This window comes from Balearica regulorum, chromosome 5 (assembly GCF_011004875.1).
Source record: "Balearica regulorum gibbericeps isolate bBalReg1 chromosome 5, bBalReg1.pri, whole genome shotgun sequence".
Taxonomy (NCBI): Eukaryota; Metazoa; Chordata; class Aves; order Gruiformes; family Gruidae; genus Balearica; species Balearica regulorum.
In genome coordinates, this window is record NC_046188.1 from 55,499,841 (window position 1) to 56,076,556 (window position 576,716).

The 576,716-nt window shown below is 39.6% G+C and overlaps 10 protein-coding genes and 6 long non-coding RNA genes across 35 annotated transcripts in view; 9 read left to right on the forward strand and 7 right to left on the reverse strand.

Moving 5' to 3' along the window:
• Positions 1–9,756: 9,756 nt before the first annotated feature.
• MYOD1 (myogenic differentiation 1) lies at positions 9,757–13,729 on the reverse strand. Its single transcript, XM_075755027.1, has 3 exons — positions 12,879–13,729; positions 11,323–11,401; positions 9,757–10,659 (listed from the first exon to the last, which is right to left on the reverse strand). The coding sequence occupies exons 1-3, from the start codon at positions 13,425–13,427 to the stop codon at positions 10,403–10,405; spliced, it is 885 nt and encodes a 294-aa protein (XP_075611142.1). The 5' UTR covers positions 13,428–13,729; the 3' UTR covers positions 9,757–10,402.
• On the forward strand, positions 13,288–130,012 carry LOC142602092 (uncharacterized). Of its 5 annotated transcripts, none has more exons than XR_012835769.1 (7): positions 13,288–13,417; positions 17,051–17,138; positions 17,251–17,462; positions 22,951–23,049; positions 33,796–33,886; positions 36,088–36,182; positions 38,051–39,090. It is a non-coding gene; the product is annotated as an uncharacterized LOC142602092 (long non-coding RNA). The 5 variants fall into 5 exon arrangements; XR_012835766.1 differs by lacking the exon at positions 13,288–13,417 and adding an exon at positions 13,748–14,203; XR_012835768.1 differs by lacking the exon at positions 13,288–13,417 and adding an exon at positions 16,058–16,690.
• LOC104631026 (ferritin light chain) lies at positions 18,352–24,270 on the reverse strand. Its single transcript, XM_075755028.1, has 3 exons — positions 23,979–24,270; positions 21,473–21,619; positions 18,352–20,169 (listed from the first exon to the last, which is right to left on the reverse strand). Exons 1-3 carry the CDS (start codon positions 24,159–24,161, stop codon positions 19,666–19,668), a joined length of 834 nt encoding a protein of 277 aa, XP_075611143.1. The 5' UTR covers positions 24,162–24,270; the 3' UTR covers positions 18,352–19,665.
• On the reverse strand, positions 31,977–90,175 carry LOC142602093 (uncharacterized). 3 transcript variants are annotated; one of them, XR_012835772.1, is made up of 5 exons: positions 89,968–90,175; positions 83,578–83,645; positions 82,274–82,351; positions 41,034–41,154; positions 31,977–34,044 (listed from the first exon to the last, which is right to left on the reverse strand). It is a non-coding gene; the product is annotated as an uncharacterized LOC142602093 (long non-coding RNA). The 3 variants fall into 3 exon arrangements; XR_012835771.1 differs by having other exon boundaries at positions 31,977–36,519; XR_012835773.1 differs by lacking the exons at positions 82,274–82,351; positions 83,578–83,645 and having other exon boundaries at positions 31,977–36,519.
• Positions 130,013–131,709: 1,697 nt separating the features above from the next.
• OTOG (otogelin) lies at positions 131,710–246,503 on the reverse strand. The gene is made up of 56 exons (XM_075755030.1): positions 246,389–246,503; positions 246,231–246,291; positions 246,038–246,092; positions 242,215–242,305; positions 229,758–229,850; positions 229,390–229,544; positions 228,878–228,996; positions 228,260–228,465; positions 226,845–226,975; positions 225,907–226,013; positions 224,930–225,039; positions 223,992–224,117; positions 221,281–221,389; positions 220,340–220,386; positions 219,338–219,483; positions 213,089–213,221; positions 211,932–212,109; positions 209,998–210,122; positions 208,312–208,524; positions 206,606–206,771; positions 206,005–206,079; positions 203,818–203,861; positions 202,492–202,645; positions 190,891–190,998; positions 186,596–186,734; positions 186,201–186,335; positions 185,048–185,194; positions 184,293–184,412; positions 183,316–183,432; positions 180,459–180,615; positions 179,387–179,413; positions 176,428–176,595; positions 174,036–174,314; positions 164,647–164,764; positions 163,871–163,950; positions 159,612–163,465; positions 158,815–158,983; positions 157,790–157,926; positions 156,170–156,259; positions 155,584–155,767; positions 152,605–152,825; positions 151,551–151,689; positions 149,233–149,427; positions 148,141–148,353; positions 147,261–147,365; positions 146,776–146,886; positions 145,464–145,565; positions 144,901–144,999; positions 144,180–144,220; positions 142,938–143,013; positions 141,820–141,998; positions 140,940–141,044; positions 140,413–140,532; positions 139,220–139,265; positions 134,492–134,571; positions 131,710–133,207 (listed from the first exon to the last, which is right to left on the reverse strand). Exons 1-56 carry the CDS (start codon positions 246,438–246,440, stop codon positions 133,007–133,009), a joined length of 10,758 nt encoding a protein of 3,585 aa, XP_075611145.1. The 5' UTR covers positions 246,441–246,503; the 3' UTR covers positions 131,710–133,006.
• Positions 246,504–249,753: 3,250 nt separating this feature from the next.
• Positions 249,754–300,792, forward strand: USH1C (USH1 protein network component harmonin). Of its 4 annotated transcripts, XM_075755034.1 has the most exons (26): positions 249,754–249,878; positions 253,834–253,901; positions 255,865–256,008; positions 256,506–256,644; positions 265,310–265,418; positions 265,521–265,545; positions 266,284–266,341; positions 267,106–267,209; positions 268,387–268,471; positions 268,895–268,954; positions 269,224–269,280; positions 271,120–271,262; positions 271,873–271,938; positions 274,929–275,053; positions 277,549–277,598; positions 280,256–280,408; positions 280,789–280,905; positions 283,047–283,307; positions 285,106–285,162; positions 286,656–286,775; positions 294,845–294,886; positions 295,197–295,250; positions 295,398–295,497; positions 296,791–296,900; positions 297,604–297,659; positions 298,574–299,168. In XM_075755034.1, exons 1-26 carry the CDS (start codon positions 249,843–249,845, stop codon positions 298,671–298,673), a joined length of 2,439 nt encoding a protein of 812 aa, XP_075611149.1. In that variant the 5' UTR covers positions 249,754–249,842; the 3' UTR covers positions 298,674–299,168. The 4 variants fall into 4 exon arrangements, with proteins under 4 accessions (XP_075611149.1, XP_075611147.1, XP_075611148.1 ...); XM_075755032.1 differs by lacking the exons at positions 277,549–277,598; positions 280,256–280,408; positions 280,789–280,905; ... (2 more) ...; positions 286,656–286,775; positions 298,574–299,168 and adding exons at positions 276,731–276,807; positions 299,416–300,792; XM_075755033.1 differs by lacking the exons at positions 277,549–277,598; positions 280,256–280,408; positions 280,789–280,905; ... (2 more) ...; positions 286,656–286,775; positions 298,574–299,168 and adding exons at positions 276,734–276,807; positions 299,416–300,792.
• On the reverse strand, positions 300,471–315,960 carry LOC142602095 (uncharacterized). 2 transcript variants are annotated; one of them, XR_012835777.1, is made up of 3 exons: positions 315,694–315,960; positions 306,573–306,701; positions 300,471–300,597 (listed from the first exon to the last, which is right to left on the reverse strand). It is a non-coding gene; the product is annotated as an uncharacterized LOC142602095 (long non-coding RNA). The 2 variants fall into 2 exon arrangements; XR_012835778.1 differs by lacking the exon at positions 315,694–315,960 and adding an exon at positions 310,542–310,641.
• On the forward strand, positions 305,384–315,105 carry LOC142602096 (uncharacterized). Its single transcript, XR_012835779.1, has 3 exons — positions 305,384–305,718; positions 314,126–314,197; positions 314,913–315,105. It is a non-coding gene; the product is annotated as an uncharacterized LOC142602096 (long non-coding RNA).
• ABCC8 (ATP binding cassette subfamily C member 8) lies at positions 315,223–395,848 on the forward strand. 2 transcript variants are annotated; one of them, XM_075755031.1, is made up of 39 exons: positions 315,223–315,511; positions 316,951–317,092; positions 319,740–319,861; positions 326,384–326,550; positions 328,801–329,043; positions 329,924–330,112; positions 334,182–334,346; positions 336,355–336,510; positions 342,879–343,013; positions 344,532–344,694; positions 348,965–349,005; positions 349,311–349,456; positions 353,926–354,031; positions 354,247–354,357; positions 356,289–356,364; positions 356,455–356,560; positions 361,315–361,350; positions 362,933–362,968; positions 366,059–366,157; positions 367,025–367,109; positions 368,377–368,457; positions 371,043–371,180; positions 373,626–373,751; positions 374,471–374,570; positions 375,185–375,432; positions 376,122–376,282; positions 377,413–377,482; positions 378,174–378,331; positions 379,586–379,678; positions 383,205–383,307; positions 384,747–384,860; positions 385,492–385,612; positions 385,785–385,915; positions 386,599–386,677; positions 387,585–387,693; positions 389,246–389,349; positions 390,705–390,838; positions 392,203–392,265; positions 395,224–395,848. In XM_075755031.1, the coding sequence occupies exons 1-39, from the start codon at positions 315,322–315,324 to the stop codon at positions 395,359–395,361; spliced, it is 4,785 nt and encodes a 1,594-aa protein (XP_075611146.1). In that variant the 5' UTR covers positions 315,223–315,321; the 3' UTR covers positions 395,362–395,848. The 2 variants fall into 2 exon arrangements, 1 of the variants encoding a protein (XP_075611146.1); XR_012835774.1 differs by lacking the exons at positions 389,246–389,349; positions 395,224–395,848.
• On the reverse strand, positions 347,347–400,967 carry LOC142602094 (uncharacterized). 2 transcript variants are annotated; one of them, XR_012835776.1, is made up of 5 exons: positions 400,690–400,967; positions 394,445–394,580; positions 352,639–352,901; positions 349,100–349,195; positions 347,347–347,745 (listed from the first exon to the last, which is right to left on the reverse strand). It is a non-coding gene; the product is annotated as an uncharacterized LOC142602094 (long non-coding RNA). The 2 variants fall into 2 exon arrangements; XR_012835775.1 differs by lacking the exon at positions 352,639–352,901.
• A 46-nt stretch (positions 400,968–401,013) lies between these two features.
• Positions 401,014–404,439, forward strand: KCNJ11 (potassium inwardly rectifying channel subfamily J member 11). The gene has a single exon (XM_010312206.2). It carries the CDS (start codon positions 401,216–401,218, stop codon positions 402,416–402,418), a length of 1,203 nt encoding a protein of 400 aa, XP_010310508.2. The 5' UTR covers positions 401,014–401,215; the 3' UTR covers positions 402,419–404,439.
• Positions 404,440–421,892: 17,453 nt separating this feature from the next.
• Positions 421,893–454,067, reverse strand: NUCB2 (nucleobindin 2). The gene is made up of 13 exons (XM_075755040.1): positions 453,826–454,067; positions 441,215–441,358; positions 440,441–440,548; positions 439,015–439,141; positions 434,463–434,566; positions 432,657–432,842; positions 431,922–432,012; positions 430,309–430,367; positions 428,689–428,781; positions 427,570–427,659; positions 426,851–427,021; positions 426,456–426,537; positions 421,893–425,765 (listed from the first exon to the last, which is right to left on the reverse strand). Exons 2-13 carry the CDS (start codon positions 441,356–441,358, stop codon positions 425,653–425,655), a joined length of 1,368 nt encoding a protein of 455 aa, XP_075611155.1. The 5' UTR covers positions 453,826–454,067; the 3' UTR covers positions 421,893–425,652.
• A 20,144-nt stretch (positions 454,068–474,211) lies between these two features.
• Positions 474,212–527,236, forward strand: PIK3C2A (phosphatidylinositol-4-phosphate 3-kinase catalytic subunit type 2 alpha). 3 transcript variants are annotated; one of them, XM_075755038.1, is made up of 34 exons: positions 474,792–474,913; positions 480,880–480,978; positions 486,398–487,569; positions 493,426–493,526; positions 495,197–495,354; positions 498,368–498,488; positions 499,163–499,274; positions 499,875–499,954; positions 500,059–500,122; positions 502,598–502,741; positions 504,968–505,010; positions 505,098–505,311; positions 505,399–505,521; positions 507,103–507,270; positions 510,612–510,720; positions 511,238–511,380; positions 512,002–512,190; positions 512,678–512,771; positions 513,040–513,134; positions 513,454–513,634; positions 514,244–514,348; positions 515,435–515,527; positions 515,871–516,000; positions 517,541–517,677; positions 518,345–518,514; positions 519,614–519,770; positions 520,199–520,308; positions 521,072–521,279; positions 523,696–523,820; positions 524,224–524,341; positions 524,438–524,519; positions 524,961–525,070; positions 525,309–525,434; positions 525,937–527,236. In XM_075755038.1, the coding sequence occupies exons 3-34, from the start codon at positions 486,463–486,465 to the stop codon at positions 526,117–526,119; spliced, it is 5,100 nt and encodes a 1,699-aa protein (XP_075611153.1). In that variant the 5' UTR covers positions 474,792–474,913; positions 480,880–480,978; positions 486,398–486,462; the 3' UTR covers positions 526,120–527,236. The 3 variants fall into 3 exon arrangements, with proteins under 3 accessions (XP_075611154.1, XP_075611152.1, XP_075611153.1); XM_075755039.1 differs by lacking the exons at positions 474,792–474,913; positions 480,880–480,978 and adding an exon at positions 474,212–474,652; XM_075755037.1 differs by lacking the exon at positions 480,880–480,978 and having other exon boundaries at positions 474,779–474,913.
• Positions 527,237–529,294: 2,058 nt separating this feature from the next.
• Positions 529,295–532,690, forward strand: RPS13 (ribosomal protein S13). The gene is made up of 6 exons (XM_075755041.1): positions 529,295–529,435; positions 529,843–529,891; positions 530,610–530,688; positions 531,328–531,497; positions 531,872–531,972; positions 532,613–532,690. The coding sequence occupies exons 1-6, from the start codon at positions 529,413–529,415 to the stop codon at positions 532,644–532,646; spliced, it is 456 nt and encodes a 151-aa protein (XP_075611156.1). The 5' UTR covers positions 529,295–529,412; the 3' UTR covers positions 532,647–532,690.
• A 26,898-nt stretch (positions 532,691–559,588) lies between these two features.
• Positions 559,589–571,949, forward strand: LOC142602097 (uncharacterized). Of its 2 annotated transcripts, XR_012835781.1 has the most exons (4): positions 560,026–560,338; positions 561,583–565,658; positions 568,541–568,745; positions 570,399–571,949. It is a non-coding gene; the product is annotated as an uncharacterized LOC142602097 (long non-coding RNA). The 2 variants fall into 2 exon arrangements; XR_012835780.1 differs by having other exon boundaries at positions 559,589–565,658.
• A 4,604-nt stretch (positions 571,950–576,553) lies between these two features.
• The window catches only part of PLEKHA7 (pleckstrin homology domain containing A7), a 166,871-nt gene continuing 166,708 nt past the window's right edge, over positions 576,554–576,716 (forward strand). For 2 of the 5 annotated variants that reach the window (XM_075755043.1, XM_075755045.1), the window contains exon 1: positions 576,636–576,716. This exon is cut by the window's right edge and continues 111 nt beyond it. The gene's annotated coding sequence lies outside the window, so the exon portion shown is untranslated. The other 3 variants (XM_075755047.1, XM_075755048.1, XM_075755044.1) reach the window with 3 other exon arrangements.

A 576,716-nucleotide genomic window follows, 5' to 3' on the forward strand; every position in this document is an offset into this window, starting at 1 on the left:
AAGCACAGTGATAGGCTTGTTTGTAAGGCACTGCACTTTTAGTCATTGTTTACTGATTCAGTCTGATTCATCTGTGGATTCTGCCAGATTTTGCAGTTGTACTCCTTGCCTCTAGGTATTCCAGAAGTAGAAGGGGTTGGGGAATAACGAGGAAGCAGAGAAAGATCAGTGGCACGGGATGGTCAGAGTTGGCCAACAAGAAATCAGAAGTGGATCTTCCTTCAGGTATGCTCCGTTTGCTCACAAAATTGGACCTTTCTGGGCTTCTAGGATGGATTCCTATCCTACCAGAGAACATAAAATAGCGTGTTTATTGGCTTTCCTATGAAGGGATGAGAGAAAAGGGGTGCTCAGTTCTCCAATCTGTAATAAAGGCCTTCTCTTTATGGAATTTTTCAGACTGTAATCAAAAATAAAATATATTCCTACAGGTTCTTTTTAAATTGTTCTCTATCTTATAGGCGCCCTGCCTGTTAAAAAGGAGAGAAAAAGATTGCATTCTTTGTTATATATTTAGAAGTATTTTAGCTTCTTATTTGCTTTATCATGCCAAACCCCTGAAGAACCATTCACTATATGAAAAGGTCTTAATGCAGAAGTACTACAGTGGTGCTGCACTTCTGTAGCCCAGTTTGACCACTCCATAATCCAAGCAGAGATGTATTCTCAAAAGAACAGTCCACCACAGAAGAAGTGATGTGGGAAGTCAATGAAATTACTGTCAGTTTTCCTGACTGTACGCTTAATCAGCCCTTAGGAGGTGTTTTGCCTGTGGTTTTGCCTATATATCCACAAATACGTATAATTCTGATTGGGGCAAAATCCAGATGTTTTCTAATGGATTCTTCTTCAGCTTTGTTTCCGTGTTATGTTACGTTGGTTGTCTTATTGACTATTTCTTCCCTCCCAAGCTAAGACTGTTTAGGATCTGCAGAATGCCACTTATATTTAGGAGTGCACTTTGAGGTACTTTGGAAGAACAAAATTATGTTTATGCACAAAGATTTGCAGTTTCAGTCACACCTGTTTGAAGGCCCAAGAGATCTGAAGGGGATTTGGTCCAGCTGGAAATCAGGCTAGAGATGGTATATCAAAATATGAATTAAAACTTTCAGAGCTGAAAATCTGAAACTAATTATCTTGGTTAAGAAAAAGTAAATTTTTTCATTCACTCTGGCCAATTAATGTTAGTCTTTGGTCAGCAAGTTGACAAGTACATAAATAGCAATGGGACAAATTAACAGAGGAGCCTTATGCGCATAGACATCTGCTCAGCCAATCAAGGTTCCTAAAGGTTCAGCTGCAAGTCTGGAAACGTGACCACTGGTGTCTAAAATAGAAGATGTGGAAATAGATGTTACTTTAATTTTTTTTTTTTTTTTTAGTCTTTCTACATTGTATGGTTTACTACAAAAACAAACAAAAAAAGGCCACAGGTAATGGTTGTGGTCATGGAGTGCTTGAAGGGCATATGCCTTCACTCACCACAAAGCGAAGACATGTCAAAGATATGTTGCTTTGACTGTAAAACATACATGCAGGAATCACTACATACCTAGCAGCTGTGAGGATTAAGTGATCTGATCAATCTTTTCTGTATCTCTTTTTAATAATAATTATTTCTATTTAAAAGATGGATTAAAGTTTCGTCATCCAAATCTGAGGAACAGCTCTCTTTTTTTTTGCCTTTGATGCACAGCAGAACTCAAAATTCTTATTGCAAAAAGAGGCCAGAGAGCAGACGAGGCAAAATGACAGATTCAGGTAAAACATGAGCAGCCAGCTCAGAACAAGCAAGTTCAGTGCGTGACAATCTTTCTGCTCTTCTCTAGGGACGGGGCAGAACTGTTCAAGAAGGAGCAGATGGAAACGGCTGCCAACAGATCCCTACTGGAAAGAATTCAAGCCACGGTACTTGCTGGAATTTGGGAGTTTGTGATCGCCTGAACTTACTCAATGACAGGTATCTAAGATTTTGAACCAGACAGCTGTCAGTCAGTTCTTAGCTATGAAAACCAGAAGAAAACTCTTGTGGAACAAAAGACATCTACAGGTCATTCTCCGAACAAGCCACCAGAGTTTATTTCTCAGAGAAGTCCTGTGGTGAGAGGAATCTTTAAGCTGTGGTTGCCCATAGTACTAAAGATAAAAGAACATTGCTAATGTATTTTTCGTGAATGTTTCTATCCCATAATTCGTTCATTCCAAATGGTGGTTTCTCTTGATCTTGAGCTAAGATTTAACAGGTGGGGAAAAGATAAATTTAGGAAATTCAGTGATGCAATGCTGATACTTTTATGTCTTCTTGTATATTTTCTAGCATACCATGAAGAGTGCTAAATGGCAAAAGCTAAAGCGTCCTTGGCAAACAAACAAACAAAATAGCACCCTGTGATATTTTTACCTTTGCTTCCCCTCGCCACACACACTGTTTACTCCCACAGAGCTTGAAATATTAACCCAGCATGTTAATTTATTTCTTCCAGAGTTGCCCTGGCCATTGGATTTAACGTCTCTCTTGGAAGTGCTTCAAACCAAATGGCTGGCTTCGTCTCTAGCTTTGTTAATTAGGCACATTACTTTGTTGCTTTTTTCATATCGCTTAATGTAATTGGCATTTGTGAAGCTTTTGAAGGACATGTTTGGGACTACATTTTGTGCAGCTGGCTTTAAACTGCAAGCTGCTTGAAGTGTATAGTTCTGTAGAGGACCGCCTTCAAGAGCGTAGAGCATGTGTGCTCAGCACATACCGTGCTTCCTTTCCAAAAGGAATGAAGTGACCAGTATGACACATGTTCCTCCCTGCATACACTTGTATTTTATGGTGTTATATTTGTAACAGGAGCATTATGTGCCCCGTTTGAAGAACAAGACTCCCTCTACAAGCTGTTGTATAGATCCTTTGCTCTAAGATGGTCTTCATCCTACCCAACTTGAGGCAACTCATAGGGATACCTTGCCACATAGGCACAAAAGCCTGTGGTTTTTCACATAGAAGTGCATCTTCGCAAGCCGTGAATTTGGACTAGCTGCCAGAATTCCAACAGGTAAGGGTGCCAATACTGTGTCAACTGCCAATACGATTGATGAATTTACACTAGGTGGGAATTCAGCTCATTGATTTCAGTTGTCTTGGTGTGAAATGATCCTCTGTACCTGAACTGAGGAAGAGTTAGCTATAAAAGTCTAGGAGAAAAAAAAAAAGTATGCACTAAAGAAATTATGTCTATGTCCTCTTTTCCGTAGAAATGCTGCCCTCCAGTGGTGCAGAAAAAAGGCATACGTGTTGCTTATTGATTGCAATAATGTAGTTTCCACTTACACTGCTGCAAGTAGCAATCAAATCTACCTCTTAGTATCACAGGCACAGGGATTGTCTAGGCTCCAGCCTCAGGAAACCTACAGGTGGCATAAGACCAAGTAGAGACATTCGTAACAAAAAGGTAATGCTTTACCAGTGCAGGCCCACTGACTCTCTTCTGTGAAGAGCCAACTAAAAATGAAAACTCTTTCTCACAAATGGCAGGATCATAATAGTCTGCCCCACAGTGACAGTCAAAACCTCTGACTTCAAACTGAACCACATGTAAGAAAGTGGTCACGAGTCGGACAAACAGGTCTCACAGCACGTTTGTTCCCAAATATGATCGATTGTCACTTGAAAAAAACCAGCCTGGCCCAATAGTCAGACACAGAGTTCTGCACACAGTGGTTATCAGTGAATCATGAGGATCCTTCTGGCCTCACAGAGCATGAATCCCCAAGCCACAGATAAAATACAAGTTCTCCAGGTTTTGTCTTTCAGTCATGGCAGCCAAGTGCATTTGTTTTAGGATTCAGAAGTAAAGCATCAATGTGAAAGAAAGGAATGTTGTATGGCCAAAGTATAAGGTAGATGATCTTTACGTATGTCACCTCTACACTTGCTTACCTTTCCCTTGTGTGGCTTCAAATGTTTTTTCTAAATGTGCAAGGCTGTTTCTCAGCTTGTCTTATTCTACACCTGCATGTTAGATGGGGGTTACCGTGCATGCTGAGATGATTTGCACCCCGCTGAGGGACTTGGCCACCAGAGAATTGCATCGTGGTCCTGCTGTCATTTCCTCTTCCTGTGCGTCTGTCCCACCTGCCTTCTGGTAAGCAACCTGACTCCCCTGGACCATTGCTCACACTACAGGCTGTACTTTGCCTTCAAAAACCTTCCATTTTCTCTCTCCTTTTGTCTTTCTTTTTTACCTAAAACTAAGAAAAATAGAGTGGTACCCCAAAATTTGTGCAGTAATAGAAAAGCCCTTTACTGTTCCTACAGTTTTTCTCTCTGTTTCCATAGAAGGCTCTTGATAGGGAAAAGTTTGGCTTTTCAAACATATTTTTCCTGCTGTTCCTAGTGCATGGGATTCCAGGTGCTGACTGAAGACTGTGGATATTTTTGCTGTTTCCCCACCAACAAATTTTCCATTATGAAAGATGAGAAAACAGAGCATTGAATTCACCAAGAGATGATTTTGGAAAGACATGCAATGTGTGTCTTCTCCAGCAGATGTTGCTGTTGGACCAAAAACCGTCTCAAGGTCAGTTCAGGTGGGCTAGGGAGGGCTGTATTTCAGATTTCAACAGATCCAGGATTTTATCTAGCATCTCCAAATCTGGTCTCTTGGGATTGGGAGACCCCCTTTTACGGCCATGGACTTGCAACTCTAGGTGACTATGCTGAGACAGAGACCTGTGAGTGAATCTGACTCCAAAGCAAAAAACCAATGCCCCAACCACAATCACAACCTCCTTCAATCTTCTGATTTAAGTGAGTTATTCTCCGTCAGAGTTTTTAATACATTTTTTATAAATAGTGGAAAGCTTCACTTCATGTACTGTATTTGCCTCCCTATTGATGAATGAGGGTTATTCATTGAGTCTTGCATAGCACACTTGTTGATGTTGCTAAGATATGTGTAGAAGATAAAAGTTATTGATGAAAAAATTATTGAGAAAGAAAAATGTGAGTTCAATGCCATGCTGACTGTATTATTGGGAAAACCCTGAGGTTTTCTGTTGCCGTGTGGTTACAGGATAGGCCAGTTTTCACTATTAAGCTTACAATGTTAAGGTCTTTATTCAGAAGTGTCTGTGTATGTACAAGGTAGATTTCTGGGTCCACAGTGAAATGTCTGGGTTCCTTCTACTGGCCGAGGTGGCTTTATGCCAGACATGTTCCTAATTCCTTGGTTGGACCTGGGTAGGAAAGGACTATCAGGAATCTCTTCTGTATTACGTTAGGCAGCATTCCCTCCCACATTAGCCCTGAAATCTCAAATATTGAAAGGAGAGCCATTGGTCTCCACTTAATGACATTCCCAGTTGTGCAACAAACCTTTTGAGAAGGGAGCATGCTGCATAGATCAAGGAGAGGAAGTCATGACTGTTCAACAGATTTACTGGAAAACAAGTGATTTGAAAGGCTGAGGGAGGGCGAGCTGGGAAGCATTAGTAAGTAGTGCTTAATGAGGTACTCAGGTATGCCTCACAAGATGATCTCTGGGATGTTTGGCATGTGAGCCTGTTATCTCCATCCCACACTCTCTCACACACACTGAATGCAGATCTTGTTGTCCAAGATTTGCACTGTGACTGTATGAAGACCATTTTACCCGCTGTTAGCGAAGCCAGGATCGCTGTATGCAAGTTATGCAAAATGACCTTCATGCCATCTCCTGCTATCACAGGCTCCGTGTCAGCCACACATTTTGGAAATGTTGTAGACTTTCAGCATTATTATGGGGATAGTTTCTTGTTTTTATTTTGAAGATCAGGTGAGCAGTAAAGCCTGACACCTTGTTCAGTGCGGTTGTGCTCAGGGGATCGGCATATCTGAAGGGGTTGTGATAGAAATGGGTCAGTGAGCAGAGAACAAGCAAAGGGGCATGGCAGGGAGTTTATGTCGTGGCTTTGCACCACTACGTGAACACTATCTCAGGCAGTATTATGTGCAGTAGCTTGAAACTATTCTGACTGAAGTTGGAAGCTTTGCCACTGATTTCAAGGAACAAATTAAAAATTTTTAAATGAAAGGGAAATATTAATTTCTTCTCATTAGCATTCAGGTGGTACGAGGTACAAATGTTTGCTTGTCTCTTCACTTTTGGATGTATTTCTTCTGAAGATGATAATATCATTTTTATAAATAAAATGAGCAGGTTTTGCTTCCTGCACAATTTGACCCTTTCAAATAACTCTGCAAGAGTCAAGCCGTAAAATGAAAACTGTTTTTCCTTTCACATTCAGTGGGGTTTTGTAAGGTCTTTATCTTGTGTTTAAAATGACACATCATTTTAGAAGAGCAACATCTGGTGCAAAGCAACTGCCAACTTAATATATCTTTAATATTTTTGCATACAAATGATAAAATATTTTAAAAAGAAAAAACATACCAGGAATACTTCATGTATTTCTTTTACCTAAAATTGAATTTTCAGTATGTGAAAAATTTCTGTAGAGCTTCAATGATAATGTGGGAAATGGTGTATAACGTTGTTATTTTTGAAAGCCAGCAGCTTTATTGCACGTTTTTGTTGTGAAATATTGAAAGTAGAAGAAGAATCCTCTTCATTCATATTTGCAAATGACCTGATGAAATTTAAAATCAAAGCACTTAGAATATATAAGTGAGGTATAAATTTATTCCTCTTCACTTTTTCCAGAGCAATAGTTTGAATCAGACAAACCAATAATACTGGTTTTTGTCATGCAGCCTTAGCAGGGCTTTCTCAAGTTACCAAATCAAACTAAACATTCCTAAGATACACACTTATCTTTATGTTCAAAGACAGCTACTTTCCTTCAATTATTTGTAGCAGTATGACTTTCCCTTTGGTGGTAGCGTTCCATAGGAAACATTGGACAATTCTAGCATCTTTAGTGAGAAGCTCCAAACCCACGTTCAGGCAGGCTCTGTACTGTCCGCTCGGGGAAAGGAGCAGCCTGGCTTGCAGTCACCCCCAGTATCTCCCAGGCTCTGCAAGTCAGTGCAATCTGCAGGATTCAGAATTTTTTTAAATCAGACGGTATTTCTTTAGGTGCCCCAAGCTGCAGAATATTGAACCAGAACCGATGATTTCAGGCTATTGGTGTGTATTTGTAGCCCGTGCTGGAGAGTTTCTGTAGACCAAGCTAGACTGCAGTTTGTCTTGTCAGATCAGCCCTAAATGCCTAAATACACCTTCAGGAGCCCAATTTAAGAACCAAAGTTTGTAAATGTTGGATCAGTCTTGTAGCTGTTCCCCAGCTCTGCTTATGTTCCCTGCCACTGTTGGAACTAAACTAAAGCTCTGAATCCAAATATTTCCAGCTTTGAAATGTGTGCACATAGACTGGGATATACTTCTGTCAGTAACATGCCATCTTCTTGATGCATAGGGGAATAGAGTAACTTCAGGCATTTGTTTTAAATATATTTACCTTAGGAAAAAACAGGCAGAAATTGCACAGGGAGCACATTTTCCTTATTTAAGTTCAAAAATAAATATAGCTGTAACCTAAATGTGTATTTATCAGCACTGATGCCCTTTGGCCTTAGTCCAGTGGGCTGTTCTCTCTGACATCAATGGGCAAAAGATGGGCTCTGCGTATGAAATCTGTGAATGTTTTTTTCTTCTTCATCCATCCATCTATTTTGGGATGTGCTAAATGCTTGTTCTCTGTTGTAACATTAACATCAGTATGTGGAAACTTGGGTTGCTAAAATAAATCAGTGAAATGCAATATACATGACTTCACATAGAACTGCATGTACATTGTTGGACATAAGTGCCCCGTGTCACTGTGCCATGCCAGCTTTACAGCCAGGTAAAACCTATTGTGTCCTGCAGAAGTGCAGTGCTGTAGTGAAGCAGGCATGAACTTTGTGCTGCCAGTATGTATAGAGTCTCTGTAGTTCCTCAACTGGCAAAATATTTCTTAGTTCCCATTTACATGACAGCAAAATTAATACTTCTACCAGCCTCAGAGTACAGGGATGGCAAGGTCTACAGTATCTCACAAAAGCATCTTTTGATCTTTTGCATTGTGGGCCTGATGGAGTGTTTGCTGGAGGCAATGAAAAGTTTATTGTTGATGTGCGAGGCATTGATTTGTGAGGCTCTTACTGTCTCTCTTTAGTTTTAGTAAGTTAGTGATACAGGCTTCAAACTAACCTGGGGCATTTTTCTGACCTTAGTAGAAACCCTCCTGATTCATGTGAGTATGAATTAGCACATTCTCAAGTGCTAATTTGATCAGTTCATTTAATTTTAATTTTTTTAAAGTTCATTTAATTTTTATTTTTAATGGAAAGCTCAACATTTATGGGCTGGCCTGTTTTCTGCCCACAGTGAAATCAGTGGGAGACCTTTACAAAATTGTACTTTGATGAAGGTGTTGAGGGGCCAGTCCTGCCTCCGAGTCCCCTCCAATCTGTGGGAGCCTGGCCTGCTCCGCAGAGCGGTCCTGTACCTCGATGCCGATTTATCATCCACCATGGTCACAAGCGGATGGATGAGGAAGGAATCCCTGTGGCTGTTACCTCCCTGGCCCTCTGGTTTCGGATAAGACAGCAAGCTCAGAGCAGCCTCTGCCTCAGGAAGGAGAAGCAAGTGTATCGCTCTGCTCCACACAAGGCTGCTCGCTCCTTTCCATGGAGCATTGATCTTCACAGCCCCCATGACTAAAGGAGTGGGAGACATTCCCATGGAATTAGCTGTTCCATCTTTCTTTTACCTCTTAAGCAGGAAAGAGCTGCACAAATTCCCTCTTTAATAGTCATCCAAGAGAGAATACAATGACTGATCTGTCATCAAAGTATTTCGAGCTGATGACGATATCTGGGTGCCTTTTAGGGGTGGGTTGGTTTTATTGTGATGTTTAAACAAAATCCCTAAATCACAGGGATATGACAAGAAATGGGTTGTTTCACATTGGCTGTAGCTGCTGGTTATTCTTGTCCAAATGTACAGCAGTGCCCTGATGGTTACTTACCAATGACGGCCTGCTCAGGGCTTAACACTTTTCAGTTTCATGGCAAGCTTGCAAGGTTACACGTATATACTGAATGAAACATAGCCCACTGGTTATTTTTAGAGAGGCTCTAAACAAGAAGTAAATCCGTGGAGTAGTGCTGCCAGAGATGCGTAAAGTTCAAGCCCAAATTAAAACTGCCTATCTTTGGCCTAAATTCCAACCTGAACTTGAGGAAAACTGTAATCTCTACCTTTAACTTTATGACAAAAAATCCATTGCAATTATTTTCTAACACCTGAGAATATATGAACATGGTACAAACACTTGAAAATTAGAACTTGAATGAAAAAAATCTGTTCAAGAATGTAGTACCCAGTCTTGCAAGATAATGTTGAATGACTTTAAGTTATGGTAGCATTGGAATTTGAAGTCTAGTTTATTGTGATTCCTAGTTCTAACACATCTTTGTAAGAGCAAGTCCTATAATGTAATTGTAAACTTTGGGGAGAGGAAGAGAAACATGCTTATTTACCTTACAGATCTCTTCAATGTGCAAGACTTAGTTTAAAAATCACCAAGATACAATATGAAGGAAGTAGACCCCTTTTCAGCAATATATTTATGCAAAGTAGTTGAAAATAGTGCAACTGAAGCATGTTCTTGATTTCTTTGCTGAATCAGAGCCTGTATCTTCTTCCTGCCAAGACAGCGATCTTAATACCACTCCTAAATGCACTAGTAATTCTAGAAGCCCTAATGAAAGTCAAGATAACGCCACAGATTTTATAAATAAGGGTCTTTATTTAGAATACTGTTGAAAACATTCTTGGCAACCACATCATATAAATATATAAAGTTTGACACAACAAACCAAGCAATATTAAATATTTTTTTAAATTTCCCCCTTTTTGGTTTTTTTTTTTAATTTTTGCTCTTCTTTTTTTCTTTCTTTTTTTCCCTTTTTTCTCTCTCTTTTTTTTTTTTTTTTTGCAAAGCAACTCTTATTTACAGTTATACAAAAAAAGTTTTATAAAAAATGGTCCACAACCTTATTTTGGCCAGAACAGGAGTAATAGGAAGGATCTGTCATGCCACTACTGTTGTAGATTTCTGTTCTCCTCCACATTCAATAGCCAGGTCTCCTATTCCCCAAAGCCCAGATTAAACATCGGCCATTTCATGGTATACAATTTTATCTCTAGACATATTAAATAACTTTAGTTTAACAACCAATAAATAATTAGGTTTAATTTGAAGTAATACAGGCTTGAAAAGTTATATATTTGAAGGAATTTTGAGTGATATTTTAAAACTGGGACAAGTCTTAAGAATTCTTTTCAGTCTTAGAAGGCAGGTCTTGGAGCATGGCTGAATGGAGCAATTTGTTTTCAGTACAGTCCAGCTGGACCTGTCTTTATAGTACTTGGTAGATAGGGTTGCTGCTGCTGCTGCTGTTATCCTGGGGAAGTGGGGTGCAGTTAGTGGGGGAAGGAATTTGGGCTCCGCTATCACTCAGATGCGCTCCTTCTGGGGGAGAACAGGGACTCCCTTCAGCAACAGTTTCCACTGGAGGCAGTATAGGACATGTGGAGTTATCTGTGGAAATCCTCTCTACAATGCTTGAGAGGCAATCGAGGCTGGAAACAACAGAACTCTTCCCATGCTTTGGATCTAGAAAACAGACAAAAAGGTGCTCAGTTTATCCAATGGGCACTTAACGTCAGTAGGGTGTAGTTCTTTGCTAAAACCCCAGCAAGTGGAGGAAATGAATATTGGTGAAGGACGCCAATTATCAGCGTCCTAGAAGAAAAAACTAGCATCCTAGAAGAAAAAACTTCTAGTCCAGTTTTTTCGCTGGACTAGAAAACAGCGATTGTAATTGCAAAATGAGAGAGAGACCCAACCAAAGTATGCTGCTTCTGGGGCAGGGTGGATCAAGGGCTTCACCTCAGTCCATAGAAAGGGAAGGGAAGATTTGAAATCAGTCAGCAATTTCTCCAGTTTGCATCAATGATAGATAAAGTTAGAAGAGTCTTCATGCAAAACATGGCTAAACACTGAAAATTAGTTGCAGGGAGGAATATATTTTTATCCAGATGTTGTATTTGCAAAATAGGAAATGCAGCTATAAACATTTTCCTGTATTTGCAAATATATCTAGAGGAAATCCAGTGCTTCTACTAGCATCAACAGCTCGCTGGCTGAAAAGGCAGGTTACTCTTTCAGCCCAGCTGGGGTCAGCTAAACACCTGGAGACAGAGAAGGCACGGGGAAGTTTGCTGATTGACTGCCTCTGTCTCCATGTTTCACACAGCCGTTACGGCACATACTCACCATTTGGTGATTCTGTGTAGTAGCTACTGTCATAGCTGTTTCTTCTGCGAGAGCTGCAAGGAGGCCCGCTGTACTCCATCTGGAAGGGAGAGCAAACTGAGTGAGGTCACTGGTTGGGGACAACATTTCCTGAAATCCCAGTAACCATCCGATTTCATCTTTCAGTCCCTAGTCTGTGCCGTCATTCCAGACCTGGCTGAAATGCTATCAAGTTGTAGTTTCTTTGAATGAGGCAGAACTTAACTTGGCTAGAAGGGGAGTCACCCCAGAATGTTTTATGTGGCACAGCTGTTCCAAAGGAAAATTACCACTGTTGTTGCATCAAATGCTGTAGCTTTACAAATGAGATGAAGTTTTCCAGCATTCTGATCAAATACTGCCCTACACATATCTTCAATTTACAACAGGGAGACCAAAAGAGGAATGAGTCTTTTTTTGATTTAATTTTGGAGGTTTTTCCAAACATGAGTTCCTCTTAAAAAGCCTCTATCTACCTTTGTTCCTTTTTGTTTCCTTTAGTTTCTTTTCCCATTTCCTTTTTTTTTTTTTTTTTTACAGAAAAAGCCCCAAAACATTGACCAATATATTTGTTTCCAAAACTTTAATCCACAATGAAATTACTCATTCTGACAAAAGAAAAAGGCTGTATTTTGGGGAGGGATCATTTGTGTAAATCTTCTCTCCAATCTGCCATCTATTTTATATTTGCAGATTTTCAACTCAGTAATGATTATCTCTACCAGAGCACAGAAAAAAATCTCAGGTCTGAAAGTGCTGTCGATATCCCGTCCCAGACAGCTCTCCTGCACTCGTTACCACGTCTCACCACCCCAGAGTCAGACCAGAGTCCCAGTGAAAAGAGAAGGCAATGAGACACCGTCTCTGGCACCCACCCTTCTCCACTCCCCATAACGCACAAACAGGACTGAAAGCCTGGGGTCTCCTTCCTATTGCTGGTAGATATCTACAGAGGGGATGAAGTGAGAGGAGAAATGGAGAACCTTTTTCTTCAGAGTCAAGAAAAACAACTGTTGTTTAGACGATCCTCCTGTTACCGTGACGAATGGCAGAAAACAAACCTCTGACTCTTACCAGTTCCCCTGTAACTACCATGACCAAGGGAGACCTTACTCTCGGCTGTTCTTAGAGGATTCAAAGGTAATGACACAGCAGAAGATGGAAGCAGAGATGCCCCAGGAGCTAAGAGACCACAGGCAGGGCTCAGACCTCACCATGCCCGTAGGCAGCTTCCCAAAGTGCTCCCCCAGCAGCTCTTCCCTGGCACCCCCAGGACACAGGGGAACCCGCCTAACTTCTCATCCCAGGGAAAAAAGTACGTAGGAGATTTTTCTTCTTTCCCACAGATGGTGGCATGCGGGGACCCCACCTCCCTTTGCTGCTGGAGCTCAAGGCAAAAGGACTCTCTCTTCTGACTGGGGAGGTGCGGAAGGCAGCTGCTATAGGAAAGGCAGGAGGAGGTGACTCGCCCTGCACGGGTTTGGACCAACAGTGTCCGGGGCACCTCGGTGGCAGGGTGTCCTCCCTGGGGCACTCACCATGCCGTCAGAGCAGTTGGAGCGGGGGCTGGAGGCATCCGATTCCCCACTGTAGTGCTCCAGCACCGGGTAATAAGCGTCCTCCTGCTCCCGCAGCAGCGCCTGCAGGCTCTCGATGTAGCGGATGGCGTTGCGCAGGATCTCCACCTTGGGCAGGCGCTGGTTGGGGTTGGTGGAGGTGCAGCGCTTGAGGGTCTCAAAGGCTTCATTGACCTTGCTGAGCCGCCGCCGCTCCCTCATGGTGGCAGCCTTACGGCGGTCGGCATTGGTGGTCTTCCTCTTGCAAGCCTTGCAGGCCCACAGCAGGCAGCGGCCAGCCTGGTGGTGCCCACTGGGCGCCCGGACGTGCTCCTCCTCATGTGGGTGCCCGTGGTGGTGCGGGTGCTCCTCGGGCTTCAGCAGGCCCCCGACATGCACCAGCCGGGGGTCCAGGTCCTCGAAGAAGTGCATGTCCGACGTGTTGAAGCACGGGTCATCGTAGAAGTCATCAGCAGCTGTGAAGGAGCAGAGGGAGCCCTCCGTCATCTCCATGGGGCCCAGTAAGTCCATGGGGGCGGCAGAGGAGACAGTGGCTGGGCCAGAGGGGGGTGAGTGCAGGGATCAGAAGAGAGGGGGCTTCGATCGGGCTGTTCAGCAGCAGCCACTGGCCAGGCGGGTGTGCGGAGCAGAAGTCCTCACACCCTCTCCCAGGCGAGGCCACCAGCGCTGACTGCAGCCGCTGCCGACCCCCTCCCCAGCCGTGCCGGTCGGGGAGCGCCACTCGAGACCGTATTTATGCCGGAGCCCCTCCGGCGCGGCGGGTCGGGATGGGGCGGGGCGCGGTGGGGCGGGGGCCGCGGCCACCGGAGCGGGGGGGGGGGGGCAGCGGTGTGCTGTGTTCCGCGGGCGCGGGGCGCCGTCGGGTCGATCGGGGTCTTGCAGAGCTAACGCCAGCCGCTGCCAGCGCTCGGCTGCACGGTTGTCTTTTTTTTTTTTTTCCTTTTTTTTTTTTTTCCCCTCTCGCTTTAAGCAGCCCGCCCTGCCCAGCCAGTCAGGGAAAGCAAGGCTGTCCGAAGGTGCCGGCAGCCGCCGACCGCCTGCCCCGGGAGACAGCGGTGCTCCCCGCTTCTCCCGCACGCCCCGGCGGGGCCGCGCTCTCGTGCCCGGTGGCGCGAGGCGTTTTGCAGCGCGTTTCCCTGCGGGTCCCGGTTGGTGGTCGGCGGCGGTGCACGCTTCGCGGCAGGGCAGCGGCAGCTGCTCCGCTGGTTTCTCCCAGGGAAGAAACCCCTAGCCCCGGGACGGGTTTCTCCGTGCCGGCCGCGGCTGTGCGGCTCTGCAGCCACAGGGTAACTACTACGGGGGCGTTCGTGAGGGCGGACGGTGCAGGCGGCACCTCGGCGCAGGGCCCGGGGACGCCGCGGAGAACTGGGGCCGTGTCCACCCCGCGGGGGCCGCGGGTGCGAGGGGAGAGGCAGGACGGAAAGGGTCGTGGCCGAGGGGAACCGGCGGGGCGGCCGCGCTCAAAATGGCGGCCGCCGGGTGGCGCTGCGCACGGCGGGAGCCGGCGGCGTGACATGGCCGCCTGTAGGGGGGGGTAGTGGCCCCTAGTTCCCTCCGTCACCTCAGCGCCGTGAGCGGGGGCTGCGGGCTGGACAGGTGCTAGTGGCACGGCCCTCGCAGGAGGGCGAGGGACCGCCGGGTCTCCGGAGGTGAGGGAGGGAGCGGGTCCGTCCAGGAGAGCCGTTACTCTGGGGCCGAGGCTCTCTTCTCTCACCTGGGGAAAAAGATTTCCTAGCAGAAAAAGCAGCTGTGACTGGGGCCCGTTGAAGTGTGTTGGCCTTTTGCTCAGGAATCAGGGTGTCCCAGGTACAGTTCAGAGATACCTACCGAAGATGGTAAATGTTCAGCAACATTCAAGTGCAGTTATTGAAACTATTTTACCTCAGAACAAAAAGAAGTTGTGTGGGAGGTTGAGGTCTGGAGTGGCTGAGACACCCAGCTAGTGCCTGAGCAAGTTGTAACCACATTTGTCACAAGAAGTATTTGATTCCTCCAATAAAGCATTGCAATAATGGTGTAGTAATGACGTACCAGAGGGGAGCTGAGGCCTGAGTTACATTTAGCTGTCGCTTCAGCAAATGGGGTTTTTTGTGTGAGCTATGATGTATAAATTTGCATTTTGGGTTCCTCTTTCAACTCAAGCCTCTGTTTACCTTTATTCTGAAATCTTTGAAGAGATTGACTTCACCTTGTGAAATAGCATTTTGCTACACATGTATTTGCACTACAAATGAATTGATTGTGCAATAAGAATTTGTTATTTCAGGTAACAAGCAATGGCAAAGTTTGGCCCTAGGAGAAATGGAGTGGATTTTGGTAACGTCTCTCAAGGGTGCAAGAGTTTTTATTCTGGTTTTGGAACATCATTTGAGATGAGAAATTTGGTTCTTTTTTTCCGATATGGAAGCACTTCAGCAATTCAACTTTGTGATTTCATTGACTTCATGATTAAAATAGTTATGGGTATTTTTAATCTACTATGAGCTAAAATTAATCTCTATTCTGCAGTTATAAATGTTGGTGAAATTTCAACTTGTTCAAAATCAAAGGCAAAGTTCTGTCTTCAGTGGGGCAAAGGACTGACTGAGAGAATCTGAAAAGGTAAAAAAACATCCATCAATGGTCCAGTCCCTGTGCCTATAACTTCTCAGAGGGGCTATCATGATGGTGGCTTCTTTTCTTGTAATATGATTTGTTTTTTGCAGGAATTCCTAATCTGCAGTCCCCACTTTCTACTTACTTAAGTGTCTTTGAGTACAGACAAAGATAAGAACTATTACTCACGTTCTGTCATTATCCCCAAAAGATAATTTTTTTATTTAAAGAAAAGAGTATATGTTTTGGACTCTGTACAAGTTTGCTCTTTCACCATATCCAATGCTGAAAAGCGATATGTCCCAAGGAGATCAGCTATTGACCACCTTTACACATTTAGAAGTGTATCTCCCAGCTGTTTCTGAGAGGCAGAGTAGCAAACTTGTGGAAACACTTCACTGTTATTACAGAGGTTCTTTGATCCAGAAGGAATGAACAGAGTATTTCTTTTTATTTTTAATTTTTATTGAACTGTTTAAAAAGTAAAAATTTGTATTCAAAATAGTGCTGGCTATACAGTAATGCATAGTAAGTGTAAATGAGAAATAGTTGTGTGCTGTCACAACTGAACATGTAAATTGGGATATCAAGGCTTGGTGCTGGCTGTGTGACCCACTCAAGACACTTAAACTCTCTCCAGATCACTGGTTTCATTTATGAAAAAGGTAACTTTACCTAATATTTAGCCAGTGATGATGTAGTGTATTCTGCCACTGTGTGTTTCTAGGTTATAGTTGACCCCAGGAAAAGGCACTCTGGGATGTGCGTGCATAGTGGTTACCTTGGGCAAAGTGGTAACAAATGGTGGGACTTGGAAAAGCAATACAAGGAGACTGCCAGTAATTGCCCATGAATGAGCTTAAGTCCGTGAATGCACCTAAGTGAAAGTCAGAACGCCATGACCAGATGGTGAATTCTGCTCGGAGTGATCTTCCAGTGAAGGTGCCCTTGAGGACTCCTTCCCTGCTGCTGCCACCAGAACTAATGTTCACTTTCCAGCATTATTCCCAAAGATGGGTTTGTCCAGAAGGATGCTGCCTTTTACAGTGGGACCTGAAAAAAAGTCCTTGCAAAGAACAAATCCTGAAGTACTCCTTTCAATTGTGGCCACGCAAATTGAGAAGATGAAGGACAGCATGATCTCCACCTAGAGACTTTAAGTGAATTCCTCAGAGTAGGTGGCAGCAAGGGCCCTTTCCATGCAACCATCGGTAGTGCTTATGGCGAGCATTTAGAAGTATGCCATTGTTAATACCTGTTTGGAAGCTTCTATGGCTGTAACTCATAATTTCAGTAAAGATTAGGGCTCTCCAGAGCTTCCACTTTGGATGCTGTATTTAGGGTAGTGGTGCTGCTGTAGCTATTCTGAGTTGCCCTAGATTGTGTGTTTGGATGGTTTGGGCATTGCTTTGGAAGTACAGATGCAGAGTGCGTGTATGAATAACCATTCAGCAGAGGAAGAGAATTTGTGAAGTTTCCGTAGGTGTTGTTGCCCTTATACCTGTTCCACATTCATCCTTCATCTCCTTTTTTTTCAGGGTGTGACTGAAAAGGAAGCTGGGAAGGCAGAGGCAGGTTGTACTTCCTGTGCTGAGAAGCATCGACAGACTCATACCCAATAGACAGGTATTGTTAAGAAAGTTTGAGGTCATATTCACCAGTGTATGTGCCTGCCCTCTCAACATGTGGACAAGAAGAGCTTGTTATCATCAATAACTGATTGATTTTTCTTTTTCAGAGTGTAGAGGCTGGGAAAATAGCTCATTGCAAGTTTATCTAAAATGACCGGAATTGTCTGTTCAGGCAGAGGGCCCAGAAGGTGTTTCAGAAAAGGGAGAAAGAAGGACCTAAAATCTGAGAATGTGTGGATACATTTGGCTAGAAAGATGAATATGAGAAGAGTCCCTGAGAAATAGGCATGGCAGTATGACAGGGAAAAAGAAGAGGCAGGTAAGCCTTGCTTTGAAAAATTTAAGTTTTGGTCCCTTTGTTATGTTGAAATTAATTTAAGGTAAAAGACAGTCTTGAGTGCTGGAAACCTTGGAGGAGGCTTCCATGACCTACATTTCAGAAGGTCACCAACTCTTAAAGGAGAAGATTGCTGTAGAAATAGGTCAAGCGTTACCAGTAGTATTTGAAGTGGTTTTATATGGTACTAGTTTATAATTCAGTTAGTAGCTTTGTCCAGTTCATACTTAGTGTGCTGTATTTTAATACTGAAAGGGATGGATTCCATTGCTCTTTTTTATGTTGCATTGCAGTTAGTGGAACTAATTGTTGAATAAGGTATGCTCAGCATGAGGATGGGTGATGGAATCTAGCCCAGATGGAAATACCTTTTAAACTACTGCTGTATTAGAGAGCAGCCATCTCAACGTAGGCAAATCTAGCATGTTGCTAAAAGTACTTCAAGCCGTTCTTATGGCACACTGCAGTATTTTCACAGATTAATACAGGGATTGTTTTAAAGTCATCCTCCCTCCCCCAAGGTTGAATCATATTAACAGAAAGATTGGGAAAGCATCTGCATTGTAATTGTCCTGTGTCACAGCACCAACAGAAAGTAGGTGGGCTAATACAGTTCTGCAGGAATGGCTACTTAACTGCAGCTGCACATAAAAGTCAGAGTTTACTGAAAGTATTTTATTATGCCATGTTCTTATCTTAATGCAGTTTTCCAATATTCATTTTCATTCTGTTGTCTACTCTTCCATCTTGTGCAACTTTCGTAGTAGTAAAGTACTGGTGCAGTTTTAGATACATATGCAAAAATCTCTTGGAGAAGAATACTAGCATGCCTATGTGGTAAATTGAGGAATACAATGTAGATGCAAAGTGCCATTTTTAACATTGAACTGAATTTATTTTCAAGCATAATAGAAGTATTGCTTACAGTATTACATAAAGTGTGAGACAGTTTTTCAATGAAGCAAACCCTAACTGCATAAAAGATGTCATATATAACGACAAAAAAAGCCCTAGCTGCAGACAGCTGATCTAGCCAGTTGGTCTTCTTAGGTGACCTTGGTAGCCAGTGTACAGAGGGGCTCTCCTGTAGGAGATGAATGGAAGGAATTTGGACACCTCTGAACTTTAACCAAGCTGGCTAAAGTAAAGGCTTTAGGTGGGGTGGTGCTAATAGCCCCCCTAATTGAACACTGCCCTAACTGAAATGCAAAACTAATGAGTGGCCACTCTCTACAAGGCAATTCTAGTTAAGTGAGCTGCATTTTCACTAGGATCTTATTCCTCTACTGAGGCCCAAGATAGAGAATACAAGAAATAGCAGTAGTATCATAGTAGTACCATAATCTAGCCAGCTGAAATAAGGGTCTGGATGGTAATTAAAGCAACCATCCTAGGTTAAGTCTAGACACAGCCCTAGAGTGAGTGTCTTCAGTGACATTTGCAAGATAGGCACTAGAGCCTGTAAAGATCACATCTAATGAGAACCCCTAATTTATCATCTGCTTTCTGAGGATGAGAAAAGCCAACTAGGCAAATAACTAGAGAAAAACAGCACATTGTCTTATTCCCACTGTTGAAGAAATGTTTCCATCCTTTATCTTGGAGAAGTATACCACTAGAAATAGCTGGGTGATAAGTAAATGAATTAGACTACTTATTTAAATTGCTACTGTGATAGAAATAAGACAAGAAAACTTTGTTTTAAAAACAAATCTTTAAAAAAGTTTGTTATGTTAGTATACTTGGTAGTAGTGTAAAATATTTAATATAAAACTAAATCTTTGGATTTTCTGCCACATAGAAGTTTCCTTGTACTAAAGTTACATTTTGGTGTTGTTTTTTTTTTAATAAAAGTTATATATACTGTTAAAAATAATTTGCACTAACTAAGCCTATTAATCATTTAAGACAGAAGAGAGGCTTAAAAGCTTTTGGCTTCTAGGAAGAATTGCATAGATAAAAGTGTGACTAATGCCAACAATCTAAGTAACCAGCAACCTTGCTATCATTTTAACAAAATAAGGGTATGGGCTAGGTTTTGAGCTGTGACTCACAGTGGACCAGGGGTCAGGCTGTAAAGCAGGAGCAGCAATACAGCATCATGTCTCCTGAGCTGTGGTCTCAAGTCCACCCTCTGTACAGGTCTGCCTTAGGTGCTGCATCATATCTGCAACAGCCCACAGCATTAAAGGCCCTCCCTGCCTTGCTTCACTTTTGCTCCTGTCCCATCATTACACTGTGGCAGCATGGTAGTGCAGTGTATGGTTGCATATATTGGCCCTATGCCGTTTCTGTGCTGGGAAGATTCTCTCTGGGGTCGCTTCAAACCCTCTGCAGCTCCTGTACAGTGCTGGAGAGGCGGGCAGGGGCTGCAGTGCTGGCTAGACTCTGGCTCTATGCCGGTTTTGAACTCTTTCTGCAACCGGTCCATAAAGTAATCCCCAAGACTATTTCTGCCATCTTGGGAACAGTCAAGCCTGCGAGCATTGGTCAGTAGATCTCCCATCAGCTTGATCTTCTGGATTTTGGGCCCGATAAACTGTTTCTTGATTGTGCTTGCACTGTGAGGGTCTGCATTTTCAATACTCAGGGCATAAAGCTCTTCAAAATATCGTATCATAGTTTTCCACTGTACCATTGCTACTTCCAGGGCTTTCATCAGACCAACTGCATACTCACAGTTTGGTTTCTAAAAACAAAGACAGAATTACATTTATTCAGAAGAACAGCTCATCTTAGTGTTTTCATTTATGGTTTCCTGCAACTTACCTGGTGCTCTAAACAAGATATGCTAGGATTTTGCAACAACTCCTAGTTTGGAGCATCTGTTTGTAGGTTTTTTTTGGTTTTGGTTTGGTCCTTTTCGCCCCTGGAGTTGGATGGCTGTAAACATACAGACATGGCAGAACCCAAGCACTTTTTCCAGGAACAGAGATTTAGATAGCAACGGCTATGCCTGAGGAGCATTCTTACACTGGGAAACCCTATCATAGAATGGTTTGGGTTGGAAGGGACCTCAAAGCCCATCTAGTTCCAACCCCCCTGCCATGGGCAAGGACACCCTCCACTAGACCACATTGCCCAAAGCCCCATCCAACCTGGCCTTGACCACTTCCAGGGATGGGGCATCCACAACCTCTCTGGGCAACCCATAACAGTGCCTCACCACCGTCACAGTGAAGAATTTCTTCCTTCTAAATCTACCCTCTTTCAGTTTAAAAATATTACCCCTCATCCTATCACTACACTCCCTGATAAAGAGTCCCTCCCCATCTTTCCTGGAGGCCCTCTAAGTACTGGAAGGCTGCTATAAGGTCTTCCCTGATTCAAACTGAATATTTAGAAAGTTTTACAAGATGGCCTTTTTATTTTTACTTTCTACAGCTCCAACAACTGCTATGATAGGCCAAAGAAGAACATTCTGTATTTACTATTTACAGAATGTTAATTTGGTAGAAGAGAATCAGCCCCTTGGTATTTAACAAATGAAGTGGATTTTTTTCCTGATAACTTTGAGTTACCCCTTTGTACCTGTGTAAGCCTGAGTCAGATCTCTAGTTCAACTACTGCTCCAAGATGGATGTTTCTCCTACCTCCTTCCTTACCACCTTTCTTAAGTGCTAATGGCTTCTAGGCTTCTATTTATTTTCAATGTAAAGGAGACAAGTGAGCTATTTCAGCACAGTTTAAGGAGTCTCATAATCCATTACAACACACTGGAAACGGCAGCCTCCAGCTGAGTAAAAGAAAAAGAATTGTTCATATTCTTTTGGGCTAGAAGCAACCGCATAGAGTTAGGACTGTATGTCTGATGGTTTCTAGGCATCACAATCAAGAACAAAACCATGTACATTAGTATGACAGGGAAATTATATCTGGAAATCTAATAGTGGATGAATGCAGAGATCTGAAGTACCAACAATATAACGCAAAAAAGTTGGAGTAATTACTGCAGATTGCAACTGTTTGAAAGCTTGTTGTCTACTACCCACCTGGATGGTTTTAGAACAGTAATGGCCACCTCTTTCTTGCTGATACTTCATCAAAGCTTCTGCAGCTTTTCTCTCTTCCAGCGCTTGATGCAAGAAGAACTTTGAAACATTTGGTAGAGCCACATGAGACTGATCAAAATATTCACCCTAAGCACACAAAACACAGTGTTAAGATGGGACTCGCAGCAGAACATGGCTTTATCAGAACTCAGGAAACCCTTCCAATGGAAGCTGTTCTACCAGCACAATCACTTTGAAGACCTTAATCCAAATTTCTGCAAAAAATGAAGTAGCTACAGTTTTAAATGAAAAAAATCTCTATACTTCTACTAGACCTCCTTCTGGCCTTTAATACTGGACAGGTAACTGTAGTACTGATGTTCTCTCTCAGTAGCAGTCAGAGATCCTCAAAATATTTTATTGATGAGTGGTTGGGGTGTATGGTTTTGTTGTCATGTTTTGTGCTTTTTTGTTTGTTTGTTTTGTTTTTTAAACATAGTCCCAGCACAGGGAACATAAGGTTTATCCCTTCAGGTCAGCATTCCAGTGAAAAGATGGCTTTCAAAAGGTATGAAAAAGATTAAGCAAATACCAAAAAGAACAAGCACAACTTTGCATCTATTTATCAGCTTCATTATGGATAATGTTATTTCAAAGTAAAGAATACTGCTCCTGAACTATACTGTATACACCTTTAACATTGTATGTAGCTCATGCCTAGGAATACTTCAGAAGTATTACAACCCTAAACCCACTGCAGGCCTTGCTCTGTTGTGTATGGGAAAGTAACAACTTTAACCACTGCAGTATTTAACTATGCTAATAGATCTATCAGGTCTTAAATTGAAGAATTTTATCCATGGTATTGCTGTTGCATAAAGAGAACGCGTTAGAGATGGGTAACAAAGGAGAGCCACCAGGTTATACTGGTTTCAGCATTGGCTCTGCACAGCTCCAATGCTGAGGAGAATGAGAGGCAGCAGCTGGGAATACACCAAGAACCAAAATGAGGGAGCTACAGCATCGTGATCTGCTCGTTCCTTAAACGCACATATGCAATACAGCACAGCTTTTGTCTCTTGAACATACTCTGGATTAGAGTACTGCATATCAAGCTGTTGGCTTGTAGCCTGCCTGGGAGGGGTAAGGGACAAGCATGTGCATTTCATAAGTTTTTCTGCTTCTTATTGCCTGCTGCCCCGCTTTCATCTATTACCCTGCTTAAATATGAACTACTTGTGTTTCATCTACGTTGCTCTGTTTAGAAAAAATGCAGAAAACTTATATAGACAAGTTTATGTTTTTCTCTGATATTTTTATGGCCATCTAGGCTATCCCAAATCTGCGACACACATACACACGTGTGACCATAAACCATTCAAGAAAAAGTACATACTGGATTGCTTTATTAAGAGCATTCATTGCAATAGTTGTGTAATCCTTTTCCTGAAGTCATTCATTCATGTTTCTGTTGACAGAAGAGTCAAGATTCGGTGTTTTATAACCAGTTCCTCAGTGCAAGCGTGCTGCATGACTTCAAGCAGAGTACAAGTTACCACACCTGCTTAACTGTTAAGGTAAATCTTTTATGTCAATCATTAACTATTTAAGATGTTCACATGTCTAGGTTTGTTTTACTTACTGTTAATTTCTAATTGAGGTTTCTCCATCCCACCCAGCTGCCAATCACTACAATATTTTAATCCACATTCTTAACAAGTAGAGGTTTTACTACATAATTTTTTATTGGACTAATACTTGACACCAAGCTTGATCAAAGGATCTTGGGGATATGTTGAATGTAGTTTGCATTGCTTCTCAGTGGATGCTCATCATCAGAAGGGATGGCATTAATAATTTTGAGGGTTTATTTTAATGGCTTTGTTAAAGTATCTTTTGCCTTAATATTTGATATGTAGCCAGACATAATTTTGGCATACATGTTACATGGTATCAGAGATAACTTTTTAAATTCATGTCCAATGTTCCTGCCTGTGAAGCAAAAAACCCTAAGCTGACAGCGATGTTCACAAGCTTATTTCACCAGTTAACCACCCACAACTGTTTTACAAACAAAGTTGGGGAAAAACCACCCAAGAATTATACTCTAAAGCTGTTAGCATTCCCTGTCCTCCTTTCCACAGGCATAACTCTCTATGTTAATTACCCAAAATACACGAGCACCTGATTCATCACCCGCTTGTTGCAGACCTTGGTCGTTGTTTTTCTAGCCATGTCAGCGGCCACCCCGGCTGGCGGCTCTGACAGGAGCACTGCTGCGCTACAAGGTCTGGGTGCGAAGAGAGCCCCCGGATCCCGCTGGGCCAAGTAACGGGGCAGGCACGGCTCTTCCCTCCCTGTCCGACTCCGAAACCATCCCGAACCTCCAACAGCGCCGGCGGGACCTGCTCCGGCCCGCGGGCACCTCCTTACCCCGCCGCCCGGGCAGGGCGAGGGAGGACTCATGCCGCCTCCCGGGACCTCCCCGCCCGGTCCGCCGCCTTACCAGCGCCTGCAGGCAGTAGGCGAGCTCCAGCAGGGCGCCGGTGACACCGCAGAGGCCTTCCTCCACGGCGGGCGGAAAGCTCTGCCTCACGCGGCTGCCGGGCAGCGGGCGGTGCGCCGGGCAGGCGGGCAGCGTGACGCGGGGCCGCTTGGAGCGCGGCTCGGCCATGGCGGGCGCCGCCATAGGGCAGCCGCACTGCCCCGCCGCGCCGCCTGATATAGCCCGGGCACCTGGGACACACCTTGCAGCGCACGGCGGCGCCGGGCCGCCCCCTCCCCGCCTCCCTCGCGGTCCGCGCCGACGGGAGGTGCGTGGGGCTGCCCGCCCTCGCCGGGGAATGGGGGGGGCAAGGCGGCCGGGCGAGCGAGCGCCGCCATCTCCTGCCTGCCCGTGGGCTCTCCCCGCGCCCGGGGCGCCTCGTCCCTCTCGGCGATGGCTGCTGTAGCCCGGCCTGCGCCGCGAATAGCCGGCGATGCGCGAGTCGGAAGGTGCCGGGCCGGCCCACGGCAGCCCACGGAGCGGTGTGGCACCTCGGCCCTCAGCCCCAGCCCATGTCCCTCTGCCAGGCGTCAGTTGCCAGGGCGGGAAGGGCCGACCGGTGACTCGGCATTTCTACAATCTATTTGAGGGACGGTCGCCAGGGACGCCCACACTTAAATACCTCCTTTTAATAGCGAGCGACGTGCGAAAGCTATTAAAGTCGACTCGAGGCCGGAGCAGCTGATGCAGCTTGCAGTCAGATGCAGTCGTGGGGAGGGAGCGATCTGTGAAAAAATCCTGGGAACTTAACAGTGTATCTATATATGTCTTGGCTACAGGGTAAATTCTTTATCTTTTTTGATTTAGTGCTAAAAATGTTTGTGTCGAACTGGTCCTATCTAGGCAGACAAAACCATCTTCAGTATTTTAGTAACTAATAATCCTTGGTTTGTACAGTAACTTCAAAATACAGGTTTCTGACTTCTTCAGCTGCTTTAGCATATGGATGGAGCTCTGCGTGTTATTGCTTGAGCATTATTTGCCTTTAATAGATTCAAGTCAATGGAGTGGAAGTATGAGTAATCTCAACATCCTTCAAATTCGATAATTTTCTGTTCAGTGACTTTCTGTTTAGTAAGCTTAATGTTACGTGCTGTTCTGTGAAATATTTTTCTAGCAGATCACCCCACTCCCCCACAAACCCAGGATGCTAAGGGCAGAATCATTATTCCATTGCATGTTTTAATTGTTATTGGATCTGACTACCTAGAGCAGAGCACACATCATCTGAGAGGAGTCATGTAAAGATGTGAGAAAATTGGTCATGAGAAACTTAGGTACTTCTAGTTCAGTGCCTTCATCTTCTATACTATGCAGCCCTCTTCGTTTAATTGTCCATTTTTTCATTCTTCTGATTCATTGACAAGACAGTGCAACAATATATGACCTTGTTCTGAAGTTCTTAATAAGGGTCCTCTTTTTGCTGGGGCACTAGGGACTTCTGCTGGGAAGATGTGCTTTTAACAGTTACCTTTTAGCTCCCTCTAGTCCAACTGTCTTTGTTTTAGCCAGTAAAATAGTTGTAGTGTTTTATTATTCCAGAAGAGCAAGAGCAAGAGCAAGTGTGGTGTCTGTGTGTGTGTGTATGCACTGACATCCTAATCTAAACAGACTACTTGATGACCTCCTTTCTGTGGACAGGTCAAATAATTGGAAGTGTGAAATCCCTATAGAAAGCAAGTTCCCTAGTGTCTCTCTGGAAAAGTTTACAGTTGTATTTTGTTAGGTGGGTGTTCATGACAATAATTTCTGAGCATATCAGCTCATAGATGCTTGTATCTGTATTAGTGGAGTTCTGCTCCCTTGGAAGTCAATATTAAGTTATCCCATTTCAGTGATGGAGAACTAAGATGCAAAGACATTTCTTAAGGCCACCTGTAATGTATGGGGCTGATCTGAAAACTGACTCTAAATTTCCTGAATCTCCATACATTCTTTAACCCCTCTTTTTGTGAGAACACAGTTCAATTTATTTTGCTTTGTGCTTCATAGAACTAAAGGAAATACCCATCATTTGTACTGAAATCAAATGTATTGTGGAAAAATTCCATTAGAAAGTAATGTAGGGATTCTTGCTACATAGGATGAGGTGGTGTCACATGCTGGTCTTATCTGGACTGAGGAAAGTATCATCTGTTCAAAAAACTTGTGGTCTCAAGTCTTGGTTTTCAAGAAATACAGTATCCTGGGGAGCAAGCACTTTGTTTGGTTTCTTAGTTACAACATTTCAACATGGCATGGAGTAAGTGCAGCTACCTGCTATCAGGTAGGGTTGCTTTTAAGACAGGTTGCTTTTTTTCCCACTTGCCCTAAACTGAAGGGAAGGTCTTGGGTCTCTCTGCCAAACTGTATCCTTCAGAAAAGTTACTCCCTGCTTGGGGTAACAGTATCTGTATATGACTTTGATACAACAAGTGAATCTGGGTTAGATCCTACTCCCACTAAATCCTGAACTATGAAGGTACTTTACGGATTTCCTCAATGAGCTGATGTTGGGGTGAACAGGGTTGGAAACTGAGTGATCTTGACAGAGGGAAAGCAAGAGCAGATGGTCCTGTGCAAGTCATTGCAAAAAGGGTTGGTGACAGGATTGACCCAGTTTATTCCCATAATCTAGTATTATTTAAATGCATAATGTTAGGCACATGCTGTGATGAAAGATGACTTTATTTGTTTTTATGATTTGGCATGATTTTGGTACAACACATTTTAAAGAGTGTTAAAAGTGTATGCCAGTGTGGGAAGCCAAACGACCACAGCGTGATATACAGAACTGCAAGTAAAATTCCAGCAAACTAAGCTCTTTTATACACACACCCCCCGCACACACACTCCTTTCTTTTTATTCTTTGGCAGAGAGGACCGTTACTGTCAGCGGGCTTTAGCAATCATCTGAAAATACCCTTTCTGCTGAGACTACTTAGCAAACATTTAATTGTATTTGGCCATATTCTACCTTGATTCTCTCTCATTTAAAGCTAGGCTCTTTAAGCTGCACGTTGTAATCTGGAGTTGATACTGTTTGTTGTTCAACCACAGGTAGCAAGAGTTGTGGCTGTTGCTTCTATCCAGCTACCATCTGTTAGCTTCTTTCTAGCTGTAACAGATTGTTCATGTGCTTTGCAAATAGTGTATCTAATGCTGCCAAACTTTTTTCTTATGTGATCATTCAGTGCCCATCAATAGCTATGATGAAAACGAAGGGCTATGTGAGGAAAAAGTAATAAATAAATGTGTGATATGTATGCCTGTCAATAAGCCTTCTTCATTCATGATTTTTTTCGTAATTAAGCGAAACCTAAGTTCTTTGGCAGGAAATGGAGAATGACTCATACAAACACCCGTGAATTCACATTTGCATGTATTGGACTTGAAGTCACTTAACCCATTTTTCTGTATGCTTTTCCATTCTCGACAGGTGCTTCATTTCACTATTTTATCTGATCTCACTCTTTTTTATTTCCTTTTTTCCATGGAGGAAGAGCCAGCAAGACTTCTGAGTTGTTTTGTTGACTTTTTGCACTGTATGACTCATAAAGTTAAAAAAGCAGCCTGAAATTTGGGAGGGTACTACTTAAGTAAGCATAGAAAAATAACTTTTTTTAACTGTCTCACAGTAAAAGTAGTCATCAGCAAAGCATGAGATGGCCCTGGGGTGACAGTAGCACTGTGACCAGGCTGTGAGGTGGACATTCTGTAAAATGCTTTTTGTCTATATGTCACTGAGCAAATGGAAAGGTCCAGTTTGTTGTAGTGCTGTGAAATCAACATGTTTTAGTTTTACAGAAGGATTTCCCAAAAGTAAAAGTTAAAGCCTAGTCCCTTTGAAGTCAAAGTCTTGATCTTGTTGGTATCAGAGCAGACAGGAGCCTGGTTTGGGGCTTATAGGTACTGAAAATTACTATGCAGTGTATTTTATATATATTCAATTTACTAAAATGAGCTACCACAATGAAATACTTGGATTAATTTTGATTTTGGAAGTAGTTTTTGAAGTGCCTGGTTTTGGCACTCACTTCAAATACTGCAAAGCTTCCATTGCTTTCCTTTTCTAGAGAGTCAAAGATTTTCTTCCTCTCATTGATATTTTTGTATTTGCAAAGCATCCATTACTGCAGTGTTTAAAACCAGTTGAGATGTTTGAAGATGTTCTTCAGTTGTAGTGGAAACAGACATGTCTTTTTTTGTCTTCGTTCAGTTTTTCCACATTGCATCAATAGCCTGATAAAGTTGCGACACTTTGCTCCTCTGATGTAACTTTTATCTCTGGCAGTTCAGTTCCATAGGCTTCCTTGACACAAGTCTGCATGGCACAGATATTGAGAAGTTGGCTCATTTGTCTGTCTTCTTTTGCAATGAAGTTCTTCCTCAAGGAACTTCCCAAACACTGGGTAATATAAACCATGGTGATATATAGAGAGTTCTTTGAAACTTTACTGATTGAAATCTGTCCTTCAAACAGAATATGCCCACAGCCTGTGGGCATGTCTATGCCGTGTCTAAAACAAACATAGAAGACAAGCTCATAAGAGTTTCTGAAGTACAAGCAAAGCTTATCATTAACCTTGTGTCACAGAACAGGTATAGAAGGGTTTCCTAATTCATGCTATTTTCTTCTCTGCAGTATTTAAATTAGATTATCTGTAATTAATGCTTGCTTTTACCATGGGACCCTTCCAGTAGCAGAGACTTTGCTTCGGATAATGCTGTGAGGAGACGCAGCCTCAGCTCCTTCTCAGCAGGGTGCTGCAGGGGCCTGGAGAGGCCCAGTGCCCTGCAGTGCAGCAGGTAGCCTCCATGGGCACTGCCGCTCATGGTCAGAGCTGCCCTGTGACTTTGGTGTTCAGGGCACATCCTTCCTGCATAAGCACCTGCCCTCACCCTCCTGCTGGTACCCAGGCACCCCTCCCTTCTCCTCTCTCCCTCTAGGCTCTTTCCAGCTGCTGCCACAACCACAGTGCTCAGGCAGACTCATCCTCTCCCTTTGCTCCCACCCTCTCTTCTGTGGTCCCCCAAGAAAGCTCCATGCCAGCAGCAGGTTTAGGGTCTGTGTGTGTGTGTGTGACCTCTGCAGTCAAGCCTAGAAGATGTAACTGCATCTCAACTAACTGCCTAGGTATACTCTTGGCTATGACTGTTGTCCTGCCTCAACCTGGTTTATGTTTGACACCTCTAGCTATCTTGTTGCATCTCAAGTCAAGCTGCGTATGGCCATGTTTGAGCGTGCATGTGCGTAGACTTCATAACACTGGGGCTGCAGGTAAAACTGCACTGCAGCCACTATTAACTTGTGTCTATGAGCTGTATGTAACTATGCAATTTTAAATACTGACCATTCACCTACACTGCATTGTTTTCCCCTAGTATTTTGTCCTTGTATTTACAAAATTGTTAGGTGTGCCTGCTAGGCTTCTCAGCTCATCTGTGTCTTTAAGAGCCCTGCCTCTGCCAGCGCTCAGGAAACCTGTGGTTTGGCTTGGGCAGAGAGGCAGCAAGGAGAGCTGGAGCCTTGGGGGCTGTCTGTGCTCCCTGCCTCTCTGCCTGCTGGCTGCAGAGGGCTGGCAGCCAGGCTGAGCAAGCTTCAGCCTAGTCAGCAGCATTGGCCCTTCAATCTCCATTTCTTCTCTTATAAATACACTTAAGCTGTAAGTGGACTATTAATTTCAAGTGGTACTGGCTGATATTGCCCATTTGATTTCTTTAAAGAGGCTGTGCTTAGGAGTAAGTTACAATAAATTGGTAGGGTTCATCTGCCTCTCAGATTTTGCAATTGTTATTTCAAGCCACATTTAAAAGCATAGGCCAGAAAACTTAAGGCTCATCCTTGCAGTCTGGCCATGGCATATTGTAAATCCAGTCACTTATTGCAGGTTGAAGCCACTAGGTCTCAGCACTGGAGCAAATTTAAGGGGATTCTGTGGAATTTCTGAAAGCATGTAGCACACTCCAGGCAACATGTTGCATAAGGAGGTTGTGCAATCCCAAACTGCCTGAAGTCTGTCATACACCTTCCCTTTCTGTTGTACCTTCCTTTCCACAGCTGTGGGTAAGAATCTCTACTTACTTTTGGACAAATGAGAAGATAAGACTCGACATGTTGGAAAAGGCAGTGCCTTTTTTTGTACAGTCTGTGCCATCTGAAATCAGTGACTGCAGATAATGCCTCCCAGGCAGTGTAAACTTTAGTAGGTGCACTCTGCACTCCAGACGGCCCTTAAGAGAGTGTCAGACCTACCTATTCAAGGTGAGCATGAGCAGACATACTCTGTACATACTCAGAATATTTAGGCTAGCAGTAGTAAACTACAGGCAAGCAATGAAGATCCAGGAGCCATTTATTGTCTTGCCGCTGTATGCTACTGATAATCAATGTTCATAGAGTCCCTGCTAGTACCAAGAGCACCTGCTTCTGAAGTACAGGTACTCCTGGGAGCTAAATGGTTTGACTGGTGCCATTTGCTGCTTGGCTTGAGAGAGAAGAAATTAAAGCCACAGATGTGGTGAGAGATGTGTGAAATGTTTGCAGGTGAAGAGGAAAGAATTCTAAACGTTTTAGTTTTCATAGTCACCAAAAAATAACGAATTAATCCTTTTTACAGTTTTTGCTTGAAAAAGAACCCTGACAAAGTTTAAATGAAACTGCTTGAGGAAAAAAAATATGAAAACGTTCTCTGTTTGAAACTTTAATGTGAACATTCATCAGCTAAATGTTTGTTTTAAATTTTGTATTAATATGGATTCAGTGGCGGTGAATCAGACAAAACAGAAGTGGATAATTTCACTTAAACATAAACCTTAAAGGCTATGCTAAATTCCGATGAAGTAATTATTCTTCTAGTTCCAGTCACAAATGACCCTTTATTGCTGCTTTCTGCTCAAAACACCTCTTTTAGGCCATCCACATATTATCCTTCAGAGCGTAAGTGTTGTGATTCCCTAGGGTGTCTTTGTCCCTATCAGTTTCTGCCTAATTCCATTTTAATGGCTTTAAATACATTATAAAAATCCTATAATGGTAGGTGTTAGATCATAGTCTGTTCGTGGCAGTATGTCCCAGGCAAAGTCTTCTTTGCCAATTTGCAAGGATCAAACAAATTGTTCCATTTCAGCATCTTTATGCAGAACATTTGTTGAATTGGGCATTCTCCTGATTTCATTGGAATTATGAGCTGTAACTCAGGGTGTGTTTGGCTTCTATCATGTAAGGCAGTCAACACCATTAATTTATAATCTTGGGAAGTTATCTATTCCGGTCTTTAGGACACAGTGGCATTATTCACAGTGATGCAGTGAAATGCTTTACTTTTTGATTTTTAAACCACTAGCTCCAGTTGCTATCTTTTTTAGAATTTAGAAGTTACTGTGCTGAGTATTTACAAATTTCACAGAACATTTTGTTCTCTGATTTAAATCCTGCATACCAAGCGCCTGCCTGGGGCAAAGACAGAAAAAAGTTAGCTTTGATACTCCAAAACTGGTTGAATAAATCCTGTGCAGCTGGCCTGCGTGAAATGTGCCCAGTGACAGCATGCCGCAGAGAGGATTCAGAGGGTTAGGAAGAGCTCTGTGCCTGTCAGATGCTAGGAGTGTTTTATTGCTTTTGCTGTGAAGGGCAGTGTGGCGGGTTGACCCTGGCTGGAGGCCAGGTGCCCACCAAAGCCACTCTGTCACTCCCCTCAGCTGGACAGGGGAGAGAAAATACAGCGAAAGGCTTATGGGTCAAGATAAGGACAGAGAGATCACTCAGCAGTTGCAGTCACAGGCAAAACAGACTCAAGTTGGGGAAAATGAATTTAATTTATTACCAATCAAATCAGAGTAGGATAATGAGAAATAAACCCAAATCTTAAAAACACCTTCCCCCTACCCCTCTCTTATTTCATGGCTTAACTTCACTTCTGATTTTCCCTACCTCCTCCCTGCAAGCGGCACAGGGGGAAGAGGAATGGGGGTTGTCTCTGTTGCTCCTTCCTCCTCAGGGGGAGAACTCCTCCCACTCTTCCTCTGCTCCAGTGTGGGGTCCCTCCCATGGGAGACAGTCATCCACGAACTTCTCCAACGTGAGTCCTTCCCACAGGGTGCAGTCCTTCAGGAACAGACTGCTCCAGCGTGAGTCCCCCATGGGGTCACAAGTCCTGCCAGCAAACCTGCTCTAGCATGGGTCCCCCATGGGTCCACAAGTCCCGCCAGGAGCCTGCTCCAGCGCGGGCTTCCCACAGGGTCACAGCCTCCTTTGGGCATCTACCTGCTCCAGCATGGGGTCCTCCACGGGCTGCAGGTGGATATCTGCTCCATCATCAACCTCCGTGGGCTGCAGGGGGACAGCCTGCCTCACCTTGGTCTTCTCCAGGGGCTGCAGGGGAATCTCTGCTCTGGTGCCTGGAGCACCTCCTCCCCCCACTCCTTCTTCACTGACCTGGGTGTCTGCAGAGTTGTTTCTCTCACGTATTCTCACTCTTCTATCCGTCTGCAATTGCTCTTGGTGTTGCACAGGGTTTTTTTTCTCCTTCTTAAGTGTTATCCCAGAGGCACTACCGCCGTCTTTGGTTAGCGGTGGGTCTGTCTTGGAGCCGGCTGGCATTGCCTCTGTCAGACATAGGAGAAGCTTCTGGCATCTTCTCACAGAAGCCACCCCTGTAGTGCCTCCCTCCCCCCAAAAAACCTTGCCATGCAAACCCAATACAGGCAGTAACATGTAGGTATCCATACTGCTCAGTATTAAGTGTGCAAAGTAGTGATCACCATGTGGTTCCCTCAGGCATATATGTGGACAAAACTGATGCATAAGTGTGCAATATAGCTGCCTTTGTATGTTTATACATGCATTGATGTTTTCCAACTTTGGAACTGTGGTAAAAGCCTCAAAGGGAACCCTTGAGTCTGCAGCAGCTGAGAATATGTTTTTAGTGCTGGACATTCCTGTGTGGTTGTGTGAATGTCTCTTCATTGGTGAGGAAATGGCGTTGTCTGGCCTGTACTGCTGTGTTTGTCAAGGGAAATTCTCAGAGACTTATTTAAATGGGCAAGCCAATACAGTACAATTTAGACTTGTGTGTACTTGTGGATGAGATGCCAGTAACTGTTATGGATTGGAGACTGTTTTTTTCTGCCTGTGCTATTTTCACCACCAGCTCTGCTCCTTCAATGGTGTCTGCTTTGCTTCTTTGTGTAATATAACCTAGCTGAGACATAGTCCCAAGGGGAAAGAGACTTAAATCTAAATCTCAGAAAGTGGGGAATTAAAAGATGTACAGTTCAGGAAAATAAATTTTGGACTTTGTGACCAGTTCCCGTGAGCAGCTTGTAGCAAGGTCATGTTTTCCTCTAATACTGCATCAACAGCAATTTGGAAAGCCTGCTTTTACTTATGTTGTATGAGCGGAGTGCTTTTGGCAGTGCTCTGTGGTGCTGTCTTTGTGAATCCAACTCCATTCTCAGGCTCCAGAGAGCTCCAGGTTCTCTAGAAACAGGCACAAGAGTAACTGCAAGGAGTGAGACCAGATTTGTGGAACTGACCTTTGGGGCTCAGAATGGCAGGACTCTGGGAAAAAAAAATACCCGTAAACGCTTTTTCTTTTCTTTTTTCTTTGGCCAGTAGCTGTTTCTAGCAGGGTTTTTTTGCACTCTTCCCATGTCATTTTGTAGTAGCCACACACTGAAATAATGCACTGGGCTATGTGTACCACTGGCCTGAGCAAGTGTGTGGCAATCGTTATGATGCCTGTGCTGGAAGACTTCTCTTAAGGGACCTTGACAGGGTTTGATTTATTTGTTCCAGAATGGGATTGCTCTTGTTCCTGTCGATGTATACTCATGATCTGGACTCCAGGACTCAAGCAGGACTGAGACACACATCTTGTCAGGCAATGGTAAGATTGTGTTACCTATGTAGAGGAGGATGTTGAAGTCTGGTATATGTAGCTTGTGACTTTCAGCTGTTTGGTCTGAGGTAAGGGGCAGGGAGGTTTCTTTTCTTTTTTTTTTAAAGGAAGATCAGTGCAGAGCAAAGGGAGGGAGTGGAAAAACCCTGAGGAAAACCAAAAACAAGAAGAAGAGAAGCAGCACTGAGAGTGGGCTAGATCTTTTACTGGTGTATATGAGCATTACTCATATAACTTCAAGAGAGTACATGCTTTAACTGAGTATGTACCAGCTGAGGACTTGGCCCATAATGTCCTTTATAAAGCTCTGATTCCTCCCCAAATAGTTTTTCCCTTCCTCTTCAAAGAGGCACCTGTTGTTGGTGGAGTTGGTGATGATACTGGATTAGTGCACATGCGGTCAGCCTGCTTGGCCTCAGCACTTTGGACCCAAAATGAACTCCAGCTGCTGTTGCCCAGAGCAGGTGCTTCATCCAGCCCTAGCAGCTGTTTGAATGTACACTGTCATGGCCAAGAAGAGCGGGTAGGCCCCCTGAAGTACCCAGAGGAAGAGCTGATCAGCAGGAAGGAAGGAAAAGGGAGTATGCCACAGAGACCTGATTTTTATACCCAGCATTTAGCAGAAAAAAGTTGTTCTAGCATTTCCTTGTGGAAGTGGGAAATAGTGGCTGTCACTCTGCCTGCACTGAGCCTGCACAGCACCGTGATGGATGATGGTTCCCAAACTGAGGCTGAGGAACCACTAAAAACCATCAGGGCCATGACAAATGATTGATCTCTAAACTGCCAAACCTATATTGTCAGTTGAAGATATGATACAGGTACATGATGGTGTGTGAGAAATTTTGAGGACTGGTAGTGTTTCACAGTTGTTCAGTCTTTGGAGTTGTTGGTTTAAAGCTCCAGTGAGTGGTCTGGCAAAACTGAGATTAGGCACAGAACAGCGTAATAGGCTAACAGGCTGCTACGTGTGATAGCTTGGGCTTCACACTCACACTGCCAAAGCCAGCAGCAAGGGAAAAAAACAAAAGCAGAGGGTTATGAAGCAGCCACAGGGAACAATGTCAGGGAAATGGAGGGTGAGGAGACAATGTGGGGGCATGCAGAGATGTGGATGGTTGGGAGGTAGCAGCCAGAGTTTGAGGAGGAAGCACAGATAGCTCACGTCAGAGGTAAAGCAGCAGCAACCCAGGGTTAGAGTGAAGGGGACAGCACAAGGACGCAGGTTTCTTGGGGTAAGGGAATCACGGCCTTCAAAGGGAAGAAGACAGCAACCCAGATCTGCAGCAGGAGGTACTGGGAAGTGTCTTGTGGAACAGGGAGTCTTACAGTATAAGCTATTCAAAGTCATTCCCATTGCTGGCCTCACAACCAGCCCCTTCCAAGTCCCTTCCAGCTTGCCTTTAACATATTCCCCTTGGACTATTCTCACTGATCCAGAAGAGGGGTCTCTGTGCAGTCCTGCACTCTCTGATTATTCACATGCTGCCAGCAACAGCCCTCCTGGACGGCCTTTCCATGAAAACGCACTTTTTTGGCTGTGCCTGCATATGTCACTGTCAGCATTAACACCAAATTTCACATAACTCCGTAGGGTCCTGTCTTCTTACCTATATTCACTAAAGTTACCAGAGACCTTCCAGTTTCTCTGATAACCTGCATGTCCACTTTTTATCCCTACCCTGTGCATGGTTTCAGTCATATCCCATCAGCCAGGCTTTTGATACTGTGTATCTTTGCTGATTGCTCAACGAAGTTCCCACTGAACCTCCATAAGGAGGGATAAATGCTAAGCAAGGACATTTCCCTGTGTAGTTATAAAAGGATTATTCAGGCCCTATTTCATTACAGCATGGCCTAAGAGCAGGAGAAAAACATGAATATTGGAGGCCTCTCTTTGTCAGGAAATGGGATTTCCGCAGGTGCTCAGTCGCAGATGCTCTGCATGCTTCTAAGGCTTGGCACATGGCATTGCTAAATCCTGATTCAGGATGCAAGAATGTCTCATGACCCCTGTCATGTAAACTGGTGTCTGGCCATGTTTGGAAATTAGCCGTCAGTGATGACAGTAGATGAGTATGGGTGAAATGAGCAGTTTGACTTCAGCACTAAGCAAGACTTGTTAAACATTGTAAATACAGATGTGCAATTCATATTTTGAATAATGAATATTATGACCTTTTCTGTAGCAAGTGGTAAGAAGCTGGATCATCTTTCTTCATCTCCTCGCTGTCTTCCCAGGATTTGAAAGTGTGACAAAGTATTTCATCCTTTACAAGATTAGGTAAGATTGGTAGCCATAATTCTTGTATAGAATTACATACAAAAACTCTGGACAGCCAAATATATTGATTTAAGATCATTTATGTGGTGGCAGGGAAGTTGTTCCCATTTTGGATTATCCACTTCTTACATTGGTCAAGTTATCCAGCTGACTTCAGTTGTTCGGTCTTTCAGATGAAGAACTACTCCTGCTGGTACAGGCCTGTACAATTTCTGTCTCAGTGTAGCTCTTCTATCAAGAATTCCTCCTATTTGCACTGCTTCTACATGTACAGGCCTGTACAGTTTCTGTTCCAATGTAGCTCTTCCATCAGGTATTCCTCCTAGTTGTATTACTTCTACATGAATATTCAGGAATTAGAGAAATAGCACCAGAAGCTTTACATGAATGAAATTCTCAAGGCTGTTAAGGAAATAGATACATTAGAAATAGGGAGTTTTTGTGCTTGCATTCCTTGGACATGTCACTGTTATACATGGACAGAAACATCACCCATGACTATTACAAGTGTGTGATGTGCATCTATACGAGGGGAAGACATCCTCTGATGTGCTTCTGGTTGCTGTCCCTGTATTTTTGCCACTTTCAGTAAATTACAGTTCACTTGTGCTGCTATGCATTTATCAGCAATAGTTCCCCACTGTCTCCTTATCTGCCTGGTAGCATGGCTGGGTGATACACACACCCATTGCTGCTTCACTGGTGATGAAGTGGCAGGTGTTGCCCTGCCTTCTTCCTCTGTACTTCTCTTCCTCAGCCTCCTTGTGCTGAGGTATGACTCAAGAAAAACAGAACTGAAGCTTTCTACTCCTTTTGGAGAAGTAAATATTTTTTTAAGAACCAAACCAAATGCCATTCTCAGAGTGGCCCGAGATCTGTATTTAAGTGTGGCAGCACATTTCATTTTGTTTTCCAGAGATTTTTAACCACCTACATGTGGATAAGAATTTTTTTAAGCACCTGTCTCTTGCTGATTTAAAGGTAATTAGGTACCAAGGAACTTTGTGGATTTAAGCCATTCCCAAAAGGGGTGGGGCAATGTCCAATGTCCTGTCTGGTGAGGAATGACAAAGTGAAGCACTTTGGGTGTAGTAAGTCATAACTTACTAATTGCTGGATTAAGATGAAGGAAATAAAGAGCTTTTTAGCAGGCCTCCATGTTTTGGGGCTCTGGAGAACAGAGGGTTTTGCTTTGTATGAGGCCCATGTTATGCTGTGCAGGAATTCCCAATTCAGGGTCAAAAATACCCTGAAAGTGCCCTTTTACTATACAGCCGACAATTAGCTTGCTGCCAGTAGGAAAAACAATCATTAAGTGCTGAGTGAAAGTAGCGTCAGAAACAGACCTTGACAGAGTGGTAACATACAGTTAGACCGAGTGACATTCTTCACACCTGCTGTGGTGCATAACAGTAGCTGGCTGACTTAACCCGTGGCACTACAAGCAGAGCATTGTGCTGTGACACAGCCTGGACAGCGATTGAATTACACACTGATTAGGTCTTCGGCTTCTCTCTGTCAGTGTGGACAATGAAGAATCAGAGAAGTGGACATGAGAGCTTTAGCAGGCCTTGCGCTCTCGAACAGAGGAGGATTAGTTTGTAAATGGTAAATTGTGTTGGGGCCAAGAGTCGTAAAACTGAGCTTTTGCCCTTCTACTGCCTCTAAGGCGCAGGCTTTGCAGAAAACCCCTTCTCCCCCCTTCTTCTACTGACTGCTGTGATCACGTGGAATCTGCTCCTCCTTTTCTCTGCCAAAGGAAGAGGACACTGGTACATTTGAACAAATTTTGCCCCTTACTATCTCTTGCTATCTTTTCTAAGAAAGGGCATGGCATTAAATTAATCAGTCTTCTACTGTTTCCACAGGGATGCAGATTTGCCTCTCACTGAGGTGCTGCTGGCTGGCTCACTGCCTGGTAGAGGGTGTCTCTAAGACTTGATCTAACCTGAAGTATACACTTTCTCAGGAGGTCTGCAACGGGGCTGAAGAATTGCAAATGTTGTATCCTTTTCCTCCTGTCATCTGCTTGCACATCACTGCAGTGCCTGCTCTGAGCTCACTCACCCTGAAATGCTTCTTGTGATGGAGGTTTGTACTGAGCTAGTACAGAGCGGACTTTGCTTTTGGTGGCAGTATCCCTTGTTGCAGTGACATTCACAAAGAAGATGGGTTTATCCTTGCCTTTATTCCACTGGGACCAGGTGCTCTACACACAGGAGCCCAAAGTGGCAAATCTACTACCTCTTTCAATTTTCAATTGAGGTCTACATCACATGAACGTCTTGGGTTTTTTGGAGAGGTAAAGCTTTTTTAAAAAAACCAAACCACAGCATGTTGAACCCAAGCTGGAGAAAGAACTGCATCATGTGGTTGATACAGTGCACGGGAGTACAGAGCATTCCCATTCCATCTAGTCTTGCACATCCACTCCCTGTACCTATTAAATGTGATAGCTGTTAGGCATGAATGTAGACCCGAAGATAGGCAGAACTAGTTTGCCATGCAGATGTTTATCTGATGGCCCCATCCTATTTTCTAGAACCAAAGATTTCACTGTGATAAAGTGGAATCGTAAAGCATTGTAGGAGATAGGGGGATGTAACTGCACTTAACCTGAGTTTGGAATAGGCATATCTTATATCTTGGAGTTTGATGGTAAATAACAAAGTATATTATCAATGGAAATATGACCTTCTTAATCTGTAACTACAAAAAAGAAAAGGACAGTCTTGAAAGTCCAGCAATCTTTCAAATCATCTTAAGGCATTTGACCCTGAATCATCACAGTGAAATTCAACAGGGGTGTTCCTATTAGTGATCGAAGTATATAGATGTGGTTGAATACATGGAAAACTGTATCTTGTTCCAGTTATCGTTATTATTGTAATAAATAATACTAACTCTCCCTACGGACCGTATCTCATCTGTTTACAGATAGTGCTGACATTTATTTTGTTTTGAGCTGGGAAGCAATGCATACCTAGATACCGTAAGATTGTAAGAGGCTTTATGAGTATACCATTTAAAAAGAATTGATTGTGCTCTGGTTACTAGTTTGAACGGAGAAAAGATACTAATATTTCATACTCCTGAAAGCAGTAGCAGATTTGCTATAATGCACCAGTTCAGAGTAATTTGCTCATAAACTATCAGTTCCAGAAAACTCCCAAATCTCTTGCACCTATTTTCTCTAATAGGTGGCAAATCCTTAGTACCTCCCAAAAGCTTCTCACAAGTCTGTGAAGTAGGAAGGCTTTGCTTTGGTTCGTTTTTTTTTTTTAAAGCTTGGTAAAGAATTATGAATGAGATAAATTTCGTTGTTGCTCAACATAGTCACTACTGATAACTCTTAGTTTGTTTTCAAAAATGGAAAACGAGTTATTCTAAGTAGCCACTGTTGGTTTTAACACTGTGGAATATTTCAAAGGTGAGTTTTAAAGAAAAAAAAAATGAAAACCAGTCATTCACTAGTGCTTATACAGGAATGACAGAGGTTAATACTGCTGACATCATGTTGGAACTGTATAGCATTTTGTTAATGGTTATTAATGCCCTGCTGCTGGGAGATAGACAGTGCCAGGTGCCAGTTAGCATGGTGCCTCTCTGTGGGTGTGCCTAGGCCTCTGCTCGGAAAGGAGAGGGGCATGAGGAAGGCTCAAGTCTGCTCCTTACCTAGTCATCCCTCCACTGAAACAGGAGGAGAGGAGATACTGAGAGAAGGTAGTTAGAGCGCCTTGCTCCTGTCTCTGCTGACTTCAGAACAGGTCTCGGAAAGTGAAGCAGGAGCAGCAAACATCCACAGAGCCACATCCAGAAGGCACTGAGGACTTGTGTTCAATTTAGATTTTCAGGACTAAACTCAAGATACACATCCTTTGGAAGAAAATAGCAAGAAATTCAGAGAAATGTGCATGGAAATGATGCCAGTAGGCCTGGGGAGGAAGCCTAGGTTCATGTAGGAGAGCCTTAGAGCTTTGGACATCAGTGGGAAAAGAAGTCAGACATGGTATAGAGTGAAGGAAAAAAGCCCTTGAGAGGAAGGGGAAGGAAATTTGTAATGGTAGAATGATGATGGATTTAGAGCAATTAATTAGCTTTGACTACATCATATTCATTGTACGTCCAGATTTGTAGGTTTAGCTGCCTCACTTGGGGCTGGCTATTACTTTGTGTAATACCTTTGAATTTCATCCACCATAAGGGAATGAAACAGATACAGAAAGGTGCAATACATCAGTGTAGCATATCAAATTGAGAAAGGCATTTTTAGCAGCCTGTACTGAACACAGGTTTACGCCAGCATTAGATTATTCCTTAAGTGTATTGTTTTGACAACACTGAAAGGAGCTGAAAGCATTTCAGTAGATGAAAAAAGGAAAGTTTTTTTTCCTTTCTCACAGCCTGGACCCAAAGTGGTATTGCCAGCCAGGTTTACACAGCCTGGCCTTGTACCACACAAGCACCCTCTGGTGAATGTAAGTGGAACACGTAGACATCAGCTGTGAGTCGTGATGGCCCAAGGACATGATGATGATAACTGACGTCTGAAGTGCTGCACAGACTATTGTATTCTCTTTCATGCTAAGAAAAAAAAAGAAAAGTTTATCAGTACTTAATGAATGTTTTTTTAAAACAGAAGATGAGCGTTTGATTGTATGAACCTCAGGTTTGGGGACACAATTTCCTTTTAAAACCCATTAATTTTGCCCACCCGTTATTAGAAATAAATGGCAACATCCATGTAATAGTGCACATGTACTCTCCAATTATGTAGCCTAATACTCGAACACAATAATTGGTATAGACAGTGAGTTGCCCACACAGATAGTTTTCAGTCGGTTGCCTTACCTTCAGTGCAACATCCTGAGCTCAACTAGCAGGAGCAGCAGATCAACGGAAGCGGTTATTCCCTTCCACATAGCATCGTGAGAGATGGCGTCTGAAGCATTGTGTCCAGTTTTGGTCTCCTCTATACAAGAAAGACATTGTCATACTGGAACGGAACACCAAGGTGAGGGGTTGCGGCCCGTGACACACCGGGAGAGAACTGGGCTTGTTCAGCATGGAGAGGTGCTATCTCTCACTGTCCACAGCTACCTGCTGGGAGGGTGCATGGATGATAGAGTCAGACTTGTCTTGAACATCATAAGAGGCAAGAGGCCCAAGTTGGAGCAAGAGAAATTCTGAGTAAATGCTAGAAAAAATATTCCCAAAGAGCATGCTAGGCTTTGGAGCAGGGGCCCAGAGAGGAGGTGGCATCTCTGTCCTTGGAGATGCACAGAATTTGACTGTACAGGCCCTGAGCAACTTGGTCTAGCATGGCTCTACTCTAATCACTAGACTAGAGACCACTGGAGGTCCATGCCAACCAGTATGTGTCTGTGGTTCTGTGGTAATACTTTGAAATTAAAAAGATGAATGGAACTATTTGCAGAGGGCATCTTTTGTTGTGTAATTCTTAGTGCCTTGAATTCCATGTAAATGGAGAACTTTCTAATAGAGCTTGCTTTGTAAGCAGTTAGTCTGGCATAGAGTAGATTTGGGCATGTGCTGGCATGAAACAACAATTGCAAAGCCAATAATGCAACTACATGTGGTTAACAGTCCTTTAATTTTTTTAAGCCTATTTTAGCTACAAGCATCTTCCATAGTAACTTTTCAGTGCTATCATAACTGCAGTTGAATTGTTCGTCTGGTTTTAAGGATTTTCTTTAATGGTAGCTAATTAAAATAGTTCATGTTGTTCTTTCCAGTAGTTCAGACTTCTCCTGTAATTATTAAAAAATTTTCAAGGAAAAAGTTGTGTAACTCCAAACATGACTCTTTTGAAGAACTTCAGAATGAAAGCAACATTGGAATTCTGTATTTCTTCAAGAAAATAGACTTACTTGTTAACCTCTAATCTTTGATTACTCTTTTACTCTGATGGTAAATAATATTTAGAAGCTTTCAATTGCAGGGACTCAAACCTGACTTTTCATTTGCATTTAAAATCTCTGCAAATCAAACAAAAGCAGAATGAATCTAGGGAAGCCTCCACTCATCCCAGCATAATCAATGTAGTGCACTTTGGGGCAGGGTAGGGTTTTGATTGGTTGGTTGGTTTTGGGTTTTTTGTTTGGTTTTTTTGTGAGGGGGAGTGGAGGAAGAAAGGAGAATTTGGCTTTAACAGTTAATCTCTTGTTCCCAGTAGCATATTTTGGGGTAACCATCAGACCTGTATTTTGCACATTTATCTTTTCGTAGTCATTCAGATAACCGTTGTATCACAGATAGTACTGGCACAAAAAAGTAGCAAGGTCAAAGGACACTAGTAGCAAAACTAGAGGATCATTACCTCTGAGTTTATTGAAAGAAAGGGGAGCAACTTTATGTAGATTCGTATTTTCCATGCTAATGTGCAAAGTCCTAAGCAGACTAAAAAAACCCTCAAACCCAACAAACCATGTTCCTGCTTTTTCCATTCTCTGTAGTCATTATGCATTGAGCAAAGACAGCAGAAATAGTTAATTAGTCCTGTCCTATGGTAGAGTATGCTACTTGCAATTAACCCAGCTCCAGGTGACTCCTTTTATCTCCTCTCCCAAATGTCTCACAGATTAGGTTCACCTGAATCTTCTCCACCTGGAAACCACTCTGAGGCAGTCCCCTGACTTGGTGGTTTATATTCAATGAGTTCTAAGTCTGGAACTATAACTGTAAAGGAGAATGGACAGATCAGGGAACAGAAATTTGGTTGAGTGCTCTTTGCAAAGAGATGAGACAGAGCTGCTCCATGAGTTGTGTTTTGTGCAGTAGTAGAGCGCTGCACCCGAGCACGGCCCCAACTCCCTGGCCTAGCTGGCTGCAGGTGCAGGCACTTGGGCAGGATTACTGCAGCGGAGGTAAAAGGCAGTCGGGGGACGTATGGTACCCTTCTGGGAAGAGGCTGAGGCTTGTGGAAGGTTCAGCTAGCTGAAGTGAATTTTACTGGTGTGGAGTTTTTCACAGAGTGGTAACAAGTCTCTAAAAAGTACTTTCAGCTTTAAGGTGCTATGAGTATAAGGTTATTTCTGAAGGATGAAATGGCTGTATGGCTGGGGGTGTTTTTTGGGGATTGTGGGTTTTTTTGAGTGGCAAGAAATATGGTAACAGATTCTGATGCTTTTTACTATAATGCATGTAACTGTCCCTTGAAGCCAGATTTATTGTTCTGGAGTTGTAGCTGGTGAAAGGGAAGTTAAAAGTAATTTCTAAAGTCTGCTCTGTAACAGATGAAAGTCTTACAGAAGAGTAGTCAAGTACATTCCCATGCATTAAGACTTTGGTTCTTCTCCTGGGTCTTGCATTATGAATCTGTTTCAAGTAGTTTGCTTCTTTCAAGTTTTGATTGTGTTGGCATTTCACTCTGCCAGAATGGTATCTGTGTGGAAGTTAATCATCCTTTATTTGTGAAACATGAACTGCTTGTCTGGAAGCCTGGGTGGAGTGGTTGAAGTTATGTGCCACAGGCTGGTTATCAGCATATGTAACTGCTATGTACAGAACTGTATATCAAGCTATTTCTGGCTAGGTTTTTTGAGCTAATCTCCGAGTCTGTTTATTGACCCTAATGTGTGTGGTGGGTTCTGTCTTCATTGAGAGTAAGAGTTCTGAGTTGGTCAAAACAGCAAAAACTAGTGAAGACATCCTTGTCATATGTGATATCGCTTGTATGCTTGCTGTAGAGATGAGTAACTCCCTAACTTGAAATCGTGTGAGAGCAGCAACATAAAGCTCACTTAATTATTCAACAGACTTGTAGGAGTAAAGTCATTATACCTTTCTCCTAGAAACAGGTAGTATTCTAAATGGCTCCACTTAAGCAACTCCAGGAGTTTTAGTATGAGAAATGTTGAGGAGAACTTGTTTTTCTGTTTTTCTTCCCACCTTCTTAGAAAATTGCAAAGGATTTGCACCCCTCTTACTTCATGGGAGGTGTGTTAATTCAGCATAGGCTTTTATATGAGAACAGGTTGCTAAATTGATAATATCAGAGGAAGGTATAAACAGCATAAGGAAAAACTACAACTGACACCTCCTAATTAAAGGTACAAGCTGCAAAGCTATTTTTACTATGAAGGAAATAAGGGGAACTTACCTCATTGAGGTTGAAGATGTTAAATAAACACCTTGCATAGAAAGGATCCAGCCAAACACTGGGCATGGAGCTTGGCTGCTGGGGAAGCAGGTGGTGCCCCAAAGTTTGCTTTCTATAGGGAGCACAGTATAGAATGAATAGGGTTATAAACATGAAAACTTCAGTCACATGCCTCTAAAGAACATCTACAACTTGTACCTATTATAAATAAAGTGGATTAAAAAGGGAAGAGTTGAAGGACTTCAAGTAGTTAAAGAAATATGTGGAAACAGTCAAGTGAATCAGACTTGTATTATGAAAAGAATGGTGTAGTAAGTCAAATTTGTAAGCTAGCATAAGCATCTGTCTCTGAATCTGTACATATGCTGTCATCAAATTGCAGAGCAGGGTTCATAAGAACAGTGCAAGATTTTGGTTAGTAAGGCTTAAGGAGGGCAGCTCCTTGTCTTCAGAAACTACTTTCATTTTAAGAACAGAGGGCTTAGTTTCCACTGCCACAACCCTGTGGTGATGGGCAGTGCTTCAGCCTGATCTATGAACTCAAAACACATTTGATCTGTAATGTGGTGCTTACTGCCAGGTCCTGCCACTCCACCTGAATAACTATAACATGCTCATAAATCAGGGGAGAGCATTCCTCTGTGACACCATCCCAAATGCCCTACTGAGCCAAAGCCTGTGTTAGCCATCAATGCCTCTTACATAAACATGTCATACTTTAAAGTAGGGTCTTATAAAAAGCACAAACAATATACTGGCATAGAGGGGCCACACAAAGTCAAGAGCTGTTAAGCATAGGAGGAAAATCTCTTGATAAATATCTCTACCGGATATACATGGAAAGAAAATAGGTTATGTTCCTTTCAAAATGAAATAGTCGAATGTGGAAATGGTTGTCTTTATTCCTTGTAAAACTCTGAAGTTAGGAGTTGCCAGCAAAATAATGGTGCAGGAAGCTTTGATTTCTGTTGCATTCACTTCAGCCTGGTTGGTGACTCTACCCCGCATTTTGCATTATTGTTTCTTGCTTAACAAGACTGCATGCTGAATCTTTGTGCAAGATTAGTCGTTCTTCTAGTCTTAAAATGATATAGTTAAGAAGCATGAAAGATTTTCTTACAGGAGCACCAGAAACCCTATGTCACATGCCATGAGGTTGTTTATCTAGATCTTGAAGTAGTCTGTGTATCTGATCAGGTAGCAAAAAAGCTGGTTTGTATTTGGTCCACTATAGAAAGCTGAGTAAGAACTATGGCTTTGGCTTGTATGTGCATTCAAAATGACTTATTAAGTCTCACTTAAAGTCACCTCATCCTCTGGTGCCAACATTGTGGCTGGTAGTTCCTGTTTACCTGATCTTAATCCTTGCACAAGCTGATGCCAATTTTAGGCATGGTGAGAAAAATGTTAAGGAGCATCTCACACACACCTTTGTTATAGTGCACAGCTGACTGACTTGTAGAACTCATGTGTTTGTGTTGGTGCAGCCTTTGATCTGCATTGGTAAGGAAAGTGCTCCCAGCAAGAGCAGCTGGAACACACACAGCCAAAAGTGATACCGGGCTGTAAACAGTGGCTCCAGCCATCCTTGTCAGATAGGTCACAAATCACGGGGCCTGACAGGTGCCTGTGCTGGTGTCCTGCATGCAGGGTGTGCCTTGGTGTGGAGCATCAGGTAGGAAACCTGCATGGTGGGTGGCCAGCTTGTGACTTCAATACAAATAACTCAAATTCTATGCTCAGGAGCAGCCTGCTGTACAATGTTGTGCAGAAATAGAAACATTTGCTTTTCTTTAAAGTGGGCAGACTACTGATTATGCTCTGACTTTAGAGTGCATTGGCAGCACCATGTAGCTGCACTGCATCTCAAAGCTGAGCTGCTCGGACAGGTCCAGTAGCCTTGGTCAGACTAGTATTTCTGTATAAGCCAAAACTGTTTTCTTGCTTTTTCCACCAACATGTCCCTCAAATGTAAGTGTCTGCCTCTAACAAACTTAAACTAGCATTAGTAGCTTGTAATTAGTAATGAACTGTTACTTTAAAACTGGTTCTGTAATGGTCATGATAACCTTCAGGTTAAGTTGTAGTGTTAAGTGCTTAACACAAAAGCCACCAAAACTGAGCCTGCAGTTCCCTAGTTGCTCATACTGGGATCCTGCCTTCAGCACCCAGGTTTCCTTCCCAAAGGAAGGAGATCCAGAGTGTGAGAGGGGCATAAGCAGGCTTCGTTGCAGAAGGGCTTCAGAGTGTTTGGGCATGGACTTTTCTTAGGGATATCAAATCTGTCACTGGGAGTAATTTGGTTTTTCTAAATGCAGCTGGAGAAATTGATGAGTGTTACTCTGCTGTGGGAGCCTGAACTGTATTTGTGATTTCGTTCCAAAAATGCATGTGGGAGACATGAGGTAATCTCTTTCCACTGCCTGCTTAGAATTGTTTTTTACTGCATTGCCCTCTACCTGTATACATTAATTTCTATGCTTGCCACCTCCTCCTGTATATAATTTGAGGTCTTCAGGGCCTGATCCAACCTGGAGTAGGTTGTGGTTTTCATCCTAACACCTTGTTCATGTTAACTGGATGCAACTCTGACCTCATGTAGGCAGTGTAGTGTGTTGTGGCAGGTCTGTACTTCTACACCCCAGCCTTCAGTAAAGCTGTCAAGCTTTTGGTCAGAATGAATAGCTTCCACATAACTGCTTTTAGAACCACAAGGCAAAGACTGAAACAGCAGCTCTAAACATGCAGTGCCCTTGGGAGAGGCTCCTCACTGCTGTGCAGCTGTTGCAAGAGTTGGGGGATGTGGGCCTCCATAGCAGAGTGCCACATGTGCTTAGGCAGCTCTTGGCAATCAGCAATCCTGCCTGAAGTCAACTTCTGTTTAGGTGGTGGGTGTTTTAGAGTCACTTGATAGGGTGTAATCCTGTAAGATGCTCAGCAAAGAAGCTGATACGGTAAAGTATTTCTACAGATGCTTAATTTTTGGTGAATAAGTAGTCCTTTTATGTGGGTGGGAGGACTCGTGCTTAAAGTTAAGCGTGTGCTTAAGTGCTTTCTTGGATCAGGGCCAAAATGCTAATGTGCTGGAGGTTCCTTTGCTTTCTCAAGTAACAGGCAGTGTTCAGGACCTTCATGTGGAACCCTGGCCCTGCAGGATTACTGAAATACACCCATGACTGACAAGTATTAGACACTTACGTTCTTAAACTTTCATTTTCAGCAAAAACTTCATGAGTTTCTGCTATATTATGATTTATACTTTGTGTACAAGAATAGTTCTTGACTAGGCCTGTGGCAGACTTGAAGAAAAACCTATTTGCTGACTTCAAATTAGTTTTATTTAATAGGATAATTTTTTTTCTGTCTGATAACAATAAAGCTTCCTGCAGCATCTTCTGCTCTGACCCGACTACCTTATCTTTAAACTCTTCCTGCTGTGCTTCTGGAAGAAAGTAAGCCTTTGACAGGCACCACTAAGATGTTAAATTCAAACTACTGAGAGTCTCTTGTGATGTTGTACTTACTGATAACAGTCTGCTTTGATAACAATACTGGTAACAAGCCCAAGGACACGTGTTCGGGATGTGACAGTGGTGTGCACCTGTCTCAGGCAGGGGCTCTAGGTCTTCCCCTGCAGCACCTGCCTTGGTGGCTGTGCTAATCGCCAAGAGTGACACTTGCCATGCTGGGCAGACAGAGGAACATAGCAGGGTGTTGTGAGTCTAAATACACAGCTGCTTCTCAAATTATAATGCAAAGGTTCAGAGGTCAGTGCCGTAAAAGCAGATAAAATTATGCTTTCTTCCACCACCATGCCACATCAAAATAGTACATTGTTTGTTTTATAGTGGATCTGTCATGTTTGCTATAGTAAAGGCAAATAGCTTGAATTTTTCAGATCAGTTGTAGTGCTCTAAAAATAAAGGGATTTGTTTTCTAAATATGTTAGAGATTTTGTTCTGTCCACTGTTGTTCTTTTCTGCTGGAAAATAGAACGTTTTAGACTTCAAAGTGTTTGCTCAGTGGCTGAGCTTTGAGGCTTGGCAGCAGAGTGAGGGTGTGGGGCCAGCAGTGCTGCAGGATTTGTCTGCTCCAGCCATGCTCTCTGTGGGCATGGCAGCCCATGGGCTCTCCCTCAACTACCTGGGACTCAAAGCTCAGCTGTGGGCTGTACAGGTAATGAGCTTTCTAAGTTTATAACCTGGGTGATGTTGTCAGCCATTCTGTGCACAGCTACTGCTTCTGTTTCTATTTAGCAAGTAAGGCAGATCTTTATCCTGTCTGCAGCATCTGTTCACTTTTCTCAAAGTTGAACATTTGTTTCTGGTCACACCTTCTGTTAATCTTTTGCCATCAGCACTAGTTTTCAAAGGAGCTGTCTAAGTGTTGGTGTTCCCTCTTCCAAACTCTGGACTGCGAGTCCCAGATGCTTTCCTCCAGAGTGGATGGTCGCAAGGAAATTGGGTGATGCTTCTTGATTTGAGGTGGTGCTCTGTCTCAGGGCTTGGAATACTTCTGAACCCCTTCATCTTAAGGGTTTCTCCAAGGTGGACCTGCTAAAGCATGTGAATTTTGGGACAGTCCTCTACCAAGCTGATGCCTAGCCTAGACCCTGTGGTGGTGTTCGTGTAAGGAGCCAGCACTCAATATAAGCTCAGACTGTCTGCAGATTCCATTTGGCCCTCAGAGGAGTTTGGGGGGTACAATACTTCTCAAGCTGTCATCCCCTATCACCACAGGGCAGATGGGAGTAGCTGGAAGCCATGCACAGTGCCTGGGGTGCTTCAGGCCCTGGGAGCACTGAGACTTACTGCGGGCAGTGGTGCCCACTATCAAGTTGGTCCTGAGCATGTTTCAGTAGGTGAGATGGTGAGGATGGCTATTTCTTCCTGGCTGGTCTATGGGGCAGTGTAGATACAGCCAGAAAAACAGTTTGAAATAAGCGTGTTAAACACCTCAAGGACTACTTGTTTAGTAACTCCATATTTATTGAGAGGCTGAAGGGAAGAGCCTCTCTGGTGTCCTTTCCACTCTGGAATTTGTATTGAACAAGGTATGGGGCTTAAGAAACTTGCTGAACTAAGAGTGAGAACCAGGCTGGAAAAAAAATAAGAATTCAAACATGTAGGGTATGTGATGCTTTCTACAGCTTTGACTCTTGAGTTCCTTTTTATTGTGAATTGCTTGTTAATTTTTTGTTAAATTCTTTGACCATAACTGTGACCAAAGAGAGGAATGCATTTGACAAGTGCAATAAAACAACTGTTCCATGTTTATGGCAAGTGCTATACTTTTATGCTATTAATTCAAATTGCCTGGATTCGTATAAAACTGGGACAGTGTAGGATTACCTACCTTGCTGGAACACAGTTGAAATGGATCATACTACAAAGTAGTACACATGTCCCTATCAAATTTTAGAGGAAATAATCTTGGAGTCATAGGGTAGACATACGTCTCTGGAGCACAACTGTTTTAGATGCATTTTTGTATCCAAGCAAGGGTTGGAAGTCTCTACAGAAAAATAGAAAAATGCCATTAAGTAAAATAGAATAGTTCAGTGTAAAAAGAATAACAGTCGCACTGCATGTGAGGTAATGGCATTTGCTATGATGCGGATAACTTCAAAAAATGCTTTTTGCTGCAGTACTGTAGATAAGCAGAGAAAGCACTGCTGGGTGACTTCAGTAGTCAGTCCTCTTCAAAGCAGAAGAGTGTTGAGAAGTGCATGTGGGGAGGCTGTTGTAGTATTGTGAAAATGCTAGCACTGAAGGCTACATGGTGAAGCTTCCTTTGAACAGACTTACAAAACCCAGAGGTGTGTGAATAATTGGTTATTTTTCTTCAGTTTGGTGGCTGGACAGGCAAGGATAAATTACTTGGGGCCAAACAAACTTTTTGGAGAATGAAGGAAGCATTAATGTGTTCCAAGAATGAGATACTACTTCAGTTTCAGGGATTTTTAAGCTTTTCCAAATAGAAGCAGAAAATCTGTTTTTTTACAGAGTAGAACTCAGAAGTCATGTACAGCTCCAAGATACCTGTGGGAGGGAGTGTGGGGGTCTCTACCTCTTTACATGTGGCTGGCAGGGTGTGTGTGTAAGTTGCAAAGCTGCTCACACTGTCCTGTGAGCCTGGCAGAGCAGAAAAAGGGTATGAATTGAAGTTTCTGTATCCCAAAATAGTTCTGACCACTAAATAAAGGATACAAAGTGGAAAAGCTAACAAGAATGGCCATAGTGAAGAGTACCTGAGTTCACATGCTGATGTAACTTCAAAGTCTAGTGTTTTCTGTAACACTGTGGGGGAGGAATGGTGACAGGGTGGGACAGACACCCCCAAATAAGCTGGAAAGGCCCTCCTAGTTAAACTTTGCCTAATACTACTTGAGTTTAGGGTTGTTCCAGATAACTACATACGAACTGTTGATTTTAAATGCACTTAAGTATGTTTACGTTTTCTTTGAAGTCTGGTCCTGAAGATTTCTAGTACTGAAACAAAGATGGGCTGCTGTGCTGTCAGGGTCTCCTTCCAGGGAAGGACTGTACACTATGATCCACTTGATCTTGGTGTCCATGATGCTCTCAGTCACTTTTGGTCAATGACTGCAACCTGATAGCCAGAGCTAAATCTTCAGTGCCTTGTTGAAGTGACTCTACTGAAAAGCACAGGCCTAGTCACCATGATAAGAATAGCTTGTACTTGTATTAGGATCTGAGTTGGACTGAAGCACTTGGATTTCAGAGGTGGCTGCTTGTGTGGTGAAGTGGCTAATCTCTCTTTTTGGCAGCTCCTCATTTTTAAGGGAAACTTCTCTCCTTTGCTGCCTTAGTTTCCTTTTGGTGGCTGTGAGGGGCAATCTAGGTACCGGCGGTATCTAGTGTGTTAGTCTCAGCTCTAAGTACCTACTATGTGACCATATGGGTGGCTTCTTGAACTGCAGTATTTGAGACAAGTGTCACTTGACCTTGATACCAGTGGACCTCACTGTTCATCTTGGACAGATTCTTTTTTTCCTATTGTTAGACTTATGTTCTGGAAATGCAGATATGCTGCTGCTTGTCAACTTCACCAGTGACAAATATAAGGCAACCAAAAAGATCTTATCACTAATCCTGCAAAACTAATTTCATAAAAGTTGATAACTAACAAGCAAATATAGCTGGGAAGACAGTGTTAAAATGTCCTCATGTGGTTTGAGGCAACTTCCCCTATTAAAGCCAAATATTTTCACTTCTGATACTATTCTTGAACTCTTGCATTTTATAGCACTGTCTTAATTGCTTCAGTGCCATGGTGTTCACTCAGGTCTTTAAGAAGACTTTTAACACTAGTGACAGAAAGAACATTGATGCTTTGTAACTTTAAACTTGAGGCCTCTGGTATGTGTCAGCATCAACCAGAGTGTGTCATTCCCTGCCAGTCATTTTTTTTCTTTTGTGCATGAGAAACAGGCTTCTGTTTGAGGTTTCTACCTTATACCTATGTCATCTTTTCTGAAAACAATGTCCCTACTAATATTTAGCAATTCTATTAATCTAGGCAGCTCCCAAAGAAACTTTTCTTCAAAGATTTGGGAGAATAGAACTAGAATAGTGAAACTGCCTGCTGCTTGGGCAGGCTTCCTTCCATATGTGTCTGTCTTAGTCCACTGTTAGATGCACTGTGGAGCCTGGGACAAGCAGGTCATAACATGCTATATGTTATTCTGTAGTTAATGCTAACTGTAACTTGAAGTGCTCCACACTAATCTCTTCCCCCATGCATTATTTCCTTGTGCAGCATTAGCAAACCACATGCTGATCCACTGTTGCTTCATGGATTTAGAAGATAATCTACAGGCCCACAATGATGTAAAACATTAAATATTGTTTTAAGTATTGGAGGCGCCATCCTGCCTACATGGTACTTAGGGTGGGCAGCATGCCAGCATGTTTGCTGGCATGTGGCTGAGAACTGGAGCATGCCTGCTTACAGTGAACAAAGCAAAGCCCAGGACAATAAGGCAAGAATGATGACAGACAGAAAAGGGCTGGTTTATGCATTGTGCTATTTGACCATAATACCAACTTTGGAGACTATACTGTCTGGAGGGTTAAGAGTTTCTTTCTACACTCCTGCCTTGCTGCCTGCACCTGCCCATCTGAGGGCAGGCAAGAATGAAAGGACACTTTATAGATCTTCCAGGAGCTTATCAGTTATTGTGTAGTGGGTTTGCACTAGCTGCTTAATACTTGTTCTTTCACTCTCACCATTGCCAAATAACACTGGGCTGAATGCATTTCTTCTTGAATTGCTTCCCTCTCTGTCTTCGCAACACTAAAAAGCCTGTATGTACATGTATGGGGAGAGCTGGGGAAGCCTGTGTGCTGTATGTGGGACTGACGTGGTGAGAGTCACTGGCTGGTAGGAGGCATGAGCATAAGCATGGGAGCAGGGAATAACTTTCACCCTATCTTGGGGAATGCTGCTTCAAAGCTCCTTTGTATGTGTGCAGGGAGCACAGATAGGGTAGTGTCTGCTGTACCACTTTGGGAACGGTCTGTGGAGAACCTGTTTGCAGACACCTCTGAGCTGTGCCTTTTCTTTCTGCACCACAGGATTTAATTGCCTCTACAGCCCTTCCTGTGGAGTGGCGTGTTTTCACTCTGCTAGTTATTCTAGTTGGTGTGCAGGGAGTCCTGATAGGCTGTTCTTCAGCGCCTGGCTTTTCGTGATGAATCCATGCTTAGGCTCACCTTTCAGACAGAACCAGCTAGGAGAGAGGATGCTTTGGGTTTTTTCCTTGTGTTGGCTTGGACCATGGAAGTATGAATAACCACAGGGAGTCAATACTGAAAAGCTGCAGTTGCACGATGTCAACTAAAAAGCTGCAGAACCTCTGACAGGGGCAAGTGTGGTGTGTGCAACTGCTCAACCCTCTGAGCACAGCCTGCCCATTTATGTGCATCTGTCAGGCATAAACTGTGCTTGGGTTTTATGGTGTGTCTGCTACGTAAGGACTGGTGACCTTGTCCTTACCTGGTATGTTCCACTTGTTGGGAAACCATCAGTCACTTAACTTCCTCATCACTACAGCAGCTCCTGTCTCTGTTTCTAAATTTCTTGGGAGGCTGAACACTTATCCTTTGCAAGGTGGTCCTGCACTTCTGAACTCATGGCACAGTGAGTGAGGTTTTGGAAGGTAAAGCTTCAACTGCTGTTGGAAGCATCTACCCATGATCTACTTAATATAGTTCAGTATATTACTGTGTCTCTATAGAAGAGACAGGAGAAAAGGGCTGCCCGTGAATATTATCAGTACTAATAAGCATGGTATTAATGCACCCAAAGGTATGGCCTATTTATATACCCACTGTTTAATGCATGTGAATATGCTAATTCTGTGAGAACTTGCAAAGCCTGTATGAACTTGGATGCTACTCACTTCTTAATGCATTATTTCTCTTTTTGCCTGTAGAGCCTTCTAACACCAAATGGCCCAAGAGCTTCAAAGACTGCAACTTAAATCTGTCCTTCTTGGTTTTGCTTCCTTCAACATCTTGCTGTGGCAAAGCGAGCTTGTCACTGGCTCTAGATTCAGGCTTATATTTAAAAGCAAATTATAACAGTTCATGTTACCTCTCCCAGCTAGGCTAGAAATAGGCACCTTTGTTTCATTAGAAAAGCAGGCATCTCTCTTCTGCTGGACTCAAACTCTCCTCATTAGTCTTGAAATATTTCTCACTGTTCCCCCCCAAGTTACAGCTTATTTCGTCAAATCCATTAGTTCTTATTTCCAGAAACTGCTATATCTTGGAGGGCTTCTAAACTGATTACAAGTGTGACTATAATATAGGTAAGGTACCTGACCTAGTTTTCCTGTAATTGGCACAGACGACTTGGTGAAATTGCTTTCTCTAAGAGATGAAAGCAAACCTTGCAGAGTATTGATGTGCAATCTTGAGCATTTATAGAACACAGATGAGACTTCTGAATTTTCTCAGATGCTTGAGTCTGTGTTTGCTTAGACTCTTTCTTTTGGAGAGTTGCTATAATGAGTTAAGTTGAAAGATGAAAATGAATAAAAAACAGAAATGCAACTTAGCTACAAACCCTTAAATGCAGTACTCTATTTTTTTTTTTAACCTAGCTGACTGGATGAGATAGCAAGGTGTGTAAGCTGTACTTTCCACTTCTGGCTGTCACAGTGTGCTGTTCCTTCCCGTGCTGGCCAGCAGCAGGCAATAGTCTCCTCTCACATGCAGGTGTATAGTGGCTCTCTAACTTGAACTGCAGAGTTCAATGAGATTAGCTCTGAGTGTATGCAATAAGCTTGACAAAATGGAAAGCAAAAGGAAGAGATTACTGTAAGGCTATATATGTTGTCTGTAAACATAGTCACTCACCTTTTCTTTCACTGAGCTGTGAGTAATCAGAAGATCGATGCTTGGTTAGTTCTGAAGAAGATACTCCCCCACTTAACTGCCCAGCATACATTGTTGTTTGAGCCTGGGCATAGGTACTTTGCTTCTGGTGTATTGGAAAAACGTGATAATGTGTAAAACTGAATTATGTGGGAAAGACATGAAGATGCATAAAATGATGAAATTCTATGCATAGAAGGATCTTGTTAAAGGGACTTAGGAAATTCTCATCACTAACATTTTAATGTGGTTTAGTACTCTTTTCCCCTCTAATATCTTACATGACAACAAGATGTTTTGTTCCACCAACAAAATGGAGCATTAGAGTACTGGGTTACTCATAGCACAATCATGGCTGTTATGTGCAAACTTTCTGTGTTGTGCCAAGGTCAATTTGTGGGGGTTGAGATGAAACTGTTTCCTAAACTGTGAAAGTGATCCTGGGTACCCAGCCTGCTGGAATGCCTGGAGGTTTTATGGATTCCTTCTCCTTTAAGCCCCTTGGCAGGGTTTCTGCTAATGCAGGCGCTCTCTTCCTGCCTGCATCACTCTAGTGAAGGCTGACTTAAAGGAAACCACTGCTTTGCTTTGACTCTTCTGTTTTTTGTTTGCCTCCAGAAGGACCATTTACAACAGCCTTTTCTATAGATAACCAAGGCAAAAGGGACTCTGGATATTGGAAAAGATGAATGTAACACGGTTGAATATGACACCAGACTCACAATAGGACTTGGAATGTGTTGGGTTATACTTGAATCTACTCTCATAGCATCCGGGAAAGGTGAACTGCTGGCAGCAGATAGCAGTGGTACTCCTGCTGCTGGCCTGGCTGGGCACCACACCTGCTGTTGTGCAGGTAGAGCTCGTGGTGTTTTGCAGCACAAGGGGAGGTGCAGTGGCCAGGCACAGCGTGGCCCAGAGTCCCTCATTGCCTGTGACTGGATTTTGTGACTGATAGGCTCACGAGTGAGTACCTGAAGCTAAGAGGCAGAGTTAAACCCAGGTAGTTTTATGTGTCTCATCTGACTTGCTCCTTAGCTGAGAACCCTAATTTGTGAAGGGCTAGTAAAAGGCCTTATGCCATTCACGTGATGGAAACAAAAGGACAAGGGGTAATGGCTTTAAGCTGTAGGAGAGTGGACTTAAATTAGATATTAGGAAGAAATTCTTTACTGTGAGGGTGGTGAGATACTGGAACAGGTTGCATAGAGAAGTCATGGATGCCCCATCCCTGGAAGTGTTCAAGGCCAGGTTGGATGGGGCTTTGGGCAATGTGGTCTAGTGGAGGGTGTCCCTGCCCATGGCGGGAGGGTTGGAGCTAGATGATCTTTGAGGTCCCTTCCAACCCAAACTGTTCTGTGATTCTATGAAAAAAGGTTTTTGGCTTGGGGCTGAGGATCTATCTGCAGTGGGCTTGCTCTTCTTGCCAACTTAGAGTTGTGTACTTGCTGGTCCTATGACTAGGCAGGTCTTTAGTGGTGCCTGGAGGTTACTGGAAAGGCCACTCCTGAGGGTACCTTCCAAAGCACCAAATATGTTGCCCCTGTGTCAGGCTGACTTTGCACTCCCATGTGGCAGTTCATAAGCTGTTGCTGATCTGGCCCTCCTTGCCCAGTGTTCCTGCAGGTGATTGGAGCCTCAGCCACAGCTTCCGATTTCTGATGGCTCAGAACAGAGCACGGTCTGGGAAAGCTTCATGTTAGAAGCATGCACCAGAATGAAGGTGTCAGAGTGGTTTCTTTAACTGCTTGAAGTGATGCAGTTACAGACCATATCTGTTTATGAACGTGCTTTGTGGAAGACTAATAGGATTAAGCTGATAAGTAGCACCTAGAAAGATAAAGCTGCTAATGTACTGATTTTCTCTGTAATGTAACCCCTAAGGTCATTTAATGCATCTCCTTGATGTTGACTGGGAACTAGCTTGACTGAAATTCAGGGCTTTCATCCAATTCTGGAGTTTGATGCATGTTTTAGGACAACACAAAGCCAATCTTTGCCTTGACAGAAGCAAAGAGCTGTGCTGAGTGCACAAAGGTGGCCACACTGGTGTGGCACAGGAGTTGACTAGAGTGAACCTAGCTGATGGAGATAATGGTCCTCCAAGGACAGGACTCACCAGACCAGTCTTAAATTGATGGTAGTCTTTGAGATGAACCCATTCTCTGTCTATGAGGCAAATGAAGTTGGAAATACGTGCTCAGGGTGAAGTGGGGGAATCTTGTTTGAGTCAGACCCACATTATATTCCGAAATCCTCATTTATCTGCTTTCTGATATTTGAATTATTTGCTCTTGGCCTGTGCTATACAGGATGTTCATTCAGGGCTTAAAAAATCTGAGGGACATCTGACTCTGGGATTTCCAGGCTTTCACAATGTAGCTGGCAGCCTTGGATCCTGGGAAGCTCTGTCTTAAGGCAGGGAAGGTTCTGTGTAAGTACAGAAAATAGTACTAATTTTCAATCAAACCTAGAAAGAAACAGTGGTGAGCAGAAAGATGTCATCCCTCAGCTGAAGTAGTTCCTCTTTACAGGTCTGTAAAGAGGACCTTGCCTGAATTCTCTGAACTTGCTTTAAAGTACAGCTGAGGTCAAGTGGGTCTCGGCTTTCAGACAGTATTTACTGTCTGAACAGAAACAGAATGCACTACAGCATCACCTTAATTTCATTAGAATCATCTGCCACTACTCTGGAGCAGAAGCAACAAAAAACAAAATTAATATCATAATAAACAGCCCATTAATTTGATGACAACTGTTCTCCATTTCATGGTCCAGAAAGTAGCCTGGGCAGTAAGCTAATGAGAACACCAGAGCTATGTGGACTTGGAGGAGGTGGGGGGTAGAGAAGAAAACAGAACAAACACTCTTTTTGTAGCTCGGAGCTAAGGGGATTCAGCCAAAGGTTAATTGCTTTCTACCCTAAAATGCTGTGAAGTGTTGCTGTGTGGTGTCATACAGCTGCTTCGTTCCAGCCTAGGGGTGTCTGTTTCAGTGGTGGGTGGCATGAGCCAATATCCTTTTCTTAACCATATGAGGGTGTTGCGAGGTCTCTTGAGTTAAGACTTCCAAAAATCTGGTAAGCTTGGCTGGTATTGTTTAGGATATCACTGCACCATGGAAGCAGTGAGCAAAAATACCAAATGAGCAGCCACTCTGTCTTCTTGCTTTTCCCTCACTGGCAAAAATGTGGAGAGGGAGTGAGTGGTAAATTCTTGATGGGTGAGCTCTGTGTAGCTGGGAGGAGATGGGGACTTGAGGAAAGGGGCAGACTATTGCTTGTGCAAGAAGCATGTTTGCCAATGTCACTGCCAGTGGCCAATCAATTGCCAAATTCTGGGTGCTTGTTCAGAAATGGGGGTACTGAGCTCATGTGCAAACCACTTTTTTCCCCCCCACCAACCTCCTATTGTAGGCTTGAGGCTCTACAGTAGGTAGCCAGTTATACTCAGCCCCAAGGAAATGGTGAAAACTTCAAAGCATTTTGAGCAAAATGATCAGGGGCAATAACAGGCTGCGGGTGAGACCTGAGAGTAACCCCAACAATCCAGGCAGGATCCCCAGGCCTGGAGAATGGAGCTCTTGTGCTCATCCCATCTGCCTTGCAACTGTGTCTCTTGACAGTCATCTCCTGACAACATGGAAAGGAGGTCTGTATGCAAGACCTGACTGTACAGCCACCTTCGCAGTGAAAGGCAGAGTCCTTTTGTTTTCCCACTTGTGTTCAACTTGGTTCCAATAACTTGCTCCTTGCTCTTCAGTAGGAATCTTTTTAGGGAATGTAAGTTCACTGTTTTATCTGGGTTATCTTTAGACTAATGGGTAAAAAATGCTGCAGGGATCAAAAGATAAGTGCAGAAAGGAAGTCTGGAAGAGACCTCTGGAATTAGAGGAGTATAAACTTATTCACAGAAGTCCTGGCCATCTAGGGATGGTGAAACCAACAGTTAGAGTAAGACACTGAACTGCAGGTCTCTAATGAGTCTTTAGGGTCCCATCATGGTCAGCTTGCTGTACAGCAACTTAGGAGTGTTTACTGTATCCGTATATTCTCAGCTTTACTGGAGCTCTACTTCTGGTGGATATATCTGGAATAATAAATCCCACAAGTTTCCAAGTACTTTCAGTTTGAGACTCTTAAATTCTTGCGGTAGACCTCCAGTTGTGCAGAGAATGCTGAACCTGTCATCCATTGTGGTTCTTCCTAGACCCTGATGGCTGCTCTTGCTTGTCACTGAGTATAGTCAAGAGACCCACATCTAGGAGAGTCTAATAGTAAACTTCATCTTAATGACACCTTTGTCTCTTAGTGTGTCTTGTGTGAACTTTTTTTTTTAATGCTTGAATCTCTTATTCCTAAGACTTTTTTCCCCTACACAATTTGGTCATGCAGCTTTCACACTGTGCAGGACTTAAAGCAATAAAATAACTTTCAACTAGATTTGAGCTGTTGTGACAGCTTGTAAGTCTCCTGCTGGTTGTTGGGAAACCAACATTCTCAAACCCAGGAAGCTGGAAGGGGGGGGAAATTGCCTTGTACTCTTGTGCAATCTTGTGGCACTGACCAGGTTTCCTTCTCATGTTGGAAGAGAATTAGAAGAGAGTATTTCAGTTGAAAGGTACCTACAATGATTATCAAGTCCAACTCCAACAGATACTTGTGTGATTAGATGGAAGTAAATAGAAATGCTTCTGGTCTCTGACCCATCTTTAGAGTGGGTAAATTTCTGATTTCAGTGTTTGTGGGTAAAGTCTCAACATTGCAAATAATTCTGCTAATATCACTTCTGTGACCTGCCTGGTCATTCTGCCCATTTCCTTGTATGCTGTTTGCTTTTACTTGTGCTTTCAACACCTATTTTAGTTCATAACCCCACATCTTAAGTTTATCACTTATAGGGTTTAAATTCATGGCCCATTTGTGCTAGCTAGTTTTAAGACCTTCTCTGATCAGATTCTGATGATTAAGCAGCAGCTGGTCCGGACACAGGATAGGCAAAGCTTACAGGTTTGGTGCATGCTGAAATCTGCCTGTGGATGAAAGCAAATATTTCAGAGGAATAATGATTTGATTGGTAAAACAAATGTTTATAGCCTGAAACTATATGCCTGAACTTCAGTTAAGCTACAAAGCTGCATGAGTGGAGAGGATGCATTGTAGCAGCCCTTGTGTGAAAGGATTTTAACTTCTGGTGCCCTTGCTGTGAGTAGGTGAGAACACAATGCTTTCCACTGTGGTGTTTGCTGTGGTAGTTGCAAAGAGTAGCAATAGAAAGGCTCTCCTTGGAATGGCTGAGACACCCTTGATCTGCTGCAGCAGCACCTGGTTCCTGGCACTGTGTGCAGCGGTGGGTTTTTCCTTGAATGTGTGTGGAAAGGACTTTCTTTAAAAGTCCATGAAATCTCAATGTTCTCTTCTGGCTCCTGTGTAGTCAGGATAAAATCACTGAAAACTGTTTTGTATGAAGTTCAGTGCAGGCATCGTATTCACCAATGTTAATGATAATGTCAGGGACTACCAGATCCAATTTTCTAGATGTTATAGCCTTTAACTCTGTATTAGGAGTATGTTGTAGTAAGGGCTTGGAGTGTTCATATTGCTTTTGTATCTGGTAACAGATGTTGCTTTGAAGAATAAACTTTCTGCCATGAGAAAAACCTCTTTGGTGCCTCATAGCTGAAACTCTGCCTTGAACAAAGCAGTACCATAGTGAAATTCTCCTTAAACTCTATCTTGGTCACTGTAAAACATGACTGTGTCGTCTTGATCTTGCTAATGTTTTCCGGTTAAAACTGGGTGCTAATAAAAACCACCTAGCCTATTTCTGTACTACTGACTTGTGCTTGAGCAAGTGTGTGCTCATTTAATGTTGGAGCTTGACTATTTTCCATGCCCAGCTTGGGTAAGGCAGAGTTGTTTCCTCTGTGATTTTTACACCAAATGACAGGATGGTCTGAGAAAGCCCTGGAGGCTTTATTAGTGTCTCTTCCTATCTCAGTCATGTGTGCATGGCCTGCCCTGCAGTGCTGTGCATCCAGTCTGGTTCCACCCAACTGCAAAAAGGCAAAGTGCAGGATCACAGCACTGTGCTAGATAAGCTTTTTTCCAGACTTAAGCCCCCTCAGTAAGGAGAAGATGCAGGAACTAGGCATAAGGGTGCTCTGGGCTGTCACTTGCCCTCCACGTAGATCCCTCCCCTTCTTTCTCACAATGAAAGAATAGGCCCCAGTTGGTCTGCTTCTAGAAAACAGATTTAGGTTGCATGGTGCTCAGGCAGCTAATGATAAAACTTAGAGCACAGACAACCCTTAACGTTTAGCAAGCTGGATAAACTGCCACTGAGAAACTTGCTACTTACCTGACAGCAGTGTGCCTTGAAGCCAATGGTATGCCTGTCTCCTTACAATGCAGAGCTGCTGCTCTTACTGCCTGTTGTATGTATGTAATCCTGTCGGGCGTTCCCGAGAGCTGCCTTGCTGAGAGTTGGCCCTTTCTGGTTGATGGGGCGAGGAAAGGCTGGAGTGAGCAGTGACCAGGCTCAGGTGGGAATGCTTGTTGGCCTCAGGGTGCCTGTGGAAGAGCTGCCCTGGGGTTACTGCAAGGGCCAGGCTCTTCCAAGCTTTCTGTCCTCAGGTTAGTGCTTGCACTCCCCTCTCTGTTTTGAAGTGGAGATAAAGTGAATAGAGCTTTGCAGCTTTACCATATGCAAAATAGTTAAAACATCTTTTCAACAAGGTTTTGATGTGTTCTGCTTTTGAAGTCTCCTATTGCAAATAAGATGATACACTCTCTGCTTTTTGTTGGAGCTGGGTATTGCAGATAGGATGAAGGTCTTTCTGTATGTCAGTACAATAGAAAACCGTAACTTTTTTCTATAAGAAACTTGTCCGAGGGGATAGAGCTGCCTATACTTTCAGAGAAAACTACAGCCTGCACTACCAATGGTAGAGTTGCGTAGTATCATACCTATTTACTTTCCCTACTTGCCTTCTGGCCTAACTGAAGGTGCTGAGGCTGACTTGTTTGAAACATGAATGGTCACTGAACCCAGTAGGACTGGGGAGAGGGTGTGTAATATTACTTGCCTGGCTCTATTAGCAATGCTTTGTATTACTTAGTACAATAGTGTTATGAGCCATCTGCCTGCATCTGCAGTTGCTCAGCAGCCTGAAAGTGCACTTTGAAGTCAGCTCTACTGGAGCTGACCCTAGTAAGTCCTTGGTTTTTATTCCTAGAACTGTTGCACAAACTTAACATCAAGTCCTATCTTTGAGTCCTGGATCTTGTCAATGAAGCATGTAAGAAGCCTGAGAGATTTTGCAGGGTCTGGTATGTCCAAAGTAGCTTTAGACTTTTGACTAATTCATGGGAAACAAATCTTTCCTTGTTTCTTTTTTTTTTCCATTTGATAATAGTGTTAAACTAATTTTCTGCAAACCTGCTTTCAACTGTGGCTAATTTATACTGGAAGTAACTAGACACACCTAATGAAAAGCATAGTGGAATTTTTCTATGAACTGCAATGTTCTCTTCAAGTCACTGGTCTCTTCCATTTGATAATTGTCATAACAGCAGTTAAGTAACCTGACTTCTCCCTTTCCCTGCCAGTGATGAAAGCTTAAAGTGAGTCTTCAAAACTGTAACTCTTCTTCTTTAAAGCTTCCTTAACAAAATGGTGTTTATTACTCTTAGTGTCTTGCTATCTACATTAGACTGCTGCTCAGCCTTTGGAGAGCTCTCAATGGAATAGTTAACCATGGCAAGGGCTTTAGGCACTTAAGGGCTACTGCTTATCTTGAGGAGTCCAAGGGGATCATGGTGATCCTGTTTGCAGTTGTCTTGTATAGAGCCTGTGTTCATCTACTCTTAAATCTGTAATGTATTCATATTGTGTGCTTACCTACTCATTCCATAATGGGATCCTGGTCCATACCCTGAACTGTAGCATTTCTGGGCAAATGAAGTACTGATTCTGCTGTTCTAGTTGCTGCTTTCCTAGTGTGCCCCTAGCATGGCAGGTGCCGTGTGTACAGTGTGTGGAATTTCCCTCTGCTCTTCCACAGGGTTCACTGAATACTGGCTTTCTTGTGCTTTGTGAAGGGCTCTCAATCACACAGACTTTGTCAGTCTTTTGCAAAGTCGATGTGTAAAAGCCCGTGGATAGCTTTGGAGAACAGAAGACACAAGAGAGCTTAAGTGAGCATGTTGCTGCCATCTACCAGCTAGCACAGGGAGTTCCCACCCTGCGTGGTGGGTGCTGGGAGCTTTGCCCTAGCTCTGGGGATGTGTCTCTGCCTGGGCCTTTCTCTGCACTTGGGTCCTTCTTGTGATCTGTGTCTTGTGACATAAGCAAGCGTGTGTCCTGGTTACTTCATGAAGGCTCACGAGCCTAAGGCATCGGAGTAATCAGTCCAGAGCTGTCTGCTAGGGCTGTGTACAAAACTAAGATTCTCCAAGAATTTGGTCTCTCTTAAATGTCTGTTAGGCCTTTCAAGCAGATGGAAGAATCTGAAACACCAAGGGATTGTAGCTGGGTCTAACACAGGCTTGCCAAGCAGCAAGGCCAACAGTAACTACAGTAAGTCTGTCTGGGGAAGAGCGAGAGCTGAGCAGCAGGCATGCAAATACTCAGCAGCCTGTGTTAGGCTGCAAACCCCTGCTCTTTCCAAAACAAAAGCACTAGGGCAGACCCACCTCTGAGGGATTGCTTACAGTACCAACCCTTCAAAGACTTAATGTCATTGTTTGTTAGCAGTCTGTGCAGGGCCTGCGTCCTTGACCTCCTATGGCTGTTCTCTCTGCCAGAAACAGCATAGAGATAATGCTTCCAAAGAAAAACTGGATTTCACCCTTCAGAAGTGTGAAGTTGGGCCTTGATATTTTTTCCTCATGTGGTTAGTGTACCCCCAAACAGTGCAGGCATTGCTGGCCTCCCCATTCTTGAGGCAGCTGAAGCAGGGCTGAGAGCTTGGCCAAAGGGGCTTCTTGTCTCCAGAATCAAACTGTTGAAGGTAACAGATGCCTTGTCTCATCTCTTAATAGACAAACCAAAGGTGCCTACAAAAAAAGGTGATGTGGTTCTAGGCTTTTAAAGAGTCACTGTCTAGCATAGCTTCTGTGGGGCAGACTTTGTTAAAGCTTCCTGTCCCGGAAGGCTTTTTAAGCCATCAAGAGGGCTGGAAGGTATCTGGGCTACTACAGTGTAACCTGCTCTCTGCAGGAGCTTCTGCTCCATGTTTGGTCCAGCAAGGCTCTTAGCCCATCTATGTGAGAAAAGCTGTAATGCTATGAGTTATTTCTTGTGGAAACTTCAGCTATTGTGCTTAGTGGGTTTACAAGAGCTCTTTCAATCTGCTTTTAATACATTTGGTGGGCATTCTGAGTAGAATTACATGCCCAGGCTTTCAGAGAACTGCTGTAAATACACAGATCCACTCTAGTCTTTAACTTCACAGTAGCAGCTGCTGTGGTGTTACAGAAACTTCATAACTTTGACTGCATCTTATTAGTTCAGCACACTATTAATATCCCAGCAGCTTTTTGTATTAGTTTCCACACTTCATACTGGTTCTCCTTCCTTCTCTGTGTTCCCCCCCCCCCCCCCGCCCAGTGACTAAACAAAATTCATCTTGGGGATGTTTCATTTAAGATGCCCTTGCTGCCCATACCAAAGAGGGGAACCAGACTGGAAACAAAACAATTGTGCTAACAGTCACTAGGTATATTTAGTGGCAGTGTCATCTGACATGCATTTATTGCTCAGAACGAGTATCTTTCAGCTTCCATATGGAGTGCTTGTGGTGCTGGCAAAATCTTTCCAGAGAAACAGCTGCTGATTGGTGGCTCTTGTCTATTTGGGGAAGGATCTGTCCTTAAATACTTAGTTATTCTGCTTGCTAAAAAGGGCATCAAGCACTTGGGACTATCAGAATGGGCTTAAAACTTTACTGAGATGTACTGGCTGCATTGCACCAAGACCTGGTGAATCCTTGTCTCCCCCAGAGAAATGGTTGCACAAGTACCAGCAAGAAAACTAATGGCTGTAGGTACATCTTAGGCAAGTCAGTGTATCGGACTGTAATATGCCATTTACATTCTTCTGGAACGTTTTCAAACCAAATATCACATTATTATGGTTAAGCAGCTCTGGTGAAAAGGCTACAAGACCGGGGTGCCTCTTGGCTACTTTTTGTTAATGTAAAGCAATCCTATCCCAAATGGCAGAAATGCCTCTTCTTTGAGGTTCTGCATCTCAATAACGTGGAGAATACTGGCTGTCTTTTGAGTAGAAACTGGGAGCCAACTTGCCTTTGCCAGTCTGCTGATAACCAGAAACAGGGCAGGAAGGAAGTCCATCAAGCATTTGGTTTGACTTCCCCAGCTCCTGGGTAAACCATCTGGCTGACAGCTACCTCTTGAATGAGGCAAAGGTCCTAGGCTGGGCAGCTCACCAAGGAAAATAGAAGTATTTTAACCCTTTGGTTGAGGGTAAGCACTTGTCACTTGTCCCCAGAACTCAAGAGGTCAGAAAAACATGACATCCAGACAGCTGGCAGAGTACTGAGGGATGGGGTTTACCCCAGAGCCCCAGGGAGTTTGCTGACCCCTGAGCTCCTACTGTGACACCTCACACAACTGTGAGCAGTGAGTGAATTCATGTGGTATCACCTTGAAACAGAGACTAGCTTAGGGCAGTCTGAGGGTCTAGGACACTGAAATACCTTCCTGCCCAAAATAGTTTGAATTAATTGATCTGCATGGCATGCTGCCAGCCTTCAAGGAGAACTAGGGAGGCTTGGCTACTGGTCAGTGGGCTGGGCAATAGGAAATTATTAATAGCTGCTCTTCCATGGAAAGAATGAGTTTGGCTTAGATGTGATGCAAAGCTCCTAGCTGGTACAAGCAAATGCTGGAAGTCTTGTTCATTAGCACTTGAATGAGCAAGTTATGCCCTACAGAGAACTCTGAGCCTCATGGCCTGAGGTTTCCTGGTATTTGCCTTTGAATCTGAGCTGTGTGGTCAGGCTGTACAGGTCTGAAGAAAAGAGGTTGCCAGCTCTTGGTCTGCCTCAAGGTGTGGTGGGTGTTTCTTCTGTTCCTTGGCAAGTTTAGGTTCCCTCAAGTTCCCATATGCTCCAGTTCTCACCTGTAAGAGCTCTCTGAAGCAACTTGACTTAAGGACAGAGAAGTAAGAAAGATGCTTTTCCACACACTAAAATTTTAGTAAAGGAAGATTATCTAAGAAGCTAAACTGAAACATGACTGGTATGGAACAAGGGGTGGAGGAGATTTGGAGAAGTAAACAAAAAAAAAAAATCCCTTCTCAAGTGGAATGGCAATGAGGAACTCCTTACGGAGGATTTAGCTGGATCAAAGGTTACAGTAAAGCACACAAGTTTAATAGATTAGCTTTTCTGAGTCATGCATATCAGTGCAGTTGTGAATGTGTTTATCTCCTATGGGTTTGCTTAACTTACAGAAAGAATATTAAAACTTAACACCCTTCAAGGTGTGGAAAAAACACTCTCCCTCAACTGGACTCCCACTTCAGTTTTCAAGTTGCTTTGGACATGGCTTGTTTCACTTGATGAGGAAAATGCCATCTTTGTCCAGATAAAAATCCACCTCTGAAAATGTGCAGTCATGACAGCCTCTTGCCCAGCTTTGGGGACAGCTGAAGTCAGGTGAAGGTTTCTGGTGTGCTGCAGCACACCTTGGTCCTCTGGGGTGGGACCAGTTCCCACTGGAAGAGGATATGACATACCATTTCACGGAAGGTGCTTGGTGAATGTCTTTGCTGTGAACTATACCAACAGGTCTGCTCCTTTAAATGGCTTTTGGACAAACTATGAGCAGAGTTGCTTTAATGATGTTATTGCAGGTATCTGTGGGGTTTGTTCTTGTGCCTTTGATTGCAGCGTGCCCTTTTTTTAAAGTGAAGGCTAGGTAAATAAAGTGGTATTGTCTTCAGCCTGAGGCTTGTATTTCCCTTGGTATCATTCAGTTCTCTTCAGAACAGCTACTGCTTCCAGGGAAACTACTGCAAGGCTCTGGCTTAATACACAGAGGTTGCCAAGCCCTCTTTCAGTGGGACTCATACATCCCTGGTAACAACTGGTGTTTCTTAAGGGAGCTGCTATCTCCTAGATAAAAACTGTGGATCAAGTTTTGGCCTCTCCCTCAACTTAAAGTTTATGCTTTTGATTGCCCTGCTTAGAAAGAGGGTTGCCAACAGAGGAGGGACAATGAACAAGAGCTGATGGAATATCTATTTATGACTATTAAAAATAGTTCTTATAAAAGTAGTTCTTGTCTGGACTCCTGTAAAGAAACTCTGTTTCCTTGGTGCTTGTTGCTGATCTATGTTTTTGTCTGTTTGATTTCCACCCTGGAAAACAGGTGTAGAGATGCTATAAGTAGCAAGAAGTCTAATGCATGCAGTGAGTTCCTCACAGACTCTAAATTACAGTTTTCCTTCCTGTGCTGCAACCTCAGGTCCCTGACCTGCAACTGCAGCATATTTTCTGTGACTAACAGCTGTAATTCCCTAATTATCATGCTCTGTTCTCCTGCTGTGCCGTAGATTTTGTTACCAAGGAAGCAAACCAAGTTTCCTCGTTCCTACCCTTGCTCTGTATACTTCCAACTGTTTTAAATCCACCATTTGATGCAGCCCATAAAGACAAATGACTCTCTCGTTTCAAGTATTTTAGTCTCCAGAACATATTACATATCTACAGGCTGGGGAGAAAGAGGGCAAAATGAGTCTTTCTGGCCTTTCTTTTAGTGAAGGCAGTTGGTTCAAAGTTATTGCTAGGTTAGAAAAAGTGCCTTTATGTGCTGTAACCATCCTGTGTGGAGTGCTGGACTAAAAGTGGTCACAACAGAAGTAAATGTTACTTCTGTAGAGTGACTGACACGACCTCTGTAACACACACCTTTGTCTTCTGGGGTTTAAAACTCTATGCATGTGGTGTAATTGGCTTACAAGCCTTGTTGTTTGAGGATGTCATGGGGCAATGGGTCACCCTTGGCCCTCTCCATTTTAGAGGCTGGGGACAAATGATTGTGTGCTGGATATAAAAATGGGAATAAACCTGTGCTAATCTAGATAATTAGAGAATACAGCCATACTGACAGATAAGCAACTGATTAAAACGTAGCAGAAACATGTTAAGGGGCAGGAAAACCTTTGAGTTGCTACAAAAAGCACAATAAATATTAACCTACTAAGTACCAAAAAGTATATTTGTCTATTGCATGCACCTTAGGCTTTATGGGATGATGCCCATCATCTTCCTGAAGGATGCTCACAGGTAAGTTTAATGCTCTAGACAATTCTCAGTTTGGATTTGAGCAGTCTAACATGGCTGTGTCCAAGACCCTTGTGTAAAGCCCCTGTTGCCCTTGGTGGGAGTTGGTGATAAACAAGAATGTTTTCCATGGGCCCAGCCTCCAGGAATTACTATTTAATACCATCCAACTTGCAACATGAGTGATACCTCCTAGATCACAGGGTAAAAATCACTGACTCCAGGGGGATTCACTGCTTGTATTGTCTGGTCACTAAGCTAAGATGGAGGAGGCCACTCCTCCTTCTGGATCACTGGAGTTAAATCCACAATTGGGTCTAGAAAACATGACACCCAAGGGGGGGGGGTGTAAAGGAAACTATGTTTGGCCTCAATCAGAGAAGGAAAGATCAAATACAGCTGATAAAGGAGTAAGTTTAGGCAATACAACAGATTGCCCTAAAGCACTGCTTTATCTACAGACTTTACAAGGGGCTTTATAGTGTGCATTATATAGCTGGTGAGCATGGGTCAGTTATAGATGCACATACATCTACAACAGGCCCCATAGACTTATCTGCACTGTAGAAAGAACTAGATGACTTCTGAAGATGCTTTTGTTCAGTTTCTGGGACTCTGGTCTCATGCATAAGTGTTTAAAAGTGAAGTATTGTACACCTTGGCATATACTTGTCAGAACATATTGGTGTAACATGGAAACTTGCTTTAAGATGCACTAAACTCAAGGTTAGAGGCAATAGACTCAAACTTTTCTACTTCATAGAAAGTCAAGTTATGGTGGGGTAGCTCAGCAGATGTTTTGACTTCATGCCACCATGACATCACATTGTGCTAATATGCTGTGCTAGATTTTAACTGTAACAATGCCTAATCTGTGCTAGCATGTAAAGTCTGAATAAAATTTGAATTTTTTTTAGAGAGAACTGTAGAAAAACCACTGGGTTTGCAAACTCTTTTGGATTAACTCAGTTTTAATTTGATCATTGTAACTGAGTAAGAGTGCCACTCACATGAGCTCTGTGCACCAGAGGAATATAATGAAGAAAAATTCTTGGTCTCAGTGCCTGTGGTATAAACTTATCCATACCTCTGCTTTGGAAGATACAGAATAAGGGTGCTGAGAGCTCATGGCTTTGACAGATGCAATGGTTGTGCTAATGCCTTATCTGTACATTTTTATGTGAGGCAAACTTAGTTTGTGATTGTAATGTTTAGGTTTGGCTGCTTGTTGAGTGTACCCATCCACATGTGTGAGGCTTCCTGGGATGGCTGGCAGGTTGCAGTGGGTTTGCCGGAGTCTTAGGATGGGAAGTAAGTCACCTGTCACACTCTGTGTGACCCTTCACCAGCAAGGTGTGTGACTCCCTGACCCCTACCAGCAATAGCATGCCTTCTCAGTGGTATCAAAAGCCCTCCTAAAATAGGAGTTGGCTGCATAATTGAAAACTTTTTTTTTTCAGGGATAACCAAAGTGTCTTTTCCCTTCAACTTGGCCTGGGAGAAACTACCTTGTAATACTCTACTGCTAATTTTCATTAAATGGTAACAGTGCCTCAGAGGAGTACAGTTGGAGGTAGTCTCACGCACTAAGATCTCTACTCCTTATGTGGCAAATCTGAGTTGTTCAATGCATCCAGGTTTCATAAACTCTGCAAGTAAAGTCACTGTCATCTGCTGCACTGAGCTCTTGTGGATGTGTACTGCTGATGGCCTCAAGCTGTAAGTGAGCAACGTCTGGTGGATGGCTGTTGGTGAACACAGTGGTGCATGGATGCTGAAAGACTCCAGAAGGAAGGAGAGTGCACTCACCTGTCTCTGACTCAATGAATAAATAAATTAATAAAACCTAAATCAAGGGGTATGGGACAAGGAGTAACCTGACAAATGATCCTAACAGCTAATCTGGAAGCTGCTTGTCTTAACAAAAGCTTCATGCACCAGAATATGTGTGATGGCCTTGACTGGTATCTTACAGTGGTAGCACTCCCTTAGGTTGAATAAGCAGTAACAGTCAAATGCTGTGGCTGGCACATGGGTACCTTCTTTTCAAACTATTGTGACTGAAATTCATTCTGGCTAAGCAAAAGGTAACGGTCTTATGCATCTTCTATAATTTAGGTCTCAAAAAGGGATGGTGGTGGCAGAAACTGCTTAAGTGCAGAGAGAAGGAAGCATCCACATCTACTGCCCTTCAACTCAGAGGGCTTCAGTAATGGAGTCCTGCAGCACTGAATGGGAGGCAGCTCATGGGGTGCCTGGCTATGTACAATGCTTGATTGCAAAGACAGAGTGCACCCTGGTATCCTTAGCCCCAGGACAGCTGTGCTCAGGCCTGCAGCCTAATGTAGAACATGCAGCAGATTATAGTGTTTAATGAATCACCTTGTGTGTGTGTGTTTGGTGTGTTTTGTGGTTTGTTTTTGGTTTTTTTTTTTTTAAAGTGCAGGCTTCTACCATAGGGATCCTGGTGCTTTACCTTACCCAGGCTCAAAAAAAAAATTGTTCTTGTTGTAGGCATGGTTTAATGCCACCAGGGGAGGTTAAGACGTGAGAAACCTGGTTGTACAGAGCATCTGCCTGCTGTGCATGCATGTGCCGACAGGGAGCAGGAAGATGATGTGTGACTAGACTGAATCAAAGCTATGCTCATCAGTCAGAAGTGCTGTCCTGCAGCATTCCTGCTAAGGCATGCTCCCAGCTGAGGGACTCAAGCTGTGGCACTGGGGAGTGGGGTTATGCAGAGACACAAGCTCTTCCATGGCTCAGCAGCTGCTGTGCCACAGCACAAGCACCAACCAACCTCTGACTTCCTTCTTTGAGGTAATGCTAGCTGAGGGGGCTGGGGTGGGTGGGTGGTTCTCCCAAAAGGGGAGAGAGGGTGTGTTGATAACCAGCTTGCTTAGATGAAAGGCTTTACTTTGGAAAGAGTACTCATACTTGGTAAATAAAATGAAGCTTTGACCAGCATGTTGTGACTTAAGTCAGCTAAAGCAAAGCCCAAACTGCAGGAAGATGGCTGATAGGACTGTAATACTAAGGTATATAAGCTTATTTCTTTTGTTGGGTTGGGGTTCGGGTGGTTTTTTTTGGTTGTTTTCAGTAAGCAAGAGCAGGTATTTCATAGTCAGTGGAAATTAACCCCTGTTATTAAATAGCTGGGGAAAATAAGCATCAATCTCCAACTTCTACAGCCTTCGCTTCCTGTCTTACCAGACTATATGTTTAGCATAGAGCGGTATGTAAGCCATGCACAATCAGCTACAACACTGCCTTGATGCTTGAAAGCAAGATGGTATTGATGAGGGTCACAGGGATAAATGCCTTGGGAAAGGTAAAAGACTGAGATGGTCAAAGATGAAGGGTAGGGCTAGTGGTTGTGTAGTTACAGGTGATGGGTAGAGGAAGGGCCTGTGGATAGGTGCTGCCTTCTCAGCTCTGCTACCAGGGGCTGACATACTTTGCTCTTGCTTCCAGTGTAAGAAAGCAAGTAGCTGGGAAACCTGAAGTGTAAAAGTTTGACAGGCAGGCTGCTGTCGGGACAGACTGAGAATATCTGTACAATGTGAGAGCATGTGTTTAGTAATAAACAAGTTTAAAAAAAAAAAAACCCACAACACCAAACATACCCTACTGTGGTTACATTGCAAGATTTTATAGAACTTGGGTTATGGAACAGTATCTTCCTTGTACAGTAAATGCCCATAGAAGGGAACATAACAATGACAAGGTGTGACCACATGGGGCAGAAGAGGGGCTGTGTGTGGGTACATATGGCCTGTGCTCCGAAAACTGGTGGTGGGTGGGATGGCATCAGCACTGTATGTTGGCTACATGCATGTGGAGTGTTATGTATGTAACTATGTGCATATGTAGTGTCATGTGTACAGCATGTGGTGTTTCATGTGCACCATGCAGGTGGGGGGGTCTGATGCATATGTAGCATCACAGGTGTGTTATTGTGTACACAGCACATGCAGCATCTGTCATGCATGTTTAAGGTCTGCTATATGCAGTATCATACATGTAGAGTATAATGTATATGGTATCATGTGGCAAACATCTGGTATTGCACAGATGTGGTATGTTCTTATATGCATTGGATGTCTAGCATCAAGGATGTTGTGTAGCATGCATATGGTGTTTCATGTGTGCAGCAATGTAGAGCATGTGTGCAATGTCTGAGTGTCTTGTGGTGCGTATGTGTGTATGTTGTGCAGCACACAGATGGATAGGGAGCAGACTGATCACACCCCCTCCCTCCTGCCCAGCATGGGTGTTATCAGGGCCAGCTTGCAGCTGAGTATTAAGTGCCCTGTTGGGGTGCCAGATGGTCTTTCTCAAGGCTTGGAAGGGTTTTTGTGTGTCCTGCTCCCTCTCATCACCCAGCCTGGCTTCTGTGTGAGCTGAAGCCCTGCCAAGGGAGGTGGTGGTGGGGTAACACTCCCTTCTCTGCTATAGCAAGACCCACCTTATCAGCCACAGTCCCAGAGATGAAGGCACAGGTAATGTGGACTGCTCCCATGCAGCACCTCCATTGCAGCAGGAAAGATGATGAGGGTGCAGGAACAGGTGGGTCCAAGGGTGGTAGGAAGGTGTAGGTCCTGGGACCAATGCTTCTGGTTTTTGTCTTCATGGCAACACATCTGCAAAAAATCTAAATCTAAAGCAAGGTTAATGGGTAGAGACATTCCTCATTGTTGCAGCCTGTCTCAGGGTAGTGGCTAGCTCACAGAGGGAGATGTCTTGAAAGCATCTACACCAGTCAGAAACCAAAAACTCAATGGGTGCTTTTAACTATTTAACAGTGTTCTTATGTGGTAACAGTTGATCCAAACACTAAGAAACACTACTGGGAGACATTAAGTGCTGGTTTTCAGCCCACTTACCTTAGCATCCCAACTCTGACTTATACCACATCAACTGGATATTGTTTTTGCTATTTTTAACTTAACTGAAATAAAACCATATGTATTACACACACACAAACACATCTTATGTTGAATGTTAGAAGTATTTGGTTTTGATTTACAAAGCACCTCTTTTACATGGTTAGTAGTAACATATATTTAAAATACACAATAATAATAAATAAATGGAGGGACAAGGGATACTAGTCATACCTCACTTACTTAAACAGCAAGACAAACCAGATGGTAACAATAGCCTGCCATCCTTCAATGCCTTCATCCTTATGTGCATGTACATAAATGCTATATATTCACCCACAGAGCCACCCATAGGTATATGTATTTTTATTTACATTTCTATACATATATAGGTAAACAGATATGCTTGACAAAAAAAGACAGGACACTTTGAATAGCCAAGTAACCATCCAGTTCAGCAATGGGCTGCAATCCTGTGCACCTCAGTCCCAGCTAGTAAGCTAGAAATGCAACTTTTTTCTGTTTTAGGCTGTTTAGGCATAACAAATGGCATGACTGCTCAAGCTAAGGCCCAGCAGCAGCAGGTAATCTGCCACTGAAGGCTATCTGGAGACCCAGTTCCATCTCACCAGCTGAAACTGTGGCCAGTGACATTTTAAAGCCCTCATGACAAAGTTTTTAAAAACAGGGAACAAAATGAGGCTGAGGGGGGAGAAACAGCAGGAGTGAGGAAAGCTGCATTTCCAGAGATACAACGGTTCCTGGTGGCAGATAACTCCTTGCTCTGGGGCAAGGAATGGAGGTACCATGATCTGCCCCCTCTGGGGACACAGGAGATGGCTCAGTGCCACTCAGCTGAAGCCTGGGTCACTTCTTCCCTGTGGCTTGTCCCATTCCAACATCTTCCTTTGCCTGACCCAGTCCCAGGCACTCAGCTCCTGGTTCAGACACAAGCGTTAGGTCAGCTGCTGTACATTTATATTCAGCACCTACTGAAACTGCTACAGCCCTTTTTTTATATATTAAAAAACACCCATATTTTTGGTATATCTAGACATATCAATATATAAAAGATATAAAAGATCTGTTGTATACACACACATTTTTTTTCCTGACCTGTACAAAAGACATCTGGCATAACCAAATGACCAGCCACTATTGCCCAAGCAATCCTGTTACAAGTGCAGCAACATGTCACCAAAACCAAGGCAACTAAAAAAAAGACCAGATGCAAATAGCATGGAATATGGTCCTGTGCACTGCATGCACACCACAGCTATGCTTGTTAGCCTGCTTCTTCAAAGTGAAAGCACAAGGTTGGTTACTTCACAACATAAGGTTTTTCATGAGAGGAAAGCATTCAAAATTTACAAGACAAAGCTGTAGCTGTAACAGGAGCTTGTACTGTACATGCTTCTTACAGCACCTTGTTACTAGGCTCATGCTATAGAAACCTCACTGTTATCTGCAGAAGACTGTCTCGCTGGGCATTTTCTGCACCAAGCTTTGCATTCCTCCCCTTTTCCCCAACCATCTTTCCCCAACAAAGGCTCTTTTTTCAGGAGAATTAAGGCACAAATCATCATATCTGTTCCAAGGGCAGAGTGTGTCGGTCCTATTTACTCTGTGAGGAACACTGGCATTCATGGGACACCAACAGCTGGATCTGAGCATTTCCTTTAATTGAACAGGTTTGCAGTCTCTCTGCACTGAAGCAATTCTCCACATCACACAAGCCTGCATACCAGAATAAAATGAAAATTTAAGAGTGCTGGCTAACAAGACCAAGAAGCTCATTGTTTCAACAAGAGGCCAATTGTCTGGGTACTGGAGTGCCCCATTCCTCCACCATTAAACCCACACGAGGGACAGCAGCCTAATCCACAGCTTGCCGTCAGGTGGTATAGAAATTAATCTTCCACTTACCCAGGCTATTAGTTGTGGTATTCATAAATGTTTACAACCCAATGAGGCAAGTGACTGAAATTTTCTCCTTGTCATGGAGGGTTGTGGCAACATGGCAATAGGAAATATCAGCCTCCAGGAGCGTCCCCTGTGGTGAGGAAAGTGTGGATGAAGTGCACCACAGGGAGACTGGGGGAGCAGCCCCCAGGACCTTCCACAGTTGCACAGCCCCAGGCTGTCTGACTACACAGCAAATATGCTGGAGGTCAGGGGCTGGACTGGAAAAGCCCAGGCTCACCAAGGACCTGAGCATAGTCCACCATAACATGCAGGACTGAACAAGTTTGTTGTTTATGAGGAAAGGAACTAAATACTGATTTTTCTTACTTTTTAACACCACCAAAATTTCCATTTCTAGTCTGACCTGACAAGACTCCTAGAAGTGCTGGACACACAACATGGGGGCCTTCACTAGGTCTCCCAAAAGCTCAGGGACATGCTTCAGATCACCCAGACATTTAACACATCTTTCTAATGGGGTATTAGCAGAGCCAAGGAGGAAAAGAAATCCAGTCCTTTATTAGACTGCTGCTCCATTAAAGTCCAAGAAGCAAAGGGAAAATACTCAGCAGCAAGCAGGTGATCAAAACAGGGACAAGACAAGCTAGCCCATGGAAACATTTGGAAGGGTAAAGCCTCACAAGTGTTTAGCACAATCATTTCCAGTTTTTATCTGCTCCCATTTCACTGCAGACCTAATTCTTCACAATGCACTGCCAAAGCTTTTCACAACAAGATAGATATAGTTTGATGCAGATTACATTTGCAAGTATTACAACTGTTTCCCCATTCTTCCCTAGTGTTTTCCCAGCAGCTTACAATCCTACCTAGCTATGGCTTTCCTTACTGCCCTCTCAATGACTTTCCTAGCCCCAAGAGCTGGCTCCTGTGCCACAGGAAGATGGCAGCCTCTTAATTTGCCTGCATGGTGACTGACCTATTTGCTGTGCAAAGGGAAAATCAAACGGCCAGGGCCAAGTGCAAGTCAGTCCCCTCACCACGTGTTTGCACATGACTAACTTGGTGCCCAGGTATGTCTCCAGGGCATCCCAGGTCATTCTCCATCCCAGAGAAACACTCTGCAAAATGCAACAGCTTTTCCCAAATGGTAACACCACAGTTCCCCCTTCACTCCATATATTCCTCCTCTCCGTGTCCTCATGTGGCAGCAAATTAACAATTTATGCACCATCTTCTTCCTTGTCTGCTATCAAATTTCCAGCTACACCAAGTTCTTATTTTTCCAGGGTTTAATTAGGCTAAAGGTCCAAATTCTGCAAGATAACAGAAGAACTGAACAAATCTGAAGGGCTTTAAGGCAGATTTTTATGGATCCCATGAATAGCAGCAGAGCTAATGCAGAGCTTGGGCTTAGAAGAATTTGAATCCACATTATTTTTGTTCCTCCTTTGGCTTGCTTTATAAAACATACAGCCAATAATTCCACAGCCTCTGTCAAATTCCTTGCTATAAATAACAATTTACCATTGAAAAGAAATGTAAAGGGTCAGGGCTGTGCACAGAGATTCAGGTATCACTCACAAAAGGAACTTCCAAGCGAGTTGGACACAGGCTGAAAAGTAAATATCCCAAAATAGGAAACCATGGAAAGAACTGAACAAATAAGGTGTTCAATTCTTTCTAGTCTAGTCCCACATCTTTACTTAATTCAGTGTTAATCTCACCTGCAAACACTGTCCCAGGATGAGAACCACACCCCCAAACCCAGCCTCCAGCTGAAAGGCAGGGCTAAGAGCAGAAGCAAGTCTGCAGTCCTACCACGAACCTCTATCTATATCCTTAGTTGTCACTAGGTCTAGCCTTTGGTAACTCATTCTTTAATCAAAACTAGCAAACCAGTTATGGGGACCAGCTGGGGTCCTGGTAGTAGGAGCTGCAAGGCTGGCTCTATTTGGCAAGATGGTGTATCCTTGACCAACACTAGACTTGATAAAGCATTCTGCTTTTCCTCATCCAACTCTGACTAAAGTACAAGGATCCAAGAACTGAACCAACAGCCTCAGCTTTCCTGAGCTGGAGTCTTCTCATCTCAGCACTAACCTCTGCCTTAAATACTACAGAAGTGTTTAATTCAATTTAAGAAAACTAAAACTTAACCCTGCTCCAAAGAGGAACAGGTTCCTCTAAGTGCCAGCTCTCATCATACCTGTGCAGGACTGTGTTCCCACAATAGACATGTGTTTGAATCCCATGTTGGCAGCCGTAAAACTAGCTCCAATTCTACTCAAACAAAGCCACAATAAGCAGACCTAATCACAATCATCACAGGTATTTCTGGCAAATGCTGAACAGAAATGTGTGTGTGTGCTAAAGCTGGCCTTTTATCTTGTAGCTGCAGACATTAAGAGATCCACTAGTTATGTAGGCTCAGCTGCCTCTTTTTCTGAAACAACCCTACTTTCCTATCTTTGTTACTAATCTTAAAATCAACAGTAGCCTACCAGACAAGAGGAGAAGCCTGTGCATGGGACAGCTAATTAAACTGCCCTTAAACGACCTGGCTAAAACTGGCATAAGGCAGCAGACTTTACAACCAGCTTTCATCTGAATCACCTAGAAAAAAGTCCTGTCCCAGTGAAGAAAGATAGCCAATTGTCCACGACCTACTTTGAAAGAGTAAGACGGCCTTTAGCAATTCCAACACGAGCTCTCAATTTTGTAAGGATTAGCTTTGTTGTCTTTCTCCTATCTAGATCAAACAAGCTCTCCAATTCTAAACTTAATTTTATCCCCACACAACAACCACCAGAGTGCTGCTCTTCCAATTCCTCCAGGTTGAAGATGTGGGAAATGGTACTTAGCTGTACAGTCTCATCTCCCTGTGATTAACATGAATAATTGAGGCTTCTCTTTCTCAAATCAGACTTAAGCAAAGCTTGAACTCTAGACTTAATCTTAGCAAAAGCAATACCAAGCATCAATGATTATTGCCTCATAAGGTGAAGAAGGTGTTACATTAAAACAATACCAGCGTTCACTCTAGAATAATACCAAATATACAAGTACATTTACTTTTTGGCCCAAGGAGAGGTCTTATCCTAAATCCCAATTCTCACTCTTACCAGATGGAAATGCAGGAAAAAGCAACACACACCCCCTTATAGCTAGACACGTCAAACCCTCTCTTTAAGACTAATTTGAATTGTTAGTATTCACTCTAATTGTAGGTAAAGATATCACAATGTATCCCAGACTGTTGCTCAAAGTCTTAGTTTACACTGAGATTAGCACAGACTCCCAGTTTGGAACAGCAGTCATCTTAAGCAGGTACCCATTCCTGCAGAGGAATCACCTCCTAATCACAGTCTCTAATTTTTTCCATCACTATGTTAATAAACACTGACTACCTAAGGTAGGATGACAGCTGCTTTGAAGTAACAGTCCCTAATACTGTTACCATTTGAGAGAGTACCAATATTTCTCTTAGACAGCCTACTGAAGGCTGTGACTGTAACATCACTACAAGCTGTGTCCTCCTCGAAAAGTTGGTTACTCAGTATGAGCAAACTATTTCATTTGCTACTGAACTTTACTTAAAAGTATCTTTGTGTTTGACAAGCACTGAGAAGTTAAATAAGTTGTATCTCTAGATATCAGAAATGTATGATTACTACCTAAGTTTTACAGCTGGTTCCATTGTCTGGTAAAAGAAAGTCACCTCTGCTACTTCATTTCTCTTCAAACACTTAGGCCCTGCATTTCCGACCAGTGATTTGCTAGTGTTTATACACAAAACCTCCTTTCTAAAAGCACTTTAAAATATTGGTACATCTCCATGACAGTCCTAGATTAGCCACGTGCTACTCTGCACAGATGGAAATTAGGGTAGAAGTGTGTGCAATAGTTCACAGGAGTGACAATCTTTATAAAAAAAATTAGCCACCCATGGGTTTGTGCAGTCATTGCTATTAAATACAACTGGGTAGAGGACCATTTACTTTATACATGCAGCATTTATCACACTGTTGTTAAAACACAGCCCCATGACTGTTGCAGGTTCCACAACCTCAGAAATAGTTCAAGCCAAATTCTGCCCTTTTAGAAATCCCCCTCCACAAGTGTGAAACTTTTGTGGCCATCTGTTTTGCACAAAGCCAGCATCATTTGCTGGGTGTGCTGCCTCAGCACCCTGGAAATCCCAGTCTGGCAAGTGTCTTCCCTCTTGCACTCTGCTATCATCCATTGAGGGCCAGTATGGTTTGGGTTTTTTTTGGTTGTTTGTTTTGCTGTCTTACACAGTTCTCACTTTCACACTGGCACTTCTGGCCATATCTCCTAAAACACGGTTTCAGTCTTTGAAATGTGAACCCCTGCCCACACACACTTGGTTCACATGTGATGAGTTCAGCAAGAGCTCTTGACAGAGGACTACCCCACCACCACCCCAGCCAGAGCCCCTCCTTCTCTCTAAACCTATTTTGAAAATGCAACAGCACCTTTCCTCTAGCAAAGGCCAAACAGAAAAACATCTCAAACTGGCACTGTTACTTTGTTGTTCAAAGGGAATAAGGAACACTAGATGGTCCACAACCCAACAGCTATCCAAAGACACAAGCTCATCTACCACTGATCCATTCATGGACTCTGCAACACATCATACGGGCAGCCAGGACATTAGGGCACCATGAGGTAAAGGCTGGGAGCACTGAGGAGCAGGTCCATCTAACTGCCCACAGCTCAGCTCCTGATCCATAACATGGGGCTTTTTCTTCCCTTGGGATGGGTATTCACGTTACGCTTACAGGCTGCAAGATGCTCAGCAGCTTTGAGGATCAGGGGGACATACAATGTAAACATCTGCAGCTCTCCCATTACAGTCAGGGAAAAGAATTGGCCAGTTGAGGGCAGGATTCACTGTGTCTACTGCAGATACCTATTTCAGAAAGAAATGCATTGTTATTTCTGTCCACTGACCATCACAGAGGAGCAGCTCCAATGTGGGTATCTCGCTCTTCCCCAACTGGGAAGTGGTACTTCAGTAGAACCTTTTACCACTACAATAAGCTAAATATCTATAACAATAACCAAAAGTTGACTATTGCCAAGTACTAAGGCATTTGTGGAAGTAGACACATGAAATACCATTGCTCATTCTTTGTATGAGAAAGTGGAAGCTCTTTATTGACAGTATGTAGTACTTCATTTCTAGATTTGTCATGTTCAGTGGGGATTGCTGGGGTAAAGCACAAGTACAAGTCCTGGTTTTCTCATAACGTATGTAAGTTCGGGTATACTAGAGAAGAAATAAAATTTGGCAGAGCCTGTTCAGTCCTGTAGAAGAAGGGGGTCAGGAAGCACATCATAACTGACCCATCTTTGACATTTTGCCCAACAACATAGGCAATGCAATTTAATGGGAATGTTACAAAGTCAATACTAAATGGAAGTGTTTTGTCTTAAAGTACAGAAGAGCTACAAAAGCCCCTCTGGAGAATCCATCTGCTCATAGCTGCTTTGGGCTGTTTAAGGTACACTTTTTTTTTTTTAAAAGAATAACATTCATTTGCAGGACACTAAAAATTATGAGAGAAATAAACAAAAATGAAATATAATTATTATTTTTTTTAAAAGACTAGAGATATCTTCTTCCAATCATTCTCCATTGCAGAATATTCTTTATGTCCTTCATCAGTCTTGTACTTGGTTACAGATGGAAAATATTAGCTCTGGTTTACAAAACATGGCCCTGTTTCCTGTAACACAGCACAGGTTGGACAAATCTGTCATTTGAGTAGTGTGTCTATTCTGTGGCCAATTCTGTAATCTACAAGCAATGTGATCCTAAACAAGGAATCTCATGTTAGCAGCCAAGATTGGAAAATCCCTGTTTAGTGCAATTGCTGCCAAAACCAGCTCACTTGCTAAGGACAAACTAATTTTCAATCTGCAGTTTGGGAGCTGCTGCTTTTCCTATTCAGCTTTTTTTTAATAAATAAAATATACCTCACTTTAAGACGACACAAATACACACTTGATTTTAAAAAGTGCAAAACGGATTTAGAAAAAAGTTTAAATATATGAAAATATTACACTGTTCATAAAAGATTAATCTATTTTTGAACACAATTTGAACAAATACAAGTCTTCAATTTTGCAGAACAGCATTTCAGAACAAACAGCAACAAGATTGTTGTGTACAAATAAGAGGAAAAGAGCAAGGGAGGAAGAAAGCATGTTATACAATACAAATAGGACAGATTGAGATACAGCTTTAAATGAAAGCTTGACCTCAGTTTTCATGATGGATCAGTAACCAAATAATGACAATGAGGATATGAGATGATCACAACTAAGATGGAAGCAAAATTCAAGAAATTTAATATATCCACATTGACAAACACAGAAGTGAAAGGCAGGCAGAAGCAACTACATTAAGTAGTTCTGATAAGATTTTCAGGTCACAGATGCTTCCAGCTGATCAAAAAGAACATAATCCAAGAATATAGTGCCAATATTTAAAAATAGAGCTCAGAGAAATTACTCCAAAGAATTAAATTTAAGTATTTAATGCTTTGGAAGAAATCTTAAAGGAGAGAGAAGCTTGCTGAGACAAAGGGGAAAGCGAGCTTATAACATAGACCAACTTACCAAGTATTGTGTGTACCCAATTAAGTGACTTTTTTCTTTACGAAAACTTTTATCGCAAAAAGCTGATGTTAGAAATCTCTTATGTTTGGATATTTATAAACCATTTGACACGGTGACACAGGAAAACTCAAAAGCAGATTAAAGATTACCATAGAAACTATAAATTGCATGAGAAGTTGAGCCAAGACAAAATGGAAATGAGTGTTTTTGAGAAGTGAAGTGTCAGGTTGGAGAAAAGTTACTAGCAGAAATTGTCAGTAACAGCTACAGGACAGATGTTTTAGTATTTTCATTCACTATCTTGAGACAAAAATACAAAATCTTTCAATTAGGTTGAAAAGCCAGCAGAAAGAAATTTGGGCTGCTGTATATATGGAACTGGCTAAAATTAAAAATACAAGCGAAGGTGACCTTTCCGTAAAGTGCAATGTTAAATGCACGAGACTAATTGCAAGGGTTTATTTTTACAATTTGATAGCTCATTAAAAGCTGCAAAGGATTAAGAAGCAGTTGTGTGCTTGAGTTGGTCATGCAATAACCATAAGTATCGATGTGATGCACTTATGAAAACAGTGAATGCAATCTTACACTGTATCACAAGAGGAGTCCTTGGCAGACGCGGGAAAGTATTCATGCTGCTACGTGAGTGTCAACAGGATCTCCTTTGGTGTACTTGGTATGGTTCAGCTCAGTATTTCAGAAAGAGGAATTTCATTTGGAATATGTGCAGGGAAGGGTCACAAAAAACCATCTTGAGCCAGACCTGGCGTCCTTTGGTTTCACATGTACCTTTTCCAGGGTTTGAATTCTTCTGTCTTTGCCCTTCTAAATGGTCCTTCTGTAGCTTCCCACGTGAAGGGTTTCGTTCTGTTTTAAGAAAGTTGGGATGCGAGTTTTGTTGGTTTGTTTTTTTAAAGTTAAATATTACTAATGTTAGTTTTTTCTTGCCTTTTCACTCGTTGCAGAAATTTGAATTTGTACACATTATTGCATCTCACACTTCGCCAGCCTACTGAGCTGAGGGGGTTGATTGCTCATCTTACAAGGTGGGTGACCAAACAGGAGGAGGAGATTGCACTGTCACAGTATTCAATGTCTGGAGCAGTTTCTCATTGAGAGATGTGTTAGCAAGGCTCAAGGTTCTAAGGGTGCATTTTGCCACTCGCCTTCAAATGATGGGTCACCTTGATCCTGCCCTATTAATAATGCAACACGCAGAAAAAGATTCTGTTGCTATTCCCCAAGCTGCCTCAACTCATGGCATTTTTCTCTTATTCAGCACACAATTACACTGAAAAAACCCTGCTTCTAACAAAAACACACTGCAAATGTTGGACTCTGCTGTGCAATCACCCAGCACCTCTCTGCATCTATGTCATGGCACAGCCTTAGTCCAGACCAGCTCCTACTGGAAAACACCAGTCCTGAAACCAGTGTGTGGGAGATGGGTATGGGAGCCTTGGGGAAATTTCCCTGGCCGCCTAAATAGCTTCTCTCATCCCATGGATCTTCTCTAACAGAGTGCAGGAGCTAATAATATCCCTCTGCTTCTGTTATATAGCATTTCCTCCTCTTTATTTTAACTTTTACTGGTTGCATTACCAGCTGTTCCTTTGCCTCTGCCCCATAACTGAGTGTCAAAAGCAGCCATAAATCAGCTCATGGTATTCATCAAATGATAAAATCAGTGCTTTCTCACCTTCTGAAGGCCTAGAATTTTAAATGTAACTTCTAAATATATTTAAAGACTTGATTGTGTTAGTTAACATTAAAAAGATTTTTAAGAGACAACATAAATCCAGCTTTCCTTGGAGTAGGCTTGTACTGAGATTTCCAAGAGTCGCAGCCACCAATCAGCGTAAGAGGGACAAACCCACAGATCCTGACCAGGGATGTGCTGGGGACCACCGCCCAGCCATGACAAGCAAAACCTTTCCCCAGTGCTGCTGCCCTCCCGAAGACACAGTTGTTGGGGAGCTGGAGCTAAACAGCAGGATAGACACAGGTGTACTGGGACCAAAACAGTCAAACACTCCCCCTATCACAATTCCCCACTATTTTACCTTTTAGAGACAAAAACCAGCACAGCTCACAGATACAGGAAGCAGCCTCCTGTATCCAGTGCATCCATGTCTGACCATGGACACTGGAGCAAAGAAGCCTCAATATGAGACAAGCATCAGGGAAACAAGGAATTTCCAAACAACTCTTTTGGAATCTGTCATATCCTTTTTCTTTCAAAGGCTATTTCTAATAAAGCACATAAAGTATCAATATTAGGAAGCAATAAACACCTAAGTGCAACAATTGCACATTAAAACTGAACAAAGTATATGATTATAAATATATGATATACAATTTATCCTTATCAAATTGACAAATTGCTGTTCACTTTTTATATTAAAATGCTTTATCTAGATAGTTTCCTGAAATATTCTCAGCAACAGTGATTAGATTTCAAACATTAGATAGAAATAACGAATGATTGACCAAGGGGGGAGAAAAAAATAGAGCTAAACTTTTTTTTTTAAATTCAGCAACTAATTTTGAACTGAAATTTAAGCTGCTTGCGTTCATCTAGGAAATACTAACAGGAGTAACTATTTGCTCTCTGCTAGCACTCCGTCTTTAGTTTCACATGAATGATAATCCAGGCTGCTTTTGCCTTAGGAGCCGGGGGTTATGTTTCCCACTGACCTTCTACAGAGGCTTCCAAAAATAGGGAACAAGGAAAGGTATGGCACCAAGCGCCCATGGAGCACAGGCGGCTCTTCCTGCTTTGCACCAGGGATGCAAAGGATTTCAGCTTTCATTTCCTTAAATGCTTTGTCACCCTTTCTCTCCAAAGCTGACCATGAAAACACAAACTAACGAAACTCAAATGCCTTCACCCCTCCCCCTTTCTGTCAAACAACTCATCTCCTTTTCTAAAAAAATAATTTTAATATACTTCCACACTCAGGAATAACATTTGGAGCTGTCAACTAAGAAATCCTTTTTAGATGTTCACCTTCTCAGCTTTTATATAATTTTTTAAAGTGTAACAACTAAAATATAATTACATTAATGGCAAATGCAAGTGTAAAAATTAAGTAACTGATACACTGCAGTCTCTTTCTCTGCCCTTTGATGAAAAAGGGAGTGAACACCTACACAGCAGAGACAGGAAAAAATGAACTAATATTTAATATAAAATCTTGCATGGTATTCCCTCTTCTACAGTTCCTTTCAGCTACAAGATAAGTATGAATACAGACAAGTTGCTCATTTTTAAGATGACTTTTAATCCCATACTACTTGTTTTCGGTTCTCAACCAAAAGACTAAACAGCACTGTACCTTTTTTTGTTTTGTTTTTAAAAACAAACAAAACTACACAACTCCCTGTTACCATTATTGAAAAGCAAAAGCCTTTCATAAGGAATACTACAAGAAATTCAGCTTTACAAGTGACACTTGCTCACAAAGTTATTCCATATTTAATTTCAGGAATGAAAAGATGTGTCAAAGTCTTGGACAGTACATTTTCCATTTATCACACATTCTTCTGTACCACATTTGTTTTCACTCCTGCAATATGCTTTTTGCTAAGACCAAACAGACTTCTTTTCAAGAGGAAATATTAATTGTTTTAATTGTTTGGAATTTCATACCCCATGCAGGTGTGAAAAGCTCCAGTGACTATTCCGCCAAGTGGTATACATTTCAGTGGTAGAACACCACTAATTATCTAGCCATAAGTTACACTTTTCCCTTGTTCTATAAAAACCCCAAACCCCAATCTAGCAGGGGTTTTATGTAGCACTGCCATTTCTGACATTTTATACGGCAAGTTTCATATTTTTATTTTCACAAAGAAAACTTCACAAGCAATTTTATTCATATACCCACTTCTTCAAGCCATTTTCAGATTATAGACCCATTCCACCCAACAAGTAATGTTTTTAAATAACCATTAATAGCATGAAAGTAAGATTCAGGACACTAAGAACTATTTAGAAGTCACAGTTCAGCTACAGCACAGCGGTCTGTCAAAACCTCAGTGAATGCATAAGTTACTCAAAACTCTTTCTTAGAGCCTCATTAAACTGCACTTATATCTCACCCTACAGACTTGCATAATAAAGCTATGAACAATGCTGAGATCATCTCCGTCGCAGGTTGGCTTGGCACAAGTAGGTGGGCTACCTGAAAGAAACCTTGTCTGGAGATAGGCAGGCACATTCCCATCCCAAACAGGGGGGACATTTTTACCCTGCTGCCCATCATAAAACTCCTAGAGTTGAATTTACATTACAGTGCTGAATTTCCTTGCAGGGGCACGCACTGATCTACAGCTGATGAACTAATCACATTTACTCCTCTGGGTAAGGAAAAACAGTGTCCAGAATACTGAAGGTCTAAATGCCACCCAAAGATACAGGATTTGAGATGGGAAGGTGGGAACTTTATTGAGAGCCCCCCAGAAGCCACAAACCCAACAAGAACAGAAAATTACTATGCATTGACAAGCCAAAGAGAAGAGAGTTGACAAAAAAACCCACCCAAAAACCAACCCTCCTCTGGGGGTCCCTTGAGCAGTGTCTTCTTTCCTACTTTGCAAACGCAAAGGGTTTTCTTTGCTGATACCATGATGGTACTAGATGGCATCGGGTATTTATTTTCCTATTGCTATACCAGTCTCTTGGGTGCTCGTAAGCAAAAAGAATTAGATGAGCACGATCTACAACACTTTTTATTCCTCCCTCCCCTGCCCCCCCCCCCCCCCATTGTGAACACAGAATATTGGAAAGATCTATGAGATCAAGCTGATTTTATATATAATATGATGTATAACATAGCCAGTCTCCATCCTTCTCACTTACTCAAAAAATGTTGGAACCTCTATTTTAGAGAAGAGCTGAAATGAAACAATTTTCAATTTTCTTCCTCAAATACCCAAACATTTTGGGTAACTAGTCACATTGTTGATAAGTTTTATACCATTTTCCTTTAAAATTCCCCTAAAACTATTGCTACTTTTGAAGGTACTTGGAATAAAAGTTTTCCTATCATTTATGGAAATTTTTTCTCAGCTACTGCTACCAAATTTGTGTGTGCTATCATTGTACAAGTTCCCTCACAAAAAATGTATCTACTAATTATCAGCTGCCTCCAAACTGTACTACAAGATGTTGGTTAGACACAAGGCAATGTCTGGGTATGCAACAGAAGCTGCCACTAGGAAAAAATTACAAGCATTTGCTAATTCATTTACCAGCACATGCATAGATTCATATTACAGATAAATTTGCATTTAAATCACTACATCCATTTCAAGATAACATGAATATAATTTCTTACCTAGCTTTTATCATGATCTTGCAGAAAACTTCACTGCTGTTCTGAGGAAAAGATATTAAAAGCTAAAGGTTAAAAATATTTTCAAAATATTTTGGCAAAGCTATTTTTTGCATTTGCCTGAGACTTCTTGGAAATTGGGGTTGTACCAATTTCAATCTGTTACCCAGATGTGGAAAATACTGGAACCAAGAAGCTGCGTATAAATACCAGCGTGTACAAAAATATTTTAAGGTGATAAAAAAGCATCATTTCAAAGTTAAAACTAACAGCAAATTTAATTAATTACTTCTCTTTCTAAAATAAACCTAAAAATACAATATCAGGGCATGCAAGAATGCAGCTTCAAAAGAAGCTTAATTCAAGCAGAGGATTAGACTCCCAGGGGATTTCTGCATGAAAAGTCACTGACAGCATGCGTGTACATTATGTCCACGAGTCAGGAAGTACTTGACCTTGACATCATGAAGACAACACAGCTTCATTCAAAAATATTCTAAGTGGCAGCATCTCACAAAGAATGTAGTCTATATATGTGGACAATGTAAAAAAATTACTAATTTTGTCATATTTTTATATAAGCAATCATCTGTAACTTTCTAAAAACAAAGCACCCAGACCACCCCATTTTGTAACAGGCTACGGGGGGACCTCCTGTCACACTCTGCACAGGTCCTGTGACAGTGTTTGATGAGAGGATGCTCTTAAAGAGCAAACAAGTTGCTGTCAATTTGTTCACGTTTCTGGCACTACCTAACAGGACTCAATGAACATCTTCTCTAAAGAAAAGTTGCATGTTTTTAATTCTGTAGAGTTAACAGAAGTGCAGCTCCTATCTACACGCTAGGAATGATTCCACCAACACATCACCTTTTCAATCCCCCGAGATCAGTGCAATCCCCCGAGATCAGTGCAATAAGCTGAGTTTCCACCACCATCTTATGCTTTCACAGAATTTCCCCAGCTTATGCCTTCCCATCAGTGTTACAAAACCAGTTGCCAGTAGTGACATTATTTCTAAAAAAATATCACTCCTTTTTGCATAAGTAGGTGCAGCACAGAAGAAAAACCTGCAACAGTCTGGGTCCAGACCAGGCCTAAAATTCTCATCAGTTTTTCTTCCCGGTCTCCTCAAACTCTTCACCCAACAACCACACTGGGCCAAACCCTGCCCTGCACCACCAGCTACATATCCAGCAGATTCATCCGGGGCAGGGGGACCTTGCAAGCTGCAAACCATCACAAGCTGTCAACAGCCTCAGCAAATCTCAGACATCTGTGGCTTATCAAGACAGCAGCATTTTCCCTACATTAATCTCCACTAGGCCTTGCCCAGCTTTCATTTCAAAAGACTTGGCATGGTATCTTCAAAAAAAAAAAAATTAAAAAAAATTGCTCAATTTCTTCAGATGCAGCTGGTAGGGAGGACCGCCTTTGAAATCTGAGCACATCGCAGAGATGTCGACATGCTCATTGCAGGCAGCTTGCAGCACAGGGGACAGCACTAATGACTGCAAAAAGCTTTTAGATGCTGCCCTTGGGTGAGCCCTCCCCTTCCTTTGCGGGAGTTTGGGGAGTGCTTTCAGTAGCTGTTGTGTTGGGGGCTCATCTGGATACAGTGCACTCATCTTGAACACGGTCCTCCAGCCATTGGTTCTCCCAGCAGCTCTCAAAAAACAGCTGGAAGGGTTGCAGCACCCTTACGCTGGTCATCGGTGATAGAGGTGCACACGTTCTCCAACACTAGTATTGGGGATGGTGGCCCAAGTAAGGCAACAGCCTTCACCGCTGTGATGAAAAGCCCAGGAAACTGCTCCATCACACTGCATGTGTCCACCTTAGCACGCCCCCCTCACCCAGCTGTTCATCCCCCTTCCCACGACACAGTCCCCATCCCTCTGGCTGTGCTCTGATGCTCAGGGACATCCCAGCCACTGCAAACAGGCTCCACAGGGCACATCTCCTCTTTGCTGCCCTGGAGATACTCCTGTTACCGTTACATGTCAGCTCAAGTTACACCACATTTTAAAAGGCAATTAAACTCCACCATACCACTCTTACTAGACACTGAAATTCATCTTTGGTCAACAGAGATTAATTACTAGAGGTTAAACTCCTGTTAGGACCAGACAGCACTAACCTGACCACCTGCCTTGTAAAGACCACAGACTTTTCTCAGAGCTTCACAAACAATTTGTGTTAGATCCAAAACATCTCTTTACAGACAGCAACTAGGTCTTACTTTTTTCTTATATTTTTAAAAATAACCTGAAGGATCTCTTACGACCTTTTCATAAAAATCTTATGGCATAAGCAGTAGTTAACATTCACGTTTAGTTAATATTTGCACAGCCAAGAAATATTAACACAGCCTTATACACACAAAAGTATAGCTGCCAGCATCTCAGTTTACCTGGCACCTTTCAATCCCCTACAGTGTGCAGGTGGGGCAGGTAGATTGCTGTCTTTATGGGTCTAAAAGCACAGGAGGAAGGATGGCTGTGCTCCATACACAGGCAAGAAAAAAGGACTAATGGTGTTTATAGTTACAGCCTGTCCTCAGCTCCAGCTGTCTCAAAGCAGAGTGACATGAAACATGTACCTTGGTTGTATTTCACAAGAGGATATCCATATGCTTGCATATCATATTAAAAATGTCAAAATATCTTTCTATCCGGAGCACACATACCAGGAAAGGGTCAGAACAGCATTTTCAACATTGAGCCGTGGTGCCTACCACCAGGCCAACTCCTCGCTGCCATGAGCGTCTCAAACTGAGTTATCAACTCAGATATCCTTCCCTCTACAGAAAAGCAATGAATTCAAAGAGCAGAAAGCTTAACATAGTGTGTGTATATGTGTGTGTGTATATATATAAAAAGATATACACACACAAAAAAAGAGTACCACTTCATCTGAATCAAAATACATTTAAAAATGTAACCCAAACTTTACATCAATCTTAACACACATCATCTCTGGTCAAAAGAATGTTAAAAAATTAATTTCTAATTGCTCCAGAAATTCAACTAAGTACATCACTAGTTTGTTCAAGAAAACAACTGGTAGCTCACGTATGCCTTTATAGCAGACTACATGCATTCAAGGAAAGATTTATTCTATTAGGGGTTTAAAGTTACTTACATTGAAGCAGCTTGGAAAGAGCTTTCAGTATCACTGAATGTCCAATGGCTCCATTAAATGAATGGGACACCAAGACGCTCGGGTCTTCACACAGACAGGAAGAATTGTGACTAAAAATGGACTAACTTAAGACATCTTTTTATATGAAACTTTTCAGCTGATTCATCCTAGTCCTGAAGTAGCTGAACATTTATAGCTCACTTACTGCCTTGAGGCAGGGTTGTAGTGAGGAGAGGCTGGAGTCCCATCAACTTTGACATAGGAATTTGTTACATTCAGACACCAGGAATTTAATAAAATCAGGGTTTTAATTAAGAGGACTGCCAGAAACAACCAACTGATATCTCAGGGGAACTCTGGTCTAGGCTTAACTCAGCAGCAGTCAGGAAAATATAACTGCACCAATCATCTAACGATTACTCATAAAACAAATCTTCCCACCAGTCACATTTCTTTAAAAATTAGACTTCAAATGTAACTAATGTGATGAGGATTCAAAGAGACAACTTCAGCCTTCTAAGCTAAGTTTACAGAGTATCCCATCTCCGCTGGGTAGCATTTCCAAAGTGTCCAGGGAATCACGCACTCTTCTCCAAATTCCATAATATAAAACCAAGTGTTCAAGTCTGATAATTCTTACATTTCATCTTCATTCATAGGGGAAAAAAAAGTATTTCTAAATTAAAGACTTCCTTCCCTCAGCTAAATAGGTAGTTCCTCACTGATAAGAACAGACTGTCTGTTGGGATTTAAGAGGCAAATTTGAAAGAATGACACCAAAATCAGTACAGTTACACTAATGCAAACACTAAGCTTAACCATAACTAACTCTTCACTCTAAACATTTGCCTTTCTCTGAGCTACTGTAAGTCTTTATGGAGATATGGAGACCCATATCTCCATATCCAGACTACCAGCTGGTACAAACTAACATAACACCACTGAGGTCAGCTTTACAATACCAGGACCAAACCCATGAACCATCGTTTCTTGCTGGCTTTATCTCTAAAGTAGTTGTGAACATCAAAGAACATATAGTTTCACATTTAATGTGAAATGCAACACTATAGGAAGACACTTGACTGCTCTTAATTGACATTTTTCTTTTATACATTTCATCCATGCTACCTCATCTTCACCTATTTCTTTATCTCAAGTATTGTTATTGCTAGTCTTTTGGTCTACTAGAGACTAGACTGCCATTTTTTCCCATGTCCATAAATGTCCAACCATAGTGATCCATCAGCTGTTTGCCAAGAAATAGAAGTGGCTCCAGTTCATATTTTAAATAGTCTTACCCATGCAAAAAAGGACCTTACTTGGCTTGTTCTTGTTGCAGTAAGATTTTTGTGTATATATATTCCAAATATAAAGTACATATTTGGATGACATGTTATTCAGAATTTCTTTCATCACATCCTCATGTAACTTGAGGATTTCAAACTGAAATGGTAGTAACTGTTCAGGGTTTAAAAGCCTTCCTGCTTACTAGTAGCTTCTGTCTCTCAATGCTCAGGCCACTGAGCACTGGCACAGCTATGACCTTGTTAGCTTTCCTTGGCACCGGGTTTGCCTGCCACAACTAAACCACAGAAAAAACAAACATGTAAATTTACATCTCATCTGCTCTCAAACTTGAGTTTAGGACATGTTTTAGTAGCTCTGCTTCTTGTTCATAGTAACTTTTCCATATAAATCAGTAGGGTTGTTAAGCTGTTAGGCTCATGCTGCCTCCAGGTTTCGAGTTGACCAGTAAGTTTCAGGCTTAATACAAGTCTTGCTTTTGTAGCACTAACTTACAGTGCTCCTTGTTATTCAATAATTCTCTTCAACCCTAATGTACCCTCAGTGGTCAGGAGTGTTTTACTGACATCATTGCTATAATGTCAGTGATATCACCAAACAACCACTCCCATACAAAACCAATAGTTTCACATTTTCTTTACTTGTTCCAGGCCCCTTAAAGCCTCACTGCTATTCTTATCAGTCTCAAGTCTATAATTCTTCTGTCTGCTTTTACTTTTTGTGTCTCCTATGTGTCCCACCTATTTTTATGAAAGCTTTTCATTAATTAAAACAGTAAAGAAGAACAGTTTGTTAGTTGTTTCCCCCCCAAAAAAAGTTCTTTCTCCCCACATTATATCACAAAAGACTGCGTGTGCCCAACGCCACCAAAACCAGTATGGGTCAACTTCAAAGCAGGCTCCTATTGACATACTAATTCCCTATCACCTTAGAGATTTCACATGCCCGTTTCTTCAATAATTAGGCTCTGCTAGCAAAGAGGCAGAATTATTATTTTAATATTAGCCTTCCTTTTATCTTTGAAAAAGAGCATTTGTTTTGGCACTATCAAGACAAACCTTAATAAACTGACTGGCAAACAGTATGTTTAGCAATGAAAATGATACCCGGACAGGGATTATAATGTAAGCAATAAGAGGGAATAGAGAGATTTAGGAAAGGATGTGATTTATAATTACTTTAAGGAGGATAAGCTTCTACATCTGCAATTGCTTGATTCTATAATATTTTAATTGATTATCAGAGCTAACAGGTTTATTTTTTCATGTGAATAAAAGCTGGTTTACTTTAACTTTCATTTGCACTTATTTTACAGCCTATATTAGCATGGATATTTTTTCATAAGTTTTGGCTCCATCACGTTGTACTCATTCCATAGGCTTAGAAACCTAAATTAGCTTGGCCTGGGGGAGGGAGCAGGGAAAGCCTGTGGTTACACCTGTTACTCCACACAGTAGTGGAGAAGGTTTTGGGGATTTTTAGATCAAAATCAGTATCACTCTGCACTGATTCATCCTCCTTTTCTTTACACTCTGCTGACAGACCCCCCAGCAACTACCACTCTCCCTTTCATGCCAGTTTTCAGCCATGTTGACAAATTCACTGAGAAAACCAACACAAAACCAAATCAAAAGCACATTCTCCTTGCAATTCAGGAAGGCACCTGAAGCCATCCAATGTACATTTTTTGCACCCCACCGAAGGCAACAGGTCCTAAGCTGGTAACACTCTCTCTACGCTTTTTTGCTGAAACAAGGTAGGGTTGGTTGTTATTTATTTCCTCTATGTATTAATACTTGTCTCACCAATTCAAAATTCAAGGAAGACTTTAGGTGCTGGTATAAATAGACAGAAATGCACAGTGCTTCTTGGATCGGGCTGCTCTCATACAAGCTCATATTTGAAATATCTTCATGAAAATATTTGAAATATTTGAAAATATTTTCATGAAAATATTTTCATGAAAATTCTATTATTTATAGAATATATTGTTTATAATTATTTACAAACAGGGTGTAGGAGTGAGGAGGGGAGCACACCCTGAGCTGTACCTACTCCCCTTAGCGACTTGCATGGGGTGGCCAGAAGTGCCTATGTCAAAGCTGTACATTTACAGTATAAACATATGTACCAGAGAGAGACATCTGCACCTGCTTTTTATTCAGCACAGATCAGGCCCCCAACAACATCTAAGGCAGGCAACTAACACATGCCACCTGAATTGCACCCAAAAAAGTGCAATTTTCTCTCCACAGACTACAAACTAGCTTAGATACAGTTTGTAGGCATCTAGCATTAGGCAAGATGAATGCCATGCTATATCCTTTAGGTCAATTGAAAAACTTAGGAATTCACAATTTTTAAATTAAATAATCCAAATTAAGGTCAGAATAAAGGACTTTTTTCCTGGCTGCACATTTCCCTGAGCTCTGTTTTTGCACCACCACAGGACGAAGCAATGATGAGGAGCAGCTACTAGATATGGCCAGAGGGCTGCTCAGATCCAACCTCTGCCTGGCAGATCAGCAATATGAGTATTAGGCACCTGTTTCTGAGGCTTACAAGAAAATTTTTTAGTTTCTGTACACTCCTCCAACCTATTTCAGCATTTGGGGATAGAGGCAATACATCAGTACAGTTACAGCTATACTCGAAGGTCTATTTCCAACCTAAATGATTCTATGATTCTACAAAGTTTTGGGGTTCCTGAAGGTACTGGTCAGGACATGATAAAACAAGTCCTGGGGCAACCCCTGGGAAAGGGGCAGAAACAGGCAAAAGCTCAATGACATTAAGTAAAAACACTAGAAGAAGCCATTTACATATTTTCTGCCAACCAGCTAAAAAAAAAAAATCTGTCAGCAATGGCTTTTAAAGTCTAAGCAACAATGACATTTAAGAGCTCTTATGTCCTTTTTTAAAAAAAAGGAAATTTTTCATAGCACTGCATTTGCACAAAAATCAGGTCATACTAAGGTATTCCTGTGCATTGCCTAGTTGGCTTTTCCAACCAAGATCTTTATAAATTTTTTTTATTCTCTTAAGAGTTTTCAGAAACTTTTCAGTGTAGTTTCTCAACAGAAAGCCCTAGAAGCCAGGAGCTTTAAGAAAATCTACTTCACTTTAATCAAGTAGCTATGTGAGAGTGGGCTCATTTTGGAAAAAAAAATAATTGAGGTCTACATGTAGATGCTAAACTTTTTCTAAGCAGTGAGCAATGCAGATATCCTAACTGAATAAATAAAATACAGGTTCAGGTCAGGAGGGTTCTAATTTCCATAGTGAAAGCAAGAAAGGCTGCCATATCTAAGCTTATAGATTCTTTCAGTGACATTTCACAGAATCAGAATATCTTGAGTTGGAAGGGACCCATGAGGATCATTGAGTCCAACTCCCAGCTCCACACAGGACCAGCAAATCAGAGCATATGACCGAGAGCATTATCCAGACACTCCCTGAACTCGGTCAAGCACAGTGCTGTGACCACTTCCCTGGGGAGCCTGTTCCAGTACCTGACCACCCTCTCAGTGAAGAGCCTTTTCCTGATATCCAACCTAAACCTCCCGCATCGAAGCTTCATTCCACGGGTTCTATCACCGGTCACCAGAGGGAAGAGATCAGCGCCTGCCCCTTCACTCCCCCTCGTGAGGAAGTTGTAGGCTGCGATGAGGTCTCCCCTCAGTCTCCTCTTCTCTAGGCTGAACAAACCAAGGGACTTCAGCCTCTCTTCATATGTCTTCCCCTCTAGACCCTTCACCATCTTTGTTGCCCTCCTTTGGACACACTCCAATAGTTTTATGTCCTTTTTGTACTGTGGTGCCCAAAACTACACGCAGTACTCGAGGTGAGGCTGCACCAGTGCAGTGTAGAGTGGGACAACACTTCCCCAGACCAGCTAGCAATGCCGTGCTTGATGCACCCCAGGATATGGTTGGCCTTCCTGACAGCCTGGGCACACTGTTGACTCATGTTCAACTTGCTGTCGACCAAGACTCCCCAAGTCCCTTTCAGCATGGCCGGTCTCCAGTGTCTCATCGCCCAGTCTGTATGTATAGCCAGGGTTGCCCCCTTCCCAGGTGCAGAATCCAGCACTGAACATATAGACCAGCCTATACCATCTGTCAACATTTAACAGAATAATTAAATATACTCTAAAAATTTAAGATTAAATGACTGCTTACTTTTCTCTCCTTACAAATCTTACAACTCTCATTGTGCAATTTAAAAGGAAAGCAAGTAAATCTTTACTTTTAAAGTCTGCAGCTGAATGCTATCTGCATACATGCAAAGTAGTTGCTTTTATTAGAACTGTTAGGGAAGGAAAAAAGATCAGGCCACTGTAGTGGGTTTCAAGGGACTAAACATCAAATTAAAAGTCTGTCCCTATGAACATTAGTAGGGATTTTGCACGTTTCACATGCATGAGGCGCTTGTAGAGCGTCTTGCATCTGGCCCAAGGAAGACCTGTATTTTTAGCATACTGCCATGCCAGTTTTACCTTTCAACACTTGATGGAGCAGTTTCCCTGGATTTCTGTTTTGCCTGGGTCCCACTTCAGTCTACTTTCATGCACCAGGAAACAATCCAGCGGAATTAACACTGTCAAAAATCTGGTTCTCTCATGGAAACTTTATAGGACACCCCCCCCCCCCCAAAAATTCACAAAGACAACTACAGAAATGGACCGGACTAATTGATTACATCTCAGCAATAGGAGGCATCACATTTCTTATGAAATAAGGTCTCCATTTTATTAAAGACACACAGTTACAAGTTAACATAGAAATAAGGATACAGAATGTTGTTCCGAAGGCTTAGAAAAAATCCTCTGTAATCAATATACTGGCAAATTACAGCTTTAGCAGCAGCAGTTTTGTATCTGGCTTACTTCCTAATCCTTTAATCTTGTCTGCTACAACGAAGCCGATACTGCCAACAAATGCCATGCCATAAAAGGTGGGTATTCTCACATACTTTCCTATGTTTTGCATGATTAGAGCTTAAATCTACTCATTGCAAACTTCCTGAATGATAATGGATTTGGGCAAAGAGTCAAGATTTCAGTGACACTTCTGAGTTGTAGTCTTTGACTGAGAAGTGTCCCTTTAAGCATATCAAGAATCAAATTAAGCATATCAAAAATCCTCCCTTTACCGTTTGCAAGTTTTAGCAGTCTCACTTTTTGAAAAGTGATGCTTGTTGTATACTTTTAGTGTAAAGCTTTGTACAACCCCAACAGTAACTGCTAATAGAGCAGATGCCATGGGTGACACATGGCTTGCAATCAAGCAATCCAAGAACTGGGGAGACCCACATACAAGACTGCTGACTGCTTGCCTGGATCTCTTTTAAAGAAAGCTGCTCTATGTTTCTTGTAGTCTTGTGCCGCAAGGTACATATTTTGGTTTAAGAGAAGGACATCCTAGGCACAGGTTACTGTCAGTTCATACCTCAGGAGTTGAGCCAAAACTTCTTGTATTTCCACTGGAGTTGACATTCAAAAGGAAAACAAAGTCAGTGACAAAAAAAAAAAAACCCCAACACCTCTGTTTTGATTTAATTTGATGCAATTCCAAAGGACAAAAATGCACAAGAACAGCAGGAGAGAACAGAGGAGGAAAGAGAAAAAGGCAGCCCTAATATGGATGCAGAGCTACTGAACTTGAGTCTTTGAAAAGTCAGAGATACTTCCTCCTATTACCTCCACTGGTCTAGTGGAGGGTGTTCCTGCCCGCAGCAGGGGGGTTGGAACTAGATGATCTTTACGGTCCCTTCCAACCCAAACCATTCTATGATTCTATGATTAAGATTTTAGCCTGACACCTTGGGCCAAGTCCTCAACCAGTAGCTTTGCTGAAGTTGGCTCTATTTTATAGCAGATAGGGACCTGGCACTGCAGTCACACAGAAATTAAGAGCTGGTTTGTACGTGTGCAGTTCCTACCAAGTTCACAGCTGACAAGGGTACAGAAGCAAACCACAGTGTCAAAAATCATTCCCTACTTCTTCCTAAGCCCCTGTAGTAAACTGTCCAGGCTAGTCTGGAGAAAGTGTTATCATTTCTTCCTTTGTCTATTTCTCCTACAGCTCTGGCACTGCAGGCTTGCAAGGACACCTTCAAAACAATTTCTCTATCTGAATGAAGGTTAGAAGTTACTCTTGCCCAGGAAGATAGATAGGTCTCCTTTTCATCTGACATGTGGTGTGACTAAGACAACAGGAGCATTTGTCCCCCATCACTCCAGGGCTTGGCTGGACACAATATAATCTACCCCACTTTTATTAAGCTGGAAAGCACCCTATAAACTTGCTTAGCTCATTTGCTTTGTTATTCAGCTTAAGAAAAACAAAACCCCAAAACACCCAAAACAAAAACCACCCAGGTGGTAACAACAGACCAGTGAAGATTAAAGTAAACAAAAGCAAGTTTCTTCTCCCATCACTCTCCAAACACCATCAGGACAGCAGCAAACTCAGACCCTTGAAACTACTTGGCTTAAAAGAGTCATAGTGAAACTAAAACCCAAGACCACAATCTAGAAGCACACCCTGTCCCACACTGAGGCAGGAGGGCAGCAATGACAGGTTCCCCACAGACTGTACATATGACCATCCTAAAATTCCTGCTGTCATAACCCAAACTGACTTGTTCCCAGCTTTACATCCTAACTTTTTACAGTACTTCTCCTGTGTAGTTAATGTATTTCCCTCTTCCAAGCAGGAACAGCTTTCAAGCTCATTACTGAGCAGACCTTATCTGAAAGGAGCTGCCATCCCTCAGGAACACAGTGGAAAATATGAAGTCACAATGAAAGTTATATCTGGAAACTTTGCATGTGATGAGCTGAAACTTTGTTATGGGAAACATGCTGCTTCTGTTCAGCAACAACCTTGACAGAGTTAGTTTTTTTCCCCAGAAATCAAAGTTCCACATTGCTATGTGACAAAAGTAAATAATGACTCATTAAATGGCCCTAAGAAGAAAAACCGAAGGCTTGCTCCTCTCAAAGGTATTTGCACCCTGGGAAATTTGATAATGTCACCAACCACAGCAGCAAACATTACTTGAAGATTTTCTCTCTTCATCGAATCAGCCAGCACCATGCTAAAACCACTGCTCTATGTGGTTGTGCAGTCACTTTCACAACAAAGCTCCCCCCATCCTCAAAGGATTGATACAGAAAAAGTTATATATCAAAAAGGTTGTGTGAAGAATTAGACAGAAGCACTGCCACAGCTGGTCTTCTCAGTGCCAGGCACACTGCACTTAAGAGACCAACTCTCTCATTGGAAGATTTTAATTCTACGCAAGTTTGACTAAATACCCCAAAACCAATTCCTTTAACACCCATTACCATAGTACTCACAGCTCTTGTACCAAACTAAAAACTTGTGCAAGACTCTCAAAGACAAGAGACAGATTCATTTAACAAAAATAGGAAAGCACAAAACAAAGTGTGATATGGGAAGTCCACGTGAAATATCTGATACTACACAGCAAACCCACCACAGAGCAGGGACTTGAAGCCAACTCCAAAAGCATATTTAAAAGTAAATAAATAGCTCTTCCCCTCCATTTCACACAGTTAAGGCATCAGCCCTGGCACAGGAGGAGTAAACAAATTGCCTGCTTAATCTAAGTTACCTCATCCATAGTAAGCTATCTTGGTTGGGGGTTTTGGTGGGGAAGAGGGGAGGGTGGGTTGTCCTTCATTTGCAACCACCACTTCGACACTAAGGTCTCTGCAATAATACTCCTCTTAGCAACCTCTAGCACCTACAGGAATGGTGTCCTGACCTTTGATAGCGACTACAGTAGCAGAGTCATATATATTAGATTGAAGAGCTAGATAAGTTCTATTTAAGAAGAAATTAAAACTCTTCTATGCATTTCTGCAGCTAAAATTTGTGGCATATTCAGACCTGGAACTTTAGTTGAGTCATTAAAACAAAAAAATTAGATGTAGCTCTCTACAGTAATGAGGGTATTTATATTTCCAGCTTGACTCTCAACTCATTGAGATTTACATATTTTTCAATAAATTTTCATCCAACTAAGTACATATAATTAAATCTGATACAATCTTTCTACAATGATTTCTTCTGTAAGTTCATAGCTACATGCTTTTTTCTTTTAATGGTCATATCTTTCTGTATACACTCCTTGGGTACACGCTGGTGCTCCCCATCACTGGCTGCCACTACCAGGAGCGAAAGCCAGGAGTTCCCCACACAATCCTGGCCATGCTGAGCCACAAGTCCAGGTGCTATTCCAGCCCCAGCGTGTTCACCTGAAAGAAGCCTTGAATACATTAACTTTGGGGCAGTGCTTATCATCCTTTTCAGTCTTCATTTGACAACAGGATGCAGCTGTGTCTGTCTTAGGGCATAAGCATTCAATATCCATTGAAGAGGAGGATATATCCACCAAGAGAGGGATGGTGCTTCATGTGCAACACTGGGCTAAGTGGCCATCTTGAAATCAGCAGAGGCAGCTTGATCCTTTCTAACTGTTTGCCACACACTGCTCTAGGCCTCGATAACATTTGCCAAATGCAAAACCTCTGCCTTTATCCAACTTTCACAAAAGGTGAGGTTTTTATATTTAGGACTGATAATCTTTCTTAAGAAGGATTTTTTACATTCATATGCTTTAAGGTTCTAAACTTTATGAAAGACTTCAGTTCCCACGCCCAAAAGCGATCGTGGACAGGGACTTTCTTTTCTTTTTCAATACCAAGCTTCTTGACTTATTTTCTCCCACAATGTACAACTGCCTTGCGGACATTTAACACGTTTGTCTACTGTGTTTATTGCAAGAGGCAGAGTGGTGTTTTCCTCAGTTTATAAATAAGGACAAACTCCTTAAGCCTTTCCTAATATTTCTAGGGATACAGAGAGGGCAGGTTCTGTATCTACCTATAAAGCCTTAGGTTTGCCATTTCTGAATAATTCCAGTAAGGAAAGAGCTATTGAATTTTAACAGTTTCTGTTCAGCAAGCACCATGATGTGTCACACAAATATGTTTCCACCTTCCGGCCTCTAGCTCAACCAAGCAGCTGCTTGGCATTCCTACAAGTGGCTACAGTTTATTGCAACTTTTTCCTTAACCCTACTCTCCTTTAAAATCTCCAGAACACAAAAATCCTTCTGATTATTAAAGTGACTAAATTCTGAATGTTGCCAGTGTCATGATCATAGAACCATGATCTTATGTATAAGCCAAGTTGCTGCTCTTTTATAGCTCCCTGGCACTTTTACGAGCTGTCTTTATCATCTCTGCACCGTCTTACAAATACTTAGGCTCAAATCAACTACTGTCAGTAGTGCAGACAATAGTAACTGCTTCTTTACATATAAAATGCTCTTAAAAGCTTTGTTACTATACTCTGGTTAGTGTGTAGGCAGTCATTTACATAGTAGAATGGCTTTAGCAAACCATCATTGAGTTTGAAGCAGTTCCAATCTCAGCAACTATTTAAAAAACCGGATAAGAAATTTAGATATTTTAGTCCCCTTTAAGTTGGATAAAACCACCACCTTTTTCCTCATCGGTTACATCCACAAGGTTTAAATACAGTATTGTGGGTACTGCTCAGCTCTGAATGTCTCTAAACTCTGTTCTATTTTCTCTTTTCTACTCCCCATCTTCTTCCCCATGGGCTGCCTCCTGCCTTCTCACATCTGTCTGACAATACTCAAGAGATTTTGGTAGGGGTAAAAAAGCAAATTCTTATCAGAGGCTGCTTTGGCTAGAAATACCTAGTCTGGAAAGCTTAGCAGAAAGCACAAGGTTGTGTCCGACAAAGACCCTACCAGAGGTGCTACTGAAGGTTAAAAACTGATCTTTCCGATGAGTAATCCTTAACTTTCATCTGCAGATGTCTGTTTGAGTGGATTTTTCCCCGAGCAGCTCAGGCGTGCCCCTGCACTGCCCTTCTCCCAGCAAGCTGCTGTCTGCTGCAGCGTAAGGGAAACCGGCTCAGCCCACAGCAGGGTGGAACTATTTTAAGTAATAGTGTCTGATACTAGAGGAGCATGAAATTCAGTCCTGTCATAGCTGAAATACCTATCCCCCCCTCCCCTCCCCCCAAAAAAAACCCCCACCACCACACACCAGAAAACCACTATTGCAAAAACTCTCCAGAGGCTTATAAACTGAACTCTGGAAATTGCTCTCAAGTTGTAAGCCAGTAAAAGTTAAGTTCTGTGTCTTACAACTTACTATTAAAAAAATTAAACAAGATAGATCTATGCACAGCAACAGAGTTATCTATTGCTTGAGGACCGAGTTGTAGAGATGAGTTTTCTTGCCTCTATTCTAAGACCTGTTAATGTGTACACAAAAGTAGCCCACATAATGACAAGATGTAATTGGCAATACTGCTGACTGATTTTACAAGGCAGCAGAAGATACAGGGGAGAAAATGCACTGCCACAAATACCTGTAGGTATACAGCCCCTCACTTTCTAATATAAAAACTAGGACCAAAAAGTCCTATTGATTTGGCTTTAGTCAAACCCCAAAACATACAGGATTCCATCTAAAGAAACTAAACTCAACTAAAAACAGAGAAAGGACAAGTAAGATACACAATTATTCTTGATATTATCTTCATCATCTCACATAAGCAGTGAAAAAAAACGTGTACCAAGAAATACTTAAGCTTATGTCTGCCAAGTTGCTCACTAATAATTTTCCCCTTCCCAAGAAAGCCACAGTGGGCAGCCCAGGGTAGCAACGCTCAAGTGTTTTTGTTTTTTTTTTTAAACCATTGCAGAACTGGAAAACCAAACTAAAATTGTAATTGAAAAGATAACCAAGAAGAAAAAAAAAAAAAAGATTTACTTAATCATGACAAACCCAGCACCCAAGTGCCCCAAAACAATAAACTTTTAACCCCCTCATCAATAGCATTTCCACAGAGCCAGGAAAGCAGAGTGTCTCCAGTCTGCTTGAAAGCAGAGACAGACATCCAAAAAGGAGGTGACCAGGATCCTGACACCCCAAAGGGTCCCTTTTCCCTGGTGTGAGGCCAGAGGGGCAGCTCCTGCACACTTTGCCCATGTTGTAAGCCCTGGGCTATGAGCTTTAGGAAGAGACCTCTTCAAGCCCAAGGCAGGCACAAAATTAGGTGGGGGAGGGTTTTTTTCTGTTTTGGTGGGGGTGTTTGTGTGGGGTTGTTTTTTTTTCCTTACACACCTGTTCTTTTCTCCAGCTTCTTGCATCATTCTTCCTGATTTAATACACAATTTTAGCTCCCTGTGTCATGGGTTATTGACACACTCAGCACTTCCTTTATAGTGTAAGCAATCTTTACGCTCTGTCCTAGCCTAATTTCCTTAGCAGATACACTAAAATTTCTGATTAAATGTATTTCTCATTCACTGTAAGTCATGTAAAAATATAACTGAAGCCTTTTTCAGAGCTGGTATTCAGCTGATGTTACTAATGATAATTCGCTGCACTTTTCTGTTGCAAGCAGAATGCTTCGTCAATGTAATTCAATAGTTGCGGAGGAAAGGGCAGGCCCTTCGCTCAGCTAAGTTGTCAGAAATCCACTGAAAAAACACAGAACTGTAGCAAGATGCCAGCTGAGCATTTGCCCTTAAACACAGCCCTAGCCATAAGATACAAAAATCATTTCACTGAATTGTATCTTTCCATGATACCATTCCCAGTCTTAAAAATAATAATACAAAAAGTAGGCAAGGCAAATTTTGCCACATTGTGGAGAAGCAGCAACATTGCCATGGCTCAACAGGTGTTTGGAAAACACGTTAAAAGTGCAATTCAGAATAGGAGGAAAAGCTGATACCATCTATCACTACAGAATATGCTTTTACTCCCATTTACAACCTTAGTTGTCCATTACTGGAAGAACAGGCCTGAAAATTATACAGCCACTTCAGAAGTAAGGAACATAATTTCCTAGTTAATGTCTAACACTCTGACACTACGCTGAGCTTTTAAAAATTTTTTTTCTTGTTTGCTATTTCCTTATTTCTCTCTTGTGAGTGCTCAAAGCCTGAACCTGTGAGCAGCATTTATCCTCCATACCACCTTCACGTATCAAAGGCAAATGCAAAAATGCTGCCAGCAGAAAAGCTGGGCACACTGCTCCAAAGGCAAGCATTCAGCACAACAGTAAATAGTCTTTTTGCTGTCCACATGCTGCACGTAATATTTCTGGGACTTTAAAATTTCTATGCTTAATGGAAGAGCAATGACTAAGTGCACTTCAGAAGATTACAAAGGAGAAAGCCCTTCTTCAAAGCAAAAAACAAGCTTCAAAGTACACTTAAATACTGGTGGCACCTACCTATCCAGTAAGGGATCAGGGGACTGCTTTGCCAGACACTATACAGACACACTTTACTTAGATTTCTTATGAATGAAGAAGCCCTGTTTAAAAAAAGCAAGAGCAGCTGTTAAGCTGAACACTGGGCTCTTTGAAAGTTATGTGACATCTTTAGAAGGAAAAAACTATAACTCTATCCGCAGAAATGTGTGGCTTATATAAGTGATGAAATAGAGAAAAGAGTTGAAGGATTTTTTTTTTTTTAACTGCTTACACCATGACTAATGCAAGTCCTCTTTGGTTACTTTCCACTGAAACATCAGGGTGTAAAAATATTACCCACCTATTTGGTGTCTGTTGGAGTAAGTCACTTTGACTGTGCCACACTATAAATAATGGTATTAGTGGCAGGGAGTCAACTGCTCAGATACTAGCAGATCCCCATCATTTACTTGTCTGGGCAAGCAAATGCTTCAACTCCATACATCTTGTTCTAAAAGAACAACTGTTGGTTGTTAAATCTTACGCTCATGCTTTTGGCTTGTATTTGGGTTTTTTTGGTTGGTTTTTTTTAACAGTTTCTGCTTTTCAAGAATGCAAAGGGAAGCACCATCTCCCATAAGAGATAGGGTTTTTTTTAACCATTTCCTTTTCCTTCTGAAGGCTACCCCCCGCTTTCTACTTGTGTTTTGTTTCATAACACGCTTGCAACTGGATCATAGGTAGAAATAATATGTTATGCCAACTCTGTGATAAGAAACACTCTAGAGGCTTGTCACTTTAAGCACAACCAGGTCACGTTCTACAAAGCCACAAAATGTTGAAAACAGCATTTTCAAAACTCTTTCTATTGCTCACCAGTTCTCTGATAATGGGGAAAAGAAAAAGGTTTTTAAGGTGTCCTGCATAGCCTAGCATTCAACTTGGCTATGTGTTTAACTGAGAAGTTACCCGAATTAAAATGAGTAACATTTTGCTCATGTCCAAAGCTAAATTGACAATGTTTTTGCCAAGAGTAGCAATACGATCCTTCTCTCTATCTGGGAAGATGTGTGCAGTGAGGGCTTTTAGGCCCCTTAGGGCATTGCTGTAATTCTGCTCTGAAGCACATAAGACAGCTAGACACTGAAGAGCACTCGATAGCATTAATAGCACATGCAGTCGTATGCAACCCATTTTAACGGCACGCTACAGCAACCCTTGGGTGAAGCTGGATTGTCTTCAGCCAGAAGAGCACTCTGTGGCCAAGTGCATTTAATAGAATTTTTCCTCTGTTCCTGCAAACGTTTGTTCTAACCAAGCATGTAGTACAGGCCCCATGAAACCAGGACCTTCGGTACTTTTTGAGTCTGTATTTTATCTTACCTGCATCCACGTCAAGCAGCTGTATGAGACAAGCTACACAGAGCCACCTCTTTAGTTAGGGCTGGCATCCATTAACTGCACCCATTTGTGCTGGGGAATGGTAACTTGGTACTATTTTTCCCCATAGCATTCACAAAACAGAATTTCATAACAGGGATGTAGTTGTTTAGACCTGGCAAATTATCTATTTATAACAGAGTTATAGTTTGAATGTTGTTACGTACACCTCCCTGGGGGCTTTATCACCAGGCAGCACTGTTCATCTTCCCTACTTGTACTTGCAAACATTTTTTCCTTCCTTTGAGAAGGAAGAAACCCAAAAAAACCAAAATGCACAAACTCAAACACACATTTTCACCATGCTGGGTGTTAACTGCTCCTTGAATTGCTAAATCTGCAACAGTAGCCTTTGTTTGAGACCTGTTTAGAAGAGCTAATACATTTAATGAAAGTTTTTCCAGCTTAAGTTTCAATTGATTCAAGAAAAAGTAACAACTTCTCATTCTTGTTTGGTATCTTTCCTTCAAAGGGGGGTGGGGGGAAGTTGTCATGAATTGTTTTCAGCCCCACCCTTATACATCAGGTTTCACTGTAAAGCCTTGCTCCAGGGCAAGGACTCGATCCTCTTACAGTCAACAGCACCACATGCAGCACTACTGCCACTTCCCTCTTGCTCAGACCTTCAGAAATGCTTTGGTCTATACCATTATCTGAAAGCAGCTCTTCATGGAGCACGTAATATGCAAGTACAGAAAGGATTTTAAAGGATCTAACAAATATGGCATTTGCTAGAAATTGCTTCTGGATTCATACAGCTGGCTGTTTTCTCATTAACATCTAGAAATAGAGGAAAAGTGTTTGAAGATACAACAAAGCATGTGAAGGGGATTCCTCTCATCCTCATGTTGGACCTGCTATCTCATAGAATCATTTCAGTTGGAAGACACCTTTAAAGGTCATCTAGTCCAACCCCCCTGCAATGAGCAGGGACATCTTCAACTAGATCAGGTTGCTCAGAGCCCTGCCCAACCTGACCTTGAATGTTTCCAGGGATGGGGGATCTACCATCTCTGTGGTCAACCTGTTCCAGTGTTTCACCACCCTCATCGTGAAACATTTCTTCTTTATATCTGGTCTGAATCTACCCTCTTTCAATTTAAAACTGTTACCCCTTGTCCTTTTTCTTTTTGTCATCCCAGCATATCAAGTCACACGTTACTCCCGTGCCAGTTCATGCAAAAAGCACCACCATGGCAACAAATATTATTATAATTCACATAAACCACACAGAAATGCCAGATACTGTATTATTAGAGGCAGGTAGTCTCAAAAGTAGTGTTGAACACAATCTATAGGCTACAATCAGGATCAGTGCTAGAAATACACAGGTTTCCCATGCTTCAGTCATATGACATAAGGCAGAAAAAAATCAGTATGAGGAAAAGGGAGAAGTCACAAAATACTAGGTACACTTACCACAAGAAATAATGCAGGTCCCTGCCAGCAATATTTAGTAGGGATCTACAGATTTTTTATGTTGTAATTAAAATAATTCCAAATGAAGCCTTTTGCCCTATTGAAAGGCAATGCTTCTAATAAAATTTTTATTTTATATAAATAGTATTTTGAGTTAAGCTTTGATTTACCTAAACCCTTTTGGATTAAAAACCTCCAGCTGCTAATTTTTCCACCAAACGAGGGGGTGCCAGATTTGATTAGTCTAATTTATATTCTCCTCTCTGTTCTGGGTGAGGATATACTTACACTTCGAAGTCTTGAAGTTGTCAACACTCATTGAATAAAGGAAAACAGTTTCTTTTTCAGTCTTCACTGTTAGAGTTATTTTTATTTCAGAAAGGATTTCCTTTTCTTTCTATATAAGAATTTGACTATCTAAAAAGCTATAAAGTGGGATTAAATAACATGCTTGAATGACACGTGCATCAGCTTCATACTCACACTCACCTGCCCCACCATACTGATGTACGTCCAGTGTACAGGACAGATTCCACACTGCCTCCAATGAGTCCCCCTCTACAGTCCCTGCATTTGGCTCTGAATTCCTTGCTGAGGAAACTGCTTAGTACTGCAATATAATTAATATTTCACCTCAGCCATTGCTCACTATAATAGCAAAAGTAACCCCAAACCAAAACACACCACAAAGCACAGGAAAAACTAGCTTCTATCCAAAGAAATGACCTAAACTTAGCAGTGATTTACTCGGTCACATAATTCCCAGGTCTTGAGCTGAGATCAGTTTTATGAAACAAGTTCATCATTTTAATTGGTATTAATCTTTCAGAAAAAAGAGAAACACTCTCTCCCTCAAGTGGAAGAAAATGAACTATGGGAGAAGATTAAAAAGTGATCTCAGTGAGACATGCCAGTGTCAGTTTTCATATTGAATCCAAACTGCTGCTTTTGTTGTTTAAGCATCATTTATGAGAATGAGAAGTCCTTTAAAAGACAGACTAAAGGTGAATTTACCACTATCACACAGAATTATTACCATTATGTTTCCACAAGCGTATATTCATTTTTCCACTACCAAAGAGATTTTTAGTTATGTTGCTATCTGATGCCCTTAAGAATGTATCAGTATTTATGACCAAATCTAATGGCTTTTTTAATCAAAGACTGCTTTAAATAAGGATTATTAAAAAAGTTTTGAAAGCTAGGATAAGAAAATAAATGAGGTTCCTTTTGCCTACTATTGGAAACCATAGTAGTCTGAAGTGTCTCTGTGCCTGCAGGATAAATTGAAAACAAATCCATTTGTTTCAGCCTACAACCATACACCTCCTGCATTTCAGAAGTGACTCCCCCTAGTCAAGAGGCTTTAAACTTTTTTGTGAAGAAAAAAAGAAAAAAACTCAGGCTCAGCCCCACCTATCTAGCAAAGTGCAACCTCAGTCCACGTCATCTTCTGGAAAAGTAACCAGATACCTTCACCAGGGCAAGGAGAGATCATGTTTCATGGTCCGTGACTCTCGAAAGTACTGCTCTTTCCTTACAACTCAAGGAGGCTGGCTAACATCGAATGCCTTATTAAACATGGATGTCTTCTCCCTGACATGCATGGACCTGCAGCAGTTGCCTAGATCTAGGTCTGCTCCAGGACTGCAGCTCCCTTGCAAGGCTGATGCTGAGATAGGGTAAGGACAAGGTTTTCCCTATGACTAGTGCTGCCCTATGCACCTTCCCAGAAAAAGCAATTCAAGAACATTTCAGCTCCCCTTTTTCCACCCAAATGTACCTCCTCCCACCACTCATGTGAGCTATGGCAGTACAGACTGCATTCAGGTCCATAGCACCTTCCATGGTTTGATTTCACTGTGAGAAAGTTTACTCCTCTCTTGCTACAAGACCAGGGAGATACAACACTACAGATAAATAATAAATGAATGAGACCATACAGCACGTTCACCACTGTTGATTTCCTCCATACATTGCCATCACTCACTCTGGGCAGTGGCTGGAAGAGCCACAGCCTCATTTATGCAACACAAAGTTACAAGACTATCTTCGTTAGGGACACCAGTGATAGATGTGAACTCTCTAGTCACTTGCAAATCATTTCCACCCTGCCACGCCACCTGTAAGCCCCTTGCTGTGAGACACTGCCACCCACGAAGCAGCATGGGCATTAATTAGTTCTGCCCATACACAGGGGGGCACAGATAGCACAGCCTGGCTTCCTGCAATGGGGACCACCAGCTGCTTTTTATTTGATGCTCATCAGGGATCTTCCAGGCTATGCTGTATCTTCATATCCAGCCTGCTCTGCCCCCAAAGAAAAGGGCGCAACACCCCACCCCAACAGCCAAAACAACTCTGCCATGACCTGACCTCTACTTGCTCCACAGGTGGCCCTGTGTAAACCCCAAAGATAGCAGGGCACCATCTGCTGAGGAATGCCACTCCTGCACCCTGCAAAGGTGGTTGTGCTACAGCTGAGGCGGTGGCCCCTGTCTCCTGGGAACATGCAACACACATGACCAAGTCCTTCCAGCAGGAAGTATCTTCCCAAAACCCGAACCAAGCAGGTCAATTTGACAGCCTATACTGAAACCAATTCTTCTCTCTCTGAGTTTGTACTGGAGCAAAATGAAGGCCAAGAAATATCTATGCAATATCACAATTTATCATGATGTTGGTGTATCAACTTTTTGGGTATAAGCTCTTCGCACAACATAGAAGATAACACAGAAGTAAAAACAGTGCTTTTGTTCATAGGGAAGAATAAAACAGGAGCAAAATCCATGGCATTTAGCAAACATGAAACAAACAGCATTACAAGCTTCAGGCAAAATTCAGCAATTTTTTTCATCCCTAAGTTTCTGAAAAATTTAGTTTTGCACAAAGTTTATAACATAACCCTGGAGACCACGTTAGGTGACATATGGGAGGGTAGCCAACTCAGACCCAAAAGCATCTAACATAACACTTTTTTAATGAAGACTTTTACCTCAGAATTATCTCCAAAGACTAGCTACAAGGGTAGTAAATCCTTAACCCAAGTCTATGCAGAAGTTACTTAACTGGACACACAAACAACAATGAACTTAAAATAATTTAACATCATTTTTTCCACTTCACTTTTTGTACTTGAGTCAACTAAGGAAAGGCTGTCTCTTTCCACAAACTATTTTTTAAATTTCTGCCATTTACCAGTGAAAGTTGCAGTAAAGAACTGAAGGTGTGGACAATTTTTTTAACTGTCAGGCAGACCATGAACCATCACATCATCAAGTCCTTTCTTGCATTCATGAGTTTATTTCCACTGTACAACAAAGATCTGGAATGTCAGCTCTTGCATATCTGAAGGCATATAAAAGGAGCAATGATCAAATAGGTGAATATAAAAAAGCGTTTGAAGAGTTTGAATTGCAGTCTTGAATACAACAGAAGCCTGACACATGCATGTGCGTACATAGTATAACTTTCTGTGTATAATTTCACATCTTTTAATCATGCTGGAAGAAATTCTGACATGGACACATATATATTCCAGCAGCTAAAGGGATATGGTGCCAATATGCCTCTGTGTGCCTTTTAGTATGCAAAGAGCACACTAATATTTCTGCATAAATAGTCAAGGAAAGGAGCTACACATTTTAAAAATAAACTGATTTCAACAGGTGGAAAACATTACATTATGACTTCTGTTGACAGATTAACCCTGAGTCTCAAGGGAACAGAGAGTTCAACAACATAGGCTGTCACTTATACATGAAGGTGTAAAAGGTTACTCTCAACCTACCTGAATATTTCTAAGTAAGCATCAAGCTACTGTACACCCCACCTGGGCATAGGAATAGTAATGATGTAATTCTACAAGAAAAGCAAACACTTATTTTAGCAATTACCTGTAATAGTATAGAAGTAAGAAGAGCAGCTGATGTGAAGGCCTAGGAGATTACTACATCATTCAGTTCAAAATATTGCAGGCAGGCAAGCTCACCACCAATCCCAAGTCACCACTGGGTGGTAGAAGTGGAGCAGCAGAGAGGTCTCACACCAGGTCCTGGCACAAGCTGCTTATGTTATCCTGGCCATAGACCACCTCCAGTAGCTGTTCAGGCAGCCACATACCCTAGGTAATGCTCTTCTGCCACAGAGGTTAAACTGGCATTTGTAGGGAAGAAAAGCACCAGGGTCTGCAGGCACCACAGCAGGTGGACTGAGCTCCTGAGATTTCTTCTGATGGCTGAAGAAAGAGAGAGGACTTGTTAGTGAGGGATTAAGTACCACCACTCAGGGAAAGTACCATGACATATGTGAGAAGTTTTAGGAGCATCCAGAAGGGCCAGCAGTGATTCTGTTTGCATAAAGCATTATTAGATGTTGCCCTATTTCAAGCTATGAACAAACCAAGAGCTGCCACGTAACTTCTGTGGTTACACTGCCAGACCCAAACCCAGGTAACGGCTAAATGTGACAGCATAAGCAGTATCTAGGACAATAACCAAGAATTTCCAAGAAGCCAGTGAATATATCACTTCAATTTCTGAGCATTTTTTAACAAAAGCAGAGATAACTCAATAAGAAAACTATTACTTCTCAGTATTTGCTAATGCACAGTATTACAACAGTCATCTATCCTTATTCAAATACAGATTAAGAGAGCGATTATATCTCAAATTAACACCACTGACTTGCAATGTGAGCTTAATTTTACTTCTCATACATTTGCATCTTATTCCCAATAGTAAGTGAAACCGTAAGTATACATGGGCAGGGGGACAGCACTCCCAACCTGAAAAACTTCAGCCCCATACCCTGAATCTAGAGCACAGATCAAGTCAAGAGCATTAGTACAGCACTGCCTGATCCAAAAAAGACCTACTGACCTGAAATAACAAAAAAGAGCCAAAAGGTATTACAACACGATTTACCCCCCCACCCCCTTTTGTTACTCAGTTCTATCAGGATTGGAGAGAGAAAAAGGAGTAGCTTTACCAAGTACAATGCACTTCTAGTTATTCCTCTAACTTGTGTTATAAAGAATTAGATTTGCTCCTCTATTGATGTTAATCCTTAGAATATTGACTATCATATATTAATTAAAAATTAAGAAAGGATATTAAATATTAGTTAAGTATGAGTTTTCCAACATTAAAATCTGTATTATCCCTAATTTAATTTACCCAAAATAATAAAAACCAGAGAGCCTTATTTTGGCAGTATATCATACTTCGGAATAATTTAATTAATCTGGTCTTAGTAAAATTTGGAATCAAAGTACAGCTGTTGAGCCATAATGATTCTTGAATCCCTGGTATCATGCTGAAAACTTTTGCTTTCTCGCATTACTACAAGATGGTCTGACATTTGGGAAAGTTTAGAAGAATCGCATTGTAGTCAGTATTTGTCAAAAGCCTTACTGCTCTTTAAAGTATTGATAATCAGGACAAATATGCTGCCTTCCCTGGTCATACACTTTGGTCATTGAAGTGGTTCCTGATTTGCAACGCCTTTTCTTTTAGCAAGAGCCCAGATGGCAATTTCTACTGCAAAAAACAAGCATTGAAGGGGTATTTCAATCAGTCTGAGGTTGTTTTTCCCCTCCTATTCAACATACCCAACATCCATCTTTTTGCTGATGTTTGCTTGTGGCTGATTAAGTTCAACCCCACCAATAACAATCCACACTGGAAGCTAAAAGTCACCCAAAACACACCTCACCACTGACCACCCTTTGCTTTACACTTGAATTCTCTCTGCACAATCCCAGCATTACAACTGTGGGCAGAAATGCATTTCCTTTACAGCAGCTTTGAAACAGCCTTCACAGTTTATCTTTACGCTTAATTCTCCGCAGCTGTCAGGGATGGTGGCAGGCACTGGCCACACGTGGGACCCCGCCGCAGCGCCCCAGCACCGCAGAAGCGTTTTGTCATTTCTGCTTTTCTCCTCCTAATCCCCTTTGCTGGCCACAATCCGACCAACGCCTCATGAAAAAACAGATGGCAGTAACCGATACGATCCGTAATTGTGGCCAGTTAATAGCAGAGGATAAGAGTGAGATGAGGACCAAGCGCTGGTGGCCAGCTGCTGCTGAGTTAACCCTTCCCAGCGCTGCCTCACCAGGGTTCAGCTGCTTACAAAATCCCAGGGATGAGTTATCCTTATTTCCAGTTCCCCCTCTCTGCTTTTCGCCATTTCATTCATTTCAGGGCTTTCGCGCCTATCAGAATAATGAATTTAAAGCCTGATTCTTTCCTTCCACCTTCCAGCCAAGGATCTCAACAGCCCCTGCCATTACTGAATTTCTTAGTAGAGCAGGTAACCCTCATTCCATTTAAATATGGGTCAAAGAGGAGGAAAGAAGTGACTTCTCCAAAAGCTTAGGACCAGATTTACACTTGTGTACACACAGCATAACCCAGTTTAAACAAAGTGGTTGCTCTGTGTTTCAATGAAAAAAATCAGTCCTCTAATATAAACAGAAATTCCTTATGCCAAGCTATGCCAGACTGAAAAATAAAAAACTGAAAAATAAACTTCAAAACAAAGCACGGTCATTTAATGCAAAAACAAACTCTATCCTAAAGCAAGTGATTGAGATATGGCAGCTTTATTTTCTAGTCATGTATTTCTACCCAATAAAAAGCAATACATCACTTCATGAGGTACTCATCATGCACTGCTCATGTTGTCAGCCTCTCACTCCAGCAAACACACCCAACTATTGCTAAAATTTATTCAAAACCCATCATGTCTCTCTCCCATTCAAACTCACAGATATTTTAAAGTTAAGGCTTTTGGGGGAAAAAAGAAGAAAAAAAATTACTCAACACAGAGCGGGAGCAAGATCCATTCACATAAAAATACCTTTTTTCAACTTTCTAAGAAGGAGGAATATCTAATTTTACATCAGAAGTATTTGGGAATTTGCAGTGTTACTGATCCAAATGGTATGAGCAGAAAAAGGTGAACTCAAATATAAACATTTTGGGGTTTTTTTCCTAAAAAAATGGTTTTAATAACTTGTTTTCCTTAACAGAAAGTTTAATTTTTTTTTAATCTAAACTGAGGGATTTTCCAAACTCTTAAAATCCTATGCAATCCCCCAGTTTTTCCATTCTTCACAAGATCTGCAAGAGCCTTAAGTTGCTATTGCAAAAGGATAGCACTAGCCACATTCAACAGGAAACCCTCCTATGTACAGCTCAGAATCAACACACACACCAGAGGCTTATGAATTTGGTATTCTAGTTAAAAATATTACTGTTAAAAAAAAGTAGAAGATATGGAGTAATTTCACCATATCAAATAATATGTCACTGTTTTAGCCTAAAAGCCTGTGGTTTATCAAATTATTCCACCTTTTTTAGCAAATGCAATTGAATCACCATTGTCTTACTTGTATGCAGTCCCTGAGCACTTGCACCTGTATTCCAGTAGCACCTTCCCAATCCCACACTGGCTAGTACACTACTGTAGGTGCGCCCCTGAGGTAGCCAATGCCCTTTTTGCAGTTATCTCAGCTCTGAATATACTTCAAACCAGAAAGGAATTAAAAAGTTCCCTTGCCCTCTACTATAAACACTAATAGATGAACCCCTTCATGTTCTCTCATACATTCTGTATCTCCCTACAAACAAGGGGCACTTGCTGTTCTTAAGCATCAAGAGTAAGTGAAACCCAAATGCTGAGCCATATGGCCTTTCCATTTGCCGTTCTCTGGCACATATAAGGCAGCTACAGTTTCCCATCTCAGCAATATTGCACGTAGGGTCATATCCTATCCTCTTATTATCAGCATTCAGAAAGAAAACAGGTCACAGTTTAATCACAAAAGATGCCATGTTACAGTATAAACTCACCACCAAAACAACTTCAGTAGATACAACAGTAAGAAGTCACAGGATCATGCTGTGCAGGTCAAATGCTGAACAACAACATAGCGCACACTACTGTAAAAAGCATCAACTACAATTTTATCCACTATGTACCTACTCTAATATTCCACCAAACATTTTCATTCACCTCATGGAGAAACCTCTGAGACTATATTTTAGGTATTTCAGCTTCTCCTGCTTAATACAAAATTCCTTGAGGGTGTCTCTACGTCATGTCTGCCTGGGAGGCAGAAATGTGATTTGTGCTAATGTAGACCTCTGTATGACATTTGGGCATCTTGTGTTAAGAGAGTCAAACAGACTCAAAGTTTACCTTGCACAACAAGTGGAACTGCAGAAATCTAAAACATTACACATGGGGCAACACATAATACAAATACAGAAGCAGTTCTGCATCTCTTAAGAGGTGTTCAACAAATGCAGCAGACTTGGGTAACTCAATTGTTCATCAATTGGTAAGAAATTGAAGGTGTGGCTGCATATACTATTTCCCCCTTAACCCTCTCCAGGCCACTCGGACTTCTGTAAAATGCAGCTTTTTCCTTGAGCTTAGTTAGAACAGCAGCAAGTTTGGCCTCTAGCTATTAATGGCATTCTTCTCTATTTTTACTTCTATGTCTTTGCAGACAAAAAAATATCTGTTTCAGAGAATTGGATTTTTCTTCTATTGATTAGAGAGATTTTCATTAATAATTTGAGAGTAAGTTCCCACTTGCATTGTGGTGGGTCCTCTGCAGCAACACAACAGAAAAAGTATCTCCTCAAAACTACTGAGCTAAATTCTGCAGCACCATACAGGTATTTCTTCTTCCCAATGACTACGGCTTGAACCGCACACAGCATGTGAAGATGTCGCCCAAGTACAGACTTTGGTGGGATTAAGCCAAGTATAAGACACACCAGCAACGGGAGAGCAATTGTCACTTGATGCTGTATAGTGCAGGGATTGTAATGATTATACATTTTCTAATCTTGCTTCCTTCTGGTGAAACAATAGATTTACTATGACTTTATAGCCACCGTATGTCAATCAGTTGGGTTTCCATCACCAGCATTCCTCCCTCACCACTGACACGTTGCTTCCACTTGGCTGTAAGCCCCGCACTAAACCCTTTCGTGCCATGGAGTTTGATTCAGGCAGGAGGAACAGCCCAGCTCACGTGCCCCTCTTGCAAGTGCAGAAGGCTGCGGTCAAACATCTTGTTTTTTCATTTGCTATAGACATTTGTTCTTGCAGCTGACCATGTGCAGGAGAATTTGCTCATGTTCCAGAAAAGGACAGCTGCACCACAAATTACCTTAAACCTCCTTGCTCCAGGGATTATCTGGGTACAGTGAAGTGTGTGTATCCTAGGGCAGGGGTCTTTTCTTACTATAAACAGAGTTATTAACCTCTTATTTACCAGAAGCATTTATAAACTCAGTAACGGAAACAGTCACTTCTTTCTGGTAATAATTTTTCTGGATGGTCCATCAGTCTAGACTCACAGGCTGACTTCCTTGACTACTACTTTTATAGTTTTCCCTCATGAATTATGGCTGCTACTAGCTACCTGTAATTAAGGGACAACACACCCCTCTCAGGGTTGTGGGCACGCAAGACTGTGGACTCTAGCCTCTCTTTGCCACACTCCCCTTTTTGGATTCGGCTATAGTAACCTCTCAGAGGTCTTCCACCACCCTTATTGAGAAATCTCCATAGAAATTATGCCAAGCATCAATCTTGGCTCTCAGCACGCTTAATCTTGGCATTTACAAGAGGAATTACAAGAGCAAAAGGAACATCATTAAAACCAAGACAATCCAAAGAAACATTTCCATCTCTAAATTTGTAAGCATCACTTCAGCAACACTACAACTACAAAAATAAATCTAAATGCAGGCAGCAAGCACTGTCATCAGCTGACTACTGTTCAGCATCCGGTGAGGAACCAGTCAAGGGACAGGCAAAGACAAAGCCATTGAAGCAGGTCCAATGAGACCACCAACTTTTCACACATCTAAGTAATAATGAAGACATAACTATATGCACCTTCAAGACATAACAGCATCCTGGCTATTTAAAATTCTTTTAGACTTCTATTTTTCTCCTTTTATGTTTTCCATTAATGCAAACATTTTCAATGTAAAGAGGCTTTTTACATATGCTTCATGTAAAAATGTTTAACCTCCCCCTGGCTGAGATCAGTGTACTACCTCTTAAATCCTGCTCTAAAACCAATACCTGCACTTTGACACTGCAGCAAGTTCTCTGCTACTGCAAATAACCTCAGAGAAGCCCTATCTATTTCCAGCAACAGAGGTCTTGACTCACTCCCCTCAAAGTTCTCCTCTCTATTTAAAGCATCACAATAGATGAGAGGTTCACATATTTAACACACACAAACACACTTGTTTTATGGAACATCTATCTGCAAGTAATGAAGATAAAAGAAGAATGAAAAAATAGAAAATGAGCTTAACAGGACCCCTCAGAGTTCTCTGTTTTAACATCAACATTGCAAACATTTGTGCAACTAAAAACGTGCCTTCAGTCTAACTTCAAATACGACTCAAGTGGAAGTTTCATGCATTCTCCAACTCTTCCTTTGCAACTGGATGCCAATTAAGAAGTTTGGAAATAGATGTCAATCAAAAACCTGGACCATAAGAGATATGTGCAAATAGAAAAATACCAAAAATCACTGTGACCAATAACTGTTTCCTCAAAATAATTTTTAAGGGTTACTACTTTGTTAGGCACAGCTGTCCAGCTGCCACAGTGCTCCAGTAGACATGCCATTCAGCATATTTAATAGGCCTGATGGCAGTATACTCTCATCGCTAGCAGTTAACTAGCTACCTTGTGGCTTCAGCACATAGCTTAGGACTAGACAAGGTGCAGCACTACCTTTCACTGTGGTTCCCAGGTACTAAACCAATTTGCATCAGGCAAGATACCCACCAAAATGGCAGAAGGCACCATGAACCCAGAGGCCCTGATCCCATGTGCCAGTGCTGGCTTGATGGCAATTCTCAAAATTTTAACAGTTTTCCCCCAAGCTGATCCAAAATTAAGTCTTTCAAAATTTCTACAAGCTGTAAAATTGAACATAAGTTCGTATTTGAGGCATCCCTCTTAGTGTGCACGTTAGTAAGTCAGATTGTTTTTTTTAAGACTCCCCTTTCTCATGTGTAGGTCCAGAAACAAATACAGGATGTATTTAGGGAGACATTTTTTATGTACAGAAAAAAACACCAGCAATATTCTCAAACTTGGAAATTAGATTCTAGCTGTCAGGGCAAAAACTAACAACAGGGAGGTTTTGTTTGTTTTTTAAAAAAGGTATTCAGCTTCTTACCAATGGAAAAAGCCCTCTAAAGCTGTTTTCAACATTCTTAATCATAAGCTGCCCTGATAAGAGTACTGTGACCCTCCACATTCAATGGCATGATGTGATTTGGCAATACATCGGCTGTTATGTCTACAGCCAAACACTTCCTAGATCCAGCTAATTTTTAGGCCACCCTTCATTCACAATACTTGGTAGCAACAACTTTGAGCTATTTACATGTATCTCATAGTTTCAAGACCTTATCTAATAAAAGTAAGGTTATCACCACATAATAATTTATCAAAGCTTTTGCAAGTACAAGCTGTAGCATCTTTCTAAGAAGTGTTTCCATTTGTTCCAAAACTTTTACTCCAATTCCAAGTAGCATTATCACTGTGATGCTTTTATCTAGGATGTATATTGTATTACACTTCTAGAAGTCAAGGGTTAGATATTGCTGGGAAAACTATGCAACACAAATTCCTGAAGTGTACTGGCAGCCCACAGCCGCATCAAGACCAGTCTAAAAATAAGTCAATTTGCTCTGGTCCAGAAAGCAAAGTACCAACACCAGCTCCTTGAAACAATCTTCCTGCCACTGTTACCAAACAAGCCAGAATCACTGTCTGTCAAAGAAAGAAATCCTGGAAGGAAGCACAAACGACTGCTCTTTTTTACAGTAGTTATTAGCCTCAAGGCATATTTGAAAATAAAATCTCAAATGGTTCCTCTGAAATTAGATTCTCAGCCTGTTTTCATTTTATCACACAGTCCTCCCTCTCAGCATCCGAGGCTGTAGTCTACATGTAAATCTCAGTCTTACAAGATCATAAAAAACCAATCTGTCAACCAAAGAGAAAATAGACTTTTTTTTTTTTTAGAGACACCAAGAAATGAACACATTTGTACTAGTATTCTTCACATATTCATATAAGCTAGAGAAAAATCTCCAAGTTTCTCATCACTGCCTTCCACTACAGCATTTAGAGGAAAAAGTCCAAGACTCCAGGAGCTGCCAGCTCTGCTAGCATTTCTCTTGAACAGTTACTTCTTTTACTGGCAAGTATGGAACACTGGTATCTTCTGACCTGGTGCACGTGTACCCACTACCCTTACCAGAACTGCTAACTCCTTTCTTCTACCAGCAGAGCAGAACACATCTGCAAGCAGATCAAGCTGTATCCTTTTCCAGCTTTTACATTTTAAACCTTTTTGTCCTCAGTGAAGTTTCATTGGTCTAACATGGACCAACCACTGTTTGTTCACCAAAAAAGACTAATCCTTACTGATGTAGTACAAACCACCACCTGGGGACAGGGAGGAGACTATCTGCAACTTGGCAATCCTTTCCTGGTGGATGGGACAATTAAGAAAAAAGTAGTATCTTATACAATAATGGATACATTTGAACTGGAATCAGTAGGGACACCCAAAGTGTAATTCGTACCATATGTTTTCAGACTAAATTTTTCTGAATTCTGCACTTATAAAAAGATATAGTTCCCCCAGCGCTAGAAATACTCATTGATCAGTCCACAGTTTTCCACAAGCCTGTGTGCTAGAAAAAACATGCATCTCAGGAAACAATATCATGTAGTTCTGTCAGCTAGAACACATGAAAGCATACTCTCAGTTTTCCCTGTCCTTCTGCACAAGAAAGGGTTCCCCGAACACCTGGCACAGACTCCCCTTTCCAGACATCTGTTTTCTTATGGGGTCCCAAAAGCAGGGAGACAGCCAGAATGTCCGCCTGCTCCTGCAGGATGGGAAAAGACTGTATTTCAGCAGGGAATACAGAATTTCCTCCACTTGACCGAAAGGGAGATGAGAGCTCAGCAGCTGCACCTGACTGAGACTGGAAACCTAATGGGAAAGGTTTGGCTTCCTCAAAGTCTTGTGGGGTGAGGAAGAGGAAGGAGATTGAGATTAATTTTATTTTTTTCTTAGACACTTCAGAGGTAAGAAGAAAACAGCTGTTCAACTGTGATGCCAAAGAGCCTGAAGTTAACACTTCAGGTGCATTTATTTCATTAATAGGCAGTTTCATATTTAGGGAGCACAAGCTATAGGATGTATATTGAATTTTATTCCCAGAAAGGGGTCACAGAGCATCAGAATGTTTATGACCTGCACAGACAGCTCTGGTGGAAAGCAGTGGTAGATGCTCTTCACATGTGCACCCACAGGGAACAGAGCCTCTGCTGTGTCTCCCACACTCTAACTGGGGCAGCCAATTCACCCTTCTGATTTCCCTGTGGTTATAGCATCTGTGTGATGCAGAAAAGGGGGGACTTATCACTTCCAGAAAAGTCATTTGAAGACAGCCTGAAACAAATCCTAAGGTCCATTCTGAAACATTCACCTTTCAAGATGCAGTCACACTACTACTCTGAGCATTAGTCAGGATCTTCTTAACTACAGGACCTCTGTGATGCTGCCAGGCTGTTCGATGACAACAGGCCATCTCAAACTTTCACAGCACATTTCAACAAGACAGATCAACTGAGGCTTCTTTTCCACCGCTTTCACAGAGTTAAACAAATCAAAGCCCACACTTCCATAGTATTAATTACATTGTTTTATATTAAAACAATAAAATATACCTCACTTGCTTTTTATGGCCTTTCAGTCTTACTTCACATTCATTAAGGAAAGAAGGTAACATTACTGAACTGAGTGCAGTTTTTACACAAATAAGGAACAAAACCATCTCAACTTGGATGCCTTTTCACCTACAGATATCAAAGTGCAAGGGAGTTCTAAAGCATCCTTATTTTTCATGTGACAAACAAAATGACAGTCAAGCATCAGAAAAGGTACAGAGAGTAGACTATGGTTTTCCTGGCATCTCATGTCAGGCTCCACATTGTCCGGTGACTGACCAACTACAAAGCACTTGAAACCACAACAGATATTCCTATCTAAATAGCATCTCTTGGATTTATCTCCTTGCCATCATTAGGTCTAAAAACAAAGATCCATCTTTAAGTGTCTAGACTCTCTGAAGAAGAGAAGAAAAAAACAGAATAGGCCTGAAAGAGTTAAAGAGTTTATTGTGCCTTTTTTTTTTTTTTTTTTTTTTTTTTTTTTACACACTTTAAGAGATCATCTTTCAACAATGGCAGTAAAATCAGCATGTAGCCTTAATTTTCTATGGTTGAACCTTGAACGTGAATCATTATATTACAATGTACTTATTGATTTCAACAGGAAGAGGATTAAGCCCAGAAAATCAGGTTAGGAACCTGAAACTAGACTGAGGAAAATGGAATTTTTCTGGTACTAAAACCCTCTTATGTTATGTAAAATACATTAGAATTTTAAATATGAGATTTGGCCATTTGGAAAAATATTCTTAACATCTAGAAACCTAGCAGAGATCTGACAAGATCAGTGAAGTGAAAATCTGATTAGTAACCAGTGCTTTGAATAAAACCCCTATTACTACACATATTATACACTAATATCTGTTTTTACCTATTTGCACAGACATATATAAAGTTAAAGATATTTTAATGGAATATTCAACAGGCATGAAGAGAAAACATGTGACCACTGAGTGCTGTCTGTTAGCCACCAGTACCACATCACCGCATTTCCATTGTGTGCATATATATTATATAATATATACACAAAGAACGTACAAGTACTTCAGTACAACCAGAACATAAAATAAGTGAAATAATTTTCAGTTACCTGTTTATTGGAAGTACCAGGCTGACTTAGCCACAGGTGCTGGTCCTTGCTCCTGCTCCTCCTTCCCACTACCACTTAAACTGCTGGAGAGCAAGTAACACCTTTCAACTGCACAGCCATTAACACTCTGTGCATAATTATTATTATTTGCTAGAGCTGGTGGCAGCACCCCCTAAAATAATTTACCCAGAACCCTCCCCTGTAAAAATCCCAATTTTTGAAGTTTACAGTTTTGACAAGCACATAATTTGGACAGAAGTTTTCTGTAATGGACATAATTCCTCTCTAAGTTTACTATGTGTGCTGTTGAAGATAAAGCCGAAACAGTTATTTACTTGTCCCTATAATTAAAAGAAATACATATGTCTGTGGAGTTATTTGCCTGGGAGTTTCTAGTACTTGCAGGCTTTTGAACAGAAACATGGCAAGGACCAGTCTGAGCACAAAGATGGTTCCTTTAAGCTGTAAAAATTCACTTAGTTTGCCCAGATATAGTTGTTCCACCACACCCCAGTTCAGGAAATCCCAGCTCAGCCACACTCCACCATCCTGTACCTCATACATGCCAGCTGGACCTTGGAAAAATACAATATACCTGAGTGGAAGAAGAGGGAGAGAGGGAGTTTTGGGGCAGGCAGAAGCAGAGAAAGCTGACAGCAACAAGGCAGTCTGCTCTAATTATCTGGGGCTTTTTCATTGCTATCTGTATTGCCACAGCTTTCAGACAATCCATAAAGGGGATTAAATTAAAAAAAGTTTAAAAGAAAAAGTAAACCCTTTTTTTTCACATGTGTATATGATGCCCTAACGTTTCACTCTGCCTTGTCTGGGCTTTTCTAACCTCTGCTGCCAGTGGCAGTCCAGCCAACTGGGGATGGTTTAAGCAGACCTGCGGCTTGCAGCAAGAGAACTGGGAAGCTGCTTAAATGCTGGCACAGGCAGTCCCAGACACCTTTCATTCAAATTATTTGGAAGAAATTTTGACCAAATTCCACATCCAACAAACATTTCTTACAATTTCTTTTTCTTACAACAAAAGGATGTTCTTATACAGAGAATAGCAGTATCTGATTTTAAAAAGTATGCTGCAGACATCAACTACTTTAAACTTCAAATGACCAGGTAACAAAACCAGGCTCTGTAAGCAGTGAGCAAGTCACATACTTCAGTGAGTAAGCACACAATGCATTGAAATATCCAACTTTCCTACTTATTACAAAACACTTAAATCAGACTTAGCTGTGTCAGAGAAGAGGGGAAATTAATTTGTTAAACTTTTACAGGAGGCCAGAGATGCTAGTACCACAGGAGTGACTGCACCCATGTGTTACCATCTCATTTCTATTTGAAGTCATTTTGGGCAAACATAGAAGCCTGATAAAAATATTTTGGTCTGCAAGGTGGCTTGAACTAGAACATGGAAATACTGGAAGTGACAAACCTACATCAAGCAAAAGAAAAAACCCACAGCAAGAATGGGAAATTAATCCAAACTCACAATCACAAGGCATGTTTATCCCCCACCCTTCTCCCTCCCCCATAGCCCCCTGCTACCTGCACACTGGTAGCATTTGCTACCATTGGTGCTTCCATTTGCCCTCAGTGGGTCATAAGCTCTTCTTTGTCATCACTGTGACTTGTGTCCAGCTAACTGGCTCTCTACCAGCCCTCACATGAGGGTAGAAAAAATTCTATTCAATTCCACTCCAGCAGTGCTTCACTGAAGCTACAAACCAGGCAAAATAGACCTATAGGATACATACTGCATTAACAAACACACAAGGGGGGATGGTGCAAGCCCAGAGAAAGCAACGCTACTGGACTACTCCAAGTCACAAGACAAAAGGAAGAATTCTTGTTAAGCTGCAAATCTTATAAGAGACCAGATGGCATGAAGTTGTTTAGGGTAAATTGCAGTCTAAGGTAAATCTGGACAAATGCTTTAATTCTGTTTTTAATCATTCCATTGTTAATGGAGCTAATTTCATGGTCACTTGGGAATAAGCCCTTTGCACTGAATTCTAAAGTAAAAAATTGCTTTATAGAAATAAGCAAGCACTTCCACTAACCACTTCCACCAAGTAGGTAAGTCTTTCCAAAGTTAACAACATAACTAAACTAAACCACAATTTTCTTCAAATTTTGTCTCTCCAAGTGTAACATGACATGTTTCCAAAGCCCTATGGCACCATGTCTCTCTTGGAAGCTGACACAGAGCAGTGCTGGAGGAACATCAGAGGAAGCAAGGCCATGAGCACTCCAGCACCCAGCACCTCTGTGCTACTTTCAACATGCTCAGAACAGAGTAGGGAAGTGAGCATGGATTAGGACTGTTGACACCCAACTTTGGACACATACTATCAAGCCTGGTGCAGAGAGTAGAATATTTGAGCTCCACAAAGGTCACAGCTTGTCTTTAAGCACAACTAGCACACGCTACCTACCAGCGGCATGGCTTCCACTTGAGGTAAAAGAAGGCAATAACAGAGTTTGCCACCAATTACTCAGTCATGCACGAAGTGGAGTATCTGAAAAAATGTTGCTGTATTCTGGAAACATACTGCTCTTATTTGATATTGCTGTATAAGCATCAAACTATTTTGCTTTAAAAGCCATGGTAAATTTATGAATGAAACTGTGCAAGAGGGATTTAATAAGAGATCCATAGCAAGTGTTCAGTGGTCTGGACGTTGCCTGCCACCAGGGTAGCATGAAATCATTTGATAATTAGACCATGGCCGTGCAGGATTAGCATACCATAAAAATATAGGGCTGCATTATTTTTATTTATATAACAGATGGATGTTTTAAAAGTCATGCATTTTTAATGAATGCAACGTCACACACCAGCGTTGACAGAAGACTTAGAAGTGCTACAATATGGCCAAACGAAAAGCTTAAAAATGCTACCTTCCCTCCCTCTCCCTTCCCCTCTGGCCATGGATCCGAGAAACAAGTGTGCAATAGTGCATTGAATTTCTTGCCAGAGATTAGCTCAAGTACAGTATTCATAGGGCACTAGGTTATATTTTCTTTCATTTAATGTCCCTTGTAAGTAGTTACAAGACTCCCATTACCAGAGCTATCTGAAGGTTCCATACTCCTCCCCTCTAACCCCACAACACACAGTAAGAAAGGAGCAACTAGTACTAAAAGATATGGTAAAGTGCTAAAACTAGGTTTTTAAAGCACAGCAATGTTTGCAAAATTGTCTATTAAAATACAGGTTTGCAGAATATTTTTTCTTATTTAAAAAATACAGGAGAGAGACCTGGTAATGAAGTACGAGTTCCTGATACTGTAAAGAACATCACAGAAATCACATCCTTGCATTAACTGTGATCTACAAGTCTGTTTTGGTGGGCAGTGCAAAGCTTCACAGTCAAGCTATAACAGAAAGTGAACTTTGCGGTCCCATACAGCCGCTACATCTCCATCACTGCCTACAGACAAGCCCCAAACAGCAACCCTGAGAAAGCACAGACGCATCCAGATCCAAGTAATTCGCAGAGCCAGAACTCTTCACCAAAAATCCCACAGGCATTTGCTAGGGAATACAGCAGCAGTTTTCAGCCCCTGCCTATTTAGCTTGCTCTGACCTTATTCTTGCATCACTAGCAAAACACATGGGCAGCAGGGCTAGGTACACCTGGCAAACCTATGTTAATACTAAACCAAGGGCTGCATTCAAGCCCATTGCCATCAGCATAACCAGAGAATGTAATTTTTCTTCCATTATTAAGGGAGAGGATTTTTTCCCTCCTCCTCTAACACCAAAACTCATAATAAGCCCCTTAAATACTGATTCCCACTTCCCCCTGTATAACAACTCCATGAGAATTGGGCTTGCCAGTCCAATTTGAAGAGATAAACTCCTAAATGTTTTCCTCAAAATCTCATTCCTCATCCCCTTTCTCCCTCCTCTTCCAGAGAGGAAGAGGAAAGGATGAGGGTCAGGAATCCAAGATACTGTTATTCCAACAAAATATTTGAAAATATGGAGGTCGCCAGAAAACCATTTTCAGCATTTTAGGGACTTTAAGCAATAAAGTTGGTGTTTTGAGGGGTTTTGGTTTTTTTCCTCTCTTCCCCATTTAAAGTTATCCCAAGCAGATGTAATAGGCATTTATTTTTTAAGCCAGCCCTCTTGTTAGTTTTCTTCTAAAAAGTTTTTACATGGAGCATTTGGCATTCCAGGAAATAGTATAAGCAAGAGTGCAATACAAACTTGTCCTCCTTCTCCACAAGGTTGGCCTCAGGTGGTACTATTGCAATCTTGTCAGACTAGCAGCAGAAAAATGCTTTTAAACAACCACCTTCAGGTATAGCACTGGGAGAGGCCACAGGTATTTCCAGGTGTAAAGCCTGAAACAAGTACAGGTGAGGGGAAGCTATTTACCAAACTGAGCTTAAACACTGCATCAGCAAAATCCAGCACGCTCTAGCTGCCTGCACACAACAAGGCCTTAAAGAGGGTTATGGTGAACCTATGTGTAACAATAAATGGTACCAAAAGCCAGGGCCTATTCCTCTCCTGTAAACTGAAAACCACCATAACTGTGAAGTCATGACAGCATCCAATTGGCCTGTCAAATTAATTATGAGCAAATATCATTTCAAGTTTTTATTATTCATAAGAGATGGGAGACGTTGCTATTATAGTTGGCTAGCCTGTTGGTGTATTTGCCTAAAAACACAACTTTCACATGCAAAATTATAAATCATCTTTTTTATTCCAAAACCACTTAATCTAAACCCTCTCCCTTCTTGCAATTTCCTTGGGAGCAAGAGGTTGGAAAGAGAATGCTGGGCTATACAAGCTACCAGTCCAATAGAAAATGATGATCTTCACGTGCTACTGACCTAGTTATCTAGTACTCTCTAATAATTCCAGCAATATTTAACAATAATGCTTTGCTTTAGTGATTAATCATCATACAGCTAACTTTTAACACTCACCAAAATAGCTTTGCTTGGGCAGGGTGAGGTCCTTTGGGGTAGGGGGGAAGGAAATATAGCAGCTATCTTCTCCTGATACAAAATGGAGGAGCACATTATTAGTGATGCTCTCATTGTTTGTTGGTTTAAAAAAAACCAACACAACAAATCCCACACAAAAAAAACCCACACCACCAACTCCCCCTCCCACCCCAAACCCACCAACCACCAGAGAACACCACCCTGCATACAGCCAGGTTAGAGATCAGGCCTATTTGGCACCTTGATGTCCATATCTCAGGTGGTCCTTCTCTGTTTTCTGCCCCCTGTTTAGGAAAATAAGAATATCAACACGGAGCTCAATAGGGAATATGGTCCAGAAAAGACAGGGGATTAAGAAGAGAGATCAAGAACAAGCATGCTCTTGACAGCAGGCATTACTCAAGCATGAAGTATCAAAGGCAGAATAGCTGAAGATCAGACTACTGCATTATTAATGAAAAAGAAATTTTATTAAAGTCCTCTGGTATAGTTTTTTTTTTCTTTCCAGTCTTCTACTACACACAGCACATACTGGACAAATCTCACATATCCAATTCATGGACTAACATCAGTCTTGAGAGAAAACAAACACCGTATCTGATGGCCCTTTCAAGTACATAACTCAGGTCAGAATCTGCTCCTGGGCAATCACATAAAAAAAAAAATCAAACAGTCAGGAAAGGCCTGTGTATTGAAAAGCCTCTCTACTGCCTCAAATTCCACTCCAGACACTCTAAAAAGCTAAAGCACAAAGGTATCTCATAGGTGGGTTTCATAAACTTTCTGAATACACATTAAAAATCTTGGAAGTCAAAAGCTTAGAAAGCAAGCTCACAAATCACTCGCAAGACTCAAGCCTACATCTACACAATAAAAAGTCCATAAAACAGAAGTACTTTAAAATTCACTCACCTTACAGATCCTTTCCAGCTAATATAACATCTTGTCATGGCAATAAATGCATTGCATCTTCCCAAATTCAACTGCGCTTTTTGATCTTGAAGATTCAGCTGATAACTTTTTTTTAACTCTAGAGATACAGGGATAGTTTAGGAATAGCTCCCATATGAAATGAGCATACTTTAAGACATACAGAAAAAACTGTACAAGATAAATTACATTACATTCAGCTTCATGCAAACCAAATATTACTGTTCATCACCTCATATGAGAAGATCAGGTAAGATATGCCATATACACTATCACAGTGGCTGACTTTTGAGTCTGTCCAGATATCTTTAACCATTAAGGATGAATTTCATTCCAACTAATTTGACAATGTAAAAATGAGGTTCTTAACCATGTCTTGCCATCCAGGTTCTCTCTACAGTGAAAGGAAAGATGATACATCTGCAGGATGATTCACCACATCAATCTTAGTTTAGGATGGGATGAGTCACTCTCTGGATGCACCTTTCTTCAGTGATGGATGGAGCCTAGACACTTGAGTTAGTCCAGATATCTATGTTTTAAACAGCCAAAGTGAGTTGACATGATCAAAGCCTTGGTCAGAAGTCAGAAAACAGAAAAGCAGAACTGAGGGAATGGCAGTCTGTCAGTTCTAAAGAGGTTAGATGTCTTCTTCACAGTGAGAGGGGATTTTTCCAAATAAATCACCATCTGCATAGCAGCTGTGACCTCATTTTAATTATTCATGGCTAGCCACTTACATTGGGGAAAAGATGATGGTGCAGGCAGAGATAAGAGCAAGAATGAAATTTTTTGAATGGTTTTGGTCTGACTTCATAGGCTACATACTTGAGAGGCTATGTGAGGAGATGCAAGTTACTTAACTTGTGACTAATAGTTTGCATTAAACTGCGGACCAACAGATGCCAATATTTCAGATTAATTTACCAAACCACCAGGCAGCACTATCACTAATTAGAGGAAACATTACTCAGGAGGTTGTTATCCTGAGGCCAGATCATATACTAATAACCCAGACAGTGAGAGCTGAGATAGCACAATTGATATAATTACATTTCTTTTTAAAGGCCTTTTTTAATGGCTAATATCCATCATACTCAAGGCTCCAGCTGCCAAATCATTTATATTTTCCTGTGAATCATAGCTGGGTAGGCTTGCTCAAGGTAATGCAAGTGAAGTGGCTGTTTAAAGGAGGTAACAATGAGCAATCAGCACCCTAACAAACAAGGTTTCCATACTTAAATCACTAAATATTTTATTCAAAGAATGAAAACAATCCAGCATTGAAAAGATTTTAAATCCTAGTTTTAACAAAACACAAACCTAGGAAGTTTCTGTACCTACATTAGGACTCACTTTTGTGGAGAAATTCCACATATGCAGACACATGTGAGGAAAGCATGGCCCTCAGAGGTGGGGCAGTTTTGTGACTTGTGAAAAAATATCTAAGAGGTCTCAGCCTCAAGAAAGTCAGAGTTTCACCCCCACAGCATTTTCATTCACATTAAACAAAAGTCAAACAAAAGGTTATTTACTATGATGGCAGAGATCAATAAGAAAACTAGTCCTGCTCACTTTCATCATATACCTATTTTCTTCCCCTTGACCCCCCAAATTACTCAGTCTTTCACCTACCTTCTGAAGAGAGTTTTTCAGAATTTAGATTTGGTTTCTTTCACTCAGGATAAACAACTTCACAACTCACCGAGCCCTGCACAGCAGCAGTCACAAGATGTCTGCCAGAAGAGCACCAACAGTATTCATTTGCTCAGAGGAATCACCCTAGTACCATTTTTGAATTTATACTATTCAGCCTCTAGAATTCCATTTCTGCAGATAGCCTTGAAGCCAACAAAAGACAAGAAAACTAGAGGACATTAGTAGCTGTGTTTTCCCCTAACAATCACCAGTTTCAGATTTACAGAAGTGAGGCAGGTCTGCTCTCTAGCCACCTCTCACAGCAGAGCCTGAGGAACTAATTCAATGTGGTTGTACAAGCACAAAGGCTTCCACCGCTACCAGCATTTTTATTCACTTGCCACTTTCACCACCCAGAAAACAGCTTTTACAGAATAAAAGATTAACCTTTTCAAATCTTTCTCACAGCCACACTGAGACAAGCACGATGGAAGGGATAAAGATCTCTGCCACAGCCTCCAAAGACCACATACCTCCTTATCCTTCATTTTACAGCCCATAGACTCCACATCAACAGACCAGTCCTCACTTCTAAAATAAGTGGCTACTTCAAGAGAACAGCACTCACCACCCACTCATGCTGCCCCTCCACACTGTTTTTATCCCCCCCAGAGACCCAGCCCCTGCACACCACCTCCACCCTTATCACACCCCAAACAGGCCTCAGCTGGTGCACACTGGCTTTTAGCTGGGGGAGGGGCTCACCCAGCCAGCTGAGGTGGCTCTCCAAAAGACTACCCAGTATCTGCTGGATAGGTGCCTTTGTTACTTCTCTTGGACTTCTAAAACCTTTTTTTTTTTTCTTTCCCCATTTAGGTCCCTCAGAAACACTGTTCTACAAAATATTGCAAGAAATCTTGATTGAAGTCAGTGAAGGATCCAGTCACAGTTTTGTCTCTGAACCATGCGCAGTGAGCTGCTGCAAAAGGAACAGCCTTAACACTGGAGCATGTCGTGGCAGCAATGCTTTTTGAAAGCAAGTTTCCCTCCAGTGACTTGTTTTGTGTGCTGAGTGCAGGATTTAACTTTCGCCACTATGAGAACGTAACATAAAGGCTCCAGTATTTCATTAGCTCCAAGTGCACATAAGTCTTTAAAGGTAATAAAGACACAAATAAGGTTGTGATAGTAAAATGCGTGTATTCTAAAGACCATAGCTTTCATGCTCTATACCCTTTGTATTACACCTATATAATTAAGCAAAAGACAACTTTTGAGTAAAAAGAAAGTAAAGTTGTTTGAGGACTCAGATATTGTTGTATTGTTGCAATCCCAGTACTTCTTGCATGGGAGGGCCAGATGAAACCCACGGCTCGTTGACATCCCTTTGGTTTCCAAAGACATGGAAGTACAAATAAGGCAAAATCTTTTTCCAGCTGAGCTGCTTTGTGCAAACACAGTGTAAGGTAAATACACGGTAAGGGCCTGGGTTTCTTTGAACTAACCACAGACAGGCTAAGCATGCGTGAAGGAATTTAACACGGAGGCAGGGATAAAAGTAGCTTCCCCCTGTCAAGCCATAGGCAGTTTGGATCTTTCCTCTTGTTTCTCTCAACATAAGCCTAATGTTTACAAAATCAGAAGAAAGGACTTAACACAATGTTTTATTATTTTAGTCCTGAAGTACAGGGAGCAGCAGTATTTGATTATGGTTACTAGATACCCTACGGTCTGCTTGCTACTCTCACTGCCAGTATTAACTTGCTCTTCAACCAAGAGTTGAAAGTTTGGATCTCGAATGTAACCGTGTTGTGCTGTGGGAAGCAATGAGCGCTTTGCCATTAGCTCGAGTGGCAAAAGGAGGGGATGGCCTAATTCCTGCTCTCACTCTGTCCCTCATGTTGCTGGTTGGCACTTGACAGCAAATACCATCTTGCTTAAGAGCAAAAGAAACAGCTCTTTTTATTAATTCCTACCGTCTAGGATGGCATCCGCCAGTTGGTACTAAGGGAGGCTGAACTTCACCTTTGCAAATGCCAAAGCTTCAATTTTAGGCACTTGTGAACAAGGACTTTGCTCATGGTCTTGTAAACAGCACTTTTTTTCCTGCTCCTCAGTCCATGGTTTTCCAAAGGATGCACCCCTCCCAAATTCTGTCCTTCCTCACTATTTAGAAGACATCTTCAAACAAGGAACACGTCTTACTAAATGGGTAGGGACTGCACATATTATAGTGAGATCTTAATGACTTATCTGGCCCTAAGTACTGAAGTGTAATCATCACTACACAACAACTATATTATAACAAAATGCCTACACTTACTGAAAACACGAGGCTACTCATTGCAGTCAATCCTGAGGGACAGTTTAGGAAAAAGCTGCAGAAAGGGAATGTGCAGACATTTACCCGTCTTTTTTTCCCATTTCTCCAGAACAAACAGCCTCTATGACACTTAGTGTCAGAAATGTCTTGTTATACTTTGATGAACAACAGTTTTCCAATTTTTGTTCTGAATAAAATAGTTGAATTTTGCATTTCTGAGGATGAAAGTGAACTGTGATGGAATCAGAAAAAGATGTATATTTTCATAAACTCACATGCAGGTCTTGATGTAGTATTACATCATTAGTACTAGTGATAGCAGCAAACCCTAAAATCAACCATGTGCACTGCTGAAGAAGAAATCAGTGAACACCATGAGTTTGAATCACATGATAGTAAGCTGCTTTAACAATGATAGCAAAATTAATTGTAACAAAATAAGACTTCCTGTTGTTTATTGGATATTGTAAGAATGAAATGTACAGTATACAAAATTAATATAAAAAATGTTCACGATTGATTTTAACAACACATTTTTCTTTGGATTAACTGCAGACAAGCAGCTTTTTAGGAAGTTATGCTGAAATCTATTTTCTATTATAGGATCTCAAGTGTATCACTATGTGCTATCTACAACTTTAATCTACAAAATGAAAGGTACTGCACTTTTGCTGAATCTTGGTGGCATTTGTTGGAGAAGAATAGAACAGCAACATTAGCTTAGAGGAGAAAAAAATTAGTTTGTTACAACAAAACGTTAATTGTTCAAGTGCATAAGCAAAATTGCTTTTAAAATTTCAAACCTTACAGTTGTACATTTTCAATATCAAACACTTGCCACAAAAGAAGCTACATTCTACTATACTGGTGACAAAGATTTTCAACTTTGTTTTTCTTTTAGACAGATACATAATCCTGGTTTTCTTTTTCCTAGTGAATTTTCACATCTTTAAAATTAGTGTTAAACAGATTTCATTCTCCTAAAGAAACAGTTTAAATATGGTGCATTTCGTAAGCTGAATGTTTTCATTTAAGGTATATCTATATAAAGGAACGTAAAATAGTCTTCATTTGTTAAATCTGTATTTTCAGTTTATGTCATATTGTTTAGCAGAAAAAGTAACTACTAATGACTAATCTAGATAGCCTAAAAACAGTCTATCTGTTCCATATGTTATATGTTTGCCATAATGCTTTTCACTACAATACAAAATACGTTAGAAAAACTGTAATTATTACCAGGGAATATTACATACAGTTATCAGTATTGACAATGTTTCCCTGATAAAACAAATAAATCTTTACTTGAATTTCTCATACATGCTCTACTTTGCAATAGGAATATGATTTAAACTGAAAATTCTTCTCATATTGTCCAATTTTTCTTAAGAGAAATTGAATGTATTTGCATAATTGCAATGCATTCAAAATAGTGAACTGCTGCCAGATAAGCCAGTTAATGATTTAAAACAGGAATGGGTGCCTGACAAAAAGTGGGCCACCTTTACAGAACAAAGTAGAGGGTGTTTTCTCTTGAGGTGTCTCTAACGTAAATCACTTCACCTTTTAAGTTGGCACATATCACAAGAACTCTTAAAACAATCCCTGTGAAATGAACATGAAGACAAATCACAATACAAATGATGCAAAGCCATTGTTCAGAAATTTAGAAGAGTCAAAAAATATTTTTCTTTTTTTATCTTTTAGCATTAAACTGGTAGAATTCAGTGCATTGGGTATGCATTTTTAATAGATAAACTATTCAAATTATCTTATGCTGGGAACAGCTGGGCTTGCTGTTTTCTTTCATTTTTTTTAAGACCATTGGCAAGAACAATCTGTAGGCTCTTGGATTGAATAGCTGACCCAGGTTGAATTACTAGTGCAATACAATTGTACAATTCGTCTCTGTAGTCCGAGCTCCCTGCAGCATTTGCAGAATCTTGCATATGTGTTGATGTTGTAGTTGTAAATGCTTGCAGAAGGGCACTTTCCATCACATGAAACAATATTCACCTGGTAACAAACATGAAGAATAACCAGCAAATTGAAACAGCTAGGAAATAAACTCAGGAGTTCTCAAGAAAATCCAAAGACATTAGGGACCCAAATCCAATGGCAAATCAATGACAAATTTGGAGGTACTTCCTCTAGCCCCTTGTGAAATCCCACTCTGAGTAATGAACTCTGAAGTACTTTGCCCAGATAGGTCTCAATTTTTATCTTACCGAGATTAATGATGACTTTCCTGTCTATTTCAGTAACAGCAGATTTTGGCCATTAACAGATACAAAGAAACAATTTCAGTTTTGAATTTTAAAGTATTCATAACAACCTTGGCTTGGACATAGCACCAAATGTTCTGTCCTCAACTCCCTAGAGTATTAATTTCAGTGATACACTGATGCAGTGTTGCTATGCTGGTATCAGTAAGAAGGAATATAAAAAAAAAATCAATCCTTTGGAAAGCCAAGGGGAATTATTACTAATGATACCAAAACTGTATTACAGACTGTGACAGAAACAGCCATATAAACTGATAATTTTTCAAGTTTGATAGTCAGGATTTGCATTTCTGTTCAATGAGACACTGAGACTAAATTTCCTGGCTGCTCAACAGTTTGCTTTACAAAACATACTCCCAGAGTCATTGTAGAGGTTACAGCTGTTTCCCTACACTTTTATTACAGCTTTTCCAGGCGCTCTTACACATCTCACGTGAGACGTCTGTCTGCACCCTTGCTGCTGCCCTTGCTGCCCAGCAGGACATTGTTGGTGTCCTCCTACAGTAAATCCTTCAGTAGACACACAGATAGTGCCTCATTCTTCCTACACATTTCATAGTATGCTCATGCTGCTGTTTAAAAAAACCCTTCAGGACCCAAGATTCTTTTCTTCATGAAGTTGGCATTTAAATACTTTCCCTAGACAGATGGAAAATTAAACACATCTGCAGCCGTTTTAACTGTAGTATATCACTGGCAAGATTCAGTTATATCAAAGTTAATTTGCATATAATAATTCTATTATAGGGTGAACTGAGACCTTGGATTTGCACTAAATCAACATGTGCCTAAAAAAGCAGAAGTCACATCCCCCTTTTTTTCTATTATTTGAGAAGATGATTGCTGAGAATGTTAGGAAACATTAAAACAGCTCTATGAAAACAGAAACCTCTGTCTTTGTGAGAGAGAGATGCAGACATTAGCCTTGTGGAATTTGTGTTCCCTTTCTTCCTTCTTTTTATTTCTTGTATTTTTTTCCTTCTATTAAAAGAAATAATTATAGTTATTTACTTACTGGTGTGTTACTCCTGCAGTCATTCTTGCGGATAGTCATCCTAACAGTCACCTTTTTACAGAATTTTCCATCTTCCTTACCTGCAAAATGGGCATTTATTGAAAAATATCAGCTCAAAATTCTAAACATTTCAGAGACGAGAACATTCCCGAATGTTTTATGGGATCAAGACACAAAGAAGGAAACACCCAATACATGACTGCACAAAACTTTGGTGAAGTGACATTAGCTATACATTCTATCCTTTTAAAATTACTCTATTTCATGTATTAACATATCTGTCTCCTCATATCTCCAATAACAATTATAAAAGGTTCATTCTTCAGTCAGAAGCCTTTTAAGAGTAAGTCCACTGTCTTTCAAAAAATTTTGTAAAACTGATCAACCACTCCTGTGAGAAGGCTTGTTAATAATGCATAAAATGCATTTTCTACAAAATAACTGTAACACAGTTTAATAGCAGCAATTGCATTCCAGTGGTATAAACAAAGTTTAAAATTAACACTTAAAAGCAGAATCTGATGAAGAATAGGGCTTCAGGGGGCTTTACATTTCTGTATGTTTTTTATTAAATAAGAAAAAGAACACCAGTGAACAAATCAATTTTTTATTGATGTTTTCATTAGCATTATTTCCACAATTTTTCTCACAGAAGTATGTACAAAGTATACGATGAAATAAAAAAGATAAAAAGAAATTTTGAAATTAAATAAGAGTAGATAAACTTAATTTAAGAAGGGAATCCTGAACATTTGAAGAAAAGCAACTAAGTTCAGTATAAAGTTCAGTTGCTAGAGATCAAAAAGCACAGTATCTTCTTACGATGATCCTCTCTACGCTGAAGAAAGCACATCACATTGCAGATCTGAAAGAGAAATGAATAATCCATTCCATTATAACAGCTTTCACAGTACCACAGCAGATTTTACACCCCATGATGCTGTCCCACATGACTCTCCACTTACAGAGCTGCATTTTCTCTCTGCCAAGAAATCCAAAGATGTTGACAAAAGGTGAATGCTGTGAGCTCCAGAAAAGCAAGGGCAATGAAAGACTCATTGGTTTGACCAATACCAAATACTGAACTGTGACTGAGGTTTATTACATCTTGATGTGCAATGCCCAGTTCCCTGCTCTAATTGCTGTCAAACCAGGTAATACTGCTTCTCAAAGATAAATATTTTGTGGTTTTTTTTGGGGGGTGTTGTTTTTGGCTTTTTTTTGGGGGGGGGGGGGGGTTGGTTGTTTGTTTTTAAACATATAAGCCTGCTACTGTTTCTAGACATAGCAGAGGTTTCTAGAATATGAAAGAAAGGACAGCAATAAATCTTCTTGGAAGCAAATAAAAATCTACAATCAGAAATGGCTGGCTACTGATTGACTATCATTGAATTATATTTGCTTAGGGGAAAAGTAAATTGAGAAATGAAGAAAAAAAATTGTTTTTAAAAATAAAAAACTCACCATTATTTCATGTTTCTCATAGTCTTATTCTTGTCCTTTCTTCTTTTACATTACACATGGTGTGTAGGATGGAGAATTCAGTGCAGCTGTGGCTATGACTTCATCCAGGCTATAGTGAAAGTACATTGTATCTCATAAAGAAATAAATATATAATGTATTTCCATGCATGTACTTTACTGTCCAGTGGCTTTGAGCTCTACAACATAATATAGTTTTCCATGAATAACCTTACAAAACATGTAAGCATCTTGTATGTGTCGTGTTATAATGAGATTCACAGTCTGTGTGGTTGAAAATCCTTGCTTGGTTTTTGGGTAGACTCATAACACCTTTGTCATTTAAAGTGATGTCAATATGAAATATAGATTTCAGTGTAGTACTCCTAGAGTCATGAGTGTAATTTAATGAAGGATATATTGCTCCGTGATGTACAAAATTAGAGTCATCATTTCTCTTACAGAAATATAGAAAGCTGTTTTCACAAAACAAATGTCAGAACAATTGCATTCATACCATGTTACAATTCAAAAAATTATTGTGCTCTATTAAAAAGAAACTCCAATTTTCCTGCAGTAAACACAGGCTTGCTATTTTCCTGTCCTAACTATGGATGGAAAAGAAATTACCTGCTTCTACTGTATATGCCACTGGAAGCAAAACTATACGACACATCATCTGTAAAATGTTGTTTATATAGTAAGCTTTAACAAGCAAAGCCATTAGTGTCTATGTTCTACAGCACTGTAAACATAATGGAATTAGCTCATATTTTTAAACACAGCAATTTTACACATGCAGCAAGCTAAAGACTACACAAGTGCTTACTACCAACAGTACATTGTTGGCTAACAACAATGCACTGCCCACACAGTGCAAAATGAAAACCAAAAGAAAACCAAAATGTGAGCCACTCTGAACCATGAGCAGTTATACTACACTGCAGCTTTGGCATAATTGGGTAATGTGAGGCCTGATGCTCCTATCAGGGAGTACATTGTTGGAAATCAACAATGATGCTGTTTGGGTTGGTCCTACTTATTTGCAGGAAAATGTACCTGTGTTACAGCTAGCATAGGCTGTAGGAGTGACTGGGCTAACAAGGAATGGGAGGAGCACTGACACTGAAGAACCTGGTAAGAATATTACATATTGAACAGGGTACATGTTACACAGGATGCCCTATCAGTATGAAACATTTTGGAGTTGTTAGATTTCGGCGTATTTGAGAAAAGAATTCAACCTTAAAATGTCTGTGTATTACATGATCACAGAATGGCTGAGGTTGGAAGGGACTTCTGGAGATCATCTGGTCCTACCTCCCTGCTCAAGCAGGGATCACTGTGCCAGAAGCTCAGGACCATGTCCAGGTATTACTCACATTGCTAAGCCTGATGTCAAAACCAGGAAGAAGCTGATCTATGTTTATATAACCAAGACAAGCCAGTACCCTAAGTTGTCCTTTGGGGTTACAAGAAAGAAATAATGTAATTTCCTCTAAGCGGCGTTTGTAAAACCTCTCTAGGTTTTGAAGGAAGTCCTGGGACTTAATTTGCAAATACCACTTAAAACTGAAAGCAAAAATCACAAAGGTAAAGTACTTCAACAGAAAACAACAACCTGATAACCCTTTTCGTAAAACATGTCACACAGTTACAGTGGACTAACAGCTCTCATGCCGGATTTGTTCAGAGTCAGAAAGAACTATGTGATTCATGGAAGTACTATGTTGTCTGTAAACAGGTGTGAAATCCAAACTGTATGAATCTACTTGTAAATGCATCTCAGAAGTCACTGGATTTTTCAAGGGTTTAATTTTACTTTGTGATGCATGCCCCAAATTAACAACTAACTTTGTCTTAATTATTTAGGAATGTGGTTATGGTCTTTCTCTAAGTATAGTAGCAAGGTCTTCTGCCTTGCCAAAAAGTAGCTTAATAGATTTTTAACAGTCTTAATAAATTGTTTGTTCAGAAGCTGGCTTATATGGCTACTAAGGCATTGAAGGGTAATGTCAGGTAACCAAAAACTAATCTTAAAGAGCCTATGGAGAATTGGCTATAGAACTAGGACAAGTGCTTGGAACACAGGTCCATTGGAGTGAAAAAACATGAAGAGGTATTACCATTCCCTTACAGTGATCAGAAGCAGGAAAAAAGCAGATAAATCTTCCACAGTTTCAACAACCTTTGTACTACAAAATGTAATACATAATGAATAACACCAAAACGTACCTCCCACTTGGCAACACACATCCCACTGCAGTAACTGTGCACGTGGTACCGTATCTGGTAGTCATGATTGTTTATGTCCCATCCCACGCAGCAGGAAATAACCTGCACTTTTCTCCATCTCTCTCCACTTTATCTCCTACTATCTTTAGCTCCAAGGTCAATATTCCAGCCAGTTATGCAAGTGAAGTGAGATTTTTGCACGTTTTTAAAGATAATATAATACTGCCCAGTATAAAATCTCCTTTTCAATTGCTTATAACGTTGTCAACTTCAAGTATTTGAGCTTAAATTCTTCAGGTTAGGTGTCTGCCTCAGGCTAAGTTCTTCATGAAATCAGCCAAAATGTTTCAGCTATGTACCAGTGTGGTAAGAAAAAAATGTACTTAGCTCTTGATTTATATTAAGAATTAGCATATTTGAAACCTATTCTGTAGAGAATGATTTTCTTTTTTCCAGAGAACCATTATTAGCTCTCATAGAAGTCAAAACATATCCTGGTAATCAAGTAAGGGGGATTTTTTAATTGTAAGTTCTTCTGAAAGACATTGCCTGAAAGCTTCTGAATTATGTCTATTAATGGAAGCTAAGACTATATTACAATCAGGTAATTATTTACAGCATTAACTTACAAACTGCATAGATCAATCTTCATTTTTACCAAATATGAAGATATGAATGTAGATGAAGAATGTTTTAAGGTGCCTTCCAAAACACAGTACCTTTTATTATACTAAATGAAGTAACTAATATTTTGAGGATTTTTACATGAGAACTACTAAATACTCAAGGTAGCAATTTTAGTGACTTGGCCCGCCACAATCACTTTCAGTGGAGTAAACCTTTCAATGTTAAACTACTTTCTTCTGATTTAACTCCACTAGTTTCACTGGTATTCACATGAGAGAAACTGGGAAAAGCACGACCTTTAAGGTCAGCGAATCAAGCTTTCATGCAGGAAAGAATTAACCTTATTTCTAAGGTAACAACAAACCAGACAGACTTGTGAGGCAGGAAGCGTCATTAATCACGTACATGTTTTGCAGCATCCTTCTAAGAATGGTACAACATAGCCTCCAACCTGATCAAGAGAGAAATAAAGAAGAAAAAACTTGATTTTTTTTCAAATATTCATTCCCATATATCTGCACTATTAGAAATATCTTCCAGATAAAGCTCTGCAAAATTATTCAGGCAAATGCAGCACTCTGGTAAACGGATGAAGGTTTGGCTGTAAATGATTGGACTTGCCTGTTTTAATGTAAGTACACATTAAGTGGTTCTCACTGAACGCCACTATACATCATCAGCTACCAATGCCACATTTGGAAAGGCAATGACTGTGTTAAGTCTTACTCCACCATGTGTTACCTAAAGTAAACCCCTGACTTCCTGTAGAGGCCATATTGACAATCACAAAAAAATTATTCTGAATTCAAAGCAGGAAGAAATCTCATCTAAATGAGGAGCCACTCCCTTCCCATAGTGGAGAGTAATGGCTGTCTTCAGTGCTGTAGCATGAAGCACTCCCCAGGGTACCGTGGGAAAAACAGGAGCAGCTTTTTAAAAAGCTGTCAGGATTACACTGAAGGAGAGTTCAATTTTTGATGTCCAACTCAGTATCTCAAGCCATGATGATCTATCTGCCTTAACTTTTTTCATTTGCCTACATGTAAATCTAGAATTACAGAAAGCAATATAAGATTGCTCGCTGCATACATTTCCTGGCACTTAGTCTAATCTCATTTTGCAAATTCAAATAGAGCTTTTCCTTCTCCAAAACTAGTCCACAAAACCTTATGTCTCACTGTAGAAAATATTTTCCTGATATTCGGACAATCTTTCCTTTTCTTCAGTGTTTTTTGACCACTGCAATGAATCAAATTACTATACGCAGAAAATCAGTTACAAAGGAGAAGTCCAACCAGAAAAGCATCCAAGTTCAGGCAGTTGTATGAGGACTAGTTTGATATTACAAGCTTCTATGAAAAAAAAAAAAATTCTGAGAATAAGGAGAGTTCTCTCCAGCTGTGTAACTGGGCAGTCTGGTGGCACAATATATGCGTATAGTTAGAGCTTCTCGCCTTCAAATGTCTGGGAAAAAATGCAGGCATTGCAAGAATTTATAATTTCTCCCTTCTTTAGGTAAAAATGTCTTTTGTCAGTGTGAATCTTTTCATGCAAACATAAGTCATATCTGGAATGCAAACAATGTACTGAACACTGACCTTCACACATTCAGTCTCATTAAAGGGTGGGCAGCCAACTGAAGAGGAAACCAGAACTGGTCCTATTGCTGTGTTAGTGCATTCGTATCTGATGCAGTTTGAAATCCAAACAGTACCAGGCTGTTAAAAATTGTAAACCAGAGTCTTCACTCAACAACTCAGGAAAAACAGTATTATAACTATTTATTATACAATTCCATTGAATGTAACTTGTCTGAACCAAAAGTAATAGCAAAATATGTTAGACGCATGTTAAAGTTCTGTTTAAGTACAGAACTTAAAAGTCCACTAAATATATAATGTTAAGCAGGTTCTAAAATAGTCAAGTTGACGATAATTCTCTGATATATCAAAATCCCTTAATCTTTGTAAACAGCTATATGATCGACTCTCCAAGAAATTAATGCCATGTACATGCAAATAAAGCTCTTCTTTGCGTATTTAATACGGCATTGTGTGTACAGCAGCTCACAATTTTTTTGTTTCCTTCTAAATCTGTTGAGGGACTAAGACATGTATAAACTTACCTTAAAATTGGAAATTGTGCCATTGCTGAAAGTGTGGAGACAAGACAAGTTCTTACAGGTACCGCAGCAAGTTGTTAAATCTTTTGGAGGCTGATAAACTTGGTTCTGCCAAAATCAAATAGATTATTCATTGTATGAAACCATCTTGCAGCTCAACATTTTACTACTGTAATGGACAGATTTTTTTCAGGTATCTGATTTTAGGGATGGTTTTTAAATAACTTTAAAAACCGCATAGCTTACATTTGTACACACTGTACATTCATGAAGCTTTTATAAAATACCTTTGATCTTAATTGAAGTAAATGGGAAGAAGTTCCAACTCTGAGAGAATGAACTGGTCTTTCTACCATTTTCAAATATAAGTCTGAGAGCTTACTTAGAGAACTACCGAAATTTTGAGTTTTTACACATTAGACATCAAGTAAGTACATAATTAGAAAAACAAACCTATACAATATTCCCATGGTAACGCATCATACTTTGTAAAAAGATATGGTATCATTTGCTTATTTTATACAGCTGTTTTCACCACATTTAGAATTATTCTATTTATAATTATTCTCTTCCCAATTCTTATTGAACTAATGTCTTCCAGGAATTTGTATCAGTTTGCACATAATGCAGTTATACAGATATGCAAGGTGGCATTATGCTATATACATTAGTTTGTATAAGATTTGCATGGGAGGGAAACAGTGAAGGGAGTGAATATTTTATAAACTTGTATCAGAAGTGCAGTAGCACATCATTAGAGGGAGAGCTCATAGTTACCCTTTCTATCTTGTTCCTATGACTGTAATCTAATTGACAAAACCCAACAAAATGTAACTAGTCACACCAGTCACAATATACATGTCTAAAACTCTGAATTTCTTACATCTTTGCACTTGACAGCACAGTCTATTGAAGATGTGTTTATTCGGTAGTATTTAGTGGAAGGATCAATCACATTTGTACAATAAGAAATATGGCAAATGCCATCTGCACCGTGTTCCACAATTGTCTGTCCAGGAAGCAGCACTCCTCTCTCATTACTTAGGCAAACTTTGTCTCTCACTACAAGAAAACACAAAAATAAACAGCATGCTCAGGACAATCAGCTTGGTATCAAAACTGTGTTAAAAATGTTTCAAACAGTAAAACAGGAATGGAAAAAGCTACTCTACCACTTTAAGAGTTATGAGTCTCATATATATATATGAACTGTTAATAGTAGTCTAATGCTTCACTACAATCACTAAATTATTTCAAATATAACCATGCATGAAATCTAATCCATATATAATATTCTACTAGCTGCACCATCAAAATGACAGTGCAGTCTTCTTCAACTGATTTGTTTTATAAGGCTACTTCAGAATAAGAAATGTACCTGAGAAATGTCTGTTTCTCCCCACTGATTACTGAAGGCACAGAGGATAATTAGCTCAGAAGTATACATCTGTGTTGTAGAAATCTAGGCAAGGGCAATCCCAAATCTATTGGCCAACTGGGTGCCCCACAGGAATTATTTTTTCCTGAGTTTTCTCAGACGCTATTGGGCATGCTCTAAGATGAATTTGCATGGTGCTGAATGTGATCCTTGATCTTGTAAAGCACATAAGCATGTCTACCAGCTCCTGAGTAGTCCCATAATGGGTTAGTGGGACACTTCTTTATGTGGACATTGAGTGTGTGTTTTAGTTTCTTGCTGGAGTCCTTACTCCAGCTCAGCAATATACAGGCTGCTTCATCAACACCACCCAACTTTCCAAAAACTCTTGTCTGCTACTTCCCTGCACAGACCTCTTGCTGCAGGAACTTAATAGAATACAAGGAGAGGCCATAATCAACCGAATTTTTAGTGAGGGGTCCTTTCTTCTTACCTTTTCTTACTCTATTTGTGAATTATGTCAGTCATTTCTTTCCTCCACAGTACCATGTTCAACATGAACATCCAATTTATAATTTCTAATTTACCTTAGCACTTGAAATAGTATATCTTATCTGACTTACCACATTTGTACTTAACACAGTTACAGATATTTTCTGTACTGTTCTGAAACGATTCATCTATCTGAAGTTTCTGCCCCTAAGTGTATAAAAGCAGAAAAGAGAGATACATGAAACAACAGTGTTTTCTTATCTGTTTGATCTTTTTCTTTTAAGCACCTTTCCTTCAGGACTTGAATAGCAGTATATCTTGCCCCTAGAAACCTATTTTGAATCCATGTTCATCACCCACAGGGACATTTAATTTAGTAATGATAACCAAATGGGAATTTTTTTTACACCTGAAAAACAGGAATTGTGGTTGGTGTCAGTAGAGCAAACATTTAGGACAGAAAAGACTAAAGCAGGCCAACAATGAAACGCAATGGCTTGCCTTTGTACAGAAATCTCCACGCAGTGTGGAGTGTATTCTTTCATGGCATACCTTAATGGATATAAATAGTATTACAATAGCACAGATGTACTTTTTAATTTTGCCTTTTATTGTTTATACATATGCATATTAAGGTTTTTCTCCCGGTTTTCTGTAAGTCCTGATTCCTTATGCCCAAGTTTCTTCATCTATGAAATGAAAGTACTAACAAGAAGCTCACTTACAAAGCATTTTGAAGTTCCTCTATAAAAAATGAGTACTATTTCCAATTCCTTCCTAGGACTCCAAATTATATTTTTTATAAATTATTCCCATCGCAATATTATTTTCTGGATAAAATAATTGCAAGCAATATCAAAGCATACTCAGTACTGACTAAGAACCTAACCCAGCAGTGCTAATAAGCATTTTTGTAATGCAGAACAAGTCACAATGCAACATAGTGTTAAAGTTCTGCTTACTCAGCAGTCTGAGTGCATGGCATATGTTAACCTATTCACTATAACAAATAAGATCAACAAAACATTGATGCTTTAACGTATTTAGTTCTGACAATTTAAAAAAAAAAAAAAAATCCTTGGGTGCATGAAAGCAGTTCCACTCTAGAAATACTTCAGGGCAGGATATGGTCATAAGCCTCCCCCTCCTCCCCCCAAATCAATGCTATATAGCCATTTTATTCTGCAAGATATTTAAACTTAATTGGCTTCTTAAAAGAAAATGGATATATCTGCTTGTAAAGCAACTAAAAAAAAAAAAAGAGAATGACATGGCATTTCATATTTCACTGATAAAACTGTTAGTAAGATATTGATAAATAGATTTATTAAGAAATTAATAAAAGAATACTGACAAAGAAGATAATTTCATACCAGTTTGCACTGAGGTTTGGGGATCGTTTCACATGCACATTCTAAAACAAAATATGATTACAGAAATAACAGTTTAGAAAGTTATATGCCATTTGTTTAAAACAGAACATCAGAGAGAACAGAAGTTCCAGATTTGCAAGTTATCACTGAAGAAGTTCTGCTGGCTTTTGAAATATACCCATCTGGGGAGTCCAGAATTATGTTTGATTTCTATTCCGTCCTGAAAACTAATACCAACTTCTATGGCCATCTTTACTCACTACAATTTACAGCACTGTATCAACTGCAGTCCACCTGAACATGTTAAAAAAAAGATGATCATTCTAGCCACTAGCCTCCTTGCAGTGATGACATTACAACCAATATAAAGCAATGGAGAATCATGTTTTAAGGCATCACATGTCTTTGTAAACTGGCAAATTCCTGTCCTGTGAGCCTAACCTTTTTTTTTAAGCCATAACTAATTCTAACAAAATTTTCAAGATGGTAAGTCACCCAGTTTGGACAGGCAATTTCTACAGTATGCTATCACCCTTGTGAAGCAAGAAAAACCAAAAGAGGCAGATTAAGAAGTTCTGTACCATGAGATGACTTTTCTATACCATTTGTTCATGAGCAGATCATAATGGTATAGCTGGCTTAAACCAGACTTAAACCCAAGAGGCCAAAGCTCTTAGCAGTGTCTTATTATCTAAGGCAACTAAAATGAAAATCATTTTACCACATGTCCGAAAGGGGCAGCACTTCTCTGGGCTCCATACCTCCACCAAAGACATGCCTAGCATACATTTGAATTCAGGACAACGATGTATTTCACAAACTAAAATGAAGGAAAAGAAAGTCCAATAAACACAAGGTTGTCATATTTTGATGAAAGGAAATATGAAATATGAATCAAGAGACAGTAAATGACTTATTCATAATAAATACCTTTAGAAAACATCTTACTTGAAAAGACTAATCATCAAAATTTAATTGTTAGCCATCAAGTAATAGTAGCATGGAGTACAACTACTCTAGGCAAATATTTAACATGGTTTTAAATCTCCAGAATTTGGGGCCTGAAATTACTCATTTGTCTCCATGATACAGATATTCAGATAATGTTTTAGGCACCTGAAGTTTTAAAAGTAAAGAATATTTGTTCAGAACTACAGATGATAGCTTGCTTATATGCACAAGTGAAGCTGTATCTCTAATCCATCATTCTTGGCACCAAACATCCACACCACAGAATTTGACATGTTCTCTATTTCTAAAATATCAAAATGAAGTGAAACTTACTACACTGGTAGGTAGGACAACACCTCTCTGTAGTGTTGCCATCCACAATGAGAACTTCTCCTTCTTGGCATTTGGGTATTTGATCAGAGCAAGCCCCGCATGCTGGAGAAAACAATTACTTAAATCTAAACCATAGGAAGACATTTACTACTGCCTAGGAAACATGTCCGTAAGTTTCTCACAAACACATATGAAAGAGAACAGAGAAACTCTGCATTCACTCCTTACAGTCCCTATATAAGAGGCTAATTTTCAGTGCAGCTTGCCTTCTCTTTGTCCCCTGCTATAAAGAATGAATACATTCTGAGTCAGATCACAACAAACAGGATTTTCTCTCCTTTTCTGTTATGAAAAATTTTGCTAGATTTTCTCTCCTACCAAGTCACTGTGTTGCATTCAGGAATGCTCCTCTGCCCAAATTATAGCATTTTTAATCTCTAATAAAGGGTATCTCCTGTGATCCCAGTGTTATCCTCCCACCTGAACTCATATGAAAACCACAATAGGTATTTTTGATATGTACAGTTCAAAGACTCATTATATCAAAAAACAGAAGGATGCTGTGCAGAGGGAGAACCAAACACAGCACATCGCTATCACATGATCAAAGTGACCTCCCTGATTACAGTAAATAACAGAAGTGTAATTCAAGTTGAATTTTCAAATTTTTGCAGATAAAAGAGCTAATCAAGATGAGGTGGCCTTTGATTCACAGATATCTATGTGTAGAAACAGAGTCTAAGTTCAACAGGACCTCATTATCACTTTATTACCACACAGAAAACAACCACGTGGTAACAATGGAACTCCTATACTCATGCCAAAAGTGCAGTATTATTATTAAGTCATTAAAGGCCAAACCCCAAAAGAACTGACCACACTTGCATAATATTCTCATATGAGATATTTACCATTGAATAAGATGGGTCATAGCTGATACAACAGCATACAGGGAGCAAAAGCATATATAACTTTAGTCTCCTTTCAGATAAAATATTCATGCAGCTAGTCAACACACTGTACATGGACAGTCTCTGAAAAGCCCTCAACTCCCTCATCCGCAGTAATCACCACCACTCCTCTATGTGACTCAAAAATACTACTGAGTTGCACAAAGCTGTTTTGTGACTTTAGATGGTTGTTGACATTTCATATGTTTTGGAAAATTAATGCCCTTTTTTTTAACCACTTTCAAGCCTTATTATATTGAGAGAGCTGAAGAAAGTACAAGGAGCCTTAACTAGCAAAATAGTAGTAGACATCATTGTGTATGCAAAAACACTTAAAGTCTCAACCAGCCAGGATACTGTACCACATATATAGGAAATGCAGCAGGTACTCTCCACCTGAGCAGCAATTAGTGTCTGATCATCTTGACAGCTTGGCATCTGCTCCATTGGTTCACATTTTGCTGGATCACATTCTGAAAAAAGTACAACAGATGTATTTCTTTATACGAAGTATAGCATTCCTCCTTTGTTATGCTATATGCCTAAAAAATGGCAGTGCAGAGCAGAGGAATACTACAAGACACTTTGGAAAAAAATTTACCTTGTATCGCAAGAGACCAAAGACACTCTCACCTGATTGTTAAACACAAGACTTCATCATCATTATACCTGCTCAAATTGAGGCATAGACCATCCCTGTGCCTTTTTCGATGAAACAGAATTTTGTAAATGGCCATACTAACAACGTTGTCTATGCTACCTACTTTTTTGCTTTGAACTTGATCTATTTAGTTTACTAAAAGTCTTTTACAGGGTGAACTTTTTTACCTTTTCAGAAGAAACCTACCACAAACATAGTTGGGACAACAGGATTCTTCACTGTAGTAAGTGACCAGCTTTTCCAAGCCATTACACTCAGGGATTAGGGGTTCACAGAGGCTGTGATTACAAACTGTTACATAAAGGGAAAGAAAAAAAAACAACCTTCTAAACTATCTTATGCATTTATGAGTAGAACAGTGGCAAGCAGCATTTGCACTTTGATACCCCAAATCTCCAAATAACAGCATGCATAGGAAAACACAACAAACTAGCAAAAATCCCCGAGGCAATATTCAGAACTGTCTGGCATTTGCAACACTTTCCATGGAGGCAAAGTTAAGTAAGAGCTGAGTCCTTGTGAGAATTTAAAAAAAAAAAAAAAAAAAAAAAAATTCCTGTGGAAAATTCACTGCAACATTATCCCATGTGGTCAAAACACGAAAACTGTTTGCAATTTCTTTCTGAAGATGGACTTTCTAAGCTAACTAAATAAGGATTAAAAAGGACCTTTCTAAACCTTTCTTTTTTTACTACTCACTTTGTAAATTAAACAATCATCTGATCTTTTTTCTAGTAGTTAGTTAGATAATTTAGTTGTACTTGGACATTAAAAATAAATCAGTAGCCTGTATGGCTGAGAGAAACACAATTCATATCCACATAAACACAGAGCTATTTCAGTCCTTACAACTCTTGTCCACTCCCCCTACCTCTCTCCCAAAACCTACTGGATATTGAGCCAAATAGTACAAAGCTTCTATAGTTTTCTACATCATCTGTAAATTCAAACCGCAATAATTTCCATTCACTTCAAAACTAGGATGTGTAACAGGAAAACAAACCAGACAGAAGGGATATCTGCATATTCCAGTAGGCAGTATTCATAATCATTAAGGCATACTTACTACAGATCTTCTGAGGACAACATGTCTGATCACCAGGAACAAGCAAGGCCACTTCCGCAAATCGTTGACAGTCTAAATTGTGGGTATCTGAACAGTTGTACTCCACTGGAATAATGGTCTCACTGTCAACACATTTTTGCATACAGCATCCACTCAAAGAAGTTTTCCAGATCTCACCTACTGCATGAGGTGCTCCTGAGCTGTCTGTACAAGCTAGATCAGGACAACAGAAAAAGGTAGTAATTCCTTTTACTTCAAATTTTGACCACCATTTTCTTCCACAGCGAGTGTGGAACTAGGAAGTATAAAAATCCCAGAGTTTTAAAGGCATCACCTATCCCCATCACCCCACAAAAAAGTGAAAGAGGAGACCGAGTTTGTATGGGAAGCAAGACACTCAATACCCTCCAGAGGATCAGGGCCTCCACTTTGTTATGTATCTCGACTGCAAGGCTAGTCACTTAAAATCCCAATCCAATCCTTTGTTTATAAAGCAGCGATCTGAAAAGAAGTTATTTTTTTGTATTTCACACAGGGAAAAACTCTTATTAATTTACAGTGCTTTATCTAATCTCATTTATAATAAGCTGCATCTGTCAGATTTGTGGTGTTAGTGTTAAGTATTGGTCCACAATTTGGTCTGCTGAGGCAGAACTGTAGTTAAAATAAGTATCAATGCTGGCAGAAGGAAGATAGGACATATACGTGTATTATTCAAAATGTGTAATTAACTGTCACTGCATGTCTTTTGAATGCTGTTTAGTATCAATAGGTTGGACTCCTTGGCAAAGGGCTGGGTGAAAAGGAGGCCAACACTAACATACTTAGAATACTAGAATGCATTAACATAAGCAAAACATTCCATTTTGAAGAGGATCCTCCAGCTGAGAGAAGGTGAGCAAAATTGCATGTCAGAGGGACATTCCCTGCTTGCTCATCTGTACAGTTAACTTTTACTGAATACCTAGAGTCCTCAACTGAATGACATATGCAGAACCTGTACAACACCAGGCCAGAACTTGACTTACTACTAATGAAGTATGTGACCACCAATTTGCAGATAATAAAGAAGAAGATCACATCCAAACATACCACATTTTTCTTCAGGAATACAGACAGCAGTGTGAGCTCGGTGAAGGATGGTCCCTTCAGCACAGACACAGCCTTCTGTCAACACTGAGCAGGAGTCTGAGTCCAGAGAATCAACCTCGTTATTCTGACAACTATTGGCAACCTCACAGGCTGCTATACAAGCCTGATAGGAGAAGTTTTCAGAGCATGGAAAGGCTAGGATGGAAATAAACAAAGCACTCATTTTGAAGTTGTTATCACATGAGGCAGTACCTAAGAGAAGACATTATTGTCGTCTTGTCAAATTCCTGTGCTTGCCAACTCAGTAAGATCTACCAATCTAAAACACTGATACACCAGTTAACTTCTACATGACAAATTCAAATAAAAGGAAATTGCAAGCACTTTTACTTCTCTTCTTCTCATAGTAGCGTTTTCATCAGGCTTCGGTTTGCATTTGGCAGTAGAGATATCAAACTGTGTAACAGTGTTGACACAAAGTAATTTAAACTTCAAAAACATGTGCAAGTACTACACATTAATCATACAGTGTTCTGAATCATTCTGAATACTTTGCAGCGGCTAAAGAAAATGCAGTGATTACTAAAGGGCAAAGCTTTGTCAATTACAAAAATATAAATGTAAAGGCAAATTCAAAATAATAAAGAGTGGGATGAACGCATTACTATATTTAATAGATATCCACGTTAATCACTATCTTGTATGCGTGTGTTAAGTCAATGAACACAGGTAAATTTAACATTCTTTATACTACTAATGTAAATTCATTGGCATGTTATGGGTGCATGCAGGAATAGACCAAAAAAACATCTCGTTTTGATTTAACTTTTGCTGTGGAAAACCTAACCTGATCTTTCATTGGTTCAAAACAGTGATTAAAGCTGCGTAAATATGGCGAACAGAGAATGACTACAAATGCCAAGTGTAGTTCTGTGAACTACCAAAATATATGATCCTCATCATGTAATGTTACCTAAATCCTACAGCAACACCATCTGGAATCATAGGATTGAGACAAAATCCAGTTCACAAAGGGACTGTCTGCTCAAAAATGAGAAAGGTTCCAGTTTAGACTTTAAAAATTAACTGGGAGAGGAGGCTGATGTTATTCAGCTCCTCACCATTAAAAATGGCCATAATGCCCCATAGGAAATATCTATTAGAGCCTTGTAAATAGAGGAACTCAGGCTTTTAAAAATCAGTCTACAGCAGTATCAACACTTTGACCACAAAACCCAGGTGCGACTCCATGGTTCTCCCTTGCTAGGTGTGCACCACCAGAGGTCACTGTGGCATAAAAATAAGAGAGTGATGTGTCCCTTCAAGATGGATGGAATACCTAACTATATTTACAGATAGAGTTTGTAAGATCTCTTTTTAAACAGTTTAAATATTTGCTACTGAAATCCACACAAACTGAAGAATTTTTTTTAAACTGACTGTGTTTAAGCTTTAGACTCCATCACTATTATTTGCAGGGCATTACAACATGCCTGCATGAAGCCTGTACACATGTACGCACCTTAAATCACTTCAAAAAAGACATCACTTATGATTTCTATGTACAGTGAGTTCTTTTAATTTTGGGGATTGTGCTTCATCAATAAGTCTTTCCCTTTTCAAACGCTGAAAGCACAGACCTCCCTATGTTATCCCTTCCTAGGGGTTTTCCTAGGCAATCACTGACAGCACAAAGCGATGCTGTAATCCAAATTTTCTATTTACTCTACTGACAACTATAGATCCCATCTGTCCTTACATTGTATTATGTTGCTATGGGAGATGCCTTCTGCCAGGATACTCTAGCTCTCAGGTTTTACTCCTTACTTCACATCTAATCTCAAAGGTGTTTCATTTCTCTAATCCTTTCTCCAAAGACACAGCTTTCTGGAGCATCAAGCAGACATCACCAATTCAAAGTACCACAGAACTTTATGTGGTTTCCTCCTTTCCTCAACCAATTCTATTCTGTTTTGGTTTTATCAGTGGAAAGTGGCTAAAGAGAAATGAACACTACATTGCAAGTTAGAAGATTTGACTTCTACAGTTAAGTACACTATAAGCCAGAGATAGACTACTGAGTAAAGTTCTTTAACTTAGCTTTTCCATCTGTGAAATGGCTATAATGACCCCAATTCCTTTTGTACACTGCTTTGAACTGTATCATAAAAAAATACTGAATTTATTACCTCAATAATAACTTCCAAAGTATGCGAGGACTCAAAGAGTGCTGGTATTTTCAACTTACAGTAACACTTACATTAAGCAAATTTTCTCTCTGTGAACTCTAGAGGTACACATACATGCAGAATACTTACGGCAGTAATCAGAGCTCCTCCATTCTATACAAATACTAAATTTGTTGCACATTGCCACATAAGCAGCTAGCGAAATGCATGGATTTTGAATGTACTCAGTGTCTTGAACCCATATATTACAGAATAGCTCAGGTGGAACCTAGTAAAGAAAAAAAAAAAATATTGCACCTTCATGGAGACCCTGCTAGGTAGGAAACTGACCATTTTAAATATCCACAACAAACAATGAAGCCAAATGTTTTTGGTTCACAGTAAGCAAGAGGCCACCAGCCTTCACTGGTATATAAAGAGACTCCACTAGTATTTAAAAGTAAGGCTTCCTGAATCTTGAAAAAAATAGAAGACGTTTTTATATTCCTCAGTTTCATCTCTTGTAAGTGCCTAGGCAAGAGATAATAAAGTTTTTGCAATAGAAGGCATAATTACTGATTGTTCTTTGTTCTTCCTTACCTCTTAGTTTTTGTCTATTTTTGACCTCCTCTTCATCAAATTCAACAATATACAAAAGTATGTAATGGTAAATGTACTCATATGAGCACAAACACATTATTTGCACGCTGTGATTCTGTTAGTTGCTTTAGGTTTGCTTTAAATGGTTTGTTCTGCCCTCTCATCTAAGCTGGAACTCCTTGTCTCTAGGGCCTTTGAGAATGCAGGCTCTAAGGTTACCTACTGTGATTTGGAACTTGTTATATTACTGAACACTTAAGGATTAATTAAATCCTAAAACTATTCTATTTTACTTTGCTCTACATCATATTGATACAGTTGAATTAGCTGGGACTGCTTTATAAATTAGATGGCATAAATTAGTTAAAACTAACAGAGATGTATTATAAATTCTGAAAGTGTTAGTTCCTTATTGCAACTCTCCTATCAAGCTGCCATGCTCTTCAATTATTTTTACCTCATAAGTGTAGATACAAAAAAGTACATATCTCATTGCACAGATGTGGTTACATATAGTTTCACATTAATGAAATTATCAGGAATACAAAATAATATCAGAACTGCATTTCTCTCAAAATGTAAGCTTCCGAAATAGTTAACATACATAAGGATGACAGCTGCTGAAGGTCTGGTTCAACACCAGTCTTAAGCACTCTGAGCAGTCCATGACTGAACAATTAGTTTCCTGATGCCTGTCTTCTCCAACATACTTTAACGTGTCTGGCACTTGCCAGCTGTCTATAAAAGTCGATGGGGCATCACTTTTGCTTAAAACTGTCCTGTTGGGTAGCATCAGGTCATTTTCTGAGCTTCTATCACAAAAACCTGTGTATTACCAGAAGAAAACAGCAGGTTAACACCACATGGTTCATTCTGAAGTATGTTTGAAGTGGCATATTCAAACAAGTAAATAGCTTTTAAAAAACTTGCACAACATGACAGTATCACAACCCATAACAGATGTGGAAAGTCTCTGGTAGATCAAAATACACAAAATTCAGACAAATTAAGCAAAGCAAAAGTAAAGATGCATCTATGAATTAAGATGGGTGAAAGGCAATCTATTGCATATCAAAGAGCTGTTCAGAAAGCCCAGCTATGGCACACAAGCTTCACCCTTCAGTTGCACAAGCACTAAAAACGTATTTTAAAAAAGGTTACAAAGCACCTCCATGTATAGCAACAAATGAAAATGTAAATGTTAGCAGAAAAGGGAACTCCCATAAAATGCCAAGATGCTTATCTGATACTGTACTTCAGAAATACTGTACTATTCTACCTATGCTTCTGAGCAGTCTTAAGCATCTATTGGCTTAAGCTGCACCATAAAAGTACAGCTTTTGGCACTCCCGAGTATACTTATATTACCCCTCAGCAGGAAAAAACCCACACTTTTCTGTATTTATTTCTCACAAGACAACATCACGTTTTGTTTCTGTTTAAACTAAAGTAGATGGGAATTTTTAAACACTTTGGAGCAAAGGAAGCAATGTTACACATAGAGAGTGACTTTGATCAATACAGAACATCCAAGTATTACAAGTCTCCTCTGGAAGGTCCTTTAACAGCCACCAGGTACAAAAAAGTAGAATGATGGATCAGTCCCCCATTCTTTCTTCCTAATCACAATTCCTGATACTTTTGTATCAGACTTCTAGAATGTTTTTTCTGATGTCTCCACAAGCTGGCACGGCAATTCTAAATCTTTATCTGTTCAAAAACTATTTGTAGATTTAACCCTTTTCTAGAGAACTTGTCTGATTTACCATTTTTTCACCAATTCTTGACGACAAGAGCAAGCCATTGACAATCAGTGACACAGCAACAGGAATCAGAGAGTAAAGCAGCTTTTGCTACTCTAACGATTATTCGACTAAGTACGTTTCTGGTTGAACTCTTTGAGGTTGTGAGTCTATACAGCAGAAACAGGAAGTACTTGGTGGTTCTGAGAGACTTCAAAGGATTGCTATCATGCCTGGGATATTTTCTTCCACTTCTCTTACACATTGACAAGGAGATTTAACACAGCAAAACTAAGGTTTCACATTTGGCTTTGCCGGATCTGGTTGCAGCTAAAACTGACGTGCTTGTACTCTCTTTCACTGGTTTTGCTATAGAGATGTCCACGTTCCCTTCACACATTCCTCATCTCCCACACCAGCTCTTCACCAGTTGTCATGTTTGCCTGATCCTTCCACTTTAAAAGACACTCTTGTCTCTGACACAAATCCTTCCAAGGGATGCTACAAAATTAATGGTGCCTTCAGTTTTGTCATTTCCATGAAGCTGAGAAATCAGGATCTACCAATACTACAGTTCAGCCAGAAGACATCTGAGAAAGCTCAAGGAGATCAGGGGAGACTAATCTACCCTGAAAAGATGCAGCACAACCAGCTCATTTAAAGCAGGCTCTGGTAAGTCACATCACACAGCACTGTGCAGGCAGACTTATGCAGAGAATCCCAATCAGATGAATTTCAGAAAAATACAGCACATTCTGTGAAGAAGTTGTACTTGGAACACCATCCACAGAAATGTGTTGTCATCTAGTTAAAGTGCCTTGTAAACCAGGAACATAATGTTCCCAGTTCTCCCTATCACGCTAACCAAACAGGTAAAGGCAAAAGAGACTTTCATGATAACTTCAATCAGGCTTACTAAAAATTACAGTCTTTACTTTCTTGTTTCTGTTTAATCTAATTACAGTAACAATTAGTCAAACAGAGCAAGAGTGATACTGAAAACAAAAGTTAGGGCAAACTACAGATAATAATCCAAAATGGCAGTAAATTCAAACTCTCTTCCTTTGCTAGAAGCACATTACTGTCTGTAGGACTTGGAACTGGACTAGCTATCACTGGTATTTGATACTGAGCTACAGGCATTTGCCCTTTCTGAAACTGGAAAGATATCCTCTGTAATTATATGAACTCTGTAACCCTGGTTTCCAGCTCCAATTTACAGCAGATAAATTTACAGATTCAGGTGTCACAGTAGGGATTTACAACAACAAATACATGCTTGCAAAAGCTACAGCACCAACAACTTAGTTGAGGCTATGCTTTTAGAAAGAAAGAAACTATGTGAAACTATTGAGCAGACCTAACAGAGTGCAACATTACAGTTATTTAACCCATTACTATTAAGAAATTCCCTCTGAACTATTTCCTCCAACAGATAAATTAAGCTTAGTTCTCTCAAGTTAACATTTCCTCTGAATTCTGACCTTTAGAAACTGAAAATAGCACATATCGTTTCCTATCAGATGGATATCAAACACTAAATCTGTAAATGACCTTATTTGACATTATGGATTTATGTCTGACTGACTTATTTGGGTTTGGTTACAGCAATCATGCCTGTGATTTAAACGGGTTACAGTCAGAAGCAACTCTATGGGTAAAAAATGATTACATGAATAGGTATCAAACATAATTTCAACAATTAACAAAATTAATAATAATTTAATTTTAATAGTATCTTAAACTTTTCAAAGATCTGCAATAACTCTGTTGGGGAGGAAAATATGCCTACCTAACAAAGCATTTGAATGCCTTTATTTCTTGCACTACCCTATACTTACCACAAAGTCCCAAAGCTCTTGGTTCTCTGGTACTATTAAACTCGATAATCATCACGCCTGTGTTGTGAAACCACTGAATTCTCATTTTTGTTGGGGTCTCAACTGCATACTTGAAGCCTGAATCCTCGACTTTGTATCCATATTTTCTAACAGGAGGCCAAGCAAATCTTGAATTTACTGTTATCTAAAATAAGATAACACAGAAAATAACACAGAAAAGAGGTTAAATGTCAGGTACCAAGTGCTGTAGGTAGAAGAACTAAGGCCGGATTCTCGACAGCTTAGGAATCTAACTCATAACTAATTTCAAAAGCAGTCAGGCCCACCTCCACAAAGATAATATAGATACTAAAGAGACTAACAGTTTATGTGTCTTGCTCTGCTACTTACCTCATTAACTGTCCTTGTATCACAGTTTTACTCTTTGAATTTACAAGCAGTTTACTAAATTACAAAGCTGAAACAATGAATTATGTTACTTATTGTGTCCTACCCTAATCTTCAGTATCCACATAAGGAGGCAGTTGATTACAGAAGTAAGGTGCTATCTAAAAGGCAAAGAAAAACTAACCTTCAAAATACTTACTTTTCTACTTAAACGATTGATAATAATTTGGTTCGATAAATAGGTTAAATTCAACATTGCCAGGCACAAAGAAGTTGAATTTGAATTACTCTGTGGAGAAAGCAAAAATACATCAACCATAGTCATGATGTGCAAAATCTTTGTATGTTAGCTGCTTATTGGTTGTAGGTACTGGGATATTAAGGGTTTTGGGGGGGTATATTTTTAAGAGAGGAAAACTGCTGGCAATTGTAATTTCAAGTCTGGACTATAATGTTCATCTGGATAGCATTCTTGCAAAATAAACAAACAATATATTATGATCTCATTGTGTTCAGCAACTGTGTTGTGTCACCCGATCTTGAAATTACAATAGAAATAAAGGTTTTCAGAGGAAAAAAACTACAATGGACTAGCTGCTTGGACACCGAAAAACATGAACTACGTATCTGAAGGTGAGCAAGAACGAGACTGGGAATGATGCATCTATATGATATATGAACAGTACAGAAGTAATGTTTCAGAAATGCATCCAAGCTTCCCAAATTACAAGATGCTGAACAAAACAGAAAGCACTGACTACTACAAAAAAACCTCTCTGTTGGAGAGAGTCCAGAGGAGGGCCACAAAGTTGATCAGAGGGCTGAAGCACCTCTCCTATGAGGACAGGCTGAGAGAGTTGGGATTGTTCAGCCTGGAGAAAAGGTGGCTCTGGGGAGATCTAATTGCTGCTTACCAGTTTCTGAAGGGGGCCTACAGGAAAGCTGGTGAGGGACTGTTTATCAGGGAGTGTAGTGACAGGACAAGGGGTAATGGGTTCAAGCTGAAGGAGGGTCGATTTAGATTAGATGTTAGAAAGAAATTCTTTACTGTGAGGGTGGTGAGATACTGAAACAGGTTGCCCAGAGAGGTTGTGGATGCCCCATCTCTGGTAGTGTTTAAGGTCAGGTTGGATGGGGCTGTGAGCACCCTGGTCTAGTGGAGGGTGTCCCTGCCCATGGCAGGAGGGTAGGAACTAGATGATCTTTGAGGTCCCTTCCAACCCAAACCATTCTATGATTCTATGAAATCTGAAAATCATAAACAAATCTCCTTTTTCATATCAATCATATTGAGCTTCTAGAATTAACTTTCATAAGGTACTGCTTGGGAGTAAACTTTGTGATGGACATTTATATGGACATCAAAATTACCTAGCTTTCATAGAAGAGACTGGAGTTTAAAGGGTTTTGTAAAGGCTCACAATAAATTAACTCTTCATGACACAAAGGCAATCTACACTACTCATTTGGCAGGATAGCCATTAGAGTTTCTCTCTTCCCTCTCTGAAACAAGTATTTGCCACTGTCAGAGACTAGGAATGCACAACGTGGTCTAATTTAGTCTGACAATCCTACAGTCTTTTATGGCTCTGAAGATTGGTGTTTCCAGTGCAAATTTCTTGTAAGGAACTATGCATATACAGGCAGGTGATAAAGTGCTATACAATTCATAAGTGTTGTAAAGTAGAATAACAATTCATAGATATTAGAGAAAGTGAATAATTAACCACAACTATGTAGTATTATTATGCCCTTCCTTTTAAGATCCACCTTATTAGCAGTACTGAACATCATTTGTTAGCTGATAACTGTTAGTTACCGTTCTACAGTCAAGGACATGGACGGTTATAGTTTCATCTTGAGTTTGACTAACAACGTAGGATGCTTCTTTGAATAAAGCCAAATGATTTCCATCATAGGTTACAATGCTCAGATCAGAGAAAATTGTGCAACGACCTAAGAAAATAAAAATAAATATTTTTTCTAACTTATTTTAGATTTTCTGTAAATATTACAAAATATGAAGATAAACCAATAATTTTTATAAGATTAACTAGCTTACTAGAGTTTCATATATGTGCACATATTTTCAGCTATATTTGATACTGTTGCATCTCTGTAAATGGACAGCAGAGTCAAATCCTGCATATTTCAGTGGGACAATCATGCTGGATCCTTAGTTCCCTTCTAGTCTTGTTCCTAAGGCAGGAGCTCACGTGGAAAGTTTCCTTCTTCCCAGTCTTATTGTTAAAGCTTTCGTGTTCCAAGGGCTTGGAGTTCTACTCCTAGTTATTCAGAACTGAGCATAAGCAGAAATTTCCATTGCGTATCTCTGCATCCTTTCTTTGCTATTATAGACTAAATTGAATTTTCTTTAAGATTTGGATTCTTCCTGTCCAATTCTAGGCAATTGATGGGAGTGACTACGTACAGCTATGCTTCCAGAGTCCCCAAGCTGTTAAAAAGAGCTAGTTAACAGAGTCTAGGGAATCTTCTCATCCTGAAGTAGATATAAGATGAATTAAAAAAATTCACTGACTATATTGACTACATGTTCCTCTGAATAGACAGGAGACAAGACGGGTCTAAGTCAGATCTAGACAGGTCCACTGCGGATACCTAAAGCTGGGTTGAAAAGGACTATCCTACATTAAAAGAGCATTTTGATTTAATTTCCCCGGATATAGAACTGGAATTATAAATTGCATTAGACAATAAGTCACCCGTACAATATGCATCTTCTATTTCTACGCCATGGTATAAAAGTCTGTTCTTGGCCTTCTTACATATGCATTAAATTGTTACTTAAATTAACTTCAAAAGTACTGCATAATTAAAACTTACATGCACATTCCCACTTTGGGCAGCATTTGTCACCATTCGTTTGAGTAGCAAATCCTAAAACTCCACAGCTGGGTTGAGTTGCATTGTATGGGCAGTTCTGTGACTTATTAACTTGGATCAGTTGTCCATCCAAGCAAATGTACTTTATACACTCATTCTCTGTGATTGGCTAAGGCATATTTAATAAAAGACATAGGTTACCATTCTTACCAAGCTAGTATCACAATATTGAAGAGTATTTGCTCAAAAAAAGGGGCTCACATTCTCCAGGTACAGAATATTTATGAATCCCCATGACACTGATGGAAGCTACATGTAATGAGCACCTTTGAAAACCCGACCATATTGAGGACAGTTTAAAACTGCTGCCCTGTTGTAAAGCGGAGACAGCATTATTGAATTTTTAACTTTACATTAAAAGAAGTTGAGAAGGAAAAGCATGGAAAGGCACAAGTAGGAATAATAATCTGGAAATACATACTTTAAGGAGGGCATCGTAACAAAAAACTGCCATTGAACAATATGAAGCATCATATTTTGCCAAAAAAACATTTTTGTAACAGTCACACTCAGAAAACTGAGGCCCAAACCACTGTATTATAGCACTTAAGAAAACCATTAGGTGCAATGAAATCATCCAAAGTTAAGATATAATTGAGAAAATAATAAGGCTCCCTGTTTGATACAGATATTTTAAAACCTAAAGATCAAAGTATGGCTCACAATTTTTTTATCAGTGCATAAAAGTAACCAAGACATATTCAAAACCAAACAGATAAATATTTATAGTTACTCACTGTACAAGTTTGAAATGTTGCTGTTTCTCTAGGCAGCATAAAAGCTGATGCTGTGACTCCTGACATGGCTTCAGCTGTTGCTAGTCCCTCAGAAAATGTTGTAGTCAAGCCATAAAGGGGTTTGGTAGATAAATAGGCAAATGAGGAAGCTGGTGGAGCTGTTGTGTCATTTGGATGGTCAGATATCATTAGCAGTGAACTCACAGAAGGTGTTTGCACGTCAGATGACATTTCGAGTTTTGAAGTTTGAGTAGGACTGAATGATGACGCAGCTATAGAAGAAAAAGGTTTTGGCTCAGAGGATGAACGTATAGCAGACAGTACTGATACACTTACATTAGAAGGAATTGCAGTTGTGGTTGTGAAATACGGAGAGTAAAATGTCTGAGGTATTTCTGGGGTAGCAGTAGCACCTTGAGTATGGATGACTTGGACTTCTGTTGTTAATTCCAGCTCTTCAGATTTTACTGTATCAAGGGACATGGCTTCTTTTGCTTCTGAAGTAACAGAAAAATAGGTGGGCTTTGCAGAGCTTGTGATGGATTCTGTTACTGCTTCTGCTTTATCTGGCACTGCTGATACAATACTAATGTTTTGCCCTGTACTGCTTATCATTGAAGAGGCTAGAGCTGCAGCTGATGAATGGGCCATAGCTGACAACACTGTACTTGCTGGAAACATGGGACTGTAGGGGGTAGTTGAAAGTGTGACTTGCTTAGGCAACACTGCAGCTTTCTCTGTACTGCTTTTCCCTGTTAATGTGGATGGCCCACTCTCCATCACGATGGGAATTTCTGTTGTTTCTGGTAACAAAACCGATGAAGAGGTTGACTCAGATTCTGGTGAAGCTGTAGTTGTTTCAAGTGTTTGACTTGAATCAAGTGATTCAGTAAATGAGGCCAGCCATGTGAATTTTAGATCAGTACCTGCCTTTTGTGTGGAAAATGAAGGCAGTGTTTCTTTTTTAACTGTTGCTAAAGAAGAGGAAGCTGCAAGCACTTCTGGTGAGGAAGGGAGAATTCTGGTGCCAAAAATCAAGTCAGCTGTTGTTCTAGTTGGGACTGTAGACTGCAAACCAGAGGAAGTTCTTGATACATACGGCTGTGTGACTGAATCAGTTAAATGCAACTCTTTTTCAGTTGGTAAAATAACTTGTGTAGGACCTACTGAGGTAGGTAATATACTTAAATGAATGCCTTCAGGTAGTGAAGTGATTAAGGGATACGAGGAAGTCAATGCTACTGTAGCTTCAGTTGTGCTAAAGATACGTTGTGGCTGACCAGTGGATTTCGTTAGAGTTTCTGCAGGATACTGGTAAATTGGGGTACTGCTTTTGCTTGTCAATGAAGGCTCAGAAGTCTGATGACCAAGTTCCATAGCCTTCTGAGTAGAAAAATATGGTATAGCCATGGTCTTTGTGGTCTCTTTTGAAGATTTGTCTCCTGAAGGTGTCTGCCAAGAGAAGGGGCCAACTGAAGATGAAGGAAAGGATGGCTGAACTGTAACTGCTGTAAGTTTTACTGTATCTGTTATACTTCGGACTGTAGATTTCAATGCTGTAGAAACTACTTTAGTCTCTAATGGATACTTTGGTGTGGTTGTTACTTCCGGTATTATTTGTGTTAAAGAAGGTGAAGAAACCAATTTATCTGCTAGATACTGAGAGGTGGAGAAAGTGTAGGAAGCCTCTGTTACTGGAAGTACAACAAAAGGGGACAGAGTTGATTCTTCTTTGGCTGTCATTACTCTTTTGGTTGTTATGAGCTGACTGCTGAATTCAGAGGATGGGGAAAATGTGGCATAAGTGATATCTAAAATGGCTTTGCCTGGCGATTTGCCATGTGATATTGTTGTTATTGGACTCGATTGTTCTGTTATAGTGGAGAAAGTAGAGAAAGTCAGGACTGGAGAGGTCTTTTCTGTTGGTAAAACAGATTTTGCTGTAGTTGTTCTCACATATAAAGAGATCGTTTCATGGGGTGTATGCACAGCACTGAGAGCTGTCAGTGATGCTTCTTTTCCATATGAGGGTAGTGAAGGAAGAGAAATGTTTAAGGAGATTAGAGAACTCAGTGGTGAAGAGGGGAAAGCAGATGGCTTTCGAGTAGAGATGCTAGTAGTTCTTTCCACCTGTGATTTATCAGGCTGTGTTGTCAACAATGTCATTTCAGTTGCACTAAGGAGGGTAAGCGGAGATCCAGTGACAGATGTTCTTTGAGCTGACTCTCTTTCTGTAGCTATGAAAGGAACTGTGGTGGTTTCTTTTGATGAGACAGAGGTTTTCATTGCTGATGATGTAACACTACCTGAATATCCTGTTGTGCTTGTCTTCACCCTACTTGAAACCAGAGCTGACTTGTGTTCAGTAGATGTTTTTCCAGAAAACAAAGTTGACTTTGCTGCTAACTCAAAAGGGGATGTTATTTTGGATGTTACCTTGACAGACAAAGGTGTCACTCTGACAGTCTCAGCCACAACAGGATATTTAGTGTATAATGTAGTCAGAAACTCTGTTGTGTTTAGAACAATATGTGAGGGATAGTCTGTAGTTGAAACAGTTTTAAATGTTTTTTTTAATTCACCTGAAGCTGGAGAAGCAGGAGTAGGAACAGACACGGAAGGTCTTTTTGTAGAAAGAGTGACGAATTTTTCAGTTGTAGAACTAGGATGTAGTGAATATTGAGGGAAAAAGGAACTTGAAGTATGCTCCACACGAGATGTTGTTTTGGGAGGTTCCTTTTCACGAGTTGTAAATGATAACGAAGTTGTTTCTGATGATCTCTCTTGAATTTGCAGAGTTGTCATCTTTGGACCTAGAGTTGTAGTGAAAGGTACCTCTGCAGTACCAGTCAGGTGTTGAACCATTTCAATAGGAGGTTCCCTAATTGCCTTTCCTAATGAAACAGGTGGTGTGGATGTTGGTGAAAATGTAGTCTTGGTGCTTTGTTCGGTTAAAACAATTGCTTCTTTTGTTGTTGCTGAAGACACTGGTTTTAACAAAGTAGCGATCACAGGAGAAAATGATGTTGATGTAACATTAGCTACTGGGGTAAAAGAGTGTCCTATGCTTATTTTTGTCCCTTCTGAAGTTCCTCTTATGTTTAGTGGTGGTGTATATGAAGACGTGCCCAGATGTGGTGATGTGGAAAACTGGGGCAGATACGCAGTAGTTTCTTCTGTTATTGATTCAAATGAACTGGGTGTAAATGTTGTAAGACCTTCCGGTTTTACTTGTGCTTCTTTTGTGGGAAGTGTTCTTGTGGCTATTTCTGGTATTTCCATCATTTTAGTTTTGACTGGGAATTCTGTTGTTGCAAGTATAAGTGGTGTCCCAGTAAAAATAAAAGTAGAAATTGGTTTGCTTTCTGATTCTGTGCTTGTAGTCACTGCATGTGTAGCAGTTACTGTCTGAGGCTCTGTAGCCCTCAATAGTTTAGTGGAACCACTACTGATCGGTTGTACCTTTGTGGAAGTTTCTGAACTGACAGTAGATAGAAACAATGGAGAAATGTCAACAGGAGAAGACAAGCTTATATTAGATTTTGTTGTCCCAGACATTGCTGTAGTGCTTCTGCCAGATGTAATTCTGGTTGACTGTGAAGAAATATTTGATGATAAAGTTATGGTTGGAAGTGTTGTATTAGATGTAACAGCTGAAAATTCAGTTTTTCCTGTGGTTGCAGTGAGTTGCAATTTTGAAGCAAGTGTTGTTTCCATGTCTTTCCCTTCAGGTACAGGAAACAAAGTTACCACTTCACTGATCACTGCCAAACTTGTTCTTGATGTTATGTGTGAAACTGCTGGTGTTTGAATGCTGGGTGGCAAAGGTGGACTATCATCTGCAGGTTCAATGCCTGAAATCAGACACATATAGTCTGAAATTTATGAATAATAATAATCACAAAGGTAGCAGAGCTAGAAGAAAGTTATGTTAACTCACATAATCCTGATCTTTTCAACAGCCTTTAAACCGTTAAACTGTTAAATTAAAAAATAATTTCATTAAATCATTTGCTGCACATTTAATGTTACTGAAATGCTTTATGAAAAAAGAACACCTTTCTTAGTTTAAAATTTGGCTCAGATTTTTGAGGAGTGGAGTTATTTTAAATAAAATGTACATTCAGTGAGCTCAAGATTCATGTAACAAAGGTGATAGTTACATACATTTAATTACCAATATTTGAAAATTTCACTAAAGACCTAAGAAATTAATAAGCTAAGTACCATACATAATGTATATATTTTTTCAAACATACAGTCTTCAAAATACACGCATCTTTGAGTGATTTCATCCAGCAACATATTGAGAGGACAGACAGGGATGCATCCTTCCACTCTAAAAGAAAAACAATTAGTATTAACTAGTTGAACAGTATCTTCTGGATTGAGCATTTAATTTTAGGAAAATGCAGTTTATTTATAACATAGTTTTAAGTAGACAGTCTTGTTCTATCTAATCTCATTACCTCAGTGTATTCCTTCAAAATGTCATTGCCGTAGCTTCCACTCTCACTCAGATCTAAACTAAAGCATGAACTCCGTGATACTCAGCCTTTGAGACGAATGGTTGCAGGTTCAATAGTGAACACTATTGCTTAAGAAACGCCAAATGTTTTTGCACACCAAAATCCAAATGCCAGTTTTACCAGACTTAACACAAATTCCCATTGGAAGGAAAAGGCAAGGAAGTACAGATATGGCTGTTGCAATGCCATAAAAAGTAGGGGCACAACTATTGGACACAAACTTGTAATCACTTCTCTTTATTAATAGTCTATAATACCCCCTCAGCTTATAAATTAAAAATGTACTAGTCATTCCGCTGACAATACTTAGCTAACAACTCAAACGTCACTTTTACGTAGCTGCCACAGCAGGTTTTACTCTATTTCTTTTCCCCCTTCGCTTACCTCCTCATATAAGAACGCAGTCCTGCTATACTGAGCCTACATCTGGTCCCTCATATTCTTACTATGCTGCATAAATATATTATCCAAATTACATACTCTTCCATAAAAATACAGATACTTACTTTGGTACTGCCTGACAGCTTTTTCCCAAAGGGTCCCTGCATGTCTTGAAACAAGGGCTCGTACAGGTATCATAATGCCATTCACATGCAGAACGGGATAGAACTTTAAATTTGACATCTGAAAAACAGTCAAGATCTATTATTCTCACATCTTTCTAGAAACACACACAGATACATATCACTAAGAGGCATGCTTTAAGTTCACTGCAGCTCTAAATCTCTTACTGCTTCTACCTGTTTTCTCTACAAATAAAATTGGTAATTTTTTTTTAACTGCTAAGGTCTTGACAACATAGGAAAACAGTTTATGTTTACGCAGAGTATATCAAAGAGTGCTGGCTCTGCAGCATGTTTTACTCTTTATAGTATAAAACATGACATTGAATTAGCCACATTTACTGCATATTACAATCACTTGAAAATAAAGCCAGCAAGTTAGAGCTGTTGTTTTTTAACTGTATCAACAATGAAACTACATATTTGGTTATTCAAACAAAATGAAAAATTAAGATTATGTTAAGTATGATTATTGCTATTAGAATCAAAATAAATATACTGATACTCTTTATAACATAATGTATCAAAACAGTTTACTTCATGTGTAAAATTTACTGATATAGCACAAAGGTGTATATAATTTGTGTGATACAACTGTAGGCTTTTAAAAGCCAAAACAAACACCATTCCAAATAAGGTAAGCAGAAATTATGCCAATTTAGGCTCTTTAAAGCAACATATCTTAACAGTTGATCTTCTCAAAAGCAGTGTAAGATAGCCACTCCAAGAGAAATTAATTCAAACCTCACAATATTTTGAATCTGAAATTCTAACTGCTCCTACAATGAACAAAGCACTCAGACACGATAAGACATGTAGTCTTGCAAAATTTAACTCCATACATACACTTCACCAGACAAAACAGTACCAATAATGAAACACCGGCAAATTAAAAACAAACAAACAAACAACAAGGAACCCCGCCGCAAAACCCGAAGTGCCTTCAGAGTATCTATGCAGACAGTGTTTATTGAAAGACTTCAAGTTCACTTACTTGAAACTCAAAGTACAAATTCAGATAGAGGAAGAGTTGAACTTCAAAGTGAGAATAAACAAAAATAAGGATCAGCTATGCTTCCAGTGCTTATTAAATTATGCAGCAACTTCACAAAATTACAGAAGAAATAGACTGTTAAATCTGAAACAAATTTGTGGCAATCATCATGTGGGTGACATGCACTTGCACGTTCAAATGCAGCATCGTGTTTTCTTTTTCACTACAACCCTGCCCCATCTGCATGCAGAACGGTTTCCCACACAATGCTAGATTAGTCCAGTGGCTCTTCCAATGCCTGCATGACTTAGGCAATATATCTGGACTTCAGTACCTGAACTATGACAGCCCACCCTAGTTCCTTCCTGCAGCAGTCAGGGCAGACCAGTGACACTTCCCTCACATTTACGCCTACTGAAGAGCACCATCATGACATATGGGTCCCCTCTAGATTGGTAAACCTGATCTTAGAGCTATGTTATTCAGAGCCTATGAAGAATAGCTGCTCTTAAACAATATTTACATTAATGACCAGACAGAAAATGTTTACTACTTAGAAAAAGTTTCCATTTTTGATCTTTTTGCTTTTAAGTTTTGCTTGAGGGAGATAGAGTAGCTCTTTTACATCTTCTTGGAGACATGAAATTTTTCCATGAAGATCCTAAGAAATTGTTCTTCCTGCAATTTAGGGACATCAGCACTTACAGGTAATTATATCTCTGCCACTATTAACCATTAACATCTTCTTTTTTAATACAAATAATTCTCTTAAATTAAAAGTATAAATCAAACTCAGACAAAAAAGTGTGTACGTTGCCATCTAGTGTTATCCTTTTTACATGCCACTCTATCCAAGGACATAACTTGTCACTGCTTTTCAAAACATGAATCTTAATGACACTAACAAATGCATTTATAAAGTTACATTCCCATAAAAAGCTAAGCACACATCTCTGAATTCTTCTGTGACCCTTTCTAGTGAAACCAACTTATGCTGTTTAAATCTAATGGAGGAAGGGAATTATTTCCATACATTTTGCTGACATGTATGGGGGTTTGTAAGCACTTGGTAAGGTTTAAGGACAAAAGGAAAAGATGCATGATACAAAGAACGTATTAGAGACCTGTTGGCACAGGCAATCACCAACAGTAGTAATAACCAGCAATAACAGTATATCCAAGTGGAATCTAGGAAATCTCATTTATCAGACTACCTTAGATTAAGTACAGACACAGATCCATAACTTGTAACTCTCGCCACAAACCTCACCATTAATCACAGAAGTTGTTTCAACCACAATAAAGACATAAGCTTTGCAGAACGCACACTGTCACTCGACAAAGAATGTTAGGTTCTCAGTTTAGCAGAACAGCGATCGTGAATTAACACTTCCAAGCACTGGGATTAACATACCATCTCCCATTTTCCAAACAAACTTAGACTTTTATGAAATGATTGCCACGTTTCCCTCAAGCTTTCCTACAGATTAACTTCACAGAGTATGCTGGTGTTGCATGTGTTGGTAGGAAATAGGGCGAATTTCTACATAAAGGCATAACATTTGCTGAGTGGTTCATAAACACCACTTCCAGTCAAGAATGAACAAAGTCATGCTTGTCTGCAAATTTTGTCTCTACTTTTGCAGAAGGAAGTACAGACAACAGATGGATTCATGAACCCGGTCATAAAAAATGTTTTCAAGAAGAGCTGTAGAACCAATGGACATTTAATTTTCCAGTGAACGGATTCTAGAGAACTGACTATGCTGGGCCAAGCTGTATTAGGTTTTTTAGTGTATAAATTACCTAAAAGAACAGACCAAATCACCACAGCAAGAGTTTAATATATTGCATGAATTGCCTTCCAGTATCTAAAAAGTTTTCAGTACATCTCAGTAAACCCATCAGATATAGTGAAATCTGTGCTTTATTATGAAGTATATGCATTTCCAGCATTAGGACAATGTCAGTTCAGTCACTCATCATATTTAAAGTTTTTATTATTAGCAGTATCATTTCTGGAATGCTTAAGCAGCCCAAGGACCTAGCTGATTGACTGTGCAAGCCACTGTGAAAAAACCCATGAGATGCAGCTCCTCTTATAAAGTTTAGATTAAATAGAGATTAGACAGAAAATGAAGGAGAGGAGAAACAGACACACAGAGCCGTGTTCTGAACTAACATGAAGACTAAGCCAAGAAAACAATAAAGTATTCCTATACCGAGCTAAAATAATAGATTTGGTCTCTTTTTAGTACATACATCATATTAACTATGACCCCAATACCCACAATCATTAGGGTATAAGGAAAAGCACTAACAAAGTGCTTTAAAGCCATTGAAGCATCCCTCTCCCTAAACTGAAGGAAACATTCCTTTCACCCTCTGTATTGATTGTAGATATTAACTTCCATGCCAGACCAACATCAGCTTTATTATTACCACCGTACTGCTACCCCCATGACAGAAACTACCACAGCTCAGAAACTGTGGATTTCACCAGTGTCGTGGCACGAATGCTTTTTGTGAGCCAGGATGCTAACCAGCCACCTCCACCACATGCTTCCCATTTTTTTAATACCTAAATTCCCCCTCCAGCGACCAGTAATACGAGCTTACTGTACTCTGTGCAACAGTGCAGTTCACTCACAACAAAAGAATGATACACAATTTACAGACAATGAGTCAAGCTTCTTCTATCAGGCATGTGTTCCTCAAAAGGATTTGTCATGGTATTTGAAAATAACCATGTGTCTCCTGGTGAAATCTACCAGCATTTGTCTTCTGTTTGGTGACACAGCAAATCCTTCACAAAATGGTAAATTATGCCCTGGATAACAGTCACTCGCCAGCTGAGCCCACATTACCTAACAGGAGCCAAGCATATCGACATCTTAGAGTACTGCGGAAAGCTTTTGTATGGATGCAGGTATACACGTTGCCAAAGACAATGTATTAAAAGATATTCCCCAACTCCATTGTTCTCTCACTGGCTTGGACATCAGAAAAGTGTTTTGTTCCCTGTACCTTATGATTTTAATTCTTTGTGGCTTTCAAAAATAATTCTGTGGTAATGAGAACAGTTGCTACCATTTAATGAAGAATTTTAATTTTTTATCACTGGTAGACTGTGGTGTTCTGTTGAGTCAGAATCACCATTCTTAGTTCCTTGGGCAGTTTATTGTGTGTTGACAGTTCCTATTGTTCACAAGTCCATCCTGCCTTTTTTTCCCTATGCTTTTACCTCAGAGACAAAATTTGCCATTGTCAGAATCTGCATATCATGGATAATTTCAAGTTTTGTTCAAAAAATGGCCATTTACTTTAAAAAAAACCCCAAAAACTAAAACTTGAAATGTTCTAATTTTAATAAAAGGTTACATTTAAAATAAAAGTGTTAAAAATAATGAAAAGAAAAAAAGTATTTGGATTTTCATTCTTACCGGACACTTTTTTTGTTTTTCTACTTTTCCCAAAGATTTAAAAAAATCTAGCAGGAACAAAATTTGCTTTAGAGTTAGTTCTATTTATAATGCAGCAAAACTCTGCTTAGTAACGTAGATTGCCTATGTCCTCAGTTACAAGTTTAGGAACATGAAATCCTATCTACCTACTTAACACATACAAACTACTAACAAACTCTGCCCATGACTTTTAAGTTTCTGCAATGAGAAATGTAAACAAACATCACTGGGAAAATTGAACTTTGTGCCCAGACAAAACATCACTGACAGCAAAGTATAATTACCTACCTCTCAAATAGTTCTGTTTTACTTTACTATGATGATGTTAGAGGAATATAATCTTGTTAACATAACTATTTAATCTCCTCCTATTTATTCAGTCAAGAATGGGAGGTCAAATGTTTGTGTTTGTGGTATAAAAAGGGAAGACTTGGTTATACTTGATGATCTTAAAGGTCTTTTCCAACCAAAATGATTCTATGATCCTATGAATTCTACAGTAACGCCAGTCTGATTCCAAGAGCTACTGAGCAGATGTGTTCAGTGACGTACCTGGGATTTGCAGGTACAATGGCGATTGCTCAGCATTACCCTGTCCCAGGCCCAATGTCATGATCTTTTGGACTGACAAAGGATATGAGCTCAAATTAAACTTAAGAGTAACTCATTATGAGTAAAACAGGACATTCTAGAAAATTAATTCTGCTAATGGAAATGGATAAAAGGAAGTTGAAGTTAAAATAGTCAACGATATTACTTAAGATGCAAGAGGCTTCTATAAAAAAATGTTTTTCGTTAAAATAAATGTAATTTTCAGTTTTGTACTCTATTTCTGAATGTGTTTTAGTTAATTAAGATACAACATTAAAAGCAACCAAAAATGCCCTGTAGGCAACTAGCTTGAGCATATTATTTTAAAAAAGGGTAAGAAAACTGCATCTATATCCATAAAAAGATCATCAGTTCCCTACATCCACTAATTTCCCAACAATTTCAAATGTGAATTGATCGCTCTTACATGACACCTCTGTGCTTGTCCATCTGGTAAGACTAAGCGTATTCTTTCTTTTGACTGAATGCATACCGATCCATTGGTGGTAAAAATTCCTGCATAGAATGCAAAATGTATTTTCTTTTGAGTAAGTATACTCTAGATATTCAAATTCAGTTATCAAGTCAAACCCTCAAACCCTCCTGTTTGTGGGAACAGGACAGCAGACAAACCTAAGTGTAATGAAGATAACCAAATTTAAAAGCTGAAGTGACTTCTCATGGAAAATACTTTGCAGCGTTAGCCCATCATATCTGTGCAATTTATAGTCAAAGTATTTCAATGTGACAATATTTATTGCTATGAAACTGGAAAAAGTGACTCGTCACCTGACTTTAAACAAACATCTATCTATTGCTGTGGTCATCAGGTCGTTTAAAATTCTTCCTTTTGAATGTGCGTCACAGAGCACGAAGAAGTCTCATGAGGAACTTTCTGGCCAAGGGGATTTACTGGGCCTATTATTCTGCTCCCGATATTTATCCTCTGATTCTGCAGGAATAGCTGTTCCCGGTTCAAGAGTTTCTGATCTAATATGCAAAGCATTTACAATAGTCAGCAGGAAACTCAATACACTTTTGCCTGTGCACTGTGGAGCTGGTGTAACTTTTCCATTAACTTAAACAAATGCTGCTGTATTTTTAGACCATGTAATTACCCTACATCAGCAAGCTGGCCCTTGTGAAGGTACACTGGAGAAAGATTCAAGCTCTATGTTTCTCTGCTTATAAAACTCTGAAACCCAAGCCCTCGGATGTGGTGATTAATGAAATGCCTCTTGATCATTTGATCTGATCCCACTTGCTGAGGTAAATTGTTTTAGTTTTCCATTGGCATAGATAGGATTTTTTGGTATAATGACTGGAGGGTAAAGACTTCACACTTGAAAAGACATACCACTCTGTGTTAATGGACGACCACTGAGAATTGGAACACGTTTTAACCTTCTTCATTCATCCCTCAAAGATAAAAGACTAAGGAGATATTTTTGTTATGTCCAAAAAAAGTTCCTTGCTTGAAATGCTGTATGAACATCCTGGTAATATCATTAGCTCTGTAATTCTGCTGTTCAAAAACCTCAACAGCTCTGTGATTACAAGCATTTGTCAAGAGGCAACAGGCATTTGGCAATGACAAAATCTGTCATTTTTTCTGAAGTTGGAGTGTGCCAGTCAACAGCTGCATTAGGCTGTCAGCATAACACACTGCAAAACATCGGCAGATTCACAATGCCACCATTAACACTTTAATTCAATGTTTTGATAACAAGAAGCTCCACCAGGCATACAGTTGGCCTCTTCTGTCAAAGAAGTCAGCGCATGCTTCAAATTTGTCTGTGCTGTGATTCAAAATGGTCACCATAAAACACAGCCAGGCCATGCTTCATTTGTTACATTTCATTTTCTTTCTTTGCTTGTAAAACAAATTTCAGTTTCACAGAATGAAGAACTGATTTTAAAAAAGAGTATTGCCAAGAATACCTATTAAAATACTTCTGCTACCCCAATAAACGAATTACTAATGCATTTAAAATTACAGCACAATAAAAAGCTTTAGAACAGAAACACTTGTAGTGATTTTGGAATTTTATACACCACACAGTGTATAAAATTGTCCAGTGGTTTCAGCAAGTAGTAGTTTTCACTGAAGTTCATAAATAAAGTCATATGAATGTGACTGATGTATCTGATTTATCAAGACAAGCAGACACTAAAGCAAATGGTGGTTTCACGAATAATCTGCTTTGCTTTATTTTATAGGCCAGTATAACTCTTGCATCTTGTTCTTGACCCATAAGGCCATCTTCATTTCAGCGCATGGTTCCCAAGAATATGTGAAAACAGTTATTATTTCTTTTCCTTGCTAATCTAAAAAAGAGCAAGCTTGACTGATTAGTGATTTTTTTCATGTGTGGTTTTTGTCATTAGTTCTTACAGGAGCAACTTCTGGATCCAGCTCCTACGAAGGGTCCTAAGAACATCTCCCACATTTCTGACGCTTATGTCTCAGTGGGATGGGAATACTATTACAGGAACGGGAATCTCTCAAGTAGGTAGAAACACTCTCACAGCAGTCTACGTTGTGCATGCAAGAGCTGTAGCTGTCCAAGAAACACTGGAGAAATAGACATCTAGGTCAGCAAGAAGAGGCATATATCTCCACTTAGATGATGCCTGAAACACTAGGGGATAACATCCCAAAAGGCAGAGCCTCTGTGAGTGGGTGCATGGATAAAGGTTAAGGTGTTTTTCAGGGGAAACAGAGGTTTGAGAGGTATAAACTAGAATCATAGAATCATAGAACCATAGAATGGTTAGGGTTGGAAGGGACCTCAAAGATCATCTAGTTCCAACCCCCCTGCCATGGGCAGGGACACCCTGCACTAGACCACATTGCCCAAAGCCTCATCCAACCTGGTCTTAAACACTTCCAGGGATGGGACCTCCACAACCTCTCTGGGCAACCTGTTCCAGTATCTCACCACTCTAACAGTAAAGAATTTCTAACATCTAATCTAAATTGACCTTCCTTCAGCTTAAACCCATTACCCCTTGTCCTGTCACTACACTCCCTGATATACAGTCCCTCACCAGCTTTCCTGTAGGCCCCCTTCAGAAACTGGTAAGCAGCAATTAGATCTCCCCAGAGCCGCCTTTTCTCCAGGCTGAACAATCCCAACTCTCTCAGCCTGCCCTCATAGGAGAGGTGCTCCAGCCCTCTGATCAGCTTCGTGGCCCTCCTCTGGACTCCCTCCAACAGCTCCATGTCTCTCCTGTACTGGGGCCCCCAGAGCTGGATGCAGTACTCCAGGTGGGGTCTCACAAGAGCTGAGTAGAGAGGCAGAATCACCTCCCTCCACCTGCGGGTCACACTTCTTCTGATGCAGCCCAGGACACGGTTGGCTATCTAGGCTGCAAGCCCACACTGCCGGCTCATGTTGAGCTTCTTGTCCACCAACACCCCCAAGTCCTTCTCCTTGGGGCTGCTTTCAATCCATTCCTTGCCCAGTCTATAGTCGTGCTTGGGATTGCACTGACCCACGTGCAGGACCTTGCACTTGGCCTTGTTGAACTTCATGCGGTTCGCATGGGCCCACCTCTCCAGCCTGTCAAGGTCCCTCTGGATAGCATCCCTTCCCTCCAGCGTGTCGACCACACCACACAGCTTGGTGTTGTCGGCAAACTTGCTGAGGGTGCACTCGATCCCCTTGTCCATGTCGCCGACAAAGATGTTGAACAGTGCCGATCCCAGTACTGACCCCTGAGGAACACCACGCGTCACCGTTCTCCACTTGGGCACATCTACGGGCAATGTCCTTAGCACTGGATGGCAAGACCCCCAAGGAGGCCACAAAGCTTGCAATGAGAATGCACTGTACAGAAAACTCTCTCTTAGCAGCAGTGAAAGGAGGAGAAAATGTTATCCACAGACCTTTGCTATTAGAGATGCATTCAGTTCTTTTCTATCCTCTTCATGAATCCATTATTCATCAGCATGAATTTTCTACTCCTTAAGAACTTCCTCACCACCTACAAAGCATGTATTGCCCAGAAACTATACACTAGGCTATGTATTTCCAAAATCAGTTGGCAAATGTAGCAAAGTTGTGTATTAGGCTATTTAATGGCTTTTGACAAGAAAACAGAATCTCATCCTCACTACAAAACTTAGGGAAGAAGATCTGGAGTCTGTGTGCCACAGCTCCCAGTGACATAGGGGAGAAGTAAGCAATCTCATCACCTCTGAAAATATCAATTCTGTTTAGCCTATATTTTCACAGGGAACAAACTGCTGTTCGTAAAATACAACTTTAATTACCTACCTACGAGTTTAAAAAGGGTCGACAGTCTGAACTCCTCTGAATGACGGTACTTCAGAAGCCCAACTGAAGAGGCTGAAATGTGGATGAAGTATCCTGGTTTTGCAAATGACTCAAAGGAACTGTATCCTGAAAGCCATGTATTCTTGTGAATAACAAATGTAGATCTGTTGTGAAATGCTTCTCTTTTTTCCCATTTAGAAAGAACAAGAGTATTATTAGAGGTTAGCTGAAGAAAATAGTTTGGTCTCTCAGCTGTTTCAAATGAAATCAAGTTGGAATCTGGAAAAAACACACAGAACTCATTTACTTGCTGATATATGCATAATAAACTAAAATCATTCTGATGTACCACTACTGATACTAGTAGCATGAGCAATGAAAACTGAGTTTGGCCTTATCAGTAAAAATAGCCTGAATCTGCTAAGAAAATATACTATATGTGGATTCCTGAGTGGTAGATTCTGATGGTTATTTAGTTATACCTTACAGAATTCAACAGGAATACAAGCAGATTAAGACATTTGCCTAGAGCAGGATAAAGGAATATAGCCCTGCATTCAAGCAGAACTTCAGTTTACAGCCTTCACTAAGCCATTTACTTAATAAAAATTTAAACTTCATCTAACTAGCTTTACAAGTGACATTTGCCATCAGGAATTTATAGCTTAAGTGCTCAGCCTTTCATTAAAAAGAAATTACAAAAATGTATTTTGCATTCAGCTTACACCTTTATGCCTTAATTTCTAAGCGGTCAGCTCTCTAGCCCTTCCCTTAAGAATGGTAACAGCAAAGTCTGTTTTCTGACAAGTGTACCCACATGATACCTTACCCTGAAAACAGTACTGCTGATTTCAAGCAAGCCTCTGTACAACCAATTGCAGAGTGGCAGATCTTGAGCCTGTTACTGGCATCTGTTGCTTACAGAATTACTTCATTCTACTTTGCTGTAAACTCTGCTATTCTCTTGAAAACAGCCATTAAACTACTGTAAAATCAACTAACCCTCCAGGCCTGGGTAGCATTTCTTGAAAAAATGAATGCATAGAAAACAAATGATCTCTATTAAACAGATATAATATCCTATTCTGGTACAACACTTCTGGAAGACCAACTTGTTTTCTGAGCATAAAAACTTCAATTGATCTGAAAAACATAGTGGCATTTGTGAATATCTTTTTATTAATTGTCTGCAGCAAGTAGCTATTTGATAAATAATGACAGTGTGATTTATAATACCTGCCATATAGCCAATGAGTACATCAATGCTCAAAACCTGCCATTGTCTACCATTTGTCTGAAACTGATGAAACATCCATTTTTCTGAGGTACCAAAGAACCAAGAATGCAAATATATAAATGAAGACATGGATATGAAAAATATCTTATTGATTATATAAACTCTTCCATGGCCAAATGATGAAATGCCATTTGCTCAAATTGGACTGTAAGGCACAAATTCAATTTGCCAGGTTAAATTCTGAGCGAGAAATTTTTATACGGGAATAGAACTGACCTTCCCTTTCCAAACCTAAATTGAACGCAATGTACAAGTGTCTCAAAACTATGACTAATAAAAGAAATCTGGCTCTGGATATTCTGTTACACGAGTTCTTGTGTCAGTTCTACAGACAGCAGTATTACTAATCAAATGCTTGTCATTTTTTCAACCCATATCTCTTCTTTGATAACACAACGACAACCACCTCCAGGCTGTCCAACGAGCTAATTCAGGGGACTCTGGGCAGTAAAACTGTATTGAGACTCAAGTGGGCATTAAATGCTCTGTGGGCATTAAAATTGTGTATGCAGACAACTCTAGCATTTAATCAATATCTCGAAGTGCTGAATATATTCTTGTAAGCTTTCTCCACCTGTCTGAAGGTGTGCAAGACTTCTTTCATCTGCTGAATAAGCAACACATTCCTTCAGTGGAAACTAAAGTTGGGACCTGAAGGAGACAAATTTGCAGCATACACCCTTACACAGCTCAGGTTAGTGCCAGTGGGCATCTCTGTACAAGCGGGCAGACAACAAGTGATGGTGGCAAAGCAAGTGAACTAGGCAGTACTCTTCTTGCATCATCTCTCTCCCATTCTTTCCCAGGTCTCAGTTCTGCCAGAGGAAAGGTGGAGGGAACAACACATACCTGGAGCACTGAGCTACAACACTGGTTTGGTGATTCTGAAGGCTGGGGCAGAAGGGGCTGTTGTTTTTCACCTAAAAGTATCTGTTTATAAAGCTACAATCATCTAATTAAAACCAACCAAATGAAAATTTTGGCAGACAACATTAAGGTGCACAATCAGCTGACAGATAAAGAAAATATTTTTTGATCCATGTCTATTCTTAAATGTAAGCTCATATTCAAGCCTCTAGGTTACAGCGACTTTACCATGGGCTTTGGGTTTATAAAGTCCTGAAGTTAGCATAAAGCTCACTGCATGTCCAGGAACAAAATCATCTTCTCTCACTGGGAAAACACCACCACCCACCAGTTTCACTGCCATTACAAATTCTCCATCCAAATAGCTGACCAGTTTGTACGGGCCCTTTCCCAGAGCTGTTGAGAGAAAAAAAAAAAAATCAGAATTACCTTTCATGTCAAGTGTCACAAATATTTGAGCTCCAAGTATTATGATACAGTATATAAAGAAAAACACATCTCTCCACTCTGAAAATAGCTCTAGGTGCTATGCACTAAACTATAATGACAACCAAAACAACGCCAAACTCTTTTAGAAAATACCTGTTCTGAAAACTGTCGAAAATACCTAGTTTCAATTTTCAAGATTACCTTCTCCTTTTCCTCCCTCTCATTCTTCAGTTTCATAGTCACTTTAATAAAGTTAGCTGACTTCTCACTTATTTGATTTAGAAGTAAACAGTGTTCTACAGACCACCATGGGATCCCTCTAAATTGTTTATTTGTATGGTTGAACTGATTATACACTTCTTACTATTCTTTAAAACCAATTTTATTAGCATTGGAAGTATTAGGCATTTTGCAGGGAATAAAGGTTTGTTGTCAGGTATCGAAGAACTCCTTGAACAATATAGAAACAAACGTAACCACTGGGAACTGAGACAGGAAGAAATCACCATCATAAGCAAAGGACGCAAAGGAACAGTCATATTTTACCTATGAATAAAAAAACCGCAAAAGCATGTGAAGTTATGTCACAAATCTTACAATGTCACACCTCCTCAGTTCCAATTTCACTGCAGAAAAGTATTTTCAAGTTTATTTTTAGACATTATTTGAAATTATTTTTGTAAACTTCTCTGTTAAAACCAGACATTTTAGATTACATGTGAGTAATTCACCTCACTACCATTTTACCCACAAGCCAGGACACAGCAAGCATACATCTAAGGTAGAAGTGTCCCAGAACTTCTCAGCTGATAGTTGCAGCTAATACCACTCACTCTTAAAATCTGTTCCAACAGGTTAAAAGTTTGGACTGCAATTTGCAGCCTGCAAATTAGGGTTCTCCCTAATCTTAAAATCTATTAAGAGTTTTGAAATCTTAAGGTGGCTGCGCTGCAATCAGAGTTTTAGACTTTAATGGCATAAATAGGTGGCCAGTTAGGACACAAGCCCACGCCTAGCTAAACATGTACAGTGATACCTGGTTACCTTCAGTGCAGGGAGTCGAAAAACGTTTTAAAAATTAGTGGTCTGGAAATGTTATTATAAGTCTTGTATCTCAGGCCCATACAAAACTTGAGAAACCACAGCTACCAGCTGAGAATTTCCCCTTACCAAAGACAAAAGGCTTCTGCTCCTGTTTCTAGTAGGACTGGAACTATTCCACTCTGGATTCGTGACAAAGTTACATAAAGAAAACCTCTCTCTGGTCTAAGTTTCTTAACCTTCTTGTCTTCAAAACTAAGTAATTACAAGTAATTCTGGGGAATGCTACTATATTGAGGTAGAGAAGAAAATCTTCAGCTTAGAGATTTTTTTTTCCCCATTGGTAGCTCTGAAATATCCTATGTTGAATAATGACGAGCTGGATTAGCAAACCGTAGGAAGATACGAACTGAGAAGTATATGATAACCATGTTTATTACAAGCTGGTCACATGCACAACTCTTCGCTATTTCAACTAATTTCTGTCAGTGAGACTTCAGTAACAAGTAAAACCAATAACACACTTTAAAAGCGTATGTTATCATCTAACTTCACTACTACCACAGATGTTAGAGGCACTGCACTTTCAATCTATTACAACTGCAGTGAGATTATCTAGTATCATACTGTATTTCGTTTATCAAACAAACCAAACCAAAAAGGAAATGTAAAACTGCAATCACCTCTTATATTCAACTGGCCGTTATTTAAATTAACTTAAAGGCTTAAACAGTGATTTCGATAAAAATCCACTGCATGAGCAATTTGACCCTACTCAAAATCTTTTCAGCAGTCAGTCTATCAGAAAATGTAAATTTCTTGGCCATACCATTTGGGCCTGGCATGTTGCACAAGTTTCTTCTAATTTCAACTCTCTGAGTCCCTCTCCAAGATCTTTCTGGGGGTGAGCTGCTGCAATATGGAGTCTAACAGAAGACCAAAATATCACAAACCATCTGGACAGACAGGCTTCTACATGAGCTTGATAAAAGAGTTAGGGAATAAATAGCAGGAGTCCTGACCATTCCTTGCATCAGGCTGGCTTGCAGTGCTGGTATGTATGCCACGTCTAACTATGCAGACAATCGCCAATATAACTTGAAAATAGTCTGAACATAGATTCCAGTGTTAACACAGCAGTACAGCACCCAGTGCAGATTCATGGTTTACTCTAGCACCATGCACAAGTTTTGCACCTCTCTCTGAGAGCCATTTTAATGCAGCAGCAATGCTTCTCCCTCAGGAAGTCAAAGCTAGGTCAGACATACCTAAACGAGTTATCTCCATTTGGGCACAAAAACGTCAAAATACCTTAATAGCTAGCTCCCTCTTGAGGCTGCACAGGAAATCATGATGGGCTTAACAGACCCACTGGGTATCAGGTTTGAGCTGCAGTCTGCCTTAAGCATAACCCACTAGTACTGTTGGGTTAAATAGTCTATTAATTACTTAATGATTTAATTGTTTAATCATGATCCATAATGCAAGGAAAATGAGTTAAACATGTACTCTTGGGAAAGACCCAGGAATAAAAAATGTTATGAAATTAAAAGCCTTTGAAAAAGCAAAATAAACCACTAAAACAGTCTTGGCTATTTAAATAATTCATCATTTGCAACTGTTTTCATTAACACAATTATTTTTATACAAAGTACTAAGACTTATATAAAGAAACCAAATATTCTATTGACATTTTATCAGCTCAGTTAGGACTTACCTTTGTTGAAATATTCACAATCATAAGCTAAAAAATAAAAAGAAAAGAAATGCAGTTGCAAGCATTCTGCAGATAAACAGGTTTTCTATTCCCCTTTACGATTAATGGGTAAGCCAAATGCTTGGCCAAGTTAGGTCATACACAGACATTTATTTAAAAAAACTGTCAAATATTTACTTTACTGCTTTAAATAAAATACTCATTTAAACTACACTGATTTAAATAAAATACTGCTTTCTAGCAGGATATACTAACCTTAAATACCTACAGCTGTCTTTTTGTGACCTCTAGTGGTTAAGACTAAGCTTTGCTCTCTTTCCACGCTCACATTAAAGCACATGTACCATTTCTGTCAAAAATTAGGAGTAACCCTCTTGCTCTATGGCAAATTTCCTGTGTCACTTCGAGCAAGATACATACCCTCTCTGTGCAACTGCAGTCAGAAAAATACTTGTTTCTTTCCATTCTTTCTATCTTGCACTTTTTTATCACAACTTTGGGGAAGACTCTCTTCTGTTAGGCATTTGCACTAGGTGCCATAGAAAAAGGCCTTGAATTTTTTACAAGTTCTAAGCACTGTTGAATAGGGATACTAAGATAATGACAAAGTCCTGCCTAAAAACTGACTTTTTTTTCTTCAGAAGACCTTTATATTTCATGCCTGCTCGGGGCGGGGGGGGCAGCAGTAAGGCAGCTATGTTTCCTAGAACGTGTTAAGAACTGAAGTCCTCCCAAAGATGGAAATTACTTGAGCTGTTAACTTTGTAACCTTGGTTTAAGGGATGCATGCTGTATCCTAATATAGACTTTCCAGGACTTTTCCTTTCACATCATAAGACAAGGAATTAAAAAATGGAAGAGTACCACCCACAAATATGGAAAGAAGTACTTAATCCAGCCAGATCAAAATGAACACGGAGGGCAGTGAGAGGCACCCACTCATCCTCCTACCAGTGTGGCTTAGTGATTCAATTCATGGCCCCAGGCAACTTCGTGCGATTGATTTCTCAGGTCTGGGTCTCATGAATGCAGACAATGGCAGTCACTGGCAATGCTAGTTAAGTAAACTTACGACACATTCTAGGGGACCTCCAGTCTACAGCAACTCCATGCTGGCAGCACTGATGGGCATATGCTGATACACTTGTACAGAAACACTCACAGTCACCTCCTTGGTTACAACCACATGTATCTGTCAAGCAGTTTGAGTAAAACCAGGTGACGTCAATCTGGAAATATAAATATCACATCAAAAATATTTATACAGACACTGGCAACAATCCCCTCAATACAAAGCTATGACTCTTTCAAAATGTAATATATATGACTCTGAGGTATTGAAGATTTTAATTTTAAATGCTTCCTGAAACACAAGAAAAACAGTTTATTAGAACACATCATAAAATCTTGTACAGTACTTAGGCACACAATTAAATCAATGACCCATTAAGACCATGCACACTAATATGTTGATGCGAGCTTGTGTTTTGTATAGTTTTGTAATATTTAAACCATAATAAACTATAAAGAAGCTTAAGAAATAAGAGAAACTCTCTCTAAACCAATCAGAAATCAATACATCTCAGAAGTGTTAAGAAAGTTACATATATATAAAGTGTAAGAAATAAAGTAGATGGAAAACTCTTCATGCAAGACTGGTTTATTCTCATCATTCCTGGGGCCTGCAGGAAAGCTGGTGAAGGACTGTTTATCAGGGAGTGTAGTGACAGGACAAAGGGTAATAGGTTTCAGCTGAAGGAGGGTCAATCTAAATTAGATGTTAGAAAGAAATTCTTTACTGTGAGGGTGGTGAGGCACTGGAACAGGTTGCCCAGAGAAGTTGTGGATGCCCCATCCCTGGAAGTGTTCAAGGCCAGGTTGGATGGGGCTTTGGGCACCCTGGTCTAGTGGAGGGTGTCCCTGCCCATGGCAGGGGGGTTGGAACTAGATGATCTTTGAGGTCCCTTCCAACCCAAACCATTCTATGATTCTGTATTATTAGAAAATTTCACAGGCAAATTTGTGATTTTTCCCTTAAAGTATTTAGAAGTCTTAAGTGACAAAATTTCAAAGAAAACTGTCAATGCTAATTTGCTTATTGAATTGTTACACATTCTACATGGATTTACACTTGAGTAATACTTACACACTTACAAGGAACTTAGTTGCTACCTATCTTATACAGAGTTGCTACCTATGTTATATAGTGGACTAAACTGACGTTAGGTTAATAGAACTTTAACATCAGCTTCTCCTTTCTTGCAAAATAATATACAAAGCAACCTTACAAGATTCCTGGTTGTCTTTCATATGAAATCTCCTTTCTCCCTAGGAACCATTCTGACACACTCTTTAAGCCATGCAGAACAGTCTCATTACCTGAACATCTTGGGATATGTCATTTTCCACATAAGACCTAGTTCTGGAAATCAATTCTCCCTCATTCTCCAACTGAACCCAAGTCTGTCAGAACTGTCAGCACATGGTATGGCTCATTTGTTTCCCTAGGTGGTTGCCTCAGTGAGGAGACAGATGCATTTTTTTCTAGAAATGAGTTCTTCACATCTGATACTGCCTAGAAGAAACTGTGAATTTATTTAAATAGGTCTGAAAAATATGCATGCTATATAATACATTTGATCAAAATAAAGCAAGTGGTTATGCTTATGTAAACAGTGTTTGGGATGAAAAAAGGTAACACAAATTGGGTATTATTCTATACGCATTCATTACAAAGGGGACTAACAGGACTACTCATATCGTAGAAGACTAAACTAGTGCCAAAGCAGCTTACTGTCTAGGTTAGCTAAGTGCAGATATTCCTTACAGAATCATAGAATTGTTTAGGTTGGAAAAGACCTTTAACATCATCAAGTCCAACCGTTAACCTAGCACTACCAAATCCATCACTAAACTGTGTCCCTAAGCATCTTTTAAATACCTTCAGGGATGGTGACTCAACCACTTCCTTGAGCAGCCTGTTCCAGTGCTTGATGATCCTTTCAGTGAAAATTTTTTTCTTACTATCCAATCTAAACCTCCCCTGGCACAACTTGAAGCCGTTTCCTCTTGTCCCATCACTTGTTACTTGGGAGAAGAGACTGACACCCACCTGACTACAGCCTCCTTTCAGGTAGCTGTAGAGAGCCTCTCAGGCTCCTCTTCTCCAGACTAAACAACCTCAGTTCCCTCAGCCGCTCCTCAAAAGACTTGTGCTCTAGACTCTTCACCAGCTTTGTTGCCCTTCTTTGGAAATGCTCCAGCAACTCAATGTGTTTTTTCTAGTGAGGGACCCAGATGCTTACAGACTATTTCGTTTGTCTCTTCATCCTGGTTGGGTGGTCTATAACAGCATCCCACCATATCTGCCGTGTTGGCTCTCCCTCTGATTCTTACCCATAAACACTCAGCCCTATTGTCACCATCAGCAAGCTCCAGACAATCAAAACACTCCCTAATACACAGGGCTACCCTACTGCCTCTCCTTCCTTGCCTATCCCTCCTGAAGAGTTTATAGCCATCCATTACAGCATTCCAGTTGTGCAAATCATCCCACCATGTTTCTGTGATGGCAAGTCTATCATAGTTTTCCTGCTGCAAAATGGCTTCCAGCTCCTCCTGTTTGTTGCCCATACTGCATGCATTGGTGTATGTTGCACTCCAGTTGGACTATTGATCCCATCACCTTTTTTGAGGGGGAAATCCTAATTCCTATGTGACCATTATAACAGGTCCAGTTAAACAGTCACATTCTAGAATCAGAATAGGTATGGGTTAGACTTTCTCTGTGTTCTCTTTCACTATAGCAGTCAAAATTATTATGTTATGGAAGACAAGATGAAGATTTAAAGTGATGCAAGTTGAACAGTAAAGTTTCTCTCTAGTGATGTGTTCACTTTCCCATCTTTCTATATGTGACCACAACTCACCACTGGATGGCAAGCTTCAAATGCTTCACTTAACAGTATTCCACATTCCTTCTTGGCAAATGGCTCTCTAAGGGGATTCAAACTGCATGGATTTCGAATGTCAGAGCTGTCAACACACTTAACCAGAAAGCAAAATCAAGATGAGAAACTTGTTTCATAACCCTTTGTGTTTGAACTTTCAAAGCATAGTTGTTTTTTTTTTAAAAAAAGAGATGTACACCACAAAACAAATCCATCATTTTTGAAACTAAAGCCAGACTAAGATATTGAATAAAAGGCGATGATAATCTGCAGAAAAGAAATAGTACACAGTCTAAAGAAATGTTTCCATTGTCTGAGAGCAGCAGAAAAACACATACATATGTATAGGTCTAAACAGAGATGCCATGCAGTCCCAATCTTCAGTCCTTACACCTGAATAGTGTAGCTTACATAAATAACAAAGTTCACTTGGACAACATACACTAGAAGTGTCAGAAATCAGATCTTCTTACTCTAAGTACTAGGAAGGAACATCTCTATAAACACCACTAGACACATGACATTAAAAAAGTTAAATTTTTAACTTTACAGCATATGGAAAGAATATTTTTTCTCTCCTTTGCTCTGGTTTCACAGTTAAATATTTCCTAGCTAAGAAAGATCAGCTAAACTGACAACACAGTCTAAAACGAACCCACAATTCATCCATTAAGTAGAAAACTTACTACGTTACTGTTTGAACAACGTCTTCAAAAACACTTGCAGATTCAGAATATTGTACACCATTTTCCCTACACTATAGTGCTGTGTAGAAAAAAAGGTGATTATTTTCTTCTCCTTAATGGATTACGACATCTGTAAGAACCACTGATATTGCCATTTGCATTGCTGCCTGACTGATACTTCCAGAAATGAATTTCTGATTTAACTCTAGATAAATTATATGATGTAATAGCAGAAAACCTACTAGCAAGCACATTGTTTTTACTATGTACCTCTACAGCTGTCCAGCTGTTTCCAAATTCTTGTGAGTTTGTTAATTCAAAATTATCTGGAGTCCTCAATTCATTTACCGTCTTCAAATCAAAATTTCCACATAATCCAGTTAATTTACCCTGGGAAAAAAAAGATACACACATATAAAACCCCATTATTTCCACATGATACAAAACACTACCAGCCATGAACATTTTCAAAACTGGCTTCTTAAGCTCCTGGCTTCAGTTACTAAATTATAAATTTGTCAGGATTTGATCCTTTTCAGCTAAGTTTCAGCCAAAACAGTTCAGCTTTTTGAATAAAGCTATGGAAAATATTTTATTTTGACATCATCAATATTATTCCCTTTCAACTAAGTATCTTCAAGCTTTTGAGAAAGGAGCTGATCTTTTGTTCAGAGCAGTGACCTGTTTGCTAGCCATGTGCTTTTTATGCTTCAGCAAAATAACACCTGCTCCACTCATATAAAGAATGAGTACTGAAGGAGAATGTTGCCTCAAATATATTTGTTTCTACTGTTACAGAAGTTACACAGTAAATAGTGTCTAGCAAAAAAAAAAAGTCAATGAGAATTAATTTTTTAACTGAACAAGGTAGTTGAATGCTTCTCTCCTTGACTCTGCCACTGAGTTCCTACATGATTTCTGACACATTGTCTATTATCTGGATAATAATAACAACGTGTCTTACTTAATAAGACTTACATAAATACCTTAAAGAAATGGCAGTAAGAGTCTTGACTTACACTTACCTGCCACTGATGACCCATCTGTACATGAACTGTTGTTCTCTGATCCCAAAGAATGGTGATGTGCTCATCAGCAAAATGAACAACAGTGAAAAATCCAGCTTTCCATAACTGTAGTTTTTGTAGTTCGTCTATGTAACTAGAAAAGCTCTGTTCAAAATAAAACAAGGCAGCTTATAATGTAAGTAATGTTTTCACAAAATTTTCATTTGACAGGAAATTAAACACCTAAATAAAATGAACACCATGGTTCTCAGACAGAAGTCCAAAAACTGACAGAAGGTTACACAGGGATAAATGCTCAAACAAAAGTGGTCTGGATTTTGATTGTGAACTGCATTGGTTTTTTCTGATTTTCCTATTTTAAAAGTTGATTTTATATCAAATTTACAGGATGGGTAATGTCAACTGGAGTGAAGATTAGAATGTTAATGGTTCATCTGGGAGGTAAAAAATTAGTCTTACAGGTCCTGGTTATGATTTTCACTTATACATCATTGCACTCAGAAGGTCTTAGCCACTTGCTATTTTTGATTACAGATAGATATAAAGATGCATTTCGCATCCTCTTGAAATAAGGAATTGTCTAAGTATGTCCAGAGATTGCCATCTTATTTGCCTCGTACAAAGAGACACAATTTCCTTGGTATAATCAGTCTATAAACTGTAAATAGAACTATTTATACTAAAATTACTAAAAATACTAAATATTTACAGCAATAGAGTTTGTAGTTTGGCAAAAATAAAAATGAAAATCAGGCTCTGGAGGATATACAAGGGACTGCTATTTATTTTTTACAACAGTATAGGAATACTCCTCCAATACATTTCAGGCCAGACTAAGCTCTTAGTTCTAGTGGAATTAACAGCAAAACTCCCACTGACTTCAAAGTATCTGGATTTTTCCTAAGATACTAAACAGGAATTAAGTTTAAACAAAAGAATTACAATCATCTCATACAACCTATTTGTGAAATATAGACAAGACTTTGTTTAAGTTTTCCATTGAACAATCCAGATGCGCTCAGCATTCATGGTAAAGATATTTATGTCTCTGCTACTTAAGTGGCACAGTAAGATTTTGCTAATGAAAGGAAAAAACACCTAGAGAAGTACAAATGCTACCTTTTGATCAGTGGTAAATACTGAAACTTACTGGATTTCCAGTTTCATCATCAAATATTAAAAAAGATTTTCCAACATTAATGAAAATATTTTTTCTGCAAATGACTCCAGTATTAAAGCAGTTAATATTCTCTATAATAACAGAAAAACTGGTTGAAGAAGTACCCTGAAGAAAAAAAGAAAAAAAAGAAATGGAGTCTTTTAAATATACTAATATAAATATGTATATTGTTACATAGTTCAGTTAGCAGAAAACTCAGTGTATAATCATTATGTTATAGATGATTCAAAGACTAAGCAACATCAAAGCTTAAAAACAGCATGTAGGACTCAATAAAAAGTACAGATTGGAAATAAGTAGAAGGGTAGTTTTAAACAGGTCATTTTCAAATCCAGTTTTACAGAGGCTTTACAAAAAAGTCTCACCTTAACTAGGTAAACCTTACAAGTTCCAACAAAGTCAAATGTTAGTCCATCAAATGTTCTGTAATGCCGATCCCCATACGCAGTACACATTGATGGGCAAGGATGGAAGGTGCATTGAAATGATCCATGCTGGCAAATGCTGAAAAATGTATGATCAATAATGGTAATATCAACTGTACTCATAGACAAATGATTACAGCTATCGCACTGAGAAGAAAAAACCCTAAAAGTCATGCAAGTACGGCAACTGTGGACAGAAACATTTTGAAATGTTAACTAGAAGCAGCATATATAAATTGATTCTCTGGGTAAATAAAATGTATGTATTGAACTCATTCAGTCTGTGCTTCTTCCTGTTAAAATTTATAGGTTCCAGATTATATAGACACTAAAAGGGAATTTATTTTGTTGAAACAAGAAAACAAAAAATGCCACCAAAGTAATACAATTTCTTCTCTAGTAACTCACATTAATGATATGCCACAAGGATAAAGCTTTCTTTTTCAGCTTCTCACAGAACATTTGTTTCTATACGAGCTGAATCTTAGAATCAACAAGCAGTATGTCCTATTACTACAGTCTTTATTCACTCTCTGATTGAATGAGAATTTCACAGAAGTGCGAAGAAAAAATTTCAGTAGCACTATTTTGGTGCTTAGGTTCCTTAAAAGAACCACGGTTTGGGTTATTGGGCTTTTAAAATTTTTTTCAGATGCCTAGGTATTATCATCCCCAAGCCCTAGCGTAACAGTTTAGGAGCTTCTGGAATAGTTCAAGTTCTGTTTATGGCCACCTTACACATCAAAGCACTTGTCACACATACACTGACTGTTCAGACCTTTCTGAATTACCTTTGCTTTCTAACTGCCTAACAGCAAGGCTTTGTAGCACTGGATACTATGTCTCTTTCCGCATCACCCTCTTGCAATCTAAATAATGTTTTCAGAAATGATGCAAGATTTATAAATAATGGATAGAATTTCATTTCCTCTATCCACAAGTCATTTTTAAAATGGTGGGGTTTATGTTTCTAAATCACATGGACACTTAAAAAACTCCCCTCGATAAAGACAGCAGAGCTGGTGCCCTAGTATAGCTTTACTACAAGCATATTTTATAAACAGAGTTTAAACTAAATACAGCATGTGATATCATTTCAGCACATATCTAAGTTTATTTTAAAAATATTGAATTTTGCATTTCCTGATTAAATGAATGCTTCACGTTTTACAACTAAAGTATTAATCTGACTTACGGAAATACTTCATAAATCACTGATGTTTGGCACGTCATATACGGAAACACCAAGCAGTATGAAGGTTTTTGTCAGCATAACTTTTCCTTTTCTCTTCATATTGCTATCATATATGACAGTCAGAACACCACTGTTTTCAAAAGAGCAGCAATTATCCAGAAAATCTAGGCAGCTCCAACTACTAACAGTATCATGTTTCCTTCTGTTCCCTTACCACGTAACATGCACCAACCTGGAGTTATTTCCCAGATTTTCCAAGACTCCGTTTATCCCATCATTGATTTGGCTTGCTGCTTGTATTTTGTATAACCACATATATAAATACACTAAGAACATGGCTAAAATAAGTTAAAAGTACAACACATGAAAAGCATTTGCTGTACCAAAGCACAAGTAGATGGCAGTAGGACTGGCCCAGCTAACTCTAGTCACCTCAAAGCGGTACCTGAGGCAGGAACCTAATCAAGCCAATGGAGAGGCAAATAGAAGAAATTATATTTGGACTGAAAGAATAAGTGCTGCTTCTCATGCTCTCTGCAAGACATTAGGTTTTAGTTTTACTCTTGACCTATTCAAATCCTCCTCCACATGCTGATCTATTAAGGGCTAGTGCAGAAACATTTCTTAACATGTAAAGAGTAGGGAGCTCCTTTGCATACTTTCTCTTTTCAGGAGTCTTAACACATTTACAGTCAGAAGGAAGGAATTAAGAGGTACACAATGTCTTCAAAGTCCTCTGCACCAGTCTGGCTTCATTCTAAGTAAACTAACATTTAGGTATCAGAATCTAGAGAGTCCTAGATGGAAAAGCAGAGCTACTAGCATCCTCCAAACTTTGACTGGCTTTTTTAAAAGAAGTATTTCCAAGAAGTATTTGTTTAAGAACACAGAAGGCCCAATTCAGCAGCCCACAGAGACTAACCAGCATTTGCTCAATGGTCTCAAGGTATGACAGCTAACCAGCATAGCTAACTGTACCACCCATCTTACCTCGCACAACTCAGCACCAAAATGCTGCACTGATACCTTCAGTTAGTGTAATAACTTTTTGTATTTAATCTCACCAGCACATGGTAACAATTTCAGGCAGCTGCAATGAAAATCAAATGGGAAACCCAGAACTGCAGTTCAGCCAGACCCCAGAGCTCAGTTTGAAAGTTCCTGGCACTCCACTGTAGTTTTGCCCATTTAAGAAATTATTTTATTTGCCATCTTACTGTTCAACAGACAAATCAGATTAATAGATATGTTGCTACTATTACATCAGATATGAATAAGATTATATTTAGTATCAACGCACACTACTTCTGTGCACTAAGTAACACTAAGGTCATTATAACTGCTACGAGTGCCTAAGTGGGTTTGTTTGTACAGGAGTATTCTTATGCTTTGCACAAGCAAAATGCTTATTTCCCTTGACATATCAAATACACTCCTGCATACACACATAGCAGTCTCAAAGACTTTATACACTTTGTATCAAGCAGAGCTTGTTGACTTCCCATCTTTCAGTGGACAACTAATTGCCCAATAAACTATTATTACTTAATCTGTCTTTGCTTCTGGATGTGCAAGACTAGAAAAGCCATGAAAACCTTAAGGATTTGTACATGAATTAATGGGCCTGGCCTCAGAGGAAAAAAAAAAGAAAAAAGAGAGAAGGCTAAATATCCAGTGTCTTTCTGCCCGCACTACTGCTGCCTTTGGTGAAGTCTCATACAGATTAAAATGGAATATAATAGTTCTTTCTGATGCAAGCAATCCCACACCAGGTGCAATTGAAGAGGCCTTTGGAAATAAGGGGGTGAATAACCCGGGTCGCTTTACCTGCCTGCCCAGTGGAGATGGCTTGTAAGTCGCTTCACCAGTCGACCAAAGGGCTACAAATATCTTCTAGAGCAGATACTGAGGACCTGACGAGAGGTAGAGGTAGGCAGTCAGCACAAGGCTGGAGGGGGCAACGACATCCAGACAAGGCAGTGATTAGTGCTGACTGGACATGCTAGGCTATACTGAGCTGTGCAGGCCAGAAGCAGTAGTTTACCAGGTGACACCAGTTAAATGTTCCTGGTAAGCTAAAAGAAGGGGACAAAAGGAAGGAACTGGAGAAGCTGGAGGCTACACTACTATAATAGTATCTTGATGCTTGATAGTTAGGCTGATTTTTCTGAGGCTCTAGTAAGACAAAGAGTGCTGCTTAGTGCCAGCTTGCAACATTCAACAGTGGTCTGAGAAGAAAACAGGTGGGCACCATCATGAAATGAGTTTGTTTCAGTATCATACAGATGTGGTACATTTTCACATCTTAGCTCTTGTGAAGTTTATTGAAATGGTAGTGTACTATGTTCTACTGAGAGTGCTCAAGGAAACTTTCCGGAGTAACACAGCTGTAGGGTATGTGCTGCATTTACAACACTGGATAGTAAAAGGAATAGGTTTTTGCATATATATGAGTGATCCTATCAACCCTTGTCTATTAGTATACTTCCTTTAAAAGCTAATTTATTCATCAGTTATCCACACACACAAATTAGCAACCAATTTATCTGTTACTATGCTCAGAACATAATGCTGCTCAGTAGTCTCCTTAATTTATCATTGTAGTGGGTGTATACTTATGGCCACAGGGTTATGTTTTGGGTCCTTAGACATCTCAGATTCAACGCTAAATGTGAAAATGAGAAATATCACTCAGGTGTAATATTTGAAGGATTTTACCTGCAGTTTAGGAACACTGGTCAAGGAGTATTAATTTAGATTACTTTGATAATAAAAAAATTATTTTTCTAAATCAAGCTTTTTATTAAAAACAAAAATAAATCCCAAATAGCTGTTACTTTTTTATGTAAAAGCTCCTTGAAACAAGAAACCCTAAAAAAAACCCCCTCATTTTACTTGTTCTTTGAACAAATGTAAATACAAAATTATGGTGATTTACCAGAATCTGGAGTGAAATTAATTATTAAGAAACATGAAGGAATAATCAATCCATAAATAAACAACTAAAATGAAATAATCACCTAAACACATTTCTGCTTACCATGTATGACAGGAAGAAATGACTTTGTCACCTGGAAAGTATTCCTTTCCTTTCCACGAACATGGACATTCATCTGCATCCAAGCACACATCTCCATGTTTAACAAGACTATAAAAACAAAAACCAAAAAATATACATTCAGCAGAAGTATACCTGGTATCTAGATACAAAAATATTTTCCTAACCTTTTAAATTATTAGCATTAATAATATTAAAAATAAATAATATTTTAAACCATCTGAAATGGGAAAGATGCAAGTTTATTATTAATTATATAGGAATAACTTGGTAATTTCCTTTCCCAGGTACCTTAATTTATCTTTACTACGTGCTTGCACTTTGGACACTAGCTCTTTAACCGCTAACCCTGTGAAGACTTATTCATTAACACAGAAATTTTAACGTCAGGGAAACTAAGATTTTCCAGACCCCCTCTAAACTTCACCAAATTTCTTGTAACTCAACCAATTAACTTCTATTTAACTAAAGCGCCAAAAGATCTTCCAAGAGATGTAGGAGCCATCACGCCCACCTTTAGTGGTACGTACTTTTACTATCAAAAATCAGTGGCTTGTTTATGTAAGAATTTTTAAATGAGGATTTCTTCTGTTCTTTTCCTCATCTCATTTACAGAGCTTGCATTTGTGGCATAGTTTTCCTATAGCTGCAGTTACACCTCTTGTTTTGTGAATAATTTAATTAATATAAAAAGAACTATCCTGGTTGCATAAAATTAACTGACTACGTATTTCTGTACAACTGGCACCTTCATGCAACCAATCACAAATATACTTAACTTTATTGGCAGAAATATCCTCACAGACTTCAAAGGAGATTTCCATGATAACACAGATAACCACATGCATAGCTATTTACATTTCAAGACTAATGTTATAAATTTGTGCTTATAATCACAACACCTAGAATAACAGATAAAACCTGTTATTTCAAAAACAAAAAATTCAAAAAAATTGTGAAAAAGATTCCATTAGTAGAGAAAGAATAATTTTGCCCAGCAAGACTAAATAAAGCAACTAGTCTAAATTTTAAATATTTGTGGCTTTTAATAATTTCCAGAAAAAACTGAAACATGTGTTAGATAAAAAGAGATCTTAAACAGATTCTACAAATAAATTTCAGGAAATATACCAGAAATATTGAATGATTTCATTTAAAAAACTATCTTTTCACTGAGCCCAAGAAAGTTGTATTTCTTACAAAGCCCGATTCATTTTTTAAAAAAAAATTGTAATGCTATTGGATAGGTGAACAGATATCAGTATAGGAACTAAAGGGCCAATAACAGAACACCACCTTCAATGACAAATCAATCTGCCAAATGAAAATTGTGAAACGTGAACTCTTGATAAGCCACAGCAGTGTCTTTCACTCTAACTGTTGCAGCTCCAACTTGTTTTGTGATCTGTGTTTGTTCCTATACAGGATCCTGTTTGATAAAGAATAAGAAGCTGGAGCAACTAACCATGCTAGATACAAAGTAAAAGGATTTCTTACAGGCACCACACAACCTACAATTATCCTTGTTTCTAAATGCTATGTTCTGAAATGTATCTGTATTGGGAAATAAACAGTCTCTTACAATAGTAACATTGGGCTGGTAATCTTTTTTATTTTTCAAGGTTTGTTTAGAATTCCAGTACCTCTCTGTTGTAACACAAATTTTATACAGGTCTTCCTGTGTTCCTAACAGTTTCCTGAAGAAAATAGATGTGGTATTCTGATGTTTAGCACCATAATTTAGGCAAGACACTGCAACATGGACAAGAGATCATGGGTGTGAGGCACATTCATGACAAACAGGGTGATGACACTGTTTTGTTTCCCTGGTATGCAAAAGGAAAGATTTCATCATTTATCGTGGAACATTTTACTTACTCGTATTAATGAACCAGTAATTTGTGTACTGTGACTTAGACTCTTCTTCACCGTGTTATTTATCAGATGGAAATTTACAACTCTGTAACTCTTCCTAATGGGAATGTGCAGACATCATAAAACCCCCTCCCCCACTAAACTGAAAAACTGTAATTTTCCCCCAGGCTATGTGAAGTGTTCTTTGTAATCCATACTTATTTCAAGTATTGTGTCACTTGAAGACAATGAACTGTGAAACTGACATTCCCACTGGTTTAAAGCTGCTCAGAACTGAACAGGGCACATTCAGACACAAAGTGCATCACACTGATAAGGTAACACTAAATCCAGTTTTTTCCTCACATTATTATCCTGGCTAAAACAGGTGATAACAGTTTTCTCACTTATAAAGCCAAACAAATGGATAGATTTCAATGGGCTAAGAATCCACCACAAATACCCTACAGAGAGGCCTTGCACAGCTTCCCTTTGAAATATCAGACGTTTTTCTTGACACCTCTACTTACTGTCCGACCTACAACGAACCAGAAAGATACAAGGACAGCTATCACGCTTCACCATGCTGAACACTGGGTTTCATTACTATCTCATTACCCTCTATACCTTTGTTCATTCACATAAATACATAAATAGTATTGGTAACAGCATCATTAGAAGCAATGCATCTCCTGTGAGTCAACAAACACTTCTTTGCTTCTGCAAAGCCCACAGATCAGGAACAGGACACTAAAAAATAACTCTTTAGCAGCCTCCACCAGAGCAATTTTCAATGGGTTGTGTATTGAACGGCTTCCTCCCCTCCTCTGGGCAACAGCCTACCGCCAATTGATTTATGCAGCCATGAATACTTTTGCCTCAGCAACACATCTGCTCTCTGAGGGTTTCACATATCTTCCTACAAAGGTCTGTAATAGCATTTAAGTGAGGTAAAAAGAATAAAATAAGCAGCAGATAACACTTCTAATACTGGCATTCTGCCCCTCCATGACTTTGCTAACCAGAAAACAAGACAAACAAATTTTAAAAGAAACAGCAGATGTTTATAATATTACTGCAGCACCTAATGGCTTCATTATAGTTCACTCACTGTCTAGACAGGAAGAGTTACTATATTCCTGCCAAGTGTTTCCTTACTTGTTTGTGGAGATTTTTTTACAGTCCACTTCTACTCCCCCCCCCCCCCAATTTATTATAAAGAAGTATTAATTAATTGTGCAGAATGCTTGAAGGGTTTTTAGTATCCTTGCTGTGCAACAACTGATTTTGACACTTCAACTGAGATAGTCAAGACTTCTGCAGTTTCACCCCGTATTGGGTAACTCCCCCACATTCAGCTGTGCTACTGGTGCTAAGCAGAGTGGGCCCTCTGAACAAAAAGCAGCTCCTGCCTCCACACACCTCTTACTGATTGCTGTGGACAGAAAAGGGCAAAACTCATCTTGCAAGTCACAAGTGTAGTACTTGGAGCTGCATAAAACCTGGGTGCGGGTTTTGCTGCAACATTAAAGCAAAGTAGGAGAAGGGTTCTGTCTTGATGTCTCTCATTCTAAATAGAAAAATACTACAGGAATTAAGCAAAGTGACTGAAAGAACAAGGGTAAGAACACTTTTATTAGCAACTTTTTTTCCCCCCCATAGATGTTTTATTTTTTAGTTTGTATTGTAGGGAAGGAACACAAGAAAAGAGGAGGGAGTGAGGACCATCAGAAAAAAAAAAAAAAGGATTTGAACCTGGGACCTCTCCCATCCTCCTCACAGTCCCACCAGGGCTCTACAATAGCAGTCATCTCAGAAAGCAAGCACAGCTATCGCAGCTGCATAAGGAAGAGGTATTTCTGCATCCTCATTAAGGAGCACATCTCCCAAGGCAAGACTGAGGGGGAAAGAAGGCCAAGGTTTGTACTTTTTCCTAACCCATTTCACAAATAAGAAGCATCTGGACTGTCACTGTATTGGTGTGATGTTTGATACCTTTTTATGTCATCTCAGCTGTATCTCCTATCTACCGATGTTACTTCAGAGCTACGACTCAATTTTTTTCAAAGTTTAAATATTTTTAATTAAGCACAAAACCTCTCTCTGTGTGTTCTCAAATAGTACCATTTTCTTCAAAAATACTGTGGGTGCAATTCAGTGCTAAAAATCATGCAAAGCAGGAGTCCAGGGGAAGGCGAGATACCAAAAAAATTGCCAGTTGTGAATGACCAAGAAGACAATAGTAGCTGTCCCTGATCCATCATCCTGGTTCTTCTGAAAAGAACTGTACACTTTGGGGGAATGAATATATATATTTTTATTAATTATGCATTTAGGGAATTAAGGTGTAATTGCAGATACATGTAAAAGTATATTCCCAGTCTATTTTTGTAATAAAAAGAATTTCAGAAAGAGTAACTCTAAATATAAAAGTTTTTCTTTCAAATTAAATGACAGAAAATTCAATTATTGTCATCTTAAAAACAAGTGGAAAAACAGAAGGTAATATAAAAATGTGCTCAAGAATCTGAACGATACTGGTGAAGTTTCACTCTGAATTGAATATAAGTATGGGGTGGAGGGGTAGGAGGGGAAGATAGTTGTTTGTAGCTTGTGTGAGACCAAGAGGGTCTTAGAAGTATTGCAAGAGGAAATAATGAGCACTGAAATATATCTAAGAGTGGCAAGCCAGCTGAGCAGAGGAGGATGGAAAAGAAGAACTTTCTACAGTCTTTGTAACAGAATTGCACAGTAGAGTGCGTAGCCATCATGGTATCCCCATGGGGGGTAATTCTTATTTACCTGGAAAACATTAAATCTTCCTGAGAGACCTCTCCAAAACTCTGCCTAAACCAGAAAAAGGAAAAGATTAAAAATACTTAGCATGATAGGAGCAGCAGAGCCATCCAGAAGACAGGTATGAACAGAACCTTTTATTTTCATGCTAATAATAATAAATTCTGAACTTTGATTCTCAAATTGAGTAATAGGTCTTTTGAAAATGGATACTAAACACAACCCAAAAGGACAGGACTTTGAATTCATCTAAGGAGATGTATTTTAAGACATAACACAGATGATACAATTACTTCTAAAAGAAGTTAGTTTTCTAAAAATATTTGAATCTGAATTGCATTCTTCCTCCATTATTAGATTCATTTGTTCATAGACACATCTATAAGATGACAAAATTCATTGTTTTCTTTGTATGAATTCGGAAGTGATTAATTTTCAAGAAAATCTTTCGAGAATGTGGTTAAGCTCTTTGCATGTTATTTGATACAGTACACCAATTCAGAAACACAGTGATAGTTTAGAATTTTGAGGAAAAACCTAGCATGATATTCCTTTCTTAGTTACAAAACTTCATTACAATTACAAGATACTACAGCTTTCGGTTTACTATCTTTTCATAGACACATTGCATCCAGCCTGGAAAGGCCATGTAACTCCATACCACTCGTTTAAGAGAGAAACTGGGGTGAATATTGGAACACTAGAATCAAAACCAGGTCCCACAAATGTTCATGATGTTTTAATGACTGTAACTCAGTGTGCCAACATTGAAGTCTTTTGTATCTGGGGGAAAAAAAAAAAAATTGCATATACTTTGGTACCAAGAAAATTAAAATCCCAGCTAACTTTTTACATTCTGTGAAGTGTCAACCACAAGCCATGTCTACAGAAATCCATGGCTGTAAAGTTGGTGAAATGAGACCTCAGCTTTTTGTGGTTGTAGGGGGTTTTTTGTTGGTTTGTTTTGGGGTTTGGTGGGGTTTTTTGTTTTGTTTTAGGTTATTGGGCGGGGGAGGGGGGGGGCAGGAAAAGAAGGATTGGTTTTGTTTTTCCTAAATGTACATAAGAAAAAAATTCTCAGAGATTCTCCTTAAAGAGGTGGCTCTCAGAGTTACAGACAATTAAAGCATATAGTGGAGAGGACAAAAGAAAAATACTTTGATACAGCAACACCATCTTGTATTCTTGAGGTTCAAACACACTCATAGACCATAAAAATAAATACACATACTTGGAAAAATGGAGCACACTATTTCAAAATAGTATATACGTATTCCTTTCATGCTTAGAACTATGACCTCAAAATCTGTGTTCTTGGTCATTCTACAACAATGTTGCTTTCTTTTTAAGGACAGACTGTTGATGCTCTTTATTAAATATAAGCTGGGTATTGGATGTTGCCAAGCTGTGAGAAGTGACCCGGACCTACAGATAACCACTACTAGTGGCCAGTTAAAAATTCATTTTTTATTCCCTTGCACTACTAACATTGGGGGGAAGGGAATGGTATCACTGAAACAAGAAGAAAATTACAGCTAGTTTTACAACCATCATTAGGAAGAGAAGTCTGGTTATGATTTAAAGTTCAAAGTTAGTCATGACAGATTTACTGAAGTTTCAAAATACTGAGAAGTTAGCAGAGATTCCTTGATTTAAGTTAATTGTATAGCAGTTGGTTTACTTAACATAGCTTATAGAGGGGACAAAACCATAAAAGGGAAAAAATGTGAAAGATCCAATAGGCAGGTAACACTATGAGGTAGTAACAGAAGTAAAAGAAATAGTTACTATTTGCATTTGGGACAAATATATATTGCAAGTTATTGACATAGTCCTCAGGATTTGTATTATTCATATTTAGAGGCTGGAAGGGCCTCTTGGTTTTTACAACAAGATGGAATTAATGTGTAATATGCATGGAAATTATTAAATATTTCAGTCAATGGAAATATGGATGGATAACACGATTTAAAATAAATACTGATGTACATTATTAAACAATTCAACCAAGTCAGTCTAAACAAAAGCATCTGTCTTCAAAAAGATGACAGTGCTTTTGTGGTAGCTTTTCTCAAATAAGGTGCTTGACAATGAATGGATAAAAAGAACATACAAGCTGGTGTACCCCTAACGTTCAGTTTTCTCGTCTAGTAGGGATATTTTAAAAGATGCACTTAGTTATATATAAATACTTCTTAAATGCTCACATATATAAGGAAGAAAATCCCCTTTACAAAAAAAAAAATCTGCTAATATCTACTAATTTTTTTTCTGGTTTTGATGATATATACTCACTTTTACAATTTTTAATCCATTCTTTACTGTAGTAACGTATTTTGTTGGTTATTTCAGAGCATCAACTGAGATCAGGAAGCAAGGAGCAGAAACTACTTGCCCAACTTCAGTCTGTACCATATAACCTTAAAGATACATTTGTCCTTTCTTTAACCCCCAAAGTGCTATTAGAACCTGCTAATGAGATCGATCAGAAAAACAAAATTGATAAAAATAGGATTAGCACAGGTATCAGACATCACTGGTTGAATTCAGGGTGTGCAGCTTAGCTGGACTGAACTAATATTGTTTAGTTCATGCACCTTGACAACTCCACTGCTCCATGATGAGGCAGGGCCGTTCAGGTTACTCGGTGTTCTAAGTTCTGTAATTTCTAATATTTTTAGATATAAAAAAATTGACTACTTTGGTTATTCTGAGGGGCCCTCTATTAAGAGGGGAAATATTAAGATGGGGGAAAATGGCTTTTTAAAAGGCATGGGATTCATTATATCCAGTAGAGCCTACATGATCTATGGCACAGATAAATCTGTAATATTGACACATTCTATCTCTCAGACCAATTAATGAATATTTCAAAAGTGTTGTGAGGTAATCCTTTAACAACAAATCCTGTCTTAAATTTTCAGTCCTTTATCATTTTTGTGTGCCTCCTAGGATAATGCACAGGGAACATTTGCAAATCCCTTCCAGGGATCTTTGGCATTGCAGTATGGAGTTTGGTTCACTGCTGCAGCCCCAAGGATTACTTGAATCCTTCACCACTACTACTCAGGTAAGAATAGCAGGGAAGCAGCTCTAAAATGTTGCTGAACTAGGTGAAATAATTACATATGCAACATGATTGTGGCCTCTCTGCTGCAGTGACATGGTTAATAAATTCCAAGACATACACCCACAAAACAGTACCCTCAACTGTCAGTTTGAAAAACTATATACCTTATATATACGGTACAGGTTTTTTATACTGTACACTATATAAAGTAGAGAACAGCCAAATCCATCTCATGCTGCAGTCAAGAGCAAAATCAGTGGGGGAATTGAGAAAACACAAGTAAATTTCTTCAGGAAAGTAACTTTTTCTTGATAGCAACAATAAGAGCAGGTTATAAGGAACTATGACCAGAAGCTGGCTGTTTCAGAGATCGTTATCTGTCTGACTGGAGACCATGGAAAAATAATGGAATAGGACAGGCACAAACCAGCATATATCCACTTGTGGTAAACATGTCACACAGTATACAGAAATATGGGAAGATACTACTGTTTTTTCTCTCTGTCTTTTCTCTTTGTTTCTTCTGCAGCCTGATTAAAGGCTCTATGTTAAATCACGCACATTTGGTATAGCTCAAGAGGGAAGAATCATTTGAATCATTGCAACCCAGAAGCAGAAAGTATAATTCAAAGACTGAACTTGAAAAACTACGAACTGTGTTGTAAACACAATACTACTTATTTTTCTGGAATGCAGCATGGAATATAGGAAACTGCTATTTAAACGGTGACAGATGAAACACAATGAGAAAAAAAACACAAATAAAATCTTTAAAATCACTAAATATGTCAGCAAAATAGAGTGGAATAACATTAGAATGTGTGTTCCAGAAGAATTAGTGTTCTACCTCAATCACTTCTAAAACAGAAAGTATATGATCATAATTTTTATACTTTTATACTAGAAAAATAGCAAAATAAAAACATTGCCCTCTTGAAATCTTAACACCATTTTCTGTGAATACAGGTTCTTTCCCTCTCTTTCTGTGTTACATATACCCTCCTGAAAAAATGTAGCTTCCTGCACAGGTTTCTTAATTGTGACATATTTGCTTTTCTACACCAAGTTTTTTTTCAGTAGTTTATCTAAACCAACCAAAACTAATCAAATATGTTAAACTGATTTCATTACTGCTTAAATCAGCTTAGCTTACAGAAAATGAACAAAGCTAAACTGATGCAAGATCTCAAACAGGAATAAAAGTATGAATAAAGGAATGAAACTAATGATTTCTGGTAAAGAACTAACATTAAGATCAAAGAAATTCCATGGCTGTTTTACCCTTGTAAAGTGGACAATGTCACCTCAGTTTTGTATTTCACCAGTAAGAATTGATTGCCTAGAAAGGTGATTCTGAAGTTGCACAAATTCATACTGCATTCCAATCCTGCACTACTTGAACTGTCATGAACGTAGGATAAGATACTGTTTGAAGGTAATGGTATTGGTTCCATCCTCCTTTTCCAACCATTCGATTTTGTCTTACTATATTGCTTTGACTCAGGTGGTCAATCTGCAGTACAAATCATTGGAGTGTGAATTCAGTGACTGAGTTAAAACATAAGGGCTATTCAGATCCAACACCTTCTATTCAAAAGCAACTAACACATTGAGAGTCGTTGTCTAAATAAAAACCCTGCATAATACATAGCAGAAGTCTCTCATGTTTCCAAAAACTCACCTAAAACCACACACCTTCAGGAACATCTTAATTTTTCTTAAAGCAATCTCAAATAAAAACCTATATATTTAAGTAGTATAGGACCACCGGAGCCAAATATTGAAAAGGTATCAGATTTGACTAGCTTGCAAGTAACTCTATAATGGAAAGAGCTGGACAGCATTTACAGTGATTCTCAATTCATTTTAAAATAAATACACATGATTCTCAGACTACACCTTATATTCCAAACCATGCAGTTTGTGATCATGGCGGCAAGATACTGCCATGTTAAATTTCACATGAAAGGACTGGTAGAACTTGGAAACTTGATCCCTGGTCTTTCAAGGAAGTGTCCCTCAAACACTGCATAAGCACTTCCCTGTCAGTCAGAACCTTACACTATGTATGGAACACATAGAAACAAATAAATACTTTATCATTTCTACTTCATCAGTACAGATTGATACTCCTAGGTTCAAATCCTAGGTTTGTGACACTGTTTCCTAGTTCTACCTTAAGTACTGAAAATAAAGTCCTACAAAATAAACGAGCCTCTCGCCCTCCACCAAAAAAAAAAGTTTGTGTCAGTATCTCTACAAGCAGCATACAGCCATAGCAGAACAGAACTAAGTTTGCTGACGTTACGGTAAATATGGAACTTCTTAATTATGTATTTTTCTCTCTAGAAAATAAAACTCTGCCCTTTGTAACTATACAAACATATTATCAGAGCTTTGGGATCACCAATACTTGCTTTAATTACAGAGCTAACTTACACCAGGAAGCAGTAGAAAAGTTCACAATCTCAGTGGTCATGCAGAGCAAAATAGACCATATTTATTTATTCTCTGTTGAGTTGCCTGCCATACAGTGCTGGTGAAGGTAGCCATTAGCTTTGAAGAGTATCAGCCTTCAAACTCAGGATAAGCTTTTGCAATTCTGAAAATGTCTGCCTCCAGTTAATTTCAAAATCTATCTTAGCACTGCACTCTCTCACCATGGTACCATATTGAGTTGGACTAATTACAGGTTCCATTTAACGTGAACGGTTTGACATTTCACGCTTCTGAATGTTAAGGTGAAAAACAGAAGTCTGAGTGGCAATCTTTTACCATTGCACAAAAATGTACACACAAATGAGTATGAGTCCACAGACTTCAACTGAGCTATTTCAACCCAGTTGAACTGAGGATCTGGCTTTTACTCTTCACTTTGAGGAGGCTCTCAAGGCATCAATAATAATTTCAGAGTGACAATACTCAAAGCCTTCAAGCTATGTGCTAAGAGACTAAACCCCATCAAAACCGACACAACTTAAACACATAATTACTATTTTTATATTTAAAATTTAGAAGGCTCTGGGGAGATCTAATTGCGGCTTTCCAGTACCTCAAGGGGGCCTGCAAGAAAGCTGGAGAGGGACTGTTTACAAGGGCATGGAGTGATAGGATGATGGGTAATGGCGTTAGGCTGAAGGAGGGTAGATTTAGATGAGGTATAGGGAAGACATTCTTCACTATGAGGGTGGTAAGACCCTGGAACAGGTTGCTCAGAGAAGTTGTGGAGGCCCCCTCCCTGCAAGTGTTCAAGGCCAGGCTGGATGGGGCTTTGGGCAACCAGATCTAGTGCAGGGTGTCCCTGCCCATGGCAGGGGGGTTGGAACAAGATGGTCTTGAAGGTCCCTTCCAAACCAAACCATTCTGTGATTCTATGAAAACATAACAGTTCATCTGTATATTTTCAGCACAAATGCCTGAGACTTAAAATATCCTTTTGAGGGAGAGAATACTGAAAATAATGCCTAGGAATGAAGAACCAAGCCTCCCTCAGTGAAATGTTCAAATAAGAGGCTAGATATCTGAAAAAAAAAAAAAAAACCTAGGTAAACATGAGTCTGCTGTAGTACAGGGATTGCATCAGATAATTTCAATGGCCTTTCTATATTCCTGTTATTTCGCTTTTATTATTGTGAGGTATTACACCTTTGGCTCCACCTGTCTCTTGGTTTACCATTTCGTATTCCTTCAATGGTCAATGTCATTGTGTGGTAAGCCTTCACAAGTTGGATGCTCACCCCTTTACACCTCAAATTTTCCAAGTAGAAATATGGTATGTCCTCAGCAGAATGAATTACTCAGTCACTACTGAAGTTAGTCATCTATGCTTGTGCACCAAAAGATGCAAATCTGTCTGTACTCACCCTGGTGGGCAGACACAACCGGAAACACAAGGAAGATGTGCTGAGAAAGTGAGGTTTAACAGCTGATTCTCACAAGTTCTCTCTCTCCTGAGTTCAGGATCAACTTGTGGATTACTGCAGTTAATATAAATTTGTCCAACCGGACAGCCATGTGCTGGGGGGAAAAAAAATGACAAACACATTAGTCTTCACAGCTGAAATTTTGTATTCCCTAAAAGTCTGCAATAGATTTTGATTGAGATTATGTAACACAAAAGTGTAACATCCAATTGCATCTCTCCCCTGAGCATAGTAAGCTTGATAGAACTGCCATAAAATCTCATACAAAATACTAAAATGAATATATTCATTTAGTAAGGAACATTACGTTCTAAACAGTTAGTCAGGAATCAGCCATCCGAAACAGAAATGCAAAGTACTACCAACACAGAAACAGAAATCAACAGAAAGCAAAAACACTAAAGAAAAGGTCTGAGAGCTGGATGTGACATTCCATGCTGGAGCCACGGACTATGAACAAAACAACTGTACTGCACAATTGGTTTTGAGTTGCGCTCATACTGTGTACGTGCAACAGAAATGCCCAAAGCTACGGCAGTGTTTTCAAGTGGTTTTGGTTGGTTGCTGGTTTTTTTTATTTATATAGGGAGAGGTTCTGGATAATTGTCAAATCAGTGCAACCACCACCTTCAAGTGCATGGGGAACAGATTTCTGCTAAAGGCCAAAGAGTTGGCAACGCTAGACCTGAAACCTCAAATAAAAGTCTTTCTCACTAAAGTAAAAGAAACACCATAACAGAGTATGGACCATAATACTCAATGACATATAAAGTATACTGTAATAGAAAAAGCACTTGTTACATTCTTTTTCTTAATTATGACAAGTATTTTTTTGATATTTCAGTTACTCAAGGTTTGGTGAGGGAAAGAAAAAGATATCTGTGAAAAATTACTGCCAGTGCTCAGTTCCTACAACAATGTTTTATATGGCAAAGCTAAGCTATGTTTGCCCTACTCAGGTTCTGCTGTTTGTCATGCAGGTAAGCTTGTTTAAGCAATCTAAAAAAAAATAGTATTTTAAAGCACTGGGGAAAAAAAAAAGTTGCTCAGATTTAACAGTATTTTGGACAGTTATGGTGCTGCTTTGCATCAGCCTTGCTTTCAATCACACAAATACATAATTCCTAAATTATGGATTCCCCCCTGCAAGTTATTTATTTGTATATACTGCACAATCTTCTACTACAAATAAGAGGTTCCACAGAGATTGGAGGATACATATTAATTGGACTTGAAATATCTTTTCCCCTCTCTCTCTTCACTCACCTATTATGTTGTTATCACAATTCATTACTCCATCCCTGCAATGGCTGCAATAAAAATACATGAAGATGTAATGAGAGCCAGGAAGATCTGAAATATTAATGTTTGCTGTTTAATAATGAAGTGTACCAATACCAGTACGAACCAATATCAAATAACTGTATAAATGTTTGCATTGAACATTAGAATTGTGGATAAAGCATGCATTGCCTTAACAACTAAAAAATATTCATTCATAAACTTCAATTTTTTGCTTTCTGCAGAATGCTACTATGAGTTAAAATGCCTGGGCTGACATAAGAATACAGAAATACACCACTATACTGCTCCCAAAGACGTCAGTGCAGCAAGAATAAACCAAGCCCTGTACATAACAGAATCGTCATTATCTAAACCAAAAATGCAATGAGCAATAGCAGCAAAACCAAACCCTAAACACAGATATGTATATGTTACAGCAAGCTCTGGGTATGTACTCTTATATGAACACTCTTAACACTGAACATTATTATAAACGCTCCATTGTCCTCACCATCAGCTTAGAACTCTGCTGAAAAGCTAGCTATTAGTTTATGTGAAAATCTTGACAATACCAACAGTTCTTGAGTTGTCCCCTAGTTGAAGATAAAGCGCTAGTGTTGAATATAATAGTCATAAGATGCAGTTGCTAATTTTTATCCTCATGCTGTCTCAAACTAATTTTGCTTCAGCAATATTATAAGAATCTGGAATAGTAACCTACTGTGACTATTATCAGAACCAACTGGAACTACAGTTCATAATCAGAACCTAAAAAAAATTCAAACAACTCTATGCTAATCAAGATTCAAAATAAAAATTTTAGGTTAGCATATCATAAAGCTTGTACCGCGTATACCCATTTACATATGCAAAATATTACACAGACAGGAACAAACACGTTTCCCCTACATGATGCAGCAAAGAAAAAAACAAACTGCATAAAAGTCAACCCTAACAAGATACTGCATGCAGGGAAGCACTGAGCAACATAATACTGTCTGCTCCTGTCTAATTCCAGCCAAAATAGTCTAGTACTTTTATAAAATGGTAGCAGATCTGATAGCAACTCATTGTCAGGGAAAAAGGTAGCAGCACTGGCTTCATTTCAGATTCTGTGCTTCACTAGAAAACCTGAGCCCATAAACTCCGGCACTATTCTCCCATTCTTTTGCAATGGCTAAGACATCCCCAGTACACCTACTGCTAGTCAGCAGATTCAGAATCAAATTCTGTATTTGTCACAGTCACTCTGCTGTCGTGTTTGGAGCTGCGTACATACCTCAAAGCACTGCAGGTGCTAGTGTCCTAGCTCAAGAACTTCACAGTATAATTCAGCCAACAGGCAAAGCAATACCACAGGGAACTGACAGGGATACAACTCAAATGCTGACATAACGTTGGTGTCACATTAAATACTTTAAAGAAGTGGTTGCAAACAACAGAACAGAAAGGTTATTCCATAAACAACCCTGAGAGGAAACTCCAATTTGAAAGAGGAAGTTCCAAAGAGGAAGCACTTGAGAAGAAAAAGGACAGAGAGCACATAAGAAGATCATAACTGCTTCTAATAAAAACAGTGACAGATTAAAAACCCAATACATTATGTGTATCTTTTCCAGTTCATCCACACATACAGTCCTACATGATTCCTAATGTTTTATTTAGCATAAGGTAATTCAGAGGAGCTGACAGTCTGTATCTCCATGTTTGAAAGCCTTTCCTCTCAACGGATCTGTATGCAACCTTGTTAAAAGCAGTAGATATATTTTAATTAACACATTCACATGAAACATAAGCTGCCAGATCCCAAATAACACCACTGAAAACAAGGGAAAGATGATTTTCACTTGCAGTCATTTCTAAAAAATGCATCTGTGGATGATCACATGATCAGTGTGCATTCAGCCAAATATCCACTGTACTGCTTAGCATAATTAGCTAAACTAGACCCTTGAGGAGAAGGACGAAAGGAAACAAATCAAAAAATCTACCAAGAGAAGCCCCTTCCCATGACTGCCAGCACTGTCTGACACATTCTGTATGTCTCATTAAAAAAAACACCAAAACAATAACAAAAATAAACAACAGGCTAGCCAGAATGATTTGACAGAGGTCTTGAAATAGGAGACACCATCTAGTGAGGGGAAAATAAAAACAGTTTTATCTTACCATTTTCCCAAAGATGTCATAACATTTTCTCCAGGGGGATAGTCAATTCCTTGAAAATAACAAGGACATTCATTTCTGGAGTAAAGGAAAGACAACATGTAACTGTGATTAACTCAAACTGAAAGAGGAAAAAATTCCCATTGACTTGATTGCTGTTGAAAGTTCAATTGGTTGCTTTGTTGGTTTTGGTGAGGTTTTTTGGGTGGATGGGGTTTTTGTGGTGGTTTCTTTTTTCTAAATACAAGAAATTGATCTCAGTAACTACTGATGCATATAACTGGTGCCATATAACTCAAGCACATTCCAAACCAAATCAGTAACAAAGCAGAACTTCTATACAACAAAGGACAACTTTTGTATCTCTCATATGCCATAAAACAGACAATATGTAACAACAAGCTTTCGTGATGTTCCATGAGCATCAGTACTATAAAAGAGCTATTTTTGATCAATGTATAGGTTCTGTATAATTCTAATATCCCACCAAGTTTACAGATGAGTAATATCTACAAGTTTACATGTTTACAGCTTTTCATGCTGACCTGCAAATGCAGTAGTCTAAAAGAGCAAGTGTGAATATTAAAACTGCACCTTTACCTACCTCTGTACACATCGTTCAGTCTTGGAATTCAAATACATTCCAGAGGGACAAGCACAGCCTTCAATGCAATCACTGCTGCATGTCTCTGGCACAGACAGAGCTTGGCAGGTTCCGCCACAGGTAGACACACAAGTACTGTACTCCTTTGTATCTTCACATGAAAGAGCTGTCCAAATGAAACAAATCTCTCAAATAACAGTGCGAATACCTCCCAACAGTTTTCTGATAAACATCTCTATTCTTTCATTCCCAATCACATTAAATTCCACTAAAATTGCTATTTTGGCACTATGCTGTGTAAACTACACAGATGTAAATCCACAGTAATAATGAGTACAATGAAGTCTGCACAGTTAATCCAGATTTACACTGGGGAAACTGAACAGTTGAAGCTTTTTTTCCCCTCCAACTCTGAAAACACTTGGCTCTTGTGCATGGGCTTTGGGAAATGGACAGCATCTTAAAGAAAACATTAAAAGCAAAAAATGTGTGTACTTTGCAGATGTTGCACAATACCTTCTTGAGTTTTCATATATATATAGACACACATATATCTATCTCCTATAAAGCTTTACATAAAAAACCCAACCCTGAAGTTCTTGAAATTTAAACCCTACAAGCATGACTTTTAAAATATATTCTAACAAAACTATACTTGCTTCTAAAAAAGCAAAATAAAATTAAATTGTTTGAATGATTCATTCAGTCATAATGGACACAGCCATTCATGTCATAATGACTGCAAGCAAACAAGTCTTTTTAGATATACATAGAGATACTTCAGCTTGAGATACTTAAGCTGGACCAACTTCCCAAAATCCTCCTTACCATGCATTACAACACAGATAATTACATGTGATGAAAACTACCAGATGTTAAAATTCTTGAATGTTCCATAAAACTAAGATTGTTTATGGAGCCAAACCTACTGAAACATCAGGGATATAAGTTTAGGGTTGTTTTATAGGGTTTCAATTCTATAATTTTAAAAAAATGTAAACGAGGGCACTATGTGTCCTATCAACATCTTTTGCATCACTAAAAGTTCATATAAACTAAAGAATTTAATAATATTATCCCACTCCTTTACCTGTGAGGCATTATAGAGCAGATAACAGGTATCACCTTTGGCTATTCCTACACTATCTATAATCTTCCATTAACTTTAAATTAAATATCAACAATACCATCTACGCTTATTTTCAGTGCTCTATTTCAGTGTCACTAAGAGAATAAGCTAAAAGAGATTGTCAGACAGCAGAAGTTGACAATAATCCAACTAAAACTGCTGATTTATCTCGTTCATTTAAAGAATTAGATCAACCTAGCATCTATGAGGAAAAGAACAAATCTATTTACACAGCTCATGAATAATATCAACATTTCAAAGCCATATAAGAGATATAGACATATTTTTAATTCTGTATACATTTGAAGCCCTCCAACTACTTAAAAAAAAAAATCTCCACATTGTTTCTTAAGTCAGAAGAACTAAAGAAAGCCAACTACAAGAAACAATCATCAAAAAACACTGGTACTAATTCTGTCTTGACAAAAAAAGAACCTTATCCTATACACAAAAGATGATGCGAGAGGTAATCCTCTTTTCATTGAAAATATTATATTAATTTAATTTTATTTTCTGATTGTCATTCTACAGTCCTCAAACAGTAATTACTTAAGACTAGAAGTGAAAGGCAACTCACCGCACTCTGGGACACCTCCTCTGAAATCTATTACAACTCCAAATCTTCGGCAATGATGAGCATAATGAGCCAAAGCAGAGCAAAAACAAATCTGTCCACATTTGCAAGTGTCTCTTCTGCACTGCTCAAAATAGGTAATGGGACTCAAATAGGGGTAGCATGGAGCAAAAAGTTCTTTCGTAAGGATGCTACAAGCTTCCGCTGCATAAGAGGCTACACAAATAACAGATTAAACGCTGTTTCAGTAAAGGAGGTTTAAAAAGACTTGGAATAAAAAGAGTCTTCTACACAATGCAACTGATCATAGTTACACACTATTGCCATATGTATCTTTCTATCTTTGATATCTATACAACTGAATGGAAGGACAGAAAAGAGGTTAGCTGCTCGCAGTTTGGAACTTGCTCTGGGAATGCTTTTAAGGTACTTGGAAAACTTTACAATATGTAGACAGTGCCTACATACAGTCTCCTATCTTTAAACTGAATCATGGACATGGGTTAGGCAACAGATGCTACACACTATCCAGTGCCTTTCATAAACACACAGGACTACATCTCTCTTCAGTTTTAAGTCATTCCCAGTAACTACCTTCAATAGGTCAGTAATTTAAAGAATAATCTGCTGTTACCCATTGTTTCAGTTGCATAAGGCTGCAACCATACCCAGAGCTGCTAGCCTGGGCTAGCACTATTGCACAGAACAGGAGCGGTGTCAAATAGTTACATAAGAAGCTCCAAACACAGCACTCATCTGAATATCTTAATTCTGAATGCATTAAATAATTGTGCAATAGTGGTCAAAAGAAAGAATATGCTATATTAGCATACCCAGAAAGAGATACATTTTTATTTCCCACAAAATAAGAGAGATGCATAGACTAGGGCTTCACAATGCCTTTTCCAGAATTTCTGACTTCCTGTACAGGCCACTTTTTTCTACATTCGTGTTGAAATCCATTACCAAGAACGCAGCTTCTTAGTGCTGCACAGAAGACAGGATGATGTAGCAGGAGACACGATGATTTCCTAGCACTGCTGAAATTACAGGCAAATCCTTAATCAGTATTTTACCTCTGTATCTTGCCTAAAAGCATGTGGAGTCCAAGACAAGAAGTAGTAGGAACTGTGAAATGGATATAACTGTTGATCTACAAAGTTCATCGTTATTAAAGGATGTCTTAGTGACCATCTGTGGTCCTCATGGCATCAGCCATTAGCATCACTCCCCAACTGTACCCTTTCAGCTGAATCTAAAGGCTGGCAGTGCATAACTATCTTTCTCCTACTCATTCTCCTCCATAGCAGACAACTAAATCAAATGTTTCATTTGCCCATTATTTTAAAAAATGAATACTGCAATACTTTTGAGTCTTCATCTTAACTAGCAGCATCACCAATACTGGACATTTTACCAATCTTTAATGCATGTCTAGCTTTACACATTGTAATTGCATACCAGAAATAAAAACGTGTTATTTCAAATGCCTCTGCAATTATCAGAGAATACTTAACAATATACTGTATGATTTGTTAGAGGACTGAACTCGATAAATGCTACTGATAAGTATTCATTTTTTCAGTGGGTAGAACTTGTTATTACTTTACCTCATCTAACTAGGAAAATCGGCACAGATGTAGTAAGTAGAAACGCATTTGTCAATAACAATTGACCTTCACTGCCCACCTGCCTGCAGATGAATATCGCACGGATCCATTTGCAAACTATCATGCACTAGAATACATGCTGATGAAGTCTTCCATGTGTTTCCAAACAGCTCTGGGGTGCTTTCAGTTACTCCAACTGGAGATCTTTTACAAAACAGAAGTCAGTCACAAAAGATACAGTGAATTTACAGAATGGTCTCAGTTCTACCATCCCCTTCAGCAAAGCTGATTTAAGCTCCCCTTCCACTGCTACATATTCTCAGGCATTCTCCCATAAAGCACTGTCAGCTTTAATTTCAGGACTCTTCTCTTTCTTTCCAGGCAAAGGCCCAGAAAAGAAAGAGAAGATCTGTTCTAGAGCCATTAGATACTCTGTAAGGAAGGACAGATCAAAACAGACCAAGTTCCATTTTCACAAGAGAGAAGGAGGGAGCACCACTGTCATGAAAGTCTGCACTCCCTTATTCATACTTCTGCCTCCTAAGTGATATCTGATCCATTTTTATCTCTGCTCTACCTATAATTTCCTGTCTGTTCCTGGGTAGCTGACTTCCCAGGCTCTCTAGGCCCTGCAAGGAAGGGGAAAGAAGTCCAAGGGTCCACAGATATAACTGCAAAAGCAATTGGATAGATACCCGTAAGCAGAGGGGCAGCAAACGCTGAAAGACAGGAAGACTTTGATCAAAATAACCAAGGCACATCAATGTTGTATAGGGAGAAGGATCGAAACCGTACATTTAAATATGGGATGTTACACTCTAGGGAAAAGATTGTATTAGGCATACAACCAGTAGTATTACTTCTGGTAAAGTAGCTGGGGGTGGAGGTGTTGCAAAAGACACCACTGTCTGTGGCAAGTATCCCAAATCTGGTGTGGATCAGGTGTTTTGTGCATGTGCCAAGATGCTTGCACATTATAGTCAGTGCCATGTCTCAGCACAATTCCTACATTCCCTGTAGTTTAAGGGCTTTTATACAAATATCAACTATTGAATGATTTATCACTTGAGATGCCAATCAGTCCAAAGACTGTCATCCAAAATGCTCTACAAAACTTACTTGCTTCAAACAGAGAAATATTTTAAGTAGTTTTACATAAGTAGTATCTCTCCATTGAGATCCTGTCTATATATTTCTTAACCTCATTATAAATAGTATTTTGATAATACTTTTTAAGATAAAAAGTGTCCCAAAATCCACTAGAATATTTTTTGTGTGTGTTTTTAAATGGGAACTCTTATGGAAAGTTTTCCCATTTTTCTGTTAGTTTTGATTTTAAAAATTCCAACTGTTTTGAGAGAAAGAAGTTATCTTTTCTTTTTTTCCTTGGTCAAAGAAATATTCTGTCACACTCTAAATTCATGTTCTCCTTCTCCCACTTCCATTAGGCTGCTCAATCCTCTGGAAGCCAGTTTTCTTTAGTATCTGTAGGAAATAAGCTGCAAAGAAACTGGACAAACAGCAATCTTGCCTGTGGTGCTCAGGCAGCTCTGACCACCCTTCACTGCATCACAACGAAGCAAAGCTCAGGCAACAGCCAATTCCTGTTGCTGGCCTGCACTGAACAATGGAGGCTCTGTTGCAGAGAACAGATCAGAACTTGCAGCAGAAAATAGGAGCCGGAGAGACACAAACAGGCTTGCAGGGATGCAGAAAGTCCCTTAAACAGGTCACTCCATAGTTTGGACAAAACTTTTCAGATGAACTAGTATTGATGAGTCATATATTTCACCATATTTTTACATTAAAATATTTTAAGCAAAACCTGGCTTGATATCTCATAGTTGAAGTTACAGATTTTCTGTTAGCAAACTAAAACCTACTATCTAACACAAAAATTCAAAATAAATTATTCTTGGTATCTATCCATTCAACTTCAGTACACACTTGATCTACCACTCTAACTGTAGATATTCATATACTGGAAAATAGAAATCTTGCAGCTAGTCATACAAAAAATCATCCTCCATATTTCCATTGAAGGTTCCACAAAGGCCCACAGTATCATCTTTCCACCGTCCATCAGCTTGAAGATAAAGCCTCAGTCCTTCTCTGTCATACAGTATCTGTAATCCAATGTGTGTCTTTACTTGAAGAAATACAGAGGAGAGTTTCCGTATTTCAAATAACTCTGGTGAGTAAAAACAGAGATTGTTGAAAGGCAAAAGAAACCTGCTTGTAATTTGCATTTTGTTTCTTGTCATTTCACTGGTTTAGTTTTATATTATTTTTATGTAAGTTACATCTTTTCCTATTAAGACCCTATTTTTCCCTAACCACTGCTTTCTCTCACGAAAGTTACACTGATTCAGACTACAAACAAGAAAACAAAAACCTTATGACAGTCAGAATACTTTTTAAAAATGCATCCAGAGTTCACTGGAATATTCCTAAATAAATCTAAAAGCAAATCAAATTAAAGATACAAACATCGCAGATAACATTGCACACCATTTATTTAGACAACCTAATCGTAACACCAGCAATGTGCTTCCTGTTAATAGTCTTTTTCAGGAAATTCACAAAGAGCCAAGATCCCACAGACATCAAATGTACTAATGATTTGCATATAAAGCTCTCACTGAAGCTAACATTGAATATCACAGAACAGAGTCACATATGTGGAATACTTGGTAACATCTTCCAGGGGGAGAGATTTAAAAACTCATCGAAGCAAAAAGAAAGAGAAACAAACAAAAAAATTTTGTGTGAAAATCTGTGGCTTATCTGCAAGGGGCAAGAGGGCTCATTCCACTTATATTTACTCAAGTTGTTTACAAAAAAAGGAAAAGACATTTTTCAGTCAAGAATCAGAGAAAAGAATTTCCCCTCAGAAAAGAACTAACCAACCTTGTAAATGTGAAGGACTTTAGAGTCAGAACATAATCATAGGAGACACTAGCCCCATACAGCTACTGTATAACTCCTACCATCAGCATAAAAAGTACATCAGCAGTTCATTTGTGAAACATAAGAAATTAATAATGTTCATATTAACAATATATCACTTCACTATCTTAGCAATATTGTAAGTATCACAACATACATGTATGCCACTAAAATACTGTTAGTGCTTTATAGGAGTTACATGCTTATATATTATTCCTTACCATCCGCATAAGGCAGGTTAACTTTGTATTGGTCATATACCAAAACATCTCCTGAATGAGTCAGAGTCACTTGCCTCTTGGGGTCCTGCTTAAGAATAAGGCTGATTGATTGGATACATGATCCATCTTGGTTCTACAAGTAAGAGCAAAACAAATTTTTAAAAAACTAAGTAGGACAAATATTAAATAATAGTGCAAGTAAAGCTATAATTAGTGGAGAATTGAAAAATTTCATTTGTATCTTCTTTACAGTTTTACAACTTGCAGAGTGCACTTGTAAAACATACAGCTTTACAGCTACGTAAGAGAACTTAGTATTTTGAATAATTTCATATATACATTTAAATATAACTCTAACCTGTTACAAAAATACAGCTCAAAAGTGGGATTTGGAAAGAGAAACTTAAACAATTGTTACATAGCTTACGACAGACACACCTGCAATTCATGAGACCTCCTAATGAAAGACCCACTGAGGCTGAGTTAATGCTCACAAACAAGGCTGCCGTATCCACATAGCAGTGCACAGAAAACCAAATTTGTACTTTAAAGTGTTCTGATATACCCAGGTTCTTTTAAAGTATATTTAAGATATAAAATTCTTTTAAAGGCAAACAATAATGAAAGACAGAAGCATCTTGTGAATCATTATTTAAAACAGCATTTAAGTTCATTATTTCTGAGAGGAGTTATGTGCCTGAATGAATATTGATCAAAGAAAGGCAGCATCGTTTCAGTATACAATATCACAATTTATTGTTACTACCATTGCTTATTCTTATTTCCATTTCAGTCCTCTAATTAAGTCAAAACGTCACATAGAATAAATATGGAAAGGAATACTGCATTTCAGTTTGGACAAAACAATACTCAAAAGAAGCCTAGATCGACCTCATCTACCTTACCTACATCCACCCTTAAGTGGATTAAGTCAGTGGCACTCAATTGTCAACATTACCAAAAGCAGCTAACCGACTGAAATCCTAAAAGACCAAAGAATTAAGATTCGTATGGTAAAGTTTCACAACACAAAGAAGCTACATGGCCTACACAAGATAATTTCACAACAGCTTAAATATCAAGAATTAAATTCAAGTTAACTGCTTTTATCAAAACAGAAGTCAACTACAGAACATTGTTCTGTGTTAGTCAGGCTGGATTTTTTTCCATCATTCTGGTACATTATTTTCTAAGGAACTCATTAGGTCCTATGCTGACATATAAACAGAATTGGTTTTATACCTTCAGCTATTTGTTTTAATTTTAATTAATTTTAAAAGTGGATGATTCCCACATAAGACATGAAAGCCCACATTTTATAAACTTTAGCATGAGGAAACACCCAAACAGAAAGAAAAGCCTTCAAGACAGCCTAAGAAAAGTCCTAAAGCAAGTCCAGAAACTGGCTGGTACCTAAATTAAGTCCCAAACTACCACATCTTCCTGCATGTTTTATGTTACTGTAGTGATCTTCAACTAGACACCATACCACACAGGTGGAAAGCAGCACAAGTCTGAGACCTATTTAATATTGAAAGTTTTCAACATATCACAGTAACAAATACACCTGTACTAAATAACATGGCAACTAGCCAGATAGATGCTTAATACTAGTCAGTTCTTATAAAATTTTCCAGGCCAGGACTTCCACCTTTCACAGTAACTACAGGTACTTTGGCTTTCAATGCCAATAGGGCAAGAATGCTCATTAAAGCATGCTTATTAATCATGTAAGATTACCAGACTTTTTCTTAATAGAATGAATTTGATCACTGCTGAATTTTTTTTAAAAAGAAAAATGTTCTATCACTGAGAATCAGGCACAGAGGTGAATCAAGAGATGACTTGAACATTTTACCACGTCAGCATCCTGCAATTCACTTTGATACGTGCTGAAACACATCAGAATCAGAGTCCACCTTCTACTTTCTCTTTCCTCTAGGAAGGAATTAAGTTTCTGTCACTCCTGCTATACTCAAATCTCTTTACTATAGCTTCTGAGGCATCAGCTTATTTATACTGGCTTAGTATGGCTGGATAAAAAGACTGTCTATTCCCTGCCATCTACAGAGGAAAGGGGGAAGGCACCCAATTGCTTTCTTCCGTTCAGCCTCTTTCACTGCAAGACCTTGTAACAATTTAAACGGTATTCAAGAACAATGACAAAAATTGAGTCCAGTCACTTTTGGCAGATTATTTGTTCATTTCACTCTCATCTTGATTATCCATCTTCAATGTCTCATAATGTCTTACATACCAAAACATACAGAGACATGTCTGAAATCACTTGGTCAAAGAGCAGCCTAGGTCTCACTGCAGGAAATTTATCATTGACTGGATCTGGCCCTGAGCTGCAGTCCAGAAGTGTCCAGCAGATGTGCGGGAGGCTGCGCTTTTCAGTCCTGCTGCCTACAAAGAAGGCATAACTCATGATGAAACAGAAAAATGTGAAAGAGGCACTGAAGAAGATTTAGTTAAAGTATCCCTACTTTGGACAGTTGCACCAATAGCAAAATTATACTGTGAATAGTGTCATTCACAGTGCAAACAGATTAGGATGTTCAGTTCAAATACAGACACTTTTATCCTAGTCTCACTGACTTTCACTGGGACTTGCCTAATACAGGGCAAATGTTGCCCTACTCATTAAAAACAATTACTAGAGCTCCAAGGATCTCTGAACACTACCATGGGGCTTTGACAGATGCTGAACAAGCACAGAGCAGATCATCTGTCAGTCCTTCAAGTACTATGGAGACACAAGGACACACAGTGGTGTGTAAAGATTAAAAACTACATTCAGAATTTCCGTGTCTCGAAAAAATAGTGCAACAGTGATCTTTCACCAACAGTTGAAATGATAAAATGAAACTTTAAAATAGCAAATTATAAAAATAACTGGAGATACTTCATCAGCTCAATCAGCTCTCCTGGACTGATAGTGACAACAGGTATCTGCATTGTGAAGCCATACTCCTGTAGGTTATCTTGTCATCTTGCCTCTTTAAGAAATTATATTTCTCTGCATATCATTCAGGAACAGCAGCTATAAATTGACAATTTGTCAACCTTTTAAGAAGCTGAAAATAAAAGAATACCATCTGGTACACGCAGCAGACCAGAGCCAAGAGAATAATCCTCTACAGTATGTATGTTACAACACAATATTGACAAAAGCTTTTATTATTCCTTCATGTTGAAACTTAAGGAGAAATTCTGCCTGACAATTATTCTCTGTTCCAATGAACCGTTTCTTTCACATCACTGCTCCTGCCAACTTTCAGCAGGTGTTTTCACAGGAATGGCCATTTCTCTCACTATACACTTTAAAAAAAATAAATCTATATTCAGAAGACCGTCTCGTCATACAAACTACAAAGCCAGTGAGGTTGTCACCTGAAACTCAGATAAGGTTAAGCTGTGCTGATCACTTGACTGATTCTCCTTCCAAAAAGCGCTTAAACAAATTTTCACATCGTTTTGAAATAACTTGTTGCCTGATGACTGTTTATGTCACCAGCTCTAAGTCTCTAGATGACTGGATTCTTTGTGATTCTGAGAGCTAAAATCTTCCCAGGTATTTTCTTTCTACATTTTTAATCTGCTTGACTGAGATGGGACTGATAAGGGTGGGTTTTTTTCCAAAAAAAAAAAGCACATAAAATCTCAAACCATCAAGAAATATGAGATTCTGAAGTACAAATCTTTTATCTTCCCATTTCAATTCATTAATTTTTATAAATGGGAAAAAGATAATGGACAGTGCCTAGGGAACTGTAAAGCAGCTCTTCTGCCAAGTGGTACGAGCTAGTTGATAGTCAAGACACTTGAATAGCTGCACTGAAGCCCCACATTCTTGCGTTATATTACACAAACTGTTCTCACTACCCTCTTGCCACTTGTACACTGATAATTAAATTAGCAGCCCGTAGCCCTGGAACATACCACATAAGCCTCTGATCACCCACCTGGCTGTTAATATCCAGAATGCTTCACTCAAACCTCTGTAAAAGTCTATACCTATTAGGGACTGTTCAGGGTGGCTTTGTTAAAAGGTAGGTGAAATATGAAGCCCAACGTGTAGTAAAAGCCAAGAGAATCTGTTTTTTCACCTACAAACCACTTGGACACAGAGTCCCTCTTAAGCAAAGACACATTAAGCAAAGTCCCTAAGTCAGGGTGAAGAAGATGCAAGAATTACTGCAAGACTCTCTGCAGTCTCACGAGTGCTGCAGAAAGCCAATTAATTTGATTGTATCTCATTGTGGGCTTCTGCAAGAAGTCAATCATGGCTCCACAAGTTACCTAGAGTGCTTCTCTGTGGATCCCCTTTGCTTATCTTCAACCATATTTATGCTGATTGAACAGATCTACGCCTATATTGTATACCTATGTTTATGTTTTGTTTCATAGCTAGTTTTTTTTTCCTTCTAGATGATGATACTGACTTAACTCCTCAGGATCCCCAGGTTAGCACAGAATGAAGCCAGCAAAACTCTCCTAGAAGCCATAGAAGAAACAGTGGGACATTTACTTGCGGATCATCCAGTTGGAAAACATATTTGGTCACTATCCAGTTAAGCTATTTTTCTTACCTCTCAACTTTTATCACTGAGATGAGAAGGGGACTCCATGCACTCAGTCTCCCATCTCTTACCTGGATTACAAATAAATAATTTCTAATATAATAAACTCATCAATGCCACTTCAATGTGACTTCCTTCTGCTTAACGATCTTCTCTGTCATACAGAGAAGTAGGTTTTAGTGCATACAGGCAAAAAGACTTATATGCCTTTAGAAAGTGTAGTATGACAACTTATATGACCATTTTTCTTCCCAAGGAAATCTCAAACTCATGAACAATACAAGCTGCAGAGAAGAATGAATGCAATCACATTAGTGTAAAAGGACTTATAGAATCATACATTTATTTAAAACACAAAAGAAAACTACTACAATGAAGTGTAGTTACCTCCACAGAAATAAAAAGTAATGGTGCTAAATCTGATTTTATGCAAAGTACAGAACTGCAACAATATGGAAACCAAGAACTAAAATTTGGGCCTAACATATAATAGATGGTCTAGAAATACAGCAAAAAGTCATATTTAAGTCTATACACACTTCAAATATCCGCAATATTGCTCCTACGTAAAAATTATTACACAAGACCAGCAGAGACAGAACATAAATCTGGCCAAGATCAACAGCTTTAAGTTTAACATCTTGCTCCTATAGCAAGTCCAGCAGCTTAGTAAGTAGGCATCCACAGTAGCATTATAACCCTAATACAAATGCAGGCCAAATTCTGCCTTTATGTGCATATGTAGGACTCAAAGTCAGTGAGAAAAGCCCAACTGCAGGAAACAGCTCAACTCAGTCGACTACATTTCTCACACTACCTATGTATGTTTAAGATCTATTCTAACTTGCCTTAACTTCCTCAAAATTACAAGACCTAACAAGACTGTAATAAGAATGAAATGCTGTAGCGAAAATCTTACCAGTGTTCCGTAATTCACAGGTACAAGGTTATAATACATGCTCAGAGATCCACACACACAACAACAGAGAATGGGTCTTGGACATAAAGTAATTAAATATTTAGTGACTTCTGTGTACAGTATCAGAAACTCAAATATAAAGTAGAAGCACCCTTAGCATCAGCTACATATATGCACATGTATGTTTGGCTGAAATTAATTGTACAGGATACCAACTTAACAACAGTAACACAGATGCATACATATACCCAAATTTGAGACAGCTGTCCCAAAGACTATCCAAACTTTTTCATATCAATGTAAGTAGAAGTAAATTTCAAGCTGCAAGAACAAAGCTGAAAAAGAAATCTATATTCAAGGCACAAAAAAGTCATTCTTCCTTGAAGCAGCAGGCTTATTTTGTGCTGGCTGCAAATCCAAAAACATGTATTCAGAAAGCTCAAGAAAACAAGCCATCATCCAGGGTTTGCTGCATGAACCACCATGGTGCTATTGAATGATCTCAGTGAACACTGAATAGGAACACTAGCATAGTCTTTCCTATTTATTGCAAGCAAACTGAGAATTTAGGTACAGACTTCATCTGTACTGCTGTTGTTCAACTATTTCATTATTAAAGAAAATTGTTGCTACTGATTAATTTTAATATATTCTATCACAAATAGCTTTCATTTTTTTAATACTTCCCCTCCAATAAATAAACTCTTCAGAATATAAACAATACAAGAAGGTTCTAAGCCTTACCTGTCCACAAGGAGCATTTTGCAAGGATATGGTAAACATTCCAGATGTACGGCTTTTTGCTAGAATATACTGGCAGGTGGCTTGGAAAGTGTATTTGCGCCCATCAAAGGTCATGAAATGAATGTCTCCTGAAACTGAGCATTCAGCTGACAAACATAAATAATGGATTTAAGCATGTAGAAAAGACAGTGTACTCTCAACAGTTATTACTGCCGTAGAGTTCATACACTCTGATATATGTTATAATTTATAAAACTGTATTCATATTATAACCAGGTACTAGGAACACAGTTAGGAACTGAATCTTATCCTTGCTTTTGTTACGGAGTTCCTACCTGATGCCAGGATACCTAAACAATTCTTCCCCCAAAAGAAGACAATAGTATGTGTGATCCTTAAATTCTGGGTATTTGATTTGTGGCTCTAACAACTGATTTGCAGAAACATTAAACACTCCCACAGTTAACTGGTAACTTTGAGACCAGTGCTTGAACCTACAGGCAGCTATAAGAACCATGAGGTCATGGGTACCTTTAACATGCAAAATCCTTTTGACCTTAATCTCTGCAGTTTAGCTGCCTACCTGTGAAGTGACAATAACATCCTTCACTCCACCGGCAAGCTGTGAAAATAATTAACTAGTATTTGTAAAATACCTAGATACTATATCACTAGCCAGCAATATCATGGGGGAAAAAGTAATCTCGCCATAATGTGTCAAGTGACCATTGCAGAGGAAACTTTAGTTGAATAACAAGAATGACCCATTTACCAGAGAAATTATGGTAATGTATAGGGAGACATATTACTGCACTAAGCTAAAAGGCAGATGCCTGCTATTCAGACCATTTTAATATTTAATCTGTGTGTGGAGATGTGTTTACATGTAGATAGAAATAAAAATTATATAGTGAAATATCATATTAAGACCTAACAGCAATATTCTACCCCAAGTGAAAATTCAATTATTAAAAAAGTTAAGTATTCAAGATTTTCACATACCCGGACATGTAAGATTTGTACAAATCCAGTTTCCTCCAATGCAGGTGCTGAAATAAAAACAAAAAAGTTTCTTTTTTTGTTTTTGGTGAAGTATATATGGCTGTCCCTCAGTTCTTCCTGGATATCTTCTCTATGGAATGAGCACCAAGCGTCTTGAGTCTCACAAAAGGGTGCAACAGAGTTACCACAGCTGGAACTCTGAAAGCTGTGGCAACCACAGCTGGAACTCTGGAAGCTGTGGCAAGAGCTTGTCATGAGGATATGATTAGGTGAAATTTCATCCATGCACTCAGTAACACTTTTCTTTTTTGTTAGCTCCTTGATAACCATTATATAAAGTTAAGGATTATTAAAATTGAAAAGAACAAACAACAAGCGATTTGAATCATTACTTTAAAAAAATAGAAACATTGTGGAAAAAATTTTTTTCCAAAAAACTTTTGCAAGCTCATCCATTTTCTTCAATTAAGTTGATCCAAAAAAAGGCATTATCTCTTTCTACAAATTTTTCTTTCCCATGTACAAATTAACTTAGAAATTCCTGAAAGAGCAGCTTAATATCATATTGACATCAGGCTATTTGTGTCCAAGCGAGACAACCCAAACAGGAGACAAAGTCAAGTCAAAGTAATTCTCTGGTTAATATTTCAAATTCTAGATTCCTTTTAGTTTGAGGCAGAGCTCAAGGTGAAAAGAGTACTAAACATTACAGTATTCTCTGCAGCATCTGTCATTTGCTCTTCTTCCACATTAATAGCTCTACAGGTTCTTTTATCTTTCCTTTCATTGCAAAACATATAAGGTACAACAGGTTTTGTACGTAGCAACAGTGAGGACTTGGCAACTGTATTCAATTTTTAACTGAAACAGGCTTTAAAGAAGTTGTCCCTCATGACCATGAAAGGATTAAGTCCACAGCGTAAAAAGGAAAACTTACTAACCAGTTATTACATTCCTCATAAACCACTGAGCCCATTTCAAAGAAACTTCCATGGTAGTCACAAGGACAGTCCATAGGCTTGACACACAATTCATTTTCATAAATTAAGCCTAGAAGAAATAAAACAACAAGAAAAAAGTGAAATATCTGTTCAAACAGCTAACAAATCGAGCACATGGAGCACTAACAAGTATACCCAAGAACACCACAAATGGTCACTTATGACAATAAAACTAGACTTTTTGATAGTTATTTTTGCAGAACTGTGCATTTGTATTATATTAAATAAACTACATTACACGGACCAAGTGCCTAAATTGCTTGACATACACTAATAGCAGTATGAATAACAAGTATTTAGTATTGGTGGAGGGGGGAGGAAACCACCCACACAAAACCCACGAAAACAAACAACAAACATCAAACCTTGCTGCTTTGAGTAACTTTGGCTTCCTTTCTTTTTTACAAATCTTTGCCTCTGTTTTACGGCACTGTTAAGGTCATTACTTTACTACAATGGTTTTTTGCTTTGGTTTTTGGGGGGTTTTGCAGGAGTTTTTTTGTTGTTGGGGGGATTTTTGTTTTGTTCTTTTTAATTATTCCATTATCAGAGAGCCAGAAGCTAAAAGACTTTACTAGCCCATAAAAGATAAAACATGTGACAAAGATGATTATACTTTTAAATCATCAGGGTACATATAAGAGGCAGGACTTGAAGATCCATGGCATAAGAAATGGCAAGGAATTCTTTACTGTTTGAGTGCTGAGGCCCTGGAACAGGTTGCCCAGAGAAGTTGTGGATGCCCCCTCCCTGGAAGTGTTCAAGGCCAGGCTGGATGGGGCTTTGGGCAACCTGGTCTAGTGGAGGGTGTCCCTGCCCATGGCAGGGGGGGTTGGAACTAGATGATCTTTAAGGTCTGTTCCAACCCCAACCATTCTATGATTCTGTAACTTTCTCTGTCCTCTGTTAGAATTCTGTATCCAACAGAAACCAGTAACAAGGGGAAAACTGAACATCAAAGTATATTTTTTGGTAATAAAGTTTTGCTATAGGCCACTTGCCAGAACCATACAACAGTGTAAGAATCTCAGTGTCAAAACCTGTTTCTGGCCACATGAATGAGTTTTAGTCATGTCACATTTTTGAGCTATCCTAAGCACCTGACTTGGCAGATGTTCTTCAGAAAAAATAAAAACCAAACAAACAAAACCCCAACAAAACAACCCACTAAAATAACCCCCAAAAACCCCAAACAGCAACCGCCAGAATCAGGAGGATGTCAACATCAGGATGTCTGTCAACAACAGAGCAAACTCCATTTTTCACTCAAATTGTGGAGCTCTATGGCTAGAATGTGGATCTGTGCTGAAACTTATTCCCACTTGTTACAGAGGGAGGAAGAGGCTCTCGTCAGTTACAAGGAAAACAGGGTCACTCATCCAGACACTGTTGGCACTGCATTTATAAAAAGCTCCTGTGAATGCTTTAATCTAGCCGGCTGTGGTGGGTTGACCCTGTCTGAGGGCCAGATGCCCACCAGAGCTGCTCTATCACTCCCCTCCTTCATTAGACAGTGGAGAAAAAGTACAATGAAAAAAACCTCATGGGTCGAGATAAGGACAGGGAGAGATCATTCACTAATTATCATCACGAGCAAAACTGAACTTAGGAAATTCATCTCATTTATTACTAAGCAAAACAGAGTAGAGGAATGAGAAATAAAATCAACTCTTAAAACACCTCCCCCCACCCCTCCCATCTTCCTGGGCTCAACTTCACTCCCGCCTTCAACTTCCGCCCCCCTCAGCGGCACAGGGGGACGGGGAGTGGGGGTTACGGTCACTTCATCACGCGGTGTTTCTGCCACTTCTTCATCCTCAGGGGGAGGACTCCTCTCATCGTTCCCCTGCTCCAGCGTGGGGTCCCTCTCACAGGAGACAGTCCTTCACAACCTTCTCCAACGTGAGTCCTTCCCGCAGGCTACAGTCCTTCATGAACTGCTCCAACGTGGGTCTCTCCCATGGGGTGCAGACCTTCAGGAGCAAACTGCTCCAGCGTGGGTCCCCCACGGGGTCACAAGTCCTGCCAGCAAACCTGCTCCGGCGTGGGCTCCTCTCTCCATGGGGCCACAGGTCCTGCCAGGAGCTTGCTCCAGCGCGGGCTTCCCACGGGGTCACAGCCTCCTTCAGGTGTCTCCACCTGCTCTGGCGTGGGGTCCTCCACGGGCTGCAGGTGGAATCTCTACACCCCCTCATCCTCCCTCCATGGGCTGCAGGGGGACAGCCTGCTTCACCATGGTCTTCACCACAGGCTGCAGGGGGATCTTGCTCTGGCACCTGGAGCACCTCCTGTCCCTCCTTCTGCACTGACCTGGGTGTCTGCCGATGTTCTTACATCTTCTCACTCCTCTCTCTGGCTGCAAAAGCTCTCTCTAACTGTTTTTCTCTTTCTTAAATATGTTATCACAGAGGCGCTGATTGGCTTGGCCTTGGCCAGCAGCATGTTCGTCTTGGAGCCGGCTGGCATTGGCTCTATCAGACACAGGGGAAGCTTCTAGCAGCTTCTCACAGAAGCCATCCCTGTAGCCCCCCCCACTACCAAAACCTTGCCACGCAAAACCAACACACCAGGCCATATACATAGACCTTGGGAGAGAACAATCTGAAAGTTACATGGAATCAACTAATATGTATTTGAGAAGCGAAACTTACCATCTGGACAGTAGCATCCATCAATGCAGGGAAGCTCACTGTCAATGCACTGTGATTGCTGATGACATGAAACTGGGCAACAGTTGATGCATTCATTGTAGGTCAAGGGTTCAGCACAGGTAATCACTAAAAAACAGAAACAGGTAAAGGATTGAAAAGGTATTCTGCTATTGCCTAGGGCTTAAATAGATTGCACACATTTCTTTCTGGTAGATCAATTGAGTATCTGTTGTCTAGAACAATTAAACAATTGTTTTCATAACACACACACACAGACAATATACATATATTCATGTTCTGTCCATTAAAGGCGCATTGAGAAGGAATAACCTTAAATTACACCAAAGGAACCTCAGAGAAGCTTTCTCACAGCAGAACTACTTTGATACGGAGACCAGCATAGGAAGTGGTAGAACATCCATCAACAAACATTTGTAGAAACACAGGGGAAATCTTCTGTCATGAATGACAAAGCAGTTTTGACACTGTGTTCCAGACAGGTGGACAAATTAGATGATCTTTTTCAAGCTTACTTTCTGTGACTTCTAAGATAGAGTTATGCAAGTATAATTGAAATTTAATTTTAACACTCATGACACACATTTTATACATCAGAGAGTCATGAAGACTTGGACAATATTTGAAAGAGTAGCTGTATGAAAAACCAAGAATCTTAGAGAATTTCTGATGTTTTAGTAAGAAGGTTCTTAAAACACATTCTAATAAGCTCAGTGCTTTAAATACCTTCAGTACAAATTACACATATGAAAAGAAACTCCATTGCATTTATGTAGCCTTGAAGTGATTGCAGAGTTATGCTTTCATTGAGAACTATACAAGTTCAAAATAGGAGGAAGGACAAAGAAGTAAAAGTATGAAGAGCATATTTAAAATACAACTAGTAAGCAGTATTTCCAAGTATGAAAGCATCTGCATACCACACTGCTGAAAGTGCATTCGCCATCCATGAAGTGGCTTTCCTGCTTGGGCACATGCTCTGGCATATTCAGTTAATGCTCGACACCAAGTTGCATTATCAACTGCTGACCTTACACAAATAAAAATTCACATATTATTTTCTACCTACATTCAAACATGCAATCGTAACCTCATGAATGCTCCTGCTTTGCATACAAGCACATTGTTTTGAATCTACTTTAATAATGTTCTAAGGTACTGTGTCGTTTGGCTAAGTCACTGGGTAAGACATTCTGCCACACTGTAAGACAGGTCAATATATTTGATGCCTGACACTAATGTCCTGAATAAATCCATGAAAGCCAGAGTTACAGCAGTATAAACAGATTTGAATACAGGTCTTGATTTTTACAAGAGTAGCAGCATCCTTCAGAAAACTCACAAGAAGAAAATGTAAGACTACTAGTGAGTCACTATGGTACAAGAAATGAAAATTATATTTCCTGTCCTGCCTATTAATTTAACTAGTCAAAAGCGCTTGGACAAGGAGCATAGCAGGTTGTGAAATGATAGTATAAATTCAAATAGCAATCAAATTCCTCTTTACATTGGATTAACATATGGCTTGCAGATGCCAAACTGGTCTATTTACTATTATTTTTCATTAAGGTTAGAAATACTAATGATATTGCACACTCAGAATCAAAACAGATGCCATATTCAAAGGAAGGTACACCAACAAATTATGAAAGCATCTAGGCCTGATTTTGGCCATCCTTATATAAAAAAAAAAAACCCCAGGAACAACTCCACAGAAATTTCTGGCAGTAAAACTAGAACAAGTGAGAAAAGCAAGATAGTAAGAGAATGTTAGATAAAAACTGACATGCAGAAAAAGACACACATTAGTTCTGTTAACATTTACAATTCATTCTTATGATAGAAGGACAATGTTTTTTATAATAGCTTTGGAATTACCCAAAAAACATTCACTTACATGCAAAGATCATTGGTGCAGCTTGCCATAAAAGGAAGAGGACTCACATATTCATGACATTGTTCAAATGGGGGATGTAACAAGATATTACACAGAGTGTATGCCCTCTGAAATGAATGAGATGGCTGTTGTGAAGAGGTTTTCAAAAATAAACCTAAGCAGAATAGAATACTATGGAAAAATGAGAACAGACATCTCAGCCTGTGACTATGAATCACCTTCCTCTCATTAACTAGAAGCAGTGGCTAGCAACATATTGCTCTCCATGCCAGAGTATTGGTAACATTGAATTTTTTTATCCAAGGTCATACCAATGGTAATAAAATATACCCCTTCCCCAAGAAAGGCATAGACCCTGTTGCAGCTAAGCCCAGATGACCTGAAACAGTCTTCATTTTAGTTAAATTACACAGTAAAAGGCAAAAGAAATAAAACATACCTGGCATTAGTTTCAAAGCACTTCATTTCACGGTTGTATCTTGAAAACATTACTTAAGAGGAAAAACTACTTCAATGTGATGGACAAAAGTAACAATAATTTGTATTTTAAACACTGACAAATTAACACTCTCATTCTGGTTTTGCCTGCCTGCTTCTTTCTATCCTTCCTAAGGGAAGGAATGGGAACCGTCTCTAGAACACACTCCTACTTTACATTTTTTCACTCATTTAGTCCCAGATTCAAACACTTCTATTGGCTGCTATGCAGACAATATAACATTTGAAAAGATCAAGAATTAAATTACAAACTCATACAGAAGAAAAGTGTGAGGAGGAAAAGGAAAGGACAAGGGAAGCTCTGCTGCAGCAATCATTTTAATCCACCTCTCAAAAAAAGAACTGACAATATTTCCAGTCTCCTCCAAAGCATTAAGTGAAGTTCTCACTCTAATTAGAATCACCAACTACTATAATAATCCTTCCGTGTTGATCCAAACCTGTAGAGAATCACGGCTTTGTGTCAGGCAGGGTGGTTCATTGAGAAGAGATTTATCCCAATTGGGTCTTCCTTGAGGAGGATTTTCCTGCCAACTCTCTACGAATTCTGTTACATCATCTGTCAGTTTTCCTAAACAAGACACACAGAGTCACAGGGTGACTTGGAAGAACAACAATGTTTCTATAGGATTTCCCAGGAAAACATCTCAATAATCAAAACATTATATCAAGCAGAGAGTGCCAAACCCTTCCTACAACTAAATGAATCAGCTGTTAGTCTGAAGACAATCTGGTCCTTCTAAGAAACAAAAATACTTTTAAAAGGTACTACAGTACGAAGGCTTTAGAATGGCAGAAAGAAGCTTACTCGTGATTTGGCAAGGAAGAGTTTTAGGGAGCAGGACCATGCCTGCTGCAGTCCTTGAATAGAATAAAGGAAAGAAAAGCTGTAATAAACGATATATACACACAGGCCTATGCTGTTACTTTATCTAAAACTCCCAGAATCTAAAATCCAAGAAAGATGAGGCAGTCTGGGTCCCTGCAGGAGTACAAAATGATTGTATACATTAACCAAGTAAAGGTGTGACTTTTTCACATAAGTGGAAATGTCCACACTAGCTTTAAACTAAGAAAGGTATATTCCATCATAGAGAAGCGGTGACGGTGATTACTACTTGGATTACCCATGAATGTATATCTTGCCATATCTTTATTACTACTGCTCCCTGGATAAAGCTAGTATGCAGCGTTATCAACCTGTGCCACAATCACCGCTTTATGCGACTGAGATACTGTGAGAAAAGCGAGAGGGTAGAGGAAAGTCTCTGAAGGCAATGAGAACAATGAGCTATTGATCTTGGTATTCTTTTAACCATTTTGATTTAATGAGCAAACTATTCAATGCGTGTAAGAGCTGATATTAGTGCAGGGTTGATGCCTTCTAAAATTGAGTGGCACACTTGAACAACAGCGGAAACCTACTGCATATTGTATTCTGAGCTTTGAAGTAGTAGTCTACAGAAATACCCTTAAAGAGGAGGAGCAAACAGTTAAACAGCCCAAAGCAACGATTTCCAGAAGTTTTTATCACCTAACTTGAGGTATCTTACAAGGGGCCTGATTTTTATGCCTTGTTCTTTTTATTTTATAGAGGTCTTCACTCAGTATTCACTGAGAGCCAAGACTCTTGGAAGTAGCTGAAGTTGGTATCCAAGGATCACTGGTCACTTCTTAAAGTGTTAGAATAAATGAAGTGCCATATCAAATGAGATTAGGCATCTTCATCAATTTGATTTACTAATTAAAATTATCGATTTATTTCCAATAGCAGTATCTCAGGCTTCCACAGGTTCCTATATAAAATTACTAAGTGGGCAGAGAACATTTAAAAGGAAATATTTTAAATACTCACCATAACTAGTTTCAAGATCATCCTGCAGGATAGCATTATTGTTTCCGCACAGTCCATGTGTTTTGCCCAGGTACTCTGGTGCCATTTTGATATACACTGCAGATGCACCATCCCAAGCCAGAGTAAAGGCATACTGGTGCCTGACTAGGAAGTATCCAGCTAGCTTCTGGATGTGTAAGTTTCCAATAATATAAGGTAACTGTACTCTGAGAAATGAGACAGAGTCAAAAACAACTTTACATGAGAAAGCATCACTATTAAAAATAAATTACTTGCTGATTTAATGACTTTCTCATACATCTGAAAACCCTTGATATAAATACAGAGTAATTCCACTAAAAAAAGATGAAATTGCAAATAAGAGCAAAAAAAAAATATCAAAGTATCAATGTCAATAGCCATGCTGCTTAATACTATGTACCTACCACTCATTTAGACATCACCTTGCTCAGATACCACTCTATAGATGGGGAATAATTATTACAGTTGTAGCCTGGATAGCTGGGGTTTTTTAAGCTACCAACAAATAAGTGATCTAGTTTATATCTTTGTTATCAAATCGGTATCATGAGATTAGTTCCAGTAAAACTACAGCATCAGAAACAGGAGTGTAATTACCCAAATCCTTTATAGGTAACTTCACTGCTCATCTTTATTTGCTGATCTCCAGAAAAGAATAAACTAATGGACCTTTTGCAGGAGTAAGGAAAAGAATGGCACTCAGGATCATTATTCACCTGCCAAATAAAATTACTAGTGTCAAAGTCAAGATTTTAATCAAACTCTTCGTAATCCATGTTACACCACTAATACTCCCACGATCACCCTCAGCATGTGAACAAGTAGTTTGGTCCCACTCTTCCCCAAAAAAACTGAGTACAATTAGAACTCTTTTTAGAGCAGTCTCTTCACAGCAGCAGCAGTTTTTGACAGTACACGCATCAGTTTCCTTCCAGCTGTTTACATTTTGTGCTAAAGTAACTGGTAGCCCACATTACATTAGAATTACAGCTAGATTACATTCTAGAACCCCATACTATCATCACAAGTTATCTTTAATCTCTAAATATCAATGCATTATTAGCAAGCTCAACAACAGCTAAAAGGAGCATAGAAGTGCAGACTCCTACCTGTATGGAAAAACTCTGTTCATCTAATTCAGTATGTCTCACAAGCGCATATGTGGATTTCCCAGAGAAATAATAATAGAGTCCATCAAAAGTTTCAAAATTATATTGACCCCATGTTCTGCATATATGATCTCTTTCAGCACCTGTATTATACACTAACAAAAGGAGAGTCACTTGAGAAGTATCACTGGTTTTTGGATTCAATCTGTAGTTGAGATGTATGTGGTATGCTATGAAATATCACCACAGAAAAGAGAGGGAAAAATACTAGGGCATGAAGGAACCTTTAGGCAGAGGGTAGTCATTCTCCTAACCGCGGAAACCTGAGTACAATCTTCAAACCCAGTTAGTTTTCTCTCTTTACACACCTGTCTGGCATTTTGGTCCAGTTGCATTAAATCGACTGCAGTTGCACAGCTCTCTGTAGACACACTCACCTCCATTAAAACATGTAAACGAATCTGAGTAGAAAAAACAAGGCATGTTAAAAATAAGTCACGATAATTTTCATTCTTAAGACCCAGTTCTGTCACTGAACGTAACTCCATGAATGACAGGAGAAGCTTTGCATTAAGTGTCCAGGAGAATCTGACAGGCCTCCACAAACAGGAAACATACCGCAAAAGCTTCACCCCAAGAAACACAACCAGATGATGTAAATCTATTGCACATTTAGAGAAGTCAAATCAAAATGGATGATATCTGTTAGACTGACATGGTTTTAGTCCCCTAAGCAATGAATAGAAGTGAACAAGTATTGCACAACAAAAAAGCACGGTGCCTATATCCTTATATAAAAGACTGCTACAAATAACACTGTATGGGTAAGCTCTACCAGGATGAGAGCACACTACCGTAGAAATACAAATGTTGAGATCCCAGCTGTAAATCTTTCAGCTGCCTGCCCTCCTTCCATCTTACACCTTTTAAGTATACCAACCACAAACACTTTCCATGGAGACACAGACCACTGCTCTTGTTTCTAATTTTATTAGAGACAAACTTTTAAGAAAGGAAAAAAAATAATGCTTAAGTATAGTGAGCCTAGTGGGATTGGGCATTGGGGTTTTTACTTTTTATTTTCCCTGGGAAGATTCTCATCAAAATCTAACGTAACAAGTTTTCACAGTCAAAGGAAAGATATGCACAAGCAGAAACAAAGCTTCTTAATACTAAATTTAGACTTTGTGATTAAATGCTTTCAAACAATTGTGATATATTCACTTATTTTGCTAATATTTGATCTTTTAAAGTTTAAGTCTCTTTAGGAAAGCATTTGAATTTTAATAATTGAGTAGTACACAATCATAGTAATTTTTGTGTTTGGAAAACAGAAACTGAGAATGTATTTCTTGCAGACAAGCAGACAGGTTGCTCAGAGAAGCTATTTCAGGAAGAGACAAACCAAAGACTCAGCCTTCTTGTTCTCTTTACCTTTATAAACACATCATTCTTGAAAAATAATCTTATATATTAATTTTTTAATTAATTCTGTCCTGAAAACCAGAATTCACAGAAAAAGATCTTTTCTCCCATTTCAGTAAAACCCTTGCTTATGAAAATATCTAATCATCAGTTGTAGACACGGAAGTCCTAACATACCTAGATTACCTTCAGGCTCTTGAGAAAGCTTTGCTAAAGAGGGTTTGAAGGCAAAATAAAGCCTGATGCAGGCAAAATAAAGCAAGGTCAACTTCCCACAATCCAAATAAACTCTACAATTGTCTTGCCAGAATTACGCTTCAGAGGAAAGCCTTCTATAATATGGACCACTGTTTCATGATTTCATGGGTAATACCATCTTTAGGTTTTGTTCCCACTATTAGCTTTTGCTAAATATACATTTAAAGCACCAGCACCAAAAGCAGATTCTGAACTACTTTAGAGAACGGTTGAAACGGAGTGGTTTTTGTTTGTTTGTTGGGTTTTTTTTTAAACTAATTGCAAGGAAACAAATGCTTTTTAACAAGTTAAGAGTTGATCATTGACATCCTACTGCCATTAAATGGATGCTGAATTCTTCATTCCAACAAAAGCAACAGAAAAATAAATCAGTTTCAAAGGGTGTTTTCTCCTGACCTCATTTTTCCTCCCTCTTCTATAAGCTCATTCTATTGATGTTTTACCAATACCAATTTCCTACCAACATCTTTTGTAACACATATTTAGTTTGTTTTGCCAGAAGAGAACATCAATAGAAGCACCATTACAGAAGCCAGTGAACTATACCCTCTTACTAAGAGCTTTAAATACACTAAAATAATCCAAAAGCAAGCTGCACATGGAAGGTATCTTGTGAGTGTACCCCAGCCAAAAGCAATTAAACATCTGTTAACAATCAGAAAGAGCATTTTTAACAAGATGCTATAAACACTCTCCAGCTTCTTAAGTCTCTACTTTAGCTTGAGCAAGACTTCCCAATGCCTCTTAAAAACCTCATCTGTTTTGCAAGTGTATCTACCACACACAAATTGCCTTCAGATGTACGCACCAAGCTAAGTGCGCATCCAACATTTAATTCACATGCAAACTCCTGTCAGAATTCATGGACTGAATACTGTTAAGACTCTGCCTTTTGTGAAGCTACCTCAAACATCATGACCAGCTGCTTTACTAAAGCATGGTCAATGTAGAAGTTTAATGAGGAAAAGGTCCTATTTAAATTTCCTTCTGCTTTGTGAGATCCTAGAGACTTTGAAGAAAGAGGGTCTGTGGTCACAACTGACTATAATGCTAGAATGAGGAAAGCTTCAAGAAACTTATGGTATACCATAATTAATCAAAAAAAAACAAAAAAGAGCTTAAATGTTAATCTACTTTATGCCATGTGACTTTACAAAATACTATCTTCAGTTACAAGATTACAGAACCCTTGCTTACTGAGTTCTACCAAAATACATCAGTTTAGAGTTTATTGGTGTTTATATTGCCATTTCCATTTGCAAAATTATAAATAATAATTATTTATATGAAGACTGTTAAAATATGTGAATGATTAATTTTGATTCCTTTGTTTTTAACACACACCACCCCTCAAAAAAAAGGGGGGGGGCGGGGGGAGCAGGGAAGGCCATGCTGAAAAGAACAAGGCAGGTAGACAAAGTAAAAGAGAACACTCCCTTCCCTGCCTGGCCACCATGAGTTCAATTTAAAAACTAATGCAAGCACCATGTAGAAAGGTCCCTACTTATTCTGAGCCATCTCATTTACATACTCACAGTGGCCAATCTTGTCACTAATGCAAAAGCCTTATTCCTCTTGTCAAGAGAGGCAGACATTGATCTCTTTCATCTGGAGTGGTGCGAGACCTGTGTAATCAGAGCTCAGGTCTCTGTTTTTTGCTTCTTTAACATTATGCCTATTGCTTGTTCAGTTACAATAATCTGCAATTAGACTGCAAGTCATGTTCCTCAGTTGTAGAGGAAGTTAGTCCCCTTTTGATGTTTCAGGTTGAACGACTCCCCTTTAAGCATGGCTCAGGTAACCTGCTTCAAGCCATGTTTACTCAGATTGTGCACACAGTTAGCTGATCCAAGGACCCTTGTTGTCACTGGGAAGGATCTCCCTCGCTCCCTTTTTAGAGAGAAAGGGAGTTAGTCAAATCTGAATTGGAAGTCAAATGACTCAGTGATGAGTATTTTCCTCTTTATGAAGTTCTCTTCTGTCTGTGCATGGTGTGGTGGGTTGACCCTGGCTGGAGGCCAGGTGCCCACCAAAGCCACTCCATCAGTCCCCTCCTCAGCTGGACAGGGAAGAGAAAATATACAGAAACACTTGTGGGCTCAGGTAAGGACAGCAAGATCACTCAGCAACTGCAGTCATGGGCAAAACAGACTTGACTTGGGGAAATTAATTTATTGCAAATCAAATCAGAGTAGGGTAATGAGAAATAAAAACTAAAATCTTAAAACACTTTCCCTCCACCCCTCCCTTCTTCTCAGGCTCAACTTCAGTCCTAGTTTTCTCTACCTCTTCCCCCTCAGCAGGACAGCTGGACAGGGAATGGGGGTTGTGGTCAGTTCATCACACACCTCTGCTGCTCCTTCCTCCTCAAGGGGAGGACTCCTCACACTCTTCCTCTGCTCTAGTGTGAGGTCCCTCCCACAGGAGACAGTCCTCCACAAATTGTTCCAGCATGGGTCCTTTCCATGAGGTACAGTCCTTCAGAAACAGACTGCTCCAGCATGGGTCCCCCACAGGGTCACAAGTCCTGCCAGCAAATCTGCTCCAGTGTGGGCTCCTGTCTCCACAGGTCCACAGATCCTGCCAGGAGCCTGCTCCAGTGTGGGCTTCCCATGGGGTCACACCCTCCTTCAAGCATCCACTTGCTCCAGCATGGGGTCCTCCACGAGCTGCAGGTGAATCTCTGCTCCAGCACCTAGAGCACCTCCTCTCCTTCACTGACCTTGGTGTCTGCAAAGTTGTTTCTCTCACATATTGTCACTCCTCTCTCTGCTGTTGTTGTTCCCCAGCCTTCCCCCATCCCCCTGCTTCTGAAGTATGTTATACCAGAGGTGCTACCACTGTCACTGATTGGCTCAGCCTTGGCCAGCAGTGGAGCCAGCTGGCATTGGCTCTATCAGACATAACCAGCTTCTCACAGAAGCCATCCCTGTAGCACACTCCCCACAACCAAAACCTTGCCACACAAACCCAATACAACATGATAAACATAGCTCTTGTATTTGCTTATATCCCTTTTTACATCACTGTAGTATCTTTCTTTACACTGCGTACAAGAGCTCTGTGTGCAAAGATTAGGTATCCTTAATCAGGTAACGAGAGGAATAGTGTTGATTCAGATCACATTTAGTGATCTTACTACTGCAAACAATGTGGCCTACTTTAATCATTCAATTCTGCTCAATTAACACAGAAATACTTCCTCAGGTATCTGGAATAAACATCCTATAATGAAGGGTTCACTCTGATCATTGTCATTAAAGGAATATAAGCTCCCTCAATAAGCTAACCTATATGATCATATCACAAGTTTAGGTCTCTCCTAGGACATGAGAAACACCCACAAGAAAGGTAATAAACATCAAGACTAAGCAAAGGTTAAAATTAGGAAAGGTTATGGAAGAATATGGTGTCCTTTGTTTAGCCGAAAGTGACCCCTATTAAAAAGTCCTTAGCTCCTCTTTTTCCTTTGACATTATGCCAGTTGAATGCATTGGTTTGCAATCTGAAATTGAAAACTGGTGAGACTTTTCTAGCAGAAAGTGGTAGGCCTAAGTAACATGATTCGACTCGCATAAGTAATAAAGTGATTTTTAACCACTGATGCTATTACAACCTGCAAGTCACTCTGATAATATGACCATTGTTGCCATGAAGCAACTTGTCTCAAATTCCTTCTTTAGTGAACAGGGTAAAGACTTGAGATCATCTTAACATAGGTTTGAATTTTTCTCTGCTCCTCTCATTGCTTAAGTACTCTAACCATCTGGTAATTACTGATTAGGCTGCAATCCCACTCAATATGTGGACAGGGTTATTTTAGGCCCTTGGGCTCCTGGACCTCTGTTTAGTTCTTCCTACAGTGAGAGCCTTCAGGCCAGAGCTGGCAACCTATAAGGAGTAGCAGAACCTCACATCCATTATTTATCACAGCCTGTGAAAAAGTGAGACTAATCTAGCCTGTTTGCACTGTTTCTGGAGATCAGTGTCCACGCTTCACACAGGGGACTACTGCTGTTGCTCTCTGAAAAGAGATGCTTTAAGTGTCACATGCACCTGACAAGAGGAACTTCCACAATCCATTTTGAAATACAGTATGGTCCCACCCAACACTGGTTGGCCTTTCAGATGTTCTTCACCTGGGTTCCAAGCACAAGTTCTGCCAATTTAATATGATAACTGTTCAAAGGTATCTTGCATCTTCATCAAAATAAGCATTTACTTTGAAATATTATTATAGATGCAATATACTTTGTGGGCTTTTATCTATGATTTGTGCCCACTTAGTTTATTATACTTTCTTACGTTACTTCTTCTCTAATAAGTACCTAAGATCTCTTGAACTTATTTCAATTGCAAATCAACTACATGTCCAGGTTTGCTCGCCCATGATTCATTCTTCTGATCTTCTAACATGTTAATTAGGAATAAAATAACTATAGCTGAAAGTAATTTATATAATGTGAAGCCCTTGACCATGAAATGAGATACAGTCTCACTAAAGAACAGCTCTCGGAGCACAAAGAGGTAACTGCTAAGAAAGCATGTATCTATATCCTGTATGAAAGTTAAGATACTAAATCAGAGAGACCTCTAAATTAGTTTTTTCAGAAAAGTAAAAGCAAGCGAACACATTCAAGAACATATGTGACTACACAAATTACCATGCACATCAATTTTGAAATACTTGCTTTTTGTTTTAACCATCATATGAATCCAGATGCTCCAACTGAATTTTGGCCCCATTATAATACACCATTAACATCGACACACTATTAGTTCTTGAAGATTTGGACTGATGTGGACCTCCCTACGGGTACTTTTCTATAAAACATTAAGGACTTCCTAGTGTTGGAATTCTGTATTTTGTCAATGTTTCAGACACGAAAAACTCATTTAATGCAAATCACTGAAGACATTTCCTTTCAAGATACTTATTATTACATTCACTTGGACAGAAAAGTTAAGTATGTAAGATTAATTTAGAGACCTGAAAGTGATCAAGCTTTACTTAAGCTAGGTAGGTACAAGGTCCAGCCTGTTCCCTCAGTTCTTATGATCCTGCCCATTCACCAACTTTGGCCCAAACCATTTCAGAGCTCCAGAGTCATTTGCAGAAATAGACAAAGACTTTATAGTTTTCAGGATTCTTTAAAAGATGACACATTTTAAAAGCTTTATGCAAGTATAGAAGACAGGTCTGCCTGAAGGTTCTCAAACTAAAGAGATCAATTCTTTAAAAAACAGCAAATTTCATTCTGAAATGGAAAAGTAAAAAATCAAAGCAGTTTCTGATAATTTGCAAGAAACATCAACTAGGACCTATAGCCATGCATAAAAGAATATAAGGTATGCTTAAAATTGAATATTTAAACTTTTGTCATCAACACTCTTGAAATTCTATATTTTATAACTCTGCATAATTTCCATTGCACACTTTCTCTAGAAAGCTTTCAGGTGTCCTTTTGACTATGGCAGAACTAATACAATATATATTTCTTGCATTATCTTTTATCCTTCAACTTCATAGCCTCTGCCTGTAATGGCACAAGTTTTCTATGGCATACAGGCTTCAACAGGATGCAATACAGCCTTGAAATGAGGATGATCTCGTTACACCAGGATGTAAAGTTTTCCTTTTTGAGATTGAGGTGAATGAATAGGATGTAATTTTAATCCCTCAATATTAAAAGCCTTCCAGCTGGCTGCAGATTTTCTACACTGGTGCATCTCTTGAAATCAGCACACATATTGTAAGGGACAAATATCTTTTATAGTAACAGTGGCCTTAAAGACCTATGCCTGCTACAGCCTTTCAACACAAGAAAATTTGAAGTGTTTAACCTGTTAAGAATTTTCAGTAGTCTGAACTTACTTCCAGAAATAACTTGGTTTATCTCTCCCAGGTTCTTAATAAGCTTTAGTTGGAGTTTTTTGTTTGGTTGGTTTGGGTTTTTTAACTTTGCATGAAAAACAGATTTGTGTAGAAAGAAGTTACAAGTTTAACAGCTATGTATACTGCATGTTAACTGCTGCCAATTATTCTGTAAATGTTTCAAAACTCAAATCTCATATTCCCTGTGTACGAGAAACTAACACAAGAATTTATCTCCTGGCATTTACTTGTACTATGCCCACTTTTTTATTCTGTTGACATATAAGACATTACATTGATTTTTAAACTGCTTTCTGTTGACTAATACAATGCAAAGGTAAAGAGATCTATTGCAGAATAAATCACACCCATCATACAAAAATTCCACATAAACCATGTTTATCTATATATCCAGAGTTATAAGGAAGAAAAAATGTTATTACAACAAGGACTGTAATAGGATGACATATAAGTCTGTTATAATCACAGTTTTCCAAGTATGTCATAAAATAATTTTCATAGAGACATCACTAAACTGGAGAAAGAAGTTGATAACCTACCTTGCTGCTTTTAAAGAAAAAAGGGGAGCTTTACTATTTTATATATCCCCAGATTGGTGCATATCCCAGTCCATGAGCAGAGCATGATGCAGCTTATCATAGAATGGTTTGGGTTGGAAGGGACCTTAAAGATCACCTAGTTCCAACCCCCCTGCTGCGGGCAGGGACGCCCTCCACGAGACCACATTGCCCAAAGCCTCATCCAACCTGGTCTTAAACACTTCCAGGGATGGGACCTCCACAACCTCTCTGGGCAACCTGTTCCAGTATCTCACCACCCTCACAGTAAAGAATTTCTTTCTAACATCTAATCTAAATTGACCCTCCTTCAGCTTGAACCCATTACCCCTTGTCCTGTCACTACACTCCCTGATAAACAGTCCCTCACCATCTTTCCTGTAGACCCCCTTCAGAAACTGGTAAGCAGCAATTAGATCTCCCCAGAGCCGCCTTTTCTCCAGGCTGAACAATCCCAACTCCCTCAACCTGTCCTCATAAGAGAGGTGCTCCAGCCCTCTGATCAGCTTCATGGCCCTCCTCTGGACTCCCTCCAACAGCTCCATGTCTCTCCTGTACTGGGGCCCCCAGAGCTGGATGCAGTACTCCAGGTGGGGTCTCACAAGAGCAGAGTAGAAGGGCAGGATCACCTCCCTCCACCTGCTGGTCACACTTCTTTTGATGCAGCCCAGGACACAGCTGGTTTTCTAGGCTGCAAGCCCACACTGCCAGCTCATGTTGAGCTTCTTGTCCACCAACACCCCCAAGTCCTCCTCCTTGGGGCTGCTTTCAATCCATTCCTTGCCCAGCCTATAGTTGTGCTTGGGATTGCACTGACCCACGTGCAGGACCTTGCACTTGGCCTTGTTGAACTTCATGCAGTTCGCACGGGCCCACCTCTCCAGCCTGCCAAGGTCCCTCTGGACGGCATCCCTTCCCTCCAGTGTGTTGACCACACCACACAGCTTGGTGTCGTCGGCAAACTTGCTGAGGGTGCACTCGATCCCCTTGTCCATGTCGCCAACAAAGATGTTGAACAGGGCCGGTCCCAGTACCGACCCCTGAGGAACACCACTCATCACCGGTCTCCACTTGGACATGGCACTGTTGACCACAACTCTTTGAGTGCAACCATCTAGCCAATTCCTTATCCATCAAGTTGTCCACCCATCAAATCCATGTCTCTCCAATTTAGAGACAAGGATGTTGTGCGGGACAGTGTCAAATGCTTTGCACAAGTCCAGGTAGATGATGTCTGTCACTCTTATCCACCAACACTGTAACCCCATCATAGAAGGCCGCCAAGTTTGTCAGGCACGATTTGCCCCTAGTGAAGCCGTGTTGGCTGTCATCAATCACCTCCTTATTTCCCATGTGCCTGAGCACAGTCTCCAGGAGGGTCTGGCTCCATAATCTTGCCAGGCACAGAGGTGAGACTGACTGGCCTGTAGTAACCCAGGTCTTCCTTTTCACTCTTCTTAAAAATGGAGGTTATGTTCCCCCTTTTCCAGTCGACAGGAACTTCGCCAGACTGCCAGGACTTCTCAAATATGATGGCGAGTGGCCTGGCCACTTCATCTGCCAGTTCCCTCAAGACCTGCAGATGCAACTCATCAGGTCCCATGGACTTGTGCCCCTTCAGGTTCCTTAGATATTCTCAAACCCGATCTTCTCCAACAGTGGGCGGTTCTGCATTCTCCCAGTCCCTGCCTTCTGTGACCTGGGCAGTGTGGCTTGAGCATTTGCCAGTGGAGACTGAGGCAAAGAAATCATTGAGTACCTCAGCCTTCTCCATATCCTGGGTAACCAGGTCACCCGTTTCATTCTGGAGGGGACCCACATTTTCCCTCGTCCTCCTCTTATCACTGACATACCTATAGAAACTTTTCTTCTTGTCCTTGACATTCCTGGCCAGATTTAATTCTATCAGGGCTTTGGCTTTCCTAACCTGATCCCTGGCTGCTCAGACAGTTTCTCTGTGTTTCTGGCTACCTGCCCTTGCTTCCACCCTCTGTAGGCTTCCTTTTTTTGTCTGACTTTGCCCAGGAGCTCCTTGTTCATCCACGGGGGCCTCTTGGTGTTTTTGGTTGACTTCCTCTTTGTTGGGATGCATTGCTCCTGAGCTTGGAGGAGGTGACCCTTGAATATTAGCCAGCTGTCTTGGGTACCTCTTCCTTCCAGGGCTTTGTCCCATGGTATTCTACCAAGCAGATCCCTGAAGAGGCCAAAGTCTGCTCTCCTGAAGTCCAGGGTAGTGAGCTTGCTGTATGCCCTTCTCACTGCCCTGAGGATCTTGAACTCCACTATTTTGTGGTCACTACAGCCAAGGCTGCCCTTGAGCTTCACATCCCCTACCAGGCCCTCCTTGTTGGTGAGAACAAGGCCCAACAGGGCACCTCTCCTCGTGGGTTCCTCTATCACTTGGAGGAGAAAGTTGTCATCAACACATTCCAGGAACTTCCTGGATTGCTTGTGCCCTGCTGTGTTGCCCCTCCAACCAATGTCGGGGTGGTTGAAGTCCCCCATGAGGACCAGGGCTTGTGAGCATGAGGCTGCTCCCATCTGCCTATAGAGGGCCTCATTTGCTCAGTCTCCCTGGTCAGGCGGCCTGTAGCAGACCCTTGCTATGATGTCCCCTGCCCCAGCCCTCCCTTTAATCCTGACCCCTAGGCTCTTGGTCAGCTCCTCATCCATCCCCAGATGGAGCTCCATGCACTCCAGCTGGTCATTGATGTAGAGGGTGACAACCCCTCTTCATCTGCCCTGCCTGTCCTTCTTAAAGAGCCTGCAAGCCTAAAGAGCTTGCATCTCTCTTCAAATAGGAAGAGTCAACACAGAACTATCATTCTAAACATTTAGAGCATGTTACTGAAACTCCTGCACAAAGCAGATCAGGTTGTTCTTTTGTTTTTAATGTGTCTCTCACACAGAGAACAATGGATTCCGTTTCCCACACACAGTTTACTGGGATTTAAAAAGGAAACTTCCAAGTCTAGGTATTCCACTGTTTAATAACTGTTAATAATTCCAGAGTTTAATAACCCTGATTTTATTTGCCTTCAAGTATGGGCAATCAACAGTTTTTAAAGCATGCCTCCAACAACATTGTCTTCCCAAAGCAAGTATCAGAAATTGAAAATCCTTATGAAATATTTTTGCCCCATAGAAATGAGTTAGAAAAAAAACAGGAAGTTTATCCTATTACATCTGCAGAGGGCAATGAAACCTAATTCTCTCCATCATAACTACATCCTCCTTTAAAAGCTTAGACATGTGAAGAGTTATCATGAGATACTTGCTACTCATTTCATTCTCCCTCCTCTAGATTTGTGTTTCCCTTTCTTAAATATTAGGCCTATTTGAGAAGCAATAAACTTGCACATAAACCCTTTTAAAGAGTTCTGTTAAAGCAGCACAATGCATCTTAAAAGTCTTTTCTAGCTGGTTGCTCTGAAGCAGAACATGAAATCCACTAGTCCCATTAAAGGAATTTTCGCTTGGTGAAAAACAAACCAGGGAAGCAAACAATTATTATGGCAACAAGTTTCTCAGCATGATTTGCATGTCTCTTTGGAAGCCGCTTTATTTTGTTTAAAAAAAAAAAAAAATAGAGCTAAGAAGAGAACTACTTCTTGGTCAATAAGCTGGCACAACCCTCAAAAGCAGAGGGAGTTTTACAAGTATAGACTGGTATATTTGTAGATCAATTTTATCATATGGAATATATATATACACACACACGATATTTTTCATATACTGGAGAAGTTCATAGGTAATAGTTTTTATTTGAGTAATATTATGCCTCTCTAAATCCTTCTATTATTCCTCCACGTTCAGCTGCACACTTCTGAAAAGCTTGTGAAAACAGTACGTATTAAAGAAATTAAAAGCTTTTGGAGATGGCACAACCCTAACCACAATTGAAGAGTCCAATTCACACATCAGTCCTCCATTTTGTGCTGTAAAGCCAGGGGATGCAAACCCAGACTATTCACTATTAGACAGGTCTCACATCCAATGCAATCAGGCTGACTAAAGAGAAACTAGGGGTTTCACATCACTAACTAAAATTCCTCTGAATTACTTTGCCTCATGTTTCTCCTTTGTACAAGACAAGCATCACACAGGCTCTACCAAAAGAGCTAACACAGAGGATCTTTACCCTTGAGCAAAGAGATTTAAGCCTGTCCACTGCTGAAAATAAGATGAACGAAAAAAGCAGAGATGCAAATTCCTCAAGTAAATGCTCACCACTGCCAGCTGGTGGCTAAGAGTACCTCATCCTGCTAATCCATAGATTACACACACAAAAAAGCATTCATAGACTACCTCAGCAAAAAAGTAACAACAAAACCGTCCACGCACAGAAGAGATACAGGACAGGTAATTTAATGGCATCTAGGCAGCATTCCACATCTTTAGGTATATTACTACAAGAGCAGATTGTCCTGCTGAAAGCTGTTAGAAAAACTGCAGTTAGAGACAGTCTTTCAAATGACCAAACCAGAACCAGGTGTAAACTTAAAACTAGGTCAACCCTATTCTATGATATTCCTGTAGTCCTTTGAGATGAATCAAGGTAGAGCCCCCTTACCCTGAAGACCTGTATTAGCTATTTTATTTTTTTTTTCCCCCTCAGAAAAATAATTAATTTATGCCGAACATAACAGACAATTGAAACTATCTCATGTAAAAACATAAATAACTTACTAGATGGTCCACATTTCATTCTGTGAAGTCTCCTGTTCCGAGATAAGGATATTGTAGTAGATGAAGCATTATAAACTGCCATTCCAGGCTCCTTTCAGAAAGAACAAAGAAATCAGCAGCTATAACCAAGACACTTTAAAAATCTCTTCATGGTCTATCAGGAAATTTATCATTTTTAGTAAGCTCACTGCTTCATATTGGCTTACTAAAAAGTTATCAAATAACACCATTGTAAGGTAAAAAGTATAATCACTCTACTCAAGACTCCAGTAAAGGAGCAAATTAAATTATGTCTGACAACAGCACGCAGATTTTTAAGCCAGTTAAGCCAAAATGCCTAAAACTGCATATCCAAACACTGTCCTCCTTGCCCTTCTCCATACCCCTTTTACTCCAATTACAGCCTCTAAACCATCATGTGTATCTAACATAATTGTCACTATAAACATTCTTCTGCTTTGAAAATTATCACTCAATTATAGTTATTTAAAATAATTCTGAAGTATACACATGCATAAATCACTAAACCTCTAATAATTAACAAAATGTCTTGTAAGGTCCTAAATTCACACTATTTTCCAAGAACCTGATTCAAACCCCAGCAAAATCAACAAGTTTGTTTAGTGGTGGTTTTGTTTGCTTTTAAAAAAAAAAATCATAAACATAAAAATTCAAACCCAGGTGAGTTTTCAAAATGTTTCCTACCATCTTCTCTTTAGTCTTTCCCTGTTGTTCTAACATTCAGAAATATATGATGACAGCCTAAACCCTTTATTCTCCTGCATTTCCATTCTCATAAGCACTTCTGCCTTCAGCATTCAGCAGCAAGGTATCTTGAGGGTTTTTGTATTATTTCTCAATATTGTAGTGAATTAAGCTTGCTTTTTCCCTCCAATAAATTGCATTTTGGAATCCCAGTGTTTCTAGTCTATTAGACTTTGTAATCATTTTTATACATTGGTATGTCATGATAACATTGACTCCCCCCTCGTTCTTGCCATATTCATCTATTAATCCAACTTCTACTTCATTCTTCCATCTATCAGTGGTGCCAGTCACAATCCCTCCACTCTCTTTGTGAGGTTAGAACCCACAGGTTAGTTGTTAACAGCTTAACAGCCTGTCATGGTCACTAGTCACCCGATAGCTTCTAGGAAAATTCAAGGGACAATACTATTTCACACCATTTCACCCAAGGATGATGCATAGTTTAGATATGATGCGTGAACATGTAAGTTCCTTCCCATCTTCTTGCAAGTGCAAAGTTTCAGCACTTTACTTATAAATTTACAGTACAAACTCAATTATTTAAAGAGGTATTATAGATAGAATTTTGGAAATTGCTCTTTAAGATGCAGCTTTGAATGCCCAGGTTCAAGGAAACTGATGAATAAAGACAACCCATCTTAAAGGGAATATTTTAATGACAGAAAGAAAAAGGACAGCACCCAAGCATGTATAACTTGTTTAATATTATCCACATTTTTTCTTTGAGAGGAAACAATACCCAAGACAATTTATGTATCACTCAGAAAATAATTTCCATACCAGCTCTTGTCAAAAATCTGCTTTAAGAAAATAACACTAACTTGTGGCTTTAGTGCACACAAAACAGCCAGTCCTGTAAAACGTACTATCATGCAGAAGGGAAAGCAGTGTAAGCACTGATCTGTAAAGGTGCCTTAAAAAGAATTCTTCAAAACCTAAATACTTACATTTCATTTAAAAAAAAAAAGCCAGCAAAACATCAAATCACAAAAGCCAATTCAGCCTGTATCATTTACTTGATGATAGAAAAGCAGACTTCTCAGCCAAGTTACAAAAATACACTCATATTTTGTCATCATGTGGTTCTATTGCCATGCTTATAACAGGTAGAAGTATGTCTCCTAATTAGTAAGCCTCTGTTAAAATCAAGTTGCTCACCTCCTCTATAACCTCCTATCTTTGTTCTAGAACTGCCTATATCTAGGCTGAGTAGCATTTTTCTCACAATCTAACATGAACTTTTCGATCCTCAGAAGCCAATGACTTATAAGTTTTTCCTTGTTAACAAAGCATCTAATTACATTTACCTAGTTTACTTAACACAGCAACACAAACGTTACGGCCATTTCATATTATTTCTTCACTTCACCTCATGAGGAATAGCAGTTACGTCCTCTAAAATGTTCATATTTCAGTGACACAATTATAGAATACAGTTTTCATTATGGAAAATTCAGTGACAAATATAGTGCTCTTTATCAACAGATACTATCTACAACGTATCATGTCTACAGTGATAGAAATAACTGAGCTAAATATTTCCAAAATAACACCACCAGCATGCCTACATAATTTTACTTAAGGACTAGGTGATATTTATAGTATTTATTTTTCATGCCCTAGAGTTTTATCATTCAAATTTCTCAGTCCTGTGCACAATTCTACAAAGTATTTTGAAAGTAGCAGGTGTTTTCTCTGTTATAAATACCTACTTAGACATTTGACTGAAAACTGATCTTGGAAGCTATGTCATTAACTAAGTCTTCATGGACATAAAATTCTGCAGAGGGCTTAACCGCCATTGCTTAATGGTGCTTTACCTCTTCCACTTAAGAAAGTTTATTAAAAGCAAGAACATGTAAAAAATACATTATTGTTACTTTTAGACAGTTCAAATGGCTAGAACAACTACTCTTCAGCTTCTTAACTTTTTAAAACTAGTATTGAATTTAGGGGTTTTCCTTTCTCCTAAACATATTTCTTACAGAAGTTTTCTGCTCAGTAGGCTAGCACAGAAGGAAACAAAGAGCCTATTACTGTATCTTGAATTCTTGAGGGGGTGGGATCTCAATCCACAAGCATTTGCTCTTATGGTGGTTGATTTTGTTACCTGTTTGCAGATATGTGGCATGTTTTTCTCTCTGCTGAGCTCTTCCCAGAAAGAGTAGGGAGAAAGCAGAAAGAAAAGTGACTCCTCTGCAAAGCCACAAACAAGAGCTACAAAGCAAACTTCCCTTTTCCCACCCTCAAAAAAAACCACGTGCGAAAACCACGCACCCTAATTCCATTTCAGCAACACACCATTAATGATATAGCTGCATTGCCAAGACAAACCACATCCAAAAACCGCTACTGAGTTGTAGCGATCTGATACGGCCAGCTCATTTACTTTTACTGAGCCGTGAAAAGGCTCCCACAAAGCAATTATTGCGCGATGAGCCAGACCAGACCTCGGCTTTCCTTGGAATAAGGGTGCTTCATAGGACACATAACTATTTCTGAACAAGCTGAAGCTCTAGCTACCATCTTCCCTCACTACTTAAAAACTTCAAACCCCAAGGTTTTTTTTGTTCATGAGTGACACTCCTTATTGCCAGGATAAAACACACATTTAACATTGTTTGAAGAAAAAGTCCTTAAGAATCACAAGTAGGACAGCCATCAGAAATACTGACGGTATCGTTATAACGTACAGATATACTCAGGTAAGATATAAGAAACACCTAATCCTGATGACAACCGGAACACCCATTCCTCAGACCGACGCCGCCAACCACACCGCAGAAAACGCTCGCCAGGCGGCGGCGCAGCGCGGGAAAGCCAGGCGCCATATGAGATCACGAGCGATAGCATCACCAGCCCTGGTCGCACTGCGGTTCGAGGCAGCCGACTACGGGGCGGGGCTGCTCTCCTCAGGGGTAGCGGGCTCCTCAGAGAAAAGCCCCACGTCCCAGGAGCCTCGTCTCCTCGAGGAGGCACCGCAGCCCTCTCCCTAGCATTCAGCCCCACCGTGCCCACCCACTGCCCCTCACAGCGCCCGACCCGCGTCCCCTACCTGCGTCACCGCAGCGAAGCCACCCCCTCTCCGAGGTCCCGCGGCGCTGCCTCGGCTGAGAGCAGGAGAACAAGGCAAGGTTTGCTCGGGCCCGGCAGCCCACCCCACCCGGCCCGCCTCAGGGCTGCCGTCCGCCCAGCCGCGCGCTGCGGCGGCAAGGAAGGAACCCCGCTGCGCCCCGACTGGTTCCTACCTGGGGAGTGGTAGGTCCTCGCCGACAGGGAGCTGCGCCCGGGCGCCCCACGGAGACAGAGCTGGAAGACCAAGGAACCACATTAGTGATGGCCAGGACTGCTCTATCCTCCCTCCCGCCCCGTCCCGTCCCCGCGCCTTGCCCGACAAGAGGCTCACCCGGTGGTAGCCAGGCGCACAGGAGCGCCCCAAGGAGGAGCCGGGCCTCCATGCGGGCTGACAGGTGGCAGCTGGTTCCCGCAGAACTACGGCCCTCACTGCCGACCGGTCCCTGTGCGCTGAGCTCGCCCCGCCCTTCTGCGCGGGGCGGACGGGAGGTTTATCAGCCGCCTGCCCGCCCTCCGCCCCTGGTCCTTCCCCGAGCACCCACCCCGGACACCGCCCCTCGCCTTGCAGCAGGGCTCCCAGCCCCATGCCGGTTACTGCCCCTACAACTGGGCGGCTTCGGCCCCGCTAACAGTGCTCCCTAATTGCCCCGTGCGGGCGCTGACCTCGCCGGCTCCTCACGTTGGTTTCCACTTTCCTGCCCTTCTAGGGTTTAGGAAACGATTAGTGTCACAGCTTCGCAGCAGGAGCTGAAACCCGCGGTGGGGTGCTGGGTGAGGCTGCGCCCCACCTCTAACGCGAACAAACCTGGGGCTTTGCCTTTGCTCCTGGTAATGTCGCACGACTGAAAACTGCTGGTTTGCGGAGAGGAGAGCTGCCGGCTTGTGCTGTGAGGCAGCAAACGTCGATGCTTAACACGGAGCATTGGCCCCGATGCATTGAAACAGGTGTCAGAACTTGAGTAATGAAAAGCATAAGACATGAACTGAATGCAGCATGCAGCTAATGTGTGTGGATTATTTCCATAGCTTCTGATAACTTCTTTTTTACTATAAATTCACACTCTTGAATTTGGAGCTGTGGGCCCTTTTTCAGGTTTTTTATTCTTTTTTTTTTTTCTTGTGCTTAAATTTGCTATCTATTTTCCCTTGCTTCCATTATTTTTCTTCCCTTTTCTCTTCCCTCTTCCTGTTGCTGTTCACTTTTTTTCTGTTCTTTTCCCTTTCCCATCTGCTGCTGCCTCTCTCCCTGTCATTCTTCAGGTTTGTGTATCTTATAACAGAAGCTTTAGAAGCTGCCCATACCAGGTGAGAAACTCTCTCAGATGAAAAGGACCTTTTCTGGCTGCTTTGGGAAGTCTGTTAACAGTAAGTCATTAAAAAGATCTCTTTTCTGCCTTTGTAATTTCTCCCTGTGGATTGTGTTTCTTGCTGCAACAAGTGTTTCATTTCTAATGAAATGATGGAAAACTAGTGATGTTTTCACTAAGAATTCTGTTCTCTCCTGTGAATGTTGGATGGAGAATGTGTATGAGAGAAAAGTGAGACAGAAAAGATATTCTTTAACTTCAGCACAGTCTTTTCCCAATAACTCCAAACAGATTTTTCAAATTATGTGCTAGCATCAGCCTGTAGCAGAGCCTATCTATTCTGAATGCACCACACACTTGGCTTTGGTGCACTTTCTCTGATCCTGATTACATGAATGGAAGTAAAGAAAGCAGATCAAAAGCAACAGGAATCAGATTACACAACACACATTTTAATGTATTTCTTTGCCTACTAAATGAGCTGCCCGCTTTATTCATTTTTCCTTTGTGACACAAATAGCAAACAATAACTGAAGCTAGTTTAAAGCTAATTTAGATGCAATTTGATTTCCTGCAATGAAAGATTTAATTATCCAAAACTAATAAACAGTTATAATTGTACCATCTTTTAATATGACATATTTTAAGATACTTTTAATATGACATATTTTAATGGATACTTCAGAACCATGTCATAAATTTTCTGATTATCAAACTTCCAGTTTTGGAGCATGGGATAGCTTTGTGGGTTTGTTTGCTTTGTATTTATGCACAGTAGTGTGCAAGGATTCATGTAACAGAGCAGACTAACAACCCACCAATTTGTTATCCTTTCCGTGGTGTGTCCTTTACCTGATGATTCAGAGCAGTTTTCACATCACCAAATGAAGTTAATTCCACAATATTTTACTACATGGAGGAGTTTCTGACCTTGGGAAAATTTATCCACATGATAAAAAAATTCACTTTCTTTCAAATGTACATAATTTTGAGCTTGTAAAGATCTATTCCTGTAAAGTTTTCTAGAAATGATTGAAAGATATAAATGACTGTTATAGTCTATATGTAAATTTAAAGAAAACACAGATGGTATTTTGTGTGTCCTTTAAATTTTATGTATCTCCTTCCTTCTCTTTTCAAATATAATACAATTTTGTTTTGCATATGCAGGGAAGAAATTCTGTGGTTGTCTGTCTAATGCTTAGATAGAATAGCTTTTCAATATTTTGTGGTACTAGAACTTAGGTAGAAGACATTATTTGTGTACTAGTAGCTGCAATTCTAAGAGAAAGTTGTTTTCTGAAAACAGTTTTTGTATTTGTTTGTACACAGGCTTAAAATGCATTCCTCTCTTATTCCTGACACTTGATATGAGAAATGGGTAGCGTATGTACCATTGAAATGTTCCAATACAGCAAAGCCGTCTTCTGAAAGGGGTAAGAGCAACTTCTAAAGGAGCTGGTGTAGCTTAGGAAAGTTATCACACAGAAATAATTGAACAGATTCCAGTTTGTATTTGGCGGTATGGAATTGTTTTATCATGCCTTTATATGTATTCATGCAAGTTTCCACTCTGTTGGAAGGAGGAGCAGGTAAGCTACCTGTGCTTAAGTAAACCCTGTTCTCTCCAGAGTGATGTGGGTAAAGCTGATTCTGCAGGGAGACTAAAGGACACAGGTTAGCAGGTTACTTCCACTTGCTTCCAGCCTTGATTGCAGAAGTCTTTATTATTGTGTACTACATTAGGGAAAGTGGGAGAAGACAAAATTACCTGAAAGATATTAGTCTGAAATAGGCTTCTTTTCAGGTACTCTGAGGTTGATTCTTATGCAGGTAGTCACAGTAGGCATGTCAGAGGCTACATTTCTAAGCAACAATATTCTGTGAGTGGGAAAGGCAGGTGGAAATTTGACTTAGTGATACATCAGATTCACCCTCCTTACATAAAAATAAAAAAAATAAGATTATTTACAGTAGAGCAATTTACTGAAGCAAATTATTCTTTTCTTTTTTCCTCTGCAGGTGTTAGCATGCTTTAAAGTTCACAGCTTTGTGCTTTTCTCAAATAGTAGGGCTAGTGACATACATACCTACAACTACACAAGAGAAGTTTGGATGTCAGCTCCATGCTGTATGAGAAGCACTAGTTGTAAAAATCAGCGCAGGGAAAAGGTGGGTGGCGCACGGCCAGGTAACACACCGGGGGAGCGGGACTTTTATTTTTCTTTTACTTTTTTCTTTCTCTTTTGCTTTGGCCTTAAACAACCAAAGCTTGGGGGCGCAGGGAGGTTATCGCTACCCGGCGGCTCGTACCCCTAATGCAGCGAGGTCGGGGAGCGGCGGCGGAGGACGGGGATGCTGTAGGTGGTGGCAGGCGACAGCGACGGGCGCGCCTCCCACCGCCCCGGGGCGCGGCCTCGCTGGCGCAGCCGCTCCGCGTAGTGCCCGCACCCGCCCAGCGTCCGCACCCCGCGCACCATGGAGCGCCGGGTCGCCCGTGAATTCCGGCACAAGGTAAGAGAGCGGAGCCCACGGACAGCCGGGGTCGCTTCACTGGCCGACCGCAGGCTGTGGGTAGAGCCGCTCGCCCGCGGCCTGTGAGGGAGGCGAAGCTCCGGGCTTGGGCATGGCTCCTGGCGCCGGGAAGGCCTGGGGCGTGCTGTCGGCGCTGCCCGCGGCTGAACGCTGCCAGAGTGACCGACGGGGGAGGGAGAAGCTTGGGGAAGTTGGCGCTGCCGTGCTAGTGGCGCGGAAAAGCGGGCGGCAACCTCCTGTGAGAGGGTGGTTGTAAAACTTAAAAAGCTTTAAAAGGGAGGAAGAGAAGAGGAAGAACGTTCCCCAATGCATGAGCTTTTTCAGGGCTTGATACAATTTATTTTATTTTAATAAAATGTAAAAAATGTTACACCCAGTCCAGTTCAGGGGAGGCAAAAGTGCAGGTGCTGAAGTCCAGGCCCAGGCAGTTCCCCTTTGCAGTCCTGTGCGCTGCCAGCTGCTGCTCAGAAGACTTCAGTTCCACCTTAACATTCACGAGTGCAATTGTACATGTGCAGTCATGTGCAAATGCACTTGATACATGGAGCAACTCAGTCTGCTTGACACGTCATTTTGTCATTTACCTAGCTAAATAAGTGCGCAGCAAAGTTCAAAATTGTATGAGCAGAGTAAGCTCAAAAAGCTTAAGAAAAGGAGGGGAGGAAATTGTTTACACATCCAAGAGATGTTTTTCCATAGCTGTTTAAGACTCTCTCAGACTAAAGTTTTCAGTATTGTTCTGTGGTGCTTTTTTCTGTGGGAAAGGTTGGTTGGTTGTTTTTTGTTGTCAGCTAGGGAATGGAGTTTCTTCGAAGTAGTGTAATGTGTTTTATAGAAGTATCACCTGGTAATAAAGCCATTAACTAAAGAATTGTTATAATGTAGTAGAAAGGCTGCGAAAAAAAACCCAACCTATATGACAAACTGAAGTTCAAAAACATTAAGGACCTGGACTCTCCATAGTGATGACTGTAGACATCTAGCAAGTTATTTCTGCCTTGCTACCTATTACTGTATAACTCAACAGTGGGTTGTGCAACATATCTATAAAGACTCTGGTTCCTAGGTGGATGGTTACCACCTTGAACTTTAAACTTTTTTTCCCTTTCATTGCTGCTATAATTCATAAATCATTACATTACCCCTGGTAACGTAAGAGTTATTGTCAGTGTGTGTTGATGCAAATAAGTAGGATGCATGTCTGAGTGAAAACGTTATCTGAGTAAGAGGATACTGGAACAGGTCTTTTCTTTAAATTATTTTGTATCATCCTGCTTCTAGTGGCTTCTGTGGCAATTTTAATGTCTTGGATACTTTTTCTGTGTCAAAACAGTGAAAATGCTCAGCCACAGGATCTGAGTTTTCTCAATTATTTGCTGCTTTCATATTATTTTTTTCTTAGTAATTTTAATCAGTTATCCCTCTCAAGCAAGTAGCAACGCAAAATACATAATATATGCAAATATATTGTCCGGTTCTTCTGTTTCTCTCAGTAGTTTTTCAAAGGCTGCATAGTTTAAATAGAACTTTATATTATTCTTTGAAAGCTGACAGATTGGGCTAGTGCTACAGTAGTGCATTAAAGTAATTTGAACTTTTTCCACACCAAAAAGTGCTTTTTATTCCCACAAGTTCTACTGAATAAACGTATATAGACTTGTTGCCAGATTTGATTTTTCTTTTGTACGTTGGTACAGTTTTTGTGATGACTCCTTATTAATTTCTGTGAAAAACAGTGCAATTTATGTAGTGAGAAATAGACCATAAGCAACCCTTTATTTGTGTTCTAGGATTGTAAATTACACAACTGCTGTGAACATACCTTTAAATAATCACAGAAAGGTTGAGTTTGGAAGCAACCTCTGGAGGTCATCTCCAGGTGAGAGCTCCAACCCCCTGCTCAAGCAGGGCCACCTAGCGCATGTTGCCCAGGACCCTGTCCAGATGTGGGGTTTTTTAATATTCTTGGTGTAAAAGCTGTGAAATCATCTATCCCATACCTCTACAGTTATTTTCTCAAGAAACAGAGAGATACTAAAATACTTCTCTGATGCGGGTTACACCATGTCACCACTGATTTTTTTTTATTTATTTTTTTCTTTAACATATAGGGGCATGATCTTTTAGGAATTAGGAAATTGGAGTCAGCTCTTAGAAGCTGTTGATAAGCATACGTAAAGTGTATGTCTAAAGTAAGTCTCTGTCCCAAGGACTTAATGAGTTACGAAAATGGTAAGAGATGCAGGTGGCTACAATGAAGTGATAACTGGTGAAATAGAAGACAGCAGGAGAATAACGACTCATTAGAGAGAGACCCAGGAAGATTAACCCAGCTGTAGCATTCTGAATAGGTAAGAAGTCACTTGGGTTGTTGTTTTTGTCAGAGGACAAGGAAGTTGGTGGTGGTAGGGTGAGAAGTGCAGGGATCAAACAGGAAGACTGAATGTTTTGTGAGAAGTGGGAGAATTTAGATATGGCCCTCCAGTTCCTGACAGGGAACGGGAAACATGTCTGGCTAGGTTATTAGGAGAAAAATCTGATGTTGTTCCTGGTTGCTTTCCTAATTAGGAGAACAGATGATGATGGTTTTGCTCTTTGCTATGTAGTGTTGATGTGCTTAAACATTTAATGTTCTTCATGAGGGTCTGCTCATACAGTACCTTAAGTAGCACTGGGGATTGAGTTCCGTATACCAGAACCAAAGCTGATTTGTATGTTGTATTTTTCCTGATGGGGAAGGGAGAAAATAGGTGTTGGACTTAGTTTTACATGTATCACCTTGACTCTGTCTACAGTATTGGTGAACCAGTCAGTTTTGATTGCAACCATTTTATTTCCTTTTAAGGTAGACTTTTCCTTCTGTGTTTTGAAATTCAGTGTGACTAACTTGGTTTACTCAGTAGTGTTACTGTCAAGCAATCTTGTCCTGCATGTAGCTTTTTGGCCTTTAGGTGTTTTGAAAGTGTCCTTTTCCAGAGGAGACAAGTAATAGAAAATGACCTGTATGTGGAGTCTTGCTGGCTTTAGAGAGCCAAAGGGACAAAGGAAATATGAAACACGTATTTAGCTTAGAATATAATGCAAACCATTGCAAACCTAGAAAGAAGGGGCCTTTCGTTAAGCATGGAAATAGGTCCTCAGACTTCACATCACAGTAATGTTAGCCTTTAGGTCAGATGTAAATTGTTTTCCTAAACATTAAGCTTGACCAAATGTAAAACTAATGTGATGTGACCTCTCACTGCAGGTAAGGTCAGCAGGGTTCTCACTGTTACTGAATATAAATTGAACTCCTCATATGAGAATTCTTGGGTGGATTTTTTTGTTGTTGTTGCTTTATTTTATTGTAGTTATCCAAGAGCAGGCATAGTAATATGACACTGGTTTAAGTAAACGTACTATTAGTGGGGGAGGAAAGAATAACTAGCAAGTTCTATCAGTTAAGAGCTGGAGCAAAGAGGAACAGTAGCATAGCAGTTTGCATAATGTTATAAGTGAACTGAAATCAGTGGTTTGGATGACAGAACATAGACTATAATCATCTCAGTGCGGTGGTTTTATCTGTGACAGCATGTGCTATATTAATGAATGGCCAAAAAGGTTTCTGAAAACATTTGTTCAACAGTACAGTGATTATCAGGTAAGGCAAATATCTATTATTGTAATAATATTACTCCTGAGGGGAAATCTAGCATACAGAATATATCAGTATTTACCACCTTGTCTAATTGTTGTAATACTAATTTTAGAAAGTCTTGTTACAAGTTTCACATTGTAAGATAATACTCTATTGCAAAAATGTGTTTATCTTGGGGAGAAAAAAAATCCCTATTGAAATCTTTGCTCTATGGCTTAAGAATTTGTGGAAGTCTTGTATGTTCACCATTTGTGGCTATTTAGTCAGAAATTTACAATCATGTCCTTGGGTTTTCAGGTTAATCTACTAATTGACAATGAAGCAGAGAAGGATTACCTTTATGATGTGCTGCGGATGTACCACCAGTAAGATCTAGCTTTATATATGTTTGTGTAGAATTTTACTAACATTTTTAAATGTGAGGAGTGAATATTCAAGATTTCAAGTTGTCTTTTTAAATGCTACTAGAAAAATAGTTGAAGTAATAGGGGTTTATTCTGTTTAATGAAGTCTTATACTTTTACAGTGTAGCTGCAGACAAGGAAGGAGCATGTCCGTAGTCACCCATAAAGTTACTTTGGTTTTATGACTTGGCAGTTTTGTAAAAGAATTTAGTGGATTTGTATTGGAGGGGAGGGAAACACTGGGATGATAAAACTGTTCTTAGGGAACAGGAAGAGAGCCTTGATCAAATTCATTAATATTTCCAGATAATGCTTATTTATTTGCAACAGAGCTTTTAATTGAGTTTGCTTTTCAAAGATTTTTGCTAACTATTCAGATTAAAATTTATTTGCAGCTGTTATCTGAAAGCTGAAAAAAATTAGTCTGGGAATCTGTTTGGCATGTTTAACAACTCTGGTTTGTTACAACATAATGGGAAAAAAATAGTAAGGTGATAGGCCTATTACCAATCCCTTTACTGAACTGATTTAAACTGCAGTTGCTTAGGACCTATATCGTTGCAAATGAGATCAGCATCTGATCCGTTGTTTTTCAAAGAAGATGAGAATGTATTTTCCACTCATCATAGAAAAGTGGCTCTGACAGACATTGTTTCCATTCGTATCTTAGTAGCATCTCAGCTGAGTGAAATGTAGATGTTTCCATCTGATGTTTGCACTGAGCTATAGTTATGGATGTATTCAGCTGCATATCTGATTCAGTTTCACTCAGGTCTGTCTAATTGCCTCTCCATTCATAAAGCCTGTTGTTTGGAAAGCTGGTTGATTCAGTAGCTCTGAATTATTTAAAATCTTCTTGCAGTTACAAAACTAACAATGCATATAGTAACTTTTCTTCAATTTCCAAAATTGCAATGACTTCAGCAAAATTTCCAGTATCTCTGTGAACATATGTTCATCAAATTTTGGAATACATTATGAAGTATTTCAGGGCAAAAGTATGTGCAATTCCTATTGGAGTTAACATTGAATGTGTGCTTCACTGTGAATAGCATTTCCAAAAGTATTTGACTTCTAATCCCATGTAATATGCATTCCTGATTTGGATTTTCAGTGTGTATGCCTCAGAAATACTGTATGCCAGGAAATGTAAATTATGAGAGGGACCAGCAGATAATATAGACTAAGTTTAATGATGTTGTGTAGGAATAGTTCCACTGAACCTTAGGGAGCTGTTCCTCCACTCTTGCAGCTGGGCAGCAAAGTACATTTTCTAGACCTAAAACTATCTCAGTGCTGACAATATCAAGGACGCTTCTTTGCATAGCTCTCATAAAACAAATGTTCATAGTGGTTTAACTTCTGTAGATTTTCTTTATTGGTTGATGGCCCTTCAATTTTTTTGAAAAAAAAAAAAAAAAAAAAAAAAATTAACACTTAAGTCTTTGCTCTAGCTACTGAGCATCATGATTTATTTCCTGGTTCAAAACAATTTGTCAGTCCCCTGAGTTCAGGAGAGGAAGGGGCTTGTAGCCTAGATTCACTTAGGATTGCTAACTAGTAAGGGAAGAAAAATCTAGTAGACAGGTATATCTGATCAGGAAAGTTATTTTCAAATGGTTCCATAAATGTTTTGGGGACTCTGAAATTAAAGGTGTCATCTATAAAAGTGATGTGCGTGACCTTAAAAGATAAAGGCACTATGTAGGAAATTTCAGTTATTTTGAAGGAGGTAGTTGTTATTCCTGTTTGCTTACAGAAAGTTTGCTTTCTCAGAGGATAATTTGCTTTGGTTAAACCAATATCTGCATAAATAACTTTTCTAGTAGGTTGAATGCAAATGTTGAAGCTACATGTACAGCAAGTTATTAAATTATGCTTTGTGTTGATTACCTGTGCCTGTTTTCTCACTGTGTTTTTGTAGATCTATGAATCTCCCAGTGCTTGTGGGGGACCTAAAACTTGTGATTAATGAACCAAGCAGGTTGCCTCTATTTGATGCTATCCGCCCACTTATTCCATTAAAACACCAGGTGGAATATGATCAGCTTACACCGAAAAGATCACGGTAAGAGAATGTGGAACAATGCAGCTAACTTAAAATACAAGCAGGAAATACTGACTGAGTTTTCAGACAAATCCCAAGTAAAATATCAGTCACCTGTGTAGAGCTGGGCATAATTTTTTTACTTATGTTATATTTGTTAGAAGTACAGTTTTGAGCTAGCTGAAATTGTTTGCCAAGTAGTTTAATCTAGTAAAAGCAGCATAAAGGAGTCAAAACCAATGCTTTCCAGTTGAAACAATCTTTTATAATTTTTTTCTGCATTTAATAATAAAAAAGTCTTATAGCTCTAACCCTCTAGAAGCAGAGAACTTCAGTGGTTGCAGATGTCTTTTCTTATAAAAAATATTTGGCTAACACATATCCATCCAAACTTCAGTCAACTTGCTTTTTTCATGCTTAAATGTTACAGGAGAAAAATAATGTGTAGCTTTCATATGAAACATTATTGCCACAAAGTGTTATGCAGCTGAATAGTCCAGTATCTTCCATTTTTGCAGAAAGCTGAAAGAGGTGAGATTGGATCGTTTGCATCCTGAAGGACTGGGAATAAGTGTGAGAGGTGGAGTGGAATTTAGCTGTGGCCTCTTCATCTCCCAGCTAGTTAAAGGAGGACAGGCAGACAATGTTGGACTTCAGGTAATAAAATTACATTCACGACTACTGTGCTGCAAAAAGCCTTTTGCTGCAATGTTAGGAAAGCGAGCAGTAAGAATTGTTCTTTAATATTTAGAAATAGCTATTGCTAAGGTGCTCTTTGTCACTTGTAATAAGATTCATAAAATATGTAAGTCAATGCCATAGTAAATACCATTATACCAGTGGTGAATCAAATTATTAAAATTGTTCTTTTCATCAATTTTAATGATATGGAAACCTTTTTTCCTATTTGGGATATGATAACTCATGAAGATAAAAGGGCTTTCTGGAGTGTTTATACTTCATGAGTAGCAACAGTTAAATGTAAACAGATGGAAAGAAAGATCTCTAACTAGACAGTGGAAGAGTGTTTTAAGTTGCCAATTTGTGATTGAAAGTAGAACAGAGCATATAAATACTAAAAAATGTTAATTCCACCTTGCACAGATATAATTTGTGTAATGAAGTGTTTATTTGAACTTCATGTATAAATTGTGGGGGTTTTGGTTTATGCAATGGAAGTACATAAAAGAATGAACCTATTTTTAACCGTTTCCAGTATCCTTTGTACCACAGAGAATCGCACTTTTGGTGATTAAATTTTAGTTACATGAACTGTAACAAGGTTGGCAAAAATAATTATGTATAGAAACACATTTTTTTCTAAATCAGTACTTATGCAATTTGCATTGATGAAGTTTTGGGTGGGTTTTTTTTGGATGTGTCATTTCTTGCTTGTATAGAGAAGAGAGAAGTGAGCAGCTGCTATGGCAAATATCTGCACCTTTCTAGCTTTCAAAGCTGATAACGTGTATCAAAGGTCTGTGTTTCTGAGTAGAACGGCTGATCTGCCTGGCTAATTTCAATTTGTCAACTCTGAATAGTTGCTGGAAGTATTGACGTTTAAGGATTATATTTAATACTAGTCCAAAATATATTAGACTGGCAAGATTCATTACAGTGTTTAATTAAACTAATGTGTATTGTAGATATGCTTCAGTGTAACCCCATGACTCTATTAAATTAAAAAAAAAAAAGTCTGTTGGTAAGGCATTCAAAGTTAGGTTTCCATGTTTGTGTAATTCACACTGAGAGCTTTCTAAAGTTTAAGTAAATGTGCCTGTCTGTTTGCATACATGCATGTGCCCTTTTGTTTGTGCATTCATAGCTATGTATCACATTGACTAATTGAGAATCACTACTGAATTAGTCAGTCCCACCTTCTGGCAGCCTGCTCTGGACAGGCAAAGAACCAGCTCCCTGGGTGCTTTTAGAAGCTCCTCCTTAGAACAAACCCACAAATTCTGTATTTAGTTAGAATTGAGAGTGTGGCATAGGACACCACAAACCCTGTGCTGGATGTCTCAGTGGCCTACTTTAAGCATGGGATTTGCTAGTGGGTAACTCCAGAAAAGGGCACTGATGCACCTTCCAGGGTTTGCACTACAAAATCTTGTGTATCTTGTGGACTATGGTATATAGTTAAGAATGGGACGTGTATACAAGAGAGTTGTTCCTGGATTGTGATCAGCTCAGTAGAGAGATTCTAGCTGCATCCTTCCTCCATTGTTAGAAAACTGACAAAAAGACAAAGACTAGTCACTTACATGACTTGAAAAGATCTCCTGGAAAATTCTGGAAGGCATTAATGATGCTGAGCAATAAAGGACTTAATAGCCACTGTCTTAAACCATCATGCTAGTACATTCATCTTAATGCTGTGTTGCAGCTCTGCTTCTCTGCTTGTTTCAGACTAACGTTTTGACGTGATTAATAGATAAGGAGCTATGCTCAGTTGTTATGTGCTCAGAGTTGTTATGTGCTCAGAGTTATGCATTGTGAGAACGTCAATTTTCATTTTTTTCCTCAGTATGCAAAAAAACACTACTGGCTTTCTGTAACTGAGGCCATTGTACTACAAGTTGGTGACAGTGAATGGGATTGTGAAGGATCTTTGGGCTGGGTTGTACAAATTGTACTGCAACTCAGAACGTGGTTAGAGTTTGGCAGAGAAAGGGACAATAAGGGAGAAATATGCTTGAGACTGACCATGAATTTGTTAGAGTTAGACTGTATCTGAACAGATGGTGCTTTGCAGCTCACATAACTTTCTGACTTTTGTTTTTTGATATCTTAAAGCTCAGCCTAAAGTGCCTTCATAATAGGTGGCACTAGGCACTTTCTGAACCCCACTGAATAACAAGAACTGACAGGCAGCCCATTGTTCTAAATTGCTGTCTTGCAGTAATGCCAACTGCTTCTGAAATTTCACCCACCTGCTTTATTTAACTAAATCTCTACACATTTTCTATCCCAAAAATGCTGTCTGAGAAAGGTATAATGACCATTTATTATACCATCAGTTTTACGTCCTGCTGCTTTTTAAAACAATTCTAATTAATTTTGTATGCTTTCTCCTTGAAGTAGTTTCCAAGTTACACTAAAATGACTGAGTAATCATGAAGACTCATTGAGACATTTGTAGTTTTGACTCTTTTTTTAACTACAGTTTCTCTAAAAGGCAAGTATTTTGTCCTTTCATGAAGAAATGTACTACTACTATTTTTTTCTTTTTCTCTGCTTTCTGATACTTAAGTCTGTGGGGATTCTGCTGAATACAAAGAGATGGAGATTGGCATGAGTGATGAAAGTGGAAGAAGTATACAAAATGAGGAATTTGAAACAGTGATATTATGTATGCCACTTCAATTTCCTGGAAGCACTAAATATTATATTTCTTATGTTAAAAGTTACAAATAATAGGCATTTTACTTGGGAAAAGGTAGGTTTGCAGCTTTTCTTTTGAAAAGTCTGTCATCTCCCTGGTTGATAGGGAAAGGGGAAACAGTGATATATAATAACAAAAGAATCGTTACTGTTCTACTCTGCTCAATCCTGCAGACTTTTATCTCTAGGACTTCTGATTCAGAAGGTTGGTATGCAGTAATTCCAGTACAAAAGTAACAAAATATATGAAAACAACTATTAATTACTTCAGTATATAGACACTTTTTCAGGAAAAGCTGTTAAGCGTCCTAAAAAGAAGCAGTTTGTTACATGCCTTTGTCTCCTGTAGTTCAGCCTAGACTGGGATTGATTTCTCAAGCACCGTCAGTCAGTAACAGAAACGTCATTAGGATGAGGGAAGAGTACTAGACTGCCTTTTCATTTCATTTCTGAAGCTCAGCAAAGAGGAGTATTAAAAATACCTATATGGCAAAAGCTTATTCCCATATGGGAGGAAAAAATAAAATATGCTCTTGCCTGCATTTATAATTTTGTAAGCGTGTGCCTCTTAGGGAGATGATTATAATATTAACAGATATGACTTGCTTAGTGAATGATAGCATCCTTGGAGCAACACTAGTTCTGCTGATACAGAACCTATATGGAGACTCACAAATGGCACTGCCATTTGCAGTCCTAAAACTGGAATGCTTCTGTGTGTTGTGGCCTTGCAGTTAATAACACTAGGTTAGGTTACCCTTTTAAAAAGCTAGGTTTGTGCAAACCCAGGCTCCATGGTCTGTTATAACCTGCATGATGTGGAAGATGTGAGTAAAGGAGGGATCTTGAACTAAACTAAAACCAACCAAAAGACCTCACTGGCAACAAATATGTAAGATCAACAGAGAAGTCTAGGTAGATCAAATGAGGTCAACATTGAAAACTTGAGGTTAAATATTTATACACAAACTTCTGGTATTTTTGCAAGTGAGTAATCCAGAGAGAGGCCAGAGATGGAAATGGAGCAAGCTTTTTGAGCATTTTACTACTGAGGATCTCAAGCTTCCTTTGAAAGCAGAGGTTGCTCACTTTCCTGCCATTTCCTAGAATAACAAGCAGAATCCTAAGTAGGCTGAGAGTCTTAATGGTTTGTAGAGGATATTGAGTCTTTATGCACAGTGTTGCAAGTCTGACTTATTTCTGAGCCATTTTGCTGCTTGGCAGTACAGTCACATTGCCAGTGCTAATCCCAGTCTTTAAAATGCATTATTTACAATTGATTTCTGGAAGCATTGAGGGCAATGAAACAGCTCTAGACTGTTCTTGGGTTTGGGGTGCAGAACTAGCTTAGAATTTAGCAGTGTATTTGCAGGGTAAGGAGGAGTGCAACGGCATGACTGCCAGGCCTGTGGGATGGATGGGTGACTGGATGGATATGGTTTTGAATGTTTGGAACAAGTTGGTTAAGTGAGTGTTCTTTCATAGGAAGAGCTGTCAGGGGTGTGACGCTAAACTGCAAACCCTGTGTGCTTTTACTTGTCTGATTCTGCATTTTTACCACAGGTTGTATGTTCAAAAGCCTTCAGTACTGACCTATTTCTGCTCTTATTAAAGATCATACTAAAAATCTGACTGGCTTAAATGAAAATAGTCAAGCTCTTGGGATTGCTGCAAATTGCAGGGAGGCCGTTGCCCTGGGTGAGATTTTTGGATGTCCAGCAGGTGGAGCAGCAGTCCCACTGCTTAGGGGCTGGGGACCACAGTCTAGTCTCTGCAAATGTATTCTCTCCTGCAGGACAGGCACTTAACTGCGTTTTGCTTTTGTAGTCTTCTGATACTGTGTTGCGTTAGCTGAAAAATCTTTAAATTCGGTGGAGAGGAAACTGCACTGTGTGAGCTATGCTGATACAGTGGGTATGGTGTTAGTGTTCTGTGTACTACTGCAGAGCATATGGCACTTCCCAGAAGTAGAAGATAAAGTTTGTGAAACAAGTGAAAAATAAAAATGGGTGGTCTGGGGGGGGGTGGTTTTGGCAAAGTGTTTTTGTGGGTTTGTTTTTGGTTTTTTAGCTGAACAGATCCCAGTAGGAAGATTTGATAATACTACGTATGAAAAAGAGCAGAGGCACTGGGTGATTGCATGCCCAATGTCCCCATCACCAAAGGGTAGACCGGTCACAGTCTGTGCTAATGTGAGGGTCTCTTAAGACACAGGTCATATTGAGGAATTCCTGCTTCCAGTTCCACTTTCCCCTCTCATATAAATGTGGTGATGCAAGTTTAGGCTTTTGGTGCTGAGCAGTGCCAGAGGAGGAGTCCCCAGCTGTGCCCATCTTGTCCTTAAAACTGTCAGCAATGTAGAAGGAAGCTAGTCCTCAGTGACCTAGACTATGACTTCTACACTTTGTAATAAGCCTTTTCAGGCAGAGATACTCCCATCAGACTTGTGCGATGGAAAAAACAGTGGATACACTGCATAATTTAGTCTCTATGGTCACAGTACATCACTTGCTCAGTCTGACTAAGACTGGTGACATTACCTTCTGTCCTTCCAGTTACAGTAGAGCTGGAAAGTCTCTGTGGGGGAGACTGGGAGAATCTGGCTCAAAAGAAAAAAAAAGACTGTTATATTAAAAAAAAAAAATCATTTGGATCAGAGAGTTATCTAAGGTGGCTTACATGGACTTAACAAATGTGTTAAAAGTTACAATATTTATTGTAATACTGTTGTGTAAATATTACAATGAAGTCTTTAATTCTGTAAGCAGATACTGATTTTTTTTTTTTTTTTTTTGCACAATGGTATTTTACTTAGTCGTTAGGGCTGAATGAAGCTTCTCGTCCTTTTCTGTTCCCAATGAGTCTCCTGTGCCCCCTGCACTCTGGAAGAGCAAACTTTTCCAATCTTCCAGAGCAGCAGTTGAAAATGTGTTCATAGCTTATCTTGGTAGCAGGGCCTGGTGGGTGCACCGGCAATCCCAAAGCAACTGGATGAAAGGGAAATTCCCCTCAAGCAGTATTACTACAGCCAGAGTCTTTATATTAACTAAATTTAACCAAACGTGTTATGATGAATGTGCCTCTCTCACTAAATTTTTTTTAGTCAATAAAGATATTCGCTAATACTGTAAAAATCATGCTTTTAATACTCCGGTTGTAGTACAAGGACCTTTTCCAAACCTAAAGTGAAAGCACAGACCCTCTCAACAAAGTGGTTGTACGTATATTTTAAATGAATGTGACAATGCATTCCACCCAGATTTTGTTGTTGAGAACTAGTTGCTTTAGCTTTGCTGAAACTTGAAATCAGCTTGATGCAGATACCTGCATGGAAAACTTAAACCTAAAAAACTGAAATGTAGCAGCTTGAAACTTGAGTCTTTAAGTGGAAGAAGTTAGGCAATCATTCAGTAGGGTGTAATGCTGCCATGAAAGCAGATGTATTTGAGAGGAAGCATGCAAAGTTTCCTTGAGAACAAAATCCTATTCTGTTGACATTAATGAGAAACGTTCTGTCAACTATCAAGGTGGGATTTTGATACATTTCACATAAATATTCACAGTAGTTTATAAGAAACACTACTGGAGAGCAGTAAAGCCAAGGTATTTGGCTTTGTGCTTGTGGAGATCAAAGTGCAGAGGTATAAGATAACTTATTGTTAAAGCCATTTCCTAGTAATCATTTATATATCCTACTGTGGAAGATTGATTTGCATTGCCTAATGGAAGAGAGCATACACTAATTTTTACACAGCTGTGTCATGTGGTAAAAGTTTTGCTTATGATGCTCTAGTCAGAGCATCATCTGGCGTTTTTTCAGTGTTATCTTGAGCAGCTAATAAGATACAACCTTAAATGAAGTAGGCAATGTCTCTATCACTGATTCCTTCTCAGCGTACCTAGCAAAGGACATCATTAGGCAGAGTTCAGAGAAACTTGGAAATTTCTAGTCTAGTCGTCATATCATAGCGAATTTGGATTTATGTTAGAGGAAGGGAAGCCTTTTGAAATAAAAGCTTTCTAATGATGTACTCCCATTTTATAATCAAATAAATATTAGTTCTATTAGTTCTTTTGTGTATTCTAATAAATAAGATTTGAAGTTTTATAGAAGTGGCTAAAAGCTTGTGGCGCCCTGTCTATTCTACCCTAGTAAACTGAACACTGCCAGGGAATATTCTTTGAGTGCTGCCATTTGATTGCTGATAAATGTTAATGTGGTCCCCAGTGTGGCCTTTGATCTATGCCAGCAAGCACTCTTGATCAATTCCTGTGCAGTTTGGGTAATAACACGTGCCAGGGTGATTCCTAGAGAGCAGGTTACATGGAGCCCCCCTGCTTTGGAAGGATTGTCTTCAGTGCTAGAGAATGGTCCTTGTACTTAATTTATATACTAGGGCATGTGTATTTTCTGTGTAAAGCTGGCCTTTTTTAGGATCAGACAGAGTCTTGGAGATAAATTGAATGCACTGCGTAGATTTGTCTCTACAGTCTTTTGCTTCCAGATATGATGTTACTTTTTGATGCAGTATACTAATATAAAGATGCTGGAGGATAGTTCAGTTGTTTTTGTATTTCTACTCCCATTCCTTCATGAGGAAGGAATTTTTTCTGTGTTTTGTTTAGAACAGTATTGAACTGTTTTGAGGCAGATATTACATGCTAGCAGTGAGTGTTGTCTTTTACACTAGTATACACTAGTTATTCAGTAGGTTTCTTTTCCTCTGGAATACCTGTGTTGCTTTGTGGGTTGGTGGTTGTTTGTTTTTTTCCCTATTAGTAAAACACCTACATCTTTTCCTGCACAGGTGAAACCTGTGTGGAAAATTCCAGTTAAGTTTCCATCCATTATATATACACTTTGTGAGACAAATGGCAAATAGATTTGGAAGTTATTCAAAGAAGGCCTCTATACAGAGACCCAGAGCCAATCCTTTAGGGTGGAGGACAGAGTGCAAATTACTGCTGCTTTCAGTCAAGTTATCTTCATGTAAATCTGCCTGGGTATAACACAAGTTTTGTCTCTGCTATTCAGAGTGCATGTTCTTGGTCTCTTCTGTAGCTGACCATGCTCCCTGTCACCCGTGGAGCCCAAATATATACATATATATAATGCATACACAGAGAAGCATGAGTAAGCTTGGGTATAAGTGATTGACTTGGCTTCTAATATGGTAGGAGCTTCCTTCTATGTTTCTGTCCTGAGTTTTCTCACTTTTTTTCATGTCATACAACAGGGGGAATGCCACAGCCTAGGGGCCGTATTAGGGTGGTGGTACCATCTTCTCAGCCATAGTATATGAAAGAGAAAGGATGGGTTGCTGTTGTGAAACACTTGAAAACGTCACCTATGAGTAGCATGCATTTTATTACTAATATTGATGATCCAAGAAGATTTAAGCTACTGCACCCCAGAATAAGCATTCATTATGCTAGTACGCGACTATTGTAATTAATCAGATGTTACACCTGAAATGGAGCTAAGTTCCATTAAAATAATGCATTTTTCAGAATCCAGAATCAGGCAAGTTCATAAGACCAAGTTTAGTTTCCTGCTGATCAAAATAGTTAAGCGGGTATCTCAGAGAACGTATGGTAAAAACAAACTGTTGAAGTTACTCCAAAATTATTTAAATTGAAATATGGACACTTCTATTTAAGGTAATCTGTGGTGTACAAGACACTAATTTTTATACTTTCTGCTAGATGTTATTTATAAAACTGTTACTTGGTTGTTAACCTGCCCTTTTGGTATTAAATACTAAGTTCAAACAAATACAGGTAAATCTGATCTGGACATTACCTGAAATTCAAAAATTATTCAGAACTCAACATTAGCAAACCTTTGCATCAAAATGATTGCCAGATTGCATCGTTGCTTAAAAACTTTTTAATGTTAATTCACTATTTATATCTTCTTCTACCTTTCATTTTTGAGGTTGGAGATGAGATAGTTCGTATAAATGGATATTCCATTTCATCATGCACACACGAAGAAGTCATAAACCTCATTCGTACAAAGAAAATAGTGTCCATAAAAGTAAGACGTAAGTAGTATCAAAAATCACCAGTATCACTAAAGATTGCTGTTAATAGATTGCCAGTGATCTGTAGAAAGTGTTACTTAACACAGTATTTTTCTTTTTCAGATATTGGCATGATACCTGTCAAAAGGTAATGATATTTAATTTGGAAAAAAAAAAGGTGTTATTCATTTTTACATAGCCTCTTCAGTATCCAAAGAACCTCTGTGTTTATCTGTATGTTTGAAAATGTGTGAATGGGCATCTCTGTAGCTGATTAAAATGGCACATCCTTTGTGATAAACAGGCTGATGTCGTTTAATGAATCTGACTTCTATGCCAGTTGCCTGCTTAAGGGAACCAATTTCTGTTTCCTCATTATTGATGGAAATTATCTGGAAATTTCATTATCAATGCACCTAGCTTAACAGAGAGCTCCACTGCTTCTCTATGTACATAACATTTGAGGATTGCTTCAAAGCTTAGAAAAATTTCAAATTATTCTTCTCTTCCAATTTTTATTGAAAATTTGAAACTTTAAGGGGAATGTTTGAGACACGTTAATGATGGGAGGTGTGTTTCCCCATAGACACTTATATAAGCTGTTCAAGTTGTTATGATTATTTTCACAGTTTTTCTTAGTTTCCCAAAAGTGTTTCACTTGAGGAGGTTTTCTCAATTTTATATTTGACCAGCTTTGCTAACCTAAATAATTGTATGTATGCTTGTTTGATGTTCTGTTTATTTTGCTGAAAAGTAAACCAGTTGTTGCGAATGGTATCCAAAGAAACTTGTGGATGCAAAATAGGAGGCCACGTTCCAGAGTAGCTTCTTGAACAAATTCACGTTTATTTTGTCACCATTATTTTAAATTACTTTTTCCTTCCAGTTCAGCAGATGAACCCCTTAAATGGCAATATGTGGATCAATTTGTATCAGACTCTGGGGTAAGGGATCAGTATTTTATTAAGATATCTTCTGGGAAATCTGTAATCGTTCTGAAACACTTTATCCTCAGAGCTTACCACAGAAGTTATTGTACATATTTCTATTATGCAATATCTTGTTACGAGTGTTCTGGGAGAAACATCTTTTGTGATATGAAATTATTCTAGAATCATTAGATAAGGAAAGGGCATGATACAAATGAAGTATCTTTTAGTTGTTAATTGGTACTTTATTTTGCTTGAGCTTATTAGCTTACCAGGCTGTAGTTCTACTATATAAATCTGTAACAGATTATTTGGCCTATTTTAGCTCTATTAGCCAAGAAATGCCAGGTATGAATGCAAGTGACTTCAATGGGTTGCAGCAATGAAAAGAAAGACCACAATTACCATTCCTTTGCTTTCAAGAAGAAAGACTTAGTTAAATAGTGAGCACTGTCATATATTTTTTCCAGATCTTTTGTCAGGGAACATCTAAATGATTATTTTGCCATATCACTTTCCCCTAATTTACCTTCACCCTTTTCTGAAGACAAAATTTGACTATTTAAACAATCTTCTCCAAATAAATAAATTCAGTATTTCACCTCAGCCATGCAGCTCCACTGAAATGACTGTACTTCACATTCATCTCCACTAGGACTTCAGAGGAATCTTATCTTGATATTGGCAGAGTTTGTTCCTGGCTTCACGAGGTTTTATAGTAGTCTTGATACCGCTTCAACACAGAGTAACATCTGCAGCATTTTTTAATCCCTCTACAGGAAGGAAAGGGCAGTGTTGCTGGTCTTGCTTCTTCTGGAGGGAGAGACAGTAAAGAGAAGAAAGTCTTCATTAGCTTGATTGGTACAAAAGGCATGGGATGCAGGTGGGTACATGCTTCTTATTGAATGTCCCTGGTTTAAGTGGGACATCCAAGGCAGTTCTTGCCATCCTTCATGGATATGATGGAGATCCATGCTGAATCAGGAAGGCAAACTGAAACAGGAAGGTGTCTGTGGCACACATTATGTATTACCAGACAAAGCATGAGGTGTTACAAGTTGACTTAAAGCCAAAAAAGTCTTTTAAATTTAAAAATAAGAGCAGGCTAAAAGTGACATATTACAAGTTATTGTAGAATTGGATCTTTTAAATGCTTTTACATTTTAAATACTTTTAAATGCTGCTCTCTGACATAGCAAGTTTCAGCACTGTCCATTGTCAGGTTCAGTCCCTGAACTTAGACTGCTTTCTGTGACACTTTTCGGAACTGAGAAGCCATCACACAGCTATATCTAGTTCCTGAAAGCAAGGTTGAATTTGCAAGATTTTTAGAATATGAACACATGCTTTTCGGACTCCTGTTCTTGCAGCTAGTTTACAGAGATTATGGGGTAGAAGGGATATTGTAGGATTTCTTATATATTTAGGAATATATAGTTGAAGTTATCAAGTTTGAACTGCACAGAGTATTTTCTAAAGCATAAGTTTTCTTTCATATTATTTGGAAGATCTAAAGATTTTTTAAAAATTATCTACAAACCTGGAGGGGTGGATCAACATCACCTGCTGGATATATTATTTACAAAAATGATTACTGTGTTTGGGCCCAGCTTAGATTGCAGCTTAAAGTTTTCAGGCTAGATGTTTGCCCCTGGTTGAAGCATCCTTCTCCTAATAAATAATCCTGAAAAATAGCATTGTATTATATATATAGTAGACTGCAGTTCAGTGAGAAAAAGTATAAGGAATGAGTAATTCTTCATTGTGTTACATACTTTCCAATGTCATTAGTGTCCCAGTCCCTTACACAAGGAATAACATCTAAGGAAAAATTCAGAAGCTTGAATATTTTTCTTTTAGCTTTTTCTTAAATCACAATTTTGTGTTATAAAAGATAGACCGTGTGTGTACTGGCAAATTTTGCTGTTTGTTTCGGAGTAGGCTAATACCACAAAAACATTCTTTAATTGGAAACAAACTATGAAAAAACAACTAAGATTTCTCACTCTATTATTCTATTAATATTATCCTATAAATGTTTGTTTTTTATATTACACCAGTATTTCCAGTGGTCCAACGCAAAAACCAGGCATTTTTATCAGCAACGTTAAGCCGGGTTCTCTGTCAGCAGAGGTGGGCTTAGAGGTAAGTATGTCACCTTCCAAGGTAGATACAACAAGGAAAGCTTGTTTGCTACTTACTACTTCAAGGATTCTGGATTACTATAAAGTCACTAGCTATGGGTTTTGGTTTTTTTTCCTATGGGAAAGAAATACTGTGTGGTTACATTTCAAATGAAGTGAGTTTCTTAAATTTTAAGAACATGAGAAGTGCCTTTCTGGGTCAGACCAACAGACCATCGAGCTCAGTATTTGGACTCAAACAGTGGCAATAGGAAATGCTAATATGGGAGGATGTGCAGGCCTGGCCGGTTTCTGGTCTGTTCCCCTTGTAGTCTGCCAGTACCTATGATTATTGTATTAAAAATGTTAATATATCTTTTTCTGTTTTCATTTAATATATGTACTAATTTAGCATCTGTACTAAAATTTGGATTAACTCCTTTAGGTTGGTGATCAGATTGTTGAGGTAAATGGAGTGGACTTTTCTAATGTGGATCATAAAGAGGTAAGATCAAGTCTTCCTAATTCCCTGAATATGTAATTGTCAGCTTATTAAGCATCTATCTGATTTCCTGGCTGCAAAAAATATGTTTTGATATTGGGCTACTTAACCAAAGAGGTTGTGTGTTGAACATGGGAATTTGGATATTTGAATTCCTACCGCTCTGTTTAGTTCAGGAAATTCCAGCCTTGACAACCAGCATCTTTCATCCTATATACACAGACTTTTTATCACTTAATTCAGACTGATTTTTGTTTTGCTTTAATTTGCAGGCTGTCAGAGTGCTCAAAAGTAGTCGTACTTTGACTATCTCTGTGTTAGCAGGCGCTGTAAGTAGTATATTTATAAAAGCAGAATATTTATGAAAGTTACTATGTGGGCAAATAAATGGTAAAAATAAATAGAGAAGAAGTAAAGCTGTGTTTCATTATAATGTATATACCACTGAATTCTGTGAAACCAGGACAGTGTTGAGTGGCTTTTGATTATTTCATTGATCACTATCCACAGTATTCTCAAATAAAACCATTTCATGACTGGGCCAGTGCAAAACCATTCCCTTGACAAGGAATGAAAATTAATTTTATCGTACTGGTCTCTCATGTTTGAGAGCTTCTGTTCTAATAGATAATTGCTTCTTCTGAAACATGAAAGGTGAATTGGAGTAAATTTTTCCTCATGAATAGCTGATGGTGTAGTCTTATTCCAGATTAATTTCTTGTGCAACTGTTTCTCTGACCTCTTTAATGTATCAAAACACTGCAAATTGTTTAATTTTCCATTTCCACTGTTTTGTGCAACAGAACTATATGCCTTTTGGGCCTAATCTAAAGCCAGCTGAAATTAATTAAATCTTTCCACTGACTTCAGTGTGGCTTTCAATAAATGTTTTAATGCTTTTGCTGCTTTAATCCTTCTTATAGTAAGATGTATAGTTGTGTACAAGAGGATACTCAAGTTCCACAGACTAATCAAAGATGGTATTTTCTAATTGCCTTGCAACTGAATTAAATAGGGAAAAACAAGATTTAATAAATCGTTTAAGCTACCTCCTAAGGGCTCATGTATACTGTGTAGCCATATTAAGGAATTCATGATTTAATTAAACTGCTCTTACAGTAACAAAAGATGCAGTTGTCCAAAGATATTGTAGACATTGTTTAAACAAATGCTCCAGACTCGTTGATTAAGCTTCAGGAATTCAACATCCTAAGGGCTTAGTTTCAACTCCCAGATACATTACTAACTGTTAGAAAAGATGGGATCTACTCCAGCATGTACCACTGGGATTCCATCCTTAAAATGGTACATTTTTGCAGTAGAACTTTTCTGCTCCATCCTACTTCACCTTGTGTGTCTCTTCTTTCCTCAGTACTCATCTTTGTACTGAAGAAGAGGTTGCAAAAGGAAACTGCTTCTCCACTCTTGTTTTTTGGTCAGCAAAGACCGTGGTGCAAAGGCATTCTTCATTGTCTGTTTTTGTTTGAGCTGAGCCTTAGAGATGTGAGAAGTCCTGCCTTCCTAATTAACATGGGATTTTGATTTAAGTAATGAAAATTAGATAAATGTTATCAAAGTGTTCCACAGATAGCACTGTGGAAATATCTTTCTTGAATAGAAAATAGTGTTGGTGTCTTAAGTGTAAAGCAAATGGAACAGAAACAAAACCAACTGAAACACATAAACTATATAATCTTTTGGCAACGTGTGCTCCCTGTATTTTGGTTCCCTGAATGATGGTACATTTCCACAGCAGCCACAAGAGCATTAAAATGCAGTTAATGTGTAGTTGTCTTCCACGTTGGGATTCATTCAATGTGATGTTCTCTAGCACTGCATTGCTCAGTTAGATTTCAAGAAAGTATAATGTGGCATTTCTTCTGGGTGACATACTGAGCATATGTTTGACATGACCTCTACGCTGTTGTTGCTGACTTTTGTAGTTGCTTGCCTCTTCCGAGGTGTTTAGCGCATAACTTTGAGAATGAAACTGGAGTAGCTCTTTGAAATGAAATGATAAGATCTTTCAGGGTCTTTCAGAAAGCATTCCTCAGAGAAAGTAATGTGAGGAAATGGTAGATCTGCTGTAGTTATCGGGTTTGAATTATTTCCTAGAACTACATTCATGAGACTTTCACAATGGATTTGGGTGGCGGTTCTGATTGCAGGGAAAGGAGCTGTTCATGACTGAAGCAGACAGACAAAGAGAAGCACGTCTTCGTGAGCAAGAACGCCAGGAGTTAATGCATCAGAAGCGACTTGCGCTGGAGACTAACAAAATCATCAAAGAGCAGCAAGAGAAAGAGAGATTGTAAGGACTCTGTGTAGGACAGTCTGAAACATTTAGCTTGGATTTGGAAAGGGCGTGGAAGACAGGAACAACTGAGAGAAGATTCCCAACTTAGATTAACTTAATTTTGCTGTTGCAGAGTCTCTGTTCATAAATCCTTATCCTGTGGTGCTCTTGATGTTTTGGGTTTCCAAAGCTGATATAATTCAAACGCATCTTGAGTAGAAGGGTCATTTTGTTCCCTGACTGCCATACTCCTGTGGTTCAATGTGATGTTAGTTATTTTCCTGATGCCATCCCCTCAACCTTTATTTTTAGCAGGACAGTTACAAACTTTATACTCTTACAATAACACACAATGAAACTGTCTCAGGAGGAGATCGTGACTTACAGAGTTAAATAGATGATATGCCCTTATTATCCAGATGGTCATGAATGTCCTCAGGGTTCCTACAAAAGTATATTGAACCCTTGGTATCTTAAAGTTGACTTTTTAAAAGATGCATTTTTCCCCAATGCATGTGTATTTACTGTCTATATCTTTTACTAACTATATGCTGACGCACTTTGTGCAAGTTCTTACTCGGGAAGTATTATTTTTATCATTGTGTCCTAATTCCTTTCATTGTAGAAGAAAACTGGAGATTTCCCAGAAGGCTGCAGAGGAAGAAGAGAGATATCGCAGAGAAATAGAGCAGTAAGTAAAAACCTACACAGGCAATATGCTGCCTGAAAAAGGGTCCCTATATATTAAGTCTGGCTGAAAACATTCTGCGTATTCTTTTCTAATAAAATTGTATATATTTCCATTTAGCTAAATGTACAGTCCAATGCTTATGAGCAAGTACACCACAGATATTGAACAGGAAACTGATCTGAAAATCAGCACCTGGAAAACATGAGGGTTATGGTGATAATAAATTCAATGTGAAATTGAAGTTGAGTGCTTATTTTAAAAATGTTATAAATGTATAGAGAAACTTACGATTAAGTTCTGCATCTCAGAACTGTTTATTCTGTTGTCACTGAACCACTACATCTAATTCTAACAGAAAAAAAAAAATACTGCAGGAAAATGCATCAGGAAAGAGACGGAGAAGAATGACTAGGGCTGGAAAACATGCGTATACTCAGGGACTTGATGACATTTGCACTTAGCTTATATTTTAAAAAAACAAAACACAGGTAGTTTGTTCATGATCTGTAAGAGTGTACACAGCATGCAATTTAATAGCCTTTTCAGTCTATTAGTTCTGAAAACAAAAGCTATGTAGATAAATAAGGACTATGTGACGCTAATTGTCTTGAGTAGAAATTTCAGTCGTCATAAATTTTAAGTAGGCTTTTCATTTTCTAAGGAGAGAATTAATTAAATTAAAACTGTGGCACTGAAAGCAGGAAGTTCTATAACCTATTTTATTCAGAAAATCTGGGGCTTTTTTATTATCACAGTCTGTTATGGTTTTAATCTGATTCTAGGAACTAGACACATTCAAAGATTGTATCATAATAAAGTCAGTACTATAAATGTAACTTAAGCATTGTTTTACATTTCAAAATTTAAAATTAACCAGTATAACATGTTATCACAGTAATTAATTTCCTTTCTAAATTATATTGGGCAATTGCATGAAAGATAGCGTGAAATTGCACAATATCTGTTTTGATGCAGCCTTTTAGAGCTAAGACTGACCCTGAAGTATTCAGCTTTGCACCTTTGACATCTTAAGCAGTTTTTAATTCACGTTCATTCACTTAAATCCCTTTTTCATGTATGTGTATTAGCTAAAATTATCTGACAGGAAAAGTGCAGGGATTTCTGAATCTGTGAGGTGCAAAAAGGAATTTATTCCTCAACTGTCACAAGAGAAAAATCTTCTGATAGTCCTGCTGTGGGCTGTACTGCAGCATGTGGATGAATTCTTATGCATTGCCCTTTCCTAATTCCTGGGGAATAGATAACATCCTGTTCTTTATTGTGGTCTACTGTAGAAATTCGTGCAATAACCATGAAAAGCTGCTATAAAAGCAGACTATCACAGGTGAAGAAGCCCGATTGCTTGTCTGTTATAATGAATGTTTGATATCTGCAGTATCCTTCTGAACTAAGTGCATCTTTACTCACTCAGCAAGGTCTTTTGTGATTAGGCTGCCTAGAGGGCTGCTCATTGTAAGGTCTAGCACATCTTTATACTTCGTGTATAACTTCCAGGTGCTGCTCAGGCACTTGTAAAGTTTTTCTGTATTACAATCTGAACTGTTAAGTCAGTGTTGATCTCCTTGGTGTAGAGGAGGGAGGATGGTAGTATAGGAACTTAGGTTTAATCTAAAGCTTAGATCTAATAAGCAATTGCAGGCAGGCAATTTCACTAGAATATAATGCTTTCCTGTATTAACAGTTTGAGGATGACAGTTTGCTCCATTTTTAAAATCTTTTCTGCAGGCATTGCTTGTGTAAAGTCACTGTGCCCTTTATTAGTATCCTGCATACATTTTATGTATGGAAAAAATTTCAAATGTGCCTAAAGGGCAGAAGTCCTTAACTCTCAGTACTTCAAGTTACATTGTAACCCCCTCCTTTTTTTTTTTTTTTTTTTTTTAATTAAAATGCAATGTAAAACCAAATCTAAACATTCTGTCCAATGTTCCCTGCTACTGACCATGGCTCCAAATTTAAATACTGACCTCAGCAGCAGATTTAATAGTGCTTTGACCACATGTGGATATTTTTAAAATTTACCTTAGCTAATTTAGAGATGCAAAACATAATCCAAGTATAAATAGCATTGTGTATATATATCTAAGACCTGGTAAATTTTTGGTACCATATATCAGTTTACCAGTTCAAGACAGGAGACAGCCAAGAATACATCTTGGATGACTTAAAGGCACCATATATGGAGCTACAAGCTATTAGGTTATACAGCAATTCTCTTCTTGACCTGCTTAGGATTTGCTGAATTTTCCTTCACAATGTGCTTTTTTTATCACGGTGCCTTTCTAGGTGCCTTCTAGGTAATCTACTTGTTTTATGATCTCCTTTTTCCTGAAGTGTGACTATTCTTTTTAGGTTTTGTTTGGTTTTTTCTTTTTTCCTGGAATGCTGAATTTATTGTGTTTTGTGTCTCAAGTCACTTTTTAGTGTAGCCTGGGACTATATGTTTAAGAAGCAATCATCAAAATGGAGATAAGATATAGAAATAAGACACACACTTTTTAGGTATAATTTACCATTGTAACATCTGATTTAGGCATGTGGTAGATGTTTGGTTACTTAGTATTTTAGTTGAAACTGACTGTTTTTCTAAAAGATACTTCCTAGTACTAAAAATGAAAAGTTATTAGGTGAGAAATGGTTTTTGGCTTCAGTTAAGATGACAGTTAGTATTGTAATGTATCTCTCTGGGCTTAATATCTGTGCAGGTGTTTATATAACTGGCCTTAGAAGTCTCAATATTAAATAAGAATATTTTACTCAGTTACATTGTATTTTACAATCTATCTTAGTAGCTTAGTAAATGAAAATTAGATTGACGAAAAGAATTTGGTTTGGGGGGAAAGGGCAGTTTATTATGCTTTATATTAAAGAGGAAAAAACAAATATACTGAACACTAAGTAATTGTAATGAATTTATATTGATGCTGTTTTTATACTCAGAATTCCTAGCTGCATTTTTTTTCCTATAGAATAACAGCAGAGGAAGAGAAATTTAAAAAGGAGTGGGAAGAAGACTGGGGTCCTAAAGAACCTCCCAAATCTCTCAAAACTGTAACTGCAGAAGTGCACTCTACCCCTCGTTCTAAACACAAAAGTAAGTAATTGATTTCAGTCTGCTTCCTAGGGAAAGTATTTATTTCAGACACATCACTGAGCTGTATGGAATATATCACCAGTTTGCGTCCAAGCAAAGTTAGCTATGACTTGGTTATTTTCAGAAGGCTCGAAGCATATGATAGACTAATTCAATAGCTCTTATTTAACAGGTACCTAGCTTGCAAAATCTACATCCACTCAAACAGTCATGGTTTTTAACAATCAGCAACAGCAGGTGAAAAGAATCAGTGATTTTTTTTTTTAAAGTGTTTTTTCTAGTTCTTTTGACAAATCTGTTCCTTGCCAGCATGCTTTTCACATCTAATTTATTCCTTCTCAGGCTAAAGTATTTACCACATCTTTTTTCTGCATATCACTTTCTTCAATTCATGCTCTTCTGGCAACTATCTTGAAAATGAAATGACAATGGCATAATGATGTTTACAATCATTGCAAAAATAAGCTTGCATGCTAAGAGCTTGGGTAGCAAAATACGTAAGCGTGTACTGATTAAAAGCATGCAATCAGAACTTCTGAATCAATTTCTAGTGACCTAATCGTGAGAAAGCTAAGCACATTTCTAAGAATTTGCAAAATCTAGGCATTTCTCCGTGAGGTGCTGTGTGTAGTAGCTCTGTTAGTATCTTAAATAAACTATCTGTCAGAGTGGAAAAAAGAAAAAATCCTGCTTTTTCAAATGTGGATTACCTGTAGACTTTGAAACACCTTTTCCTTTTTGTTTTTTCTATTCCACTCCTATCATTTTCCTTACCGGATCTATCTCTTTTTTTCTTCCTTGTCCTCCTTTTTCCTGTCTTTTTTCTCTTTTCATCCATTGCAGCAAGTCTTTCACAAACAGGCTGTAGTCTGCACAGCCTGAAAATTGATTTGATATCACTGGGCAGTCTGCTTCAGAATTAGTCGAGAGACTGAGGAGGTACTGTTTGTACACTGCAACTTTTCCATGAGGGATTACCCTGAAGTGTAAGTCTAGTTGTCCAAAGGAATTTAAGATGCTTGGAGCTTAATTTGCAGTTAAGCTAAGTTGGGAGCTGTGGAGAGTATACTAAAATGGTATTAGACAAAGGAAAAAGAGGAAGGTGTTTGTGGAGCAGGTGCTGCATAACTTAAGGGAAACTTGGGTTTGGTTCCTAACCTGATTACATTATTTTTTGTGTGACTTTGGGCAAGTCACTTAACTTTTCATGGATGAGAAACTGAAATTGGGAAATGTTTCTTTTGCAACCATCTTTTATCTATTTAGTTTTCTGATTCTTCAGGATAGTGTTTTCTCTGTACAGCATTTACCCCAGTGACAGCACGTAGTATTCTGGCTGATAATTCTTTTTGAAGCCAGATATCCCAGAACTGCTGATGGTTTAATTATAGGGAAAACCATGTTCCTCTGCAGGCTTCCCTTCATAACAGAGCAGACTAGTTGGCCATATACAGATCCTAACTGCTCTTCAGGGTTGAAGGAGATTGAAAATTGATTTGGTTTAAGCAGGAACTCAGGGTTTTTTTCAATTATGTGGAAAAATATCCTGTTGCTAACTTCTTTTTATTTCATGGAAGCTTCTAGTCACACGTTGCTAATCTCTTTTTCATTTCATGGGAACCTCCAGTTAGACTGTCATTTCTATCTCCTCACTCCCTTCCTCCTTTGTTTCTCTAGTAGATTTAAAGGGAGTTGCACATGACCAACTTGAAACAGATGACATGGATGAAGTGATCATGAAGCAAGACAAACAGGTTTGCTGCTCAGCCTTAACTTCCTATCCTGATTCACATTCTTCCTGTGTTTCCCTTCCTCCTGACAGTCAGTCTTGACGCTGAGCTGATCATTTGGTTTTGCTAGGGTAATGTGTGTTGTCCTTTGGTAAATGATGAAAGGTTATGATGCTGTTGCTGTCATTGCTTTCTAAAGATACCTTGATACAAATACAAAATCTGTCAATCCTACAGAAAGGTGGATTGTATTGAGAGTTGTGTGTGTTATCAGTGTTTCTTATGTAAGATTATGGTAATGAATTCTTTTATATGTTTTTACTTAGCAATGTATTTGTTAATATTCTTGCACTGGGCTTGAAATATTTTATCCTAGGAAATAGAGCTTTTCTTGTCTCCTCAAACACCGCTGTGCTCTACCACAAGCTTGAATGAGTTTGAATACCTGTTTCATTTTAAGAATGCTTGTTAAAACTAGTGTAAAGTAGAACTGTGATCATAGAAATCTTAGCAATGCATAGATTACTTGTTGCGTTTGCTTGGCTTAACATAAAATGTGTATCAGTAAAATAAGGGTAACTTGTGACTAAATGTACTAGCACAGTTGATCAAGAAATTGTCTAAGAACTTATGTAATATTAAACCTTTGGTGTTACACCTTCAAATAAATTTTAATCAGTTACGTGTGTTGGTATGGATTGATCTGAATCTGAACCAGTCCTTGACTTTTCTTCAAAAAAACCCTTTTCCTTTACCTTTTTGTAGCTTTGGGATGGTTTTATCGGTATGAAGGAAAATTTCCCACAATCTGCAAGGTACAAAGTTTGAGGTGTGAATTTGTTGTGGTTTTCAATTTTAATTCCTCTTTTTTCTTCTCAGTTTTTATTGGACATTCTTTATAGTCACATGCTACTTCTTTTAATGTGTGCGCAAATAAGGATGCATTTGGGATACATCTGCCTGGGAGTTTGTCCTTTTGAATACTTTGGACTTTTTGAGCCCTGCCAGCTGAAGTGGGAAGTGTATGTCAATACTTTGCAGAGGGTGTTCAGTGTGGGTGGGCAGTGCATGTCTTTGTGTTCTCCAAAAGTCCTCAAAATAATGTACATCCCACAGAATGAGGAAAAACAATTGAAAATCTTTAAGCTTGATAGAATACTTTTAGAGTCTGCTAAATCTGTAGAGCTGCTGCTAAAGTATTACAATTTCACATTATTAGAGTTTCAAATAATACTTTGTTCCTGCTGTTGTTTTATTCTCTTTATTTCTTTCAATGTATATTAGCCATATTATGGGGGTTTTGTGGTTGTGTTGTGTGTTTTGGGTTTGGGGTTTTTTTGTGATGGCTGATGCTAATTAACTGAGATAGAAGTGTCAGGGAGAATTCATATGTATGTCTCCTGAGAACTCAACATTTCTTAGGAGGAGGTCAGTTTTGTATTGACAGGTGAAGTATTTGTGTCACCATTTAGAACTATTACTTTAACCTTCTGCATGGACAGGAAATGCCTGTTCTCCTTAATAGAGAGTAGGAAATGATGGTACACTCCAATACCATTTTGTACTGCTAGCGACTGTAAATCATCTTGTGTGAAAGCCAGTACAGTTAGAATTTCTATCTGAAAAGTGTAAATACATGTTATGAAAATTCACTCTCTTCACACGAGTAGGTGATCTTCTGTATTGCTGCTGACAAAGATAGTTCTAGAGAGCTTCCAGATACCCAGATCTTACCCAGTTTCTCTTGAACTCTACTACACAGTGTGGACTAGAAGCTTGAAAAGATGTATTTTTAATCTTTCTCTTTTAGAAATATTTTAAAAGCTGGAAGTGATGAATTTTCATCATACTCCAAACTGCTAATTGCTTGTTTTGTTTTAAAACCAAAATTTCACTCTGTACTAAAAATGTCCTTATTAGGAAGTAAACTGAATCCATGGGGAAAATGGATGGAAAGGATGACTCATCCTGTTGTATCTGAATGCAATTAATGCAGCTAAGATTATCTGATATATGTTCATATTCTGGAACACTTTGGCATGTGTACTGCTTAGTGGCCTTTAAATTCAGTAACTTTTCAAATGTTGATACCTAGCAGGTTGACCTGCCAGACGTTACATTTAGTAGATAGTATTAAATGTGTCCTCTAATTTATTAGGGGATAATATTAGCAATTGCTATTAAGGCACAAACTAATTAGCCTTGAATAAAACATGCCAATAGAATTATGTTTATGTTAAAACATTAGTGCCAAAAGCTAGATTTTTTTTACTTAAACTTTTTAAAATTTTTGTCTCTGACGATTACTGATTATTTTTTTTTCCCTACCACCACTTAACCATGAAGCAGTAGACAACATCCCACTGAACTCAGCAGTACAAAGTTCCAACTACTTGACTGGGAAAATTGACTTACATAGCTGCCAGGGAAAATGTCTGTTTTCCAAGGCTTTATTATCAATATTGTATGTAAAAGGTGGAATGAAGACAAATAATGCTATGTAAGGTGAAGCATGTTCATGTTTAGAAATCCCAAAGCCACCATGAAAAGTCAGTAGCTGATGATAATGAGCAGAGCAAAATCAAACCCGAGGCTTAGCCTGTCTGGGTACTGGCAGTAATTGACAGTAAGTGGCCAGCTGCTCCTCCTTTTTACTTTTTGATGAATAAAAGGAGAGCATGGGCTTTCAAATATGAACTAGGCCCCACCACTACAAATGGGAGAGGACAGCAGAAATATGACATTGTTAGAGTAGAAATAAGGAGCAGGGTGTATTTTGGAGGCAACAGGAACAGAGGCTCCAAAAAAATTGGGTCTTTTTCTCCTTTGGTTGCACTCTACATGTAAAATTTTAAAGTTGCTTTGTGCTGTTTAGTTTACTCACATAGCTACTTGGTCTTTGTGATGCAGTATTCTTTCCTGTGAGCAATTCAGTTTCTGTACTGATCTAAGCCTTTCCCTTGTAATTGCGTATTTCATTTGTGTTGAGGCATGCAACGCTGGTTTTAGGACATATGCATGAAGATGCTTTTATGCATAGAATATTCACATATACCTATACATGAGCATCTGTCACCTGAAAGCAATCAGTCTTGTGTTAATATAAAAATACCAGAACAGAGAGATGGCAAATCAAGACTAACCAAAACTGTTTGAATATTCAAAGTTTTGTAGTGAACCTGTGTGCCCTGATGTTGTAACTTTGCAGAGGTGCAAAAAAGTTGAACTGTCCAATCTTGTCCTGCTTATGTTAATACGCACAGGCTGTCCAAATAAGGTATAATTTCATGCAAATTGCTGGGGAAATGGACTTTAGATTTTCTTTTAAAAGACCATCCCCATACTTGCACAGACTGTAATTAAATTTTTAAGGCAGGCACTCATGTACTGAGAGGTTTGCCATGTTTTTAGCTGATGTAAAAATCTGTTTAAAAAAAAAAAAAAAAAAGAAAAAACCACCAAAACTTCCCAGAAAGGAAAAGAGCGAAAGAAGTCAAAAAGTGACAGTCTGTGTGAACAGAAGAAGAATAAAAAGGAAATGGAGTTCGAGCAAAAACTTGCCAAAGAGAAAGAAGGAATGTTGGAGAAAGAAAAACAACTGAAAATAAATCGTCTCGTGCAAGAGGTATGTTGTGTTCTGCTATCAAGTGCAAAATTATATTGAAAGAAAATGAGCTGAATCTTTAGTGGAATTATCTTAGCAGGACACTTGTTTAATTATGTCAAAGATAGTGAAGTTTAAAAAAAATTGCTGTTGCACTGCAAAGCTCTGTTCCCAAGTTAGCTTGTTTCTACAGTCAGTTTTTGCCCAAATGAGGATACATCTGCAGTTAGTGAGTGTCTGTCTGTGGTGATGAATCTAATGAAAGACAGCAAAATAGGAAATCATTCTCAAAAGTGTAATTAGTTTTAAAACTCATTTAAATGGCATTTCATACTTTTGAAACATATTTGTGTTGTGACTATACCTATAACCTTTTTTCATGCACTGATGTTATGGTTAAGGTATCTGAGACAGAACGAGAAGACCTGGAAGAGTCAGAAAAGGTGCAGCACTGGGTGGAAAGACTTTGTCAAACACGGTTAGAACAGATTTCCTCTGTGGAGAATGAGTCTCCTGAGGTAAAATTCTGGCTTCTCCATGTATTGCATGATCTCTAAATATCTCACTAGCTTTCTCCCAAAAGCAACATTTTTTTACCAGAGGAAAATCTGTCTTCATCTTTCCCTCTCATCCTTCATTCTAAGAGGGGGAAAAAAATGTCAGTAATTGATGAATTACAGTCTATAGCATTTGTTGTTCCTTTATTTTACAGAAATTGTTTTATTATTTTAATGAACCAGTTTTATTTTGTCCTTTTTAAGTATGTTATCACCACAAAACTAACAATTTTATTGGCTCATGAGCTGTTTGGGCTGGGTTGGAAATGCTACCAATGAAAAGACTAGAGTGAGACTAGAGACTAGAATACCCAGGCATATTTTTTAGTATCCTGTGCAAATAAGAACATCATTGATGATGAGCTCTTGGATGCTTCCTTCTATTGCATGGAATAAAGGTACAGGTTAAGAAAATGACAAAAAGATAAACTCACAAAGAATAGGGTTCAGTTTTGAGTTTTAAATAGTCCCCTTAAGTGATGGGAGTTGCAGATAGTGATTGTGCCTTAGAGCCTGATGGTTCTAGATGCAGAGTGAGGCTTTCCCACCGTCCTGCTGCTCTGGCTGTCTTCCAAGCACAGCTGCTTTCAAGAGGAACACTGCAATCTGCTGAACTCCCCCGGGATCCCCAAGAAATTGCAACCACAAAGGGGACCCTTGGGGAACACTCTCACATGAATTTCCTTCAGGTCAATGTGGAGCAGCTCTGGAAAAAAGCAGCTGGTCTTCTGTTCTTCCTGGCCTCAGGCTTGGATCCATGTGGCTCTTAAATGCAGATCTCTAGGACAGAATGATTATACTGGGTTTTCTCTCGCTACCTAAATTTGGCTGGCTATGTTCTGCTAGATCTTTGTTCCCTTACTTTTGTAAAGTAAGAGGGAACATTACAGATTAAAATCACTGCTGTATTTCCGGAGCTGTACTCTGATTTAAGACAAACATTCTGTGTTGCATTTGCTCTGTCAATTCTTCTATGACATTATATATAAATACTCTATTATAATTCTACAAAACTACCCAAGCAGTTAAACTCAATGTAAAACACAAAACCAGAATGCTTCTGAGGGATAAATGCAGCTGAACAATATTCAGGTATTACAGGCTTGAACTGCTACTCGGGTACGAGAGCAGTCAAGATCTCTTGACCTCTGCCAAAGAAATACCTTTTGTTTTTTTAGAGCTAGGGGGTGAGTATGGCAGATGAGGAGCTCCCAAAGAATGTCAACAGAGATATCCACTTGAGAGAATTATTATCATATTGGACTAAGGTGCATGTGTCTGTATGGCAGCTCGTATCTCTAATTTCCTCAGCTGAGTCTACAAAATGGCAAAATGAAAGAGTATGAACTGGATTTTCTTAAATACTTCAGTTGGATCACCGATAAGAGAAACGTTAGTGACTCTAACAGCATATGTAGAATCCTTCTTCATGCACGCAAACTTATTTTTTGGGTGAGCTGTTCATTATGTTCAAACTCTGGAATTTGTTAGCCCCACAATGCATCTGGTGTTGATTAACAGAAATGAGAAGGTCCAGAACCTCCTGAGGATCTAAATTTTATAGCACCCTAAACTCTTTGTTTTGATAGCTGCTTAAACTTACTTCACCCTCTTGTATTAATGTCTGGTTGTGTTTACACCAGACTTTAACCCCTTTCCCTTTTTTAATGGCATGGAATTTCAGAGCCTGTCTTCAATTACTTTCTTTTTATATAAAAACCCTCGTAAGAAGCAATTCTTGCTTTCTCTTCATAAGACCTAGAAGAGGCAAGAGTTGTGTTATCTGTGATTTGTCCTATGATTTTACCTTCTGAAGACTCCATGCAGGTTTCTGGGTTTTTGGTGTCATCTCCTCCTGCTGCAACAGCCAAGGTTACTGTCACAGCACTGCAATTTTCTTCTTTTTAAACTGGAATCCTAGGAAGTGCTTTTTAAAAGGCTTTCAGAGAAAAAGTTTATGTGTATACTGTGCAGGAGCAGCCAAGAGCTTCCTGTGCAGGAGCAGTTAGGCTGACTGATGTTCTAGCATTTGCCATTAATTTCTTCAGAGCTGTTGCAGGCAGATGAACTGTTAAGGCAGATTTCTGTTCTGTTGCACGTAGTTGGCAAGTGGACGACCTTCTGCTTCTCCTTCTGCTTCTCCTTCTGCCCCATCAATGCGGCGTTTTGCCGGTGGCCTGCAGCTTCATACCACAGATCTTGATGATATAAACTTAGATGAAGTTGACAAGCCTAAACAACGTGTGGTGCCACCTCCACCACCACCACCCACTGTTGCTCCAGCAGCATCAGCTCATCCACTTCTTACACCAAATGTTCCGCTTTCAAGAGGTCCAGCCCTAGCAGTAACACCAGCTTCCCAGGTGACCTCATGATCTGTTTGAATGCATGTGCCTCTACCATTCCCCTGCCTCGCTTCCTTCCCCTGCTCCATCACCCACTTTATCCCCTGGATCTACCCATCTGCCATATGCAATGTTAAAAGAAGAAATGAGATGGTTTCATTGTTTCACAGTAGTGAATGCAGTCCAGAGGTAGTTTTATTTAAAATTTTTTTAAAAAAAATTTAAATTGAGAGAGTTTTGCTCTCTTCTCCCTATATATGTTGTAATCCTACCACATGCAGGTATCTTGGGCAGAATGTACCAGTTAAAAAGACAATTTGGAATTGAGTTGTTTTGGTTTTTTTTAAAATAGGAATGGCAAGTGGCAGATTTACTCATAGTTAAACTTGAGAAAAATATCTGTGTAGTGAAAATGACTTGTGAAAGTGTTTTAAAAATGTCATCAAATTGCTTTGTTAGATGAGAAGATTGGATAAAGAAAATTAGTTTAAAATAAGAAGCTCAGATTTTTAAAACATCAACACAGTGTGTATTACCAGTAGAATACTTTTAAATGATCTTGTGCCAGATCTCACTTTAGGAGAGAAATGGCAGCTGTTTGATCATAATATCCTTTTCTAAGCACTGTACTGGGATTCATGTACTTGTTTTTCTGGCAAAAAGATTCTTACTTGTTTCAAACAGCGGAAGAGGATCCCATGCAGTCACTTCTTTCCTACACAGTTTTCTGCATGGATTGACTGACTGCATTCTTGATTTTCATTTTTTTTGCATGTTTACTTGGAAATACTAGGCTTTTCTTTTGCATGATTCTGATTAGGGTGGGGAAGGATATGCAAATTAATTAGGGGAAACTGGCAGATTATTTCTATGTGAATAATTGCCCTAATGTGAACTATGAATCTCTTCTTATAAACTTAAGTAGATGTCTGATAGTGCTTGATCTGTGTGGTTTACATGTTTGAAGTGCCAAGAATATGCTGATCCACTGAAATGGAGATATCAGATGTTCTTATGGATAACAGGTTTTCCAGGTTATTTGCAAAATAAAAGTGTACAAGTGTACAAAATACTAGCATTCAGAGGAGAAATACATTCTCCTATTGCTAATAAAAAATATCCAGATAAAAGTAGTACTGTAGGAACTCCCATACTGGGTCTGTCCCCAAACCCATATATTTCAATATATGTTTCTGGCAGTTTTTCACTGCTGGATATGTTAGAGAAAAGAGGTTAATAATTAAAGAAAAATAAATTTGGCAACAACAACAAAAAATAACCTAGTCTTCAAAAATAAGTCGGTTTTCACTGAATGTAATTAGTCTATATGAGGAAGGAACTAAGTTCTTAGTAAAGCATTAATAGGCAGTCAAAGCTGCTTTGTTTATAGGTAGATAACCCAGTATTCCTGATGTGGTTTTAGACATGGAAGAAAAATCAGAAGCTGAGCAATTTGTCCTTGGTGGATTTTAATATCACAGAGAAGCAGTGCAGTTATTTGACTTCAGTGATAAAAGAGTTTGTGTTTATGCCTTCTAAAGCCAAAAATAAGACAACTGTTGTTGTCCCATAAGTTTACTTTTCTAATGTTACTCAGAATGGTAAATTTTCTCTATGTTGCTAAGTTTTTTTTTTTCCTAGATTGTTTAATTTCAAATTCAGCTTGAAGAAATACCTGACAAAAGGAATGAAATCCTGTCGAATACATTCTTGACAACTAAGTATTAAAACATCTGGTATAAATTGATCTGTTTCTCAAAATTGTTATTAGCTATATACTTTATATGGACACAGTACTAAGTCTGTTACTGTTTAGGTTGTAAGAAACACCTCCCACATCGGCAAAGTATCTTCTGTGTCAAGCAATCCACTGGTATGTCATGTACTGTTAATAATAACTGTAGTTTTATGAACTTCCTGTGTAATGCTAATGTCAAGAGTTTGACTCTGCATGGCTGATTTATTTAAAATTTAGCACTTGCATTTATGTGTGTGGATTCATTGCTGTGTTACAAAATACCTAATACCAGGTAGGGAAGGTGACTCCTAATGGTCTGAGGGCTTCATATTTCAACATTTCAGCAACATACGGTCCATATTTGCATGTCCTATATGTCATGGAGCATATACTTTGTTCTTTTGTCAAGACATCCAAAAGGAGATAGGACCAAACTGTATTTTAAACATAATGGGTGGTCAGAAGGGAGCTTTCTTCTCAGAAGAACCAACATTTGATAACTCTGCACTGATGTTGATTCAGGATGACCAGATGTCAGGTTTCGCCAATCTGAGGCACCCTAGAAAATAAGTCTCTAAATTGTGCAGCTTCAGGAGAAATCATCCAGTTCCATTGCAGGTTTAATGAGTTGATATCTGTGAACCTGCTGCTTCTTCAAAGATCAGAAAACTTAATGATACAATATATTTTGCAGTGTGGATCAACATTAGTTGAGGGATATCCACGGGGACTTTCAAAGATCTGGTTCCAAAACTTTTTTCTTTAATTATTTAAAAAAGCAAAAAGAAAAAATGAAAAACAAACAAAAAACACCCCAAAAATTCCCCTATTGGAAAAAAAAAAGTGGCTTAACTAATTTGCTGGAAGCAATTCAAATAATTGCAGAGGATACAGCTTGTACTATATGAATTATATCTGGAATACATCACATTTCCTATGAGAAACATTGACAAGAGTGTTCTGAGAGTTGCTGGGGTTATGTCAGAAACTAAATCCACAGGGTTCAGTTTTGAACTCTTTTCTTGAATAAAACTATGCTTGACGTCAGTGGGAGTTTTGACTAAGAAGTGTACAATCGGGTTAGTATGTGCTGAATGATTAAGTCTCGGATGCCTCTGGGTATCTGTACTTTGTAGAGTCAAGGGTAGGCAATTAGCATAACTAACTCTTGCTCTTAAGTCAAGATAAGTTAACTTGAAATGCTTTATGGAAAACTGATCTCTGCAGTCCTGATCTTTTTCATCTTAAAATATCTATTTAGCCATAGATTAGTTAAAATCTCATTTCAGGTTGACAATGTTCTTACACTCAACTTCAGCGTTTTTTTCCTGTAGTTTCTCATTCAGTTCACTGCCTTTATGGATAAATGCCAAAAGCAGGGATGATAATCTTCTAGAATCTTGCTAGTGAAGTCAGAGTGTAGGGGGAAAAGCTACTATTTAGATACAAAAGAAATTATGTTTTGGCTTGTTAACTTTCTAAATCCTAAAGTAATTCTGTAAGCCTTTTTTTGTATTAGTGTCATTAAATTCATTACTATAAACTATTTGTGTTGAGGCATCTTGGTGAAATGATGGATTTGCACAAATTAGGTTGTGAATTGTCATTTTCTTAAATTAACCCCATAGCAACTTGCTCCAAGTCCACCTACCCGACGGCATCCAGAGGTACCAATAGTCTCTAAACCAGTCATGCTGCATCCTGACCCAAACTTTATGGTCAGGCCAACAATCAAATCAGAGGCACTGGTAAGCCTTTTGAATATTCTTTTTTCTGAGTGCTGCAGTAGCATGGGATTTGTTGTTGACTTGTCCTCAAAGAATCAATGCCTGTTTCATTTTCTTCTAACTAAAATTCATGTAGATTTTCAAATGATCACTAATGGTAAGTACAAAAGGGTATTTTTCCTTTTTTTTTTTCATGATCTAGAAATCAGTCATAGTAACAATTTTTGTACTGGGGTGCATGATTCCAGAACAGGGTAGAGCCTTGGACTCTGTAGATCTTATTTTTCATTTATTCACATGCTGGCTTGTATTTTTATAACTTCTGAATTCCTTTGTCAGAAATTAAATAGTAAAAATTAATTACAACGTATTTTTCCTTTGTAAATAGTCATGAACATACTTGAAATGTAGATATCTAACTCATCATTTAATTTCCAGAGGGAAAAAAGTTCCCAGCATATTGGTCATGCAGTACTACTGTGAAGTTGACTCACAATCAGATTTTTTCTTATTTCTTTTCCATTTCTGTTTCAAATATAAATGAAGAAAAACCCCTTAGGCTAAATATTTTAGGACCAACCATGTAACATCTTTGAGCATTGTGGTATATGAGGGAAGGTCAGCCAAGGCTTACTAGAAAAAAAAAAGAAAAAAAAAGAAAAAAAAAAGAAAAAAAGAAAAAAAAAGAAAGAAAAAGAAAGAAAAAAGGAAAAGAAAAGAGAAATACTGCTCTGACAGGTGATAACTTCCAAATGACAGCCTTGAAAATTCATTTAAGATAGCTGATGGACCAATTAGTAGTATGTATTCTCCAGGGTCATAATGATTTATGCTGTTACAATTAGAGTTGTGTGTCTATTATATGCATGTGTGTGGACGTGTGTTTACATGTACATTACAAGGCAGTGTATTGCAACATGTGAGCTTTCTAAGTGATGGAAAATACTTCACATTTTCTCTTTAATTTATTTGATTACAAGCTTACACTATATCTGACAATAAATGATGGGCACAATATTCCTAGCTATCTCTTATTAAAGTGGGATGGATTTTTTTTGTCACTTTATGCTTTAATAATTTAGATACTCTTGCTCCTTTATTTCCCAGTTACAGTTTGAAAAAATGTTAGTGATACTTATAACCCATTTTCCCATAGACATAGTCGTCTTGAAACATCTATATTATAAATGGATTGAAATGATAAATGAAAGCAGTGTTTATAAGTTGCTAAAGAGAAAGCAGGTACTTGAACTAAAAATAAATTCACAACCCTCCAGTGTAGATTTTTTTTTTCAGTTGTATGTATTGGAGCTTTGGAGCTTTCATTTTGGTTGTGGTTCAGTAATTCAGCATCTCTAAGCAATTTGAAATTCCTTAGGGGAGGAATGAATAGAGTAAAATCATAATCTGCAGTTAATATAATCTAGCTCTTGAAAATAAAGGCCTGGTGTGCAAATATAAACTAGTTTGCAAAATTAATAGTACCATTATCTGTGATGAGAGAGTCTTGGTACAAACTGAAAATGTTGCTTGTGGGTTTTTTTGTTCCTGACTGCTTACAATTAGTTTGAGAAATTGGTAATAAGATCCACCTTTATAGGGAAATTTCTTATGATTTGTTATGCATGCACGCACATTTTCCAAATCACAAGGCTGCTAAAATGTTTCGGATGTCAATCATCTTCATGCCCAAACTACCTTATATTAGTTAGATCATCACAATTTTAGTGGGGGCAATATTCTGATAGGACTTTGAGAGAAACATCAGTCTATAAATTGTTTCTGTAGACTTGTTACCTCTTACTTCCTTTTATGACAACACAGTAAAGATTACTTGTCCTGGCTGCAATGAAGCCCCAGCAGTATGTGGAGAAACACTTGCATGGATACCAGTGTAAAGAGGGATGCTACTTCTATTATTTAAAAAATGAAAAGGCCAGCGTTTGACAAAACAGACAAGGAGGTGCCTGCCTGTCTCCAGAAGTGTATTAGAATTATAATTTGATTTCATGTGAAAGAAATTATTTCTATTGGGAGGGGGAGGAGGGATTGAGGAGTATTCCTTATTTTAGGCAATGATTCAGATACAGGACCTGTTCATCTTCTCTTAGGGAAGTATCACCAAAGGGAAAAGTATCTTTTGCTACCCTATTTCTTGTCTTGATAGGTTTCACAAAGCTTATGGAACTCCGGTCTTTTATGCCTTAATATGACATAATGCACATAATTCCTTCTACCTTAATTTTTATCTGAATTTAGTTGTCTTGAGTACCAAACTCTGGAAACTGATCTTGATGGATTTGGTTCAAACGGCTAATCAAGTGAGCCTATACTTGAGCAATTCGCTAGTAAAGAACATAAAAAGCATGAACATAAGAATAAAATGAAAATGCAAGAATGAGCAAAACATTCCTGTTATCTGGAAGGTAGTTCGGCCAGATAGGAACAATGAAGTTTCTGTTGTGACTTAAGTCTTCATATTAACTGAATTCTGGTCAGAATTCGCAGGTCTTTTAACAGTTCATGAAAATGAAGTTGTTCTCGTGTATAGGGAAATGATGGGTGAGGACTGAACTTTGAGTGTGGCCTTGCATGCCTAGGGCTGCTCTGGGTCAAAATCAGTATGAACCGTTTGCTGTACTAGAGTGAATTGGAATACACTTGTGGCAAAGCTAATTAAATTTGGGCTCAGAGAACAGGAGAGGATTGTTATGATTTAGTGGCAGGGTTTTCAGAGAAGCAAAACCAACATGAACATTAGTACCTGCTCTCCCAACAAACATCCTGTTGTGTGAGTTAAAGACTTTGATGCACTTGCTAAGTACACTAAGGATTTTTTTCCCCTTCACTCCTTTGTGGTTGGGTGCAGCATTTCTTAAAGGAAAAATGAATATTTAAGCTTTCCCCTAATTTGCAGGATTTGAAGCCTGACTGCGGTCAAGGGACCTCAGGTGTTTAGATGTGCGGTCTTACCACTCTGTGGTAAGACGTGCAATGACTGGAAATTTCAGTTATTATTGGCCATAGCTGTACCAAAGCCCTCTGTGTTGAAAAGGAAATAATGTTTTTTTTCTAAGTGGCAAGACTTTCCAGAAAACTCTTCAGCCCCTCTCTCGCCAGACTTGCCCAAAAGTCCTTCAAGACAAAACCTCAGTCTTTGTATTAATTAAACACAGACCACAAATCTTTCACTAATTCAGGAATAGATATATTTTTTCAACTAACGTTAGGACTATAGGACACTAATAGAATCAATAGCGAAGCTGATACATAGTCATTTGGTTTAAAGCAAACTGAGTTTGGAAATGTAAATACCATAGTTTAGTTTGTAGAAATTTGTTCTAGTTTTGTTTCAGAAGACTCAAATACCTTACCTGATTTGATGCAGGGGTTTGAGTGGAGGCTGGAGAGGTGTGAGGAGTGTTTTGTATAATTTTTTTTTAGCCCATTTTATTTTTGAAAATTTTTGTAACATAATAAGTTCTGCATTTTAAGTGATTCCAAACTACAGTATACCATTTTGTTAATGCACTGGAAGCACAAAATCCAGAATCAATATGGGATTAAAATCATTGAAGTTCAACACAGTAAAATAAAATCCAGCAGCAATTAATCAATAGTGTGAAAATACTTTAGATACCCAAATTGAAGCAAGACCACTCAGAAATAAGTTAATTAAATTCAGGAGGAATTTTTCTTTATGTAGAATGAGCCTGTAGTAGTAGTTGGTATTTAGGTAATTGCCTCTTTCAGGATGAGCCCAAATATACATTTCTGTTCTTTCAGCTTATCAACTTCATGAGGAATTTAATAATGGAATTCACTTTTTAGTATAGGATGTTGCTAGGAGAGCAAATCTTAAATGTGTAACGTATATTTTTATCATGACTTTTCAATATTTTGGAAATTACTTGCCTAGCATTTTTTCCAGGTGGGGTTTGTGGTTGTTTTGGTGTTTTTGGTTTTTTTTCAACTATTCTTTCCAAAATCATGGAGAAGAGACCCCAGCACTGTTCTGTAGAAATTAGGGATAAAAGGAACCATGGAAAATACTTTTTAAAAATCTTGTGGTATGGAAATGTGCATTATTTATGTAGTTTTTCTAGAATTCTTTCCTCTTTGTATTCAGTGCTATTTCACTCTGCGTGTTCTCTTATTTTGAAATGATATAGGGAACAAGCACTAACAAGTACAAGTGTGATTCAGTCTCTAGAAGAGCGAAAAAAAAAAAGCAGATTATTTGTGAGTAGGTGACACTTATTTACAGCAAAAAGTTAATATCTGGTTTGGCAATTTTCTCTCTTTTGCAGCCGCAAGAGATGTTTAAAAGGATGGTGGTTTACAATTCATCATTTAGATCTAACAAAAAACAAGTAAAATAACATTTTCCATGTTTTGTGTGTTTCTTCTTGTTTTAACTGATCATAGATTTAAAACTTTCCTTTCTAATCCTGTTGTCACTTTCTAAAGCAGAGGATGGCAGACAGCCCTAGTGCATGAAAACTGCTAGTTGTTGTAAACTTTCAGCGTGTGCCTGTGGCTGCTACTAGTCTAGACAGATAAAGAATGAGAGGATTGTAAATCCTTCACGTTGAACCATCTGTGACTACTTATATGGTTAGTGTAAACTTTAAGACAGTCAAACACTGATAACTGACCTGATACAGGCAAATTACTATTTTTTTTAATATTCCTAACATTTCCTTGTTTCTTGTAGTCTCCAGTTGCAATGCTTTCAGTAATAAAAATATTTTCTTAGCTTAACAAATAGAGATATTATCATAACATAGTTATTGGTAGGAAATCAGAGGAACTGGTGGTGGAAAGCACTTATTCATATAGTATTTCTGTATTGTGTAGGATTTTTCTCCTGTATTACTACTACTTTTACTTCCTCTGTCATAGTGATGAACTTTTCATCTCTTCCTCTCTTGGTTGACTGATGGTCCAATAGATGGTCCCTTGAAGAAGTGAACTTTGTGCTTAACTTCTCTGCTCCTGTTAAATGTGCCGGTTTCTGTGCAAAACACCGAAGTTGGATGCATTGCCATGTTATATGAAAATGCTGGCACACAGTTGTGAGCTCACAGTGTGAGCTTTTGAGTGGTAAACCATTAAGATGAATAATTTTTTTCCTCTTTTGATGAGTTTCAATCTAGATCTAGAAGGGAAGACTGGATTTATCTGATATATATGTTCAGTTGCCATTGAATGTTAGTATGTTGTGTATATATAACAGTTGTGTTCTCAGTAAATGTGGTTTTTTTGGAAAATTTTGTTACATCTGGTCACAAGTTCCTCTTTTAATTCTTTTTTGTTTATTTCGGTCCGGTCTCAATTGCTATTGACTATTGATGCTAGAAACTTCAGTGAGCAGTACCATTGGCTTAGGTCCTTGTGGTTTGTTTGGGTTTGTTCTTTTTTGAAGTAGTATCTTTACTTTTCATCTGGAAGTCCAGACAGATAGTTGTTTCAGTGCAATCAAACAATTTAATGTCCCAGATTCTACTTATGTTCAGTTCTGTGAATGTTCTTGTAAGTCAAGAAAGGATTAGAGTGGTCTTAGCTCTTTTGCCTGAGATGTCCTGAGCAGTGGGAGGGTAGGCTTAGCACTGTGGTTTTGACTCAGTGTTGCTTGGTTCATTAGTCCCTGCTTGGATATGGGGTGCACTCTCTGCTTTCCAAATTTGTGATGCCCATTTCTGGGAAGATCTATTACAGTTCAACAGATATCTTTATTGTTTCATAGCTGTATTTGTACGTTATTGGATCCAGATTGTATCACTTGCAAAGTTTTTTTGTTGTGGGGTTTTTAGGGTGGGGGTTTTTTTCCTGTTTAAAAATTATTTTCCCAGGAAAACTTTCTTCAAGGGCAACATCTGTTTTTCATGAGGGCAACCTGGGACAAAGAAAGTTCAATGACTTCCTTTAGATTACATAATGAATTAGTGACTTGGCTGAGATTAGAGTTCTTTCCTCTAAGTTGCTTGCTCCAAGACCATAGATGTCTACTTCAGCTGTGATTCCAAAGGTCAATACAAATTCAGCTATTCAAACTATTATTTGTTTAGGTAGCTATCATTGTAAAATGTTTCTCTTACAATTCTAGAAAAACTATTTGTAATATTAATACACTTTGTAAATGAATGACTGGGGGTTTCCCCCCCCCCCAAGATGAAATTCTACACTTGCTGCAGTCTGTGAAATCTGTGATCGAATTGCCATTTACTTAGTTCCTCAAAGTTAGCAGTTAACAAATGTAATGCAACCCGTACTAATTTAAATGCTAAATAAGGTCTCTCATGTGCCTACTCCCAAAAGATGCTTTTAATACCTATGAACCCTATGAAAACAAACAAACCAACCCAACAACAGTTGTGGCAGAAAGCAAAAGTTCTGCGGTTGTGCCCAGAAGATTTAGCTCTCTGGAGCCTCGGGAGACAAAGTCGTGCTTCAACCCTTCCAAATGTTTCTTCTGAGACAGAAGAAACACAGAATGAGGACATGATTGGCTTAAGTTGGTCTTCTGATCTTAGGGAAAGGGTGAAGAGAGAGGCAGCCAGCAGGAAAGCTAGGGTTCACGCTGTACGATTTAGTATGCCTGTGTGTAATGACTGCCGGTCCACGCAACAGTCATCAGCACCACTGTTGCATGGTCTGTGCAAGTGTGGTTACACAAATGGGCAGCACTGTTGTACATTTGAGAGTCTGCTAATGCAGACCTGTGTAGTAGTGCTCACCAACTTTGCCTGAGGCAGTGGTGGTAAGGATGAGATCTGACCCCAGAGGATCATTCGTAGTCATTTCAAAATTATACAGGCAACTGAGAGAGATGATAAAGATAACAGGAGGAGGCGTTAGTGTTTGCTGCTGCAACTTTGTCATTTAACAGCCAGCTCTTAAAGATACTAGAGGAACCTTAAGCTGTACATTTGATTTACAAGTGGAAAAAGGCTTAGCTGAGTCTGAGAGTGGGATAGACTTTGTCATCATATGGATCCAGTAGAAAAGAGGGCAATAATAAATATGTCAAGCCTGATCACGCACTGAACTGCTGGCCTGTGTCAGATATTGGTTTGTGTGCTGTGCCAGTGAAGGGTTGTGTGGTTCTGCATTGTTCCCATATCCCCAGGTTATTGCAGCTTGAAGTCACCAAAGTGATACAGCACCTACGTGCCTCAGTAAAGATTTCTGTTAAGTCCCGAAGTCCTTACTTTAACACGCAGGATAAGTGCAGAGTTTTATAAATCTCCAGCATCACTCGTACAGTCTCACCTAGTAACTCCTAATCCTCTTCAAGAAACCACCACCCAAACACCATTGATTCCCAATTCCTGACTGAGGAACTCTCGTCTTTGCAGCAAAGGTAACTCCTGCTTTTTTTGCCTGCAGTGTTGGTCTGAAAAGGGTAATGCACTAGGTTTTGAAAGTTTTAAGAGGATGTGGGTCCTCTCAAAGCCTAAAACTTGCTCTACCTAACTGCAATATTGTCTTCCTCATTTCAGACAGTCCCTGCCAAAACTTTTAAGTCCTCCACAGAACCATATGAAAACAAAATCAATTTTTGTCCTGCATTTGCTTGTGTTATGGAGCCAACTCCCTGAAGCTCCATAGAAAGGAGGAGAGCAGGGGTCTGGAAGAGGGTCCTAAAACCCACAGACTGTGGAGTAGTGTTGCTGACAGGTGAATTGGATCCTGTCATTTCTGCCTGTGTTAGTGCCTAACCTGGTGACAGTCCCAAGAAAGGTTGCTCAGAAGAGTGTGGCAGAACATACCTACCCATGATGCTTTCAAGATTTGTTTCTGCTCTCTCAGGTGTAGAGAGGAACTGCAAAGCTGACAGAGTGATAAACCTTCCTCAAAATTGCTCTGTAGTATCACCAGCTCAAACTTCTGATCTGTCATAAGGTTTTGAAATGTTTTCTGACTGTCAGGACAGACTATTTGCTACCTTTCTGTGCTTTTCTCCATTTACTATCTTTTTTCATAGCTTTACAGAATTGTATGTTCTCTCATAAATAAAATGGAGTTTGTGTTAAGTATGTGCATGAGCCTGATGTTTTTACAATTAATTATTGTTTTATTTTCAGGGCTTCCAGAAATATTTGGAAGATTTTGACCCATATTCAATGGTAAGGAGAGAATTCAACTATGTTTCACTGCTTAATATGAAATACACTGGAAAAAACACATCCTTGGTTTTAAGGACTGGGAGGGGGTAAGACTTTTGCTTGTTGGTTTGCTGGAGCTTGCGTATTTGTCTTCACTAGTCATGTTGGAAGGGAGCTTTCGTACAGGAAAAAGTGATCTGGTGTTCTGATCTTCCTCAAACGCTAATTTGGAGGAGGGAAAGGTCCCTTTTTCTCCAATAAACTGCATAGATCAGCCTAATTGTTTTCTGTTTCCAATGTGGAAGTGACTAATGATTGTATCTTTTCATAGTTTACCCCAGAGCAGATTATGGGAAAAGATGTACGGCTATTACGAATTAAAAAGGTAAATACTATGTTATTTGATTGATCTTTAAAGGGTTCATGTAAACATTTCATGTACAGTCCCATATACTGGGAAGAAGGAAAGAGTAAACTCCTATTGATGGCAAAAATTAACAGCCTTTTCTGAAATAAAACTCTTTTTGAATAGGAAGGATCTTTAGACCTTGCAGTTGAGGGAGGAATTGATTCTCCAGTTGGAAAGATAGTCGTGTCTGCCATCTATGAGGGTGGTGCTGCAGACAAACATGGTGAGTAACAAAGGGGAATTTGAGTTCTGCTGCAAAGCGACTCCTTATGCTGTCTGAGAGTTGTTAGCTGACTCCATAGCTATGCCTAGTACTGAGAGGCACCCTTAAGAGTGTCCAAGGCAGCCAAGTTCTGTGTCAGCTCTAAATGCAGCTCAGAGAGAGGCTCATGGTTTGAAGGGTGCTTTTCCCAGACTGATATTAAAAGAAAAAAAACCCACACCCACTCCCTAAAAAAACAAACAAACAAAACAAAACCCCACAACAACAAAAAACCCCAAACCCAGCCTACCAAAACCCAGCACATTATTCTCTGGGGTATTCTGTTAATTAAGGAAAGTAAAATACTTCACAATTTCCAAGCAGTGACATTTGTAGTAATTCTATGTGCAAAACAATTACTAGACCATAGCTACACTACACTGCTTAGTTTTGTTCTTAATACTATTTCAAATAGTAATTTGTTTTGTAAAACACTTGGCTTTACTGCCAAAATCCCACTAAAGGCCAGAGCCTTCTGACTAACAGCTTAGCTCTCTGGAAGGCACAAGAATATGCATACCAACACATCCAGGGTTTGCTCCTGGTGGCCAGTATCTCTCATCCTTTCCTTGAGAACCCTGGTGATGACCAGGACAGTATCTCCTTACGTTGTCTTTGCTGACCTTGTCCAAACCTGCACCTAAGTTCGAGTCACTCTTGCTATGAAAACATCTCAGCCACTTGATTTCTGAAATACTCTGTTTCTCTTTGACTCTTCACTGTTGTGAGGCTGTCCCCTTACCATCTGTGTTTTCTCCTCTTCAAATCCAGTTCCAGTTAGCTAATTGTACTTCATTCCAGATTAGAAAGTCAAAATCAGTTCTAAGGACTAAACATTACACGTGCTCTTGCCAAGGAATGACAGTCCTGCAAACCCTTGACAAATGCCACTTATAACTTCAGGTATTTAAGTAATGCTGCCATTTTCATAGTACTAACAGCCTACAATCATCCACAATTTGTAAGCAGTATAGATGGATTATCCAGACAGGCAGACTGCTACTATAGAAAATCTTATTGAACTAGTTTCTTACTGATCATGATCAATGAGATTAGTGTGGCTTCTCCATGCCTAAAAAATCCTTTTGCTTTTGTCTGTAGCAAACTGTCTTTTTATGTCAATTTTATTGTAAGCCTTCCCGTCTAGTGAAGACACTTTTTGTTATACTCAGTACTGCATAGCTATGGGACAGAAAAGACTCACAGAATTTTTTTTGCTTATGTGTATGTATGCCATATTGGTGTTTTCACCAGGAGGCATAGTGAAAGGGGATGAAATACTGGCTGTAAACGGCAAGATACTAATTGACAGCAGGCTGACAGAAGCACAGGCAACTCTAGCAAAAGCTTGGAACATGGGTGGGGTAAGTAACCTGGAATACTTTTTCATTCTACCTACAATGCTCATATGACATATACTTTTCTTTCATGATGTTGCCATATCAACACAAATAAGATTGCAAACATCAAAAGTAACAGGTATGTCATGTGCTACCAAAGTGAGCTGAAATCTGCAGAAGATATTGATATAGAGCATCTCTGAAAATCCTGTATGTAATTTACTGTGAAAGTTCATGGCATTTAGCCACGTGTCAAGATTGGTATTTAAACACATTACATTCTGAGTGTTTATAGTATGTTTATCTGTAGAATTGCTCTTTGGTATTGAAAATGACTTGCAAGCTGATTGGAATTTCATGAAAATAGCTTATCGTATCTTTGATTTCTTAATGTACAAGTAACAATGCACTTCAACTACAGTGAGTGTGTTCTCATCAAGAGTTGTGTTAATTGCCTAGATGACCAAATACAGGATGATTTTTAGATTAATTATTTTTAAAAGCTGCTTGTGAGGCCAGTAAATTTTTCTTTACAAGTCAAACAGCTCAGTCTTGAAATGGTCTTCCTATAGAAGTCTTTAACAGACACCTTTCTGTTGCTCCCTGTGGTTTTCCGGGAACAGATTGCCTTCCTGATTGTCTATCTGATATTCCATGGTGGTCCACTGACCATCTTTAAAAGCGGTATTTAGCAGCACATGTTTTTGCTTGTGCATTTCTTTTTCAGGATTGGATTGACTTAGTCATTGCAGCATCACCTCCAAAGGAATATGATGATGAAATGTAAGTGCAAAAGCTTTCTTTCTTTGGGGATTAAAAAGCTAGTCACAATAGTCTATGCAGTTTGCTTTTTTATCAGACATATTTCAAGTATTTACTTCTTGTGGACTATGTAACTTTCTGCATCACATGGTTGCTAATTTGATAGTTATAAGTAGCTATCATGCATCAGCAGTGGTTCCCAGACTTCAAAATGGTGATTCTCAGAATTGGTGTATACACCAAACGCTCATACTTCTGGTTTAAAGTTTGAGAATTTGGGGGGTTGGTTTGTTTTTTAGAAATTGCTTACTTCAGTCTGGATCACTTACTGTGGTCCTGTGGATCATAATTTGGGGAAACAAATGTCCATGAGCATTATTCACCACAACCAGACATTTAATTCTGGTTTGTGGGGTGGTTTTTTTTTTTTTTAATTAGATTGTGGTTACTATCCTTGTCTAAGCCAAGCTAATTGTAAAATTTTCAAAGGAGCGAAGTGATTTGGGTGTCTTGGCAATTTGTGACAGTCAGAGTCCTTTTTTTTTTTTTTTTTTTTTTTTTTTTAAAGATAACCAGCATAGGTGTGAAATAGAAAAATCCATGACAGAGAGGTATCAAGTTGATACAACTTGCTTTACTTTGGACAAACAGTTTCAAAAACAAGACCAATGTTTTGTAGCTTGACTGAAGGAAAAGATTTGAAGATATCCTTACTACCAAGTAAAATGGCAGAAGAAAGTTTCATAGTCACTGTTTAACCCAGACTCTTGTTCTATGTAGAATACTAGAGTGTTAGTTGCTGTAAATCAGTATAGTTTTACTGGCTAACGCTTACTGAAGAATGCTGTAAAATTGTGTTTAATACCTGTGCGTAAACTAACAAGCAAGGAAATAACTGTCACTGTTATTTTTGTTTTCATATCCTGTATATTTAGCCCTACTATTCCCTCATCAACAGTCAGTCCCAACACACACAGAAAGGTTTTTGAAGGCAGTGCACCCGTGTACAGACAAGGGTATCTCCTGCAGCTGTAGCCACTGCAGTGTTCCCTCATGGTGAATAGCCAGACCTGGGTTAACATGACTGTCCATTGTGAGGCTGTGTTATTTTTTCAGCATGTGCCTGCCTGCGCCTTGCATGCCACGCTTGCTTTTGTTCCTGGCATGCTGGAGTGTTCTTTGGGCTTTTGCCATGTCTGTCCTATTAAAATATAAGTATTTAATTTCGACGTCATCATGTCTCTTAGAGGTCCTCTGCAGAATTGGTTTATCGTCTGACAGGCTATAAAATAAATAGGCCCTGCCTAAAGAAGTAGGATTAATTTTTTACTTTTTCCCCCCTTATCTGTGGACCACTGCTGTGGCTTTTTGAATTCATAAATATATAAGTAACTACAAATTGCTTCCTTTTTAAGGCTTGTCCAAAGAACAAGTTGCCGTTTATATTAGATGACAGTGTGCCTGTAAACAAATATTCATGACTTTTTGTTTTTCACTGAAGTTTGTCTGTGTTAACTTGTCACTATACAATGGGTTTGTCCCAAAATTATCCTTGTGTCACAAACTCAGTTTACTGTAGGTACAATCATAGATCTCTAGAACAACTAAAGTAAGATTTCTTGTTGCATGTGGGTATTTGTGTTGTTCTCAATTATTACTTATAATACAAATCAAAATGGGTCAACTGAGATCTAGTTATATAAAACTGTGCTTACCAGAAAGACTAAAAATTGCACTACAGCTAACAGCATCTATTTTACTATCTCTTTTACTGTAGGACATTTTTTTGAAGAAGGCTACAATGGAGAAATGAAGTCTTTCCCCTGCAGAAACCTGCTGCTCTGTAAATTAATAGGAAATTAATAACCACATGAAATGCTTCTGTATTTGAAAGAAATGTGAACAATCACGCCTGTAAATTGAACTTAGAGATCTCAGATTCTTCAGGTAATTTGAGTAATTTCAAATTATTCTATAGACATACAGCAAGAAATTTTTGCAAGGTCATTGAGAAGGACAGCCAGTGAGCACAGTTTGGTCTGTGAGAACTCAATCTATTTTTTTGCTTTTTTGGGGGACCAAATTTTGAAAATTATCTTCCAGTTTTCCTGGAAATAGACACCAAAATGACAAATGAAGATAGAACACAGATGTCTGTTCCCACATGCAACACTTGTGATTACACGTTCACAGGCCAGTTTGGGTGTGAAAAAGATTATATTTTTACTCAGTACATAGTGATTTTTCCATGAAGAAATGGGAATGTATATAGGTAATTTCTGTTCTCACTCATATTCTTGTAGCGCTCTTTAATGCCCATTTCTGTTGCTCAGTTGTGAGTTGTTGTGAGTATAAAAACCCTGCTGGTGGAACGACCAGTAATATCAGGAGTGCTAGCACTATAAGGAACAATTTTGGTGATGCTGATACAGTATAAAGAATCTTCTCTACCAGCAAAGTAAATAGCTAGCAAGTAGTCCAGATAAAGTCATTATGTGTAGTCACAGTTGTACTATGGAGTATTTGTATTGGTGGCAAAAATTACTCCCTCATATAGTCATGGGTGCAAAATTTGGGTGTGATTCACAGTCTGCAGTTATGTACTTGGTTCTCAGTGAGACTATATATCTGACTAAACTTTGCAGGAAGTTGCTAAGGGTAACACTTTGCTCTTGGTGACTATATGTTTAAATAAATTCCTCAAGACCATAAAATATATACTAACCTGACTTTACTAAATCTACAACTGTAATCATACTTATTTAATTTCTTTATATTATCAAGATATCTCCTTAGAAATGCTGTTGTCTTCCTTCCTTGTATCTGCCAGTTTGTATTCTGTTTTTCATATTGTGTTTTAGTTTTTCTTACCTGGACTAATGAGAGCCAGTTTATAGTCCTTTGGCATAAGAAATTCCCACTGAAGTCTTGACTTTTCAAGGTTTGGAAACCCTCCATTCTGTAACACAGGAAAATAAGTTATATTCCTAAGAACTCTACTTATATGGAGATGATTAATTATGTTGACTTTCTTCATTTGCAATATTATTCCAGTGTGGCGATTAACATGTCTGGCAGGGTACACATGTTAGAATGTTTAAAATTTTAACTCTTACAACTAATCTAGAAATAAAATTGCATTTGCCAAATGGAAGAAGTCTTGTTTCCTCTTTGTCTCTGGGTTTGTACATCATAGTAATAGTTAATCTGCTAAAGTACACAGATTTCTGAGTTGATCTTTAATAACAGACCCATTTGCAACAGAATGCTGCCCTTGTGAAATTCAGAAGAAAATTCACACTGCATAGCAGGGAAATGTCACTCAGCTGAGCTGCATAATCTTTTACCGAGGTTTTTATGGGCAAATTTGGCCATTTGATACTTGGCAAGCTACTGAGTGCAGCTGCTCTGGTTTATTTTGTTTGCTAGATCTTTGGGTCCATCTACGCAGAGCTGTAGACTTCCTAACCAACAGACTAATCCAAATGCATCAAGATTAGCACCAGAGGGAAAATTGCAGCAGGATGTACTCCTCCTGCTGCTCTGGTTCCCGGTTGCCTACATACTGCAACCATCTGGACTGTATGACAATGCAGATAGATGAGTGATGCTATCAAATGTTGTCTTAAGGGATGTTCTGATGCTATGTACAATCAAATAGAGCGCCACAGTAATGCACCGGTAATAAACTTCAGCCTGCAGTCAGTGCTTAATTGTGCTAATCACTGTCTCAGCACACTAAGAAACATAACACAGAACATTTAAAAGGTTAGATATTAGAAATATTTTTACTGGTAGTATTTTTTCAGAGACAAAAGCAGCACAGAAGACTGAGCTGGGAAGTCTGTGGGAGTACCAATGGTTGAATTGTAGCCTTGCTTCTTAGTCACAAAACTATCTTTCTTCTCCCCATCTACCTTGTTAACTTGATTTGCTTGGATACAGCTTAAAATGCGTGAGAGGCAGTTGAGGAAATAGTTACTGCTCGTTACTTCATGTATGTAAGAAAGTGTTACTTTGTTTAACCCGCTTTAGGATGGCAGAGTTGCTTTAGGCAATGTAAGGAGGTGGTGGTAGAAAAAAGGAGGCTGACACTTCTGAAATCTTAAAATGATCTTAAGCCATTAGTCACGTAGCTTTTTACTTTATTTCTGGCTTTCAGTGCCCTGGGACTGGATCACATCTTTCATTTGCCAGCTAGCTCAAGGAGTTGGAGAAAGCTACAAGAAAAGAGAGTTGTCAAGCAACTTCCCTTTCAGTTACTTTGGTGTGTGTGAGCCGGCTGTCCTAGATGTAAATCATTTAAAGAGGCACCCATTTGAGTTGCTACTGCAGTTTTCTGGTGGCAGTAATATAGTCACTGCATGTGCCCATGCCTTACCCTGTTCAATCAAACCAGTTGTGAAAAGATAATAGTAGGGTAAATAGGACTTTCTCTTTTTTCAGCCAATGCATAGTTTCCTTTGGGAGTATGGAAACTCTGACCTGATGCACAAAGCAGGAAGAAGTGCAAGTACTTCACTGACAATGTCATGAATGCTTCAGACTTCTTTTAACATAAGATGTTTTTTTATTTTTCATTCGCTATAGTCTCAGAGGGAATATATCTAGTTTCTCAGAGTTGTTTGTTTGGTTAAGACCGCTAAAATGCACTATCTCTCTCTATGGGATAATAACCCAGAGGAAGAGGTTCTCAGAACTGTTAACAATCATTCTTAGTCTCTCAGGAATTTCTTGGCTGTGTTAGTCACAGCATTGTCTTCAGCATACCCTCACAGTTGCTGAACTGGAGCATGAATTACATTAGAGACTTGTGACTTTCACATCTGCTCTGTGAGCTTGTGCGTGCCTGTGTGCAGGCAAAAAAATGTGAAGCCTTGTGGATCAGAACCATGTCATGCATTACAGGATAGGAAATACCATTATTACTCATGCATGTTAGCATTGGGAAGTCTTTGATCTATTTCTTACTGCCATACTACCACTTTAAGAACTTGCAATTTAGTCATTTATCATATGAATGGCATCTTTTGAAACTTGTAAGTACATTTCAAAGAAGTTATGATTTTTAAAAAATGCTCTATTCATAAACAAATGCATATACATAAAGGAGGGGTGTATATGTTTATACACACCAATAAGATTTTTTAAATCTATTTGAGTAACGCATGTACAAATAATCTCAGCACTTCACAAATAGGAAATTTAACCTCTGAATATGAAGAAGTTGTTATAAAACTTCTTGCCTTAAAAACAGGACTGAAAACCTTGCTTTCATGTCAAAGGATGTATATCTGGTTCTAAGAGGCTTGGTGCACAATAACTGATACATGTTTTCTGTATGCTTTAGCTGTATGTTGACTTTGATAAAGCAGGGTCAGACTCAGGGTAGCTACTGTGGAATTCTTAGCCACCTTTCACCAAAGAAATGTCCCGCTGGGATCTGTGCTGATGTGAACAAACTGTCACCTTTACACCATTTCAGGGCCAGGTCTAGTGTAGAGAAGCCAGCATCTTACCTGTAAGGAGCTGGCCCTTAGAATTATAAATCTGATGAGTCTAAAATCTCTTATTATCAGTTTACAATAAGCTAATAAGTATTTGATCCTGATACTGAGTTTGTCCTACAGTGTTTTTCTGCCCATGTTATGTTTTGCCATTGTTCTCAGGGGTTTTCTGGTTTTTTTCTGACTTTCAGAAGTTTCTGGAGCAAATTCCAAAATTCCCTTCTTGCAGACTTGAAATCTGAGGAGGCTCCAGGTGGGCTGTTCACAAGTGATGCAAATTATTTTCATGGAGATTGACTAGGATGTTTTCTTTCCTTCTTCCTAAGGAACTCAGCAAAAAATTTGCTACTGCTGGAATACGGGGGGCCTCTGCTGGAATGCTTTCTCCTCTGTTACTAGATCTGTATTTGCTGCATTATTGGAGGAAACAGATAATAGTACAGCACTTTGGTGGGGCTCAGGGTCTATCGATATTTACAACAAGGTAATGAGCTATTTTTAATCTTCTCTGAAAGCATCTAAGATGAAAGAGGAAGTGCAGACAGACATAGGAAAAGCAATCAATAAGATTTCTGTTCTCTAGAAAGGAACTTTTTGAAATGTGAAGCGTGATCAGCTTTAAGAGGATCATGAATTACAGGTAAGAAAAAGTTCTCTGGACTGTGATGCTAGATGTGTATGATAATGCCCAATGAAGGTGCTAAACTGTTAGTGTAACAAACACTGAAAGGAAGTTTTAAGGCATTAATTTCAAACAAGTATATTGCAGACTGGCAGCTCTAGGATACTCAAGTTTGAATGTCTGGTGTTCAACTCAGACTGTCCACATGGAAAAAACATGGAGTCTGATGTACTGCAGATAGCTGTTTCATCCAGTATCATAAAACTTGCTGCATGATTAGCAATGGATATCCCTTACACATTTGAAAGGTAATTGTGCTTGATAGATAACTTCCCACTTATAAGTTAACCATAGACTTGAACAAGCAAGGCTCTGATCCAGCAAAGCACTTAAGTACATGCTTAAATTTAAGTATATGAGCCAGTCCTATTGACATGGGTTGAGTTCAGTAATACTATTCAGGCTTAAGTACTTTGCTGGATTGGGGCCTGAAGACAAAATCTGAAGGCAAAGGATGCCTTAGCCCTGGAGATGCTTATTGTGGAAGGTTGTTATTGTTAATACTGAGGTTCTAGTATTCATATTGAGTTTCAGTTCCTCGTCATTTTCTCAAATAATGTTTAAAGGTTATTCCTCTAACCAGCTCCCACTACCCATTTTCTTGGCTTGTCCTCCTCTTATCTTTTCTCACCATTTTGCTTCCAGACATCAGTAGAACTCATTAGTCTTCAATAGCTATAACAGAGTTTGTTTATATGGTGCTTAAAAGAAAGTTTGTGAGAGAGAGACTGAGACACTCCCAATATAAACTGAATAAGATAGTAATCGGACAGCTTTTTTGAGGGCAAGGACTTTTCTAAACAGTAGGGAAGTGAGAGGGAAAGTTGCTAATGGTTATTCTTGATGTAAAGCTACCCACCCACCCCCACCCCCCCAAAAAAAAAAAAAAAGGTTCAAATTACTTTTTCTCTGAGTTTTTGTTCTCTTCCCTCTGCCTTTCACCTAAGCAGGTCTGGATGTGTTAGCAAGAGGGGGACGGAGATCCCATGTTCATGCTGGGCACAGCTTGTGACTTTTGAGCATTAATGCTACTTAATAGAGAGAGTGTAAATAAGACTAGGTAGAAAACATTCAATTAGAAACACTGGGCACCAAATTAATCTTTGATTAAAATCTTGTGATAAGTATTTCCTTGACAGGGTGAAATAGCTTTTCAGGGTTATTCTCTGAAACTGCATACATTACAATTTTTCAAGTAACAATATGTTTTTGGTACCCTCCTTCCCCCTCCCAGCATTAAAACCTGAAATTTTCAGCGAGACATCCAGGAACACTTTTTAATCAGCAGCAATTCCAATAGCAAGGAAGGACAGAGCGAGAAGGAGAGATGCATGTTTCCATTTTGATTATTCACCAGGAATTGTGATGAAGATCTTTCAATGTGAAGTATCAGTCTGGTAGGACAGAAGAAATTACATGCTGTTCCTTAGTGTAACTCAGGCAGCTCCATCTTAGTGCAAAGGAGTGACGTATGTAGCAGGAATCAAAACCTGAAGAGTTCTTCAAGCTAGATGAGAGAATTCCAGTTCAGAGCAATCACTTACAATGGACATCAAGCCATTCATGCAGAGATTGTACCTCGTTAAGAGAATAGAAGGAACTGAGATGATTGAGGTGTGTTCATTGAACTCCTGACTCCAGGTTGCTTTTTCTTCACACAGGGGAAGGCAGCTTCCCCATTACATGTCTCATACTTCTGAGTATGGGCAAATTTTCTATTTTCAAATAAATCAGCATTGTTATAAAGAAGTCAGTGCACGTAGCATGCTGTGGTCTACAAATCATGCAATTTATCAAGACACAGAGTCCAAACTGAGAGGACGACAAACAGAAACAAGTGTATTCTCCATCCAACATAAAAAATTCTCAACAGTGATTTCAGAGTTAACAGGTGGGTACAATGGAGTTTATAACATTGCTTTTCTTCTTGGAGTAGAGAATTTGATTGCAACAAATTTATGTAACACTTATAGGACAGATTAAAATGAAGTGAGTGAGCACATTTTTTGGTTGCATTGTTCACAGGGAAAAGTTATTTGAGTCTAAGTTGCCTGGCTTACTTGTAATGATTTATCCGAGATTGTACTGCTGCAGGAAAGCTGTGTTTGGTTTTTAAAACTATGTCAATATTCACATTTCTATACCTCTAGCAGACAAACAGATGCAGAGACTTTTTCTTCTGTTGTGTTATTGAAGCACTTCATGAATTACTTACCTTCTCAATGATAAAATTACCCAGTATTGCCTTTTCTGATGGTATATTTAAACCCATGCGTGCATGAACAGATATGTTCATACCATAGTAAATAGATGTAGAAAAGTGGCTAGATTTATGAATGACACAAAGGACAAAATGCTTACCCTTCATTGTACTAGGACAATGCAAGTGACTTATATGAGGCATATCACCATTTTCCTAGAAAGCAGATTACACCTGAGGATTAAATCTCAGCTATTCTTTCTTTATTCTTGATGTAGTCTCTTAATCATGGGGCAATGACCAATGTAGTCAGATGTGTTCCCAATAGTGGAAGAGAGCAGGGTTTTTAGCTAATGCTAGCATGATCCATTCCTTATTTTACAGTATCTTGAGCCTTCATGGCCCAGAATACAAATAAATGGGGAAACGGCCAGTGCTGCTCTTATGATGTGGTGATGCCCTATGTGAAAGAACAGGCAGTTCAGCATTTGGTAAAGAAGCCCTGACCGGTTTCACGATTGGGAATGTGCAGAAAGCAATCTTACTTTTTCTGCCCAGTTACATTGAACACGTTCTGAGGATGTATCCCTGGCATGCATGAGAAAATCATCACTTGCCAGTGCTTTCCAGCTGGATGCGGTTGTTCTTGTTGTCTCCACTGCATTGCTGTTACGCTGTAGATGAAAAACAGACAGCAGATAATTGTACGTGAAAAACTTCCACGGCTGAGCCTCAGCACGTGACATGCCCCTTCACATTTGGACTGCTAAAATGTAGACATGCAGAAAGTTTCCGCTAGCTTGTATTGCCTTCTTATCACAGAAGACAAATATAGCCTGGGGAGAGCATTCTGAGACAGGCTACTTACAACCATGAGAAAAAGAGAGAATCATGAATAATTCCATGTAGGAGGGAAGATGAGACTCTGGGAATTGCACCCTGCATAGTGGTTCTGATAGATCCACTGGTGGTATCAAGCAGGCAGACAGAGTGTTTGTGGCTGTGCACGGCTGCCCAGGTGCCTACTGAGGAGCCATGGACTTAGGCTGAGAGGTACCTGTATTAGGGCATCAGGCTCCTGCCAAGGAGACCCCGCAAACTCTCTACAAACTAATTCCTGTCAAGTAAGGCATTTCTCTTTACCATGCTTTACAAACTGGTCTCATAAGCTATTTATTCTAAAAATCATAAAACCGAACAAGATGTTCATTCATGTTACCTACCAATTCTCATTATATCTTCAGCATGATTTTAGCTCTATCAGTCACAATTGTGTGCAACTTTGAAGCTCTTTTACAGTTTTAGCACACTGCAAATTGAATGTTGTGCTCGCAAGCCAGGATTGTCTTCTTAATTAATGCTATAGAGTGAAACAGCGGAACATATGTTGTTATGAAAAGCAAACATTCAACTTTGTGAAAACAGATTATTTTTTTTTTCCCCAGAAAATCTTCTACAACAAAAGGGCTTCTCTTTTGAAATGTACAATGCAAAGCATTATCTTTAGCATTGCATTACCACCAGTCAGCAAAAATTTAATACGTGTGCTGAAGGGGAGAATTACTTTTGAAGGAAAAGGGATTATTCTCTTTCTAACCATTGTCTAGAAAAAAGGCAACTTTTCCAACTTTTTTTTTTAAACCAAAACAGTTTGTTTAGATTTTTTAAAATTAGAATGTGAGTTTTCATATTTAGGTGCATAATATTCCTACCAATAGCTCATACTTTCCTGAGAGCAGTTCTTATAGAGTTCTACAGCTGCTTTACATCCTGCAGTGAGCTGGATACCTAGACTTGTTTGCTGCCATTTGTGTGATAATAGTGCACATAAGTGCTGCTCAGCATCAGACTCCTGATATATCTTAAACATTGTCCTACCTCTAAATCTTACTTTTTTCAAGAAAATTCATAGAGAAAACAATTTTACATAAGAATAAGATTAGCTGAGTATTTTCTTTTAAATGCTGCTGGAAATTAATCTCTCTCCACTATTTTCAACCCATTCCCTGCCACATTAAGTTTAGAGGGATGCTGTAGCTATACAAAGCCCTTGTTTCCTATTATTGACCCTAAAAAAGAGGAACTTGTAAATGCACTGTATAACACTTTAACCTGAATATTCACTACTCCCACCCACCCCTTACTTCAGCCACTTAGGGAATTCCTAGTTGTTAGAGTGGATAAGAGTTCAAAATATCAGGGCAGAATCATTCCCTGAGGTAAGTCCTCTGTGTTATTGACAGCACGAAGGACCTGCGGCATTAACTTGAACAGCTGAGGTTTCTTTGGCATTAACAAGAGACTCTACCTCCCTGGCTCCCAAGGACAAACTTTGTTGATCAGGAACTGTGACTGTGACCCTCTCAGTGACGCCAGTTTTCGATGTAGTAGCAAGATTACCATGGTGTTATGTGCTGGGCAGTTGCTTTTGCTCTTTTTAGAATTTTCCCTCTTTTCTTTGGCCAAAAATACTAATTTAATGTTACCCAAACTTACAAATAGTTTTAACCCCATTGATGCTGTATTATTTTGCCCAGTTTAAGGGGGTTTTTTTATAGTGTACACTGATTTGAGGGTTTGATAGTCAGTTTGACTTATTCTTGTTACAAATTTGTGGACAGGATCTGTGGACACAATATTAAAAAAAATATTTTTTTCATGCTAGAGGGAGCAAAGAGTAGTGCCAAGTTTCATTACTGGAGAGAGTTGTGAAGCTTTTTTCTCCCACCCCCCTTTTACAAAAGCTACTTGATTCCTTCTAAATACTGACACTATCAAGAGTAGAGGATCTCTGGCTGGTTTGAAGGCTAAGGCTGTGGACCAGTTGCCATAAGTGAGAACATCCAAGATTTACTAATGCCATGTAACAGTGTCACAGACTACGGTTGCTCCCATGCAAAGCTTGCGTACCTACAAATGCAGGTACAGCGCTTTGCTATACACAAACAAAACTGTACTGCTCCAAGAGATAATGAGCTTTGTGTTAAAATCATTGTGGAAAAAATGCAAAACTATAGAGGAAAAAAGTTCCCGCTGGCTAGGAGTTCAGTTAGTAAGTAGAAAGTTAGTAAATTAATTTTCTTTGTATTTTGCATGGGTATTGATTGTTTTAATTCCCTTGAGTCTCTGAAAATCCCAAATGTAGTCTGCATGTGGGCTGAACTCAGGAAGAAAGCTTCCTGAAATAGGCCTTTGACAATTAATTAGTTATATGATAAATCACAACAGGGAATAAACAGTCGTGGCTATACAGGACCAAGCTTTTTGTGCATACTCATGATTTTTCTTTTCTTTTTTTACCTTTTTTTTTAAATGAATCCACAATGTGATTTTTTTGTTTTGGTTGTCATTTAATTTTAAGAGCTAGAATAAATGCCATGTTGCAATCTATTCAAAATAAATAGAAGAAAAATTTGTAGTGCAAAACCTCAGTAAATTGCAACACTTTGTTATTTTTTGTACAATTTTGTCAAATAGTGGCACAAGAAAAATACATTCCAAATACGAGTCTGAATTGATAGCTTTAAGTTCTCTCTAATTTAATTGTTATGTCAATTTTACCCACTGGACAAATTGAGGATAACCTGGAACAATTCCCAGGTGTGAATAAACAAATCAACTAACTACAACTCTCTAGTGTGCCTGAACAGAAAACTCTTTTCTATTCTGAAAAGGAAACATAGTAGCTGATTTTGATTATAATAATCTTTAACAAACAATTCAAATCTTAGTTTTTAGTCTAGTTTCTGGTTTTGGAAGAGTTCCTAGAAAGGCCAGTGACTTTTAGCCCTGTTATCTTTTAGAAATTAATGCTGGTTATGTGATTATTTGTTAGTACGTGTGATTCTTGTAGTATAAACAGGCAAAATAATCTTTTATATACAAGAGTCCATATACAAGGCAAGCACCATAAAGGCACTTAACTGAATCAGTAACTAAAATAACATTTGCTTGAAGGATACCACACTGGAGCCAGCACGCGAGTTGTTTATTGGCATGAGTTAGTCCACAGCACTCAACTTATTCTCCTGAGGAAAACACAACACTTGTTCTACAAGTACTACACAGGGACTACTCAAAATATTAACCATTTAAATGCTGGAAAATAAGCTAAGGCACAATGTGATCAGTGAGATCATGGGGAAGATTGTAAGAGTACATGTCTGTACAAGAATAGTTAGGAGTGAATAGGAAGTTGGTATAGGCCTGATTTTTCAAAAATTATTGCTGCTTTGGTTGCCTCAGCTTAAAATATTTTAAAGTGTTGAGCACCAACCAAGCTAACTGAAGCTGGGGTAATTAATTACCTTCCAAAATATTTATAGGATGAATCAGAGCTGTAGGTGGAGTAAATAAGTAGGCAGGTAAGAGGAAAAGCAAACTTTGTACTGAAAAGCTGCTGCTGCTTTTGAGATAAGAAGTGGATGCCCAGAGGAACCAAGGAGTGTGACAGAAACCCCTCTGCCCAGGGAGAGCAAGATGCAGAGTACTGTCACACAAGGAAAGCACTGTACCTAGAGCATATTGTCCTCGTTGTCGTGAAGAATCCTGGTGATGGTGGAGGGTAGTGGAGCATCAGGTTTATCCTTAGGTCACACTGGTAAGGAAACTAGCCTGCAGCCCTCCAATTGATTCACCATGCATTTTTCCAGGTATCACCAAATGCATGAGTGTTTGTATAACACTTCAAAACAGAGTGAGGGAAGAGGAAAGCACGCTTTTTCGCCCAGGTTTCAAGTGCCATGTGGTATGGCCAAGTCAACCCTGCTCTGGCTGTATTGAACTAGGAAGCTAGTGTTCAGCTGATGACCTAGTTCAAAGCAAGTATAACTGCCTGAATGTTCTGCTGTATGTTGGAAAATGTGCTTCGTAAAATGACTTAATGATAGAGGTCATGTATGTAGCTGAAGCCACAAGATGCCTGAAGAGTATTCAAGGACTTAAGTATCATTTATCCTACAATAACACAGTGTGGCTTCCTCAATCATAGATGATTCAAGGAGAATGGCATTCTGTGAAGGTCAAATGGAGAGAAGCAGCACTGATAACCAGTCTCACCATGTAAAATATGGGAAACAAACTGAATGTTTGAATCGGTAATATGTATGCTGCTATTTTTGATGATGTCACAAGTGGAGGCAGAAGAGTTCCCATTCATTGGTTTCAATGGAAGTCAGTGGCACATACTTAAAAATAAGCTGTTCTAATCTAAAACACTTATCTAATTATTTGCCTAAAGATGATTGCCCAACAAAGAGCTTGTTTTTTGTTTACACTCTAAGATAGATCTACCTACTCATAAGTTCTTTCTTCATTTTTAATGAGGGACAGCAATTAAAAATTAATAAGGCTTATTTAGAGAAAAGCAGCCATTTCTGTGAACCTGTGCACTATTATGCTTATTGCACTATTTTTAATAGTAGTACTTTAGACAATTTTTACAAAGAAATTTCATTTGCTTTGTCAAATGATATTTTCTATGAAATGATAGAATTGAGTTCTTTATTCTACAAGAATAAAATAAGTTTTCTCTGGAGGTGATTTTCTCCAATTTTTTCCTCTCAACCTTTCCAAATGTGCTTTTGAAAAAAAAATTGGTAGTTTCCTCCCATTCACAGAAATTGCTTTCCCTCTCCACCTCCCAGAGTGGAATTTAAGCAAAGTCATAGATCAGTACCTCTTGTTTAGCAAATTCTAAATCCCAATAAGAATTTGCTTTATTAGGTTTCTTTCTGATTAAGATTTCCTCTTGATACTTTGTCCCATTAATGACTTTACGATACACAGGAAAGTGCAATTTTCCTGCTTGATGCCTAAACTTATATGCCTAACTGATTAATTTTGAATATGTGCTGTGGCTGTTCAGAACTTAAAAAAGATTATTTTTCTTTTATATCTGTATTTCTAGTTGCAAACAAAAGCAAAAACCTGCAGAGTGATCCATTGTAGCAAAACGTGATTTTTAGGGAGAGACCACTTCCCCTACATAGCACTGTTGAGAAAGAGAGGTCAGTGCAAAACAGCTGAATAAGAGGAGCAAGAAACAAATGACAAAGGTACAAAAGAAAAATGAAAACTTCCACTTAAATGAATATTCTGTTAAAAACAGCTATCAGGTTTTAAATTCTGAAGTGTCAATATTTTACTGCAAATACCAAAACCTGTCTGCATCCTGTAGACAAACTCAAATTCCAAGGCAAGCACAAAAAGTGATTTTTTTTCCCTTGAATTAAAAATATTGTCCTTATCTGTCTGGAATTTAATTTCAAGCAATCAAGGTGCTTCCAAAATATTTCCAGTCACCTATTGAATGTGCTGATGGCTACCAGTATCTAACTTGATTTCTCATTTCGAATAGATGTGCTGAAATGATGAAGTGGAAAACTGACTTCTTGTGATACAGAAATAGTCAGAAGAGAGTGAGGAAAACAAGATCTGACAGGACTTTTGTGAAAAGTTAGGTGGCATTTGCAACATGCAGATAAACATAGCTTTCTACCTGTTGGTTTCATATTGTTCTTTGCCTTTTCTATACTTTGAGAAGTAATTCTGCTCTCACAAAGCTTTACAAAAATGCAGCTTTGAGAGAACATCTATTCCTCTGTGACATGCTCCAAAGTCCACTAGACAGGACTAGCAAAGATAGACTGGATAAGTGGATTCAGTCCTTTGACACCGCAGACAATCACATCTAAGCTTTTCAGACAAGGATCAAACTCTGTCTTAGAACTACTTTGTGAAGTCACAGAATAGCTTTTTCACCATTTGCGGTAAAAAAAGAAATTGTCATTTGATGCTTTAGTGAGCAAAACCAGTATTAGTCCAAATTCAGCATTCTTGATTTGATTGGTACAGCAGGGACAAAATTGTGGCATTGTTATTGGAAGTGCAAGTTCTTTAAAGAGTTGGTGTGTGTGCACACATGTGTTTATTGCTAAGAATGCTCAGTTTACCAATTTCCGTTTACCTTTTTTTATTTCTGTCAGTGTGGTTTTTGTCAGTATTTCATGAAGTAGTTAATTGTAATCCAAGACTCTTCCCCATTTAATCCATCAACTTTCTGTTCAGGTTGCCAACACGTTTCTGACTCAACTTTAGCTCTGTGATAGACGCACATCTGTTGTAGGACCTGAACTGAGACCATTATTTTTAAACCACCATGTTACCTATGTAATCTTGGCTGCATTTGAAAACCATTGAAAAGCTAAATTTCAAATTCCAAACTGTGGAGTCTCTTGATGTTTTGTTGTTTGAGAAATAAGTTTTTAAAAATATTGTGATTGACACTTTGTAGTAAAGGAAGATGTTCTCAGGGTTCAGAGACCATGCAGAGGTTGGGGATCTGAGCTTAGTTCTCAGATTCCTTTGGAGACTTTGGCAAACTTCAATTTCTGTATTTAGTTCTCTGTCCACAGTGAAGGTGAGGATGATTCTTCCCCCAAATCTTACCCCATGATTTCAGTCTCTAGAGTGTAAACTGTCAACAGTTCTTTGCTGCTATTTGTTCATCTGCAACATAGAGCCCTTGTGTTACTTGGGGCCTCGGGAAGTACTTATTTTAAAATTATCTGCATGTGAACTGCACATACTGTTTATTAAATAATTATTAGGATAACAGAGATGAGCCTAACCAGAAGTTCAGATGAATGCTGGGTTCTGTCCAAAACTTAAAATAATTGTAGTCTTTCCAGTGTGGGTGTAACTTTAACATTTGAAAATACATATACACAGGATTTGGCTTGGGGTTTGTCTTTTAGTTATTATTATTAACCACACTGCTGTAACCCCAAAAGACCTTATATAGGAAATAATATGCTGCATGCAGGGAATTACTTTTTCTTTCCTCCTGTCTGACAGCAAGATCAATAAAAGCAGCGTGACAAAAGTAATTTTCAGGTCTATTAGTGGAGCTGTCTGTCCTAGAAATCAAATGCTCTCTCTCATGTTGAGCACCCATTGATAATTAAAGGAAAAACAAGGAAAACTGCCTTTCATGAGGTCATTTTCCTAAGAGGAATTTAGCCAACTTGTCGCTTTTGCAATTTGAAGAGTTAAGCCTGGATGTGTGGGCATTATTTGTTTGTGTTTCTGTTTGTAGGATGTGGCAAGCTCTATTAAATACTCAGCTAAGCAATGGATAAGCTTAACTGGGAATGAAAGGATCTCCGAGGTAAAGGATTCGGTTGCAAATCTTAATGTAGAGTATTTCATGGCTAAATAACAGAGATGTTTGAATCTCAGGCTTTGGCTCAACCTGTGCTTGGAAGTGTAAGCCAGGTTCAAACTTCTGACATGACATTTTACTTTCCAGTGCTATCCCCCAGCATGGAGGTATTTGATGAGAGTTTTTGTTTGGCTTTGGCTCAGCTGAGCCTAACTTCTACTCAAGACAAAAAGACTTTAAAAGTTTGATTTATAGGTTATTTTGGTATACATAAAATTGCTCAGGGAGTGATGTGGAATCCACTCAATTTAATGGTCTGATACTCAGACTGCAACAGTCTCAGTGGGGGAAAAAAAAAAAGAAGTTAGGATTGAACTCATTTTAGGGTAAGAAAACGTAAAGCAGGAGTGTAATAGCTGTTCAGGATATGATGTTGAAGTCTCCTTTGACGACAGGGGTACAGCTGTTTACGCAATTCAATCTAATAATATCTTCATCATAGTGGAAAAAAGTGCAAAGCTGACAAGGGTAAAAGAATATACTTCTTGCAATCTATAGTTCCTCTGTTATCACTAATTCAGTGCTTTTTTTTCTTCCTTTTTTTTTCTTCCTTTTTTTTTTCTTTTTTTTTTTTTTTAATATTCTGTCTTATTAACAATGCATAAAATGCAGAATTACCAAGCCCCAAGAAACCCGAGACACTGTTTTATGTTGCTCTAAGGTTCCCGAGGGCTGTCACGGTGCTTTTGCACTGCTCTCTAGTCGTGTCAGGAAAGGGACGCACCTTCCTGCAGTCCCGGACTCCATCTCTACCGGACGCTCCTCGAGCACCCCCTGGGGCCTCCCCAGGCCCCCTCCGAGGCTGGGCCCGAGCAGCGGGCTCTCCGGGCTTTCACCGGCCGGGCCCTCTCTCTCTCCCGGCCGGCCCGGGGCGTTGGGGCGGGGCGGACCCTTAGGGCGGGGCCGCGAGGGGCGGGGCGGACCCTTAGGGCGGGGCCGCGAGGGGCGGGGCGGACCCTTAGGGCGGGGCGGACCGCCGGGACAGCGCCGAGGCCGGTCCGTCGCCGCCGTCACCCGCCGGCAGGTGCGGGCAGAGCCACCGCCGCGCAGCCCGCGCCGGCCCCGCCTGGATGTGCACGGAGGCGGCGGCCGGCTGCGCGCAGGGTCCCGCCATGGCCCTGGCTTTCTGCGGCGACGAGGGCAACTCCACCGCCTACAACGTGGACCACGGCGTGCTCAACAACGGCTGCTTTGTGGACGCGCTCAACGTGGTGCCGCACGTCTTCCTGCTCTTCATCACCTTCCCCATCCTCTTCATCGGTGAGTGCTGCGGGGCTGCCTTGCCCTGTCCGCCTATGCTTTGCCGTGCGTCGCCCCCCTTGCTTTCTGATCCCCCGCTCCCCCCGGTCTTGCTTTGTCGTGCCGTGTCCCCGCCCCCGCCTCGTTTTGTCTTGCCGTGGGTTTCCCTCCCCCGCTGTGCCGCGCGTGTCGTGTTTCCCCACGTTTGCCTTGCCTTCTTGCCTTGCTGTGTATCTTCCCCCCCGGCTTGCTTGGCCTTGCCTTGCCCTCTGTGCCGTGCGGGGAGGCGGGAGGCTGCAGAGGGTGTTAGGACGCGGTGCAAGCTCCGGGATGCTCCGGCGACCGCCTCTCCCAGATTTGGCTGCCCGCACCGCCCGCTATCCGGGCTTCTCTCCGCTCCTGACAGCGCTGCCCGTTTCTCTCTCTCTCGGGGGCTTCCCGAGGCGGAGCAGCCTGCGGGGATCCCTGCAGGTGACACACACACACACACACACACACACACACACACATACACACACACCCCGCCTTGCGTAGGGGCTGGCTGGGTGCTGAAGGAGGCTGCAGGATCTGCCTGCAGGTTTTAACTAGCTGCGCGGGAAACAAAAATAAATGTGCGGTTAAAAACCAGAAAACCTGGCAAATAAGTCTTACGTTATCAAATAATACTCCCTGTAATTACTGAGGAGTTACGGCAGCCGGACAGCCCTCCTCATTACTGGTAATAACTCGGAGGGCTGCTCGGCTGTTGTAACTCGTGCCGTATCTGCAGCGGATATTCTTTGATAACATAAAACTGAGGTTACCGGTAGGTGGCCCGGTGGTTTAATACATGCGGCTGTCACTACTTCGAGCACCGTTCTGCTCGGCCTGGTCTGTCCTCTAGATAGCCGTGGCACGAGCTGCCTGATCTAGCACTCACTTCTGTCGATCGTATAAGGTCTGGGGCTGAAATAACACACAGCTGTTAAAACGGGGTCAGCTGAAGAACTGTTTAGGTTTATCTGTTGTTTATCTGGTTTTTCTCAGTATCGCTAATTTTTACATAGATCAAGAGAATGAGTTACTTTAAAAAATAATTGTAAGATAAGGTGTAAATTATGTAATTAAATGCATTAAAGTGAAGAAAAAATAGTGTATGTATTATAGCGCTTGTGCATATTTGTTCATTTAAACTGTTACATTAAATATTTTCAAATATATTATGTGATTATTTGTTAGTATGTTGCTAAAAGTATAGGAATTTAAGGCTGCATTCTGTCTGCGTTGTTGATTTTATTCTGTATGAAATGAAGCAATGAGAACACAGTTCTGAAAATATTCAAATACCTGCACATTTAACAACACAGTTGTGTCAACTTGAGTACATTAGTTTGTTACACCTATGCTATTCCGTATGCAGGAGCTTTGTATGTCACTTTTGTTGTTAAGAAAGCTCTTTATAATTTTCTTTTCCTGTTTAGGATGGGGAAGTCAGAGTTCCAAAGTACATATACATCATAGCACATGGCTTCATTTTCCTGGCCACAATTTACGCTGGATACTGACCTTTATTCTCTTGTTTGTGCTGGTGTGTGAAATTGCAGAGGGCATAGTGTCTGATGGGTAAGTGTATGCCTACCTTCTCCTGATAGTACTATTTTAAAGGTTTCAGGGTAGGTATTTTCTCTCTGTCTAAATTCTAATCTAGAACATATTGCTTGTGGTTATAAACATGAAATCTGTATTCTTGGTGATTAACCCACTGACCTTGTATCAGAAATTCCACAGACCTTGCCAAGTATGTACACGCACACACACAACTGACCTTAATAATTTTTAGTTCAGCTTAATGACACTATCTTTCCAAAGAGTAATTATAGATAAATCCTAACAACTCAAGCAGATGGTGACATTTTTGTGATATGTTTTATGTCGAAGGACCCAGTCCCACAGTCCTTGCTGAGGCAGAACTCCCATGTGCACAGTAGGTCATACCATTCCCCCGCAAACTGAGTTCTGTTCATCTTAATAAAAGGAGTAGATCTACTGGGCCTTACCCACACCCCGGATTGTTTCTTCTGATGTTTGTGCAGCATGTCTCATCTGTTACCTTGAGCAGAGCAGCTCACGCTATATGAGCGTGATCCATCAGCTGTTATTCAACTTAGGATGTCTTTAAACAGTAATTTGTGGGGAAAAATTATTTTGAGTTAAACAAGTGATACAAGAGAGTGATTTATCATGAAAAAAGCTAATGTTGTATAATAATGACTACGATCATCTTCCTCTAAAGAAAGGTCTGATTTTCATAACTATTACAAATTTGCAACCCTAGGATTGTAAAGTTGAAGTTAAATAGAACAAAACCTCTCTGTTGAGCCATTTGTATAACAACTATCCACCAACCAGTGTGAAAGGCACTGCAGTATTCTGCTGTAGAAGCTGATATCATCATCATTATTATTATAACTTCTCTTAAACGTATATAAATAGGATGTTTCTCAGTGCCAGTTTTTTAAAAAAGAATTTTTTTCATGCTTATTTGGAGTTATCAGGGTGTGGGATGCTCAAAGCAAATTCTCCTGCCTTGAGTTTTCTATTTTATTTTGTTCTTTAGCAATCTCTCTCATTATGTTTATTTGCTTTTTAACTTGACTCAGAACACTGCTGTTAAGCAATAAGTGTCACCTCATGAGAATCGAAGCTCCTAGCTGTACTGGGGGTGTGCCAACCCACAGTCGTGCCTCCTGAGCACTCAGCAGGCTAGGGAGTGCTCCACTGGATAAAAGCAGATTTTGAGACTCATCAGCTTTCTGAGACCAAAATGCATCATGTTGGTAAGCCCTTCTGAGAGCAATTGGGTGTCAAAGGCTTTGGCACCTCAGCGATAGATGCAGCCTGGTGGAAATGTGGTTATATGGGGGAATTCCAGCAACTTCTGTCTGTGAAATAAATAAATTTAAGAAAGCCTCCCACTCCTGCAGTGTTACCTACTGAAGCTTAGGCTGTCTGAAGAAATCTGTTCCTGTTGCTTGTTTTTCTTTGCTGAGAATTGAGCCCTGTTGTACAAAATACCTTGACATTGCTAGGAATTCAGAGACTGGAGAATCTTCTCTCATTTTGCTCTATGTGCATACAACTTACTGTCAACAAGAAAAGTTATGTGTTTATACCACATCATCATGGCTCAACGTCCATGTGAGGGAGGGCTTTCCTTTCCTAGTACAGATGAAGGAAGTGGTACTCCTGAGCTCCTACAGATCTGTTAGACATTTGGGACGTTCTGCTGTCAGGCATGTGATGTCCTATGATGATCTCCAGCTCCCTGACAGCACAGCCCCTTTTGTCTCTCTAGACAGAGAGACTCTCTGCTGCAGCCAGAACAAATCTAGAGATGCTAATTTATTTTCCATGAGTACAGAGGACAAGATGTGAATTTCCCTGAGTGTTTCTGCTCTGAAGGCTTCCTCTTGGTGCCTCTTCTCCTGGAGTTGGTTGGGAGACAGAGTTGTACCTTTTGACAGCACGGGACACCCTATTACTTTTGTGAAAGAAAGTAAAGGCGAGGTGGAGAAGAGGGCAAGTAGGATGATAGAGGGGGGAAACATGATTCTACCCCCCTCTGCACAAACCAATGACATTGCCCAACAATTCCCATATTCCCAAAGGACTGTAGCTGGCAGCACCCTCTCTGCGGCTACCCGAAGCAAAGTGTCGTTGAGAGTTTTGCTTTATAGGACAAAACTTAAGTGTGTATGATCCTGGTTTTGATTTTGTTTGTTGGTTTGCCATCGCTGAAAACAGAACTCACTGTAAGTAATTCCCATGCCGTGGTGTTGTCTTTTCTCCCAAATTGGAAAAAGAAAATGAAACATTTCCACAAAATGTTTCTGTTAAAAATCTTAAATTGTGCTGTCAGTTGGGCTTATCTACATATTTTGATGGACAGCTCCCAAACTAGTTTAGCTTAAATTAACTTTTCTCATTTTGGAGCTGTGCTGCTTATCCTAGTTTAAACAATGTTCCAATTGATTTCTGTAGGAAATAGGAGAACACGCATTTCATTTTCAGCACAGGGGAGGAATTTGAAATCTGTGAGATTTAGGAGCATAAATCCAGTTGAAAGTCGGAGAGCTTTAATCCATAACTCATTCTAGAAAATCCTACATCGGGGCTGGGTATAGGATACAATTCATAAATCAAAAGGGAAACATTTAAATAGCTAAAAGGTTTTGATTTTAATAGCTTTTCACTTTTTTTTCTTTTTAAGAGTTTCAGAATCACGCCATTTACACCTGTACATGCCAGCTGGGATGGCGTTCTTGGCGGCCATCACATCGGTTGTCTATTACCATAATATCGAAACATCCAATTTCCCGAAGTTGTTAATCGGTATGTCTCACAACTTACAAGACTTGAAAGTGTGATTGTGGTGCTGTGTGTCTGCTCGTTTGGTGACAGGTCATTGCAGTCTCCGTGCTAGCTTGGATGGATAAAGCTACACCTTTATTCAGGTCTGCTGGGTGTCATTACCAGACTCAGTTCTGAGTGTTCCTGAAACAGTTGTTTTCAATGCTTTTAACTTCTTGCAGTATTCTGTATGGTGTTCTCATGGATCCAATGGGCCAAAGGCTTCTCTAGGAAAAACTGGCTTTGTGGGAAAAGTAGCACATTAAATTCTTAACTCTAAAAGCTATCCAACCCCCAACCCCCCCTTGTCAGCATGTTGCATTTAAGCATCAGATAAGATTGAAGCCATCTTCGTGTGTGTGGTCTATTGAAATATGCAGGGAGTCAAGGGAAATGAATGACATCACTGACTTTCAGTATGACCCTGGATATATTACTTTGCCTGCTTGTTCTTGCTTCCTGTTCCTAAAACTCCGTTTGTAAACTGCTTTAAGACCTTTTTCTTATACTATGTATAAGAACTACCTAGTGTACTATATATTTTCTGCAAAATTGTAAATAAACTGTAGCTAGCTGTAGAAAATCGACTACTGCTGACAATCATGCAGTTGATGACATGTTCTCTACTGTTTAAGTAGATTGCAGACTGTGGATGTCTACACATTTAGTCATCCTGTTAGCTGTTATTTCTTTGGTGGTCCTGGCTCATCAAATTTTGTTAGAGCTGTTTTTCGGTATTAATGGCTCCTGCTAAAGTTTGTCTTGTATCATTGTAGCTCTGTGTATCAAAGTTCTGCTCTAGTTTTTGTCAGGTGGTAAAAGGTCAGTAACAACTGGATTTGAGAAAGCTTTTAAATATTGCAGCTTATTTTGAACTGCGTGTTGTGGTAAGCGAGTATCCTCTTCTGCAGAAGGAGCCTTTAACTCCCATTAAAAAAAAAAAAAAAAAAAATTCCTCTTAAAAAACTTCAGATTTCTATCCAGGCTTGGCAACATTTATGTCTTCTCATTTGGGACTGCTTTTCTTCTTGTGCCCTTCTAAGTAGGATCTTTTTTTGCCTTTTATAACCAGGTGGGGTCATTTAGTTTTTTAATAAGTCAACACAGTCTATTTAATGCTGTCTCACAGGACTAGATGTTATGTCTCAGGAAAGCATTGCTAGCCTGTTACAATCACCTATGGAAAGCAAGCAGTGATTTTCTTGGCTTTTTCTTTTTTTGTCATTTTTCATGTATAATGCAGTGTTTAATAATTTAGTCTTGCTGCCACATTCCTGCTGTTAAGTCACTGAGAAGGGTAGCACAAATTTACAGCTGGTAGTTGACTACCCATTTTTACATAATCCCTTCTCTGTAGAGATTTCTCTTTTATGATAATTTTGTTCAGTATTTAGAGCACTGGTGCTGAATGAGCTCTGGACAATACTTGAATAATAAACAGTTATACCAATGAATACCAACACTTAAGTAAGTGTTATTGCTACAAGCGTTAATAATTATGAATTTTCATTTCACAAGTACTTCCAAGGAATAGGCTCCTTTAGAAAAATCTGATCTTAACAGCTAACTTAGGCAAAGAAGAAAATCAGACTACCAGTCTTTCCCACTTAGTTGATCTGATTTGAATTTTAATCCAAAGCTGAGGGTCTTTGGTTTTTATTTTTTGCTTTGTTTTTCTTTTCATTGTCCTGTGCTTGTGGGAGAACGTAAGACAGACATTTCTGGAAGTCTCCATCCTTTATTCTTGACTGCACTAATTTATTGTTATCTAACTGTGAGGATTGTAATCTTTCAGTGTTAATTGCAACTACTTTGTATTGACAACTGGGACTAGGTGATGATAACTTTATGTAAATTAGCCCAGTGTGAGATAGTTAAATTATACCTATACTCAGCTATCAACCCACTAGAGTGCAGTGTGGCCATGAAGCAGCTTTCTTTTAGAGCCTAATACAAATGAGGTAAATGGGAACCACAAGGAAAAGCTTAAGTTGGTGATAAACTTTTTGCTGAATGTATGAGAAAGGAAACCAAAAGAGGGTTCTTCATTAGTAAAATGTTTTAGAGGAGATCTAATACTACACGCACACAGAGTAAAGTAAATGACCTGATGTGGCATCTTCTGCTGCTCCTGAGCATCAGTGAAGTTCCACCTAACTGCAGGGCATCATCTGTCTCAGGAGCAGGATCAATGCCTGCACTTGCAAAGAGTTGGTAGCCATATAAAGCAAAGGCTGACAGAGCCTTACTCCAAATTTACAAAGTCCAGTGAGGAAACACTCATTGATGCAGTGCAGAAGACCCTTAAAGGTCTGTTCATTAAATCTGAACAGGATAAAATTTTCCAATCCTGTGAAACTTTGAGATTTTTTTTTTTTTAAATCTTTTTTCACTCTGTACCTTAAAGAAACCAAGTCCATTTGTAGCTCTTCAAGAGGCAGATACCATAACAGACCTGGGGAATTAGCACATTCCCTCAGGGTATGCAAGGCGAGGTCGCAAAGTTCCTGTACTGATCCTGCCTTTTACCTTTATGCCCAGGCTGTAGGCTGTTTTGAAGTAGTCATTCTTATTATCTCTGATCAACAAAAGCTGACAAAGCTTGGAATATGTATTCTCTGAAGCTAACAATTGAGTCCAGGATACCAATTGAGTGTCCAAACTATTGGAATGCTTTCATCTGGTCTAAATCTGTTTTTCTCTGTATGGTTTTGACCTGTAATTATATTTCAACAAACACAGCTTTACCAGTGTAGCACTGTTTACCAGGTGACTCTTGTAATAACGCTAATTTTGGTGCTCTTTGCACAGTGTTGCAATATGGATGCATAACATATGTACAGTTTAGCAGGACACATTTTAGAATAGTTTTCATACTGAATTGGAAAATCTGCTAACTTTCTCGGCATTCAAAATAAGTAATTGAATGGTAGCATCTGATTGCACTATTTTTTTAGTATTTATTTGTTTAATAGATAAGTAAACCTCAGAAATTAAAGACTAGGAGAAAACGATGAAATAACAATAGCACTTCAAGGTTTTTATCTGAAAAGGATAGTAGTATGGGAACATATATGAATTTTTTAATTGAAGAAAATTGTCTTTTTATTTAACCAATCATAATTATAGGACTGCCTTACCATTCTTGACAGTAATCTAGTTTTCTAATTTAAATTTCTTTTACCTTGGCATTGAAGTTAATTCCCTTGGAATTAGTTTATTGTTTAAACCGGAACTTCCTGTTATCATCTAAATATAATGCTTATTGCTTAGTACACAACATTTCTCTCCAAACAGACACCAGTTAGTTAATAAATCCCATCCAATTAAGTATGTGATTTTTTTAGATCTTGGGCTTAATCCAATAAAGGTGTGGAACAGTTTGAGTTCCACATTGCTTAATTTTCAGTGGTCTGGCCCCAGGCGAGAATCTACATCCTGGTGTTGTGGGTTGAGGTCACTTGCACAGCCCAAGAAAAAGCAAGGTCTTTTAGGCTGCAGGCACCTAGAATAGATCTAAAGCAATCAAGTAAATGAAAGCACACCTCTATGGTCTGATCACCAGACAGTTCAGGCCAGTGGAAGTTCTTGGTGATAATTTCTAGAAATCTCAGCCAATATACACTCACCAGCCAGATCATAAAAACACAGCTTAGAAGAAAAAGCCATAACTATTTTTTCCAAGGAGCCTTATCTTGAGGGGCCTGTGAACATGCACCAGATTGGATTCTGTACACTTATATTCAAAAGTGAGAGGCTAAATAAGTTCAAATGCTTCTAGAAGGTATAACAGCGGGAGGTCAGTTATCACCTGAGAATGTTGCATTTGGCACTTTATAATGCTTCTTAGGTAAAAGATAAATGAATGTTCTAATAAAATAATAATTTAAAACAGTCATATAGACCCTTCTTTAAATCCTAAATAGGAGAATGGCTCTGCTATTCTTGTTTCTTCTTCCAAGACCAGCAGGTCAAGTGAGATGATTCTTCCCCTCTACTCCACTCTCGTGAACCCCCACCTTGAGTACTGTCCCCAGTACAAGAAGGAGATGCATCTATTGAAGTGAGTCCAGAGGAGGGCCACAAAGATCATCAGAGGGCTGGAGCACCTCTCCTATGAGGACAGGCTGAGAGAGTTGGGGTTGTTCAGCCTGGAGAAGAGAAGGCTCTGGGGAGATCTAATTGCGGCTTTCCAGTACCTCAAGGGGGCCTGCAAGAAAGCTGGAGAGGGACTGTTTACAAGGGCATGGAGTGATAGGATGATGGGTAATGGCGTTAGGCTGAAGGAGGGTAGATTTAGATGAGGTATAGGGAAGAAATTCTTCACTATGAGGGTGGTAAGACCCTGGAACAGGTTGCCCAGAGAAGTTGTGGTTGCCCCCTCCCTGCAAGTGTTCAAGGCCAGGTTGAATGGGGCTTGGGGCAACCTGGTCTAGTGGAGGGTGTCCCTGCCCATGGCAGGAGGGTTGAAACTAGATGATCTTGAAGGTCTCTTCCAACCCAAACCATTCTATGATTTTATGATGATACATAGATACCAGTTGAGTTGGTTGTTTTTTCAGATGTCCTCTGCTGATGCAGATTTAATTGATCTAATTGCGGCTTACCAGTTTCTGAAGGGGGCCTACAGGAAAGCTGGTGAGGGACTGTTTATCAGGGAATGTAGTGACAGGACAAGGGGTAAAGGGTTTAAGCTGAAGGAGGGTTGATTTAGATTAGATGTTAGAAAGAAATTCTTTACTGTGAGGGTGGTGAGGCACTGGAACAGGTTGCCCAGAGAGGTTGTGGATGCCCCATCCCTGGAAGTGTTTAAGACCAGGTTGGATGAGGCTTTGGGCAACATGGTCTAGTGGAGGGTGTCCCTGCCTGCAGCAGGGGGGTTGGAACTAGGTGATCTTTGAGGTCCCTTCCAACCCAAACCATTCTATGATTCTATGATTTTCAGTCTGCTATGTTTGTGTAAGTCCTCTTTATGCTGGGAAAGATGCATTCTCAGCCTGTCGTAAGAATGAGGCAAAACACAAGAATTAATGGATTGTTCTACTCCTAATGACTTTTTATGTGGAATGTATTCTTGGATGAAGTGAGATTTTAGTCAGATATATTGCAAATAGGAAGGACTAGTGCCTCAAAGGTAGGAAACACTCTGAAGCAGGATGAGGAGATTAGATTTGATGCAGTGTAAGTTGGGAAGATGGTAGGAAGCCTCACATAAGAAGGCTATGGTTTTATAAGAGGGCTTCTGTAAGTATGTCTCTTAAATCCTCTCTGCAACTGCATCAGCCACTAAAACACAGTGCTGAAATACCTGACCTCTTAGTGCTTTCATCTTACAAACTAGCTTATTAATTTTAGAAGAAGATAGAGTCTCTTGGCAAATGCCTTAATGCCCAGAACTCCTGTACTGTTCCGTTTACTGTTCTCATTTAAATCAGAGTTTTGAAATAGTTTTCCATAGAAGCAGGAGTGGCAGTCCCAAATCCCACATGGACTCTCTGTGTTGAATTTAGTTTTGCTTGGAAAAGGTAGTACATCCCCACAGAGCTTTCTTGGGTGTCTTGAGGTACCTGGAATACCACCAATTCTTTGAAATTTGTGCAGGTTCCTGATGATTATCCATATTAGACTTACAGTTGCTAATGTCTTGGTTGAAGACTTTCTCTGGTCTTATAGCAAGACACTCAGAAAGCATATCCATGTTTTTCTTGGCAGCTAGAGTTCATTCCAGCTGTTGTGCCATGGCAGATTCAGCAGCAATGAAAGATTCATGTAAAAGAACATAAGCCTATAAGGTATTTCCTTAAGAATGGGGAACAGGAGCTGGCTTATGGTATGGTGAATGGCATGGAGTGTTTGCAAATCACCAAGCTCACTGCAGGGGTTATTTATTGATAACTGACAGTAGCTCTTTTACACAAGAAGTTCAGTAGAACTCTATTTAGAGTTGTATTCTATGAATGCCAGAACATCCTTCCTTTATGTGCCTGTGTATCTGCATTAAGTACATATATGGAATTTGCATTGAACAATAGAGCAGCAGCAGTTTGGAGAAAATATTTTAACATCTCTCCCTGCATATATCCTAGAGATCTGCAGGGGGAATTAGATCAATTTTCCTTCAAGCCAAATTCATAGCAGTCTTGTAGCGTTAACCAAACTTGAAGAGCATCATTCACAGCCACCATCACTTGTGGGGCAACTCCCTCCCTTGAACTCATCATGCGGACGCATGTTTATAACAGATGGAAATTTCCTTCAGCAGACTTTGCTTTGTGAAACTTTCCAAATATCACTAAATCTAATAGGAAAGGAATTTGGAACTAACATTATCTTAATATTTTCATGTTTGTGGAATTGAATTAGGCTTCTGTTTTGACATCAGAAAGGTCACACTCTGGTTTTCTATATTCTTGTTGCATTCTTTCTGAATGAATATTTAATACTGCTATTGTATATTTTTGCAACTGTGGAGCTGATTAACTTTTGGGTTTTTTCTCCCTACAGCATTGCTGTTCTACTGGACTTTAGCTTTCATAACTAAAACCATCAAATTTGTAAAGTTCTGTGATAATGGGGTTGGATTTTCTCAGCTTCGATTTTGCCTCACAGGACTCCTGGTTGTTCTATATGGAATGCTACTAGCTGTAGAAATCAATGTCATCAGGGTGAGGGTAAGTTAGTATCATAAAAATCTCCTCCTGTCTTTTGTTGTTTGGGTGTTGGGGTTTTTGCTATTTGGTTTTTTTTCTTTATTCCCCTCTCTGGGTACTTACTGTGAAATGCCTTTCTAAAGGAGAGAGAAAAATCCACTTAGAAATAGAAATGTTATTTGAGAATCAAAGGTTAACACAACTTTATTGGGCCAGATGAATCCATAATTTTAAAAAATGCCAGACTCCATTGTAGTTAAATTAAGATGAATTTCATCTCTTCAAGTTTGTTTTAAAAATACCTATTATGAGTCACAGTCTCAGTCATCAGAAACAAGTATTTCTGATGCAAGGGAAGACTGAGTGAAAGGAATAGGCTGCTCTATTGGGGAATATCTTAGACATACAAATAACATCTCTCATTTTCCAGGAGACAATCAAATTAAGTGATTTACTAGGGCAACTGGAACTGCTATCTAGCCTCCCAGATATTTACTTATTTTTTTTCCCCTCTGTGGTGTCTGCAGTCATAATCCAAAGTGGGAGATGACTTTGGAGACTGCTGGATAGATACATGCCAAACTTCTTCCCTTCACCTGTCCCTCTCTTAACTGTATGCAGAAATTAAACTTAGTCTCAGGAGGGAAAGAAACTTTTTCCATATAAATTTTCTTGCTGTTACTAGAAAGAGTATGTGAACTCTTTCTAGTAACACATTCAGCAATGTTGAGTTGCATCTATCACATATTTGTTCTTTCATGATTTTCTTGGGGAATTTTGTGTGTTTGTATGGTTATTTTACAGCTTAGGACAAAAATATGTCTAAAAGCGGCCTTTTCAGTAACTTTTTTGAAAGAAAGAGTAATAAAAACCTCAGTGCTGGATGTTCAGTATTTATCTCATAAATAAAAAACAGTGGATTGACTTGTGGGAAAAGAGAAATTCAAATGTGATATTGGAGAAACTTGTTCATAAACCTCCTCGCATAGAACTGCATAATTAAATGAGATTTAATCACTTAATTATAGGTTGCAAAGAAGAATAAAAAATGGTCACTGCCTATTGTAATTTTTTAATGTTCTATTTATTTGGTTTTAATTATTAAATGATGTCATTGATGCATAGAATGAATTTGCCAACAGTATGGATTTTTTTTACTGCCTATTGTGTCTGTGGCAGAGTTTGGAGAGCCAGTCTTCTTGCTGCAGAAGGGATTGGGATGCACAGAGAGCTGGCCACTGCTGAGGAGGAGGAGGGATGAGCTGGGGGTGGAAGAAAATAAAAATAAGGTGAGGCCTCTCTGCTAGCAGAAATGGCAGACATTGGCCTCACCTTTTTTCTCCTGCCTTCACCCATCTTCTTCCAGAAGACAGAATATTGACTTGTTTGACTTTCAATCCCTACTGTACCTTCTCCCTTGCTTCCACTGTTCCCATTGTTCCTCTGGATGGCCTTTCCCAACCCCATCACTATTTTTTCTAGGATCTGTGAATTATTTCTCCAGCTGTGGCTGGACAAAAGATAGCAGTGAAGCATATTCAGAAAACCTACTAAGAGTAATAGGATTTAGGTACAGTCGTGAATAGAGATTGAATGAAATATGATTGAGTACTTTTCAGAAAGGAAAGGTGTATTTTTAAGAGGCTTGGCTTCTTATTCCCAAAAATGAACAATGCTTGAAAAAGTTTTATCTTGTCAACAGGAAGTCGTCAGCAGTCTGCCCTTGTTCTTTTGGCATTTAAGCCAATAAAAACATTTGTTAATGCCATACGCACTCTCTAGTCCAGTGGTTTCCCAGATCCATTCAGGACAGCGCAGGTAGCTCCATGTTCTGAGCTAACTAAATGTCAGGCAGTACAGTATGGAAGATGAATCGTTGTGGTAGCCTCAGGGCTGTGCCTAAGCTAGCGTGTCCCATGTTGCTCTGTCTGGAGCTCTGAGTGAGAGGCTGGGGCTGTACTATTTGAAATGTAAGGTGAGTATTTTAATTTTTTTTCTACAAGTATGCAAATTTGTACACCATAAACAAACTAATAGTGAATGTTTAGGCTGATTTATTTCTAGACTGGATGCCTCCAATTTTCCTCAGTACCGTGGAAACTGGATTGCTGTATTGGTTGAATTTCAGTGCCTAAATTCCTTGAGTATGTTTGAGAAACTGAGACTGATTCGTTGATTATCAGCTATGTCCTTTATCTCTTGCCTATTCTTTGCAGACTTTTATTTTCTATGCATTTAGTGTGATCCTTTTGGTATTTTGCTGAATTTCAGAGATATGTTTTCTTCAAAACTCCTAAAGAAGTTAAGCCTCCTGAGGATCTCCAGGATCTTGGTGTTCGATTCCTACAGCCGTTTGTGAATCTGCTGTCCAAGGGAACATACTGGTGGATGAATACATTCATCAAGACTGCCCATAAAAAACCAATAGACTTGAAAACCATAGGCAAGCTTCCCATTGCTATGAGAGCTCTGACCAATTACGTTCGCCTTAATGAGGCTTTTGAAGCACAGAAGGTATGCAGAGCATGGAATTATGTCCATCTGCTTACTCAGTGTTTATGTTTTTCATTACTTCTTATGCTATGAGCGTGGTATAAAATTATATAAACAGATATAATGCAAATGAAGTATCCATTAGCATAGGCTTCTGCATACAAAGAGATCTCATACTCAGTTTACCTCATAGAAATAATGAAATTTCTCTACCTAAACATGCGTGTCAAGCACATTACTGGTTAAATGCGTGTAAAATCCATATGGCCTCTTATTTTGATGTGGAAAGTAATTATGGACTATATTCACTGAACACCATTATCATTCTTCCTACTAAGACCTTGGAATAATTCAATTACAGAGTCAGTATTAATGAGGCCTCACAGGACTATTTTTTCCGTGTTATTTCTGTTACAGTTTGTCTGTAGGAGAATTCAGGGCTGAAACTACCTCAGCTCAGATTCTGCTTGACTCCCTGGTGGGAATTGAGTGTATTCAGGATTTTAAGAGAAGTCTGTTGCATCCTGTCTAGAAGGAGTTTAGGTTTTCAGGCTCTATATTCTTAGGAATGCAAAACCTGTCAGTTCCCTCCCTCTCGCCCCTTTTTTTTTTTTTTCCCCCCTCCTTTCTTTCTCCCCCAGCAAGCCACAAACACCACACTTATTTGATCCATACTAAGGGTAGGAAAGAAATAATGGTTCTTTTTGTGAAGTGGAGGAGAGTACAAAATAATGCTATAAAATCTATAAAAACAAATGAAATAATTAGTTCCTGTGCTTTTCTAGCTCAAAGATTGCAACTGGTTTTCAATGAATTAAAGCAGGGATAAAAATACCAATAATTTATCAGTCTTGAGGCTAATACATTACATAATCCTTACTAATTTTTTTCTTCTGAACAGAACAAAAGGTCGTCATCTCCACAAGGATCCAGATCAATATGGCGTGCTCTTTGCTGTGCTTTTGGAAGACCCTTACTTCTCAGTAGCACGTTTCGTATTCTGGCTGACTTGCTTGGATTTGCTGGTCCACTCTGCATCTCTGGGATTGTTCACAATGTTGGAAAGGGAAATAACACCATCCGCCCACAGGTACTGTCAAAATGTCATAAAAATAAAAGAGTCAAAAAAAGTAATGCTATGACTATGTATTATTTGGTCTCAGTAAAGAAAGTGACTCTGCAATGCATTTGTGAATGCTAGAAATGACAGTATGTGTGTACTGCCTGTTATCCACATTTAGACCTTGATGGGGAGCAAAATATGTTACCCACAGGCTTTCACTCTGGAAAATAACCTCATTCAAGGTAATGGTGAAGCATATCTAAAATCCCACTAGTATCATAAGGATTTTAGGTACAGTCTTGAGTAGAGATTGAATCAAGTATGTGACTGAAGTGCTTTTTGGAAAGGAAAAAGTGTATTTTTAATAGGCTAGGCTTTTCATTTCCAAAAATGAGTGATGTCTAAGAGGCTTAAAGCAGGCTTTTGTCATCACAATGAAATGCCAAGTAATTTAGCTGTGACAAAGAATTTCCACTAGTGTCTTTGGGGAGGTTGGTTTTGAAAGATCAACTGAAACGTGATTTTAAAGGATGCTACTTAAATGAATGTTCCCCAAGAAGAAACAGACATACTTCTCGATTAATTTTAAAAAAACAAAACCTCAGGAAGCATCTTCTCATTATACGATGAGGTCACTCAGGCTCCATTTCTATGAGAAAGATCACTTTATTTTTGCAGCTCACTTATTGTTTGATATAAGACTTTATTTCCAAGGTCTGTTGACACTAATAGAACTATACGCATTCACTCAAGTACACTTTGGATTAGGTCCACTGTAAATATTGAAATACATCAGATGCATTGCAGAAAATTTAACAAAGGCTTCAAGCTAAAATTAATTGTTTATCCATTTTGCAATCCTTATCCTAATATTTGGAGACTTTAATATAGCAAGTACATTCAATGGAAACCAGTTAAAGCAGGAAATGAAAAAAATGAAGACTATAGGGCTATGTTGCAGCAAAGTACTGTGGAAGCTGCTTCTTGATAATTTGTTTGGAACACTATTTCAGCTGAAATCATACCGAATCACTATTTTTAGATTATCCTATTTAATTTTCCTATTGAAGTGTCAGCTAGTGCTCCTCTGTGAAAAAATGCTCAGGGCTGGTCCAGATAGGCCCTAAACAGAGCCTCATCCAGCCTTGACATCCTCACTGCGTCTAGCTAAGTCATGGCCTCATCCTTGTTGTCACTTACACCATTTAGGGATCATCTAACAGCAATATTCACTGATGGTGATAGTCCATGAGTGACACTTAAGGGTCTATTTTACCTTTGCTAAAAGGTCTCCAAGAAGATTTTCCTTCTGTTTTGACCTGGTTTATACACATTGTTTTTCTGTTAAGAGGCTAATTACCTTTACATTTGAAAATTGCTTTTGCTAGATTAGATGAAATATCTTTCTAAAATGTATGAAGGCTTTCTATTCAAACCATCTGTAAAATGACTAGGGTGTTCAGGAAAACTCCCACATGTATGCACGTACCTAGCCAACTGGGTCTACTTGGGGAAAAAAACACACTAGTCTACTGCTAGGAATGTTACATCCTTACTTGTAATGAAACAAAAGAGAAGAAACTTGCCTTATTAATTGTTCACTCCTGAGAACTACATAGATGTGGGAAACAAGCCTTCTAAAATGTTGTCTTATGAAGACAAAGATAAGTTGGGGGGAAACATTGTTTGTGTCTGATGTGCTGCTGAGTTTGAGGGTGTTGGAAGGAATTTCCATACAGTGGGACAGAATCAGACAAGCAAAATAAGCTATGAGCGGAGAGCGTCTTTTAGCCATCCCTTAGAGTGACATTTCTTCATTTTGAATAGTTTAGATTGAGGAAATGTTGTAATGAGTCAACTGCATCTTTCAAACAGAAATTCTGTTTGTGAGACTGAAGGCAGAGAGATAAATCCTAAGACACAATATTTGCTGTATTCTTCGGGCCCTTTGTGACAGATATAAACTACCATGGAGCTGGAACTCTGTCACGTGGGTGTCATGTGCAGTATTAACTGCTTTAGTTAGTGCCACAGTTAGTCAGAGCACGACAGTGTCTTAAATTCTGTCACGCTCTTCATGTTTATTTATAACTCCAGTATCAATATTTACGGCCACCCCAGAATGTTCTTATGACACGAATTTCTCTCAGTGTTAATCATTTCACACCGAGGAAGAGACTGACAGAATGATAACCTTTATAATTTGCTGGTAGCATCTTCCACATTGCAATGGTAGGATTAGCAGTTCCAGTATTAGGAATATCTGCTGACGTAATGCATTCAAACGATACACCAAACCTACAGAATCATTATTTTAAAAGGTCTAGAAGTCATAGGTTCCAGTGTAGCAGAAGGCCTAGCATTGACATTTAAGACTCTGTGAGTCTAGGGTCTTTATGTGTTTAAATAGTGGCTTTTTGCTCAGGCCTTCACTGATTAGACCCTAGTGACACTTTTTAAAAGTGATATTAGCCTGAAGTCGTCAGGAAGGTGGGATGCTGAATGTCCCCAAAGCCATTTCTGAAAACATCTAATTAGTTCCATCAACTTTCCAGCGAGGTTATGTGCCTTATATGCAAACGGTTCAGTAGATGTTCAGTTGTTTCCTTGTGTTTCCTGCAGACTGACCAAGTGTGCTTAGAGAATTACTGTAGTTTAAACACACAGATGCTCAGTGACTTTGTAAACCATAATGGCCTGATAACGCATCTGAGACTTGGCAAATATCTTGGTGCTTTCACCAAGTGTGTGTGTGATGTTTATGTATATATGTTTAAGCCCTCCTTTTCTCTCAAGTTGAGTACTAGAAGAAATAACGAGAGTATTCATCTCATTTTTCCTCCTTGTTTATCTATTATATGATGTTTTGATGCAAATCAACACTGCACTAAAATCTCATTGCTAGAAAAGCATGAGTTGTAAAACATGCTTGTGTAAAAAAATTATATTCTTTTACATACAGTAAAACATTGTACTAGCTGCAGTAATTAGCACTGCTAGCCAGATGCCCGTGTAGGACAGCATTGAAGTTGTGCTGCTTCTGTTACTGCCTTTGATATAATACAGCACAACCTGTAAGCTTCATGGTTGTGATAATGCTCAGCCTTTCCCTTTGCTGTCATGTTAGCATCTTTGACAATCACTATCTCCCAGATTGTCCTAGACTTGTAAGTTGTTCTAGCTTTGCCTTTATAAGAGGCACTTTTTTTTTTTTAAGTTTTTAATGTGTTACAGAGATACCACTTTTTCCTGAATGATCCAGTATTGAAATAAAAAGAAATTACAGTGAAGAACCACTAAAATCAATAGCTGACCTGAGAAAGGGTAACTCAAAGGGAAGATTCTCACTGTTGCAAGTTAACAAGATATATCTGAGGTGAAAACCTCATGAATGTAAATGATCCTGGAAGAAATTCTTCACTGTGAGGGTGGTGAGGCACTGGAACAGATTGCCTGGGGAGGCTGTGGATGCCCCATCCCTGGAAGTGTTCAAGGCCAGGCCAGGTTGGATGGGGCTGTGAGCAACCTGGTGTCCCTGCCCATGGCAGGAGGGTTGAAACTAGATGATCTTGAAGGTCCCATCCAACCCAAATCATTCTATGATTCTATGAACTTGCTAGGAGGTAATGACCATAATTAAAAATGCTGAACAAACCTGTTGGATGCTGCAAACCAGAATAATGTGCATAGTTCCAGGAGTCAGAAGAATGTGTTTCTGGCAAGTTGTGAAGGTAATTTTAGTGTTCAGTAATCTGAAATGCTAAAATAATGAGACTAATTTCTCTGAAAGGACATTAACTAGTCCTTTCTGACAATGGGTAGTGCACATCTTTTAGCAAATGGAGTTACTCAAATTGTCCTAGAATTTTGGAAGGATATCAAAAATCCTGTAAATGTCATTCTGCATTTAAATAAAGCTTACTGAGTTGGCACATTGTATGACTGTTTCCTTGAATTGATAAACTGTGAGGTTTCAGGTCAGATTGGGAGCACTTTCAAAGTAATAAACTGTGGTTATTTCTTCTTGTTAATTATGCAAAACTGGTAATTAATTTACCATCACACCTGATTTCTAACTTTCTTTCTTTTTTCCTAGACTAAAATTCTTGGTGTTTTCTTTATTTCATCTCAAGAGTTCCTGTCCAATGCTTATGTTTTGGCTGTACTCTTATTTTTTGCCCTTCTACTGCAAAGGACGTTTCTCCAAGCATCATACTATGTTGCTATTGAAACGGGAATCAACTTGAGAGGTGCAATACAGGTAACCAATATATTATTAATTAATCTATTTTCATACAATCATATGTGTATTTTTAAATGTAGTAATTAAATTCTGAAATGCTTCTCTTCTGAAATGTATTGAACGTAAATGTTGCTGTTAAATACTGTGTTAACTTAGACCTCTATCTAAGACCTCTTTCCTCTACATCGTTTGATGATTTTGTATAAACATTTATTTGTAATACCTAATACTTTGTTTCTTCTTACCTTTGAGCATAAATTTGCTAACAGTAAAACTGAATGTAGCTTTTGAAAGAATCTAGGTTCTGAACTACATCTCTCCCATCTCAAAGGCATGTTTTTGTAACATCCCATGCAAATAATACAGCTTTAAAAATGTCTTGTAGATATACTTTGGACAAAAGCATAGGTTGTATTGCCAATGTATAGAGTAGTGTCTTATTCCATGGGTCATGCCGCAAAATCTACCAGGCGTTGCGGAGTCAGTAATTACTGAACATAAGTGAGATGGGTAAAATGGAGTCCATAATCATTGTATAAATGTGAACAGCAGATCAAAGGTTTATGTAGTGTACAAAGGTCTGTGCCTGGAAATGAGAGACTTGGGTGTAAGATTACAATGTGATATTGCCAAGTGCACTGGCTGTAACGTACCCTCTAACAGCTTGAAAGCCAGCCTTATAAGTTACACTATTTATCCACTGAACTACATGGATCCTGTGAGAGTCTGTGATAGATGGATGCTTTCAATAGCAGCGTAATTGTTTAATCCTCTTTTGATCTTACACTTGGAAGCACTTGTCAGCTGCCAGACTTCTGGATTCCATCCATTGGTTTTCCCTTATTAGAGTGGAGTAGAAAAATTCCTAAAGAAATAAAAAATTAACCCAAAATATATATAAAAAAAGTTGCACGTCTTGTCTTGTATCAAGCAGAAGAGCTGCAACTAACTGAAAAATACGTGGACCACGGCAAGTGTAAAAGAGGAATTGTTAGAAAATAGTGCTACATTCCCATCAATTTTGTTTAAGAAAGGCTTTGTGTTCTCTGCGCTGGATATTACACAGAGGCCTAGAAAATGCCAGCAGTCACACCATTCAAATTCAAAAATTTCTAGCCATCAATCTAAGCAGCAGAATTAGTGTTAATGGCAGTCTCTGTGCCAGTAATTTTATACAATTTTATTACTATAATTTTTCCATTTTCTTTAAACCTTTTATCTCTCTTCCTCCCCTGTGTAAACCTGCACCTATTCAATGTGCCCTGGATGACTTTCTGCTTTATGATGGACAGTTGGCACTTGATCTGAAGGCACTTACCAAATCAGAGTGCCTCCTGCCAGCTACGTCTCATGACTGACTGCAAAGCATCGCTGTGTAGCCTTTTACCAAACCAGCTGCTAAAAGTACACTTCCATTGTTGTGCATTAAGTTGTTTTTATATTTGGTGCCTGATCCTGTACTGAGGCAACTACTTAATTCGGTAGAGAATGAGACCTGTTGTCTTTGAATTACACTTTGTAATGGGACCGAGCCAAAATGTAGTAACATTCTCAGCCAGGAACATGATTCTGAGGTTGGATGGGACCCGAATCAATTGCCAGAGACAAATAACAAGGATTATAACGTATTGACTATTATATATTAAATTTAACAATATATTATTAGCATTAGTTACAGCAGGGACACACCATGGAGGAGCTGGAGGTGTAAATAATAGTTGCTAATATGATTCTTGGGCCTGTTGGGCGGTAAAGGTTTCATTCTCTTCCTGATCCACAGGGCTGCAAAAAGAGAGTACTTAGACAACCATTCTGTTATTAATTGCACTGCACTTTTGGTGGGCGAACAATAAGACAGCAGCCTAAAATTTTTCATCATAACACAAAAGGCCAAACTTTAAGCTCTTCATGAAAGTTCCTGAGAGTGCTGATTTCCCTCAGCATGCTGGACTATGCCTGTGTTTTAGATGGAGCTAGAGATTTTATTTTATTTCTATATGCTAACACCTTTTGATCTCTCTTCCAGACAAAAATATACAACAAAATTATGCAGCTTTCAACCTCTAACATGTCTATGGGAGAGATGACCGCAGGCCAGATCTGTAACCTGGTTGCCATAGACACAAATCAGCTGATGTGGTTCTTTTTCCTCTGCCCTAACCTTTGGGCTATGCCAGTACAGGTAAGGAGACTGAACGTACTGTTGTTATTAATATATATCAGTCTGTAGTGATTGATTGCTTATGAATTTTAGGAAAGTGGAGATACTAAAGAAGTTAAAGAACAACTTGAAATAAGATTCCAACTGTTAATGTCTAGAAACATTTCACATCTGTGACAGGAGTCTAGGTATTTAGGATTGTATTAGGATCTTGACTGCTGCCAAACATGTTTTGCATTTGCAACAAGAATTTATAGGGTGCAGTGGATTATGTTATTCCAGTGCATTCATTCATTACATCAGGGGAGTTAACTGGAATGTATTGCAATCATTTGTCTTCTGAATCCTAGCAGAAGCAAGAGAAACAGCAGTTTATTAAAAAATATGATCGCTTAGAGATGATCCTTTGGACATCTCTTAAAACTACTGCTGCCTCATGGATGACAAATTCTAGCGTATGAAATTCCACAGATTCATTTGCTATATGAAATGGTTTTGCCACTTTATCCTCTCTGGTGTCTTTGGTCTCCTGTCTCTAAATACCACTCATCCCTTCAATCTCCTTTCCCACATGCATGAGACAGAGCAGATCGCTGTTCTGAGTCAAGCTCAGTCGCCTGGTAGCTCCTGGTTCCCTTGTCCTGTAGCCTTGTGGCATGTGCAATGCCCAATGAAATGCCACTGTGTCTTATCAAGCCTAAGATGAGGAAAGCAGAGTCCCATCTCACAGGGGACTTTCGTGATTGATTTAAGTTAATCTTAAGCCTGTTCCCTTACTGAAACAGGAGTTCATATGTGATGTCCAACATGGAAACATGATATTTTTACCTCTTTCGTTGTTCCAGCTCTATAGATTGTGCATTGTGTCACATGGACTTGTGGAGCTACTGAAAAACTCATCTGATCAAAACTAGTCTTTTTTCAGTGAGATCGTATTCCTCTGAGTCTGTGAAATGGTGAATCTCACCGTATGGCCGTGTGATTTAAGCTAGTCAGAGGGTAGAGCAGACACAGAGCAATCCCAGTAAAACCTTGGGTCGTTTTTCAAAGTTCACGCTTACTGAAACAGTGGAAAAGTGCAAATTACTTAGTTTGGAAGAGCCGGTATTTAAACAAAACCACATAAACCTCCTGCATTTCCATTTAGGAATTTCCTGAGAAAGCTGACAGTAAAGCACATCGTTTTCTCTGATGTTAATACAGTACACTGCAATTCTTTCTGCTTTCTCCCAGCTACTTGGTGTATTTTTGTTGAGAGTGCTTCAATGCTAAAAGTAAACACAAACAAAAGAGTCAGCAGAGTTTAAATTCACTCAGTATTTTCTAAAAGTATCATTTAGCTTCAAAAACATGCTGAAAACTTTTGTGTTCATGTCACAAAGGTGGTCTGGTTCCAGCACTACGCAGAGGCTGATTTGGCTGGTGTGGAAGTCAGAAAGCTGCAAGTAATCTACCCTGCAGCTCTGCATTTTGGGTTGCCTGCTCATGCCCAAACATTAACTCATTTTCATGAGACTGTATGTGGACTGCAGCTGGCAGATCATGTTTCCAGTCAGTCTCTAACACGGCTTTAGGAGTGTTGCTTAGGAGTTCTTGTGTCCATCGATGTCTGATACTAGTGACTTTCTTTTATGTGGTGTTGAGCACATAAGAATGCTATATTGAGAAGTTGGGGATGGGGAAGAAAAGCCAGCCATTCAAGTGATTATATGCATTATATGAGTGTCCTTCAAAGACTAAGGCACTGGTCTGCTGGCCATCAGGAGATCTGGATTCTTTTCTGACAGCAAAGATACATATTAGAATTGAGTGGATTTTATAGTTGTTTCTGACTAAAACAAGAGGTTTTGGTCAAGCTGCTACAGATCAGTTGAGCAAGTCCTCCTTTGTGATAGTCTTAAAATCATCTGATCGCATGGTAAATCAGATTAAGTTCCTAACCTGGAAAATATACCCTGGTTTAATTATTTTCCCTGGATTTGTTTTTTAACTCACTGAGGAGAATACCAAGGAGAGGCAATGCAGGTCCCTCATTGTCAGCGACAGTGAGTTCTTGAATGCTTGTGTAGTCTCATTCTTTGGGGAGTATTTATTCTCTGGAAAACCAGTTAGTGTCGCCTTGAAATATTCTGGGAGCCTTCACACTTTTGCTACATGCATTTGAAACCTAATGCGTTACCATACGTCTTCTAGTATCTCTGTGGTAGTGAGGGGTAGATTGCTTCTGGGACTGCAATAGGACCTGGAGGAAGGAGAAATCTGTCTGAATCTCTGGTGGAACTCTCACTAACTCCAATGAGACTGGTGTAGAGCCTCGCATCGGGATAGTGAGCACATTAAGGTGTAAACTGTCAGCAGCTTACTAACTGATGATTTTTTTTAACCATGCTTTCATGCCTAGGGTTTGCATTTACATGTGAACTCTATATAAACTCTTAAAATATTAAGATTTAAAATTATTGTAGTCATATTTATATAGGTCATAGTGTGGCTGCATTCATACAGTATAAATGCATTTGTCTTTCTTGTGCAGGAGTAACTGCATTGGAGTATGGACTGGTTTTCCTTATCTACTCTGGAGAGGCTTATATGGCAGTTAAAAACATTTTACTTTCTTGAATTAAAAAAGGGTGATGAATATAACAATTACCAGCAGGAATTTTTCAGAAAGAAACTTGACTTATATTTTAGCATCAGGATGGTTTCCCTGAAACTGGGAGGGATGAGAACCAGATTACTTTAAAGTGAGGAAAACCAATTTATCAAGGAACATGTGCTAATGTTGATTTCTAATTGCAAGAGAGAAGACAACTATAATGAGAAGAAACTGGTATGAAATATCATATGAAATATAGTTACAGGTTGGCTGTTTGTTAGTAATAATTTGGGTATCAGGGTATTTTTTTATCGATTTACTAAAGTACCCTGCAGTAAGAAGTTAGTGATTGTATACTGCTAAAGTTATATTGCTGAAAGAGCTCTGAGGCATTAAGAAGAGTCCACCCCTTTAAGGGTAACATTTAGGGTCCAATTATCCCCAGGGCTTACTCTCCATTGTAAGTCTCTCAGTATAGCAGGCTATATAAGAGGTACCAATTTCACGTACGCTTTTTCTAAGAGCACTCTGGCAGCTCAGTGTAGAGAGAGCTTTAGTGCACCCGAGAATTAAGCCAATTTCATTGCGTATTCTGTAACATTTTGGTCTAATGTGCCAGAAGTCATGGACTCATCAAGATTTCCTGACAGTCTTCTGAAAATATGATTATATTTAGATTAAAGTTCACCCTTAGTGAATGCTCCCTAGCAGATGAGGACAATCAGTGTCAAAGCATGCTCCTGTTTTGTGGATGATGCACGCATTGCAAGGCACAAATTAATGAGTCATGCTGGTCACAAAGGTTTCTTCAAAACTTGTTTCCACAACATTCATTCAATACCTTGTTTTATGAGGCAGTGAAAACAATTACTGGATGCTCAAGAGATGGCTAATAAAAAGTTGTGCAAACTTCATTATAATTTAAAACAGGTTTTTTAATTGTTTTGTAGCTCTTCACCTAGCAATCAGCATTTCAGCATCTGCTGTGGATTGTGTAATAGCCATTCATAACCAGTTAGATTTTTTTATACAGTCCAGATAATTTGAGCCCCATCTTTGCTCTGACTGGAGTCAAAAGGAGCTTTATCATTGCCTTCAGTTACCGTTTGAAGGCCATTGAAATCAATGAAAAGAACCCTGGCGATGCTCACCAATTGAAAGATGCCCTCAGTAGGTTTGGCTCAAACCCTGAGAGCAAAATGAGGCCCTATAAAGGTTTCACCCCTGTCTCCATTTTTTAAACACCCTTGTTGGATTTCATTGTGATTATTAAAAAATCTTGTATTCTCATATCTCTGGTTCATTGGCAGGGATAGCTTACAGTTGTAATGAAAAGACATTTGTCCAGAAACAAAGCAGTTTCTGGGTGAAAGTATTTGCTAGCTTCAATAAATGATCAAGACAAAATAACCAGAGCTATTGGTGAGCTTCTCGCTCGTGATATGTATCTCTGGCAGATAAGATTTTGATGAAAGGGAAGCAAAGTGTTTCATTACACAGGTTTTTAAAAATGTGATCATTACCTTCTCAGAAATATTAATGACAACCTTCCCATCTGCCAGATACTACCCTCCAGCAGTTCAGATATTATCTATGTACTGTTTATTCTTGACTGTGTAGTGTGTGGTATGATACATATAGAATTACTTGCAATAGTGCTTACAGATTTCAGCACTTTTCAGATACCAGTATTCACATACTTAAATTGAGAATATATTTTTTGTCCCATACAAATTTTGCCCTTATCACCATATGAAGAAGATGAAAATGGGATCATTTTTAATCTATTGAAAACACAGAATTTTTATTGCAAAGGTTGACTCTTTCAATAGCCAGGATGGGAAGGGGGGAAGCAGCTGTGAGGTAGCAGCTCCCTCAGGTCCAAGAGCTGGAATAGCTTTCCTCTGGTCTATGTGAGAAGCTGAGGCCATTTCTAGAACCAGTCACTCCCATAACGTCCTTGACAATCAGCCAGGAGTAGGGGAAAGCAGGGGGTCAGGGCTCCGCATTGACTTTGTATTTCTAAACATCTCTTAACTGTTCGTGGTTCAATGCTTTCCTGTATTTTGAGTGCCTAGATTGCCTGCCCATGAAGAAGCAGAAGTGTCAGTAAAGACCAAGACCATTTCTTCTTTTGGAGAGGAGCTCTGCCAGGGCTATCTGACAGAGACCTTGCACATTTTCTTTGGCCTCATACACCATGAATTTTCTGACTTCAGATGGAAGAAGATTGGTCACTTGTCACTAAAAGATTTTTAATTTACAATTTAACCTTTGCTCTTAATAGATTTGTGGTGTGCATACAATAGGACTTTACTTTCATGTTACTGCACATTTCCTAAGTAAATACTGTGACTCATTTTAAGAGTCATGTTTTAGTTTAGTTCATCTGCAGAGAGGCATCAAAGGATTGTTAAGGGGGGGGGATGGACGGACTGTATTTTCTCTCTGTGTGCCTTAAATTCATGAAAGTGTCAAGATGGAAATGTGGAAACAAAGAACTCTGTTTTTCTTCATGGAAACACCCAATTCCCATAAATATGTGTGGGAATGGATGGACGTTTGACTACTTAGCTTCAAAATGGTGGAAGATAGTGTTTCTGTGAGGGTTATGAGAGAATGCAAATCCAACAAGAGCAGTAGATAATGCTTTAAAGGAAATTTCCAATTATTTTCCCTTTTAATTAAGGGAAATTATGTATGAAATTAACTTTCTATCACTATGTCTTCTAATTAATTTATCAGCTTATACTGATAAATATGTAGAGTGTAGATGTTCCAGATTGTTCAGGAGTCAGTCATTAGAATAGTGGTAACTAACATTGGTAGCTTGTATATCTCGTTTGCGTTTATTGAGCTGCTTACAGTATCCTTTTCCATCCCAGCTGTGGCTTTCTCTCTAGATTCTTATTTAGCCAAAGACAAGCCTTTTTTCTTTTTAAGCCGTTTTTCTAACCTTTTTTAACAGTCATTGCCAGTCTGTCCCAGGACTGTGCATCCTTAAAACAGCTCCTTGCAAATTTATGTTAGAGTTTATTTGAAATGGAGAATCTTAGTGATATAATTATGATGTTCCTTTTTTTATGTACTGGTCAGAAACAATGTCGTGTTAACGGTTGCAAGATCAGTTGTATTTTTAATAATCTTTCATATTAGTTTCTATAGTAAGCAAAGAAGCATTCCTTCTTGTGGAAGTCCCGGTGTTGTAGACTAGTGAGTTCTGATTAAACTGGGAGGTGTAATTTCTTCCCCAGTGTAAAAATGCTTAAATGCCAAAGAAAGAAAAAAAAAAAGTGTAAGTCAAAAAAAATGCATGCTACGTCATCTGATCAATGGGGAAAGTGTTTAATAGGACTTTAAAGGGAATATCTCATTGTGTTACTTGGAAATATTTTAAAATAACTTTTAAATGTTATTTAAATATTTTTATAAATGTATTTATTTTTAAATAAGGTTATTTTAAATAGCTGTAAGGTTGCATTACAGAAGATAGGCAAATCTGTACAACCTTCTTCTACTCTTCAGATGGGGAGTGCGTGAAATGGAAATACACAGAATCTGCAACTGGGGGAGGAACACTAGGTGGGTGTATTTGTTCCTCTGGCAGAATATCATGACTGATCAAACCCCACTGTGCCAGCGATGCAGAACGCACCGCGTTTGGGCGTAGGGTTAGCTGCGGTGGCTGTTGTTTCTGAACGTGCTGTCCGGTTACCCTGTGACTGGTCTTTGGGGTGCATGCCCAAAGTGAAGTTATCCCAAGCTTTCCCCTCTCTTACTTTTCTTCCAACAGATAATTGTAGGAGTTCTTCTGCTCTACTACCTTCTTGGAATCAGTGCCTTAATTGGAGCAGCAGTAATCATAGTCCTTGCACCTGTTCAGTACTTTGTAGCAACAAAACTCTCACAGGCCCAGAGAAGCACATTGGTAAGTGACTTCAAACTCGTACATGATATAAATATCACCTCTGGTAATTACGTATTGCTCTGTGTTTGCAATTACAAAGCTAACCATGGACATTGACCGAGAACTGATTCTCAAACACGGGTAATGTTCAAGAATGTGAAAACGTGATCAGCATAAGCAGTAACGAGGCAGTTTTGGGGGTTTATATTTTTCAACAAGTATGTGCTTCCCTAAGAGCAAATAAACTTAAGATCTTTCTAACTTGCAAATGTAAGTAGTCAGTAAACATTGACTGAAATGGTCTTGTGCAGTCAGATGGCGCACAAATAAATGAATCATGCAGGGCAAGCTGTCCAAGGGGAAAGGAAGTAGGAATGCTGCATCCAAACTCAGACCCGCAGATACATCATAGCTGTGGAAATGTATCAAAGTGATTTATTTAAATAAGTTGTGGACAGTCCTAACTGCCACAGCATGCTCCTCAGCTGGGAGCTTAGAGGTCTGCTCAGTCACACGCTGTTCCTTGGTCCCTCACTTGGCTTGTCTATGATTTGAATCGCCTGCATCACTGCCGGGAAAGTTACCTTGGTTCATTAGAATGGCCGTGCCCGGCTGCACCGAACCTTCTCTCCACTTTCAGCGACTGTTGCACTGCCAGGGAAACCATATGAACCTGCAACGGAGCCAGTGTGCTGAAATCTCTTCTACCACAAATCATGTGGTAATGAGAGCTGTTTGTGTACCTTCCTGTGTGAAAAGTTATGCCTTCGCATCAACAGCATACACCCTTCTAGAAATGTAGACAGCATTCACCCCCGTAGCATCCAAGCAGACAGTCAAGCATCACCCAGAAATTCCTGCAGATGGGAGCAGCGCTTTTTGTGCTAGAAATGTCTTCACCGTGCAATGTAGCACGTTACAAAGATCCTTGAGCTAGCCTGAAAACTGGAAGCAGCATAACTTCCAGTTATGCTTTATTGGGAGTATAACTTTACCAGTCTATTACTGTGCCTGAGCCAGCCTGCCCTGCTCAGAGTCAAGGTTCCCTGCAAGATCACAGCTTCTTGCGAACGTGGCCTTGCTGCTTTCAAGCCTGGCACCATTGTTTCCATTATCACCTTGGCACCGTTGTTTCCATATCATGTGGACTGGGCAGAGCCGTGTGCCCAGTCATAGCTTGTCTGCGTGCTTTGACCTCCTCTGTGCGTTTTCAGTGTGCCTGGTGAAAATCCAGCCCGCGTGCTGGACAGCAGAAGTCACGAGAGGCTACCTCGTAAGTGAGCAGAAAGCTGACAGAGTAGTAAAATTTTTTAGTACAACCTATACGATTTAGGAGTGCAAACCAACAGTCTTTTCACTTGAGCTCTGGGGAAGCTCATCTTTGTGAAAAACAACAACAAAACGTCTGAACAGACAGATCTAGTGAAGTATACCTGACTGATTACAAGGGGCTGCGTAAAATTTTTGTGTGATCCTTATGTTTAGAGGACAGGTACTTTAACTATACTCTTTAAGTAAATGTGTATGTAACTGTTGCAGGAGTACTCCAATGAGAGACTGAAGAAGACAAATGAGATGCTTCGAGGCATTAAGCTCCTTAAACTGTATGCTTGGGAACACATCTTTCACAGCAGCGTAGAGGAAACCAGACAAAAAGAAATGACTAGCCTCAAGTCTTTTGCCCTTTATACCTCCATATCCAGTAAGTCTCTTCCTTCATTCTAATCTACTGTTCAGCTGAAGTACTACTGCATTATTAGCTACTAACGAGTTTACCATTTCTCTGTTGAGATTGTTTCAGTTGCTTTAGGCTCTGATCTGCACTCCTCACTTTCCACTTAGTCAGACTTTCCATTTAATTCTGTAGAATTCTGCCTTATGGGAAATATGCCTAAAAGAGGAAGTCAAGATTAATGCTTCATAGCATTAACTTTTCTGGAGAGAAGCTTTTAAGGGTCAAGTGTTTCACAGGCTACCTTCATCCAGCAATATTGTCGTCTATAACATAGCATTCAGGAAGAAGCCTCTGTTGATGGGGTATTTTTTTTTGTTTGGTTTGGGTTTTGTTTGGTTTTTTTCCTCTTGCACTTTGCACTATACAGTGTATCATAGTATGTGACAGGAATTGTCTTTGCATTGAAGCTCCAACAGATGGTATTTACACTTTCTTACTCAAAATTTGGATTTCTTATAAAAGTAAATGATTCTTAAGAGCATTTCTATATCCTGGAAAGGAAAACTATGAGAATCCTGGCAATTTCATCATTCCATATCCAGATTCTTTTGTCTCATGTTACCTTTCAAGCTGCTTTAAGGCATTTATCATCCTTTTAAAAAGACCTAGGGCTAATTGAACTCTGTATTTGAGGAGATCATATGCAACGCCTATGATTGCTACTGTAATACTTTAGAAATAATTAGTAAAGTTGTACTGAAGAATGCTGTTCTCATCATCTGCAAGATATTAATGAAATGGAAACTTTTAGTGAGAAGGTTGAAATGCCATGAGCGCCCTGAACAAATACCTTCTCAACTAGTAAGGAAGACTACTCCTTAGGAAAGTAACTCCCAGTCTGGTGAGTATTATTTGATTTCATTTGCCCAAGAGTCATACAGCTGACTTTCTTCCCTGCCAGATGGTCACATAGGTAATGCACTCCGAGGGAAAGATCCTGATTCCACTGAATTCAGCTGACATTGTTGAGGTTTTCCTTGACTGCTGAGACCAGAATTTCCCTCTGGGGATCCTGAGCTCTCTGTGCTTTGAGAGCAGTTTCCATTTTGACATAAACCAGAATTTAGCTGGAGTAGATTGTGTGGCCGGAAACTCTGTCCTACACCCAGGTCAACACAGATGGGCTCCCTATGTTTGCACTGCTTCATGTGGCATTAAAATCTATTTATAGTCAGAGCCACAGGTTCAGCTGTAGGACTGCAGGAGCTGTGGAGGCTTATTGGATTTTAAATCCTCACAGTATCATTTGTAACAGCTAGGAAAAGGTGTATTCATCCCGAGGGTACTGACTATTGTGTAAAAAATAGTGATACAAATAACAGGTATTATTAAATACATTTCTAAATATTTATTGATGCTTCTTGAAACATTCAATGTTTGCATTTGCATTCTTGTTTTGTATTATGTGTGCTGTTTATGTGTATGTAAGACAGAGTAGATCATTTTCTCAGCTGGGGTAAACCAGTGCAGCATTTTTTATGTTGATATTGCATATTATTTTGGCTTATAAAGGGTTGCTATAGTTTCACATTAGGAGTTCCTTACACCCTCTGTGTTCAGCAGAAATTACACTGATCTATACAAACTTGCACTTTAGCAGACTAAAAAGGGAACATAAATATAGGAAAACTTGCCTTTTTTCTTACCATAAGTAAAATTAGAATGACAGGTATAATCAGCACAAAGTGAGTTTGCTAACATTATAATGAACATATGATTTCATTTTTTTTTAAGAATAAAAAAGAATGAAAGATTTTACGTATTGTTGATCAAGAGGAAGGCAGGTACTTCGTAGAACAATAAGAAAGCAGAAATGAAATTTTTATTTATACTTTTTTTTAACATACAGTTTTGAATAGACCATGGAATTCTTTTCTAAATGTGCTTAGCTATTAACATGAATGAAAGAACGTGGTTGGAGCTACTTCGATTCATGAGGAATAGATTTACATTGGATTACAGAAAATATATCTACAAGTTTCTGGGCAGTGTTGGCCAGACCACAAGTAAATTCCGTTTCAAGACCGCATGGAATTTGTATGTCATCAGCCTCGCCCCTGTGCCTGGATCCAGTTTGTATGTCTATGGAATTGTTCGTGTGTACTTCAAGAGCTATTACAGAAATCAGCTCTTCCTGTAATTCTAGTGAAATGTACCCACCAAAATCAAAGCTGGGTTGCAAAGTTGGTAGTGACACCTTTTGAGTTTCAGCAGTGAATAATTGTAGCACAGAAGATTCCTATGTAATGTTTTTCATACTGATTAGTAAGACTATCCTATGTTCAGTTTTACAGGATTTAGTATGCACTATACATTCAGGAAAGAGAAGGAAAGGAGTGGTTTTCCTGTTTCTATGAATATTTGCCTAATCTGTCAGAAGAAAAGTAACTCCAGGCTTTCTCACAGGAAAATAACAGTAGTTACTATCCTAAAATATTCAGAAATGACTGAAAACACTTTATCCCAGTTTTCAGTCTGCATTTTTCCAGCAACTAAATACTTTTGACCAAATCTAATTAAACCAAAATTCTTAGCTGTAAAATAAATTTATTTTAGAAAATGTTTTATTATTCTGAACACTTGCATAATTGAAAAAATAAAATGAAAAACAACAACAAATTCCAGTGGCTCAAAAAGCCTTTATTTGTTTGCTTGAAAGATGATGTTTTAAGTCCTTGGATGTACTTGTCATCTCACATAATAGCAAAATTCAGATCGACTTCTTGGGAGCCATCAAGTGACCCCAGCTGTCTTAACTGCAGCAGGCTTTGCCAACACTACGGTATATTTAATCCAGCTTCATACTTGACAGGTATGATCTCACATTGTAGACAGCAGAAGAGCAGGATCCATCTCTGAGAAGTTTACCAGCTTCGCTGGATTCCCTCATCATCATCATTCGTGCAAGCAAACTTGTGTACTGCAGCAGTCTCAAAGGGAAACTACAAATGCAAGGATTTACTAGAATTAAGTAGTCCATAGTTGCAGGCAGCGAGTTTCCCTGAACATCGGCTATACCTGGTAGGAAAAAAAGGACAGGTATCATTTAAACAAAAAGAAGTGGCTAGCCTCTTTCTTTTCTGTGACGTGTGTACTGATCTTTTAGTTCTATTTTAGCTATGCATTCTATATTCTTTCTCTGTATTGTTTACTTCATGAAATAAAATTGAGTGAAGGTCAAAATGAAAAGGCGATGATTAAATAATGTCCTCAGGTTGCGCCTCCAGAGGCGACAGACGTGGGGTAAGATCGTAGCTCTGGTTCCAACTCAAGCTTCCAGATGGATAACTGGTTGTTATTGCGTTCTTAACCATATTCCTGCCCGATCTAAAAGAGATCCCTATACAGAAATGGTATTTGCTTGCTTCTCCCCATCCATCTGTTTAATAACTTCCGAATGCTGTAGTGTATGAGCTGCTATACTGAGGGAATCCAGGGCAGCAAGACAGACACTGTTTGAGGTCAGGGAGGAAACTGGTTCATTGCTGGCATTTTAATAACTCAAGGCCCAGCTGAAATCAAAGCTCTACCACATTTAGGTACTGTTAGAACCTGCATTGAGCTACCGAGAACATTCACAAAGTAGCCAAGCCTGACAAAACAGGAGTAAGAATAAACTAAGTTAGCGATACAGTGCAGGGTTGCCAATCTTGCCTTACCTTTGAACTGCATCGTGAAACCTGAGGGGGCCACAAAACCCTGTACTTCAGAAGTGGTGCCCTAGAAGCAAGTCACAACTTGATGTCCGTTCCAGTGGCTCTCCCAGGAGGTCCTGCTGCGGGCTGTGGGATGGGGCAGAGCTCGGCGTGCAGCCAGCCTGTGGGGCAGTCCCGTGCTGGGACTGTGACTGTGCAGCCTCTGCTGGGTGCCCTTTCCTTTCGCTGTCAGGTTTTCAAGTTGCCCACCAGACCTGGTATCAGCTCAGCCTTTCTGCCCGTCATGAGATGGAGACCTGCAGTGCCCCACGCCTCAACTGCGTGTGAGCTGTCGCAGCTAAAAACCAGTAGATTAGATCTTTTTCTAGGGTGTACTGCTGGGTTCTGTCTGTTCTGATGACATGAAGAGAAGTAAACTGTAGGCATTTTCAAACAGCGTACTGATGTGTGTAGGTAGTTGCGCATTTTTACTATCTTAAGCATAGAAAATACTATTGTAAACCAGTGCTAGTAGTGTTTTAACATTTAGCATGTCTGAATGGAAATTGTTTCTAAATGTTCCTACGTGTTTTCCTTCACAGTCTTTATGAATGCAGCAATACCAATTGCAGCTGTACTTATAGTAAGTATGGACTTTTCTAAGCAGTGTTAATTACAACTGCATTTTCAACTATAAACGATATGGAAATGAGGAAGGAGGAGGACAGGATGCAAACCTGCTGGATGTTTGCAATTCCTCTGGGAGAGAATGGGAAATGCACACTTGTCATCTGTGACCAGAAGCAGCCTGGAGTATGCACCACTCCCCAAAGCTGTTAAAAGAGTATAAATTAAGATTCTGTAAATGAAAAGCGTATGAAATATGAAATCTTTGTGCATTTCCTTCTTTATGACAAAACGCTGCTGATGATGTCTGTATCTTTGTAGACATTTGTGGTCCATGCTCATCTGACAAGAAATGCTGACTTCTCCCCATCCGTGGCATTTGCCTCCCTCTCCCTGTTTCACATTCTTGTGTCTCCGTTGTTCCTGCTCTCCAGTGTGGTTAGATCCACTGTCAAAGCATTAGTAAGGTAAGAACTGTAAAAACAATATCTTTTCTACCACCTTTCCAACTTTTGAGAATGTGTCTTTTGCTTATTTTCCAACTGTAAGTTTAGAAAGAGTGTGGTGATAATTTATCTGTTGTTGCCATTATAAATTCCTTCCTAACTTTTAGCTTGCATGGTTCCCCTGGTTGTAGCGCGTAGGCCAAACTCTTTGCTGATACCAATGTCACAACCAATATTTTGTGGTCCACAGCCAGTACTTTATTGTGTAGAATGGGTTGAGCTGTATTGGTACTGCATGCAACATGTATGTGGTAACAAGAAATGAAGCGAAAACTTACTGAAGATTTAGTTTTGTGAATCACACAAATGTTTTCCTCCATCAAGCATATGGAAGGGAACAGGTAATCACAGCAGCACATGTGTTGCAGTGTGTGTCTCTTGAGTTGTGCTCTGCCTCCAGCCCTCTACCTGAGAGGTTGCCTCTTGGTGGAGAGTTAGACTTAAACAAATAAACAAACAAAACCCCATAAAAGTCAGTGTTACGTGTGAGAGTAAGTTAATGACTAAATGTCTACTCCAGACTTGATGAATTTTTACTTTCTTATAAACGTGTTAGTCTGAATGTTCAAAATTGAAATAACAACCAGAAGAACTGCTGTCTCACTGGGAGTTTTACTTTGAGTATCAATAGATTTGTGTAAAACCCTCTTAATGCTTTTCATATGCTGTGTAACTCTACCTGACTGATAGGGGAGGAAGAGAGCGCTTTGGATTCTGACTTTATTAGGCCCTCTGTTTGACCTCCAATATAGCTGTCTTAAGAGCTTGTCTAAACTATGGGACAGGCACTGGACACCAGCCCTTGCTTAATTGCCTTCGAATTGCTTTGGAGATGGGAAGTACAGCAGGAGGCTGAGACTGCCCTTGCTGTTTCAAAATTCCCTGACAGTGCAAAGTCACAGCTGTGTCCTCTCTCTCCTAACAAGTGTAAAATTTGAGAGTGTCAGCGGCTGGCACGAAATGTTTTGCAGCCACCGTGGTGGTCCCTAGAGTCATGGCAAATTGTCATGCTGAGATTGCAGCCAGCAAAGTATCTGGGGCCCCGCTGGTAACGGGCATGCATTTTGGCTTGTCTAAGGATTCTTTGTAAATGAATTGTATGCCTGTTAATGCTGCAGAAACAATTCTAAAGCAATTGGTATCAACCAAGTATTAATGGTTGCTAGCTGGGAGTTCTTCATGAGTTATTCTGTAGTTATCTCCTTGTTAGCAGGCTATTGCCCTGTCATTTGTAGTGCAAATAGGAGTCCCCGGTTCAAACTCTGTAACAAAGTTGACGCGACCCTTGTCTCCCTGGTTGTCTGTATCACAGGAGCCCAGGTAGCATTTCAGGGTGCATTGCTCTGTAGTGCTGTCGGTGCTACTCTAGATGTGTCTTCCGAGTACCCCATCCTTCAGTGCAATATTTTGGAAGCATGTGCCAGGTATTTTCAACCCATGCAAACACAGGCTTGCTTAAATAGTTTGGTAAATGTGAAAAAGCAGACAGTTATTAGAAAGCTGTGTTTGTGCCAACTGAGCACAACTAATGTTGCTATAACTGTGTCCTGCTGTTACACCTTCCTGCTTAATAAGTAGCTGATCAGTAAGATCAGGTAAAGGTAACCTAACTTGATAAAGTTGTACTTCAGCTTTCTTTAGGCTGAGATATTCTAATTGGTTTTAGCAAGTGTACAAGACAGCTTCTCCTGTAGTGACAGAAAGGAGCAAAGTGAAGCAGGACATGATCCAGCAGTGAAACCAGCACGTAAAGGATACTAACTGGGTGTTACTGGCTTTGCATCTCGGGCACTTCACAACCCCTGCTCCATTAATATTGGCTACAGTCTCTGATGCCAGATGCTATTAAGGACAATAATCTCCACAAATAAACTTATCGGTATCTTTAATCATTACACGTGTGCCCAACTGCAAAGCATCCTCCTGCATTGTCATTCACACTATCAGAACAGCTGTGTGATTGATTCCAATGATAAAACAGATTTAAAGCTTCTGTGCCACGTAGGGTCCCTGCAGACTTTCCAGATTATGGGGCTAGGGCGTTTGCTAGAGAGGGGGAACTCTTTAGGAAGGTGAAAAATTCTGTTATCTCTTTGAAAAGTTTTGTTTGTTTTTTTTTTTTTAATATGTGGAGTGTTTGTGCCCTTGAAAATTAAAACTGAGCAGCCAATTGATGTATTTCTTAAATGTGAGGTCTTCGAGGACAAAGGCTACAGTGTACAATTTGCCATCAGCAAAGGTCAAGAAGCAAGAATGGCATTATGTATCTTACTGGGTTTAATATGAAACCGCTTTTTCAGTCAGCTGTGCAAATAACCATGTTTTAATCAATACATCTATTCTATGGCTTAAAAATAAGCTCCCCGTGGAGATACTGGAATACTAGTGAGATTGCCATGTCAGCGAGAGCACTGCGGAGAACGTACTTTTTTTATTCTTTAAGAGCGTAGAATGGTGTGGCATCCCGAAATATGAGTTGCTGCATCTAACAAAAGGTTTTCTCACAGCTGTACTGTGTTTCCTCGGTAATTGCCACAGGAGCAGCAATTCCGGAATTAAGCAGAGCATTGGGCAGAGGGCTTGCAGAGAGAAGTCTTGACACTTAGAGTACAGCCACCTTGATACATGAACAGAGAGCAGAAATCAAACTATTGAACGGTTTAATAGCCATAGTTTGGGTATGCATGGTCCAAGAATATGTTTGCTGTCGTCTTTTCCTCCCCCTCTAGACTGTGGAGCAGACACACCGGGGACTTTCTCTATCTGCTCTTTATACCTTCAGAGCAACTATTCAAATGTCGGGGTAATTTTCCTATAGAGAATTTAGGTGCAACTGCATGCTAACTCCATATAGGCAGCATCTAAACCATCATTCAGTGCATTTAAAGACACTTAAAAATGTTCTTTTAAACATCTGGTTCACTGAACAAAAAAGGTAAGATCATTCCTAGCCTTGTTTTCCAGAGCTTTGTGCAAATGTATATAAATATCTCTAGTGATTGGGGCTTCTAGTTTCTTCCTTTGAGATAGCAGGCCTTCCCATTAAGGACTTTTGGTCCAACATTGAGCCTGAATTAGTTATTACTCCTTGTCTCATCCCAAATAGTTATTCTCCCCCTTTTCAGTTGCTTAGATTGTAGTACCTGCTTTAGTTAAATTTACCCTGCTGTATATCTCTTAGTCCTCAGCTGCCATTAGCAAGTGGGCAGGTTGACAGAAAAACTGCAGAACCAGTTCTCTCTTCGGGAGTCCCTGGGGTGGCTTCGATCTCTACTTGCAGGATGAGTAGTAACTGTACGAGGAGTCTGCAGTCCCGTACTGCCTCGGTCCAAGCGCTGTTCTGGCACCAGTGGGGTATCTCATGAGGTTCTTAGAGGAAACTAGTCTCCTTCTGAAGAAGAAATCACTGGCAGTGGAATGGAAAATAAATGCTGGGGTTTAATTTTTATTTTTTTAAGATATGCGTACTAACAGCTAGCCACATATCACTATGCTACAGTGGCATCATTTGCCTGTTTCTTGCCAATTAGCCTAAGGCTAAATAATTTTTTTCAGTCCTTGTCCATAAATTTATTTTTAGAAACTTAAGGCCTTCTGGCCCTTTATCATTTTGGAGACTGATAGTTCACTTATTTCCAGCTAATTGAGCCCCTTTGATGTTGAGTTCATGATTCAATCCACTTCCTTTACAAATTTCATTTGCTGTCCCTGTGAGTAGATTAGATACACATTTTATAAAGTCAGGTACAGAGGTAAAATTGATGTCGTGATCTGTTAAATGTCATAATAAAGGCACATTATCTCTTAGCTAATTAAATCTTAAGCAGCTTGTGAAGATTTTATGCCTTCTCCTTTGTTGATGGTTGTCAGGATTCCTTTTATACCTCATCTGTTGAACACTGTTCTGTTAAGGGGGGTATATTCCTCTATCATGTTACCTCACACGCTTTGTATTTCATCATAGCTGGCTGAGTTTAGCTCACAGTGTACAGATTTCATCAGATTGCTAGTGTTCATAAGACTGTTCAGTAGAACTGATTGTGTGACACTTCTGTTACATAAACGACATTCATTCTACTTCAGTACATGGCTTCAAAATGTGCTGCTGTTGTAGCTGGTCTGCATGCTACCAAATGCCTGAAAAAATCTTTTGTGTCATCTTTCTGGTGGTATCAGAAAAGACAAGACTTGAGAAGCATCTGCACAAACCATTAAAATATCATAGCTGTTAACAGACAGCAGGGCAGGTTTTGTGAACTTCCTTGCAGTAACTTCTCATTGCACACTTTCATCCACCTGTAACAAAATGAAGACAAACTATGCAGCAGACAGTGGTTAAAATACTAAAAGAGATGCTCTGTAATAAACATGGCAGTGAACAAAAGGTTTGCATTCCAGGTTGAGGTGTGATTCTGTTTTTTCACTTTCAGTGTGCAGAAACTGAGTGAATTCCTGTCAAGTGAAGAAATTGGAGAAGAGCATGATAAATCTTCAGAGCTAAGAAGTGCAGATAATCACAGCAAATACCAGGCGGTAGTGAGTAATGCTGTTTAATTGTGGGTGAAGTGGCTGGAGTAATTTGTACCCAGAATACATTTTTTATTTTTTCATTTCCTACTGATTATTTCTTGCAGTTGCAAAAACTCTTTTTAATACCCCGAACTGTATTGCTCATGGTTGCTTGTGTTTAGGACATTTTGCTGGTGCTGCCACCAGTTACTGCGTATTTCTATCTTTTTGATTTTGCGCAGCCACTCAAGGTTGTTAACCGCAAGAGGCCTGCCAGGGAGGACTGGAACAATTACAGCTCTCACATGAGAAGACCAATTAACATCACAGAAGCAGATGATTTTTGTGTAAAGGTGATATGAAGGTCACTCTAATAACACTGTTACTATAGCTCACTAATAGTCACTTTTGTATTCTGATGGCAGTTTCACATTCAAGAACCAGCATTTGATGTGAACTGTCAGACACTTGTGCTCATGTTGGAGATTAAACCTCCACCTTTCTGTTCTATGACTTCCATTTTCAGAATTAACTACTGACCTCTGCATTGTGATTAGCTGTGTATATCCCTCTAGATTTCACTCAGCAATTTTCCATTTCAAGTGTTTAAGTCATTAGCCCTGTTCTCACGACAAAAATTTCCAACTTACAACATAGAAGGTCCATTCCAGCCCAGGCTGGAAGGGACCTCAAAAGACCATCTAGCCCAACCTTTTATGCATGCCAGACTCTGTCGCCCATTTTCAATGCCTCTATAGAAAAATGGTATGAAGAAAATTGAAAAGAATTTGATTTAGACGTTTCTAAAATAATCTTGCCATGCTTCTTGCCTTCCTCTTTTGGAATTCCTAGTAGCCTTTCAAGATGACGTTAAAAACTAAACCCCAAAGACCAAACGTCTTTGAAGAAAAAATTAAAATTGCCCATGCCACTTTGAAGACTGCTTTTGATTTGCTATAGAAATGGCCAGAAGTAACAAAAATCCTGATGGTTGTTATAGTGATGACACTGTTTATTTAGGAAGTCTGCTATTACATTTGTATTTCCGGCACAAGCGAATGAATAATTCAGTTTCATGGGACTAAGTAGGACAACTGGTAGTGCTTTCAGGTTTTTTTTTTAGAGACTGTCATCTGACAAGCTGCTTTGGTGCAGCATCCTTCTTGAATAGACTTCCAGGAAAATAATTTGAGAGAAGGAGTGACAACAAAAGAGTTTGTCACAAAGAAGAGGCCAGAGCAGTAACCTCTGCAAGGTCTTGAATAGAAAGCCAGGACCAGCCATAATCTTTGGCTCCATCTGCTGACATTGACACCGGCGGCACCTGGGTCAGGGAACTTCGGCAGTTTCTAAGTACTGTCTGTCTGCATCTCGTTGTCTGTGAAGGGGCATTTTTTGAGAGAGGATCCTCTGACTGCCTTTGGTAATCTAGAGGGAGGAATGGTGCCCTTTCTTTTGCTCATTTTCTTCGGGTTGTTTTCCAAGATTAAGAGTATCATTTTTCTCCAGGGTAGGATAAAAGTGTCCCATTCCACTCTTCTCAGATCAAAAAATGTTGTACCTTGCATTGCTGAAAGGTTTTGAAGGCTTCACTGGCTCTGAAAAAGTGAGAGAAGAGGGTCCTGTATAAATACAGGCCTTTTAAAATTGTCTCCTGTTTCTTATTTTTCACAGTAACCATAGAAATCTCCTCCATTTAAAGTCCTGAACGGGCTTTGTTTCTTGTGTTTAGTCTTTTTTTGGTGAAAAGATTTCTGTATCTAGCAAAGCCTAAGTTATCTGAGAATCATATCAGAAATACAAAGGAAAATACTGTAATAGGCAGCAACATCTAATATCTGTGGAAAGTTCTGCAAATCTGCCTGCAATTTGGACCGTGTCATTGCTGTATATGCTGCAGTGTGTCTAGTGACATTCACCACTCTGTGGATAGCAAACTGCAACCCTGTACGTAATTTCTGTCAGAATCATTTCACTTATTTCATGTGCCCACCTTACAAATAACAAAACAAAAGAAACCCTAAACAGCAACTTCTTTTGCCTCAGGAATTTTCCATAATTTTCTAATTGTTGTGCTTGTTTGAGTTCAGAGATTCTTGCCCATCAGCATAAAGGCCTTTACAAAAGCAGTCACTTGGAGATCTGTTTCCTGCATTGAGCAAAGACTAACTCTGTTCCTATGCTCAGTGTAATGAAAACAGAAGAAGTGTCTCTAATGCTGGAAAAAAAGAAGTCAGTTCTAAAGCTGGTCTTCTGTTTCTTATTTCTCTCCATCTTGGCATAGATCACAAATGGATTTTTCACTTGGACACCGGAAGGTCCTCCAGCATTGTCCAACATAGATATCCGAATCCCTCAAGGTACAAAATGACATCAGATAAACAGAATAAGATGTTTTTCCATGAACATTTGGTAAATCAGAAGCTTATGTCTACCTTCCTCTCTCACAGGTCAGCTAACAATGATTGTAGGACAGGTTGGCTGTGGTAAGTCATCTCTCTTGCTAGCCATACTTGGTGAGATGCAGAAGATCTCTGGGAACGTATTCTGGAGCAGGTAGTGCTATTTAAAAATTCAAGCTTGAGTTGAGTTGTAATGCAGGAAAAAAGCCAAAATCTGCTCTGGGAACCTGTTTGTGGAGTCAGGGATTTTGTAGGTATACAGTCAAGATAAACACCTCCCCCTAAGTGGTAGGGGAGTACATCAGAAAGAACCCCCAGCCAGGGTCAAACAAGCTATCTATTCCATTAACAGGAATAGATAACCATACCTGGGCATTCTGCACTCCAGCAACAAAACCTGAGTGATATCATAACTAATTTGGAATCAGAATTAGTTAGCTGAAGTGTTGTGCTGCTGCAGAATGGCATTTGCACTTTCAGGCCTGAGCTCGTGTCTTTGAATGGAACTATAAAGAGGTACTGGCTCACTAGGAGTAGCCCCTGGCTGTGCTTCTAGATGTGTGCTCCATCCCAGTACTGCTCTAGTGCCTGAGAAATTGAAGAGATTTTTATAAGTGGTGGTGACCTGGGGATATTCCCCCAGTGCACCCTGCCTGATTTGGCAAGAGGGAGATAGTCACGTCCTTCCCTCCTTTCCCAAGGGGACACAGCAGCTGCACTCTGACAGCCAGATATAGATTATACTTGTCTCTTACTTTTGTACTGGCCATGAAGGAAGGGAAAAAAAAAGTGCTACTGAATGCCAACAACTATACTGTTAGGGCTTGGTGTCTTGGCCCTCAGGCTAAATGACAGGTGGTATAATATACTGCAGCTCCTGTATGTGGTTTTCAGTAAATTACTGCCATCTCTAGTACAGTCTGATCAATGATGTGGACATTTTTGGCATGTTTATTTTACAGTACTAGATTTCCTAGCCATACAGACCACACCTTGCCTTTTGGGATACAATTATTTGTAGGTAAATCTTGACAAATTGTAGAAGAGCCTAGAGAAATGATTTTATTTCCAACTGATCGGGAATGAAGGAAGAACAGTGGAACTGTAAGTCAAATCCATGCACTCTGATGGACAGAGGGTCATTGTTACCCAGTGGGTTCTGCACTGATTTTGTGAAACAGTTCTCACAAATTCCTTGAGTGTTTGTAGAGAGGTATTATTTATATCCAGCTTTCGTGCGTAAGCCAGTCACACTACTCAGAATTGCACGTGCTTTAATAGTTCAAGGAAGGAAGGTTCCCTATTTTATAGGTGGGGAAAATGAAACATAGGAAGGGTGACCCTTTTGGCTAGTGGGGGAGACAAGAACAGAAGCCAAAGTTCCAGAATGTGGTGATCTAGCCATTAAAACATACTTCCCTAAGCAGAACATTGGAACATGGTGAGGAACCATGCAGAATCCCTGCAGCCTTATTAGTTAAACTAATTTCATTTCAGGAAGGCTGTAATTTTTTACAGATGACATAACATGATTAAGAAGTGTAATTTGAATGTCTGATGCTAAACTAAAACAGATGACATGATGGTTCTGATCAGACTGTGGTTTTAAATAGCACTTGTTTAGAAGTATGTGCTTCACAACAGTGTAAAGGTCAGAACTGGTTTTCATGTCTTCTATATGAGCCAAATCACAAGGTAAAATTCAGTTGTTATCACATTTGCTTTGCTATCTGTCAGATATGTATAAAGGGGCTGGTGGCTGAAACAATCTTAGCACTGTAAGTGCTGGCTGCACTGGGACAGATTGTCTCATCTTTCAGGGCTGCTACCGTCTGCACTGGTCTATTCAGAATGATAGATGCAGTCAGTGCAGGCTGCACACCTGTGTTGTAAAGCTATCAGATGAAAGCTCCCTTAATTTGATAAGAAAATACAAATGCCTGACCAGTTGCATGCAACATTATCCCAGGTTCAAGGAGAGTAGTCTTATCAAGTAATCACCAGAGCTTGTAGCCTTAGCTCAGGCAATAAAATATCACCAAAATCAGTAAGATCCTTGTTACAGCTCTCTCTTTGGGATGAGATGAATACTTGGCTTCAGTCGTTCACATTACAGAATAGTCCTGAATTATTTCATTCCAAATTTCCTTCCCCTTCCCTTCCTCCAAGGTCACAGCTATGAAGACGAAGGATACATCCTGCTGACATGTCACTCAGTGCTCAGGAAATCTGGATTCTATTCCTGGCCCTTCCCTTGGTCTAATGGATAACCTTGCACAAGTCATTTCCCTCCAGTCTGCCTCCATGCTCTATTGATAAAACAGGATTAACTGCACATCATCTTTGTTTGCTTCCTATAAAAATTGTTTCAAAACCTGAAAAATAAATGTAATTTATTTCTGGGCTAGGAATCAGCTAATCAGAAGTGAGCACTGGCTCATTTGTGATTTTATTTTGTTGTTTGTATTACAGTGTGCGTGTGGAAGATCCAGCTCAGATTACTGCCCCTTGCTCAAAGCAGGCTGAGAGCATCTCAGCATAAATATTTTATAATATGGTTAGAGATTAACAAAAATAGAGAAATCATTATTTACATTCTGAACAGATGTAAATGGTATTGATTTGACTGGTTATTGAGTAAATAATTATAGTATATGCCATGCTAATTTCTTCTGGGCATTTCTTCTAATTTCTTCTTTCTTTGAAATTCTTCTTCTCACTTTAAATAGTCTCAGTCCAAGTCCATGGAGAGGTTTATAGTATAGGCTTTTTGGAGTAAAGCATATCAGAAAATTGACCTAAATGAGAAATAGTTTGCTCAAACAAAATCAGATCATTTGTTACTAAACAGAACATATATATATTCCCATGTGAATCTAGAGTCTTTGTGGTGTGAAGGAATTGCTAGACTCATTAAGGTTGTTAACAGTAGATTTTTCTTCTACTTGATGCGGAGTTGATTGTTTTCATCAAATGGCAATATTTTAAAAGTTATTTTGATGCCTAAAAAGTACATCAGTTTTTATAAATATGTGTTTACTGGAGTTTTCAGAAACATCCAGGTACTTTATTCTATTTTATTTAAATTGGAAATAGAGATTTGAAGGGTTGAAAATCTCAGTAGCACGTATTTGCATCTTTAGATATCCATGTGCCTTGAAAAATTAGATCTGGACCTCATTATCAAACATACATTACATTGACATTTCAGCACTCTAGAAGATAAATGCATCCTTAATTGCCAGGACCGTGCACGAAAAGGGGAAAAGGAGGGATAAAGCAAAGTGAAAGGGGGAAAAAGTGGGTTGAAATGGCTGAGCTAAAACTCCAAATGGAGAATTAATTTTTCCAGCTGCAAAACAGAAGCACAGGTCAGGGAACTGATCTACCAATACTTGCATATGAAAATTGTGGCACCTGTGCCTGTATAGCAAAAGACCATGGTTTACAGAGGAAGCGGAGACATGGCTGTGCATTGCTGCACCTCGTGTTACTCTGAGGATCACTCATGCCCTGGTTGCCCTGGTTTCTGAGCAGGAACTGGAGCAAAGTTGCACACCTGCAGTATGCACAGGTAGATTGTGCTAGCCACGAGGGACCCTGGCTGATCTTTGCTTCTTGAGCTACGTTGATGGATTACACGAGCTGCAGTTTTCTGCCTGTCTCGCAGGCTGCTGCGGGAGAAGAGCGCCGTGGACAGGGAGTTGCTGTCATGCACAAATACTACATGTTGCAAGTTATCAGCGTGTTCCTCAGTAGAAGGGATGCCTGGCCTTCTTCAGGGTGGTCCATGAAGCGGGAACTGATGTTTGTTGTTCAGGGTCCTTGCCTTGTGCATGGGAGGGCTGGAAAAGGTATTCCCTATTTCAGCCCCTCGATAACTTCTGTAAAGAATGTGTTGCTGGTTCATGATACGCAACAGGTTAATGGGTTTTTGGAGAAGGTGCCACTGCATTCACACAGTCACCAAAGACCAGTGGAATGTGAGGCAACCGTGGAAAAGCTTTGCTTGGTACACTGACCTTTGCGCTAAAGGTAGTAGTAGCTGGCTAGTGCTCTCAAATTCCACAGTAAATTAAATTTAGCTATGGTCATTTCTTACTATGCATGAACTATTTGGAAGTGTCTCAAACCAGTCTTTTAAACTGTAGGTAGAGTTTTCTTTCCTGGATATTTATAAGCAAATGCTGTTAATATATAGTTAATGAGACTGTTCTCTCTAAAACATGAAAAAAAATTTCCTCCTTGATTTGGTTCATACCACTTGACACACAGATTTTTCATTCTTTTCAATGGAACTGAATTTAGCATCAGTAATAAGTGTGGCCAGTCATCCTGTCACAACAACTCTGAACAACTTGGTACACGTTCAAAAATAGGGAAAACAAAACGTGTCTGTCCCTCAGACCTGCCCACACTTACTTATACAGGCACATCCCCCCAAGGATAGGGCTGATACAGGACACAGCATGTTGCAAGTCAACTGAAGGTGAGAACTGGGGTTCAGACTAACCCATTATATGCTGCAAAGGTGCACTTACTGTCATGGAAAAAGACAGTATCACAAGTTAGCATTTTGTTTACCCCGAAAATGTCCTTTTTTAACAGAACTGCGTTCTTCTCACACTAGGACTTCTCAGTTCTGTTAGCACCTCCAAGACAGAGTCAAGGTGATTTTATTTGTTGAGTCAAATTAAATGTTTATAAGGAAAAAAACCTGTCACCAAATATTGTTTGACTGCTAAAATCAAGTCAATTTGTGTAGAAGGAACAGATGCTGCACTGCAGCTCTGTGATAAATACTGTTTGCAGTCTGTGCACTAAGTGGAATTTAATAGTTTTTCTTTCTGGGGCAGATTGCCTGTGCTTACTTAAGTAAACGGTCTTTGCTTTCTATTTGTGATGCAGCTGTACTTCTGACAGTGAGACGGGGGAAGATGTCAGGTATGGTATTGTATGCAATTATTGTCTTCCTAGTAGATCAATTGCAATAGGAAGAACCTAAGGTTTCTAAAATCAATGCTTAAGATTTTCAGAGTCAGAATTTTGAAAATCAGTGAAACTTCCACTGTGTTAATTTGCTTAGGATACAATTTTTGAAACTACCTCTGTGACTTATTACAATAAGAGCTGGATTTCCTTTATGAAAACATGGCTGTTTGGCAATATTGAAAATTGTATCCTAACTTTCCTGTATGTCTTTGAAAATCCTTCCCTTAAAGTCTGAACGAGATTATTCCCTAATGCTACACTTCAAAAGCCAGTATCAAGTATTGCTTTAAAGGTTTCACTTATTAAAGCAAATTCTCCCCATTACACTTCTCTTCATTTTTTACATCCTCTCATAAGTTCATTTTCACACCTAGCATTCTTCAGGCACACACAAACTGAGAAGTGTGGGGACTAGCAGATTAGTCCATCTGTTGGCAAGGGATCCTTGCATGGAAATTATTTTTACCTGATTAACATAGCTCAGCTTGGATTTTGAGAATATCTACCAAATCAACTGAGAGCAAAGCTTTCTGACATGGTTGTCATTTCAGGGTAGTGCACAAACCTCCAGAATGGTAAATCTTGTCAAAGTGACAATCCTATCCCTGCTGAAGTCAGTGAGAACTTTGTTACTGAAATCGGCAGAGGAAAAATGTCATATGATGTTGCTTTTCTTGACTTATACTAAACTTTCTTCTACTGACCAGAATATTTTCTTGATTCTGTGATGCACCAACGATTTTACTGCCGTTTCTTTAGGTTTATCAGCCTCTTCTCTCCCATTTACCTTATTCCTCAGACTTGTTACCTGGTTGTCAGACTGAGTCCTGCAAAACTTCTGCTCCCATCTGTGCATGGTATAAGAGGGAGTTTTGTGTATCTAAGGACTAAGTCTCATGGTAAAGGATACTTGGAAATCTCACAGCTCTTACTGTATAAGAGAAACTGCAATTTGTGGGCCAAGTAAAAGTGAAACAATTTGAACCCATTAAGATGCAAGATAAATATGATCAGAATTAGACATTCATATGTTTGAAACTGTTATAGGGGATGGACAGCAAACAGTGAGATAACGTGCATAATGGTATGGTAAGGATATTAAAAAGTAGGAAAGAATATTATACTGCATGAAACAATTGCCTACATCAGAGGTTCTGGGAATCCTCGTTACGTTGGGTAAGTGCTATAGGAATATGTCTGGTGGTTTTGTTGCACTAGCATCCCGTAGAACATTTTTGGTGTTCTCAGAACAGAGTGTTCTGAGCCAAAGTCTTGTGAGGTCTTGAGCACTCGCTCATCAGTGTTGAACTCTTTCTACAAGGTTGTTTAGTGCTTCTCAAAACTGAATCTTTAACCATACCTTTTTTAGGTCAATATCATGTAGTACAGAATTTTAGCATGCTTAAGAGAGTTTTATTTCTGTTGTACAGTTTTGTTGCATTTTTATTTATAGCATAGTACTTTAAAGTATTACTTGCATTGTCTAAAATCATTACATTTTTTTTAAAAACCTCCTTGTGTTTGTTTTATGCAGCCCAGAGAAAGAATCTCCTGTTGACATGGAATTCAGGTACATCACTTTAAAAACTAATGGGAAACCCCAGAAGTCCCTTCCAACCTCAGCCATTCTGTGACTGTGAACATTCTTCAGAAGTGTCTGCACTTAATGAGTTGCTCCCCCTTAGAAGGCAGTGGGTTGTCCTGTATGTAGCTACTTAAAAACAAGTAGGTGACCCTTGCAGCTTAATAACAGCAAAAAAAGTATGCCTCTGAATACTCAGGACTGGTAATATCAGAATGTTCTATTACTTACCACCAGGCTGAAAATAATGGAAGTGTATTTTTTTGTTCATGCAGTAATAGTATAGGACAAGACAGTACACATTTCTCTCATATCTGGAGAACATTTGTTTTTGAGTTGTTGACTGATATTAGAAATTCATGAATTGTGCAAAATAATCAACATAAAACTGTACTCAGCAATCTAAAACACATAGGAAAGGCTTTGCAATTATTATTTCCTCTACCATTATAATCGTAAGTCTATTGCATTTTAAGTGCATCTATTTTCTTTTAAAAATCACCAGCCTTTCAGATTTGGTGGGCTTATTAAGGCACTGAGATTCATATATGAATGTCCCTTAACTAGTCTTATTTTCAGTGATCTTGAATGCATACTGAGCCTACTGGACTTAACAAAATGAAATGTGAAAATTGAGTTAGAGTAATAACATTAAACAAACAATCTTGACAATGTTGTTTGTGATTCTAAGTTAAAGAACAGGCTTGATGCTATATTAGCCAAAGCGCATAGTCTCCAGGGAGCTCAGGGAAGGTTTTCTCTATTTATTGTAAGGTTGGATTTTGCTGTCTACCTCTTTGTGATAATTAAGAGATTAGTCTACCTTGTGTTATCAGAGGAAAAAAAAATTGCACTCCATTGATGAGAATGCATGTTTGTTTATGCAGTCTGGGGGTAGGAGGCAATTACTTCCACCTGCAGAATAAATTCCTTGTAAGTCTTTGTCTGCTAAGCCAGTTGTTTGCATTCAGTCTTCTAAGTGTGAAATCTTAGGTAGGTTCAAGGTAGGCTTTCAGAGAAAGTCTTGCACACTCCATTTCAGAGTATTTTTGTTCTTTGGATTTTTGGCCACATATTTCTCACAGTTTCAGTAACAGTTTTGTTTGCCTCTCTACTGTAAGAAGCACTGTAGACATGCAATAGATTTCTCATATGATCAAGCACTTGCAACCTTTTTGCTTATGTCAAAATATGATCTGCCCTGATATGTCACCCTAGTGTCAATTTGCAATGAAGTCTGATTTAGAGGGGTTTACTAAATTCTAAATCTATAATGAATTTTGGCAAGCTCATTGCTTGTTTCCACATTCCTTGCAGTAATTAATTCTCACTGATGGGCTAAAAGCAGAATGTAAGCCAAACGTGAATGGTGTTCCCAGGCATTGTGCTGATTCTCAACATGGAGTGCATCTTACTGGCAGTGCCTGTATCTTCACTGAACAAAACAACACTTTTTACAAAAGTTGTAAAAACCTTTTCCTCAAAACTTTGCTACTATTTTTCAAAAAAAAAATTAGAAGTTACTTTTCATTTTTTGAAAAATGAATTAGAAGTAACTTTTCAATCACATTGAGAATTAAGAGCAGCAAAGGCTCTTAAGCAATGAAAAGGAGGGGAAGGGAACACATGTTCATCTTGGAATGCTCAGAGCAATTTTTTTCTCAATCATTGGGATGAGAATTTCATACTAATTGAAAAAATGCTTCCCTCTTGAGGCAGAACTGAATACTCTTTGAATTAGATATTTGAGACTGTGGGCTGTGCTGCTTAGGGGATTTTTTTTCTGTCTTTTTTTCTTTCTTTTTTTTGGTTTCTGTTTCATTTTAAATATAATTCATAAAACATAATTAAATTCTAATGAGCCATGAGACATTTGAACTTGGAAGCATGTTAGCAGGCTAACGTAGCTGTGTGTTCTTTCAGTTCATCAAAGAAAATTGGATCCTATACTGTCTTCTAAGCAAGCTTGGTGAAAGTCTGAAAAAATGAGCAGGGCAAGTGACCTTAACTCCTGATAAAAAAAGATAAAGCGCCTGGTGTATTTTAGCAGCTCATAGTTTGAGTTGCATTCAGACCCAACTAGAAAGAGGCTGCTGTAATGGCTGTCTGGCAGACAAAGGCTGCGTTTGGGTGGGAGGTCCTGTCTTTTTATTGGATTAACTGATAAAGCTGGAAAGAAAACAGATATGCTTTTAGGTGTATGAGCCTTCTTTTGGCCCTTTTCTGGAGAAACAGATAGTTTGTTGGAGTTTTCCAACAGTATCAGTTGCTCTAACAAAAAAACGTTGCCTTTCTCGAGCTCTGCCTTACTGAGGTCCTTAGTGCACAACAGCCACAAAAGCATTATTGCTTCACTAGCAGGCAGCTACCTTCATTTTTAAATAGTAATAACAATAATAATCCCTATGAAATAAAATATACATAGTGAGATCCTGTTGACCATATCCTTCTGATGGTAGGTTATGTGGGCAATGCCACAGGGGAAAATTAAGCAAATGTTTTTTGCCTGTGTTCTCTTTCTTGTATTTATAGGCATAGAAAGATTTTACCTATGGCTACCCATTTACTTTATGACTCAAGGTCTCTTCTTAGAATGGGGAAAATAAATGTGTTGGGGAGGGAATTGTTTTTGTGCATGTGTGGAGTTGTTTGGCTTTTTTAAAACACCTTAAAAACATCATTTTAGAACATCCCTCCTAAAATATTGGTGCCTAACTAGTGATCTGCTACACATTTTTTTTATTAGTCTATCCAAACAGAGCTGGGATTCAGTCTTTGGTAATTTTCTTCCTGCAATCCACACAGCTCAAGGGGAAGGTTTACTGAGCTAGCCTCTCCAAAACCCACCTCACAGCAGAAAAAGAGGGAACAAACTGAAATTCAGTTAGGTGAACAATATCAGTATTCTTTTGGAAATTTAACATCTTACTTATTTCCTTGATGCTATTGATTGTCCTAAAGAAAAGAAATGAGTGTTTTTGAAAACTTATCACCAGTTTCTTCCTTTACAAGAAAATGGTTTCCAAAAACGCCTGCTGCACTGGTAAGCTGGGAACTGTGTTTTTGGGTTTTTTCCAGGAAAAGAGGATCAGTAGCATATGCATCACAGAAGCCTTGGTTGCTCAATGCCACAGTGGAAGAGAATATCACATTTGAAAGCCCTTTTAACAAACAAAGGTAACGGGTTTCAGCACCATGATGTGCTTTACTCCCCTTTTTGCTAAATAATGGAGTTGCATGGCCTCAGGCCTCGTTTCAGGCATCCTCAGGTCCCATCTCCCTCTAGTAACAAGTGTGCTGCACCTGCCTGAACAAAAGACCTTGAGTTTTGCGGTCCCCCTTTGACCATGCTTTTCCTGACAGACACAAGGGACAGAGTTCAGTCTCACTTGAACTTAAGTGTAGAAGTGTTTTCATTTCCAAGGATCATGTTTGTACAGAATACAGTGTTCTCTTCCTGTACCTAATTGACTAGTTTAACTGTCTTAGAAGGACATTAGCCATTTGGGAGTGGGAATGTTGTTAATTACAGTTTCAGTGCTTGGTATATTGTCAAGGATTAATAGGCTGCCTTTTTATTCAGTATAAATGCCCACTAAACATCCTAAAATACTTAAAAGTTAATTGCTGGTATTCCATCCCTCCCGCCCTTAAAAGAAGTGGTTGACTATGTATGCACACCCTACATGCATTTTTTTCTGTCATCCTTGGATATTGAAAGAAGAAACAAAGGTCCTGGGCATGAAAAAATATAAATGCTAAAGAATAACAATATACTATGGAAGAAGTTGTGCTTGTTTTGCAAGGTTTTAACTATTAAGTATTTTTAATTGGGAAGCTGACATAAGATGCTTTTTCTTAGCTGAAATATTATTTACTTGCTTGTGATTGCAAGAGATCCCATTAGAACAATTAGTGGCTACCAAATATGTTTTCCACTGTGTGATTTTTCCAGCTGGTTGATTTTTGTTCCTTTGCAGGTAGGAAATGTGCTTCTTTAGCAGTATCTGTGTGGATTTTGCATTACCTTTTTTGTTTCCGCAGGTACAAAGCAGTAATTGATGCTTGTTCCCTCCAGCCTGATATTGACATTCTCCCTCATGGAGACCAAACCCAGATTGGAGAGAGGGTCAGTAAACAGCTACAGCCTTCTATTTTTGTTTTAAATATATAGTGGGGGTTTTATTATTTTGTTGTGTTCTTAAAATCTTACCGGTTATTTGGCAACAAAGGTAATCTTTTAGTTAAGTGTACGTTTGGGTCATTACTCTGAAAGCTCGTTGCTTAGTAAACATGGAAACACTGTCATTTATGTGAGATGCAATGATTTAAATGTGCTGCTATCAGAATGTTTGACTAATTCTGCGGCCGCTATCTCAGATATCCTGACTTCACAGTGCATTTTTTGGTTTCTTTAGGAGTTACACTAAAATAAATAATTCATAGATTTTTAGAACACCTTCAAAGGACAGGTGTTGGAAAAGCTAAAATGGCAATCTAAGCTTTATCACATCAGGGAAGATTAGGGAGTGACAAGAAAGGAAACAGAAGTCACAGATTTACAATTAATAAACAATTTACTCTGGCATATATGGGCACTGTCACAGACAGACAAAAAAACCACCCCAAACAAACCTAACCACAAAAAAACCCCAAAATAAAACAAACCACCCCACACAAGGATACATTTAAGGATACATTTCCATGCCTAATCTCCGCACCGGCTACCACGTTAATTTTAAATGGATTAGTTCCTAGCCCAATTCATTGTGTAGCCCAACCAATGTTTTTTGACAGGAGGAGGGAAGTGGAGGGGAAGGAGAAGGTAGGGTGGTGTCTTTTGGCAACAGTACTGGCTCATGAGAACTTAAGGTGTTTGTGAAACTGCAGGTGGATCACAGGATCAGAGCAGGGTGGTAGCAGGGGACTACTGGCCGAAAACAAGTACAATAACAACCAGGTAATATTCCCTCAACACGGTCTGACCTCCCAGCTAGCAATTACTGATTATAGTATAAAATGGAGCTGACACGGTATGACAGCATGTGATTATAAAAATAAATAAAAAACAGGACACAGCCAGACTCATAAGGCTAACTTTTGAGTAGAAGTCTAGTTTAGACTGACTGCAAAATATCTGTGCCACCTAAATGTCACCACAAACTATTACATTTCCCGTCCCTCTGGTATGTATGGAGTACAGCTCCAGACAGAGGGCTCTGGCTTTTCTAACAATTTGTGCACTGTCCCCCAGCTGAATTGCAGGCCCACACTTTTGAAAAATTTCTCTGGGTTTCTTTGTCCAGAAAGTCTTCTGTGGATAATCAAATCAAAATATGAATATTCAATTGATGTTTTTATAACCGTCTGATTGTTTTTCTCCTGCTTATCGCCAGGGTATTAATCTGTCTGGAGGGCAGCGCCAACGCATCAGTGTGGCAAGAGCACTTTACCAGCAGACAAATGTTGTGTTCCTGGTGAGTAGGTGCCATTACGTTTATGCTGCAAACAGAAGCATGAGATGCGAGCGTTTAGAGTATTTCATGGGTAACACACACAGAACATTGTACTTCACTGAGCTAAGCCAAATGTGCGCTGTTTATGTTATATCCATTGTTAGCTAGCCTGCAGGTAAGATGCATTTTGTAAATGGTGCAGATGGACAGATAGGTATTAGGATACAAATTGCAATGCTGATGTTTCCCCTCTCAGTCTATTGAAATTTCTTTTTGACCCTTGTTTTTATCTTTGGTACTTAGAAATTTAATACTCAGCTGTATTAATGAAATTCCTAAGATGTCTCAGGCCTAAAATTATTGTCCTGTGTCTGGGATGTTTCCTTACTGCAATAAACTAAGCTGTCTTCCCACCCTGAACTGCTTGTCGTATATCCTGTCCCAACTTCAGCAGAAGTGCTATGGAGAAAGGAGTGAGAGCAGGCTCTAAAAACTTAGTAGGTGGGAAAATGGATGCATCCTACACACTCACTAGTAGTGAGCTTGCTGACTTTCCAATTTAGGACTTCTTTCTTAAGCTCAGTTTTCAAGGAGCTTTGAAACCAGCTATTATGACAGTGAGACATGAGTCACATGGGATTAAAAAAGCTGTGCACATTAGGGGTCATGCCTAAAAGTCTGGGAGGTTACTTACACCTTTCCTTGTAATTAGGCCTATCAATATGTGCTTGCTTTGTGTGTAGGGCATTTCTGGGCAACGACCAGAGTGCAGGAGACTAGAGAGCAGCTGGCCCAGGTGCTGCAAATCAGCAGATCCAGTATTGGGCTGTAACTTGGTTTTGTCACTTTTGCCCTTTTGTGCAGGACACTCAGTAACCTCCTATGGTTCTTTTGTGGTTTGATAATGTAAAGGCACCTACAAATAAACTTTTTTCCAGTTATTAATCTTTCAAAAATAATCAGGAATCCTATATGTTAGTATTTGCAAACACTCAGTTCTTTTAAGACTGATTCTGTAAACAAATGCTTATGAAACTTCTCTCTCGCAAGTGTGCACCTCATAGTCAATAACCTTTCATATTCTCTAAACCTCTTGTGATCATTGTAGAGATGAAAAAGGTCGTATGATAATTCATTACATATTTTATTCTTAACTACATTCAGTCAATCAGCATGTTTTGTTTGTCACATGTTGGACTAGTCCTGTAGCACGAACTGATTTTTTTCCAGGTGTCTTGTAATCAATGCATCATTATAATCATATATAGTGAGTGCCGCCTTAATGAACATCCTCGCCTGACTCCACGATGTGGAGTGTCATGTTCTATGAACTGGCATTCACAGTTTGAAAAGGTGCAGCATTGCAGATGAGGCGGCTCTGTGCACAGTCTCGGGGCTCAGAATGGTGTTTAGGTCTGTGCCAGGTCAGAAGAGTGCAGCAGTAAAGCTGACAACATACATCCTTGCTCTGGGAGCACAGTGCACACACAGTTGCACGCACATTTTTGAGGATAAATTCTGTATCACAGTCAGAAGTTACTGTGTTTCAAAAGCACTTTTAAAGTGCTCTATGTTATGATGCTCTGTTAGAATTTCAGTGGTCGTATTTATCACTGTTGATTTCAGATCTTTTTGGTGTTGTAGATACATGAAAGCAACAATACTAAAGTATCTAATGCAGGCACAATATAAGTTGTTGCAAAATTGAAGGGAATAAAAGTTAAAGGGGATTTTCTAAAGCAGTCACCTTTTTGCCTATGTGTCTCCCTAACTAACTGGTGGCAATGATGCTGCTCAGAGAAAGCAGAATTAGTTCAAATTCAGTCCTACATTATCAGCAAACATCTGGACAAAAGAAAACAAAATTTTATTTTTAAGAAATCCTGGGTTTAGTGTGATATAATAGTATGAAGTAATACTAAGTAAATCTTACAGCCAGTATTAGTAGTCCAAGCAGAAATAATTGATTTGTAATTCCATATAAATAGGATTATGTAAACAAGTCCCCCCAAAGATGGTACATATTAGCTTATGCCTAAATTAATCGCATGTAATTCATTGACTCAATAAGATAATTTAGATTGTAAATAGAGCATCTGAGCAGAGTCATCAAACTGATTGATATTTCTCCTTTTGTGATTCTTTAATAGAGTTTTGATTTATGGATCAAAAAAAAATCAGAAGGCAATTATGTACAAGGGAAATAAAAACGTGCTCTTTGTCACTGTCCCTGGAGCAGTTTGTGTAATATATGCCATAGTCATACATTCCTGCACTGCCTTGAGTCTGACAGAAACAATGTACTGCAGTTACATAGGCTATGAAGCGCATCTGTTAAGAGGAGCAGTTCCCAGCCAGCCTCAGGAAATCATAGCATTTACACAGCTGACATTACCGTATGTCTGAGTACTCACTGCAGAAAGACAATTCAATGTTTGTTGTTATGTAATTTAAGAAAAACATTCCTCAAAACAATTTTCATCTTCTGATGGCCTCCATTGATTGTCTGTGTGGATCTAACTGGGTTTACTGGTATTAAATTTTGTCAGTTTCCGTAAATCCTGTAAATGCTGGCTCCAAAAGCTGACCTCTTTCCCTCGTGACAGGACGATCCATTTTCTGCACTGGATATCCACCTAAGTGACCATCTTATGCAAGAAGGGATTCTGAAAATGCTACGGGAAGACAAGCGGACCATTGTGCTAGTAACTCACAAGCTGCAGTACTTACCCCATGCTGACTGGGTAAGAAAACTCTTCCCACTTTTTTCTGAGAAGGCATGAATGTGGCATGTCTTGCTACAAACAAAGCTTTTGCTTCATCTTTCCACCAAGTGGTGGTTTAGTGAGAAGAGACATCATAAAGATCTTTTGAAAATTAGCCACTGAGTTTGGGGTGCCATAATTTTGGGATTTCCACCTTAGAACACCTAAATAGGTTGGATTTTCACAGAGCTGATATTTAATAGTCTCATGAAAGCAGGTTGCATTTAAAATATATTGAGTATCCAAACTCTTTAGTTATACCAGAAAATTTTGTTCATTTTTTTGATCTCGAAACAGTGAAATGTTTGAGTGATGTGTTTGCCTATGTCTGGGATGTTACTAGGAATTTGTCTGTGCTGTCACAGAAAAAGGTGTTTTTATGGATGTTGAGGTGCATGGAAATACAAGGAAAAAAACAGTATTTCCTTGTTGTTAGTACTAGTACATAATGTTTCAAGAACATTTTTACCCTTTGTTGACAAAAAATTAAGAAATATGTAGTATTCAATTGTTTCGTTAGGTTTCTTTGTTATATCTTGCAGTTTACAGAAAAAAAAATCAAGATATGGTTTCTGTAACAGTTTGTAATTGCAAATGTCAAAGGTGAAGCAAATCAAGTAGGATAAGGAGGTTTGGTTTTTTGGAGTTTGTTTTTTTAGTTCATCAGTTTACACTGGCTTTGCGCTTAGTTTTCCTACAGTTATCGAGCTACATCACAGGTCGGCTTGCCCACGAGGACTGATGACTGCAGCTATGTCTCCTAGCAGGACTCATCTCTCATTTGCAGCTTGCTCAGACTTTAGCACCAGTTGTTCTGTCTCAAGAAATAATCATATTTCAGCTGCTTTCTGTTCTACATATTGGCTTGCTATAAGTTGCAGATAGATGTTACTGTTTTTCTGATCATGTTTTTGGTGGGCAGCATTTATCCTTTATGGTGTCTGCTGTGACCTTGTCCCTCAGGTGTACCCCTTTAAGAATTACTACTGTTCTCAACACAGTTCTGGTTTTCTGGTTAGCGTCTCTCAGGACACAGGAATTTTCTGCCTTCTTCCCCTTTCTATGAGGTGCAACTTAGCTTCTTCTTTTTCAATTGTTATATTTTGGCTTTTTTTTTTTTTTTTTTTTTTTAATATGCCCAGCTATGGCCTTGTATCAGTATAATATTTTTCATTTTCTTTATGAATGTCAGACCCATTTCTAGGTGTTCACATTTTATGAGATACTCTATGAGAATTATTTTATTTTTATTATCTTCTAAGTGGGTTTCAGTAATGTTTCATGAAATATACTGCTCCAAACAGACTCTAGGGCAGGAAGGATTGTATTAATTAAGTTTATAATAAAAAAAAATTCTTAAGAAATAGTTCTGGTTTTGTTTTTTTTTTTCCTAAGCACAGATGTCATTAAGCCTTAGCAAGTGTTACCCAATGGAGTGCATCAGGAATATTTATTTTATTTTATTAAGGAATTTTAAATAAAAATATAATTGGAGGTCTATCTGATGGCCCTCCTAAATCTTTGCAGCAAAACCCTCAGAAGAATTCGAGGTCCAGCCCAATTACAGGTTTTCTGAATAAATTGGCCACAGAAAGATCCTTGTTTGCTTTATTTTTTCCTTTCCTCTGGTGTAAATTCTTAGCAATAAGTGGAATAGGTTATTTCCCCACCTCTCCAGCCCCTGCCCATGGAAATTTCTGAGTTTCCAGGGAGAGAGAAAAATAAATACTGCATTAACTATTTTCTAATGATGTCACGTGGGTTTACAATCCACATGCCTCATTTTCCAATTCTCCTTGTCAGATCTAAAGTGAAGGTAGTTACACTGTGTATATAATGTAGTTACACTGATATAAACCTGGAAACCACACCCTTCTGACTTTGTCTTGCATATATAGTTTTTTTTCAAACTGTGTCCGCTATCTATGCTTTTAAAAGCTTTAAGGATTCAAATTCCCTAGCTTTTCCTTATCAGGTCCATGATATCAAACAGACGGTGGAGCCAGCATGCTCATCTCTAATTGCCTGAATGAGGGCAAAACATGCTGTGCACAGTGTGTTGCTAAAAGCCTTTTCCTTTTAGGTGGTAAGAGAACTCTAAAATCTTATCTTGCTAATGACTTGTATTTAGGAAGAGTAATGCAATCTCCTGTCTGCTGACAGGGACCCCGTTCTTTCATACTTAAAAGCTGCCTTCCTTTCTGAAAGCATGAAGTATAGGAAGTTTCTGGTTTTGCAGCATCTTGAGTAAAGGAGATAGAGTTGAAATATAACTTCACTGTCTTTTAAAAAGACAGATTTGTTCACAGAAATATTCTTTATTTTAAAAAAGAGAAAATTCTGTCCAGGCATAGCACCATAGCTTTAAAATAAATAGAGATACATGGCTATTTATCTTACCACTTGTGTTTCTAAACTTTTTAGATAATTGCAATGAAAGATGGTAACATCCAGAGAGAAGGAACACTCAAGGACATTCAGAAATCAGAGACTGAGCTCTTTGAACACTGGAAGACGTTAATGAATCGGCAAGACCAAGAGCTGGAGAAGGTTTTTGATGAGCAGGGCAATAGACATTTGTAAAACATTTGACCGTTTGTTTTTTGTTTGTTTGTTTTTTTTTTTTTAGGTTGAAAGCATTAGCAAGGATTGACATGCTGTGTGTGATTTCTAACTAGTATGAGAGTAGTATGACTATTACCATTATTATTGATCTATTAAGAGAAGTTCCATTTTCCCATTATCAGGACATGTCATACTTCCTTGATACTGTTGCCTGTGATTCATTCCTGTTAGTGAAGGCCTATCAAAATTTTCTTGTCTAAGGAATATTAAATGGGGCCATTTTAGGGGAAAAACATTGGTAATGTGTAATACTGACCACTGCTTCTATAAATATGCCTAAATTTACTCATTGCATTGGGTATATGCATATATCAAGCTCTATAAATCATTAACACATTTTGTCTTTAATACTACAACATAGCAAGAATGAGATATTAATCTAAGTTCTTTTTAATTTAGGGGTATCTGTCCAAGTTAAGATTCCAGGAGGGCTGGGATTGACAACCTGAAATTAATATCATCTATCTAATTTATGTCCTTTGGTTTTATACAGAGGTAGCAAATCAATCATTTATGACTGCCTGCTGGAAAATTCTTGCTTTTATTTTTCTCTGATATTCTGATTGGAAACAAGTTTTGTCACAGCTAGTAATTTTTTTTTATTAATTCTCTGGTTGAAAACACACAAACTGTCCCTTTTTCAGGAGACTATTATTGAAAGAAAAACTGTTTTGGAAAGAACGAATCTCCGGAGGACTATGTATTCCCGTGAAGGTCCGCTGAAAGATGATGAAGAGGATGAAGGTAAAAGGGCACCCTTTGAGCCCAGTACCACTATATTACTGTTTCACAATTAAATTATTTTAGAATTAATTAACATTATTAAAATGGGCAAGAGAATAATCATTTTTTGTGTGGGTCATGACTTGTAAGAGGGCTGTTTCTATTGAGTTTACTGCTGGACTACAATGATTTCAAGCATCCAGAACTCATAGCTTCCTCCAAACTTTTGAGACTTTTTTCTTTATACTTGAACATTATTTGATAACGAAAGAGCAATAATATTGAGTAATTTATGCTGGGTGAGCTTCAAACCTGGCAATAGCTAAGCACATTTGTTCAAGGTTTTACTTAGGAAAAAGTTGCAATTAATTTTTAACAAGCCAGTACTTCTAAGTTGCAAAAACATGGCTGAAGACAATGATTGTCTAGTGCTAAGGTTTTTTTGTATCTTTTCAGCATGCATTACTGGTAACTTTAGCAGGTTAATATATGCATGCCTGAGCAGGTAATTTCACCTTAAAGCCACTCTTTATCCTGTATAAGATGACCTGTTTTATAGCTGCCACTTGCCAGTCCCTATGAAAGGTCTCTATAAGTAAGTCAGTGTGGCTGTACTTTTTTTGTGTGCATTGCAGAAGAAGTAACAGAAAGCGATGATGAAGACAACCTGTCTTCAGTGCTGCATCAGAGAGCAAAGATGCCCTGGAGAGCCTGTGGCAAGTACCTCAGCGCAGCAGGAATCCTCCTTCTGCCACTGCTGGTTCTGTCCCAGCTGCTGAAGCACACGGTGATGGTGGCCATTGACTACTGCCTGGCGCACTGGACCTCAGATGCCATTGCTGAAAAGACAGAGCTAGAGCTGAAAAACTGCTCTCACTGTGCGGTATGCAATGCCTCGTTCACCTTCCTCTTATGATTTAAGTGGTGGTGATCTCCCACTGTCAACCTCTGCTCCAAGATTTGTATGTGATGTGCTATATTACTAGTAATAGAGCCACTCCAGAGTATTTTGAGGGTTAATGCATTTTCAGGTACACAGTGTATAAAGCAGTAGTGGAGGGATTTTGCTAGAACTGGGCTTGTTCTCTTTATTGGGATTTACTGCCTACAAATACTCCACATGAATGTTTGAGAGGTGCGTGTATGGTTTCACTGGAGTCACGCTTTCATCTCTAAAAGATGCATTATTGATGCTGGGTTTTAATATTAAATTAGTATTTCAAAATAAAAAACTATTGTATTTTATTCCTATTCAAAAAATAGACCAAAACAACAAAGCCATAATAAATGCTGTGAAGATGGGTTTTTCCTTCAGATGAAACTATCAAATATATCTTTTCAGGGTTTTTTTTTAGTATTCTGTGATTTTAAATTTCTGATTAATCTCTTATTTTCATGCAAACACTCCTTTCTCCAAAGGATAATAAATAGTGGCTTAAGATGGTTGAAAATCATTGGCAGTTTAATTTAGGGATAAAAAAGGATTTAGTCCATACAATTTTTCAGTCCTCTGTGTGTGTTTTTAAACATAATTTACGGTCAATAATTTTGTTATTCTTTTTTGTTTCTTAGGATTTCAACCATTCTCCATATTCAAAAGTTTTCAGCATTCTCTGCTGTCTCGGAATTGTATTATGTCTTGTCACATCAATAGCGGTAGAATGGACTGGCTTGAAAGTCACCAAAAAGCTACACTCTTCTTTACTAAATAAAATTATTTTGGCTCCAATGAGGTATTTCTCTGATTGTAATACAAATTGTATTGTACCCATTTTGTGTTTCTCACTTTAAGGCAGTCTTCTAAGCACAGTTTTTATTAAGAAGTGACTGTGAATCACATTTTTTTAAGTGTCCTTGAAAATCACCAGGTATCAAACTACTGAGCAATTTTTGAAAATGGTACCCGGGCTGTTCAAGTTCCTAGACACTAGTCAAACATCTCTCCTGCCTGACTGTGACTTTAGAGATTTACTTCCTTGCATGTTTAATTTCTCTTTTCTGTTTTTAATTAGGGAGAAAACACAATTATTGATCAATGTGTTGTACAGTTCATTCATAGTGTGCATCATCATCTTAATTATTGGAAATAATTGACAGTGATTGTGCAAGCCTATGAAAGATAATGAGCTTAGACAAGTGTCATCACAGGCATCACTGGAGTACACTGGCATGCACAGATACCATTAAAGGCCTTTGTCCTGCATAAGTTTTCTTTCTAATGCATGAAAGGAGAGTTGTAGCTTGATTCAAACCTGCAGCTGTTACTGAACATCAGGAAAAATACTTTCTTATTTTTAAGCTAACTGTGTTTGACCCAGAAATCATGGTGAAATAATATACATGGAAAACATCTGATTTTTTTTTTTAAACTTTTTTCCTTTTTTTTTTTTCAACATGAGTTATGGAACAGTTAACAATTACAGAGCAATAGTGAAGTTTGTATTTTGCATATACACATGTAAAGGAAAGGTTTTAATATATTATTCCAACAGTTGTTCTTAGTTATGCATTTCTATTCCCAGAAAAATGCAAGACTTGCAATTTAACTTAGCTTGCATTTTTTATGAATTGAAGAGACCTCAAATTGCAAATCTGAAAGGATTTTTTAAAATGTAATCATGTCATTTGCATAGCTTAGGCAGTAGAGGGAGCTGAGGACATGCTTGCTGTTGTTGAGTTACATTCAAGTCTGCCATTTTATTGGAAAGCCATGGTTATGGGGAAAAATGAGAAATTTTACTGTTTGTCAATTTATATATTTGTGTCTGTGATATAGTACCTAGCTTATGGAAGACCAAAAAAAAAAATTAAAAGTATTCTACTATAAGTATTGTAATCTTTCCCATTCCTTGTCTCATTTTAGGTTTTTTGAAACAACACCTCTGGGAAGTATATTGAACAGATTTTCAGCTGACTGCAATACCATCGACCAGGTACTGAATAAATATATTCAAGCTCCCAAGTTATCCTACCTTTCCCAGTCTGAAAGACTGGATTTTCATTTATTATAGACTCATTTAGATGAAGTTTACTGATGATCTATGATTTTGACTACTATATCAATTTGCATCATGATTTTCTAGGTTCAGAATGAATTCTTCATCTTAAATGCACATTGAAAAAACATTATTTGATCAAGATGCCCTGCATAGAAAAGGGAAGTGAAATTAGATCAATAGTGATATCCCCAAATTAAGAGAATCTACTTTTTAAAAAAGTGTGTAAACACATTCACTTGACACATATGAGCAAATGAAATGAGAAAAAGGCAAATGCTGTTGCCCAAAATAGAAGTTACTGAAATTCAAATTGTCAGGATTTACCCCAGACTGCACTGCCAGTTCATAGGATCAATGCAGATGCTGAAATCGTCCGTTGCATCCCATTCTCTGACATGAGGATTGTGGTCCACAATGCAGACATATGAAGCAGCCCCACAGAAATCCCTTCAGATTTTCCCAAAATTCAGCAGTCAATTCAAAAGCAGACCTCTATACTTAGTGCTTCAAATCCTCAAATTTTTTTTTCCTTGTGTAAGTGGGAGAAAGCAAAATGAAATAATTCTGGTTTAAACTTGCTATGTTATGGAAGATTCTGTGTGCTTATTCTTCTTTATCTATACAGCACATTCCAGCTACCCTGGAGTGCTTGAGTCGTTCCACTTTGCTATGTGTATCTGCTCTTGCTGTCATCTCATACGTCACACCAATGTTTCTCATTGCCCTGGTTCCCCTCGCAATCATGTGTTACTTCATCCAGAAGTACTTCCGAGTCGCATCACGGTAAGAGCATAAACCAGTATCATTCTGGCAATAGAAACATCTTCTGCAATGCGTGATTGCATTGCATAATTGCATTGCAGAATTGCAGTGCTGAGGAACTTCATGTTTAAATTCAGTTCTGTCAAAGCCATGGCTCTGTCTGAAAGTGAGCCAAATCCACTACAGTGAAAATGTGTCATTTTACAAGTGCCTTTATCTGCAGCTCTTCAAGCAGAACTTCTGGGAGGCATGAGCAGGGTCTTTGTCCCTGATTGAAGTTTCTTAGAGTTCACAGGACACAAAAACCCCAACTGGATTCTGTCCTCCCCAAGGGCTGCATGCTGGGTATGTCCAAGAAAATGTGGTGATAGAAGAAGGAAACTGATGTCTGCCTATCCAGGCAGAAATGGAAATCTGTAAAGCCCGGGAGAGACTGGAGAATGCATGGTGGTACTGCTGCCTGTTAAGGATCCAACGTGCACAAGCATCCTCTCTTATTCTGGGTGCCTTTTAGTTTTTAACAACTTGAAAAAAGTTAGCTATATCTGTGATTTTTCTCCTTCTACAGTCATACAGCTTGCCCCTTCCCCTCTCCCCACCCTGCCGGTGGCACTCAAGAATCATTTGCAGCAATGCTGCATTTATCCCTTCACGTATGCATGGATCGAGAGAGAGCCTGCAACCGGTTTACTTCACGCAGGAAGGAACTGAGACTAAATAGAATTTCAACCCACATGTGCTTCCACTGATTTGTTGACTAAACATGAAATTGAGAAGCACAACCTAATGATGAGTGCGGGCTCTCGTTTACTCTAGTGAGTGTATGAGTTATACTGTTAGCTCAGTGAGAAGTTGTGCTGACATCTGAGGATAGAGAGGGGAGAAAGAGGAAGTTGCATTTTACCTTCTGCTTATCCCAAGCTCTTATTTGCAATATCCCATTAAATTTTTATTCAGCATAGAGCTAGAATGGTGTTTAAATGAATAAACAACTGAGTATAAGAAATAGGGATATAGGAGACAGGAGGGAAGGCAGTGAAGGGAAAAGACCCATTCAGTACTCCAGCACTGTTTGTATTCAAATGTTAAAAGAAAAATCCTCCTGGGGTCTTCATTCCCAGCTCAGAGACATGCAACACTGCTTTGCAATCTATCTGAACCTTCCACATATAATTATTGTGATGATATTCCCTTTCACTCCCCAGACCTATTTCAAGAGAGTAACTGCCCAAAATACCTGGCTTTTTACAAAATTCTTTTCATAACTCTCTCCAGGGACCTGCAGCAGCTGGATGACAGCACTCAGCTACCACTACTCTCCCATTTTTCAGAGACTGTTGAAGGTCTTACCACCATCCGAGCCTTCAGGTATAGTTTTTTAAGAAACATACATTAACTCGCTTATGAATATCTATCTATGATTCTGTTCTGCAATTGTGCAGTTTTAAGTAATTGTTATTTGGATCACCTGAAAAATCCAGAGTCCCCAAAACACTGGTGAAGGGGAACTCCAAAACATTGAAAATCTTTAAGCATTTTGCATGCAAAGGAGTTACTGTAGAAAAACAAGCTAATGTGTGTCAGCTGCCCTACAGTAACTCCCCATACGCTTGCATGCAGCCTGAAAAAAACTTGTGGGCAAATGTGATTTAAGAAGCTAAATTAGCTTGCAATTACCACAGCATGCAGTGTGGCTGACTATGTGCTTGGACAGTTTCCATGGAACAACTAATATGCAGAAACTTGTTATGCCAGATTAATTTTTGTGAGTCGATGTCCTGATAAGATAAACTGCATGCTAGTGATTTCAGAGGATACAATAGCACCCTAAGTTATTTTTCAGGTTGCTGGCTGAAAATATGGTTGTTTATACTGATTTTGAAAATACACAAGCTGGAGACAAAGTCTTTTAATACCTGTTTTGATTCATTTTTCCATCCACATAAGCTCACAGGAACAGCCCAGGAATATCTGATAACGTGCCTGGGCTGTGTATCTATGTTACAAAAATGGCAGTCACACTGAGACTAGTAGAGGTACCAATAAAACTACTGTTCAGCCTTCCAGCTGCTTTCCCTACGCTACTGCTATTCTTGTCTTTTCCCAGTTGACTGAAATGTGGTCAACTGTCTTCCACACCCATCTCATCTAAATGTCTACACGTTTTGTCAGTTAATTATTACTGTTAGAATTCTATCTTTGAAATGGTAGTGCTTATTCCTCCTAACCTATAATGTTAATTTTATAACACAAGTAATGCACAAAGTTAACTTTTCTTACACTATTCTAAATAGAATATAAATATCTTAATGAAAGAACAACCAATTAAAGAGTTTATTTCTTTTTGACTGAAGGTAGCTTCCTGAAGAGTGGTAGAACAGCATAGTATTTTCCATTACTAATTACTGTTATTGGATATTTAATTCATTAAGTGTCAACAGTGTTCTCTAGTTTGTAGCTATGACTGTTCAGTTTTAAGAAAATTCAATTTCTCTTTTAACTGTTGCTTTTTAAATTTATCCATATATTCTTCTACTTCATCAAGAGGATCTTTAGAGTATATTTTCAGGTATTGATATAATGAATAATATTCAATTCCATCTAGGTAATATTTTCAGTCATTTGGAGCATTCCCTCTTGATTCTTCCTGTCACCTTGCAATTAATTCCTCTGTCAAAGAATTGTGTTTGGTGCCTTTTTTTTCTTAAATCCTGCAGTAACTGAAGTGTGTCTGACCCAACAGCCATGTGCATTCAGTAAGTTCTGTATTCCATCTGCCTGCCAGCCTCCTGCATCAGCTGGTAACCTAGCTATTTTTGGGACTGTGTAACTTTACAGCTGCCTAACATATTAGCAGGAGGGGAGTTTAGACTTGCTAGCTTGAGCATCCCTAAAAATAACACTAATTCAGGAATCCAGTCATAAAGTTGGGAGGTGCCAGTTGTTCCTGAAGTGGCCTTACCCTTGGTAACTCTCCATCCTGCACTTACTCATAATACGTAAGACAAGAAATGTACAAAAAATCCAAGGGGAGACCAGAAAGACAGCTACTGCTGCAGCTATAAATACACCTTCAGCAGATACCGTGGCCTGATTTATAGTTTGCTATCTGACATTTCAGATAGTGTCAGTGCTAAATAATCAATAAAATGTAAATGTGAAGGCTTCTGCAAAGACTGATCTGTATACTGAGAGGCCTGGTAACCTGGGGACACTTTCTGAAGAGAAATTCTTGTAATTCTGCAGTACCCCACCAATAATGGTAACTTTGCATCCCCATTCCATGGGCATATGCATACCTCACATCTTCTAAGGCATATCTGCATCACATAATATGTCATGGTGTAGAAATATGAAAGTTAAATGTAACTGATTTGGTTCCAGAAGCACTACAGTCATGTCTATATAGTAGGGCACTGAGGGTAATTAGTCCTGAGGAAAGGCAGGGTTCGCTAACTCTTGACACTGCGTGACACTAATGTTCACTTTCAGGAGCAGCCAATCTAGGCTATGCAAACGCACCAACATGCTCAGAGCCAGCCATTCTCCACTGCACACAGCAGACATATCTTTTATGTCTTGGCACATGACTAAGTTGTGAACAGCTAGATTATTTCCACAAAGTGGCACTTATTTCTTTTCCTCAAAAGCATAAATGATTTATGTAAAGTCATAACTTTATTCTACTGTACTGAGAAGAAGGATTAAGATACTCTGCAGTGAACAAATTTGGAAGCTTCTCTAAGCCATGTATTTCATACTTAAACAAAACAAACATATCTTTCTTTCGTATCAGTATAAGGAGAGCTGAGTATATAAATAAGTAGTGCTGGTTGCAACCATAATAGCTAAGGATATAAATAGGGCAAAGTTTATAGGGGGAGATTAGCAAGTTTAACAAACTTGCTAATGTAATAAAGGGGGAATAAAGGCATTCTTGGGGTGCTTGAACTAGACCTTCAAGCTTCTATTACTACCCTGGAAAAGGCTTTTGTGCCAGACTTCTTTATTATTAGACATAATTATTGATACACTTTGTTATTAACATCACGTTAATTTACACCTATGCAAATAAATATGCCCAGATAAAAGAGGTGACTGGCTGACTTTCATACTTGCCAAGACACCAGTCTAAATAGGTGTCACAAGGAATCGTCTTCCATGTCTGCTGAATTTAAAGCAGAATTCATTGATGCAGCTGCTCTGATGAGTGTGTGCAGATCCACTATAATAAACTGTAAACAGACCTATTTGCCATTAATCTTCTGTTCTGTGGCTAATTCATCTGGGGGAGAACACAGTTCTTTCCAGTCTGTTACTTTTTGTTGCACCATGTGCTTGGACTTGTGTTCTCCAAAGTGCTCCATTTATTTAGTGATATAGACAAACGTGTTTGTCTAACACTGGAGCTATCATGACTGAAGGTACTTGGAATTTATACTTTATAAATGGTTACAATTTCTAGGCACTACAGTAATATAAATTTTAAAACTAGAACTTATATGATGTGAGAAGAGGAACTACATTCCACAGTACTAATACTTTTCACAAGTACATGCATGTATTATTTCTCTCTCATATATATTTTTATTTTTTTTAGTTTCAGATTTGTGTCTCTTAGAGTTACCATGTAGTAAAATACATTTAGAAAATGCCCAGTTTGATCCAGAAGTCCCACATAGTTTCATCAATGCAATAACATCCATTTACTCCTGAAGATACTTTACAAATACAGTTTGCATGTGTCTAATACAAGTCTACAGATGATGTCACTCTGAACTATTGATAGGTGTGTCAAGCTTCCCATAAGCATATACTCCCTGAATTAAATTTTACTTTTCATTTTTCCAAGACCCCAAGGCCTGACCCTTTTTTCCTTTTTTTTTTTTTTTAGATATGAAGCCAAATTTCGACAAAAACTTCTTGAATACACAGATTCCAACAACATCGCTTCCCTTTTTCTCACAGCTGCCAATCGCTGGCTCGAAGTCCGCATGGCAAGTACATTATTTTTTTGTATATACAATGAATTTATTTGACTTCATTCCAAGCAATCTGATGAGGCATCCAACAGTTGTCCAGCCTCACATGGGTTTCAAAGCTGTACCTTTGCCCTTTATATGTATGTGTCTCTCTCTGTAATGAACGTGTGCCCAACCCATCCTGGAAACTGAATGGAGTATGAATTTTCCCCATAGCCTGCAGCTGTTTCTCCAAGACAAGAATAGGCTTTATAGGTCACGTTGGCTCCTCTGTGTGTGAAAAGTGATCAGAGCTGGTGGTCGAGCTGTGCCGCCAGCCAGGATGCCTTTATGGAACTGTGTTAGTCAGTGTCAGCAGACCTTTGTTTTGTGGCTTCCCAGGAACATTTCAACATCTTGGAAGCTCTCTTAATGAGCAGAAGGGTATAGACAGGTTTGTGCCTGTTTTGGGGTCATCTGAAGAATGCCAAAGATGTTCAGGTGCCCGTTTCCTTAAAGTACTCAGTAAAAGTAGCTTGGCCTGAAAAATTATGTATTAAAAATAATTCCACAAAAAGCAAATGAAGAAATTCTATGTTGTGGATGGATGGCGATATTTGTATCAGACTTTGTTAGATACAGGTGTAGTACCACCTTTTATATGTGCTAAGTGTCTGTTAACTCATATTTCGTGTCACACTGTATACCTCCATTTTGGACTCCATTTTAGCTGGTACCTTATGCTACTTAAATTCAGATATTGAGTTAATGACAATGACTTAAGTAAAATGTTATTACCCTTTTATATGTTCAGTCCTAGACCATCTGAAGTCCCTAATTCTGATCAATGCCTATATCACTAAGCAATACATACATAGACGAGTGACAATTTCCCTCCTACAGAGTTCATTTTCTAGTCTGTCACATAATTTTACTCAGACTTGTCTGTGGGAAGTCAAATCACTAATGGTTTAAAATAAAACATCAAAAGCTCATCATGGGTGGACACAGTCCAACTAATAGGTACGTGCAGTGCAAGAACAGCTTGTTAGAACAAATATGGATGGTAGCCACCCAGCAGCAACTGCCATGCCTCCTAGCAGTCAATCATCAGTGGCAGAGAGGATCAACTCACAGAGGGGATCACATGAGCATTTCCCTCCTATCTCAGGTAACATCAGCTGCATGGTTTCAGACGCCTCTATTACATACTTAAGATATCTGTGTTGACTTCTCCAGAAGATGATTAGGAGTGTTGGTACAACTCCTTCTGTGTACAACAGCATTTCCAAACAGCAGTGCCACGCTGAAGGCAATGAGAATGGGTTCCTAGGCAGGGTCTGTATGGAGTTATGTGGTGTTTTCTGCCTGTATTTCAGACTGTGCAATGGGTTTGTTATTTGGTATGCAAAGTTATGAGAACATTTTAATAATTTGTAGACTTACAGTGATGGAGCTTATTCATATTCCTTTAGGAGTACATTGGAGCATGTGTGGTACTCATAGCAGCTGTCACTTCTATTACCAGTTGCCTGTATCGTAAACTGTCTTCAGGACTTGTAGGCTTGGGACTAACCTATGCTCTTATGGTAAGAATCTCAGGACCCTTTTTGTCTCTCCCAAACGTTTCTTTGTAATTCTTCAGGGCACAAAGATGAACAGGAAGATTGAAGGTGTCTGTACATCTGTAGTGGGTACTGTAACATCACTGAAACCATGTGTTAACTTCAGTTCACATTCAATGGTTGACGTATTTGAGCATATGCTTTCTTCAGTTTTTAGATAAAATATTTATTGAAGTGTTAGTTCAAATATGTCTACAAAACATGACCAAGTCGAATCATGTTTTTGTATTGTCTTCCATTGTGAAGAATAATTTTTCAGTGCATCAATTGTACTTGCCCCTGTACATTGTTCTATAGACTGTCAAACCTTAAGTTACCAAGATGATGTCTTTTCACCTGTCTTTACTGTTCCCCTCCCTCTTTCCTGTTGATGTAGATCAGATGTCCATAGCACTAAAGTATCTATGCACTGCAGTTAGGAAATTTAACATTTAGTCATTGTTGTCACCCTGTTGATGTGTACTGTACAGTTCATTCACAACATCAGCTTATTAAGGCTGAACAAGTGTTACTGCTGAGAAATGAAATGAATGCTGGTCAAATGATGCAAACTACTAAAAATCTGGAATTTAGTAGTGTATTTGCTTTACATCAGGTGTCTAACTATCTGAATTGGATGGTTCGTAACCTGGCTGACATGGAGATCCAGCTGGGTGCGGTGAAAAGAATCAATGGCCTTCTCAAAACAGAAGCTGAAAATTACGAAGGGCTCCTTTGTAAGTGCAGTTTTGTTCAGCATGCAGAAGGAGCTTGCTGAAATTTTAATGATTTTGCAGTGTATTACCATGAAAAATGTAGTAAATAACTTAATGAGCTGATGAATTTATTATGAGAGAGTGGTTTGGTTTTGGGGTGTTTTTTTTTTCCTCCCCTGTGCTCCTGGTACAGCTTCCTCACAGATTCCTCAGAACTGGCCAGACAGAGGGGAGATCCAAATCCAGAACCTCAGTGTCCGATATGACAGCAACTTAAAGCCAGTGCTAAAGCATGTCAATGCCCACATCTCTCCAGGACAAAAGGTAAAGAACTATAGTTATTCTGAGAAGCTTTTTCACAGCATAGAAATCAGAGTTGAAAAAACCATACCACAGTATGTTTTGATGATGGAATTACAGAATTTTTGCTCTAAAAGAATGTAGTGCACTGGAAAGCAGTCTGCGGGTTTCTTAGTTTGGTGTGTTTACGCATACGGTAGAGTGAGAAGGCAGAACTACACACCACTTCTTAGTATCCCAGTGTCCTGCTGTCAGCACACTGTGCCAAAAGAAGTGACAGTGACTCCTTATTGTGTTAGACCTACTTTCCATCATTCCCATGTAGCAGTCTTGGCTTTATTCCCATAGTTGCTCTTCTGCTTCATTGTGTCTTTTCTCTCTGTTGTTTTTTTTTTTCCTCCTTCATCTTGTTTGCCTGTGTCATTTCTGCTAACCAAGGCCACCTCACAATCCTAAGTTTTGCCTGGCCAGCCCTCCTTCTGCTCCTCTGTGTCACTCTCCTATTGCTCTTGTATATAGGCCTTGATTTATCCCTAAGTGCTCAGACCCCTAAAGAGTGAACTTAGGGACTCTGTTACTGCCAGTTCAGTTCAGGAGAACGTAAGAATCGTGTGGATCAGAACAGTTCCTCCATCCAGGCATCTTAAGTGTCAAATACCGACATCCATTTCTGCTCACCTGATGTTCATCTGCTTTCTGTGTCACAGATTGGGATCTGCGGCCGAACAGGCAGTGGAAAATCCTCCTTCTCTCTTGCATTTTTCAGAATGGTTGACACTTTTGAGGGTAAGATTACACTTTTTCATATCAGTTGAGCTTAACTCCTGAAGGTGCTTTGGTGCCCTTCCCTTAGCAGCAGCAGCAGCTTTGAAGTGCAATTTTTGAATCTGCAGGATACACTCTCTGGCTTTGTTTAAATATGATATCATCTGTTACCTAACAGCTGTGCCATTGATAAGCTGGATCAATAAAAACTCTACTTGAGAGAAGCAAAAGTCCGAGAGTGACACAGGACAGCCTTTTGTGCTGATAAATCACAACAGTAGGAGCAAAGCATAAAAGGAGAAGGTGTTCAAGTACAGTGAAAGATCCACGCACAAGGCACAGATAGGACCCACTGGGCCCAGAAAACTCAGCAACTGTGGATTGCAGTTTGGCATGCTGCCCTGGAATTTTCCGCTCTATATCCTGCTATGTGTGCCAAGTCCATGTGCCTCACGAAGTGTCTTCCTGTGCATCTCAAAAAATTTTAGCCTCAGTTTCCCAGCCATGTCACCCACAGAGCCCTTATGCAGAGCCAGACAGTTGTATGTGGAGATAAAATTTCAAAGTGCTCAATAGTAATTTGGCTTTCAGAAACACTTGTTTCCCCCTGGTAACTAGTCCCTGGTTGAATTAACCTCCTACTTTGTTTTTTGATAGATGTTTATAATGATCAAGCAGATAAGTAGTGTGTCTAATCATTCATAAAACATTACAGTTATACTTTGCATTCTTCCCAGCTCATGCTTGGTCTCAAGAGAATTGTGCTTGCTGCTTAACCAAAACTTGTTTCGTTGGTGAATAAGGGGATATGCAATTCAAGGCCTGTTCCTGCTGTGCTGTATTGTGTGCTGAAAGTGAGCCATGTCTTTTCTAGCAGCTGTGTGGCAGGACAAACAGTCTAGCAGACTGTCCATTTTCTTTTGAATAGGAAGGATTATCATTGATGGCATAGATATCGCTAAGCTCCCCCTGCAGACGTTGAGATCCAGGCTGTCAATCATTCTCCAAGATCCTATTTTATTCAGTGGAACAATCCGGTAAGCACTAAGCACCAGCAATAAAAAACATATAATGTCTTATATGCCATTATATATTATAATTATACTATATAGTGATTTTTACAGAACTGCTGATAGCAAACTGTCCAATTCTGGTCTCCTCAGTTGGAATAGAGAGGATCACTGCCTTCTACCTGTGCTTGTTACTCACCTCTGCCACACTGCACCTTCCCAGTGCCTGAGCCTGGTCAGCATGCTGTCAGCAGAAAACATCCCATGCCTGGGAAGTAGGGAAAGCCACTATTTATTCCTCCAGGATTGAGTAATCCGTTTAGCTCACTGATCAAATGTCCATAACCCGGCACTTCTTGAAACCTTCTTTCTCCTACATCTGTTTTCGTCTGTCTGCCTTAAAACATCAGATGAAACAGATGCAGACTAAAAAATTTTTGTAGAAAAAGAGGAAGCAATAGAACAATATGAGAAGTACTGTGGGGAGGTCTGGAGTGTTTTATCCTGGAGCCTATATCCATGTTGCTTTTCTAGTCTTTGAACCATTCTTTCATCTGTGAGATCAAACACCTTCTTTGAGAGGATGATGCAGTAGACAGTGGCAAAAAGCTCCGCAGTTTCAAACAAATGTCCTTCCCTATGTCTGTGGCATTTACCTTAGAAAGGAACAGTACAATCCTCAGTGCAGTTACATCACCTACAGTTACAGTTTCTACATAAAAGGCATTAGAGTTCACTGAAAATGATACAGGCTTCTGTAGTTTACTGACTCAACACTAAAACAGATCCCAAGATTATCTCCTGAACTTGCCTGAATAGAGCGTGATTCATCCATGTCAGAAGAGGAGGTGACCGTATACCTTTAATTAACCTATTAAAAATGTATTTAGGCCAGCATTGGTCATTCACAGCACATACTGCAGGAGTGAAAAGTAAAAATAAAAAGTGTCACACATCACTGAATCTTTTATTTCTGGTTATCATTCTATATATTAATATGTTATGAGATTCACATTTGTTGTTATCATTTCTGAGATACAGCAAGCTAAAATAACATTCATCTGTTCATAAATCCAAGGTTTGTTCAGTTGTAGTGAAGTGCATTTCATAATTCAGTATGAAGCTTGATTGTTCTGTTTAGCATTTCTATAGCAGTAAAGAACAAAGAGATCTTGCATTTGAAAGAGATGGTAGAATTTTGGCCTTTGTTAAAAAATGAATGTTAATTTTAAACTGCTTATATTCACAGCTTTTTTTCTTCAGAACTTTTTCTAGTAAAACATGAGAATTTATTTATTCAGAACAAAAGAAACTCTAAAACCACAAAGATACCTGCAAAACAAGAAGCTTTTCCTGTTCTGCTCAACTGAGTCAAATTTTGTTCTTAATCACATTGGTATAAATGCTGACCAAATTCGCAAAATTCAGTAGATTTATACCAATGACAGATCAGAATCAGGCCCAGGTCTTTAGCATACAATTCTGATTATTTGCAGGTTTGTCTCTAAGCGCACTAAAAAAAGAAATACATTGCAGAAGTTTATATTGACTGATATTCTTGAATTGCACGTAACTGTAGGTTTAACTTGGACCCTGAGAAGAAGTGCACTGACAGCATGCTGTGGGAAGCATTGGAAATAGCTCAGCTCAAGCATGTGGTGAAAGCACTCCCTGGGGGCCTAGGTAATAAGACTTCTTTCTTGAGAAGATTGCTTCCAGTGTTCACAACATTGCTGTTTCACATTTACTATTTATTAAAAAGGTAGTTACTGAAGAAAAGGTTTTTTAGGTTTATGGAAGGTGACAAAAAGTGCTTGCCTGCAGGCAAAGGTCATATACCCATCTAAGTCCCTTACCAACTCTACCTGTGGGGCAGAATCCTGTTTCTATTCCAATCAATGGTAAAATTATTATTTTATTTCAGTATGTCTTCATTATGAAGCATTGAGGTTTACGCGTCCTGTGAATTCAAATAAGGCGTCAACAAGACAGATGTTATCTAGAATACATTCTTTTGTATTTTTTCCAATAGTCATGTCCAGGGAGGATGATCTCAAAAGCTTAAAGGTGTGAATCATTTGGCCGTGGGGGAAAAAAAAAAAAATCCCTTAAAAATGGTAAGTTATACAACCTTAGGGTAAAGAAATGATGGATGCCACTTGAGATGGATGGATGCAGCGAGATGCAGTGTCCTAGAATGCATGTGTTCCAGAGAAACTCGCTCTTAAACATCCTCAGCTACTTCGATGATGTTGTGGTTTAACCCAGCAGGCAGCTAAAACAACCACGCAGCCATTCACTCACTCTGCTCCCCCAGTGGGATGAGGGAAAGAATCAGAAGGGGAAAAAAAAAAAAAAAAAAGAAAAGGTAAAACTTGTGGGTTGAGATAAAGACAGTTTAATAGGACAGAAAAGGAAGAGGATAATAATTATTACAGTAATGATAAAGGAATATACAAAACAAGTGATGCACAGCACAATTGCTCACAACCCAAAACTGATACTTGGTTCATGAGCCGCACTGTCTCTTGGCCCACCCCCCATTTATATACCAAGCACGACATCATGTGGTATGGAATATCCCTTTGGTCAGTTTGGGTCAGCTGTCCTGGCTGTGTCCCCCCCCAGCTTCTTGGGTGCCCCCTGCTTTCTCATTGGTAGGCAAGTATGAGAAGCTGAAAAGTCCCTGATGGCTTAGCAACAACTAAAACCATCAGTGTGTTATCAACATTATTCTCATAGTAAATCCGAAACACAGCACTATACGAGCTACGAGAAAGAAAATTAACTCTATCCCATCTAAAACCAGGACAGATGTCTAATAGATATAAAGAACATAGAAGGTTGTTTTGAACAGTGGAAGTAAACAGGCAAAATTGGGTCACCAGCAGCTGTAGACCTAGGAAATGTTACTTTGAAAACGTTTATGCTGAAAGTGAAACATTATTTTCCAAGCACATGCTCTACTCTAATCTGACCCTCTCATACACATACATATGCAAACCCCATAAATACTGTTTTTGCTATATCATTTCCAGATGCTACAGTCACGGAAGGGGGTGAAAACTTTAGCCAGGGCCAAAGACAGCTGTTCTGCCTAGCAAGGGCTTTTGTGCGGAAGACGAGCATCTTCATCATGGATGAAGCCACAGCCTCTATTGATATGGCAACAGTGAGTTTGGAGTGTTTCTGATTTCTTGTTTTCCTTGAGGAGGGGACAACTGCTAATATGTGAAGAAAAAGGTGGAAAGCAATTCCATCTACTCTGTGATATGCTGACACCATATTTAGTGGAGACATATTTACAAGTCCAGGTAGTTATGAGTCATTGCTAACTAATCTAAAGTGCTTTTAAATCATTTTACTAGGGGTTTAGTAGTTACTCCAGCATTGCTTGCATTAGGAAAATGAATCAGGTTATTTTCATTGGCAGTTTGATTTCCTGAAGTAAACAAAGCTTTGGAAGGTCAGCGGGGATGGTCAATAAAGGGTAAATTGGCGAGCAGACAGATTTCTCCAGCATGGTGGACAGGACAAGTCAGGAAGCTAGAAGGCTTAAAAGTAGAGTCAAGGAAATAAAAAGAGACATAGAAAAGACATACCGGATTATTGCATTAATTGCCTGAAATTGCTGGACAGAGGTTAAACCACACAATAATAGTGTACAGACTGGATTTTAGCCAAATAGAACAGTACATTCTTAAGGGGTTTTTTTGTCTTTTGTTGTTACGAGAAATGTTTCATTCTTCATCATTATTCTATGAGTAAGAATATAATTGGAGGGGTTTAACAGCTACAATTTTTAGTTCTGTAAAATGTTAGTGTTACACGTGTCAGTAAAGTTGGGAATTATACTGTACGCAGCCCAGTTAAAATGCATTTTGAATTTTGACGCATTGATGATATAGTTCCTCTCCTGAGATACCTTTATTTGCTATTATCTGTTTTTTAGATATGTATCTGTGCTAGTGACATTTCTAGGCAGAGTTTGGTGCACAATAGTGTGTTTCCTGAATAGCAAAGGATGAGTACTTGTTGAGTGAGACTGTATATGTTAAGACCATCTTAAATATTATCCCCACTGTTACATATGCCAGGCACAGCACACTCCCTTGTTTATCCCTGCCACCCCTTGGTGTTAGGTGCCCCCAGCGTGCGGGGACATTCCTGGGCTTCCAGCAGGCTGAAGAACACACCGCAGAGGCGCCAGCGTGCAGGCAGCCTTGCAGCACCTTGAATTCATCTTTGATTTCCTCACTGTAAAACTGAGGTCAGGATAGCAAGGGTTTGGGAGCCAGAGCACAGCTCTTGTCGGTGCTGAAGCTCAGAGGCAGTGGGGGTGGCAGGAGTGAGCAGGGCTATCTAACTGGAGAGCAGGCTCTGACTTTATTCTGACATGTAGTTAATTTGTCATTTCTGCAACAAAGGATCAATAAAAGCATGGAATGACCAGTAGTTGCTTAAGCCTTCTTAGTGTCTGTGTGTCTCGTGTAACTTCTGTTGTTTGAAAAGCAACAAATGTTTTTCTTTACACAGGAGAACATACTCCAGAAGGTAGTCATGACTGCATTTGCTGACCGTACTGTGGTTACAATAGCAGTAAGTACAGTCTCTGCTGCCGTTCTAATGCAAACAAGAATCAGAAGTGCCACATTAGTCAATTCTTGTCAAAGTTAATAAATGTGTTAATTTGGCCATTAATCTTTTTTTAATGTGGTGTTTAAGTGTAAGATTTCTTTTCCATTTTAAACTACTATTTAAATATATAACATCAGCTTCTTAAATGTGTTGCGTGATGCTAAGACTGATAGCCTGTAAAGGCATGTAATGTAAGTGTGCAGTCTATTTTCTGTTACCTGTTTTAGGCTAATTTAAAATAGAATATGACTGACTACTGTGAAATCAAACTACAGTAATCATTTAACTGAGGACAATTAAAATTGTGTGATAGTACTGCCACTGGATAAAGCAATTATGTTTCAGAATCTAAACAAATAAATGAGATTCTTACTAACTTTTAAAAATAAACATTCCATCCCTGTTGACAGTGATTGAACTTAAGTTTGCATGTTCTTGAAGTGATTATACAAAGATCTTGAGTATCTATAAAAAAATTGTTTGTGAAAGATTTGACCTGAATCAAAGCAGTTGGCTCAACAGGTATGTCAGAAGCAATACATATCTTCCAGCCCTTTATTTTCTAAAAATACGCGTATTTCAGGGAGGTGAAATAAAGTCATTATGCTTCTTAACATTTAAAAATTAAACACAAGTCAAGAAATATATGCTCAGTGATCTTACAATATCTTTTTAATTTCCCTTAGCAAATATGTAATGGAAAATTGGATTTATCTTATGATATCCATTCAGTGTGTCATTATAAAAGAAAGCAAAGGAATCATAAGCATGAAATTTCCTGATTTATCTGCATGAAAATTCTGAGTTGCACTGCATTTTGCATTTATGTATCTTTTTCAGTTTGTTTGGGGGTAGGCTGAGAAAGTTTTACTAGTCTTTCACTCTCTTTTAGTGAGTTTTAAACTGCACAGTTCAAACAAACAGCATTTTGGAATAAACTTACTTTTAATGTTTTTATTTCCAACTGTAAATGTGGTTCACAGTACACAGGTTTATATTTAAAATGCTCTGTAATAAAAACATAAGGGGGGGGCAACGTTGTGTAGTGGTTTGTTTTGGGGTTTTGTTTTTTTTTTTTTTTTGAGAAAGCCATGTATTCCAAACTTGTGCTTATGAAGAATAAGAATAGGAAGAGTGTAGTATTGGGTTTATATTATCATCTATGTTACCTTACCAGGATGGCAGCACTGATTGTATTATACTGAAAGAGATCAGACAACAAGGGCAGGAAGTACAACTGGAATGTGATATTTCAGTCCCCTCCCCCTGCCTGTGGACTGGATAAATGTCACAGGAGGACTGCAGCAGAGATGAGATTTGTAGATGCCATAAGCGATTATTTCATGGAACATCTGGCTAGAAAGCCACAGAAGGAAATAAAAGACTTGTTTTGGTACTGATGGTGCCCAAGATCTGATTAGGAGTAATGCAGACCCAAAAACTCCAATGCAGTTACATTCAACATTAAAGAGTGGAATTCTGTAAAAATGAGGAAGCTTGCTAAAAACAAAACCAAAAAATATTTAGGAGGGAGAGGGGGAAGCTACAAGAGGAAGTAAAGAAAATTTCAGTCTACAGGGATCAAGGAAAGTACTGAAGGATTTTATTCAAAAATCCCAGAGCCAATGCATGCTATTCATTAGGAAATGTTTGAGTAAAGATAGAAAGAAGCTGGTATGGCTAAACAAATAAAAAGGACTATTAGAAACAAGAAGGCATGCTTGTAAAAGCTGAATTAATAGCCAAATAAAGAAAACAGAAATTATCATAAGTTCTGGGGTGTTAGATATGAAAATGCCATAAGGCAGGCCAAAAAAAAAAAAAAAAAAAAAGTATGAGAGCAGCTTCTGGAAGGTATCCAAACTAATAATGAATGCATGAATCTTTGAAACACACCAGGAGCAGAAGTCTGTCAATCTATGGGGCCATTTGATGATCAACACATGAAAGAAATGCTCAGGAAAGATAATAGTATTGCAGAAAAGCTAAATTAATTATTTTCAGTATTCACTGTGGAAAAAGCTGGGGAAGTTTCTTCCTAATAAAATAAATTAATCAAATGTTAGGGCTTACTAGCAAAAGGGTAGAGAACAAAAAAGAAAACATCGGACCACTGTATAAGTCCATGGTTCACACATACCTTGAATATTGCGTGTAGTTCCAGCCTCCTCGTCACCAGAATGACGTTACAACTGAAAAATGAGAAGCACAAGGATGATTGGAGGTGTGGAACTGCTCCTTATGGGGAGCAGCTGAGTAGGTGAGGCCTCTTCTGCCTGGAAGAAGGACAACATAAGGACATGTGAGAGGTCTGCAAAATCATGAGGCAAGAGGCATCAGATGAAGCTCTGAGCAGCAAGACCCAGAGCATACAAAAGGGATACTTATTCACACAGTGGGGAGCAAGCCTGGAAAAACCTTTTCCAAAGGATGTGGATGCAAAACGTTTATGAAAGCTCAAGAGAAGACATAGGCAAGGTCTTAGAAGAGAGATCTATTTGGTTTTACAAATAGACAAACCACACCAAGCTCAGGAACCCCCCTGATCTAGATGTAGTCCAGGAGTGGGAAGAGTACCCGCATGCAGCACCCCACACTCGCTTGCCCTGTTCCCACTTTTCCTGGCTACCTTCTTATGGCAACATCTGGTGGCAGGACTCTGGGCTAGGGGACAGTGTAGTCTGAACTCATATGACAATTCATATTCAAGTTCCTATGTGCAATTTAGGTACTTGAATATCCACGTGGCTCTTGATCCGTTTATTGATCTGCAGTATTTTCACAGTAAATTAGGATGAAAAGTAGGATAAGTAGCCTTAATCAAACTTGAACTTGATAGGAAAATTAATTTCTGGAAGTCTGTCTTATCCTGGAATATATTTGATAGATACAGTGAACGGCATTTTATTTGTTTTTCAGCACCGCGTGCACACAATCCTCAATGCAGATTTGGTTATTGTAATGAAGAGAGGAGTTATTTTGGAATATGACAAGCCTGAGGTTCTGCTAGAACAAGAAGACAGTGTCTTTGCTTCTTTTGTACAAGCAGATAAGTAATAAACATAAATGAAGCATTTTAAAGTACAATTGTATTATTTTCTAAAAATGTAAAATACCTGTAAATAAATACTATTTCATAACAAATTGAGCTTTTCCTTTTTTAATAAAGTGAACCATTTTTCTTCATCTGAAACATGAATGAATTATCCATGTACTTTCCTTTTTTGTATACTACTACTCTTCTTTTTATTTGCTACCAAAGAATTGTGAAATATGGTTGAAACAAACTACATGGGTGAAATATGACAGGATACACATCAAACAAACATAGCCAGCATGGAGTTTTTATGTAACTCTTAAATGTCTCCTGTCATTTTATTAACATGTTATTTTTTTATGCATCATAGCCCTGTTGTAGGTAATGCTCAGGCTGACTAAATGGAGAAGGAAAAATTATATACCAAAGGTATTTCTCAAAAGCTTGTATCTCTTTTAATCATATGACTCTGTAAAGCTTTAATATCTAAATATAAAATCTATAAAACTTTTTTTATATTGTGGTTTATTGATAGTGCCTGTGTATCTTGCTCTCCTTTAATACCTTGTAGAAATTAATCACAATCTAATTCTTTTAGTTTGTCTTACGCTGCCTCACCTCTACCCCCATTGAATCATATTATACTGATTCCAAACAGGATTGAGCCAGACTCCCTCCCAAACTATGAGGAAGCTAAAAGGCGGCAGGTTGTGATAAAGTAGCAGTGTATAATGCATGCTGTTTCCAGACCAGTACAGATGTACCAATTCATCTGAAAATTACATCTCCAAATGTGGTAAATAAACAGTATTAAACCTTTCACTGTAGCTCAGAGCCGTGAGAGCTTGACTCATTGTCTCCTAGTTTCACATATTTCACCCACTGTCACACTGTCTCTAGATTCACTGTGATCTTTACCAATATATTATGTATACTTATTAAGATAACTTGTAACCACTGAAATTATCCTAATTGGGCTGGACAACTATTTATCCCTGCCCTATAGATTCATTGTGAGAATCATTCCAGGACTTAATGAACTGCTAAGAAGTTAGAACATCAGTGACCCAATGGTAGGCTACAATTTTTCACTGTTATTTTTTAAGCAACTTTGGCTTTACATTAATTTTTGTCCTCTTCCCTTTTTTGAAGAATTTCTAGCACTGGGGAAAAACTCCTTTCTCGTTTTTAATCTCTTTAGCCTGCTCAATTAATTTGGATTTTTTTTAAAAGGTTTTATTTTCTAGAAAAAGACATCTCAATGTTCTCATGGGGTACGTGGTATTTTTTTAATGCATTACTTCTAGCACTGCAGCAGAGAGCAAGGAAAATTGAACAACTGTTTTTGCTGGTTTAGTGTTACTAGTTTCACAGCAGAGTATTTGCAGCATCTGCCTGCTATTATTTGTGTAATAGGTAAGGGCATTAAACTGGGGCCAGAGAACATAAAACCAACAGGAGAGTGTAGGATGAACAATGGTGTAAGTGGGGAGGCGGAATACAGTTAGGCAAATGAAATGCATGAGCTCTGCCATTGCCTACTACAGCAAAAGAGGGGAAATGGGCAGTTGGGAGATACCTTCTCCTCCACGGAATAATTCTGCTGGGCAGAGTCAAAGAAAAAACAGCTGCAGAACTATTGGTGTGTTTTTACCCTGGGATACCATTAGGGCTAAGAGAAGAAATGGGAGACAGGTGACTATCCTTCCTGGGTGGCGGAAGGGCACAGTGAGCACAGAGCAGGTTTCTACTACAGCTACTGTGTGTGCTGTCTCTTAGCTGCCCAGTGCTGGTCTAAGGCAGGATCTCATCCTGTAAAGCCTTAGGAAAACACCACTGTGCAGGCCATCTCATGCTCATGCTGCAGAGAGAGATCCTCAGAAGCTTTGCAGCTATCTGTGAAAGATCGTAAATCCTAATGGCAAGAAGAAAGATAGAGAGAAGTGAGGTTTCATATACTTTTAATAAAGTGCCTGGGATTTGATACTGCAATTTGGACTAGCTCCTATTCCATGAGCTTCTAACAACCTTACCTGGAGAGGAATGCAAGGGAATAAAGGACACAGCACGTTGGTAAGAAGACTGCATTATGTCTTGCAGCATTAAGAAATAAGAGCTCAAAGTATAAGTGTCATACATTTCCATTGTAAATGAGGCTTATACTTCACAAAGCAGCCTTGCAAGAGAGTAGGGTGAGTTGGTTCATATCCAAAGATTATTTATCCAGCAGTGTGGTACCATTAAAAAGATATGTGTCTGAACAGAGAGGCCTCTTAGCTACCACATAGAAAATACACTTCACATTTCCTCAGCAGATTTTATCTAGTCTTGTTTATATGTGGCCAAGTCCCAGGGAGTTTCTGCCCCTAACTCCAAAGAGTTAGAGTCTCAACAGTGACCAGAAGCAGTATCTAAGAAAATTATTTTGTGGTGGGAGGCTCACTGCCATTATCTGAGTCATTAAACCTGTTTCCTTGAGATAGGCATTCCAGAAGTTGCTATTGAATCAGGCTCACAAAAATATTTTGCATGGCAATGACACATTACTAAGCAAAGTACTGTACTAGAATGTGTGCAAGACACCCTCAGAGCAGCCATGTGAAGCTGCTGAGGGGAGCTGCCACCTCCAGATTTTATTTCTCCTCTGGCATGGGACTTGGCTCAGTTCCAAAGGTGCTAGTGGGATAGGCTGCCCATGGAGATGCAACCAGGGTCTGGTTTATTTTGATTGTTTTCTATTAAGCGCTCCCATTACACAAAAACCTTTATAGCATTTATCCCCTTGCCTTAGCATGGTGATTTCATCCTGATCTACTTATTTCCAAGGGAATGTTGTTTCTGTGGAAGGCCAGGAGGCGCAGCCATGCCTGCTGCACTAGCTCTCAACCCAGCTCTGCTCATGCCTTCCCTGTGGCTTTGCATAATCAACTCTGATCTCTTTTCTTCTGTCTACCCACTCATACAGCAAGGTGATTTGTGAGGCTTAATTCACATTAGGCTAACACTGTGTTACCTTTGAAAGAATGGTCTGCTTCTAAAGGCAGAATAATACCACGCTGCCAACTAAATTTTAAGTTAACGGTTATAGTAGTATCTTCTTCGATGGCCATTAAAATTAGGATAAATTGGGGCAGGATGGAGTTTTGAAATGTAAAACCTCTTTGTGGGTGGAAAAACTTACCCCTCATGATTCAGGGGGGGATTGTTTGTTCCTGTGAGCCCAATTTGTTCAGCAGCTCTTAACACAAATATGTTGGCTCACTCAGAAAATCTGACACTTCTTTTAAGTATCTGTCACTTGATCCACAAAGACAGGGCTTCTTTTTATTCTGCTCTAGAAATTCTTCAGCAGAAGCCACTTGCTTTGCTGTTCCATCTCAGCCAACAAGTGCTCAGAGGTGAAGGAAAAGAAGTGGCAAATGGCAGTCCCAATAAAGAACAGAAGTGGAAGCAAGGAAACAGCCTTCTAGCTCTGTAGAGTTCAGGACTGCTAAAACCAACATGGTGAGCATGTTGATGGAACACCCCTCGCTGCAGTAAGCTCCATGGGTTGTTCCTAGCACCAGACTATGAAGCAATTTACCTTTCCCTTTAAAACACTCCTCCCTGACACATTTTTTTTTCCTATTCTACATTCATGTAGTTACCGCCCTCTGGAGGAAAAGGTACAGCATAATACAACGATTAGAAGAGAGCGTAAGGAAAAATGGCACAAAAGGAAGGCATGACTGCCTCTTGAATACCTATGTTCATCTCTGCAAAAGTGTGAACTGTTACCAACCACATGGTGTTATAGATCCTCTTTGTGCTCACTTCAAAATGCTGGAAGTAACTAGGAGCTGCTATCAGCTGGAGAACCCCACCTTTGACAAGTGAATCTTCAAAATACTTCATCCATTTGTGTTTTTTTAAATGTATGGAAAGAAAAGTATAAAAGTTAAAATATTTTTAAGTCAAATTGTATATATAAACCATGTACTTAAAGTAAAAGTGTAGGTGCAGGTGACATATTCACAACAAGCACAAAAAAAATGTCTAGCAGTCAAAGCGATACAGAGGAAGGGGAAGTATCTCCGGCTAAGCTCAGTGGTCTGGCAGCCAGGTACCAGGGCGCTTTGTTGTCATTTTAGTTTTATTTATCAAAGCAGCAAGAAAGACAATCCGGAACAAGAGAAAGCATGGAGTATTGGGAAACTGACCCCTCCGAGAAGAATGGTTGTGTCCAAGGACATACAACTATTCATACATAAAAACCCAGAAATAGTCTAAAGTAATAGTAATCATTTAATTACAAGACCTATAATGACTGTTCAGAGAGATTACTTGAAAATACTGTTGTGAAATCCCTAAGTGGGCCACAGTAAGTAGCTGTAGGTGGTGAAAGTTAATTTCAACCCCAACTGGCTGGCTCCTAACCATCAACCGGGCAATTACCTTGCCCAGGCAATCAATGTCAATAATTGCTTACAGTATGTACCAAAGCACTTAGAGCCAAAACTGAAGGGAAAGTCCATGGACACATACAATCAGAAAAATATAATCATAAATCCATGGCACTAAAGAAAAAAACCTCTTATTTGTAATATCCTAGGATGCTTTAGCCACTCTACAACTTCAGTGGCTAAACTGAAACAGCAACAAAATATTTAAATCAAAGTAAACACATGAACAATACATTCTTATACACATGCTCATGTATGCATTTATACACACACAGACATCATACTGCCACACACAAGTTCTAGCTTCCTGCTTTCTTTTGTTGCCTCTTCTGGTGATTTTGATGTCTGTCTGGAACTTCATGTCACTGTGGGGTAACCATTTGTGGGTAGATCATTCATTTGCAACATTTACTGCTATTTGGACAGTAGACATTTTCCTGAGCAGTCCCAGCTTTACATCATTTCATGAGCTCCTTCTTTAAGAAAAATCCTTCCTTAATCAAGGCTAAATAACTCTAGCAATTTTTCTAAGTTGGAATGAGCCCCTTTAGTTCCAGGTCTCTGTTTAACCATTATGTCCTTGGACTTGGCCTCTTCAAGCAAATTTCCTACCACTGCCCACCCGATTCACTAGATTAATGCAGCACCACTTTGTTTTCTATTTCACGGAATAATCACTCAACCTTAAACCACATCACCTCGTGAAAGCAGCCACTGTCAGTGAAGGAAGGTACTGGCAAATCCATCCTCGAACAATTACTTACAGAAATCGGCTCTGGGGAAAGGGGATCGCTCACACCACCGCGGCCCGAAACCCGACCTCCCCCTTCCTCAGAAAAAAAAAAACAAAAAAACCCCAAACAAACAAACAAAAAACCCCTGAGGTAAAAAGGTAAAGAAACGCACCCAGCGCTCAGCGGGGAGCAATCCGGGACTCGTCTTCCCCCTTCCCTTCCCACAGGGCGATGCTGAGAAGCGGCGCCCATCGGTTTTTAACCGCCTTCCGTTGCGCCCGTTGCCCAACGACCGTTACGCGGACGCGCGCGGCTCCTCCACATACACGCGCGCGCGCGCGCGCGAACGCCTCAGTCCCTTGTCCCTCCGCTTCGGGCTCGCCGAGGGGCCGGTACCGGCTCGGGGACCGCAATATCGACCCCGGGAGCGGCCGAGTCCGGCCTCACACGCCGGGAGTGGGGCCGGACTCGGCCGCTCCCGGGCTTGGCCGCGCCGCCTGGTGGCCGCCGCGTACCCTACCACCTCCCCGCCGCCGCCGTATTGCCGGGGCCGGCTACGGCGGGGGCTGCGGCGGCGCCGTGCACCCGCTCGGCCCCCGCGGCGCGACCGTCCCCCCCCCCCACACTCCCGCCCCTGGCGGAACGGCGGGTGCATGGGGCGGTGCTGAGCGGTGGAGCGGCGGTGGCGGCGGGGAGCCATGCTGTCGAGGAAGGGAATCATCCCCGAAGAGTACGTGCTGACCCGGCTGGCGGAGGATGTGCCGGATCATGCCCGGTACCGAGCACGGGAGCGGCGGGCGCGGTTCGTGGGCAAGAACGGTGCCTGCAATGTGGCCCATAAAAACATTCGGGAGCAGGGACGCTTCCTCCAAGACGTCTTCACCACCCTGGTGGACCTCAAGTGGCCCCACACGCTGCTCATCTTCACCATGTCCTTCCTCTGCAGCTGGCTGCTCTTTGGCATGGTCTGGTGGCTCATTGCCTTTGCCCATGGAGACCTGGACCACAGCACTCGGCTGCAGCGTGACCCCGGAGAGGGAGCGGTGGGGGCCTCAGCCAGCTTTGTGCCCTGCGTGACCAGCATCCACTCCTTCACCTCTGCCTTTCTCTTCTCCATTGAGGTGCAGGTGACAATCGGCTTTGGGGGACGCATGGTGACAGAGGAGTGCCCGGCTGCCATCCTGGTGCTGATTGTGCAGAACATCGTGGGACTGGTGATCAATGCCATCATGCTGGGCTGCATCTTCATGAAGACCTCGCAGGCTCACCGCCGGGCCGAGACCCTCATCTTCAGCAAGCATGCGGTCATCGCCCTGAGGGAGGGCAAGCTCTGCTTCATGCTGCGGGTGGGTGACCTCCGGAAGAGCATGATCATCAGCGCCACCATCCGCATGCAGGTGGTGAAGAAGACTGCCAGCCTGGAGGGGGAGGTGGTACCCCTCAACCAGATTGACATCCAGATGGAGAACCCCGTGGGGGGCAACAGCATCTTCCTGGTCTCCCCACTCATCATCTACCACGTGATAGACAAGAACAGCCCCCTCTACGACATCTCTCCCCTGAACCTTCACCACCACGAGGACCTGGAGATCATCGTCATCTTGGAAGGGGTGGTGGAGACCACTGGCATCACAACTCAAGCCAGAACCTCCTACCTGGCAGATGAAATCCTCTGGGGCCAAAGGTTTGTGCCCATTGTGGCAGAGGAAGATGGGCGATACTCTGTGGACTACTCTAAATTCGGCAACACGGTGAAAGTGCCCACCCCTTCGTGCACTGCTAGGCAGCTGGAGGAGGACAAGAGCATTATGGACACCATGCCATTGTCCCCTAAAGGAACAATAAGGAAAAGGTCTGTCAAGCTAAAGCCCAAATTTACCATAAGCGATGAGCCTTCCTGATGCCTTTTGACTGGGAAACTCTGTTAGGGCTTTGTGTCTGAAAGATCTCATAAACTCAAAACACTGAGGTGGCCTCTTACTTTTTTTTAAATTCAGGTTGGTAGCACAAGGTATGTTCTGGTGTTATTTATTGTGGGATAAATCTAAAGCTAATTATATTTTTTTAAAGGTGTGAGAAATTTCAAGCAGCACTGGAAGTAGGAAAATCATGGTCTGCAGCTTTAAATCTCAATTCAGACTGTCCTATTTAATTGCACGATCATTTTGCATTGATTAATCTGCAGGTAATGATATTTTCTCAAAAAATAAATGTATATTTATCTTCAGAGATTGCAGTATTTAGGGTCTTGCAGTGTCCTGAAGTCAATAGTTTTTAACTGTTTTTTTTTTCTAATTTGAACAATCAATATAGCAAATAAAATATTAATAATTAATAAAGTAGGCTGAATTTAAATTATAACAAAAAGGTCAAGCAATGATACATATGACACAAGACCAGATCTGGAAGTGTCTATGTATTATACTCTATGTCTCAAAGAAATTAACTGCCAAATTTGCTTTATCCGTATTGTATTATATGGAGCCACTCCTACCACATGCAATATGAAATGTATTTGAATATTTACTTTTGTTTATTTTAAACCCCTTTACACTTCCAAAATAAAACGTTCAGGAATACTTTTTTGGATCATACATTTCTGATTGTAAGCAGTGTTTTGTCTTTAAAAAGAATAGCAGATAGTATACAACTGAAATTAATTATAAATAGGAAAAATTCTATATTCTAATTTCTAAATGAAGTGAAGCAACATCACACACACACACACAGAGTCAAATGGCAATAGGATAAGAGTAAAAAAATTAATCTGTCCCTTAGGTCAGAGTGAATTCTGTTAGATAATCAGGGAATATAAATAGAAATCGATATTTTAAATGAAAGGGCAATGCTGAACGCTGAGATTGTATCTACATGCAGTAGGCAAAACCTTTCACTCCTTCCTCTTTTGTAAAAGAAGCCGAGGGTTTTGTGCTTGGGGAAAGGAGGGATGTGTAAGACAGTGTGGTCACTTCTGGGATGCTGTGTCACAAAATATACTCCTGCTGAGGAAACGATTCCCTTTCAGTTTACATTCTGACCTCCCTATGCAGCCAGTGCCTGTCATGGTTTTTAGCTGAATTCAAGGTCTGGCATTTACCAGCAAACATGAAGGAGCCATGTTCACCCCCTCAGTTCCACTGTGCCAATCGGAGCAATCCTTCTTGGCACACTGCTGCAAATCCTCTCTCTGAGGATATCGGTAGCAGCAGCAATTTTATTTCTATGCAGGTTTATTAGGAGATAGCAACATTATTAACTACGGTGTGCTATTAAGAGGGCAAAACTGCCACTCAAGTAAAAAAAGATAATGTCCGAATAAAATCTAAATAAGCATTACACAAGCTGTGCAGGAGGGCACCAAATTACTTTCAAACTTAATTATTCAATGGGCTTCTAGTATTAAGTTCTTGTGTGTTATGTGGTTCACGATGGACACCTGAAATGGTTTGGATGGGCAATAATAGGGCAAACTTTTGATGACTTGTCAGTGTAACAATATGACAAACTCATTCAAAAATGTGACAAAATTTGCGTATTGACTATGGAATATTTTCAGGCATCTATAAGAAAATGAAATCATGTTGGGGTAAAATCAAAGGTTGTTTTAAAATTATAAAATAGTAGTTATATTTTCAATATTTATGTATTTCAGTTTTATGAAGACTTGTATCAGCATTATCAGACTGCCAGTTAAAAGAATAAATGCCAGTTTGGTTTCCAAATTCCCAATACTCTTCTGTGAACAGCTCTGAAAATGTAGTATGTGTTTCACAACGAAAAGACAGTCAAACTAGCATTAACAAGTAATCCACAAAGAACATTTGGAAAGGCATATTTTACATTTGTAATCATAAAAATTCCTATTTTTAAAAATAAGGAATGATTAAATGCCTTGGTGATTAAATTTCTTCTGTAAGACTGACTCTAATTGTCACGTTATTTTCCAGCTTTCCCTTTCAGTGCCTCTGTTCCATCGCCCATCAGAGGGACACTTACAGTAGAGCTATTTGCATCTCCTAGACACCTTTGTTCCTTTGAAAGTTCATTGTTCTTTATCACCTGTCACAATACTACTGCTCTGTTCTTACAGGAGTCATAGATAAAATATTAGACTTAGCTTTCCAGTGACTTGAAATCATTGGCTTCCTCTTAGCCTCGTAGTGCCTTATTTCAATGTGTAAGATACACCCTAAGGTTCTTGCACAAAATCTCTTCAGCTCTAGTAGCATTTTAAAGCTCTTGTCAAGATTTGACCTAAATGTGAAGCAATTTCAGCAGCACTACCATGCAACTATTTTCAGGAACTGATGCAAACCTGTTTTTCCCTCAGGGAAGTCTGTAGCACAGAGAGGTAGAAAATTCTCTTTGTTCACTGTGAGATGGAAGGGGAGAGACCAGAGGAAACAGCTTGCATTTGCTGGGCTGCTTTCAGGACCACCTTTTATGTCACTTCTTCTACAAGAATGTGCCAAATTTTCTGAAGTCTACAATAAAGAGGCACCATAATATGAGGAAAGCAGGATTTGTACTATTAAAGTCACCATGGTGAATTATTTCAATCAAAGTGTTGGTGATTTTGAATCTCAGGATTCTTGTAATTTTAAATTCTTTTGTTCTTTCACCATTTAAAATATTCAGAAGCATTTCGGGGGCAGAGCAAGGAAGAATAAGTGTATTTAGTTTGTACTAGGGATATTACTTCTTTGTGAGGATCCTTTCGTTTTGTCATTTGCAAAGTATTTGGGAACACAAATATCTGAAGTTGTTCTTAAAGTTGTACTTATGCTGACCACCCCCACTCTCTGTAGGAAGGTTCTGAAGGAGGCGTCAGTGCTGTACTTTGCCGTAGAAAAGTCCGCATTCTTAGCAATGAGCAAATGTGGCATTTTCCACAGTTGAAGTCTAAAGTGAGTGGGCTTTTGAACTTTCTGTCTCAGCCTACATCTGCTTTTAGATAGGTGGCATCGCAGTTGGGGTCCTGCCGAGGAGCTGGGGGGAGTGTGCTGTGGCTCCCACCGCCGCTATCTCTCCACATGGTCTCTGCACATAAACCAGTGTGAGGGAAGCTGGGAGCTACATGCTCGGGGCTTCCCCTGACCGAGGAGAGGATGTGGACACAAGAAGTGGGAAGCTGTATGTTTGTAGCGCCCCGTTGCTGATTTTAGGGTGTGGTGGAACCAACTGTGTCCATGGGATTTGCCTTTCATGCGCTTCAGAGTCCGTAGACAATTACCAGTTTATACTCTTAGTTCACACTGTTCTGTGCATTCGAATGGGAGTTTGTCAAGCTGTTTGGATGGGCAGAAAGATCACAGAGCTTATGAATCAGAAACCGAGACTGGAGAACACATGTTATATGCCATAGTTTTAAAATACTTGTAGTGACTACTGGTGAGAACATAGCCACAGGACGTATCAGTTCCATGTTGTGTTTCCTAATGAAATCAAGGGACATACGTATACAAAAATAGAGTATAACAAGGTCTGACTTTGTCTCTTTATCCCCCAAGGCACATGATAAGTATAGTATTATAGCAGTGTACTTCAGCAGGGCAATGTCCCTATAAATTAGATACAAACCAGAAGTGAGCTCAAAAGGCTGCATATTAAGGCAAAAGAAGTTCAGGGACACAAAATAAATACATTTAAAATTCACAAACGACACAGTGGGATGACAACGTCAAGAAGTAATAGACTATTTTATGCTGAAGCCCTTCACACCAGCAAAGGTGTGACGATGCTGAGATGCTAGATCAGAGACCTAAAAAGCAGATACGAGAGGCTGGTATAAATCCATGCTTACACACTAGCATGGATTAGCGACAGAGTCAGTGTCAAAATTCAGCCTGCCCTGTAAGGTGAGACTGCAGGATGGGCATGATCAGCATTGCTCAATCCAGTGGGCAAATATTGCTACGTGTTGAGCAAGGTGCAAGTCACAACAGAGCCCCGTTGGAAGCAGTGTTAGCAGGGCTTTGTGGCGGCTGATTCTTGTGGTTAGTTATTAATAGTTAATAATACCAAACTAATGAATAATTAATAGTTCTTTGAAAACTGAATTAACTCCCTCATGGTTTCCTTCGTCTTCCTCTCTTTCTTTGTACACCGGTCATCCCTAAAGGTAATTATTGTAGGTCTGCTGGCACAGATTGTTTTGATTTGGGATAAAGCACAAAAGTGCTTCAGGAAATAAAATACAAAAATAAAATAGATATTAGAAACACAAAAATCCTCTGTGAGATTGCCAAGCTTGCAACTTTCACAGTGATTCCTTGTAGAAAGCATGGAAATACCTATTCCTAGGAAATGGATATTAATAAGTTGGCATAGATTATTCCCTGGGTTTCATTTTGCAGGTCCCTGTGTAAGGGAAAGTAGCTTAACTCTTCGGGTTTGGGTTGAGGGAAAAGAGAAGCTTCAAAATCACTGCATTTTGGGGTCCCTGCTTACACCTTTATCTCTCCCCACGCTCAAAGTCCTACTGGTGTTGCCACTAAAAATGGGCAGGATCAATGTCCATTACAGTGTATGTTCCTGTGTTGCCCTGCGTTCATCCAGGGCCAGCTACCCCATTCCAAGGTGGCGATCTCAGACTCAACAGCCCTGACTCAAGGTTCCTGGAAGGCAGTAGAAAAATTCTCACCCATTTCAGTGGATTTTTGGATCAAAGGACATAATCCACCAACCTGCTGAAAGCATGTGCTGCAGCAGAAAGAGGGATTTAATCAGCACTGCAGACCTTACGCAAGTAAAGCTGCTGTTTGAGATGAGAAGACCCTTGTGTGAAGGAGGCCGTGGGTAAGCTGGACCGGAGAGAGTGGTGGTACGTGTGTTCAATGTGGCTGGTGACTGTCTAACCGCCTGTAACAAATGACTCAGTGTACTATTTTTGATTCAGCAACAGGAGAAAGATATGTGATACAAACCTCCACGCCCCCCCAAGGAGAACTATTAAAAGAGCAGAAGACATTCTTGAGAGGCTGCAGATACCGCTGCCTCCATCCTACTCTTAGCACTGGTGGGTGCCCACAGAGGACGGTACGCTGCATGTTTTTCTGGGTTACGCCCCTATTTTAATACATAATGTGACTTTAAAGAATCAGCACAGGGGAATCAGTTTAAAAGTAATTTTCAAAAATCAATACCTGCAGCCCCTCTTCACCAACTGCCCCTGTCAACCTTCGTGCCTGACTTATTAAATGCAGATGGCAACTCTATGAGAGGTTTCCTAAGTTGCTCCCTTACTGCAAAGCCGAGCAGGCTTAAATAATCAATCCCACCTGAACTGGAGGGGCCCAGAGGCCTCGTGATGGTGTCCCTGCAGAGGAACATGTCTCCTCTTCCCTCCCCTCACAGGAGCTGGGTCTTGCCCTGGCAGGAGGCATGGACCATCCTATCCCTTCCGTCTGCCGCTGCTGCTGTGAGGGTGGCGAGGCCCAGAGCTGGGAGTAGGGCAGCTGCATGCTACGCTGGGAGGTGGGAGCCACCCTTTTCCTTCCTTGGCTGTTCCTTGGTTATTTGCTATTTTAAGTGCCAAATACCTGCTTATTGTTTTGGGTTTACATTTTCTCTGCACAAGAGAGGGTAGGCACAGTGTATAAATAGCATTGTTGTTGTTACAGTCATAATAATGTTATTCCTGAGCAGAGCTGAGATTGCACAGAGATTGCCAGTGAGCACCAGTGCCAGCAACAGGACCCCTTGACATCAGTGAGCCTCAAATCAGGCTCCCATGTTAAATCTGGGCCTTTGAATCCAAGAGAGTTTGCCAGGGAGTTCATTAGCACCAGGATTTCCCCCTTATGGTTGAGTGTTATTAGGTAAATGTGGTGGGCAGCTGACCCAAATAGTTCCTGATGGTGCCTTTGCTTTAACAGTCATCCTGTTCCCCATGTTATGTGTTAAAAGTTTCCTTCTTCAGCATCTCCTGGGAAATTCTTCCTATGCCTTGTGAGTAAAAAGTCTGATTTATTGCTTTTTCTCTAGTGTGAGAGAATATGGTACTTGTGCATATTGTATAATCCTGTATGCTCAGGCATTTGAATAACTTGAATGTTTTTGTTGGGCTGAGATCAGCTTGTCCAGTTTTTTTGAGTCCCCGCTGTCTCCTGGTGAGTGCGTGCAAGTAATGGGGTCAATATTTTCCATACCCTGCCTTTGCCTCAGTGTTGGTAGCTCTACTTTGGCTTTAAAACTTGACAGAAAAAATTAGCAAGGTAACGCTTCCTTCATGGGAAGGGTGGAGAAGAAGAGCAGTGAGATGAGCAGGAAGATTTGAGTGTTCATTTTTCAAAATATGTGGATTTTGTTGGAGCAGAATGCCCAGAGAGCAGCTTCCTTATGTAAAAAGATGGTAAACTTTGACCCTGTGGGTAAATAAGCTACCCTATGTAACCATCCACAGTGATGTTTTAGAAGATGACCAGCACTGTGTGTTTGTGCTATTGAATACATGAGGGTGGCTTGATTTCAAAGAACTAATGGCTGGCTTCACCAACCATGGAGAAAGCTCATGCTTGCTGAGAATTTATCTAGTTTGGATAGTTTTGGAAACAGATAGTTTTCCAAAGGCAGTATCTACCTTTAGAAATGTCTCTGTAGAAAGTAGTCATTGTTTTCTCACAGATTTTCTTCTATGAAGTGTTGTCTGGACATCTATAGCTAAAATCTTTACACTTTGAATCTATGTGCTTTACTAAATGGATGCATTTGATAGTGACACTTGCTCATTCATTTTGAACAGTTGTTCTTTTGTGTTTCCTTTTTTAATTGCAGCAAAGTTGTTATTCCTTTGATTTTTTTTTCTACTTATTTTATTCTTTACTGTACATAGCCTGAAAAATTTGTCACTTCTGTTGTGTTCTTGAACAGTATCTTTTTAAGGAAAAAAAAAAAAAACCACAAAAAGTTCCACAGCATGCCATAGCCCTGTGACCCACAGTCAGAACTCTTAAATTACAGTACTACCATTCAAATTATTTCAATGGTATGAAAAGTGTTTCTACTGTTATGTGTAGATCTGTGCTCACTGAAGAGAGTGTGCTTCCTTTGTAAAGTGGAGCTTGATCAAGTTTTAAAATGTAGGTTTCCTCAAAAGTTTTATCTTCAGTAGAAACCTCAAATCTGGTGCTACATTCTTAGCTCTGCTTTTCTGTTTTGCAAGTTACACAGGAGATGAAACCAGATCCGTCCTCATAGTCCATATTTTCTACTTTTTCCTTAATTGGGAATAGTCCCTTAAACCAGGTAACTAAACTCACCCTGTTTCTGTTCCTTCCAGATACACAGCACTGAAGCATCACACCCACGCTAGCCTTTGGATGTGCAGTCATGCACTTTGTTTTCAAAGCAGTAACTGCTTCTTGGCTAGATAGACCAGCATCCTTACTTTTATTTCTTCAGAGAGAAGAAAATAAAGATCTTGGTACCAAAGCCACTCCATAAATGCGTCGTGTTCGCCGAGTGGTTTATGTTCTGCTATTAAAACTGTAATTTTCACATTTTACTGATGTCCCGTAACATTAAATAACTACTTGAAGAGACTAGTACAGATGTAGGACTCCCTGCTTGCTAATTCCTCTTGTTTGGACTTGGCCTTGAGCAGGCACAATGTGAACCTATTGCGTGTTCAAAAACTTCCTCTGTATGTCTGTGAATCTCTGTCTAGACTGCCAGAGATCCCTTGCCACCTCCTTCAGATGACTTCCACAGCAAAAAAGGTCTTTGTTTAACAACTACTAGTATTAACTTGAGGCCAGCTTCTTTGGTGGTGGTGGACAATATACATCCTGACTATTTCTTCCCCTTCTACACACACATTGCTGATCCCAAACCTGGAGTCCTGTAGGACATATAGGGGTGTGCAGCTGCTGCATAAACCATCCTGTCACTTAGACCTTCCAGTGATGTTTGTCTGGTGAGGTGAGAATCATGCTCAGGAATGGTAGTATCAGAATTACCTTTATAGTTTTGTTCAGTTTTAAAACTAATACTTTAAAGGTTTCTGTGTGGCTCTGATTTGCAGTCATTTGCAGATGGTTTATTAGTAGCCCTGTTAGGTCAGTATAAGATTATTACTATTGTAAATAATTGTATTTCTTTCTACTTTGTAGAAGAACCTGTCATAAAGGGAGTTAATGTATCCATAGAAAAATCCACAATCTTGCATTTAAAAGTATTGCCAAATTCATACCAGTCCACAAAATTTTTAGTAGTATGTTCTCATTACCCAATATTCAGTCACTGCTGGTTTTCACATTGACTCTCAGAGAAGCTACTCTAAAGTGTACTAAGTTCAAAAGATGTCTTCTTACTGACTTAAAAACATCTGGATGCACTTCAGAGAATGCCTGACTAAAATGATGTGCTGGCATTTGTGTTTCATTCATTTTTCTGAAACAGCAGATCAGCGTTAGTTGAGAGGTTTGATTTGATCCTTAGTGAATTGATGGGGAAAAGTTCTGTTAGTTTGTTTTTAAAGTTTACAGTGTAGCTATAGCTCATGTAACTCTGTACACCTGAAACAAAAATATTTTCCCCCTCAACTTACATCAAATAGTGCTTTGTACTGCCCTTAAGGTAAAAGGGCCCATAGATGTGTTATTTCTAAGGCTCCTAGGTAAGTATAACTCTTTTGTGATGGGTTTCTCCAGGCTTTGTATGTTACTTTGAAAGCAAATTTTTTTGGCAAACGTGAAAGCTGTAGGTGTTATCTGAAGCACAGATTGTAGGTAGAAGCAATTGCCCGAGCAGCCCAGTAGCTCTTGTCTGATGTTATCCTTGATTATATCTTCCTCCAGTAACCACTAGATTTGAATCTCTTCAGGACAGAAATCACTTATTCTACACACACAGGGAGATGATATAGTATTTGCTAATGACTTCCTTTTCACATCTTTATCTGCTTAGCTAGCAAAGAAACTTGATTATTTAGCTCTTTATAGCCTTGGTATTTATATATTTGGCTATTTATACAGGAAGCAAGAGGGATCCAGTCTCAGTAAGGAATACAGTAAGTATGAGAAATAATGTTCTTTTGAGACCTTAAACACAATGAACCTCTACTGCTCTGGCTATGAAAATGTACTTATTTATAATACTTTAGTACTTGTCCAGCTACAGGGCTTCTGTAATAAATGTAACAGGTAATTACATATTTTATTAAATTTTCTGTGGCTTATGAAGTTCCCAGCTTCCCTTTGCTAGTCCTTCTCATGGTTCCCAAAACAGCTACACCAGAACAAGTAAAAACGTGGTGAATTATGGAGTACAAGTGGTTTCCCTGCTGCAGGAGGAACAATCTATTTACTTTCTTGTAAAGCATCAGTGTCATCCTATTAAAAAATACTTCCCCAGGAAAATATTTCACCAACTCCAAGAGCTATTCTTTCCTTTCCCCCCCCCCCCCCTTTTTTTTTTTAAGACTTTCTTGAAACCTTCTAAGAGATCGAGACCATCAAGTCTGATCAAGAGGTTAGGCTCCCTGATTTCCAGATTTCCAGTAGGGTAGGCAGGAATACAGATGTTGTGGGCACTTTGAAATTCTCAGGCTAGCACTGTTTCTCAAGCTGAATCTAGACCTCAAGCCAGATCTATATCTGGAACATTTTTATTCCTTTTGCATGCATTGGTTTGCAAGTGCAGTGCTATGTAGATGTCTCACATTGGGACAATCAATCAGATCTGGGTGGGATTCTTTTCTTTTTTCTTTTTGTAATACTTTATATTAATATAGTTTGTGACAAAGCCCAAATCTTATCAAGAGCGGTACTTTTGGTGCTCCTTAGATTCAGTCCTCTCAAAACTGGTGCATATAAAGCTGGACACACAGCTGCACTGGTCTTGCTCCAGAGCAGGCTCCGAGAGAGTCTGAGTTATATCAAAGCTAAAACAGGTTTAAAGGTACTGTGTCCTTTCCAGATATTTACAAATGGACCAAAGAGGAAAGCATAAACATTACTGCCCAAAGAACACAGGATAAAAGATTTACCTTGTAGATTGAGAGAATAGTATTTCCTTGTAGTACTCTTTGAATGTGTAACGTCAGCAGTTAACTGTACTGCCTCAGCATGTGAATGTAATTTGGTTTTCTTTGCAATACAGTTTTGTCTCCATCAAGAGATCCTTTGTTTTAAACCTCAGCATCTGTGAAGGATCCTTCTGAGAGCTACTCATCATCTTTATACCAAAAGAGTTTGATTCCTTGAGGAAAGAAGGAATGGGCTCTGCAAGTTAAAGTGAGCAACTTCACAGCAGTTGGCATGTCCGTTAAACATTGCACTGCATCCACCGCTGGTAGGGCTAAAATGCAAATCTCCAGATTTCTTTACATTTTATTAATATACGATACAGCACTGCAAGGTGCTGATTGGGGGTTCCCCCTCTTCCCCAGATACTGAGCACTGTGAGCCCCAGAGAAACACGTGCTGGAAGCCCATACCACAGGCAAAAAGAAAAGGGTTGGGGAAGGAGGGGTTTCACGGTTGCACCTGATCCAACTGTGAAATTCCCCTGAAGAAAAAACCAAAGATATGTTTGAAGGGTGTTTGCTTCCCCAGTTAGAGAGATCTGTGACTACGACCAACCACTGTTTGAGAGATTAAGCTGCCTCCTGTGAACAGAATGTGCCTTCTCTGGGGAAATAGTTTCCACACATCTTAAATAAGATCTAGGAAAATGCTTGCATCCTCATAGTTCCTGAGGGCCTGGGAGGGAAATGACCAGCTGTTGGAGAACTGAGTGTAGCAGTTAAGACAGCTACTTGGAGAAAATTTGTAGTATTACTAACAGCAATTCTGTGTGAGCACATAGGAGTGAGGGTGTCTGGGTTAGAAGAAATGACCGCCACAGCTCTGGAGACAAAGAACACCCACTCTTGCAACAGTGAGATGAAAATTTGAGAGTCCTAAAGTGGACACTTGCTTTGAATAATGATCTGTTTTAACACCAACCATAGCCCTACCAACTGTAAATCCAGACAGCTACTGTCTTCGAGAAATTAAACCATACCCTGAGTGTATGGCAAAGCAGTTTGCTTACCTATGACAGTGGTGTTGTCCACTCAAGATGGTGCTGCTCAAGTGCCATAAATTATTTTGATGGAAAGCTCTGCCCTGTCATGCTTGCATACATTTGGAGAATCATAAACAGTGCATGTAGCCATGAAGTGCTTTTCTCTTCTATGTGCACCTGAAACTGAAAAGCTTTCAGATCCTCCAGGTTCTTTAGCAGAATTGCTTTCTCTTCTATTGCAGTGTTACATGGTGTGTTACATTGCATGGTACTCCAGAAGAAATTTGTACCTTTCTCTCTTTGTGGATGCTTCAGATTAAAAGTTTAGTATTAATGGTTTGGGATGAAAGACCACAATCATAGAATCATAGAATGGTTTGGGTTGGAAGGGACCTTAAAGATCACCTAGTTCCAACCCCCCTGCTGCGGGCAGGGACACCCTCCACTAGACCACGTTGCCCAAAGCCTCATCTAACCTGGTCTTAAACACTTCCAGGGATGGGACCTCCACAACCTCTCTGAGCAACCTGTTCCAGTACCTCACCACCCTCACAGTAAAGAATTTCTTTCTAACATCTCATCTAAATTGACCCTCCTTCAGCTTAAACCCATTACCCCTTGTCCTGTCACTACACTCCCTGATAAACAGTCCCTCACCATCTTTCCTGTAGGCCCCCTCCAGGTACTGGTAAGCCACAATTAGATCTCCCCAGAGCTGCCTTTTCTCCAAGCTGAACAATCCCAGCTCTCTCAGCCTGTCCTCACAGGAGAGGTGCTCCAGCCCTCTGATCAGCTTTGTGGCCCTCCTCTGGACTCCCTCCAACAGCTCCATGTCTCTCCTGTACTGGGGCCCCCAGAGCTGGACGCAGTACTCCAGGTGGGGTCTCACAAGAGCTGAGTAGAGGGGCAGGATCACCTCCCTCCACCTGCTGGTCACCCCTCTTTTGATGGAGCCCAGGACACAGTTGGCTTTCTGGGCTGCAAGCCCACACTGCCGGCTCATGTTGAGCTTGTCATCAATCAATACCCCCAAGTCCTCCTCCTCAGGGCTGCTTTCAATCCATTCCTTGCCCAGCCTATAGTTGTGCTTGGGATTGCACTGACCCACGTGCAGGACCTTGCACTTGGCCTTGTTGAACTTCATGCGGTTCGCACGGGCCCACCTCTCCAGCCTGTCAAGGTCCCTCTGGATGGCATCCCTTCCCTCCAGCGTGTTGACCACACCACACAGCTTGGTGTCGTCAGCAAACTTGCTGAGGGTGCACTCGATCCCACTGTCCATGTCGCCAACAAAGATGTTGAACAGTGCCGGTCCCAGTACCAACCCCTGAGGAACACCACTCGTCACCGGTCTCCACTTGGACATGGAACCGTTGACCACAACTCTTTGAGTGTGGCCATCCAGCCAATTCCTTATGCACCGTGTGGTCCATCCATCAAATCCATGTCTCTCCAATTTAGAGACAAGGATGTCGTGTGGGACAGTGTCAAATGCCTTGCACAAGTCCAGGTAGATGACGTCAGTTGCCCTTCCCTTATCCACCGATGCTGTAACCCCATCATAGAAGGCCACCAAGTTTGTCAGGCACGATTTGCCCTTAGTGAAGCCGTGTTGGCTGTCACCAATCACCTCCTTATTTCCCATGTGCCTGAACACAGTCTCCAGGAGGATCTGGCTCCATAATCTTGCCAGGCACAGAGGTGAGACTGGCCTGTAGTTCCCTGGGTCTTCCTTTTCACTCTTCTTAAAAATGGGGGTTATGTTCCCCCTCTTCCAGTCGACAGGAACTTTGCCAGACTGCCAGGACTTCTCAAATATGATGGCAAGTGGCCTGGCCACTTCATCTGCCAGTTCCCTCAAGACCTGCGGATGCAACTCATCAGGTCCCATGGACTTGTGCCCCTTCAGGTTCCTTAGATATTCTCAAACCCGATCTTCTCCAACAGTGGGCAGTTCTGCGTTCTCCCAGTCCCTGCCTTCTGTGACCTGGGCAGTGTGGCTTGAGCATTTGCCAGTGGAGACTGAGGCAAAGAAATCATTGAGTCTCTCAGCCTTCTCCATATCCTGGGTAACCAGGTCACCCGTTTCATTCTGGAGGGGACCCACATTTTCCCTCGTCCTCCTCTTATCACTGACATACCTATAGAAGCTTTTCTTGTTGTTCTTGATATCCCTGGCCAGACTAATTTCTATTAGGGCTTTGGCTTTCCTAACCTGATCCCTGGCTGCTCAGACAGTTTCTCTGTAATCTTCCCAGGTTACCTGCCCTTGCTTCCACCTTCTGTAGGCTTCCTTTTTTTGTTTGACTTTGCCCAGGAGCTCCTTGTTCATCCACGGGGGCCTCTTGGTGTTTTTGGTTGACTTCCTCTTTGTTGGGATGCATTGCTCCTGAGCTTGGAGGAGGTGACCCTTGAATGTTAGCCAGCTGTCTTGGGTGCCTCTTCCCTCCATGACTTTGTCCCATGGTATTCTACCAAGCAGATCCCTGAAGAGGCCAAAGTCTGCTCTCCTGAAGTCCAGGGTAGTGAGCTTGCTGCACGCCCTCCTCGCTGCCCTGAGGATCCTGAATTCCACCATTTCGTGGTCACTGCAGCCAAGGCTACCCTTGAGCTTCACAAGAGGACCTACCAGGTCCTCTTTATTGGTGAGAACAAGGCCCAACAGGGCACCTCTCCTCGTGGGTTCCTCTATCACTTGGAGGAGAAAGTTGTCATCAATACATTCCAGGAACTTCCTGGATGGCTTGCACTCAGCTGCATTGTCCCTCCAGCAGATGTCAGGGTGGTTGAAGTCCCCCATAAGGACCAGGGCTTGTGAGCGTGAGGCTGCTCCTATCTGCCTATAGAGGGCTTCATGTGCTCAGTTTCCCTGGTCAGGTGGCCTGTAGCAGTCCCCTGCCCCAGCCCTCCCCTTAACCCTGACCCCTAGGCTCTTGGTCAGCTCCTCCTCCATCCCCAGGTGGAGCTCCATGCACTCCAGCTGGTCATTAATGTAGAGGGTGACACCCCCTCCTTGCCTGCCCTGCCTGTTCTTCCTAAGAGCCTGTACCCTTCCATCCCAACACTCCAGTCATAGGAGCTATCCCACCACGTCTCTGTAATTCCAATAATGTCAAAGCCTTGCAGGCACACACACATCTCCAGCTCCTCTTGTTTATTCCCCATGCTCCGTGCGTTTGCATAGAGGCATTTCAGTTGTGCCCCCCGATGAGGCTGACTTATTGGCTAGGGTGGCTGGGATTCTTTTGATGTATCTTCCCAGTGTTACCCCGTTGGTTCCTGTTGCATCTGGAGCCCCCAGCTCGTCTCCTCTAGGCTTCGAGCGTGCTGTAGTGCATCCAGCATGTCTCTCAGCAGCAGGCCGAGGGCCCTCGCCAGCTTGCCATCCCTCCAACCTGGGCACATCATCCCACAACATGTCGCTGGCAAGCCTGATGTTATCCCCCTCCCCCTCCGAGCCTAGTTTAAAGCTCTGTCGATGAGCCCTGCTAGTTCCTGGGCAAAGATCCTCTTCCCCCTTTGAGAGAGATGAATCCCATCAGGGTTCATCAGGCCTGGTGCCCTGTAGGCCGCCCCATTGTCAAAGAACCCAAAGTTGTGGCGCTGACACCAGCCACAGAGCCATGCATTTATTGACTGCATCCGCCTGTTCCACCCACCATTGCTGCCCTCAACTGGAAGGAGGGAGGAGAATATTACCTGCGCTCCTGAATCCTTCAGTGACTGCCCTAAGAGCCTGAAGTCCCTTTTGATTGCCTCTGTGGTGCGTGCCTTTGCTTCATCCCCACCCACATGGAGGAACAGCAGTGGGTAATAGTCAGAGGGCTGTACCAGGCTGGGGAGTTTCCTAGCAATGTCCTTGACACGGGCCCCGGCGAGGCAGCAGACTTCTCTGAGAGGAGGGTCTGCCCTGCATATCAGGCCCTCTGTACCCTTCAGATGGGAGTCCCCTACGACTATAACTCTCCTTTTCTTCTTTGTTAGTAATTCAAACTAGCTTCTTCCAAATGCTTCATTTCTAGCGTTCAAAGAAAGCACAGTATTTTTTGAGGAACTGTAAGAAAAAAAGGGATGTGTTTGTCTCTAGATGTGCACTAAATTAAAAAGAGTAAGACATGAACACTAATTGCTCTCTCTTGCATGAGCTACATACAGTCAGCATTATGCATGCTATCAGGAGGGGCTTGGGATGGTACATGGCTTGCTTCTCCCTTGCCTCTGTCCAGGCAGGCGATGCTGTGCCAGAAAGATCTTCTCTGCTGCCGTGGAGACGTGGCAGGAGGCTGGAGGCTGCCCTCTGCATCGCAGGGCAGCTTTGTCCCTTCTTTGCCAGCTATGGGCAGATGATGCCCTCCCTCTCCAGCTGCAGGAGTGCTGGGAAGCCAGTGGTGGGAGCTGCAGCCAGCTTCTGGGCAGTGTTGAGCAGCCGTGCACCAAGGAGAACAGCTATATGAGAAGTGAGCTGCATTTACACAGTGCAAATGGTTGCCTAAAATAAGCTTGAGTTAGCTTTTATTCTTTCAACTCATAAATACGAGTTGGTTCCTCACTTCAGAAAAGTTTGGATACTATACTGTGATAGTGCATAAAAATATTTTGTTGCTTTATTGCTTAAAACATGCAGTTAAATTCTCTTGATTGAAGATCTGCAATTATTTAAATAATGTTTAGTCCACCACTGTTGTCAGATATGTGACTGTACAGCCAGCCAGCCTCCAAAGTTTCTTCCACATGAATTTGTTCGTGAAAGGGTTATTTAGAGGCATAAGCTTGTTACTGTTTCTTTTTGGCAATGAAGAAACCCTATCATCAAGCAGTTGGGAGTTACCACTTTGAAGTTCTACTGATGACGCAAGTGCCTCAGACTTGAGCAGGATGATGTGTATTAGCCACTTTGAGGCAAACTGCATCTTTTCAGTTAGTCCTGTGTGGCCGTATATGAATGCACCGCATCTAATCCCAGCACTGTTTTTTCCCCTATGTCATAACTACTATGGTGCAATTTTTAATTTTTTTTAATAAATAATAACTGAAAAAAGCTCTGTGCATATTAGGTGCAACCCTGGCTTTGTCCTGAGGAGCCCAAGGGACATCTGAAACATTTAGGACACGTCCAGACTGAAAGACAAGCTACAACACAAAGCATGTATAAGCTGGCAGAGATCAAATGGATATGATGCCGACTGGTGATCCCTGGCCCTCAGTGAGGCTGGTGCCGTGTGGGCAGTTGGGAGCCGCAGGATCCAGCCTGAATCCAGCCGGTGCAGGTCTGTGGTGCCATGTATCAGCACAGACGGCTTAGCAATCTCCAGCCGGCCTGCAGCCACCAAAGTATCAAATAAAAACGTTGCTTTTAAGCAAATGGGAACAAAAGCATGTGAGCGTTGCTTTTGGGAGCAGTGGCTAAAAATCACAATAGCAGTAAGGAGTATTCCAGTGCTGGCTGTAGTCGCTCATCCCTCTTATTAGCCTTAGAATAAAAGCATTGGCAAAAATAGCTTTCAATTTAGAAATTGTAATACAATCAAAATAGAAATCTTCATGCTTGAAACCACTTACATGGTTTATAATGCTTAATGTAATGTACAGGAAAGCAATCAGTCCAACCAAAAGGCGGGCAGCTGTTAATCCAAAGACTGAGCCAACTAAAATACAACTTGGGAGCTGTAAATAATTAATAGATAAATTAATGAAGACTATTCTGATACTGTAATTACCTGGAGATTGAACTAAATCTACTCATCAGGGCAGATGACTGGCTGGTTATTTTTCTTGGTTATTTTAACTTGCAAACACAGTAGAAAGTTAAAGTACAGATACTTTAGACTATGAATAGCAGATGTGATTTAATAAGTTCTTGATAACTTTATAATACTCGGTGAACATGAGTGAACGCTTACAGTACTTAATCTTCCTCTTTTCTTGCTAAAAATTAAAATGCATAGAAACGGTGTTTAGACTAAGAATTATAAAACTATTGTAGTTGAGAATGAGCCATGGCTATATGTGTCATAAGCAGCATAACACTGAACACAGATAATTAAAGCAGAGATACAAGGAAACTCTGATCAAAAACTAAGGCATGCCTTGAAGACAACACCCTATTCCTTCATCCCAGTTCTCATATTTAACATGACTATTTTTATCAGTTTGTTTGGCTAGTTATTGGTGATCATGCTTCCCTGGGAGCTTCAGAGACTGAATGAATTACATCCCTAAGCTGGCTCTGATATATGCAATTTTTACCTTTAGAGTTCCTGGGGAAAAAAAGCTAATATAAAACAACTTACCGACTATCTCCAAAGAAGCTGTTCCTTGAGCAGCATCAGGAGTGACAATAAGTTGGCATCTGTATGATCTTGCTTCCTCTAGGTGTATTTCTGGCAGAAATATTGCAGTATTGCCTTTTTATCTCACTGTCTAACATGTAGTATTCTACTCTAGGATGACTGTGGTTTCCAGCCATAAATGTAAACAGCATCTTTTCCTGGTCAGTGTCTTGGGTTTTTAAGTACCAAGAGATTCTCATATTGTTGCTATCCATTTGTGGTCAAGCATGGTACAGAGGTGTCTGTTTTCAGGAAAAGCATCATTAGTTTAGTGCTCATTTGTACTTTCAGGGTTTCTTCCCAAATGAAACAGCATAATATAAGAAATGCATTCTTGTGAAAGAAAGAAGCCCTTTTGAATTATAGCAGTTGTTGCTTGGCTTTTGAGGGATCATTCACTTTTCAACATCCTGTTTTATTATGCCACCACTGTTTCTTAATTAGCTTTTAAAAGTGCTCAGTAATCCTTGTCTTAGGCTCCCTCTAGTGAAGAAACAGTATGCAACTGTATGTGCCGATCATGTGAAAAATTGCTGTGTGTTATAACAGATGTTGCATCACTTCTCCATGGTACTAAATGCACTAGCAAGGTCTGCACAGCCTGTAGAATAGACATGGGCTAACTCATTACTACTGAAGTATCTAGTGTCTCTCTGTGACTGCGGAAATTCCCATACATACACATTTGCATAGGACTCTACTCCATGGCTGAATAACTCATCGTCTCCTCCTAGGTGGGCTCTGAATTCACGCAGCGGGGTAGCTTGGTATGAGGTACAGTGGAGGTGGAGGGCTGCCTGAATAGCAGTTGCCGTGCAGTCATTCAGACTAACAGCTTCTTGAATTGATGGAAAAGGTGCAAAGAATGGAGAGGTCAGCTTTGCAGTGCTGTTCTATCCCTGCATTTGTCACTGAAAAATATACCAGGTTTAGAAACCTGAGTAGCTCTGAAAAAAAAATTTAAAAAAAAAAATCTATTTCCCTCACTGATACTGTACTTTACTACACAAGCAACTATACAGGCTGTTATTTGGCATAGTACTGGATAGTATAAATACAAAAAGTGTTACTATTGGATACAAAGTGATTCTGGCAAGTATAGCTTTTAAGGCATTAGAAATGTAGATGGTTTTGATATTTGCTATCTGTGGATGTGTAAATAATAGGACTCAAGCCAGGTCCCTATTTTCCATTCTGTAAAAACAAATAAATAAATAAAATATCATTTTTAGAAATCTAACTAAACTGCAGTGAGTGTTGCTATGTTTTCAGATGGTACTCATTTCACTACCTTGGTACAGCTACCTCTTAATTTCATTAAGGAACAGATATTCAAGGATGTAAACAAAGTACTTCTTGGGCCAACCTCAGTGACACCTCTTGGCATCTGCTACCTAGTTTTGCATAAATTACAAAGGACAATTTGCAGCTCAGAGCTTCACTTCTTCACAAAATGCCACCACACATCAAAATTTGCTTAATTAAAATACACTTACAAAATGGAAAAGTCTAATGTGGCTGGATATGGCATCACGTCCTGTGGGTCTTCCCAAGAGACACATGGCCACAGCCATTCTGACATCCTGAAATGGCTGACACCTGGCTTTGAGGGCAAAATCTGTAAGCAAAGAGAAAGCAACCTATAGCAAAATCTGCCATTGAACCTGTGGGGGCTTCCCCTTCTCTGGGATTTCTGGTTTGCATTTGAACAAGTCAAGGCAGTGTGTCGTGTTGTCAAGAGTCTGTAATGCTATTACAGGAGCATTTTAATTAGTCAATTTTGTATTTTTCTGAATATAGAAAATTCATCATCCAAGTACCTAATTAATGAATAGCTATTGCAGTGAGGCAGCTGGTGTCAATGAAGAACACAAGACACTTGTATCTTTTTATAAACTCCTTTTCACATCTTTTTAGAAAGCAAAAGGTGAAGGGCAAACAGGAAGGGCCTCTAAGAAGAAATACCAAGTTGTGCATATAGATCAGATCTAAACCCGCCTCTTACCCACCTGCTTAAAATAAAACACTAGACATCTGTCACTGCACTGAGTTTCAGTTTAATCCAGTTAAAAACTAATCTATACAAAGTACAGAGCGGGGCTTTTTTTTTTTTTCTACATATATTGCACTGGAGGATACGAATTTGTACAACATTGATGAGATCTTATCCCTTCATCCTCCTATCGAAATCCCAGCCAAGTACAAAACCATATCTCTGCATCTTTGTCTTGGAACTGGTGTCTGTATGAAGTTACATTCAATTTTCTTGTAATCACCTCCTAAATGAAAAGCAGAGTACAGGTGAAAGCACTGGTGCTTGTGATATTCCAGTTCCTTATTTATCTGTGATCATAGCTTTCTACTTCCTCACTTAGCTATAAGCTTAATAATTTTTTTTTCAACTTTAAAAAGCTCCTGAGAAATCAGTACCATGGTAGAAACATGCTTTTAATGGCTAATACTTTTAGTCTCTTTTATGGAAGAGAACCCAATTAAAAGAAGACATCAGCATTGAAAACAACAAACACATTAAAAAGCAACAACTCTGCTAAACATTTCACATGGAAGCATGACTTCAGCACATTGCATAACCTCTAAGGCAGATGTTCCTTGTAGTCAGGTAACTCTCTTATTTAAACCACACTTCAGAACTGATCCAAGAAAATAGTTTGGTGACTTTATTACACTCAGACGGAGACCTCTTTTAGCCTGGGCCGGAAGAACGATACCCTACCTCTACAGAGGAGGAGGAGATGGACCGTATTGGGTGAACGTTGTCTGTTGATAGACCAGACCTGAGGGACCACCTTTTGAAGGAACATCCACTCAGTCCTTGCTGTCTTTCTGGCCATGTGACACAGGTACCCATGCATATGAGATCTGTGAATTGGGTGGACGAGCATGAAGCTGTGATTTGGCCTCTCGTCTCAAAAACATTTAGGCAACAAACTTAAAAGACATGTTCAGTAGGAATTCAGTAACTTAAGCATAATTGAAGACTGAGGCTCTGACTTCCAATAATTTAGGGCAAATAATTGTCAGTTTGACTAAACCTTGATTATTGTTAGAAATAAACCCGATCACCAATTCTAAGGTTTAAAAAACTCCGTTTCCACTTCCAGAAATGAACAGAAAGTCTGTAGTATATTACTAAACTGCAAGCCTACTAATTAAATTAACAGTGACAAGAACAACATTTAGGTATCGGATGAAGGTAAAATGTGCACCATTTTACACTGAAAGCACCTCAGTGGCTAGCTGAAATGCAAAACGAGGAACTTTTGCTAATGCTAATTCATGATGAAACAAGTGAAAACTCTGGCTTCCCACAAGTGGCTCAGAGTCACCACTGACACTCATACACCGTGGCACGCAGAAGCCGAGTTCAGCACCCAAGTTAAAACAGTTCTTTACAAAACTCTGGATGTTTAAAAGTAAATGGGGTAAGAGGGGATATAATGCCTATCTCCAACAGCAGTGAGAGTGAGGATCTTACAATTAACATGTAGGAGGTTGCACTGAAACCAAAGCTTGAGCATTACATTACAAAGCATGTCATTACATATAATGACATTTGTTAGGAGGCAGATGTAGCCTGAAGGAATGATTTGTTTGGTAGAAATACCTTCACACGAAAGGTTTCAGTCCTTGATTCTCTACAAGTATCTGCGGTTGTATCATTTGTCCTCTCTAAACTTTCATGTGGGATAGGAAGAACACAAAAAAATTTCCCCTCACCTTTTCCACGACGTTTGAATAATTCCCCCTTTGTTTCCCTCCTTGCTCAGTTACCCATTATCAGGCTGTGCACTGAGAAACTCCGTTAGTCTGGATGTAGTTATAACTATGTCTGGGCCTCTTAGCAAACAGATGAAGTTGTTGAACGGTATTTTAGTCTCCTGACAAATATGTAATCAAACTGATGTTAGACTTGCATGGAAATGACAAACAGTGGAGATGCTTGTTTTGGAAACTAAATTAAAACGTTAACCACTCGCATAGAGAACAAAAAGAAACAAACAAACAAAAGGTAAAAGAAGTCCAATTGTTTGAGTAGTATAAATGGAGGAAATGTGACATGACAACTAACAAGATGAAACAGATAAGGAAACCTAATCTCTTCCAGCAGTGAGTTCTATTATATTGCGTGGAGAACAAGAAAGCACTCAGTCCTGATGAAAGAAGCCTTAAATGTGAAAGGAATATGCCCAGCTTCTATCAATCAAAGGTCTGCAGAGTGAGAAACTTCCCAAATGTCAATACAAAATGTTAGTAATTGCCTCCTGTCTTTTTGTCTTTTTCGAGTTTGCCTAAAATATTCAAGTCTTATCCTGAAAGGAACATCCTTCCAAAACAGAGGCCTGCCTCTGTTTCTTTGCTCAAAACCCAAATGATCTCCTTTAATGACACTGTCAGCAGTTAGCCACAGAACAGGAAGGAAATGTAAAGGATGCTTGCCAAGGTGTGTGTGTATCAGTTCAAAGCCAGCACTGTACAATCAGAATAATCCCTGTTTGAAAAAACAACAAACAAACCCCCTACAAAAACCCAAGCAAACAAAAAAAACCCCATCCCAAACAGGGTTTATGCTTTAGGATACTTTCAGTCTGAAATGAATGACAAGCAAGGACAATCACAGAACTTTTCGACATTATAGTAAAACCCACAGGAAAATTAACTTATTCTTGTAAAATCTTGGCTTACAATATAAGGGACCTATCCTGGTTCAATACCTAAATAATACAATCGAGTAGCACCCCTGTCTTAGGACACTTCATAAACTTCCACCAACTGCTGAAAGACTAGTAAGAGTTAATAGTGAGACTCTTAATAAGTCAAAGATTCATGTCTGAGAAGAGCTTTCTGAAGCATGTGGTGCATTTTGAAAAATCTGGTATTATCATAGGAGGTAGGATAATTTGCACAGAAAAAGACAGTGAGTCTTGTTCTGTTTTGCACAACATTTCCATGAACATAAAAAGCTTACTTAATAACATGCAAAATTTTGAGATTAGCTGGCACCTGATGAAAGAAATGGGCAAAAGTACTGTCCCAAGAGCCAGTTGAGTATTCAACTGCTACGCAGAATTAATCTCAACAAGGAGGACGGTTCAGATCAATACACCAGAAGTACAGTATTCCTTTTGAAGGCTTACAGTGAAATTCTTAGGCTTCTGTAAACATGAAAAATATTCACTGTTCCACATAATTCTTTGCTGTGTTTAGATTTTTAGAAAGTGCAAATTTTTCTGTAATTAAGGATTAGAAGTTTGATTTTTATTTGGTCTCAAAGAAGAAAGGGTTTGGTAGTGCTGGAAATGGTAGGCCTTATCTATGGGCTTCGTTTCCCCACATTTTGCTTATCAGCATTTCTGGAAAGAGTTTCTACATAAAACTAGACCTAAACTGGCATTCAGGCCAGTTCCCTGCTCCTCTCTGAGAAGATTCCAATTTGTGCCTAAACAGAATGACAGATGTCTCCTCCCTTTTGTTAAGAGAAGAGTTCAACAGCTCAGTCCCCTGGCCATAAAAACCTTTTAGTATTAATAGTTTCCTTAATTCCTCCTCCATTATAGCCTCAAAATTATCCCCTTGTTGTGTTTCTTAGCGATGCATTGGAGAGAAAATTAGTTTAATTTCTGATTCAAATCTGACTGATACTTCATCTCTAACATTCTCATGATTTTACAGTCTGGGGAAGAAAGTGGAGAGTTCATGTTTCACTCTGATTTCCTGCCCACCCCCCACCCCCCTCCCCTTTTAATAAAGATGCTATAAAGTTGAGGCACAAGTGGTTAAGGGTGAACTTGATCAGTTCTAGCAGCTGGTTCCTGGACATGTCCTGGTGGTAAAGGCTGATCACCTCCCGCAGGATGTTTTGGTGCATCTCCAACTTTGTGTTCCCCAGCTGTAAAATAAGAATAAAACCATTTGTAACTTCTCAATGAAATTGACCTCAAATGTAAAAAGTCTGGACAGGAAAGTTTCTAGTGTAGGGACAATCAAACAAAACCTTTTTTTTTTTTTTTTTTTTCTAAGTGCAATCAAGAATTTAGTATTACAATGACACTATCTTCTTCTGAGGGTGTTGAAGCAATTGGTCATTCATACTGTCTAAAACTAACTTGTCATGTCATATTGTACCCAACTGCTGGTAAATTGGCCACAGATAGACTTGTTGAAAGCATTTAAATGCTTTGATTTGTTCTGCAGTTGAAGACTGCTAATGCAGCCATTAAACATCAGACAGACCTGGTCATTTGTATATCCCTATTATTCTCTGGATGCTCAGAAATCCTAGATATCATAGATATCAATATTTTTAGACTGATAGGTATGGCACAATCATCCTCCTCTGCCCATTTGATACCTTGAGTTAGAATTCAGTTTTTTTACTATGGATTTGAAAGCACTGAGATTTCAGGAAAACTTTAGAAGAGTTCCATACTTCCCTCTTAAAGACAGTTTAGTAAAACTCTCTACAGAGATCATTAAAACCACATTATATTAACAGTTTCAACAGAAAATATAGTTTTAATGACTTTTACATTGGAGACCTTATTTTAAAATTTGTGTATCTACATAGAAAGATACGTACGGGGTTGGAATTTCAGTTCTCCAGCTGGTCCTGCAGGAGGATTTCCTTGCTGTAGTTTCTTTTGTTCCATCTGTTTTACAACCTGGTGAAAAATAAAATACCACAGTTGAAAAACTTAAATCTATCAACTTTCTCTGATGTGACATAAATGAATACACTGAAAACAAATTTTTCAGTCATAATGTAAAGTCTTTGATAATGGGTATACTGAGTTGAGATGCTTGTGTTGTTTGCTATAATCCTGAATACTAGATTATGTTTTGCTGTAGTACTATTAGAATTCAGCTGGGACTGACATAAGAAATCAAGGTAAAGAATGCTCCAGAGTTGGGGATTGTCACACATATAAGGATACAGAAAAGGAAAAAAAAAAAAATCTGTTCTCTTAAGTGTACCTGCTGAAGCTCTTGCTTCTGAGCCTGAAGCTGGTCATGCTGCCTCTGTAGCTCTTCCTTCTGCTTCTGAAGATCTTCTGCCTTCTTTCTAAGTTCATCTTCCTGCTGAGAAATATGACTTTCAAACTCTTTCAGCTCATCCTCAGTGAAAAGCTGCTGTTGATCTAGTGTCTGCAAGAAAACAGATACAAATGTGAATACTTAGGCAGGAATGCATATATATTTTTATTATCTTCCCACTGAAATTATTATTAGCTGAATTGTACAGTTCACTAAACAACCCTCAGAATTTTCATCAAAATCACTCACTTAAGAAACAGAAAAATAGCCATTTCTCAGCTACTTTCTCAGCAAAATTCTACCACAGATTTAGAGGTAGGAGAAAAAATTTCTCTTGCTTCCAGCTGAGCTCTTATCTTCCCTTCAAAGTGATTCATAAACAAAATGTCCATTTTCTGTTTGAAAAGCATGTGGGAAAAGCTCTTCTAGAATCCACAGGGTGGCGCAAGACCTTTTCTGTTTGTGTGTGGACCATAAAGATTACATCTGCATTACATTATCTGCTACATTTTGTACATTACATTCAGCTAAGATGCTTAATCACACACATAGCAAAACAGAAGTGAAAAAAAGCAAAGGTCAGAGACATGCCACTTGGTTGCCTGGTGAGATTGATGGTAATAGTCCAGTATGTTGCACTTGGAACACATTCTCATTACCTCCCAGCTATCTGGCTCCAAAAATTCTTTTTTCTCTGTAGCTCGCAGGAACTCTTCCAAAGTCACTAGCCTGTCCTTGTTGATGTCAACCTATTTGAAGGAAAAAATTAAACTCAACCTAAATGATGGGTTTTGGTGGAGCTAATGTTTAATTTCATTATGCAAATATCTTCAAATATAACCATTTTATTTTTAAACTGTCCCATTTCAAGGGAGTGCCTGCAACATCTTCTGAAAACTTCTCTCACAAGCTTATACAGCTTAACAAAAATGGAAATAAAAAGTAAATCCTCACATTTTACTTCAAAATTCATTGACTTTATTGAAAACATTATTTGTGGTCACAGCCCCAACGCTAATAGTAGCATGCATGATTTTTTCTGAGAAAAATGTTATGTAGCTTTCCCGTAATAATTTTGTAACTGTGAGTCAGAGTAATCTCTACTGTTGGATGGGGAGGTTTTAAAACATCAAAAAAACCCCAACTCAATTGTGTCAGAATACTTTAAGGGGAAGGGAGGAAATGCTTCCCTTTATGACTAATAGAAGACCAGGCTTGCTTCATTCCTCAAGCTTAAGGAATATAGTTGAATACAGAAAAGATATGAGTGAAAAACACGGTGGTTTGAAACATCCTCTTCCCTTTCCTCTGTATCCTGAGCTGAAAACCTATCAGAACTAGTAAAGGCATTCACTTTCATATGTGATGCCTTGAGCTCTGAGCTCTCTTCTGAAGGAACAAAGGTGAGCTACATTAGATAGTGCTCTACTCCTCCTTCTCACACCTAAATCTTACCCTTTTGCCAACTGCAAAAGCACATTTAGGGTCTTCCCTGTTTCACAGGGAATTTCTATTGAATCTCAGTACCTGCAAAAGATGGAGGCTACAGCACAATTCCTTCTCTGGAATTTCTTAAATGAAAAATAGTCAGCAGGCATTTACATCCAAATATGGGGACAGGGTTTGAGAACGGTAACTTTATCAAGTGAATCCAAGCACAAACAGCATTCAGTGTGACAGGTTGTTCCTTTCTGCTGTATTTGGACAACCTTTCATGTTAGACTGCATTTCTTGAACATAGAAGGAAATCAGCAGGTCTACTCAGCATCAGTCCCCACCTCATTCATTACATGTTCTCTCATTCTCAGTCTTTCTTCTTCCATTTCAACCATGTCATCCTCTTCATTTTTGGGATCATAAACTTTTTCTAGCTGAAATTCAAAATTGGCAAATGTTAGTTTGGAGAAAGGGCTGCTTATTCAAATAACAGAGCGTATTTGGAACAGTAGCCCGAGATGTTGCTAAAAACATGAGTTCACCATTTTTCCAGTAGAGTTGGAGTACATGTGTGTAATTCTCTTTTAGCATAGTATTTAAGCAACAAGTGAGCCTTTTATTGCAAAGAATGAAGTTTTCAGTTAATTCATGTGGTCTGCTGTAATTCGATGCTGTGGACATTACAGTAAAATTGACCTCGGCATGCACAGTCTGATTCTACATTTGATTCAAAGCAGGCAGAGTTTCCACGTGGTTTCTGGAACGGGAGAGAGTAGCTTTTTTACCAGAGCATGCAGCTGACTCTGTAAGTGTTCGGGATATCACAAGACAAATTGAGTGTGTAATTTAATCGTCCACTTCTCTTCTTGCACAATGTCTTTTGGTGAGTTTATGCTTATTTGCTTCTACTTAGCTTTCTTAGTCATTTAGCTTCACTTGCTTAGCCATAGGTGATTTTAAGGCCCGAGACTATTTGCTTTTAAACTATAAAGCTGCAAAATGGTGGGACATATCTATCAAAAAGACTGCCACACATCTTTAGTGTATTAGAGGAAATTATGACAAAGTATTGCTAGAAATCTGCATGTGCAAATTTAATTTCTTCAAAAATGTACAGTAGTTTGAATTTATAAGCTTCTATATACACTGTATAGAACATTTCCTCCCTTACTCATGAAATCTAGAAAAAATTGTAAGACTAGGTATTGACAGCCATAGTACTGGATCTCTGAATGGCAAGTTTAGTTTCTGCTATACCAAAACAGAACCTACTGGAAAAATTAAGACCAAGGCTCTCTGTTTACTCATTGATTCTGCAATTCCCATCAATGTAGAATTTCAGTACATTGCTATCATTACCCCTCTGGGAAGCAAAGTGCTACTAATATTTGTGTTTTCACAGACAATGAACCAAGGCTTAAAGAAATTAAGAGCCTGTCTACTTTATCAGATGTACATGTGTTCCAAATTGGCTAGATATAAAATATGTGAAATTTCTGTAGTAATTGCCACACCATGCTGTCTTTGAGCCAATTCGCATGAGTGTGACTGTTTTTCTCTCAACAAGTCTTATGACTTGGTGATTAGTACTGAATGAGCACAGCTACCCAGCTTCAGAACCTCCACCAGGCTGCATCTAGCCAGAGCAGGAGTGCAGCTCTCTGCATTGCAATTTATACAGGGATAGCTGTCCTGCAGATTAATTATAAAATTGTAAACAAGCCTCTGTCAGAGAAATACACAGAGAAATGAGCACTAGATCTCTGGTGTCTGAGTCCTATGCTTCAACTACTTTATTATCCCCGCTGATGTGCTTTTACACTTCTACAGAAACACGAAGGATGCACAAAACTTGGCATAAATACTCTAATTTGTAGTCCAAAGCTCTTGAATATACTTGGAATAATACAGACATCCCTGCAACCATTTACTGAAACAAGTTTCTGAACTTCTTTTTTTACCTCTTTAGTAAATAGGGCTTCTAATTCTTGTTCGTCAAGGAAACCATCATTATTGACATCTATAAAAAGAAGAGTTGAAAATACGAGTATGTACAGAAAGTAATACATGTAATAGTTCTCCATGAGTTAAGTGAATATCAGCATACACATCTCATCTGGATCAAAAACTTCATGTAACAAGACGCTTGCTACATAGCTCATTTTTTCTTAGGTTTTTTATCAGGCATTGGCTGAACGGTATTGCCATTTTTTTGGTGGGTTGGTTAGACAAGTCTGGAGCAATCTCCCTACTTCTTAGATTAGCAAACTGAAATAGGTCACAACAGGATTGCACAGAGTGCAAACACCAAAAAATATTACTGAGAACAAGTTGTCCTAATTTAACAACTAAATTTCTAAATAGATTCAGGAGCAACAAAAATCGGTTAAAAAAAACTTCGTTAATGCTCCAAAAACCCTAAATAATTATGTGAAAATCTATATAAATATGTAGCACTTGAGTAGAGATCACTGTAAAATGACTTTTCATGGCAAATGCAGAGAGGAGAATACTTGATAACTAACAATCCATCTTTTATCCTACATTCTACTCTCAATATTGTTATACTACCTCTGAAACTGAAAGAGAATGTCTACTTCAAATGAGTGTTATTATGCAATATTTTTTGTTTAATCGCTTCAAAATTTTTTTTTACCTACTAAGCTCTAAGGTGAAAGGTTATTTCAGGTATTTCTATTTTGGTAAGATTTGCACAAAAAAGCTTAAAAATAAATTCAGAAAATTATCTTTCAAGATCTCTTTCTAAAAAGAAGAAATAAGGTTTAATTACTATAATACATATTTATGTATTTTATAAACCAAGAGAAAAGTTCAGACTCAAGCTGGAACACTTTCCTTCAGTTAAATTATTGTATTTGGGATTAGTCAAATACTATGTACTGTTCAACCTTTCACAGCCCAGCGTCAGGCAGCATCTGCTTAAGTATTATGAAGCATTTAACAATGTCAGAATATAAGGTTACACATTCATATAATCACATTTAAAGCAAAATACCCACTGAGATGAATCCTCACCTCTGCTACTATTTTATTGTTTCTAGCTGCGCATTTCTCAGAAATATAGAGGCAGGATTGGGGGGCATTTTGTTTTTTGTTTTATTAAGGGAATCTTGCAACTTCTGAAGAGGCACGGCACTTCTATGACCATTCCAAAGATAAGGGGTGCCTGGCACTTATCTGCAGAGATGATGAGAAAGCAGGTTTTCTCATACACACCTCTGAGGATTTATTCCTAGTATGTAGTGTAAGCAAAGTTAAGAGACACAGAAAGCCCTCTAAGTAGCCATACTTCCCTGAGAAATCACTACTGGTTATTGGCTGTATCATTTTATGAGTAGTTAAAACAAAATCCTGTTTTCAACTTTTAAGCCCCATTTAAAACTTTGCAGTAAACTACAAACAATAACATAAATATTTTCTCCTTTACACTCTTCAGATACATGCAAATTGCTTGAGGTATAAGACTTCATCCTAGCATAAGACAAACTTGCCCTCAGCAGAAGGTAACAGAAAGTCACTTCACTTGTTCATTAAATTAAACTAAACCTCTTACCGTGTAATTTGAAAAATGTTTTGGGGTCAAATTCATTAGGATCTAGTCCATCTGCTTCTTCCCACACCTCTTTCAGTTGATCTTTGCTTCCCTATAGATTGGTTACAAAGAAAAACTATTCAAAAGATGATTAAGTGTAATTTTTCTGTGTTAGCTTTGCATTATAGTTTCTCTGAAAGGCTTTATTTTCTGTCATGCTGCAAATGGAATCAATAGAATTTTCTTGAATTCCCTTCTGGTCAGGTCTAATGCTTTCATTAGACAGCAAGGCACAGGGAAAGAGGGAGTGTTAAGGAAAGGCATATTCTGTGGAAAGGAACACCTGTAACAATCAGTCATGGCCACCCAGACTCAACTAGAAATGAATAGCTGAAGGGACTTAAATTAGTTTGCCTTTTCTAGAGCAAATGGTACTGTGATGCAGTTCCTTGCAGGCCAGGCATACTATGAAGGCATCCCAACAGTTTTGAATATCATTCTGGCTTCTTCCTCCTGAATTTTAGCTTCTTTGTAAATAATAATTCTGCCAGCAACTAGCATACTTGTACAGAAAAAATGGGGGTATATATAGCGGGTTTTGTAATGCTCTCAGCATTGTTCCCACACTCTGCTCCCATGTTGATGAGAAGAGGTAAATGCTGAGAACAAACAAGATACACCCTTGTCTTTATTAGCTTTTTCTCTCTGGAAAGGAAAGCTTCCGCCCAATCATGTAAGAACAGACTATGGCCTTACAGGATGGTGAACTTTAGGGTGATCTCCATGTTTTTTCTTCATCTCCTCAAATTTGGATTCTTCTCGCTGCCTCTTTTCTTCATCCAGTGTTTTCAAATACTCTCTCCTCTCATGTTCTTTCATCATCTCATATTTCTTAAACTCCTCATGGCGGGTCTTATCATAGTTTTCCAGGTCACTTGTAGCCTAAAAATATAGATATATGTAGACGCATGATTATGCTACATGATCATGTTAACACATATGACATTAAAAAAAGTGTATTGTTCAGAGCTGTGGGCAAGGCTGGCCATATCGCCATTCTCCTTTTAAACATCAGGTAGACTAGCTGGGAGTTTCCTTTCACGTGACAGTGATGCAGAAACATCTGCATGCAGGGTTTAACTGCTAGACAATTTTTGCAACTGCACAGTACTGTAAGAAGGCATCAAGGTGTCCTTTTTCGTCAATTAAAAATAAATTAACTCATTAAGTAAGTCCCATACCAATTAAGCACAGCTTCAGATAGGACCATTAACTCCTTGATTATTCCAGAATACGAACGTTTGTAGCTTATCCTACAGTTTAATGAAAAAAATGCCTTCATTAATAACGGGAGTTAGTTTGCAGTAGCTTAATACAGATTAAATAAAAAACTCCAATTATATGGAGAGAAAGGGTATGAGGGGAGAATTTCTTCCAAGTACTTGGATAGAGTTTAGAGATGTATCATTTTCAGACAGCTCAAGGTATTACAGGATGTTTTGGTAGTGCTTTTCAAAGTAACATGTTTATATGTCTCTCCCATTATTTACATTTTAGTTTTCAGATTCACTGTACCTTTTCAAAAACAATTCCAAAGCAAAGACCCCCTCAAATGCCCATTACACTCTGTCAATATCTCAGCTGAGAAATGAGAAGACAAAAAAAATGTACTAAGAACTGCCCCATTGAGGATATGCTTCTCCTAGCGAACCAGAATTTTCCCAGAAATGATGCTCAGAAATGGCTTTATAATAGCCTTATAAAAAAAAATTTTACAGAAAATTGAGATAAATTTTTCCAAGGGTAAAAAAAAATCCACAAAAATTACAGAAAGCTTAAAATATACCTTATCTTTTACTTTGTTTTGAAAATATAAACACTGTCAAATTCTCCTATCAGACATGTAGCGCTCTCTACAGCATATCTGAGATTAAAGTCTTTTTTCCCCTTGGAAAGCGTATTTTTTCCAGTAGTTGAAAAAAGCCATGCCATGCCTAGCTTACAGCATCCCTTTAACGGACATACACTGAACCTCCCCCACACCTGTGACTGATACTGAATCTGCTAAATAGACATTGAATGCCATGCCCAGTATATGCAATTTCTAATACCAGTATCTTGAATTCTACTCTGCTGTGGCTTTGCAGCTTGACACATATATAATAGATCCCAAAATTCAAACGGCTAGTTTAGGGGTGATTATGTCATTCTGTGAGACACCTAAATCATTTAGAAATAGCAATCAGAAAACACACTTGGGAAAAATGTACCCCCACCAAAACTGTATTTAATTTAAAGGCTCCCAGAAAGGTGTATTTTATTTCTGAAGTTGTTTGTACTGGCACATGAATGCAAGTCCCCAAAATTTATGGGCTCTTGAGCATAATGCACATTAACAGTTTTCAAGTGTGCAATGGGGACAACTGATTTTTCTCTGAAAATGAAAACTGCATGTAAATTATAAAAAAAAGGTATATATAAAAGGATTTGCCTCTACGAGAGAAAAAAAGCATAATAATTAATACCCCCCCCCCAGAATAGCAGTCTATATCTAGCACTCACTGCTTTGATCAACATATCTAAGTCTTTAGGTTCGAACGTGTCAGGATTCTGATGGTTCAGGTGCTCAAACTGTTTAAGGAGAGCCTGATGGTCTATGCCAGTGTCTGAAAGAACAAGGTACAAATATAAAACATTAAAATAAATTTGAAATCAACCGAGATTAGGAAGTTAAAAACTTTCATATGGGAGCTTGTGCCTTATAAGTACCTGAGGCTTCCTGAGGCCTGGATAATTTTTTTCACTTTTAGAGGAAACTATAGCAACACGTCTAAAGTTGCTTCTCCTGAAGGAGATCAGCGAAGTTGATAGCCATTTGCATTATATTCCTTCTGATGTGTCAGTGTTGCATTGCACACAATAAATTAACATGCACAAATTAAGGCTTGTGTTTCAGCAAGGAAAAGTACAATCAATTTGAGCTTCACAAACTAAGAAAAACATTTTATTCGTTTATATTAAACGAGATACTGCACATAACTTCAACTATCAAAGCTAACAACTTGCATCTTTTTCCTGAACTGCGAGAAGACTGACTCTTCTATTGCCTCGTACGTTTTGCAAATGACTTGTATCATCTGGCCAAAGATGTATGTACAACATAGTGTAAAATTATATCAAATCAGATAAGCAGATAATCAAATTTCATCTGTGCAAAACAAGACGTTCAGGACAGTGGAGAGTCAGGTCCTGTGTCTAAAAGCTGCAAACATTTCTCTCTTCCTTATGACAGGAATGATACCCAACAATATCAATATGCAATGCACTAACAACAAAACACATTTCTACAACAGGCTTTTCTAGCTGTTACCATGGTTTCTGACTGCTAATGCTAGATAATAATGCTATCTTAAGCAGCACACACTTGATTTTTTACGTATAACAATTTTGACAAGCTTTTACTAGATGGCTTAGCAAAGAATATTTTATTTGTTTAAAAAAAAATTGAAAACACAATTTTGAACATGCTATTCTTCAGCAAACTGTCTTACACTCAATGCTGTGTTTGTATTATCACAAACCAGCAAACACTGGCTGGGGCAGATTTCAACCATCATTCCTCCCTGGTGAGATCATAATTTCTGTTGAAATATATGCGCCTTAGCCTGGTTTTGAAACATTTTTAGAAGTGTAATAATATGCTTAAAAAACCAAACCAACCAACCAACCAAAAAACCCAAAACAAACAACAACAAAAAAAGCCCCCAAACCTGTTTTCCTCCATTTCTTAGGAATTTATAGGAAAGATTTATAGGAAAAGACTCATTCTATTTGACAGTATTTACTTGCCACATTACTGTATTAACTGAGGCCCAGCCCCTAACATTCTTCTGTCCTGTACTGATCAGTCTAGTAGGATCTTGGTGAAAATGTTTAAAAACACATCTTGATCAGCACTGAATATATGCAGATTATAATCTCAAATCTGGTGGGTTTTTTTAAACCTGTTCTAAGAAGGAAGAAAACAGAGTGTTTTGTGTGCTTTTTTTTTTCTTTTTTTAGATCAGATGGAAGAATAAGATATTAAGTGGTGTTACAGGGAAAAGATTAACAGAACAAATAAAAGGAAATCACATCTCTGCCTGCTGTTACTATAGAATGCTCTTTTGTACATGTTCCAAGATGTTGCCTAGGTGTACAGATGCAGCTGTATTTTACAGATGATCTGTCCATGCTTCTTGTCCTTGAAGTACTCACTGGTAGGGCTGATTATAAACTTTAAAAATGTTTTCCCACTCCTGATGTTTTCACATCTTAGTAGTCATCTGAATATTTTGAACTGAAATCATCTGTTCTTGTTCTTTCCCAAATGTAGGATCTCACACTTACACTGTACGAGATCTGACCTGGTGGGGGAAATTATTTTTCTGAAGCACGCTCTGTCAGTTACTCTTGATTTATGGAAGTAGAGAGGGCTAGAAGTAATCAGTCCATTAAACTATTAAAAAAATTTAAAATACACAGAGTTACTATGTATACAATCAGGTATTGTTAGCTGCTGTCAACTAGCTCACTGTGAGCGTCACCATGATGTCATTGGACTGCTTGCCTGCAATAGAAGCACGAGACTGGGCTCTTGGCAGCTAGAGCCACCTGAGGAAGATGAACATGGGGTCTGGCAGGTATGTGAGGCAATGCACTGACTCCTGTGGAGGGGCTACCACTGGTCTGCACTGTCTAGCTGCCAGTGGACTGTACTCGCTGAACTAGAACTTTCATTAAAAGAAAGCAAAGGACAAAAAGGTGAGCTGATGCCCTCAGCCAACTCTGTATTATTATTCATTAATTATGCTATGGTAGCAGCTAAAGACTTAATTGGAAAGGTACTACAATGGAAATATATTTTTTGCCAAATTAAACTGATGCTTTCCTGACCCTAGTAACATCCCCATAAACACATATTTGCACATGCATGCTTCTTCCGTCTACTTGTCACCTCTAAATTCAGCTTAGCCTAGAAGACAGATCCTTGTCCTTGGAGTATTTTAAATTGCCACATTACCTATTCAATTCAGTGAATTCCCTCCCTATAACTTGCAAAAGTTTTTAATAATAAAATAATCTGCATAGGCAAATTAAGCCTTTTTTTATTAGAGCTTTTTTGTGAAAAACAGCATTTCAGAAACAAGATTGTGCAGTACATCTTTAGGATCTTTGTTTATGAGCAACTAATTGTCTTCAAAAAGAAACCACTAATAAGTTTACAGAATTAGTTCTAAATGCAAACTTTAAAAATTCTTCAGTAATAAGAAACAAAAAGGGATAGCACCATTTGGTACACAAACATACAGCAATCAGAATAATTAGAAACCTGTATACTTTATTAATCAAAAGAAATTGCCTGAGTTTGTATGATTTCATTAGCAATTAAGAAAATGCTACGGATAATTTTTTTCACTCCAAATGTTTTTTCTTTATTCAGGAGCTTACAACTGACCCAAAAATAAGAAAAAATAATCTTCTACATTGAAATGTTTAATATTTGTGTGTTGGTTTTGCGTGGCAAGGTTTTGGTAGCGGGGGGGCTACAGGGGTGGCTTCTGTGAGAAGCTGCTAGAAGCTTCCCCTGTGTCTGATAGAGCCAATGCCAGCCGGCTCCAAGACAGACCCGCCGCTGGCCAAGGCCAAGCCAATCAGCACCTCTGTGATAACATATTTAAGAAAGAGAAAAACAGTTAGAGAGGGCTTTTGCAGCCAGAGAGAGGAGTGAGAAGATGTAAGAACATCTGCAGACACCAAGGTCAGTGAAGAAGGAGGGGGAGGAGGTGCTCCAGGCGCCGGAGCAAGATCCCCCTGCAGCCCGTGGTGAAGACCATGGTGAAGCAGGCTGTTCCCCTGCAGCCCATGGAGGAAGGATGAGGGGGTGTAGAGATTCCACCTGCAGCCCGTGGAGGACCCCACGCCGGAGCAGGTGGAGACACCTGAAGGAGGCTGTGACCCCGTGGGAAGCCCGCGCTGGAGCAAGCTCCTGGCAGGACCTGTGGATCCGTGGAGAGAGGAGCCCACGCCAGAGCAGGTTTGCTGGCAGGACTTGTGACCCCGTGGGGGACCCATGCTGGAGCAGTTTGCTCCTGAAGGTCTGCACCCCGTGGAGGAGACTCACGTTGGAGAAGGCCGTGAAGGACTGTCTCCCGTGAGAGGGACTCCATGCTGGAGCAGGGGAATGATGAGAGGAGTCCTCCCCCTGAGGATGAAGAAGCGGCAGAAACACCGCGTGATGAACTGACTGTAACCCCCACTCCCCGTCCCCCTGTGCCGCTGGGGGGGGCGGAGGTTGAAGCCGGGAGTGAAGCTGAGCCCGGGAAGATGGGAGGGGTGGGGGGAGGTGTTTTTAAGATTTGGTTTTATTTCTCATTCCTCTACTCTGTTTTGCTTAGTAATAAATAAGATGAATTCCCTCTCTAAGTTCGGTCTGTTTTGCTCGTGATGATAATTAGAGAATGATCTCTCCCTGTCCTTATCTCGACCCGTAAGTTTTTTTTTCATTGTACCTTTTCTCCCCTGTCTAATGAAAGAGGGGAGTGATAGAGCGGCTTTGGTGGGCACCTGGCCCTCAGCCAGGGTCAACCCACCACAATTTGTTATAAATCCATACAATAACTCTAATTGGTGAAAAGGAGACTTAAAAAAAAAAAGGAAAACTTTTGTGTTAACTGACTAAAAAAAAATATTTAGTTTTCTACCCTGTAAATACATGAAATGTTATGTCATGTTGTATTCTTAAACATAGTCCTACTATGTTACCGGTTCTCAGTGAGTAATCTATAAATTAATGCACTACAAAAATTAAAAAAGAGGTTGAAAAAGGATTAGAAGTATCTGAAGAATCCACTGCCAGAATCAAGTTTAGTTATTTATAAAATACAGATGGCTTTTCTCTTCTCCCCAGTTTCCTATAAGATGGGTCTTACTGGCCCTAGGCCAGCTCGGAAAGGACACTCACTTTCAGCTTACAGTCATTATCGTTGACAACAAAGCATAACTGATGGACTTTGAGCACCTCTCCCACACAATCCCATCTGTTAACTCACTCAGGTAAATTTTGTATTCTTACCTTGAACAGAATCCATTTTAGCTTTAATTAACATTCTTAATCTTGCCACCTCTTGTCTTTTTAGTTCATCCAGCCGTGTTCTCACATGGTGGCTTACTAAATCAAGCTCTCTGCTTAGTTTTCCACTCTGTCAAAAAACAAAAGTTTTATGTATAAAAACTAGAAGAAAGTAGCCTTTAGGATTCCCATTAGACATGAGCTGCAAGACAGCAGACTAGTGGCAGTCTTTGGCAATACTGTAGCCCACACTGTAAGAATGTTAAATTTTTTTCAAAGAGCAGATTTGAATTTTTTTAAGCCTGTGGTTATAGAAACAGAGAGGAATCCTAAAAGCTTTCTGAAAAGAGAATTTCTAAGTATCTTGCTCCTCCAAAGAGCAAAAGCATGACCTTGAAGCAGCAATACCTAGTAATGTTTAAGAAGTGACAAATTTCTTGATCAAATCTTCTCAAATTAGCTCAAAAGAACTGTGAGATGCACACAAAGTGCTGTGTCCTTCATCTACTTGATGACAGTTGTATGACTTGAGAGAAGGTACAAGCACAGCAACAGCCACCAATGTGTACTGCAAGAATATATATGAGGATCTGGAAATGGGTATTAACCTTCAAGGGTTATACTAGATGTAGCACAGAAGAAAAAGGAGCCAAAAGCTGCCAACGGCAACATGAGGGATTAAAGAAAATGCAAAAGGCAGGATCTCCTCTTTAAGTCTATTGCTTTAGACTGTTTCCTACCTGTCCCTTGCTGAATTTCTAGCTCATAAAGGGGAATGCAGAACAGCCACCACCTAGAGCCAGGAACTAAAGTAGAAAAGACAAGAATGCGGTGAGGTTTTGGAGAGAGTCTTATGTGGATTGGCACAAAAGAAGGGACAGCAGTGGAGAAAGCCAGAGGTCTATTTTATTCATATATACACTGACTTTACCTCTAGCATAAACCCAGACTTTAAAATCTGACTTTCTTGTAATTCTCTTCCATGTCATCATATTCATTTGCGACGCTGTCTTAATCTCTGAAGGCAGATATACCTCTATGTTCAAAACAGTGTTCCAAATTACTCAGCAGGCAACAGCAACTGAGAAATATGCTTGCAGCTGTTTTGATGTACGTGAAGGTTCACCTACCTGTATCAAGTCTAAAACTGGCTTTTTAATAGATAGGCAGAAACTATATATTCCAGTAAATGTTGTTGGATTTTTTTAATGCTATGGGATATTCTTTAATGAACAGAAGTTCTGCTGTCCCTTGACTAAAGACAAAGATCTAGTAAGAGTTATATAACTAAGTAAATAAAAATGAGAGGAAATTTAAGCTCACAAAAACTGAGAGGAGTATGAAACAAGTAAAGGAAGAAAAAATACACATATGTGGCTCATGATTATGGATTTAACTAACCTTAATTTAACTCTTTTTTTGTACCTACCTTTATTTCCTCTATATCAGCAGTCTGGAGTTTCTCCCTGAAATGCTTATCTGTTTCCAAGACATCTATTACTTGCCTGAGATATTCATCATAATAAAGTCCTGTATCCTTCAAAAAAAAGAATGTGAAATTGAGAAAAGAATATACTACCAAACATATCATTTTGTTTAAAAACAACAAATAAACTGAAACTGAAATTTCAGCAACACAGGCATTATACTTTCTTATATATCTTCATTTTTTCTAATTTGCACCATCACCCTATAACAACTTATTGTTATGATTCATTTGTTTCAGCAACTGACAAGGAAGAGAAAAGTGTTTAGCAATCCATGTCATTAAACAAGTGTTTTGTCATGTTAATGTAGTTTTGTTGGTTTTGTTTTGTTTTTTAAACAGTGTAATTCATTCACTACTGTTCTATTTTAAACACTGAACTGGAATCACTGAGTGGAATTTCCTAAGCCACCACTCAATTGCTGGAAAGAAGTCTCTGTGGAACAGTAAGCAGTTCTTCCTATTGTAAGCTGGGGAATTCCTTCCATGTGCCACCTCATCTTTAGCAGCTCATGGGGACAAAAAAAAAAGAACAAATTTAAACAGAACCTCACCATAGTAGATGGTAGACTGTATGACAATAGTGGCTAATAATAGTTTCCTTCCTGGAAGCAACTCCAGTAAAGAACATCTGAATTTCAGGAAGGGAGTTTGCTATAGCCAAATTACTAACAATTAGGAAAAAATACTTAATTAGATAAATTTCATTACACTTACTGGATTTTCTACCTTCTCTCCTTCTACATGGCCTTCTCCTTTGACTTTTGTCTTATCTATGTCTATAGGTACAGCTTCCAAGGCCATTAGGAGACATGTCATCAGCAAAATACACTGTGGGGGCAGGACAGGTACCAACTTCATCTGAAATGAGATTGAGTCACAAAAATTAACATAAATAATGTTATCATGCTGTACTGATTAGAAATTTTTGACATTCCTACACAGATACCTGTAATAACTCACTTCCCACATGTTCTACTGCTCTCAAGGAACACTAAAATTCAAAAAATTAAATACAGCTTTAATTTTCAAAGGCTATTATTACACAAGCAGATTTCCTCAGACTATCTTACAGTTGTGGCAAACCTAAGTTGTATTGTAAACGGTGAGAGATTTTTAACATGTTGAAATATTATCAATGGCTCTGCAGAACAGGTGGGAATACCCAATGTTCATACACTTGTTTAGGATGGCCAAGTCTTGCATAACTAATACTGATGTTCCTACTCTGATCATGTCTTTGCTGAAGTTATTGGCAAACTCCTAAAGATAATCACGGACACTGAATCAGATCTTAGTGTAGTAATGCCAGTAGTTTTTATGTTTCAGCAATGGAGTAGTTTGCCTAATTTGAAGTCAAGATCCCATCCAAAATTTATTTGCAGGAAAAATATTTTACAATGTATGTTATATCTGTATTTCAAGTTGACAGAGATTCCTGAAAAAAGTGTTCACAGTATCTGAAATTGTTGCTGAGGCTGCGGCTTTATTAAGCCAGTCTCCCCTAGACTTCAATTGGCCTCTTATATGGGGCTAACTCGCACACAGTTTAATGAGCTCCGAGCAGTTTGAGAATTTTTAACCTCTGTCTTCTCCCCTTCTATCAAATTTGGTTGAAAATAGCCCAATTCATTCAAAAACTGATAAAATGGAATGCTTAAACAGTGTGAGTACAGGAAATCCAGCTAAAAAAGTAATAATGGTAATCCAGCGTCTGACAGCGAAGTCACACTCTTGAGACAATTCAGCCAATTCAGCCTATGACAGTCCAAAGTCTTTGGATATTCTATAAAAAGCTTGAGCAAATTCCAATGTTACATTAGTAATATAAATCACCTCCTGGAAAGTGAAAGTTGCCAGTCAAATACTGTCTAAAATTATATTAGATATGTCAAAGAAAAAGACATAATATTCAAGATATGTGCAAACAAATCAAAAGTATTGCTACAAGGACAATTTCTGTACAAGTGCTTTAACTAGTCATGCAAGTAATTCTATCAAAAGTTCTTATGTTCACCAGCAGCAAATCTCCTTTTTTGGGGGCAGCGGGAGGGACAAACTGTAAATACAGTGTCAGTACCAGTTTTTCTGACTACGTGCTCTGGTACTCAACAGTGATGCATTACTTTTGCTTGGATTAAGCCGCCCCTTTACTAAGGCAATAAATGTAGATAACAGTAGTTACTTAAGCATTATTGCCACCCTTTATTCATATAACTATTACATAAAAGAAAGCACTCTTATTAAGAAAAGAAAATGGGAAATGCATACAAGATGTGCAGAGATTATTTTTTTTTTGTTGGGGATGAAGGACTAGCTGGAGATAAAAATATATCCACCTATCCATCTTTCTGTTTCTATGTCAAAGGCTCACGAATGACAAGAATTCTCTGAAACTGTTTTTGCTTAATCGCATCTTCAGCAAAAAGAGCCTAAATGGATTCTGGTCAGTTACAGCAAATACCTGTTCCTTTAATTTAAAAAATTAATAACATCTGATCATTACCAGATGGGCTAGCAGGAGCTATTGTTGCTGCCATGTTGAGCGTATTAGATTCAATGTCAGCACTACTGTCAGATTCACAACAGCAAGTCTGATTAGCTTTTGTTGGTCATTCCGTTAAAACATGCAAACAAACAAAAACCCAAACCCAGACTGATTTGCTGGCATTAATGGGTTAATTTCTACACTTCTACACAAGCTGCTGGCTTGCAGTGACTTTATAAAGCTGATGAATGGAGTTAGTTATTCACTATCACTTTCAAAAATGCCAAAAATCCAATACTTCAGATGTTTTTAATTACAGAATACTGTTGTATGCATGCTGTACCTAGGTTTGTCATTTCAACAGGGTTTAATCACAGGTTTAATAACGAACAAATACTAGGGTTTCAATTGTCCTAATCTTGATGTAGATGCCAAGACTGAGTATTTTTGAGTACTACTGGATGACTTCTATAAACCAAATCACCAAGTGAACGGACTTGCCCAGAAGTCTCCTCTCCTGTCTTCATACTGGATCTTCAGGCCAGGCTAGGTTACTAGGGCAGATTAACAGTGCTGCTGGGAAGTCCTGAACTAGAGCTATCAGTTGAGTCTGTATCCATTAGTGGCACAGCTCATTTTATGTATCAATGTCATGGATAACATTAATAAGTTTATATATGTTATGCAGGCCATCAGTTCTTTTAGCTGGCAGACAACCACCACCCTACTGTCACTTAATTTTTCTTCTGTCTTGCATGGACAAGATTACCTAATTTTGTCCTCTTTTTCCCAAAAGTAGATTGTCATGTCTGGTGTTAGAGTCATTCTCTGAACACTGTTGCCTGTTATTTTATCCTTACCAAGACATTTTGATACACCTGTCAATGTACGAACACAGCTGGATCACCATGTAGGCTTGAGTACAACAAATGGAAAGTGGAAATAGCTTAACCTGTGCAGCAGGTTAGATAGAAATAGAAAATAGTGTTTCTGTAACAGCCTACCTATAACATGAACAAGTACAGCAAGTAGTTGCATAGATAACATATGTCGTGTGAACCATCTCTGCTCTGAACCTGTCATCCATTTACCTTGTTCAAAGATCCCCTAAGTTCTTGTATGGGAAGAGATGTAAACAATTTATTCTTAATTACCATTTCCATATTATAGCTCTCCAACAGTGATCATACACCAGTCCTTGTTCTTCCAGCCTAAAGAGCACTAGCTTACCTACTGATCTCTTTTACAGAAGCTTTTCCAGACCTTTGATCATGCTTGTTAGTCTTCTCTGAATCTTTTCCAGTCCTTTAATATCTGATTTGAAATAGAAGAACCTTGGGTGGCCTAGGCTATGCTATATATTTTATCAGAACATTGTTTCTTAACAAAAAAAAGGTTCATAAATTTTACAGGTAGGACTGAGAATATTTTCAAGGTGATGGTTCACTTCCAAAGCAGATTGAGATACAGTTGTGAAGAAGCCATTGTGCTTTCATTCTTTCATGAAAGAAACAGGAAAGAAAGCTAGAGTGAGGCAAATGATTCGGTACCTTTCAACTAAGTGTATTTAAAAAGTGAATAGGAGAGGACTGAACCTTAAAACCTACTTTGAAAGATTCTGGACGAATAGCCTGGGCAATAACTTCTCTAAACACAGAGCATCGCAGTCATTTAGGATTTAGGTAAAACAAAAGGATTTAGGAGTCAAAGGATTTAGGTAAAACAAAAATCCACCGTGTTGAAATTCTTGCAGAGTATGAATGGAGCAGTCTAGTAAACTGGTAAGTATGCAGGAAGTCTAAGCAATGGATATGAAACAAAACTAATGGAAACCCAAAGACTTATAAAGTATATGAGTATAATAACTATACGCTCACTATTTTTAGAAATATTTTTTAAAAGGTTATGTATGTTTGAAGTACTTAAAGAAGCTGTAGCTTCTGATAATGCTAAAAATGTGGACCCCTGATAGTTGGATTAATATTTTTCCCACCCAAGTATTTTCATATATACAGAATTATGGTAATAAAAGTAATTTAGTATTATCATAACCTGCTCTAGTTACGTAAGATGTGTAAAATAGTGTTTTTGAAAATCATATATGGCTATTATTTGAGCATGCTCAATTCATGTAAGACCAACAGGTCATGTAGTGAGATGAACCACGGCAGAGAAGCCAGAAACACAAGTGCTAGCCATAGTTATGGCATTGATTCATTCTTTGCCTATGGCAAGTACTAAAGCCAACATTTCAACAATGACCTGGTCTTTGATCCATTTTAAAGACATAAACAATCTTTTTAAACGTGCTGACCTACAACTTCTAGTAACATGAATAATTGTGGAGACTGAGATTGTGAGTTTAGGCCGAAGGGGGGGCAACAGTTAAATTTTTAAGACCTTCTCATGCTACTCAGAAAAACTGATACATAAAACGTCCATGCTGAATTGAAACAACTGAGACATAAGCAACCATGCTGGTCTGCCAAACGTTGCATCTCCAGCAGATTTGGGATGGGCAACTGGAGCTACATCACCTTAAACTACCTCTGCAGTAGTCAGCAGAGCTTATCTATCAAAAGCCCTAATGAAACTAAGTGCCATTGGATCTGCTGACTTTCTATGGGATTTGTGCTCATGGGCAATTTGGGTTCCCTTGGAAATACCAACCTTTGTAATTACACGCTGTCATACATAAGGGGAAGGCCTGGATGACATCACAATATGTTCTTCACATCTATTTGATGTAATAAGCTGCTCTGAAAAGAAGGCTATCTACTGCCCATCAGGGAGTTTGGTTTCAGGTTCTGCATAGGGTGTTTTTATTGTAGGCTTTTTGATAAAACAAATCCACAAGCACCAGGAAGAATTAAAAGCAGAGAAGACTGAAATGGATAAGCAAAAAATCTCTCTATCATTGCAAGTGACTTTGCAGACTACTATGCTTAACACAGGATTTCCTGTAGTATTTTGAGGAACCCAACTGTTTACACAATCTGTGCTATAACAAGTAAATTGGAAATACATTCATTAGAATAAAAAATAATTACCTAGTGAATACAGAGTTACTGTATTTAGGTATCTATTTGTCCAAGACTATATCCATCAAAATTCCCTCAATAAAACCAGGTGACTAAGATGCATCAACCTTTACAGTGTGACAGTCATAACTGAGTCACTGAGCACATTCTACTCTGACACACATTAGAAGCGAGAAACCAGGCCCATTGCAAATTCTAACATTAATCAGCTGCAAGAAAACACTCAGCATGATTCTCAAATTCAGCAACTCAGGAAGAGTGACAACAGGCAGGATGAGAGGAAAACTGGGGTTCCAGTTTTTTGTTCCACTAAACACTTTACTACTAAGAGTTCATTCCACTCTCAGCCTGTTACCAGCTACCTTCAAGAGTTCCTGACTTTTGAGAAACCCATTCCTGGATGCCCATCCATTCCCAGGCATTTTAGGGTGAATCTATGTGTCTGACCCAGGGATGTAGTTTCTTCTGTAAGGACTAGGAACCACCAAGTCAATGGACACTCCCAGCGCTGCAGAAGAGGAGCAATGTCAATTTGATCGTGGCCATCAGTGGTACATAATGCACAGCATACATCCTTATGCCCTGCCATGGGTGCACTGCTTGAGTCTATTATTATTATTACTATTCTTCCTGCTGCTATATAGTTTAATAGAAATATAAATTGTCATGAATCTGCCCAGTTGACTGGTTACTTTCTCAAAGACAGATGGACACAGCTAATGTTACAATTGTCTGTTACAAAAATCTGGAAATTAAGTGATTTTAGTCAAAGACATGTAGCCCACCTAGATGAAAAGGTAGCACAACTCTTATCTGCTTGTATCAGAAATCAATTTCATCTTTCCTAGAGGGATAAACAGACATTTCTACTTGTAATACATAAAGAGAACTAATCCTAATACTGTTCTAGAACTGACAAATACTGTAGTTTACAAACAAAGCAAATATCCTAAACTTTCAGGGAAAATGAAAAATAAAAACCTGAATATAAAGTATTTTTAAAAAAAACAGAGTGAGAGCCAAAAGAATGAGACAGTCAGCAGAAAATAGAGCCACCAATGTACTTGCATGAACAGAAAAATAGAATTGGAAAAGAAGCTGGCTGTCTGCCAGCAACCTTGGTCTTGATCCCATTAAAGTTAATCACAAATTCCTATCAATTTCAACAGAACAGGATCGGACATTTGAATTATAAAGCGCTATGGGCTTTGAAAGAGAAGTACAAAATGGACCTTCTAAAGTTTATTCGAGCAACATTAACACAAGCATCTAAACATGGCCTTAGCACACCGATTTTACACAACTCCAGGTGTTTATAATGTAAACCTGAAAATTTACTTTTCATTAACTTAAAACCCACTGCCCAGAAAACAGCATAATTCTGGTACTGATGTCTCCCCTAGCAAAGCACAAATATTTTTAAAGAAGTAACACCCAATGTCAAATTTTCTAAAACTCAGATAGGCAAAAACATATAAGGACATCAGTGTATAGTGCGCAGTGTCTGCACATGAATGATTACGAAGCAAGAGAGCAAAACACTGTAAATGTCAGATTGTACTTTTGCACTTGCCAAACTCCGGTGTACCATGATGGGCAACGTAAACGTAAATCCAGACTTATAGAATACACAAATAAGCCTACTCATTCATAAAATATCATGCGCACCTGCTGTATCTGATATGGAAGTAACTAAAGCTGTGTAAGATACAGTGCAGGCATGCAGGATGATAGCAATATTCTCTATAGTCATGACTATACTGTGACTTCCTATTTTAATGCTGTACATTGCAGAAGTGAAAAATCTTCATATGCAGTGCTGCATCTAGAAAAAAACAGGAAAGAGATAAAATAGATCTACTGATCTTCATTCTTCTAAGAGCATTCTAACCTCAGCACTAGAATGGGAATACTACAAATATTATATCTGAACTATGTAAAGTACTCCTTTGGCAGTTTGAGTTAGACATCTAGCATCTTGAATCTGTTTTCACCTCTCTGAAACAGTGATATACCTGTCTCTATATCACAGTTTAAACAGAGAATGTTTAATTCCATGGGGTTTTCTACTTCTTTAAAAATTATCTGGAAATATATAAATTGATTAGCTCATAAAATCTCAAAAAAATACATTAAATGTCTGAAATTAGGCAGACACAGATATGTCTTCTGCCATATTTTTTGTCTGGAAACACCTAAAATATCAGTGTTAGTTCCTCCCTGTTCTTTCAGAAGGACTCGCTGCACAGATGCTGTAAGCTATTGTACGTTAACCAACAATGAAAGTCAATGAATCTATAGTTAAAAGCATCTTGTTCACAATGTTAGTCCATGAGTTAAACTGGTATTAGCGTGGCTAAACTGTGGCAACAGTTTTGAGAAGCAAGTGCAAAAACCTGTTTCAGCTCAAGATGCTAAGCTAAACTTCTGGTTGTGGTGAAGATGTCTTTTCACTAGGTCACTAGTCCTCTAGATATAGATTTCTTGTTGAAGACAATGTGAAAAGGAAAATGGCTACAATCTGCAATAGTTTTCCCTTTACAAGTTATCTTTCAAAATACAGAATCACCTGCATACCTTTCTTTCCAAATAAATATTCATCCTTTTAAAAGTTAATACATAACCATCATTTTTCCCCTCTCTCCTCTTATGATAAATGTCCCACCCACACAAGCAGCACCAGTTTTCCTTTCATTATCCTTCAAGCATTTTTTTCTCTTCGGTCAAAGTTATCCATTAACCCCATGATTCAGATGTTGCTTCTTTTTTTCTAGCCAATATCCATCAGGTTTCAACCTGGACATGGTGTCCTAATCTTCCGTTAGAGTACATACCACGCAGCTCTCTGCACCACGAGACAGTCCTTATTTTTTCAAGAAGCACTTTCATACTGTACCTAAATATAGTTTTATATAAAACAATATTATTTAAGTACATAAAGGCAGTGGAATCCTTTCTTCTCATCCTGTTTACTTTGCTTAAATTCTTTTGATTTGTATGTTACATTTTTCTCACTGCACTTTATCTGCTTCATTCTCTTTAGAGTTAAAAGTTGGCTGACAGAACAGCTTCTTTTTTCAGCTTCTCAGAAAAGACAGCATGCCTCGACTGTGTGTAGTACAACATTTGCTGACAGAACCTTTTTTTTTTAAAAAATACACTTCAGCTGTTTTATTAAATGAGTCACCCAAATGCTGGGGGATACGATATAGTAACACAAACTATGAATGCTCAAGCAGGAAAGAAGCAAGTACTATTCACAACGCAACTGTATGTCCAGAAATAAAGATGGCATAGAAACAAAATGTATGGCTCCAGCTGCACGTGCTTAGCTCTGTCATAAGTTTGAAAAGAAAACTGGTTTTGCTTCAAAAACCTGTGTGCACATACACCAATACACAAACATATTTATAATACTACCTGCCTCCAAGGAACTTCCCTATCATCATTTCATAAAAATAAGTATCAGTATCTTCCAAAGCTATCTTACTAATTGAAGAATGCTGAGATATTAGTCTTGTTTTTAAAAGAAACTTGCATGATTTTATCAATTCTTTCCAATAAATCTGGCTCAAAAAAAAAATATTTAGGAAGCCAAAACTCAAGCAAAAACTTGTAACGAATTCAATGCATACTTGATAAAACTCTTATAAACTTCAAAAGCAAATTCAAAACCAAAAAAATTACCACTAGAAATATAGCTTACTATAAGTTCAGTTCAGCTAACTATAAGTTCAGTTCCCACACGTAACAAAATACAACAGCATACCCGGAATCTCACAAATTCTTTTTGTATAAACGGAACAGCAATTTCGTCAGTGCTGGCGTAAAAAGCAACCTCACTTCGAATATGCTACTACATGCAACCAAAGTATTTGCTCAAACCCTAATCTCAAATAAAAAAGGATTTCAGTTATTCTACTAATATGCATTTTGCTCTAGTCAACAACAAATGATGATGCTAAAGTAAACCAGGAATGTCTCAGGACTTCAAGGTACTTTTTTACTCCTTTGGAAAGAAAATACAACATAGCTAACAAGAATAAGTCTAGATTTAATGATATGGAGCCAGACTTAAAAATATTTAGGCACTTAATGATAGCTGCCTAATGAGATTTATTTCCATAATTTGCTAATTCCCATTGATTTCTACTTGCTCAGGAATCCAAATACGCATAAACATCCCACTTTTGTTTTATAAAGAATATAAAGCATGAGAAATGTAATCATGAAGAGGCTCTACATATTTCCTATTGATTACGATGAAGAATAATATTCACAATTGAATATGATTAAAACGGTTCTAATAAAATGCAGTTTCTTTCACTCTTCCAACTGTCAAATCATGCATAGTACATAAGAGCAAAACCTGTTGAAATTAACATTAATTTTGCCTCTGATTTCCTTTGATAGGGCTTAAGTACCTGGCCATGTTTTTAATTACATAGAAGCATATCCCTATCTAGAAGGCTTGTGTCTACTGTGTATCTAACAGGAACTTCACAAAGATCTCTTCTGCTTACTGAGCAATCAAATGGACAAGAGCACAATACCTCACTAGATAAACATCTTTGTTGCACAGGAGTTCAAATCAAGGCAACACTGATATGGGCTTTTAACTTAATAGTAAAGGATTTTATCTGTCTTTGGTAAAGTGCATTTGTTTAGTCAGTGTATCACTAGAAGTATGAGTAAATATTTCCACACCTCTGACATTTGAGTCAATATAATAATATTTTAAATTTTTATTATCTCAGAGAACTACTGCTCTCCCCTTTCATGATTACAGTTTCAGTTATATACAGATCACTTGGGGGCAGCTTTTGGCAGAAAACCTTTAACTTGGCTTATATGAAATCAAAGTTTATATTGAGTAGTACTACCATTACTACACAGCCAAGTTACAGAAACTTCTTAGTTTTATTATAAAATAATTCTTTTTGTTGTTGCTTAGTTTTTATTTGCTTGATGGGGTTTTCTGAATATAATTTCAGATACTAAACAATGGTATCTCGTGCTGGATTATAGCATCAAGCCACAAGCAAATTTACATCAGATGCCTAAATTAGATGCCTTTGCATCCAATAGCTAATGGAAGTTTTCAGCAGACCCAATGGGCAATATTAATTTACAATTTTGTTTTCCCCCTCTTTTTTTTTGGTTCACGTTCACTATCTTGGTTAGAAGTGAATGAGATTCACATTGCTCTCCTACAATGCAATTTGTTTAAAGACAGACTTACGTTATTACTTTCTTTATGTAATTATCTTTCTTATTCTAAAATAATATACTGCCATCGTCCAAAAGATTACAGTAGCAAGTAAAAGGGAAAATACACAATCACAATTAGGAGGTACTGTACGTAATCAGGTTAATAATCTGCAGCCCATGGTGAATGTTGCACTGTGACTGTACAAGATCACTGTGTAGCAAATGACAGTAAGAGATATAAGCGGATGGTAAGTGGTCACAGAAATGTGGGCTTCTCCCATAAACCTTTTGTGAGTCTTAAGCAGAGGCCCATAAAGGTTACAACAAAAACTGGTTTCAAACAATTTTTGAGTGGCTCTTCATCTCCTTCCTATCCAGTCTTTAGAGTAGGAATCTTTCCCATGCTGCTCTGTTTAGTTGAGAGGGACAGTCACTTCAGAACTTGGGTCGAACTGCACCAATACTAAGTCAACTACAGGACTTGTCTTTAGAGTGGGTGTATTGGATTTGCGTGGCAAGGTTCTGGTAGCAGGAGGCCTACAGGGGTGGCTTCTGTGAGAAGCTGCTAGAAGTTTCTCCTTTGTCCGACAGAGCCAATGCCAGCTGGTTCCAAGATGGACCTGCTGCCGGCCAAGGCCAAGCCAATCAGTGACGGTGGTAGCGCCTCTGTGATAACACATTTAAGAAGGGGGGAAAAGACCTGCTGGTGAACAACAACAGCGGATAGAGGAGTGACAATACGTGAGAAACAACTCTGCAGACACCAAGGTCAGAGAAGAAGAAGAGGGAGGAGGTGCTCCAGGCACTGGAGCAGAGATTCCCCTCTAGCCCCTGGAGAAGACCATGGTGAGCCAGGCTGTCCCCCTGCAGCCCATGGAGGTTGATGGTGGAGCAGATATCCACCTGCAGCCCATGGAGGATCATATGCTAGAGCAGGTGGATGCCCGAAGGAGGCTGTGATCCCATGGGAAGCTTGCTCTGGGGCAGGGTCCTAACAGGACCTGTGGACCCATGGAGAGAGGCGCACACGCTGGAGTGGGTTTGCTTGCAGGACTTGTGTCCCCATGGAAGGACCCACATTGGAACAGTTAGTGAAGAACTGCAGCCCATGGGAAGGACCCATGCTAGAGAAGTTCATGGAGAACTGTCTCGCGTGGGAAGAACCCCATGCTAGAGCAGGGCAAGAGTGTGAGGAGCCCTTCTCCTTGAGGAGGAAGGAGTCGCAGAGATAACTGTGATGAACTGACCACAACCCCCATTTCTTGTCCCCCTGTGCTGGCGAGGGGAGGTAGGGAAAACTAGGAGCAAAGTTGAGCCCAGGAAGAAGGTAGGGGTAGGGGGAAGGTGTTTTAAGATTTGGTTTTTATTATGTCATTAGCCAACTCTGATTTTGATTGGTAATTAAATTCATTTTCCCCCACTGGAGTCTGTTTTGCCCGTGATAGTAATCACTGAGTGATCTCTCTGTCCTTATCTCGACCCATAAGACTTTTGTTGTATTTTCTCTCCCCTGTCCAGCTGAGGAGGGGAGTGACAGGGTGGCTGTGGTGGGCACCTGGCCTCCAGCCAGGGTCAACCCACTACAGTGGGACAAAAAAAGATGACAAACAAAACCCAAAGCAAACCTCCACGCTGAACCTGACACTTCATCGCTGTTACTGTGGTGGTCTAATTTTGAAAATTCTGGACATTACTTCTCCACAGCAAATACTTAAAACTCAAAGAACAGAAGCTTTTTCTCCTACAAGCTGACAAAAAATGTTGCCAAATGTGAACTCTTTTGAAACCACAGCCGTGTTCATCTCAGAAAAAAAAGTTATCTCTCTACAACCATGTTTCAATCTTTTCATCTTTGGGAATATTTTCTGAATACAGTGGTTTGCCTGACACTAGAGCATTTTACCTAGCTCCTCCAGTGGTACTGCAGCAAGCATAATGCTGAAAAGCTAGAGTCTTTCTAGTGAAACCAGTCTAGTCTCCTGGACAAAGCAACCGAAGTTTTTTCCCGCGGTTGTGCAATTACCAACCAGTCAAGATTTTGCTGCTGCTGCCAGGTATGCACTAGTTTCTCCCGGTGCTTTAAAGCTAACCGCTTAACGCGTCGATCAGCGGGGCTGCTGAAGTGCTACTTCCTGAAAAGCCATTGACTCTGGAGGCTGGCACCCGCGCATAGAGGCCGGAGGAAGGGAAACCTGGGCAGCCTCCTTCCTGGCGGGCGGCAGGACTCACCCGGCCAAACTTCAGCTGCTCCCCTCTCCCGCCACCTCCACCCCCCCACCCCCCGCGAGAAAGCCCCTCGCCCCGGTGAGCTGCTCCCGCCCGCCCGCCTCCCGGCACCACCGCGCGCACCGCTTCCCCCCGCATTACCGTTAGTTCGTCTTTGCAGATCTGACGGGAGGGAAGGCGGTCAAACCCCCGCGAGGGAGAGCGCGCGCCCCCCCCACATCCCCCCCACCGGCTCGGACAGGAGCTGCCCCGCCGCGAGGCCTCCGCCCCGCTCCGCGCCCGCGGGGCGCCTCCCGCCGGCCCCCTCCGCCACCGAGGGGGGCACCGCCGCCCTGGGGGCGGCCTGGGACGGGCGAGGTTACCTTTCGGTCCTCCTGCGGCGGGAGAGGAGCCGCTGCTGCTTAAGGGCGAGGTGTCTCCTGCGCGCGGGGATGAAGGGGGCGTCCCCCGGGTGTCCTCCTGAGGATCTGCGGGGCTCGGCACCGCGGCGAGGCGCGACACGGTACAATACGGTACGATATGGCGCGGTACGGTGCGGCGCGACAGCCCCACGGCACTCCGGCGGCCCCGGCTCCTGTTGCCATGGGGACAAGTCCCACCCCTGGAGGCGTGGTGATTGGCCGGACGTGACCCCCGCTCGGACGTCGCGGAGGACTCTGATTGGGCAGCGCGGGACGCCGAGGCGAGATTGCGCGAGGGGCCGGGCCGCCACCAGGGCTGCCTGCGCCGAGAAGGTACGTGGCGGTCGCCGCGGGGGCGGGCCCGGGCCGTGTGCTTCTGGCGTCACGGGGGAGGTGGGGACGCGGGCACGTACCTGAGCCGCGCAGAGGGGCGGGCTGTGGCGCGGCCGGCTGGGGGGGCTGGGCGGCCGCGAGGGGACCGTTAGTCCGGGGGGCCCCGGGCGGCCCCCGGCGAGTTTAAGCCCTGGCACCCTCAGCCCGAGCCCTGCCTCAGCCACGCGCGCCCCGGGCAGCGGTGGGTGGTCTTGAGGGGAACCCCGGCCTGTGGCTTCTGCGGGGAGACGCGCCAGCCCCGGGGACTGGGGACACAGTGCCGTCTTCTGAACACCCGCGTCCCCTCGCACCCGCCCGGCTGGCCCCCGCCCTGGCTGCGCCGCTCTTTGCTGCGTTGCAGAAGGAAAAGCTCTTTCCGTTCGCTCGGTCTGCGGCGGGAGCGCGTCTGCCGCGGGGAGCAGCGAGGTGGTCGCAAGTTTGCTGCTCCTGGGGACGGAAGCTGTTTCTTGATAGCTCGTTCCCTCCTGTGAAACCCCGTCACTTCCATTGGTTCCTTCTGTGAAAAGTACTTCCTGCACGAATGGCATTTCGCGCAAACCTTCTCTTAGCTGCCGTAAATCGTTACTCTTGGGCGTCCGATCGGGAACTGATACACGAGAATGAGAAACCGTATTTTCAGGCATCCTTTTCTGTGACTGCTCCTTCCTCTTTTTGTTAATTCTTTTTCGCCCATTTGAGCCTTACTGCGTTCAGACTTGGTTTTCCCTTCCCCTTAGAAACAGAAGAGGAAAAGGTGTGTGTATGTGTGTGAAATCTTGACCTCTGCGGATTAAACAAGTCAGGAAACTATTTTCAGCCTGCACACTTGTTTATGCTTGGTGTAAGCTTGGGGTTTGATTTGTGGATTTCCATTCCTGTCCCGTTTCAAAGTGGGATAGCTGGATTTTTTTGACTAATTCTGGGCATTTATTCAGCACCAAAAGTGGTCAGAAATTATTGAGGAAAGATATTTGTAGTGGATAGGTAAATACTAGCTGCAATAGCAAATACATTGTAGTTCCTATAAAAAGATATATTTCTGAACTAAGCGTAGATTCTAGTTGTAACCTGTTAATGTATTTCAATACTGTTAGCCTGTACTCATATTTAAAAAAATAATATATCGACACGTACAAATTCTTGAAAAACTTTTATTACTGTACATTGTATTTCTGTTATTCTGATTTACAAGATAAATATCTGCAAGTTAATTAACTTTTTTTTAGAAGCCGTTGCAATAGTTTATACAAATGAGAGAAAAAATAAATTATTGATGGATTTGTGCAGTCTAGGCAAGATACTCAAAACTGTCATGGGGTTTTGAATACTTAATTATAATGAGAATTGGAGTCCAAAGTGATTGAAAATTGTAGCTTCTGGGTATATGCATGTGAAAGAAAAATGGGAATGTAAACAGTCTATAATGACATCTGTGGTAATAGAAAGCTATTAAAGTAATAGGGTTGACACTACTTGGAGCATTCCCTCTCTCTCAAGGAAATACTGTTCAATACTATAAAGTAATTTTTCCACAGTTTTTCACTTTAGAAACAGAGTTTTGTGGTCAGTTAGCATTCGTTACTAGTTTGTAGGCTAACCTTTTTTTTTTTTTTTTTGATCTGGAAGCACTGGACTTTATTAAGTGTAAATTCATATGTACATGCCAGTTACCACAAACAACTCATAGCAGAAAACCTAAATAGCTGTTCTGATGGGAACAGTTGAAACCAACGTACAATGATACTTAAAGTTCAGTTGAAAACATGCCACAAATACGTGCAAAAAGAACCTGTAAACTCGCAGCTCTGCATTTTATCAGGGTAAACCACTATGTAGCACAAGGAGAGCTAGTTGGAACTGGACCTTTTGACATGTCACCAGCTCCACAAGCATGACTTGCTGCGGGCAGAGAGATCGTGCTCTGCCTGCATGGCAGCGACCCAACGTCCTTACCTATGTGTTGTCAGGAGCTGCTTATGTGCTGAGGCAGGAAAGAAAATCTCTAGTGCTCTGACTGGTGTTTGGCCATAACTGACTCATTTGGCCTCTGGGAACACGATCATCCTCACCTTTTGCAGCTTAGTTTAAGGTTATAGCCTACCTGATGCTGCTCTGCCGTACTGTTTTATCTTCTGCGTTTGAACAGGTGTTTGCAAGGCTGCAGGATAGATCAATTTGCTGCTGGGTATTTAAAATTCATGCTTTTTTTTTTTTTTTTTTCTGCTTCTACAAGCAACAGTGAAGAAGAGGAGCATGCGGGAGAGATGAAAATTTTTTAAACAAGTATTGGCATCAAAAGGAAAAAAGCTGTGTGGAGCTGTGCCCTTGTTGCTAATGGTAATATGAGACAGCCAGCATTTTTTTTTTCCTCAGTCAGGCACAATGTCAAGCTCTTCAGTGGCTGATCTAGAATATACAATGGTAAAAATGTCCATGTTTATGCAAACAACCTGTCAACCAACAGGGCACTCAGGCAGTGGTGCAATTGCTGTACCGACACTGGTCAATACATGAGAAGCCCTGGCATGTCTGAAAGCAAGAAAATTCATCTTGATGTATACCATAAGATTGAAATATGCTCACTTTAATGCAATGACAAGGTTTGTTCTGTTACAATTTCCTGCTTTATTTCTAAATCAATTTCTAAATTTCTATCTAAATTTCTAGAGTATTTTTTTCTTCTAAGTTACAAGATGGTGTTATGCTTATTGAGATTGATTCTCCTTTTTCCTGCTCTTGCCTTTTTTTTTTCCCACTTAATTGCTTTGGGTTTTTGTGTTGGTTTTGTGAGTCTGTTTAGCTCAGATCTCCCCTGGGTCTGGCCACACAGCTTTTGAAGCTGTTTGATTGCTGTTTTAGATGATTTAGAAGATGCTTTTTGGATCCTTAAACATTACTCAGTTTCAACATGCAGGAAACTGCAAGGTTTGAAAACTGCTAAGGATTTCAGTATTGCAACGGAAGCAGTTACCTTAATCTGAAATTGAGAAACGCTGTTCTTAATGCTGCACATAGCATGGCAGAGTGGAAGAAAGGACTGTGGTTACCATTTTGTTTAAGTTAGTAAAAATGGGTAGGATTTCAAGAGGGCTTCTGTATATCAGAATGCCCTTGATACTTTTTGCTGTTATTTTTATTTTGTGGAAGGTTACCAATATTAAAACTCCTGTCAGCAGAATGAAGAATTAAGTAGTCAAATGTCTCTGAAGCAGTAGTCCTAAACTCTGGCTCCTAAATCTCCCTCTTCCGTTTCTCTGCCCTGGGAAACACAGTGACAGATGCTACTTTTGCTATTGGCAGCAGCAAGTGTTATTTTCTTGGAGTAGAAGTGGGTAGAAAGGCTAACTTACTAGCATTAGTTTGTGTTTTAACTAATAGAGTAAGCTGGTAACTTCAAGATTGTGCTAAAGTACTCCCCGCCCCCCCCCCCCCCGCCCGAATTCTGTCTGTCAGAAGAAACCGTAGTGACAGAAGCCATATTATAACTTGTTGCATTTGAGTTAAGAACAAAATACCTAGAAATGACAACAGAGCTTATTCTCCATGCCTCAATGTCCATGGCAATGCTGGTATTGAAAAACTTGTGCTTAACTAGCACAACGTGTGGTTTCGTGTGATGTGTGCAAGTACCTGCTGGCCACAGAGCTGAGACTGCTAAAGTCATTTACTGCGTTTCCTAACAGCAATGAGTTAATAGACATAACCACAGACCTGAAATGGAAATAAAATAGTGATTGTAAAGTTAAGAGTCATGGTTAAGTGCCTAATTTATCTGATGTGGGAAGGCTGTTAACTTCATATGAAAGCGGCAGGCAAGAATGCAATTAATTCACTGGTGAGAATTAAGCTGTGGCTTATGTCTCTGAGGAGGCATTAGTTTTAGACAAGTTGTATGAGTTTCTTTAGCTTAGTGTATGGCCCGTAAGTTTTCTTCCTCTGGCAGATCTCTGCCTGGAATCTTTCCTCAGTTTGAACAACTACAGCTCATGTCCTCCCTGATTCATACTATGCTTTTTTCCCCCCTTTTTTGTATATGTAAGCAGTTGGAAAAATCTTTATCCAAATGTAGTGATTGGTTCCACGAGTTTATCAGTTATGGCCATAACCAGGCTTTCAGGAGACTGTTCTGTACCAGAGTTACATATTTTGTGGGTGTTGTCTCCTGTTGTAACAGGGTTAGGGTTTTTCTCAACAAAATTACTTCCTCACGTTTAAGCCCTGGTGCAAGTATCCTTGGTAAGAAGGGAGTAGAGGAATTATGCTGTAATTTTAGGCAAGTTTTTAATTGTGTAGTCTGTCTTTTATGCAGGGAAGAATATTTGCCTCAAAGGTTACCAGATCTTCTGTTCACTCATATGTAGATGGTCTTACTCTAGTAGCTGATATATGGGACTGATTTATTATTCCTTGTACAACTGAGACTAATTTACTGAGTCAAGATACAGCTTTCTGTTGTAGAATTACAGTAGCATTGTATATTACTTTCGGCTAGTATGAGCCTTTCTAGGAAATGAAATTTAGAACAGCAGACTTTGGACAGAACTAATCCAAATGTTGCAATTCAGAGCTGAAAATTGCAGTCACTTTTAAAAACCCCTTCCAGGGAATATTTCTAACTTGTCATTTCTTAAGCCAGAAGTATGAATTCATGAATAAATTGCTGTGAATTAAACCATGACATGCTCTTACAGCAGGGCAGCTATTCTATGCTAAACTTGGGATGCCTCACCTCTTAGTTACTCGAATAAACAAGCAGCAAGATTTTGTAGTTTTAGAAACAAATAACCAACAGCTGAAAGATGATAATTTTTTTTTTCTTCCTTCTTGCAGGTCTCATGCTGTTGTAAGGTCTGCTACTTGGCGTGAAGATTTCTATCATTGCTTTGACTATTTCAAGATTGTTTTCACCCTCTTAATCACAAGCTGATGAGTACCATAGCCTAGTTAGTTATGCTACTTATTTTTCTCTCTCCTGCGTGGCTACTTCATTTTGGGCTGGAACCTGCTTTAACTGAAGGGTGGAGAACCTCTGGGTAGGGTGGATCCCTGGCTTTCTGGGGCTGTGCTAGTGCCCCCTCCCATGATCTGGGGCACATCTGGCAGCGTGAGCACAGCCATGGGGTGGGATATGTGCCTATTTGTGATTGGGAGTTCCTGCGGTTTGGTCCCTTGGTGAATCTGCTTCTGGTCATGATATCTGATGTGCTTAATTGAAATGAAAAACTAGATGGATTGTTCTAGTTAGTTATTAGAGACTTCTTATTCCTATTTTAGTGTTAGTCATCTATTCAATGAAATGTAACGAGGGCCTATTTATTGCATCTCTTGAGGAGAATTGCATTATCGTAGTTAATTTGGAGAGGTAGGGAAAAAATTCTGTTGTCTTCTAATGTTGACCAAAACCCAAATTCTAGAATAAAGATGAGTTATCAGTGTCACTGCATCTATTTATATTGCTGTAGTATAAACTCCAGGACCCTTTTCTGTTAGATACTGAACAGCACAGACATGGAACAAGAATGCTTTTTGTCTATGGAAGTTTGTAAGTCTAAAGCTATCCTATATTACCTCTCATCTTCTGCCTATTCTTTCTTGGACATGTACCTAGCTGGCTTTCTGCTGCAGATTTCAGAGTGATGTATTCATTTTCAGACTGATTTTCTAATTTTAAAATTATAAAAAATAATTTTTCTCTTTCTGTATATTGTAAGTGAAAGGGAAAACAAAATAAACTGTGAACTTAGAAATGGAAAAGGTGAGGAGAAATAAATGTTTTCATAATATAAAATTTTATTTACTGAATTTTAATAAGATGGCTACCTTAGAACAAAAATAATAAGTCTTGGCCTGATCAAAGAGGGTTGTGTTTCAATTGAACATGTTTTATAAAGATAATCATGCTTAATCAGATTCAGCTTTTAAATTCAGCAACTCTTAAACAGAAATTTATCAGCCAAATAAAGTTATTTGGAGACAGGAACATTTAGGCCTTGGTGCAGCAAAATATTTAAGCATATGTTTAGGTTTATGCCTACTTCCTTTTAAGTATTTGTTTACATTTCTGTAAGACTTTATGAAATATATTTTTCTAACTGAGCAAGCCAGTGACTTAGGACTTAAGGTTAGATATTGGAGAAGGGAGGCTTCCTTGAAAATTTCAGCTCTACACTGATTAAAAAAAAAAGGAAGTAAAGAGTTTTCATTCTGTAGAGGAGGATGCACATGCATCTTTACCAAAGCTTGATAAAGATGCAGGGTGCTTTAGAAACGAAGGAGATGTGGTTAGACAGACAGATGCGATCTTGCCTCCAGAATGCTTATAGTTTGAACTGCGGCAAGACCCATAATATATTCAGAAGGAAAGAACAGGGTAACTTGAGGAAGAAAGCCTAGTTTTTTAAAAAAAAAAAACCAAACCCAACAAAATACAACCGTTTCACTGTTTCAGAGATGTAGAAAAATATGAATAGTGGTACAAGATGGGAGAATAATTTCAGATTTGAAGCAGCATGGAAAAATCGTGAAGAAAAGACAGAAGAGGAACAATATCTTGCGTAAGCAGGAGGTAAGACATCTATGTTGGTACAAGCTATTGCGGTGTTCTCAACTGAAGAGAGGATGGCTTGGAAATGTGATAATAACGAACAGCAAGAAAAACAGGAAGTAAAAGGTAGAATACTGTGGTTGCAGCAAGAAGTGCATCACTTACAGCACTTTTTGGCTTCTCATTTCCACTAATAGAAATATTTTTAAAAGTAGAAAAAAATGCTTGTGGTAAAGGACAAACATGTATGTATACCACACAAATCTCATGCGGAACAAGAAGTACCATGAATGTCTCATTAAAGGAAAATGTAACACTTTATTCCTGATGCAGTTTTTATTTCTCATGTAAATCAAATTTTTATTAAATATTTTTCAAGTCATCTGTAGTTTATATAATGCCACTATCATCATAAAGCAGATGAGTAGCATCTGAACATTAGGCAAAGGCTAAGTGTATACCAGTTATTTACAGGATTGTGGTAGTAATTTAAAAAAAATGCCCGTCTTTTAAAATTATGTCTAGTTCTGTCCTGTCATAATTATATACATGTGATTATCACTCAGTTATTGCAGGGGAAAAAGGGGGAGTCAATGTGGGGGTTTTATTCTTGTGGTATTTAGGGTTTGTTATTTATTATTATTTTTTAATAAATCTTGGACAAATGGGGGAAGTCAGCAGTGATGTTTCCCAGGAATTTGTACCAGGTCTCTGTGCTTCAGTATTATCATAAATGATCCCAAAGGGGTACAAAATTATGTGAGAAAGTTTGCTGACAACACAGAGTAATAAATCAAAAGCTGACCTTTTACTTTAGATCTGCAGAGTATCTCATGATACTCAGTAGCTGGGTGATAAAGCAGCAAATGATGTGTTAGTAGTATAAACTGGTTTGCCTTGAAGAAAAGGTGGTCTTATGCTTTTTTCATCCAAAATGGCAAGCTCTGGGCTAGCTTTCCTATTGCTCAGATTGTGGGTGTGTTAAGAAAGTTCGGTGAAAACATCAGTGCAACTCTCAGTTGTGGTCAAAATAGCAAAAATTAGGAATAATGGAATTGCTAGGAGAATTAAAGCATAAAATGCAAAGGATTGTTATATTACTGCATAAATCCATTGTACACCTGTATCATAAATACGACACGCAGGTCTACTCCTGCAATGTAATAAGTGGCATGTTGGAGGTAAATAGAAACGGTCACTATTTCTCATAACACAAGAAAAAAGCAATCAAATCAGGTGGCAGATTCAAAGGTACACGCGGAATATTGCTACCTGGCTTTCCTTGGTATTGCATATTGCAATTTCTGAACTGTCTTCTGCTCTCTAAAGTTCTCCCACCTTTTTGGGCTGGATTTCAAATCATAGTTAAAGTATAAGCTTTTTAACTGCTTTGTGGAGAAAGAAGTGGTAGGATCTGATGTATCTTTGAGAGATTAAAATTCAGAGCACACATCTCACTTTTCTGTGCCTGTTGTGAAAAGTACAGTTCTGCTCTTTGGGCACTGTGGATGAAAAGTACTATTACCATATGTTTTACAAACCAAAGGTCTTCCTTTTTCTTTAGGTTTTTAAATTATGGTGCTGAGTTCCTAGTGAGAATTATCTTTAATTGCAGACAAAATAATAATCAGTGCCATTAGCAGAACTTGGTGTTGAAAATGGAATATACATAGCCAAAGAATGAATGATTAGTTGTTCTCAAAGGATGGGGGGATGCACGTGTGAGTGCAAGGGTGTGTGACCAAGTGTGAGTGTGTGTGTACATGTGAGCATGGGCATGAGAGGGAGCAGGAGTCAGTGTGTATGAGCAAATGGGCACGTGGGAGACGTGTGAGTGAATGTAAAGATGCGTACATGGCAAGTGTGTGTACATACTGGTGAGCATGCAAGTGAGTGTGAGCATGCACAAGCATGAGCAAGCATGCAGGTGAATGCGTGTATTGAGTGTTTTTCAGGAAATAGGAAAGTGGAGGATTTAAACCAGAATTTACGGCCTTTCATTGTTGTGCTGCACAGAGATGTTTGTGGAGAGGTGGCTCTCACACCCCAGTCCCCTGCCTGTCTGGAGTCTATTCGTTTTTCCCTGCTACTCCTCCATGGGGAATGTGCTGAAGCCTGAATCTCATAGTGAAAGGGCAGCAAGAGTGTTTCTGGTCTGGAAGCCGTTTCCCCAGCCTTACTAGAGTCTCCACAGTGTGAAGCGCCCTTTTGGCCACTGTTCCATCTGGTTATGCTGAAATGAAATACGCATGTTTGTGGACATCTGTAGAATAGTGCTGACAGTATTTACAGTTTTGGAAGTTGAAAGTAAAACACACAAAAAATGCATCTATGTGCTCATTGGAACAATGAGTTATAGACTCGATGTGTATTTGTTTCCTCACACTGAAAAAAGGAACAGTATTTAGCAAAAAGTATTGTTGATGTCCTTTTGGATCCCGGCATTATCTTGTTCCTGAAAAACTTGCTGAGGAAATTTGAATGTTACAAGAATGGGAGGATATGGTTGCAAGTTCTGCTCCATCCTGTGGTGTTTTGGAACCTGGCCATCAGGAAACATTTTGTCTACTACAGAGATGAAACACTTTCTCTTCAGTAGTAGTATTATGAGCAAGATGTGTAAATAATCTGTGGCAAGGGGCAACTTTATTCCAGAGAGGGAAATCATCCCAACTTTTCCTTTCTTTGATTAAATTTTAAAAAGAGATTTCTACAAAAGATGTGCTGGGGGGAATTTGCATGTTTTGTGTTGACCTACATAAACCCTAGTTGAACATAAAAGTAGCTTAAAAGTTGTTTCACTTTGCTTCTGTCACCCTTTGTACTTTATCAACCATTGATCTTTATTCTTTGTCAATTCATACATGTTTAATACTGAATTGCAAATATTTTTCCTCACCTCCAAAATTATTCATAAAAATAAGACTGGGGGAGAATATTTGAAAGAGCATTGTTTGTGATTTGCTTGCCTCTGCTGAGCTATGTCTAGAAAATGGAAATACAGGCTTTTACCTACTGCAGATGAATGGAAATAAATCATAATGCAAGCTCTTTCAAAAGAAATTAGATATCCTGGAGTAGGAAAACTCACTGATCAGTATAACATTTTGTTGCATAGCTTGAGCTTTATTTCAAAAGGTGGACTTTATATAGACGCTTGCTTTGGTATCTAACCAGTAATTTTACTGAATGTATCTAGTTTGGATGAAAAGTTATGTGGTTGACCTGAATGACTCATGCTGGGGGCGGGAGAAGCGGAGGAAGGCCAGTTTGAAGCAAAGGGTACAGAAAACCTTCTGTAGAAGGAAAATCAAGATTGCTACATGCTTCTGCAACTAACACTTTTAAGAATATGTTTTTGCAGAAGAAGGGATGAAATAGTGATATGAATATAAAAGTAATACCTTTAAAATAATTTTGGAAGACCAATGTCAAATCAATTGTGCTACTAAATGGCTATCACGGTATAATTACTTAGATACTGTTTCTTCTTACAGGCAGTTTTAATATGAACTATTTTACAGCAGTTAGTGTTCATACTTATTCTGTGAAATTGGTAAATACTAAGCCAAGAGTTTCATAGATTGCGAAGCAAAGAAGTTACTCCATTTTGTGGAGCAACTACCACACTGGAAATAAAAACCAGAAGCTTTGTTTATAGTTGTGAAAGGTAGTGGAGATGGAAATGTCTGAGACACACTGAACTATAAAATAGATCAGGAAAACAACAATTTTTCTTCTTCCGGGCCTTATTTTCTTTGCTTATGTTGTCACTTCTTCTGGCTTCATTCCCACATCCTTCCATATTCTATACCTTTCACCAATAAAAATGTAACATACAAAGTAAAAGCTTTCATCAGTCTATCTGAAAGCACTCTGCAATTGTTCCTTGTTTCACAAAACCGCAGTTAGATAACGTCTATTTTGCAGGCTGGTGAACTGAAGCCAAGACAAATGGATTTGCCTCAACAAACTGTATCTGTTGTAAAAGTGTTATCAAACTCTTTCTGTGAGCCTTAGGCTGATAATTTCATCTAAGAAATGGTGCAGGTTCAGTTGCCTCATTATCAGAGGACTGGAAGGCCTGTCTCACAACAAATCCTTTTCATCCATCCTTCTCTTGCACGTCTGAGCGTCTTCCCAAAACTTCTTGGGCAAAGGGACATGTGGAGCCTCTGAAAGTCCTCCTGAAGAGTCATCCTTCCCCACCCTACCCAACAAATTCCACAGTCTCTTTGGAATTGCTGTACTTGCAGAGATAGAAACAAACATTGCTTTCCATGTTATTTTTAAATTAATGCTATTTTCTAAGTTTTTAAAGGAACTTTACCAACTGAAGTGACTGTACAACACTTTTTTTTTTTAGGTACTCAAACACAGTCTTAAGGCTTTATCATCTGGTCATAAGGCAAAACTCACTTTAATGACTGCAGACTTAGGGTCCCTCACAGGAATCAAATTTTGGGCAAGAATTGATGTCTTGCATCAAAATATTCTGACTTTTGTACCACTAAGGGTTAGTAGTAGATGTCAATATTTAATGGTTTTCAAAGCCACTAAAAATATCAGCATCAGATTTTTTTAAATCCTCATTTACAACAACAGCCGAAAACATTCATTCCCAGTACTTAATGATCGCAGAGGGACATACAGCTTAAGCGTGGGTTTAAAAAAAAAAAAAAGCTTTCAATACAAGCTCTACTTCTGTCCTCACATCTGTCTGCCTTTTGCCATTAGGCAAGCAGTGTATTTATCTTTGAAGTCCCTTATTTGCAAAGGTGCTAGTCATGCTCTATTAGTATTTTCTAATCTCTGTGTGTGCACTTAGTTAAGAGCATAATACAGTGTTCGTTCTTTACTGATGAACTAATGGTTCTAATGAGTTGCAGGTCTTCAGTGTTTTAAAAGTCTGTTTTGACCCTAAATGACTTGGACTAGGTTACTAAAATGCTAGGTGGTGAAATAACCTAGGGTGTTTATTTGAGCTTGCTTAACCCATATGCTTATTTAAGAAAGGGAAAAAAGGAAAAGAAATATGGCAGTGGAAAAATATTATTGGTGATTCCACTGCAAAAAGGTTAGTGAATTCTCAGAATTGTGGTATCTGACAGGAGATTAAAAAATTACGAGTATTTTTAAAGTAATTTAGGGTTAACAGGGACTTTCTAGAAACAATTGAATAGTTATGGAAGAGCCTGTGGGTAGCTGGATACTGGAGTTCTGGTCTTAACCATATGCCATCATGTGGCCTGGTTTTTAGAGACTGAATGTACTCCAGAGTTTGCTGCAAATCCGCTTTATTGAGGGGTCAGATGGAATCTTAACAAATTACATGATGATACACACTGTAACGGAAACATAGTTTCAGCTTTTTGCTCATTTTTTCTTTCTTTGTCTGAATGCAACATAATAATAGCTTTTGAGACTGCACATAACAGATTCCAAACTTCCGGGGAATGTTTTAAGTTATCCATGAGATCAACCCTGTTAATTTTGGTGCAAATAGAAAATGAGTAAAGCTTAATTTCCACTAAAATCAGATTAAAGAAGGATTCTTTAAATGCTTTCAGTGTGACCCCTCTACAGCTGTCAGGCTATCTGTCCTTTTCCTTAGAAAACTCTGTGGTGACTGCAAAGCTCATGAAACTGCAATGGGAGAAAAGCTAAGCACATAGAAGTGGTGTAATTGAGAACAGAATTTTTAGCCTGACTATTCCAAACTGTAGGATTTGTGATAGCAATAATTTTAGAAAAGAAAAAAAATGAACCCCATATGTTTCAAATCCCTATCTTCCCCCTTTAGTGAAAGCTGTATGCATACTCGAAGATATCCAGGTAATTCTTTATAGCCTGGGAATGTTTCTTACATTTTCAGGGTTGAAAAAAGTCCACTTCTGTCTGTCTTTAGAACAAGCTGTTAAAGTCTCTCTCAACCAAAGAGAGAGATCAGAGATGATCAGTACTGCATGTTCTCTGCTGCTTTAGGAAGATGTAGTAGCCGGGAATTACAGTTATACTACTGCCTGGTAGGGCCATTTTCTGAGAGTCGCATGTTCATCTTCAGGTTTTAAATCTCATAAAGACTACTTGGTTTTAGAAAAATCCTGGCTTTTCGGACATAAACCTTCTGGATTTTCATAGGTTTTTAATATTAGATAGGAGATGGGCATTTTACTTCTTAACCTAATGACCAGGTTAGAGTTGGACTTGTTTGTAATAATGTGAAACTAAGAAGGACAGGATGACCTTATTAACAGAGTATGAACAAATGGCTGGCGGACCTAGCTTTTCATTGGTTTGGTATTTTAATACATAGTCTCTCACAGGTCAAGGTTTCAGCCAAGTACCTTTGGGGGGTGCCAGAACATTGCAGGTGGATTCACCCATTGGTTTTAGCGGGAGGAAGCAAAGATAATTTTATTCTTTTTAGGCTATGCTTTCAGTGAAACCAGAGCAAAACTTCCATTGATTTAAATACAAACCCAAGATTGTGCTTAATGCTGCTATGATGTGATTCCTGACTTGGATGATGAATCTCTGCTCTTCCAAAAGACTATGCAGTACTCTAATGGAATTAACATTTGCAGGTGACAGCAGTTTAATAATTTTTCTGAAAGGCTTGGGATTTAGTTAAAATGAGGTAGCTAAAGATTTTTCCATTAAGAAGTTTCAAAGAGTCACTAGACCACTCTATACATTCGCCATGCACTTGCATAAACTTGAATACTTGCTGCACGGTGGGAAATTAGGTATGGTATCATAGGCAGAATTAGCCAATGACACTATATTGAAGTGCAGTTCCCTTATCTGTATCCTCTTCCATATCCTTCAGCTACTTTTGAATATATTTCTCAAGCAAAGGGCCATGACTATTTAAAACTTAGTATTACATTTATATTTGGAAAACAATTTTCTTAACATTAATACTGGGTTTACAAATGCTTCATTCAATACTGCCTGAGCACTGCTTTTAATTAGGATGAGTATTTCTCCTGGGCCTGATGTGTCACTGCTTCATTGCAGAAGGATGACTGTGGATCCTGAGAAGGTTTGCTGACAGGTGATTTTTCTTGACACCTTGGAAGATGAGAAGTGACGTTCCTTACCTGTTCTGCACACCCACACTTGGGTGCATAAGCCTGATCCGACAAGAGTTCCTGATACATTGGGTAGAATTATTCTGATGGGTGATGGGTATCCACAAAGAACAGGATTCATAGTGAGGCCAGACTTGTGCAGTATGCTGATTAGCTGTCCTCCTCCTTGAAGTTTGTCATTGAGCAGTGCATATATGAACACACACTACTTTTTTCCTCCCACACACGCAAGCTCTGCGTCAAGTTAAGTGAGTTGTGACACTTAACGAATGCTGTGGGTTCTTTCTGCTGGGGGCTGACTATTGCAATCCTATCTGAAAAGTTTTCCACCAAACTCAGAGATCATTTTTGTTACAACAATATCCATTTTGGTTCTGCAAGCATGGGTGTCTTTCTACTCATTAATATTAACAGCAAAGACAAGTGATAAATTCCTTTGAATAATGTGCTGGTACTCTATTATTGCATAACTGTCATTCCTAAGGTAGAAGATGATTATTTACCAATTAAAGCATCTTGGCAAGGATTTCAGGCATTTGAAATTAATTCTGCTGCTTCCAGAACATCCATTAGATAAAATCTGTTGAATTGGAATCATTGACCCTTAACCTGAAAACCAGTTTTACAAATGTCCTCCAGGAAACATGTTGTGTGCTTAACTTGCCCTATGAAAACTAGAAAAAACTATATACCAAAATACAAGGGTTAAGGGCCAGAGCCTTGACAGAATCAGACGTGAACAGGGATATGAAAACTACCTCACTGAATATACTTGATAGGATAATTTCTTCACAGCAATATACACTGCGTGACTACACATAAATGCATGACATAAGGAATTGTTCAATTTTTTTTTTTAGTAGTAGAGTACTTCCATTGACTTGCTACACTTGAACTGTGAAGTTGTGTTACTGATGAACACAGGGTTACTACAAGAAGTTTCATGCAGTTAGCTCACACCAGAAAGGAAACAGCAAATGGTGTTGGTGAGGGCTTGGATCTTCCATGGAGCTGCAGGAATTTGGGCAGCTGGGAGAAGACCCTGTAGCCCCTTTCTCAGCAGCCTGCCAAAGAGATCCCTGTGGAAGTCTCTTGCTCTAGGATTCCTACTGGTAGTGCTGGTTTTATTTTGTCTGTCTGTTTTATTTTAATTCTTTGATACAGCATAATTCAAGTGAGTACTCAATATGAAGTTTTATCATCCTGTGCCTTTGGATGTATGATTAAGTATGACTTGGTGTGATTAGGATTTTAAATACCAGAAGTCTTCCCAATTACCTCAATTACCTTTACCCAAGGAATGATTGCTATTTCCAGGTACGCATCCTGTTGCCCGCAGTTTCTCCCTCAGGTTTTTCTGGCATCATTCTTACATTAATAGCCCTTACCAAAGCATACTGTAGACTAACAACTATCCCACGGTACCTCCTGAGTATATTGCAGCACTGACACAGCTTCTGTGTGTGTTTTCTAACTCTTCTGCTTCCACTCCATTTTAGGAATGTTCAGAAGCTTCATTTTATTTAAGGCCTTCAAATGATAGAAATTGTGCATACCTACATAGAACATGTCCTATTCAAAAAACATTTCTTATAATTTCTTCTCTAATTATATAAACCATCTATAAAAGGAAGTTATGTGAAAAAAATACATAAAGTGAAAAATTACCACAAAATATTTACAGTAAAGCAAGTAGTTGAATGTCTTAAATCGTTTCTGTTCTTCCGTTCCTTGGTCCAGTATCTTTTCTGGACATAATTTATTTTTTTAAAAAAATCTTTTAAGAATTTCAAATGTATGCTCTGTCATGCCATTTTGAAGAAAATGTTGCCTAAATTGTGTGGGACATACCTAAGTTTCTGTGCCAGTATCTGCAATAGTATTTTGGCTTTTAGTGCCTAAATTCCCATTTACTGAAACAGGACCTGGGTCCTAAGAAATTAACCCAAGAGATGATTTCACTTGCACTTGAAACTGTCGGCAATATTTTCTGAATGCAGAGTAGATTTTTCTTCATATGTTTGAGCTTTAAATTTGTAAGTCATATATATATATAGTCAGCTGAAATTATTGTATAGATTGAGAGTCATATACAGACGTTACACGTGCTGAAAACACGTGCAAGCTGTTGTATAACAGTGAAACAATAAAGTCATAACCATGGCCTATTTTTCCTCTTTCATTCATTGCTAACCTTGATATCCCCTTTCTCCGTGAAAGAAATCCACAATGAAATATTAATAGCAACATGCTATTGAATAAACATCTGCAGATTTAAGCAATAGCCATTTAAGCTTGAATAAACACTCAGAATAAGAAAAATGAGTATTAATAATAAAGTTCAAGATTAACGAAAAAAGGCATTGTGAGACTAATCAGGGAAATTATACTGATTTTTTAGAAGGTGTATTTTTGAGGAATACAATCTTCTGCCTTCTTTAGGAGTAAAAAAGAACCTGTCTCCCTCTGCTGGTTTTCAGAGAAAAAAAAACCAACTTCTTAAGGCTTAAAACTTCTTGCCTTTAAATACATAGTAGTCACTTTGAAGACATTGAAGCTACCTGTCTTGATTAGCTGAGGATTGGTAGATTTTTATAGTAGTTACTCTGTTTAAGCTAATATTTTCTCAGTATATTTAACGTGATTTCTTTATATGCACATTTTTAATATAATGTAACTTAAGGTGAATTTAAACTATTTAGCCTTTAATTTAAACACTGCTGATTCTTGTAGCTATCCTGAAGAGCAGCCTAATATTGGAGTCATAAATGTAGATGCATAATTTTCCTTTCCTGCATAGTCTGAGTTAGTGTACTTTATCATTCAAATTAAGCCTTTTTCTTTTAAATATGAGTTTCTAAAATGCTCCATGAATATAAGTCACAGGCCATAAGGCTTTTGAAGGCCACACAGAGAAGAATAGCTACAGCGCTGAGCACAGCTCGCCAGGTATGACAACTGCATGAGGTTTCTTTGAATTGCGCTGGGACTGCGATGCTGAGGCTGCCTGCTCCGGGATGGGTGCTCGCACCTGGCCAACACGCAGCGTTGCCTGCCCTGCCAAGTTGTGAGCCCTTGCTGTGGTGGTCCCCCAGACTGCTCCGCGAGGCAGAGAGACATCCATGCATGACCTGTGCCAAGGAGAACGTTGTCAGCGTGACGGGAACTTTGTGTTGCAATCCCCACCCTGATGAACAGATGTTTGGGAATTTCCATGGAACAGGCATGCCGCACACAGAAGGTACCATGTTCTGGTACACGTCATGGTATCTGCAAAGAGGCTTTTGTCCATGGTACAATGTGCTCCATCTGCCTATTGTCAGAGGAAACAGGTTTGTCCTTTAATAATCCCTGTGCTACTACTAACAATTTCTCATTCACAAAAGGGATACTGTAACAAGAGACACGAAGTTTCTTCTTTCTACTTAAAGGCAAGTACCAATTCCAGTAGTTAAATTAAGGTGTTCATCTGTTAAATTTGGAGGGCTTACATAAATGCATTTTAGACTGAGAAGAAAATTAAGGCAATTTTGTTTTTAAAGTGTTTTTTTTTTTTTTTGTTGGGTTGTTTGGGGTTTTTTTACTTCCCATGTGTTATCTTCACCAAAACACATTTGTTATGCTTTGTTACATGTAGCCATCCTTTTGATCTGGGTATACATCCAGCTTCCTTGCAAGTATTGTTTTAAAAGGCATCTGCCAGCTACAGTTTGCCATATTTCCAGTTAATGTCAGCATCAGTATAGTTAATTACACAAGTTGATTTGACTTTTGCATATGCTGTGTTGAAATTCTTTTATGAAGTTTGAGTATCGGGGTAGTGAGCACAGCACTTACTTTCTCCAAACATTTGACCAAATTTTCTCATGTTTATTCTGCCTGTAGTATACAACTTAAATTTTAATAAAAATGTTACTTAATAAAATTGCATGGATTTTTACTGCTTGTCTATCTGCAGCACTATTTGTTTATTTATTTATTTATTTTTACAAAACATAGCTTTACCAAGTGTCTCCCGAAAACTCTCAGGGCCACTGTGGCATTTGGTCAGTGTATCCCAGACAACATATATAGTAGCAAGGTAGCGAGACTGTTGAGACACACACCTTGTGCATTGTATTTACATAGACATATGAATAACTTCCTGTCTAAGAAATACTTTAAAACTGACGTAATGTTTTCATGCGGTGATGTGTAACTTATAATTATCCATTCATAAGCGAGTCTGCAGGCTATGTCATTGTTCCCTGCATTGACTCAACTATCTAGGGGATACTGTCATTTTACCCAGAAGCTGAGCTTCCAACGCCAAGCAGTTTTCTCTCCTGAAGCAGAACTCTTTTGGTTGCCAAGCTATGGAGAATGTTACGTGTTATCTGATACACAAACGCCATTTTTAGAACTGGCTGGTACTGCTTCTAGAGCGCACCTGATAATTGGTATATATTTAATGTGAATGTCGCTGAGAAACTATGAAAGCAGAGGCAAAAGTACCGGTGTTGGAGTTGCTCTTCAGTGTAATGTGTGAAAGCCAAGGAAGGAATAGCACATTCAGTTTGTAATTTAGTGTGATAAAAGCAAATCAGTACCTATTTAACTCGAAGTAGAATTTGGGTTTTATGCAATCCTTCATAACCTAGAATATTTTGCCAAAATGAGATACTGCTAAAAAGGATGGACTTAAATTATTAAAATAAATGCAAAATAGCAGGGAAATTTTTTAACAAGGAGGAAATAATTTCTAAGGAAAGTCACAGAAGGTTCTTAGAGTTATTGTGGTACTTGTAGACAGGCTTGATAATAGTCTAAGCTGCACTAATCCATAGAATGAACCAAATTATCTTTCCTCTCTCAAGTTTTATGATTCATATTTGGCCCGGTTATACTGTCATATATTACATAACATGGTGGAGGTTGATCAGTCAGATAGTCATGATCTTGTTGAAGTAGTTGGATGTGGTAGCCGCCTTTTATTTAGGCTAAGCAGATTAATGCTGCTTTGGTTAGTGATGGATGGGACATAGAAAAATGGTTGTCCTGGAACTAAACCCAGTGGCTGGTGGGTTGGACGTGTAATCCAGAGCAGTTTAATGTCACCTGTGTGCGAGTGGGAAAGCAGCACATACACTGTGGGAACTGTTTTGCACCAGGAGGTGCTGGTCCGTTAGGATCCCAGTAAGAAAGGCACTCCGCCTCTGTAAAGTATCATTTAAACTGCTGTTTATTAGTGCCAGCACTATAGAGAGGATGGATTGCATAGATAATCCTACACCCCTATAGATGCTGGGAACCCTCAGTTGTGCAGTATCGAACAGGCGCAGCACACTCTGCAGACCCCGTCTGTAGAAAAGGGTTTCCCGTTTCAGTGATAGGATTTTCTTACAAGAAAACAATTCTATCCATATCCATCATTTCTACTGCCAAACAGAAAGGGTGTTCATGTGGGAACCTCTTGCTGCACTTTTAGATAAAGGCAAGGACGCGCAGGTGGTGTAGTTGCTGGCACCAAGTGGGAGCTGCCTGCAGACTCCTGGTACAGTGAGCCGCAAAGTTTATCCTGTGGCCAAGGGATACATATGCACAGCACAAGACAGGTCTGAAGGCCAGGCTGTGCAGGCAGCACAGGCTTCTGTCCCAACTGTGAGGCGGGTCGCTAACTCCTCCATGTACAGTGGTCTCTGGGCCAGGATCACTGCAGGAGCCCAGCAGAAGAGGTGGCCAGGAGACATGACTGCCAGGAGAAAAATCAAAAGTGCAATCTAGAAAGAAGGTGGGTTTGGACAGACAGTCTGGAAAGAAACCTGGACCTTAAGAGTAAAGTAGATGTCTTCTACTGATGCTCTGTTCTGTGTTCAAAATGGGAGCAGAACTGGCTCATTGATTGTCCCTGCTGGACTGACGTTAGAAAGGATCGATTTCTCCTCTTAATAACTGACAACCTGAAAAATTCTTGATTGCTTACATCACAAGGGTAGTAAGAACTCACATCTATATTAAAAACCGTGTGTTACTTTTAAATGCCCGTTGCAACTTTTAATTTGCTCTTACGAGAGGCCCATTGTTTAAACTTTGCATAAAATCCCCCATGCAACGCTTATGAGCATACTCAAAGCATGATATTCTTTTGAAGCTATTGTGAAGGTCAAACCAAAATATTGTCTTTTTGAGACGTGTTGGTATGTCAGGAAGGTTGGAGTTGACAACAGGGATCTGACTGGGTCAGCGAAGTAGCTTCTGAAGTTAAATTAAGCAAAATTCCATTTAGTGGAACATGTTGTTCCAAACCACTGGAGTCGTTAACTGGCAAATGACGAAAGTATTTCTTTCTCCAACTAAAGCCCATGTGTTACGGAGCCCCCTCGTTTCACGGGCGTCACTTCTCAACCTCTTCCTGCCATGTACTTTGCGTTCCCGGCGGGCAGGGGCAGTACCCTTCCTCCGCGGCCAGCGGCAGAGGAAGTTCATTGTATCTGCGGCTCAGCTCCAGCCTCCCAGACGGACGTTTTTGGTGCGTTGTGCAAGTTTCCAGTCATGCCGAGCATTCTTAGGAAGATCGGGCGATAAGGGAGGAAATGACGGAGAGTCACCTCAGAGCCACCCAGCCCCCGCTACCGTGGCTGCCACAGCGGCGACGGTTACAGCCGGGCCCCCGCCGGCCGCTGCCGGCCCGTTTCCCCGGCGGGAGTAGACCCCCGCTGCCGGCCGTGCTCTGCAGCTTGCCGCGCCGCCTGAGCGGAGGCGGCGCTGACCCCGGAGAGGAGGCGAGGGCGGCCAGGTGAGGTGGCGGTCGGCCCGACGCCCGGGGCAGGGTCCGAGCGAGGCTCCCGGCGCCGCGCCCCGCCCCCGCCCATCTCCTCAGGGCCGCGCCCCGCCCCCCGCCCCCCCTCCCCGCGCCAGCGCTGCGGGCCGGAAGTGAGCGCACGGCGGCGGCGGTTAAGCGGCGAGAGGGGGGCTGCTTCCAGCCTGGCGCGCGCGTTCCCGGCGGCGGGAGGGAAGAAGGGAAATGGCTGTCGCCGCGGGGCGACGGCGCCGCCAGGTAGGCGTGGGGAGCCCGCCGCCGGATGTCGGGGCGAGGTTGGGGCTCTGCTCCCTACCCTCGGTCCCGTTCCTCCTTGCCGGTGTCCTCTTGCTCCTCACCCACCCCTTCTCCCGCTTCGCCCTCTCCTCCCTTAGGGGTCGCGGCGTCGCGACGGGACCCTCGGCCTGCGGGCGCTTCCCGCTGCCGGCTCGGCCTCGGCGCGGCTCCGAGGCCGGGGGCGGCCGGTGTTGCCCGCGCCGCTGGGGCGGCACCTGCGAGCGGCGGAGCCCGGGGCTCAGGCCGCGGTGGCGGGTGGGCAACGGGGCCGGGGTCAGCGCTGCCCGCACGGCTCGTCCCCGCCGCTTCATGTCTGTCCGGGCTCCTGCGAGGCGGGAGGCGGCGGAGGCGCCGCCTGCTAAAAGTACTTTTCTCGGCGAACTGCGTTATGTGAAGCGCTGGAGCGGTGCTGCTTCTGACACGAAACCGTAATTCCGAGACGTCTTGAGGAGCTGCTTGCCCTTCACAGCACTCCGGGTCCCCCAGGTGCTTTTTGCACCTGAGGGTGAGGTGTTCGGGGCGGCAGGTAGCTGTCACCGGCGCTCAGCCCCAGGGGGCCGCTTGGGAAGGCTTTAGGGAGCTGGGGCGCTCGCCCTGCGTAGGGGAAACCTTGGCTGTCGCTGCGGAGACCCGCCCGGTTTACGTTCCCTTTTTATTCATCTTGTTAGCTTTTTGAGTGGGTTAACTAACCGCGGGTTGTGCATTACCGTGGTTCCAGAGAAGTTGGCTGTTTACAAAGCTAATCCTTAAACAGCTCTGCTGTCTCCTCCGGGAGCTTTTCAGATAGTAGCTGGCTTAGTGTTCACAACTTGATCAAGTTTATTATTCTGCATCAATAAGAAAAGGTATACCTGCATCTTCGTTAGCACAAGTAACCTCCTGCTAACAGCTATGCTGCTGTTGGGGAAAGACAACATGGTAGTTAAGATGTACTGAAAATAAAAAGCTTGGAAGAAAACAAAGATTCTGATGCTCTTCCTCATCATTGTATTATTTATTGCATGTGTGGTCCTAGAGCATAGTGCAGTTAAACCCATTTTGGGGTAGGGGAGAGATGCAGAAGTTTTAAATAACAACCTTGCGTGCTTAATCCAAATCCCTTTCTGAAGGGAACTGAAAATTCAAGAAAAAAATGTGTGATGTTTGTAAAGACATTGTGCAATACCTACTTAGAATATAAACTGTTCAAGAGTAGTAGTGATGGATGACTTGTGAGGAATCCAAAGGGGAAGCAGAAATGGGGCAGGGGGAATGAAATCAGACAGATAAAATTGTTTTGTTAGCTTTGAAGGCAATTGTGTCTTTTATTCCCCCAACACTGAGAGTGGGCCCGGAAAAAACTTCATTTATATGTCTGAGAAGAAGAAAAGTTGCTTAAATTTGGCTCATTTACTGCGTTTTTGGGGGGGACACATACTATAATGCCTACCAAGTTAATTATTTTTTTTTTTAACTGGAAGCAAGTTGAAGCAAAACTAATAAGAATAAATGGATAGTGAAAGAAAGTTGCATAAAAGATAAAGGCAGTGGGAGAAAGCACAGGGAGAAGTAACAAATGCTTGAAGTTAAATGGCCTTTTGTTAGAGGGGAGGGAGTAGTAAACTGTTGTGACTCCTGTCATCTTAAATGTTGTGCTGTATTTGAACAGCCTTTTACGTAAAGATGCTTGTTCATGAAGAAATACATAGGTGGTCTCAAGATTTAAAATTCTGATTGATTCAATAAAATAGTTTTGTCCTACTTAATTACTGTGTAATAGTAATCCTGACTTAAAAACTCGAGGTGGTTCTTTCCTTTTGGAGTATTATTGTCATCATCAAGAACTCAAACATAAAGATTCATCAGTACAGATAATCAGTGTGTATAAAGATAGACTGATTTAGTTATTTTTATCTTTTTTGAGTAACTCTCTCTGTAGCAGCAAAGAAAATTTAATGCCTTAAATGGGAAATGATGCATTTCAAAATGTCAAGTAAAAAAAAAATCTTTCCTGAATTTGTGTTCCTCTGTTTCTTACTTATCAGACTAAGCTAACTTGAAACTGCTCATGTTTCTTATCCAGTGTTGTTGTTATATCTGCTATCTAGCTGAAGAAACTTGAATTAAAACATTGTTTCATGAATAAAAATGCTGAGGTGATGTTTTGGGGTTTTTTGTTGTGTTAGGCTCTGATGTGGGACCGATGCCAGACCAGTATGGGGCTATCTAGAAAAATGAATGCTAGATTTGAATCTGATTAAAGCAGGATTGTATGTTGTTTGTCTTTAAACTCTTGAAATCTTAAGGCTATCTCAGGGAAGCTTTAAAAGTTGTGTTAAATAAATATTGATAGGTAGGACAGTGTAAGCATAATGCTAACATGACTGGAATTCATAAAATATGCTCTGTGCTTTAAGATCAACCTTAATGACATTCAGGTAACCATCTTCCATTTTTTATTTCAGAAGCATTGCCTCTCAGTGCAGAAATTACTGAGTTATTTGTTTATTTTTAGAATAGTACAACAAACTTAAAAATGAGAGAGTATAGCACCAATATAAATTGTATGCTAAGTGGAAGTATAAACATATTCCTCTATTTTAACTAGAAGATGTGGATGTGTAATTACTTACCAGAGTTCAGTTTTCATCAGCAGTGGTCAATAATGCCAGTCATCTAATACAGCATTCATCCAGCCCCTTTGTACACGACAAGGTTGCTGTGATGTCAGTTTTTGCAGAAGAATGCAGAAGTTGTTTCCAGACTGGACAAGTAAGTAAAGGAAGAAATGTTTCAAAGCATGCCAGTAATGATAAACCTTACTTAATCTATTAAAGATTTAGAATAAAATGTTTTTGTCAAAGCTCACATTAAAAAAAGTTATGAGAAATATTACTTTGTTCTATACCTAAGTAGAAATGCAACCTGAAATTATTTACTTAGAGTAAGTTTAGTGTTTGTTCCAAGTTGTGGTCACTTCAGACTGCTTTCGTTGAAGAAACTGAAGTAGAGAGAGAAGTTACATCTGCATATTTCATGTAACTTGTAATTTCTCAGGTGTGTGGCATTAAAGTTATAAATAAAACCACTTACAAAAAAACCAACCATAATTGGAAACCTGCGGTCTGTAGTGTCTGAGGACTTCACGGTATTTGTGCTAAGAGTATGTCACTAGGTCAGATCTAGAGGTTGGTTAATGCATGATGACGTAGTTGAAACAGTTTGGTCCATACAGAGTTTTGAGCTCATAGATTTCAATATTGTAGTTGATGTTAGTAGTTATAGGAGACACATTGAGAACAGGGCATCAGTAACTGATAGGGTCTTCTACTTAGGTTGCAGTCACAGCAGAAAAGCGGAGAGTAGTGACAGCGCTAAGTTATGAGTGCTGACAGGTTGCACGAGTTCAGCATGCAGCTGGACAAATACCTGGAGGGAAAAATCCATCAGGGCTCTTAGTATTAGAGATGTTACCTCAGGAGTCAGGAAGTCATTGAGTGGCAAGTCGGTGGAGACTAGAAGAGTGTTTTGAGGGAGTGTCACTATGTGCTTGCCTTGGTTTAGCTCTTTTCCATTTGCATTTCTGAAGCCATCCATATAGGCAAGTTAAGGACCAGATGAATCTTTGGTCTGACTCAGTATCACCATCCTGTTCAGTTTTCTACCAATGTAGTGTTTTAAAAAAAAAAAGTAATCACTGAATCAATACATCTAATAAGCATTTAGTATTTTCTAATGTATAATGCAAAAAGGTACATGTGAATTGTGCATTTGTTCTGCCAATAATTAACAATTCTGCTTAATACTTCCATAAGAACTAGGTTTGTGACTAAGAAGCATCTGCTGGTTATAACTGAAACTGTGCAAGTTTCCTGCCTGAGGGGAAACTCATCTGCTGAAGCAAGTGGTAGAAGTAATTTGGCTACTGCAGCAGAATTGCATTTGGTTAGGCTGGTAGGTTGATACTAATACAGTGATATAGAGTTAAATATGGGACAGAGCTGTGGTGACATGGTTTTTTTTCTCCTACGCTACTAATGTTTTTGGTGATGTCTTGTTGAAGGTGTCTACTGTGCACTGCTGCACAGGGAATAGAATAGGAGCTTTGTGGGGGAGGGTTGTTTTCATCTCCCTGTGTTAATAGCCACTGTACATTGCATCATGAACTTCCTGCATTTTGCTGTGTTTTGAATGCTTTGTGACATTAGGAGGATATTTGCAGGGCTTATTTCAGGCATATAACTTCAGAAAATTGGGGGTTTTACTGTGGTCCTCAGTCTATGCTGCAGAATGTTATAAAACTATCTGGAAGGTGTTTGGGCATCTATTTGAGTAACTAAAGCAGATAGCACAAATGTTTCTTTCCTCTTTTCTCTGTCCTCCCCACCCTGTAGACACTTTTTATATATTTGATTGAACATGTAGTTTAAAATGTTGTCTACCTTCTGCTTAGTACCACTGGTATTGGAATTAATGGAAGTACTAGGATAGCTAGATGCTCCAGATAATTTGTCACGCTTTACTGTGATCAGGCCTGCGTTCCCCGAATAACTAAAACTTTGATTCCAATAAAGCTCTGAGCACCCTTGTCACCTTCTCATAACTGATCCTGTTTTGAGCAGGTAATGGAACTAGAGACCTCCTGAGGCCCCTTCCAGTTTTAATTGTTCCATGGAAGTGATACTCCAGACTAAAATTATTTTGCATATCAGGGATTACTGAATAAATGATTCAGCTGGGGAATCAAAATATTTGGGGCAATGGCATTACTTAAAAAATAAAAAAACCCACCTCTAAAACAGTAGCTAATGTTGAGTCTGTGTGGAATATTTTGTATTGTGTGAGTGTTTTCAAGTACCCTTTGAAATGAGGGACTGGTGGAAAAGTGTGAATCATAAGGGTGACATGGAGAAAAGCACAACTTTAGAGGTGGCTGAGAAGCGAGAGAACCAGTAAAAAGTTTTTAAAAAGCAAACTTCTAAAACAGAAGGAGTGGATGTGAAAGCATTATTCTGTAAGGGGAAACATTGCAACGGAACTAAAATTCTTAGCCTTTGTCAAACAATGCTGGTAATACGCTTGGCTGTAAAGCATGGAAGAAGAAAAAATCTTGGCCAAGTGCATCAGAATGAAACAGCCTGGGATGCCATCAGTTTCAGTATTGCTTTTTCTGGTATCTGCATCCAGAAAATACTGGGCAGGAACAGAATTGCAGGTATGCTGCTAGATAGCTGAGAACAAAATAGAAATACAGAGATGCAAAAGTTGGTGAGTAGTTCTACAGCTGATGAGACCCATGTCAAGTTTCCTGTTGATTTGTGTCTTCAGCTGATTGGCTTTAAGGGCTTCTTGCTGTGATTCAAGCATTTATAAAGATTATCCGGGTAATAAATCCATGGTGTCCAACAATATGAGTTCATGCTACTGTTTTCTTCTAGCTGTGACACCCAGTTGTTTTTATGAAATGTATGTGGAATTTAATTATCTTTTAAGACCCCTATCTCTTGAACAGACTTAAATGGTGATTGGGCTTAAAATTTGAGAGGAGTAGAACAGCGTAAATATGCTGAAGCAGCTTGCAAACAAACTGTACCAAATCTGCATGTATCCACGTCTACCCGTGGAATAGCTTGCAGTGGCTAATGGTGCAAACTACTGGTTCAAGAAGGGGGAAGAGTACTTTGTAGCAATGAAAAACATATGATCTGTAGGTAGCTGTAGCTGCCCACGCTAAGATTTGGCTGGAACATCATGATGGATGCTTCCACCCTTTGTCTCTCTTGGAACATTGATCAAAAAAAAATCAAGATTCTACAGTTACAAAGTATGCCATATCTAGTAACAGTCTTCTGCACAGTGTCATGGATGAAAGTTGATTTAAGTAGAAGAGTTCATAAGTATTTTTATAAGTACTGAAACAGCTGAGGCTTGATTTTTTTTTTTTTAAGGGAATTGTTGCCAATATTGAAAGACCTTGAAATATTCCTGGAGGCTTCCTGTTCTAGAGCTGGAAACACCCTATTCCTACCTAGCTTTCAAGATCAGAGGTTTTGTGATGAAACTGTAGTTTTTAGATGTAAATGAATTTTCAAAATCAAAGTTAAGAGATGCAGTTGCTGGTCTGGGTACGGCTGCTTAGGTATTTACAAGCTGAATGATTTGAGCAAAACAGAAATGAATGCTGGTTCAGAGTTTGTGCCCAATTAAAAATTGCACCTGTATTAAGCTAGTGAAACTGTCTTTGAAGATTTAGTAGACATGACCCAAAACAATATGGATTCAGTCTTTTGATTAACTGTGTTAATCTTGTCTGTACAGGGGCGCTTTCTAATTTTGCTAAAATGACTGGATTAAAGAAGCTACTAAGTTTTTAAGTTTTTAGTGGAAAGAGAGTGTGATAGAACTATGTACCTGAAACACTAGGCTTTCAGGGCTACTTATGTACACATCATTGAAAAACTTCTAATTTGAACCTAACAGTATTCTAAAAAATATTGGACTTAGTCATGGCATGACTTTTTGAAGTGTCTGTTCAGTTTTTTCTCGATTTGTAGCAATCTGAATGCATCTGGTAGAGATGGCTTTTGAACATCAAAGTTCTTGTGTTTTTTCTTACTAAAGAGTTTTCCTGCTGTGGCAAATCTCTTGCTATGAATTCCTTTCCAGATGATTAGTACTTTCCACAGTATATTACTGCTGTCTTATTTTGCTAAGTTTTCTGTGTTATCCCATAAAACTGCTACCATCTCTGGTATGCAGGCAAGATTTGTTAATTCTTAAGTTAGCTATCATTCAATGTTAGGCAAATGCCTCAAATATTTTGGGTTTTTTTTTTTTTAATTAATGGCAAAATAACCACAGAATTATTGTGAAAATTACACTTGTTTTGAGGAAGCTCTGGCTACTGTATGTCAGGGCATTACTTTACAAAGAATGCAGGAAATAGTCTGACTTGTTGTCATTGCTTCTGTATTTAGTGCTTGGACTCTAGGGAATTTATGTGCACTGACTTGTGATAACTATAAAGTATTTCTTAAGAATGAATTATCCAAATAATGTTCTCTGCTTGTTTAGTGCTAGAACAAATTATAAATAGAATGTTAAAACTTTGGGTTCTTTTGAAAATTGTTGTGCAACTCTTCTTAAGTAGAGAAGAATGTTAACATGTACATGAGCAGATGGTGAGATTACCTCTGATTAAGGTAACAGGCTTTATCCCTAATAAAGTCATCCCTTGCTCATTAAGATAAGAAACTAATTTAGATTTTTGAGAGTCTTTGTCCTGGTAGATATGTAATATCCTGTATTAATTTTCCTGAAGTTTCTCACCAGAAACCTGTATTTTCCTCATTAGAAAAAAATTCTTCAGGGTTCAATTTTATGTATTTGCTAGAGTAGTGTATATGTAAATATATATTGTTTTTTATGTAAGCCTCTGTAAGTGAAAATCTGGTTTGAGATTAATTTTCATTCCACGTAGAGGCTTTGATCTGAAGAAGATGGTCAGACATCTTGCTCTTTCTTGGTTCTTGATATTAATAAAGTTTTGTTGCTGCATTTTTTTAAAAGAGCATTTCACTCCTTTGAAATAATGAACAATGAGCAATACTCAAGGAAATAAAATTACATAGCAATACACAAGTACTTGACTAAGCAAATTAACTTTAGACTCTAAACCTGTTTCTTCAAAACTGCCTCCAAGGAAGCTCTTGGGGAAACTCTGCTAGACTGGAGCCAGAGAAGAGGGTCTGCGGGCTCATGCCTGATCACATCTGGTCAAATATGTAAAGAAAATATTGCTTAAAGCTAACTAAGTCTCACTGCAAGAGACAGATCACCTTTTGTCAAGGTTGTAGATAAATCGAGTGGCTGAAATTTTTAGACTTGCTTTTAAATGAAGCAGGCAGTATTGGTGAGTTACTTCTAGGGCACTGTAAATATGTGACTCTGTATAAAGTATGAACGTGTCTATTTAATTTCAAATTTAGGGCAGAAATAAGTGGTGTAGGAGACTGTTTTATTACTTGCAAATTTCTTTTATAAAGCCTTCGGTTGCTTCTAGTTTTGCTTTTTAAAAAAAACCCCAAACATCTAACCCATTGTTTAAGTGTTTGGAAAGAGAATTGTGCTCTTGAAGGTGAACAGATTGACAGTTGAAAACTGATTATTACTGTTACTTAAAATAGTGTGCAGCAGTTGAGATGAGAACAATCCTGACTCTTTAAGGATTACTTCCAGGTATTCCAGTGACTTCCAGTTGTTGCTAACTTCTGGTGAATTCCTGTGTTATGGTCAGTAATAATGCTTCAGGTATCTGTTTTTCCTGTTTCTGGGATTTGAATCGAAACACGTTCATCTGAGTGTTTGAGGAGTTTCCTGCTGATAGATGTTCCAAATGGAATTTGCCCTTCTCCTTGTACATGTTGGAGAAGTTTAAATTTTGCTCACTCTCCGCCTTTGAACTTAGGCGGCTACAAAGTCAGGGGTTCAAAGTGAAGCTTAACTTAAGTGAAAATGTTAACTGATGTGGTGTAGTCAGCATTTAAAAGAGGGTCTGTCTTTATTCTAATCATGCTTACGACAAGGGAGCTTTTCTTCCGATGTTTTATCATGTGAATTTACTGCTTGAAACTGGCATGCAGTATAAAGTTTTGCTAAAACTATTGCAATTTTATCAGACTTTTAAAATCAGTTTTTAACTTCAAACTGTTTGAAAACTGCAGTCTGCTTTAAAAAATTGACAGAAATTTATACACTGATTTGGTTTTAGAAGTTTCCCAAGGACAGGACTTACGCTTAATTTGATGACTGTATTGATGCTGATGAGGCTGTCTTGCAAAAAAAAATAAAAATAAAAAAATCAACTTTTCAGATAACCACTAATAATTATATTCTTTCTTGTTGAGTACTAGAATTCACTGGATTTGTCAGTGTGAGTGTGCAATCATACACTGACAAAAACGCAGCAGCATAATGCTGCCTTGTAAAGTACACAAGCAATTATTGAGCGATTGGGATTCTCTAGATGTTACAACTGAATGTGCTGCAGTAGTTGTGCACCATGTTTCTGAGTGCTGAGGAATGTATGTTTATCTGCAGTCGTGACTTTGTGGAGCAGTGACTTGTGAGTAGGAGACCGCTTGGCAAGTATGGAGATTAAAGCTGTCACTTTCAGCAGAGAAGTAAGGCTTCCTACTTTTTAAGGAGCCAGAGTTGTTCTATATAGTTACTTTGAAGACCATATAATCTTGATGTTTTCTCCTTAAGAAAAATCACTTGCAGCTGTAATTATCAAACAGCACCAAAATGCATTGATAATCTTCAAAGTTGTAGCCGAAATGGTTCTGAATAGTCTCAGAAAGTATGATTATATTTCAGGTTTTTTTAAATAAAATTCAGGGAAAAAAAATAATCCTGCTGCTATTTAGAATCTTTAGGCAACAGCAAGACTGTGAAAATTGCGCTTACCTCATGCTGCTGCTTCCTGCAAAAGCCAAGTAGGAATTATTGAGAGGACTTCATAAGTCAGGGTGTTATTGCATCTGAAAATTTGACATAGCAATTTTAACTAGCTGTAAGTTAATAAAGAGATAAAAGCCTGCTTGGATATCTAGGCAGTCTGAGCAGTTGGTCTAAAGTATATTAGACTACTTGTTAGGATATTATCCATGGCTAGTAGGCTTAGACCATCTACAAAATATTGAGTACATCTTTAAGAGAACATTTAAAATGACTGTCCTGCTCACAGGAGGATAGTAAATCACAGAATGTCACTGAAGGCCACAGCTGTGCTGTAAATGGGACCAGGGACCTGCACTGTCTATAAAGGAACCCAGCAAAAAAGTTTGGGGTTTAATTGGTTTTTTTAGTCAATTCCATGATCAAGTTCAACACTTAGCTGTGCAAATAGGCAGCAGATAGGACAGGACTTATTTATAACGGTAATGGATGTTTCAGTTGTTCTGTAGATGCCCTCTTTACTTTTAATTTAACTTACACCTTGTTTTGGTACCTGTAGCATCAGTTCTGGTTTAATCTTGCTTTGTGAAGGATTTCACCTGAATTTGTTTTCAGACTTAGCTGAAATGTATAAAACCTCTTATAAAGAAGTCAGTTCTTCACAATATAAACCACTGAAACAAAGTAGATAAAACAAAAGCTTGGCCAGAGTCTTAAAGAATTTAAAGAATTTGTTAGAAATCTGTGAAGAATCTTGTTGTCTATGTGGCAAGTCCACAGAAGTTCAGTCAGTTTGTTTAAAGCACATATCTCTGGTCTGATTCAAAGTTGGGAGGGAAGAAACATCTAATAGATGTGAATAGCAAGGGAACAAAAAGACAGACTTTTGAGTTATCTACATTATTTGCTGCAGAGAACTTGATTTGTAGATTGTTGCATGACTTAAACCCATGATGATTTACATCTAAGGGGCTCATCTAGTTCAGTGAAACTGTGTTTTAAGGAGGATTGCTGTTTATGTAACTCTCCTAGCAGAAACTCATTATTCGTGACTTTTATGTTGCTACTTGATATGCATACTAGCTGTTGCTGGAGGACATCTTATCTCCTGGACTCAATTCTAACCTGTCTGTGTGTAAAAGCTATAGAATAAAGTAGAAATAACACTGACAAATCAGTATTCTTATGGTAATCTCTTGTAAGATTATGTTAATTAAAAAGCATAGATATTGTGGTGAATATGAGAAGTTGTATAATAGTACTGAGCACAAGATGGGAATTGGAGAAGATGTCATTTCCTTGGTGGTGGCCTTAAGCAAAAGTGAGCTTTCAGAGTTTCTTCCCTAACATAGTAGTGAATGACACTCTCTTTAAGGGGCTGTTGAAGGGATTACTTAATGAGCAGCTGTCCTTAAATCACTTATTTTGCTTGTCCAAGAAATAGCATTTCATAAACATTATTTCTCTTGTTAAGAGGGTAGAGTACAATGAGATTTCCCAAAGGAAGGGAGGTCCTTCAGCATCATTATAACCATCATAATCATGGTACAGCAGTTTAATAGGTCTGTAGGATTTTGGGTTTTTTAATATGTTGAAGTAAACTTCAAGTCCCCTTGATAATGTGCTTTATCAATGCTGGATATTTGATAGTCTTTAGAATGATTTCTACTTGTGAGATTGAACCTGGCTAAGTGTGCAGAATTGCACAAATCTGAAAACAGTTAGGTACCTGAATATAGCTTTTCTGTGTCTTAGGTTTAGTGGTGGAAAAATAAACCTGTTGGTAAGTACTAGTAAGAAAAATAAATGGGTCTCACATAATTCAAAGGCTGTGAATTTAACTGTGTGGCTTCTGTTTTTGAGTTAAAAAAAAAAAGTCTCTCTGAAATTTCAATGTTCTGGGTTTCTGAAGGACGTGTGCAACCTTGTCAGTTGGTGATGTATGACTTAGTAGTCCTCCACATGTGATTTCTTTTATGCATTTCTAATGTTTCATTTCCTTTTCAGATCTGCTAAACCTACTCCGAAGCAAAGGGTGGACAACCAGTACAAGGGAAACGTTGCTTCTTTAAATGGACATCTGCTCTTACGATATGGCCCAGATATCCAGTAGCAATGGATTTAAACAGCGCTCCTCACCTTCTTTGGCAGCCACCAGGTCAAAAGATGTGGACAAAGAGGAGGCGTTGCAGATGGAAGCTGAGGCATTAGCTAAGATCCAGAAAGAAAGAGGTGTAGCTGGTAATAAACAAACTTTTCATTTTTTTCAAACCAGACAAAAAGCAGAGACTCATAACAAACAGGACCATGATCTCATGGTGTTTCCAGAGTCTGATGCCAAGAGCATGGAAGATAAACTAAGTTCCATTGACATAGAGAAGCTTACTCATGCTGAACTAGAGAAGCTGCTGCTGGATGACAGTTTTGAAGCTAGTAAAGTACCTACGTTACCAGCGAGTCCTATTTTGAGCCCATCTGTGTCCTCGCAATTTTATCTTGGGCCTTCAGGTCAGAGAAGACAGTGGACGCCTGCGATACCAGCACCTGTGACATGCACTTTACCTCCTATTTACCCCTCAGCTTCTTACACAAAACAGACTGGTGTATTTCAAAATGGCTTCCATCCAAATGTGTCCTCCTATCACTCTAGAGAACCTATTTATCTTGGTCTTCCAAGACAGTCGCAATACATTTCGTACCCATTGGCAGCTACTACACCTTTCCATCCACAAGGAAACCTACCTATATATCCTCCAGTACTTACACCAGAAATGGCAAAAGTATTTGACAAAATTGCGAGCACCTCAGAATTTCTGAAAAATGGGAAGTCAAGCACAGACTTAGAAATGACTGCTATAAAGTCTGCAGTTTCTAACCTACCAGCCTCGGAAAGCTGCGGGGATGTTAGTAAATTTGATTGGTTAGATTTGGATCCCCTAAGTAAACCAAAAGTAGATAGTGTGGAGCCTTTAAATAAGACAGAGAATGACGGAGAGAGGGCTTCAAGTATAACTGCTGAAGATCCATGGGATGCTGTGCTGTTAGAAGAAAAGCTGTTAGTAACTTGTCATCTGGAAAGAAAAATTAATGGGAAATCTTCTGGAGCAACGGTTACAAGGAGCCAGTCATTAAACATGAGAACGACTCAACTTACGAAGTTACAGGGCCAAACATCACAGGTATGTAAAGCAGTATTTTTGAATTGCAGCATAATAGTAAAGATTAATCACAGTATTTAAAGACACTTTAAGGTCTGGTTTTGTTTGTTAAATATTACTTGGCTTGAGCGGTGTCCAAATAATGTGATGTTACTAGCATACATATTAGTGATATTGAGAAAATTGAACATTATTGCTGAACTAAATCCCAGAGTAACTCTGGCCTTGTATAATCTTTTTACGCTTCCTGAGGAAACTGCTGTTTTTCAACACACTACAAAAAAGATATTGAAACAATCTTCAGAACAATTAAGTATTTAAATCATATTAATAAATATTCAAATTAATGATCAATTGACATGATATTACAAAATAAAAAGATGACGAGTTAGACACTGAAAGCTTTATCTTGAGCAGCCTTTATCTCAGATTTTTCAAAAAAATCATTCTTTTGTCTTCTTTGACCTGCAAGCTTTTTTTAAAAAAATAAATTTAAAAAGGTAGAATAGAAGGGTGGCATAGTCCAAACTCTTTTCTTCTCTACCATTATCACTTACAGTCTTTCACAGGACCACTATAATTCTTTCATAGGCAGAGTTCTTTCCTTCTGTGCCAGAATGCTAGAGAGATCATAGCTGAACTTTTTAGTTATACTGTCCTGGAAGGTGGGGTGCCTGTTGGGTCAGAAACCCTGTACTTCTGGAAGAAGGAAAACCATCTTTGTGTGATGTTACTTTTATCAGGCAGGGCAAAAGGGTGATTTCTGCTCTAGGATCAGGATCACTTTCATCAAAATTTCAGGACAAATATGCCAATAGAGGCTTTAGTTATGACACTCATCTTTTTGGACATCGTGCACATGTAGTTAGTATCAAAGCTAAACTGTACAGCAGATGATCAATACCGTAGTAATCTCATCTGGTTAATTATGCCCTCATGAATGCATCCTGCCCTTTTCCAAGTCTGGTAAAGGACTGTACATATCTTTTAACTTATCTTTTTAAATTCTGTGATAATTCCATCATAAACCAAGCCATTACATTTTAAAATATTAGTCACCTCACTATAAAGTGAATATGAATACTTTTGTAGTTTTATTTTTTGGTAGAGAGTACAAAGACTGAAGGAAAAGTCTTCAGTAGAAAAGCCAACACCCTGGCAAGGGTGATAATGACAGGAAAAATAGTATTTGTAGAAACTGGTTAGAGGGGGAAGAGTAAAACATTTGTTTGTCTTGGAGACTTTGGATTGCAGCTATTTTGAATTCTTATGTATTGTTTGAGTGTTTTTAATAGGCTGGGGACATACCATAAAAACAGCTGTTAACAGTCAGGGATATTTTCCAAATTACTCCTTAATTCTTCTCTCTCGTTCCCCATCCCCAAACTGGGGGGAGTTTATGTTTTGGGGTGTGTGTTGTTTTTTTTTTCCCTCAGAAGAAGGAATATGTACTAGACTTTGGCTTGAAAGACTGTCTAAATTCACATTGAAGTGAAATTTTTGGCCCCTTATTTGAAGGATTTCCTGTTTTTCTGGGCTAGTTGTCAGTATTTTGGCAAAAGTTTAATAGAAGGCTGGTGGAGAAGGACCAAAAAAAATCCTAAACCCAAGAAAACCCCTTTATCCCTGTTTTTTAAGGGATCACATTTTTAAGATGGCGTGTGTGAAGATCTTGGGGTCTAACTTTATTTTTTTTTTTTTCCCCACTCACTCTTGAGCTGTGATATGTGAGCTCAGTTATTTCCTAGTATTTGGAGAGGCATGTACATTTGGGCTATACAGCAGTTTGCTGGTTCAGTTTGTCATGTTCTCTAGTGATGTGTATCAGTTTTCCAGTCATGTTTGATTGGTTGTAATGTAACTATTGTCTGGAATAGCTAGATTATATTGAATCAGTGCTTCTGAAGCGTTGTCTGTACAAAGTAATATTTTACTGTTGCCGAATGAAATCTTTTTTTATGAATTCCAGGTTTTTTGAAGAATGTAGGATTTATAAGGGTCTTTCCTGTATATCAGGTCCAATCCCATGCTATTTGCAGATCATGTGTTAACTGATTCATAAAGTGCTCAAGCTCTACCTTCACATGTGGTCTTTTCCTCCTGCTACTTTTGATTTAAAGGCTGTTGCAGACCCTCACTGTCTTTATCAGTCATCTGATTTTCAGCAGAAATGCATTCATAACTAGCTCTTAGCAAATGTTCTTCTTAACAGGCTGGAACAGCAGGTATTTAAGATGAAGAACAATTTTTGATGTTTACCTCAGCATGTTATAAGAGACAGTGCCTTTCTGTCAGCTTTCATTGCAAGTGCTTTGTGATAGCTTCTCTTTCCTCTCAGTTTTTGAAGATGGCTTATGAGAATTGTAGTTCTCTATGTGAGAGCACAGCGTACCACGTGCCTTGTACAGTGGCATGAATAAACCCTCATTACAGGTAGGGGCATCCTGCTTGATCTACTTTTATTGCATTTGCTTTATTCATGACAGCTTCATAACAGTACATATTGATCCTGTAGTCAATTAATATATATGATTTCCTTAAGCCACCATCTTTTTCAAACAAATTCTTAATTTATAGCACACTCCTGCAGGACATGCCTAATTGAAGGTTTGAGATTTACTTTCCACTTCTGTTCCCCCAGTCTGTGGTTTACTAGTTTTGGCATAAACTCCAGTTCTAGTCTGTATTATAAAGTTAGCTGACGATACAAGACTGTAAATTATCAGCAGGGGTGTTTCTGCTGTTGTGCTGAGTTATTAAAGGAGATAACAAATGGATCTAAACACAAGTCTCTCAAACAGATATCCTTTCAATGTAACCTGTGGCTTTTGCTTTATCTTTTGTCCATTCTGTGCTGCTACTTTATTTTCTAGTTTAAGTGATTTTCCATCTGGTATAGTAGGAAGCTGAGTTATTTAGCCTCTATTTTTGGCAGTTTTCTTGTATTTTTATCCCATTTACCTCCAGGTATATATTTCTTTCAAAGTATATTCTGAGGTCTTGCATACTAACTAGTTTGGATCATTTTTTCCCCTGAATAACTCAATCTCACTGCCCCTTTAAACAAAACTATTAGTAAAAATGCCTATTTCTATATTTTGATTCTATCATATTATCTTTAATCCCTTGAATCAATAGATCGCTTTGAGTTTTGTTTCATATTTGATGAAGTATCTATATATTTGGTATTCCCTTTTAAATACTTCAGTGTTTGTAGCTCCTTTCTGAAAGCAGAGGCAAAATCATCATTTTGTCCTATTTCAGGTGTTGTCTTCTCTACCTTTCTTCTCCACAGAGCTGAAGAATCTTGTGGCTTTATATACTCATGGGATTTAATTTAACTTGACTTTTGGTCATTTACTGGATTTGGGGTTTGTTTAGGTTTTTTTATTGTTTAGTAATTGTATTTGCAGACCCCTTCTGTTTTTACAGGTTGTGCTGATAAGAACTATTTATCTAGTTTGGCCTGAAGTCCTTTCTTCCAAGTTATTTCCTGTTTGAATGATAACTCCTAGATTTGCTCATCTGGAAGTTAAAGAAATTCAAATCCTACTTGTTACTCAAAACCCTAATCATCTGAGTTAAGTGGATTTTAAATCGGTTTCTTAATTTATCAAAGCTTGTCCTCCTGAAATTATCTTCCAAGAAATCATCAAAAATCAGTATTGAAATTAAACTAGAAAAGCAAGGAGATACTTAATGTTCTTCATTTTACACCAGGAGGTAATTTCCAGCAATACATATTTGAATTACCATTAGGTTTCTCTCCTTAGCCAAGTTGGACCCTGAGGTCAGCTCTGAGTAAACAAATAAACCTCTTTTTTTTTTTTTCTTTGCTCATTAAATTAGAATTTGTTTACCCTGGCTAAGCTTGAATGTGTAGTAATGCTTTCTCGTTCCCTAAACTACTTTGAATTCAATAGCAGAATAACCTGCAAATTTTGCTGTAAACAATTCAGAAGTGTCACATAATGGCATAAAGTGGCAGTGTTGCATCACTAGTGTGACTTAAGTAATCCTCTTGTGTTTTGCTCTTATTCTGGTTAGAGTTGCAAAGTGCTTTGAGTACTTACTTGTAATATTAGTTAACTTCAAAAAGAGTTCCTAAATAGAGAAGGCTTAAAATTTGTATAGCCGGTTTCTTGATTTGAAATGGTTGAGTTCTGTGAGTGCTGACCAGTAGTTAGTTGAATCTTTATCAAAGGTGTTTACCTTTCACTTGGTAAGTTAACTTCCTGTTTCCTTGTATGATCTTTTGTTTTATTATTATGTAATTGCTTGAAGAGCACATGTACTAGGTACAGTTGCTCAGGTTTGTCAGCAGGTCTTGTGCAGTTGCCCAGAAGTATTTTTCTGTGATAGAACTTGTCTGAGATGTTAGAATGGAAGAACCTTTTTAAATTGAAGGTATTATATGTGCTCCTGAATCTCATTCCAGGTTTTGTGGCTTTACAGCTTCCTGTTCTAATTGCTTCCTATGGTATGGCTAATCCCCAATTACATAGAATTTATCCTTTTGAACTGATAAGTGTTCATGAAACCAATATTTTAGCTGAAATAACTAGGTTGAAATGCAATCCAAGTGGCACTTATGGGTCGCATATATTATCCCTTCTAAGTTTATGCTATACTGCTTAAACAAGTTAATTTGAGCAAAAAAAAAGTTCTAAAAGGAAAAGACCGGACAGTCCCTAGCTCTGCATGTTACAGATTTGACCCCTGCTCTGAGACAGTCTAACTTGCCTATATTGTCTGATAAGCTCTAATGAAATTAGATGTTTGGCTAACTTTGTCAGCTAATAATAACCCACATAGTGACTAACTACTTAGCTACTATTTCATGCATGACTAAATTGTGATGACTTTCAGAAAAACTATAGTGCAGTCTGCTTCTTTTTTCTGGACTTCTGGGTGGATTAAACATTTCTATAAGCATTGTCAAAAGCTCTGCATGTAAACTGGTTAGAAGGCTTTATCCTCTGTGCTCAGTGACCCTAGGTTGGACATGAACAAACTCTTCAAGATGAACTTATTCTGGGGAGTATCTGGCTGGAGTTCCATGGGTGCTTGGGGCTAGTGGTGGCTGTTAGACTGCAGATGATTGAGTTCCACCTCAACCCCACTGGTTGTTCCAGCTGCTCTCTGCTTACACTAGCATTTGTAGAGCTGTATTGTGAACTGGATCAGAAACAGAGAGGGATTAAAAACTGATGCAGTTTTGTTTGTGATTATTTTTAGGTTTACTAGATTTTGTTGTTTGAAACTGCAATTTTCTTTTAGCAATTGTTTTTTAGATTGTACACTTCAAAGATTGTGGCTTACGTTTTTGGGAGATGACGGGTACATATGGCATAAGGGATTAAAACAGCAGTAATTTGATACCATGAGATTAGTTCTGAGTTTAGCGTTCTGAATGCTACTTCCTTTCGGTGTACAATTTATCTTTTCCTGCTTTGTAGGAAAAGGTAGTCATGGGCAGAACTGATGTTTAATGGTTCTTTCTGGGACTATGCTGAAGGCCGAATCGTGGAAGGGGAGGAAAAAACATTTGTCTGTCTTCCTTCTCTGGTTCAGCAAAATCTAGCCAAATTCTAATGCAACAGTTCACTGCTGAGAGCTCAGGAACTGTTATGCTTGCAACTTAATCTTAACTGATAATGATGCTGTCAAATAAATTACCTTCTATAAAGCAGTCACTGGTTCAGTGACTCTTTACTCTTCAACTTGGTAATGAAATACATTTTTCTCCTTAAAGAAGTAGACATAAAACTAATAGTAAGTCTCAGACTCCTGAAAATCTGTCATCTACACATGATTTTGCTGGCTACAGGAATGTGTTTGCAGCTATTTAAATACTGTATTATCTTTGAGTTGCAGAAAGACAATGGGACCACTGGCATGCTGACAGAAAACGTGCTTCTCCAAGAAATCGAAGGGCAGAATCAAGAACTGTCAGCTTTTTCTCAAGCAGTTACAAAGTAAGAAATTACTGAATGCAAATTAGCTTACTGAAGGAAAAAAAAGTTAACTCATTTTCAGTTAGGTTGACAGGGCCAGTCCTCCATTTTTTGCTTGATGGAGCAGATTTCAACATGTCCCTTTCCTTATCCCATTTTTTCCTGGTTTTGTCTTGGTTTTTTAAGAATGCAACAGAATTGTTAAGGTGTTCAGTACTAAAGGTTTTGAATTATATCCCCTCTTTATTCTTTTGGTCTGGTGACTTTCCCCTCACTTTTATTGTCTTTATAATACTTTTTATCCTTTTTATTTTATAAAAATACTTTTTATTTTTCTGTATTTCCATATCTCTGTATCTCCTTAGTCTATATATTTTGAAAGAATTCTTTCTTCTGAAAGAATTTGAAGTCTTTTTGTCTTAGTTGATGCACCTCACTAAGTCCTGTCACTCAATGGTTTTCTAACCCTTAAATGCTCTCATTTTTATTGCTTCCACAACTGGAATTCGGTAACAAATAAAATGCTCAAACTTGTTCCTGCTTTGATCAGATGGCAATGTTTCTTAAAGGTCATACCAAAGAAAGTTGGACTTTGTAACCAGGAAGGCTCCTTCTATTTTTGTTTACTGCCACAATTTAATGAAAGATTATTGGTTTTGCTTTCTTCCTAGAGAAGACAAACTTGGTATCTTGCCTCTTTTCCACTCATCATCAAAATACAAGAACTAATGGGGGAAATAGAGATCTTTGAAGGATAACAGCTGCTTTTTAAAACAGGAATGTTTATGAAATGAAAAGCAAACTCCATAAAACCAGTGGAAAGTCATATACCTGTGAAACTTACTGATGAATAACATAAGACAAAACTCATATAAAATAGGCTTGTTGCAACAGTTTCTAGTTAAATCTAATTGTTGCCCTTTCTTTCAAGAGCCAGTGCTTAAAATGCTAATGGACTTTTGACTGGGCAACTCTCTCTAGAGGGATTCCTTGGTTTTTTTCATGCGATTGTTGGGAATCAAGATGATGAAATAGATGACCCTTATAGATGAACTCTTTTCTTAGTCTCCTATAACAGTAATGTTGGCAGAAGGTTACGGTTAAATGATTTTATGTATGTTAAATAGCAGAAAATAAAAAGCAGCTATCAAAGTGCTGTCTATTCATTACTAAGTGAATGTTTTACTTTGTTTGTGTCCTAAAGAAAAGCCTTTCCCTTAACTTAGGCCTCTCTCTCAACTTCCACAACTTGGAATAACTAACTTCTGCATAGTATCTAAGTTCAGGTTAGACTTCCACAAATTAAACCATGTGAAGAGTTTTGTGATGCTTTGTGCATAAAAGAAATTACCCTTTTTTAAACTCGTTTTTAACAAATGCCATGGATTAGCTTTTTTAAACCTGTTTCAGAGCTTAACTTCTACAGAAGCTGGATATGTCCTGTAAGCATTCACCTATTAAATATTTTAAGCTAACCTGCCTAATTATAAGCTAGGTTTTTTCCTCTCTAACTACCACTTGTATAATTATAGTGGGCAGTGTTTCGTGAGAGTAGAAAAATTAAATGGTGTTTTGTACATACAATTTAGGTAAAGAGCAAAAGGTACTCTTTACTGTTCTGGCTTGTGGTTATTTTGCTTTAGTCCTAGACTTATCCATTGTGTTGTTTCATAAAACTTTTCTACTTTCAGATTGAGGACCAAGTTTCCTTACACTAATCAGCAAACAAATCCAGGCTTTGTGCTGAGTCCAATCATGCTGCAGAGAAATTTAAGTGGGGAGAGTGCCAGTATCAAGGTTTCTATAGAAATTGAAGAATTCCAGCAACCAGTAACTTTTACATGTGATGGTATGTTTCTGCTTTTTAAATTGGAGTTTCCTTGTAAGACTTAGCATGGTGGGTGGAGACCATACACTAGGCCAATAGCTTTCATTTTTGTAATCGCTGGGTCTCAAGTGTAAGGACTGTTTGTGGGGATGTGGAAAAGTTAACTGAAGAAAGAACCTAATTCTGGGTCAGTGCCTCTGTCAGAAAATATTTAGAAGCTGACAAAATGAAACATTTTTTAAAAAGGAAAGCCAAGCAAACCAGAAGCACTATTCTATCCATGGGTGGGAATGTTAAAAAAGTTTTTCAAGAGTTTGACCTACTTTATGGTAATTGAAGGGATGACAACTCCAGGACTGTGATCCTTAACTCTTAATTTTTTATTTCAGTGCTCTAACATGTGTTTAACTAAACTTTTGCAGGCTATCTAAAAACTCAAACTTCTTTGGGGAAGTAAGAATAAACACTGAAATTATCTATTACTTGACTTCAATATACGCTTATGAGCACAGACACTAAAATAATACTGCCGTGATTTGCCACATCTATCTGGCCCAGTTTTGTGGGTAACCAGGAGTATTGATTTGGGGTGGAAGTTTTAGGTTTGCCTTGTTCTTGTACCTAAATTCATGTTCTCTGTGCAGTCAAGATTGCACAGCATGTTTGTATTAAAGGCTGTAACTCTGGATGCTGTCAACTTCTGGCAGTTCTTGGTGATAAAATAACTAATAATAAATAACCTCAGGAGCAACTTTTTAGCCTCTATACTGGTCTAGTCTCTTAGCCCTTGTTAGGGTTCCCATTCACAGACCATGTCACCTGGTAGAGAATCTGTGCCGTGGTGGGTTTTTTTAGTTTGGTTCTCTGTCTGTAACAGTGTAGATGCTTTAGAGTTGGTTGTTCTCAGATACGAAGTTGCTCTATTGCTCACTTAAACTAGCTGCTCTATTGGAAAACAAACTCTCAGCGCCTAAGTGTTTTCTTTCTATATTAATTTGCTGGGCCTTGTAATTATTCTGCTGTGATTTAATACTCTTTTGTTAACAAATGAAGTAGACTGTAAGTGTAGCCTAGGAAGGGTTTCTGCTCTTCACCCTTAGGATGACACTTTCCTAATATTACAGGCTTAATCCTTTCCTACAAAAGGCTTTGGTAGCGTAACTAAAATGTTAGGGCCTCAGCCCTTATTTCCAGAAGTTTTGTGAATACCTTGGAATGTTTTGCATTCTAGCCCCACATACCTTATTCTTTGTACTTTCTGCTCTCTTCCTTTTTCTGATGCTGAAACAAATCACAGTTAAACTGTTTGTCTTCCATAGCTAGTGAAAGGTAGGTATCTGTAGCTCATAGGTGACTAGTAATAGGTGTACTTAAAGTTATTCTCTTTCTTTAATTCCTTCTGTTCTTTGTCAAATTGCTGCATAGCTTAGCATCCTAATGCTAGAACTACTTTAGTATGGCTTTCAGTTCTTTCAGCCTTTCAGTGTTCTGACAACTCAATGTGTAGAAGGGACCTAGGAGGGAAACAGATGAACTTTAGAGCTTATTTGGGTGTACCTATTCATTTTGCATTTGCTTACTAGACTTTACATGGAAGTACAAGTCTACCTGAGCAATCATTGCGTGTCAGAAAGAAATGAATGTCTTTTGATAAGACAGAGGGTGGGGAAAAAGGTGGTAGCATTATCTTTGCATTACTCCACTACAGTTTGCAGGACTGGCAGACCTTCACTAATGCAGCATCTGACTATAGCCCATAAACTGTTACTGCATCTTTTTTCTCTATCAACCGCCATATTCTGTGCCGAAGGTAGTACAGCAGTTTCACTCTAGATTAATAATAAATTAAATAATCTTAATGAGTTAAATAGTGTTTCTGAATTCATACTTCTTATCATTCCTTGTTCTTGAAATCCACATACTCATTCTTCATGTGCTGTCAAATACCTCTATGCTTGTAATAATTAGTCATCTGTTAATGAGATGAAGCACTTGCATCATATCGTGGAAAATATTGTGGCATTACTTTTCTGTATCCACCAGAGTAGTAACATTTCTTTATTTTTCAAAAAAAAAATATTTGGGGAAAATTAGGAAGGTCCCTGGAGGAGGGGAAAAAACCCACTCTGAAGGTACTGATGAAAAAATAAGTTCTTTTATACAGTGTGTTTTACAGAATTTTTGAGGCACGTAGTGACATGTTTTGCAAATGATTTAAAGGAGATGATCAGAAACTCTGTAGGGAGGTGTAGAGAACATTTTGTACTTAAAATGTTTGTGGTGTTAAAACATAGCTGTGTATTTTTTGTCAGTGACAGCTGGTGGGTCTGGGGAAATTGATTTTGGGTTTGACTGGGATTATTTCTTTTGCTCTGTAGTTGCTGGATAGAAGAGAGAGACTGTTTTCAAAAAAGCATTTGGAGCCTGATGTGAAAGTGCTGGGAGTTAAGAGTTCCTTTTACAAAGGCTTGGTGACGCTTACTGAGATCTGATCTGTACAATGTAGAAACTGCCCTAGACAAATAGAAAGGAAAAAGGACTTTCAGTAGGATTTGCCTCTGCTACAGCTGATACTTCCTCAAAAGCAGAACAGATAGTGAACTTCCAACTCTTCAGATAATGATTTTTAAGATTTAAGCAGCTCTGGGATCACTTACCTATTTGAAGTGCTTGCTAAATAAGGCAAATTTATAACTTTCTAAAAAAAAAAAAGACTATTCATGTATAAAAACTTCTGGAAAACAGACTGCAGACTGGTTTTATACTTTTGGTCAAGTGACTCCACTGTATCCTAATTTAAAAAGGATTTATCGATTTCTTAAGCTACAGGCAGGTTTTATAAGATGCCTTTCTCTGTGGGGAAAAAAGTGAAGATCTCAAGCTGTGAAATTTAGGAGATTATAGAAGCTTAAGAGTCCTCCTTACAACTATAAAAATAAATTTCACTAAATAACTACAATTTGTGAGTGGACAATGGTTAATATCATTTGCTGTAGATTTATATTTGACTTTTAGATGTAATTTCTTTAAACAGTGAGTTCCCCTGTTGAGCTTATAATAATGCAGGCACTTTGCTGGGTGCATGATGACTTGAATGAAGTGGACATTGGCAGCTATATCCTGAAAGTGTGTGGCCAAGAAGAAGTTTTACAGAAGTAAGCAAACTCTTTTTCGTTAATACTTAATTTAACTTCATGCTTTCTCATGGCGCAGTTACTGGAAAGTATATGTTTAACAATTAAATGCACGAAAGCAGAAGTCTTAAATGTAGAAGAGTCACACTTTGCACAAAGATCAGAAGTCTTTAGAGTTGCTCTGGGATACAGCAAAGTAGGTTCTCGACAGCTTCCTAGAAATCTGTGTTCAACACAACGAATGGCAGGTTAGAACAAACAGGTTTTTTCAGCTGCAGATTTCTAGAGTATTTGTGTAGATGGATGTTGCAGTTTTCAGCTGCTCTTCAAATTCCAGCAACCAGGAAAAGAAATCTATTGATAACTTCTAATAATCTTAAATAATCTATGGTTGATCCCCCCCCCCCCAAAAAAAAAAAACCTGCTGGTTTACAAATCCCTGTTAGTTTTCTGGGTTAGAATATTTGGTTTCATTGTTAGCCACAGTAGTTAAGAGCTTTGTCAAAAGTATAGGTGTCTGTAATAGTATACTAAAACTTCTGTGGAAGTGAAAATTACATCAAGAAGTGTGTGGAGGTTAATTCACTAGTTCCTTATTTTGAACCAACAGGTTGCATTAAATATTCCATGTGAGGTTTTTTTTTGAAAACCACTGCATATTTTTGGTGTAGCTATAGCTTTCTTTTGTTTAACAGTAAGCACTGTGTAGGAAGTCATGAATATATTCAGAACTGTCGGAAGTGGGATACAGAAATCAAACTGCAGCTCTTGACCCACGGTATAATATGCAGAGATCTGGCACGGACAGTAAGTACCTCCTAAACTGCAACAGCAACATAAATCTTCAAGAGGTTGGGGGGTTTGCATCAGAGTTGATGGATCTGAGGTGTAACCTTTTTGTGTGATTAACAAATTAGCATGTCTGCTTGGTGTTGGAATTGTATTCTCTTATACTAAGAGGAAATTAAATACATACTGAATTTTTGCAAGGCAACTAATATAAAAATTGATAATCTCTCTTACTAGACTGAGTACTATAGCTGTAAAAAGCAAGCATTTGGACTAAACTTGAGACCTGAAAGAGAAGCAGCAAATTTCTGAGTTAAATAAAAGCTGAGAACAGGTTTTGAGTTTAATTAGATATGTATCAGACCATCAAAGTAGTAGGTGAAGAGTATTTGATATCTGCATAGTTAGGCATTTGATTGCTGTTTCTTCTCTCTTCCCCCTGTCCCAATGTGTACATGTTTCTTAGGCTATTAAGTAGTTACTTCTTTTCCCCTTTGAATAGATCACCTTATATCTTTCCCCTTCTACTCCACAGGTATTAGTCATGAAACTTCTAAAACAATATTACAAATTATAGAAAGGTGAGAACTGGACTTAATATCTAATATTTTATTGCAGGAAGATGATGACAGAACACCCATACATTTAACCAAACACCTCTACAAAGTAGAAAAGCCTTTCAGAGAACCTATTATAAGGTAATGTTATATGGTCATTTTAGTAATCAAGCCCACTCCTGAATTTCTGACCAAGGTTATGTTAGGTTCTTGCACTTGTGTTCAATAATTACTATTTCTTGCAGGTCTTCTATTGAAGAGCTTCTTGATATGTATCACAAGGAAGTTACCATAGCTCTTAAAAATGAGGTAAAGGCATCATAAATTATTGCTGAATGAAAAGCAGCATGAGAAGGTTTACTAATGAGATAGTTGGGGGCCGGGGGGGGAAAGACTTGCAGGGGAAACAGGGATAGAACAAGCTGTCAAAAGTAAATTTGGCATCATGGATTTCTAGATTGCTTTTCTTCTTCCTAGCTTTTCTTGCAAACTAGTTCTTACCTAATCACAACTAGAAATGTTGTTTTCCAAGTCCTGGGATGCAAAATAACCTTTTCCTCAAATGCTGGAAGACATTAATTTAGAGGAATAGGGAAAAGGCCTGAACCCTGACTACGTCAGTTGTTGTCAACCAGATAAAAATCTACACAAAAATGAACAGTTATAGTTGTGCACAATTAATATAGGCATTCTATAACCGAAGCATGTTTGGAACATGCAAGCAAGTTTTACACAAAGTATAATAACATCTTACTCTGCACTATTTGATTAAAATACACTGTCAAAACCATTGTCTCTTTCGGTGCATGATAGGTAGCTTAAAACAGCTTGCATGTGGAGTAGTTGGGAGTAATTTCCCAAATGCAAAAGCTAGCTGAAGATAACCTGCTTTACTCGTTGCTAAAAGGAGAGGCTTCGTTTAACTCCTCATAGTAATGTAACTTGGAGACTTAAATTCTTAAACATTAGATGATTATGTTTCTTAAACAGTTTCTATAAGAACAGTCTTGAAATGAATTACTTAATTCCAATACTTTTCATTTACAATATGTTGGTATGCCTCTCCAGGAATGCAGCTCTGAACAAGCTGATGTTGACTATTTACATATTCCCTTAATGTTATTTAATTCCCTTGATGGTGATTCACCATGTTCTCAAGGGTAATTTTGAACACAATCATTTTGTAGAAGAGTGAGATGTTACTGCTCCTTGATATGGTGATGTTTTTGTTGCTTTGTTCTTACAGCTGCTTCAGCTTGTTTAACTGTGGTTTCACAGGCTGAGGTGAGGAATGCAAAACATCTCAATTTAGGCTGATGTTCTACTCTTTCTACAGTCTTTTTGAGGATGGGAGATGTAGCTTGTAGGCGATGGTGATTACATCCAAATAGCAACATTCCTGTACATAGTCAGTAGCTGAAGCTTGCCAAAGTGAAACAGGGTAAAGTAATCCCTAAATAACTTGTTTATAGCCTTTGATTTCACATCGTTGGACACTTTAAAAGTTAGCTGTTGTCTTTTTTTACTGAGATTAATTAGAGAGCCTGTGAGGAAAATAGCAGTGGAAACTTTGCTTGTTATGTGCCAAAACACCTGTTATCTTCAAAGTGTTAGCTTTGAAAGCATGGCTTAAATATTTACAATGTCTTCTGACTTCTATGGTTATTTTCTTACCAGGACAGAGTTAATTGTTGCCAGGTAACTCCTGATCCCAAAACTTTTTCATTCTAATGGCTTCTTTGCTATCCATTCGTAGGAAGGTCATGAGAATGTGTCTTTGGGGTGGGGGTTGGGAACCAGTGTACATCTTACCAAGAGGATATTGCACTAATCCCTCTTATTTAGTTATAAGTGCTTATAAGTGATTGTGAAAGAAACCTGTACGTTAAGCCTTTAAAAAGTAAACAATTATTTTGAAGCAAATATTTTCATTTTCTACATATGTTCTTTAAAACTGGATGAAGACTTTGCTTGTGTTAATTTAAATCTAAATAATCCTAGGTTTCTTGGGTTTTGTTTAAGTGGCTTTTTTCTATTTGAAGAAAAGGAAGGGAATATTAGAGCATCTCAACTCTGTCTTAAGAGCCTACCAGCATTTTTATTCTCTGATAAGAAGCTGATCTATTCCTTTCAAAAAAGATTCCCATTAGGAGGGCAAAGCCCCTTCCTTTCCATCTCCAAGATGACAGTTTGCAATTGCTTCATCTGGAAGAACCATTTAAATTAATACATAAGGCGAAAGTTGCAACACTCTTTTCAAAAGTATGTTAAAGTGAAGTAAAAAAAGATAAGTTCCATTATGGAAGCTACTCTGCAGTGTAAGTGTAATTTGAAGATATATGTTTGTTTTAAGAGGGTTGAAATTGAAACACTGCTTCATTAGTGTTCCTTTGTTGCATTAATTGAATATCCTTTTTTGAACTACACTTTTTTTTTTATGCCATGAGGGAAGTCAAGCTTAATATCTCGTTAGAAAATGCTTATCTGCCTACCACTTAATAGAAAAATTGTTGGAAACCTCCTAATGTTTCCTGGGACACCATTCTAGAATCTGTACTACTCCTGTGTTTTTGGAACTTATAACTGAGCTATAAGGAAGCTCTCTATATTGAGGTTTTTGTTTCATCAAATTGTTACACCACATCTTAATGTAATTGAGATAAGCATCTCATAATGACACTTTCTTGGCAATTCATTCTAAAAAAAAAAAAAAGAAAAATTAACCAATACTGGGTTTCACAATTGTGATCAAATCAATCTGTTCTTTCATACGTTCCTTATTAGGACCAGCAAAAAGCAGTACAACACATACTTAAGACTGTCAGAAAAATCTGTTCTACATTGGATTGTGTAGAGACTCCTGCAATAACGGAATCGGTTAATAAGCTGAAGAGGGCTGTTCGTCTTCCAAGGACTAAAAATGCTGAGGTAAACTTTCACACTGTAAATTGCATTCTGAGGTGCACTTTTTAACACTGATAAGTACTATTTCATAATTTTTGGTAGTTGCAGATACCAGCAACAGTTTGGTCAGAGTTATGTTCGGTTTTTTGGTTTTGTTTTTATTTTACCTGATAATTTTCTATTTATTTTAACATCTCTCTGCTGTTAATGCATTAATCACTTGTTCTTGGAATCCTTTTCTGTTCTAAATAGTGATTTTTGTTTTTCAGTAATAAGTTTTAGAATACTGTTTTCTGGTTCTGTAACTACAGACTTGTCACGGTAGATGCTACTAAATCTGACTGAAGGAAACTGACAACTAGCTCATGCATTCTAAAATCAATGCAGTTATGCTTAAAGGAGGAATTCACATCCTGTATTTTCTGTGCAGTATTTATGTGAACAGCAGTAGCATCTTAAAACCCTAACAGTTCATGCTCCCATTCGTGTTCTTGAGCATATGGACAAGAATTTAAAAATCTCTCAAATAGCTCAGATTTTGATGATGAAACTGCCTTACAATGAACACTTCACTTGAGCAGAATTGTCTCAAATAGCGTTGTCAAAAACAGTCATTAAATGGAGAAGCGTGCGAATAAAAAAGCTAAGTAGTCTTGTAATGTTATTTCTGTTGTCCTTCTGCCTTATTAGAATGGCGATTCATGTGCTGTTCTATTCACTTTTGGCTTTGTCAGTTCAACGATATATTTGTAACACTAAGCAGAAGTCTTGCAAAATGCACTGGCCAAATAAATTTAGTTGTCATAAGAACTAAAATTCCTGCAGCAAAATGCAGGAGACATATTAAGAAAACTTAGTGAAATACAACGTATCAAATATTTCTTCAATGTTTGCTTTTCAATAGGAGAAAGCTGTAGAAATAATTAGATTACAGTGTAAAAAGAACTTTGAAAAATAATGCTATCCCAGCAGAATTTGAAAAAGGTACTTATTGAAAAGTAAAACTCTGCAATTATCTTGTGATGAACATTACCATTTAGCCTATGTGTATGAAGGCATATAGGATTGCTTTCAGAAACGAAATTGTTTAAAAGATTGGAGCCAGTTGCATCTAAACCTTATGTAAGGTATTGTTTCATTTTTATTTTTCTTAAAGTAGTTTTGTGGTTGGGAGAAGTGGCCAAAAAGTAAAAGAAAACAGTAGATTGTCAGGTAGAAAATTACATATATAGTGCTGTTTCAACAGCTTGGCATCCTGTCATCCAAACGTACTTGGACTACTTGACAAGTATGGTGGAAACGTACAGCAGTTTATCTGAAAGGGGAAAATGATGTGATTTTTATTCCCCCTGCTAAGTTTCTGCGTGTTTTTTTTATAAGTGTGAAGTTTTTTGTAGTTAAAACTTAACGTTGACAAGATGCTCAATTAATACACTAGAAGTGTGAGGAGAGCTTTCATTGTTCAGCAGCAGTTGTGACAAACTGTTGGACTTTCTTGACAGTATTAGGAATTCACTGAGTTTTGTTTTAAATCACAAACTTAGTTGTCATTAAGAGTTTTAGCTTTATTAGAAATTGAATTTGGCATGAAACCCTCCGTTATTAGAAGGGAGCAAATTCCCATGACTTGTTTGTCACCTTTTGTCTTCAACAGTGTCCTTGTTGAGACTAGACATTGCTGTAATACTGTATCATGTTTAGACTTCCAGTTTAGTAGACTGAGAAGCAAACACAGAAGATAGTATGAAGTGACAGTACTTGCTGTTCAGTTTTCACAGTTGTTTGATGTTTTTTATTCAGTAAACTTATCGTAACTCTGCCTACAAAAGATACCTTAACAAATACCACAAACAAAACAGCTGCTTGGATTTAAATTACTGGGTAATAGAGCTAATAGCTTCTACTTTCATCTGTAACAGCCTTCACCAAGTTTTATCTCTGCTCAGAGAGGTTAGAGCATCCTGAGCAATACTGCAATATACTGTGTCTCTTGAGAGTTCATAAAAGATGTCAAAATAGTCGTGGCTTAACAAAACATGAGTTTTGAACTTGGTGCACAGTTGATGCACGATATGTGAATTGTGATGCTGTCAGTTAACTCTTGAGCAGCTTTGAGTAAAAAGATGTGTTACACAAACCTAAATATGGGCCTAGTTCAGATGTTTCATAATTTCTGTACAGGATACTTGAGTAATGGAAAATTAATACACGTTTCTTGGTACTGAAATTTGTTCTAACTTTACTGTGTAGGTATCCTTGAAATGTGGTGATGACACTAGCATGAGCTCATCTGGTGAGTAAAGTTCTTCAATTTTATTTAAAAACTGCTTTGAGATGGCTGTTTTAAGAAGATATGCAATAAAGATAAATTATAATTTAGGTTCACTGCAGCCTGAAAACCTTCTGAAAGTGGGTATAGACCGGTTAACAAGAGCTGTTGAGGCCCTTCTGCAACTCCACATGAATTCCTGTAGCAGTTCTGCAACAATTTCTCCAAAAGATAGTAAGAGTACTAAGGAAGCATGGACTGCCACAGATCATCTCCAGTTCACAATATTTGCTGCGCATGGAATTTCTTCTGGTTGGGTATCAAAGTGAGTATTTTATTAATTGTAAAATTCATCCTGTTATAGATTTTTGGTTTGTTTGTTTGTTTAATTTGCTTTCTTTTTCTTGTCCAGTTATGAAAAATACTACTTGATTTGTTCTCTGACCCATAATGGAAAAGATCTGTTTAAACCTGTTCAGTCCAAGAAGGTTGGCACATACAAGAACTTCTTCTACTGGATTAAATGGGATGAACTGTAAGTGACTTTAGCATGTTAAAACTTCACTAAAATATTTTGGTTTAGCTGGTATCTACCTAGCTAGCTGCTGAATACAGTCATTCAAACAACTCTTGTTTCTGATTCCATTTGAAGTATTGAAAGAACAATGTGTGAAACTTACCATTTGGAAAATATTTCTGATTGTGGTATTTCACTGTTCGTTTTAAGTGGGAATGGAAATGCTGGACAAGCGCCCTGTGCTAATGTGTTTGTAGTATACAACTATAAGCAGTAGGGAAGGTCATGGCATCCCTTGTAATGGGAACAGCTTGTGCTGCTCAAAGAAGAATGAATAAAGCTTGCTTATAAGCAGTACTCAGATTATGTAAATGGAGAGGAAAAGCAACTCAGTTTTACTAACTTTAATGCTGAATCAGTTTTTGTTCCAAATGCGTTGTAACAACTTTGTATCTGAATTTAAACATCTAATTTAGGATTATTTCTGTAAAGAGAGCAGACGCATAAGTGTGTAAGAGTATCTGTCCATAGCACATGAGAATGTCTAGTTTGAGCTACTAAACTTCAATTTCTCTTTATGGGGCAGGGGAAGAGGGAAGGGCATGCAGAGAAGAAATAAGGAGAGGACGACAGGTGATAACTGAGAGGGGAAAAAATATTATCTATGCAGAGCTTACTCCTTTTCAACTTAATAGTTATCAGGCAGTCTGTCATAAGTGGAGCTCCATGTTGCACTATATCTCTTTTCCTGATGGTTTTTAAAGGTCAGAGATAGACTTTCAGGGTATTCCTTAGGGCCTTCAATGACAAATTATTTCACACCAAGAATGAGAGGTTTAGGTTCTAGAATACCTGCCTTCAGAGAGTAGTCCAACTACCTTTTTTTTTTTTTTCTGATGATGCAAGGGATAATTGTCACATCTTTTGCTAGCAAGTACTAGTGTATTACAGTGAAAGATGTGTTGGATTGCTATAAGCTGCTTAATATAGTTGAGGTGTTTTATAGTGTAACTGGCTTAGTAATATGCTGTGATAACTTTTAGAATGATATTTTGGTGAGTTAAAGAAAATGAAACTTAAAGCAATAAAAAGTGTAAACAAAAATCTAAATTGGAATTGTTCAGTGAAGTGTATACTCCTCAGCTGCTTTCTTTATGGATGCTGGTTATGTACCATTTGAATTTAGCTTTCAATAGTTCTTAATAGATTCTTCCATTTGGATGAGAAACTATTGTCAGCTGACTAAATCTGAGAGATTAGGAGGCAGCTAACATAGAATTGTGTGTGTCCTCCTAGTGAGTAGAGTGGGAAGACTGGTTATGCTGGACAGTGTGGTTCTGTGAAGGAATGTGATTTAATAGACAAAGATTAAAAAGGGCTGTTCCAAACCTGGCTACAGTGCAGAAGTGTAATTTGGCAGGCTTTGCAACTATTGGTATGGGAGATAAAGTGAAGCGAAGTATAATTGCATGGAAATGTAATGCTTGTTCTTCAATGTTAATTAACTTCTTGAAAGCAAGAAACATCATTGGATTATATGGATAAGCCTGTAACTGACTGACTGTCGTCTGACTGACTTTTAATACTTGTATTTTACAGAATAATTTTCCCCATCCAGATTTCACAGCTGCCCTTGGAATCGATCTTATGTCTGACTTTGTTTGGAATCCTAAATCAAAGTAGCGGGAGTTCTCCTGACTCAAATAAGCAGAGAAAGGGCCCAGAAAATTTGGGTCAGGTTTCTATACCTCTCTTTGATTTTAAGCGGTAAGTATCCAAAACATGAGTAAGATTATTAATACTACTTTATACAAAACTTACTCCACCCCTGTAACTGTAGAAACTACTTCTCTATCACTGAATGTAGCAGGCCATGATAAAGGTAAGAATCATAAACTATATTGTTATGTAAATACTACCTTCAGTTAAACAAGATACAAAACACGGTGCTGGGTTGTAGTATTTCCATCTAACTGGCTGAAAAAACTTACCTGCTGGAGGAAGTTGAATATTGTTTGGATGAAAGCGAATTTATTTGCAGGAAATATTCATAGTAATGTGAGCCAAAAGAGGTCACGTTAGTACCAACTGTTTGTAAGTATGGAGTAGGTGAGTATGTAAGTACAACTCAAGTTGTCCTTTGAGGAATCCACTGGCATTCAGTAGTTGCCCTGTAAGTCATACACAGCTAAAGTATCCACAGATGTCACTGTCTCCTGAATTGATAACCTCCCTTCTACTGAAGGTGCTGTTTCATGAGTTCTAATATCTGATTCGACAATCTAAAAGTACGTTATATTGGCTAAAGGCAGTTCAGTCAGTATTCACACATATTTTTAGCAGATGAAATGTAAACAGCCAGTTCTTGGTGAATTCGTGAGCCATGGTGAAAGGGAGTGCAACTTGTAAAAGAAAGTGTTTGTAGCAAGCCTTGAATTCAGCAGGAATAGTGTCTAGTGCAGTCCAGAACAGAACAGAATCCTGACAGCAGGTAAGCAGTGTGCTATGGTTCTATCACATCACTGGGAAAGAAGCACTACTGCCTTAAATCGGTCTTAAGATAGGAAAGAATAGCGCTTATCTTTACCCAGTCCTGTTTGTAGAGCAAAATACAGCGATGGCTCAAATTTTTAGAAATAAAAGACCTTCAATTTAAGGTCTGAAGTATTTCTAAGTGCTGTTATTCTTTAGAGGCGTCTTTGCCTTGGCTGCAAAATATTCAGTGCTGTGTGTTTTGTAAGTTCACATATGCAGAAGCCAAACTGGAAAATTTTGGATATATTGATTTTTTTTTCTTTAATCCTTTTAAAAATTCCTAAATCTGATAATAGGGTGGTAATATATAAGCCAACAGGAGAATCAAAATACTGTTTTAAAATTTAGATGCATTTTAAAATACAAGTGTATATTCATAGATAGGAAAAACAAGCCATTTCTCCCATCAGCCTGTCTCTGAGTAATAGAGATCCCAGGATATTCTGAAATTTGATTCAGAGATGGATTTATGTAAAAATAAATAAAAATTAAAAAGGAATAATTAACAACTATGTTAAACTTATGGTATATTTCTAGTTTCAACTGGCCTTCCTTCAAGTACAGTTGCTGGATCCTGTTAGACCTTTCTCACTAAGACTGAAAAGCCTGCTGTAACTTTCTTCAGTGGAGTGTTCATGGATTTGTTCAAGTTGCCTTGTCCTTGGAACTTTCATTGTGAAGTGTAGTCCAAAACTTATCGCTTTGGTAGCTATTCAGTGAAACATTAACCAATAGACTCAAACCATGGATGCCACAATTAGGTGCGATGAAGCAGAAGCGATCACACCATTGCAATAGCTTCAGCATTTATACTTAAGATTTCCTATTTATATGTGCTTCTGATTTCTAGGTTTTACTGGAAGTTTAAATCATTACTTGTCAATGAATGCTGCAGAAAGACAACCAAGTCTTTGCTGGACAGTTACTTCTATGTATTGCTTATGTGTCTTCCATGCGGTTTGCATCCTCGGATTTAGATACAGCTCTACTTTCTCTGCTTCCCCTTTTATATGGTGACAGTTTCAACAGCTTGGGGTTGCTTGAGTTTAAGCTTTCCTGCATTGCAAAAGATGCAGCCTGTGGCTGCTTTCACTCACTACTGAAAGTTGAATTTCTTTTCATAAATGATGCTTATTTCAGCCTTATATTTAAATGTTGCATTTCAGTCTCCTATCTAAATACCACATTTCACAGTATTTGATTGAAAACATAGCTTTTGGTTTGATTTGAATTGCAGATTTATCTTGTCTTCATGCTGCATGGTGTTCTCATAGTAGTTAGTTTGGGGAGAAAACTGTATTTTCTGTTTATGCAGAGGACCACAACAGAATGTGTTGCGCCAGGGTTTACTGAATTGCCTGTATGTGGCAGCTGTAGAGATGCTAGTGGTCTAATCCACTTGCAGTCTACATTAATTACCTAAGTCTAATTTAATTTAAGACAGTAGCCATATATTCCAGTTACAATTGACAGTAGCATCAATAGCAGGCAGGAGCTAAAACTTTTAGCTAAAACATAGAAAGAATAAAAGGTTATATGTGTGTTTTGGAAGAATCCGTAATCAAGTTAAAATCCCTTTGGATGAAGTATGTGTGGAGTGCCTTAAAATATCTTGACATGTGGATGAGACAGAGGGCTATGGCAAGTATATTAAACTGGAGAGTTATTAAAAAGAACAAGCTGTTCAGTTGTGCATTAGTGGCATGATTTAGTAATTTTTATTGGCATCATAAGCTCCCAGTTAATCAATATTTACGTATAAAGAACTGTTCTTTCTTTGAAACACACATAAACCCTAAAATATCTTTCAAAATATACTAAAGGCTTTGCCTTCAAGCAGTCTTTTGAGATGTATTTTGATTTTAAAAGACTGATAGAAGTTCTCTGTGCCTAACGTTCAGCACTTAACCGATTTATGAAGTATCCTGAGTTGTGCCTTACTACAATTGGAAACAATATTGGGAATAAACTGACAAATAGAAACATCATCTGATAGGTACTGGCAGAATCTAGTAATGTGGAAAGTCCAGGCAACTGGCAATGTCTGTAATATTCATATATCTATATATATGCCTGTGTTTTTTTCTGAGAGGGTAAGAAGGTGTGAACGTTCAGTTTATTCCTCAGAGGCAAAAGTATTCCTTTTCTCCCTTAAGAAATGGGAAGCACTTAATTTACGTAGGTCAGGTGTGTCAGCACTGAACTTCTTCTCTGCCTTTTCCACCTAAAAGTTGTATGCAGCGTTTTAAAGGACTTAAAAGTACAGAAGACATCCAGTGAAACAAATAAATTCACTTGATCATAATTCCCTTTTTTTAAGCTCTGAACTGTATTGGCTAGTACAGCTTGAATTTGTGTTCTTTTCTGAACATCAGTGTTGAAATACTCATACTGACTATATGTTGCTACTGCAAAGATAAGAAAGTTTGAACTATCCTCCTATACCACAACACCACTTTGGAATTGTTTCCTTGTAGTCACTGTTGGTCTTCTCCAGGTAGTACTTTAATAACTAATATCTTGTGGAAATAAACAGGCTGTGACACTAATACTTGTACTTACTTTTTTCTCAGATTGTTAACTTGTGGGACAAAGCTTTTGCAACTCTGGACCTCATCACATCCACATCATGCATCAGGGATGGCCAGTAAGAAAGGAAATATGGAAAGAATAGTATTGCAGGTTATATATAATTATGACTTGATCTGACTATGTTTTGTTTGAGCATTGTGACTTGTACCTTTTACATGAGTGGTAGTAGATCAATTAATGTTCTGGGGAGAGTGTAAATATTGCTAAGTCATATTTGAAAGCCAGTGTAGAATAGTGGTTACTAAGCATTAAAGGCAAAGAATAGAAAGCTGCTGTAAGTGTATACAAGTCAGTTACTGAATCTCTATCTTGAAGCAGGAAATTGGAGATGCGGTGGTAGTACATGCTATTGGTACTGGGAGAGAACAGCTTTGAAAAGCAATCTGTAGAAATGTATGCTGAGATGGGAGTTGTCTAGACCCAAACAATAGCAATTCCAGTTTCTTTACAGAACATAAGCTCCTCTCATTCTAAATTCAGAGTCCAAATTTCTCTTGGAAGAAAAGGCACATCGTTAGGCATCACTTAGCAGTCCCAAAACATGGTCAGTACTGTTCTTAAGGGCTTACTTCATCTCTCTCTCTTTTTTTTTTTTTTTTTTTTTTAGATTGACTTCCCATCTCATGCTTTTGATATTGAATATAAAATTCCTCAACCTGCAAAGACTACTGTGCATCATTCCATAGAAACATTACAAAAACCACTGAGAGAACACCTCCTTGCCATTCTCTCAAAGGATAACACTATTGGGTATGTTCATCTCTTTCTTTCTAGCTATGGTCTCTTTGTATGTGACAGTTTGTGGCTAGGATATGGAATACTTACTTATTTTTAAATTTCTTTCATATGGCTCTAGTATATTTTGAAGACCTGTGGACACTTAAAGAAGAGATTGAATTAAACTTGCAAAATAATGGTGCTGACTTAATAAACATACTTGTGCTTTCGGTGGCCAGTGCCATAATATCCTCCCGTTGCAAGATTGCCACATTTTGACTGCCTGTTATACATGCCTGTGTTCTGCTTGGCAGTTCTTCAGTTACAGGAAGCAGTGGCTGTTCGTAATCCATGGAAGCTTTTCTGGCAGGCTTTCCCACTCATCTACACCAAACACTAACATTTTGGTTTATTTCAGATTATACTAAAACTTATTTTTGTCTTGCCCAAATTATAACTTTGAACAACTGTTTCCATAATGTTTGAGGCTTTATTTTGCTTCTCATTTTGACTTTTGTGGAGGAAATAGCCATTTTAATTTCATTACATTTTGTGTGTTTAATTATCTGTATGTATACAATGACCAGTAGCATAGGGATTATTCAGGTGATGGTCTGTAATATGCATTATAAACTGAAATGCTTTTGTCTGCAGGCTATCAAAAGAAGATAAAGAATTTTTGTGGGAGAAGAGACATTATTGTCATAGTCATACTAGTAGCCTACCAAAAATACTGGTTAGTGCCCCTCACTGGGACTGGGCAAGTCTTCCCGAAATATATTCATTACTTCAGCAGTGGCCTCCTTTATCGCCTTTAGCTGCACTGGAACTACTTGATTCAAAGTAAGAAAAACAATGTAAATAAGCTCACTCTGTGTGTGTGTGTGTATTGTGCATTAAATGACTCTTCTTCAGTAGAAGATTCTGAATGGCATTCTTGTGGAAAATATCGCTGAATTTTTAAATTTAGCAGAAGCTAAATTTTATTAAGGTTTCGAAGAACACGTGCTTACTTTATTTATGTAGGCTTAACCAAGTCATGTAGTGAAAGAATGGCAATAGTGGTTAGGATTCTGAAATCTAATTTGTGACAGGAGAGCAAGCTATACAGCCAAGCTATCAAGACTGAAGTTTTGAGAGATTAGTGTACTTGTCCTAAACACGCACATGTGTTTTGCATGTGAGGTAACCAAGAGCCTCAAACTTGTACGTCCTTTATTGAGCTATTGAAGACTTTATATAGGTTCTTTTTTATCTAGCTGACCTCAAAAAAGAAAAAAACCCTACATGAACAGAATAAGCTTAATGTGGACTTGTGGTGACTTTATAGGTTTGCTGATCAGGAAGTACGAAGTACAGCTGTGAATTGGATGGAGACATTAAGTGATGATGAGTTAGCAGATTTCCTCCCTCAATTTGTGCAGGTAAGACTTTCTGCCTATGCTGAAGTTTGAATTTTTTTTGCTCTTGAAAACCCAAAGGAATTGCTGATTACTAGTAGCAGAAGTGCAATTGTGCGTCTCTATACTTAATAACCTTAATGCATGGTATGGAAAACAACTTGAGTAAATTATCTTTCTGTGACTGTCCTATGGATTTGAGATGATTCTGTCTGTGCATTAGTCATAAAAATCTCAGTGTTTATGTAGAATTAAATCCAGACCTGATTTATTTCATTTTCTTGGTATTTAGGCATTGAAGTATGAAACTTACCTTGACAGTGCTCTTGTCAAATTTCTTTTGGCTCGGGCATTGGGAAGCATTCGAATAGCACACTACCTATATTGGTAAGATGTTCTTTGTTGCATTGTTCATGTAATGTTTACTGTAAGATCAATATTTCAAGAAAAAAGTTCTTTCTTAATACCGTATTCATAACAATGAATGTTATGAATGGAGTGTACAAAATGTAGATTCTGGGTTTTTTCCATGAAAAAACAGTGCCTCTACGAGGCACAAATTTACTGCCTTTTATATCCTGTATATCATTAACTTCAGATATATATATATATATAGTACTGAATAACTAAAATATTTTAATGTCTTAGTATTGTATTATTTGCAGTATTTTCTTTAGGAAAATTTAACTTAAATCTTTTATTTCAGGCTTCTTAAGGATACACTGTATGATACAAAGTTTGGTGTAAGGTATGAGCAAATTCTTGGAGCTTTTCTTTCAGTCTGTGGAAAAAGGCTGAGAGAAGAGCTGGAGAAGCAGACCAGACTGGTGCAGCTTTTTGGAGTGGTAGCAGAAAGAGTAAAGCAAACAAGTGGATCTGCTCGGCAGGTGTGTATATATTTTTAATATTCTTTAGGAAGATTAGACTGAGTATACCCTCAAAACAATCCCCTCAATTGCCTTTTTAGTCTAAGTTCAATAAAGCATTATATATAAATATATAGGAAGATCTATGAATCTGTAGCTCTGCTTTTTAACAAGGTAGCGGCGTAATGAAGTTGCTGTTTTTGTCAAATTTGTTGTCATTTGAAACATAAGATTGTGTGAGGTGATAGGGTAAGTAGGATGGTTTCTGTGAACAACAAACTAGAATTGGATTTAAACCTATAACTGCTGAAGTTATAGGTTATAGTTATAACTATCCCATTATGCAAAAGAATGGGATATCTGTTTATATGCTAATAATATGAACTTACAGTTTGATAGAGTCGCATTCTATTATCTCGTTCAGTCAGTCAAAAAAAAAAAACCCAAACCCACAAACTTGTGTGATGTTAGTGTTGTTCTGTTAGGTTTATGTATTTCTAATAGCTAAAACAGCAGTTACAATTTTTATCATTCCTTTGACAGTGAGGAGTTAAAGCATTGGTTTCAGGATGACTTTGTCCAGAAATTTTCTGTAGATGCTTCAGTTAAGAAAATTTTTTTTGTCTGCAGGCTGCCTTGCAAAATGGTATGGAACGTGTGCAGTTATTTTTCTTGAAGAATAAATGTCGTTTGCCTCTCAATCCCAGTCTTGTGGCAAAAGAGCTAAATATTAAGGTACTGCACATTCAGAGTTTCAAAGCCTTTCTGTAGAAATTGTAGACTAAGCTTTTACAAACAGAAAAAAAAAATTGAGGTGCTTAAAAGCTGTTTATGCTGGGGGGGGAGGATTTTAATTAAAAATTCTGATTGAACAAGGCAGTGAAATTAGCTGAGCAAAGATAAAGTTTATAGAAATACTTGTGTAATATCAGTGAAGGTACCTGTATTAAAGAAAAAATATATAGATATATATTTGGATATATATCTGTCTATATATATCTATCTCTGTAATAACTTGTTATTTCTTCAGACCCTGCCTTTTGAGACTGGCATTCCTGGTTATAGTAAAGCAGGGGACTATTCAAAGTGCATGGAAAAAGTCCTGTTTGCAGTAATCATCAAAAGAGAAAATTGAGCAAGGCTATGAAGTTCAAACAATAAGTAGATACTGTGAAATAGGTGAAACTACCTGTTACTGGTTGTGTCCAAGAGATGCACTAAGTCCAGGGAGGCTGGCAGTAGCTTTATTTTATTGTGAAGGTCCAGCGAGCAATTACGTAGGAGAAGCAGGTAAATTATTTTTCCAGAACTCTGCAAGATTTGACAAGATCTGCTCAAGCAGTCTTGATTATATCATCATGCATGACTGAGAACCTAAAGGTCTGTGAGCACTGGATTTAATCCTGCGTGGAGAGACAGTTAGTCTTGTTTCCTTCTTTACTGTAACTATTAAATCATAAGCATGTACTTGAAAGCAGATAAACGAGAGAATACCATGAAATGTGAAAATACCTGGGTTTTATGGTATCTTCTAGTTTTCAAAAAAAGCTGCTGATAAAATATTTATACATGTTTTATTCACTTTTCCATTTAAAATGTATAAAACATCACTATGCAGCGCTATTGGCTTTTGTACAAGAATTCAATAAATAACAGCCAAAGGGCTCTTTATTCAAAGGAAGCAACGTATTTGCCACAATCGCAATGTTAAAAGTCTGAATAGACAAATTGTGTGTCAAACCTGCTTGTTGTCAGAATGTCTTGTTTTCTGGGCAGGCAGGAATAGTCCTTTTCGAGTATTAACACTACATCTACTTGTAGGCATGTTCTTTCTTCAGCTCCAATGCTGTACCATTGAAAGTTGCACTGATAAATGCAGACCCTCTGGGAGAAGAAATTAATGTGATGTTTAAGGTAGGCCTTACATGTGTATTGGAGGGAAAAAAAGTTGAATGATAATCACTATTTCATTATTATCAATTAACTTTAGCATTGACCAATAAGTTTAGTTATTTTGTGAATTTACTCCTGCGTATCTAGAAACCAATGTCTGAACAGGTTGTAAAGTTTGAAAGTAAGTCTACCACATGTGAAAGCTTAAGTGTAGCTTATTTCTTTTTTTAAGTGCGTAGCTATGAAGAATTAAGGAGCATAATGTATCACTTGACAGATTTTAATTGCTTTACATGTCTAGGAAATTTAGTTTTGCTGAAAGCATATCATATGTCTAGTTAACTTTTTCATTTTTCCGTTTGAGGTTGGGGAAGATCTGAGACAAGATATGTTGGCTTTACAAATGATTAAGATTATGGATAAGATCTGGCTGCAGGAGGGACTAGATCTACGGATGGTTATCTTCAAGTGTCTCTCAACTGGAAAAGACCGAGGTGCAAAACCAAATGCTGTCTATAATCTTTGCTCCCCCACTTTGATTTCCTGGCATGCTGATAGTGAACAACGTCTGTGTAGAGGCAGGCCCAAGAAACAGTGGAAGGCCCAAAGCCTTCCATGCAAGCAACTTCAGTGCTCAAGAGTACAGCAAGTTAAATTGTTCTGAATTTCCTGATGCCTGAGTTGCATTTAAATGTGTTTCTTCTCTTGAGTCTTGAGACTTTTATGTGTTCTCTTGTCAATGAACAGTGATGCAAACAAGTAAGTAGTAATAATGACAAAAGCTAAGGTTTCTCTTGATGCCCTTACTGCAACACAAGAAAATAATGGTGTCATAGCAATCCTGATTCTCAAAGTTTAGCTACGGTGAAAGAAAGTATTGAAGTAGCAACTAAAATTCTAAAGTATCTGGAATCTGCTGCAGTTGAGTCAGGGAGTGTTGTTCATGCACTGAAATGTGCAGAAAAAAGAAAAACTTAAAACGCACACACTATCTCCCGGAATTAGTGTCATATGCTGGCAAAAGTTCCTTGGGAATATGAGGCTGTCTTTTTTAGGTTAGAAACTAGGTCACAGAGCTCTAAGTTTGAATGTAAATACTGCCCTGCACCTTGAACATGCTCTTTGCTAGTTTTCACTAATTCTCTAGAGCTAGCCAATAGAAACCACAAAATCTTTAAGAGGATAAACAATAACTTAAATATTTCTTCAGTCAGATGCTAGAACAGCATGATGAGAACTTAAATACATTAAAATATTGGAAATGTAGATTGGTAAAGCTAAGCAAAAAGCTTCTATTTATGTAAGACTTGCTTTTTAGAGAAACAGATGGCTTTTCTTCCTACTTTGAATGATGACTCAATTGCGTAGCTTGTTACTTTTTTTTTGTTGCTGCTAATATTAGTATTTCTAAAGTACTTGAAGGATTAAAGTGAAAAAAAAAAAAGGATGTAAATTACAGATTTGCCTTTAGTAGTTCTTGCCAAGATAGAAGTAAAATTCTGTGAATCAAATAAATGTTTGCCTGTTATGTTTTAGCTATACAAATATTTTTAGTAAATGATATCTCCAAAATAAGGCAACAGGTAAAGCCCGCTGCCTTATTTCTGGAGCCACAGTCTGGTCTGTTTCAACACTAGACAGCAGTTAAAGTTACTGGATTACTTAAGTGTCAGTGTATGAGAAATGTCAGCATCAAAATATTTTGCAGTTATTGCTTATAGGCCAATACTGGTTTATGTAGTAGAAAGTAATTATTCAAAGTATAATTTATATGTGCATTCTAGCAACTGTAACTAATTGTAGTAAAGTAAGCCTAACTTGGATTGCTACATGTGTTTCATGGTATGCTTTGTAATACAGCCTGCAGAAATGCTTAGTAGAGTAATAGCACTGTTTTAACACCTAACTGGGTTCGAAAGAAGCTAGTCTAAGATTATAAAATCCATTGTTGTCAAGAAAGCTTCTACTGAATAATGAAAACGCAGTATAACTTAAGGAGATGGTTAAATACACTTTGTTATATTTTATATAAAGGCATGGTAGAGCTTGTTCCTGCTTCAGATACACTTAGGAAAATTCAAGTGGAATATGGAGTAACAGGTTCTTTTAAAGACAAGCCCCTGGCAGAATGGTTGCGAAAGTATAATCCTACAGAGGAGGAATATGAAAAGGTAACTTTTTTCAGTGTTGTTCTTTTTTGAAGATCTCTTAAAAGGGATAGAGAGTATCTTAAGAAAGAATGAAAGTCTTATTCCAGGTCTCCCATTGAAATTTTTGGTTTATATCTTTACGAAACTTCATTTTTTCCCATACTTGAAAAAAGGCAAATGAAAATCCCTTATATAACTAAAAAGGAGCCAGATGGATTCTGAGGATTCACATCAGGAGTTTTTATTGGATATGAAAAGTACTACTTCAAATTTAAGATAGGGAGGAATGGTGGCTGCTCTTAATTGTGGTTTAAGAGCGGTGGCCTCTTCTCATACAAGCACATGGGATTCAAAAAATGTTTTCCTTTGGTTACAACAGTGACAACACATTGGGAAAATAAGTCTTGTACCCTTTTCTCTAATAACATATATATTTCTTTGTGATTTGTCTTCAACTCCTCTTTTCTCTTTCACTTACTTAAAACCGTTTTTGCTGGAAAGAGTGATATCTGAAGATTTTTTTGCAAAATCATCTATTTGAAGAACACTGTTTTGGAAAAAAAGCAAATTTTAGGGCCTGTCTTGTCTGGCTTGGATTTTTACCCTTGTCAAGATTGACTGTTGAATGCATGAATGGTGTTTTCTCACTGATAGTTGATCTCAATTCACTTTTTTCTCTCCCTCCTAGGCTTCAGAAAACTTCATTTACTCTTGTGCAGGATGCTGTGTAGCTACTTATGTATTGGGAATTTGTGACCGCCACAATGATAACATAATGCTCCGAAACACAGGCCATATGTTTCACATTGATTTTGGAAAATTTTTGGGGCATGCGCAAATGTTTGGTAGCTTTAAAAGGTATTTTCTGTAACTAAGCAATGTAAAGAATGAAGTGATTTTTAGTGTATTTTTATAAGCATTATCATTCTAAGCATTAACTTTTCGATTCCTGTTATCTGCCGTTCTCATTACAAAGCCAACATCTTCCCATTTAACCGCAGAGTTTCCAGAACACATTCAAACCTACATGTATAGAATTAATTTTGAAAAGGCTTCAGCTTCCTACTTCCATATTCTGATCTCTGGAACTGTTTTAAGTCAAAGCACATAAGCATAACTTTCAAATAAAATTGCCACTCTAGCTACTGGTAGATTGAAATATGGAATTTGGTGTCATAAACATTTAACTTAAGTGCTTCCAAACTGCATTCATTCCTTAAGACCTTTGTGCTGTACGCACTTTGGCAAATCTCAATAGGAATTTCTTTACGATAGTTATGAAAGCCAAGTATTTTGGTACAGGAAAAGATTAATATGACTTTTTATTGATATTTGGGAGTCTTACATCTAACACAAATCTTGGTGTCATACTTTTCCAGGAATATTGGATAAAACTGTAGTGTAGTTTTACCTTTTGAGCTATATTCATGCAATTATGTATTGCGTACTTGTTAGGTAAGCTTTATCAATGAGTGAGAAATTAAGTGCCAAAACCTTTACGACATCTGAGTGTGAAAAATATGAGAAGACTCTAGCTCATAAAAACAGTAGTGAATGTCAACGTTATAGAAAAGTGAACAGCAATTTTGTATTTACTACCCCTCTGTATAGGAGAAGATAATCTATATCCAGGATAGGAGTTACCTATTAGTCTGGTGATAATATAGTCATTACGTTAGTTTTAGTGTGTTATGGCTCCCAGAAATGAGGGATGGAAGGCATTGTAAGGTAGCCTGGCCTTCAAGTGTCGCTCCAGGAGAGCTGCTGTAGCTCCAGTACCCTGTGCATGTGCTGGGAATCTGATGTAGCGCTAAGCAGCTGAACCCAACCCATTAATGGATTATTTAGTATCATTACCTCGGGGTGGGGATGGAGGGAGGAGGAAGCACATGACGAAGTTATATAACTATATATATTTATTATACTTATTAACACAAATTCTGTGCTTTTTGAACAGGGATCGAGCTCCTTTTGTGCTAACATCAGATATGGCTTATGTCATTAATGGTGGTGAAAAACCCACTATTCGCTTTCAGTTGTTTGTGGATCTCTGTTGTCAAGCTTACAATTTGATAAGAAAACATGCAAACCTCTTCCTTAACCTACTTTCATTGGTAATCATTTTATTAAATTCAGCTGAAACTCGATAGATCTCTTGTGTTGGATTGTATTAAATGCTATGCGTTTTATGCTACAGGGACTCCTAATGCATGCTTTTGAAAGCCAGAAACAGCAGAAGGACTTTTTAGGAAGGTTGTATTTGGATTTTTCTTTTAGGCCTTTTTTTTTTTTTTTACTACCTACCTGTTCCCTGAGAATTTAAAACTAAGAATATACCATAAATTACACTGCAAAGTGTTTTAACTGCTTTTAACTTGACAGAAATGGTGAACAACTGCTGATTATAAGTAATTGTTGGCTATCACTGTTAGCATATAGCGAGTTAGTGCAGCTTCAAATTAATTTTATGGTCTAAGAGTTTTGGTCATTTCAATGTAAAATTATATTGGTTTTATTGCATTAAACCTCTAAATTCCTGCAGATGCTTTCTTCTGGGTTACCAGAACTAAGTGGGGTTCAGGACTTGAAGTATGTCCAGGATGCTCTCCAGCCCCAAACAACAGATGCCGAAGCCACCATTTTCTTTACAAGGTAGTGGATGAGTGAAAACTAAAATCTACCAGTGCAATCCTCTTAATGGGAGCTTTCTGTGATGCAAAAATGTACTATGGATGTTTACAAACACGTCTGTAGAAGTTGAATAGTTATGCTGTACAGTCAAAAATAGTGGTTAACCAGTGAACTACATAAATAAGATCAGTTTTGTGTAAGATTAATGCTTGTGCTAAAATACTTTGCCTTTAAGGGTAACCTTATGCAAAAAATTTTGTTTGAAATATTGAGAGCAGATATTATGTTCGGCCATTTGAGACATTTTTGAATGCATCTTAAATTGCTTAATAGCAGTGTGTATGATGGAAACCTTGTAATGCATGTGAAGAAATTCTGTCTTCCAAGAAACGCTTTTGCACACTGGGGAGGGAAGGATGATGCTCCTGTGTAGCAAGTAGAGGCGGGGTGTATATAGTGTGAGTTGTTGCTATGTGTTACAAAATGTGGTGTTGTACTTCATTTTAAATATATGGATGAAACTGCAGTAGTATGCATGTAACTCTACTCGCTCTGGAAAGACTCCACTACTACAACCTATTCCGAAGTTTGGGTACTGAATCTCCTATAAAATGCTGATCTGATGCTGTTTGTGTAGCCCATTGACCACTTCTAAAGGTTTAAAAACTGTTTCTCTGTCAGTAAGAAACTGGTTTTTATTGTTCTTAAGTCTGATTCATTGACAGAACTACTTCTGGTGTGTTCTGACATGCTCTAGTGTTTGGTGTTATTTTTTCTTTTCTAGGTTGATTGAATCCAGTCTGGGAAGTGTTGCCACGAAGTTTAATTTCTTCATTCACAATTTGGCTCAGCTGCGTTTCTCAGGTCTACCTTCTAATGATGAACCCATCCTCTCATTTTCTGCTAAAACATATTCTCTTAAACAAGATGGCCGAATCAAACAAGTGTCTGTGTTTACATATCAGAAAAGATATAACCCAGATAAACATTATGTAAGTATATGGAATCTGTTTCCACTTGGGGAAACATACTGTGCCTTTTCTTCCAACAAGATACATTCCTCTTCTTGCCATAAGTTCAGCACTTAATCACACAGAATTAATCCAGGGGAAACTTGCCTTGTTTAGCCTTAAGTAGCTATCTTTGAGGTAGACAACTGTTGCCTTTATTGACACAGATTTAGTAGATAAAGCTATAGATACTTATTCATGCAGGTAGGTGCTAATGTCAGGTTTAGGATGAGCTGAAGAGTTCTCTGAAGTCTGACTGCTTGGCCTGTAATGGGAGCCTAGAAATGTACATCAGTCTTGCCACCCAAGGCTGACCCCTACTGTGGATGACTTGAAAGTGAAAACCCGTAACTGAAATTTAGATCTTACTGGGAATAGGCTGGCTTGCTTGCTTCCTGGAGAACAGAGTTGTTATTGGCTCTGGCTAGGATGGAGTTACCTTTCTTCATAGCAACCCACACAGTGCTGTTTTGGATATTTAACTAAAACTGTGTTGGTAAGACACAGTTGTTTTGGCTGTTGCTGAACGGTGCTTGTGCAGTGTCAAGGCTTTCTCTTTTTCTTCCACTTTGCCCCTGCTCCCCCTGCAGTGAGTGGGCTGTGGGTGGGCAAGGAGTTGGGAAGGGACACAGCAGGGACAGCTGACCCAAACTGGCCAAAGAGATACTCCATAGCGTAGAATGTCATGCTCAGCAATATAAACTGGGGGTAGAAGAAGAAAGCAGGGGATAGGAGGGTGTTGTCTTCCCAGGTGGCTGTTGCTTGGGGACTGGCTGGGCACAAGTCTGTTTGTGGGAGGTGGTGACAGATTGTCTTTGCGTCACCTTCCCTCCCAAGGACTGTCTTTATCTCAACCCATGGGTCTTCTCACTTTTGCTCTTATTGTCTCCCCCCTCCCATTGGTGAGGAGATGGGAGCGAGCAAGCAGCTGTGTGGGTGCTTAGCTGCTGGCCAGGGTAAAGCAGCCACAGCAGTGCTAGAGTATAGATTTAGGTATTTTTAGCATCCTTCTTCAAAATGAAGACACTTCTTGAAAAGGATCTAAAAGGAAGCAGAAAGAACAGAAGTAGTGTTGATGGAGATGATTTTTTAAAAAAATGGGGACTTGAGTCACGTTTATGAGCTTATGTAGCCACCTTCTGTAAAATGGTGCCTTCCCAAATAGGAGTCATTAAGTCAAACACTCTGGTTTTGTCCTGAACTTCCATTAAAGTTGTATTTGCTCCTAAGTAAAAGCATAATTTCCTCTATTAATGCACCTACACCCCTAGTCAGTCTTACTAGAGGCAGCAGGCTTTAAAATTTGCCCTCAGGATTTTGATAACCTGGGTTACACTTTAAGACCGGTGCTAATATTTGTATTCCTAGGTAGACGTGCAACCATCTTTTTTTTTTTTTACTTCTCTACTGCTGTTTGTTGATCTAGTATAGTCAGCTCAAGTTAGTTTTGTCAAGTTGTTTAAAAAGTGAGCTATATTGACATACGCAATTGTACATCTTTTTCCAAGCTGTATTTCCTGTAAATGTCCTAATCTGGTAAGACACCAGCTAGGGAAGGTAGAATAAAGCTGAATAACGTTAGAAGTGAAGAACAGCTTTGTACTGAGTCACTGTTATCAATATATTGGAGCACTGCTGTCTAAGCCAAAACAGCCTCTTATCTTCCAGAAAACCATTAAGATGGTGCAGTCTCCTTCTGTTGAGATTTTTAAACCTCTTCCTGGTTGCACATTTTTTAAATATACATTTAACTCATCTGCCCATAAAATGAGTCCACTGAATTGAATTTTCTGTGCAGTTTCTCAACTTTCATTTCCCTTTCATAATAATGTGAATAACCGCATCCTGGGACCGTACCCCCAGTATTTTTACAAATTCTTTTTTGCATAATGCAGTACACTCACATCTGCCTGCCAAATTATCACTTAAACGTGAAATCCTTTAGAATCTTGAAGGAATTAGATTGAAAAAAAAAAATTTTAAAAAAAAGGTAATAGTTTCCTCATAGTCCACACCTGCAAAGTTTTGTGGTAGTTCTGGCCCCGGAGATACATGTCTAGATGTAATCCTGCACTGATGTGTTAAAATTTTGTACACCTGCTATATGGCATGAACTTAAAATGAGGCTTAAAAGGGAGACTGTGGACAGCTTAGCCTTATCTACCTTTATCCCCCTGTCAAATGCGGATCTGTGTTATGGGAAGATCATGTGATGTTATTTTGCATTACAGTAGGGCTATTTATAATTCTAACTACTGTAAAATGCAAACACTGTTACTGGTATATGTGTGGAGGAGAAGGATTACTGTAGTAGAAGGAGTTACTTAAGAAAATTATATTAAGTCAGTTCTATAATATTGTTACTACTTTTATCTTCTTTTATGTGTGTTTCGGGCAGATCTATGTAGTGAGAGTTTTGAGAGAAGGGCAAGTTGAGCCAACATTTGTCTTCCGAACATTTGATGAATTCCAGGAGCTCCACAACAAACTTGGCATTCTTTTTCCTCTTTGGAAGTTACCAGGGTATGTTCCCAACTCACTCATCACTATTCTAACAGAAGCAACAAAACTGCTCCAAGCTGGGTGGAGGAAGAAATAGCTTGAAACAGAGACAAAACTGCTGAGGGGTAAACTAGACCTCAAAGTTGGCAATTAAGGGAGAAAACTGTTCTGTCTAAGTTTTAAGGAGGAGAGCCAGAGGAGTAACTCAATGACTTTAATCTGTGTGTCATATCACTTGTAACAGTTACCTACAGATGTTTCCTTGCCTTTCTATAATGTCATTACCTATTAGCGTGCTGTGTTTCCACTCGTGATTGTCATTAAAAAATGGATGTCAGCACTTCAGGATGGAAATGACAATGGAATTAACTGTACTTACTTCAGAGAAACTAACTGAAAGCTCTACCTTGTTCTGTCCCTGTAGCTTTCCTAATAAGATGGTTCTGGGAAGAACACATATAAAAGATGTAGCAGCTAAAAGAAAAGTGGAGCTGAACAGCTACATACAGAGTCTGATGAATACTTCTTCAGAAGTGGCAGAAGTGAGTTCAAATAACTTAAGCAAATCCAATGCAAGTTTTCACATTTTGGTGCTTGTTAACACTTAAACTAATATGTAATGCTTCTTCCAAATTTAGTGCGATCTTGTTTATACTTTTTTCCATCCGTTACTTCGTGACGACAAAGTGGAAGGAATAGATGGAATATCCAGACCTATAGGTAGGTAATGGTTTTTTGGGATTGTTTATAAATTGGATGACTATTAGTATGATACCTTTACAATGTGATTTTAAAAAGACATTAACTAACTGTAGTTGGTTAGAAAGGTAGAAAACAGTGCATCACTGTCTTGCCAAATGTGCCTGCATACAGTTTTGAGGAAATAAAAAGGTACCAAAAATTGCAACAATATGGGATCACTTGGGCTTGCTCTGGCTTGACTAAATTATTCAAGTTTTTATTCTAAGCCTCCAAGCTGGCTCTTGCAAGAGAATGCAAAAATCTTTAAAACCTATGGCCTTGCCCTCTTATTAGGGAACTAGAAATAAATTCAGATACTGAACTTGGCCTAAGGCTTGTACTTTTTCCCTGTATAATGTCAGTGTAGTACTGATGAAAATGTACAAATATTACAGAGGAAATACTTGTATATTTTTTCAGATGCAAGTCCCTCAAGTCCTACCTCAGGCAAAGTGGGAGGAGAAGTGAAACTATCCATATCATATAGAAATAGCACTCTATTTATCATGGTGATGCACATTAAAGACCTGGTAAGTAGACATACTGAGCTCACTGCCAAAAACCATTTCCATTTTGTCATTTATCTGCTTGACTTAGTTCCACCATTCCTGCATCAATCTAGCTCCCTTCCTTCAAATTTTCCAACTGCCAACTTCATTATCTGCTGCTTTTGGTTAGCTTGATTGCAAAGTCTAGATACTTGAAAATAAATGTTCAAATAGGTATGCACTAACTAGTTTTCTAACTTGTCTTGGTTTTTGATTGTAGGTTACAGAAGACGGTGCAGATCCAAATCCCTATGTAAAAACATACTTACTTCCAGATACGCACAAAACATCCAAACGTAAAACCAAAATCTCCCGGAAAACAAGAAATCCAACTTTCAATGAAATGGCAAGTTAAAATTTATGTAACTCCTTATGGTTTGCTATTTTCTCTTATTCTAAGCAGTAATTAAAATATTGTCTAAAATATTGTGAAGATATATAAATGGAAAAGGAACTTGTTTGAAAAATTTTGTGCTCTGTTTAAAAACAAACCCCAAGGCAACTGAGTAGGTATGGGTACTATTACCAGTGAGCAGAAGTTTCTCAGACTGACTGAGGAGTGATGGGAAGAAGGAAAGGAATCTTAAAACTAAAGATCCTCCTGCCCTGGATTCATTGATTCATATTGTGGAGAAGTCTTGGCATGTAAACAGTACTTCCATCTAAAAACGCTGGTCCTTTTAAACACTTAACATTGGGAGCACAACATAAAATACGGATGTACAGTCATACTTAATGGTCGTAATGTGCAATTAAGGCACCTATCAGTGGCTAGGCAGTCAGAAGAAAGGGCAGTCTGTGTAATTTCATTTGGATAACCAAAACATTCTTGACTTCTTCCCTTCTAGCTTGTGTACAATGGATATAGCATGGAGACTCTGAAACAGAGAGAACTTCAGTTAAGCGTGCTCAGTGCAGAATCATTACGCGAGAACTTTTTCTTGGGTGGAATTACACTCTCACTAAAGGACTTCAACTTGAGCAAGGAGACTGTTAACTGGTATCGACTAACTGCTGTACCCTATCTGTGAAGTCATTTCTACACCTGAGTTAAGACCAGAACAATTGTACTCACTTGCGCTTTGTGCATCTTCCTACTTGAAGATAACTTGTACATCTTAAAACAAGAGATTCTGCGTTTCAACAGATATGTTGGACCAATGTTCATGTAGCCTAATTTGGAGGATTTCTAGAAAACCTGGTTTATGCTTATGTGATGTTAAAGCGTCATGGTAAACGTTTAAGAGTTGTGGGTAAAGGAAGGGGTTTTTAAACCATCCATGAAAGTGAGATGAACAGTTTGACCATGCTAGTTGGTTAAACTGTAACTTAATCATTAGGCCTGTGGATATAGTGCATTTTTGCTTTTAACTTTTGTTACCTGTGTTGTCATCCATGGCATGATGCTGGAGAAAATCAAAGGAATGACATATACTAAGATTACATTCCCACTACTAACTAGACATCACAGAAGCAGTGACAGGTACAACTTTGGTTTTACACACACACCTGTAAACATGAAGGTTGAAGGGCTGGAAAAATTCCTTAGCGTTGCATTTAATCCCAGATTGATGCTTCTCTAAGACTTACTGGAGTGAGTGCCAGTAATGGAAGTTGTAAGTAATGGTGCCTTATAATTCAAATGCTTCTCTTTTACCTCATTTCTGGTATTTAAATATGTATACATGTTAACTTTTGGCTCCTTAAAGGGGAAACGTTCTCATATTTGATACCTTGCAGGTCCTACTGGAAGTCTTTTTTCCGGAGATGTGTTATTTACAAATAACATCACTTATATGGATCTTTGTAGCTAGTGCAACTTATATAAGGTGTTTTTTTTTTTTTTTTAGTACCGCACCTTCTACCCATGATATCCAAAAGCTGAATGAAGACTGGCTGAATGTGGTACTGTAGGAAATGTGCCCAGTTTCTCAGTGTTTTGAAATGTCTTAATATCTAAAACTTTTAAATACTGCAGTGATTTAATGTGGAACAGATTCAAACACTAAATCCAAAGTGGCATTTGCATCTGTACCTCCAGGTAAAGGATGGCCTCTAGTTAAAAAGCACAACTGCTGGATGAATTGCAGGCCAGAAAAGAGTTGCATTAACAGAGCTTTGAGAGAGGAACTTGGTCACTTTTTTTTTTTTAAACAGTTCATAGCAACAGTTTCTCACTCCCAATTAGGAATTAATTCCACTAAAAATACTTCATACCAAGAAACATTAGATTTGAGCTATATTGTGACAGTGGAGTACAAATGTCACTTACTATCTCCTGTTAATACCACTGGTTACTTAATTAGGTGTTTCTGCACTACAGGTGTAGCTTTTTTATTTACCTTACTCAGTGTTTAGGATGATCATGTTCTGTCTAAACCAAGCTATAGAATCAAGTTGCACATTTTTCTTTAGTACTAAATCTTGAAGCAAGACAGACTATCACCACTGATTGTGACTAGAGTGAAATTTTAAAGTAAAATACGCATCTATGAACAAAGAGGCAATACAGGGAAAGCCTTCTCTATACCCAATGCTAAAAACTTACTTCATAATCTGATTTTTCCTTTCCCCTGCTACAGACCAATCTCCCTTCAATACAGAAGAGAGAAGTACACTTGAATCTCCTGGTGCCTAAAATATTCATGGTCCAATTTCGTAGGAATGATTACAACTAAAAACGCTAAGAATATCTTGAATGTTAGAAACTGGGTTGATAACTAATGGGCACTAACAAATCCCAGTTTTTTTAGGCATCTTCTGCATATTTTTCATTTAGTATATAGCCTGTAAATAATAAACTATATAACTAACTAGATATATTTCCTGCTCACTTGATGCTTTTGAGACTTACTCCATTCCATCATTAGAATCACAAGTCACTTAAACACAGGAAAGTAGACTACTGTTTTTGTGAAACGTTCCATTGTGAAATAAAATGAAAGCAATATGTACTGCCTTTTTTGCAGTTTGCTATTAAAGCACAGTGTCTTACAGCACAAAATACAAATAAACTAAAATCATTTAAAAAATGATTTGCAGTTTAAACAGTTGTCTGGACTCTGAAAAAAAATGTATAGTACTGTATTATTGTTAGCACTTGTCCTGACTTCTGATTTAATCTTCTTCATAGCTTAACTCATTTTGTGCCTTTCACTTTTCAAAATAGTTGCTGGCTGAAGCTTTTTATGGTCATGGATTTTATTTTGTTTATTGGATCTGGCCTTTGCCTCTCCTCACACATAGGGGAACAGCACCAAGCTTGCACCTCTTTGCACTAATCTTGAGAAAAGTGAGTGTTGCAATAAAACTTCAATGTACTGCATTGAAAAAATGTGAAAGAGGAAAATATTCAATTGGGGTGGAATTCAGCAGTACACTCAGTAGCTTGAAAATGTAGTTTTAACAGCTTTTTATATCTTGTTTAATGAAAAGAAAAAAAATCTGTTATGCAATGTATGACTTGCAACTACACATCTCTCTACAGACCTTGTTTCGGTATTTCAGAGTAACAGCTTGTGCTAAGACCTCTTCCTTTTCTCTATTAACCTAGACCTTTGCACTGAAATTTTTATTACTGCCTTTTTACGATCTAACAGCTACCTGTCTCTATCTGGAAGCATGTGTGATCTTTGATAAAAGTTCTTTTTCTCTATTTTTACAACTAGGCTTGTGTAGAAATCCCTATCATCTGCCTCCAGCTGAGGGCTCCTGGGCCTCGCCGGCTGCGGTGGGAACAGGGCTGCCTTCCCCTTCCTTCTGCTCCCCCCTCTGACACTGTGACTAAGAGTGCTATAGGTGATGAAATTCAGTGAGAGCAAATACTTTGCCTCCCTTTATCTATATATCTGTAAAAACCAAATACTTCAATTAAGCGAGCTCGTTTAAATAAAGATGTACAATGTTGCCCTCCGTCGTGCCCGTGCTGAACGGGTTAAATGTGACTCCGTAACTATCCTGTAAGGACATTAAACACTACGCTGGGAGAAAACCAACTGTGCGCTGGTCTTCATTGTCCGCCGGGGCCGGGTGAGGGGGGTCCTGCCGCCGGTAACAGCCCTCAGGGCGGGGGCGGCCCCAGCCCTGCCCCCTCACACCGCCAACCGCCCGCCAACAGCGCGCCGCGCTCGCGGGGGCGGTGCGCGCTCGCGCGGTGCGAGCCGGGACCTTCAGGTGGCGGCGCGCGCAGCTCAGCTCCGGCGTCGTTGATGAGCTGGTGTGCGGGCGCGGGGCGGGGCTGGGCGCGGGGACCGCCCTTTCCTGCGGAAGTGGAGCGGGAAGGGCCGCAGCCTCGCGTCGCTCGCTCTTTTCTGCCGCCGCCATCATGGGTCGCATGCACGCTCCCGGGTAAGTGGCTGCTGCGGGGGCTAGGGTTGGCGTGCGGGGCCGGTTTGGGGCTGTTGCGGGTGCTAGAAGTGCACCACGGACGGGTGTGGGAGTAGAAAGGCTGCTGGAGGAGCAGCGCGGCGTGTGTGGGGATTTGGGGGGGGGGGGCAGGCTGGCTAGTGGCTGTAGCGATATGGCGGCAGGGTGGAGAAAGGCTCGGGCCGGTGCTGAGGTGCCCGTTCCCGGTGCTGTCCCGGCACGGCCTGTACTGGTGGCAACACTGTCTCCAGGCGAGGAGGGAGGCCGTAGGCCATGGCCGTGTAGGGTGGATGCGGCCCTGCAGGGAACCCTTGTAGTAGGCTGCCGTGGAGTGGGGTTAGTCTGCTTATTCGGCTCTCTGTAGCGTGTGATCTGCTTCTTCCCCACAGAAAGGGCTTGTCCCAGTCAGCCTTGCCCTACAGACGCAGCGTGCCTACGGTAAGTAAATTCTCTGCCCCGTGCGCATTTCGACAGGCCCGGGTGCTGCCTTGGGGCCTTCAGTGTGATGTCCGGCTCCCGCAGCTTAGCTGTGCCCGGGGAAAGAAATCCAAGATAACTGTGGTATCTTGTGTTATCGTTGTTAAATTATGGCCTGATAAAATGCTACTTTAGCCAGTGGCCTTTAAGGGTGCTGAGAAAGCAAGTATTGTTTCCTGGCCAGATGATCTGTTGGGTAAAAAAAGTCTCTTTTCCTATTTGTACTTAACCTTTATTTAAGTGGTACTTCAATTATTTTAAGTCTGTGTGCTAATAATTCCTAGAGATTAAATTATTCTCTTCATGCTTGAGTTTGGCCTTTGCCATTGTAGAACAAATTGACTGTTTTCTGAACTATTTACAACAGTAATGTGCTGGTCAGAGCACTAGCTTAAGTAAGGTCAGCATGCCCTTAGTTCATTAAGGGTACTTCCACTTTAAAAGTTTACCTTTTTCTGTCAAAAGCCCAATTAAAGAGTTCTTCCCAATGGCAGTGATTTTTTTGCATATCATTAGAAGTACAATTTCAGTTCTTGATTGTGTTTTCAAGCATTGCAAAGCATCTATTTATGCCATTTATAAAAAGCTTTCATATCGCTAGCCTGTGCCTCTGTATTAAGCAGTGTTCATGAGTTGTTTGTTGTTTTGATTATTTTTTTTTCTTTCTAATTTTCTTTAGTGGCTGAAACTTACTTCTGATGATGTAAAGGAACAGATCTACAAGCTGGCTAAAAAAGGCCTGACTCCCTCACAAATTGGTATGATTTATTAATAACTCCTAAATGGAGGCAAAATGTATTTTTCTGATTGTAATATGTAATTCTTCCTTCAACCTATGCTAAATAACATGCTAAGAAAATACAGGTTTTCTGATGTACCTATGTATTCACTGTGTGGATGCCACAAAAAATATATAATATATCTCATTCTTGCAAGAAACATATTTTGTGAAGTAGTTGAGTGTTTGGTTTTTGTCAAGCAGAAAATGTTAGGTATCTGTGTAATGATGTGCTATGTGAATGATTTTTTTTTTTATTGTTGTAATCCTGAGAGTATTAGTGATCCCTATGGTACAGTATATGCTTTTAGAGTAAAGATGTGTATGACATCTTGTTAACCATAGAAGAAAGGGTGAGTTTGTTGAAAATTTCTCAATAATATTATAGCACTTAACGTGTTACCTGCCTAAATGTCAATGTTAGTTGTCTAAGTGTTCTAGCTTCTGAGAGTTGTGTTTTTCTCACTCATTGTCTACCATTTGTTCATGGTTTCCACCAGAAAGGTTTTTAGTTTAGAGAAGACCTTTTTTGGATATCTTGTAACTATAAGGTTAGTTTCACAAGATTTGTTTGTGTAAGGTTTTTCTCTTCTCTGTGAGATGTAAATGTTTGTTTCAGGTGTGATCCTGAGGGATTCCCATGGTGTTGCCCAGGTTCGCTTTGTTACTGGCAACAAAATTTTGAGAATCCTTAAATCGAAGGGACTGGCCCCAGACCTTCCAGAGGATCTCTATCACTTGATTAAGAAAGCTGTTGCTGTTCGCAAACATCTTGAGAGAAACAGAAAGGTGAGTGTTAATTTAAGTAGATAACTCTCCATGTTCTTCTTTTCAAATTATACAGTAGTTTATTTAAAACTTGACAAAGCCAAGGCTCTTTGTGTACTCCCTGTTAGCCAACCTCTTTGCGTAAACATAGGGGCTTGGGGAGGCATTGTGATAAAGGAGAATGGTCTTTGTGAAAAGGATCTTAAAAACATTGCTTTAAACCACTTATTTCTGGTCCTGTTTGGATTTTACCAGATTCCTCAGACTTAGGTAATGGGAATGTGGCGTTTGTAGCAGTAGCTGTGGGTTTTTGTTACTTTATTAAAGCTCATCTGAGTTGTACATCATTGAGAAGTCAAAGTAGTGCTTGGCTGTAATGAAACTTTCTTTTCAAGGATAAAGATGCCAAGTTCCGCCTGATTCTGATTGAAAGCAGAATCCATAGGTTGGCTCGCTACTACAAAACTAAGAGAGTGCTGCCGCCCAATTGGAAGTAGTAAGTCTTCTCTTATGTTCCTATTTTCACCAAGATCCTGTAGATTTTGTAAACTATGTGCTGGGGCTGTTATTCAAAGGGCGAAGAGTGCATTATGATCAGGCATATAGGTAAACCAGGCAGCAAAGAATAAATATTAACTGATAAATTAATGGAACTTCTTGCTGGGTAAAATAACTGTGATAACACTTGGAAAAAATAATTGTCTCAATAAGTGAAGTCACTACTAGATAATTTTATAATACTTTATGCAAACTGCAGTCTCTGTTCTCACTCAGATACTTGTATAGTTCGTGTTACTTGAGAAATTTATTGAGAAATGGCTTAGCTGCAGCAAAAATGAAAGTTATTTGTAGTTTTCTCTAGGAAAATTTAGCCAACGTAGGACAGTTCCCATAGATGTCAGGGTGAGCTCTTTTTCTGAAAATACTCAAATGCAGCTAGTTTCTGAATATATGTTTTTGCGCTGTTAGGCTAGGGTGAAATCCTTCCTTTTTTTATGCCATAAAAAAATTTTTAATAGGTAGTGATTAAGCTCACAACTGGTAGTTAAAGTTTTGAACTGAAGCAGTATTTTTGGCAACTAGTTTGAAAAACTGCCTTTGCAATTAATATTTTTTTCTCTCTCTCCTCTTTTTAGTGAATCATCAACAGCTTCTGCACTGGTAGCATAAGAGCTGGATACGACTTACTGAAAGAATAAATTTTCATTGACTAAGTTTGTGTTGTCTCTAAACAGTTGGTGTCTTATAAACTTTTGCCCCTTTCAGGAAGCTGCATGTAAATGGGCAGTTTTCAAGGTGAAGCAGATGTGGCCATAGTTTCTATGTTGCTGTCCTACAGCGTCAAATCTGGGTGGTGGTTGCTGTTCTAGACCAGCTGTACCATTGGTGTCTGTGCTTAAACTGGATTTTTGATCTGATAGCGTCAAGTGAGTAAAGCAAATGTGTGTTATTTATGGAGGGCTGTGCCTCTGTGTGTCCTGCAGGAAGAACTAGGGAAGAAAACAGTGACAAGAAAACAAGAATTGGAAATGTAGAAAATGCAGAAAGGATTAGGCAGGGGGTGGGGTGGGGTGTGGACACACGACAAAATTGGAGGGGTTGATGGAATCATTGCAGGTAATGTGCATCTCCTCCTTGTCCAGAAAGCTTAAGCAGACCTCAACCAGTTCCTGAAAGTAACTGGTGCTGTTATTTGTAAGTAATTTTAAGAATAGTCTTTGAGGTTTGGGTAAATGCTGATAACAATTTAGCTTTTCTCAGGTCTTGCATCTTTACTGAGGTAGTTTTCCCTAAACCCAAAGGGCAGCAGCTGTTGTACAGTCACTATTGCTGAGGTTGTGCCTCCAGGTTCTGAATAGCTTTGACCTTAAGAGTCTCCTTTCTGCTGGATAAATGTGCAGACCAGATTGATAGCTTTTTCCTTTTTTAGGGGAAAATGATAAATGAACTTATTCTGAGCTGTTGTGACTTGTTTGTAAGCCTTGGTGTGTTACTTAACTTTTGCCATATTAAAAAGTGAATTTAAATAAGCCCCAATGTTTTTGTAAAGTGTAGTAACTACTTTCATAACCAGTGGAACCTGGTAACTTCTGGGTTTAATTTTTCAGAAAGACAGGATTCCTCTGCCCTGATTATGAATCTAAACATAGGTTTGTGATTAAGACAGTTTTAAAAGAAAAGCACTGCACTCCAGTTGAACTCTAAAGTGCTACTGTCTGGTCCATCTTAAATTACTAGCCTCATATGCTGTCAAAATACTTGATTTTGTTTCTGAAACCTAGTGATTACTTGCCAGGCTCTCACAACGATAAATAAGTATTCTGGCATGTAGATGCAATACAGCACTTTAAAAACAGTAGTTCTGAAATAGCTATATGTAAGTACCAGCAGATGGCACTTTGAAACATTAGTGTTTTTAAAAAGTTATATATTGCAAATAGTGCCACCTAGAGATGAAGGTCCAAGCCAGTGAACAGTTGATGTATGTAGAATTGCAGTACTGCTATATCTGTGGTGCCAACTGATAGAATGGGCTTGAGCACAGTCTGGTTGAAGCATATGTAGTTCTTCAGTTTCACGCTACTGGGGTGTTTTGGTCTGAGCCCAGTCTATACTCTTGTGTTTTGCTGCTCTGGTTTGCTGAAGGGCTGAAAGCGGGCTTGGCTCCGCTCCGCTCTGCTTGCGGCATCTCGCCCGTCAGTGGTGCTGAAAGCAGCTGAGCTTGCCAGAGGAGGGAAGGGCAGGAGCTGTTGCAGCGATGGGGTCTGGCTGACAGGAATGTGGGAGAGGGGAGTGCCATAAATAATTGCCTTGTGGTGTACTGCCAGGAATGAGATTACCCAGGGACAGAGTCTGGGCTTGCAGTAAGGTCAGATCCGGGTGTTGAAGGTACTCCTGAGGACGGAGAGAGCAGGACACCATATTTACTGCCTGTAGAACCTGGCAATGGTATTGTGATTGTACTGTTAGGCGCATATATTTCTACTACTTAACATTGCTAAAATTCTGTGTTTCCTGTAAATCACATGGGATAGCTTAAGTAAGCTGTCCTCATTTAGATTGTCAATCGGTTACCCCTTTGATTACCAGAACTCATTTACTGGAGGGCACGCAGGGTGTCTGCTCAGCACTGGTATGCCCCAGGGCAGTGGGTGCCTGGCCAGGTGGGGGAGCAGTGCAGCCAAGGTGCTGGCAGGGGTAAATCCTCCCGGGGGAGTGGACCCCTGTGAAGCACGACACCGAGCAACATGTTTGGAGGATGCGGTCCTACAGTGTGTGTCTGAAGAGAGGAGTGGGGGAGCAGGAGGAACGTGGTCCTGTGGAAGCATGGGGTAAGTTTACCGTCTGGGGCTGTGGTACAGGACTGTGCCTGGGTGAGAGCGGAACTCCCCCAGGTCATCTCCTTGGCATCCTGCCGCCTTAGCCGAGCACCAGGATGGCTCCGGGCAGCTTGGGACTTGTCCAGCTGCCCACAAGAGTTAGTGCAGTTCTTCCTGCTGCTCCACGTAAAGGTACTATAACTTCCCTTGGCTGGAGTGATGCGATAATGGGAATAAATCCAGATCTGCAAATAGTTGCCCAAAATGAATTCTTCATATGAACCAGCCCAAATTGTCTCTGCCCCATGGTCATCTGCAGGCACCACCCTGGCTTCCCTCTGCCCAGCAGCATGGGGTGTTCTGCAGGCTTTGGGCCCCACTGCCCTCTTGCTTTTTCCCATCACATTGTCTCATCTTTTCATGGTTTCTTTTGCCTTGGCTTAAGCTTCAGAGGCTATGTTTCTGTTTCTGCCTTATTCCCAGCAGCCTTTTCTGAATTTCCAGCTTTGCCTTTTCCTTCTGCAGTATTTTTTGCTCTCCCAGCAAGTATAAATCTGAGTGATGACTTTTTTTTTTTTTTCCCCCCTGTACCAGTGTGAGCTTTTTCCTGCACTGTGCCAGGGCACACATCAGAAGGGAGCTCACAGCCTCACCTGCTTCCAGCTCTCTTGGCTCTCGCAGTGATGCCTGCCCTTTCCTCTTCAGAGAGGTGCAGCCACAAGACCTCTGCCTCCACAGCGAGCCGTGGTACGTGGGAGTCCCCTCTGCAGCCACGTGGCCACGCTGTGCTTTGCTGCTCTGTACCGCGCTTGTTCGCGTGCGAGTTTGGTTCACAAAAGCCTCCCACTGGACTTCAGTCCTTGCCAGCTCTGCAGCTATTCCAGGCCTGTGGGGTGTATGGCAGAGGCTGATTCCCTTTGGCTCGTAAACAGCTGGTTTTGAAGGCTGGCTGCTGAGGCACCCTTTGCTCTTGCAGAGCCACTGGTAGCCGTGGTTATCTGGCATTCCTGAGGAAGGTTTGTTGTAGGGTTTTAGGAAGAATGATGACGATTCTTGCAGTCACTTCTGGGTTGCTGAGGGTCGTACGAAGAGAACTGGGTTCCTTCAGGTCTGAAGCATTGAGTTCTCACTGGATATGGCCCAGGGAGATGGGACAAGGGCATTCTTTGGGTTGTAAGTTGTTTTTTCCACACAGATTCCCAGTCCTTTCTAATCCATGTTTTTTCTCAGGAGCATGAAAGTCTTCAATCTCTTGCCTTTCTTTGGAATTGGCCTGCAACTTCTCCCCATGCTCCGCTCTCCTCCCCAAGTTTCTGTGCTTTAAGTGTTTGCCCTGACGCTTCTGGCTGTGTGTCTGAGTTCCTGATAAGGAAATTTCCTCCCCCCCCCCCCCCCCCCCTTTTTTTTTTTCCAAATCAGTCAAGCCAGTTTTCTTCCATTCTTTTAGGTGACATGAATTTAGCTTACCCTGATTTGAGTCAGCTAGGGCAGCATTCAAATGCAAGAACATGACTTTGTGTTTTCTGCAGTTCATCCTGGAATGGTAAATCCAGAAAGGTGGGTCTTTATTCCTATGGTTCAATCAATAGGTGATTGACACTACGTGCAGCTTCTGCCTTCATTTTTAGGAAAGAGTTTGAGGTGGCTGTGAAGTATGGGAAAGATTAAACCTGACTAGGATTTAAGGGAAAGCTTTGATTCAGTCATGTCCGGAGGATGCTTTGAGTGTTGGATATCTGTTCGTTCTGAAGGATTTTGTGGTGCGTGACTGGTTCCCTCGTGCAGGCAAATAAACCATCTTTTTACCTCTGTGAATTTTTCTAACTGAAAGCTCCTGTTTACAAGTACTTCTGTGAAAACTAAGAAACTTCTAGTAATTTATTTCAAGTAAGGGAAATTAAACACCAGTTATTCTGCTGATAAGTCATTACCACTGCTGGAAACCATTAATTTCCCTAGCTGAAAAGGGCAGAAAAAAGTCTACCAAGCTAAAGTAATAGCAATCAGAAAAGGCAAGAAATTATTTGGGTTTATAAATGTATGACTGCAAGTATACGTTCTTTTGCTTTTTCTGGAAAACAGCTTCTAAAGTGTGTTTTCAGTTTCATTTTCTGCCAGTAAGCTTTTTGCAGTATTCAACTCAAAATCATTGCAAGCAAGTTAATCCCAAGTAGCAAAATGCGAATGGAACGTGTACTCTGATTTTTCTAAGCGAAGGTTTGTGTGTCACTTTCTTCCCGTGTTTTCAGCGTCACTTAACAGATCACGAAAAACAATGTAGTTAAAAAGCACTGCACGTGTTTTTTGGGACTCGAGGGCAGGTTTCTTTCCCCGTTGCCATTTAAATAAAGAGCAGAAGGGCCTACTGCATTCCCCAAAGGCAGGTTTGGTACTCCCGTAGCACTGGGATAGCTGGTGTTGCTGGCTTAGGCCAATGCTGCTTCACATTCCCGCAGTTGTTTTGTTTCCTTTTCAATGCTGGGATCAAACTAGTGAAAAAAAATTGTGAGCTGTTGCTGGGAAGTCCCTTCAATAACTTTGCATCATTTGCATGACAATACGTCGCGGAGCCCTGGTAACCTCCCTCGCCAGCACATACCTTGGCAACAGGAAATGGTTCAGCAATGTTCGCTGCACAAATGGGACGCCTGCGAGGGTCCTTTTCTTGCTTCCCAAGGATTTCTGGGCATACTTGCCGCTGGATAAATAAAGGCTTCTCTCTTTCTTCCATCACCTGCTTTTGAGATAAATTTTACTTCTGGTTAAAAGTCTGTAACCCTTGTACTGAACAGTGTTGTTGACTAGTGTGAGCTTCTTTTCTGTTGCCACAGGATTTATTAAAAACGTTAACCAGCACAGATGCAGTAACTGGAGCTGAATCAATACAAAAGGTTACTGTTAATGGCATAGCAATATGTATTGGATATGATGATAAATGGTAGCATTGTCCTACAGGGCTTGGTCACCAGAGAAGTAGTACCGGCAGTTCATTTCTGGGCGCTCAGGACAAAAGGAAGTGAATGAAGTACAGCCTGTTACATCAACCCCAGCTGGAGATGCTGGGTGGCAAGTAATTGCACTGGCTGCGCCTGAGGCAAGAGCTGTACCTACATTAAAAGATCACCTGAGTTTCCTAGTGAGTGCTGGTTTTACAGGCTGATATTTTATTCCCTTTGAGGCTGCTCGCTCAAGACCCCTTTTCAGGTCAGACTTCTCCTTCTTCAGAGCCAGGAAGGGGCTTTCAAGTTTAGTGCAGCTGTCGGGGATCAATCTCTTTTACAGCTCCTTCAAGTTCTTTACGATGCAGATGAATAATTTCCGTAGATCCTGAGCCCTGTGTTATGCTAGAGTGGGAAAAAGGTGGCTGGTGTTTTGAACTGTAGAAGCTGTTGACTGACTGGGTGAAATAACCAGTGACAGCCATTAAAAATTAATCAGGTTAAATGAACTTGGGAAGGATCCAAATCTCAGAGGATCAGTTCTGATGGTGAAGGCATTTGAGATTTGCAAGAAAGGGGGTGGAAACGTCTCTCAGTATAATATATGTTAGTGGTCGCTGGGGCACACCAAAAGCTATTGTGAAACACAGGCTGTAAAAGAACTTGTTTCCTTGTGAGGTTTTTTTTCTGTTGGGTTTTTGGTGTGGTTTTTCATGGGAAAACCATAACATCTTTTTCCTTAAAACAAAGTCCATCCCATCTTGCTCAGCTCTGCCGATCTTGGCAAAACTAGGACTATAAATTGATAAATTTTCAGAAACTGCTGATACAGTAATACCTATCTTTCATATCAGGTATTCCATTTACAGCTCAAACTCATGGTACAGATACCTCCTTAGACTTCACTACTTATTCCTGATAACTTTCTTCAGCTCTGGAAGGGAGAATCAGCTCTGGATTCTCTTTTGGTTTAGTATTCTGTGATTAAGCCACACTGTGATCTCAAAAACATACATGATTTAACAAATAATATTTCTGTGATGTGCAGGGAGGTGACTCAGTGTTTCAGTGGCCCCAGATTCCAGGTGGTATTACACTTGTGAGTGCTGTGTAATGACTTAGGAATAGAGAGTTGCTGGAGAAAGTGTTTAATTTTCTGGAATTCACCAAGTGTGAGTGTTGCGGCTTTGATGCTGCAGGAGCACCATTTCACTGATGCCTAGCTCTTACGTAGTAATTTTGACCCAGCACTTTTGAGATTTATCTTAGTGGTTTGTGTGAGAGTAGAGTAGACTATCCCCCACCCTTTCCAGGGCAACAGGGGCATAAAGCAGTGAAACAGCTTGCCTGGGGCAGTGGGAGAGCTAGGCATGGACCTCTTGTCCTAAATCCCAGCCCCATGTCCTACCTGTGAGCCTGTAATACAGTTACACTTTAAACAAAGGTGGTTGTTTACACGTAAATGGCATATGTGGGGAGTGGTGTAGAGCTGAGCACGGAGGCCGTTTGCAGAGACGTTTGGGTACACAGACAGTGGCACTTACTCCTGGGCCTGGAGACCGTAGCGTGACTCTTGGTGGACAACGGTGGACTGTTACGATAATCCCTTTTTGCACTGATGGACGTGCAAGGTTGAGAGCGGAGGGAGCAATTCCCCAACCTCATCCTGCCCAGAGCGGGGAGTGGGCTGGGCCTTTCTTCCTGCCTCCATAGAGCACCAGGGAAATGGAGCCAGACTTTGTCTCAGAGCTTCATCTACCTGATTGTGCTCTTGTGGGGCACATAAGTCTCTACTCCTACCAGATCAGAGCAGATGGTGATGTGGTCTCCTACTGTTATCTTGTATTTCTGTGTATGGCAACTTTAGATATAGCAAAGGAGGTTATAAAAAGCAGGAAAAATTAGGAGCTTGGCCATGTTGTACTGTTGACACGCTGTCACTTCTCAGTTTTGAAACTTCTTGGCTTAAAAGTTCTGTGGTAAAATACTGCACAATAATCCCCTCAATTTAGCTGCCCAATATAGAGGATTCCCCTGAAAGCATAGGTAAAGCCTAAGTTTCAGTGATCTCTGGAAATTGTGTGTTCCCCTCTTAGCGAACATCAGTACCTTCTACAGCTGTGTAATAAAATTCTGAGGGTCACAAATTGGTCTGGTTAGAAATTCTGTTTCAGATAAGGGTTCCTCTCAGCCTTGCTTCTGGTTTGATCCAGAGATCAAACTAATGGGGTCGAATCTGAGCAGTTTAATAAAACAATGTTATTTAAGCAAAGCAATCACGTCCTGCTGCAGTATTGTTTGGTATTAAACAGCAATTAGATTTGTCTCCCCAACAAAATTGAAAAGCTTGTCTGAAAGCAACTGTAATCAGAAATGTCATGCAGCAGATACCAATGACAGATATGGTTTAACAAAACACGAGCTTTGGCTTCAGTTCATCACGATGATGGATAATCCCATGGCATACAGCAGTTTAGTACTGTTTATGTAGCTTGCAGTTTAGGTTGAGTGTATTTCTTTCACTGTTGCATACATGCTCGTATTTTTCTTTTTTGCTCTAGTGTGCTACATGATCAACAACCACGTTAAACTGGAGTATTTTGCCCACGTCAGTGTAGTGAAGGTGAAGTGAAATGGCATTTGGGATGGTGAACCTGAGGTTTACCCAACAGTACTTGCTATAGCAGCACATACATTGAACTCCAGTCTGAGCTTTTTGCAATGGCTCGCTCTGTGGAAGCACGAGAAATGAAGCAGCAGTTTCAGAAAGCTGCGGTGGTGAGAGTCATGCAAGAGTCGACACTGACAGTAAAGCAGATGTGCTGAAGTACTGATTAGGGGGGTGTTTGTGCAGACTTGAGAGGTAGATAGCTGGATTTGGTTCAGCTGCCTGCATGGGAACTTTCATAAGAAATACTTTGTGGACTGTACAAAGCTCCATCTCCTGGACTCATGCAAATTTGCAAGAATTCGTGTTTAAAAAACCTAGAACATATTGCATGTGTGTCAGCCAGTCTTAAAATGCAGAACTTTTATTAGTCAGAATACCCTGAGTGGTAAGCCTTCCTCCATTCATCCTGACTTTTAATCCTTAAGCATTTGAGTTAAAAAGATGTTAGCAGTGAAAGAAAGCAAACCCTGTTAGCATCAGACTATGGAGTAGGCACAAGCACCTGATGTGTGTAAAAGAGCTGGCCATCAGTATATTTTTTAGCCTTAATATTTCTTTTCATGTGAGCTGGGAGACAGTAGGAAATTTCCTCCTGCTGTGTATTTCTGATGGGAAGATATGGCCGCTGTGAAGAAGTGCTAGGTGTACTGTTGGCCTGGAGGTCTGCAGCATTAGCATTGCTCCACATTTTTATGTCCACAAAAAAAATGACGGACTGTGGGTTAGATTGTGTTGGGTATTTCAGGCAGTGGCTTTTTTTCTGCTCCGTAGTCCTTGAGTACTCCTGCACTTTAATAAGTGCTGAGACTCATCAGGCAGTATGTTACAGTGCCTGGAGTCCTGATGTGCATTATTTGGAGCTTTCTCTGATCTGTGCCAGACAGACAGCTGGGGTAGTCTGAGTGCTGTCTCTTCCATCACTTCCCTTCCAAGTCAACAGATCCTGGTGTTCTGCTAAAGATACTTCATTCCCAGGCTAAAAGTCTTTGCCAGAAGTAGCAGTGCCTCAGTCTGTATTACCTCTCCCCAAAGGGCATAAGGGTGGCCCATCTGAACCTCCCATGCGTGGTGGGCACGTGCTGACCCCTGCATCGTTGATACATGCAGCATCCTGTTTAAACACAGTTTCACTTGCTGGAGTCCATTCGAGAGACAAGTTAAGAGCTGGCTTAAACAGAAACCTCTCATCTATTCAAGATGCGGGCATTTACTTGTCATTGCCAGGAAGTTTGCTCTGCTTTCAAACAAGAAACTGCTATCCATTTTGATGCAGGACACAACAAATTTCAGGCATGTGTCTCTTTGGAGGAGGAAGGGGAAACAGATCTGCCACCTCATTTTTTGCCTCAATTTCCCAAACAGGGGAACGGGCTGCATCCCAGCTATCTGCATCCAGACTGGCTCCTGGGGATGGGAATCTTCCCCAGTTCCATAGCCTAAGAAGAGCCAAAACCTTCATGCATGTTGATGTAGGGTGAAGAGCATGTGAAGAAGGTCTCTGTATCTGTGTACTTTGGATACACTCCCTGTCCGTCAGGTGCAGGGATGTTTTCTGTTAACTGATCCTCTTCCCCTCCTCCTGCCACTGACATCTTTGACACCCTCATTTGCTACCACCCTGCAAGTAGGATGCAAAGTTCCCTCATTAGCTATGTAGGCTGCAGTTTACTGTTTGAGCAATGTTGGTGTATTAGCCTGCTACTGCTGAAAGTGCAATTCCGTCGTAGCTACTATTGCAACTCAGTCTGCAGGCACGAGATCTGACGTAAGGGAAGAGGTGGTGAAGGAGTGGGAGGCAGAAGAGGATTCCTTTTGGCGCGCAGCTCTGTTAAATGCTCTTCACTGTCATGCCAGCTGCAGAGCTCAGCTTTGCCAGGCAGCTGGCGTGAGGCAGCACAGGAGTGAGTGGGTGCGCAGGTCACGCAGCTCGCTCCGTGCTGGAGGAAGCGTGACACGTCAGCAGGCTTTCAGTCCACGCTCGGTTGGTGTCATCAACCCAACCAATCTGGGAAACCGCATGTGACATGAGTTGTTGTGGTCCCGGTAGCGGTAGGCTGCTGCCACCAAAGTCTTTTCCGGGAGACTCTCTTCCCCTCCCTGCTGCGTCACCCACATGGGCCTGTGAGGGAAAGGGGAAAGGCCAAGAGAGAGGAGCTGTGGCCCTGGTGTGCCCGGGCTGGCATGCAGGCCACAGCCTGAGCAGCCCGGGGCGGGGGGCAAGTCAAAATGCAGAAAATTAGGATAATTAGTTTTACATGTTATAGTTCCTCTCGGAGGGACCCCGAAGTAGTTTGGGGTTTTCTTAGTAGAGTGGATTTTCCCCTTTTATGACTGTTCAGGGTAATTGAGCAGTTGTTCTTTTTATTTTATTTTTCCCTTCCTCTTTGTCTTTCAAATGTCTACCAAGCCATTGTTATCTTTCAAATTAATTTTTAGAAACCATAGTTCTTTTATAGTTCAAACTTGCTACAAAAGCAAGATCCAAATTGCGCTGTACTCTATGGAGAATTATGAGTGTGATAAGTAGGGCTGCAGTTTCTGTTCTTAATAAAATAACTTTAGTAAAAAAGACATCTTTCTTCGAAGTAGTTTCCTTCAGTTACCCTCTCCCCCCCTTTTTTTTTCCCCTAATGTTAATGATTCAGTATGTGGAAGCAAAGCCTTAAAGGAGAAATAAACACTTTGTGTCCTGACCAGTAACATGGATGTTTTTGAATCTAAATTCCCTTGATAAATGCGGTCCGTGGTTTGTTGTTGGGCTGTGGCGTGGCCTCAGTAACTCTGGAGCATGAAGTGCAGCTGGATCATGCTGCCTTTGGAAAGCCATGAGGGGACAGTACTCTGTGTCAAGTGCCAGATCTTTGAGCGGCGTCTTAACTTTTTAGGTTCGTTTATCCAATCCCCTGGACAAGCCTTTTATTACTGCACCGTACATTATATTGCCTGCTTTTCCTTTTAAGTAAAGAGCGCTTAGGGAAGGCAATGGGAGCAGTAGGTTTTGCGCAACCGTAATTACTTTGGGCTTCAATGCCAGGGACCTCTTGACCTTCACTTAGGCCAAATCTGTCGTGTCTGATCCTTCATGCTCCATCCATCCATCCATCCATGCCTGGGAGGCTGCAGAGGTGTCCTGTTCTTTGGCCTGAGCCAAAGAGCTTCTGGATACTTAGATACGAACAAGGTCTAAAAGGTAAAATTCACGTGGTGCTTCGTCTTGAATTATGCATTGAACCCATTCAAGAATTACTTTCACACTTTGAGGAAAAGTCATGCTTTGGTTGGGAGGTTGCAAGGGCCAGCGGTAAAAAAGAAGGGCTGAAACTGGGTATTGATTCTGTTCTGCCTCCGCCCCTGCCTTGCAGCTTTGCCTGGAGCTGGTTGTTAATTGCTGAGCCTTTGAAAACAATTTTACATTTTGGCTACGTGTTTTTGTTTCCTGAAGGCCAGCTCTGCCAAAATAGCCCTGTTTAATCATTGTTTAGTTTTTGGACTGAATGATCCGTACAGGAGTGGGTAGCCAGTGGCTTAATTTCTGGTTGTTGAAATCAGGCTGTTTGGTTAACCACGATTCTTGATTTCTTCATAAATTCTGGGCATAGGAGTACAGGCGCAAAAATGCGGAGTATTAATTAAGAGTCTTTTGGCCCTGTTATTTAGTTTGTCCTTGGATTGGCCTACTCCTAATTACTACCCGGTTACTATTGCTATTATTCTTGTTTAATGAGATAATCCAAATAATCTCATTTCAGTTCCACAGATCATTAGATCCAACACGCTTATTAATAAGGCATTTGCGAGCTCTTTATGTCCACTCAGCTGTTTTCAGTCCTTCTCTTATCCTCTACGACAGAGGGAAGAGATGCGCTCAACATTTTGTAGTTGGATATGTTTCTTCAAAGTATTAGCGCTTGTCACTTATATAGTGTTTAAACAGCTGCTTCTTTTTGTTAATTGTGGTGATAAAAATGTTGTACATCTTGGACAGAGGCGTCGTCCGTGCTAGTGAAGAGTGGCTCTCGCAAACGGGGAGCTGCGGCAGTCTCTCCCCTGCCAAAAAGGGTCACCTTTCCCAGGCAGGCAGCAACGGCAGCAGATGTGGGGCCACTTCGCTCCACTGACAGCAGGATGAGAGCGAGCAGGGACGTTCTCGTGCCGACTTCCCAATGACAGTCAAAGGCAAGGAAGCACTAGGGGGACCTTCTAGTTCATTGCTTCCCCATCCTTTTAGCCAGCGTATTTTCCCATGCAGCCAATTACGTGTTCGTTCTTCACAGGTCTCCCCAGCATGTGCCGGCCACAGACGTGTGCCCCGTTGGCTGTTTTTAAGTTCCTCGCTGGTGAGATGAGCCTCTGCAGTGGGGAGTGCGGATCAGGTACATCTGGTGGGATGCAGGGAGCATAGGTGCGGCCTTGGTTGAAGTATTTGCAGGGTTCTGTTACCCCACACGCCTCCCGTTGATACCAATACCTACGTGTGCTCCCTAACGCTGTGACTGGGATTCTGCTTTTACTTAGAACTAGTATAGGGGTGCTTGGATATCTGTATGTTTGCTGGAACCATGTTATTTAAAAGAATGAAAATTTTCCAAAGAATTGAAATAAACAGGTGTGCGTGGCTGTGCTTTTGTGCCAACAATGAAAAAATCGCCAGTTTTTACGCACACGTATAGAATTAAATGCAAATAATAACAAATGCTTCGCTGCTCTCGATAGGGTGAGCCTGTAACTCTGGAGGATGTGCGCTCTTCTGGTCCTCTCAGTTGGCTGCGAAGTGCGACAGTCCTGGCGCTGGAACTGTCGCACCGTGTCGCTGCGGTTTGAAGACAGGTAGGTACATTGCTGACTCTGAGGAGCGATCAAACGGTGAAATGACAGAAGGAAAAGCGTTAGAAAAATCAACCCTGTTCCATCATTCATTGTTAGACAAACTGGCACGGGCTGTCCAAGCAACTGAGGTTGCCATCTATTCTGTGAGACTCCTCTCCCCGCTGCGTCACCCACATGTGTCTGGGATATAAATGGAACGAGAGCTGCTAGAAAGGACTGTGGGCTGGAGGCTTTGCGCTGGCAAACCACGCGCGGCACGCGGGCCCTGGACCCATAGTTCTTTTAAAGCTGAAACTTGCTGTGAAGGCAAAATCCAAACCACGCTGTACTGAACAGCTGATGAATTGTCAGTGTTCAGTGAAGCTATTCTCCACGGGGGAGGAGGGGAACCCCCATCTGCTCCACTCGTGATCACTGTGGGCCTCTCTTCACCACTACACCACTTTGAAGTTCAGCTCCACGCCTGGCCTCTAATGTAGCCTGCATTCGCATGCCAAAGCCTTTAGCCTGATTAAGTGTTAGCTCTTTGTAAGGAACCGTGCCTTGAGGCTTGCTTAATGCTGCAGCGGGGACAGCACAGGCTGTGGATTTCTCATTTGATGCCAGCCCTGCTTAAGCGGGATTTAGCAGTCTCCTCCTCAGGCCCTTCGTCCTACCCTTCCACTCCCTTCTCTGTTGTGGCAGCAAGGTTACTGATGCAGCAGGGCAGTAAGCTGGAGTCAGAGTCAATAGAGTTTGAGAAGGGAAAAAAAAAAATCAAAACCAAACAAGTTGGGGGGTTAATTGGTTGATTTTATTTTTGTTTAAAAACATCTTTTCTCTGATGCGGTTTACCATGCCGCTGCACAAACAGCTACGTCAGAGAGCGGAGCAAAGGTAGGAGCCAATCCCTGCCCAAGAAGCAACAGGGATTGCATAAGGTTTGTTTTCACGTTTGATGGCAGGGCCAGCAGCAAGGGTGAGCTAATGCCATCTGCATGTACGTTACAGTGCCGTCACCCCCGTTACGCCCCGGCAGCTGGCTGCAGGGTTGCACTCAGAGTCACTTGGAGCAGCTTCCCGGCACAAGCGGCGTGTACGCCGGTGCTGCTAAAACCTCCTCGCGAACTGCCCTGCTGCACAGTGCAGCCTGAGCAGGGCTTCTCACTCTCCTGATGTACTCATCTGAAGAGCAGGGAATGAGCTTAAAGGTGGCTAATCCAAGCTAACACTGCAGTGAAAACAAGTCCCTTACCTCAAATATCACTAAAGATTCTTCTGCCCTCCCAAACCTCTGACTTCACTGTCCTTTAACAGCAGCCGATACTCTCCTGGCACAGACTACAGCAGGGGAAATTCATTGCTCTGTAACGACAAGGCTACTCAGAAACTGGCCTTCTGTTCCGTGTACGTGGATGGCAATCTGTAGCCTATCAACAGACCGTTTCCTTTGGGAAAACAGCCTTGCAGTTCTCAAATTCCCCTTTACGCTACTGACTATTGGCATCTCTTCCTACCTCAAGATCTGCTACATTGCTGCACTTTTTTTTTCCCTCTTTAATTAATTTCTTTCAGCTCTGTCAGGATACAGGGTAATTAAATGCTTCAGTATCTTGTCATGAAAATGCCACTTTTCAGAGGAATTGTCTTAATGAGCCTGCTTTTCAGTATAGCAGAGGCTCATCTATTAGTCCAGTGTATATTTTTAGAGCATGGCGTTAGTCAGAAAAGCCCATTAGATCGTTATACAAGTGGCTGAATCAGCAAACTGTATCTGCTGCTATCCTGTCAAAGCAATAACGTTAACATTATCAAAGTGATTAAAAGCCATTCATTCATTTTGCATCTGAGTTGACAAGTTCGTTCCTGTAGAGACATACAGTATGAAGCTGTAAGAAAGGAAATCTAAAAGCTCATCGTATCGCTCAACCTAAAGATCTACCAGCATGTGACAGATGCAATCAAAACATGACAATTGAGTGAAATATCGGACGCCTGCATTCTGTTGCATGGCGGGTTGTCAGGGGCAAAGCAAAATCCATCTTAGCCTGGGACCCTTTTTTAAGGATGCGCATCTTTATGTGGTGAGTTGAAAAAGTTGCGTGTGCTTGAACAGGACAGGGTTTCCATGAGAGACGTTGTCCTTCAACTCTGGGTAATCCTCCTGGAGCTTCAGAGCAACGATCGTGCTGCTGGTCTTTCCTCATGGGGGGTTACGGGGGTGTCTTTGGCCAGTGGGTTCCCCCGCGGTAGCTGTTAGGAGCTGGGTACTTCGGTGGCTGTTCTCGGCCTTGGCAGGGGATGTTGTTTGTCCAGTGTCCTACAGAGCAGAAGTTACAGGAAGGATAAACAAGCATTGACATCGCTGTCGTGACCTTTCTGAAAAAGCTGGGTGGACAGAAAGGTTCGATTCCCAGGGGCTGCCCTGGGGAAACTGCTCAATTAATTTGCTTGCAAAAGGTGCAGCACGTGCAAATCCTTTCCGTGGCTGGGGCGGGATTGTAAAACGTGAAAGTTGGAAGAGCAGTCCGTGTGTCAAAATACCTGTTGGCTGGATGGGGAGATTTGCATGTAGAGGGCTCTGTTTGCCATTAACAAATGTAAAGCAGCTTTGAGTTCTGCAAGTCAAATTGTGCATCAAGGAAGGAAAAGGCAGAGGATGGGAAGGGCAAGCCATCACTCGGTGAAAATCCAACACCTGCTTTCACTGGTGATCCCACCTGCTCAGTTCTGATCAGTACATGAATGTATTGAATTATATTCCCCCCAAAACCCCAATACTGATCCAATGCTTTATCACACCGGAGTACGTACGTTTAGCTGACTTTTTTCTCCGTCGTGGATTGTCTCAACTCTGCTGATGTCAGTGTGGCCCTTTATTATTGATTCATTTTAGTGCCACAAGTCTGTTGTGGTGAAGTGTTACTAATGCTGTCTGTCTGTTTGAAATGAACGGCTTGTGATTACATCTATGTGAACGTGTCACACTCTTACGCTGTGTGTGCTTGTGCATGCCTGTTCAAGGGATATTTGCCCTTTTAATTTTAAGAATAATGCCCTTATTCTTTTCCTACCATGATGCAAAAAGCAACATTATTATTTGGGGCATTTTTAACATGCAAAGAAAAAAAGTAGCAAACCTGCTGGTTGATGGTTATCCAGGGAAGAATTGCTCCAGTAGGGCATCAGTGGTAGTTGAAGAGCCCACAAAGATAAAAATCCCCAGAAACTGGGGGTGACTTAGATGCTTTAGATACCTAACTATGAACTGCAACCTGGGAATCTCTTTCCCAATTGTAGGTATGTACTTTCTAGTCACCTGGCCACAGAGTCCTCCTGCTCATTGAATTTGTGTCCTCACTGGCACTCTTCGAATCAAGAAAATTAATGTTTGAAGCTGTTTACGCTTCCTAATATGAATCATGCCTGCGAAACAATAATTTTTACTGATTTTGAGGAAAAAAATGAGGAAGTGGCAGACTTAAACAGTGAATTCAAATCATCAGATAACTCTGAGGCTTAAAAGACAGAAACAATGATGTTTCATTTTGAGCAGGGAAATTTGAATTTCTGAAAGGCATTTGAAAATGCACAGAATGGTTGTGAGGTTTGGTCTGATAAATGTTTCTCAGCAGAACAGGTTGGGAGAGAGAATTGCATTCGCAGTGCTTTCTACGCATAATCTTGGCATTTGTACAGGCATGAGGATGAGCACCTGAATAATTTATATCTGAGAGGGAAAATCTAATGATCTGTTGTTGCTTTTTTGTCTCTTTTATTTATCAAAAATCTGAGCATCCATTTTTATTGGTGGTTTGCTTTATGAAGCCCCTTTGCCAGCTGGATTGTGTTATAGCCAAGTTGGGGTACGTAGAGCGCAGGAGATCGATATTTCACTTTAAGTGTCTGCCACAAGAGAGCAGTGTTGGTGTAATAAGCTAGGAGAGTGCACCGCCGGTAGCTTAATTCTTCCATCAAAATGTAGACTGAAGTACTGCAAGAGAAATTCAAATACAGTACAACAAATCTTCCGTGAGCTCAGCAGGATTAAGGGCTAAAAATAATGAATGGTGCTTAATTTCAGGTATTGAGTTTTAAGTTTCTTAGAGACATAATTGATGTGACTGTGGAATCTTTGCGAAATTTCAAGGAGTTCTTATAAATTTCATCACGCTGCTGATAATCTAAAGATGTTTGTTCCCATATTTGCCGGCATTAAGTCCGTTGAAATCAGTGCTGTTTCACTGGTACGCCTGAGAGTATAACCTGGCGACGGGCGCACGTTTGTGTATGGCACGGCCTGTTCCTCCGATCCGCAGGAACCATCGCTTCCCGCTGAGCGCGCTGGAAGGTGAGGTTGCTCCAGACTTTTCTGAGCTGGGTCTAAGCTCTGTGGAGTCGCCGGCTGGGAGTTCTCTGTGGATATGTTGTATGCTGGATCGGGCTCGTTAGCACCCAGAGTTTGCTTAATGTTTAAACATGTAACGCAATCTGCTGAACTGCATGCTGTTGGAGGAGCTCAAATCTATTGCTCTGCTGCAGATGCCCAAATCCCAATTATACGAAACAACTCGGACTGCTCCCTACCCTTTCCTGGCTGGAGACGAGAGCTACAGCAGTACTTGAAACATATTACTGCCAATTTCTCATTTAAAAACTAAAAACTAAAAAAACACCCTGCTTTTATTGGGAGAAATTTGTATGGATTAGTTTGGAAGTAATTAACCTTAATTTGTGTGTGGTTTCTTAATGAAAATCTGTCCCAATATTACAAAAACCCTGCCTTCAGATCTTGCTCAAAATGACTCATTTTCACTGAAATTATATTAAAAATCTCTTTCTATCAGCAAAACTTGATACTGGTTTTTTTTTAAAGTGTGTGCCTGATAGTTCCTGACTTGAAAGCCTGGAGACTGATTTTAAAACTGCCACTTCACTTGGTGCTGTCAATGATCTGTTTCCATGTGACAGAAAACTTGCTATCTAAAAATGACAAGGCAAGTATGTGTCAAAATGAGATCCAACAGAAGCCAGGCTTAGGCCTGAGCAAGCAGGACGGATTACTTTGAACACAAGATGTGTATAAAGGAGGAAAAGGATGTAAACGGGGAGAAGTTGCTAGGAAGAAAAAAAAAACCCAATGATGAAAAAGGATCCAGTCATGGAGCATTGTTTTAAGTTTGACATAAGTGGAAGAGATATAGTAGACTGCATTATCTCTCGGTACAATAAAATGCTGAACTTAGCAGAAATAGATCAGCAGATAATTTGATCCATTTGGAGATGACCAACAAAAGCAGTTGGGAGAGAGAAAATTCTAGTGGGCTAGACGGGTCGCTGGCCTGCCTCCAAATAGCTGCCTAGGAAGGGGCAGCGGAAATGCTACGCGACAGGTTTATGATTACTTTTCTCCTGCTTCACCTGTTGGTTTTCAGAAGAGAAATAGGGAGAAGAGGTCACAGGATGCAGTGTCTTGCAGGTGAGAAGGAGAGCTGGAATAAAGTGTAGCTGAACCGATTAGTCAAATTAGTGCACTTGCTAAAGCAGCCAAAACCGAGCTTCGTTTTGACTAAGAATAGTTGCCTTATCTAAATATGTCATGTATCTACTATGCCTTCCACTTCCGAAATGTTATCACAGCTGCAGTGTCCTGCATCCTAAATTTAGAACCATTCATCCTACTGCATTTTCCAGTACAGTAGATGGATGCAGCAGCTTTTTTAGAAACAAAAAAATAGAAAAGGTTAAGAACAACATAATGCAGAGCTGCCATACTGAGATACCTGTGCTTAACCTTTGATAGCTATTACCGTCTTTAGTTCAGTTCTTATTTTAAGTAATGATTATACAAAACGTGTAGGGATTTTACAGTGACTCAATTATCAGCGATGGTTCTGCTTTTTTCTAGCATACTGACAAGTGCCCTTGACACCCCTTTTGGAAACCGATGTGTTTGACTATAGTCCGTGAGTCACGCAGGACGTGAACCGGAGTGTCAAACTGTACCTCAGCATAAGAGCTCAGGCTGCTTATTGCTGTAAGTCAGATTTGAATGTGAAATACGTGCCTAATACGCAGCAAGATGAGACCGAGGATTTCCAGAGCTTTATACAGCTATGGCTTTTCACGAGACCTCACAAGTAGAGATTGTTTGGGATTTGGTTGTGGTTTGCTGGGGTTTTTTCCCACATACAGATGCAGAAACAAGGTCACAAAATCTTTTTTCTTCTACTCATATGCAGTTGTGAGCAGAACAGCCCCTATAATATCTATAGCCCATATATTTTCATACTTTAGGACTTCTCAGACTACCTTTGGCTAAGTCCAGGTTTAAATTAAAAGTGTACACTATTTTATTAGTTTCTGTTATTAAATGGTTGTAAACTCCTCCTTTGTAGTCTGTCTAATCAAAATTTCTTTAAGAGATTAAAAAAATATCTATTGACAGAATTGGTGAGTAAGCCTTTAGGTTTAGATTAAGCCTTTATGTTTAGATCAGTTAGAAGGTTGCTCATCGGCTGGTAAACTGAGCAGAATTATTGATACATCCCGAATTGCTGTTAGATCTAGTAAAATGCATATGAAATGCTGAGATTGTGCTAACGTTTTGCCATTTCTTTCTTGATTATCACCTTAAAGATTTGGTAGCGTTATGTATGAGCATAAAGAATGAGTTTATAGAAGTTGGTTTTTCGTATCTGACCAAGGATGCAGAAATCTCGAGGGACTTGTAGATTAACAGTAAAGCTACCGATTTCCTATAATCTTTACAGCTGTTTCCCTTTTGGAAACTCTATAAACTCTATTGATAGTGAGAATCAAGTTCTTAAGCTGGATTCCTCCTGGGGTGACTTAGAACATAAAAATCCTATGAATGGTACAGGGGAAAAAAATTTTTAAAAAGGTATTTTCTGACGGGTTGAACATCAAAATGCAGCTCCTCGTGGTGGCCAAGCCAGAGCGGTCTTTAGACTTGGCTACGTGGAGTGAGCAGTGCTCAGAGTGGATTTCATGCTTGCGCATCCTCCTTTGTGTTGGTGAAAAGAGAGGCTCCTGCCCAACGCGGGGCGGCGGGACTCGGATGCCGTTCCCAAAGCGGGCTGGCTGCGAGACTGCCGCTTTCCCCGCGCTGCCTGCTCTCGGAGAGAGACAATTTTGTTGTCATCTGCAGTTACAGTGCTTTTCAGAGAGCTGCAAATCCCTTGTAGAAAAAGTCGTTCTGGTAAAAGTCAATTTTACAGGGAACGGTTGTAAAAGCTGGCGGGCGGGTTGCGGTTTTCGTCAGCCGGGATCGTGTGGGGCTCCTGCAACAGCTGGTTTGTTTGTGGAGTCCTTTTAAAATTCAGACTTTGATATATTATTTTTACTATTTCTTCTTATTTTTTCAGTTAGGATAAGAAGAAATAAAGGAAGAGCTGGACAGAGCATCTTCCCCAGGAAGTATGAGTTCTGCTTCTTAAGCCAAGTTGCTCTCGTCAAGACTGGCTTTAATGATGATTTGCTTTCTGAGGGGCCAGATGGGTTTGATGACTATCTGAACTTTGTCATTATGCTCTAAATCTCCAGGTGTAACCTCTGACCCTTCTCCTAGGCATCTCTTTGCTGACAAACCTGAAATCCCAGTTGTTAGCTCCCTCGCTCAGGTTGTTTTCAATTCTAATTCCTTAGCCTTCAGGCGACCCAGTAAAACCTAGGTCCGTTTTGCTGTTTTCTGCTGAGAAGGGCACGCTGCCATTTTCCAACGCTTTGGCATTCTCAGCGAGTTCTGTTTTGTAATCACCCGGGCTAACGCTCTGGAAAACAGATTTGGTCATTTCTTTCTTAAAAAGCAACTCCATTTCCTACCACAATTACCTCAAGCGGTTTCACAGTTATGGCAATCATTAGGAGTGTTCCTTATTTCGTTCTTTATCGTATTTGCGTTTAGTCAGACATTAAATACACGTCGCTCTCTGAAACTCGGCAGCTCTCTTTGTGCATTGCGTGACCCCATACCTGGACCTTTAATCAGGCCGTGGGAGTGCTCTTGTATCGCACTTCCTGACGTGAAGAATAGGGCTCTGTAAGAGAAAGTGACTCGGGATCAAAGATTAATAATCACCCTTTCGTTGTTTTTGCCATTTGTCCATTTCAGAATAAAAGGCACAGGATTTGAGGGGAGGGAAGGTAGAATTTCAGGCAGCGTGATTTAGTCCTTACCGTATTTTTAGATTTCTTTAAGTATTTTAGTCAAAAAGCTAGAGGTTGCTAGAATAAGAACCGTGGGATGTCTGCTCGCAACTGGCTCAGATGTAGTAGTCCATTTACAGTGGAATTGTTCCTGCTCCTAAAGGCAGCTCCAGATCTGAACTTCTGTAAAGGTTCGAGGCGGGCTCTGGTTCAGATTTCTCCCCAGTTATTATTTGCTATTCCAGCAGCTATGGGCCCCTGCTGAGATCAGAGCTTCCTTCGGCTAAGTACTTCATATAAATGAAGTGACAGATTCACAATATGAAGAAAAAGGACAGAACAAGAGTGCGAGAAAGGAAACATTATTTTTCTTTGTATATTTGTAAGATGACAACTGAGTCTGAAAGTTTATGAAATAGTTGGGAACTGAACTCAGATGACCCCAGGCCAGTGTTCAACCAGAAGATATCCTTCCTCTGTTTTTTTGTATTTACCGCACGGTTGGGATGAGAATAGAGTGAATAAATAAAGAATAAACTCTGGAGCTACTTTGAGTGTTTGGCAGCTCTTCTGTGAGCTTCCTTCTGGGCGTGTTTCTATTTGCCCTTGGTCCCCGTTCCCATACGTTGAAATTTCACTGCTGCAAAATTTCAGTGCTCCGCTAACAAAGAAAGATGTTCTGAAAAAGGACAAGTGGCAGATAAAGGTGTCTGCCTGGCCTTTCGCCCTGCCAGAATTCGTCATTTTTGTCTGCGAGTAAAATGTAAACCTGAGCGGTTTTATTAAACTTTGCATTCTGCAGTGTGAGAATAGTTCTTAGAAACAGAACAATTTGGGCTGGTAGCTCTGTGGCATAAGTCCTGGATTGGATATTGCTAGTTTTCATGCTTTATTGTGTATTTTATACTCTGCTTTCTTTTTCCGCCCTTTTTTTTTTCCTTAGCGGCCTAGAGTCGTGTGATTAGGTCAGACTGCCAGATTTTGTCTGAAAATTAAATGCTTCCCATTCTTACTAGGGTGGTTGGGGTCTCAAAAGTGCAACCCTGGGGCTTGGAAAACAGAAAGCCCAGAAAACAAAGAATCCCAGATTTTTAATTTTTTTTTTAATCAAAAGATTTCTAAACTATTATTGTTGCTTTTAGGGACTGACCCAAGTTTGAGTATGCAGGGTTGGTTATACTGTGTTGTACGTCCCACCTCTAAGCAACGCCCGAAATAATGATGTGCGCTGGGCTGTGACCGCTTTATTTCATCATAACGCCGGGGGCATGAAGCAGGCGTTGGGCTTCGCTAGCCAATGCCCTTGACACCAGGTGCTGAACCCATTTTAGCAGCTCGTCCTTCGTGCAACAAGCCCAGGCGAGGTGGGAGAAGGAGTAGGAGAGATGTTAGGAGCAAGAAGCAGCCTAGCTGTGGTATCTGGACTTTCCTGTGCACAACTGATAAAACCAAACTGCAAATCGCATCAGTTGTAGGGGGTCAAACTTTTGTCTAGATCAAACCATAGTGTTTGTATAAAAATGAGGGAAAGCTGTGAATGAATGTGTTCAGGGAGCAAACACAGGCTGGGTGTCTTGCCAAGGCAATGGAAATATCTTTTCTTCCTAGATGTCTTTTTAGTTGAGTCATAAAGGCAGCCTCAGGCAAATGGTTTCTGTTTCCATTCATCTAACATATATATTTTAAGACTTACTCTGGTGGGAAGTTTTACCTGCCTTAATAATGTCTCTTTTATAGTTGTCTTTGTCCTCTGTGTCCCTTGTCACTGAGAGCAGCGTGCCAGGATTATGGGAATTGGGGCATGGATCACATCACAGATATCAGCGGGAATGATGTTCGTGCATTGGAGGGAAAACTTCAAAATCTTAGAGACAGAGATATTCTTGATCTTCGTGCATAAAAGCTACATTGCATTTCACTCATGTGGTCATCTTGCATTGTCCTCACATCCTTGCAATATCAGTGAGGGATAAACTCTTCTTTCACATTCACCAGACTAAAGCCACAGTAGCTGCGCTATGAAACTTGTGTATGAAACTCGACCTAGAATATCTGCTGGTCTTGTGGCTCCATTGGCACAGTGTATAATCTGAATGCGGTAAATGACAGGAGCTATAGGGTAACAGCCTTGCAATGGGGAAACTTTGCTTAGAAAAGCTTTAGAAAGTACTAGTCCTTTCTCCTGCGAAGCCTTTCCCCGGGGCCGGTAGCACGGGCTGTTAGAGAATACACGGAAGGCATCTCATGTAGGCCAGCAGGTGAGCTGACTTAATTTCAATAAATTGGCTTGCATAAGCAAGAACAGCAGGCAGTATCCTTTGCTAACCTTGGAGCTGATTAGTATGGAAACTATGTGTTCATCTCAGAAGGTGCCTGATAACCTAAAATGAATTCACACCATCACCATTAAGTAGAAAGTAAGATGTTGGAGAGACATTCTGGGGTAGTCACAGGTAGGATTACTCAGACGTACCATCGAGTGTCCTTCTAGTTTTACATACATACACCAAAACCAAACTCCGTATCGCCTCTTCCTCTGACGCGGTGACACAGTCTCTTCAGTTGCAGTGACATCTTCTGAACAGGACCCCTCAGCAAGCCCTGTTCCCTTTGCCAGGGGTTTCAAGGAGATGCAGTCTGCCTGCCTGCCTTCCACAGCACTTACTGGAGGAGCCAGCCATGCTCCAAGCCTGCTAGTGTCTTTTTAAATGTGATGCACTAAGCTTTGCGAGGGGTGCACGTGCTGGTAGAAAGCTCAGCCCCGCACGGGTGGAAGGCTTCAGCAGAGGGACCTGGGCACTTCATACTTGATGGCATCAGGACAGCTACCCCAGAGCAGTCTCCTCCCAAACCCAGGTGCCAGGGTTCATAGATGCAGGCAAGTCAGACCTATACAATAAGCTTTGGTGGTGTGTTGTGGAGAGGGATGAACTTTGACGGGCTCCTAAAGTGATGGCAGAGGTCCATGTGTGAAACCGGCACACTGGGAAATCGAAGTGTTACCTAGACAGCTTGTTTCACTGAGAGGGAGGGTGGTTTTCGAGCTTCATTTTGCCAGTAGATCTGCATGTACATTAGAAGTGTTCTGCTGTGACAGATTCCTGGATGAGCAGAGCGGTTCTGTTGTACAGAAAGCCTTGAACCTCCTTGTCTCACAGCATGCAATATTTTATTTTTCCAGGAACTTCATTATGAACATGTCTGCACAGCAGCTATCAGCTGCCCGGCTCTGATCTCACCTCTCCCTTTCTCAGTCAGAGGAGGTGCTAGGAACCTTCCATCTGCATCAAATCTGCTTCACGGAGGCAAAAGTACTGTTGGTTGTGGCAAGGAGTTTGCAGAGTGTGGCTGAAAGCAGTCTTGTGACTTTAACTAGGACACTTGCTCCTGGGTAGCTGCTTAAAGGCCATGATAAAAAGCTCTTGGCCGGTGTTGATACATATTAGTGAGGCTGGACCATAAGCTTTAGCTTCATTGCATACCGCTCCTTGATATTATTCTCTCTCCGTAAGGCCCGGTGGTGCAATAAATCCACATTCTTCAGTCATCTGATTTGCACGCCAAGTTTTTTCACATAAAGACCATTTTCCATTGGTTCTTTAGAAGCCACACTTCAAAACCTGCTTGTTACAGGGAAAGAGGATGTAAAAATTGAAACTAGTAAGAAACCAGGCTTTCTGGGCTCTGCTTTATAAGGGTCAGTGTGTTCCTTTAAAAAACAGATATTGTGAACTTCAGGCATAGGAAACTGGGAAAAACGCCAGTACAGGATAGAATGAAGATTAATGCAGGCAGCTCCTAGGCAAGTTTTCCACATTTCCTTTACAGGATGTCAATATGCTAAGATTATTTATGAATTTGTATAGGATATTATTATAAAGGCTCCCAATAAAGACTCTCCTTCTTAACCTAAACAGTAGCAGCTCTTATGTTTCAGTGTGAGGCTTCTCCTGCACAGAGCTGCTACTGTGCTGAGCAGCGTTCATGTGAAGAGAATACATTTCTGAAGGGATTATGCTGAAATTGCCCAACTTGTTTCCCTTTAGGCTTAAGCTAGATTTAAATTTTGGCTTGTGGATGTGCAAAACAAACACATTGATTTGCTGAATTGCTTCCTGTTCCCAGGAAACCTTTTCAAAGAAAGATGAAATTCTTTTAACGGTCTTTTGCTCACACCCCCTAAATATAGGGGCGAGCTCCTATGAACAGAGACAAAATCTGCCACATTAGGATAAATATTAGCACCTCACACGTACCATGTCCCAGTTTTCTACGGATGCTCCAGTTTTTCCATTGTAGCCAATTATGTTTGAAACTAGCGGTTTGTCCCAGTTTCACTAAAATAACACGTTACATTTATGAAGTTCCTATTATCTCAAGTTCTTGCAGCATTTTACAAATGACAAAAATATCCCTTAATGCCTGTACAAGCTGGTGGGAGTTGGAGGTGACAACTGGGGATGGAATTACAAAGACAATCATACTGATAAGAAAAAACAAAGTATGGTACTTTGAATTGTTAGAATTAATGAATAAGTTTGAATCTGCTTGCGTTTTACAATGCCTGAGATCAAATACTGAGTCAAAGTTTAGAGGAGCAGAAAATGTTAAGATTCTTCCTTTACATGTCCGTCAGAAATACCTTTGATTTCACGACAAAAAACCCCGATGAGTGTTGCCAGGATTCCCTGTGGATTTCTATTACGTCTCCTAGTAAAAATCCATTGTTCTAAGGCTTTTTAACTATGGGATTTCTTCACTTTTGGTCGATTTTATCAGCTTAATAAGAAAGCTACTGTTCTGTCTTTATTTGGCAGACTGTGTCTGCCAACTGAAAGTTCCTCACAAATTAATTAAAGATTATTTCCTGCTTTGCCTGGCATTCCTCAGTAATAATGCCATTTTTTTCAGAATTCATGCATGACCTTCACAGTGAAGCTCTGTGGAGAAAAAAAAAAAAACAAACCCAAACCCCAAAAGCTTGTCATAAGTGTATCTTTGACTTGGTGCTATTCAACACACCACAGTTCCATTTCTTATTTTCTTTATTCATTGGTGAGACGGGATTATGCTTAATCCTCTCAACAGCCTCATATTTGTGATGTGCTGGCATCTTTTCTACGTATTGTGCTCTGTCAATTATTACAGAGGCTATTAGAGAGATGTGTATAGGACATTTCAAATTGTTGAGCTGGCAAATGTTTACTCCAAGTGGCTTTTGAGTCCTAAGGAAATTCCAAGGGGATTTGAACCGGTCCTTTGCTGTTTGCCTTGCATGTTAATTTTCTGTTGTGTTTTTTTGGTGTGTTTTATTTATGTCAATGAAACTGTTACATTAAAAACGTCACCAAATGTAAATCAAAGTGTTTTGCGAAGCGATTTTAGTAAAGCACAAACAAACTTCACAAATAATCCACAATGTAGCCATTCTTTCATAGCTAAATTGCTCTCCTACCCACATAGGAATAGTGTTATCCCACTTCAGAGATACTAGTGATTGTAGGTGGCCTTAATGCAGCTATAGAAGTTGCATCTAATTCTCTTCAACTCGCGATTTGAAATATTGTTCAGCAGAAATGATAGGGCAAGTTGCAGAAGGCCAACAAGGAGGTGGGTTCCCTTTTCAGTGGAAACAGCAGAAATATTGCTTGTTCCACAGTGGGAAACTTCTCCCCACATTGCCGAATTTCCCAAATCTCCAAGCAGATTCTTAGGATGTGGGAAACTGTAGTTTCTCAGAATGGATCTATTATTCTCTTGTTTTCTTCCCTCTTCTGCCTCTAGGCCTGTGGAATACAGTTAGAGCTCAGCAAATATTGTGCAACTCGTTCCTGGGAATCTGCCGTCCTGTCAAGGCCGGGTTGATGTTGTACCCTCTGCGGCACAATCCCCATGTTGCTTCTTGGTTCAGAAGTTCTGCGTTGTTCTGTATCTAGCCCTGGGTCAAGGTACTCACCAAAATCCGGTTGGAATGGACTTCCACCGAATGGGTTTTGGTTTGAAGAACTGGAGGTGGAAGGAAGGGAAGTGAGACAAAAGGGTTAGTGAGTAGATGGGGCACTGGCTTTACGTACGTTCAGGAGGCTGCATTTACCTCTGAATGGTAACTCACCCTTTGGATAAAGTTCTTTTCCCTCTCTTCTTGCTTTTTGTCTCTCCTGTCTTTTTAAAGGCACATACTCTTCCAAATAGGAATGATCTCTCAGCGCATGTTTTCCATGGCACCTGGATGGCAATTAAGGTCTCTAGTCCCCACAGTGCCACAGGTAATAGCCAGCTCCATCTCCCTGCTGCTAGGAATCTGGATGCTTCGCCATCCCTGAAAATATTATCTCCCTTCTCCCTCTTTTTCCAAGATTGCTATGTGTCTGGAAAACGGAGTGGGGATGGAGAAGGGATGGGGTTTGTGGGTTTTTTATCTTTTTCATTTTTTCCTTCTTGCTTTGTAGTATTTTCTTATTCCCTGTGGCGAAGGAGACATGACGTGGCAGTGACTGCCCCGGCCCTGCTGGATCACGTGCTTCTCTCTGTGAGCTTCAGCGATCCAGCCACGGAAGCCACGCAGGAGCACGTGTGTTGGCTAATGTGTAACTACCTTCTTTCTGCTGCTGTTCTTTCTGAGGCTCAGCCCTTTTTCTGCGGGACTTCAGTGCTTTCGTTTTCTTTTTTTACTTTGAAATATAGGACCTCTTGGATCACTGCATCCAGCCTACTGCTATCACAGGTACAACAGCATTCGGTCTCTTTCCTAAACCTGCCAAGTTCTGTCTGAAAACCAGTTTACAATTACTCCCACTGGAATGCTGTTAGAAAGCCTGCATATCTCACACTTGTATTATTAGAGTTTGCCTGTGCAGGTGCGGCCAGGATAGCAGAGGGCCGTACTGAAGATGCAGCATGTGACAGAAGGAAGTTTTTCTGCTGGGCTTATATCCCCACTTTCCTGAAAGCCATAAAGTAAGCCAGCAAAATATTCTGTAATTTTGTCGATGTAGCCATATAAAATAAGGTGTGGATTTTTTTTCACATTCTTAGCTGACATACTGTATCATTGAAGCTTTGTAGAATAGACTGAGCCTTATTTGCTGGTAACAATTGTACCATTTTGAAACTGCATTGGTTTTGGAAGCTGCTTCAAGGTATGGGTCAAGTCTGAAGGCAGGATTTACTTCAGGTCAGTCGTGGGAAGGAAGGGGATAAGGGAGGAGAGAATTTAGTGGAGGGTGTCCCTGCCCATGGGAGGGGGGTTGGAACTAGATGATCTTTGAAGTCCCTTCCAACCCAAACCATTCTACGATTCTATGATAATTTAGGTCACTGGCAGGTGGAAAGAGAGAGAAACGTTTGAGTGCCTCAGGTTGCCTGCAAGGGCTGAGAAATGCCACACAAGGGGCCTGGGGAAAGAACAGCAAGTTTTTCATTTGCAGTTAAAGTGGAGATGCTGTTTAGGCCCCCCCCACTCCTCCCCAAATCTTTTCCCCATTGCCATGCTGCTGGCACCGGCGCACTGACCAAATGGGACTGGTAACAAGCTCTAACTGTGCCCTTAGCTTGCCTCAGCTGTAGGTTGCTGTGCTGTCATAACTGGATCCTCCTCAGTCGTGTGCCTTTGCTCTTGGTAAAAACAATACATCTGTTTTTTCAGACTGTCTTAAATATTATCTGACATGCCCCCACTGGAGGAGGATAGCACTTCACCAAATAAGTTGCTGAACGAATTTAGTTACATTGCTATTTCTTTATGTGGACAAAGCCTTAGTAGATGCTTAAGCTTAAAATTGTCTAGAAAACATTGACCGTGCCCTTTGGTATCCATCTGATTTTTCTTGTTCCTTGAAGAAGCCTTTCAGAGCTCTCTGCTTCAGGGAATGGGAAAGCAGGAAGTTGATCAGCAACAGTTTTCTGAGATTGATTTGCTGCCTCTTCAGATGACAGCTACTTTCACTGAGAGGCTTTCCTGCAGGAGCTCAAAGGCAGGTGCTAGGAAAGACATTCCTGCTTAGGCAAATTTCAAAACAAAAGGATTTTCAAACTGTAGAACAAATTCAGGACACGTAAAACTAGCAAAATTCAAAGAATGTTGAAAATCTGCCTGAATCCCCCTTGCGTTAGGGAGGAGCTGCGTTTCTCGTTCTGCTCCCCCTTACCTGTCTGAAAGCGCTTTCCTTGCTTTTCACTTTGTACCTGCTCTTTGCTCTCAGGTCATGAGGCACCCCTTGTGAGACGTGACTACAAATATTTGCACTTGTTATGCCAACATATATTGCATTGATCGCTAGGGACAGCTAAGCTTCTGTCAGAATACGAGGAGACTGCATCTTTGGAAGCACCCACAAGAATGAACCCTGGCCGCAGAACCATAGCACATGCCGGTACCACAAGATGCTTTCAATCACCATAGGTGCTAGGGGTGCCCAAACTACACAGAGGAATTTAACTGGGTAGTCTTTAAGGTGTGCAAAACAGGTGTGAAGTTCCAAAATTCCTCCCCCATGCACCTGATACCTCTGCCAGCCATGGCCAAATGTTTTGCAAGAGGCACAGCACAGATTTTCTTGCAGGAGAATGGAAATGAGTCATAGAGTCCTTTTATATGTCTTCACTAGGGACACAGTTGAGACTGTGAGACCCCGATGCGATAGGCATCTGTATGTATACCTTGTGTTTACCTGGGAGAACATCCTCATTGACTTCGAAGGCCGAATCTATGTAAAGTTAAGCATGCACTTAAGTGTGTCCAGGACTTGTTTAAGTCAGGATGAAAAGAACTTCAGGCAAACTTGGATTTCCCCCCCCGCCACCCCCCCAGCACTGACCTGTGTTTAACTGGTTAACTCCCTTCGGTTCGATCCCTCTGTGACCTCAGGTCAGTAATGTGATTAATTGGTTTGAGACTTACTAATATTACTTAGAAGGGTGGAATGTGCTGTGTGTTATGTGCTACTGCTACTAGTAATATTAGACACTGACATACTCTGAACAGATTCATGACAAACCATTGCCTTTTATTTAAACAGGTAAATTGGTCGCATGTCTTTGTGTCTCTGCCTATCCACTTAACCCCTCTGATGTTCTCCACAGAGTGTCTGCATGCTTCCAAAATATTTTAAAAGATGAGATTTTAATACACTTTCTCGACAGTGGTCAGGACGTTCCCACTCCCCAAGGAATTAAAGTGAAGGTGGTTATTTTTTCATTCACATCTTGTTCGTCTAGAGTACTTTGAATACTTGATTTTCTGCAAAATGTCATACATACTTTAATATGCATTTATGGTGTGAGTCAACATTAAGTATTCACAAGAAATTGTATATTTGCCACAGCTGTGGTAAAGCAGCAATGATCCAATTCAGAACAGTATTGGGCTGTTACAGTAATTTATCCTGTGTATTTGGAATGCTGGAGTATACTGGTTGCATGGCTTTTATTCTGGACTGATGCAAAATTAACTACAATTCCTGATGTTGTATCTGCAGCTGTTTTCCCTTGAGAAAAAAAGAATCCCATCAGGGCAAAAACTTAAAAAGAACACTGAAAGGTCAGGGAATTGGAATTGGCACTTGTGTTTGCAAGAATCTGTGTATCTTCCTAAGTAGAGCAAGAATCAAAATCTTTAATGGTCCGATTGCAAAAACCAGTAACTCCAAGAGGAAATCATTAGACATGACCTTCTTGCAAACAGGAATTAATAAAAATGTAATCTTAGGCTACAACACATTTTAATTAACTTAATGCCTCTTTCTGATAGATGCTAGATTCTATAAATACTAACTGCATATACAGTATTGCAAAGTAAATTGGTATAATTGTGAATTCCAGCCATGTTTCTCCTGGGCAATTTTTTTGCTATTTTTTATTTTTCCTTCCCAGCAGAACACCGTCTCCACGCTGACCCCTGGTTATTAGATTGTATTTTAGCTAAACTAGTTACTATGCCTGGCTAATGAGGAAAAATGACATTTAACTTCAAAGTTGACTATCTAATAAAAAGAACATAACAATAATTTGTATCCTTCTCTGTCCGTGAGGCTGTCATGAACCATTGACAGCTTTATTTTTTGTGGGTACATTGGCATATAATATAAACTGTACCCTCTCTGGTGTGCCAAGGTGCAGTAGCAGCCATGTACAAGGGATGGAAGAGCCACTGCAGAAGTATTCACCATTTACAGGTGTGGGAGAGATGAACTAATGGGCATAAAGGTGCAAGATGTTAAAAGCCAAGGTTTTGCCTTTCCTGACTTCTCATGTATTGTGCACGGCAAGATGTAGAGATAAAGTGTTTGGGCAACAGTTAGTTCACACGGGAAGAAGGACTACTTAATTCCACCATCTTTATTGTGCCCAAAGTTTCTCTTTTCACACTAAAACCTGGTCTTATAAAGTCTTGGATTTCCTCTGGAATTAGTGGAACTATTCTTCACCATCACTAGTGTTCTATCAGTTGTTATCATTAGTGATACTGCAATTATCACAGTGTACAAAGAATGAACAAGCTTTAGAGTTTAAGAAAATTACCATTTTGGAAATCTCATTTGTTCAAACAGACATTAAACTAGTTAAAAAGGCATACAGCTTCTTTAACGGATGCAATGGCATTGCAGCAATGGGCAAGAGAATCACAGCGTTGAGCAGATAGCACATGGAAGTATGAGATCATCTTGTTTGCCGCTTCTGATAGAAGTCCGTCGTATGTCATAGACTTCCAGAAATCTGTATTTTAAAGAGCTGATCTTCCAAGGAGAAACGTGGCAAGTCAACAACAGTTAACTTCAATAGGGTGCCAAGATGGTAAAGATGCACTGGAAGAGCTCAACTCTCCTGGTGTTCCAGCACTCTCTTCCTGAGGTTAGTGATAGTCATAAAAGTGCTTGAACTCACAGGACAAGGAGAAGAGATTTGGACCATGTCAGTAAGACAACTATTGTTTTTTAGAAATGAAGAAAAGCTGTTTCCAAAGGGAACGCTATTGCTACTTAATCTTGTTTGTTCGTTCTCTGAGAAGTTCTTTGAGATGTGATACAGGATTGTCCCATATGGGGAAAATAAGGGTGAAATAGGATGAATGTAATTTATGCGGCTTTTCCTTTCTCGCTGCACTTCAGAGTGGCTTCAGTGGGAAGGAAGCACACTTAGCCTTTCAACTGGATAGGACGTTAACAGGGGGCTTTCCTAGCTGGTGAAGTAATACACCCTTCAAATGCACATGTTGATGAGCTTTAGTGGCTTTTTTGAACCAGTAATCTACACTACTTCATTCATTGTAAATGGTATAATGTTTTGCGTTTAGAGAGTGCATTTCAGCCAGAGCTTTACAAATACTCATTAAACCCCCAAACACTGCTCTGGAATAGATGAATAAATTATATGGGGAAAGTAATCATTAGAAACCGTGTTGTTTTGTCGAATGGTGTACAGTTTTCATGTAACCAAGGACTTAAGTGCAGCAAGTCCTTGACACCTATTTTCACTTTCCTATATGAATATTCATTTGGCTTAAGTTAACATTTCATGCCCACATTTTATCAGAATTAAAATTCATCCTCTTCTAATGGAAACCGTGCTGTTTCACCTTTACAGACGATGGTTGGCATCAAATAAAATTGTTCTTTGTTCCAAAACTATGGTTAGAATTCAGTGGTTAATCAGATGCTGATAGCAAACACTCACGGTTTCCTTTACATCCATGTGACAATACAAAAGACAATTGATACGTGGTTAGCATAAGATTCACACTCACCATTCCAGGCACATTGAGCTGTGTCAGTATACCAAGATACTGCTTGTCATTTTATGTCCCCTTACTTTGAGTTGTGTTTCTTTCCCCTGGTGAAAAACACTTGTGCACTGAATTCTATTATAGATATATCTCAAATACATATCTTACCTATATCTACGTTTTGTTCTTAAAATCCCTCTAGAATGTTAAAACCAAAAGAAAGGATGCTTCCAAGGACATATGGTGGGTTATCAAATGATTTCTTCTAAAAATCTAGCCTGCATCTGATTCACTTAGTTAATCTCCAGATGATTCTCATTACATTAGTACCAGCTTAAATGAAACAAGTTTAGTTGGGGTGCTCATATTAAGAAAAAAATAGCCATAACGGTATCATTGTTGCTAATTTTCTTAGTGAAGCTTAATATTTGAATGGCTGGAGTTGCAGGTGCACTTGATCCTGCCATCAGGTCTTATTACTTCAGAACTTAGATGTTCACAGAGCTGATGGTAAAAGCCTGCGGTATCCTAACTCATCGTGCAACTGCTTTATGAACTGTAAGTACAATCCTTGCTTATCTTCATTTTGACTCACGAGCAACAAAATAATCTGAGAGAAGTAAATATTCCCAAAACAGCTACAACTGAAAATTGCAAAGCTGATTTCCCATGTACCAAACTAATTGTTTTCCAGAGTTTATATGACAATAACATCATCAATACCATCAGGTTTTTTTTCAGCGCTCCAGAAGTGTAATGCGTAATGTAATGCTGATAAAAAGTGGAATTTTTAACGTGATTTTATCTGATTTGCTTTAGCAGCAACAACCCCAAAAGCAGGGTTAATTGGAATAACCTACAGTTGAGGCATTTCTTGGGACATCCACCAGAAAGTGGAGAGAATGGCCCAAAGTGAAAATGCTAGCTTGTTACCACTCCCTGGAACTGCCTCAGGCTACCACTGCTGCTACTGCAGCAAAGCTGCACCCTCCGCTCGGGGAATTAGCACATTCCCTACAGATTTGCATATAATGGAAGTAGTTGTGATAGTTTCTCAAAAAAGTCTTTGTTTTCACCATGCCTTTGCCAAACCTGAGCCAGAAACGTGTCATCTAAGGAGTCATTTAGGTATTTAAAAAATGAGTACTGCTTTTACGCTGTTGCCATGGGACAGCTACGGCAGGAAATGAGCAAAACACCCACATAATTATTGTTGACAGAATACAGTTCCAATTTTATCAAGTGTAACCCCTATGTGATATGTTGTTAAGGAAGCCATCAACATCTCAGTGAATGAAATACTAATTTGAGAAGTATGCAGTGCCCAAAAGAAACACACAATTGTTATGCTTGAAAAACTGAACATGTGAAAGACATCTCCTTGACTGAGCTGATACGGGCGTAATTATTGCTAAGTCTCTGAAGAACAATTAGAGTTGGTTTTTATTAAATTTTTGCATTATGATTGACATTGAAACTGAATAAATCAATATGTAAATTCAGATTACAGTGATCTAATAAGATATTGAGAAAGATGATACTTTACAAAACAGTCTGTGGAAAAACCATACAGTGCTGAGAAAAAACCATAAATTTATCATTTTGCAAACCACCTTGCTTTTTTTTGTATTTCATCTGTTTAGCTACTATTTAAATTAGATTTCAGAGGACTCTATAATTAAGAAGTGGGATATAATTCATCATTTGCAGAGATCACATCCATTAGGTATCTAAATAATAAAAGTTATTTATAACAGTGTTTTATAACAACCTTAGAGAGTTTTAACCATTAATCAATAACAATGGAGAGATGTCAATGTATAAAACTGAATCAGGTAAAACAATATTCCAGTTTGATAAATATCAGGATATAATTTGCTGAAATACACAATCCTCTCTCCTTAATTGCATGGTTACTTACCTCACTGATTAAAAGGAAATCTATTTCAGGTGGGGTTTATTGTAAGTAGTAACAAATTTCTACATATTTAAAAGATATATGGAATAGTCCTACTCCCTCAAGAAAGGAAGTGTCAAATAAGAAAGAATATTTTATGTAAATTAAAAGAAATGAAACCTTCTTCATTTATTGCAGTATTACCTTCCAAAAATTAATGAAGTTCACTAGACATCTTTTTTGTATGAATTGAGTCAGTATTGTTTATCTATTTCTACATGCATATTTTAAAAAGCGAGAATGAAAAGGTGTGACACACGTATAAGTGCATTAAATTACTGAACAATATTTTGCACCCTGCTGACCTTTTTAGTGGTAAAGTAAGGTGAGGCACCGAGTCTATTTTGGTCTTTTCTGTGGAAGTCCACCTACACAGCCTCTAGAGGAATGAAGACTATATGAGGGTTAAAAAGAGCATCTTTTCTTTAATACCTTGATTCGGTCCAGTCAGATTCAGGAGCTCTTCTTAAGAATTTGCAGAAGGCACACAAGCATCAGAAGCCTTATTGCTTTGGGATCTGAACAGATGTCTTTAGACAGCACAGCACTGCACGGGGGGAAATGTTCTCTCTCAAAGCCTTGCTAACCTCTAAACTGCTCCTGGGACTCCCTGGGGATCCGCACCCCAGTAATTCCCACAGGGCAGCCTGAGGTGGGGAGCTGCACTACAGGAGCTGGTTGTGTGTGCGCCCAGGGAGGCTCAGCAGTAATTCTCATCCCCAGGGCTGGCTCCCGTGCTGGGCGCCACGGCCCTGGGAACCCACCTGCATGCCGGGATTTGGGGACTGCAGATGCAGGACTGTGCAGCCAGGCAATGATGCCAGCCTCAGCCCTGGGTGAAGCCTTTGGGCGGTGCTGCCCTGAAGACCAATTTGTAACCCAAAATGAATAGCCACACATCTGCATCCCATCTGTCTTTTTGAGAAATAAGAGTAACTATTCAGCCCTGTTACATCTGAGATTGAACTGACTTGCGAACTGAGAGGCGCTGGTCATGCTGATGCTTTATTGCGGGAAGGGAAGATTACTAAGAGACCAAGACGATAAAAAGGATACAGTGGAAAATAATTTCACAGCCCACAAGGGTCCTATGACTGAACCTGTATCAGAGATCAAGGCAGAAGTGGGATAGTGACCACTTTGCCTATCCTGGATTTGCAACTTAGAGATTTTTTTTTCTGGGAAAGAGACGATCTTTTTCTACTTTTGTTGTGTATGATTATTTATTTATTTTCCTCCTTAAATGAGGCAAAAGAAACTTTTTTTTCTATCTCACCCTGTTTTGGGCTAGGGGGGGATACAGTTAGGTGAAGATATGCAGGGTTCCATCACTATCCTCCTGCAATATTTGGGGATGGGGAAAAGATGAGATATCTCTCAGATTTGGGTTTTTTTTGTTTTTTGTTTAAAGTATGCTTTTCTGTTACTATAGCTACTGGCTGTGTCATGCTCACATACCGATGCTTTATCACATTGTCTTTAGAAACTGACTGACCGCTGTTGCAAATCATTGAAGCCAGGAGTGGAGGGGATACAGATGTGTAGCTGGAGACCAGAAAACCACAGAAGGACCCGAATCCAGCACAGGAAGAGGCAAAACCAGATGTGGAGGATCGGCAAGGTGGCACACTTGCTAGGGTTGTAACAGAAAGCAGGAAGAAACAGGATATTGAAAAACCTGCGATGAGGTATGTACACTTCGTGTTACCACAAAAATCAAGGACCTTGGTTAACCCTCAGTTATCTCCTTGTAGACACAAGCAGAGAACCAAAATCTTAAATTCTCCTGCAAAGTAGTCCTTGAAAGTAGAACTGGGAGACCACAGCGGGAAAAGACTGCTCTGCCTGGCAAAAGCTTATTTAGGAAGAGGGCTGAGACCTCAGTGAGTTATAAGCCTTCTGAGAAAATAACATCTCTGGAAAGACAGGGCAGAAGATGTTAAAATTGAATCTTGTCTGGAGTTTTGTGTGGGGATTGTTATTAAGGGTCCTCCAGGGTGAAGTTTTGGGTCTTGCAAAGCAAAGGCGGAACAAACTTCAGGAGGAACCTGGAGAGTGAATTGAGGGGTCTTTCATTTCTTCAGAAAAATTGTGTTAGTGAAGATTACTGGGAATATGTGACATTCTGCTTCCCCCAAGTGCAGTATGTAGTTGCCAAAAAACCGCAAATATTGTAACGGCAGTTGCCAGAGGTGCTGGAAAAGGGTAATACCACTCATGGGTTATCACACAGGATAGTGGACACAAAGCTGGGAAAAAAGCTTTGATGAGAACACCAAAGTGAGGTATCTCATGTTGGGGAGAGGAGTAAAGAGCATAATCCATGAGGAAACCTCAGAGAATTCAAGAGTTTGATTTAAAATTTTAAAGCTTTTAGTCTTAAAGGTCAGAGATGTCCATATTTCTGTTTGTCCTGTTTCTTACAAAAAGATCTCCTCTTCATACTCAGGCGCCCGTGGCTATGGGATGACAGTGAGCCTATTTGTGTTTATACACATGGAATTGACTTCAAGTGTTTGCTTTAAAACAAACCGAATGTTGATAGTCACAGATACATTAATGTTGAAGAACTAAGGGTTTCTCAGTGCTGCCAGGCCTACAGTGTCCTTTGCCAAAAAAGTAAGAAAAAAGACCAACTGTTCATTATAAAAAGCTTAGTTAAATTTCTGGAAATGATCTTGTAAGTGACTTTGGCATGTAATTGTTCTTTTGTATTTCTCCCTTCTACAAATAACTTGAACGCTGTGGAGCCATTTAACTATTGCTACTTGTGTTTAGAATGATAAGACATGTGTCATGATGAAATTATCACTATTTTTTATTTAGTTTAATTATTGATTACCAAACATATATCTTAGTACAAGGATTTTAGGTGTTAGGTATGTAAATTATTGGGAGTTTGCGAAATGCAAAAGAGAGAAAATGAAGAGAAGAAGCAATAGGACTGTGTTAAATATAGTAATCATAAAAGCTTGTGTGACAGAAAATTGTAAATTGACATAGTCATTAGGAAATGTATCATTCATTTTTGCTTTTGCGTGCATTTTTGTGCATCTCAGGGGACAAGCTTAACTCGATTCCTGAAATATAAATCTTTTGGGCAATAGGATATTCAGGTGAGAGAGGTAATGGGATATATTCAGATATTAGCATCTAAAAGGTAAATCGGTAGGATGCCTTTGAAAATGAAGGAGATTTGTAAGGAAAATAGAATTGTTTTGAAGATATCTTCTGGATTCTACAGAAGGTACTTTCAGCATGAACACACTTTTAAATACTGACAGTGGTTTAGAAAAGAAAACCTTTTAACAAGAGATAATTACCATTTTTCTTACTCCTAGGAGAGTTCAGCGTGTTTTGGAATGAGAAGTTTGGATTTGTTATGCAGCACGAGTGTTGCCTTCTCAATGTCATTTTCCCATCTGTCTTGCTCAGCAGTGTTGCAGCCTCGGCTGATCCATGTGTGCAGTCATCAGTCAGATCATACTGCACAGTGATACAGTGAGCCTGAAAATTATTCTTGTACAATGTCTGTCACGCGCTGTACCTTCCTCAAAGGAATTGTGGATACAATTTGAATTTGTTTATATTCTTTCCAGTGATCAGAAAAATGAAGAATTCCTTTTTCCTTATTTGGAATTCCCTCAACAATAGATTTACTATTATTTAAGCCATCTTACTTTATAAGCTATATTTATCTTCTGATACTCATAGACTTCTATTGCCTGACACTAGTTCCATGGAAATTTAAGGAAATGTCTTGGTCTATTGCAAGGGAAACAGGCTCTAAAAATCTTCCTTTGTCTAAAAGTTGCCATCACATCCCCCACAGTATAAATTGCCCTGTGCACAAAATCCAAAAGACGTTTCATTTAATGTCAATGCTTATAAAAAGATGAAACACAACCTATTGGTGACAATACCTTTCCTGTTCTATTCAAGATTTATTTGGCATTGTAAGCAATATGCATTAATCCTGTCCTGGAAAGTACTGAGGCTGGAAATAGGTGGTATCTTGCGGATGGTTTGCCTAATTTTTGTACATGTCTTGCAACTCTTGCCACCCTTCCTTGTGTCTAGCTCTCCTGACTTCTGTGGATTGTGTGGTTCAACTGAAAACATTCCAGACCTGGAATGAGCATGTGCTCTATATTTAGTCATGTCATCAGTAGTACCATTGTGCAAGTTGCTTATCTTTCTTAACTACATCAGGGATTGTCCTTCCTCTTCTGGTAAATAACAGAGATCTTTAAATCAAAATGGTTGCCATGTACTTTTTCTGTGAGTTAGATAGCCACTTGATAATGGTGCTCTTTAGTAGATATCAGATGATGACAGTTTTTGATATCCACCTATTTCTAAAAATCTTATTGTTTTGAATCATCTTCTGTTTTCACAGAAATCTAGGCTAAAAGGGATCTTGTGAGATCATCTGTTCATAGCTCCTGATCTGAGACAAAATAAGTATACTTAGAATCTCCTTGACACAAGCTTTGTCTGGATCAGCCTTTAGAAATTGGTGAGGAAGGGAATACCATGACATTCCTACTTAGTCTGCTTTACTGCTAATTAAATTTGGGAAAATTTCTATGTTGTATCTATCTTCAAATCTATCTTGGCATAAATCAAGCTGGTTTCTACTCACCTTGAAATGGATGAACACGGAATAAAATGAATTAGTATGTATTAAAAACTATCATCAACTATATTTTCATTTTGAAACAATACAATAACGATCTTTTTGCTATGCTGTTGCTTTCCCTACCCAGTAAGGTAATATTTGGTTTTTCCTTGTCTTGAATATTTTTAATTTGTCCTTTTCTTGTTGTAAACAATTTTTGAACCTCAGACTTAAAAAAAAAAAAATAAAACCTTTCAGCATGTTTGATCTATTTCTTATAGTGTTCCTTTATCCTAGAGCGTGACACTGGCTCTAGCTGTGCATGGCCATTTTTGTTTTTCAGGTTATTGAAGAATCCTGTTGATGTCTCTAATATTTTTATTCTGCACTGAGATACTGACATTAGGTAATCAATTACATATATTCTCTTTTTCTTCTTTGTAATTCCTTTTGAAGAGAAGCTACCCAGAAGTGTCCTAAGTCTCTGAAGTTTACCTTTTTTGTAGGTTCAAACTTGCAGCAATTGAGGACCTCAGCATGTCTCCTTGCGTTACCCAGGACAAAGGAATTCTTATTGTGCTATTTCTGGAATCATTAATACCATCTTGAGATGGCTTTTTCCCATGCTGTTTGAGAGTTCAACAGTGAAAGTTGTTTTCCCTAATTTGAACAAATACACCATAGCTATTTCTTAGTGAAGTTCCTCCATCATCTGAAAAAGTGTTGCAGTTTTGGAGAAACAGCATCAGAAATTTTCCTGGAATGCGGATTTGCCTAATTTCTCCAAGAACTCCTTCATATTTCCCCTCTTGTCTGATTAACATATTCTTCTACCTATAAGAAATAGTGGTTTGATTTCTGGTCTCTTAAGCACTTGCCACTGCTAGATGGGAATCTCACTGCACAATCTTGAAGAACAATTTGATTGCACAACCTATATTTGAGTGTCATCAGAAAAAGAATTGGGCAAACTGCTCTGAAATTGTCTTGCAAATTAATCTGTCTCACTGTGAAGCCTTTTGTGCTTTTAATTCTCAGCTCTTCTGAGCAGAGCTGGTAAATCATGCTAAAGGGCATATTACACGTTTTGCATTATGGCTTATGAGCTTTCTTAACCAGGATTTAATAATTCAGATTCATTGCTCCTCAAATGCTCTGCTTCTGTCTGGCCTCGCACCTTTTATAGGTTATGCTTGTCCTTTAAAAAATGTACAGGCCATGATGAAAAAGTCATAACTAACAGCCTTTTCTATGCATTGTATCTCAGTTCAGTTATGTTTCCTGAAACAGCACCAGCTTTTGACCTCTAAGACCATCAAATTCAATTACATTCAACTCTTAGAAAAATAGGAAATAGATCATTAGAGTACGCAGGAGCCTGAAATCCAGCTGTGATGCTGTAACCTCCTAGACACTGGATCTAATTGTGACTGATGGAAACTATAATTTTTTTTGGTTGGAGATTCTTACATCATGTCTCCAGTATTATTTCCAGTTTCCTACTCCATGTTTTGTTGAAAAGTTACAGCATGTGAAGGGTTGAAAAAGTGCAGGGAAGCATGCAGACCTGAATGGGGAAGGGGGTGGTGGTGCGTGTAATAAAAGTGGAAAAAAGGAAACGAGATGTGGATGTTGTCACTGACAGGGTGAAGCTGGGTTGTAAGGGCAAGGGCTGAAAAGAAAGGAAAGGGATGAGATAGAAAGGATGTTCATATATTCAGCTGTTTGATTTTATTCTGGAAATAGCAAAGTGTAGATACAGATTTTTGGCATACTTTAAAATATATCACTGTTCTCCCAAGGCAGAAGAAACTTAACAAAGTCACCCAAAAAAGTGCTCCCAGGGGATGCAGACAGAGCAGGTAACACTAGTAAAGCATTCATATAAAGCTGCCAAATGTGGGTTCAAACTTGCAGTATTCAGGGACCTCAGCATGTCTCCTTGAATTACCCAGTTATCAACAAAGGGAGCCTCGAATCTCCTAGCTTTTATTAGACCCTTAATCTTGATGAATAGCATATTTCACTTCCTTTAGCTGAGTTTCTGATATTGTGGCCTGAAACTCCTAATTTAACCCCAAATAGCTTCTTCCAGATAGTGCCTCTTGAGAGCAATGAATGATATGTAATAGAAAACAAAAGTGGCTGAGATCAGCCAGGGAGGACTGGAACCAGAGCTTGAGCACCAGCTGTATGCAGGGGGCAAAAAAAAAAAAAAAAAAAAAAAGATAAAGCAGAAGAATCTGGTAATCTTATTAACGAATTATGCCTGGAGGCATTCTTCCTCCAGGGCTCTAAATCACAAACCTACTTCCTGATAAGCACAAGTCAGCTTGTGAACTTTTATGAATTTAGTGTAAGTTTTCATCTTGATCTTAATTTTAGAATAGAGCTCTGCAAGTTACTGTAATAAAACAGGTTTCTTCAATAATGCATTTATCTGAAATTAGCAGGTGTATGTGATAATGTGCCAATGCTGCAGGCTCCATGATGCATCAACTCAAGATTTGGTCATATGACAAGGGTGATAAATTGAAACAGGGAGCTTCTAACTTGATGTAATGAAAGGAATTTCACCACAAGAGCATGGTAACAAGTTGCTAAGATAGGCTGCGGAATTTCCATTATTGGAGGTTTTCAGCTCCTTATCTGGTCAAAGGCCTGAGCCACCTAGTCTAAATTCAATGCTGACCCTCCAGGAGGTTGCACTAGATGACCATTGTCTCTTTCATTGCAAGAACTGAGAATCAATGAAACAGGAACTGGGTCCAAAACAAACAAAAGGAGGTGATTCTTCATACACAGCTCAGGTAAGATGAGCATTTGGAACACTTTGCTGCTGGCTGTTTTGGATGATAGAAGTTATGTGGGCTCTAGTTTGGACAGGCTCAGAGAAGAGATCCGTTAGGAGTTACATATGGATACAACATCTTGCTCAAGAGCCTTTTGAGCTCACAGCTTCTGAAGGCAAGCACTAGATGTAGATATTAGAGTTAAGGGAAGAAGCTGGGGTGTTGCCTATGATTGTCTGGTCCTTGCACTCTTTCCTGGCACCTGCTCTTGTTGAGATCTGAGACAGAATACTAGGCTAAACAGACATTTAGTTTGACCCAGTACAGATGCTTTTAGGACCTGATATCCGCAACACAATAACATTTATTCAATTAAGTTATTAACCACTGTAAGTGGAGAAGCCTATTTTGTCATGTTGGTCTAGTGGCCAAAGCGTGGTTGAGTTACAAGCTAACTTCAATGAGTTCAACCAGCTAACAGAGCATGAAAGACTTGCTTCATAGCATCAAGGTAAGTTAATCTCTCCAGAGCAAGACTTTGTCTTACCTCTTCTGCACAGATCTAAACATGCAATGACACTAAACAACTTGTATTTGATTTACTTTGTAATTGCATGAGAACTGACCTTATTGCCAGTTCTGTGATAACTCACATCTAATCACAACGTTACCAGAATGACTCAAAATTATTAGGGTTTCAAAGAAAAGCAGCACACAAGTTTTAGTTTTAGAAGTTTTAATCAAAATTCTAACTTAGGATAAAGGGCTAGAAGATAATCCCTCCTGCTTTTTAATTGTGGATAAAGTAAAATGCTGTGAATTGTTGGTAGATAACAATATTGAGGAACTTTTTTTTTTTTTGATGGTGCAATGTCAGGGAAATTAGTCTATAGAAGCTAGCAATAGTTCTGCAGGTGTAAGACTGCTAGACTTTCACAAAACTCCCACCAAACCCTTGATTTCAAGCCAATGTTCTCGCATGCAACTGATATCAAACCACTTTCCAACACTTAGCCTGTAACGTGTCCCAGTGATGACCGTTCTTTGTCTAGTATAGTGTCATCTTCTCCAACAGTAGCCAAAAAGGGAGCCCCACACAATGCCATTCTGATGAACCACACCTGGATGTTGTCTGAAACTCCTGTGAAATAGACAGAGGACTTTGCTCTTCCTATTGCTGCTGGGACTCCTCACCTGGGACCTATCACTGCTCTGCTGGCTGGTGTAGAGGACCAGATGAAGAAGTGTAAGGGCCCTGCTGTGTGGCAGCCCAGTCACCGCACCCCCTTGCCTGTCCCATCTGCTCTGCCCCTAAACCATACTCTCTAGTGACTGCAGCTTTGTCTGGAGCACTTAACTCCGTCCTTAGCTGTATCTTCCCTGTGCACCAGTACCGGTAGAGATCTCAATGTCACGGGTCTGAGCTGGGAGCAAGCCATGTGTAACTTAAATTTACCCAGCAGGTTCTCTCATGTTACCACTCCCTCCTTTTCTAGGTCATTGATGAATATAAGGACTGGCACAGGTCTTTTGTGGTACTAGTGACAGCTCTACTTTGTCAACTGACTGTTACTGACTCCCTATTAACTCTCTACTATCTTTTAACCTTGCAGCGATCATCCCCTGTACCTGAGGTTCAAAGTCCTTACGACTTTTCCTCATCTTCCACCATTTTGCAAGACAGTACCCCGGGATGTGGTGGAAATCAAGCTGTATCGCACCCGTACTTATCCTCCCTTTTGATGCGTTCTAGACTCTGAGACTGGAGCAGGAGATTCATCCGGCCTCTTCATGGAGCCAAGAGCGTCTTTAAGGACGTGCACCCTCCCTGTCAGACCCTGGAGCCGCTCTTGCCCCCGCGGTATGCTGCTCGCTTCCGAGGCGGCGTCCCACCCGGTGTCCTGCGAGTCGAGGTTGACCGTGGCGGTCCGCTGCACCTCCCCGGGGCGTGAGGGGACGAGGCCACCAGCCCACGCGGGACTTGGCGGGTGGGGAGGGCGGGTGCGGGGCAGCGGCGGACAAAGCCGGCCGGCGCCACCTCAGGCGCCCGCCCCCTTCCCCCGCGGGCTTCTCCGCAGCTTCCCCGGGGCAGGCGCCTGCTTCCTGACGGGCGGGAGGTGTCGCCCCTCGCCCGCGCCAGGGCGCCGCGCCTCCGGCGGCCGCGGTGGCGCTGCCGAGCAGAGCCGGGCGCTGGGCGCCGAGCGCCGGCCGCCCGCCCGCCCGCCCGCACCCCCTCCCCGGCCGGC

What these genes read in the sequence shown, in the direction of transcription:
- MYOD1 (XM_075755027.1), bottom strand. Translation starts at nt 13,427, where the DNA reads ATGGACTTACTGGGCCCCATGGAGATGACGGAGGGCTCCCTCTGCTCC. An exon ending in CCAACTGCTCTGACGGCATG is followed by an intron (nt 11,402 to 12,878) that starts GTGAGTGCCCCA and finishes TCTCCCTTCCAG; the next exon opens with ATGGAGTACAGCGGGCCTCC. An exon ending in CTACACAGAATCACCAAATG is followed by an intron (nt 10,660 to 11,322) that starts GTGAGTATGTGC and finishes TCTGTTTTCTAG; the next exon opens with ATCCAAAGCATGGGAAGAGT.
- LOC104631026 (XM_075755028.1), bottom strand. Translation starts at nt 24,161, where the DNA reads ATGGCGGCGCCCGCCATGGCCGAGCCGCGCTCCAAGCGGCCCCGCGTC. An exon ending in CCTACTGCCTGCAGGCGCTG is followed by an intron (nt 21,620 to 23,978) that starts GTAAGGCGGCGG and finishes TTGTGTGCTTAG; the next exon opens with GGTGAATATTTTGATCAGTC. An exon ending in ACTGTTCTAAAACCATCCAG is followed by an intron (nt 20,170 to 21,472) that starts GTGGGTAGTAGA and finishes CTTTGTTTTTAG; the next exon opens with AAACCAAACTGTGAGTATGC.
- OTOG (XM_075755030.1), bottom strand. Translation starts at nt 246,440, where the DNA reads ATGGAGGCCCGGCTCCTCCTTGGGGCGCTCCTGTGCGCCTGGCTACCA. An exon ending in GTAAGGTTTACCTAGTTAAG is followed by an intron (nt 186,336 to 186,595) that starts GTGAGACTTTTT and finishes TTTTTTCTTCAG; the next exon opens with GGTACTTCTTCAACCAGTTT. An exon ending in ATGTCCTTGACTGTAGAACG is followed by an intron (nt 156,260 to 157,789) that starts GTAACTAACAGT and finishes CTTTCTCCACAG; the next exon opens with AGTAATTCAAATTCAACTTC.
- USH1C (XM_075755034.1), top strand. Translation starts at nt 249,843, where the DNA reads ATGGAGCGCCGGGTCGCCCGTGAATTCCGGCACAAG. An exon ending in CTTACACCGAAAAGATCACG is followed by an intron (nt 256,009 to 256,505) that starts GTAAGAGAATGT and finishes CCATTTTTGCAG; the next exon opens with AAAGCTGAAAGAGGTGAGAT. An exon ending in CTAATGTGGATCATAAAGAG is followed by an intron (nt 268,955 to 269,223) that starts GTAAGATCAAGT and finishes TTTAATTTGCAG; the next exon opens with GCTGTCAGAGTGCTCAAAAG.
- ABCC8 (XM_075755031.1), top strand. Translation starts at nt 315,322, where the DNA reads ATGTGCACGGAGGCGGCGGCCGGCTGCGCGCAGGGTCCCGCCATGGCC. An exon ending in CCTTTATACCTCCATATCCA is followed by an intron (nt 344,695 to 348,964) that starts GTAAGTCTCTTC and finishes TTTCCTTCACAG; the next exon opens with TCTTTATGAATGCAGCAATA. An exon ending in ATTATTTTGGCTCCAATGAG is followed by an intron (nt 376,283 to 377,412) that starts GTATTTCTCTGA and finishes GTCTCATTTTAG; the next exon opens with GTTTTTTGAAACAACACCTC.
- KCNJ11 (XM_010312206.2), top strand. Translation starts at nt 401,216, where the DNA reads ATGCTGTCGAGGAAGGGAATCATCCCCGAAGAGTACGTGCTGACCCGG.
- NUCB2 (XM_075755040.1), bottom strand. Translation starts at nt 441,358, where the DNA reads ATGAAGTTGGTACCTGTCCTGCCCCCACAGTGTATTTTGCTGATGACA. An exon ending in AACATTTTTCAAATTACACG is followed by an intron (nt 430,368 to 431,921) that starts GTAAGAGGTTTA and finishes TTCTTTTTATAG; the next exon opens with ATGTCAATAATGATGGTTTC. An exon ending in AGAACTGAAATTCCAACCCC is followed by an intron (nt 425,766 to 426,455) that starts GTACGTATCTTT and finishes CTTATTTTACAG; the next exon opens with CTGGGGAACACAAAGTTGGA.
- PIK3C2A (XM_075755039.1), top strand. Translation starts at nt 486,463, where the DNA reads ATGGACATCTGCTCTTACGATATGGCCCAGATATCCAGTAGCAATGGA. An exon ending in CACTAGCATGAGCTCATCTG is followed by an intron (nt 505,011 to 505,097) that starts GTGAGTAAAGTT and finishes ATTATAATTTAG; the next exon opens with GTTCACTGCAGCCTGAAAAC. An exon ending in TGGAAAGAATAGTATTGCAG is followed by an intron (nt 510,721 to 511,237) that starts GTTATATATAAT and finishes TTTTTTTTTTAG; the next exon opens with ATTGACTTCCCATCTCATGC.
- RPS13 (XM_075755041.1), top strand. Translation starts at nt 529,413, where the DNA reads ATGGGTCGCATGCACGCTCCCGG. An exon ending in ATCTTGAGAGAAACAGAAAG is followed by an intron (nt 531,498 to 531,871) that starts GTGAGTGTTAAT and finishes TTTCTTTTCAAG; the next exon opens with GATAAAGATGCCAAGTTCCG. An exon ending in CTGCCGCCCAATTGGAAGTA is followed by an intron (nt 531,973 to 532,612) that starts GTAAGTCTTCTC and finishes TCCTCTTTTTAG; the next exon opens with TGAATCATCAACAGCTTCTG.